At 42.8% G+C, this 576,716-nt stretch overlaps 3 protein-coding genes, 1 non-coding gene and 1 pseudogene across 7 annotated transcripts; 2 read left to right on the top strand and 3 right to left on the bottom strand.

Moving 5' to 3' along the window:
- Positions 1-21,351: 21,351 nt before the first annotated feature.
- Positions 21,352-23,464, top strand: LOC101112946 (rab GDP dissociation inhibitor beta-like; annotated as a pseudogene).
- Positions 23,465-76,377: 52,913 nt separating this feature from the next.
- On the bottom strand, positions 76,378-76,449 carry TRNAC-GCA (transfer RNA cysteine (anticodon GCA)). The gene has a single exon. It is a non-coding gene; the product is annotated as a tRNA-Cys (tRNA).
- Positions 76,450-120,147: 43,698 nt separating this feature from the next.
- On the bottom strand, positions 120,148-180,252 carry MAP3K21 (mitogen-activated protein kinase kinase kinase 21). The gene is made up of 10 exons (XM_015104330.3): positions 179,136-180,252; positions 160,481-160,661; positions 153,349-153,497; positions 152,145-152,320; positions 140,163-140,403; positions 129,855-129,977; positions 127,806-127,956; positions 127,315-127,412; positions 124,463-125,248; positions 120,148-122,948 (listed from the first exon to the last, which is right to left on the bottom strand). The coding sequence occupies exons 1-10, from the start codon at positions 179,953-179,955 to the stop codon at positions 122,521-122,523; spliced, it is 3,153 nt and encodes a 1,050-aa protein (XP_014959816.2). The 5' UTR covers positions 179,956-180,252; the 3' UTR covers positions 120,148-122,520.
- Positions 180,253-195,028: 14,776 nt separating this feature from the next.
- Positions 195,029-506,534, top strand: PCNX2 (pecanex 2). 2 transcript variants are annotated; one of them, XM_060406546.1, is made up of 35 exons: positions 195,029-195,254; positions 217,927-218,132; positions 219,215-219,332; positions 220,006-220,042; positions 221,630-222,910; positions 232,771-232,918; positions 233,044-233,189; positions 237,075-237,168; positions 252,503-252,638; positions 253,472-253,498; positions 261,527-261,672; positions 272,105-272,258; positions 272,345-272,377; positions 284,354-284,525; positions 294,618-294,728; positions 296,636-296,727; positions 321,736-321,845; positions 323,308-323,404; positions 337,181-337,273; positions 338,029-338,179; positions 361,157-361,298; positions 365,553-365,730; positions 397,014-397,122; positions 403,015-403,144; positions 429,041-429,099; positions 433,445-433,660; positions 450,498-450,751; positions 459,782-460,015; positions 461,917-462,029; positions 482,608-482,752; positions 483,489-483,719; positions 485,019-485,293; positions 486,073-486,260; positions 503,641-504,089; positions 505,563-506,534. In XM_060406546.1, exons 1-35 carry the CDS (start codon positions 195,102-195,104, stop codon positions 505,722-505,724), a joined length of 6,390 nt encoding a protein of 2,129 aa, XP_060262529.1. In that variant the 5' UTR covers positions 195,029-195,101; the 3' UTR covers positions 505,725-506,534. The 2 variants fall into 2 exon arrangements, with proteins under 2 accessions (XP_060262529.1, XP_011960369.3); XM_012104979.5 differs by lacking the exon at positions 253,472-253,498.
- A 7,026-nt stretch (positions 506,535-513,560) lies between these two features.
- Positions 513,561-550,367, bottom strand: NTPCR (nucleoside-triphosphatase, cancer-related). 3 transcript variants are annotated; one of them, XM_004021356.5, is made up of 5 exons: positions 550,198-550,367; positions 544,651-544,813; positions 543,937-544,033; positions 523,121-523,330; positions 513,561-514,185 (listed from the first exon to the last, which is right to left on the bottom strand). In XM_004021356.5, the coding sequence occupies exons 1-5, from the start codon at positions 550,229-550,231 to the stop codon at positions 514,117-514,119; spliced, it is 573 nt and encodes a 190-aa protein (XP_004021405.1). In that variant the 5' UTR covers positions 550,232-550,367; the 3' UTR covers positions 513,561-514,116. The 3 variants fall into 3 exon arrangements, with proteins under 3 accessions (XP_004021405.1, XP_027817977.1, XP_060262530.1); XM_027962176.2 differs by lacking the exon at positions 523,121-523,330; XM_060406547.1 differs by lacking the exon at positions 513,561-514,185 and having other exon boundaries at positions 517,546-523,330.
- Positions 550,368-576,716: the final 26,349 nt, after the last annotated feature.

Genomic DNA, 576,716 nt, shown 5'->3' with positions numbered 1-576,716 from the left:
TTCCTGGCCCAGGGATTGACTCTGTGTTCCCTGAGTTGGCAAGTAGATTCTAAACCACTGCAACACCAGAGAAGCCCTCTCATTATCATTTCTGTATTGTTCCATTGCTCAGTCATGTCCCACTCTTTGCAACTCCATGGACTGCATAGCTTGCTCAAACTCATGTCCACCAAGTCGGTGATGCCATCCAACCATCTTACCCTCTGTCGCCCCCTTCTCCTGCCTTCAATCTTTCCCAGCATCAGGGTCTTTCCCAATGAGCCAGCTCCTTGCCCAGAGTATCAGAGCTTCAGCTTCAGCATCGGTCCCTGCAATCATTTCTGTGGCCCATCCCTTATTAAATATCAGAACACACAGGGTCAGCATTGTCTGCAGATGATTAGACACACCATATTTTGACATATTATGGCAAAAGTGAGGAAGATATTTTCTACCATGATAGGATTTTACTTCTCTCTGTTATTTCTCATGCTATTTCCACAGTATCTGACAAATCACCGTCTATATGAGAGATTAAGGTAGAATAGAACATGTAAAGAAAGATGTTACCCTACCAAAGTCTGTAAAAGTACAGGATTTTCAAACATACCTCCCACATTTCATCCTTTGTAGCCCTTTCCCTTTGACTCTGTTCCTCTTGTACCTTAGAAGAAATTTCTTCTCAGAGGCTCCTGTGCTGTGCTGTGCTAAGTCACTCAGTTGTGTTTGACTCTTTGCGACCCCATGGACTATAGCCACCAGGCTCCTCTGTCCATGGGGATTCTCCAGGCAAGCATACTGGAGTGGGTATCCATGCCCTCATCCAAGGGATCTTCCCAACTCAAGGATTGAACCCAGGTCTCCTGAATTGCAGGCGGATTCTTTGCCATCTGAGCTACAAGGGAAGCCCAAGAATACTGGAGTGGGTAGTCTATCTCTTCTCCAGGAGATCTTCCCAACCCAGGAATCGAACCAGAATCTCCTTCATTGCAGCCAGATCCTTTCCCAACTAAGCTACCATTGTGCAGTTAATTCAAGATTCAGATTGAGTCCTAAAGGCATATTTCATTCACAGCTCTACATAAGACTGGTTGGCATCCACTGTTACCAGAGACGAAACACATCTAGTGAGACTCAGCTTAGGTTAGTTTTTTTTTTCTTTTAATTTTTAGTTATTTATCTGTGGCAGTGCTGGGTCTTCACTGTTGTTCGAGAGGTCTCTCTAGTTGTGGCGAGCAAGGGATACTCTCTAGTTGCGGCATGCAGGCTTCTCGTTGCTATTGCTTTTCTCATTGCAGAGCGCAGGCTCCAGGCTGGGCTTCAGTAGTTGCAGCTCGTGGACTTAGTTGCCTCGCAGCATGAGGGATCTTCCCAGTCTAGGGATAGAACCTGTGTCCCCTGCGTTGGCAGGCAGGTTCTTAACCACTGAACCACAAGGGAAGTCCTTGGGTTACTTTTCAGTGCTTATTCCATAATACTTATGAAGCCTATTTGTGAAAATTGATATGTTAATATCAGAGGGAAAAGCCAGAATATAAAATTATACTTACTTAAAATGATAGCTTGTGAAAAATGAGGTAATCACATAGATAAATTCTATTAAAAAACATGGGGAAATGGAATATGTTCACTACTTTAAGATGTGTCTACTGATGCAGGTTCAGTCCCTGGGTCAGGAAGGCCCCCTGGAGGAGGGGATGGCAGCCCACTCCAGATTCTTGCCTGGAGAATCCCAAGGCCAGAGAAGACTGGTGGGCTACAGTCTATGGGGTCACAAAGAGTTGGCCGCGACTGAATGCATGCACGCATCTATGCATAAAATAAAGGCAACACTGAGCAAATGTGTGGGAATGGGCGGGTGTCTAAACATTCTCTAACTATGGAGTTTTCCCTGAGGCCCACTTCTCTTAAATTCAGCCCACTGTGTTCCCACAACTCCTTATGCACCCGACTGCAAAAATACTGTACTATATTTAGAACACTTTGCGCAAGTTGAACTTAGTTCTATTTTTTGAGGAAAAAAATTGTATTATACTTTGTGTTATAATGGCTTATTTACAAACCAACCTATGAACTCTTTGAGAATAGATACTGTCTCTTATTTATATTGAAATCTGTAAGATACACATCTAGAGCTTGCCGGTGTCAGTTACTGATTTAACTAGTTGCTCATACCACTCCACCTGGTGGCCTTAACCTTGAAGTGCAGGAGCTTCTTTTAAGAGTCGCAAAAGAGAAGGCAATGGCAACCCACTCCAGTACTCTTGCCTGGCAAAATCCCATGGACGGAGGAGCCTGGTAGGCTGCAGTCCATGGGGTCGCTAGGAGTCGGACACGACTGAGCGACTTCACTTTCACTTTTCACTTTCATGCATTGGAGAAGGAAATGGCAACCCACTCCAGTGTTCTTGCCTGGAGAATCCCAGGGACAGGGGAGCCTGGTGGGCTGCCATCTATGGGGTCGCACAGAGTCGGACACGACTGAAGCGACTTAGCAGCAGCAGCAGCAGCAATAATTTTTGAGATTCACTTGAAAACCCAGCCATCTAGTGATAGCTTTGTGACAATAGATTTCAGAAAGGAAAGATATCAGTGGCATTAGCAGTTGCCTTACCTATAATCTTTAAACATTTTTGCCCACATACTTCTTAAAATTTATTTGAAAAAACAATGTATTTTTAAATGGCAATCAAAATTTTTCTATTTTAAATTTAAATAGTTGCAAAGTTTAGAGTTTTAAACATTTTAAAATATTTATATAAATAATAACAAATTATTATTATATTTGGATAGTGTTATATTCGGAGAAGGTGATGACACCCCACTTCAGTACTCTTGCCTGGAAAATCCCATGGACAGAGGAGTCTGGTAGGCTGCGGTCCATGGGGTCTCGAAGAGTCGGACACGACTGAGCGACTTCCCTTTCACTTTTCACTTTCATGCATTGGAGAAGGAAATGGCAACCCACTCCAGTGTTCTTGCCTGGAGAATCCCAGGGATGGGGAAGCGTGGTGGGCTGCCGTCTATGGGGTCACACAGAGTCGGACACGACTGAAGTGACTTAGCAGCAGTATTATACTGTATTTATATAAATTTAAAATAATAAAAAATAAGTCTTTTAATTATTTCTAAAAGATAAATACCATATATCCATTGAATTCTAAATACCAGGAAAACTGATATCCTCCAATATACATAAGTAAATATATGTGTATTTTTAAAATGTGACCCCAAGTTCCAATAAAAATAATTTATTCTAAATTAAATTATGTTTATAAATATTAACAGGTTAATATCAATAAAGGGGCTTCCCAGATGGTACAGTGGCAAAGAATCCACCTGCCAATGCAGGAGACACAATAGACATGCGTTCGATCCCTGAGTCTGGAAGATCTCCTGGAAGAGGAAATGACACCCCACTCCAGTATTCTTGCCTATCAAATTCCATGGACAGAGGAGCCTGGCAGGCTATAGTCCATGGAGTTGCAAAGAGTGAGACATGACTGAGCACATCCAAAATATCAATAAAAATAAAATGATCATATAGTTTAATAATACTAAGTAGAAAATATAAATTTTTATTAGAATTTAAAATTACTATTTAAAATTTAAAATTAAATTTAAACAAATTGAGTAAAAAATTTTAGATTAGTTTATATTTCCATGGGTATTATAAATTGCTAGTGTGAGACAGTGTATACCATCAATTTTATTTCTTTTTCATGTTTTACAGATAAAAATTAAGAAACATATATACAAGTAGATGGGAATTGAAGAAATTTTGTTAAAACAGTATCACTTTTTAAAATGCTCTTCTTCTGATTTGAATACCAAAACTAACAGTGATCAATCATTTTATTTCTTTTTTTGATGATTAGCTGATGAAGTGATTCACTGTACCTTTAATATTCATGAAAATGAAGTATTTGAAACCATATGACATGCAAAAGCATTTATTTCTAGTGTTTGGTGTCATTTCCTTTCTTAGTCTCTAGGACTATACCAAGAAGGATTAGCTTTAAGTTATTCAATACCTACTAATTACACATGACATTCTTTCCCGGAGAGATTTATTTAACCCAGTATAAATGGAGAGATTAAGAAAATTGAAATTTGGGTCATTTCAACACATCATTTTTAGGACTTTCTTGGTGGTCTATTGGTTAAGACTCCAGACCTCTTCTGCAGGAGGCATGGGTTCAATCCCTGGTCAGGGAACTAAAGATCTCACATGCCACACAGCAAAACAAAACAAAACAAAAACAAACCCACTTAACAGACAAACAGAAAAACCAAAAAAATCCATCATCATCATATTTTAAAAAATGAAATACTCTTACTATGTAGTTTTAAAAGATTTTCTTCAGAACACTGTTTCAGATTTACCTTACATAAATTACAGAAAATTGTCGCTATATAACCTAAATGCTGAATCTAGTCCTTATTATCAATTAAGTCATCAAAACCAGAATAATATATCAGAAAATTTTCCCTTGATTTTCTAATTCAAATAAGCTTTTTTCATTTGCATTTCAATGTCCTTCCTCTTACCTCTATGTCCTAATTTTGAGAGATACACACAGAGAGATAAAGACGTATAACCTCTGTTACTATGAGAGAGTAAAACACCCCTCCCTACCTTCTTTATTCCTTACAGATGTTCTCTTTGCTTTGCTCTCAAACACTCTTCTTCAAAAGCAATAAATTCTACAAACACCAGAAGGTGGAAGACATAAAAATAGTCAAAACTCTATTGCTCCACTCAACAACATAGCTGTATTCAAAATATTTATGTTAATATGGCATAATATATGAAAAGACTAGAAGTCCTATCAGGATGATTCTGCTTTAAGAAAAGAAGCTTTGAGATACCATTATTTTGACTTGTCCTATTGATTATATCCTAGAGATTTTATTTATTTATTTTTATTTGTTAGCCACATCGTGAGGCATGTGGGATCCTAGTTCCTCGGCCAGGGGCTGAACCTGTGTCCCCTGAACTAAGTGCAGAGTCTTAACTATTGGATCGCCGGGGAAGTCCCTATCCTAAAAGTTTTTAGATTCCCTGGACAATGTGAAAGTGAAAGTGTTAGACTCTTTGCAACCCCATGGTTCCTCTATCTATGGGATTCTCCAGGTAAGAATACTAGAGTGGGTAGCCATTCCCTTCTCTAGGGGATCTTCCTGACCCAGGGATTGAACTTGGGTCTCCTACAGAGCATGCAGATTCTTTAGTGTCTGAGCTACCAGGGAAGCAATGTACCATAGTAAATTCCAGGGTTGGTTATGGGCATGTGGTTCTATATTTTGATGTGGGAAGAGGGCAGTTTTAAAAGCAGAGGTGATTAAAAAAGACTACTATGCTTTTTAAGGGAGACCACTTTTAGATGGATTAGATAAATGGAAGTCAAACTGGAAACAGATTTGCAAGACTCTTGGAAAGTCTCCGTGACCCCTTGCAATTATACCTTCTCATGGCTGGAAAGCACTGACCTTCTTAACATCCATTCTTCTCTTTATTGTTACTAACAAAACCCCAGTTTCCCCCAGGGTGGCATTGTACATAGTTCAAATATTCACCTTGCCAAAGTGCCTTGCTTTATGACGCATTTTTGCTGATGAAATGTAAGCTGGGGTGGCTAGAGATGGAGGTTGTTTTCGGAGCCATTGTTTTTCCTATAAAATGGGACCAGTTCAGCTGGCAGACCCCTAGTCTTTCACTTTCCCCCGCTTTGTCTTTTAGGAAGAGAGACACACCCTCTGGAGGTGTAGTAACTGTCTTATAACCTGCAGAACAAAGCCTGATATTCATAAAGGGGAACAGATTAATGGAAGGAGCCTGGATCTGGGCTGATAACCTTGAGAGTTACTGCAGATCCACACTGTTCAAGTCTAGATTTCACTTCATTAGGAAAATAAGCCCCCTTGTCTAAGTCTTTGCTGTCAAGTGTTTTATTTCTTGGCTCCAAATTCTAACTGAAACAAAGGAGTCTACTCTTATTCATACCTTGGAGAATACATGATTTAATTTTCTTGCTTCAAAAATTTTTGCTTTTGGGAATTACTGTAGGGAATGCTAATATAATCATGTGTACACATTATTATGGGTATGAATTTTTCTGATCGAAATAAGATAAATTTGTAAAATATTTTGAACACCAATTAAAACATCACAAGCTTTTTGTAGGCATCACATCTTTGTAAATTTTGTTCCTTGAAATAGTAGGAGGTTGGTAAATATTTCTCTAGCAGAAGACTGTCAAGACTAAAAAGACCAACTCTAACATTATTTTTTTCACAATAGTAATAATAGGGAATAAATAGGGAATTTTAATGAATATTTGAGGGTGACTTTTGAAAAGCTAAACTCAATTTTAACTATTGATGAAATAGTTACAAATAATAATATCTGAGACTTTGGGAATAAAATACAATGAAATATAATATATGAGCAACTAGAGAAACATCACCTGAAATGAGAATGGTGGTTTGTAATTAAGGCTTTACCACATTTATGAACATTTATCAGGGGATTTCATCTAGTGCTATCCTAAATGACAAATTGCCTGAAAATCTGAAGTAAATCAATAATTATTCATTGAGCAAATGACTAAATGCATTGGTAGGAATATCAAAATGACACAAAAATAGCACTGTCAGGTATATAATTATAATAATAACATTCCTAAGCACTTCAGATGTTTTTTGTCATTTAATCTTTTTAATAATTCTAAATATGGAATAATAGTATCTTCCCCGTTTTGCAGACAAGGTAACTAAGACAAAGATGAATTAAATAACTTGACTAAGAGTTGGACATGACTACACAACAAGATTTTATATGTAGTATTTCCATTATTATTCAGTTTCAAATACTTTTAAGTTTAATACTATGCTTTCTTTTTGGTTCATTAGACATTTAGAAGAGTTTTTTTCCCCAATATATATAAAATGTTTTAAATTGTCCTACTGATATAAATGTCTAATTTAAGTGTTTTGTGAACTGAGAGTCTATTATAGTGCTTATACTTTAGAATGGGGTTTCCCTGGTGGCTCAGATGGTAAGAATCTGCTGCAACATGGGAGACCTGGGTTCAGTTTTTGGGTTGGGACGATCCCCTGGAGAAGGGAATGGCTACCCACTCCAGTATTCTTGCCTGGAAAATTCCATGGACAGAGAAGCGTGGTAGCCTACAGTCCATGGGGTTGCAGAGTCAGACATGACTGGCCAACTTTCACTCTCTTCCTTTCTTTTATACTTTAAAATATATAGGGAGATTTCATGATTAATTTTTATGAGTGTTTCATGTATACTTGGAAAAAAACATGTTTTCTAACTGTTGGATGTCAAATTTTATATAGGTCCATTAGAACAACAACTAAATGCAGTCTTTCTGGCTTGAAAAACCAGAAGACAGACTTCAGGATAATCATGTGTACTGATAAAAGTGTGAAAGTCACTCAATCGTGTCCAGTTCTTTGTGACCCCATGGACTATAAAATCCATGGAATTCTCCAGGCCAGAATACTGGAGTGGGTAGTCATTCCCTTCTCCAGGGGATCTTCCCAACCCAGGGATTGATCCCAAGTCTCCCACATTGCAGGTGGATTCTTTACCAGCTGAGCCACAAGAGAAGCCCAAGAATACAAGAGTGGATAGCTTATCCCTTCTCCAGAGGATCTTCCTGAATCAAACCGGGGTCTCCTGCATTGCAGGCGGATTCTTTACCAACTGAGCTATCAGGGATTCTTACTGTTCAGTGTACTGGAAAGTGAGAAGAAAATCCTGAAAAGCATCAAAAGGGAAGCATCAAAAATATGAAATTTTTATAAGTCTCTGATTGACCCCTGAGTTCGAATGGAGGCTAAGTCCCTCCACTAAGGATGAAAGAACCAACCTGAGAGTTGGGTTGTCATTTTATTTATGGCTCTTTGAGTCTCACCAAGTTCAATGGAGGAGTAGAACACAATACGTGCCTCCATGGCATCACATTCATCACGTCAAGGACACAACTCAAAAGTCCTCCACGTCTGGGGAATCAAGAAAACATGCCCAATATTCAAGACAAATGGCCACACTCAAAACGAGGTCTGCTCTTGCATAAACATAAGATCTGGCCAAGAAATCTAACCTGCATATAAGATAAAGACATGACTAGCAAAAGTTAAGAGAATTCAGTACCACCAAATCAGCTTTAAAACAAAATTTAAAGGGACTTATATAATCAAGAAATACAAGAGAGAAAAAAGATCTACAAAATCAACCCCAAACAATTAAGAAAATGGCAATAGGAACAAGTATATCAATAATTATTTTAAATGTGAACAGATTAAATGTACCAACCAAAAGACACAGACTGGCTGAGTGAATACAAATACAAGACCCATATATATGCTGTCTACAAGAAACCCACTTCAGACCTAAAGACACATATAGACTGAAAGTGAGAGGATGGGAAAATCCATTCCATGTAAATGTGAAGCAAAAGAAAGCTGGTGTAGTAGTACTCATATCAGACAAAATAGATCTTAAAATAAAGAAGATTACAAGAAATAAGGAAGGACATTACATAATGATCAAGGGATCAATCCAAGAGGAAGACATGACAATTGTAAATGTTTATGCAGCCAACATAGAAGCACCTCAAAACATAAGACAAACATTAACAGACATAAAAGGAGAAACTGACAGTAACACAATAATAGTAGGAGACTTTACACCCCACTCACACCATTGGAAAGATCATCAAAACAGAAAATTAATAAGGAAATACAAGTCTTAAATGATACATTAGGTGAGATGGATCTTATTGATATCTTCAGGACATTCCACCCAAATGCAGAAGAATACACCTTCTTCTCAAGTGCACACGGAGCATTCTCCAGGAGAGACCAAATCTTGGGTCACAGATCAGTTCAGTTCAGTTCAGTTCAGTCGCTCAGTCATGTCCGACTATTTGCAACCTCATGAATCGCAGCACACCAGGCCTCCCTGTCCATCACCAACTCCCGGAGTTCACTCAGAATCACATCCATCAAGTCAGTGATGCCATCCAGCCATCTCATCCTCTGTCATCCCCTTTTCCTCCTGCCCCCAATCCCTCCCAGCGTCAGAGTCTTTTCCAATGAGTCAACTCTTCGCATGAGGTGGCCAAAGTACTGGAGTTTCAGCTTTAGCTTCATTCCTTCCAAAGAAATCCCAGGGCTGATCTCCTTCAGAGTGGACTGGTTGGATCTCCTTGCAGTCCAAGGGACTCTCAAGGTCTTCTCCAACACCACAGTTCAAAAGCATCAATTCTTTGGTGCTCAGCTTTCTTCATAGTCCAACTCTCACATCCGTGGGTCACAGATCAAACCAGTAAATTTAAGAAACTTGAAATTGTATTAAGCATCTTCTCTAACCACAACGCTATGAGACTAGATATAAATTACAAGAAAAAAAAGCTGGAAGAAACACAAATACATGGAGATTAACCAACAGGTTACTGAAGAAATCAAAAGGGAAATAAAAAAATTTCTAGAAACAAATGACAATGAAAACATGATAACTCAAAACCTATGGGATGCAGCAAAAGCAGTTCTAAGAGGGAAGTTTATAAAAATACAATCCTACCTCAAGAAACAAGAAAAACATCGAACAGACAACCTATGTTTACACCTAAAACAACTGGAAAAAGAACAAAAATTCTCCAAAATTAGTAGAAGGAAAGAAATCATAAAGATCTGAGCAGAAATAAATGAAAAAGAAATGAAAGAAACAATAGTAAAAATTAGTAAAACTAAAAGCTTATTTTTGAGAAGATAAACAAAATTGATGAAACTTTAGCCAGACTCATCAAGAACAAAAGAGAGAAGAATCAAGTCAACAAAATTAGAAATGAAAAAGGAGAGGCTACAACAGACAATGTGGAAACACAAAGGATGAAAAGAGACTATTATGAACAACTATGCGGCAATAAAATGGATAACCTAGAAGAAAGGGACAGATTCTTAGATAAGCTCCATCTTTCAAGGCTGACGCAGGAAGAAATAGAAATTACGAACCACCAAATTACAAGCATGAAATTAAAGCTGTGATAAAAAATCTCCCAAAACAAAAGCTCAGGATGAGATGGCTTCTCAGGAGAATTCTGTCAAATATTTAGAGAAGAGGTAATGCCTATCCTTCTAACACTCTTTCCAAAAATTACAGAGGAAGGAAGACTTCCAAACTCATTCTATGAGGCCACCATCACCCTGATACCAAAACCAGGCAAAGGCAACACAAGAAAGAAAACTACAGGCCAATATCACTGATGAACATAGATGCAAAAATCCTCAAAAAGATTTTGGCAAACAGAATTCAGCAACACATCAAAAAGCTCATATACCATGATCAAGTTGGGTCTATTCCAGGGATGCAAGGATTCCTCAATATACACAAATCAATCAGTGTGATACACCATATTAACAAACTGAAAGATAAAAACCATATGATCATCTCAGTAGATGCAGAAAAAGCCTTTGACAAAATTCAGCTCCCACTTATGATTAAAACTCTTCCAAAAATGGGCATAGAAGGAACTTACCTCAGCATAGTAAAGGTCATATATGATAATCCTACAGCAAACATTATTCTCAATGGTGAAAAACTGAAAGCATTCCCCTAAGGTCAGGAACAAGACAAAGGTGTCCACTTTTACCACTATTATTCAACATAGTTCTGGAAGTCCTAGCTACAGCAATCAGAGAAGAAAAAGAAATAAAAGGAATCCAGATTGGACAAGAAGTAAAGCTCTCACTATTTGCAGATGACATGGTACTGTACATAGAAAACCCTAAAGATAGCATCAGAAAATTACTAGAGCTAATCAGTGAATTTTAAAAAGTTGCAGGATACAAAATCAATACACAGAAATCACTTGGATTTCTATATACTAACAAAGAAAAATTAGAAGGAGAAATTAAGGAATCAATCCCATTCACCATTGCAACAAAAAGAATTAAATATATAGGAATAAATTAACCTACAGAGACAAAAGAACTGTACACAGAAAATTATAAGACACTAATGAAAGAAATCAAAGATGACATAAACAGATGGAGACATAGTCCATGTTCCTGGGTAGGAAGAATCAATATTGTGAAAATGACTATACTACCAAACACAATCTATATAGATTCAATGCAATCCTTATCAAATTACAAATTACATTTTTCACAGAACTAGAACAAAACTTTTCACATTCATATGGAAACACAGAAGACCCTGAAATAGCCAAAGCAGTCTTGAGAAAGAAGAATGGAGCTGGAGGAATCAACCTTCCTGACTTCAGATGATACTACAAAGCTACAGTCATCAAGACAGTATGGTACTGGCACAAAAACAGGAGCATAGACCAATGGAACAAGATAGAAAGCCCAGGAATAAACCCATGCACCTATGGGTACCTTATATTTGACAAAGGAGGCAAGAATACACACTGGGGCAAAGACAGCCTCTTCAATAAATGGTGCTGGGAAAACTGGACAGCTACATGTAAAAGAATGAAATTACAGCACTTCCTAGCACCATATACAAAGACAAACTCAAAATGGATTAAAGACCTAAATGGAAGACCAGAAACTATAAAACTCTTAGAGGAAAACATAGGCAGAACACTCGATGAGATAAATCAAAGCAAGATCCTCTATGACCCACCTCTTAGAGTAATGGAAATAAAAACAAAAGTAAACAAGTGGGACCTGATTAAACTTAAAAGCTTTTGCACAGAAAAAGAAACACTTAGCAAGGTGAAAAGACAACCCTCAAAATGGGAGAAAATAATAGCAAATGAAAAAACCGACAAAGGATTAATTTCCAAAATATACAAGCAACTCATACAACTCAATGCCAGAAAAACAAACAACCCAATCACAAAGTGGGGAAAAGACCTAAACAGACATTTCTCCAAGAAGACATATAGATGGCTGACAAACACATGAAAAGATGCTCAACATTGCTCATTATTAGAGAAATGCAAATCAAAACTACAATGAGATATCACCTCACACCAGTCAAAATGGACATCCTCAAAAAGTCTACAAACAATAAATGCTGAAGAGGGTGTGGAGAAAAGGGAAAGCTCTTGCACTGTTGGTGGAAATGTGAATTGGTACAGCCATTATGAAAGACGGTATGGAGATTCCTTAAAAAACTAGGAATAAAACCACCATATGACCCAGCAATCCCACTCCTAGGCTTATACCTTGAGGAAACCAAGAAGACACATGTATCCCATTTTTCATTGCAGCACTATTTACAATAGCTAGAACATGGAAGCAACCTAGATGTCCACTGACAGATGAATGGATAAAGAAGTTGAGGTACGTATACACAATGGAATACTACTCAGTTATAAAAGGGAACACATTTGAGTCAGTTCTGATGAGGTGGATGAACACAGAACCTATTATACAGAGTGAGGTGAGTCAGAAAGAGAAAGATAAACATTGTATTCTAACACATATATAAGGAATCTAGAAGAATGGTACTGAAGAATTTATTTGCAGGGCAGCAGTGGAGAAACAGACATAGAAAATAGACATGGGCATGGAGAGAGGGGAGGAGAGGGTGAGATTATGGAAAGAGTAACATGGAAACTTACATTCAGTTCAGTTCAGTTCAGTTACTCAGCCGTGTCTGACTCTTTCCGACCCCATTAATCGCAAAACGCCAGGCCTCCCTGTCCATCACCAACTCCCGGAGTTCACTCAGAGTCACGTTCATCAAGTCGGTGATGCCATCCAGTCATCTCATCCTCCGTTGTCCCCTTCTCCTCCTGCCCCCAATCCCTCCCAGCATCAGAGTCTTTTCCAGTGAGTCAACTCTTCACATGAGGTGGCCAAAGTATTGGAGTTTCAGCTTTAGCATCATTCCTTCCAAAGAAATCCTAGGGCTGATCTTCTTCAGAATGGACTGGTTGGATCTCCTTGCAGTCCAAGGGACTCTCAAGACTCTTCTCCAACACCACAGTTCAAAAGCATCAATTCTTCGGCACTCAGCTTTCTTCACAGTCCAAATCTCACATCCATACATGACCACTGGAAAAACCATAGCCTTGACTAGACAGACCTTTGTTGGCAAAGTAATGTCTCTGCTTTTCAATATGCTATCTAGGTTGGTCATAACTTTTCTTCCAAGGAGTAAGCGTCTTTTAATTTCATGGCTGCAGTCACCATCTGCAGTGATTTTGGAGTCCCAAAAAGGTAAAGTCTGACACTGTTTCCACTATTTCCCCATCTATTTCCCATGAAACTTACATTACCATATGCAAAATAGATAGCCAAAGGGAATTAGCTACATGGCTCAGGAAACTCAAACAGGGGCTCTGTATCAACCTAGAGGGGTGGGATGGGGAGGGAGATGGGAGGGAGGCTCAAAAGGGAGGGGATATACATATCAGTTCAATTCAGTCCCTCAGCTGTGTTTGACTCTTTGCAACCCCATGAACCACAGCACACCAGGCCTTCCTGTCCATCACCAACTCCCGGAGTTTACCCAAACCCATGTCCATTGTGTCAGTGACACCATCCAACCATCTCATCCTCTGTCATCCCCTTCTCTTGCCCTCAATCTTCCCCAGCATCAGGGTCTTTTCAAATGAGTCAGCTCTCTGCATTAGATGGCCAAAGTATTGGAGTTTCAGCTTCAACATTCAGTCCCTCCAATGAACGCTCAGGACTGATCTTCTTTAGGATGGACTGGTTGGATCTCCTTGCAGTCCAAGGGAACCTCAAGAGTCCTCTCCAACACCACAGTTCAAAAGCATCAATTCTTCAGCACTCAGCTTTTTTTATAGTCCAACTCTCACATCCATACACGGCTACTGGAAAAACCATAGCCTTGACTAGACAGACCTTTGTTGGCAAAGTAACGTCTCTGCTTTTTAATGTGCTGTCTAGGTTGGTTATAACTTGCCTTCCAAGGAGCAAGCATCTTTTAATTTCATGGCTACAATCACCATTCACAGTGATTTTGGAGCCCAGAAAAATAAAGTCAGCCACTGTTTCCACTGTTTCCCCATCTATTTGTCATGATGTGATGGAACCAGATGACATGATCTTAGTTTTCTGAATGTCAAGCTTTAAGCCAACTTTTTCACTCTTCTCTTTCACTTTCGAGATATGTATACCTATGGCTGATTCATGTTGAGGTTTGACAAAAAACAACAAAATTCTGTAAAGCAATTATCCTTCAATAAAAAACATAAATTAAAAAGAAAAAAAAGAGAAGGGGAAGAGGGAGGAAGGAAAAAACATAATAATCTTTCAATATCAATTGTTATGGCACAGATTTTTAAAGTAGCTTGACTTCTTATAAAACATATCTTGTAGAAAAATTTGAAAGTGCATATAAATAAAAAAATAGAAATCATCCCTAATCCTACTACCTAGTATTAAGAGCAGTTGGCATTTTATTGCATTGAAAACTTTTCACCTTTTAAACTTTTTATTATGGAAAATTTAAGGCTTAAGGCAGAAATAGAAAGCAAAGTAGTGATATGTATCAGACACGAAGCAATTACCAGTGTTCTGCTGTGCTCTGAGTTTTTTAAGTTCCAGACTATAACTTGCACCTCTCATTTTCTCTATCTATATCCTATTGTGAGTTTATTTTTACCCCCAGGTCATTGAAAAGTATTTTTTGAAAACATAATGTGCAGTGTTGTGCCTTATTTCATGTTATATGCATGCATGCTAGGTTGCTTCAGTTGTGTCTGACGCTGTGACCCCATGAATTGTAATCCACCAGGCTCCTCTGCCCATGGGATTCTCTAGGCAAGAATCCTGGAGTGGGTTGCCATGCCCTCCTCCAGGGGATCTTCCCAACCTAGGGACTGAACCCACGTCTCTTATGTCTCCTGCATTGGCAGGTGGGTTCTTTAGTACTAGCTCCACGTGGGAAGCCCATTTCATGGTGTGGTTGGCATTAAATTTAAAAAACAAGTTATCACCCAGATGTGATCCTGGTAACATTTTGACAATTGATCTGACAGTGTATTTACAGCAAATTCAGGAGCCAGCTCCCTGCTACCTTTCTCGAAGCATCCTATTAAAGGCAAAAGTGATAACCTTCAGTTCTGGCCTGGCAGACAGGATCCTGTGCATGCCCTGTGGTTAGCTCAGCTGTGTCCCACCCACCTGTTCCCTGCGGGTCTGAGAGCTGGGCTTCTACCTGGCATCTGGGGGCTAGGGGTCACTCGAAGCTTGTGTTTTGCAGCCTTACATATTTACAAGAATTCCTTTCTCTTCCAACAACAGCTGTTTCTTGGAAATAAATTTTATTAGAGGGTTGAGCAGATCATCCTCCTCCATATGCCTATGGAATTACAAAGTTGCAGCTTTGGCTTGAGAGGAGAAAATTCACAGTGAAGACAGACCTTTGTAACCACAGCTCTCAAATGGAAGAAGCACAGGTTTCTTTGGCTGTCTCACCTCTTGACACGCCAGGGCACCTGGTTCTGTTGTCAGCTGATGGGAGAAAGAGGGAGGTACACTACACAATAGGCTCCCTTCTGGTGGGTTTCTTTTTCTGCTGCAATAATGACCTGCCTGCATTCATAATGCTTACTGAAGGCTACTCGCTATTGTTTATTTCAGGCACTATTGCTCTGTGCTGATAACTTAATGTTGATATCATCATCATTCATGAAGCATTTTTGGCCAATTGTTTGCCTAAGTTACGGCATCAAGCCTGTCCTGGGCTTTATGTTCACGGTAGCAGTTCAGTTCCTCGATCACTGAGTGCCCCTTGTTTTGCAGGCACTGCTCTAAGCTCTGGATGCAGGTACAGGTCTTATCACACCAGGCAAAATCTGCAATGGTCAAGCGAGGATGTTTAGGCTGGGTCAGTGAATGCTGTCCATTTCACAGTGAAAATGAGAAGGGATGCTGATGACCTCAGTTAGGAGGAAGTGACAGTCCAGGTGCCTTATGCAGGTTCAGAGATGAGAAATGATAAATGCTAGTGACCCTCAGGTCCCCTTACTGGCTGTAAGTCAGCAGTCCCACGAGAGGTCCATATGTCTCCTCAGCGTTCCTGCACACGTCTGAGATGTCTCAGCCTCCCAGGAGGCTGATCACAGAGGCTAGAGGCTAGCAGGTGTTGACCATCCAATAAGATAAACCTCTGAGTAAAGAGAGAGGTGGGGAAAGAAAGGGATCAGGACTGAGCAGAGGAACTGGGCACACGGTGGCTGGCTGGAGGTGCCCAGCACACCTCAGTCCTTGTTGGCCACTATCAACCCACCTGATGCCCTCCCATAGAGATCGGAGGTGCCTTTGGTATTTAGAACCACTGCTTCCTTCATCAATGCAGAAATGGCAGCCTTCCTATTTTGCAAAGAAGCCTTGCTAAATATATATATATATGAAAGGGGGTGATGGGATGAGTGGCCTGGCTCTATATAGACTGTGGGTAGAATAGTCTTCAGAAGGACCTGGTTGTTATCTAAAGCCATCCTTTAGTGCAAGACAGTGAGACACAAAATGACTGTAAATAGTTAGGCTTCCTGGACAAAATCTCAGTGATGTGGGGACTGCAGATGCACAGAGATCAGAGGCCCCGTGTGGACTCAGGGCGCCTGAGCATGGGTTCGTGAATTTTCCCCATCACTGCTCAGCTCTCGAGGTCTCGCCTCCTTGGTCTGTTCATGAGTCAGTGTGGTGTCTGTGATGTTTCTGGGACATCACCTCTGTTGATATCATGCAGGAGGTAGAGGGGAGAGAGCCGATCTGAGTGGTGTGGTTAGTAGGAAATAAACAAAGTGAGCTGCATAAGTCAGGGTCAGGATCACAGAGTGTAGTCTCGAGGACTTGGGTTTGAATCCTGACTCACCTGCTCCACCCTGTTCCCCAGGAAGATCTGACCTCCCGGCCTCACTGTTCTCATCTGTAAGGTGGAGGAAGAGATCCCACATGGATATCAAGTCTTGCTGTCCGATGGAGGTTAAGGCGATTTTTAACTCCTCAATGATTAGAAAAGTGATTGGAGTCAAAAAGCCCAGAGGAGTAATGTCAGCAAGCGTATGGTGAATTATTCAGGCCACACAGGACCCAAGCCTATCAGGGTGATAGGAAGGGGAAGGTCGCTGTGTCCTGCTGTCTGGCAGCCTGTCTTTGGTCCCTCACTTTGACAAATGACCTTGGTAGGCTCATTCATCTTGCAGAGGCCTGACCCTGAAGCACAGATGTTAAATAGCTTGTGCTCTGCGCCTAGACATGCTGTCTGGTTGTTGGCGAGCTGGGGTGAGGTAACCGCAGAGAGGAGCTGCTTGGCTGGATGCACTGAGATGCTGACTGTCAGGCTTTGTTTGTGGGGGTGATGATGCGTCTAACCACCTGCTTCTGCGGGTGGGTCACCATGGGTTCTGCACGGGCCATGCCATTTGACGTGGAAGGATAATGTGAAGATTGAAGGAGTCTCATGGACCGGGTCTTGTTTATAGTTTGACAGGTGAGAAATCTAGTATCAGCAGAGTCTGTGTGGTCACCATCAACTTCAGCTGACCTGGTGAGGCTGAGATGGGCTCACCGACCAAGGGGAATTTTCACCTCCTCACCTGGTTCCCACCAGCTGTACTTTCTGCCACGGAACTGGGCTTCCTGGTGGGGACGGGGAGGGCTGTGTGTGTGTGAGTTTCTGCTCTGTGCTTTCGTGTACCTTTCGTTTAAACCTTGCAGCAGCCCCATAGGAACATATGATTTGACCTTAAGGATGAGTAGGACTTTGCCAGTTGGAGGGAATGTAGGAGGCATTACAGAGCCTCGATTCAGACAATATATCTTTGTTTCTTTTTAAATTAATTTATTTTAATTAGAGGATAATTACAACATTGTGGTGGTTTTTGCCATACATTGCCATCGTGTATGTGCACCACAGCTTCCTTATCTACCCATCTGCCGATGGCCATCTAGGTTGCGTCCATGTCTTAGCTATTGTAAATGGTGCTGCAATTAACACTGGGGTCCATGTGTCTCTTTCAGTTCTAGTTTCTTTGGTGTGCATGCCCAGCAGTGGGATTACTGGGTCATATGGTAGTTCTATTTCCAGATTATTAAGGAATCTCCACACTGTTCTCCATAGTGGTTATACCGGTTTGCATTCCCATCAACAGTGTAGGAGGGTTCCCTTTTCTCCACAGCCTCTCCAGCATTTATTGTTTGTAGACTTTTTGATGGCGGCCTTTCTGACCAGCGTGAGATGATACCTCATTGTGGTTTTAATTCACATTTCTCTAATAATGAATGATGTTAAACATCTTTTCACATATTTATTAGCCTCTGTCTCCCTCTTCCCTCTTCTCTTCTCTATATAACACCATCTTTTGTTTGTTTTTTCAGACTTTGTTTCTGATGTGGACCATTTTTAAAGTTTTTATTGGATTCATAACATATTGCTTCCATTTTATGTTTTGGTGTTTTGACCACAGGGCACGTGGGATCTTAGCTTCCTGACCAGGTATCAAACCCACACCCCCTGCACTGGAAGTCGAAGTCTTAACCACTGAGCCACCAGGGAAGTCCTGGGATGATGGTATTTGACTCGGTCGTTATTGCCACTACTGGAGATGCAGCTACATAGAAGCAGTATGGCTGAAACTGGAAGAAATCCTTCCATCTCCATGGCAGGTAATGGAAAACCACTCTACACTCACAGACAGGATCTTCAAAGTCTCAGATCTCTTAGGGACGAAGAGATCAAACTAGCAAAGAAAGATGACTAGTAAAGGGCTGACCAAGTCTGAGGTAGACTAAAGCTAGAATTGTTCATGAAAAGCCCTTCCATGTACATAAGTGGAAAAGCCCCAGCTCCTTGCTCTAGAGCAGGTGAAGGGAACTTGTCCCAGTGTCACACATGCATAGCACATGATACGTTATCTGATATACAGCAGTTATATATCTGCTGATATAGAACCGGGGATATAAAGGCAGCAAGTTTATCATCTGACATGGCTGGCTCTTCCTCTACATTCAATGTCTAGATTGCCAAATTTCAGGTGTACCTCTGTGAGAAAATTAAAGAGGCAACAGACAGCCTCAGCTTTCTACCTGATTGCTTCTCTGTATATGACTGCATATCATGTATATGTTTGCATGGCAATGGGAGTAAGTCCAAGGAGAAGCAACTGTCAAGCCGTCCAGGCCACTGTTCTTGTTAATCCTTGATCCTGGGTCAGAGGTAACGGCAACATGGACTGAGTGGCAGAGGAGGGAAATCGTCAACATCTGCTGTGACCTCTCGGCCAGCTTGAGAAATGAATACTGATCACCTCTGCCACTGTCCCTTTACTTGCTAGGAGAGTCTCAGAGGAATGACTAATTACCACCTCCATTTTTGTCTAGAGGAATAGTTAATTTACAATGTTGTGTTAGTTTCACCTGTACAGCAAAGTGATATATATATATATATATATATATATATATAGGCTGTTTTCCTTATAGGTTATTATAAGCTATTGAATATATTTCCCTGTGCTCTACAGTAGATCCCTGTTGATTATCTATTTTACATATAGTAGTGTGCATATATTGGAGAAGGCGATGGCACCCCACTCCAGGACTCTTGCCTGGAAAATCCCATGGATGGAGGAGCCTGGGAGGCTGCAGTCCATGGGGTCACGAAGAGTCGGACACGACCGAGCGACTTCCCTTTCACTTTTCACTTTCATGCATTGGAGAAGGAAATGGCAACCCACTCCAGTGTTCTTGCCTGGAGAGTCCCAGGGACGGGGGAGCCTGGTGGGCTGCTGTCTATGGGGTTGCACAGAGTCGGACACGACTGAAGTGACTTAGCAGCAGCAGCAGTGTGCATATATTAACCCCAAACTCCTAATTTATCCTTCCCCTGCCCTTTCCCTTTTGGTAATCATAAGTTGGTTTTCTATGTCTGTGAGTCTGTTTCTATTTTGTAAATAATTATCTGTGTCATATTTTAGATGCCATATAATATTTGTCTTTCTCTTTCTGACTTACTTCATTTAGTGTGATAACCTCTAGGTATGTCCTTGTTGCTGCAAATATAACTATATTTGCATATCTTCTTTATTATATATAATAATATATATATAGTACATCTTCTTTATTCATTCATCTGCCAGTGGATGTTTAAGTTGCTTCCACCACTTCCATTTTATTAAACAAAAATTATGCCTTTTTATTCTTTTCTATTTTCACCTCTTTTCTTCTTCTTCACTGTTATATAGCAGTGGTTAAGTGTTCCCGTTGCTCCCAAGTATAGTGATCTGAGACAGAATCATAATGGAACTACCAGAGGAGTCACTATCAAACTAACATCCTGGCCTCGGAGCAGAAACCCTGATGATGTTAATTCATCTTGAGGCAACAGCTGGTTGTGATTTTGTCCCAGGTTGAAGAAGGGATGTGCAAACTTGTGATTTTATGTGCAATAATTAGGTTAGGTTATGTAGAGACATCTTTGGAAACATGAGTATAAAGATATTATGTAAGGTGGGCAGCGAACATATAATTTGAGAAAAAGATCTTGGGGTGACTCCCTGATTTGCAACAGTTATCCCTTTTGGAAATTTCCCTGACACCCCAGAGTGAACCTGCAGCGGCCACGCCTTCCTATGTAACTCTGAATCTCTGGCCCAGTTAAACCATTTGATTCTGACGAAAATGTGGAAATCTATGGGAGGCACAAAAGGTCTCTGGAACTGAGTCGGGTAATAGCATTTGCCACAGAAGAAAAGTCCACAGACTGGCTGAGTTCCCTGGGAGGCCTCCGGCTTCTGTCCTTCCCATCAAGGCCTAGTTGTTCATTTTCTCCCTGGATTTGGTGAAAAATGGCACCACCTTTTCAAAGCATATTGATTTTTGCCGCTTGAACTACCAAGGATCAGTTTCAGCCTCTTGTCACCAGATAAGCCACACTTCTTATTTAGAGAACAGAACTAGTGAGGATGGCCCTAAACAGTATGCTTTTGAGAATGGCCAAAAGGTCAGGACCATTGACAGTCGTCACTGTTGGGCCACTGGCTGCCCATTTTTTCCACCATTAGAGCAACTTTTGGAATCAATGGCATTGCTTCCAAAATGTCTCTAATAAGGAATTCATATAAAAAGTAATATGTTGGGTGGAGCTCACTGATAGAGCACATGGAGGGCACTGCGGTGAAGGGAGATTTAGGAGCTCACTTTCTCAGTCTAAAGACTGCTGTGGCTCCCTCGCAGCCTTCCCTACCTTCCCCGCTCGCCAGCTCCGTGTAGTCTCTGCCTCTGCTTCCCTTTTCCCTCGGGCGCCCGTCTGCCTCCTCCTCGGGGAGCCGCAGCCCCAGACCCCTAGAGCTCTGAGTCTTCTCTGGGTCTCTGTCCGCGCCCCGCCCTGCCATGAATGAGGAGTACGACGTGATCGTGCTGAGCACGGGCCTGACCGAATGTATCCTGTCAGGAAAAATGTCAGTGAATGGGAAGAAAGTTCTTCACATGGATAGAAACCCGTATTATGGAGGAGAGAGTGAATCTATAACACCGCTGGAAGATTTCTACAAAAGATTTAAGATACCCAGAGCTCCACCAGCATCCATGCGCAGAGAAAGAGACTGGAATGTTGACTTAATCCCCAGGTTCCTTATGGCAAATAAATGGTCAGCTGGTTAAGATGCTGCTTTTTACAGAGGTCACTTGCCATCTGGATTTCAAAGTAACTGAAGGGAGCTTTGTTTATAAGCGAGGAAAGATCTACAAGGTTCCGTCCACTGAAGCAGAAGCCCTGGCATCTAGCCTAATGGGGCTGTTTGAAAAACGTCGATTCAGTAAATTCCTGGTATATGTCGCCAACTTTGATGAGAACAATCCTCGAACTTTTGAGGGCATTGATCCTAAGAAGACATCAATGGAGAGGTGTATAAGAAAATTGACTTGGGCCAAGATGTTATAGATTTTACTGGTCATGCCCTGGCACTTTACAGAACTGATGACTATTTAGATCAGCCATGTTGTGAAACCATTAATAGGATTAAACTTTATAGCGAATCTTTGGCAAGATATGGCAAAAGCCCATACCTTTATCCACTCTACGGCCTTGGAGAACTGCCACAGGGATCTGCATGGCTAAGTGCTATTTATGGAGGTACCTACATGCTGAATAAACCAGTTGAAGAAGTTATTATGCAGAATGGAAAGGTGATTGGTGTAAAATCTGAAGGAGAGATTGCTCACTGTAAACAGCTCATCTGTGATCCCAGCTACGTGAAAGATCGAGTAGAAAAAGTGGGCCAGGTGATCAGAGTCATCTGTATCCTCAGCCACCCCATCAAAAACACCGACGACGCCAACTCCCGCCAGATCGTTATTCCACAAACCAAGTCAACCGGACGTCAGATATTTACCTCTGCATGATCCCCTCTGCGCACAATGTGGCCACACAAGGCAAGTATATTGCCATCGCCAGCACAATGGTGGAGACCAAGGAGCCCGAGAAGGAAATCAGATCAGCCCTGGAGTTCTTGGAACCAATTGAGCAGAAATTCGTTAGCATCAGTGACCTCCTTGTACCAAAAGACTTGGGAACAGAAAGCCAGATCTTTATATCCCGTACCTATGATGCAAAAACTCACTTTGAGACAACCTGTGATGACATTAAGGACATCTATAAGAGGATGATGGAGTTTGACTTTGAGGAAATGAAGTGCAAGAAAAATGACTTCTATGGGGAAGACTAACAGCAGTACATGTTATCATCTAATTAGGACAAACTTAAAATTTGGCAAATGATGCATATTGTAAGAAATCAGTATTGTAAGGCCTGCTTTTGTAATCAAAACTGAGAGATTCCAGAGTACTGTACCAGTAAATATTCCTCCCCTTTCTAATATCATATATTAACTTGTTTTCATGGAGTGGCTCTTCCGAATTAGCAGGTTCTCACGTTCTGTTCAATTTAACCAATACTGGCTTGTGTTTTCTAGTGAAGGATCAGTTTTAAAGCCTTGTGATACTGATACAGAGAACTTGATACAGTATTTGTATCTTTTAATCAGCATAGCCTTTGCACTTGTGAGCTTCCGCTGTTCAAGAGCTGGGTCAGTGCAGCTTGCATGCCATCTTGTCCTCTTGACGGTGAGGAGGTTCAGAACTGATTGTCTGTAACCAGGGACAGTGTCCCTTACTCCTCCCCACCCCTTTCCGTTCACATCATGTGTCAGGACAGTGCCCACCCAGCCCAGCCACAAGCTTGGTTTACATGGGCCTCCAGTTCTAACCAAACTCCAGACTTGGATAGTCTTTTGGAGGAAGCCTGTGTGTGGTGTTTTAACCTATTAAAGCTGATGAGCACGGAGGGGAAAGAAACTGATCATAAAGCAGGTAAACCTAGGAGCTTCTGCTGTATCCCAGATGTGGCTTCTTCAACGGACCAAGCTGCAGTACAGTATTGATCTGACAGAACCTTTGCTTCAGTGATGTCTCCAAATGATTTCTGTACTGCAAATAAAGCCAAAATCTGGAAACCAAAATAAATAAATAAAGACTGCTGTGAAATCACTGTGCTGGTGAGCTTCACTTCCCCACCTGTAATCTGAGTGCATTAGGCCAAGTTATTTCTACAATCCCATCCTGTAGTAAAAGTTTATCCTTATTAGACTAGAATTGTAGATCCAGCTTTCCTAGACCCCTTTGTTTCGTAGAGACAATCTCTGATTGCAATCTGCCAGCGGTATCTCAAAGCGCGCCCCCTGCAGGTGGATGCTTGAAGATCCACCTTTATCACTGGTAAGATTCTTCCAAGTGTTTGATGGGCAGGTGGTGGGTGAGTGAAGTCTGGCTGACACATGAGATTTTCAAATGGCAAACTCACAGAGGGAAGTGAACATGTGAAAAAAAGAACATCGGACTCTAGTTTCCGAAGGTCTGTCGGACTAGCAGGAGCTCCTCAGCTCAGTTACTGATCTAAACCTCTTCAGTTCTCAGCCCTGCAATTTCCTGCCAATGAAAAGCAGGCTAATAATAGCTTCCTCCTGCCTTTCTTGCCAGCGGCCCTGTGAGCAATATGGTACAAAAGTTGGGTGAATACGAAGAGCACAAGTTGGTGATTTATAAGTATTTGGATTCCCCCCCCCCCGAAAACTTACTTGGATGTCCACCAGACAACTTAAAAGTTTAAGGACAATGATAAAGAATGAAGTGATATTGGCTTATAAAGGATTTTAAGGCTGTTATTAAATAATTTTATTTATTTTTGGCTGTTCTGGGTCTTCGTTGCTTCAAGGGCTTTCCCCAGTTGTCGTGAGCGGGTCTACTCTCTCGATGTGGTGCTCAGGCTTCTCATTGCCGTGGCTTCTCTCTTTGCAGACCACACGCTTCAGTAGTTACAGCACCTGGGCTCATAGCCGTGGCTCCCAGGCTGTAGAGCACAGGCTCAATAGTTGTGGTGCATGCGCTTAGTTGCTCCAAAGCAACTAAGGGATTAATTAATTAATCCTTACTGGATTAGGGATTGAACCTCTGTCTATTGCATTGGCAGGCAGATTCTTTACCACTGAGTCACCAGGGAAGCTCCAAGGATTTTAAGGTTTTTCGAGAAGTTATCCTGAAGAGTTTATATACAGGTGATAATACTGACATTTCCTTCCAACTCAAGCTCTGTGCAGGGCACTTAGCATGAAATTAGTCTTTTTTTTTTCTTTTTTACAAAAGCATTTTAGGGAAGTATTACTGTTTTCTCCTTCTTACAGATAAGACAACCATAGCTCAGAGAACTTAACTAATTTACATGAGACCACACAGTTGTCTAAGTAGTAGTTCAGTTCAGTCGCTCAGTTGTGTTTGACTCTGCGATCCCATGAACTGCAGCACGCTAGGCCTCCCTGTCCATCACCAACTCCCGGAATCTACCCAAACCCATGTCCATTGAGTCGGTGATGCCATCCAACCATCTCATTCTCTGTCGTCCCCTTCTCCTCCTGCCCTCAATCTTTCCCAGCATCAGGGTCTTTGCATCAGGTGGTCAAAGTATTGAAGTTTCAGCTTCAAAATCAGTCCTACCAATGAACACCCAGGACTGATCTCCTTTAGGATGGACTGGTTGGATCTCCTTGCAGTCCAAACACCACAGTTCGAAAGCATCAATTCTTCGGTGCTCAGCTTTCTTCATAGTCCAATTCTCACATCCATACATGACCACTGGAAAAACCATAGCCTTGACTAGACTGATCTTTGTGGACAAAGTAATGTCTCTGCTTTTTAATATGCTGTCTAGATTGGTCATAACTTTCCTTCCAAGGAGTAAGCGTCTTTTAATTTCAGGGCTGCAATCACCATCTGCAGTGATTTTGGAGCTCAGAAAGTAAAGTCTGACACTGTTTCCACTGTTTCCCCATCTATGTCCCATGAAGTGATGAGACCAGATGCCACGATCTTAGTTTTCTGAATGTTGAGCTTTAAGCCAACTTTTTTACTCTCCTCTTTCTCTTTCATCAAGAGGCTCTTTAGTTCTTCTTCACTTTCTGCCATAAGGTTGGTGTCATCTGTATATCGGAGGTTATTGATATTTCTCCCGGCAATCTTGATTCCAGCTTGTGTTTCCTCCAGCCCAGCGTTTCTCATGATGTACTCTGCATATAAGTTAAATAAGCAGGGTGACAATATACAGCCTTGATGTACTCCTTTTCCTATTTGGAACCAGTCCATTGTTCCATGTCCAGTTCTAACTGTGGCTTCCTGACCTGCATACAGGTTTCTCAAGAGCAGGTGAGGTGGTCTGGTATTCCCATCTCTCTCAGAATTTTCCACAGTTTATTGTGATCCACACAGTCAGAGGCCTTGGCATAGTCAATAAAGCAGAAATAGATGTTTTTCTGGAACTCTCTTGCTTTTTCGATGATCCAGTGGATGTTGGCAATTTGATCTCTGGTTCCTCTGCCTTTTCTAAAACCAGCTTGAACATCTGGATGTTCATGGTTCATGTATTGCTGAAGCCTGGCTTGGAGAATTTTGAGCATTCCTTTACTAGCATGTGAGATGAGTGCAATTGTGTGGTAGTTAGAGCATTCTTTAGCATTGCCTTTCTTTGGGATTGGAATGAAAACTGACCTTTTCCAGTCCTGTGGCCACTGCTGAGTTTTCCAAATTTGCTGGCATATTGAGTGTAACACTTTCACAGCATCATCTTTCAGGATTTGAAATAGGTCAATTGGAATTCCATCACCTCCACTAGCTTTGTCCGTAGTGATACTTCCTAAGGCCCACTTGACTTTGCATTCCAGGATGTCTGGCTCTAGGTGAGTGATCACACCATCGTGATTAACTGGGTCTTGAAGATCTTTTTTTGTACAGTTCTTCTGTGCATTCTTGCACCTCTTCTTAATATCTTCTGCTTCTGTTAGGTCCATACCATTTCTGTCCTTTATTGAGCCCATCTTTGCATGAAATGTTCCCTTTGTATCTCTAATTTTCTTGAAGAGATCTCTAGTCTTTCCCATTCTATTGCTTTCCTCTATTTCTTTGCATTGATCACTGTGGAAGGCTTCTTATCTCTCCTTGCTATTCTTTGGAACTCTGCATTCAAAAGGGAATATCTTTCCTTTTCTCCTTTGTTTTTTGCTTCCCTTCTTTTTACAGCTATTTGTAAGGCCTCCCCAGACAGCCATTTTGCTTTTTTGCATTTCTTTTCCATGGGGATGGTCTTGATCCCTGTCTCCTGTACGATGTCATGAACCTCCGTCCATAGTTCCTCAGGCACTCTGTCTGTCAGATCTAGGCCCTTAAATCTATTTCTCACTTCCACTGTATAGTCATAAGGGATTTGATTTAGGTCATTCCTGGAAAGTGGTAGTAATAGGATGGAAACTCAGATATTCACATATACAGTGAGTAACGGAGCCAAGATTCAATCCAGGACTTTCTGTTTCTAAAATCTATGTGTTTAGATATTAAATTATGCATTCAATAAATATCTGTTGAATTCCTAGTGCAAAGAGAGAAAGAATACCGTAGGCACTCATAGCTTGGACTCTGGGGCGAGAGCTTCTTCATTTGAATCTAGCTCTTCCAATTTCAAGCTGTGTGACCTTGCGGAAGGTACTGACCTCTCTAGGCCTCAGTTTTTCATCTTAAAGTGGGAATAATAACATAATAACTGAATATGAGAAATGACTCAGTGTTTGTGTAAAGTGCCCTGGGCAGTGCCTGGCACATCATTGCTAGCCATTTCTGTGATATGCATGGTGATCTGGAAAAGTCTTGGCTGTATGTGCTGGGGTGAAGGTGGGAGGGGGCTTTCTATTTAGAGGTGGCATTGCAGAAGGTCCCAAGGCTTGTGTAGAAATGAGATGTCCAAAGACCCTGGAGGTGAGAGCTCCGGGGAGGGGGGTGGGCAGCAATAGTAGGTCTTAAGTTGGGGAATTAGGCCAGGGAGTGACAAAAAGCCAGAGTGACTTCAACAGAGGAGTAGGGTGGGGTGCAGTGGGGTGGATGCAAGATGTAAGGTCAGAGAGGCTGCCGGGCGCCAGTCATGTAAGGCCGTGGGTACCTGGGCAAAGCATTTGGATTTCTTTTGTTCATGCTGTGTGGCTTGCAGGATCTTATTTCCTTGACCAGGGACTGAACCCAGTAGCAAAAGCACCGAGTTCTAATCACTGAACAGACATTTTGTTTGGGGAAGTCCCCAAATTCTTTGTTTCGGGTCTTTAAAAAAAAATTGTTTATTTGGCTGAGATGGTGAAGGATAGGGAAGCCTGATGTACTGCAGTCCATGAGGTTGTAAAGAGTCGGATACAACTTAGCAACTGAACAACAACAAATGTATTGGCTGGGTCGGGTGTTAGCGGTGGCATATGAACTCTTCCACTCCACAGTGCACTTCCCGGCTCCAGGGTACACAGGCTTAGTTGCTCCTTGGCATGTGGGATCTTGGTTCCTCTACCAGGGATTGAACCTGCGTCCCCTGCATTCCAAGGGGGATTCTTAACCACAGGACCACTGGGGGAAATCCCACTTGGATCTTTTTAAACTATAAAGGAAGCCATCTGAGAATTGAGAACAGAAGAGGGACCTCCTCCGACTTAAGGAGTAGGCTCCTTACGGTCCAAAGGGTCACAAAGAGTCGGATACAACTGAGCGAGGAAAAACCGCCCCAGCGATCCAGCGAAGCATCACAAAACAGGAGATGGAAGGGTGGGGTTCAAGCCGACAGAGAGTTGAACAACTGACACAGAGAACTTGGTTTGGGGGTCCTTTGGGTATGAAGAATCAAGAATTTGATTTGATGGATCTGTTAAGATGCCAAATGGAGGTCTTGGGGATATAATGGTTGTATAATCAGGAGGTCGAGGAGAGGTTGAAGCTGAGACAGGAATTTGAGGGTCAACAACTACCATGCTTGATTTGTATCCATAAACAAAGGAAACCAAAGTAAGGCTTTAAAAACTAGGTCTCAACATCTAATGCTTCCTGTACTGAGCTGTACACAAGCATGCTGTTATTGTACTGTCATATGTCAGTTAAGGAAGTGTTTCCTTTTGCTTACAAATTTGGTAATGTGGAATTTAGGGGCTTCCCCAGTGGCTCAGCAGTAAAGAGCCTGCCTACAAGGCAGGAGCTGCAGGAGATGCGGTTTCACTCCCTGGGTCAAGAAAATCCCCTGGAGGAGGGCATGGCAACCCACACCAGTATTCTTGCCTGGGGAATCCATGGACAGAGGAGCCTGGTGCGCTATAGTCCATGGGGTCACAAAGGGTTGGACTTGACTGAAGAGACTTATAGGCTTAGCATGCACGCATGCATGTGGGATTCAGAAAAAAAATACAACAATCTAGATAAAATGTTTCCATCTGGCAAAATAAGTTTAGGGCTTGGTGCAACGGGTGGAAACAACTTTCCAATGTCCTCTATTCTAAGATCCTTCCTTCAGTGAGGGTTATATATAAATGATTCCAGAAATATAGCTGTCCACTCCATTTATTAGCTGTCCACTCCTTGATTTAGAGGATGAAATTTTTCTTCCATGGCATTTTTTTGGTAAAGTATAGCATTATACAAAAATCGAAACATTCATAAATTTATTGAACTGAGCTAAAATGAAATGGAATGTATTAATTGGATATTTTCTACTTACATCATCATCATTCAAAAGGACCTTAGAACACGTTGCAAAAGTTTCAAGTAATTAATCATGATAGGAAGCCTAGATATTGATCAAAGCAGATATTATAATTCCCCATAATAATTATGGAAAGAGCAAGGTTATACACCTTGCAGAGTCTCAAAAGTTTTAGGATTTGGGCAAACCGATCATGCTTGTCTGGTTTTGGAATGGCCTGCCATGGGTTTAATACATGGAAGATTAAGGAGTGTCCTAGAAAGAACTCATCCACAAGAAAGAGAGTTAGCACAGCTGTGTGCAGTATTACAGCCCTGGTCATAGCAGAGGAAGGGAAGCTGAAAGGAGAGTCTGCCCCTAGGCTGCGCCTCTGACCCACCTCCATGGATTCATCTCTGAGTTATGGAGACACATATATGGCAAATATAATTTAAGACTTCCTCACCCAAAACTCCATAAGACATTTGCCTTATCAACTGCGCATTTATTGCGTTTTTTCCTCCCCAGAATTCCTCACTTCCTTCTTCTCATAGCAACCCTCTCCCTTCTTTGTGGACTTGTCCTACCCTACCTTTTGTGAAAACTGAACGGTGCTCCCAAACCCAAGATCTTATCCCCTCTCTGCAGTGACTCACCTGAAAAAGAGTGCCTGGCTCTATCTGGGCTGTATTGTGTCTTTGGCGAATTTTTACATATGGCTGTTGAAAGTGATGTAGTGTCTGTCCTCTGAGGTGGCTGAGCTGGAGCAATGTAAGCCTGGGTCAGCTGGGGACTGTTTCTCATCCAACTCACGCTTACGCAGCAAGGATCTCTCTTCAGTGTAGGAGGGAATGAAACTGACAGAGAAATGCAGGGCTTTGAAATGGTATGGTCAGAGATGAAGACCAAGAAAAGAGGGAGAGAGTAAGAGTGAGAGAAAAGGGATGGGGGAGAGGTTGGTTCTAATATTGTAAAACCTCTGAAGACTCTAAAACCACACTAGATTTTCTGGCTGTACACAATCTCATACATTCCCACTTTCTAAATTTCAGAGAGGTGCTGAACAGAGATGTGAACAGGTGCTGAACAGAGATGTGAACAGGTGCTGAACAGAGATGTGAACAGGTGCTGAACAGATATAAAAGTGAAAAGGAACTTCCCTGTTGGTTCAGTGGTTAAGACTTTGCCCCTCAATGCAATTGGGGCTGTGGGTTTGATTCCTGGTCAGGGAACTAATATCCCACATGATTCATGGCCAAAAAACCAAAACATAAAGCAATCTTCAAAAAAGACTTTTAACCTGGTCCACATTAAAAGGATCTTTTTAAAAAGTGGAGGAAGGGAATTTTCCTATGATACTAGGAGTATTTGGCCCCATGGGGCTTTTGTGTTGTTGTTCGGTTGCTCAGTCATGTCTGACTCTTTGCAACCCCATGGACTCCAACACACCAGGGCTGCAACAAGCCAGGCTTCCTAGTCCTTCACCATCTCCTGGAGCTTGCTCAAACTCACATCCATTGAGTCAGTGATGCCATCTAACCATCTCATCCTGTGTCTTCCCCTTCTCCTCCTGCCTTCAACCTTTCCCAGCCTCAGGGTCTTTTCCAATGAGTCAGTTCTTTGTATCAGGTGGCCAAAGTTTTGGAACTTCAGCTTCAGCATCAGTCCTTTCCATGAATATTCAGAGTTGATTTCCTTTAAGAATGACTGGTTTGAGATCCTTGCTGTTCAATGGATTCTCAAGAGTCTTCTCCAGTGCCACAGTTCTAAGGCGTCAATTCTTCAGCACTCAGCCTTTTTCATTGTCCAAGTTTCACACCTGTGCATGACTACTGGTAAAACCATAGCTTTGACTATGGGGCCTCCATAGGATGTGGCCAGGCTCAAGCACCTCAAGTGCCTTGACACATTAAAAGAATCCTCAGAGGGATGAACCCAGAAGAGCTCTATGGAGAGAGACCAGTGCTTGAGAAGTGGCAGCCACCAGAACGGTGTTGGGGCTTCATGTGGCACAGTGGCAAAAAATTCGCCTGCCAGTACAGGAGACACAGGAGACATGGGTTTGATCCCTGGGTTGGGAAGATCCCTGGAGGGGGAAATGGCAACACACTCCAGTATTCTTGCCTGGAAAATCCCACGGACAGAGGAGCCTGGCCACCTACAGTCCATCGGGTTGCAAAGAGCTGGACACAACTGTTACTAAGCACTCACACATGTCAGGAACAGTATTAGCAGCATCAAGAAGCAACAAATGTGGTTAGGAAGGGCAAAGGAAGCTTCGGAGGAAATGAAGGTGCCTTTGGGACACATGGCAGTGCCCCTGCCATTGGCCAGATATGGCCATCCTCACAAAGCTTATAGTACCCAGCTACAGACATATCACTATGAGAAACGGGGAGTCTTCCAAAGAGGAGAGAAAAAAAATGATCAGACCCCATGTAAAAGCAGAAGTGAGAAAGCTTCTGTGATCTCAGAGAAGCAGATGGGAGCAGGAGCAGGCCTTTGAGGGGCAGCAGTGTTCGTGGTGGTCATAGCTGTAAATGTGACCCTGCTTTCACTATCAGACTGTAAAGTTCTGGGGAGAATGGGTCCCACAAAGTTTCATTTTCCCAACTGGCAAAAACAAAAACAAAAGTGACATAATGACATCCCAGCTAAACACGAGAGCAATGCACTCATCTTGAATTGTGTGGGGAGGTCAGACTTGTTGAGCCACCAGAATTGACACAGGAAAAATAAAGCTAGAAACAGGTGCTGAGGTTGTATCTTTGGGAAGCTCATCAAATGCTGAGTTGGGCCCAAGATCAGGGAGAAAGTCAACATTTAGAGGGAGCTGAACAGTCAGACTGTGAGGAATGACCAGAGGACAGAGCTGGCCTGGGCTGGCAGAAGAAGACAAGTACCCCCTTGTCCAGAAAAATTTACTGTAGCAAGGTCACATTAGAGTCCCTGTCTGAGACGCTGAACTCACAGGGTGCAAGGCTGAGGGCCTCAACCCAGCGTCTGGGAAACAGTTTACTTCCAAGCTATTCATAGAGGAAGAACTCTGTAACTTACTGACCTAAGACTTTAAAGATTATTTTCTAACCTCATCTTTCTAGTTCTCTACTGATGCTACTCAATAAAACTACTTTTCTATTTTTAATTATGAAGATAAAATGGGGGTGAAAGCACTTCAAAAAGCTGAACACTTTTAAAAACTAAGAAGTCTTTATAAATATGTGCATGCTAAGTTGCTTCAGTTGTGTCCAACTCTCCGCAATCCTGTGGACTGTAGCCCACCAGGCTCCTCTGTCCATGGGATTCTCCAGGCAAAAATTCTGGACTGGGTGACCATGCCCTCCTCCAGGGGATCTTCCTGATCCAGGGATTAAACCCGCATCTCTTAGGTATCCTGCATCGGTAGGCGTGTTCTTTACCACTAGCACCACTTGGGAAGCCCCATTATTTATTATATTAATTGCTAATAATGTGATAAATATTATTATACTATTAATTATATTAATACAGTCTGTCAGCCCAAAAGAAGAAAAAAGACACAATCACACAAATTACATAAACCAACTCAAGAAAAAAATAAAGAACCTCACAGACTTAAAACAAGAGATGGAATCAATCATCCAAAACCTCCCAACAAAGAATAGATCATGATGAGATGGCTTCATTGGTGAATTCTACCAAACATTTAAAAAAGAATTCATAGAAATCCCTCCAAACTCTTCCAAAAACAGAAAGGTTTATTTTCTAATTCATTTCATGAGGCCAGTAATAGCCTAAAATCAAAACCAGATAGAGATGTTGATGTCAGAAGAAAAAAAAATTACAGACCCAAATCCCTTAAGAATAGGGTGTCCCAGGTGGCCCTAGTAGGAAAGAATCACTCCAGCACTCTTGCCTGGAGAAATCCATGGACAGTGAAATCTGGAGGGCTAGAGTGCATAGGGTCACAAAGAGTCGGACCTGACTGAAGCAACTTAGCAGGCACGCACATCCCTTAAGAACACAGGTGAAAATGTTCAAAGAAAATACTTGAAAACTGAGTCCAGTATCATATTAAAAGGATTATACACAGGGACCAAGTTGGATTCATTGCACCGTGAGTACAATGGTGGTTCAAAATAGAAAATTGATCAGTGTCATAGGCCACATTAACAAAACAAAATAGTAAAATGTGATCATCTCAGTTAACACAGAAAAAACATTTGACAAAATCTAGGGCTTCCCAGGTGGCTCAAATGGTAAAGAACCCACCTGCCAATGCAGGAAATGCAAGAGATGTGGGTTCATTTCCTGAGTTGGGAAGATCCCCTGAAGCAGGGCATGGCAACCCACTCCAGTATTCTTGCCTGGAAAATTCCATGGACACAGGAGCCTGGCGGGCTACAGTCCATGGGGTCACAAAGAGTCGGACACGACTGAAGTGACAACATTCACACAATACTTTTTTAGGATAAAAACATTCAGAAAGGTAGAAATAGAAGGGGAGTTCTTCAACATGGTAAAGTGTGTTTATGAAAAATTCACATCTTATTAAATGGTGAAAAACTGAAAGCTTTCCCCCTAAGGTCAAAAACAAGACAAGGATGTCTGTATTCATCCATGCTCCTCAATATTGTAGTGAAAGTTCCAGCTAGAGGAATTAGACAAGGTAAAGAAATAATAATAAGGAAGAAGAAAACTATTTGCATAGGATATAGTAGTAGTAGTTGTAATTGCTCAGTTGTGTCGGATTCTTTGTGACCCCATAGACTGAAGCCTGTCAGATTCCTCTGTCAATGGGATTTTCCAAGCAAGAATACTGGAATGGGTGCCATTCCTTTCTCTAGGGAATCTTCCCGACCCAGGGATTGAACCCAGGTCTCCCGCATTGCAGGCAGATTCTTTACCATCTGAGCCACCAGGGTAGCTTTATTCAATAGGATATGATCCTATATAAAAAGATCCCAAATAATCCACAAGAAAGCTACAAGAACAATAAAAAATTTAGCACAGTTGTATGTGAAAAATTAAGAAAAAAATCAGTTTTACTTCTATACATCTTCAATGAACAATCTGAAAGGGAATTTAAAAAGCAAATTCATTTGTAATAGCATCTAAAAGAATAATATACTCAGGAATAAATTTAACTGAAGAGGTGAAAGGCTTATACAATGAAAATTCTAAGACATTGCTGAATGTAATGCAAGACTTAGCAACTGAAGAACAATAATTACCCAAAGCAATCTGCCATTTCATCTTAATCTCTATCAGAATTCTAACAGAGAAAATAACAAGCCAACAAATATATGTCCCTTGTAATTTCTGTTAGTGATAAATTCCATCAAGATAACAGAATTGGGCAATGTGATGGGATTGAGGAGAAGAGGTTAATTTAAAATGGATGCTCAGGAAGAGCCTCTTGAGGGGGGCATGGAAGGCGGAGTGATCAGAAAGGGTAAGACCCACAAATGTACGTGCACATTTTCAAAGACAATTTCATTACAGCCCTTAGGGAAAATGTGGCTTCCATATGAATACAGTGTCCATAATTGAAAATCAAAGTGAATAACAGAAATAAAGATCTAAGAATTTAATTATTAATTTGCTGAGCTTCTTACATTTTCAGTTAATGGGAGAGTGATGGTGTAACTAATTCAAAATAATACATAATCTAACAGGCTTTGGAGAGCAGCTGAAATACACACATACACTCATGTCTTCAAAGTATCTGGTGTACTCACACACAAGCACTTTCCCTTCAGGTCTGTCTCCATGGTGAGTTGCCAAAGCACCAGATGAACAATGGTGATGATGGGATGTTATGAATATTCCCCCAAGTTAAATTCATATAATGGTCACCTTAGTGGTTTAAAATCCAGGAAGCCTGAGAGTCACACTTAGCCAAGGGGAGCTATGCTGATTTGGAGAATATGATACTGATAGAATTAAGTGATGTGGATGGCAAGCATTTACACGTGCTTTGTCAAAATGCTGTTAGAATTTATCTATTTCAGCAAAGACTGCTTCCAAACTAGATGCAACCCATCTGGAAACTTGGCACTGTGTGTGTTGTTTGAGACGGGCCTTGACCTGAAGGGGCACTGAGTACAGATTGCTCCAGAATGCAGCAGCCACATGAGCCAGAACTCTGGGAAGCACCCCCACCCCACCCCACCCCTGCCCAACCCACAGAAAGCCAGGTATTGTGTCCCTACTTCATTTTTGCTTCCCAGGGCTGGTCCCATGGCCCAGGATGCAATTCTTTTGGGGACAGAGAAATACTTTGTGTTTTCTTTGGGGCCCAATTTACCTAGGAAATGGGCAAAATACTTTATTAATACATTCTCTCAAGAAATTAAAGAATAATTTACAGACAGAATTTTAAAGATGGGAGATTATGTTAGGACAGAGAACAATGGGATGGTGATGGACAGGGAAGCTGCAGTCAGACAGACTGAAGGACTAAATGACTGCAGGTTCCTTTGGAGGATGCTGTTTAATGTGCCATGTCAGCTTTATCCCCTTCAAGTTACCCCTTGTGACAGGCAGGGAGCACAGCTCACAAGCACACCCTCCTCCAGGCATGGAGATGAAGTGCTGTTCAAAGAAATGATGATGATGAGATTCTGTGTGCGCTACTTACATTGAGCTGAATGCTGCTTCCAGAAAGATCTCTCATAACAATCTAAGTTTTCAAAATATGCATATTGATGACGATGATTTCTGCAGAAATGAAGACCTGCATATGAGATGCCCAAAGATTGGAATGTTAGAAGTACCTCCTTGACCTAAAGCTTCCCTGGTGGCTCAGATGGTAAAGAATCTGCCTGCAATGCAGAGGCCCGGGTTCAAATCCTAGGTCGGGAAGATCCTCTGAAGAAGGGAATGGCAACCACCTCTGGTGCTGCAGTCCATAGGGTCACAAAGAGTCAGACACAACTGAGGGGCTACCACTTTCACTTTTCACCTTGACCTATGTACTTTCACAAGACCCAGGAGGCCAGGCTCAACTTTAGAATTCTTGGACTCATGGAGTTTTGCTGTGGAACGTGATGGCGCTGCCCCAATCCCATCTCTTCCACCACTGGTCCTGCCCAGAAACCAGAGGGGCTTTTCACCCTTGTGTCTCTCCCTAGCTCATGTATCCACTTTTTGACCCCACAAGGAGCTTCCCTTCAGCCACCCCTCAAGCACATGGGCAGGTGGGTCTAGACTCCTGTTCAAGGTGTAAGGAGTGGGCAGGGAGTGTTTACCCAGGGAAACCCACGATGCTGGGATGCAGGAGAGCAGCTTCAAGGGGGTGCCGTATAGGCTTCAGACCATGTCTCACTGGCACCAGTGATTCCTCGCCCCAGGGGCCAACAGAGATAAAGTGTCATTTCATCATGTCACCGCTAGGGTACATACTCTCAAACTGCCATCCCTGTAATGTTGCCTTAACACCTGGAGACTGAGGTAGCAGTAACCAGGTTTCCCCAGAGTGAAGTTACATTTGCCCCCCTTTCCTTACTGTCCTCCTTGGAAGGACATCACTTAAGGGATAGGGAGTTACGCCCCACCTCCTAGAGGGGTGAGTATTAATGTGAATTACATGAAATTTTTCTGTACAGGAGATATTTCCTTTCTTCCCCATTTATTAATTTATCCCATCATTTATTGATATCAGTGTGAACTCATAGATATTTATTTTATTTTATTTTATTTTGTTTTTTATTTTTTTAATTTTAAAATCTTTAATTCTTACATGCGTTCCCAAACATGAATCCCCCTCCCACCTCCCTCCCCATAACATCTCTCTGGGTCATCCCCATGCACCAGCCCCAAGCATGCTGCATCCTGCATCAGACATAGACTGGCGATTCAATTCTTACATTATAGTATACATGTTTGAATGCCATTCTCCCAAATCATCCCACCCTCCCCCTTTCATCTGAGTCCAAAAGTCCGTTATACACATCTGTGTCTTTTTTCCTGTCTTGCATACAGGGTCGTCATTGCCATCTTTCTAAATTCCATATATATGTGTTAGTATACTGTATTGGTGTTTTTCTTTCTGGCTTACTTCACTCTGTATAATCGGCTCCAGGTTCATCCATCTCATCAGAACTGATTCAAATGAATTCTTTTTTACGGCTGAGTAATACTCCATTGTGTATATGTACCACAGCTTTCTTATCCATTCATCTGCTGATGGACATCTAGGTTGTTTCCATGTCCTGGCTATTATAAACAGTGCTGCGATGAACATTGGGGTACATGTGTCTCTTTCAATTCTGGTTTCCTCGGTGTGTATGCCCAGAAGTGGGATTGCTGGGTCATAAGGCAGTTCTATTTGCAATTTTTTAAGGAATCTCCACACTGTTCTCCATAGTGGCTGTACTAGTTTGCATTCCCACCAACAGTGTAGGAGGGTTCCCTTTTCTCCACAACCTCTCCAGCATTTATTGCTTGCAGATTTTTGGATCGCAGCCATTCTGACTGGTGTGAAGTGGTACCTCGTTGTGGTTTTGATTTGCATTTCTCTGATAATGAGTGATGTTGAGCATCTTTTCATGTGTTTGTTAGCCATCCGTATGTCTTCTTTGGAGAAATGTCTATTTAGTTCTTTGGCCCATTTTTTGATTGGGTCGTTTATTTTCTGGAATTGAGCTGCATGAGTTGCTTGTATATTTTTGAGATTAGTTGTTTGTCAGTTGCTTCATTTGCTATTATTTTCTCCCATTCAGAAGGCTGTCTTTTCACCTTGCTTATATTTTCCTTTGTTGTGCAGAAGCTTTTAATTGTAATTAGATCCCATTTGTTTATTTTTGCTTTTATTTCCAGAATTCTGGGAGGTGGATCATAGAGGATCCTGCTGTGATTTATGTCTGAGAGTGTTTTGCCTATGTTCTCCTCTAGGAGTTTTATAGTTTCTGGTCTTACATTTAGATCTTTAATCCATTTTGAGTTTATTTCTGTGTGGGGTGTTAGAAAGTGATCTAGTTTCATTCTTTTACAAGTGGTTGACCAGTTTTCCCAGCACCACTTGTTAAAGAGATTGTCTTTACTCCATTGTATATTCTTGCCTCCTTTGTCAAAGATAAGGTGTCTATATGTGTGTGGATTTATCTATGGGCTTTCTATTTTGTTCCATTGATCTATATGTCTGTCTTTGTGCCAGTACCATACTGTTTTGATGACTGTGGCTTTGTAGTAGAGCCTGAAGTGAGGCAAGTTGATTCCTCCAGTTCCATTCTTCTTTCTCAAGATTGCTTTGGCAATTCGAGGTTTTTTGTATTTCCATACAAATCTTGAAATTATTTGTTCTAGTTCTGTGAAAAATGTGGCTGGTAGCTTGATAGGGATTGCATTGAATTTGTAATTTGCTTTGGGTAGTGTACTCATTTTCACTATACTGATTCTGCCGATCCATGAACATGGTATATTTCTCCATCTATTAGTGTCCTCTTTGATTTCTTTCATCAGTGTTTTATAGTTTTCTATATATAGGTCTTTAGTTTCTTTAGGTAGATATATTCCTAAGTATTTTATTCTTTTCGTTGCAATGGTGAATGGAATTGTTTCCTTAATTTCTTTTTCTACTTTCTCATTATTAGTGTATAGGAATGCAAGGGATTTCTGTGTGTTGATTTTATATCCTGCAACTTTACTATATTCATTGATGAGCTCTAGTAATTTTCTGGTGGAGTCTTTAGGGTTTTCCATGTAGAGGATCATGTCATCTGCAAACAGTGAGAGTTTTACTTCTTCTTTCCAATTTGGATTCCTTTTATTTCTTTTTCTGCTCTGATTGCTGTGGCCCAAACTTCCAGAACTCTGTTGAATAGTAGCGGTGAAAGTGGACACCCTTGTCTTGTTCCTGACTTTAGGGGAAATGCTTTCAATTTTTCACCATTGAGGATAATGTTTGCTGTGGGTTTGTCATAGATAGCTTTTATTATGTTGAGGTATGTTCCTTCTATTCCTGCTTTCTGGAGAGTTTTTATCATAAATGGATGTTGAATTTTGTCAAAGGCCTTCTCTGCATCTACTGAGATAATCATATGGTTTTTATTTTTCAATTTGTTAATGTGGTGAATTACATTGATTGATTTGCAGATATTGAAGAATCTTCACATCCCTGGGATAAAGCCCACTTGGTCATGGTGTATGATCTTTTTAATGTGTTGTTGGATTCTGATTGCTAGAATTTTGTTGAGGATTTTTGCATCTATGTTCATCAGTGATATTGGCCTGTAGTTTTCATTTTTTGTGACATCTTTGTCAGGTTTTGGTATTAGGGTGATGGTGGCCTCATAGAATGAGTTTGGAAGTTTACCTTCCTATGCAATTTTCTGGAAGAGTTTGAGTAGGATAGGTGTTAGCTCTTCTCGAAATTTGTGGTAGAATTCAGCTGTGAAGCCGTCTGGACCTGGGCTTTTGTTTGCTGAAAGATTTCTGATTACAGTTTCAATTTCCGTGCTTGTGATGGGTCTGTTAAGATTTTCTATTTCTTCCTGGTTCAGTTTTGGAAAATTGTGCTTTTCTAAGAATTTGTCCATTTCTTCCACGTTGTCCATTTTATTGGCATACAACTGCTGATAGTAGTCTCTTATGATCCTTTGTATTTCTGTGTTGTCTGTTGTGACCTCTCCATTTTCATTTCTAATTTTATTGATTGGATTTTTCTCTCTTTGCTTCTTGATGAGTCTGGCTAACGGTATGTCAATTTTATTTATCCTTTCAAAGAACCAGCTTTTGGCTTTGTTGATTTTTGCTATGGTCTCCTTTGTTTCTTTTGCATTTATTTCTGCCCTAATTTTTAAGATTTCTTTCCTTCTACTAACTCTGGGGTTCTCCAATTCTTCCTTTTCTAGTTGCTTTAGTTGTAGAGTTAGGTTATTTATTTGACTTTTTTCTTGTTTCTTGAGGTATGCCTGTATTGCTATGAACTTTCCTCTTAGCACTGTTTTTATAGTGTCCCACAGGTTTTGGGTTGTTGTGTTTTCATTTTCATTAGTTTCTATGCATATTTTGATTTCTTTTTTGATTTCTTCTGTGATTTGTTGGTTATTCAGAAGTGTGTTGTTCAACCTCCATATGTTGGAATTTTTAATAGTTTTTCTCCTGTAATTGAGATCTAATCTTAATGCATTATGGTCAGAAAAGATGCTTGGAATGATTTCGATTTTTTTGAATTTATCAAGTTTAGATTTATGGCCCAGGATGTGATCTATCCTGGAGAAGGTTCCATGAGCACTTGAAAAAAAGGTGAAATTCATTGTTTTAGGGTGAAATGTCCTATAGATATCAATTAGGTCTAACTGACCTAATGTATCATTTAAAGTTTGCGTTTCTTTGTTAATTTTCTGTTTAGTTGATCTGTCCATAGGTGTGGGTGGGGTATTAAAGTCTCCCACTATTATTGTGTTATTGTTGATTTCCCCTTTCATACTTGTTAGCATTTGTCTTACATATTGTGGTGCTCCTATATTGGGTGCACATATATTTATAATTGTTATATCTTCTTCTTGGATTGATCCTTTGATCATTATGTAGTGGCCTTCTTTGTCTCTTTTCACAGCCTTTGTTTTAAAGTCTATTTTATCGGATATGAGTATTGCCACTCCTGCTTTCTTTTGGTCTCTATTTGCGTGGTATATCTTTTTCCAGCCCTTCACTTTCAGTCTGTATGTGTCCCTTGTTTTGAGGTGGGTCTCTTGTAAGCAGCATATAGAGGGGTCTTGTTTTTGTATCCATTCGGCCAGTCTTTGCCTTTTGGTTGGGGCATTCAACCCATTTACATTTAAGGTAATTATTGATAAGTATGATCCCATTACCATTTACTTTATTGTTTTGGGTTCGGGTTTATACACCCTTTTCATGTTTCCTGTCTAGAGAATATCCTTTAGAATTTGTTGGAGAGCTGGTTTGGTGGTGCTGAATTCTCTCAGCTTTTGCTTGTCTGTAAAGCTTTTGATTTCTCCTTCGTATTTGAATGAGATCCTTGCTGGGTACAGTAATCTGGGCTGTAGGTTATTTTCTTTCATCACTTTAAGTATGTCTTGCCATTCCCTCCTGGCCTGAAGAGTTTCTATTGAAAGATCAGCTGTTATCCTTATGGGAATCCCCTTGTGTGGTATTTGTTGTTTTTCCCTTGCTGCTTTTAATATTTGTTCTTTGTGTTAGATCTTTGTTAATTTGATTAATATGTGTCTTGGGGTGTTTCGCCTTGGGTTTATCCTATTTGGAACTCTCTGTGTTTCTTGGACTTGGGTGATTATTTCCTTCCCCATTTTAGGGAAGTTTTCAACTATTATCTCCTCAAGGATTTTCTCATGATCTTTCTTTCTGTCTTCGTCTTCTGGGACTCCTATAATTCGAATGCTGGAGCGTTTCATATTGTCTTGGAGGTCTCTGAGATTGTCCTCGTTTCTTTTAATTCGTTTTTCTTGTTTCCTCTCTGATTCATTTATTTCTACCATTCTATCTTCTATTTCACTAATCCTATCTTCTGCCTCCGTTATTCTACTATTTGTTGCCTCCAGAGTGTTTCTGATCTCATTTATTGCATTATTCATTATATTTTGACTCTTTTTTATTGCTTCTAGGTCCTTGTTAAACCTTTCTTGCATCTTCTCAATCCTTGTCTCCAGGCTATTTATCTGTGATTCCATTTTGATTTCAAGATTTTGGATCATTTTCACTATCAATATTCGGAATTCCTTCTCAGGTAGATTCCCTACTTCTTCCTCTTTTGTTTGGTTTGGTGGGCAACTCTCCTGTTCCTTTACCTGCTGAGTATTCCTCTGTCTCTTCATCTTGGTTATATTGCTGCGTTTGCGGTGGCCTTTTTATATTCTGGTAATTTAAAGACGAAAAAGGAGACAAGGAGGTGGGGAGGGAGCTCCGTCCTGGGAAGGGAAGCCTGTCCTGGGAAGGGAATTTTAAGAAGAGAGGTTTCCAAACACCAGGAAACACTCTCCCTGCCGAGTCTGTGGCGAGCCTTGGAAACACAGAGGCAACATAACAGGAAGGAAAAATAAATAAATAATTAAAGCCAAGAGATTACAAGCCCAACAGTAACTCCCCCAGCGGAAAAGCAGCACAGACGCCTGCATCCGCCACTGGGAAGTGGGGGCAGGGCAGGGACACGCGGGAGGCGCGGGCTGCAGAGCTTTGCAAGAATCGGGCAGGAACGCCCCACGCGCAACCAGAACGATCTAACTTGGGCTAGCTAACCAGACTGTGGGATAGCTACCACGCGAAAAGCTCAACATAAGACACCGCCAGGACCGAGCACAGAACAAAAGATGGAACGGAAAAAGCCGGCTGCAGACCATCCCCCACCGGGGACAGGCAGCCAGAGCTGTAAGGACTGGAAAGGGGCAATTGCAGACCCGGAGAGACTTTACTTACCTAACTGCAAGCAGGCTCCTTTGCTAAGACTTCTGGGGGTGCTGGACAGTCACAGTCTGCCTCACGGGGGGCACCAACGGTCCACCCAGAAAGCTGAGCAGCAGCGGCAGAAAAGGTGACAAGCCGCGGTGATCGCGCTCGCCAAACTCCTGAGCTACTTGGACCTAGGAAGGGCACAAAGCGCAGTCCCAGCCGAATCTGTGCCTCTGAGGGCTGCCTGAGCGCCGAACCTGAGCGGCTTGGACCAAGGAAGTGCACGCGGCCTAGGGCTGGCCCCAGACGGTTCCCGGCTGAGCATCGTAGAGCCGGAGCGGTTTGTGTGCCATGAGAAGGGACAGGTCAAGCGGGGCTGAGACACTGTGTGCACACGACAGTGCTATTTGTTTGCAGCATCCCCCCTCCCCACAGCACGACTGAACTAGTGAGCCTAAAAAACCAGCAAACAGAAGAAGTTAAACAGAGGGAACCACCTTGGAAGTGATCCCACACAGCCCACAACATCAGAGAAGGGCCAGATATATTTTTAATATTTTTAAAATCATTCCTTTTTTTTGGTTTGTTTTTCGGTCTTTTTTTCTTTTTTTTCTAACTTTTTTTTAAATTGTTAAGTCTTCTATTTCTCCTCTAATTTTTATTTCTATAACATACTATTACTATTTTTTAAAAAAAGACTTTTTTTTTTTAAGGCAAACACCATATATAGTCTTTGGATGGTTGTTGGTGGGTTGTTTTTTTTTTTTTTTTTTTGGTTTTTTGTTGTTTTTTTTTTTAATAATTCTTTTTTTTTTTTTTCTTTCTTCCTTTTTCCTTCTGCTTCTTTTCTTTAATATTGTATTTTGAAAATCCAACCTCTACTCTATATTTTTAATCTTTGCTCTTAGGTTTTTGTTGTCAATTTTGTACATTTAAAAACCCAAACTTCACTACCCAAGTTTACCTGAGAGCAAGATTACTGGCTTGACCACTCTCTCCTCCTTTGGACTCTCCTTTTTCTCCACCAGGTGGCCTCTGTCTCTTCTCTCCCCCATCTCTTCTCTATCCAACTCTGTGAATCTCTGTGTGTTCCAGACGGTGGAGAACACCTAAAGAACTGGTTACTGGCAGGATTTGTCTCTCTCCTTCTCATTCCTCTCTCTTATCCTCCTGGTCACCTCTGTCTACTTCCTCCCTCTCCTCTTCCCCGTATAACTCCGTAAATACCTCTGAGTGGTCCAGACTATAGAGCGCACATAAGGAACTGACTACTGGCTAGCTTGTTCTCTCCTCTTTTGATCTCACCACATCTCATTCCAGTTACCTCTAACTACCCCCTCCATCTTCTCTTCTCCTTGTAACTCAGTGAACCTCTCTGAGTGTCCCTCAATGTGGAGAAACTTTTCATCTTTAACCTAGATGTTTTATCATTGGTGCTGTATAGATGGAGAAGTCTAGAGGCTACTGTAAAAATAAAACTGAAAACCAGAAGCAGGAGGCTTAAATCCAAAGCCTGAAAACATTAGAGAACTCTTGAATTCAGGGAAAATTAAGCAATAGGAGCTCATCAAATGCCTTCATACCTACACCGAAACCAAGCTCCACCCAAGGGCCAACAAGTTCCAAAACAAGACATACCACTCTAATTCTCCAGCAACACAGGAACACTCCCCTGAGCTTCAATATACAGGCAGCTCAAAATTATTCCAAAACCTTTGATGTCTCATAACCCATTACTGGTCACTCCACTGCACTCCAGAGAGAAGAAACCCAGCTCCACCCACCAGAACTCCAACACAACCCTCCCTAACCAGGAAGCCTTGACAAGCCACTGATAGAACCCCACCCACAGTGAGGAAGCTCCATAATAATGGATATTTATTTTATACTTTGACTTCCCTGGTGGCTCAGATGGTAAAGCGTCTGCCTGCAATATGGGAGACCCAGGTTCGATCCTTGGGTTGGGAAGATCTCCTGGAGAAGGAAATGGCAACCCACTCCAGTATTCCTACCTAGAGAATCCCAGGGACGGAGGAGCCTGGTAGGCTACAGTTCATGGGGTCGCAAAGAATCGGACACGACTGAGTGACTTCACTTCACTTTGGGCTATAATCCAGTGTGAAAGTGAAAGAGTTAGTCACACAGTCATGTCTGACTCCTTGTGACCCCATGTAACCTGCCAGACTCCTCTGTCCATGGAATTTTCCAGGCAAGCAAACTGGAGTGGGTAGCTCTTCCCTTCTCCAAGGGATCTTCCTGACCCAGGGGTTGAAACTGGGTTTCCTGCCTTGCAGGCAGACTCTTTATCACCTGAGCCACCAGTATTCCTTTTATTTTATTGTTTTCGGCTGCACTGGGTCTTCGTTGTGGCTGAGGGCTCTTTGTTGAGGCATGCTGGCTTAGTTGCCCCTTGGCGACTGGGATCTTCTTAGTTGCTGGACCAGGGATGGAACTCACATCCCCTGCACTGGAAGATGCATTCTGAACCACTGGACCATCAGGTAAGTCCCTATGACTCAGTACTCCTTTACTTACACTTGTCACTCGAATTGTTCAAGCTTTGGTCACCAGGGGCTCTTTCAATGTCTTCTGTGTCCCTTCGACATAACCCCATCTATGTGGTTCTTCTGTTTTTTGTGGGTTGTTTTTTTTTTTTTTTTTAGCATGCTATTAGTTTTCATTACAGAGTATCGATTCACTTATGAATAACAAATTCTTATATATAGTTATGAAACTGTGGGCCTTGTCTAGGTTTTATAGCCAATATTACAATATTCAGAATGGGTAAAATCAGCAGCCAATAAACAGTCCACCCTGGAGAATAACCAATGAACAAAGTGCCTTTCTTCCTGAGTTTGCTACACATTAAACTTATATTCCCCAAGGTATAAGATAAAATAAGAAATAGGAAGCCAATCTAAGTATTTTTGTTCAAGGAAGAACATGATAAAGATCAGATTTAAGACATTTAGGGAACAGGAAAAATATGGATGAATTGTATGGACACGGAATTATCTGTGCATCCTTTTTGGAAAAGGGGAGAAAATAAAATTTAAAATGTGCTTTAATTTAAGCAGGCAAGAAACTTTAATTTAAAAAAGATAGGGAAGACTGGCCCTTGGACTGAGAAGTATTTGTTTTCAGCTCCATCTTGTAAATTAATTTCTCTGTCTAGAAGAGAAACCAAGGATTTTTCATGTTTACCAGGAAACTCAACAAGGAGCAGTGCTGCCAAGTAATTGAGTTAAAACAGATTTCCAGTGAAGCTAAAATCTGACTCTGATGTTAGAAGAAATTTTCCAGGGTTCTGTTTTCTTGCTTTCAATACAAAAAGAAAAAAAAAAAAGGATCAGATCACTGTTATCATCAAATTGTTTTATTATTCATCCCAAGCATAAAAAAGCTTAGATTACTGTGAGAGGTAATAATATCAGCAGTAACAGAAGATAAGATAGATAGTTCTTATTGTTAATTATTTTCAGTGTAACTGAACTTAAAATAAACTTACTGGGATTAAAAAAAGCATTTCCCATCCAAATTTTGCTTCATTTGGCCCAGCATTATAATAACTTTAGTACAATTTTTAATATTCAATGCAGTTGCTTGCTATTATCTCCCTAAGGCAAAAGTGAAGACTAAGATTAAAAAATATTTTTCTCACATATTTAGAACAAAAATATAGTGCATAATTTTGTTTATACAAACAGAATTTGTTGCAAATCACATATGAGGTAATGAAAAAAAGAAACAGAACTAGAATGAAGATACTGCAAATAAAGAGGAAAGATAAATATTAAAGATACTCAGAGAATCTGACAAACATATTTCTGACTTTCCCAATGTGGAGAATTTGGCAAAGATTTCACACAAGACTTTTAAGGTTGACATTAATCTCTGGGGAAATTTGAGAATAAATTATTAAATTAACAGATTATGGAGAAGGCAATGGCACCCCACTCCAGTACTCTTGCCTGGAAAATCCCATGGATGGAGGAGCCTGGTGGGCTGCAGTCCCTGGGGTCGCTAGGAGTTGGACATGACCGAGCGACTTCATTTTCAATTCTCATTTTCATGCATTGGAGAAGGAAATGGCAACCCACTCCAGTGTTCTTGCCTGGAGAATCCCAGGGACGGGGAAGCCTGGTGGGCTGCCTTCTACGAGGTCGCACAGAGTCGGACACAACTGAAGCGACTTAGCAGCAACAGATTATGACTTACTGGAAAAAGAAATGTTGTTTACCGGACTCTTATATGAATCCACTACACAAGGTACTCTAAAGTAACTTTTTTTTTGTCACTAGAGTTAGGGTAGATAAGAGATGCATGAAGGCTATTGTGTAACTTCATATCAATAGACCATTTGTTTAAAAGTCCTGCAATTTCCCTGTGAATAAGAAGTTGATTGGTAAGGCTAGACCCAGAATATATCACTTTAGATATATGATATCACTTAGATATGTGAACCCACCAGGGTTCTTGGCCTTCTTAATCAATAGAAATTGATCAGAGGCCAGGCAGGAAATTCAGGCAAGGTTTTATTGGGACCCCTGCTATAGCAGTGGGGACGGAAAGCAAACAACTGGTTCCCTTGCTTGCTAACTCCCTGATGGGGGTGGGGGTGGTGAGATTTTACCTTAATGGGGTGAGGGTAGGGCTGTATCCAGGGTCTGCCGAAAGGGCAGCTTAGGTGCTTTGCCTGCCCTTTAGCTAGGGTTGCATGTAGGGTCATGTGCTGCTGCTGCTGCTGCTGCTGCTGCTGCTACTAAGTTGCTTCAGTCGTGTGAGACCCCACAGACGGCAGCCCACCAGGCTCCCCCGTCCCTGGGATTCTCCAGGCAAGAACACTGGAGTGGGGTGCCATTTCCTTCTCCCTGCTTTTGCTTATGGCTCTTCAGAAGTGACAGTTGGGTTTTTTGGTTTTCTTTTTTTTGTCCCTTTGATCTTTGGTCCAGAATTTGCCCTAACTGCACATGGATAAAGTTATCTTTAGTTCCATATAGTTTCTTTGTATTTTGTTGCTCAAGAAGAGGTGTGTCCAGATGCAAGCATTGCCGCACTGCAGCAGAGGATCCCAAGTCCCAGCCGGTCTCAGATATACCTAGAGTTACAGAATCCTACAAGCAGAGATTTGGTTTGATAGCTCCTTACCAACCTATAGGAAGTCTCTAGCAAAGCTTCTCCAGACACCTGTCTTGGTCCTATGCCCTTTACCATTTTTCAAGACTGAAGACAAAGCAAAGTTAATACATTGCACTTGCATCCTTGTTTGAATGGATAGCTCTTGGGTAAGCGCTATAGTCAGGCCAAAATCATCTTTACAAGGAGAGCAAAACCAATAAAGGGACATTCAATAGGAACAAAGTCCTGGATTTAATACAAAAAGTCAAAATATAAATACAGAATGAAGATTTGCCTTGGCAGCACTACATTTTTCAAGGAAATGTGACACTTTTGTTGACCACAATTTTAAAATGAGTCAATTTATGAGGCAGATATTCCCCCATCCTCCCCTTAAAAAGGTAATGTTATTTTGGTCTATGTCCAAGGGACAGAAATAAGATTATGGGTCAATATTATCTTAAGCAAAATATAAACTCTAAGCTCTCTGTGTGCACCCTGTAAGCACTCAGGGAGCCTGCAGTTCAGCAGGGGTGAGTATGGGGTAGAATCCTTTATCCTAAATACAGCTATGCTATGCGTCTTATTGGATTATTTTCAAATTCAACTCACCCTGATCAGGTAAGACTTTATCAGTGGTTCTCCTAAGAATTCAACTGCAAGGTCTCTTTTTCATTTTCACTGTCCTTGCATCCTTGCAATTTTCAGAATTTCACAATTAAATAACTCAAATGCAGCTTACTGAACACTATTTGTAATGTCTAGTCTTCATATGTTTTGGTAAATTCATAAGCAGTTAAATGTTTGATTGTTACTTAATAATCTAAAAAAATTCTGCAATTATGTAAGAGGGAGGTGGAAAGGATAATTTGTAGTGGAAACCAAGATTAAGCATATTTTTCTGTATTCATTTTCTCTGGGTTTTCTAACAACCATGGCAAATGGAAAATTAGTAGATTATGTAGGTGCTATTGGGCTTCCCAGGTGGTGCTAGTGGTAAAGAACCTGGCTGCCAGTGCAGGAGACGTAAGAGAGGTGAGTTCAATCCATGGGTGGGGAGGATACCCTGGAGGAGGGCTCAGCAACCCACTCCAGTGTTCTTGCCTGGAGAATCCAATGGACAGAGAAACCTGGCGGGCTACAGTCCATAAGGCTGCAAAGAGTTGGACATGACTGAAGTGACTTGGTACGCATGCATAGGTGCCATTATCATTTTAATGAGCACATTTAATTTTCAGGATAGATGGATATTTTGACTTTTGGCATCTAACTCAAAAGAGGAATACATTGTATTAATTTTATTTAAAAGTTTTCAACAAGATAATAGATCATGTGTCTGTTTTTTTGTTAACATGTAATTGACATATACATATATCAGTTTCAGGTGTACAGCATAATGATTTAATATCAGTTTAGTTCAGTTGCTCAGTCATGTCTGACTCTTTGCAACCCCATGGACTTGCAGCACGCCAGGCTTTCCTGTCCATCACCAATTCCTGGAGTTTATTCAAGCTCACATCCATTGAGTCAGTGATGCCATCCAACCATCTCATCCTCTGTCATCCCCTTCTCCTCCCTCCTTCAATCTTTCCCAGCATCAGGGTCTTTTCAAATGAGTCAGTTCTTCGCATCAGATGGCCAGGGTATTGGCGTTTCAGCTTCAGCATCAGGCCTTCCAATGAATATTCAGGACTGATTTCCTTTAGGATAGACTGGTCAATATCAGTATCTATTGTGAAATGGTCATCCCAGGAAGTCTAAGTCAGCATCCGTCACCATGCATAGCTACAAACTATTTTTCTTTTTTTAAATTCTGGCTGTGCCGGGTCTTCACTGTGGCATTCAGGGTTTTGTTGTTTTTTCCTCTTGTTGCAGTGTGAGGGCTTAGTTGCCCCATGGCATGTGGGATCTCAGTTCCCTGACCAGGGATAGACCCTGTGTCCCCTGTGATAGAAGGTGGATTCTAACCACTGGACCACCAGGGAAGTCCCACAGTCTATTTTTCTTATTGTGAAAATATCAGGTTCTACTCTCTTCGCAACTTTCAAATACAAAATACAGTGTTCAGTACAGCGTTCTTAACGTCAGTCACCCTGCTGTAAGTTACCTTCCCAGGACTTATTGACTTTGCAGTTAGGAGTTTCTACATTTAGACTCCCGTCATCCATTTCAGCCCACCCGCCACCTCCACCCCTGGCAACCACCAATCTGTTCTTTGTATCTGTGAGTTCATGGCTTTTTGTTTTCTTGGATTTCACATAAAAGTGAGGTCATATGGTAACTGTCTTTCCAACTTTTTTTTTTTTTTAAAGAATCTTTCTTTTTTAAAGCCATTTTTATTGTGTTTTATTCAGTTATTTTTATTATTGGCCATACTGCGCAGCATGTGGAATCTTAGTTCCCCAACCAGGGATCAGACCCACGTCCTCTGCACCGGAAGCATGGCGTCTTCACCACTGGACCACCGGGGAAGTCCCTGTCTAACTTATTTCACTTGGCATAATCCCCTCAATGTCCTCAAAGTCTACCCCAGTCATCCCAAACAGTAGGATTGTTACAAACGGTGATGTCTCTTTGAAATGAACTTCACTTGCTGTGATCAGCTTGGGCCTCTTCATTAGCTGTTGGCACATGAATTGCTTTACATTTAGCAGTCCTAGATTCTGGAAACATACTCCTTTCTGCTTTATATTCTCTCATCAAAGAGCATTTATCCTCTTTACCATTATTTTTAGTCTTAACAATCCATTTTAATTTTTGAATCTTCTGAGGAATTTTATTTTAAAAGGCTAAAGAGTTATTCCATTTCAAAGTTTTATTGTTTTTGTGGTCTGCATAAAGAATAAGAAATTTATATCTGGGAAAATAAACCTCTCCTTATTGCTCCTTTACTTGGGCACTTTGGGGTTTCAAGGTTGCTCTGATCTTCCTCCCATGACTGTCACCATCATTTTTACATTCAGCTTAACGCTTCCTTCTCTGTTCAGAAAGGCGTGTTGCCTGGGTATAAGAACTTGACTTTTTTTTTTTTTTTTTTGGCTTTATCCTGAAACCTTCTCTTTTTCATCCAGATTAATTTTCCTAACTGGCTGGGGAAAGCCACAGGCTCTGTCCTTGAGAAACACATGGCCATCTGCTGTTCATCTGCTCACAGGAAGAGGGAGTAAGCTGCCACCCTCGGGGGCTGGGATCCTGGCATCAGGCAGTAGCCAAGAGAAGCCACCTGCTGTGTGCGGGAAAAGCACTCTCTCCATAAAGAGTTCAAGGGAGGATCCTGGTAACCAGCTAGATGGGAGTTGTCCTTGGAATGAAGGTCGTCTGAAATTCTCACTCACATCTGAAACTGATCAGTATTCTTTCTGCAGTGTCCCTTCCTGCCATCCGATGAGGCCACAAGTTCATGCATGACCCTGATTTCTGAAATGTAATCGCTACTGATCTGTAAGTGATGTTTTTGCAACCATGAAAAAGAGCAATGAGATACACAAATGATTGATAATTCATTTCACATGCTCTTCTCACCCTAAATATTGAAATCTCATTTATTGAATGCCTAGCATAGACTAGGTTCCTGCTGCATAACTGTTTCCAGGGACACTTTATCCCTCCAGCTGACGCAGTATATCAAGAAAGCCCAACCTGAGATGGTTTGAGCAACTTCTCATTTCCTGTCCTGGAATATCAGAGTCCTGGCGGTGGGGAGCAGCAGACAAAAGCTAAGCAATTTAGAGTACAAAATGCCTCCCAAGGATGGTGTCATTTAAATTTCACCTAATAAAGTCCATTTTGATTGCTGGTAATGTTATAATATATCACTGTTGAAAGAATCAATGAAGTTTCCTTTTCCTTCTGGAGTCTAAAGAATATTGAGATTTTTCAAGTCAGGGCACACAGTGGGATCTGAAAAGTAAGTCATTAGCCTTGCACTGGCTCACTTAATCAGACTGCCTATTCCTAGATTGTAGTCTTCAATTGAGTGGAAAATGAAACTTGGCACCTTCAACAAAAAGGACAGGATCAATATACTCATTTATGTGCCAGCCATGGAAATCAATATTTACTACCTAGAGTCTCTCAGTCCACTAAAAAGTATACCTATTTATCCTCTCTTTTCTTATTTCTCCTTCAATTTGATATACACGTTTGGAAGATTTAGAATAGCCTTTTTTTTTTTTTGCATTTTTCTAAGAGGTCATCACTAAAGAGAAGCTGAACCATGTCCACAAAGCAGAACTACAGCATGGTAAGTCAAGCTAAACAGTTCTTTAGCATTTATTGTGTGTAGACTTTTTGATGATGGTCATTCTGCATGAGGTGATACCTCATTGTGTTTTGCATATTTTTTTGCATATCTTTAATAATTAGCAATACTGAGCATCTTTTCACGTGATTCTTTCAGCAGCCAAAATTCTAAACAACTGGTAAGTCATATTTTTTCACCCAACTGATGATTTTTATGAGGCTCTAGGAGCATTCATGTTCATTTCCCAGGCATTTTGTACCACAGCCTTTCCCAGATGGATCCACAAGTTTCTTTCCCAGAGGGTCAAACCATCCTAATTTCTCAGTCATCTGTGTTCATCCCATGGGATCTGGAATGATGTCACTCTCACGGACTGGGAGCACTATGGTCCGTTACCCCTGCTAAGTTCCTGAACCAGGCTCTTGTGTCCCCAGGAATTTGTTCCTCTTAGTCACACTCATGCCTGCCTCTGCTTCTCTGCCTCTGCCTCTCTTGATCCAAAAGAAGCAGGACCTAGGAACTGGGACAGATGGGTATTAAGTGAAAGGGTCACAAGGGGAACTTCTAGGGTGTCAGTTATGTCCAGGTGTCACAGGCATGTCACATGTAAAAGGCATTAAGCTCGGCCCTCAAGATATGTTTTACTGGATGTAATTTATTCCTTAAAAAACTACTAGAGGAAAGAAAAAAAAAAGAAAGAAAGAAAATGAAGCAAACCCCCAAGAGATGATGCATTATTAATTCAATGAAAAGTAAAAACTTACATTAAAAAAAAGAAATTGTAATCATAGTACACTCCCTGTAATATGGACCTAGCTTGGCTGTGAACAATAATTACACAGTTGTAATAATGGTTAAATACACTATATAAGGATTCAACCAGAAATCAACATTGGCAGGATTGGCAGGATTGGCAGGATTGGCAGGATGGGCAGTGTTTATGTGTAGCAGAGGGTTGAGTGATGAGCAGAGAGAGCTAACTCCCAATATTTTGTAGTAGGAGGTCAATAGATAATGTCTAAAATCAAAATAGCAAATAAACAAGAAAAAAAAAACAACACAATGATCCAGATGAGAGGCTCCCTTATCTATTGTGCTCAGCTTCCACTGGGTTCTATGGAGGTCCCTTCTAATCCTCTTTCTCCTCAGCTGGATGAGTACCTCGCCTTGATACATGAACTTTTTGACCAGAGCCCCACTGGCCAAGCCTGTCTCTCACCACTTTCCCTCTCTAGAGCCCAGATCTTCTGGACAGCCACCAGGGATATTTTGCCACCAGCAGACAGATCTAAAAGGACTGAAATGGATATCTATCTGTATGTTTAATATTGGATTCTACAGATACCCTGACTGTTCTGAAAATTCCCCACCCCAGCTTCACCCCTGCCCTCTGGGTGGCCAGCTTTCCAGTCCTGCCAGTTTCTCTTTGACAGCCCCACCTAGATCTTGTTTTTCAAGTCCAGTAGGTCCCAGATAGTTGACTCATTGCTTAACAGTCATTATTTACCCAGTAAAGGCCACAGTTCTTTCAGCATTTCCTGACAGTTTTCAGAAATGTATTGAATGTCTCAGGTTGTTCTAGCAAAGGATATGGGATTTTGAAACATAAGGGGTTTGAAGTCCCTTCTCCCCAGAAAATAAGTAATCATTGTCCTAGAGCATTCAAGAATTATCTTATAAACGTAGCCTGTGTTATTGGCATTGCTGTTCTTCGGTCACAAAGTTGGTTCTGACACTTTGTGACCCCGTGGACTGCAGCACACCAGTCTTCCCTGTCTTTCAGTATCTCCCAGAGTTTGCTCAGATTCATGTCCATTGACTCGGTGATGCCATTCAACCATCTCATCTTCTGCTGCCCTCTTCCTCCTTTTCCCTTCAATCTCTCCCAGCATCAGGGTCTTTTCCAGTGGGTCGGCTCCACATCAGGTGGCCAAAGTATTAGAGCTTCAGCATCAGTTCTTCCAATGAATCTTCAGGGTTGATTTCCTTTAGGATTGACTGGTTTGATTTCCTTGAAGGCCAAGGGACTCTCTTATTTGGGGTGAATGGTGCTAAGTTCACGATAGGGATGAAGTCAGGCATGGTGGCAAGTGTGAATCCTGAGCCCCCACCGCCCCCACCTCATGGGAGGAGAACTGATGATGACAGGAATATGGAGGAGATCTGGGTATTCTCTGGGTGGGATTCAGATGTTGCTTTGTGTTCAGACAGCAAGTGTAGCAGATGGAATGTTAATAAAGCTCAGAACTCCTGTGGCTTCCATTCTTTGATGAGTGGGATGAGAAAAAAAGCAGCCAACTGTATTTTCCCTACTGAGTTCAGCACAGCAGTGAACCTAGATAATGTGGGACCTGAGGGACATCTCTTTAAGAAAACACGCATCAAATGAAGTATAAATGTGAATTCTTTTAGGATGGGTAAAGAGTTTGTAACAAATTACAGGCGCTAAAAACCTCAGGCCTCCTTCTTCTGAGATATTTTTAGATTCCTACAGAGAAATACTTCTGCATTGAGCCTGGCTCTTTCTTCCCATACAGAGTATTTTAGTTTGTTTTTAGATTATTGGTTTATTTTTGGCTATGCTAATTCTTCATTGCTGTGTGAGGGCTTTTTCTAGCGGGAAGCGAGGGCTACTCTCTAGTTGTGGTGCATGGACTTTCCATTGTGGTGGCTTCTCTAGGTTTGGTGCGCAGGCTCTAGGGCACGTGGGCTTAGCAGTTGTGATACACAGGCTTAACTGCCCCATGGCATGTAGAATCTTCTAGGAACTCGGATTGAACGCCTGTATTGGCAGGTGGACTCTCAACTACTCGACCACCTGGGAAGAACATTTTATGATTCCTTTCAGTTTCTAAGACTCTCCAGCCTGGGCAGTTGAGAGTCTCTGAAGCTGAAGATTTATCAGCATCACAGTGAATCTGCTTTTAGTCCAGAGCACAAACGACAAAGATGGATCTGGCTGGAGTCCAGGCCTTAACATCAGGGCTGGCGTCCTGGGCGTGTGGACGGTGTAGTTGCCCAGGACTGGTGCTCAGAGGGGTGCAGGCTTGGTTTAATGCTCTGCTCTCTGTCATCATTCAGCAACTTTTGCTTTTGTCTTTCAGGTGGTGCTTGTAAGTGAAGGCGATGGGACAGTGGAGCATACAGGTGGGCAGGAAGTGTGCGTGCCCTCCTCCTTCACATATAGCATTCGCAGTGCCCAATGCGCACAGACTTCCGGTGGGCCCACGAGGCCCGGAAGTTCAGTTAACCTCAAAGGTGAATATGTTATGTGTATCCCTGAGTAGGTAAGAGCTCCAACAGCCACGAGGTCATACTTTCTATTTAAATCACAACTTGCTTCCAACAGAAAGAATTGTAGCGGTGCTTTACAAAATGCAGTGCAAACAAGTGACCGAGAAATACTCTCATAATCTTTCTTACTCACATCATAACTCCCCTGTATTCGCCAATTGCTTAGGCTAAAAATGACTTTGAAGGAAAAGGAAAGATAGGGAAAATGCAGTCCCAAGTTCCTACTGTATATCATAGGGAGCTCTGCTCAATATTCTGTAACAACCTATAATAATTGGGAAAAGAATTTGAAAATGAATACACATATGTATAACTGAATCACTTTGCTGTACACCTGAAACTAATACAACATTGTAAATCAACATAAAATTTTAAAAAAGAAAAGGAGTAAATGTGTGTTTCATGCATGCATGAATAAGTTGCTCAGTCGTGTACAACTCTTGGCAACCCCGTGGACTGTAGCCTGCCGGGCTCCTCTGTCCATGGGATTCTCCAGGCAAGAATGCTGGAGTGGGGTGCCATTTCCTCCTGCAGGGGCTCCACCCAGGGAATGAACCCAAGTCTCTTGTGTCTTCTTCATTGGCAGGCAGATTCTTTTTTTACTATGATTTAATTTTTTTAACACAAAAAGCATTTTGTATTGGGGTATAGCCAATTAACAATGTGATGGTTTCAGATGAACAGTGAAGGGACTCAACCATGCACATATATGTATCCATTCTCCCTCAAACCCCCCTTGCATCCAGGCTGGCACATACCACTGATCAGAGTTCCATGTGCTATACAATAGGTTTTTGTTGGTTATCCACTTTAAATAGAGCAGAATGTACATGACCTTCCCAAAGTCCTGAATTGTTTTACCACTGAGCTACCAGAGAAGCCTGTGTATTTCATAACACAAGGGCAAAAAGAAAGGTAAAGGGACTAATGTTTGCAGAATAATATTTGCTGAAAGGCCCTGCTTGGTACAGATCTCTCATTTTGTAAATGATAATACTGAGACCCAGCCCACTGGAAGTGCTAGGAAGGCCTGAGTAGTTACCAGACTTGAGGTCCCTTTCTCTTTTGATCCATCCTCCCCGCCTCTGCCAAGGGAAAGAGTGATCGGAGGAGAGGAGGTCCATGAATTTGTGTTGGTATGAAGAGCTCTGATGAGAGCAGCCAAAGCGTGAGACCCTTTAAGTCTGGGGTAGGGTGTTTGTGGATCCCAATGTCACAGACTTCGTGGGGATCCAGATCACTGGTCTTCTCCCTCTGGCTATGATCCTCCCTGTGCCAACCGTCATCCCTAGCTTGCCTGATACAACTTGGAAGGTCCTGCCAGCGGTGGACTGCAGGTCTGTACTTACAAAGTTCTGTATTTAGTGTGCATTTGGACACCAACCACCAGCCTTTCTTTTATCTTCAATATTTATTTTTATTAGACTACACCAGGTCTTAGCTGTGGTGTGCGAGATCTTCCTAATTGTGGCAAGTGGAATCTTTATTTGTGGCATGCAAACTCTTAGCTGAGGCATATGGGATCGAGTTCCCTGACCAGGGATTGCACCAAGGCCCCCTGCATTGGGAGTGTGGAGTCTTAGCCCCTGGACCATCTGGGAATTCCAACCACCAGCACTTTCCATGTCACACAATGTTAGGAAGGAAGAGATTCTGTGGCTTTGATGTACTCTCCTCGAGCTATTTATACAAATGAAACAATGAGGAAAACACAAAAATAAGGCAGTAATGAGCACTTTTCTTGTGCCTGTCCTTCATCCCCAAATCTGGCTCATCACCCTCTTAATTACTGGAGTAAACCATGGAGGTTTGGGCTGTGGTTCCTGCTCACCTGATTTATAGTGAGTCTAAACACATCCATAGAAAGAGGAGAGCTCTGTCCTGGGCCTGTGATGTTCGTGGTCTCTCCATTGTTCCATTTAAAACATTGCCCATTGTCCCCACCCCCAGTCAGACAAATAAATAAAGCAATTGAAAGTGAAGCAGGAAGAAGTTACTCTTACAATGAGAAGAGGGCTGTGAGCAAGATGAATGATCCTTTGAAAATCATAGAAGGAGGCCTGTAATTATTTAGAGAGAGAAATTGCATGTTTATGAAATTTCAGCAGCGGAGAGGCTCAGAGTAGGGAACTGTGATGGTGTCTTGGTTCCTGTCTCTCACCTTCCATGCCCTGCCTGCTCAGCTCTGCCTTGGGGTTCTCTCTGCTCTGATCATTTCTATAATCACTACCCTCCACCTGTGACTGAGAACTTGCGGTCCATGGACTTTCTCTTGCTAATTAACTGCTTAAGAGCAGTTCTTGTCGGAAGTCTGATCCTCCTACCTTGAGACTCCTTCCGCTCTTCCCCAAACAGCTCAAGCTCCCCGTGAAGGTTTGGTCAAATATGGTGGAGTTATTCTTCTGACAGTTCTAAGGAGGAGCAGACATGAGATCTGTGGGGCCATTCCCTCTGCCAGAGCTTCTGTTCGCCCCACAGAGAACCTGGCGGGCCACAGTCCATGGGGTTGCAAAGAGTCTGACTCGACTGAAGCGACTTAGCATGCACGCATGCCCTGGAAGGGGGATCACACTTCTCCCCTCTGAGCACAGCCTCGCTGGTCCGCTGCCCCGTGCCTTGGGGCACTGGCCTAGCACAACAGGAAGCCACATTATTCTCTCAGTTCACATCTACATGCATGGGTGGGTCACACTTACACGTTACTCTCTGAAGCATAACCACTGAGCCCAGGGCCAGGGTCCAGGAGATCTTAAACACTCCCCTCTCCCATCGGCTACCCTGCACACAAGCCGACCCTTTCAGTGACTAGCAGGGCCCTCATCTGAAGCTCAAACCGTCAGCATGCTTTATTTTTATTTATTTTTTGCCATGTCCTGCGGCCTGTGGGACTTCCCTGCCCAGGGATTGAACCCAGGGAATTTGGCATTTTAACCACTGGACCAGTCAGGGAAATCCCCATCAGCATGTTTTAAAGCAGTGTATTAATAGAAGATTTGAGGTACAGTAAGGCCAACAGATCAGGAGACCATTGCCATTGGGAAGACAGTTTGCTACTCACAGTCTCCAAGGAGAGGGCGAGGTGGGGGTCAGGAGGCATCAGTGCCTATCAGCAGGCCGAGGGATGAGAGGGAACCATGGCGAGAGTTTTCACCGTGGTCTCTGAAAGAAGGAACAGGTGAGGCAGGCTGAGCAGGTTTAGGATTGGCTCATGGGAATCGTTTCAAGCATAGGGCTGTTTCTAACTGTCTGCTACGGGGCCTTGGGTAAGAGGGCAGTGGGAGGGTGACTTGGAGAGTGAGAGTCCAACCCAGAGATGATTGGGGGTGTGGCCTTTGGGTGATGAGTTTGTATCCAAAGGGACACTCTTGAGTGCATTATTTACTCTCTGTAGGATCTGACTGACTCTGGAAGGGGCAGCCCTTCCAAGCTCAATAGAGCCCCACATGTCAAAGCAGCGGAAACCAGATAAGAAGAGGGAATCCTGGCAGTCCAGTGGCTAAGGTTTGGGCTTTCACTGCCGTGGACCCAGGTTCTATTCCTGGTTGGAGAACTAAGATCCCACGTGCTGTGCAACATTGCAAAAAATAAGTAAACAAAAACGTTAAAAGAAAACGGAAAATAAGAGACGCGGTTGGTATGCATTTAACTTTCTCTTTCCTCACGACTGTTTTCTGTCTGTCATTGGACACAGGTCAGGAGTCCTCTGTTGACGACCTCCCTGACTTTGTAACTCAAAAATTTGGCTTGAGTTCATTCCCTCACAGGAAGGCCCTGGACTCCTTAATTTCTTAAAGGACCAGCTCCCATCCCAACGAGTGAGTTAGTTTTCGCTAGTGAACTCAAGGGAGATAAAGTCCTGTATTGGGAAGATCCCCTGGAGAAGGAAACAGCAGCCCACTCCAGTATTCTTGCCTGGAGAATTCCATGGACAGAGGAGCCTGGTGGGCTGCAGTCCATCGGGTGCAGAGAATTAGTTACAGCCTAGTCACTGAGCAAGCATGTACCTTTACTACAGTCCAGATCAAGAAAGCAAATCATCCTTTGAGTTTCCATTTTTGGGGGAGCGCCTACCAAGCACCAGCACTTTATTTTCTCCTTAAAATAGTAGACAAGACACTGACCTGGACTCTTTTGCTCCTTGTGTACAGCTAAGCCAGACCAACTTTGGAAGAAACTCTGATAAATACTGAAGGAAAATATTGAGACAAAGCTTAATTTTACTTGCACTGTAAAAACATAATTGCACACATTGTCTAATTGTATCTTTTTTAAGAAAACTCAGTGAAATAAACAGTATTATTAGCCAGACTTTACAGAAAAGGAAGCTGCACGTCAAGAGGTAGTGTGGTCACCAAAGATCCCCCTTGTTGTTGTTCACTGGCTCAGTTGTTCGTGTCTGACTCTTTGCGACCCCATGGACTACAGCACGCCAGGCTTCTCTGTCCTTCACTATCTCCTGGAGTTTGCTTAAATTCATGTCCATTAAGTCAGTGATGCTATCTAAAGTCTCATCCTCTGCCACCTCCTTCTCCTTATGCCTTCAATCTTTCCAATGAGTTGGCTCTTTGCATGAGGTGGTGAAAGTATTGGAGCTTCAGCATCAGTCCTTCCAATGAACACCCAGGACTGATCTCCTTAGGATGGACTGCTTGGACCTCCTTGCAGTCCAAGGGACTCTCAAGAGTCTTCTCCAACACCACAGTTCAAAAGCTTCAGTTCTTTGGTCCCCAGTCTTCTTTATGGTCTGAATCTCACATCCATACATGACTACTGGAAAAACCATAGCTTTGACTATTCGGACCTTCATCAGCAAAGTGATGTCTCTGTAGCCAGTTAGTGTAACAACCAGGGCGCATGCCCAAGGTTTCATGAAATCCAGTCTTCTTTTCATCAACCCACTACCAAACAACACAAATAGGACAAAAGCAGTTCTTGCTGGAGGATATAGTTCTGATTAGCTCCTATTTATCTCTAAGGAGAAAGTTGCATAACATCTGGAAGAAGGATTTTGAAGCCAGAGAGACCTGGGTTCCAGTCCCAACTCTTTCACCTGCTAAATGGATGACTTTAAATAAATTGTTTCTTTTAAGCCTCAGTTTCCGTATCTAAAAAATGAGGATGATAATCATGGCACTTTCCTAGTGGCATTGGTCTGAGGATCTGCATCCACAAAAGTGTTTGGTACCAAATGAACTCACAGTAAGAGTATCTATAAATATTGTTCTTATACACTGAGAGTGGGGATGATTTCAGATGTTCATCCCATTCATTCAGCAGACATATACTGAACACCAACTGCATGTTCAGAACAAAGAAAATTTTTCTAAATTAAATTAATACCGTTTAGTAGATGGAGATGGTTACTGAAACAGGAAAATGGAATGAAGTGTCCTGTGTCCCCAGGCCAGGGTGGTGGTGGTGGGGGGAGACCCCAAGTGTCTCTGAGGGGGCAGGAGAGGGTCCAGAGGGGAGGTGGGCAGCTTCACACACCAGGACAAGGGTAGTAATTAGTTTATAAAGTGTCTTCCCTTAGTCTGATACATCATTGTTTAAGATTAAGTTAAGATCTAAAATGAATTTAAACAATTTTAAACAACAAAATTAGTTTGAAAGCAGACACATTCACTGAGTTGTCACAAAATCACTCAGAGGCCACGTGAGTTATCAGCGCTTGAACTAATGATTGCACGTGTGTGTGTGTGTGTGTGTGTGTGTTCTCAGCCACGTCCGACTCTTTGTGACCCCACAGACTGTAGCCCGCCAGGCTGCTCTGTCCATGGGATTCTGCAGGCAAGAACGCTGGAGTGGGTTGCCATGCCTTCCTCCAGGGGATCTTCTTGACCCAGGATCTTCTGAAACCTGTCTCTTACGTCTCCTGCATTATTAGCAGGCAGGTTCTTCACCACTATCCTCATCTGAACTAATGGTTGGAGATACACATTTTTAACCATTTTACTTTTGGCCAATTTATCTTGCTCCAAAGTTAAAATTCATAAAAACATTGCCAGAGGCACACCAAGACACAGCTGACACAAGATGATGTCAGAAGAAGATGAACAGTCCATGGTGAGTCTCTGGCAAATTAGCAATAAACCCCTAGAAAATCTGGACAAAGCTACTAACATAAATTATTTGAGGAAAAGAGCATAAAACTTATCAAGGAATGAAAAAATGAATGACTTAGAATGTTCCTTTCTACCAGTTCATCATTTTGGGGTTTGTTATCTATTTTGGTTTTTTCTTCCAGTAAATTCTGTTCTCTGTCCAATGCATATTGAGGAGAAAGGGAAAAAATAGCAGAAGCAAAGTGGAGAGTTGGAGGGGGGGACAGAGAAGGGGGAGAAGAGGTGAAGAGACAAAAAAAAAATGAAGCCCAAGTGGAAGAAAGATGTGTACAATTTGAGAAGAGCAGCCAAATTTATGAGACATTCCACATACATACCAACCTGCACACACGGACACACTTCTTTGATAATAGAAACCAGGTCTCAGGTGGTTTACAGATGGGTTTTCCTTTCATTGTTCACCTGGTATTTAATGGAACAGCTGTTCGGCCTGCTGGCGGATGCCCTGCTGGCACCTGTTCCGTGAAGATTCTGGGCGGGAATTGTTTGCATCTGATGCAGGCCCCGGGGCAGTTGTGGGGCAGCTGCTGACCTGGTGTGTCCACCAGTCAGGACAATAAACAACTAGCTGCTCCCAGGAGAGCCAGGACTTACTCTCTAAAGTGCCTTCTTCTAAAAAAGAAAAATCACTTGTATTTATTTGGGTTGTGCCAGGTCCTAGCTGCAGCGCAGGGGATCTTTAGTTGTAGCGTGTGGGATCTGCTTCCCTGAGCAGGCAGCGAACTCGGGCCTCCTGCAGTGGGAGCACGGAGTCTTAGCCACTGAACTGCCAGGGAAGTCCCCCTGAAGGTGTCTTCTTGTTCCACTTTATACACAGCAACGCCCGCTGTTAAAAGGATGCTCACGGCACGCAAGTGACACTGTCAGGACCACATTTCTATCTCATCGGATTTTACAAACAGACTAACAACTGGGAAAGGGGCCTCTGGAAGCATGTCAACGTGGCTGTCCGGACCCCTCTTACCACTGCAGGCCTGGTGGGGGGTGGGCAGGCTTCCAACGCACAGGGGCTGTCTTGCAGTCTGGAGCTGGAACGACCGTTCTGAGGCTGTTGCAGTGATCCAGGTGGGAGACCTGGAGAGCCTCGCCTGCTGCAGTGGCTCTGGGGAGACGTAAGACACATGAAGGGCAAGAAAATAAAACTAGCGGAGCTTGTGACAGCGACCAGGTCACAAACGGAACAAGCTGCTCAAATATTTAGCATCTCAGATATCTGTTGCTGGATAACAAGCCACAGAGAACAGTTTAAAGTTGAAGGCTGATCTGAGACAGATGCTGTAAAGAAAGCCTGTTTTACAGAACATGCTCACAGACATAGAAAATAAACTTATGTTTGCCATGGGGGAAGGTGAAGGGATAAATTAGGAGGCTGAGATTAGCAGATACAAGTTACTATACATAAAGTAGATAAACAGTAAGGTCCTAGTTAATAACACAGGGAACTATATTCAATATCCTGTAATAAACCATGACAGAGAAGACTATGTCTACTGCATAACTGAATCTCTGTGCAGTGCACCGAACACCAACACAGCAGTGTAAATCAGCTTTACTTCAGCTAAAAGAAAACCTGTTCTAAAATGCCTCCTAAATAAAGAATGAACCACTCCATAAATCTAGAGTTCTTATATCCTTCAAGACTTTGTTGTGATGCTTGTCACATTTTTTTTTTAAATTATGCGATCCCTTCTTCTCTGAGGATGAAGTTTAAAGGGACATAGAGAGATCTTGAGAGTTTTATACACTTAGAGGACCAAAAATTCAAAATATGATGAGTTCAAAGCAAAGGCATTGAGATTAGAGTCAAGGGGGAAGGGAATTCTCCCCGCATTTATTCAGCAATGTAGAATTATGTCATTTAAGTGAAATCTGCAGTTAATGGAAATATAAGCCAAGTACTTATTTAAAACATTTCTAATCACTTAAGGCAAAATATTAAAAAAAAACAGCCTTTAAGAGTTAGATGAGGCATAGTAATCATAATTAATTCATTATTATTTATTAATTCAATTAATAATATTAACACCATTAATTATGGTGATTGAAAGAAAGTGAAAGTTAGTCGCACAGTTGTGTCCGACTCTTTGCAATCCCATGGACTGTAGCCTGCCCAGCTCCTCTGTCCATGGGATCCTATAGGCAAGAACACTGGAGTGGGTTGTCAGTTCCTTCTCTGGGGGATCTTCCCGATCTGGGGATAGAACCTGGGTCTCCTGAATTGCAGGCAGATTCTTTACCAACTCAGCCACTAGGGAAGCCCATGGTCATTAATTTATGCTGTTAATTAATCATTTAGGATTACTCCTGGGTCAGGACCATGAGGGTAGTCATCAACTGGTCCCTGGGGTCACAGCAGTGGGATGCCCCAGGGCCAGCAAAGCGCAGGCAGAGGTCCACCGCTTTGGCCCATGTGCCTAATTATACAGTTTTATTGACCTTTTCTTACGTGGTCTTGTAGAAATCAGAAGGTGAAAACTAAGTACTAAGTACTAAGTCCTAAGTCTTCACTGTGAGTCAAATAATATGATCATGAAATAGTCTATGTGCCAGCAAACTAGGTAATTAAATTTAGTGAAACGTGTATTAGGAGAATGGGCAAATAGGGACTCATTGCAACAAAAATGTGGCAGTCTCTTGTGCTGAGTGAAATGCATAGGCTTCTCAAAAAAATTCTTGGTGGTGACTTTTTTATTGCTCAGACGTTTCTCCCACCTCCTTCCCTTTATTCATAATAAATCAATATAATTTATTTATGTCGTTGTTTTCCTCCGGGCTTCCAAGAGAACCGGTCACCTGAAGACTGACACCCAGATTCTACATGGTGCACCTCTGTCCTCTCTCTGAATTAAGGTGAGTTACAGTATAAGCCCCTCCTCTTTCTATCCCACTCACCTGAGCAGCAAGAAGGGGCAGGCCATAGTGCATAAGTCCCACCCAGAGATGGGGGAAGTGCAGAGACTGGTCACGGACTCGGCATTCCCTGGCAAAATCAGGAAGAGAATTCAGTCAGATAATTGAAAGAACAGTTGCAAAGAAGGTGATAAAACCGATTTCTCAATGTGTTTTGTGGGAATGATATATTTTTTAAAATGCATTGTACAGCATGTGGGATCTTAGTTCCCCATCCAGGGCTTGAACCTGTACTCCCTGCAATGGGAGGTCAGAGTCTTAACCACTGGACCCTCGGGGAAATCCTGATTTTTTTTTTTCAATTACACTGGCCATCTGTTTTTATATGAATAGATCTGAAAGTAACTGGGTATTAATAATATTATATTGAGATACTTAGTATGGTAATATTATATGGATCATGAAAAAATAAATTTCTCTGAAATAGTAAATACTATAAATAAAAGTAAAACATAAAATCAATTTCTCTTTTTCTACCGAGAGTTGAATCACCTGGGTCTATGGGTCTATGGGGGCAAGACATAATTTACTAGTCCGCTGTAATTCGGCATCGCCCCCTCGGCCGGGCCTTGCCTTCCTCCGCAGGAGATGGACTCTCCTCCTGTCTCGCACGGAGCCAAGGAATCTCGGCCCCGCAGCTGCCACTGCTGATTTCATCCACCTCATCAGCTTCCTCATCTCCATCAGGCTTCGAATATTAGTCCTTCCACAGTCAGAAAATCATCCACGGTCATACAAACGTGAGTGTTCTGGTTTCTTCGTAATTGTTTCTCAAATGAATTGAAAAATTGTTTTTCCACTTTCCGGGTCAATCTTGTGAGTTTAGTCAATATGCATTTGCTTCTAAAAGACAAGTGGCAAAACTAAATTTCCAAGCCTGGGGGCTGAAGGCGGGGCCTGGCTTAGCTGCCGAGGCGTCGGGCGCCACCGTGTGGTCTTTCTGGGGAAATACCAGGCAGTCTTGGCGACAGTGCTTTTAGGACAGACGCAAAAGGGCAGTTTACAAATGCATGTTTTCCCTCTACAGTGCAAATTCGCAAAGGCAGCAGTCATCCCTAATGGATCTTAGATCTTTGCAGAATGCTGAGTGCAAAATATCAGTTTAAATTCTGAGGGGAAATTAGTGTTCACTGAGGGAGCACATTTTGTATTTCTAATTATTCTGACCCAATAAATGCAACATTAAAACAATTAAGATCATGGCATCCGGTCTCATCACTTCATGGCAAATAGATGGGGAAACAATGACAGACTCTATTTTGTTGGGCTCCAAAATCACTGCCGATGGTGACTGCAGCCATGAAACGAAAAGACACTTGCTCCTTGGAAGAAAAGCTATGACAAACCTAGACAGCATTTTAAAAAGCAGAGGCATTACTTGGCTGACACATGTCCATATAGTCAAAGCTATGGTTTTTCTAGCAGTCATGTATGGATGTGAGAGTTGGACCATAAAGAAGGCTGAGGGCCAAAGAAGTGATGCTTTTGAACTGTGGTGTTGAAGGAGACTCTTGAGAGTCCCTCGTACTGTAAGGAGATCAAACCAGTCAATCCCATAGGAAATCAAGCCTGAATATTCATTGGAAGGGCTGATGCTGATGCTGAAGCTGTGGCCACCTGATATGAAGAGCCGACTCATTGGAAAAGACCCTGATGCTGGGAAAGATTGAGGGCAAGAGAAGGAGCCAACAGAGGATGAGATGGTGAGATGGCATCACCGATTCGATGGACATGAGTTTGAGCAAGCTCTGGGAGTGATGAAGGATAGGGAAGCCTGGAGTGCTGCAGTCCAAGGGGTCACAAAGAGTCAGATATGGCTGAGCGACTGAACAACAACAAGATAAACGCAATGTTCATATGGGCTGGTAGATGCAGACAACAGCAAAGAGGAGCTTTGGTCTGGCATTTTGGCGGTTTTGCTCCTCCATAAACACCAGCATTTGCAGGGCACTTCCTGTATGCTCAGCTGAGTCAGGCTCTGTTAAGTGGCAGAAAATAAAGGAGGCAGAACTTCCTTGGTGGTCCAGTGGCTGAAACTCCACCCTTCCCATGCAGGGGTCTTGGGTCGAATCCTTGGTCAAGGAACTAGATCCCACATGCCGTGACTAAAGGTCCTGCACGCTGCAGCGAAGACTGGAGATCCCTCACACCTCAGCTAAGACCTGATGCAGTCAAATAAATATAAATATTTTTTAAAAAGAAAAACAAGAAAATAGAGGAGGCAAAGAGATGGGATGCTAATTATAGGCAGATAAGGGAAGCTGAGCTTATAAGGTGGTGGTGGTGTAGTTGCTAAGTTGTGTCTTGCAACCGCATGGATTATATAGCCTGCCAGGCTCCTCTGTCCATGGAATTCTCCAGGCACAAATACTGGAGTGGGTTGCCATGCCCTCCTCCAGGGGATCTTCACCCACCTCATCAGCTTTCTCATCCCCACCAGGCTCTGCACGTCAGTCCCTCGACAGTGGGAAAATCATCCATGGTCATACAAATGTGAGTGTTCTGGTTCCTTCGTAATCATCATTCAAAGGAATTAATAAATTGGCTTTCCACTTTCCGGGTCAATCTTAGATTCATGGGGTTGCAAAGAGTCGGACACGACTGAGCGACTGAACTGAACACTCCAGTACTTTGGCCACCTCATGCGAAGAGTTGACTCATTGGAAAAGACTCTGATGCTGGGAGGGATTGGGGGCAGGAGGAGAAGGGGACGACAGAAGATAAGATGGCTGGATGGCATCACTGACTCGATGGATGTGAGTCTGAGTGAACTCCGGGAGTTGGTGATGGACAGGGAGGCCTGGCGTGCTGCGATTCATGGGGTCGCAAAGAGTCGGACACGACTGAGCGACTGAACTGAACTGAATATGTATTTGCTTCTAAGAGACAAGTGGCAAAACTAAATTTCCAAGCCTGAGGGCTGAAGGCGGGGCCTGGCAAAGCTGCTGAAGCATGGAGCGCCACCGTGTGGTCTTTCTGGGGAAACACCAGGCAGTCTTTTTAGACTTTTAGGTGACAGTGCTTTTAGGACAGAAGCAGGAGGGAAGTTTCTTTTCTTTCTTTCTTTTCTTTTTTTTTTTTTTTTTTGTATGCTTATCCTTCTTATTTACAAATGCCTGCTTTCCCATCTGCAGTGCAAATCCCCTATAGGTAGAGGTCATTCCTAATGTATCTTGTAGATCTTTGCACAATGCTGAGTACAAGATTTGAGCTTAAATTCTCACTGAGGGGGAATCAGTGTTCGCTGGGGACCACATTTTGTGATTCTGGTTGTTTTGACCCAATAAATGCAATGTTCATATGGTAGATGCAGACAACAGCAAATAAGAGCTTCTGTCTCTTGGGTGGTTTTCAGTTCAGTTCAGTTCAGTCGCTCAGTTGTGTCCGACTCTTTGTGACCCCATGAATTGCAGCATGCCAGGCCTCCCTGTCCATCACCAACTCCCGGAGTTCACTCAGACTCATGTCCATCGAGTTGGTGATGCCATTCAGCCACCTCATCCTCTGTCGCCCCCTTCTCCTCCTGCCCCCAATCCCTCCCAGCATCAGAGTCTTTTCCAATGAGTCAACTCTTCGCATGAGGTGGCCACGGAGTTTCAGCTTTAGCATCATTCCTTCCAAAGAAATCCCAGGGCTGATCTCCTTCAGAATGGACTGGTTGGATCTCCTTGCAGTCCAAGGGACTCTCAGGAGTCTTTTCCAACACCACAGTTCAAAAGCATCAATTCTTCGGTGCTCAGCTTTCTTCACAGTCCAACTCTCACATCCATACATGACCACAGAAAAAACCATAACCTTGACTAGGTGGACCTTTGTTGGCAAAGTAATGTTTCTGCTTTTTAATATGCTGTCTTGGTTGGTCATAACTTTCCTTCCAAGGATTAAGCGTCTTTTAATTTCATGGCTGCAATCACCACCTGCAGTGATTTTGGAGCCCCCCAAAATAAAGTCTGACACTGTTTCCACTGTTTCCCCATCTATTTGCCATGAAGTGATGGGACCAGATGCCATAATCTTAGTTTTCTGAATGTTGAGCTTTAAGCCAACTTTTTCACTCTCTTCTTTCACTTTCATCAAGAGGCTTTTTAGCTCCTCTTCACTTTCTGCCATAAGGGTGGTATCAACTGCATATCTGAGGTTATTGATATTTCTCCCAGCAATCTTGATTCCAGCTTGTGCTTCTTCCAGCCCAGCATTTCTCATGATGTACTCTGCGTATAAGTTAAAAAAGCAGGGTGTTGCAGAGCACTTCCTGTATGCTCAGCTCAGAGTTAGGCTCTGCTAAGTGGCAGAAAATAAAGGAGGCAGAACTTCCCTGGTGGTCCAGTGGCTGTGACTCCACCCTTGCAGTTCAGGAGACCAAGGTTCAATCCCTGGTCAAGGAACTAGATCCCACATGCTGTGACTAAAGATCCTGCATGCTGTAGCAAAAACTGAAGATCCCTCATGCCTCAACTAAGACCCGATGCAGCCAAATAAATATAAAATTTTTTTTTTAAAGAAAAACAAGAAAATAGATGAGGCAAAGAGATGGGATGCTGATTATGGGCTGATAAGGGAAGTTGAGCTTATAAGGTGGTGGTGGTATAGTTGCTAAGTCGTATCTCCAGGCAAGAATATTGGAGTTAGTTGCCATTCCCTTCCCGATCCAGGAACTGAACCTGGGTCTCCTGCATTGCAGGCAGAGTCTTTACTCTCTGAACCACCAGGGAAACTATTAAAGGTGGTAACCGTGGCCCAGTTCTGTAGCATCCAGCCGGAAGCATCAGGCAGTCAAATGTAATGCAGGAAGAAGGATACCCATTGCTTTTTTTGTTCTTAGATTGAGAACTCTACCTATGTGTGTGTTTTCAGTTTACAAAAGTTGAATAATACATGATTACCACACTAAATAATAAGACAATCTAACCTCAATCATTATGTTCACCAGTCTCTCATGAGTATCCTTCCTTGTCAGGACAGAAAGATCTGTCTTTTTATGGCAGTGTCGACTTCAGGGGGTTGGGGTCCTTTGCTGTAGGAACCACAGACTCTCCTGTCTGGAGCTGTGGTTGCCCTTTCTTTATCACTGATCCTGCTGCTTCCATATAGATAAATCTCAGGGCTAGACCCCAAGTGTGCTCATGGGTGTCTGAGGCTTTGGTTGGAGGTTGTGTTACCCCCAAAACTGGGATTGCCCCTTGGTGAGTGTCAAACCAAAATTGATAACCAAGCCAGAGATTGGGAAAAACAAGAATTCATTACTTGCAGCAAGTAGGGGGAACACCAGCAATCTTTTCCAAGGCAGTATCTCCCTGAATGGCAAAACTTGGAAAAGTTTTTAAAAATATGTTTATTTATTGGGTTGCGCTGGGTCTTAGTTGCCGCCTGCGGGATCTTCAATCTTTGTGTGGCAAGTGGGATCCTAGTTTCCCAACAGGGGATGGAACCAGGGGCCCCCACATTGGGAAGCAAGGAGTCTTAACCACTGGACCAACAGGCAAGTTCCCAAATTGAGACAGTTTTAAGCCATGGGTACATGCATATTCATGAAGAGGCTTAGGCAGTGAATGGAGTCCAAGCTTTATAGTTGATTGAAGTCATGAAGGTCAGATAAGGTCAGCACTATCACCCCTTAGATTCCAGTTGGTCTGGTGATTGAACTTCAGGCTAAACAGAACTGTGTGTCTTTATACCTGATATACTATGTTGGCTATTGTTACTTCTCTTGCCTGAAAACAGTCTTTTGTTCCTGAATCCTTTGGTTCCCTTAGGATTGTTAGTTAGAGAGACCTGTTCAAGGGCAAGCACTGTCACCAGGCTTAGATCACAAAATGTCTTAGGCAAAAAAATGGCTTCTCTCATGTCAAGAAATCCATTATGGATTCCTTGTTTCCAGGCATGCCTTACCCTATCTGCTCACAGTTGTGGCTTCAAGGGTGGCCTGCCTGCATATCTAGAAGCCTGGGTCACGTTGTGCTATTTCTAGCTGACAGAGGCAACCATCTTCCCTTGGTGACTGCTGACTTTAAGGTTTTGGGACCTTGTTTGTCCTCTTATCCTCTTTTTTCTTTTTTCACCTTTTTCCTACTTCCAGTTGTTTTTGTTTCTTAGTTTGACCCCTGCTTCCCTCAGGCCCTGTGTGCTCCTTCCCAAATCCGAAGGCCCGAAGGCCAACAGAGGAGAGCTTTATTTTTGCCTGTATTGTCTTTTTTGTGGGGAGGGGGCATGGGGGATGGGTGGAGGAGTGGATGGCTCATCTAGCTTCTGCCTAAACTAATTTTGAGGGTGGAAGGTCTGAGTAATCTAAACACAAGAGAGATAAAAGGTTTTATCTTAATCCATTTTCAGTAAATGCATTATTAAATATTCAGCTTTTCAGACACAAATAGACTGAGCCCCAGCAAGCACAATGATAAGCAATTTTCAGATGTTAATTATGTTTGCTTTTCACTGAAACCTTCACAAGCAAATTCTGTGAAATCAGATGGAATTTTCAGTAGACTTTTCCAGCCATTTTTTTTAATGTTTAAAAGCATAATGTTTTTCAACTTGCATTAAAACTCCAGTGAGATAATTCTCTCTTACCAATGGACAGCTCAGGATCTGTTCCTCTAAGTCAATTTCAGTTGCTAATACTGAGCTCCAGAGGAAATTATCACAAAGGGATATCGTTTGTAAATAAAAGTATAGGGGCGGTCCTAAGATGGTGGAGGAATAGGACAGGGAGACCACTTTCTCCCCCACAAATTCATCAAAAGAACATTTAAACGCTGAGTAAATTCCACAGAACAACTCTGAATGCCGGCAGAGGACATCAGGCACCCAGAAAAGCAGCCCGTTGTCTTCGAAAGGAGATGTTTTATCAACGGTGCTGTATAGAAGGAGAAGTCTTGACACTACGGTAAAAATAAGACTGAAAACCAGAAGCAGGAGCCTTAAGTCCAAACACTGAGAACACCAGAGAACTCCTGACTCCAGGGAACATTAATTGACAGGAGCTCACCAACGCCTCCTAGGTATCTACACCGAAACCAAGCACCACCCAAGAGCCAACAATTTCCAGAGCAAGACATACCATGCAAATTCTTCAGCAACACAGGAACATAGCCCTGAGCTCCAATATACAGACTGCCCAAAGTTACTCCAAAACCATTGACATCTCATAACTCATTACTGGACACTTCACTGTACTCCAGAGAGAAGAAATCCAGCTCCACCCACCAGAACACCAACACAAGTTTCCCTAACCAAGAAACCTTGACAAGCCACTTGTACAACCCCACCCACAGTGAGGAAACTCCACAATAAAGAGAACTCCGCAAACTGCCAGAATACAGAAAGGCCACCCCAAACGCAGCAACATAAACAAGAGGAAGAGACAGAGGAATACCCAGCAGGTAAAGGAACAGAATAAATGCCCACCAAACCAAACAAAAGAGGAAGAGATGGGGAATCTACCTGATAAAGAATTCCAAATAATGATAGTGAAAATAATCCAAAATCTTGAAATCAAAATGGAATCACAGATAAATAGCCTGGAGACAAGGATTAAGAAGATGCAAGAAAGGTTTAACAAAGAGCTAGAAGAAATAAAAAAGAGTCAATATATAATGAATAATGCAATAAATGAGATTGAAAACACTCTGGAGGCAACAAATAGTAGAATAATAGGGGCAGAAGATAGGATTAGTGAATTAGAAGATAGAATGGTAGAAATAAATGAATCAGAGAAGAGAAAAGAAAAATGAACTAAAAGAAATGAGGACAACCATGGACCTCCAGGACAGTGTTAAACGCCCCAACATTTGAATCATAGGAGTCCCAGAAGAAGAAGACAAAAGAAAGATCATGAGAAAACACTTCAGGAGATAATAGTTGAAAACTTCCCTAAAATGGGGAAGGAAATAATCACCCAAGTCCAAGAAACCCAGAGAGTCCCAAACAGGATAAACCCAAGGTGAAACACCCCAAGACACATATTAATCAAATTAACAAAGATCAAATACAAAGAACAAATATTAAAAGCAGCAAGGGAAAAACAACAAATAACACACAAGGGGATTCCCATAAGGATAACAGCTGATCTTTCAATAGAAACTCTTAAAGCCAGGAGGGAATGGCAAGACATACTTAAAGTGATGAAAGAAAATAACCTACAGCCCAGATTACTGTACCCAGCAAGGATCTCATTCAAATATGAAGGAGAAATCAAAAGTTTTACAGACAAGCAAAAGCTGAGAGAATTCAGCACCACCAAACCAGCTCTCCAGCAAATGCTAAACAATACTCTCTAAACAGGAAACACAAAAAGGGTGTATAGACTCGAACCCAAAACAATGAAGTAAATGGCAATGGGGTCATACTTATCAATTATCTTAAACATAAATGGATTGAATGCCCCAACCAAAAGACAAAGACTGGCTGAATGGATACAAAAACAAGACCACTATATATGTTGTCTACAAGAGACCCACCTTGAAACAAAAGACACATACAGACTGAAAGTGAAGGGCTGGAAAAGATTTTCCATGCCAATAGAGACCAAAAGAAAGCAGGATTAGCAATACTCATATCAGATAAAATAGACTTTAAAACAAAGGCTATGAAAAGAGACAAAGAAGGACACTACATAATGATCAAAGGATTAATCCAAGAAGATTTAACAATTATAACCATATATGCACCCAACATAGGAGCACCAAAATATGTAAGACAAATGCTAACAAGTATGAAAGGGGAAATTAACAATAACACAATAATAGTGGGAGATTTTAATACCCCACTCACATCTATGGATAGATAACTAAACAGAAAATTAACAAGGAAACACAAACTTTACATGATACAATAGACCAGTTAGAACTAATTGATATCTATAAGACATTTCACCCCAAAACAATGAATTTCACCTTTTTCTCAAGCGCACAAAGAACCTTCTCCAGGATAGATCACATCCTGGGCCATAAATTTAGCCTTGGTAAATTAAAAAAAAATTGAAATCATTTCAAGCATCTTTTCTGACCACAATGCAGTAAGATTAGATCTCAATTACAGGAGAAAAACTATTAAAAATTCCAACATATGGAGGCTGAACAACACACTCTGAATAACCAACAGATCACAGAAGAAATCAAAAAAGAAATCAAAATATGCATAGAAATGAATGAAAATGAAAACACAACAACCCAAAACCTGTGGGACACTGTAAAAGCAGTGCTAAGGGAAAGTTCATAGCAGTATAGGCATACCTCAAGAAACAAGAAAAAAGTCAAATAAATAAGCTAACTCTACATCTAAAGCAACTAGAAAAGGAAGAAATGAAGAACCCCAGGGTTAGCAGAAGGAAGGAAATCTTAAAAATCAGGGCAGAAATAAATGCAAAAGAAACAAAAGAGACCATAGCAAAAATCAACAAAGCCAAAAGCTGGTTCTTTGAAAGGATAAATAAAATTGACAAACCATTAGCCAGACTCATCAAGAAACAAAGGGAGAAAAATCAAATCAATGAAATTAGAAATGAATATGCAGAGATCACAACAGACAACACAGAAATACAAAGGATCATGAGAGACTACTATCAGCAACTATATGCCAATAAAATGGACAACGTGGAAGAAACGGACAAATTCTTTGAACAGTACGACTTTTCAAAACTGAACCAGGAAGAAATAGAAAATCTTAACAGACCCATCACAAGCACGGAAATTGAAACTGTAATCAGAAATCTTCCAGCAAACAAAAGCCCAGGTCCAGATGGCTTCACAGCTGAATTCTACCAAAAATTTAGAGAAGAGCTAACACCTATCCTACTCAAACTCTTCCAGAAAATTGCATAGGAAGGTAAACTTCCAAACTCATTCTATGAGGCCAACATCATCATAATACCAAAATCTGACAAAGATGCCTCAAAAAGAAAAAAGAAAACTACGGGCCAATATCACTGATCAACATAGATGCAAAATCCTTAACAAAATTCTAGCAATCAGAATCCAACAACACATTAAAAAGATCATACACCATGACCAAGTGGGCTTTATCCCAGGGATGCAAGGATTCTTCAATATCCACAAATCAATCAATGTAATACACCGCATTAACAAATTGAAAAATAAAAGCAATATGATTGTCTCAATAGAAGCAGAGAAAGCCTTTGACAAAATTCACCATCCATTTATGATAAAAACCCTCCAGAAAGCAGGAGTAGAAGGAACATACCTCAACATAATAAAAGCTATCTATGACAAACCCACAGCAAACATTATCCTCAATGGTGAAAAATGGAAAGCATTTCCCCTAAAGTCAGGAACAAGACAAGGGTGCCCACTCTCACCACTACTATTCAACATAGTTTTGGAAGTTTTGGCCACAGCAATCAGAGCTGAAAAAGAAATAAAAAGAATCCAAGTTGGAAAAGAAGAAGTAAAACCCTCACTGTTTGCAGATGACATGATCCTCTACATAAAAAACCCTAAAGACTCCACCAGAAAATTACTAGAGCTAATCAATGAATATAGTAAAGTTGCAGGACATAAAATCAACACACAGAGATCCCTTGCATTCCTAACTAGTAATAGAAAATAGAGAAATTAAGGAAACAATTTCATTCACCATTGCAATGAAAAGAATAAAATACTTAGGAATGTATGTACCTAAAGAAACAAAAGACCTATATATAGAAAACTATAAAAGAAACTGGTGAAACTGGTGAAAGAAATCAAAGAAGACACTAATGGAGAAATATACCCTGTTCATGGATTGGAAGAATCAATATAGTGAAAATGAGTATACTACCCAAAGCAATCTATAGATTCAGTGCAATCCCTATCAAGCTACCAATGGTATTTTTCACAGAGCTAGAACAAATAATTTCACAACTTGTATGGAAATACAAAGACCCTCAAATAGCCAAAACAATCTTGAGAAAGAAGAATGGAACTGGAAAAATCAATCTACCTGACCTCAGGCTATACTACAAAGCCACAGTCATCAAGACAGTATGGTACTGGCACAAAGACAGAAATATAGATCAATGGAACAAAATAGAAAGCCCAGAGATAAATCCATGCACCTATGGACACCTTATCTTTGACAAAGGAGACAAGAATATACAATGGAGAAAAGACAATCTCTTTAACAAGTTGTGCTGAGAAAACTGGTCATCCATTTGTAAAAGAATGAAACTAGAACACTTTCTAACACCATATACAAAAACAAAGTCAAAATGGATTAAAGATCTAAACTTAAGACCAGAAACTATAAAACTCCTAGAGGAGAACATAGGCAAAACACTCTCCGACATACATCACGGCAGGATCCTCTATGACCCACCTCCCAGAATATTGGAAATAAAAGCAAAAATAAACAAATGGGACCCAATTAAACTTAAAAGCTTCTGCACAACAAAGGAAACTATAAGCAAGGTGAAAAGAGAGCCTTCTGAATGGGAGAAAATAATAGCAAATGAAGCAACTGACAAACAACTAATCTCAAAAATATACAAGCAACTCCTGCAGCTCAATTGCAGAAAAATAAATGACCCAATCAAAAACTGGGCCAAAGAACTAAACAGACATTTCTCCAAAGAAGACATAGAGATGGCTAACAAACACATGAAAAGATGCTCAACATTACTCATTATAAGAGAAATGCAAATCAAAATCACAGTGAGGTACCACTTCATGCCAGTCCGAATGGCTGTGATCCAAAAGCCTACAAGCAATAAATGCTGGAGAGGGTGTGGAGAAAAGGGAACCCTCTTACACTGTTGGTGGGAATGCAAACTAGTACCGCCACTATGGAGAACAGTGTGAAGATTCCTTAAAAAACTGGAAATAGAACTGCCTTATGACCCAGCAGTCCCACTGCTGGGCATACACACAGAGGAAACCAGAATTGAAAGAGACATGTGTACCCCCAATGTTCATCGCAGCACTGTTTATAATAGCCAGGACATGGAAGCAACCTAGATGTCCATCAGCAGAAAGAATAAGAAAGCTGTGGTACATATACACAATAGAGTATTACTCAGCCATTAGAAAGAATACATTTGAATCAGTTCTAATGAGGTGGATGAAACTGGAGCCTATTATACAGAGTGAAGTAAGTCAGAAAGAAAAACACCAATATAGTATACTAATGCATATATATGGATGTAGAAAGATGGTAACGATAACCCTGTATGGAAGTGAAGTGAAGTCACTCAGTCATGTCCGACTCTTTGCGACCCCATGGACTGTAGCCCACTCAGGCTCCTCTGTCCATGGGATTCTCCAGGCAAGAATACTGGCGTGGGTTGCCATTTCCTTCTCCAGGGGATCTTCCCAACCCAGGAATCGAACCTGGGTCTCCTGCATTGCAGGCAGACGCTTTATCCTCTGAGCCACCAGGGAAGCAGCCATAACCCTGTATGTGAGACAGCAAAAGAGACACAGATGTATAGAACAGTCTTTTGGACTCTGTGGGAGAGGGAGAGGATGGGATGATTGGGGAGAATGGTGTTGAAACATGTATAATATCATATATGAAATGAATTGCCAGTCCAGGTTTGAAGCATGATATTGGATGCTTGGGGCTGGTGCACTGGGACGACCCAGAGGAATGGGATGGGGAGGGAGGCGGGAGGGGGGTTCAGGATGGGGAACACATGTACACCTGTGGTGGATTCATGTTGATGTATGGCAAAAGCAATACAAATTTGTAAAGTAATTAACCTCCAATTAAAATAAATAAATTTATATTAAAAATAAATTTTTAAAAAAAGGTGCCTTTTTTTTCCTTTGGAAAAATAAACATTAAAATCCCAGAAAGCCAGTGTTTGTTATATGTGGATGTCCGGGTTCACTTGCTGCACCTGAATCAATTGAACCTTCTTGGGGTAATCTGAAGCCACACATACTCAGTAGGCCCGTGGGATTCTTTACTGCTGGAAGTGAAGTTATTTACATCAGCTGGGCACATCCAGAGCACGCTGGGGTGACCTTTAGAGGTTTAGAAAAAAGATTTTCACCTCTATAAGCAGTAATAAAAACGTCATCTCATGGTATTATTGAGGGTGAAAAGAACTGATTGAAGCTATCACAAGGCCCAGGCCCCCTCACCAGTTTTGCTTCCCAGCAGGCTGGTTGCAGATGATACATGTATTTCCAGACAAGGCTGCTGCCTTCTCCATGAAGCCCATCACCCACACTAGGAGGGTGAGCTGTGCTTGGAGCCCGGTGGGGCTATCTACCTAAGCCTGCCTCTCCGCAAAGTGCCAAGTCTTCCCCAAACCTCCCACTGCACAAGCACCGTCAATCACACAGAGGTGATTCCAGAGACGGAAACTGATTGTGTTCTGGTCTAACCCGAAGTTTTCCATCTTAGTGTAAGGCCTATCAGCCTTTTTTAAGAAAACAAAACCCAATTGTGTTCATTTTTGATTTGGAAAAAAAGTACAGCTTCATAGTTGCCTAGGTGAAAATTTACTAAAAGGCACGTGTCAAGATGCTCATAATCTCAAGACCTAGAGGAATTGCTTTGTTAAGAAGGGACTCTTTTTATGATTTTTTTTTCTATTTTAAACATTTTAGAAACAGTTTATCTCTTTTAAAGAAAATACAATGGTTGATCAATTTAATAAATTTTAAAATAATTTTTTGGAGAAGCACCTAAATTTACAGCGATTTTTTTTTTGGAGGGGGCAGTCAAATCACACTACATGCAGGTTCCCCCATTGGGGATCAAATCTGTGCCCCCTGTGGTGGAAGCATGGAGTCCTAACCATGTTGATGTATGGCAAAACCAATACAATATTGTAAAGTAATTAACCTCCAATTAAAATAAATAAATTTATATTAAAAAAATAGAAATAAATGAAAGTACAAGTTTCTTTCAGTGTGGTGATGTCTCCACGGCCACCACCCTCATCCTTATCCAAACCCATCACTCATCTTGTATCCTAGAGGCAAATCACAGAAGGAAGAAGCTGATTGTCACATTTTATTACTTGTGTGTTGGAAAAGAAGGACAGTTCTACAGAAAGAGCTCCCATGAACTTGGCCTTACCTAGTCCAGGTGCTCAGAATGATTCTGAAAACTCAGCCTGTGCTGAATCAAATCTCGGAGTTGTGGGTGAAGTGGAAAAGAATAGCTTTATGACTTCCCAGGTGGGGTTAGTGGTAAAGAACCCACCTGCCAATGCAAGAGACTTAAGAGACACAGGTTCAATCCCTGGATGGGGAAGATCCCTTGGAGGAGGGCACGGCAGCCCACTCCAGTATTCTTGCCTGGAGAATCCCACCAACAGAGGAGCCCGGTGGGCTATAGTCCGTAGGGTCACACAGAATCGGACATGACTGAAGTGACTTAGCCACATTGCTTTGCCAGGGACAAACAGGGACACAGCAGGCTCATGCCCCTCCAATCCATGCGCCTCAACCCAGGGGAGCTTGATGAGGAGTTTTATAGTAATGGTTCAAAGGCAGAGTTGCTGATAAGGATCAGGGTGTATGCAGGGCCTGCACTACTTTAATCCGGCCTCAGGTGGTCTTCTATTGAGCTTCTCTGTTTTCTTTCATCTAGAATGAAGAAACAGCTAATATTTTCCATTTGTTGGGTTCAGTTCCTCAGAAGCGCCCAAAGATATTGTTATGTGTATCCCTTGAGGTGGAGCCAGGACCCTGCTCCACGGCTGCACTATTGTTTCTTGGCTGCTTCTCCCTTGTCTCTGCATCCCCTTCCTTCCCTGATCAATAACTGTTTGAATCTGCCCTTTAGAATGCAGGTAAGGTCATAGTGGCTGGAGTCTGTTCCCTACAATCAAGAAACAGGGGACACGGAAAGGCATCTGTGCCCGGGGTCCAAGTGGGTCCTGCTAGGTTTCATAACCTAGACCTAGAGAGCTGATTAGGGCCTGGGAGGAGCATATGGGTTGCATGCTCCTGGGAGGAGCATGTAGGAGCACTAGGACCCTACCTAGTGTGATGTAACAGCCCCTGCCTTTGCAGATTTTCTCTCAATCCAACCTGGACTGACTGGGGAAGAGCAGAAACAGTGGTGATAATAGGATTCCCAGGTGGGTCAATGGTAAAGAATCCGCCTGCTAATGAACAGGTCCCAAGAGGTGCAGAAAACTCAGGTTTGATCCCTAGGTTGGGAAGATACCCTGGAGAAGGAAATGGCAACCCAGTCCAGTATTCTTGCCAGGAAAATCCCATGGACAGAGGAGCCTGGTGGGCTATAGTCCACAGGGTTGCAAAGAGTCAGACATGACTGAAGCAGCTGAGCACAATGTGATAAATATGTATTTGCCCCTCCTCACCCACAGAAGGCACAAGGGAAGATACCAGAACAGGGGTCAGAATATGGGGCATGGAGTCCTGATTTGCCATTTACTGTCTATGTGATTTGGGGCAAAACACCTAAAACCTCTGAGTCTCAAATACCTCATCCTTAAAATGACTAAAGTGTGTATAGTTTTGAAGGATACAAAAAGATAATGAAAATGAAAGTACTTTATTACCTTTTAAAAAACATTTTGTACCTGTCAGATTTGTATAATTGTTGCTAATGAAAGCCTCCTCTGCCAATTCAAAGGCTGCCAACAGTCAAGTAATAGCCTTCTGGCTAGAAGGCTGATTCCAAAGGAAAGCTAGTTTTCTCCCTAAACCAGAGTAGAAAATTAAGTTTGTCATTTTAGTCTTTGTAATAATGAGTCAAATACTGTCCAGGCAGCCCCTATCTTACTAGGGGGCTCAGCTCAGGATTTCTTCTGGGTGTTTTAGTTTCAAATGTGTAACTGCTGGGACTTCCTGGTGGTCCAGTGGTTAAGACTGCTTCCAGTGCAGGGGGCCTGGGTTCAATCCCTGGTCTGGGAACTAAGATCCCACTTGCTGCTTGGGAAAGCCAAAAATGTGTAGGTGTCAGAGTTAGGGATTAGTTAAGTGTAAAAAAGAGTTTATAACTGCACCTGGAATATTAATATTACTTAAATGATTTGTGCATTCTCATGGACACACACACACACACACACACACACACAGTATATCAGGATGAATGTACATGGTGTGGAGAAAGAAATGAGCAAATAGGTTTGTGCTGGAAGACAGAGGCTCAGGAATTTTGTTAACTAGCTCTTCCTCATATCCATTTCTTTTCTCTGGAGGTGTTTTCTATTTCTGTCACCCATTGTATTTTTGGTGGAGAGGCACTGTGGGTAGAGGGTATATTATTATTCTCAAACTTAGGGGTCTAGGTGACCTATTGTTTATCAGAAGGAAGGCTTATTATGAGCGAAAGAAGCAAAGTACAAGACAAAACATGCTATTTAAATGGGCACTTCAGGCAGGTTACACTTACATCCATCTGTCTCATGGCTCCCAAAGTTCCAGATGTTTGTTTAAGGAAGCCCAGGCTTCAGGAAGAGACAAGCAACGTCCTGGGAGCACTAGCAGAGGATAAGTCTCTGAGTCACTGTCCCACCTCTATGGCCCAAGTGAAAGTCACTACATGGAGAGGAGGCATAACCAAGACCCCAAGATTTCCGAGTTGAGACAGGGCCAGGAACCTGGGTGTGAGATCTAAGCTTCCCGCCCTCCCTACATGCTCTACCATATTTACAGCTTAAGCTGATGGTAGTCATAGGGGGTTCAGGTAAACATGATTTCACTATTTCCAGTTCCTGTGTGGTATTTGTGGAAAGGGGAAATTTATTTGAAGGGCTAAATCTATTCTATTTCTGAAATCCTAGTTAAGGCTTAAAATAATAGGAAGATGGTACAATATGCAAAACTGCATAAAAATTTAATTAAAAATTCTCACCAGGGAATTCCCTGGTGGCCCAAGGATTAGGATTCCATGCTTTCACTGTTGAGGGCCCTGTTTCAATCCCTGGTCAGGAAAGTAAGGCCCCACAAGCTTCCTGGTGCAGCCAAAAAGATAAAAGAAAAAGTTCTCACCGAGGTGTTGTTGTTGTTTTTAGCCACGCAATCATGTCTGTCTCTTTGTGACCTCATGTACTGTAGCCCACCAGTATCCTCTGTCCTTGAAATTCTCTAAGCAAGAATGCTGGAGTGGGTTGCCATTTCCTTCTCTAGGGCATCTTCCTGACCCAGGGATCAAACCCCCGTTTCCTGCATTGTAGGCAGATTCTTTACCACTGAGCCACTAGGGAAGCACAAAAGAAATGCTTAGTATTGAAAATAGTGAAAAGTCATTTATTGACTCTTTCAACAGGTATTTCCTAAGCATGTGTTATGTGTCAAGTCCCAGATACATAAGAAACACTTGTAAACAACTTGGGAAAATAGATGATTACAACAGAGTTTGCTGGTGTTTTGACACTGGTAGTGAAGCAGGAGGAAAGGGGCAGGGCACACGCTTTAAAAGAATGACACAGCCGGAGGACACATATAAACTGATTAGAACCAAATAGGTCCAAGATGGCAGATGAGTCAACTTCCACTAGACCTTGAGCCTCAGTATACACTTGATGTAACACATCAGCAAGCTAAATGACACATTCCCAAGTGCCATGACAGTTACAAGGCTGACAATAAAGGTCAAAAAGTGGGCAGTGGTCCAATTCCTGGAAATCTCCAAACATTTCCCAAAATAGCTGGAATATCTCTCCTACTGATTAGCCTAAGAAATTAACCATTCCTATACAAACTGACAACCCCATACCCTGGGCCACTCTCACCTTCTGAGATTGCCCACACTCTCTCTGTAGAGTGTTTCTCTCTAAATAAATCCGTTTCTTACCTATCACTTGATCTCTCACTGAATTCTTTCTGTGAAGAGACATCAATAACCCAAGCTTCATTAAGTCCTGAAACCAGGTGTGATCTCAGTTAAAAGACTGTGGGTTCAAGTCCCAAAATGAGTTGCATGGTTTCAATAGGGTGGATGGAGGGTGTCAGGAAGGGTGAAATTTTCCTCTACCCTTCTAGGTTCTCCTGGCTGGTCTAAGAATTAACTAGCTTGTGATAGATTAATAGGAGAAAATCAAGCAAGAACTTTAATAACATATATGCATGGGCTTCCCAGTTGGTGTTAGGGGTAAACGATCCACCTGCCAATGCAGGAGGCACAAAAGATTCAGGTTTGATCCCAGAGTCGGGAAGATCCCCTGGAAGAGGAAATGGCAACCCACTCCAGTATTCTTGCCTGGAGAATCCCATTGACAGCCTGGTGGGCTATGGTCAATAGGGTCACAAAGTTGGCCACAACTGAAGTGATTTGGCCCTCACGCATGCATGGGAGAAACCCAGGAGAACAAAGCAACTCACCAAAATGGCCCAAGCCCTCAACCTCAAACACCACTCTTGACTAAAAAAGAGGTACAACTTGAAAGCTGTGAGTTAAGTTTTATTTGGGGCAAAGTGAGGATTGCAGCCCAGGGATAGCTCTGAGAGACTGCTCCAAAGAGGCAGTGGGGAAAGGTCAATTATAAGGTTTTGGTGAAGGGGGAGTCAATACCATGAAGCACTCATTTTACAAAAGGTTTTTGTGGGTCATGAGGATCTGACATCACCACGAAGGGATTTAGTGCTTCTCTAGATATGAGGAGATGCAAGGATTGAGATCATAAAGTCTGTTCCTAAAAGCATCCAAATGGAAAAGAAATGCAAAAAAAGCAAAATGGCTGTCTGGGGAGGCCTTAATAATAGCTGTGAAAAGAAGAGAGGTGAAAAGCAAAGGAGAAAAGGAAAGATATAAGCATCTGAATGCAGAGTTCCAAAGAATAGCAAGAAGAGATAAGAAAGCTTCCTTCAGCGATCAATGCAAAGAAATAGAGAAAAAGAACAGAATGGGAAAGACTAGAGATCTCTTCAAGAAAATTAGAGATACCAAGAGAACATTTCATGCAAAGATGGGCTCGATAAAGGACAGAAATAGTATGGACCTAACAGAAGCAGAAGATATTAAGAAGAGGCGGCAAGAATACACAGAAGAACTGTACAAAAAAGATCTTCACAACCCTGATAATCACGATGGTGTGATCACTCATCTAGAGCCAGACATCTTGGAATGTGAAGTCAAGTGGGCCTTAGAAAGCATCACTACAAACAAAGCTAGTGGAGGTGATGGAATTCCAGTTGAGCTATTTCAAATCCTGAAAGATGATGCTGTGAAAGTGCTGCACTCAATATGCCAGCAAATTTGGAAAACTCAGCCGTGGCCACAGGACTGGAAAAGGTCAGTTTTCATTCCAATCCAAAAGAAAGGCAATGCCAAAGAATGCTCAAAATACCACACAATTGCACTCATCTCACATGCTAGTAAAGTAATGCTCAAAATTCTCCAAGCTAGGCTTCAACAATATGTGAACCGTGAACTTCCTGATGTACAAGCTGGTTTTAGAAAAGGCTGAGGAACCAGAGATCAAATTGCCAACATCTGCTGGATCATGGAAAAAGCAAGAGAGTTCCAGAAAAACATCTATTTCTGCTTTATTGACAGAAGCCAAAGCCTTTGACTGTGTGGAACACAATAAACTGTGGAAAATTCTGAGAGAGATGGGGATACCAGACCGCCTGACCTGCCTCTTGAGAAATCTGTATGCAGGTCAGGAAGCAACAGTTAGAACTGGACATGGAACAACAGACTGGTTCCAAATAGGAAAAGGAGTACGTCAAGGCTGTATATTGTCACCCTGCTTATTTAACTTATATGCAGAGTACATCATGAGAAACGCTGGACTGGAAGAAGCACAAGCTGGAATCAAGATTGCCGGGAGAAATATCAATAACCTCAGATATGCAGATGACACCACCCTTATGGCAGAAAGTGAAGAGGAGCTAAAAGCCTCTTGATGAAAGTGAAAGAGGAGAGTGAAATAGTTGGCTTAAAGCTCAACATTCAGAAAACTAAGATCATGGTATCTGATCCCATCACTTCATGGGAAATAGTTGGAGAAACAGTGGAAACAGTGTTAGGTTTATTTTGGGGGGGGGGGCTCCAAAATCACTGCAGATGGTGACTGCAGCCATGAAATTAAAAGACGCTTACTCCTTGGAAGAAAAGTTATGACCAACCTAGATAGCGTATTCAAAAGCAGAGACATTACTTTGCCAACTAAGGTCCGTCTAGTCAAGGCTATGGTTTTTCCAGTGGTCATGCATGGATGTGAGAGTTGGACTGTGAAGAAGGCTGAGCACCGAAGAATTGATGCTTTTGAACTGTGGTGTTGGAGAAGACTCTTGAGAGTCCCTTGGACCGCAAGGAGATCCAACCAGTCCATTCTGAAGGATATCAGCCCTGGGATTTCTTTGGTAGAAATGATGCTAAAGCTGAAACTCCAATACTTTGGCCACCTCATGCGAAGAGTTGACTCATTGGAAAAGACTCTGATGCTGGGAGGGATTGGGGGCAGGAGAAGAAGGGAACGACAGAGGATGAGATGGCTGGATAGCATCACTGACTCGATGGATGTGAGTCTGAGTGAACTCTGGAGGTTGGTGATGGACAGGGAGGCCTGGCGGGCTGCGATTCATGGGGTCGCAAAGAGTCGGACATGACTGAGCGACTGAACTGAATTGAACTGATCCGAAGACCTGACCCACCAGATTCCCTGGAGCACAGGGTTCCTCACTGCACCCTGAACTCCTCAGGAGTTGTTGCAGGTCAGCAGCTATAGCAGCTTGGTGTTCAATCTCTGTAGAGGCAGATGGCAAAATGCCTTGTTGTTCAGTCATTGGCAAAGCTCTTGGTAAATGCCAATTTGTAGTTGACACCACCTTCAGCTAAAGATGAGATAGCAATGGTTTGGGATTTGAAAGGAGAGGAAGGCAATTCACATGAAGAGGAAAAGTAAATGTTTGGTAAACAAATGTTTGCTGGGACACAGAGTGGACTCTGATCTCTAAACTGAGTTTCCCCACCACACCCAGACCATATCCTCTGGTGACAGCTCTATTCTGGGAACTGGTCCTTTATCTAAATTCTTTAGGCAGCTAAGAGAGAGGTAACAGGACTTCCTGAGACCTCTACTTCTTAAAAGTAACCAGCCTAAATTAATCTTCTTACCAATGAGACACATTTTGGGGTGATAAATTCTGCTCCTTACAAGGAAGAGATGAGGTAGGCATGGAGGAGCTGTGGGAGTTGCCCAGAAGAGGACATATCAATCCTGGACTCAGGCAGAACTACCTATTCAAGATCTTTTTTGTACAATTCTTCAGTTTACTCTTGTGTATTTTTATATAGTTCTTCTGTGTATTCTTGTATTGAACCTAAGAGAAGCAGAAGATATTAAGAAGAAGTGGCAGGAATACACAGAAGAACTGTACAAAAAAGATCTTCATGACCCAGATAACCACGATGGTGTGATCACACATCTAGAGCCAGACATCCTGGAATGTGAAGCCAAGTGGGTCTTAGGAAGCATCACTAAGAACAAAGCTACTGGAGGTGATGGAATTCCAGTGGAGCTATTTCAAGTCCTAAAAGATGATGCTGTGAAAGTGCTTCACTCAATCTGCCAGCAAATTTGGAAAACTCAGCAGTGGCCACAGGACTGGAAAAGGTCAGTTTTCTTTCCAATGCTAAAGAATGTTCACTCTACCGCACAATTGCACTCATCTCACACCCTAGCAAAGTAATCCTCAAAATTCTCCAAGCCAGTCTTCAGCAGTATGTGAACTGTGAACTTCCAGATGTTCAAGCTGGATTTAGAAAAGGCAGAGGAACCAGAAATCAAATTACCAACATCCATTGGATCATCAAAAAAGCAAGAGAGTTCCAGAAAAACATCTATTTCTGCTTTATTGACTACGCCAAAGCCTTTGACTGTGTGGATCACAACAAACTGTGGGAAATTCTTAAAGAAATGGGAATACCAGACCACCTTACCTGCCTCCTGAGAAATCTGTATGCAGGTCAAGAGGCAACAGTTAGAACTGGACATGGAACAACGGACTTGTTCCGAATTGGGAAAGGAGTACGTCAAGGCTGTATGTTGTCTCCCTGCTTATTTAACTTATGTGTAGAGTACATTATGTGAAATGCCGGGCTGGATGAAACACAAGCTGGGATCAAGATTGCCGGGAGAAATATCAATAACCTCAGATATGCAGATGACACCACCCTTATGGCAGAAAGCAAAGAACTAAAGAGCCTCTTGATGAAAGTGAAAGAGGATAGTGAAAAAGTTGGCTTAAAGCTCAACATTCAGAAAATGAAGCTCATGGCATCTGGTCCCATCACTTCATGGCAAATAGATGGGGAAACAGTGAGAGACTTTATTTTTCTGGGCTCCAAAATCACTACAGATGGTGACTGCAACCATGAAATGAAGATGCTTGCTCGGAAGAAAAGCTATGACCGACCTAGACAGCATATTAGAAAGCAGAGACATCACCTTGCTGACAAAGGTCCATCTAGTCAAAGCTATGGTTTTTACAGTGGTCATGTATGGATGTGAGAGTTGGACTATAAAGAAAGCTGAGTACCAAAGAATTGATGCTTTTGAACTGTGGTATTGTAGAAGAGTCTTGAGAGTCCCTTGGACTGCAAGGCGATCAAACCTGTCAATCCTAAAGGAAATCAATCCTGAATATTCATTGGAAGGACTGATGCTGAAGATGAAACTCCAATACTTTGGCCATCTGTTGTGAAGAACTGACTTATTGGAAAAGACCCTGATGCTGGGAAAGATTGAAGGCAGGAAGAGAAGGGGACAACAGAGGATGAGATGGCTGGATGGCATCACCGACTCAATGGACATGAGTTTGAGCAAGCTCTAGGAGTTGGTGATAGACAGGGAAGCCTGGTGTGTTGCAGTCCATGGGGTCGCAAAGAGTCTGACATGACTGAGTGACTGAACTGAAATGACTGACCTACTCAAGAGCCAACCTGTGACCAAAAAGAGCTGTGTTGGAAGGGAAGTCCACACACTGCCTCCTTCATCAAGGGAATTTTACTGAAACAGGAGGGAAGAGGGCAGGGTACAACCTTTAAAAGAATGACATAACTGTAGGACATGACAAAAACTGTTTAGGACCAACAGGGTCCAAGATGGCAGGAGATTCGACTTCCACTAGACCTTGAGCCTAGTTCCACACTCATGGGAGTTTATTAGCATCTAAATAACACACCCATAGGTACCAATAGTTCTGAGGCTAACCGTCAAAGGCCAAAAAGTGGGTGGCCCAGCTGCTGGAATTTTCCACCCCTTCCCTGAAATAGTTGAAACAATCCTCCTACTCATTAGCCTATGAACTTACCGAGCACATAAAGACTAACCAAACCATACTTGGGGGCTGCTCTCACCTTCTGAGATGGCTCACACTCTGACTGTGGAGTGTGTTCCCCTCTAAATAAATCTCCTTCTTACCTCTCACTTTGTCATTGAATTCTTTCTGCAATGAGACATTAAGAACTGAGCTTCATTTAGTCCTGAGACCAGGTGTGTGTGTATGTGTGCACAGGCTTAGTTGGTCAGTAGTATCTGACTCTTTGCAACCCCATGTTCTGTAGCCCACCAGGCTCCTCTGTCCATGGGATTCTTCAGGCAAGAATACTGGAGTGAGTTGCCATTTCCTCTTCCAGGGCATCTTCCCTGACCCAGGGATCGAACCTGCATCTCCTGCATTGGCAGGCATATTCTTAACCACTGCACAACCTGGGAAACCTAGGTGTATGATCTCATCTAAAAGACAGTGAGTCCAAGTCCCAGTTTCAGTTTTGGTTGGGTTTGAGTGCTGGCTGATGGGTTCAAGTTCCAACTTGAATTGCACAGTTTCATTACTAACAAAGAAAGAACTGAACTAAATAGTGTGCTTAGTGACCCAGTCATTTTATATTCTTACCTCATCACAAACCAGTAACAGATTGGCCTAGACCAGCAGCTGGTGTGTGGTACATACTTCGACTACTGTAGCAAAGACCAATTAAGAGTTATTCAGCTTCACAGACAGAACAGCCTGGCCAGAGTCAGAAGGGCCTCCACAATAGAACAACTCCTCAGGATTCAGGCGACGTGGAGGGTGAGGGACCAGAAAGTCCAGCAATTCAGGGGCCAAGCTTATTTTAAATAAAGGGAGCATGCTTGCATGCTAAGTCACTTCAGTCGTGTCTATGGGATTCTATAGGCAAGAATGTTTGAGTGGGTTGCTGTGCCCTCCTCCAGTGAATCTCTCCAATCCAAGGATTGAACCCACGTCTCTTGAGACTCCTGCAGTGGCAGGGAGGCTCTTTACCACTTTGCCTATATGGGAAGCCTGAAGGGAGCATAGACAGAAAGAAAATTTCATTTCTGCCTTCAACTCAAGCTCATACCAGACCCCTATGAAGTCTTCCTGGAGCAAACATTCTGCAGAAATGTTTCTCTGAAAAAAAGGAAATGTGGGAAAAAAAAAAAAGGCTCAACCTAAAAGTTGAGAATTATACTTTATTTGGTGGACTTTCTGAGGACTTGAGCCTGGGAGGCAGCCTCTCAGGTAGCTCTGAAGGACTGATCCAAAGAGGTGAGTGAGGAGCTAGGTTATATAGGGATTTTTGCAACAAAGACGAGGTAGTTGGAATATCTGTTAATTATAGTTAATTAAAGAAAACCAGACATCTCAAATTAATGAATGTAGTTCTTTTCTACGTTTGGGAAGATGCAAGAGTCTGGGCTGATTGAAATCATTCCTTCCATACACACCTTAACTCTCTAGGGCCAGTATCCTGCATTTTCCATGCTGAGTTCTCTCAGGCTGCAATGCTAATGGCTTAGTGACAGCATCTTTTATTTGCTGATATGGCAGGTGACATTTTTCATCCACAGATTTCTTCCTTAACCTCAGAGGCCCAAGGTCCCCCTTCCTTCAAGGGAGATCTTGCATTTAAGAAGAGAAACAAGATAAAGCTCAACAGCGACACCTATGGGTCAGCCCCCTCAGGTTTGGGTCTTCAAACATTGTATTTCCTCTAACAGGGGCTCTGTATCAACCTAGAAGTGTGGGATGGGGAGGGAGATGAGAGAGAGGTTCAAGAGGGAGGGGATATATGGTATATCTATGGCTGATTCATGCAGAGGTTTGACAGAAAGCAACAAAATTCTGTAAAGCAATAATCCTTCAGTTAAAAAAAATTAATTAAAAAAAAATTGCAGTTCCTATCTGCTTTGTTGGGGCAATGGGGAGTGGGGAGGTTGGGTGTTCCCAGGTGGCGCTAGTGGTAAAGAACCTGCCTGCCAATGGAGGAGACGTAAGAGATGTGGGTTCAGTCCCCAGGTCAGGAGGACCTCCTAGAGGAGGAAATGGAAACCCACTCCAGTATTCTTGCCTGGAGAAACCCATGGACAGAGGAGCCTGCAAGCTACAGTCCATGGGGTCTCAAAGAGTTGGACATGACTGAAGCAACTTAACACACACATCTGCTTTGTCTGTTGAATAGTCGGAGGACTGAGAAAGTTTAGCTACTTTACAAAGAAAGAGAGGAGGAAAGAGGAGGGGTGAGCTGTCTTTGTTCACAGCCTTAGTCTCAGACTGGGCATCCAGCAACCATGCATATGGAAAGGATGGGGTTCCTGGGGTGGGGGCTGCCATGTATCTTCCTCTCTGTGGCTAGAAGTGCCATGTTTATGAACCCTTCCCTTTGAATTATGTATGGTCTTGCTAATAATTAATTTTTAAAATCCAAATCTCCCTGGAAAAGGACATAGTTAAGCTTGACTTCATTTTAAATCCAGAGGCTGAGTTAAGACTCATTTATTAACTGCTTTCCTCTGGGAACAAAGAGATTTGTTCAGTGGGTTTGATGCTGAAAACTTGGCCTCTCTGCACCAGGGCTGAATTGAATTTCAGAGATAGAGTTTTGGGTAAGGTAAAAAAGAATAGCTTCGTTGCTTTGTCAGACAAAGGGGGCCACAGTAGGCTCCTGTCCTGAAAAGTTGTGTGTCCCAATCCAGGAGGATATGTTGCAATGGTTCAAGAATGGGGCTGCTGATAAGATTATGGTATGTGCAAGGCCTGTACTCCTTTAATCTGAACTCAGGTGATCTTCTCTGGAATGAAGAATGCTAACATCTTCCATTTGTTGGGGGTTTTAGTTCTATAACTAAAGTTCTATAACTAAATTCTATAAGTAACTAAATAAATTCTATAAAATAACTAAATAATATATAAGTTCTATAATATAGTTCTATAACTATATTTGTTGTGGGTTTTAATTGTTCTTGGAGAAAAAGGTATGACCAACCTGGACAGAATATTAAAAACCAGAGACATTACTTTGCCAACAAAATCCCTCTGGTCAAAGCTATGGTTTTTACAGTAGTGATGTATGGATGTGAGAGTTGGACTATGAAGAAAGCTGAGTGCTCCAATTGATGTTTTTGCACTGTAGTGTTAGAGAAGACTCTTGAGAGTCCCTTGGATTGCAAGATCAAACCAGTCAATCCTAAAGGAAATCAACACTGAATATTCTTTGGAAGGACTGATGCTGAAGCTGAAACTCCAATACTTTGGCCATCTGTTGTGAAGAACTGACTTATTGGAAAAGACCCTGATGCTGGGAAAGATTGAAAGCAGGAAGAGAAGGGGACAACAGAGGATGAGATGGCTGGATGGCATCACCGACTCAATGGACATGAGTTTGAGCAAGCTCCGGGAGTTGGTGATGGACAGGGAAGCCTGGTGTCCTGCAGTCCATGGGGTCTCAAAGAGTTGGATACAACCGAGACTGTGTGACTGAACTGAAATGAACTTAGTTCTTAAAAACCTTAAAGGTTTTTTTAATGCATGTTTTATGTATCCCTTGAGGTGGAACCAGGACCCTGCCCCAAGCCTTCACTATTGTTTCTTGACTGCTCCTCCCTTGTCTCTGCACCCCCTACCTTCCCTGATTAGTAACTGTTCAAATTTGCCCTTTGGAACTCAGGGAAGGTCATGGAGGTTGGAGTCTGTTCTCTATAAATAAGAAATGGGGGAGAGAAACATGCTTCCATGCCCAGGAACCCCACAGGGTCCCGCTTGGTTTCAGGTTCACAGACCCTCTGAGACAACCTCTGAGGATCTGCTGTATGCTAATGAGGAGGATTTTTTTCCTCTCCCAGAATACCTAAGTTTGTTTTTCAAAGCTGACAAGAAGAAAAAGCACACACAGGAATAAGCCCAAGATGGTGGAGGAATAGGTGGGGAGACCACTTTCTCCCCCACAAATTCATCAAAGATCAATTGAATGCTGAGCAACTTCCATAAAACAACTTCTGAATGCTGGTGGTGAACACCAGGCACCCAGAAAGGCAGCCCATTGTCTTCAAAAGGAGATAGGACAAAATACAGAAGACAAAAAGAGAGACAAAAGAATTAGGGACGGAGGCCCGTCCAAGGCAGGGAGTCATGAAGGAGGAGGAGTTTCCAAACAGTAGGAAACCCTCTCACAGGTGGGTCTGCGGGCAGTTTTGGAATCTCAGAGGGCAACATAACCGGAAGAAAAAAAAAAGAAACCCACAGAATACGTGCCTAACCACAACTGGCGGCTGAGAAGTAGCCCAAATGCTTGCATCAGCCACCAGCGAGCAGGGGCTGGACAGGAAGGTGGGGGCTGCATAATTGGTGCTTAGGGTAAGGACCCAGCCTGAATGTCCTGAGGACAATCTGAGGGAGCTAACCTGAGATAACTTTCCCACGAAAGGCTCTAACTCACAGCCTGGCCAGCTCACAGAACAAAGGATTGAGCGAATACCAAAGGAGAGCTGGTCAGCTGCGGACAGGTCCCTCCCTGCTGCCAGAGGCAGAGAAGCAGGCGGGTGACAGCCAGAGCCGGAAGGCAAGGGGCTGCTCCATTCTCGACCCCAGAGATTGGCATCCTCCACCAAACTGTGAGCAGGCTCCCAGTTGCTAACCTCATCTTCCTGGGATCCTGGATGGTTGACATCTGCCAGGAGGGTCTCAGCTTGAGATCAGCTCCCCAGAGACACACAGCACACCTGAGATGGTGCACTTGCAGCGCACCCGGGAAACCAAGTGTCTGGGACCGGGGAGGTGATTCAGATGCACGGCCCACCTGGGACAGTGCGCTCACCACGCACCCGGTTCCCTGAGCTGCTAGGACCTGGGAAGGGTACAAACACACACCCAGCCGAGTCTGTGCTCCTGTGGAGTACCCGAGAACCTGAACCTGAGCAGCTTAGACCTGGGAAGTACATGAAACACAAGGCCCGCTTTGGACAGTGCCCCTGCTGAGCAACCTGGAGCCTGAGCAGTGTAGACCCGGGAAGCACATACCGCCTGGAGCTGGGGCAAACCCAGTGTGGTCCATACACTGCGAGCACTCCCCACACATGCCAGTGATATTTGTTTGCAGCGTTCCTCCCTCCCCACAACACAACTGAACCAGCGAGCCTAAATAAGTGACCACCTTTGCCCCTTGTGTCAGGGCAGAAATTAGATACTGAAGAGACTTCCAGAGGAAGCCAAAATAATCAAAGAAGAGGGAACCGCTCTGGAAGTGACAGGTGCAACAGATTAAAACTCTGTAGTTAGCATGGACTAAGCATCGGAGCGGGCCTATAGACTTTGAGAACAAGTACAAGCTGAAACAAGGAACTATCTGAAAAAGAGCTGACCCCACACTGCCCAAAGAGCTCCAGAGAAATTTGTAGATATATTTTTCACTATCATCACTTTTTAATTTTTAAAAAAATTTAAGTCCTTTATTACGCCTTTAATTTTCATCATTATAACCACTATTACCTTGCAAAAAAAAAGACCTTATTTTTAAAGCAAATTTCATATATATATATTTTTTATAATTTTGTGATTGACTTTGTTTTGTATTTTTAATATTGTATTTTTGAGAGTCTAACCTCTGCTCTAGATTTTTAATCTTTGCTTTTTTGAGTTTCTTATCAATTTTGTACCTTTGGGAATCTAATGTCCAGTATCCATTTTCAATTAGGGGTGTGATTACTGGCTTAACTTCTCTTTCCCTTTTTGACCCTCCCTTTTCTCTCACAGATCACCTCTATCTCCTCCCTCCCTCTTCTCTTCTCTACTTAACTCTGTGAATCTCTCTGGGTGTTCCAGACTATGGAGAACACTTAGGGAATTGATTACTGGTTAGACTGATCTCTCCCCTTTTGACTCCCCCTCTTCTCCTCCTGGTCACCTCTATCTCCCTTCTCCCTTTTCTCTTCTCCATATAACTCTGTGAACCTCTCTGGGTGTCCCTCACTGTGGAAAATTTTTTCACCATTAACCTAGAGGTCTTATCATCTGTGCTGTATGAATGGAGATGTCTTGAAGCTACTGTAAGAATAAGACTGAAAGCCAGAGGCAGAAGGCTTAACTCCAAAACTTGAGAACATCAGAGAACTCCTGATTCCAGGGAACATTAATAGACAAGAACTCATCCAAAAGCCTCCATACCTACACTGAAACCAAGTTCTACCCAAGAGCCAACAAGTTCCAGAGCAAGACATACCATGCTAATTCTCCAGCAAAGAGGAACACAGCCACGAGCATTAAAAGACAGGATGCCCAAAGCCATGCCAAACCCATAGACACCCCAACACTCACTACTGGGCATTTCATTGCACTTCAGAGAGAAGAGATTCAGCTCCACCCACCAGAACACAGACGCAAACTCTCCTAACCAGGAAATCTTGACAAACCACTAGTCCAAACCCACCTGCAGGGAGCAGGCTCCACAATAAACAGGAACCAAGAATTTTCAGCCTACAGAAAGGGCACCCCAAACACAGCAATATAAACAAGATGAAAAGGCAGAGAAATATTCAGCAGGTAAATGAACATGATAAATGCCCACCAAACCAAAGAGGAGGAGATAGGCAGTCTACCTGAAAATGAATTCAGAATAATGATAGTACAGATGATCCAAAATCTTGAAAACAAAATGGAGTTACAGATAAATAGACTAGAGACAAGGATTGAGAAGATGCAAGAAATGTTTAACAAGGACCTAGAAGCAACAGTTAGAAATGGACGTGGAACAACAGACTGGTTCCAAATAGGAAAAGGAGTATTTCAAGGCTATATATTGTCACCCTGCTTATTTTTTCTTATATGCAGAGTACACCATGAGAAATGCTGGGCTGGATGAAGCACAAGCTGGAATCAAGATTGCCGGGAGAAATATCAATAACCTCAGATATGCAGATGACACCACCCTTATGGCAGAAAGCAAAGAGGGACTACAGAGCCTCCTGATGAAAGTGAAAGAGGAGAGTGAAAAAGTTGGCTTAAAGCTCAACATTGAGAAAACTAAGATCATGGCATCAGGTCCCATCACGTCATGGCAAATAGATGGGGAAACAATGTAAACAGTGAGAGACTTTATTTTCTTGGGCTCCAAAATCTCTGCAGGTGGTGACTGCAGCCATGAAATTAAAAGACGCTTACTCCTTGGAAGGAAAGTTATGACCAACCTAGACACCATATTAAAAAGCAGAGACATTACTTTGCCAACAAAGGTCTGTCTCATCAAAATTATAGTTTCTCCAGTAGTCATGTATATATGTGAGAGTTAGACTATAAAGAAAGCTGAGTGCTGAAGAATTGATGATTTTGAACTGTGGTATTAGAGAAGACTCTTGAGAGTCTCTTGGACTGCAAGGAAATCAAACCTGTCAATCCTAAAGGAAATCAGTCCTGAATATTCATTGGAAGGACTGATGTTGAAGCTGAAATTCCAATACTTTGGCAACTTGATGTGAAGAACTGATTCATTTGAAAAGACCCTGATGCTGGGAAATATTGAGGGCAGGACTAGAAGGGGACAACAGAAAATGAGATGGTTGGATGGCATCACTGACTCAATGGACATGAGTTTGAGTAAACTCTGGGAGTTGGTGATGGACAGGGAGGCCTGGTGTGCTCTGCAGTTCATGGGGTTGCAAACAGTTGATCACAACTGAGAGACTGAAGTGAACTGCGAAGAAATAAAGAAGAGTCAGTCAATAATGAATAATGCAATAAATGAGATCAAAAGCACTCTGGAGGGAGCCAACAGTAGAATAACTGAGACAGAAAATAGGATAAGTGAGGTGGAAGATAGGATAGTGGAAATAAATGAAGCAGAGAGGAAAACAAAACAAAAAAAAAAGAATTAAAAGAAATGAAGACAACTTCAGAGACCTCTCAGTTCAGTTCAGCTCAGTCGCTCAGTCATGTCCAACTCTTTGCGACCCCATGAATCACAGCATGCCAGGCCTCCCTGTCCATCACCAACTCCTGGAGTTCACTCAGACTCATGTCTGTCGAGTCAGTGATGCCATCCAGCCATCTCATCCTCTGTTGTCCCCTTTTCCTCCTGCCCCCAATCCCTCCCAGCATCAGAGTCTTTTCCAATGAGTCAACTCTACGCATGAGGTGGCCAAAGTACTGGAGTTTCAGCTTCAGCATCATTCCCTCCAAAGAAATCCCAGGGTTGATCTCCTTCAGAATGGGCTGGTTGGAACTCTTTGCAGTCTAAGGGACTCTCAAGAATCTTCTCCAGCACCACAGTTCAAAAGCATCAATTCTTCGGCGCTTAATTTTTTTCACAGTCCAACTCTCACATCCATACATGACCACAGGAAAAACCATAGCCTTGACTAGACAGACCTTTGTTGGCAAAGTAATGTCTCTGCTTTTGAATATGCTATCTAGGTTGGTCATAACTTGGACAATGTTAAACACCCCGACATTCGAATCATAGGAGTCTCAGAAGAAGAAGACAAAAGAAAGAGCATGATAAAACACTTGAGGAGGTAATAATTGAAAACTTCTCTAAAATGGGGAAGGAAATAGCCACCCAAGTCCAAGAAACCCAGAGTTCCAAACAAGATAAACCCAAGGCAAAACACCCCAAGACACATATAAATCAAACTACTGAAGATCAAACACAAAGAACAAATATTGAAAGCAGCAAGGGAAACACAACAAATAACAAACAAATGGGTCCCCATAAGGATAACAGCTGATCTTTGTATAGAAACTCTTCAGGCCAGAAGGAAATGGCAAATGATTAAAGAGAAAATCCTACAACCCAAATTACTGTACCCAGCAAAGATCTCATTCAAATATGAAGGAGAGATCAAAAGCTTTACAGACAAGCAAAAGCTGTGAGAATTCAGCAAACCAGCTCTTCAAAAATGCTAAATTATCTACTCTAGACAGGAAACACAGAAAAGGTTTATAAACTCGAACCCCAAACAACAAAGTAAATGGCAATGGGATCATACTTATCAATAATTACCTTAAATGTAAATCGGTTGAATGCCTCAATCAAAAGACAAAGACTGGCTGAATGGATACAAAAACAAGACCCCTGTATATGCCGTCTACAAGAGACCCCCTCAAGCCAAGGGACACATGCAGACTGAAAGTGAAGGGCTGGAAAAAGATACTTCATGCAAATGGAGACCAAAAGAAAGCAGGAACAGCAATACTCGTATCAGATAAAATAGACTTGGAAATAAAGGCTGTGAAAGGAGACAAAGAAGAACACTACATAATGATCAAAAGATCAATCCAAGAAGAAGATATAACAACTATAAATATATATGTACCCAACATAGGAGCACCTCAATACGTAGGGGAAATGCTAACAAATATGAAAGGGGAAATTAACAGTGACACGGTAACCGTGGGAGACTTTAATACCCCACTCACACCTATGGATAGATCAACTAAACAGACAATTAGCAAGGAAACACAAACTGTAAATGATACAATGGACCAGTTAGACCTGATTAATATCTATAGGCTATTTCACCCCCAAACAATGAATTTCACCTTTTATTCAAGTGCACACGGAACATTCTCCAGGATAGATCACATCCTGAGCCATAAATCTAGCCTTGGTAAATTCAAAAAAAATTGAAATCATTTCAAGCATCTTTTCTGATCACAGTGCAGTAAGATTAGATGTCAACTACAGGAAGAAACTATTAAAAATACAAACATATGGAGGCTAAATAACACACTTCTAAATAACCAACAAATCACAGAAGAAATAAAAAAGAAATCAAAATATGTATAGAAACAAATGAAAATGAATGCATGACAACCCAAAACCTATGGAATTCAGTAAAAGCAGTGCTAAAGGGAAACTTCATAGCAATACAAGCTTACCTCAAGAAACAAGAGAAAAATCAAATAAATAACCTAACTCTACACCTAAGGCAACTAGCAAAAGAAGAAATGAAGGCCCCCAGGGTTAGTAGAAGGAAAGAAATCATAAAAATTAGGGCAGAAATAAATGAAAAAGACACAAGGTTGACCATAGCAAAAATCAACAAAACTAAAAGATGATTCTTTGAGAACATAAATAAAATAGACAAACCATTAGCTAGACTCATCAAGAAAAAAGGGGAGAAGAATCAAATCAACAAAATTAGAAATGAAAATGGAGAAATCACAACAGACAACACAGAAATACAAAGGATCATAAGAGACTACTTACTATCAGCAACTATATGCCAATAAAATGGACAACGTGAAAAAAATGGACAAATCCTTGGAAAAAATATAACCTTCCAAAAGTGAACCAGGAAGAAACAGAAAATCTTAACAGACCCATCACAAGCTCAGAAATCAAAACTGTAATCAAAAATCTTTCAACAAAAAAAAGCCCAGGACCAGATGGCTTCACAGGTGAATTCTACCAAAAATTTAGAGAAGAGCTAATGCCATCCCTACTCAAACTCTTCCAGAAAATTGCAGAAGAAGGTAAACTCCCAAACTCATTCTATGAGGCCACCATCACCTTAATACCAAAACCAGAGAAAGATGCCACAGAAAAAGAAAACTACAGGCCAATATCACTGATGAACATAGATTCAAAAATCCTCAACAAAATTCTAGCAAACAAAATCCAACAACATATTTGAAAGATCATACACCATGACCAAGTGGGCTTCATCCCAGGGATGCAAAGATTTTTATATTTGCAAATCACTCAATGTGATACATCACATTAACAAAATGAAAGATAAAAACCATATGATTATCTCAATAGATCCAAAGAAAGCCTGTGACAAAATTCAACATCCATTTATGTAAAAATCCTCCAGAAAGCAGGCATAGAAGGAACATACCTCAACATAATAAAAGCCATATATGATAAACCCACAGCAAACATTATTCTCAATGGATAAAAATCAAAAGCATTTCCCTTAAAGTCAGGAACAAGACAAGGGTGCCAATTCTCACCATTACTATTCAACATAGTTTTGGAAGTTTTAGTCACAGCAATCAGAGAAGAAAAAGAAATAAAAGGAATCCAGATTGGAAAAGAAAAACTCTCATTGTTTGCAGATGACGTGATCCTCTACATAGAAAACCCTAAAGACACCACCAGAAAATTATTAGGGCTAATCAATGAATATAGTCAAGTTTCAGGATATAAAATTAATACACAAAAATCCCTTGCATTCCTATACACTAACAACAAGACAACAGAAAGAGAAATTAAGGAAACAATCCCATTCATCACTGCGACGAAAAGAATAAAATACTTAGGGATAAATCTACCTAAAGAAACAAAAGACTTATACATAGAAAACTATAAAACACTGATGAAGGAAATCAAAGATGACACAAATAGGTGGAGAAATATACCATGTTCATGGATCAGAAGAATCAATATAGTGAAAATGAGTATACTACCCAAAGCAATCTATAGATTCAATGCAATCCTTGTTAAGCTACCAATGATAATTTTCACAGAACTAGAACAAATAATTTCATAATTTGTATGGAAATCTAAAAAACCTCGAATAGCCAAAGCAATCTTGAGAAAGAAGAATAGAACTGGAGGAATCAACTTGCCTGACTCAGGCTATACTACAAAGCTACAGTTATCAAGACAGTATGGTACTGGCACAAAGACAGAAATATAGATCTTATTTAAATAAGATCTATGGAGCAAAATAGAAAGCCCAAAGATAAATTCACGCACCTATGGACACCTTATCTTTGACAAAAGAGGCAAAAATATACAATGGAGAAAAAACAGTCTCTTTAACAAGTGATGCTAACAAAACTGGTCAACCACCTGTAAAAGAATGAAACTAGAACACTTTCCAACACCATACACAAAAATAACTCAAAATGGATTAAAGATCTAAATGTCAGACCAGAAACTATAAAACTCGTAGAGGAAAACATAGGCAAAACACTCTGATGTAAATCATGGCAAGATTCTCTATGACCCATCTCCCAGAGTAATGGAAATAAAAGCAAAAATAAACAAATGAGACCTAATTAAACTTAAAAGCTTTTGCACAACGAAGGAAACTATAAGCAAGGTGAAAAGGCAGCCTTCAGAATGGGAGGAAAAAAATAGCAAATGAAGCAAAGAATTCATGACAAAGAATTAATCTCAAAAAGTGACAAAGAATTAATCTCAAAAATATAAAGGCAGCTCATGCAGCTCAATTCCAGAAAAATAAATGACCCAATGAAAAAAAACGGGCCAAAGAACTAAACAGACATTTCTCCAAAGAAGACATACAGATGGCTAACAAATATATGAAAAGATGCTCAACATCATTCACTCTTTATCAGAGAATTGCAAATCAAAACCACAATGAGGTACCATCTCATGCTGGTCAGAATGGCCACCATCAAAGTCTATAAACAATAAATGCTGGAGAGGGTGTGGAGAAAAGGAACCCTCTTACACTGTAGGTGGGAATGCAAACTGGTACAGCCACCATGGAGAACAGTGTGGAGATTCCTTAAAAAACTGGAAATAGAACTGCCATATGACCCAGCAATCCCACTTCTGGGCATACACATCGAGGAAACCAGAATTGAAATAGACACATGTACCCCAATGTTCATTGCAGCACTGTTTACAATAGCTAGGACATGGAAGCAACTGAGATGTCCATCAGTAGATGAATGGATAAGAAAGCTGTGGTACATATACACAATGGAATATTACTCAGCTATTAAAAAGAATGCATTTGAATCAGCTCTAATGAGGTGGATGAAACTGGAGCCTATTATACAGAGTGAAATAAGTCAGAAAGAAAAACACCAGTACAGTATATTAACATATATATATGGAATTTAGAAAGATGGTAGCAACAACCCTATGCATGAGACAGCAAAAGAGACACAGATATAAGGAACAGATTTTGGACTCTATGGGAGAAGGCAAGGGTGGGATGATTTGAGAAAATAGCACTGAAACATGTATATTACCATATCTGAAATGGATCACCAGTCCAAGTTTGGTGCACGAGCCAGGCACTCAAAGCTGGTGCACTGGGACAACCCAGAGGGATGGGATGGGGAGGGAGGTGGGAGGGTTTTGGGAAGGGGGACACATATACACCCTTGGATAATTCATGTCAATGTAGGGCACCACACATTTGTAAAGTAATTAGCCTCCGATTAAAATAAATATTTTTTAAAAAAGAAAAAGCACACACATTGAGTAGCTAATGCATATACTAGGCACTGTGTTAGCCTCATAGCATGCAATATGATCTCACTTCAAAGGTGAGGGGCAGAAAGGAGCAACCTGCTATATTCACTTGTTAAAGAAATATTTCCTGAGAGCATTCAACATACTGATTTTTTTTTAGGGTCTAGATACACAACAGTCAATGAAAGGAACAAAGCTATAACATTACATATACAAATCAACTTATTCTACAAATATTTAACAAATACCTACCTTATGCCCCAAATTCTGCTAATTGTTGGAGACACCAGAGTGAGCAAACCTCTGACCTCAAGACGCTGACAGTTCAACAGAGACTGACAAATGAAAAGACAACACCAAAAAGGTAAGAGTGCTCTGGGAACACCAGATAGGTAGATAATAGAGGGAAATGTACTTCTACCGCTGTCTGGTCAAAATATGAGTTACCTATATGCTTTGAGTGAAAGTGAAAGTTACCCAGGATCATCTGACTCTTTGCAACCCCATGGACTATACAGTCCATACTGGAGTGGGTAGCCTCTCCCTTCTCCAGGGGATCTTCCCAATGCAGGGATCAAACCCAGGTCTCCCACATTTCCAGGTGGATTCTTTACCAGCTGAGCCACAAGGGAAGCCCCATATGCTTTGAAGTTACAAATATAAAACGATCTCTCTGCTAATTTAGTCCCGTGCAGTATTCTGCCATTGATCTGGTTACATTTAGAACATAAACTTAGGTAAATAGTAATTAACTATGGCATCTCTATCTGTATATCTTCATTTCCCCCCTTCTGTTATAAAACAGTAATTATTTTTGCTATCAATACTGTTCATCTTCTTTTGTGGGAAAGCCCTGATACACTCATTGTTCAAGTCCCCTTCTTCAAGATACTGGGTTCCAGGTACTTTCCTGGTGATCCAGTGGTAAAGAATCTGACTGTCAATGCACAGGACACATGTTCTATCCCTGGTCCAGGAAGATCTCACATACTGCAGAGCAGCTAAGCCCATGCACCACAACTACTGAGCCCTGGCTCTGGAGTCCATGTGGCACAACTACTGAAGCTCACGCTCCCTAGAGGTCGTGCTCCACAACAAGAGAAGCCACTGCAATAAGAAGCCTGTGCACCACAACTAGAGAAAGCCCCCATGCAGCAATGAGGACTCTGACCGGCCAAATATAATTTCAAAAGGATATTGGATTCTGAATAGTTTTGGGTCCTCACTGCACAACTTACTATGAATTCCCCAAGGCAGCAAGGTCACTAACAGAGCATCATCCTTCTTAATTCAGCTTGGTCTGAAACTATTGGAAAGTCATCCCACTTTACATTCTCCTCAGGGACCCTCAGTGCCTGGCTCCAGTGATGGATCAGATCTGGGAAACAAGTGAAAGCTTTGCAGAAAAGTGAATCCTTAAGCTGGCTTTCAAGGGATGGGTAGGAGCTTATCAGGATGACAAAGTGTATTTTGGCCTCAGGGGGGAGAGGCGACTGAGACCAGGGATGGAGGGAAATGAGGGAAAACAGTCTCAACAGAAGTAAGAGCCTACATGATGGCCACAGCCACAGCCACGCAGCAAGTTGGGGGAGACACACATTTCTGAGTTCAGGAAGGGGAGAGAGTTATAGCAGGCAGGCTCAAAACTTCAGCTGCCACTGGTGCTGAAGGAATCCTTGGTGCTGAGTGAACTCTACCAAATTTTGTACCTGAAAGGAGCCACTGAGATTTTATCCAAAGGCATACAGGATAACATGCTGTATTAGGAAGGTTTGTTGTATTACGATAACAGTATTAACATTTCATTGTGCATGTATATGGCAGTTCATTGTCCCAGCAATTCAGACCTACTCTGTCTTCACTTGAAGAGTTGATTAATTTCCCTTTGGCAGTAACTTCTCTGACTCCCAAACTCTCTTATGCTGCAGTGGCCACATGTTTTCCTCTCAAGAGGTAGATATCTTTAAGGGCTTCCACAACAAATAGCTCCAAGGCTTAATGGTTTTGTAAGGCAAAGAGTCACCCACTTGATTTTTATCCGTCTTATGAACTTTGACTTTTTGGATGTGAATTAAAAAGCAGTGAAGTCATGTTCTCTGGTTTCAAAAGTCAATTATACATGTAAAATCTGTGCCTCTGTCCTAAACCACTTAGCAGACTTGTTATATTGCATGCTTTCAGTGAGCAGACCTGATCTTTATCTTAAAGGATCTTTTTTTGGATAAAAGAATTAATCTAGACTGATGAATGAAATTGTTTAGTCTGTCTCACTCTGGTGGGTTTAGTTTCTAAGATACTGAAACTTAGGCTTGTGTGCGTATGCTCAGTTGCTGAGTCATGCCTGACTCTTTGTGACCCCATGGATTGTAGCCTGTCAGGCTCCTCTGTACAAAGGATTTTTCCAGGAAAGAATACTGGAGTGGGTTGCTGTTTCCTACTTAGGCTGGGTTATGCCTATTTACTACTTTTGTTTTTCTTTCAAAAGCCCAGTGACTGCCAAATAGGTGGATTTTGGCAACTAATAGATTTCAGGCAATTCTAAATGATTTGATAAAAGGTTTTTCAGACATCTGGGGAGATCATGCTCAGTATTGACAAATGAGGGCCATTCTCACTTCAGGAGGAGCCCACAGGAGCCTGGCCACAGTCTAGATGCTCACTGGTACTTGTAGAGTAAACATAGACTTCCACAAATCACTATTTGTGTTCTAACAGTCTTTCTTTAATGATGAAGGAATGTACTATAATTAGATAATCAAGTGCTGGGGTCCAGCCCTGGTGGATCCAGGGAATTCGAAGCGTGGACAGCGTTGGTGAGGAAAGACTTATTTATTTATTAATATAAGATTAGATTAAGAAACAGTAGTATAGTAGGAAAATTAAGTGGAGAAAGAATGCTGAATAACTTGGCTTACAGGGAAGGCCAATAAAGTTCCAGACAAGGAGCTTGCACTATCTACGTTGGGCCACCGGTGCCCACTTGAATATCTAAGGATGCCCCTTCTTGGGCTCCCTTTCGCGCAGGTCTTAAAAGCCAGGGCAAGTAAGTAGACTTAGTGAGCCGCCCCGCTCCAGATGGGAATTCAGCCTGAAATTAGAGTAAAGAGGAGACACGGGGGAAACCAGTCCAGCGACTGGCTCCATCCTCTATTGTTCAGAAGGCCTTTCATACTTTTGATAAAACATGGAGATCAATGGGTAACACAAAGTTATGCAGCATTAGCAGTCCGGACTCATCAAAACCAGGCTTTTCTCTCTGCATACCTAATTGTATATACAAGTCTTAGGTAATTTACATCATCTTCCAGCCAAAAGGGCCAATTAACATTTTACAGCCTTTTTTTCTGATAAGCGTTTGTCAACCAGAAGACTTATTTGTGTTGATCTTCCCAAAGTCTGGTGCCATTCTCAGAAAGCACTAAATAAAGTTACATTCTTACATAGCAAGGACAGAAGAGGAGTGCAGTGATATATAACAAAGAGAAAAGTAATTAACTCAAAAGTCTAGTGTTGCTAACATCAAAATTACTATATATCTTTTTCCATATCCCGTTTACATTGATTATCATCCTCCCAGGTGCCTAAAAGATAAAGAATATGGAGGCCTGGTAGCAATCATTGAGTCAACAGTGAAAACCCGTCACCAATATGATTTTTAACTCTTTAGAAAAGGCTCTGTATCTTTAAGATGCTTTTAAGCTTTGTGCCTCTCGCGGTTGGGGGGCTGTAAGCAATTCAGAAGCTGTAAGAGGTCCGGGGGAACCTGTTAGGCAAGCTAGAGAGTTATGGGGGGGGGGTTAACTGAAACATCCCTTTCAAATGCAGAAGGCTAAAGGCCTGATTTGACTTTTTCCAGAGAATATTAGAAGAGTGGAAAAGCAGGCAGATTCTTATTTTTGGGGGGGTGGGGGGATGCTCAGGAAATTCCAGGGGGAAAACCTGAGGTCTGATTAGCCTTGCCATCAGAGCTCTGCCGCATGACCTTGTCACGGGTGGAATTCCTCACGCTGGCTCCCGGCAATCAAGGAAAGGAAATACTGTGAATCAAGACAAAGACATACCACATTATCTTGGTCTTCAGCTAAAATTTGAGTCTTCGTTTTAAATTTTAAAAGAATTTTTTTTAAAAAATAAAGGATAAAGGTGATGAGAGTGCAGGTATAAGGATCAAGGGAGAGGTAAATGGAGCAGGAACAGATAAGACTGAAGACTGGACAAGAGAAAGAGACAGCAGGAAGATAAAGGTGAGGCTTCTGGGACGATAGGACTGCCAGCCACTACACAATATGAAGCTTAAACCTCTATGGCTCTCATTAATCTCTTGTCAGTGAGAATTTGCTGATGCAGGGACTGCATGGTGTGATGCAAGCCTCTCCCACCTCTTCTTGTCATTTTTCAAGGTGAGTCACTGCCAACCGGAGGGAGCAGGTCTCACAACCTGAGAGGAGTGATGCTGTAGCTGCCCACTGTCCACTCCCTCAGAAGGATAGGACAGGAGTAAGCAGGGACAGAGAGAGGAGAAGACAGAGGGAGGAGAAATAGAGAGCTATCAGGAGTGGGAGAAACAAAGGGAGGGGAAAGCATTTCATGAGTGAGGGTCCTGAGGCTTCCTGGGGCTGGGAAGGCAGCCTTAACAAACACGGTGATGCTGAAACCAGAGGCTCAAGTGGCCACTTGTCACCCAAGCGGAAGCTGAGTTCAGTGGTCCCAGAGGTGCCCAAACCCTCTTCCCAGAAAGGGACAACTGCCCCACATTGAGTGCCATAAATCAGACACCGGCCAGGGTTCCTGGCCTTCCCTAATATATAGAAATTGACTAGAGGCCAGACAAGAAATTCAAGCAAGGCTTTATTGGGGTCTCTGCTGCAGCAGAGGGGAGCAAGAACAAACAAAAGGTTTGTTTGATGTTAGCCGTGGGTTTATCATAAATGATCTTTATTATGTTGAGATGTGTTCCCTCTATATTAACCTTAATGAGAGGTTTTTTTTTCTGATGAGAGTTTTTATCATAAATGGATATTGAGTTTTGTCAAATATATTCTTCTGTATTTACTGAGATGATCATGTCATTTTTAGTCTTTCTTTTGTTAATGTGGTGTATCACATTGAGTTATTTGTGAATGTTGAACCATCCTTGCATTCTGGGATAAATCCCACTTGATCATGGTATATGATCCTTTTCATATTTTGTTGAAATCAGTTTGCTAATATTTTGTTGAGAATTTTTCATCTATGTTCATCAGATATGTTTGCTTGCAATTTTCCATTATGTATTGTCCTTGACTGGTTTTGGTATCAGGTGGCCTCATAGAATGAATGTGAGAGTGCTCCCAGCACCTCACTTTGGGGGAATAGCTTGAGAAGGATAGGAATTTGCTCTTCTTTATACATTTAGTAGAATTCCCCTGTGAAGCCATCTGGTTCTGGACTTTTGCTTGCTGAGATTTTTTTTTTTTAATTACAAATTCAATTTTGCTGCTTATGATAGGTCTGTTCATGTTTTCTTCTTCTTCCTCATTCAGTCTTGGAAGATTGTAATGTTTCTAGAAATTTGTCTATTTCTCATAGGTTGTCCAATTTGTTGGCATTTAACTGTAGCGGTCTCTTATGACTCTTTTGCTTTTACATGATATCAGTTGTTATTTCTCCTCTTTTATTTATTTTGTTTATTTAGGTCCTCTCTCATTTTTTTTTTTTCTAGATGAGCCTGGCTAGATATTTAACAGTTTTGTTTGACTTTTCAAAAAAGCCAGCTCTTGGTTTCACTGAACCAGATGGCGTCACAGTACCTTTCCTTAATGATCTATAATAGCAACTGTTTTGTAGGTTATTGCTCTTATTAGCCTCTCCTATCTCTTTGAAATCACCTCTCTTCCAGATCAGAAGGTATACAGCCAGTGGTTATACTAATCAAGTGCTCTGCACACTTCAAGGTTTTGGGAGTTCTTACATCTTCTTTGAGGAAAACAAATTTTTTCCCTTTAAAAAATATTGTGTTTCTCCCCCATCTCTATTTCTGTATTTAAATTGGAATAAATCTTTGTTCAGAAACAATTTTGTCAATTTTACCCCACCACTTGAGCCAAGTGGAAAAATCCTAGGGAGCGATAAATCCAAACTTGACCTTTCCTTGTGTGCATGCTCTTCTTGTATCTCTCATTCCCACATGTGATTATATTTTCCAGCCTCCTCAATAGTTCCTTCATGGCCAGAAAAGACACAGCCAGACTTTGTAGTGTTATGGGTGATGGTCTGATAAGCACCCAGAGACTGTTCTTCCATAAATGACAGCATCAAAGAAGCCACTGTCGAGAGATATTTTTGGTAATGCTGTTTTTAGGAAATGCTAGGAAAATGCTTCCTATGGTAACTTACTAGCATGAAGGAAATCACCAAAAAACTTTCATACGTCATGGCAATTTTCAGACGATTAAGTAGATTTGAAATTTACCTACCTGCTTAAGACAATTTCAAAATGCCTTTATTAAAGATCTAATTGTAGTTGTGTACAATTAATCATCACTGGAGAATTTTTCTATTATTCTTCTCTTATCTAGGTAATTGATTTGAACTACTTGAGTCTTCCCTACCAGTGACAGCTGGTAAAGAATCTGCCTGCAATGTGGGAGACCTGGGTTTGATCCCTGTGTTGGGAAGATTTCCCTGGAGAAGGGATCAGCTACCCACTCCAGTATTCTGGCCTGGAGAATTCCATGGATTGTATAGTCCATGGGGCAGCAAAGAGTCGGACATGACTAAGCAACTTTCACTTTTCACTCACTTGAGTTCATATGCTTGAGTAGTATCCCAAGTTGATAGAAGCTTGGAAAAAATTCTGGCCCAAGAGGCAAGAAACAAGAAAAACTGGGAAATAAACTCTTTGTGTAGTTGAGTAAACAAGACAGTTGAGAAGAATTCTGTGTTGGATATTATCCACTGGCAGCCAGCAACATTCCCACTCCTTCCTGTAGCCTCTCCTGTCTTACAGCAGCTGGATGTTTGGGAGTTGTGTTCTCTAGACTCTTGACAGCAGAGTTCTAAATATGGTTTTACCAGTGAGGTTGACTCATGCTAGCTTTAGGAATGAGAAGTTTAAACCGATTCCACTCTATCCATCAGAAGGCATGGACATATGGGTTCTGTATAGATCAGTGTCTTTGCCTGAGATTCCTGATCAGTTCTGTCTCCTGCTGGTCATCTACTCAGGACATTGGTAGAGGTTTTCTACAGATTTCTGGCCAATAGGTGACAAAGGCTATGCCCTGGCTGTAACCACGCTGGTGGTGGTAGACCTGAAATATCGTGTCGTTTCCTCACTTTCACTTCTGCTGCCCTTCCAACAGTTTTCTAAACATCTAATCCCCTTTATTAAGTCCTTTTCTACTTGAAAATTTTCAGTGGCTTATGTTCCTTCCTTATCTTGACAGAGAGATTTTATTTAAATTATTTCTCATTTTATTTGACATTTCAAGGGTCAAATGTTAGCACTTTTATCATACATTATTAAAAGACAACCTAAATTGCTTGGAATTAATCTCATGCTGTTTGCTCTTGCAAACCAAACATTTTACTTATGAAAAGCCCTTTTCGATTATTTTACTGTAACTCGGTGGTTCATTATAAGATTAAGTTCTCCAAGAATTCCTTCACTGACCGATAGATCCCTATTTGCTAAGGATGATAATTTTAAAGCAGTGGTTCCCAAAAGGGTTAGGGAATCCCCCACCCGGCCCCCCGGGAGACACCTGGGGACGCTGTTGTCAAATTGTGGGGGAGTGTGCTATAGGTATCTAATGGTGCTGCTAGCCATCCTACAATGCACGGAAATGACCCCCCACACACACCCTGCCATCAACAAAGACTCATCAGATCCAGACTCTCAATTGTACTAAGGCTGAAAAATTTTAAACAGAGGATGTGTGTACATGCTAAGTTGTTTCAGTTGTGTCTGACTCTTTGCAACCCTATCGACTGTAGCCCACCAGGCTCCTCTGTCCATGGAATTCTCCAGGCAAGAATACTGAAATGGGTTGCTGTACCCTCCCTTCCTGCAATTACACATCTGTTGATTCTAAGCTAGGACTCCTCTGTTGACTTTTACTGTACCCTTCAAATGATTCATTTCCTTCTTGCTTTACATCTGATAAAGCACAACACTTTGGCTCCCTCTGATTCCTGCAATGTCTGCTCCTTATCCATGTAGCCTGTTCTCCTGTGAGGACCTAGTTCTCATCAAGTATTCCATGGACCATGTCTCCATGTATCCTCGAGATGTGCTAACTGGCTGTGAGCAGCTGTCAGAGTCATCCATGTGGACAAAACAGAAGGAGAACTTCATTCATTTCTGTGTACAGGATCACGGAATTACAGGAGAGGGAATGTCTAAACATACATTCCCCCTGCTGCTGCTAAGTCACTTCCATCGTGTCCAACTCTGTGCGACCCCATAGACGGTAGCCCACCAGGCTCCCCCGTCCCTGGGATTCTCCAGGCAAGAACACTGGAGTGGGTTACCATTCCCTTCTCCAGTGCATGAAAGTGAAAAGTGAAAGTGAAGTCGCTCAGTCGTGTCCGACTCTTAGTGACTCCATGGACTGCAGCCCACCAGGCTCCTCCATCCATGGGATTTTCCAGGCAAGAGTACTGGAGTGGGGATCCATTGCCTTCTCCACTAGCTATGAGGAAACTGAAATCCAGAGAGGTAAATGTACTCCCCCAGAGCTATCCATTTCTAAATTGCTAAAATTCTCTCTGCTAGCAGTCACAGGGAGGCTTCCCTGGTAACTCAGGTGGTAAAGAATCCACCTGCAATGCAGGAGAGCCTGATTTGATTCCTGGGTCAGGAATCTTATCCCCTGGAGAAGGGATAAGATATCCACTCCAGTACTCTTGGGCTTCACTGGTAGCTCAGACAGTAAAGAATCCGCCTGCAATCTGGGAGACCTGAATTCAGTTCCTGGTTTGGCAGCCCACTCCAGTATTCTTGCCTGGAGAATCCCCAGGGACAGAGGACCCTGGTGGGCTACATTCCACGGGGTCACAAAGAGTCAGATACGACTGAATGACTAAGCACAGCACAGCATTCACAGGACTTAGAAAAGCTCTCACCTTATTCCAAGACAGAATGTTTCTGAAGAGAAGACTTAACTAAAGATGGAAAAAATATTCTGTTCAATGCCAAGCCCATTTGTCACTTCTCAAGATCATTTATGCTCCCAACACATCTTAACTTGGGATTAACCCAGTTTTGAGAGGGAGGTTTTCAGTACTCTTTGGATTAAATTCACTTCTCCCCCGAGGAGAATGACAGCGAATAAGCGTTAGCTCCAGAGGCTTGCCGTGCTTAATTCAGACCTGGCTTGTTCCTTCTCCAAGAGGATCTGTAAGAACTCATTAGTCAACATTACTCCTGCTTGAGTTTCAGTCTTGCTAATAATATGTTTTTAAAATGGAAACAAACACCTAAGAGTGGGAAAGAGATAAAATAAGTTTTAATATATCAATATGATGATCAGATATGCTGGTATGAAAAAAGGTATTGCAGAATATTTATTGGCACAAAAAATATCCGTAATATATTAAAGGAAAAAAGAAAACAGATGATCAAAGGACATGTAGTGTGATCCCAATTCTGATTTAAAAATAGTATGTATACTATGGGAAAAAGTAAGGTTTTTCCCCCTCTGCACTTTTCAGAACTTTTCAAATTTCCTGAAAGGAAGCATTTGTAATTTTAAAGGAACCTATGACTAGCCATGTTAGCATGAAAAAGACCCAAAAAATAGGACTGAAAAGGGATACAGACCTTTGCAATCAAAAGCCCATTGAGGTCCTTTAAGGCTATAGTTTCCATGGAAAGGAGAGAAGCCAGATTTGTAAGGAATCCTAAAGACAGCAATTAAGAAGTGGGAGAGTGACCCCACACTACAGATCCATACCTAAGAGAAACAGTGAAATGGGGAAAAGAAAGATCATGGCTAAAGACGAAGAATAGGATGATAAATGGGATACATAGGTCCAACAGGATGATACATTTTATTTTTCTAAGAGGCAACAAAATTCACTCACCAAAACATTTTCTTTTTCTTTTTTAGGATAGAGAAGGAACATATATTAGTCAAGATTCTTCGGCAAAGCAAAACCATTACTATATATATACACTCTATCTATCTATTTAATTTATCATCTATCTATGAAGAAACACCCGGAATAATGTTTGGCCAAACATCTGGGTACCTTGTGACCCAATCAAACTGATGCATGAAATTAACCACCACAGTCTCAAGGGATGGAAAGAAACTGAATATGAGAAGAAGGACCTGACTCAGAACAGAGTTCTGACAGGCAAGGGGAATTACAGCGGTGAGAAGTGAGCGGTGCAATTGTGCAGAGGAGGTCTTCCCAGAGGTGAGCTGAGCAGAGAGGCAATCATGGCATGTTCAAGGAAAATGAAAGGTTTCAAAATAAAAAAAGGCCTCACTTTTATGGATGTGAGCTCACTGGACTCATTTCTCTAAAGTATAAATATATATATATTTTTACTACTCATTTGCAAATTTGCTACCGCAATCACAAATTAACTGTTACATTTTTTAAAATTGTATTCAATCTCTGAAAATGCGAAAGAAAAAAAATATATTATCCATCTCCTTGAGGCAGTCCTAGATTGTCATTTTCATTAAATTTTATTTAAATTAAATGTATTTATTTAATTAAACATCTTTTTACAGCAGAAGCCTGAGTGTTCTGTTGAAATTCATCCCTTGAGCAGAGTTCATAAATGATGACTCCAGCTTTGTGACCCTTGCTACCACGCAGAAAGTGACTACATAACAAGAATCTACAAAGATGTGAAAATTGTTATTTGGGAAGAGCAACTCCGAAGCATCCTATACAAGAGAGAAATTTCATAAGGAAGCCAAATGTATAGAATTCTATCGAGTTATTCACATATAGCTGAAATATAGCTGAGCATTTTGCTCCAAACCTGCAGAATCTCTTTAGCAATTCGTCTTAACAGTCTCCTCTCCTTTATATATTTAGAATCATTTAAGACTCCTGCTGCACTGAATGGGAAATTCTGCGCATCTAGTTTTCTGAAGAGAATAATTTGTCACATTTGAACACTTGACCCAAGTTATAAGCATAAGCATAACACGCTTCTGCAGGTGTATGCTGACTGTTCACTCTGCCCGGTTTGCCTTCTGCTTATCCCAGTTCATGAGGCGTAGTCTCACAGAAGCGCCTGCAGTTTCCAGGCTAAGACACTCCGGATGGCTTAAGTAAAAGGGGAATATTTTAGATCACCCCAAGCCAAAATCCTTGATATAAGGCTAACTTTGGACACGGCTACATTCAGACCTCCAACAGCACAGGACTGTATTATGTTCACACCTTGGCTCTACCTACCCTGAAAGCAGAATTCTGTTTTCAGCCAGTGTCTGATGATGGTGAGACCCTTAGGATTTCAGGCATTTGATTCAATTCTGCCTATGCTGGAGATAGACAGTTGGAGATCTGGCCTAGTTTTGTTGCTGTTGTTGATCAGTCCTGTCCTACTCTTTGGAACCCCATGGACTGCAGCACACCAGGCCTCCCTGTCCCTCAACATCTCCCAGAGTTTGCACAAGTTCATGTCCATTGAATTGGTGATGCTAGCTTACAGCTATAAAACTCCATTCTCATCTCCCTATTTGGAACAGATGTATATAAAAAAGATCACTTTATAAAGATCAGCCTTGTGTAGCACAGGAAAGTATATTCAATATCCTGTAATAAACCATAATGGAAGAGAATATGAAGAAGAATACATATATATATATAACGAAGTCACTTTGCTGTACAAGAGAAAGTAACACAACATTGTAAATCAACTATATTTCAATAAAATAAAAAATAAAGATCATCTTCTTGTTCCTCATTTTCCTTTGCTTCCTTCATCTTTCAGATACCCTTCAAATCACAACCATTGCTTTTCCTTTTTCTCCTAAGGGTGTAAATTTGGTTGCAATTCATCAAATAATCGAGCAAGGTGTGTTCCTTGTCTGTGAAATTATGTGTATATAGTGCCACCTAGTGTCCAGATAGCAGAAAATCTAACTCAAACAATGCAAACAAGAGGCCTTCCGTGGCTCAGAAGGTAAAGCTAAAGCGTCTGTCTACAATGTGCGATATCCGTGTTCAATTCCTGGGTTGGGAAGATCCCCTGGAAAAGGAAATGGCAATCCACTCCAGTACTATTGCCTGGAAAATCCCATGGACAGAGGAGCCTGGTAGGCTACAGTCCATGGTGTAGCAAAAAGTCGGACACGACTGAGTGATTTCACTTTCACTTTCATGCTGAAGCTCCAATATTCTGGCCACTTGATGCGAACAGCCGACTCATTGGAAAAGACCCTGATGCAGAGAAAGATTGAAGGCAGAAAGAGAAGAAGGCGACAGAGGATAAGATGGTTGGACGGCATCACTGATTTAATGGATATGAACTTGGGCAAACTCCGGGAGCTGGTGAGGGACACAGAGGCCTAGCAGTGCAGCAATCTGCCGGGTTGCAAAGAGCTAGACACAACTCGGGGACTGAACAACAACAATGCTGAATTTGGGCAAAACACAGATTGGAGGAAAAATTACTACCAACTCCACTGATCTGTATTATGTTTACACCTGTTTCAGCGAAAAAGACTTGGCTTATTGAAAAATTCAATACTTGAGCCTTAAGATGCAGAAATTTTGCCAGATTTTAGAGCTTTTACACATCAAATGACTCATATGATCACACTCAGAGTTAGTAAAGAGTTTATTCTTACATAGAAACTTACTTGAAATAGTGTATTTTCTGACAGATTTATGTAATAAAATTGGACCTGTATTTCCTATGGAAAACATTCATTAATGTGTGTTATCAGTCACTCAGTCATATTCTACTCTTTGTGACCCCATGGACTGTAGCCCGCCAGGCTCCTCTGTCCATGGGATTCTCCAGGCAAGAATACTGGAGTGGGTAGGCATTCCCTTCTCCAGGGAATCTTTCTGACCCAGGGATTGAACCTGGGTCTCCTGCATTGCAAGCAGACTCTTTACTATCTGAACCACCAGGGAGAATATTCCTTCACAGATCAAGTGAAAGTTTTTGGAGAGACTATGTTCCAGGGGAGAAAAGTGCTTCCTAGGTACAGCTCCTTGTCAGCAGGCTACCTCTGTAGATGTGTCCAGGGGTTTCTCCTGCCACTAAACAGTGCCAGGCAGCGCTGACACCCCAAGGGAAATGATGCTGCAGACAGATCCACACATCATTGGCAGGGAGTGGCAAGGGGCAAGATGGCCATTGAGGCTGGAAAGTTAATCAACATGTCTAAGATCAGATAATGGTAAAACATTAGTTTCCTGTTCTCCAGTTTTAGGCATGCAGAACTATAGCTGGATTGTGCCTTAACACTGTCTCTTCACACTTTGGAAAAGCACAGAAAGGAGGAAGGGGTATTGGGTAGAGGGTGCTCTGGCTCATGATCTTATATACCTTTGACTCCCCTCAGGAGTCAAAAGGAATGTAAGAATTCCATGGATAAAACTGAAGCGTGTCCACTCCAGTCAGAAGGGAAATAAGTGCTGATAGCTCTAGGGAATGGTGTCATTCCCAGACAATAATAGTCTAAAAAGTTTAGCTTTTTGTTCCTAAGAAAGTTTTTAGTATTTGGTTCTTTTAAAGTTGTTATGGATTAAGGGAAAGTATTTGGGGAGATGTGATCTTCTACTGCCTTGCACTCTTCTTTTTAAATTTATTATTATTGTTATTTTTATGACTGTGCCACATGGCATGTGGGATCTTCGTTCCCTGATCAGGGATTGAATCTGTGCTCTTTAGTGTGGAAACGTGGAGTCTTAACCACTGGACTGCTAGGGGAGTCCCTGCCTTGTACTCTTCTGGGTCTTTTTTAACTTATATGAGCCGTCCATCCTCTTTCCATCACCCTCTGGATCTTCTCACTTTCCTGAAGAGCTTTCTTCAGCTTTCTTCTCTCTGCCTTTCTCACCTGTCCCATTCAGCATCTTTATCACCAAAATTTAAATGACTGCAGAATCTCTCTCCAACTCCAACCCCAGTCTCAAATTCCAGCTGCAAATTTGGGCTGATAGTTGGATGCCTCTGCTGCTGCTGCTGCTGCTAAGTCGCTTCATTCATGTCCGACTGTGCAACCCCATAGACGGCAGCCCACCAGGCTCCTCCATCCCTGGGATTCTCCAGGCAAGAACACTGCAGTGGGTTGCCATTTCCTTCTCCAATGCATGCATGCATGCTAAGTCGCTTCAGTCGTGTCTGACTCTGTGTGACCCCATGGACAGCAGCCCACCAGGTTCCTCTGTCCACATGATTCTCCAGGCAAGAATATTGCAGTGGGTTGCCATTTCTTTCTCCCTGGATGTCTCTAGAATTTTCTATGATTCAGAACTGCAAACTTTGCCTCCCTCCCTCTTTCACTTCACCCAAATCCTCATTTTATGTAAGCACCAGTTCTCCTTTCAATGTTTTATTTCTGGCTTATCCCTAACATCCCCATTGGCTAACTGTTTCGTCCTGACTTCTTGCTTCCTTACCGGTCTCCAATTTTGAGATTGTAAAGTTCCTCTCGAGCTTCCTTTCCTCATTATTCTCACTATTAGACCTGATAAAATCCCTGCCTCTAGTCCCTCTCTACTTTACATGTCACTGTCATATCTAGTATTTGGAGGCATCTTCTAGCCTGTCATGAACAAATTGCATGCCCCCAATTTTGTATGCGGGAGGCTATATGGTCAGGCCCCCAAGAGGGCTGCCCTTTTGATCTCTGTCCATCTCCTGCTCAGTCCCTGCCTCAGCCACACCCTACTGGTAAAGGCCTGCACACTGGCCCCCTGCTCCAGACAGTGATTATTTTAATCTCTAGATGAGAACAGCTCCACTATGATAGTTCACCAAAGGGAAGACATCTGCCCTGTGGAGGTTGTTAGCCTGAGGGGCGGTGAGGGATGCTGGTTTCCCTGGTAACCAGTGAGCCAACCTTTCACTGGCAATCGCGCGCTCCCATGCCCTGGAGCCAAGACTGCTGCTGCGTCCTGCCTGCCATCTGCCGCGCATGGCGGGGTGTCACTCCAGGACTTGGCTTCAGACATGTAAGATCCCCCCTCATTCATTAAGCCATGGATGTTTCTGTTGCTGGCTCCAGGACTCTTTTTTTTTTTTTTAAGTTTTTTAATTTATTTATTTTTAATTGAAGGATAATTGCTCTACAATAATGGTTTCATTTCTCATTCCAAGGAGATTAGCTTGCCTTTTTGGAGGCCTGGGGTCTTCTGCTGTCGCTTAGAAGTTGCTCTGTAGGAGCTGTTCCATATTCTGATGAGCTTTTAATGTATTTGCAGGGAGGCAGGTGATCTCCCTGTCTTATTCCTCCCTTATCTTCCCCACCCTCCCAGGGCTCTTTCTTGAGGCTGGGCAAGTACAGGCTTGCAGGCCAATGAGTGCAGAGGCATGATGCCCAGTGCCACAGAATATGACTGTGCTTGGAGCTGGAGTCTTTCCAGACGCAATCAAGTTAAAACGAGTCATTGGAGCAGGCTCTCATCTGATTGTATCCTTAACAGAAGAGGAAACTGGGGAAACAGACATGCACGGAGGGAGGGCTATATGAAGACACAGTACGAAGACCTGCAAGTTGAGGAGAGAGGCTTCAGAAGAAACCAACCCTGGTGGTCCAGGGGTTAAGACTTCACCGTCCAAGGCAGGGGGTGTGGCTTCAATCCCTGGTAGGGAAGCTAGGATCCCACAACTCAAGGACAAAAAAATCAAAGCATATATGAATGATTCATGTTGGTGTTTGGCAGAAACCAACACAATTCTGCAAAGGAATTATCCTTCAATTTAAAACATAAATACATTTAAAATTTTAAAAGTCAAAACATAAAACAGGAGCAATATTATGGCAAATTCCATAAAGACTTTCAAAAAATAAATAAACTGAATTCAAAATAGAGAAGAAGAAACCAACCCGGCCAACACCCTGGTCTCAGGATTTGCCTCTAGATGGATGGCCTTCAGACTCCAGCTGCAGTGTCAGCCCTGCGCCGGGTCTCCAGTCTGCCAGGCTACCCTGCAGAGTTCCACCTTGCTAGTCCCTACGATCGTGTGAAACAATTCCTTAAAATAAATCTCCCTCTCTCTGAAATAGATATATGTATGTCCATTTGTTCTGGTCCTCTGGAGAACCCTGATTGCTTTAAGGCAAAATACAGTGCCAAATCTTTAGACAAATAATCAAACTCCTTTACAATATGTCCAAAGTCCCACTCCAGTTACACTTTAATTACTTTCTTTCAATTGTCCTTTGATGTTAACAATGATATTTATTAATTAACATTTAAGAAACATTTTTTCCTGTCATCTAAAAGGACTAATCTAGCAATTTACTTAATTTCTGTAAGTTTCAGTTTCTTCATCTGTAAAATGGGAATGATTCAGCCAATTATTCTACAAGCAGTTGTTGAACCACTGTGGGTGAGACAGATGCATTCATGACGTTGATACTTTAAAGACTAGTCAGTGGAGGCCTCCAACTGCCTAGTCTTTACTATTTACTAAGTGCCGTTTACTAAGAAGAGGACTAGTGAAGAGCAAATTTAGGGAAGGAGGTGAATTTCAAGTTTTGTTTGGGCCATGTTCAGGATGAAAGCTCTCATAGATATCTAAGGAGAGATGATAAATAAGCACAGAATATGTACAAATGGAGCTCTAAGATTAGAACAGGGCCAGAGGAAAGTGGTCTGCCTTGAAATGCTTTTAGAGTCATGAGATAAACAACATGATTTCAGATGTGTGGTGTCACATGAACCCATAGGACAAAATGTTTCGGGAGTTAGTGAGAAGCTTTGCAAAATGTTAATAAAGAGGTTCCATTATGGGATGATTGCATGAGGAGCTCTGAGGACCCACCCTCCAAGGCAAAAAGCACAACTGCTGAAAGCAGTCATCATTATCTATAGTTGCTACCACATATTACCTAAAATGTCCAATTTTCAACAAAAAATGAGACATTAAAAAAAAAAAAAAACCGAAAAGTATGATCCATATATTGGGGAGAACAGAGGCAATAGAGATGGCATGTGAAAAGGTCCAGATGTCAGATTTAATAGAGTTCAAAGAGCTATTATGAGTTTGTTCAATGAGTTAAAGAAAAACACACTTAAAGAAGGAAGGGCTAATGATAATGTTTCATCAAAAAGAGATTATCAATGAAGAGATAAAAGTTTTCAGAAAGAATCAAATGGAAATTATGGAGCTGAAAACATAATAATTAAAATGAAAAAAAAGTCATTAGAGGGGTTTGACAGATTGGTGCTGAAGAAAGGTAAGAGAATTTGAAATCATTATAGATTGTTCAGTCGCTAAGTTGTGTCTGACTCCACGGACTGCAGCACACCAGGCTTCCCTCTGTTCACTATCTCCGAGTTTGCTCAAACTCTTGTCCATGGAGTCGATGATACCATCCAACCATCTCATGTTGCCCCCTTCTCCTCTTGCCCTCAATATAGATTATGTAATCTGAAAACAGAAAGAGAAGGATGAGTGAAAAAGAACAGGGCCTTAGAGAAATGTGGGACATCAGTTAAGTATACCAATTTAGGTGTAACAAGAGTCCCAGGAGAGAGTAAAAGGAGCAGAAAAAATATTTGAAGAAATTATCGCTAAAAACCCCAAATTTGCTGGGAAAAAACCCTACATATCCAAGAAATTAAAACTCCAAGTATGATATAGAGATCTATACCAAGACAGACCATGGTGAGAATGCTGAAAGGCAAAGGAGAAATCCTGAAACTACCAGCAGAAGCATGACTTGAGTCACAAGCAGCAACTCTCCAGGGATCGCCTCTTAACCTGGCTTCTGAGCCCCGGGTCGGGTCTGCTCTGCAGCGCTATTGAGCAGCACCGACTTCACCTTTATAACACTCTCTTCACTCGTCAGTGTCTTAGTCGGTCGTGTCCAACTTTTTGCAACCCCGTGGACTGTAGCCTGCCAGGTGCCTCTGTCCAGGGGATTCTCCAGGCGAGAACACTGGAGTGGATTGCTATTCCCTTCTCCAGGGGATCTTCCCAACCCAGAGACTGAACCCAGGTCTGCTGCCCTGCAGGCAGATTCTTTACCATTTGAGCTACAGGGAAGCCCCGTAGTCAGGTTTGGCCACAGAATTTGTCGGGCCCAGTGCAAAATAAGAATGAGGGGCCTCATGTTCAAGATCTCTTAAGGATTTCAAGATGGTATTAGCAGAGCATTAAAACCAGGCTCAGGGACTATTCGGAGTGTGACGCCCAAGGCGTGAACCCACGAAACTGGCCCTGCTTAGCTTCTCAGTGTCTGACTTCCTGGATCTTAAGAACCATGCAGCAAGGTACACAATTGGCGTCTCTCTTGCTCATCACCGAATTCCTTTAGTTTTTCCCAGTGGCTATGGAAAGTCCTTAATTCAATTTATTTTTTTGCTAAACAACAAAATTTTGCTCTGCTGTATGGTACTTATTACATTGTTTCACTCATAAAAGCCTCATGGTTTAGCATACTGACCTTTTCAGAAGAGTACAGACAGCTGAAGCCCAAATATTTTATATTTATATTGCAGTTCTTAAATAATTTCACCATACTTATAAATCCATTGAAAAAGAAACCCATCAAACAGAATCCTACTTTTGTCTGAGTTGATCTATTAGATATGCAGTTTGTAGTACTTTCATTTTACAATTACTTAGGAAGTATCCCGCTGTTAACTTTAAGTAAGAATTCCTCCACTAAGGAAAAATTTTTTTTCCTTAGTATCCTGACCACCCGCAAGGAATATGGGATCTTAGTTCCCTGACCAGGGATTGAACCTGCACTCCCTGCTTTGGAAGCTCCAAGTCTTAACCACTAGACCAGGAGGGAGAACCCTAGAATTTAGAACTTTCTGATGAGTGAAAAATTACCTTAGCTTTGGATTCCATTTACAAAGTCACCCTGCATACTATATGACAGCTGTGAACAGGTAAATGTTGGTGGGTCTTTGGAAGTTTATCAAATTCCTCTGTCTCTTTTATATCTAATAAAATAGGGATACTACTACCTCTCTCACAAACTCTGCTACAGAGAATTAAAGAGAGTGTCTTATATGGCACCTAGGAGAGGCCTTAACACTTAGCAGCTATATAATAGATGTTACATTTTTCTCCCACTTATATGATAGTTTGTTGCCTTGATCTGCATGAAATGCTATTGGCTTCTTTCCTAGTTCACCCATGTCTTTAATGCCTACCAAGAATCACCAGAGGTTAGGTTGTTTTTTGAAATTCTTCTGATTTAAACATGCTAATAATGAACATGTCTCATTAACCACATCCCTCTAGCATCAACTGATATTTACTTTATATAGTAATTCACTCTGCCAAAATGTGCCTTCTGAAAAGCTAGAGCTGCAAAATTCTCACAGTGAAATTAAATGCAATGTTTCAATGCACATGTAAACCAAACAACATTTGAAATAAAGCATTTCATTATACTTTAAAAAAGATATTTAATCCCATGGCTCATTTCATGGTCCTTCCATTTAATCAATTTAGCAGGTTAATACCTGGCTTATTAATAATCTTATTAACATACTTTCCCTTATTGAATAAAAAATAAACTATTACAAACTAGTCACAATCATCAGGAGTAGACCAAAGCCACTGAGCAAATAGACAAGCTATAAAAAAAAGTTTATTAAAAAAATAGACAACATATGTAAACATCTTTTTCAGTCACAAAGCTTCATAATACAGCATATCAGGCCCAGGCCTCAAATCTCTGCAGTGGGAGCACCTTAATTGTTGACTAATAGGAATCAGTTTAATTTATTTTTCAGTGAGCTATTAAGTCTATATGAAAATAAATAACCAGATTCTGCTAAGTATACTAATATACATAGAAAATCACAGATATACAGTGGATCGCAGCAAAAAATAACTATCTGCAGTAACATGTGAGATTGAGTCCTTTTATCATAACTGTCTTTTTAATATAGCTTCATTTCTAAATTCATAATGTAAAGTTGACGAAAATAAAGCCAAACAGGAACAGAGTAGAGGAACAAGACAGATGGATACCCATCACTCTCCCACCCTCACATACCACGCCACACACACGCCATACACACAAATGCACACAGTGTTTTGGTAGACGCAAAACTGAAAACATGATTTCTATATTTTGTGTTTCATGTATCTTTGTAGGCATATATTTCCTTTACTTTTATCTGGAAGTTACATGCCCCCAAGTGACTAAGTATGAAGCAGTCAACCGTATTTTCAAGTGTGATACAATTTTGAGGAAACCAAATCTCTGTAACATAATTCAACAGCCACCCCAAAGGGAAGTCAAATCACAGAATGGACCGTAACACAACAAAATGTAATTAAGTACCTGAGATTTTGCTGCAAGAATCTTAAACACAAGACCGTTTTCTTTAGGGCAAAATGCGCTTGTATTAACATAATCCTTTCATGCCCTGTTCTTTATTTGCTGGGGCATACTTGTTAGATGACTAAGATGTTCCAAAATAGCTAAATAGTACAATTTTACTTTAAAAAAATCTACTATAGGTAGATATTTTATCACACTTGATTTAATTTAAATTGCTGACCTTTCAATTATTCAGTAACTCTTAACCAAGGAAAAATTTTAAATGAAGTAACAAGTAATATTTGCAGTTAAAGTTTTTCACTGTATGGAAAATTTAAGACAGTTATTATCTTTCATCTGAATAATCATATTCTAATGATAGAAGCATAATATATTTAACAGAAGAACCCAGACAAGTTTACCAAGCTCCTGGATAGCCATTTCATAGCTTAATAACTCAGTAGTCTATTTGCAGCATATCTGTATAATTCATAAAAGTGACGCATAAAATAACTTTAAATCATTTAAAAATCTGATCTGCTAACCAAAGATTCATTTTATAAATCCACATCTGAAAATAACCTATATTTTTCTTTTCTATGACATCGACTTATCTCACCCAGCAGATATTTAACACTTATCCACAATTAAGTGAAATGTGAAATAACTATTATTGGAAAATACTTAAATTCTAACAGTACTTTCTCACTGACTGTATTTGAGGTTACTGGGATGATTATGCATTTAAATAGAGAAAATAAAAATTAAATGACATCAAGACACATGTGTCAATTAATTTTTAAAAACTCCATGGCAAAATAAAAGCTTTACACTTCTGGATACCAAATTAATGGCTACTGATGACGGGGGACCTTTTTTACAGGGAGAACCCACAGGCTAGTGTGTCTCAGCTGTACACTGTATGGTCTAAGTCAAACGTTAATGACTGATTTGTTTTAAATCTATTTTGGAGTTCCAATGGATAAAACTTTTAGAAGTTACATTCATTAAAACTTTTATAAACTACATTCAGTAAAATTTTCTCAAAGAGAGAAACATTGCATATTTTAGATGAGATGTGGACATACTTGTGCATTATAAGCCCATTGCTGAACTTAAGTAGCTTAAATAGGACTCTGCATCTATTCTGGTTATCAAATTTTTAAAAACAGACACCTTTACTCACTAATATCACATTATTCTTGGCTTTTGTTGCACAAGTAACAAAAGAAAAGTGAGAAATGAAGAAAAGAAGGGAAAGGGAAATAGAAAATGAAGGAAGGCAACAGGAAGGAAGGAATCAAAAATGGCGCTCTTACAATTTGTGTGTGTGGGGTCGCGCGACTGACCACCACCACCACCGGAAAAGAATATAAATGGGGAGAAAAAGCATTTAAAGTTGTGCTTAAACGTCGATTCACTTTGTTGTACAGTTCTTGCTTTATAGTGTGTGTAGTATTTCAAGTTGCTAGGTAAGAATCCAGTGGACAAACGATACAGTCAGCCAACGGCAATGACTTCCATTTCTGGAGAAGTTAGACATCCATGACTATTTCAGTGACATGGCCACAGCTTTGAAAACACAGCAGCATGAAACAATTAAAAGGCAGACACCTTGTTTTCATTTGTTCACCTTAAAAACACAGAAAGAAATGCTTAAACAACAGAAGGCACTTAAGACAGAAATTCCTTCTCGAGTTCATACAGAGATGGTCGGCTCGCTCTGCTTCTTATCCTGCACAGAGGCACCGTGCAGTCCCGGCTCTGGCCTTCCACGTCGGTGTCCAGCAAGGAAGGCATGCGGGGCTGAGTTCTCTTCTTGGGGCCGAGAGGACAGCTGTGGGCTGGTCCTGGACCACCCACTGCAGGGCCAGCCTGTGAGGGCTGAGACTCTGTTCTCGGTGGGAAGGCCTGCAGGGCACCTCCTCGGCTTCTTAGAGGGGGAGGGCGAGGCAGAGGCACCATATGGACAGCTCTTTGCTTTTCAGGCAGGACCTCACTTGGCAGGTCACTGTGAGGTCCAGACAGGGAGGGGGGCATCCCCCAAACCCACTCAGGGGGCAGTTCAGAGGCTCCGGGGGCTGAGATGAGAGCTGCACCAGCTGGCAAAGAGAGTGTGTGATTAGACAGTAACATTGAAAACAATGGATATCAGGGAAAATAAACTGGGTGACTTCACCCAAACCTTATATCCTAACAGTTTGTAAAGTAAGCTTTGACAAAAGAACCTGAACACAAACCTTACTTTACAAACTGTTAGGATATAAGGTTTGTTTTTATTGAAAAGTACCTCAAAGTTGGAAAGATTGCTTGAATCTGTGGAAACTACAACTGTAAGGAGCTAAATCATCATCAGATGCTTAGAACAATGATCATTAGAATTGTTTAATAAACAGGATAGATTTCAGAATGGGATTAGACTGGGCTAAAATTAAGGCATGAAATGATGGTGAATATGACTGAATTCACTTTCAGGTGACAATTTGAAAATACTAATGAAAATAAGGAAGCACCTATGTTTCTACATGTTACACCTTCCCTTTTTTGTTCTGAAGAACTGACTTATTACCACCCTGTTGTTCATTCGCATCCAACTCTTTGCGACCCCATGGACTGTAGCCCACCAAGCTCCTCTGTTGGGATTTCCCAGGCAAGAACACTGGAGTGGGTTGCCAGTTCCTTCTCCAGGGGTCTTCCTGACCCAGGGATTGAACCCATGTCATTTGCATTGGCAGGCGGCTTCTTCACTGCTGAGCCATCAGGGAAGGCCTGTTACCACTCTAGCAGATAATTATTGGCTTCAAATGAAGAAAAGAAGTTCTTACGGGATTATCGTGATGGGATTTCACCATGTGCAATTATAAATTACTAATATTTATGACATCATAAAAGAGCGATAAACCAATTTATTTAAAGACAATGAAAACTAATATTAGAAAAAATGTGCCTACTTGTAGCACACTTAAAGAGATCAAGGAGAAGATAGAGCAAATGAAAGCAGCCTCAGTTTTAATACACTTTATAACCAATCCTAGCATAACATTTTATGATCTAAAAAGCATTTTTCATATACATTATCTCACTTGATCCTCATGATCTATATCTGATGTGATTGTAATCACATTTACATACAAAAGAAATAATAGTTAATCCCCACATAGCATTTACTGGCCACTTGATTTTTATACCCCCTAAACTCAATCTCAGCATAACTGGACAGTGAAGGCAGGTGACGCGGAAGACATGGTACCACGGGGGAGGTAGGACAACCAGTTTTAGCAGCAGCTCTCCCATTAATTATTGGTTCAGACTTTGTCAAATGATTGTCTACCTAACGTGAGGGGCTTGGAGCAGTTACTCTCCACATGCTCGCTCTCTTTTTAAGTTGCTGAAATTCAGTTGTATTTTCTCCAGAATCTAAATGATAGTTAAGGTCAAATGAAAGAGTAAAATTAAATGACAGTCAAAGGAAAGGGTAAAATGCAAAGATTTCTGTAAAGAGTGAAAAGAAATTTGTAAATGTAATCATACGGAAAAGAGAATCAGAGAGTCACGCAATTTTACAGTCCAATCTCTACAGTGGTATCTGGTACTTTCACCCATGAATGCAGCCTACCTGGGGGCCGGGCAGCACTTCCATCAGACAGGGTCCTTCGGTGACTTGCTGCTCTCTCTTTGGAAGCAGCAGCGTAAGAAACGCCCCCACATGTCAGCTCCGTGAAGGAAGGAGGCAGGTTTCTCCACCCATCACGGCTGGTCTCCAGTCCTGGCACGGGGGTTGACTTCTGGCCCCTCCCTCCAAAGGCAGGGCAAGGATCTGGAGTGGGCACCCGAGGGGCACAAGAGATGTGTGTGCTGCTCTCGAAGGAGTCTTCGCCATCGGTGTGCAGCAGGCACCTGGTGGAGAGGGAAGGCACGGACAGGAGGTTTGCAGTGGTGGACGGTGGGAGGGAGGGGGTGCTGCTGGCTCCCTCGCCCACGGCCAGCAGCCTTGCGGCGGGGCTGGCACTGCGGCGAGACTTAGGTACCCGCTGGAAGATGCCTTCACGTTTCTTCCTGCCTTCCTTGGGCAACGGGTCTTCGGAAGCCTGTGCTTTCGTGAGCTCTCGTATGTCCAAGCCCAGAGCCACCGATGCCAGCAGCATGGTACAGCCGTACAGAGCAGACTCTGTTTTCTTTCTCTGGGGGGATCTGCTCAGACTGTTTGGAGGGGTCCCCTGAGGAGTATCGGCAGCAGGGCTCACTGGGGTTCCCTCCTCCCAGCTTTCGGGTTCCACCGGGTTCTCTCTCTGGCCATCTTTCCAAAGAGGTAGATCAATGTAGGCCTGAGTTGGCGATTTTATCTGCTTTGGTTTTCTGTGTTCCAATCCATCAGGGGCAAGTTTTGGCTCTTCACCAGTACCTACATAGAAGGATAAACACACACATGCTAGGACCATTTTCCAGCAAAAACCAGGAAAACTACACTGTAAAACAAAGCTGAAATCTAACAAATACATATTCTACATCATGACACATGGAGTCCTTTCCAGTTTAGCAAATGGTTCGTCCAGGAGGACCCTGCACAAGGGGTATCCAGGGTGCTATGACTCAGGCTCCCTGCAGAGGGACCTGCAGGAGCATTTGCAAGCCCTGAAACCAAGGCAAACATGATCAATATCTGCGTAAGATCATACTGTCCTTTTGGGAGTCACTCAGGCGTTCGGGAGGCGCTGAGTGCTTGCTAGGCACCAGGCACTGCGAGTAGAGTGGTGAACACAGCAGGTAAACTTTTTGGTTTGAGTTGACATTCTAATTTGTGGGTGACGAAGAACACATATATTATGGGTTCCATGTAGACAAATAAGAATTTTAGATAAGAGTGATGAATAGGGAGAGAGGTTCAAGAGGGAGCTATCTGTCGTATAGCTACGACAGATTCATGTTGATACACGGTGGAAGCCAACACAATATCGTAAAGCAATTATCCTCCAATTGGAAGTCAATAAATCAAAAAGTAAAAAATAAAAACAAAACCAAAAATGTTATGGGGAAATGGTGGAGCAAAAAAAATAAATAAATAAAATAAGGCTGCTTGAATTTCTGGTTTGTGTCACTTTTACCCTACCGTATTTTTCTAAATTTCCTTCATGTGCTTTTCTTTCTTGAAAAATAAAAGAAAAATCTGCCTCATTAAAAAAAAAAAAGATAAGTAAATAAAAACAGGTACTGAGGTAGAGGGCTGGGGTGAGAGACCACTTCAGCTGAGGTGGTCAAGGAAGGCTTTCCGGAAATGCTTGAGCTGAGACATAAACTCACAGAGGCACCAGGCCACACAGATGGGAGGTGGGAGCGGGCCTTCAGGCAGGACAGACGGCGTGAACCCTTTGCTCACTGACCCTTCCAGTGGACTACAGGGTTAACTTCATGGAAACCCAGCTGGGTCAGCTACATAAATCCTTTTATTTCCTCCAAGTGACCTGTGGAGGAGTTATTAATAGGATCAAAATATTCTAAGAAAGAATAAAAACATTGGAAAAAAAAAGAAAAGGCCGACTACCCAGTCACAAATAATGAAACATGTACTGTAGAAATAACAGTTTTGTGACCACTGATTGCCCTTCATGACTCCTCAAGTGACATTTGCTGATGCACTGCAGTATATAATGAGAGAACCTCTTGCCTTTATAGGCAAGAGAGAGTCAGCACACAGTAACGAATCTGGTGTCAAAAAGTGCTTATCCAGGATTCAGAGGGGACCTGCCTCTGTTTACCTGAATGTATTTATGGAGATATTTAGGCTGAAACCACAAACTAACCACAGAAGAAGAAAACTAACCATGAACAGTGAGTGATAAGGTGCGTGCAAAATTGAACACAGCAGTAATAATAAATTCAAGATGTCTATACCAAGATTAGCTAAAGCATCTTTCCTTTGATCACAGTATCAAAGAGCTGTCTTAAGTTGTTGAGGGTAAAGACCGATTTTGTCTTCTTTGGTGATAGCCATCATTGAGGGTTTTCAACAACTACTGTATCTTTTCAATCTTTTAATATCTGAACACTGAACAGGAATGTTGAATATAGAAAGCAATGATGACTTACTTAAATTAGAAATTCCAATGTAACACTCTCCAGCAGTAGTTTTCCACAGCTAACTAGCTTGACAATATTTCATCATGTCATGGGGTGGGAATACAACCTCAGCAGAATTTCAGGGTGCCTACATCTTCATATTTACTATTTCCTATACTAAATTAATTTGGATCTATCTAATAAATTATACTAATTTTTCTGGTAAAGAATAGGGTTACAAATTCCTGATAAACAATGTGGAGCCTCATGATTACTTTCCACCATGAACACTGCCAGGACAGAAGATAAGTTTCCAGCTCAGTGTAGCCCCACTACTACTCTGACGCTGCTAACCTTTCTGACATCACTTCCAGAGCACTCACATGCTAAGTCTATTTCCAGAGACCCATTTACCTGGCTGGTCCACAAATAATGAAGACAACGGCATGGTTTTCTGATTTTTTATTAATATCGTTGACCAAGGACTGTTGCCATCCGAGAGGGGTCTTATTCTACAAGAGAAAAATGTTTATTTTGAAATAATAGAACCACATGAACACAAACTAGGTTTTGGTAAATATACACTAACAAGATTTTTAGGTAGTAAAGAGAACACATTTGGATTCTGTGTTTTAAAGAGTTAACAAAGTACAAACAAAACCTTAACATGAGATGTAAAACATTTTTAAAACTGCTTAACCAAATAATAATTAATTTAGTATGATAAGCCCATCCTAGAAATTAACTTGATATTCAGGTATCTTTGTATTACTCCAATCGCTTTTTAAAAGGTAAGTCTGGCCAATGCAACATGTAAAAGGCCCTGATAAAAAATAACTAAGTAGAAAAAGCACTGCTCTGCGTCGCAGTGCACACTGAAATACCACCAGATGTCACACGTGTACCTTTCTTTGCAATCAGTTCTTTCTTTCATTTGAATCGAATTTGGACCCCAGGTACAACCCTTTTTCTTGAAATTCCTTTTTATATCTTCAAATTCTTCTTGTCGACAGACGGTGTTTCTGCCCCAAGTTTTATTGCTTTCATCTGAGGTCACTAAACAGAGAGCATCACTCATTAACCAATTACAGTTTTTTAAGTTTTAGGATGAATCAAGTCAGTTGTAAAACTATCTTACTCAAAGTGTATAGATGATTGAGAAGCATGAAAAGAATGAAGAAGTTATTTCTTGCACCCTACTCGAGGCAAATGTCCGTCTCTAATCATAACAGTAGGAAAGGTAAAAGGTAAACCTGAGGGAGCCATAAAGGGCTGATAATTTCTTTATCTATGCATTTAACATGATGCAATAGTTAGGACTTCATTTTACTTGGGAGGGGAAAAAAAAAAGGCAAATTGAACATTTAACTTAGTACTTAATTTTTTAACCAAGTCAAAGTTTAGAACCTAAAGGTCTATTTTGAAACTGTAATTTCAGCCACTGTTTCATTAGTCATCACAACTGTTTGGCTACAATTACCTTTTAAAACCTGAACATATGCAAGTTTTCCCACATCTTGCCTTATTTCATCCCCTTGTGGGGAGGTTTACATTCACGTCTGACCTCCACCCATTGCTGACACACACGTGACACACAACTGCCTCCTCCCGCAGCCCCTCGCTGCTTGAGAACCATGGGGAGAGTGGCTGTTATTACTACACACTTAGAAACAACCCTGTCACACACCAGAGGCACTAGAAACACAGCTGAAAGCATGATGACATAGCTACACAGGGGGTAAGAATCTACACTCTGGGTCTAATCGAAACTCGCACAGAACCACTGTAAGTTGAAAATGTAGTTAATACACCTGAGCTACCGAACACGGCTTAGCCCAGCCCTCCTTAAACGTGCTCATGTACCCCCACGGCTGATTCATGTCAATGTACGGCAAAAACCACTACAATATTGTAAAGCAATTAGCCTCCAATTAAAATTAATTCATTAATTAAAAAAAATGTGCTTAGAAGAGTTACTGTGTTTGTTTAGCTGCCAAGTTGTATACAACTCTTCTGTGACCCCATAGCCTGCAGCCCTCCAGGTCTTTCTGTCCATGGGGTTTCCCAGGCAAGAATTCTGGAGTAGGAGGCCTTTTCCTTTCCCAGGAGATCTTTCCGATCCAGGGAATGAACCCGTGCGACCCACATGGCAGACGGATTCTTCATCATCTGAGCCACCTGGGAAACCCGCTTAGAACAGTCACACTAGGCTACAGTTAGCAAAATCATCGAATACAAAGCCTAGTTTATACTAAAGTTAAATATCTCATGTACCTTACGGAATCCAGCAGTGAAAGTGAAAAGCAGAGTAGCTGTGAGTATATGGCTTATTTCTCCTCATGACGGTGGGGCTGACCAGGAGCCCAGCATCTTGAGAGGATGGCGCCTCGCATCACTCCCCAGGAAAAGATCAAAATTCAAAGTATGGTTTCCACTGAATGTGAGTCACTTTAAAACCACCGTAAAGCCAAAAAACCCTAAGTCAAATTACCCTAACGTGGGGGGCCATGTGCATTAGGGTGGTCAATGCACACCAAATGAGAGCTAAATCCCCAAAAAGCAGAATACTGTCTTCTTTATTTACAAAACAACTGGAAGTAACCTCAAATTCTGGATTTCAGTTTTCAAAATATCCACAAGTATGCTACTGATGTAATTCGGTTATACAAACGTCACAGGTACAGGCTTCACAAAATCTTATAAGTCTCGAGATCTTATTTCAGTTTCTACTCTGTGGCCTGGTAACATCACCAATTGTGCAGAGTCTAAAAATCATTTACTGTGAAAATAAGAAAATTAGACTAAGAAGAAAATTTTGATTTCCAAATAGTTATGATACCTCCTGTATTTCACATGCTTAGAAACCACTTATAAAAACATGTCTGCTTAAGTCGAATCAAAGTCCACTAGTGACAGACACCCACCCAAAAGACCCCAAGGGGGAGAAAGCTTACGCTGTATTGCTCGGAGTCGGGGGATCACTGTGGGGCTGCTGGGAGGGCTGGAGCTGCTGCTGTTCAGACTTCTTCGTTTGTCCAAATTGGGGGAGGCCTGCACGGTTATTTTGTGCTGGAAGTCTGTTGGATATGGGGAGAAAAAAAGAGAACTGAGATTTGATGGTTTTAGGTGATTTTCATAGTCCCGTCTTTGGTACGTGGCAATAAAAGCAGAAATTGCCAGACAGTAAGAATATGGTCAACATCCAGAAAATGAAGATCATAGCATCTGGTCCCATCACTTCATGGCAAATAGATGGGGAAACAGTGGAAACAGTGTTAGACTTTATCTTTTGGGCTCCAAAATCACTGCAGATGGTGACTGCAGCCATGAAATTAAAAGACGCTTGCTTACTCCTTGGAATGAAAGTTATGACCAACCTAGACAGCATATTGAAAAGCAGAGACATTACTTTGCCGACTAAGGACCATCTAGTCAAGGCTATGGTTTTTCCTGTGGTCATGTATGGATGTGACAGTTGGACTGTGAAGAAGGCTGAGCGCCGAAGAATTGATGCTTTTGAACTGTGGTGTTGGAGAAGACTCTTGAGAGTCCTTTGGACTGCAAGGAGATCCAACCAGTCCATCCTAAAGGAGATCAGCCCTGGGATTTCTTTGGAAGGAATGATGCTAAAGCTGAAACTCCAGTACTTTGGTCACCTCATGTGAAGAGTTGACTCATTGGAAAAGACTCTGATGCTGGGAGGGATTGGGGGCAGGAGAAAAGGGACGACAGAGGATGAGATGGCTGGATGGCATCACTGACTCGATGGACGTGAGTCTGAGTGAACTCAGGGAGATGGTGATGGACAGGGAGGCCTGGCGTGCTGCGATTCATGGGGTCGCAAAGAGTCGGACACGATGAATAGGCATGTCTCAGAGTCTGCTCCTGGTTTCTTACTTGTCTTTCATTCAGGATTTGAGTCCATAAACAGTGACTCAGAATCTTGATACATTAGGCAGCACACTGAGACACACAGACACACAAGGAAATCAACTATTACTGAGCATCTGGAGAACCCAACAGTCTTCTGGGAAGAAGAGTTTCCTTCATTCAGTCTGACACAGTTGAAATGAAACTGAAAGAGACACCCTGGGTTAAACAAGTCCTGGTTCTGTCACTAACTGTGGACCCCAAACCAGCAAGGAGCCTCTTAGAGTCAGTTTCCCAGGCTTTTGGCTAGTACAGCAGACACCACCACAGGGTTGCCATGGTGATTAAAACAGAAAACATACATTATGTGGGGTTCAGAACATGCTACCCCAACATTTACTCCTTTTTGTTGTTCAGTCGCTCAGTCGTGTCCAACTCTTTGTGACCCCATGGACTGCAGCCCTCCAGGCTCCTCTGCCCGTGGGATTTCCCAGGCAAGAACACTGGAGTGGGTTGCCATTTCTTCCTCCCTGGGATCCTCCTGACCCAGGGATCAAACTCCAGGCAGATTCTTTACCACTGAGCCATCAAGGAAGCCACATTTACTCTTTAACCTGTTACATTTCTACAAGACAGTTCACTCTTCATCAACCTAGCATGAAAATGTTCAGGTCTGGTTTTTTTTAGGGGGGGCGGTATTCATTTCTTGATGCAGGCTCTCATGTCACAGAAACTTGTATTAAACACATTTTTATGCTTTCCCCTATTGATTTGGCTTTGTCAGTTTCATCTTCAGACCCAGTCAGGGTCAAGTGAAACTCCCCCAGCCTCAAGTTAAAAGTGTTTTGTGGCTAAGGTACCTACAAATGATGGTTACTATTATCTAACTGTGATACAGTTAAGATACAGGATAGCTGTCATGCCAGATGAAATGCCAAGAACTATGGCAACATATGAAAGAAAAGTAACATTACCAGAGGAAAGAAAACTTTGTAAACCGTCAGAAAAAGTATTGAAAACTTAGAAGCAGGAAAAATAAATGACTGGGTATTCTTTCATTGTGGTGTCGCGCTTAACCTCTGACTAGTTTTCTATTGATGGGGCTATTTTTACAACTCAGTAGAGACAAAGGTTAACTTGTAGATTTTGTCTGGTGATGATGCAAATAATTTTTGCCTGGTGTGAAAGAAAATCCCAAAGGTTACTATTTATTGCCATAATGGGCATTAACCAAGTCTGTATTTAGCCTAGCAATCGAATGCTAATATTTCTTTATCAAATTGACCATAAATACTAAGCTCCTCAAATCCCTATGTGAACCAGTTTACATGGGTTCCCCATTAATATTAATAAATCAATATTAATTATTAATGAAATAAAATCTTTGACATGTTCATTTTATGTTTGCAAGAAAGCTATAATTTACCTTATTGTATAAAATAATTATACTTTATAATTAGAACCACAAGGCATTGAATGAGGAGTTTGAATTATGTTACAGATCTGAAGCTTTCCTTGATATTGTATTCTCCCTGACCTTCCACATCCAATCAAACACAAAATATCTTGTAAATTCTGTTCTGTATTCTTCTCAGAGCTATTGTTGAGTCAGCAAACTCCACATGGGAAGCCCAACTTACCACCTACTAGCCACATGAATTTGGGGAAAGTAACTTCATCTCTGTAAGTCACAGCATCTTCACTGACAAAAAGGGAAAAAAGAATGATTCCTACTCCACAGGACAGTTAGGTAGACTTAAATACAAAGAAGTACAGACAGTACTTGGGCTTCCCAGGTGGCTCAGTGGTAAAGAATCCTTCTGCCAATGCAGGAGACTTAGGTTCCATCTCTGGAGGAGGAAACTGGCAACCCACTCCAGTATTCTCTCCTGGGAAATCCCATGGACAGAGGGGCCTGGTGGGCTACAGTCCATAGGGTCGCAAAAGAGCTGGACGTGACTGAGTGACTAAGCATGGAAATATACTTGAGCATAAAAAATACTCAACGCACCTTAATGACACTTCTTGTTCTTTCCATCTCCACCACCACCATCATTTCACGCTGAGGCTGCTACAACCCTTTGGTCTATCTTCTAGCAACTCCACTCGACCCCTCTGATCTACCTCACAACAGCCAGAGGCTTGCTTGCTTATTTACTTATTTATGGCTGTGCGGGTGCTGCTGCAGCAAGGACGCAGCAGTTGTGGCACAAAGGCTTAGATGCTCCCAGGCATGTGGGATCTTAGTTCCCCAGCCAGGGGTTGAACCCACATCCCCTGCACTGGAAGGCAGATTCTTAACCACTGGACCACCAGGGAAGTCTCCAGGGGCATGCCTGTCATTCCCTGCTTAGAGGCCTTTGAAGGGTTCTCATCATTCTTAAAATTATAGATCAAAATCACAACACCCCTCTAATTCCCTGCAAATCTGACCTGGGTTGTTTGTGCCACCCCTGTTCTCCCATCACTCACCACAATCTAGACAAGGGGACAGCAGGCTTTTCCTAAGAAGTGCCACACAGTAAATACTGCAGTTTCTATGAGCCACATGGTCTGCTGATGGAGCGGGAAAGCGTTCCAACAAAAACGTAAAGGCGTGTGTTCCAGTGCAACGCTGCTATGGACGCTGCAGCTCACCTTTCCTGCCAGATTCGTGGCTCAGGAAATCTTCTTTTCTAGTATTTAAAGAGTATAAATCTTTCTTTGCTTGTGGGCTACAGGAAAGAGGTGCGAGGCTGAATTTGGACCCGCAGGTAGAGTCTAGCCATAATGGTCTTTTTTTCAATTCCTGAAAGAAACCAAACTTCTTCCCATGTGCTTTCTGCCTGTTCTTTGGCTTCCCTTCATTGGTGGGGCTTCCCTGGTGGCTCAGATGGTAAAGCATCTGTCTACAATGCGGGAGACCCAGGTTCGATCCCTGGGTCGGGAAGATCCCCTGGAGAAGGAAATGGCAATCCACTCCAGTACTCAGTACTCTTGCCTGGAGAATCCCATGGACAGAGGAGCCTGGTAGGCTACAGTCCATGGGGTCACAGAGAGTTGGACACGACTGAGTGACTTCACTTTCACTTTCCAAGGTGGCTCAGTGGTAAAGAATCTGCCTGCCAATGCAGGAGATGTGGGTTTGATCCCTGGTTGGGTCAGGAAGATTCCCTGGAGTAGAAAATGGCAACCCACTCCAGTATTCTTGTCTGGGAAATACATGGATGGAGGAGTCTGATGTGCTACAGTCCATGGGGTTGCAAAAAGTCCGACATGACTGAGCATGCATGCCAGACCACATATTTGGCAAATTCCTACTCTGAGTCTCAATTTAACTTTTTCTTCTTGGGGAAGCTAGTTGTGATTGCTTTAGTCCAGGAGACATCACTCTACTAATCACTGTCACATGACTTTTCCTTCAGAGTAATTAATAATTACAGTCAAAACAAAAGAACCTTTGTTTAATTATTAGCTTAAGACTCACCCCCTCCAATACAATGTCAGTTCTCTATTGGGAGGGTTATCAGTCGCCATCACTGCAACATCTCCCCCCAGTCGGCACAGGGCCATGCACAGGAAAGATGCTGAGCGAATCCTTGCTGAACAAGTGTTTCCTCTGTTTGAGATTACAGTATTCATGAGGGCAGAGATCATGTTTTGAAGACAATGCAGATAGACGTGAAGTGCCAGATGGGAGCTCTGTCCCCCTACCATCTAAGAAAGAATGATCTGACGAGGCAAAGCGGCTTAAGAGAGGGAAAGAATTGATGCAAGAAAACAGTTCATCAGAACAGACATCTAACTGAACTAGGGGGAAGGGAAATAAGTAGGAAAAGAAAGAAATATTCTCACCCAAAGAGATGAAACAATTTAGACCGAAGAGCTTTATAAAGGTTCAGCCAGCCCGGCGGCTCAGTGGTAAAGAATCCAGCTGCAACTCAGGAGCTGCAGTACATGTGGGTTTGACCCCTGGGTCGGGAAGACCCCCTGGAGGAGGAAATGGCAACCCGCTCCAGTACTCTTGCCCGGAGAATCCCATGGACAGAGGAGCCTGGTGGGCCACAGTCCAAGGGGTCACAAAGAGTCGGACACAACTGAGCACGTACAAGCACACGGAAGTTTTTGTAGCGAGAGGAGCCTGCAGCCCAGAGTGGAAGGCACGCATGCTCGCGCAGGCCTCGGAATCAGAACAACAGAACCAGGCCACAGCACCTGAATGGCAAACCACGAAGGACGAGCGATGGGAGAGGAGGCAACAGGCACAGGCTGGGGAGCCGCCACGGACGGCTTTAAGGCCAAAGGCAGTTGCGAAGGCACAAGACTGGATCTTAACAATACCTAAGATTCAGGGTGCTTCTGGTCTTCTGAAAAAAACCAGATACTTGTACTCAGGGGGAAAAAAAAGAGCACTCTGTGCTTTAAACATAAACAAAACATTCTTTATGATAAACATCCTGTTCCTATGAAACAGAGAAAGGTTGATTCTGTCCCAGTTACAGATTGAGGAAAACTCAGGCTGAACTGTTAAGGGGTCCTGGCTGATGTCCAGTGTTTATCTGGACTGCTTGCCAGACCTGTTCTCAAGGTATCTGCTCATGGCAGATTATCATGTGGTCCCAGGCTTTTGATTAAACCTGTATGTTTTCACTGGCAATATTTATGTTTCATGAAGGACACTGACACGGCTCACTGAGAATCCTCATTTTACACTAAAAGTTTCAGTATTCGTTGAAAAGTCCTTTGGGGGCTTCTGCCTTCTCTCCCTAGGCATGTACACACACTTGCTCACATTCACGCACAGCAGGCAGGTGAGTGTGGCAGGCCTCTGGCTCTTGTGAAGTGGTTGAAGTTAGAACATCATGGCTTTAGAGACATACCAACTCCCCAAAGTTTCAAAACCTCTTTGATCTATTTTATATGTTCTAAAAACACAACCTGCGTTCAAAACAAACATAATACAGGAGTGATATAAAGTGGTTACAGTATAAATGTATCTGCCACAACCATTCTTTCTCTCTACAAGTTCCAAGACTGCACAGTTTAATTTACCAACTCTTAGATTATGCCGCCTCATTGTATAAGCATTCATCTTTATTAGGTAGCTATGCAGGATTGTCAACAGGAATAATTGCATTTGAGTTTTCCAGCAATAAATCATCCTAGCTATAAATAGCCATAAAATGAAAAGCTGCTATCAGTGATTACGAAGGAAAAAGTACAATGATTAATTATTCAAATTTAATAACAATTTTTTGAAAGAACTTTTAAACAATATTCTGGCTTGTCATCTGAATCATTCTCTAACCACCAAAATGATTATTTGCTTAACTCCACCTTTATAGAAGGCTTAGGTGAGGATCTGGCTACTCTAGTCAAAAAGACAATCTAGGTTGATCTGTGTGTGTGTGTGTGTGTGTGTGTGTGTATGTGTGAAAGTTGCTCACACACAATGCCCTTGTTACAACGGCTGACCAATTTTTCAAAACAATTGAAAAGAAAAGGGGGCATCTACGAATATTATGAACCTTCAATTGCACCAATTGAGCACACAATGCTAGTTGAAGGTTAACTGACCCCCAACCAGTTTAATTCCCAAACAGTACAGAAAGCTTGAAGGAAAAAAAAAACATCTTTAGAATTCTTACCCTAAGGGAATACCTCCTACTAGGAGAACCTGATTTTTGCTCCCCGTGCCTTGAGACCAGAGCTCTCTGGATCACTTATCTTATCTAGACCATCTCTTAAAAAAAAAAAAAAAAAAGGAATGAAGTCTTTAAAAATTTTCTTATTTTCAACTGTTATTTACTATTAGTGAGTTTTACTGGAACAAAACCAGAAACATAGACCAATGGAACAAGACAGAAAGCCCAGAGATAAACCCACACACCTATGGGTACCTTATCTTTGACAAAGGAGGCAAGAATATACACTGGAGAAAAGACAGTCTCTTCAGTAAGTGGTGCTGGGAAAAATGGACATAGCTGTCTAGTTTTTACACATAGCTGTTGTAAAAAAATGAAGTTAGAACTCTTCCTAACACCATACACAAAAATAAACTCAAAATGGATTAAAGATCTAAATGCAAGCATACATATTAAGAACCAGTTCATAGGAGTCTCAGATACATTTCTAGGAAATTCCTTAAGCTAGACAGACATGGAAAAATTCCTGCAAAAGGGATTTAAGTAGTTTGTAGCTGGAAAAATAAGTAACACCATCCTCCAATCTGTCATCTACCGGCTGTTTTTTCCTTAATAATGTACCATGAAATAGTACTAAAATCTGGTAACTCAAAGAATTTTCTAACAGATCATAATGTTGGAATCCACTAACTCTCTTGAATGTAAGGTACAAATAATTGCTTTCTCCACTGAGCAAAACCACTGAAGGAGAAAATAATTGTTTTTATAGTTCTGACTCTTCTCTGTGAATCTTTGGATGTGTGTCCTACTTTGGGATACTGTGTAAGAAAACTCTGTGTGTGTGTGTGTGTTGGTGAGGTAGCTTGTAGAGTTGAGGGATTCTAATGAGTTTCCATAGAGGTACCAGTGTCACAGCGATGTGGCACCATCTTGTGGGCAGAAGAGGTAACTACCACCCTAAATTACAGAAACTGCATTTCATGCCTTTAAAATGGTTTAGGATTATAGCAATAGATTTTGAGGTTATGTTTTAACTAGAATCTTTTATTAAGTGGCAAAAGGTAAAAAAAAAATATGTGACTAAAATGACCCCTCTATTCTCAGAAACAGGAAAGGGAACTAGTACTATCCAGGAATAATACAAATCCAGCAAAAATATTCAAATATATTCACTTTGTGCTGAATAAATGCAAGGTACCAGCCAAGTAAAATTTGAGAAGAAGAACCCCAGGAATCCTGTGATACTTTGTTTAATCACTCTTTCATGAAGATTAAAAAGTCACTGGAATTATTTCATTGTTTCTCCCAAGTTTCTTTCCCATCAGTTTCTAATTAGCTCGCCTCTCCAAAGTTTCCCCAGGGAATCAGTGAATATTAATTATGGTAATATGGTCACAACACAGATAGAAGAACACTGATATAGCTCAGGACTAGAGAAGAAAACTCACACTGAATGCCCCTCTGAATTTGTCTACTATCTATATCAAAGCAGAAAGAAGCCTTACCTTAAACAAAACAGACTATTTTAAATTATGTCTGACATATCAGACAGTCCAGTGAGTTGTCTTTCAAGTTACACTTCGGCTAAAAGCAAACATTAGAAGAGAACCTGGAAAAGTACCTTTTTTTTGTTCCCAAAGAGGTCAAAGGTAAAATGAATGAGGACCACATAGCCAGTTCTCACCTCATCAAAGCACTTAATCAATGATGTATATTCTGTGTACTTCTGACTACCCCACAGCAGCAATTTTCTGATCAATTAAGGACTTCTGTAACCAAAGAAGTCACAATACGTGGCAAGCTGCAAGGATTTTGTAGTAAGTATCTTTACAAGACAATGTATACATATTTTATATAGAACAAAACTCCTGTTACTGTTATTTAAATCAAATTTCCACACTATTACCAAACATCTCAGGAAAACACTGGAATCTGTAAAGAACACTCTAAGATGTAATACATATATAGAAAGACAGATACATACAGATATATACACATTGACTGTGTATTCTCTGTAGGCTGGGCTGCCTAGGTGGCTCAACAGTAAAGAATCCACCTGTCAAGCAGAAGACATATGAGACTCAGGTTCGATCCCTGGGTCAGGAAGATCCCCTGACCAGGAGAAGGAAATGGCAGCCCACTCCAGTATTCTTGCCTGGGAAATCCCACGGACAGAGGAGCCTGGAGGGCTACAGTCCACAGGGTGGCAGAAGAGTTGGACTTGAACTTAACTGAAGCAACAAACACCAACCCTACAGGGGCAGCCAGCTCTTGCTCCGTCGTCATCCTTCCCTGCGAGAAAACTACTGCAAAACACAGAGGGACATTTGATATTACCTCAATCAAACATCAAAGAACTTAACTTTATGAATTGACATATGTTTGCTATTTTGTACTCTGTTTAGTTTCTCCCAACATATAATCCATTTCAGTTCAGTCGCTCAGTTGTGTCCGACTCTTTGTGACCCCATGAATTGCAGCACACCAGGCCTCCCTATCCATCACCAACTCCCGGAGTTCACTCAGACTCATGTCCATCGAGTCGGTGATGCCATCCAGCCATCTTATCCTCTGTTGTCCCCTTTTCCTCCCGCCTTCAATCTTTCCCAGCATCAGGGTCTTTTCCAATGAGTCAGTTCTTCGTAATCCATTTATGTTATATCGCAATGATTTAAAATATTTTTTTAAAGGTTGCCTAGAATTACTGGTTTACTTCCCTCGTGGCTCAGCTGGTAAAGAATCTGCCTACAGTGTGGGAGACCTGGGTTTGATCCCTGAGTTGGGAAGATCCCCTGGAGAACAGAACGGCTACCCACTCCAATATTCTGGCCTGGAGAATTCCATGGCATACAGTCCATGGGGTTGCAAAGAGTTGGACGTGACTGACCAACTTTCACTTTCACTTTTATACCTCAACGATTTTGAACCTTTAGATGAAGGTGGGTGGTCATCGAGGCACTGAATATACTTTGCTAAGGGTGCGAACAGCAACCTCAGTGCCCCAGATAACAGCCAGCTCCTTGTGGAAGCAAGAAATTGATGTTCAGATTTTAAAAGGTAACTGTAGCCTAACAATTGTGATGACTAATGAAAAGTTCTCTTAAATTACAATCTTAAAATATACCTCTGTTTCTTAGTTTCAAACTTTGATTTGGTTAAAAAATTACATAGGAAGTTTAAGTTAAATGTTCCATTTGACTTATTCCCCTTTCCCCCCCAAAAAACCCCAAATCCTAAACTGTTGTATCATGCTAATTGCATAGATAAATAATCAGCTCTTTGCTGCTAATTTACTTTGAGTTTGTATCTCTCAGTGTACTCCACTTTTCTTGCTATTAGGATTACAGACAGAAATTTGCCACTGGTGAGGGTCAAAGAAATCATTCCATTGTTTCTGTTTCTTGATTGTTTAAGTATTTTGAGTAAGATGTGTTTGTTCTGGATTTTCACCATGTTGTGTAGTGCTGGTTCAATGCAATCAGCTAAAGAGAAATTCTGCTTTGATTTCCAAAGGAGTAAACAATAATGTCATTAACAGGAAAGGATGCCCGCAGTCAGATACACTGCTTCCGGTCCCCTGCAATATGCTCCCTTTCCAGGCTGCTTCACACGTGAAAACTCACTAGGTTGTTACGTTCTGACCACGGACTGAAGCACGAGGTGAAGATGCTCAGTCATAAAATCTCACTCCCCAGCTCCGATGAAGCAAAGAAGCAGACAGGAGGGACGACCACAAAAGTCTGAGGGGACGTCGGGGCGGGACCGTACCTGAAGGTAAACTGATGCGATGGCCGTCTCTGAGCTTCAGGCGGCTCCTCTTAAACTTGCCCTTCCTCTTCTTGACGTTGGGCTTCTCCTGATTCAGCTGGAAGATGAGGATGTTGAGCTCTCGCTCCAGCACGTCGATCTCCCGTGCGGCCAGCTGCTGCTCCCGCCGCCGGAGCAGCTCCTCCTGCGACTTCTGCTGCAGGGCGGCCCGCATCAGCTCCTCCTCCCGGGAGCGCAGCTCCTGCCGCCGGGACAGGGGACAGGATCAAGGTCACTGCAGGCCTCCCGGAGCCTCCCCACGGCCAAGACAGGCCAGGCTGGACCCCAGCTCACCAGGGGCTCACACAGGCTCCATCTGGCAATTCTGGGGTGTTTCTGCTTTGTTTTGGGGGTGGGGGTGGGGGGCAGAATGGTTTACTTAATCCATGGCTCTTATTTGTATGGAGAAGGCAATGGTACCCCACTCCAGTACTCTTGCCTGGAGAATCATCCCATGGATGGAAGAGCCTGGTGGGCTGAGGTCCATGGGGTCTCTAAGAGTCGGACAGGACTGAGCGACTTCACTTTCACTTTTCACTTTCATGCATTGGAGAAGGAAATGGCAACCCACTCCAGCGTTCTTGCCCAGGGAAGAATCCCAGGGATGGGGAAGCCTGCAGGGCTGCCGTCTATGGGGTTGCACAGCGTCGGACAGGACTGAAGCGACTTAGCAGCACCACCAGCAGCTTATTTGTATTAGGGGCCATTAGCATAATTAAGTATTGGGTTTTGAGTCTCACCAGGTGCGCTAGATGGTAAAGAATCCAACTGCCAATGCAGGAGATTTAAGAGATGCAGGGTCGATCCCTGGGTGGGGAAGCCCCTGGAGGAGGGCATGGCACCCCACTCTAGCGTTCTTGCCTGGAGAATCCCAGGGACAGAGGCGCCTAGAGGGCTGCACTACAGTTGCAAGAAGTTGGACACGACTGAAGAGACAGCAGAGCACCATCAGGTGTCGGGTTTTGCACCTCACCAGGTGGTTTCTCAGATCTGCCCTTCTTCCTGCAAGGTTCTTTCTGAAAGTTTTATCCACCTTCTTCAAAGCCCAACTCAGAAGGAGGCAAGGAAGCATCCCCCTGGGCTGAGGCACACCCCGTCCACGGGATGCATGCAGGGCACCCGGCCACAAGCTCAGGTGTGAAGGGTGTTAAGCTGGGGACCACCGATCCCATCTTTCCATGGCCCTTCTAGTTTTATGATCCAAGAAGAGGCATCACACGTCTTTATACCCAAGAGTAAAGACTCTCTCTCTCTGTCTCTGGCCTTTACAATCGCCTGACACTCAAAATGTACATCGACACGCAGCAGCCAGGCACTGATGTGAAGGGCCCACTTGAAGAAGACCCAGAACTCTACTCAGTGACCTACATGGGAAGGAAATCTAAAAAGCAGGGGATGTAAGCATTCGTATAGCTGATTGCTTTACTGCACAGAAGAAACTAACACAACATTACTTCAATAAGAATTAGGGGGGAAAAGAAGGCCCATTAAAGCCAAAAGGGAACGCTTGATTACTTAAAGGAAAATTCTAGTCACCGAAGACTGCAGCAGGTTAGATTTCTTTCCTTAGGGTATTTAAGAATTTGCTTAGGGAATTAACACATCGTGGTGGAGAGACTAAGGGGAAAAACAAAGCTAATATGGCAGGAGTCAGGTGAAGGCCCATCAGAAATGAAAATGCAACAGCTCTAAAAGGATAAGCCACTGGAAAATACAGTCAGTCCACAGAGACTTTTCCAGGATTCCGTGGATGGGTGGAAACTGTCGCTTCACACACAGATGTCATGAATTAGCTAACAAAGTCCCTCTGTCATGACACACACTGATTAAAATATAACTTCCTCTCAGTTTTGGTTTTAGAATTATTTAACTGGTAAGAAACAGAAAATCTATGAAGAATACTTTTATTCCTATTATAAAAAAATTATTCAATAGTAAAACTGAGAACTCCACAGTCTTTAATCCACATCCCCATTCTTATTCCATTTCTGTAAAGTGTTCCGTTCTTTATCAGAGACATAAATACCTCTTTTGGTGCTGAATTGCTTTCTCTTGTAGACTACCCTGCCATAAATCAAGCATTCACATAGAAAGCCAGGCCTTCGCAAACTTCTATTTACACTGCACCAGACAAGTTCAATCTTAGAATGTGTGTGTTAGTTGGTTGTGTCTGACTCTTTGAGATCCCATGGACTGTAGCCCACCAGGCTCCTCTGCCCATGGAATTCCCCTCCAGGCAAGAATACTGGAGTTGGTAGCCATTCCCTTCTCCAGGGGATCTACCTGACCCAAGGATCCAACCTGAGTCTCCTGCACTGCAGACGGGTTCTTTATCATCTGAGCCACCAGGGAAGCCCAGATCCTAAGGCCAAAAACTTTGTGAGAAACTCCACCTTCTCAGGCGGAGCCCTGGGCTGTGAACTTAAAGAGCTGCAAGCTTGATGTGAACATGTCACACTTCATAAGAGCAGGGCACACTTTCCAGAGGCCACCTCGAAAGTACTGTTGTGAAGAAACACTGCAAGACAGGGGCTCATGGAAAGAAGGAGAGTTGAGCCATGTGACTGGAGTCATAAGGGAAAATAAAAATGGGGGCGCATCCTCCAGCATGAATAAGGTAATATCAAGAAGAAAGGAGAGTCCTGAAAATAAAGGTTCTGTATGTGGATCAATTCTGACCTTACGGTAGTTCTACCAAAGTAGACCAAAACTCACCTTTGAAACATTCCTTCAATTTGTTTTTTTTCTAAACAAACTTCATAAACAAAATGATGAGAAATAATTTCCTTAAGACCAATCACTATTCAAATCAGTTCTGCTAATATGTATCAGCTGATTTATGAGGAGAGACCGGTATTTCTTCATTATATTGTGCCAAATAAAAATAGCTATTTATTACTTGGAAAGAAAAAAGAAAGAAGAAGAAAACACTAGCTGTTTGAAACAATTTGGAATCCATTATTTAACTAGTGGCTTTACAGTTTGTTCAAACTAGAGGTTTTACTATAGTGTATTTGGGGACAGAGGATCATTCCAGTCAACTTCTAATTCATTACTGTCCGCCCTTCTGTTAAGATATTACTTTTCAGGGGTGTAGATAACAACCCAATTAGCTATTGTGGAATGAAATGGCATAAGGAAGAGATAAAGGCTGTAAATTCACTTAGGCTTTTTGTGGTATTGCTACAGTAATTGAATAAGAAACCATTTTTAATTCCAGGTCTCAAACTAAAGTGTAAACCCCGGTGCAGTGACTTTATAAATTAAAAAAAAAAAAAAAGTCACTTGGTTCATAAGACTTCATAAAAGAAAAAAATAAGATCAAAGAGAAAGTAGCCAAGTACTCTTCCTTCTGAAGGAGTTTTAAAGCATTCAGAAGTATAAGAAAAAAACACAGTCTGGGGTATTAGAAGCCGTTTGGATTCTCTGAAATTATGAAGCACACAAAAACATTCTTTCGGTCGCTGAGATTACTAGGCAGTGCTGTGTGTTTAATTGCTTGGCACAGGCCATTCTAGTAATGGGAAACCCAAATTCCTGGCACTAGGTGTTAATCATTAACAGTGACAAGCCTTCGTATAGTGGTTCAAAGACAGGTGCACACACCCAGTGTACAGAGACAGACATGCAGAGATAAGAAGCCAGGAATTTGGGGAGGAACCGGTATCTATGGAGGCCACAGTTTACTGAATAACACAGAGCACGGCCAAGTCACTGACCATTAATTCCAGGTCTGACGCCTCCTGCCTCAAGCAATCAGTGAACAGGAAAGGGAGATAGCGCACATCTACTGTGCTTTTGACTCCATCAAAAAAGATGCAACTTGAAACCTTCCAGCAAAAAAAAAAAAAAAAAAAAAAGACTATATATTCTTTAATTGTAAACCAACGACCCACAACATACCGTAAATGCTGTATTTCAAAAAGCACTGCACAGAAGTCATATATATATATAATAAATATATCAGAAATCATACATATATATGTAAAGATATCACTGTAGTATATTGCAAAAATGAACCCAAAGAATAGCAAAGAAACTACTTATAAGACCTCAACATGGAGAAAGCAGACATCCAGTCTTAAAGCATTCTTTTTTTATTTTCTCACCACATATGATAAGAACTGAGCTTCCCTTGTGGCTCAGCTGGTAAAGAATCCACCTGTAATGCAGGACAGCTGGGTTCAATCCCTAGGTTGGGAAGATCCCCTGGAGAAGGGAAAGGCTACGCACTCCAGTATTCTGGCTTGGAGAATTCCATGGACTGTATAGTCCATGGGGTCACAAAGAGTCAGACATGACTGAGTGACTTTAACTTAACGATAAGAATTAACTCACTGGCTGTGCCTCTCTCCTACGGTTTCATATATAATTACCAAGTTTAAAATAATAAGAGTTAGTTATTAACAACATCACTTCCAAATTTTAAATTCTGTGATGCCAAGTTTTATTTTTCCTCCAAGTCTTCTTCCATTCCCCAAATGTTTTTTACTTTTGCTATTAAGCATCTCATTTCAGAATTCCTGAAAATCATTTGGGAAGGGGTAAAAAAAAAAAAATCTTAAAAACTTGTTAATAATATCACTGATAGTAATCCTTCAAAGAACTGCAAGGCTGAAAAAGTAATGCACTCAGTCATTTTCCAGCTCAGAGCCCCATTTCCCAAGCACCTGGGCTGGGGATGGGGCTGCGGGTGCTGGCAGGAACCTGCCCGGCTTCAGTCAAAGCCACTGCTTTCCTTGTTGCAAGGTGAACATGCACACTTGTCAGCACTTAGCAAGCAGCACGCAGGCCTGAGCCCTCTGGATACCTCGCTCGTGGAAGCCCATGCCACCCTGAGGGAGACAGCGTGGCTGGGACACTTTGTGGGGGTGTGGGAGGATGGCAGGACAGTCTCCGTCAGCCAGTGGCAGCGCCCCGACCCCAACCAGACAGGCTGGCTCAAGTCCTCGGTCCGTACCACTTTGCTCGACTGCTAGAGATTCTGGCATTCTGCTAAAGACTTAATACAACACGGGGGCAGGGCAGGCCACGGTTTAGTGACCTCCCGTGTGCACACCCCTGCCGTCCGCCTGAATTCCTCGAGGGCGGGGCCAGAACAGCTGGAGCAGGCTCAACTGTCCTCCTGCTCGGCTCCAAGAGCTGGGAAGTTGTTGAGACTCGATCTTCATGCCTGGAGCGCTCACTTGAGAGGCCTCCTACTTCTGAACCCTGAACAACCGGAATATATCTTCTCTCTCACCTGCTAGAAAGTCCCTCCAGCACTAGAGGACAGCCCCGTACTGCCCAGCCCCCCTTCTGCATCCATTTCTCTTTGAGGGCTCAGGTGTGCAGGCCCCTCCCGTGTCCCTGGCCGTCCACCTGGGGGAGCTCTTTAAGACATGGTGCTGTGTGTCTGACTTTTTGTGATCCCAAGGACTGTCATCCACCAGGCTCCTCTGTCCATGGGATTCTCCAGGCAAAAATACTAAAGTGGGTTGTCATGCCCTCCTCCAGGGGATCGTCCCAACCCAGGGATCGAACCCACATCTCTCCTGTGTCTCCCGCACTGCAGACAGATTCTTTACTGCTGAGCTACTGGTAAAGTCCCTTTAAGACATGGTGCCATCGGTTGAACGTGATGCTGACGGTGTGATCTGAACAGACTCAAACAGGATGACTGTTCCTTATTAAATGAGCTCCAGGTACTTATTAAGGGGGTCAGGGTCCAAGATTGCATTTATCAGTTTTGAATTTCTAAACTCACAAAACACTGAAAAATCTAAGGAAGTCAGTAAATTACCTAGAAGTCTACTATTTGAAAAAATGGCTTACAAAAAAGAAAAAAAAAAAAAAGGATTTTAGCAGCTTACAGATTTCCCTCTAACCTTTATTCTTAACTAGTTAAAATTATGAAATATTTTATATATACTACAACTAGAGAGAACAGCAAATACTCATGCACTTACTATCCATATTTAACAGATGCTAAATTTTTACCATATCTGTTTCAGACCTGTTAAAGTCCTCTGTGCATCACAGTGAATCCTATCCCCTCACCTTCGGACCTGCTGTACTTAAGTTGTATCTTTTGTATCCTTCCTCTGTCTATACTTTGCCCTTCTGTACATTTGAATAATACTGTTTTCTGTAGTCTTATAAATTTATACAATGTGATTATCCCTCTGCAACTGCTTTCTCTGCCCAATATTATACTGTCTGAGATTTAGATGGCACTAGAATCCCCTTGCCAAAGGAGATGCAAGAGACACAAGTTCAATCCCTGGGTCAGAAAGATCCCCTGGAGAAGAGAATGGCAACCCACTCCAGTACTTTTGCCTGGAAAACCCATGGATAGAGGAGCCTGGTGGGCTACAGTCCACGGAGTCACAGTCCAAACACGACTAAGCACTCACTCACTACTATTCATGTTGAAACATACAGCTGGAGTTCATTCATCTGAGGACTGTACAGATTGCTACTGTAAGAATATACAGTAGTTTAGGCATTTATTTTCCTATTAATGGATACTGGGGTTGTTTCCAGTTTTTCATTATTAAAAACTATACTTAAAAGTGAATAACCTTAATTTCCTTGCACATACGTGTGGAAGTTTCTTATCTATAACCAGAAGTTAAACAGCTGAGGTGTCCGCTACATAAGATTCAAAATAGAATTCATGGCATTTACACACTTTTAAATCATCTTTTCACTGAAAAAAATATGACAGTTGGAACTTCCCTGGAGGTCCAGTGGTTAAGAATTTGCCTATCAATGCAGCGGACACAGGGTAGATCCCTGGTCCAGGAAGATGCCACATGCCTCAGGTCAGCTAAACCACATGCGCCAACTACTAAGCCTGTGCGTCCTGGAGCCCATGCTCCACAAGAGAAGCCCCCGCAGTGAGAAGCCCACGCTGCAGCTAGAGAGCGGCCCCAGCTAGAGAAAGCCCGCACACAGCGACGGGGATTCAGCACAGGCAACTAGTCTTTAAAATGACAATAATAATAAGTGCTAATATCTCTCACCTATTAAGACATATATTCGTAAAGAAATTCTACTTAGGTATTTAATGTATCTATGGAACGTCTACCATGTGCCAAGTTCTTTGCTCAGTGTTACAGAGGAACGTGACCAAGGATAAAGCAGAACAGCCCATGAACTTAACGAGTAGGAAAGGCAGACCAAGGACGACACAAAGAAGCAGATAATAATAAAGTATGGCCCAGTGTGGCTGTGATAAAGAAAGTGCTGGATGCTGCGACGCTCTATGTGGTGCAAAAGATGAAGGGCAGGGGGCTCTGGGGCCTGAGGATGCAGCAGCAGCAACTGTGTGGAGAGGGTAAGCCAGGCCAGGGACAGACAAAGAATATACTCAAGGGCCGAAATGCAGGAGAGCGGCGCTGGAGGAGATGGGAGAGTTCAGGCTGGCTGAGGACAAAGTGAGGCTGAATGTGGGAGAACAGAAGACGCTATAAAGAAAAGGAGTCGGCCACTGAGGCGAGGTGGTTCTGATTTGCAGTTTAGAAGTGTCACTGGTGTGCTGAGGGGCTCAGTTAGGGGAGCAAGGCTGGATGCAGGGCACCCAGGTAGGATGCTGCTGCAGGGATGCAGGTGATGAGTGAGGACCACAGGGGTCAGGGGAGTGAATTACCACCGATGGCCCTTGTCACAGGGGAGGCCACATCGTCAAGACCTTTGAGACTGGGTACCTATGGGAACAATATCTCATTACCGCACAAAGGAAGCAGGAGGAGGGACGGCAGATGGGGAGTGAGAAGGAGGTTCTGACTTCAGTGGTTGACTGGGATAGCACATCAAGCCCCTTTTGAAAACTTGTCAGCGGGATCCAAACCCTTAGCCTGGCGGTCCAGGACACAGGATGCCACATCGCAGAGCTCTCACACTTGTCCCAGCACACAGCAGACATTCAACACATTTGCTGAGAGGAAATTGTGACATGGAAACTGACAACAATTTCCCCAAAGATATACTTTTAAATTTTTTTTTTTTTTAAGAGAAACATTTACTGTTGGGGGAATACCCATGACATACCTTGTATTAATTCACAGTTCAGCTTGGTAATAGCAGAAGTAAGCTACTCACAGACTGAATTTAGGTGTAAGGTATCTTGGCCCCATGCACAGTATTATTATACACTAGCTCAAGAACTGTTATGCATATATATTATATACACACACACACACACATATATATATATATATTCAAACCACAAACAGAACTTTTTTGCTCTTTCCTCTGCAATTAGGTTGGCTATGTGCCTTCAGTATTATGGTCAATGCAAAAGTCTAGCGATGTAATGCTGAGTCATACTACGAAAGTCAAGGTAATTTAACATGGGAGAATGACCCAGTTACACGATAATCCCATATTTTTATGTCAAGCACTGGAACACGCAAATGGACTCTTTACCTAGCAGAGCATTATGGTCTATTTAAAAAGAATTCTACTCTTTTAGATCGCTAATGGGAAGTTGAGGTAGTGCAGGCTCAGCCTGGTGCTCTGGGACCACCTAGAGGGTGGGACGGGGTGGGAGGTGGCAGGGAGGTTCAGGAGAGAGGGGATATGTGAATGCCTATCGCTGATTCATGCTGATGTATGGCAGAAACCAACACAGCTTTGAACAGCAATTATCCTCCAATTCAAAATAAAGAAAGAAAGAAGGAAAAGAATTCGACAATTTTAGAATCACACATATATGGCATATAAAAGTGCCTTCCTGGACAATGACGTAGCTTTATGAAGTCTATCAATAACTTGCAATGTGGTATTGCCCAGACATTTACTGCACATTGCTGTCGCTCAGTTGCTAAGTCACGTTCCACTCTTGGTGACACCATGGACTGCAGCATGCCAGGCTTCCCTGTCCTTCACTATCTCCTGGAGTTTGCTTAAACTCATATCCATTGAGTCAACAATGCCATCCAACCATCTAAAATTGTTACCCTCTTCTCCTCCTGCTCTCAATCTTTTCCAGCTTCAGGGTCTTTTCCAATGAGTCACTGGAAAAGAATAACTGGGTCATTCTTCACATCAGGTGGCCAAGGCATTGGAGCTTCAGCTTCAGCATTAGTCCTGCCAGTGAATACTCAGGATTGATTTCCTTTAGGATGGACTGGTTTAATCTCCTTGCTATCCAAGGGACTCTGAAGAGTCTTCTCCAGCACCACAATTTGAAAGCATCAGTTCCTCAGCACTCAGCCTTCTTTGTGGTCCAAGTCTCACATCCGTACACGACTGGAAAAACCATAGCTTTGACCATATGGACCTTTGTCAGCAAAGTGATGTCTCTGCTTTTTAGTAGGCTGTCTAGGTTTGTCATAGCTTTTCTTCCAAGGAACAAGCGACTTTTAATTTCATGCCTGCAGTCACTGTCTATAGGCCTTTTTTGTACAGTTCTTCTGTGTATTCTTGCCACCTCTTCTTAATATCTTCTGCTTCTATTAGGTCTATACCGTTTCTGTCCTTTACTGTGCCCATCTTTGCATGAAATGTTCCCTTGGTATCTCCAGTGTTCTTGAAGAGATCTCCAGTTTTTCCCATTCTACTGTTTTCCTCTGTTTCTTTGCATTGTTCACTTAAGAAGGCTCTCTTATCTCTCCTTGCTATTCTCTGGAACGCTGCATTCGGTTGGGTATATCTTTCTGTTTCTCCTTTGCTTTCACTCCTCTTTTTCTCTCAGCTATTTGTAAGGCCTCCTCAGACAACAACTATTGTCTTCTTGGATTTCTTTTTCTTGGGGACGGTTTTGGTCACTGTCTCCTGTATAATGTTATGAACCTCCGTCTACAGTTCTTCAGGCCCTGTTTACCAGATCTATTCCCTTGAATCTATTCATCACCTCCACTGTATAATCATAAGGGTTTTGATTTAGGTCATAATTGAATGGTCTAGAGGTTTTCCCTATCTTTTTCAATTTAAATCTGAATTTTGAAACAAGGAGCTCGTGATCTGAGCCACAGTCAGCTCCACGTCTCGTTTTTGCTGACTGTATAGAGCTTCTCCATTTCTGGCTGCAAAGAATATAATCAATCTGATTTTGGTATTGACCATCTAGTGATGTCCATGTGTAGAGTCATCTCTTGTGTTGTTGGAAGCAGGTGTTTACTATGACCAGTGTGTTCTCTTGGCAAAACTGTTAGCCTTTGCCCTGCTCCATTCTGCACTCCAAGGCCAAACTTGCCCGTTACTCCAGGCATCTCTTTGTTTCCTACTTTTGCATTACAGACCCTGTAATGAAAAGGACATCTTTTTCTGATGTTAGCTCTAAAAGGTCTTGTAGGTCTTCATAGAACTGTTCAACTTCAGCTTCTTCAGCATTAGAGGCTGGGGCATAGACTTGGATTACTGTGATATTGAATGGTTTGCCTTGGAAATGAACAGAGATCATTCTGTCATTTTTGAGATCACACCCAAGTACTGCATTCTGGACTCTTCCGTTGACTACGAGGGCTACTCCATTTCTTTTAAAGGCAGCTTCCTTGGTGGCTCAGACAGTAAAGAATCCACCTGGAATGTGGGAGACCTGGGTTCTATCCCTCAGTTGCGACGATCCCCTGGAGAAGGAAATGGCAACCCATTCCAATATTCTCGCCTGGAGAATTCCATGGACAGAGGAGCCTGGTGGGCTACAGTCCATGGGGTCACAAAGAGTCAGACATGACTGAGTGACTAACATACACACACACAAACACACACACACACACACACATGCCCACAGTAGTAGAGATAACGGTTATGTGAATCAAATTCACCCTTTCCTGTCCGTTTTAGCTCACTGATTCCTAAAATGTTGTCCACTCTTGCCATTTCCTGCTTGACCACGTCCAATTTACCTTGATTCATGGACCTCACATTCAGGTTCTTATGCACAAGAGAAGAATTTAATCTATTGAACAATTATATACCACAGACAACCAAGATAAACTCTGAGTCATCCAAATGCTACAGTGTTACAGAAATAGCTTTTAAAAAGTAAGTACTGCCACTGAAACACAGCAACGTGCCCCATACTTGGGGGCTTGGGGGACTGCTGACAGTCAGGCATGACTAGGAACTCACTTCCCAACTTGTCTGCCTTCCTATTACGTGTGTTTCTGCTTCACCTGCTTTACACTTTCTATGTAGGTAACATATACACAGCTTCAGCATGGTTAACATTCAAGCTTATTACTTTTCTTCTCTTAAAAATGCATACACCTAGAGCTTCACTCATCACATTAAAAAGTTCAAAAGTTCTTATACAATTTTCCAGTTTCTTCAACAAAGTAATGCTTTAAAGACAAAAAGAGGGGAAAGAAGGGGGAACTAGCATAAAAGAAGTTTTAAAGAACCTAATGGAAAACATGCAGCCCATGCTGAAGTTCTGATTTGCACCAATCAACTGTAAGAAGACATCTTTCAGACAAACTGTGACATCGCAATATGGAATCTTATATGGTATCAAGGAACTACTGTTATTTTTAAAGATAATAATGTCAAGAAAAATATTTTTAAAATTCTTACTCATCAGAGATGCATTCTGAAGTATTTAAAGGTAAAATGACAAGAGTCTAGGTTTTAACTTAAAATATTCCAGTTTAAAAAAATAAGATGATAATAAGAAAAAGAAATGAACAAAGTGACAATCTACTGACAATTATTGAAGCTGGTTAATGCACACAAAGGGTTTAGTATGTCATTCTTTCTCCTTTTTAAAGTCTTTTTTTTTTAATATTTAAAAATTCCTTTAATAACCTTTAGTAAAAGGTTATTTCTTTTCCAGGTATACATTTTGAGTACAGTTCTGTTTTGTTTTAACAGGAAGGAGAGAATCAACAAATATTGATGTGTGAAAATATTTTTTAATAATGGTTTAGTGGTTTAGTCTAGTGGTTCTTGACTCATGTTCTCCATAATCTTCATGAGTGTGAGCATGTTATGCAGTTAATATTAATCACTGACCTTTTCCTTTGTTCTCAACTCATCAAACATTTGCTGAATTTCCAGTTTCCAGTCATCTTGCATGGAATGAAAGGACTCTTGAGGCATTTCAGTCATAACTGCCTTTTCAATTTCAGTCAGTTGTTCAAGAATTGAAGCAAAAGATGGTCGAATATGAGGGTCTTGTTGCCAGCATTCTAAAATAAATAAGAATCATACTAAGTCCATTTCTCCGCATAGTTCAGACTGTCAGCCTGCGTTGACAGGGTCTGTGCAAGATTTTAAACATCAGGTGATGATGATTTTGAAAATGTTATTTTACACCATGCCTGTGTCAGTAGCCTGTGAAATAATTATTATTAGATAAGGCTCTTGTTGTCTGTATGACTTGACATTAGTATAAGGACGTGTGCTTCCTCTGCCTTACCATGAACTCTATCTCGCCTAAGCTGCCCTCATCACATGACTTACAGTTTCAGAGTTCTAAAAGTCAGTCCAAGAAAACCTAGGTCTCTAAGATGTTATAGTCACAAGAGAGGTTCTAAGCAAGGTAACTTACTGCTCACAAAAAGAGTTACTTAACAGTTTTTAAAAAGATAAGACCAAAATAGATAAGGTCATGGCAAAACCATGCCAGCTGAGACTATAACAGATTATTGATCATTAGGTAGAATTAAAAATAGCACATATGAAGCCAAATCAATATTGCCTTTGAACTCCTCTAGTGTATTTGATGACAAATTTATTACCATTCAACTGAATTTTGTATAAATGAGTTATTATTAAACTGGATTGTTTTTAAGTTACTTAGTTCATCAAAACTTAATCTGACATCTTAGATCAAAGACATGATTTCTTTTTCTTAAAACAGCATAATTATTTAAAATCATCTGAAAATTAGAATCACAGAAATTACCCTTTTGGTTTAAAAAATATTCGGATGTTCTCTTTTTGTGGAATATTCACTGGCATACAGCTGTTTCACACTGTTGTGTTAGTTTCTGCTGTACAGCAAAGTGAATCAGCTATGCGTGTGCTCACTTGCTATATGTACACATCTATCCCCTCACTTTTGGATTTCCTTCCCATTTAGGTTGCCAGAAAGCACTGAGAAGAGTTCCCTTTGCTGTGTAGAGTCTGTTCTCACTAGTTACCTATTTCATATACAGATGTTCTACTGAGTGATTCCCCTTGATCCCACAGGCACACAGAGACACCCAAATACCTTTCATGAGCTTGGCAAATGGCTCAGGGCAGGTGGAGGGGATCGGCAGAGTGAGCTTGTTGACCGCCACCCCGTAGGCCACAGCCAGGCCGTCAATGCCACGGTAGGGCACCTCTCCCGTGAGCAGCTCCCACAGTACCACTCCGTAGCTGGAAAGTAGAGTTTTCACAAAGTTAAGTGGGATTTTTTTTCCTCATGACACAATCAATGGGAGAAACACATCAGTGCCTTCATCCAGATCCTAATCATCTTCTCTTCTAACAAAGCCCATAGGGGCCCTTATCCCAGTGTGAGAGGTGGGTTCTTCCACTTAACATTCCAAACATATGCAATTACTCTCCTTCCAGAAATCAGTTATGCCTTCTTCTGAAGAAGTGAAACTACTTAGTGGATAGGAAAGCTTAAAAGCAGAACATGACTGAATTAAATAGGGTCCAGAACCAGGCCTTTTCATACTGTTGAGCTGACTCATTGGAAAAGACCCTGATGCTGGGAAAGATTGAGGGCAGGAGGAGAAGGAGGCGACAGAGGATGAGATGGTCGGATGGCATCACTGACTCAATGGACATGGGTTTGAGTCAACTCTGGGAGATAGTGACAACAGGAAGGCCTCGTGTGTTGCAGTTCATGGGATCGCAGAGTCGGACATGAATGAGCGACTGAACAACAACAAGAACCAGGCCACACATAAAGAGCAATGTGGCTGTTCTGATGTTCGTCCTTCTGTCTCATTTTTTCCACACCTCCTGAAGATCTTCAGGACACTGAAGATTCCAGCCCTACAGAATTTCATGCTATACAGCACAGGACTGAAGTCCAGTCATGCTGTTTTAAAACAGGGTTTTGAAATTGCTTCTCTCTGCCTCTCCTTTTATATTTAGAAGATGTGTTACTCATGTTTCCACCTAATGCCTACTAGTAACGGACAAAGAAATCCTGTGGGCCTCCCTGAGCCGGCTGGGAGGACATGACGCATCTTTTTTATAACTGAGGGAGGAAAAGTGAAAGGAGAATAAAAAACAGGGAACAAGCGCAGCAGCCAAGCTCTTCACAGCATCCCCAGATGTGATATAGGTGTGCGCTGTGCTGTGCTTAGTCACTCAGTCGTGTCCAACTCTTTGTGACCCCATGGACTGTAGCCTGCAAGGCTCCTCTGTCCATGGGGATACTCCAAGCAAGAATACTGGAATGGGTAGCATATCCCTCCTCCAGGGGATCTCCCCAACCCAGGGATCATCTCTTGCATTGCAGGTGGATTCTTTACCAGCTGAGTCACTGCTGTTTCAGTTCAAGGGCAAATGAAATTACATACAAGAACCAGCAAACTCACAGTAGAGGGATCTCAAAATGAATTTTTAAATGAAGCTGAAGGACCAAATTTCAGTTCACATCCATACTACAGACTCTGAGTTGGTCCAGTTCAAGACAGTACAGGGGAGCATAGAAATAAGCCTTGAACATTACACATATTTATTTTCTTCTACAAAACCAATCAGAACCTTAGTTTTTCTCTGTTGTTGTTGCTTAGTTGCTAAGTCATGTCCTACTTTCTGTGACTTCATGGACTGCAGCCCACCAGGTTCCTCTGTCCATGGGGTTTCCCAGGCAAGAAGACTGGATTGCCATTTCCTTCTCCGGGGGATCTTCTTGTCCCAAGGCTCAAACCTACATTTCTTGCATTGGCAGGCAGATTCTTTACCACTGAGCCACCAGGAAAGTCATCTTCAAAACATAAAGTGCATTCAGATAATCTTCTGTTTTGTTACATAAAACATCAATCACTCTCGACACTCATCTGACTTTAAAACACATAAGCATGGGGATGGGACACAGGTTTGTACCTATGGCTGATTCTTGTTGATGTATGACAGAAAACCACAAAATTCTGTACAGCAATTATCCTTCAATTAAAAATTCAAAAAAAAATAGCATATAAGGAAGGAGCATATTTGCTTTAGGCTCTATTAACATAAGGGGCTTCCATTGTAGCTCAGTACATTCCTTCCCTCGGTAAGGAATCTGCCTGCAGTGCAGGAGATCTGGGTTCGATTCCTGGGGTGGAGAGATCCCCTGGAGAAGGAAATGGCAAGCCACTCCAGTATCTTTGCCTGGAGAATCCCATGGACAGAGGGACCTGGCAGGCTACAGTCCATGGGGTTGCAAGAGTTGGACATGACTTAACAACTAAACCACCACTATTAACATAAGAAGTACAGTGCTATTCACTTTTCTAATATTTTCAAACTTCATCAACTAAGTTTAAAAAAGTTTGAATGTTTTTGTGTTTGTGTGAGTTAAGTTTTACTTGGGGGCATAATGAGGACTATAGCCCAGGTAGCTCTGAAAAACTGCTCCAAAGAGGTAGGGGGAAGGTCAGTGTTGTATATGACTCTAGTGCAGGCAAGCGTAACTTTTTGGCAGAGGCTTGCCAGTCACCAGGAACAGATAAAAGTTTGAAATTTAAAGAAGTAACTTCTCATTTCTTCTGTTTGCTGCTTATATATGATACTTGAGCATAGTTTTAAAGACAGCAGACAAAAGGCGGTAAGATATGTCTAAGCAAAGGCAAAACAGCTCAGAAGCAACAAAAGCCATTTACCTGTGCACTGGAGCTGATTTCTGAGTCTCATCTGATCATCTCCTGATCTTAAGAGATACAGCGATTCACGGAATCACAAATACAAAAAGGCATCTATGAAGGCCTGGTCTGCACAGAGACTCTGGAGCCCCGGTGCCTGTCATCCTGGCCACGACCACTGCCTTTATGGGTCTCTCCAGTAGTGCCCACTGGACTCTAGACTACCCTGGAAACATTGAGAAAGGGATGTAGAAACAACAGAATGTGCCCATTCAAATGGGGCTCACGGATCCTCCAGCTGATGTTCTGCTGGCTCAAAAGCAGAGGTGCTCCGTCCTGAGGCCCCTGAGGCCAGGGCTCCTTCTCCACCAGGAGGAGTAAGAGGGCATCACTGAAAGGCACCTGGACCTGGAGGCAGCAGACCCGGGGCTGAGCTGTGGGACTGTTACTCTCTGCTGACTGTGTTTCACTCACATGGCCTTGAAGCTGATCTTGAACCACTGACAAAGTATTAGGGATATCTGCCCTACCCTCTCAAAGCGCTGCTTTACATATTTTTACAAAAGGAATATATAATGCAGTACCTCTAAGTTATATAATGCAGTACTTCTAAGTTATATAATGCTATAAGTATTAGTAATTAAGTTGTAAACAGGTTTTTTCAAAAGTTATCTGCTTAGTTTCTTAAAAATTATCTGTATTATGATGCATTAGCAGAGACACATACTTAATTTCAAGAGTAAGTAAACTTAATTTACAGTTCAATCAACAAAAATCATTTCAGAGCAAGAGACCAAAAAATTCTTAGAATAACCGAAAAGTGTCTAAATTCAAAGAAGCTTCCTTGCTATTCTCAATAGAAAATAACAAAATTAAAACAATAACAGCACAACTTTGTCTCTTGGAAGTTTCAGAGAATGAATAATTTAGGATAGGTCATTTTTCCAGAGTGAAGTAGTCTGGTAAGAACCAATCTGGAAAAAAAAGGGGGGGGAACTATTTCTATGGGACAATTTCTAAAGCATAATGCATATTTTTCTGCTCTCTGAAACTCAGTGGGATATAGTATAAAAAGCCCTCTGCTAAGAACACAAGTGATCTAATGATTAAGGGCTGTGGTGGCAGGAACACGGCTCTTAAGCCAGGGATCAGAGTATGCTATTCATTAGCTTTACAATTCTGAGGAAATGTCTAAATCTGTCAGTGTGAACCTGGGGTAATCACAGGAGTCACAGTAAAAGTTCAGTGATAATATCTGCCAAAGTTATCTTGTAGGGTAGTAACTGGTAAGGAGGTAAGAGGCAGAAAGAGGACAATCACTAAATACTCTAGTATATACATATAATACCAGCCCCACGGACCAGGGCGATGCTTCTTGAATGCAATTATTTTTATGGGAATGTTACAAAGGAGGTTCTCAGGCAAAGGTCTGTGTAGTTCAGAGGGACAGCCTTCCCTGCCTTCCACATTCTGACACCGAGGACTGTGCTGTGACATACTGATGCATTCTGGAGGTTTGTGCGGACGTCTGGCTCCACACCAGGTGGCTACGCAGGCCAGTAGTCTCGGGCCTTTTTCATACGTTTCAGGCTGTCTTTTGCTCCTGTCGCCTACCCTGTTCTCAACTGCCTTTTTAAAAATTTTTCTTTTTTACCAGCTTAGCATCCTTCTCCCCTCTTCTGATTAGATGCTTCTACTGAAAATCAGACAACCAAGCTTATATTATACAACTGAGCAAAGAACAGATTTTGAGGGAATTCCTCTCCATGAGTGTTTGGACTTCAAGACCCAGACTGTGACTGATTTTAGAAATTCTTTTTTTCTTACTTCTTGATTCTATGTTTATAGTCGATGAGGTTGCTATAAAGCATTTATGTAGATTGCACAGCGTTTGTATAGGTTATAATTACATAGTTTATTTTCAAAGGCATACAACCAGTAAAATGGTTACAGTGTTAAGTAATTATACAGAATGTAAAACTGATTTATGGTACATTTTATGAGTTTTCAGAGTCTTGAAGTATAATTTCTTAAAATAGTCACCTACTTCACTTAAGTATTTTGGCATTATATGTTCAGAAAATTATTGTGATTAAGTCAAGAACAACACATCTAATATTTTATAAAGACACATGTGCTCAGTCTCAGCAGAGTATAAGTCATAAAGTAAGGGGTGAGGCCCAAGCGTTTGTATTTCTCAAAATGGCCCAAAGACACTATAGAAACCCTGGCACAGGTGATAAATTTCTTAAAACTCATAAGTAGAACAATTAAATTAGAAGGCCTTATTTATATACTGCTGGTAGGAATGAGGACTGGTGGAAAGCAGTCTGGCACTTCCTCAAATGATTAACTACATAATTACCCTGTGGCCCAGCAATTTCACTCCTATCCAAGAGAAGGAAAACTCGTGTCCTCACAAAAACTTTTTCACAGATGCTCACAGCAGCATTATTCAGAATTAGTCAATAAGTGGAAACAACCCCAACGCCATCAACTGATAAATGGACAAGAAAACGTGGTATTATCCACCCAGTAGAATATTATTTAACAATAAATAAGAATGAAAGTCTGACACATTCTATGACATGAACCTTGAAAATATGCTAATTGAAAAGCCAGTCAGAGGACTGCATATTACATAATTCCATTTATACAGAATGTCCAGAATAAGCAAATCTGAAGATACAAAACATAGGTTCATGACTGCCTTGGGCTGGGAGGGATGAAGTTTTGAGGGAGATGGCTACCTTTAATAGGATTTCTTTTATGGATTGCGAAAATGTTCTAAATTGTGGTGATGAAGGTACACAACTCTATTAATATACTAAAAGCTATGAAACTGCACAGTTTAAACTGGCGAATTCAATAGTTTGTATGATGTGTAAATTATACCTCAATAAAGCTGTTAAAACAACAACAATTAAAAAAAAAACCCTGGAGTTTTAATACTAGTCACACAGCATTCTATGAGCCTCAGATGAAGGCCAGTAAGCTCCTGGTGCCTTGTAAGTATAAACAGAGTTGTTCTGTTGTTCTCTGTGTGGTTCTGGTATGGATGGTGTCTTCACTCCCTAATGAGACAAAGCTGAATGGAAAATTCAGATAACCTGGATAACCTGGGATCCCATTTTGGTCTAGCTCTCCATTCCCAAACCAGAAGCTTTAATCTTTAGATGATTCAATCTATAAAATGAAGGAGCTGATATAAATTTTTTTCTTCAAACTCCTTCCATGCTAACATTCTGTGTGTGAGTCATGAGGAATCAAAATTTTCCTTAAAGTGAGATTTGTGTTTATTTACCAACAGGTCTTACAAAATGCTATTACTGTTAACTCAAACTATAACTAGTTTTAATCAAACCTCTGATTTAATAAGATTCTCCTATCAAATGGAAGTCCTAGGACAATCAAAATCTCAAGTTACCCATTCCGTCATGATTATAGCTATCTTGATCAAAACCACAAAACCTTCAAAAAGGCTCATACAGATCTTCCTCAGCTTACAACAGAGTCACATCTGGATAACTCCATAGTAAGCTGAAAATGTCATAAAGCTGAAAATGCATTTAACGCACCTAACGTTATAGACGGTTAGCCCGTGTGTGTGCTGTGCTGTCGCTTCAATCATGTCCGACTCTTTGTGACCCTATGGACTTAGCCCATCAGGCTCCTCTGTCCATGGGGTTCTGCAGGCGAGAACACTGGAGTGGCTTGCCATGCCCTCCTCCAGGGGATCTTCCTAAGCCACGGATCAAACCCACAGCTCTTCTGTCTCCTGCACTGGCAAGAGGGTTCTTTACTACTGGCACCACCTGGGAAGACCAAGCTTAGCCCAGTCTTTCTAAAAGTGCTCAGAACACTTACATTAGCCTAGAGTTGGGCAAAATCATCTAACACAAAGCCTAAAGCTGATCTTGTGTTGAATATCTTGTGCAGTTGGTTGCATACGATACCAAACTGAAAAGCAGGGTGGTTGTCTGGGTTCAGAATGGTTGTAAGTGTATCAGTTGTTTCCCCTCCTGATGGTGGTGCTGACCAGGAGCTGCAGCTCACTGCCTTTGCCTGGCCTCACAAGAGAGGACTGGACCATGTGTCACTAGGCTGGGAAAGATCAAAATGCCAAATCCCAAGTACAGTTTTTAGGAAGTGCCTACCACTTTTGCACCATTGTAAAGTCAAAACAATTCTTAAGTGGAACAACCACAAACTGTGGACCATCTTTACTATTCGTTATGCTCAGAAATGCTCAATACTTTGGGACTCATTTCGGGCTTCCCTGGTGGCGCACATGGTAAAGAATTTGCCTGCAATGCAGAAGACCCAGGTTTGATCTCTGGGTCAGGAAGATACCCTGGAGAAGAAAATGGCAACCCACTCCAGTATTCTTGCCTGCAGAATCCCATGGACAGAGGAGCCTGGCGGGCTATAGTTCATGGGGTCACAAAAAGTTGGACACGACTAAGCAACTAACACTTGGGACTCATTTAATGGAAGTGCAGCAACCAGTTTCCACTAACATCTGCAAGAGCAAAATGCATGGTGCTAACTTACCTCCAGATGTCGCTTCCCTTGGAAAACAAAGAAGACTTGATAACTTCCGGGGCCATCCAGGCATACGTGCCTGCTGCGCTCATTCTGGTAGTCCTGTGCCATTCTCTCGCCAAGCCAAAGTCTGTAATCTTCAGTGTCTTGTTGCAGATGTCATCATACTCTATCTTCTCGAGTAGCAAAACTAAGGGAGAAACAAAGGGAGGGTGTTCGCATATTTTCATAAATTTTCAGTGGCTTTTAAAATACAATCTTCACTGCAGTCAGCTGTGAAGAGAATAAACCTGCATTTTACCATTTTATCTTATTAATACATCATGCTTCTCATAGCCTTTAGTGGGTCATTTGTGCCTGAAGTTACAAGTTTAAAAAAAATCCAGACACAATACAGCTTAGCATCTTTATGAGAAAGCAAATGATTTCTAAGGGCAAGAAACATTTAACTGAGATATCACAGGGAGAATCAGAAGTCTCTGAAAGTTCATGTGACAGGAAAATAATACATGGTTTTCTTCCAAGAAGTTAGCTCCTAATCTAAAAATGTAGTGTTTTCTACTGAATGTATTAGAGTATTGCAAGTAGACGGCATATTATCATAAATCATTATTATCAAAGATTATCTTAAGTTTGCCAAATGCAAATAGACATGTTAACCCATTAAGTTATTTTATGAAGTTGGATTGCTTTACCAAAGATCAGAATACAGCAAAAAGTAAAAATTTTCTAAGAAACATTATACAGATGCTGGTTTCCCCAGTCCCCTGACAAAATGCAGAGTGTACCAAAGCAGCTTTCAGGAGCTGAGCTGAGGTCAGGGCTGCCCTGAGCGCTCACGTGTAAGTGCGCATGCTAAGTCCTCTCCATCGTGTCCCTTTGCCACACTCGGGTAGCAGAAGCTAAAACAACCCTGCTTCCCATCACTGCCCACCTGTACCCGCTCACCCCGCCCCTCCCAGAGCCTTAGTTTCCTCTCTCCCCTGGTAGATTTCTCTGCCTATAACAAGCAGAAATGTCCCACTGTTTTCCATGAGGCACTGATGCAGCTGCGTATCCATGCTAGTCCTTCCCATTTGCTATAAAACAGATGGTTTAAACCTACTGTGTTTTCTAACTTACCTCCTTGCTCCTTCCTTAAAACCCTCCTTCTAGCCTGCAGCTCACTTATTCTAGTTCAACCTAATGCCCCACAGCCATGAAATTAAAAGACACTTGCTCCTTGGAAGAAAAGCCCTGACCAAACTAGACAGCATAATAAAATGTAGAGATATTACTTTGCCAACAAAGTTCCATCTAGTCAAGGCTATGGTTTTTCCAGTAGTCATGTATGGATGTGAGAGCTGGACTATAAAGAAAGCTGAGCACAGAAGAATTGATGCTTTTTAACTGTGGTGTTGGAGAAGACTCTTAAGAGTCCCTTGAGCTGCAAGGAGATCCAACCAGTCCATTCTAAAGGAAATCAGTCCTGAATATTCATTGGAAGGACTGATACTGAAGCAGAAACTCCAATAGTTTGGCCATCTGATGCAAAGAATAGACTCATTGGTAAAGACCCTGATGTTGGGAAAGATTGAAGATGGGAGGAGAAGAGGGCAACAGAGGATGAGATGGTTGGATGGCATCACTGACTCAATGGACATGAGTTTGAGTAAATCCCGGGAGTTGGTGATGGACAGAGAGGCCTGGCATGCTGCAGTCCATGGGGTCACAAAGAGTGGGACATGACTGAGTGACTGAACTGAACTGAATGCCCCACAGGTGCCCCTCCCCCACTACCCTGCCACCATCTTACGCTGAATTACAGTCCTTCTCTCTGGACCAGATGTTGGCCCTCTCCTCTGTCACCCACACACCACCCCAAGCAGATTCATCTTCCTACAGCTCTGTGGCATCCTTTCATCTTTTTAAGCCTCTCATGAATAAACTACCAATACATGTCACAATAGCGATGACTCTCAAAACCACTACAAAAAGAGAAGGAAACCCCACATGAAGGGTTTCATACAGTGATTCTGTATGACATCCTGGAAGAGGGACAGAAATCAGACCAGCAGCTTCGGAGGCTGAAGGGAAAGGTCTGAGGGCAGCACTCCATGGGAGAGTTTCTCCAAGGTATGCAAATTCTCTCTTTTGGTGGTGGTGGTGGTGGTTACAGGATTATATGTATCTATCAAAACTCAAAGTTTTGACAGATACAAAACTCTCACTGTTTGCAGTTGACATGATCCTCTACATAGAAAACCCTAGACTCCACCAGAAAATTACTAGAGCTAATCAATGAATATAGTAAAGTTGCAGGACATAAAATCAACACAAAGAAATCCCTTGCATTCCTATACACTAATAATGAGAAACCAGAGAAATTAAGGAAACAATTCCATTCACCATTGCAACGAAAAGAATAAAATACTTGGGACTATATCTACCTAAAGAAACAAAAGACCTATATATAGAAAACTATAAAACACTGGTGAAAGAAATCAAAGAGGACACTAACAGATGGAGAAATATACCATGTTCATGGATCAGAAGAATCAATATAGTGAAAATGAGTATACTACCCAAAGCAATCTATAGATTCAATGCAATCCCTATCAAGCTACCAATGGTATTTTTCACAGAGCTAGAACAAATAATTTCACAACTTGTATGGAAATACAAAAAACCTTGAATAGCCAAAGCAATTTTGAGAAAGAAGAATGGAACTGGAGGAATCAACCTGCCTAACTTCAGGCTATACTATAAAGCTACAGTCATCAAGACAGTATGGTACTGGCACCAAGACAGAAATATAGATCAATGGAACAAAATAGAAAGCCCAGAGATAAACCCACACACCTATGGACACCTTATCTTTGACAAAGGAGGCAAGAATATACAATGGAGAAAAGACAATCTCTTTAACAAGTAGTGCTGGGGAAACTGGTCAACCATTTGTAAAAGAATGAAACTAGAACACTTTCTAACACCATACACAAAAACAAACTCAAATGGATTAAAGATCTAAATGTAAGACCAGAAACTATGAAACTCCTAGAGGAGAACATAGGCAAAACACCCTCCGACATAAATCACAGCAGGATCCTCTATGACCCACCTCCCAGAATATTGGAAATAAAAGCAAAAACAAACAAATGGGATCTAATTAAAATTAAAAGCTTCTGCACAACAAAGGAAACTATAAGCAAGGTGAAAAGAGAGCCTTCTGAATGGGAGAAAATAATAGCAAATGAAGCAACTGACAAACAACTAATCTCAAAAATATACAAGCAACTCCTGCAGCTCAATTCCAGAAAAATGAACGACCCAATCAAAATATGGGCCAAAGAACTAAATAGACAATTCTGCAAAGAAGACATACAGATGGCTAACAAACACATGAAAAGATGCTCAACATCACTCATTATCAGAGAAATGCAAATCAAAACCACAATGAGGTACCATTTCACGCCAGTCAGAATGGCTGCAATCCAAAAGTCTATAAGCAATAAATGCTGGAGAGGGTGTGGAGAAAAGGGAACCCTCTTACACTGCTCATGGAATGCAAACTGGTACAGCCACCATGGAGAACAGTGTGGAGATTCCTTAAAAAACTGGAAATAGAACTGCCTTATGACCCAGCAGTCCCACTGCTGGGCATACACACCAAGGAAACCAGAATTGAAAGAGACGTGTACCCCAATGTTCATCGCAGCACTGTTTATAATAGCCAGGACGTGGAAGCAACCTAGATGTCCATCAGCAGATGGATGGATAAGAAAGCTGTGGTACATATACACAATGGAGGATTACTCAGCCATCAAAAAGAAAACATTTGAATCAATTCTAATGAGGTGGATGAAACTGGAGCCTATTATACAGAGTGAAGTAAGCCAGAAAGAAAAACACCAATACAGTATACTAACGCATATATATGGAATTTAGAAAGATGGTAACAATAACCATGTATGCGAGACAGCGAAAGAGACACAGATGTATAGAACAGTCTTTTGGATTCTGTGGGAGAGGGAGAGGGTGGGATGATTTGGGAGAATGGCATTGAAACATGTATATTATCATATATGAAATTAATCAGCAGTCCAGGTTCGATGCATGATACTGGATGCTTGGGGCTGGTGCACTGGGATGACCCAGAGGGATGGTACGGGGAGGGACGTGGGAGCGGGGTTCAGGACGGGGAACATTTGTATACCTGTGGCGGATTCATGTTGATGTATGGCAAAACCAATACAATATTGTAAAGTAATTAACCTCCAATTAAAAGAAATAATTTTATATTAAAAATAAAAGAGGAAAAAAGGAAAAAAAGCCCTGTGTTGGCAATAATATGGAGAAATTAGAACCCACATACAGTGCTGGTGGGAATGTAAAATGTGTCACTGCCATGCAAAACAATTTGGTAGTTTCTTAAAAATTAAACATAGAATAATGGAATTATCATATGACCTAGCAATTCCACTCCTAGGTAGGTGCATACCCCAAAGAAATAAAAACAAGTGTTCAAACAAAAACTTGTACATGAAAAAAGAAAAAACTCATCAAAGTGAACCCTCAGAGGGTGAGTTTTACTCTATGTAAATTATATCTTAGTAAGTCTGCATTTAAAAATATTCCATGATTCCCCATAACTCAGAGATAATATCCACACTCTGAAACCTGGGAAATCACAGCCCCTAGATTCACACAGCAAGCTACATTCAAATCATGCCCAGTTCCTCTACGGATAAGCTTCCTCTGCTCAAGCCAAGCTGGCTGCTCCTCCAACCCAAACAGTATCTGCTCAGTGACATCTCCCAGATATCCTGGGTCAGGAACCATCACATCCCCCACACTCACGTGGCCTCTGTGTTTCTGTGACAGCTCTGCGAGGCATCAGGTACCACAGCGTTTGCGTTTACTTGATGCCTCCACTACTGAGAGCTCTGAGATAGTAAGTGTGAAAGAGTGAGTGTGTGAGTGAGGGGGGGAGAGAGTGTGTGTGGTAGGGATGGCAGGAGAGGAGAAAGATGGTAAGAAACTTGTACACTCATGCTCACCCACACGGAACCACTCTGCGTTGCCTGATTCAGCACAGGTGCATTGAGTTTACAGGTGAAATGAACAAAACATGCCCATTCTTATGTTTATCCTTTGCCCATGCCAATTCCCATCTAACAGAAATAATAAGAGTCCATAAGAGTCATTGGTAACTGTCAATATTCCCTATATTCCTTGTACTTTACAGGTGTTATTTCATTTAATCCTCACAAAAATCGCAAGAGACAGGTCTTCATGATCAGAAGATAATTAATACTGAAAAAGAATTGTGCAACACAGTGAATCCAATCAAACAGCAATCCAAATTTCAGAGTTAATAGAGAGTATGTCTGTGTGTGTGCAGGGGTGATTATTATTCAGGTTTCACCTTGAAAACATGAAAAAAGTCTATTTTAATCTTTTTGCCAGTTTTTCTAAATGTCCTATGGACATCTAATAGCAACATATGAGATACAAAATTTTAAATATATTTCTGCAGGATACAAGATTAATATAAATTAAATATATTACTCTATTATATTTAAATTATTAATGACATCATTCAAGATGCTCCTATTCTTATTTTTTCTTGATAAAATATTCTCAGAGAAATGTTAATATGTCTCACTATGATTATGTATTTTGTTCTTTTTCCTTATATTTCTTTTGATTTTTGTTTTATGTATCTTTCTTTGTTATTAAATGTCTAATGATTTATGATGTCTATCTTCTTTGTAAACTGTACCTTTTATCATTAAAAATATTCACCTTTGTTTCATTTTAAAATGAATAAATTTAACTGATTTTTTTTTTTTGGAAAAGCCTTTTACTCTTTAACAACATCTTTGTCACTGCTTAAACCAGGCACTAACTCTTAAAAGGAACAAAATGAACAAGCATGGGAGATTTCTTAGAATTATCCAAACAAAACTGGAAAGAAGCATGAGACATTCTTCATGTTTGATCTGTGGAAAAGGGGAAGCACTTTCCCAAACGTTATAGGAATAATCAGCGTTGACTGAGCACATTCTGTCCAGTACACTTAACCGGTATTTTAATCAGATAACCCCCACCACAGTGCTATGTGAATATTATTTACCACCTGTACTTGATAGATAAGGAAACTGAGACACAGAGATGCTGAATAATCCGTCCAAGGTCACGTAGCTAAGGAGCAATGCCATTCAAGCCGTCTGACCCCTGTGTCCACGGTCCTAACTACAGCCTGCATTACTCAGTTGACAGCTGTTATAAATTTTTCATAAGTGCTTTCTTGATCCCTTGGAAATCTCCTTGTATTCAGGAGCCTGTTGTCCTCCTTTCTGATTTCCTGCCATTGGATAATTATCACATGATCTAAGCAGCAGCCCTGCGGCATCACGACAGAAGCATGCGTGCCAGGGCAGACTGCTCAGTTTGGACTCTGTGCTTCTGATTCCTGTCTGTCACGGGAATTATGACAGTGCAGGCAGGAAGAAAGGAAGACACATTCAGTGCTCAGAATGGTGTCTGAAACACAACAAGCGTTTCGTAAGGATTACACATATATATACCCACATACACCCTTTATCAACGGATTTGAAAGCGTTTTTAGCAAATCTTCAAAATCACTTTCATGGAAGTCAGGAAATCCTATCCTTTTGCAAGGCTTGAAATTTCACTTTGTAATGGATTCACATTGGTGTCATCAATTTAGGCAGTCACGGAAGTCACAGAGTTAATGCAACATGAGCTAGCTGAGGGGGACTGATTATGTAAGTTGCCAAATCTGAATAAATACTGTTGTGCTGTAAAGTTCCTTCCCCTAGAACTTCTAACTAATTTGCAGAGAGTAAGGACCCCCTTCTATCCCCCCAACATCACCTAAGGCAGTACCTCACACACCAAACACTCAACAGTTTTTATTAATGACAATTATTAATATCACCAGTCATAATAAGGATATTGTCTGCTGCTGCTGCTGCTGCTAAGTCGCTTCAGTCGTGTCCGACTCTGTGCGACCCCATAGACGGAAGCCCACAAGGTTCCCCTGTCCCTGGGATTCTCCAGGCAAGAACACTGGCATGGGTTGCCATTTCCTTCTTCAATGCATGAAAGTGAAAAGTGAAAGTGAAGTCACTCAGTTGTGTCCAACTCTTCGCGACCCCATGGACTGCAGCCTCCCAGGCTCCTCTGTCAATGGAATTTTCCAGGCAAGAGTACTGGAGTAGGGTGCCATTGCCTTCTCTAGGATATTGTCTACCACTAACTATCCTCTTCTATGTAGAGGTGTCTCCATTTCATATCTCATTGGACCTTCATGCCATTCTGTGACAGTCTGGAATTTACAGTTTCCAGGTCACAGTTAGAAATGTAACCCAGATCATACGGCTACTATACAGGGCCTGGCTTCAGATCCCATCTGAAGAGCATGCATCTAAGCAACCGGGCACAAAGTGGGCACACCAAATTCTGGGCCACAGAAACAGACAATTCTTGCCAGTCTTCCTTGTTACTAATAATGCTACCAGTTATTAGTATAACTGGTAGAATAATCAGAAATTTCACTTTGTTAATTTTTGAATTTTCCTTTCTTCTGTGTCAGGTTAATGTATATTTATTTCTCAGGGCTGATTCCTCATAAATATCAAGAAAAAAAATCAAGATCTGATCCTTTAAAACCCTGTATACTTGAACCACAGAAACAAAAAATAGAATAATAATTCTATTTTTAGAATAATAATCAGAATAATCAGAAATTTCACTTTGTTGATTTTTGAATTTTCCTTTCTTCCATGTCAGCTTAAGGTATATTTATTTCTCAGTGCTGATTCCTCATAAATGTCAAGAAAAAATCAATATCTGATCCTTTAAAACCCTGTATACTTGAACCACAGAAACAAAAAATAGATAATTAGCTACAGGGACTTCCCTGTGGCTCAAACTGTAAAGAATCTGCCTGCAATGCAGGAGACCGGGGTTTGATCCCTGGGTTGGGAAGTTCCTCTGGAGAAGGGGATGGCAATCCACTCCAGTATTCTTGCCTGGAGAATCCCATGCACAGAGGAACCTGGCAGGCTATAGTCCGTGGGGTTGCAAAGAGTCGGACATGGCTGAGTGACCAACACACACACACAGCTACCTCATCAGCTGTATGATGTTTCTCCCCTCACAATACACACTGATTTCACTTTTAAACGATGATATTCTTACACCATTCAAGACTCTGCATTAATGGTCAAGTTGGCTCGGAGTTCTATATAACTGTGTTTTCCAAGACACTTTCACGTATTTTATCTTTTCCTTCTGATAAACATCCAAACAGGAAGGCATGAGGAAGCCTTGATTAAAATGGGCCTTATAACCAATCCACATCCTCAGGCCCCAGGTAATGCCTGGCAGCCCTTGAGAAGCAAAAAACCTCAGAAAGGCAACTGTAAAATAAAGGCAGAATGCCAGTGAGAAGTAAACACTCAGTATTTAGAGAGGATTGCATTTCTAAAGCAATGCCACGGCAGAATGCACTATTAGCAGCCACTGCGTTGGCAGCTTTGAAACACCTGCCCCCACCTGGAGCCCAAGGTTTCCACAGAAGCTTTGAACTATCAGAAAACAAGTTAAAATAACACTCTGAATGTCAAATGTTTAGAGTTCCATGAAAGGCCCATTGTTCTGGATTCTATTTCAGAGGTGTTCAGCAGAATTCTTCAAATTCCTTATCTTTTGGGCAAAATGACCGAAACCAAAAATAGCCAGTGTCCCGACAGGTAACGTGACTGGGCGCCTGGCCAGGTTTCAGCGGAGGGCAGGCTGGCGGTGCTTCTGCGTCCTGCCCACTACCAGGAAGAGGACCCCAAGGAACAACCATGCATGAAGCGGGCACATCAACTTCTGGGCCACAGAAAGTAGTCAATTCTCGCTAGCAACCCAGCGACGAATGTTTGAGCCCCTTTTTGTGCGACTTCAGTAAAGATTTTTGACCCCTGTTAGCCCCATTGTTGAACAATCAGCCTTTACAACCTGTGTTTTGTCTACTTATTCAACCATGAGGCACTTGATTTTTTCCAGCTCCTTTGAAGTTTCACTTTGGTATTTTCCGAATCATAGTATATAATGTACATATTCCTTAAAGCAATTACAATGTATCCATTCTATTTCCTCACCATTTATGGGAGTGCCAGTCCAAATTCCATTTGAGTCAAATAGGTTCATTTCAATTAACCTTTAACTAGGACTATGTTATATATAAAAAAAAAGTCTGTTAGAAAGAAATCAATTGAGGAAAGCACCAATGTGAAAGAATATATTAGCAAAACACCACCTCTCAGCCTAAGACAGTAATGTTACTCTGTGAATTTCAATTCTGGAAACAATCAGCCATTCATTTCCAGGGAAAAAATGATAACTTACTCACGTTTCTTCCATCTATTCCCACATCTGTAGCACTTATTCACTCACCGGTCTCTGGAGGCCTTCATCTTGGTCTTCAAGTGCCTTCTCAATCTCATCTCCATGTCTTTTCAGCTCTTCCTGGACTTTTCAAAAGGAATCCTACACCCTAAAACTGCTGTACATTAAAGGCCACTTCTTTTTTTTTTTTTTTAGCCTTTAGATTTATTTATTTATTTATTTTTACATTTTCATTACAAATTTTTTTTAATTTTATTTTTTTACTTTACAATACTGTATTGGTTTTGCCATACATTGACATGAATCCACCACAGGTGCACATGAGTTCCCAACCCTGAACCCCCCTCCCACTACCCTCCCTATATCGTCTCTCTGGGTCATCCCATTGCACCAGCCCCAAGCATCCTGTATCAAACCTAGGCTAGCGATTCGTTTCTTACATGGTAGTATACATGTTTCAATGCCATCCTCCCAAATCATCCCACCCTCTCCCTCTCCCACAGAGTCCAAAAGTAAAGGCCACTTCTAAAAAACATGACATTACATTAGCGTCTCCTTGCTCCCAGTGCCAGCTGTGTGGACCACCTCCCCCTTGCACCCTCCACAAAACCACACTTGGCCTCCACTTCCCATGGAGGCAGCCCAGCTCCAGCCCTGGATTCTCGCTGCAGCACCTACTGTGAGCGGTCCACCGGCCTTTGGAATCTCAATTTCCCCTTCTAGTAAAAAACCAAAAAACCAAAAACGAATAGCTTTGCCAGTCTCTGCCTGCTCCCATATTATACCACGTAAATACCGTGTCCCCGTGGGTGCCTTCCCTCAGGACTTCTCTAGATGTTCTCTGCATTGCTAAGGCACTTAAGCTGTGCCACTCCCCTTACACTTAAACACACTGTCTTATCTCATTTGTTGGTCTCATCTCTAATTAAATTATAAGCACCTGGAGGATAGAATGTGCACCTAACTCATTGTATTCATTTATTTCTACTGCACAGCAACTACCATTTTTATACATTCAATAAACAGTTGCTAAATGAGTGACTACAGTAAGGGGAAGAAGGAGCAGGAAGATGAACCTTTTCATGTTAAGCCAGCTGCTGAGTATGAAAAACCAGTGCACCTGTTCCTCCTAAAACAGCACAGACTGCTTTAGAAATAACGATAGCAAAGTAGTTATTTGGATACTGATCCACCAGCTGCAACTGACGCAGTTGATCGTTCCCCCCGAACCCTGTTCTTCTCTGGCCCCCAAGTATCACAACACCCTCTCACGTTCATTCCTTTATCAGCTGCTCCTTTTTCTGGTTCCTCCCTCTCTGCGGGGCCTCTAATCCCTGGTGACCCCCAGGACTCAGCCCTCGGACCTCTGGTCTTTCCTATCGGCACTCAGTCCCCAGATAATGTCAACCACTCTCAGGCCTTTTCATGCCATGGACATGTTACTGACTCCCAAGTGATCACTTCCACCCTAGTTCCTCATGTGTTCTCAAAACTGCAGACCATGCGACCTGCTGCAACATGACTCAGAGCCAGGCCTTGGTTCCAAAACATTCCAGGGGCCACCCCCTCTCTCCCGGGTGCCCCGCGATTCCCTTCCAGGCCTCTCCTGTCACAGCGGGCTCCTGCTCTGGGGAGTGATTTCTGTTCTTCAACCAGAGTCTGTTTCTCCAGGTGATCCGCCTTTCCACTTCTTCAGGTTTTGCTTCCTTTTCTGGAAGGCCTTTCTTAACCACACGCTAATCTTGAACTGCTCACTCCAAGATTTTAACCTTCCTTTTCAACTTTTAGTTTTTCTACTAAGCAACTGGGCTTCTCAGGTGGCGTTAATGGTAAAGAACCCATCTGCCAATGCAGGAGACTAAGAAACGTGGGTTCGATCCCTGGGTCGGGAAGATCCCCTGGAGGAGGGCATAGCCACCCACTCCGGTATTCCTGCCTGGAGAATTTCATGGACAGAGGAACCTGGAGGGCTAGAGCCCAAAGGGTTGCAAAGACTGAAGTGACTTGGCGCTCATGCACTAAGCAATTAGTACCCTCCACCATACTATGTCTTTCACCATTTACCCTCTAATGTCCACACTGCCCACTGGCGTGTAAATTCCACAGGGGGAAGAACTTGTTCTCTACTTTGCTCACCACTGACTATCCACAGCCTGAAGCATCCCTGGCATGCAGTGCACAGTCACTAAATGACCGTGTTGTGATGAGTGAGTCAGCCCACTATATACAAGGAGAGAGACCTCTGCAAGCTCCAGGCACGTGATCAGCTAAATCAGAACTTCATATGGCCCTCAACACCATAGACACACACAATATTCAGTTTCAATGAGAAAACTTCTTACATTTCATTGTGTGTGAAACACACACATCACTCTTTCTATCGGCTGAACATTTTCTGTATTTTATCAAGGTAGGGAACAAAGCAAACTCAAGAGGGAGGAATCCGCCGCAATATTCTACATTAATATGTTAGTAAACAGAAAGTAATATAATTGATATTATTTGAGTCAATATTTGCAGACAACCTGAAACAAAGTAACTCTTAAAAGTCAATTAAGCCAGTAATAACTCAAACCTCCTATACGTAGTCAAGACACTCTCCCCAAATGGCATGTGATTTGCTTTTTCAAAAAGCACAAAAAATGTCCCAGTAATGAATTCTGCTGCTGTGCTTAGTTGCTGTCGTGTCCCACTCTTTGTGACCCCATGGACTGTAGCCCACCAGGCTCCTCTATCCACAGGGATTCTCTGGGCAAGAATACTGGAGTGGGTTGCGAAGCCCTCCTTCAGGGGATCTTCCCAACCCTGGGATCAAACACAGGTCTCCCACATTGCAGGTAGATTCTTTACCGTCTGAACCACCAGGGAAGTCCAATGAACTCCGTAGTGAAACAGTTAAAACAGCAATTGAATACTTCATGCCTTCTCCCTGACCCTCAACTTATCAAGCCAAGTTACAAGCAGACTGGCCAAAGTGTGCAGATGGCAGCATTCCTACGGAACAAAGCGCGAGACTGTTTCCTTGTACAGCTGGCTGGCCTGGATCAACGGAGCCAATTAAAGGATGAAGACTCTGACCCCCAACTAAAGTGAATGAACGTATGATAACATGGCACTATATTCTGCAGAAATAATAATGTCCTTGGGTTATGAAGAATTGTGGAAAGCTTTTAGGTATCAATGAGTTCACACACAAGCAAGTTAGGAACTATTTAAAGCACTCAAAGTGTTTCTAAACACTTAGTATAGTCACCAGCTTATATTTAGATTGCATCTCACAGTTTATTAAGTACCTTGACATATACAGAAGTCAGGGAACTACATCCTACGGGCCAAACTGGAAGCTGAATAGCTGCAACAGGAACGATACGGCCTGCAGATACCTACAGGGGAAAGGGTGCTGACGCCAGGTGTGCCCTGCTTCAGTGATCCTCACACGACCCTGTTCAGAAAGTCTGAGGCCATGAGCCCACGGACTGTGAGAAGTGGAGTCAGAGCTAACTGAATTCTTGCTGCTTTGGGGTCAGTTGTACAAATATAAGTTCTAGGCTCCAAAATGAAGCCATCACAGTTCTCCCAGCCTCCCCAGGAACCCTTCTTCTGCCCCCTAAAATTCCTTCATCAGGGTATTTCTACCTTGTGGGAGCCACTCAAGTACCACAGAGAGTTTGGGAAGTCACACTGAAATTCCAAGTTAAAATCATCAGCCTGACATAGTAAATCTGGTCATTATTTTCCAACTCTGGTGAGTCAGAGGGAGAAAGTACCCTATATTAGCTCACTAAATAAATAGTGATTATAAAAATTAGGTTCTGGTCATAGGTGATAAACAAATGTATGCCAAACTGATGTCTAAGTATTTTATTTTTTATTCCTGATCCACTAATAATAGTGGGTCTTGATAGATACAGTCATAAAGTAAGTTACTCTAAGCTGATACACTTTTCTTTGTAGGTATTTGTCTTACAGATCAGAGCACTTTCCTCCTCAAAACTGTCCATGGCTTGCTTTTGCCGTCAGACAGTCCACAACTCTTGGTGTGGCATTCAAGGCCATGCTAACATCTGGCCACATGCTAAACACCAGTCTCCTTCTCAACAAAAGCCACTGTCTACTTTTCCTTCTAGCACACCTGACTCCTATCTGTTCACTAAAAAAGCCATCTGCTTTCATGTAGAATGTACCCAATTGCCTACAAAGGGTTTAAAAAAAAAAACTAGATTTTTCCCCTACAGGTTCCTGTTCATCTCCAAGAGAGGAATTCAGTAGACAGTATCAGAAATCAAGGCTGTTAGGCTCAGCGAGGTCATATAACTTGCCCAAGGTCACACAGCTTGTAGATGATAACACCAATATTCAAACCCAAGTCTGACCTCAAAGCAAAGGCTCCTTTTGGTACTGCAAGGTTCTAGAACAGTCCAAACCTCACATGCCAGTGTGGGAAAGCAGGACTTACAGACAGCCTTCTGAAATGATGGAGGAGATCTCCTATCTCGGCTTTCCTCTCCCCACACTTTGATACACTTGACAATGACTACAAAACAATCTGAGATGTACATTATAATATGAGCATAATGTGAAAAGTTAAAGTCACTCAGTCATGTCTGACTCTTTGTGACCCCATGGACTATATAGTCCATGGAATTCTCCAGGCCAGAATATTAGAGTAGGTTGCCATGCCCTCCTCCATGAGATCTTCCCAACCCAGAGATCAAACCCAGGTCTCCCACACTGCAGGCGGATTCTTTACCATCCGAGCCACCAGGGAAACCTATAAAATGATCATCAGCACGAAATTACTCACAACTGTTAAAAAAAAATCAGAAGTGGACTTTTTCCAACAAGCAAGCATAAAAATGGAAGGGGAAGACATACCTGATCAAAATCATGACCCATTTTGATTGCCATTCTTTCAAAGATATATCTTTGGTCAATTTTGTTTCAGAAGCAGACAGCTCTCTGTCACCACTGGGCTCTCTGAACTGATCTCCCTGAACCCCTAGAATAGGAAGAGGCCATGGCATGAAGCTGCATGTCTGGAGTAAAAGAACAGACGAGAGAAGGGAGAAGACGCACGTCTCTCAACTGACAATAGCATAATTAATAGCTCCTCCAAACCACTCTTATGAGCTTTTTAAGCACCTTATTTGGAGATCACGCTGGCTATAATTTTCTCAAATAGCTCGTTTATTTACACTGCACTAATGAGAAAAGCAAAAGAAAAAAATTTAGACTCCTTTTGTAGTTTTAGTAAGAGCTCTAAATTGCATTTCATAATAAATATAACTATGTCTATTTATAGACTGTAGATGTCCTTGTAGATAATAATATATAATAATTTTTCCCAGGAGGCTAAAAAAAAAAAATCAGGATAAAAGATACCTAATCATTGAAAGAAAAAGTACACAAATAAGCAGCTACAAGGTCTGTGGCTCAGTTTCTCATGCAACGTTTATTTTCTGCTTAAAAAAAAAAAAAAAGTAGAACACAGTAAGCAACATTAGCAAAAAAGGAACCATAAATTATGCTAGGCAATCTTCTTTCTATCCTGAACTATGTCAGAACAAACAAAACACTTAAGACTAAATTCTAATCATTCAAAGCCTCCTCAGCAATTCACATATTGTACTATTTTCTTTTCACTCCTTCCTGGTAACTTCCCTGAAAACCACTTCCATTGCTCAGCCAAACCAGTGCTTTCCCTGGCCTGGACAATTTCCCCAGTCTTCACTCAGGCCAATTCCTAGTCCACTCTTCAGAGTAATCTTACAGACACAGGCATTCGATCATGCCCCTCCTCTGCACAAAATGCCCCGAGGCTTTGGACTGATGGATGGTGCTCAGAGGGAAACCCCACGTGGACCAGGGGCCTGCAAACCACCCCCAGCCCACATCTCTCTTCTACTCTCTGCTCCAGCCCTCCGGCCCACCTTCTTCCCAGTCATCCAACAATCCAGGCTCATGTCTACGTCATCTGCCCTTTGCCTGGACCTTTGCTTGACTCATTCCTCCTCCTCCAGGTCTCCGTGTCACTTCCTCGGAGTGGCTGCCCTGGACCACCCCGTCTGATCAGCATCCTCACTCTCCACCCCTCATCATGCTTTCTTTTCTTGACAGCACTTACTGATATTTGCATGACTGCCATTCATCAGCAGGAGCAGCCATTCATCTTCCCTATGAGACTTAAGTTCGGTGCTGGGGGAACACTGTTTACCATCTGCTTTCGCACTGTACCCTGGGGGCTAGAAGTCCCTGGTAGAGGGTAGGCCCTCAAACTCTGTTGAATAAATGAGTTCCAGCTCACAATGATTTTTCTCTTTTCTGAGTGCATATAAAACTGGTCCTTTTCACAGTAACCCAAGGTTGCCTTGGATTGCTCTCTAGTTGTGGTACACAGATTTAGCAAAGCATTTTCTATTTACTTTGCATCTGGGAGTGACAGGGCCTAGCATATTTCAACAACATAAATGATGCTTAAAACTTGCTCATTTGGCTCAACTTTCAATCTTCTGTTGTCTCTTGAAAAAGGGACAAAATTGTTTGTACATCACAAGATTGGTTTTTATTTCAACAAACATTGTCTCAGAATGATATGACAGGACTTAAAAAAAAAAAGTGATGAGAAAAGAAAGAAAATATATCAAGAGCCATATCTTAGTTTGATAAATTTAAACATTTGTTTTAAGGCAATAATTTCTACTAGCTCAGGTCCAAGTAGTTGTATTCTGGCTCTCTGTTACAAGAGCAGACTAAAGAGTAACACTAAATTTCAATATTGATTTTTTAAAACCTTGTTTACATTATCATTAACTCACTACCACCATTAGCAAATAGCCAATAGAGTCAAACAAAACATACTGTAATAGAGTCTCTGCTGTACTGAAAGAAATCTCAACAAGGAGTTATGGCTTCATATATCACAAGAGGGTTCCAAGGGACCTGCATTAATTCACTGAATAAATAATACCAGGATAAGACAATGTGCTAGACCCTGCTCTGCACCTTTTAGGCCCTATTCAAAATGCTTATGTCATAGAAGTTAAAAACTGTAAAAAGTGGTCATATCGTAACAAATATTTGGCTAGGCGAGTGACCTAGCCAATTAAGTTGTTTTAAAAGTGCGATAATTCCACTCTGCCTAACAATTACAGAAATTAAAATGCTCCAGGAAGTTTGGCAACTTACTCTGAGGGTGAAAAGTCTTTCAAAAACTAAATTGCAGCCTATAATCACCTTCAGATTACATAATATCTCCCCAAGACACAGTAAGCTACTTGTTCCACCGTACAAGTTTTTCTGGTGTCAATAAAAACTTTTTAACCATGTTATTATTCCAAGGTCATGCTGTTTCTTTTCACTATTTAATAGACTAGCACTTTAAATTTTTTAATTTATACACTGGAACACGGGTTAACCTGCCCTTCTGTGCTTTTACCACCACTAGCAGACATGCTCTGCCTTTGTGAACAGGTCGTATGGACTTTAAGCGTTATTAAAACCCAACTGAACAGCCTAAGCATAATGCAAAAGTAAGAGTTACAGACCCTTTAATTTCTGGGTCTAAGGATCAGTCCAACCCAAACTGTTTGCTTGGCATTGGCAATTTGACATACAGCAACAGAGTAAGTTTGAAGGATGCCAGGTTCCATGTTTATCACAGAACTACAGCAACTTACAAGAGCCAGAATGAGCAGGATGCTGCTGCCATCCTTAAAATACCTGATTCTGCAGAAAACTCTCAGCAGACAAAGGCTTGTGGGCTCACTAGGGGTAGGGCTTCTGGGACACACAGGTCATGTTCTTTGGCAGCAGGTTAAACATTTCTTTCAGTAAAAGCATAGTTTAGGCAATAAGCTCGAATTGGTAACAGAGACTGTGTCAGGTCTTAAGCAGTTACCAAAATTAGTACATTTGAAATTGTGCTCTGTCTTTACTGCAGCACAGTCCAAAAGTAAGTAAATGGCCTCATGTGGCCTCTGTCAGGATTCTGAGGGTGCACACCACCCCTGCCACTGTTCTAGCCCATATTTTCTTAGAATTTGTTCCTGTCACTCAAGCAGCTGCAATCTAAATTGTAAGACGTGGGGGCCAACAGAAGTCACGAGATTTAAAAACAGAAAAGAAAAAAATCCAGTGTTTATTTGTAGTTACCAACACTCATATTATTTACAGTTCTGAAACGCTACGTTAGTCATTTTCAGGTACATTGCTGTAGGATTTTGAATAGGAGAACAAGTCTGCATAAACATACCACAAACATATCCTTTCTTCCTGTCACTCTCCTGTCTTGCAGTGCAGCAGAAGGGCAATGTTTCCATTTGCCTCAGCTCCTGTCCTAGCAGGTTTTACAAGGTTGAAACGCATGCAGCTGTGGTAGGCCAATGCCAGTTCTGGCTGCATCCTTTAATCTCTCATGAGATTTCACCTCATTCTAAGACTGTGAAGAGATCTTCAATACCGAAGCTAATTCTAGTAGCTCTTTTATATGATGAAATTTAATAGGATTTGGGCTGAGTTCCCTTGTCGGTTCTTAATGGACATCTGTAAAACGCACTTTGATTTATAAACAAAGTGAATGATACAGGCCAGGTTTTCTGGATTTCAAGTACCTGCACAAGGACAATGAACTTGCTCTTAAATCAATCCAAATGTGCATGATGGCACAAAATGGTGTTTCTGGTCTGGAGACAATTCCCTAACACCCAAGACACTGAACCAATAATGAAATCATACTTCACTGGCAGAGACATCTGAATGAAAACACTTTGGAGACGTTAAAGGACACGAAGCCATATTGAAAGTGGGAGAGAAGAGACCTCAATACAGTGCTTGTAAGCTGAAGGAAAGGGCAGGTTGATGAAGGCCACTAGACAAGACGGGGGCGTCAGGGGGCGTGTGTTTTGAGAAAGGCCTCAGTTGGCAAAGTTCTGTCCAAACGAACTACTTATTGTACCTTAAGGCCAAACAGCACCATGAGGTTTCCAGAAAGTCCAGATCTTTTACAAGTGTGTGGTCTGCAAGCAAGTCTGATCTGAATTTAAAAAAAAAAAAAAAAGGCACCTAAAAGCAACAAAGCAAGGTGTGTCACCTGCTCCAACGCAAGTAACCAGGGTGCAAATGGACCTCTGAGCCCTGGAAAGTCTGCGCAGGAGGCTTTTTGGGAGTCCGGAGGTCGACTAGCCTATCCAGGTGGATTGCGACGGGCGCAGCTGAGTCTTCCTCTCCCCTATCCCTCCGCCCCACCGTCCCCACTCACTGTTGCTGGACTTGAGGTCCCGGTGAAGAATGGGCACCACCGCCTCCTCGTGCAGATAGAGCATGCCCCGCGCGATCTGCACGGCCCAGTTGACCAGCACGTGCGGGGGGATGCGGCGCGCGCGGCGCGGGGAGGGCGCGCGGGGGTCCGGGGTCGCATTGGCGGCGGCCAGCGCGCGGTTGAGCGCTCCGCCGCGGGCAAACTCAAGCACGAGGCAGAGGTGCGGCTGCCGCAGGCACACACCGCGCAGCTCGATGATGTTGGGGTGCCGCAGCATGGAGAAAAGCCGGGCCTCCCGCCGAACGCTCTCGGCCGCCGCCGCCGCGTCCTGCTCCGGGTCGCAGCGCGCCGCCTTCACCGCCACCTCCTGGCCCTGCCAGGTGGCGCGGTACACCTGCCCGAAACCGCCGGCGCCGATGAGCTCCTTTAGTTCCAGCCGCTCGAAGTCGACGTGCACGGGCGAGCCGGGCCGCGGCGGCGGCGGTCTGGCGGGCTGCGGCGCGGGGTGGGCGGCCGGGCGGCACGGCGCCACGTAGTTGGCGGGGAAGATACCGAGGCGTCGCTGCACCTGGCCGGCCCACCAGCCCTCATCGCCCGACACGGCGGCGTCCTGGGACAGCACCTCCACCAGCTGGCCGCGGCGCAGGCTCAGCTCGTCCTCGCCGCGCGCCTCGTAGTCGTAGAGCGCGGCCCACAGCCCAGCTCCTGCCGAGGGCGAGCCGCCGGAGGAGGCGGACGAAGACGACGCGGAGCCGGTGGGGGCGCCCCGAGCCGGGGATCCCGGCCGGTCAGGCGCGCCCTCGGCGCCGGGCAAGGCCATGGTGGGTGGTGGCGAAGGGTGAGAACCGGGCGGCGGGCTCAGCCTCCCGGGCGGCCGGGGGCGCGCATCGTCCAGCGGGGTCACCGCCTGCGCCCAGCAAGGCAGGGAACGGGAGTCTGGGCTCAAGGACGGCGAGGGTTCACTGGCCCACTACCCGGAGGCCCCGTCTTCAGCCTCCGTTCCTCCTCTGCTGTCTCTGCTGCTGCGGCGGTCCCCGTGGCCGCCGGCCCTGCCTCTCCATGGTGGTGCGCTGGGCCTGCGGCCGGCCCGCGGCACGTTCGGCCTAGCAGCCGCCTGAGCCCACCCCCTCCCGGCCCGGCCCTCCCTACCCGGGTCCGTCCCGCCCCCAAAGCCTTCACAGTACTCAGGGCCTGCCCGGCTCTCCCGGTCCGCGGCCATCTGGGCCCGCCCCCTCCGGGCCTGTTTCCCCGCTCCGACCAGGGCCCACCCCGCCTGCAGGAGCCGCCGTCGCCTGGGCCCGCCCCCTCGGGGCCTGCCCCGCCCCGCACCCGGGCCCGTCGCGCATTCATGGGCCGCCCTACCTCCAGGGCCCGCCCCACCCCACGGGACCCGCCCCTCACCCTGTGTCCGCCCCGCCCCCAGGGCCTGCTCCGCCCCCAGCGTCCGCCTTCTCCTGGGCCCGCCCCCTCCAGGCCTGGCCCCCTCCCACCAGGGCCCGTCGCGCATCCAGGGGCCGCCCTACCTCCAGGGCCGGCCCCACCACACCTGGGCCGGCCCCACCCACTTGGGTCCCACCGCCCCCGAGGCTCGCGCTCCACCTCTTCGGGTGCGCCTTACCCTTGAGTCCGGGGAGACGGAGCCAGCCCCGGGCTGCGAGAGGTTTTCGGGAGAATTTAAATGAAGCCCAAGGTTAGGCTCGGAGACTCTATACTGTCCTCCACTGTTGTCTGGAACGCGGTGGCAGCAGATGAAGACGATCTGGTGCCTTAAGCTGAACAGAGATTGGACTGAGAGTTGTGGTGCGTTCTGGGACAGGTCCGAACAAATGGAGCGAGGCTGCAGACCGGCTCCCTGGGCGTGCAGCCCAGAACTGACGGGGCGACGAGAACTGGTGTGCAAGACCCGGCCGCTCGTCCTTGGTGACAGATAATCCCGCCTTCGTCTGTACTGTGGACTCCAACGGGAGAGGACCTGGGAACCCACAGGTTCGGGTGTAGGAGGCGTTGGCAACCACTGGGTGCTAGAGCCCGTAAACTTACATATTGCCCAGGGAAGGCGAATAAAGCAAGAGAATCTGTGCACAGAAAGCTAAGTCCTCGACGATGTGCTGGCTGCTCGTTTACCGGAGTACATAAATGTCCCGGGAAGCAGGGCCTTCACACGCTTCCATTTACTCCGCGTAGCGAATGATAGCCTTCCAACAGCGTCGGAAAGGGAAGCTTTTTATGTTTGGGGGCAAGGACCGTTTTAGGTCTAGAGATAGGAACTTTGGGGTTTTCTTGTGTAAACGTACTTTCTTCTCTAAAATTTTTTCATTCATTAAGTTAGAAAACCTTGCATCTTTGAGGATTTACCCGTGATGAGGTCTGTGGAAGGGAACACCATAATTAGTCCTCCTGAAACGGACCGCCGCTGAGATGCAGCCAGCCTCTCTTTCTCTGCGGCGGAAGGGAAAGCAACGCCCAGCGCAGCGTGTCAGGGCCTCCCCGCTCCACCCCGTTAGTCCTCCATGCTACCCCTATTTCCAGTTTCTACCGTGATTATCCACAGAACAGACCCGTGGGTCTCTGCTCTATGTTGACGGAGATGGTGGACCAAACCTTCCAGGTGTGACTACATCTCATTTAATTATACTTAGGAAGCGCTTACTCTGTAAGAGACTAGGCTAAGGATTGGAGGTTACAAAGCCTCAGTCTTAGAGAATAAGAGAGAATGAATAAGGGCCAGGACAGAAGAATAAGCCAAGTGTCCTGGGCTCAAGTTGAAGGAGCAATCTATTATGCTTGGGGTCACTGGGACATGCTTTGCTGAATGCCATTTGAGTTAAGTATGTCTAGGATTCATAGAAAAATGGTGTGTAAGTACAAATAAACAGTCGGCTCAGGAAACTGTTAGAGGCTGAGAGTTTCCTGTGGCAGATGAGACTAGAAAGGTAGTGCCTGTGTGTTAAGTCGCTTCAGTCATGTCGGACTCTTTGCAACCCTGTGGACTATACTGGCCAGGCTCCTCTGTCCATGGGATTTTCAAGGCAAGAATACTGGAGTGGGTTGCCCGTGCCTTCCTCTAGGAGATCTTCCCAACCCAGGGATCAAACCCTCATCTCCCACGTCTCCTGCCTTGGGAAGCCAGTCAGGCTGAAATCCCAGGATGCCTGGTCACGTTCATGGAGAAATGAAGTAAAGTGAGAATCACTCGATCGTGTCCAACTGTTTGCAACCCCATGGACTACCCAGTCCATGGAATTCTCCAGGCCAGAATACTGGAGTGGGTAGCCTTTCCCTTCTCTAGGGGATCTCCCCAACTCAGGGATCGAACCCAGATCTCCCACATTGCTGGAGGATTCTTTACCACCTGAGCCTCCAGGGAAGCCCTCATGGAGAGACAGTGTAACAGATGAGAGAACTTTTAGGGTTGGTGGAGTAAACAAGTGGATGGGAAAGATAGGATTGTAAGAAGATGAAGAAGAAAACATAAGGAAGAAAGAATAAGGATTCTGGTGTACATGGGCCATTGAGATGACTCACTGACAGGAAAGGATATTTTCCGGAGAAAAGTTGAGAAAGGAAGTCAGGTTAGAAAGGGCTTAAAAAATGAGCTGAGTTGTCTGGATGTAAGGAGAGATGAGAAACCCTGGAGAGATGAGAAAGAGGGATGAGGAAAAATATTCCCTCAAAACTGTGTAAGTTGTTTAAGACATGAAATAATCTTTTGGATAAAAAAATGTTTCTTAGAAGTTTTAGTTACTTTTATTGGGTCTTCTTCTTCTAGACATAAAACAGAATCTTAGGAAGTTTAACGGTTTGATAGAATTGCTCAAACTTTTTAAGACAAAAAGCATTTTGATTGATGACTTGGAACTTTGGAAATGCCAGCTGTCATTCATTATTTACCTTGGATTACACTTGGAAATTATTACTTTGGATTTCTGGGCTCCAAAATCACTGCAGATGGTGATTGCAGCCATGAAATTAAAAGACACTTACTTCTTGGAAGGAAAGTTATGACCAACCTAGACAGCGTATTAAAAAGCAGAGACATTACTTTGTCAACAAAGGCCCATCTAGTCAAGGCTATGGTTTTTCCAGTAGCCATGTATGGATGTGAGAGTTGGACTATAAAGAAAGCTGAGTGCAGAAGAATTGATGCTTTTGAACTGTGGTGTTGGAGAAGACTCTTGAGAGTCCCTTGAACTGCAAGGAGATCCAACCAGTCCCTACTAAAGGAGATCAGTCCTGGGTGTTCATTGGAAGGACTGATGTTGAAGCTGAAACTCCAATACTTTGACCACCTGATGCGAAGAGCTGACTCATTTGAAAAGACCCTGATGCTCGGAAAGATTGAGGGCAGGAGGAGAAGGGGATGACAGAGGATGAGATGGCTGGATGGCATCACCGACACAATGCACATGGGTTTGGGTGGACTCCGGGAGTTGGTGATAGACGGGGAGGCCTGGCGTGCCGTGGTTCATGGGGTCACAAAGAGTTGGACATGACTGAGCGACTGAACTGAACTGAACACTTGGAAAATGGTGTGTGTGTGTGTGAAATGTTTTATCCATGTGGTATAATTTGGTATAACCGCAAGTCTGTCAACAGTCCTGGGTTCCAGTCTTGACTTTGTCATTACTTACCACATGATTGAATGTTCTTCCATTGTCTATGCAAAACTGTAGAACGATAGCATCTGCCCATGGTGGTGTTTTGAAGATTCACTTAACTAGTATATTGGAGTATAACACTTAGCTAGTGCTAATAAATGTTACCTCTTATTATTTTAATATTAATTACTATTCACAAAGGAGACATCAGAATAGAAAATTCAACAGAAAACATATTTATCCTTTTTTTGGCTTCCATTTGGTATATTTTTCTATGCCAAAGATCAATGTCATCTGCTAAGAAAAATTCCAAAATATTCACAAGGTGGTTAGAATTAAAAGTTAGCATGGTAATTTCCAAGGCTTTGGAGCATGTAACATCACAAAACATAATGTTTTTTGAGTCAGCCAAATTATACACACGTGCAACTAATTTTTATTACTATTATCATTTATTATCAACTTTTACTGTGTTGCTACCAGTATTCTTGCTATCGTTCATCATGAACCATGCCACAATAAAGTCAAATAATAATAGAGATTCATAGTGATAGGACAGATTATACAGAACAACTAGGTTCATCATTCGACATTTTTTTTTTTTTTTTGGAGTGTCAGGCAGCAATCTAGGTGAACGACACAAAGAAAGTTCTTTTTTTGTCATGGAGCCCATAGTAAATTTACTTGGTTGCACCAGATCTTAGTTGTGGCATGCAAACTCCATCCCTGAGGAGGGTGGGATCTAGTTCTCTAACCAGGGGTTGAACCTGGGCCCCCTGCCTTGGCAGTGCAGGGTCTTAGCCAGTGAACCTGCAGGGAAGCCCTCATGGAGTTTATATTTTAAAAGCGTAGATAGAATAAGTAAGCAAATTACACTGTATATTAGAATTTGATAAATTTATTTTATAAAAAGAAAAAGAAAAGCAAGAAAAGATAGCTCAGAAATTGGGGGTGGGGGGGAGGTGGAGGGAGCTAGAGCATACTGTGGTGGTCAACAGTGTGGACAAGGTGGCCTCGTTGAGAAGGGGAGATTTGATCTGAGACTTGAAGGAGAGAAAGGAATGGGACAGGTAATTATCTGGAGAAAGATTAAGTGAGCAGATACCAGAAAGGAGTTCACACTGTGCTTGGACTTCCTCATTGTGGAAAAGGCCCAACTCATGACCTCAGTGGTTTTCTTAAGACTACTTTTTAAAAAATTGAAATATAGTTGATTTACAATTGTGTTAATTTCTGCTGTACAACAAAGTGATTCAGTTATACATGTATTATATACATATACACACACACACACACACATATATATATATATACATTCTTTTCATTATGGTTTATCACAGGATATTAAATATAGTTCCCTTGTTGTTTAACAATTCTGCATGTTTAGATTGTAAATGAACTTTTCCTGAATCTAGCTCTCTGGCTTCCTTTTCATAAGTTTAAAGATGCAGGGTTAAATGAATAATAATAACATTGATGATGATGGATCAGAAATAATAAGTTAATGCTTACTGTCATGTTTTCTAAGTGTTGATGCTTTGAATTGAGTCTGTGCGTCAGGTTGCTGTTTATTCTCAGAGTTTCAGTTGGCTTTCAGCTTTAGACCGAGTCATCGTGATTTTTAGAATTTCTGTAACTTTAATCACTGGACAAGACTGGCGCCTTGCCTGTCTACGCTTACAGTTACAAATTCCAGTCAGAGCTACTCAGATGCACAATGAACTACTTCACTGAATAATACAACAATGTAAAAATCTGAGTGGCTTCAGAAAGTCAAGGCCTTTTTAAATTCTTGACGATATCCCTTCTAAAGGAAAGCTACAAAACTCACGACCTTGGACCTGAGATAGAAAGGTTGCCCTTCCACCGAGTTGCCATTTGAGTACATTTTGTCCTATCAGAATTAGTTTCTTTTATTTGTAATTTGCTGGACTCTTTTTAAATATAATGACTAATTCTTAACAAACTGCTAGAAATACTAAACAGAGGATGCTGAGGACAAAGAGGATTTTAAAAAGAGAGAAAGAGCAGCTCATCCTCCTAACATGGCAGTGACTAAACCACAGAGAATGAGTTTATACTTGCTATGTTTAGTTTTGATTAAGTGCCAGCAGCTTGCCAGCTATGTCACAAAATATACAGTGAGTTCACGTTCTTGATCAGAATGTCTGATTCTTAGATTCGGGCCTCACAGATTCATGGGTCTGTTTATATCAGCTGATTTTTCTAATCTGGACACATCTACTCTGTCCCTGTTCTTTTGTGGTGTTCATTCTATGAAAAGAATCATTTTCCTGCACATCAAATCTCCTTTGGGAGTGTGGGAGTAGAAGCTTCCTAAAACAGACTGAGACATACAACAAAGTTACACCACTGACCTTTTTAGAGACCTTGAGCTTCTGTTTCAACTGTCCAATTTTTTAGAGTACACATAAAATTAGAATAGTAAGATACTCACTTAATAGGATGAATACCATGAGAATTAATAATAACAAAATTAAACAGCTCTTTAGAAATTCTTAGAAGGAAAACTAAATCCAAGAATTTTTTTTCCTAAATTACTGCTTTGGGCACACACTAATTCAGTCCTGATCGATGTGGTTCAGGGTTCTCTCATGCAGTAACCACTTTCTTTTAGTGTTTTTATTTTTAAAAATTAAAAAAGATTTTGGCCTTGTAGCATGTTGGACGTTAGTTCCCTGTCTAGGGGTGGACCCCTTGCCCTGCGGCAGTGGAAGCGTGGAGTCTTAGCCATCGGCCTGCCAGGGAAGGCCCCTCTCAGCCTTTTACATTTCTGCGGAAGTTTCTTCAGAACTCTTAAATGAACCCAGCTGACCTTGTCTTCCTTTAAACACAAAGGTGGTGCATCCCAGCTGTAGCTACCCTGTTTCCATCCGTTCCTGCTGTCCCCCTTTCTCCATCCATTCCTGCTGTCCCCCTTTCTCCTGCCTCAATGTGAGTTCTAATCTCTGTAAGAAGTTTTCAGGGCCCAGAGCCACAGCATCTGCGTCAGTCATCATGTGGACCTGCTGATTTTCTGGGTGTTATTGTTACCTTCTAGGGTTAGTTGTATTATGCTGAGGGAACTGGTGAGTGTGAAGTTCTGTGAAGGCTGAAATGTGTCCTATAAATGTCAAGCATCATCTGTGCTTGCTGCTTCCTCACAGGATTATTTGACATCTTCCTGATCTTCTCTCAAGCCACTTGATTAAGCTGAGGGTTCAATGAGGGAAACCTTTCAGGGAATATCTATTTCAAGGAGCGTTATCTTATCTAATAATGCTCTTGAGCAAACTGGTTTTTCTAGAACAGTAAGAATATCATTAAAAAAAACCTTCAAATCCTCAGTATCTCAAAGATTTGAAATATAACATCTTAAAAAAATATTAACACATCATGATATATTCAACACATAGAATCTGAGCCTCAGCTTCCTCTTATGCCAGATACTGATTTTTCCTTAATATTAAGTTTGGTACTGGAAACTTTATTTTTCCTACTTTTGATGGATTCTAAGTCTGCTTTTGCAAGTGAAACTAATATTCTTTTTTTAAAAAAAATTATTTATTTTAATTAGAGGCTAATTACTTTATAATATTGTAGTGGGTTTTGCCATATATTGACATGAATCAAGTGAAACTAATATTCTTCTAGCAGTTTATTATTCCCTTGACTGACTGCCCCGTTGTTAAATATTTTCCATGCTTAGAATCTACCTGGAAAGAACCTTGAAAAATCTTCAGTGTATTCACGTGTTCTAATTATTCATTTTTGCATACACATTTTTAATTCTTTATTGACTCTGTTATAATATTGCCTGTTTTATGTTGTAGTTTTTGGGTCATGAGGCATGTGGGATCAGAGCTGCCTGACCAACAACTGCACCCATACTGCCTGCATTGGAAGGCAACGTCTGAACCACTGGACTACCAGGAAGTTCCTGAGTATGTATTAAAAAAAATTTTTCTTACTATGACTGAGACTGAACATCGTTTCAGACATCTGAGTCATGTGAATTACCCTTTCTGTGAACTGTTCTTTCCTTTTGGTCATTTTTGGTTGACCTTATTTCTTGTTGATATTTAGGAGGTCTGTGCCTATTAAATGACTTATCAATATATGTGTACCTTACATGTACATATATTGATATGTGTATCAAGATATGTGTACCTTATCGACTATGAGGTACACATATTTTTGCTAGTGTGCCTAGACTTTTTCTCTCTGCGTAATTTTTTTTTGCCAAATACTTTTATTTATTTATTTAACTGAAGTATAGTTGACTTACAATGTTGTGTTAATGTCTATCGTACAGCGAAGTGATTCAGTTACATGTATACATATGTCCGTTTTTATATTCTTTTCCATTCTGGTTTATCTGTGTGATTTTTTAAATGAAGTTTTTACAATTTTCTTTTTCTTTTAACTTCTATATAGTTGAATCTTTTTTTCCTTTATGGAGTCTAGGTCATAGTAGAAAAGTATCCCTTAATTATTGAAACTGATTTTATATAAGTTTTCTCTTAACATCTTCCTCTGTCCCCCCTCCATCCTTCTATCTCTCTGACATTTCTGTTTACCTGTGCCCCAGGACCACAATACTACAGTGTCAGCGAGGACTAATCCTCCTCACTAATAGTTGTTTCCAGAATTTTCCTGGCGGTTCTACTTACTTATCTATACAAAACACAAACTAATCCCATTTGTGTAAGCAGCCCAGAGATCAAGAAACAGAACATCAGTAGAAACCTAGAAACCTCCTATCCTGACATCATAAATTAGGTTTACCTCTTTTCAAAGGTATTACACATGAAATCAGGATGTACACATATTCTTTTGAGCTAATTAGCCTATATTTGTAAGATTTATCAATGTTGTGTGTATTTTTAGTTTGTTCCTTTGGGTTTCCTAAATTTGGATTTAGGAATTGGGATTGGGATTTAGGAATTAGGAATCCTAAACTGGGATTTCCTAAATAGGGATGCAAATTAATTCACCCAAAATTTATAACATTGAAATCTTCCAGGCTCACAATTTTCTGTTAGGTCTTTTTATTTCCTTTGGTGGTGGTGGTTGTTTAGCTGTTAAGTTGTGCCTAACTCTTGTGATCCCATGGACTATAGCCCATCAGGCTCCTCTGTCCATGGGATTCTCCAGGCAAGAATACTGGAGTGGGTTGCCATTTCTTTCTCCAGGGGATCTTTCCCATGCAGGACTCAAACCCAGGTCTCCTGCATCGCAGGCAGATTCTTTACTGACTGAGCTATGAGGGAATCCATGGTTGGTTTCCTTTGGTAGCCTTTAAAGTTTTCATCGTGTGATATCTTCTCCAAGACATTGACCAGTGTTCCCAGATTATACCAAGTAATGGTTTTCATAATGGACATCCTAAATTTACCTCCTTTAATGGCACCCTTTAGGGGCTGAATCATCTTTGTTTTCCTGGAATGAGCCTGCCTTTGCTTTTAATGTGGTGCTATATTCAGGTTGCTAATGTATAATTTGGATTTTTGCATCAATATTCATAATTGTGATTAGCTACGGTTACAATATTTTATTTAATTTTTGGAATATATGTTATGTTACCTTCATATAGAGGATTCGGAAATGTCTTTCTTCTTTTTCAGTGTTATGAAACAGTTTAATTATACTGGAATTACCTGTCTCATAAAGTTTGAACAAATCTGCTGTGCAATAGTTTGGGTTTTGTGCTTCTTGAATGTGTACCATTTCATAATATTCTCTATTAATTCCATAAGGTCATTTTTTGCTTTAGATTTTCTCTCTTCTGGGCTGAGATTTGGTAATTTTATTTTCCTAGATAATTACCTATTTCACTTGGGGTCCCACACTTATTTAAATATTCTTCAGCAAAATATTCTCATATGATTATTTTAATTTCTTTCTTTCTATTTTCTTTGCTTTAAATTTCTTTTTGCCTAGTTATGTTTTCTACTTTTGTTTCTATTCAGGAGAGCCATTGATTTATCTACTTTATTGTCCTCCCCCCAACAAAACTTTTGTGTTTTTGTATTTATTTATTAATTCTATTGCTTTTCTCTTTTCTAACGATTAATTTCTGCATTTATACTCATTTATTCCTTCTATCTGCTTTCCTTGAGTTTGTTGTTGTTTTTCTTGATTTCTATGCTTAATTTATTTTCGTCGTTTCTTATATTAGCTAGGGCAGGCTAAGCTGCAGTAGCAAATGGATCCCCCAATTTTGGTGACCTAATGCAACAGAAATGAATTTATTTTAATTATAATCTATTTCCAAGTAAGAAGAAGTTATTTAGGCTGGTGAATCAGCTACATGCTGAGGCTACTCAGGGCTCTGGTGTTCTGCTTGGAAATAATTCAATTATTTTTTGCTAAATGGACCCAGAACAGTCCATATGCCCACATATTCTTTTCTTTTCCAATTTCTTTCTTTGGAACCATAATTCCAGTAGCTATTGGTAGGTTATCTGAGTCCTTAAAGAGGACATTGTTACCAAAAAAATGTATAACTGCATAACGTGGGTCTCCATCTTTCCAGTCTGTAAGATGTTTCCTTGCAATGACAACTCTTAGGTTTTATTACATTTGTACTATTTCAAGCTAACAGTTTCTGTGTTAGAGTAGTTTTGCTACAGTAAAAATAGACTCCTAAAACTTATTCACTTAACAAAGTGAAAATGTGTTTATGTTGCATGTTAGAACAATACTAGGGAGGAATTCCTGCTTTATGCAGTTGTCTTTATTTTTAAAATATTTATTTGTTTTATTTATTTGGCTGTGCTGTGTCTTAGTTGCAGCATATGGGATCTCTCATCTTCATTGCGGCATGCAGAATCTTTACTCAAGGCATGCGAACTCCTTTAAAAACAATGTTTATTAATTATTTATATGTATTTTGGGCTGAATCAGGTTTTAGTTGAGACACACAGGTTTAGTTGTCCTGTGGCATGTGGGATCTTAGATCCCCGACCACAGATAGAACCCTCCGTTGGTAAGTGGATTCTTAACCCCTGGACCACAGGGGAAGTCCTGGCATGTGAACTCTTAGTTGTGGCACGTGATCCCTGATCAGGGATTAGACCTGGGCCTCCTACATTGAGAGCATGGAGTTTTAGCCACTGAACCACCAGGGAAATCCCTATGGAAGTCCCCTTTTATTCTCATATGAGAATAGAGGGGTTATAAAGGAGAATATATTTATATGTTTTTAATACATACTTGGGTAGATACCTTTACTGGTGCTCATTGTTTCTTTGTATGGATTGGAGTTGCTGTCCAGTGTCTTTTCATTTCAGCCCAAAATATCCTTTTATCTTTCTATAGGGTTCTTGCCTGGAGAATCCCAGGGACAGGGGAGCCTGGTGGGCTGCCGTCTATGGGGCTGCACAGAGTCGGACACAACTGAAGCGACTTAGCAGCAGCAGCAGCAGCAGCAGCAGCAGGGTTCTATAGGGTGGATCACTGAGCCTGGAAAGGAAGGAGAGATGGCAGTGGCTCCTGTTAAAATGTCACAGACCCTACTGTCTTACCTAAGTTCAATAATCCCTCTTGTGGATGATCTGAAGTTCAGTCTATGGGTTGGTGAACTTTCCTGGTACTGGAATGGTTGCTTTTGATTGCTCTGCCTGTATTTTCTTTCTTTCTTTCTTTTTTTTTTTTTTGGTGGGAAAGTGAGTTCACTAAGGTCCTGCTCTGGAGATGTCAGTTGCCCTAGGAGCTATCTTCCTGTTCACTTTTCTGTCGTTTTGGGGCATAGGGGCATGATGCACCCTTTTAATGTTTATAGATAAAGTCCTCTTTTATTTCTGTAAAGTTTTAAATTAGAGTTTAGAATATACTTTGGGTGCTATTACTTCTGTTCTTCGGGGACACTAATTGGTATATAAGGTTAAAAACTGATTTAGATAAATAATGGCCACCCACAGTGGTCTTCAGAAGACATGAACAAACTAATCAGGGGAATGTAGAAGTATCATTTTGGAGGCAAGCTTAGTCTTGCTTTGAAGTGTCTGCACTAGTCTATGGTTCACGTCATTTGATGCAGTGCTCTGGTGCCACCCAGTGTTACAGATGAGTAAAGGCCACTCTGCCTTTTTTCCAATAACGACAGTAATAATAATCGGTGTTTTCTACTTCATAATATGCAATCAAAAAGACAAAAATGTGTTTTATATGTTCACTCTTATGCATAACTAGACATATTTGGGAAAATCTCAAGTTATCTTGGAGTGAAGAGTTAGCATTCTGTTCATTAGGAATTTCTCCTGAATGCAATCTTGTCCTTGTTTCCATACTTCTCCGTGCTTACTGACTGAGGATTAGCCTATTTTTTCTCTGCTCTCTCCAAATTCTTTATGGATACTTTAGGAAATCCCTGAATATAAATAATCTTCACTTTACTTCCAACTCTGACACAAAAGTACCTATGCCCTGCCTGCACTCCCCTGTGTTCCTTCTATATTCGTGTCCTCCACGTCCTGGCATTATTCTTTCTACTGCAAAATTTTACCCCCATTAGAAATATCTTACTTCATATGACCTCTTTAAAAAAAAAGGCTTACAGGTTTATGACTTTCAAGGTAATATAAAAAGTTTCAACAATAAAAGATAATCTATTCAAACCAGTCAATCCTAAAGGAAATCAGTCCTGAATAGTCATTGGAAGGACTGATGCTGAAGCTGAAGCTCCAATACTTTGGCCACCTGACACAAAGAGCTGACTCATTGGAAAAGACCCTGATGTTGGGAAAGATTGAAGGTGGGAGGAGAAGGGGACAACAGAAGATGAGATGGTTAGATGGCATCACTGACTTGATGGACATGAGTTTGAGTAAACTCTGGGAGTTGGTGATGGAGGGAATCCTAGTGTGCTGCAGCCCATGGGGTCTCAAAGAGTCAGACATGACTGAGAGACTGAACTGAACTGATTCAAAAGAAGCCAAGGAAGAGATGAAGGAGGCAGCCACTCCAGATTGATAGGTGGCAGGTTTAATAAGCAAGGGAACTTATATATGAGGCTTGTCTTGGGTGGCTACAAGACAGGCAGATTGCCACAACTTCCTGCCAGAAACTTAAGAGTTTACAGAGAGGCCATAATGTATACAGTCTAGATGGTCTCAACCACATATTACTCTCTCAAGGCTGCATCCTTGAAGTGGCTCCTAGCATAGGAACAGTGGGCAGAACGTACACTCCAACAGTCTGCTTGTGCACCTCCATGGGTTTCCCGGATGGCTCAGCAGGTAAAGAATCTGCCTGCAGTGTAGGAGACACAGGAGACATGGGTTCAATCCCTGGGTTGGAAAGACCCCCCTGGAGAAGGAAATGGCTACCCACTCCAGTATGCTGGCCTGGAAAATCCCATGAGCACAGGAGCTTGCTGGGTTACAGTCTATGTGGTTGCAAAGAGTCAAACATGACTGAGCAACTAACACACAGGCAAGCAACAGCAAATGTATATTCAGTCCTATTAAATGTGCACACAGCACACTTAATTCCAAGTCTTTGTTGATCTGTCTGTCTCCTCTTGTAGTCTGTGAACTCCATGGTAGTGACTATATATATATATATTTTATACTTGCTTTCTCTGTCTTCAGCAAAATGCCTGGCACACAGAAGGTGCTCATTAAATATTTTGATGAATCGGGCATGAATGAAGGCGCTTCAATGCAGGGACAGATCTGTTGCATGGCTATTCCTCCTAGACCGAAGCACATGAGATGATCCTTTAATGTGGATCTTTCCTGTGGAGTTGATTGACTGATTTATTCATTAAACATTTATAGAGAGCCTAATAGGTTTCAAGTAATGAGTCCATATAAAAACAAGTATGGTATCCCCTGAGTCTATCAGAAAATGATTTTTCCAGTACAGAAAGCAGCATTAGTACATTTTGGTTAGTCATTCCTGCAGATGAATGCTGAATAGATTAAGGAGTGGTTAAAACTGAAGGTTTACATATCAGTGTGAGTTTGGACTTTCACGTCCCAGACCTGCTCCTCAGGATGGCCCTTGCTTGTTTCCTTTCTGCACAGGAAGGCTGTGAGCCTGTCCTGGGCCTGCCTAAGGCAGCCATGGACTAAAGCTGCTACAGACCAGAGCGCAGCCAGGGCATGCCCGGGTGCGCATGTCAGGTGAGGCAAGCAGGAGGCAGAAAAGGCATGTGCTGAGGCTTGGCACCTTCTAATCCTTGTTCTTCTCCAAATATTCCAACTCACACAAGCCTTCCTCCGCTCGTTCCTAAGGAAAACAAATTCCCTTTTATCTCCAGCTTCCCAAAAGTTGTTCTCATCAACAATATGAAGCTCATTACTTTAGGTTATCAATTACTAATGATGAGGGCTTCCTTCCTTTATCCTAAGAAGGCAAGTTCCTCTTAATTTCTTCCCTGTCCACAGCCTGCTTTCAGGAGAGAATCTGAAATTTCTCTACTATAAAAGGTCAAAGATTATTAGTTCAGTAATACCTTTCTAGTGGATCATCCTCTCTAAATAGTATACCCAATGAATGCCTGAGATTATGTTCTAGGAAACGTAAAAAGACAAGCAAACTGAGGCTTCTGAAATTATTCCCCAAAGGTGGTTATCTTCTTTATCTGTCAAGTTGGACAAAGTGGGGGTTGGGTGGGGAGGAAAAAAAATTAGGGAGGAAAAAGCTCAGTGTCAAGGGCGGAGGTAGAGTTTAGCTAAAAGAACGTCTGAGGTCAGCGGTTAATTAAGGAGAACGAAACCGTGTAGGCAGTGCTCAGAGGAAGAAATTACATTGAGCGATGTATGACAGGAGCTGGAGTTACATAACTATTTTGGTGCAGGCTGCAAAAAAAAGGAACTTGTCCTGGTTTATCTCTTCTGCATTAGAACATCTTTGATTTTTAAGCCTTTCACATCCCCTATTAGAAAGATGGGGACGAAAAGGAGGGGAAAGTGGGCAGAGGCAAAAAAAGAGGCTGGAGGGGCTCCAAAATTCTTCTTCCCCCGCCTCTCCCCCCACCCTCTGTCCCCGCCGCAACCGCGCACCTCCCCTCCCCCGCCACCGGGAAAGCGATGGAGGGACTCTGGGCGGGCGCTGGGAGGAGCCTTTGGAGCATCCTCAGAGCAGCCGCCTCTGAGCACCATGGGAAAATCCTTCCTCCCTCGGACATGGCGCCCACCTGCCCGGTGGCAGCAGCCGGCTCCGGCGCCGCGATTCGCGGGTCCGGGCAGAAAGGCAGCTGGAGTTTTGGTCGTGGGGCGGAAGGAGCTGGAGGGGGCGGGGGCGGGGAAGGTGGCGGTGACGCCGCCCGAAGGCCCGCGTGTTAGAGCTGAGGGCGTCCGGGTGGCGGGCGCCGGGCAGCGGGCAGCGCGGCGCGTGCTGGCCCCGGCGCGCAGGCATGGGGTCCCAGGTGCTGCAGCTGCTCCGGCAGGGCGTGTGGGCCGCGCTCACCGGGGGCTGGTACCACGACCCCGATCAGAGCAAGTTCACCAACAGCTGCCACCTCTACCTGTGGCTGTCCCTGCTCCTTCTGCCCCTGGCTCTGCACCTGGTGAGTGGGGGTTGGGGGCCAGTCAGGCCCTGGGGAAGCCTGCGAATCTGCCTTCAGGATGGAAAGGATTGGCAGTGATTCCTAAGAGCTGGAATGGAGAAAGCCTTCAGGAATTTGGTACAGAGAAAGTACAGGGAAAGGATCAGGGAGGGACTCCCCCGGCAGAAGTAGAAAGGACTTTGGGGGCTCTGGGAGTCATTAAGAATTGATGCTAGCTGTTCCGATGAGTCAGACTCTGCTTGTCACTGTGCAGTGTAGAACCGATATTATATGTGAACAGCCCCAGGCCCCTTGGCTGGGTAGCTTAGGACAATATTTAGCATAAGATGCTGTGCATGATAGCCACAAGGCAAATGAAATGTTAAAGGCAAAGCTATTTCGTTTGTTAATCTGTTACCCTTTTCTTCCCTTTCCTGTTTTGCTTTGGGAAGGCAGGTTCAATGATCAGTTACTCCATTTGCAGTTTCCACACCACTCTAAAGAAATCTGTAGAAAAAAGTAATGATGAAGAAATCTAATGTAATTTATTTGACCCTTTAGTGAGGTTACACAGTTGAGTGCTTGCTGAATAACTGCATAGATGACCTTCATAGGTAAACAAACCCAATTGAAACAGTGTTTAACCCTCTTTGAAAAGCTCTACAAGTAAGGTGCTCTAGGTCATGTGTGATGTGTTTGGAATTGAATTTTGATATGCCTATTGAAGGACTTAATTTCTAAACATAACTTGATCATGTTCTCCACAGCAAAAATCTTCAATGAGTTTGCATGGCTGACAGAGTCCCATTTTGCCATTAGAGGTTGTCTGTGATTTCTTTCCTATTTACTCTTTGTGGTAGTTTATCCATGGGATCAGAATTCTGGCTCTGAAGTCAGGCTGCCTACATTAAATTCTGGGTTCACTCCTTACCAGTTCTGTGAGCAAGTTACTTTTACTTTACCTGATTAAAAAACTTTTATCCTTAAAATGAGAAAAATACTAAAACAGTGTTATTTTGGGGCCTATATCAACATGTAAAGCTATCCATTCTTCTGGCTTTTGACCTGGGATTAGATGCAGACCTGGTGTAAATTTCTGTTTGGCTACTTATTAGTTGTTTGACCTGTTCTTGGCCTTAATCTAAATCGTACTTTGTCACCCTTAAAATAGATGTGATAATGACCATTTCATGGGAAGAATAAATAAAATTTCATGTAAAAAACACTTAATAAAATGGCTGATCCTTGGAGACCCTTTAATAAATTTGTTTCCTTTTCTTGTGTGACCTTATCCTTCATGTTTTCATGGCATAGAGTTCCCCATGTTTTCTCTTTGCCTAGAGGGGCAGCACAGGGGAGAAATGAGCCAGACTTGGGTGCAGTTCTGGTTCTTCTGCTCACTGGTTGTGTGAGCTTGCGCTTCCTGGTTTGTGTACCCAATAGCAGCAGCCTTGCAGGGTTCATAGGAGGAGTGAATGAATTAATGAATAGAGGACTGAATGAATTAGTTAACAGTTGATTGAATGAATGAATCAAACTACTTCTCAGTACTGTTTTTTTCCCACATCATTCACTTGCCAAAATCTGTCCATTCTTCAAAACCCAGTGGAATGGCCATTTCTGTCTAGGTATCCTTGTTTCCACTTACCTAATTTCTTTTCTTTTTAATTTCTTTTCTCTCCTGCCCTAATACCATTCTCTATTCACTGTCAGTACTGTGGGATATTCTGAATTCTGTACTTAGTTGTTGGAACATGTTTTTTAGCTCTGCTCATGGATTGTGAGCTTTTTGAGGACATGGGTTTTGATTTTGTCAATTCATCTTGGTTTTCCTTGTTGTACCTAGCAGAGTGCCCTGTTTTTGATTAACAGTGATCTCATACATAATAAACTGGTGGAAATAAAATCAACCTTCCTGTCCTTCTGTTCCAGTCAGTATTAGGTTGTCTTTCTCACAGCACATTCTGAGCATTTCCTGATAATGAAAGCAATACATACTTCACTTCTAATCCCACTTCTCAGCAACAACCAAATTAATGTTTAATATAATTCCTGCAGACTTTTTTTTAATGAATGGGCTCCTTTTTGCATAACTCCTTTTAAGATTTGATGTATGCGTATGATCAGAACCCTTAATTTCTACCGAATTATGCTTCATTGAGTAGCTTGATTTCTACTTTATATTTGTGAATAAGAAACTGTCCTTAGCTAAATTTCTCTTTAATGATATTTCAAAGTAAGTTTTGGCTAAATTTCAAGAGTTTAGAAATCAAAAAAGTGATACCTTAAATACTTTTGTATCGGGTTTTCTGGATCAAACCAGTTATACTGAAATTTTTATATCTTTGTGCATTGTGCTTTTAATCATTACAGAATCATTTAATGTGAGTGCATTCACTATATTGCTGTTTTCTAATAAGAATGATAGCCTATCTTATTGAAAAAAGTGCAGGTAGTCCTTTTCTTGCTCTGGTTTTCTGAAAATTAATTTAGAAATGAAAGATCCTTTTTCCCCAGTGGAGGATTCTGTTCTCTGGGTTTTGATGCCTAAATATATTTTTCTGCACTTCAGTGCTGCCTGAGATTGTCACTATCCTTCTCTGTTTGTTCCATTTATGAGAGCTTAGTCCAGAAAGATCCCTGGCTGCTTGCTGACAGCAGGGACATATAAAGTTCTGTTATTTAAGCGAAACTGAACGTTTCTGGACTTCTCACAATTTGTTTAAACAAGCTTAGTCAAGACAGTTGCTCTGTAAGAAGAATCCACCCTTTAATTTAATGGGGACTTTGAATAGGTAAATACAGTTTTTGTTATTATTTATCAAAGCAAACTGATCTCTAAGCCCTAGCATTTATTTAGGTCTAGGTGGAAAATAGGCTATTTATTAGCATTCATGAACTATATATTTTCAAGAAATGCTCAAAATACATACCTAAAAACAAAGGTCATTTTAGAGCGTTTAAAAAGAGCTTTACTTTGATTTATTATCAGCGTAATTTTAGTTTGGGCAAGCCAAAAGATCCATTTGTCGTCAGAGATGTTTGGTTTCTCATTTATTACATGTGTTCTTATATTTATTCTTTGAAGATTCATGTAGAGCTTTAAAATGGGAACACCCTGGGCATGATTCTGACCCACAATAAGTTCTGGCAGCACCAAACTAGTGTCAGAAGATGTCCTTGCCCTATTGCTTATCAATTGTGTGATTTTGTGCAAGTCTCTTCACGTCTCTGGGTCTCAGTTTTCTCATCTGTAAAATGAGGATTTTTTTTTTTTTTTTTTTAGATTAAGCCACTGAGATCCAGAGGGCACAGGTTACTTGCCCAAGGCCATCTAGATAATTGGTAGTAAAATTCAGAATTTTAGCTGAGGTCCTGTTCTCTCCAAGTCTTTGGCCTTGTCATAGCACTGTGTTACCTGACTTGATATACTGATATACAGGAGAGAATTTGAACTCCCTGAAGCAGTGACCCGTCCTCAAGTGAAGTTCTGAGCATCTGGGAGGTGGTAAGGTCAACCGGAATACAGGAAAAAGTGGGGTGGAAACTTTACATTCTTCAAGACCTCATATAAGGCATTATATATTTTTATTCTTTATTTTATGGTTGTGGCTTTATTTTCCCTCAGTTTTTTTTGTCTTTTAGCCAGACGTACTTGGCTTGCCCGGTGGCACTAGTGGTACCAAAGCCGCCTGCCAATGCAGGAGACATAAGACGTGGGTTTGATCTCTGGGTTGGGAAGAGCCCCTGGAGGAGGGCATGGCTACCCGCTGCCTGCAAGTACTCTTGCCTGGAGACTCCCACGGACAGAGGAAGCTGGCGGGCTACAGTCCACGGGGTCGCACAGAGTTGGACACGCTGAGCTGACTTAGCACGCAGGCACTCTCTTTCCAGGTCTGCTTTTTAATTTAAACTTGAAGACTGCTTGCTTGGATAAACACCACTTCGTTTCTAACTGCTGTAATGATCATAAAGTGGATATTGTCAGGGGCTGTGTCGCCCCAGACATACAGTGGGTAGTCCGTGTACAGTGGTCGTCATTGTCACACCCAGATGGTAACCCTTCTATCACGGTCTGTGACCACCCCCAATTTGGGTACATAACTATTTTCCCTTAGGTTCTGTATTTCTTTGGCTACCCCCTTTTGCTCCTGCTTCTAACACAGAAGATGCCTTTATGTGAATTACGGAAACGCGGTCTGTCCAAAAAGACACCCTTTCCTGGCTCTGGACCCGGGGGCTGCACTTCAGTCACCATTTAACCCTGTCAGCTGGAGGCCTTTGTACAGTACGCAGCCTGCTCACTCTGACACGACAGGCCTGGCCGGTCCACTTGATTGTTGGTACGTTGTTGGACTGCTTGGTACACTGCTGGTCTCAGAGGGTACCTCTCACCCTGGTCAGTCCTAGCGCTCATATTCAGCTTCTTCATGAGAAAGGCTTTTTCTGCTGTTGAATCACATGGTTCATACTTGGTCTTCTTTGATTTGTAGAAGCTGTTTTCTCGTGCTTCTACTTCTGGTGACTTTATTTATACTCCCATTGAGATGCTTGATGCTTTACACTTTCCCATAATCCACTTGCGTGTCTGAACTTCTTTCTTCCTCCCCTCAGCTGCCTGAAACAAAATCAGTTTGAGGTTGAGGGATGCTTGAAGGCAATCTTCTCTGGGCCTTGGGCTTCCAAAGAAGTGCAGATCCGAGCCTTCTAGACTCGGGCCGAATGCCATCCCTTGCAGTTGTCTTAAAAAATGTTGCCACTCCAGATCATTGTTTGGACTGTGTGTGCAAAGAGCTTTGCTCCCTGGGGACTTTGCTTTCCTGGTGCAAGCACTTTTGCCAGAGATGTCCCTCTCTGTTGGGCATCCTAGGGCTGTCTTCAATCTTTTCAAGTTAATATGGCGTTTCTTGGGTGACCTTGCTGCCTTCTCCAAACTTCCTTCTGCTCTCCCTCATCTTCTGCCATTTAGACACATGAACGTCTGCCAGCCACTTGGGTTTTTGTGTCTGTGATTAAAAAAAAAGCACCTGCCGTGTTCTAGGATGTCGGCCTCTGCAGCACTTTCCAAAAGAGTATTGTTCCTCACTTTTCTTTCTTTCAAATATTGCAAGATCACGACTAATTTTCTGGTGGTAAAATTTATTATGTCCCCAACCCCACCTGCACTTCCCTTTCTCCCAATTAGTGACTAGTTCTATTTGGATGCCACTCTCTGTAGACATATTGTTATTTTTCCAATTGTAATGTTTAATACTTTACTTAATACCCTTGGGGTGATTTCTTTTGCATGGAAGGTGATATGTATCAGGAGATTATTGTTTTCTTTTTTTTTATTTTTTATTTTTTTTATTGTTTTCTGATTTTAACCAGTTGGTATCTCAGATTATTCCTTTTACAGTTAAACCAACTTTCTTGTCATTTTTTTTTTCTACTCTAAATCTCTTTTCTACATCCTACAGAAGAAAAAAAATGAACTAGTTCTTTTTTAAAATTTTAATTTAACTTAATTTCTTATTGGAATATAATTGCTTTACAATGTTGTGTTGGTTTCTGCTGTACAACAGTGATATATGTACACACATAGACCCCCTCTTGAGCTCCCTGCCAACCCCCCATCCCACCCCTCTAGGTCGTCACAGAGCACCAAGCTGAGCTCTGTGTACAGTACCGCAGGTTCCCACTAGCTCTCTGCTTTACACATGGTAGTATATATGTGTCAGTCCTACTCTCCCAATTGTCCTAGCCTCCTCTTCTCCCACCCTCCATCTCTACATCTGTGTCTCTATTCAGTTCATTTCAATTCAGTTGCCCAGTCGTGTCTGACTCTTTGCGACCCCATGAACCGCAGCATGCCAGGCCTCCCTGTCCATCACCAACTCCTGCAGTCCGCTCAAACCCATGTCCATTGAGTCAGTGATGCCATCCAGCCATCTCATCCTCTGGTGTCTCTTTCTCCTCCTGCCTTCAATCTTTCCCAGCATCAGGGTCTTTTCAAATGAGTCAGCTCTCCGCATCAGGTGGCCAAAGCTTCAACATCAGTCCTTCCAATGAACACCCAGGGCTGATCTCCTTCACAATGGACTGGTTGGATCTCCTTGCAGTCCAAGGGACTCTCAAGAATCTCCAACACCACAGTTCAAAAGCATCAATTCTTCTGTGCTCAACTTTCTTTATAGTCCAACTCTCACATCCATACATGACCACTGGAAAAGCCATAGCCTTGACTAGATGGACCTTTGTGGGACAAAGTAATGTCTCTGCTTTTTAATATGCTGTCTAGGTTGATCATAACTTTCCTTCTAAGGAGTAAGTATCTTTTAATTTCATGGCTGCAATCACCATCTGCAGTGATTTTGGAGCCCAGAAAAATAAAGTCAGCCACTGTTTCCACTATTTCCCCATCTATTTGCTATGAAGTGATGGGACTGGATGCCATGTTCTTAGTTTTCTGAATGTTGAGCTTTAAGCCAACTTTTTCACTCTCCTCTTTCACTTTCATCAAGAAGCTCTTTAGTTCTTCTTCACTTTCTGCTATAAAGATGGTGTCATCTGCATATCTGAGGTTATTGATATTTCTCCCGGCAATCTTGATTCCACCTTGTGCTTCCTCCAGCCCAGCGTTTCTCATGATGTACTCTGCACATAAGTTAAATAAGCAGGGTGACAGTATACAGCCTTGATGTCTCTATTCCTGACCTGCAAATAGATGTATCTGTACCAAAAAATGGACTAATTCTTAATGATATTCAAAAATTTTCCTTTTTTTCTGATGGATTTCTCACCTTTAACATTACTGTTATTATAGGTAATAGTAACAGCCAGCACTCTTTGAGCACATATAGACTGGCACTGTTGGAAGAGCTCTGCGTGAACTAAAACATTTCCTCCTCTCAGTAAACCAGAGAGCCATTGTCATTATTCCCACTTTACAGTTGATGAAACTGGCATGGAGAGGTTGGTTAAGAAGTTTCACAATACATGGCTAGTTGTGACCTAACCAGAATTAGAGCCCAGCAGCTGGAGTTGGTACCTACTCAGCCATACCACCTCTAATCCAGGTAATTTCACAAGTTAACTTTTCCTCCATAGTCCTTTGCACATGCTTAGTGTCTGGATCTCTTCATGACACTGTGCAGAATATTTTCCAACAGGGGATCTATTTTTTTGCACTTTGGCATGAAGAGATCCAACCACTGAGTATGTGCAAAGGACTGTGTAGGGAAAGTTACCTTCCCTCCCACACTTGTCTCCAGTACGTTTTTTGAGAGGCAGCTACCATATACTGTCTCTTGTGTGTTCTTCCAAGTGACATTTGGTCACATGTGACTGAGTTTGACTTTGGGATTCTGAGGTTTAATCCCAAAGCAGCCTTCTTTGTCATCCACTCTCCTTTTAATTTGCTCTGTAGAGAGTTCTTTCTCTACTCTTAGATAAAAATGTACAAGGCCTGTGACTTCAGGTCACAGATAATACAAGGCCTTATAGTTGCTTTAAGTAACAAAACACAGATTTGATTGGGATTTCAGCTGGTCCAATTCCATATGGTGATGCCAGGCTTCAGTGATGTGAGGGTGGCCTGGTCTTTTTTCACTTTTCTTTCTCACACATTGGCTGATGTTCTAATGCCTTTGGCATCGAAGAGTAGGAAAGTTCTTTGTTAACCAGTGCGGTGGTAATCTGGCTGTCAGCTTTTGAGACATGGCTCGCATTTGCAGCTGACTCTCTCCAGTGAGGTCCTTCCATATGTCCTGTAGAGATCCTGTTCTCCTTGCCAGGTTTCTCCTACCCACAGTTTCCTTGAGGAGGGTTGCTGTATCTCTGTTCTGCCTGGTTGCTTACTCCTTCCACAGTTCTTTGGCACGTGGCAGTCCACCCCAGATTTCTTTTGGTCCACGGCCCCTCTGAACTTCTAAAGCAAACCCTGAAGTCATTTGCACACACAGTCTATGCAAATACTCACATATTCTCTCCATGAACAGACTGGGAGGGCAACCAAACCCCAACATATCAACTTCTCCTTCATCCCTCCATCAGAGCAACTAGCCAGCCAGTCTCTCATCTTCTAGTTCTTCTGGGAAAAATCAGGCATCATACTTCCTGCCCTAATTGTCAGGACCATGATAAGACTCTGAGTGGTCCCACCAAAGCCTTTCTCCTGGTTGTGCGGGAGAGATACACAGCACTCACTGAGTACCAATGGGGCCCTCCAACAATCTTCATGAGTCCTCTCATTCTGGACTCCATTACATCCTCACTTTGGGTGAGGGATTTTAGGGTCATCTTGCTCATTGTCATCACCTATTTAGAAAGTTTCTGGATGTGCTTTGTTCCAGAAGCTGTCCTGGAATCTGATATCTATCCTACCTTGGCTCTTTAGTCAGCACTTCCACACAACTATTTGGTGTGCAGCCATTTATCTGTACTACATCTTGTTTCTTCCACTTTACCTTTTCCACTTTATTTTTGACAGCATTCCATGAAGAGCTACTTCATTATTTTTAATGTCAGCATGGTATGCCACTATGTGAGTAAAGAGTGATTTATTTGACCTGTCCCCTACGAAGACTAGAGCTTCGGCTGATGGCTCAGATGGTAAAGAATCTGACGATGGTGCAGGAGACCTGGTGTGATTCCTGGTTTGGGACGATCCCCTGGAGAAGGAAATGGCTACCCACTCCAGGATTCTTGGTTGGAGTATTCCGTGGACAGAGGAGCCTGGCACGTCCATGGGGTCGCAAAGAGTCAGACATGACTGAGAGACTTAAACTGTGAAGATTATTTTAAGTTTTTCAGATGATATTTAACATTGTCTATTTCAATTGTTTCTTTCAGTATTTGAGCATGTAGATAACAGTCAGGATATGCTGATAAGTGCTGATGTAACAACCTCAAAATCTCCCTGGTTTTACCATTTTTAAAAAATTTGTATTGTATGTCCAACATGGTTAGTTGGGAATGGAGAGCATGGTTAGGAGGGGGTCCTGCTTATCACAGGCATGTAGATTTCTAGGCTACATGCCCATTGCACTCAGACTTTTTTTCATCAGGACTTTCCTGTACTCCAAGGGCAGTGGAAAGTACAGTCCTACTGTGTGTCCCCAAAAGAACTGGACCTATTTGTTGGACCTATGCCTACTACATCAAAGTGCCAAGTGTTCAGCTGGATATTGGGGAAACAACAGGCTAATGATACATTGGTATCTCTCCTTGTTAACAGGTAAAGATAAACAGATATAAATAACACAATGATAACTTATTTCAAGGGAAGTACAAGACCCTTTACAGTAAAGATGGAAGGCCTCTTTCTGGTTTTGGTGTTTAGAAGGGCTTTGCAAAGGAAAGAATTTCTAATCTGGAGTCTGTTGAGTGATTAAGAGCTAGTCAAACCAAGATAGTAGACCATGAGATTATTCCTCAGCATGGTGAGATACAGTGATGAGTTATTTTTCAGTCAACTTTGAGGTAGGATATTGGTTTTTATCCCCTGATTTTTATTTTTGAAAAATCCCTCATCTACGGAAGAGTTACAGGTATAGCACAATGAATGTGAATACTATATGCCCTTCATTTTGAGTCACCGGTTCTCAGTGTTCTGCCACGTTAACGTCATCACTCTCATGGTTATATAGTTTAAAATCTGCTGAATCATTTGAGAATAAATTACAGACATCAAGACACTTCCCTCTAGAAACTTCGTCAGGCATCTCTTAAGGAAAAAAAATTCTGTCATATAATTGTCGCACTCATAACCATTGATATAATGCCTTGTCAGATATATAGTTCTCACGCAAATTTCATAGTTATGCCAATAGTGTCCTGCCTTGCTGGGATTTTGGTTTTGTTTTCCTGGATTTGAGTTTCAGTCAAGGATTGCAGTGTTTCTAGTTGTGCTGTCTCTGTCCTTTGTTCTAGAACATGTTCTTCAAGTCTTTTTTCTTCATTTTTGCTTTTATGCCAGTGAAAGGCGTTTTGCAGAATGTCCCACAATTTTGATCCTTTTTTATTGCATCCGTGTGATTAGATGTGTGATTATGCATGTTTTGGAATGAATACTAAGTGATGTGTCTTGTCCTGATCATATCAGGGCCACCCAATGTCTTCTCCCCCATTGTTAGTGCTGTTAAGTTTGGTCATTGGTAAAGACGGTGTTGGTCAGATTTCTTTGTTGTAAAGGTACCCACCTGGTTTCCCCTTGTATTTAACAAGTAATCTGGGAGAGGAAACCTAGAGATTGTACATGTTATTATAAAGTCAGAGTGAAAGTCACTCAGTCGTGTCCGACAAGTAGCCCGCCAGGCTCCTCTGTCCATGGGATTCTCCAGGCAAGAATGCTGGAGTGGGTTGCCATTCCCTTCTCCAGGGGATCTTCCCAACCCAAGAATTGAATCCAGGTCTCCTGCATTGTAGGCGGATTCTTTACCTCCTGAGTTACCAGGGAAGCCCCCACATGTCACCCCTCAAAATTTTCATTCATTATTGTACCATAAATTAATGATGCTTGGCTAAGATAATTACCTTAATGATGGCTGCAAAATGGTGATTTTCTATTTATTGGTTAGGTATTCTTCTGTGAAGAAAGGCTTTCTTTTTCCCTCTGCCCTATAATATTGTCATGCTTATTAGTGTGGTCTCATAATTTTTTTTTATTCAATGGATATAATTTATTCTTACCATCATTATTTTTTTAATTAAATATTTTACTTATTTAAACTAGATTTTAAAAGCAATAAGTATAGTTGATTTATAATTTTACTTTAGTTTCAGGTATATAGCATAGTGATTCAGTATTTTTACAGATTACCTTCCATTAAAAGTTACTACAAAATAATGGCTATAATTCCCTGTGCTGTATAATATATCCTTGTTGTTTATCTGTTTTATGTACAGTAGCTTGTGCCTCTCAGTTCCATACCCCTATATTGCCCTTCCTCTTTCCCTCTCCTCGCTGGTAGCTACTAGTTTGTTCTGTCTGTCTGTGAGTTTGTTTTTGCTTTGCTCTATCCATTCATCTGGTTTATTTTTTAGATTCCACATATAGGTGACATAATACAGTATTTGTATTTCTTTGACTTACTTCGCTAAACACAGTATACTCTTAAGTTCGTCTATGTTATTGCAAATGGCAGAATTTCTTTCTTTTTCTGGGTGAGTAATACACCATTATACATATATATACACTCCTATAACCCCACTCCAGTACTCTTGCCTGGAAAATCCCATGGATGGAGGAGCCTGGTAGGCTGCAGTCCATGGGGTCGCAAAGAGTCAGACATGACTGAGCAACTTCACTTTCATTTTTCACTTCCATGCATTGGAGAAGGAAATGGAAACCCACTCCAGTGTTCTTGCCTGGAGAATCCCACGGACGAGGAGCCCGGTTGGGCTGCCGTCTGTGGGGCTGCAGAGTCGGACACGACTGAAGTGACTTAGCAGCAGCAGCAGCAGCATACCTCTACCAAAACAAAATCTTTTTGTTAAGTTCATGAGTGTTTTGTGATTTTTATTATTATTACTATTGTTGTTATTACTTTAAGAACACATCGATAATGTGCTGTGAGAGTACTGTTTTCTAAAGTTACTTGGATTAATTCTTTAAACAATTTTATTGAGATATAATTGACATATAATGTCACATTAGTTTCAGGTTTACAACGTTGTAATTCAATATTTGTATGGGATTAATTCTTTATTTTTATTTTTTGATTTGTTTTTATGGTTATGCTATCAACTTGATATACGATTAAGCTCATCTGTGATTAATTCTAATTTTTTTCCTCCATCCTTGTTGATTTAATAATTTTGAGAGGTATAGAACAAGTTAAAAAACACATTAAAAAGATATGCCATTTTACTTTATCAAAAAATGTCTCTGGCTCTTGAGTGAAAATTAGATTCGGGAAGCAACAAGATAGCTGTGGGAGGTTTGGAGGCTGTTTTCACTAGTCTAGCCCAGAGAGAATGTTGGCAGTAAAGATGGATAAATGTGGTCTAGTTTGATAAGATTTAGTGATGCATTCACTTTTGGGGTGGAGAAACAAGTATAAAGGTAGAAATCAAGGGGGATGCCCAGTTAATTGGTTTGAGCAATGGGTATACCGGGTACCATTGACTGAGATGGGAAATGATAGGTAGGACAAGACAGTGGTGAGAAAGGATGTGAAACCAAACACCTGATTTTAGACGTGTTAGCTCGGACTTTCCTTTTAAATATCAAGGTAGAGAAATTATTGACTAGGTAGTTGGATATAGCTGTGGGGAGCTTAGAAAAGCAATCTAAGCTAGAGATATGGATGAGAAAATCATCAATTATAGAGATTATATTGATGCCAAGGGACTGAATGAGAACATGTAGGAAGAGAGAAGAGGCCCCAGGAGCTGTAGACTCAGATGTAAAGCAAAGAGGAGGTGTGAGTGAGACAGGGGAAAGCTAGGAGTGTGACCTCTTAGAAGTAGAACGAGAACATTGCAAAACGTAAGCAACTGTGTTGAGTGCTGCTTAGAAAATTGGATTAAATTGTTGTTTTTAGAGATGTTGACAAGAACATTTTCAGTGGAGTACTGCGGAGTAGCAGTCTGATTGCTATGGGTTTAAGAAGCAATGGGAGATGAAGAAGTGAAGACAGGTGGGAAAGACCATGCTTTCAGCAGAGAGTGAGAAATAGTGTAGTACAATATATAGAGAGAGACGTGGAGTCAAGGGAGACCTATCCTCCCCCCAAGTTTGGAGGAATCTTGAGGATGAGGATGCGATTTGAATTCCCCCGTGGTTCCTGGAGAGCTGCTTCATACACAGTGGATAATCAAATCACTCTTCTCATTAATGAAATCTAACTCATATAGGAATTCACAGTTTTGGAAGAGTGTCTGTGGTCAGTTGCATTTCAGTATACCTACTGTGATGTGGTGGCCTGGATCCAGATCATTAAAAATGGAGCTTGAAAACCAAAGTGTTACTCCTAGTATTGAATTGCCTTAAAGTTCAAATTATGCTGTTGTTTTTGTGACAACCTTTTTTTTTACTACTTAGATGGCAACAAAAGAGAATATTTATGTCATTTATGTAATAAATACAATCTTTTCCCCATCATAGGAAACTTGGATTTAAAATGAAAAGACCATTGACTGAGTTTACTTCATTTATTGATTTTGGGTGATCTTAAACACAAAAAACAAATATAGAAATATTGGGACTGTGAGGGACCTTGGGAATATTTTATTTTGGGTTATATGTATATTTAATTCCTTTTTCCAAATCTTTATCATCTCAAAAGAAAATTAAGAGAGCTAATACTTATTTCCTACTGGTATTCCTAATCTTTTGATAACTTATTCTTTCTTTAAAGACTATAACTTGAGATCTGTGAGTCTGTTTCTGTTTTGTAAATAAGTTCATTAGTATAATTTCTTTTTAGATTCAACATATGAGGAATGTCATATGATAAGGATGGGGGAAGGGATAGTTAGGGAGTTTGGGATAAACATGTACACAGTGCTATATTTAAAATGGATAACTGACAAGGTCCTATTGTATAGGGAACTTTGCATGTGGCAGCCTGGATGGGAGGGGAGTTTGAAGGAGAATGGATACATGTATATGTATGACTGAGTCCCTTTGCAGTCCACCTGAAACTGTCGAAACACTGTTAACAGGCTATATACTCCAGTATAAATTTAAAAGTTTAAAAGAAAAAAAGATTACAATGCAATACTTAATCAGGGAGGAATAAAAATCAGAAAATAAGAAGCATCCCTGAAACAAATATTTTACCAAGAAAGCTGCTGGGCTTATTTCATAATTATTTTTTTCTGATTATATATTAACATTTCTCACTGTCTAGGCAAGCAATAAAAACATTTGCTCTGTAGCTCTTTACTCACTTCAAAACACTGCATCTGAATTTATTATTCCATGGCATTGATGAATGGTGCATAGATGATGATGATGGTGATGGTGATAAGCGACTCGAGCATTTGGGTGCTTAAGTACCAGAAAATATATTAGTACAATAGTTAACAATCCTGTTAGGAGCTATTATTCCCATTTCACAGCAGAAATAGGTATTTATGAAGGCTCAATAGATTGCCGGGAGAAATCTCAATAACCTCAGATATGCAGATGACACCACCCTTATGGCAGAAAGTGAAGAAGAACTAAAGAGCCTCTTGATGAAAGTGAAAGAGGAGAGTGAAAAAGTTGGCTTAAAGCTCAACATTCAGAAAACGAAGATCATGGCATCTGGTCCCATCACTTCATGGCAAATAGATGGGGAAATAGTGGAAACAGTGGCTGACTTTATCTTGGGCGGGGGGGTGGGGGGGCTCCAAAATAACTGCAGATGGTGATTGCAACCATGAAATTAAAAGACGCTTACTCCTTGGAAGGAAAGTTATGACCAACCTAGACAGCATATTAAAAAGCAGAGACATTACTTTGTCAACAAAGGTCTGTCTAGTCAAGGCTGTGGTTTTCCTGTGGTCATGTATGGATGTGAGAGTTGGACTGTGAAGAAAGCTGAGCGCTGAAGAATTGATGCTTTTGAGCTGTGGTGTTGCAGACTCTTGAGAGTCCCTTGAACTGCAAGGAGATCCAACCAGTCCATCTTAAAGGAGATCAGTCCTGAGTGTTCTTTGGAAGAACTGATGTTGAAGCTGAAACTCCAATACTTTGGTCACCTGATGCGGCGAGCTGACCCATTTGAAAAGACCCTGATGCTGGGAAATATTGAAGGCAGGGGGAGAAGAGGACAACAGAGGATGAGATGGCTGGATGGCATCACCGACTCAATGGACGTGGGTTTGGGTGGACTCCTGGAGTTGGTGATGGACAGGGAGGCCTGGCATGCTGCGATTCATGGGGTTGCAAAGAGTTGGACATGACTGAGCAACTGAACTGTACTGAACTGAGTAGCTTCTCCAAGGTTGTAAAATTATTAAATGGAGAAAAATGACAACATGTAACTATCCTAAATATTTATTTATTCACCAAGATTTTTGAACACCTATTTGCTACATACCAGGCTAGGTGTTGAAAGAATGATGTAGAACAAGACAGACCTGGTCTTGTCCTCATGGAAATGACCATCTTTGAATGAATAATTAAGAATCAATGATAAAAATGTAAATACCTTGAAAAGGGACAAAAATAGACAACTGACAGAGAAATATATATACATATGTATGTTTTCAATAAACACATGAATGGTTATTTTAGTAATAATCTAAGAAAAGTAAATATTAAAATAATGTGATTTTGGCATATCTGGGTTGCAAAGATTTAAAAGGTAATACCTAATATACTTTAAACAACCATTCTCAGAAATTCAGAAGGCTATATGTATAAGATGAATCACAATTCATTATAATAAAAGACTAGAAATAGGTATCAATTGATAGGGAATGGGTTAATGAATTATCTATGGCACTTTCAAAGTGGAGTACTATGCAGTTCTGAAGAAGGGAATGGGACAGTAGACTGCTATAGAGTGATCTCTAGGATCTATTATTAAGGAGAAAAAGAACAGGAGTTAAACTTAGGCTAGAAATTAGGAAGGAAATAGAAAGCACTTACCTTTTTGTTTTTAAGAAGACACAATCAAAGGATAAATTAGGAAAAAGCGAATAGAAAAGTGAAGGAAATAGACTGGAGGATATCAACAGAGCTGGCGAAAAGGAATGAATCTTATTTGATAGTTTGGTGGCATAGTCAAGCAAAAACTATTTCAAATGACTTTAAACATGGAGTTTCTAGGCTTACTGGAATATAACCTAAAGATAAAAACACTAAAAACATCTTAAATTGCATTTGGTTATCTTATTGTCATCAAAAAGATTTTATATTATTATTTTGAAATTATTATATTTATAGATCGATGATGACAATAAGAAACTGTGACTAGGAATCAAGAGTTCAGCAATAAGAGAAAACAGGTACAAATGAAATCACAGAAGTTACTTAGAACCTTGTAATCTACCATTTGAATTGGAAATATCCATCTGAAATCATGATTTATTTTTTTCTAAAAAATGCATATATTTAGCTCTATTTAGATTGAGGCCAAGAGGAGAAAGGAGTGACAGAGGATGAGATGATTGGATGGCATCACTCAGTGAACATGAGTTTGAGCAAACTCCAGGAGATAGTGAAGAACAGGGTAGTCTGGAGTGCTGCAGTTCATGGGGTCGCAAAGCAACTGGATTACAAAACATGACTTAGCAACTAAACAACAAAACACCTAGAATCAGTGATAACCCAGTAAGGATGCACAAATCTCACAGTCAGATTCTGGTCTTTAAGTACCATTGTCTTCTTAAAGATAGTAGGATTCTTTGGAGAAATGGCCCATTCTAGGTTTGGTCCAGAAAACATACAAGAGGAACCTAAAGTCAGAGAAACTGTTGAAGAATACTAGGGTCATGTTGAAAGGCTTTGGGATTAAACTTGTAGATGCTGGCCAAAGATGGGTCAGTTTGAGCATCCATGGGCCATAATATAATGGTGTGTGTTTAGAAGTAGGGTGTGTCCTATAGGAAGACAAGACGTCGATGCTGTCATATAGAAACTGTACCGGATTCCAGAAAGACTCAGTTGTCCCCCCTACAGTGGCTGGTATGTGGGCAGAAAGACTTGCCCCCAGGTCAGCGACCAATCTGTGGTTAGCCTAAGAGTGGGATGGACGGAGGGCCTCAGTGTCTCCATCTGCGAGGAAATGGAGAAGCAGGTTGATGCCAAGAAAGAGGCATACAGCCCTACTCCTATCCCTTGGTTATCAGAGAATCTTCCCTTCTTAGAAATCTCCACTCCCATTTTGCACAGAAGTGCACCCCCTATGCCCACCACCAGGCCTAATTCTTTAAGCCCTTTCCTTGCTCTGACTCAGGAGATGGGGTCATTGGTCCCCTTTCCATCATCCAGTGCCTCTTGAGGTGCTGGTCTCCTCATGTGATGTCACTGCTCAGGATCCTCTCTCCCTCGCAAGGCCCACATTTGTCATCTCAGGAGCACTTACTAAGCAGCTAGTGTGGGAGCCTGACTCCTCACGATGAGTCAACGACTTCTCGAGACTTCTCCCTGAACTTGGCTTTGTCAGCTCCTAAGGAAAGCTCAGTTCCTCAGTTTGGAAAGATGAAAAGACTCTCTGGTTGGATGGTGGTGATCGTTGCAAAACACTATGAGTGGACTTGATGTCCCTGAACTGTACATTTTGAAATGGTTAAGATGGTAAATTTTGTTATATGTATTTTGCCACAATAAAAGGAATGGTGACTGTGAAAGAACCAGAGCTCTGAGCAGAAGGAACAGAGGTAGGTCCCACGAGGAGAGCTATGAACCATTGGGGTATACACACAGACAGGTGCCTCTAGGGAATGCTAAATCCCAAGAAACCCAGTTTAGCAAGAAATGCAAACTGTTGTATTCATAAATGCTTAGTTGGTAACATGTTATTTTTCTTGAATTTTGTCAGAAAAAAGTTCAGTTGAATGATAATATGACTAGTTATCCTAGTAATGGATCAGAAAATGACATATAGCTTATCTTTGGCCAAGGATATACTTTTGAAAAAATGTTGCCTCTTATTGTTAGTAAAGATGTGTTCAAATGATAAGTTCATGGAAAGGAGAGAGAATTATGATTTACCTTAGAGCAAGTAAACCTCTATTCAAAAATCTGAATATACCTTATATTGGGGGAAAGATTTGGGGTTGAAATTAAGCATGAATATAAAACTGCTCATTCAGGACAGAGTCCTTCCTAACCGACCCCCCCCACCCCCCTCCCTGCATATATACTTATAGGAGAGAAAATTCTAGAAGCTGGAGATTTTTGTTGATTGAAGGTAATTTTCAGTGATCTCCCTGGGAATGTAGAATTGACGGAACCTGAGCAGAGCTTATTTATATAGCATAAAAAGGGAACATTCGGAAACTTCCCTGGTGGTCCAGTGGCTAAGCCTCTGAGCTCCTAATGCAGGGGGCCCGGGTTTAATCCCAGGTCAGGGAACTAGATCCCACATGCCGAAACTAAGAGAGCACATGCTGCAGTTGAAAGACTCTGATGCCACAAGGAAGATCGAAGACCCTGCATGCTGCGACTAAGAGCCAGCACAGCCAAATAAATAAATATCAAAAAATTAATAATAAAAGGGGACATCTCATTGATGTCATTTATTATTTTATTGAATAATAAACAGAGAAGATGCTCATTCCATTTGGAGGGTCTGCGGAAGGGAGAGGTTTTTAAAAGACTCATTAGAGCAGCGAATTTGAGGAAGGATAATGTGCCGTGTGTCACATGCTGTGACATCTTTCCTATCTCCCAGGGAAGTTTCAGTAAAACGTGTATCTCTGCAGCCTGGTGTAGTGCAGGGGCTTTTCGGTAATGTGACAAAGTTCTAAGTGTTCCTTCACTGAGGATGAGACAGGAACTGTTCTTACCTGAGTTGCGAACTAGCTGCTGATATTCATGTTAACTTCAAATTCTAACTTGTTGCCTTCTCTTAATTTCAACATTCCTAAGCTTATGCTATAGCCCACAGGTATGAGAATGAACTGAAAGTAATATCTCTTCTTACTGTGACAGGTCAATTATTTTCCAAATAAATTTCCACAGTATCCATATGTAATCTTTTCTCTCTCATCCTTCTTCCCTAGCCTTCTTTTCCCGATGCCTTGAGTTTTATCTCTAATCTGACTTGAATGGAAGCTTCCTCATAAAATGGAACCCCGACATTCACTTAAGTGAAGCCATGCTAGGTGCCACACCCCAAATCTCAGTGGTTTAATGAATCAAAGGTTTATTTCTCGCTTCTGTTATATGTCCATCTGGGGTCTGTAAGGCCCTTGTTCCACAGAGTCACCCAGGAGCCCAGGCTGTAGATGCTCTATCATCTTGTGGATAGATCTGGGAAATCATGACCTCTGACATGATCAGCTAAAGAGGAGAAAGGCATGGAGGAAGCACCCAGCTTATAACTGTTTAGGCTTAGAAGTGACACTGAGCACTTCTGCTCATAGTCCATTGGCCAAAAGTAGGCACATGGCCCCTGCCAGACTGCAAGGGAGGCTGGGAAATCCAGGGGAGTCCATGTGTCTTTGCGAGCACTTTCTTTGGTACCGCTACTAACTGGAATACTGTGAAACCCAAGTTACATTATAGTTCAAACAGCTTTTGAATGTAATTTGTATTTGGCAGTTTGCTAATCTGTTCTCATAGACATTTGCTGGGACTTATTCATTCTTTTAAAGTTATTATTTATTCATGGCTGTTCCAGGCCTTTGGTGCTGGGTGGCCTTTTTTCTAGCTGTGGTGAGCGGGAGCTGCTCTCTAGACGTGGTGCTCAGCCTTCTCATCACAACGGCTTCTCTTGTTGCAGAGCACAGGCTCTAGAGTGGGTGTGCTCAGCAGCTGTGGTTCCTAGGCTCGAGAGCACAGACTCCGTAGTTGTGGTGCACAGGCTTAGCTGCTCTGAGGCGTGTGGGATCTTCCTGGACTAGGGATCGAACCTGCACCTCCTGCATTGTCTGGTGGATTCTTTACCACTGAGCCACCAGGGAAGCCCTGCTGGGATTTCTTTTTTATTAAACACTTTAAAAAAATCTTCCTTCTTTCCCTCACACTTTTATTGAATAATAATTGACACTCAGCATTTAAGATATACATCCTAATGGTTTGATTTACATATATTGTGAAATGATTATCACAGCAAAACAGGCTTAGTTAACATTAAGCATCTCATGTATACAGTGGACACAGTAGAAAGAGGAGAACAGAATTCTTGGCATGAGAACTCTTAGGACCTGCTCTCCTAACAACTTTCTTATGTATCATACAACAGTGTTAATTATAGTCATCATGTACACTACACTTTCAGTACTTTTTACTCTTACAAGTTTCGACCACCTTCCTTTAATTTTCCCTCTCTCCACCTTCCCACTTCTGGTACCCAGTCCGTCCCTCCTCCCACCCAACCCCTCCTGGCAGTCACAAGTCTGTTCTCCACGTCTCTGACTCTGTTTCTGTTTCATAGGTAAGTTCATTTGTGTCCTAGTTTAGGTTCATAAGTGATATATGATATATATATCATAAGTGATATATGAGATTTGTCTTTCTTTTTCTGACTTATTCCACTTAACGTGATAATCTGTAGGTCCATCCATGCCATTGCAAATGGCATTATTTCATCCTTTTCTTTTAGCCCATTTAAAAAATGTATTTTAGACCTGAAATATACAGACAGGTTAAAAAAGGTGATGAAGGCTGCTAATGACCTCTTTATCTGTCTTCCCAATTTGTCTGTATGTTCCTTGAGGTTCTTCGCAACTTCTCATGAGGAGATAGATATACGTGTAAATGTGACACTTGTCTGCTTTCAGGGAGGGAAATTGACTTTATATATTATCTGTCTGCCTAATATTATCTTATTTAATCATTCTTTCATTTATTTATTTATGAGTTTATATTTACATGTGGACTTTTCCCCCCATGAAATAAACACAAGCCAGTGGTGATGAAAATTTTTCACTTTGACTTTTCTTGTTCGTGATCTTTCTTGGTTGGTTGTTTGGTTTGTCTATTCTGTTTGGGCCTCCCTTATGGCTCAGCTGGTAAAGAATCGCCTGCAATGCGGGAGACCTGGGTTCAATCCCTGGGTTGGGAAGATCCCCTGGAGAAGGGAAAGGCTACCCACTCCAGTATTCTGGCCTGGAGAATTCCATGGACTGTATAGTCCATGGGGTTGTAAAGAGTCGGACACATCTGAGTGATAATCCATTGTTATTCTGTTTAGGAATGGTCTTACCTAGATGGTAAACAATCAGATAAGACCAGGGCAAGTTGTGCAGAGGCTACATGGGACCAGAGGGGGCCAGGCCATGTGGTCTCCAAGCCTAGCTGTGTTCCATGCTGCAGCACAGACTTTCTGAGGTCCTTCTGGGAGGTGCATTGATGAAAAAGGTCTCACTCCATTGAAACTGTCCTTAGTATCATCTTGAGACACTCAGGGATTCATTTCTATTTCAGAAGATAAGAATTTCATTTAGCAAAGACTGGAAAACCCATCATGGTTCATGGTCTGTGAGAAAAATAGGAAGGGATGTGAGGGGAGAATTAAATGGATCTCAGTGATTCTATTAATACTTGTTTCTTGAGGGGATTGGATAGAATCAAACTGACCCTCACCATTATCTCCATGAAAAGATCCTTTGCTACTGATGGAAATATCCCTCTGCCTTTTGTTTTTTTGAACTTTTAGTTTTATATTGGAGTCTATCCAATAACAGTGTTGTGATAATTTCAGGTGCACAGCAGAGGGACTCGGCCATAAATATCCTTGTATCCGTTCTCCCCCAAACTCCTCTCCCATCCAGGCTGCGGCATAACATTGATCAGAGTTCTGTGTGCTACCGTAGGTTCTTATTGGTTATCCATCTTAAATTTAGCAGTGTGGACATGTTGATCCCAAACTCCCTAACTATCCCTCCCCTTCTAGTAACCATAAATCCATTATCTAAGTCTGTGAGTCTGTTTCTGTTGGTAAATAAGTTTATTTGTATCATTTCTTTCTGCTGCTGCTGCTAAGTTGCTTCAGTCGTGTCTGACTCTGTGCGACCCCTTAGAAGGCAGCCCACCAGGCTTCCCCATCCCTGAGATTCTCTAGGCAAGAATACTGGAGTCGGCTGCCATTTCCTTCTCGAATGCATGAAAGTGAAAAGTCAAAGTGAAGTCACTCAGTCATGTCCGACTCTTCGTGACCCCATGGAGTGCAGCCTACCAGGCTCCTCTGTCCATGGGATTTTCCAGGCAAGAGGGCTGGAGTGGGGTGCCATCGCCTTCTCCTCATTTCCTTCTAGACTCTCGTATAAGGGATCTTATATGATATTTCTCTTTGACTGACTTCACTAAGTATGACAGTCTCTAGGTCCATCTAAGTTACTGCAGCTGGCATTATTTCATCCTTTTTAATGGCTAGATAATATTCCATTATATACATATATGCACCACATCTTCTGTATCCCTTTATCTGTCGATAGACATCTCGGTTGCTTCCGTGTCTTGGCTGCCGTAAACAGGGCTGCAGCGAACACTGAGGTGCATGTATCCTTTCGGATCGTGTTCTTCTCTAGACATGTGCCCAGGAGTGGGATCATCCTTCTGTGTTTTAGAAACAGTACACTCTCATAGAGCCCTTGCCTACATCACGCCACTAGAAAAATCCATGGCTTGATGATATTAACCCAATGGGAAATCAGGGTTTTTTTAAAAAATTTCTTTCTCCTTTCCTCTGTTCTCTGCAAGGGTGTTTGTGTTTTGTTGACGAAAACAGCATCTTAAAGGCCTTTCTCTGGCCTTGAAGACCACGTGCACAAGAAGACCAGATCTGACTATAGAATAAAGAGCTAGTAGGAATGGAGAGTCTTGCTATACACTGTATCTTTCATTCTGTGAAGTTCCTGTCTGCAGATCAAATCTTGGTCATTGCAGCTAGTGGCAGAACCTGAGAAATAAGAAAGACTTTTTAAAAAGATAAAAAAGGTAATAGCTCTTTCTCCTTGGGTATTAAGAAAAGAAAAATTACAAAGCTAATAAAATTTGAAACCTTGCCCAGCTTATGCTTAATACTTAAAAAATGTTTTCATATATAAGGCAAAAATAGTCCTACAAGCAAATAATTTTTTCCCTTTCTTTTCTCTTCTCTAGGCTTTTCCTCCAGATGCCATCACTGTATTTTTTTACTGCAGTTCAGTGACCATATTCTTCACAATAATCAAATTGATCAGTTATCGCCTACACCTCATGTTTGATAAAGGAGAAGTGATCCAGCGAAGACCCCCTGGAAAGAAAGAAAAGCAAAGTAAAGACAAAGAGGCCAACGGTGACCACATAACTAATCACAGAAATCCAAGGTAACATTTCTAATTAATGCATCAGTTTATAATTTAAATGTTTTAATCTTGATTAAAATTATTTTGCTTAAAATTATTTTGCTCATTTATTTGGTGTTTATGAAAATAGGCCAGGAGAGTCAGACACAAATATGTACATTTTTCTTATATTTACATATACACTTAGGCATAAAAAATGTTGATGATCCAGATGGTTTAATTGACTGTTTAATGTGACCTAATACCATGCTGTGAAATTCATTTGCATTAGGCTTAGCATAACAAAATATTTTACTTTAGTCTTTCTATCTCATCATTTAAATGCTTAGCACATGCAAATATGTTCAGGAAATTTGTGTTTGTTGATTTAAAAGTAATACATTGTGTAGAACTAAAAAAGATAATTCTCATGTGGGCATTCGTCACTATTCTTGGCCTTATTTCTGATAGTTCTTTAAGAGAACGTATCTTGTTTTAAAGTAATGTTTATTAGCTTTTAAAAGTAAGGTTTGTATACCATGATTTTTCCTTTCTGTTTGTCTGTGTATTTATGGACATATAGTTGATTTACAATGTTATATTAGTTTCAGGTGTACAGCAAAGTGATTCTTTTTCAGATTCTTTTCCCATATCGGTTATTACAAAATATCAAGTTGAGTTCCTTATGTTATACAGTAGGATCTTGTTTATTTATTTTATATATAGCAGTGTGTATATGTTAATCCCAAATTCCTAATTTATTCACCCCTCTCCTTTTCCCCTTTGATAGCTATAAGTTTGTTTCCTATGTCTGTGAGTCTGTTTCTGTTTTGTAAATAAATTCATCTGTGTCATGTTTTATATTCCACATATAAGGGATGTCATGTGGTATTTGTCTTTCTCTTTCTCACTTACTTCCCTTAGTATGATAATCTCTAGGTCCGCCAATGTTGCTCCAAATGGCATCATTTTATTGTTTTTTATGGCCAAGTACTATTCCATTGTGTATACCATGAATTTGACAAAGTGGAAACAAGGAAAACAATTGTTTAGGGACTAATGCCGAAAGAGCCATACTTCTATTTTATAATATCACTACCCCTGTGTTTCTCATGCTGGATTAGCAATAATGGACAGATTAACAGCGGCAAAAAAGAAGCCGATCGAACCCTCTCCACACCTCCTCTCCACGGCAGCTCTGGCAGACAGAGCATAAACTCTCATCACTCTTCTGGGCTCCTGGTGAGTGACCTGTTTTCTCTTTCACTGTCTTCATGCTGCTGTTTTGTTGATTCCAGAAGTGAGCAATGGCAGTGGTTGCAGATTACATGTGCTTGTTGTCAATACTTGTCTTTGGGAAGCAGTGACCTGAGGCCATGAGATAAACACCCAATCACATGCTCCAAGCATACCCACCAGCCTCCTCTGCAGTCCGCCCACCCTGCTGGGACTGCACGTGACCAGACCCCATAAACACATCTGCACTGCCCTTCCCTGGGCCTGTCTGTCGTCCATCTCAGTCATTGGGTTTTCAGTGCCTTTCCCTGGAGTCCAGTCCTTCACTCCAGGTGAAATCACACTTAAATCACCTTTTTTTTTAGATTCACTTTCTTGGACTCTCTTCCTTGGAGTATAAAATAGCACATTATTTGTCTCCTTACTTTCTTAATTATCAAACTCCCCTTTATCACAGCACCGGGGTCTTGGGTGGATATCTGTACCTCTGTATATTTCAGTGTCCGTCTTTTCTACCCATCTGTCTCATACAGGTAGTGTCCAGTATAGTGAACACTGTATTGTCTCTTCCCATCTGCCATTTAGAAAAACAGTGGTGGTTGTTCTGCATCTGCCGACTGCCTGGAAGTAAGCAAGGGAGCTGAGTCACTGATTGATTTTTGTTCTTTCATTTATTTAGGATCTGCCAGCGCAGGAAACAGTGGAAGATCTCAAAGGTAGAGTGCTTATTCTCATTATTTAATATTTTATCACAGCATTATCCTCAGTGAAACACGAAGTAGTTTTTATAAAGCCGAATGCCAATGAAGTCATTAAGATTTAGAACTATACCTAAGACTGTATATTTATATTTTACCTTTATTTCTTTAACTCTTCATTTTAATTATTTATCAGAATTTTCATATCATGTCTGTGTTCAGACTGTGATATTGATCATATTTCATTGTCCTTTCTCCAATCTATGCCTCCTTCCATAAGGCTCATAATAGCTGATATAAAATAGGTAAAGTCATCATCAACACACATACTTGCTTTTTTTTTTTTTTTCAATTTTTTGGCTGTACCGCCTGGCATGTGGGAATCCTAGTTCTCCTGCCTGGGATTGAACTCTTGCCCTTGGCATTGGAAGGGCGGATTCTCGCCCACTTAACAACATTGTGTTCTGTGTATTTGCATTTCTCTCAATTTACAAATTTTGTTTCTGGGATTTCCTTTTAATCCTCCCACCCCAAATATTTATTTTACTCTTTTGCTAAGATTGTATTTGATTGTTTTTGACTGCCTTCAGAAGACTTGTGTGCATGCGAAGCCATTTCAGTCATTCTTGTCCTTTTGCCTGCCAGACTCCTCTGTCCATGGGATTCTCCAGGCAAAAATGCTGGAGTGGGTTGCCATTCTCTTCTCCAGGGAATCTTCCTGACCCAGGGATCGAACCCATGTCTCTTACGTCTTTTGCATTAGCAGGCAGGTTCTTCACCACTAGCCCACTGAGAAACAAGACTTGGAAGACTTAGAAAAGAACTTTTGGAGGCCTGAATGAACCTCTTCCTTTCTCTGCATTGAAAAACTTCTGCTGAGGTCACGTTATAAAACCCAAGCTGCTTTGGCTTGTCAAGTGCTGTAGTGGATTGGCCAAAAAGTTTGTTTGTTTTTTTTTCATTACATCTTACAGAAAAGTCTGAATGAACTTTTTGGTCAACCATATATTTTGGAGCCTCCCTGCCTTGGTTTAGAAGGATTAAGTAACTTACCCAATGTACTATAGCTAGTAAATAGCACAGCCAGCATCTTTCTGATTGAAAATATATTGTTTAAATCATACTAGTCTGCCTCCCAGGCTTCCCAGGTGGCTCAGTGGTAAAGAAATTCGCCTGCCAGTTCAAGAGATGTGGGTTTGATCCCTGGGTTGGGAAGATCCCCCTGGAGAGGAAAGTGGCAAACCACTCTAGTATTCTTGCCTGGGAAATTCCATGGACAGAGGAGCCTGGCAGGCTACAGTCTATAGTGTTGCAAAGAGCTGGACATGACTGAGCAACTGAGTGTGCACAAGTCTGACTTCCAGGGCCACAAAAGAGGGAAAGCTAAAAGTCTGAACTATTTTCTTAAATATGGAGATTTCCAGATCAGTTTCACAGCAGAGGTGGTATTTTAAAAATAAGCATCTAGTCACATTTGTTGCTGGTGTTATTTTACATTTTTTATTGTTATTATATATAATAATAATAATTTATTATTAGTTGGTCTTGCTCTGGGACATCATTCATCCATTCTGGATGGGAATCAGACGCTGTTGTTGATTTCAGGTGTCATTCTGTCAGATGACCAACCCATAGCACCGGTGCCATCTACCTCACCTGGTATCAAAACAGAAAGCTTACCTGCTTCTAAAGCACCTGTGCTGGGAACCATTACCACATCAGCAATACCACTGAAACCCGTTGTGGCTGAAACTTGCATCGGTGATCAAGGGAAGGAAAGAGGGAGCAGGGGGCAGCCCCCCTTCCACCACAGATCTGAGGGTGGCTTGGTGGACAAAGAAACCGTAAAGAAGTTGCCCTGCCTGTCTTTGTCTCAGTACGACTTACTGGAGACGGACGTTTCTGTCCAGCCTTGGGGGAGTGAGAATTCTGTCTTGATTCCAGAACCTGGTCATTATGCCTCCATCAGGGACAAGCTGCAGAGCAAGTCGCCTCAGGACAGCCTGAGCAGCAGCTGCCCACAGTGTAACACCGTCATCGTCAGACCTGGGCAGGAGCAAGTCTCCCAGCAGGTGGACTCGACCTTGAACCAGGACATGGGCAACTCAGATAGTGAGGTCGCCGTCACTCTGATAGATACTTCTCAACCTGGTGACCCGCTGAGTCTGCACGAACCCATTAGGATCGTCATTACCATGAGCAGTACGCCCAACTCCATGACAGACTTGGAAAGCTCGCTGCATCTCAAGGCGGTTGGGACTCAGCCATCTGGTTTCCAGGCTGATGCTGAGCCAGCTCCCCCAGGGGCAGCCGGTCCCCCAAATGTGGAGCAGATGAGAATTCCCGTCATCACCTTCCAGCTGTCTGAGGATGCAGGGGGCATGGTGTGTCCCGAAAGCAATGGAAGTGGCAGGTCGCCAGAGAGACTGACGGTGGAGGCGTCCTCTAATCCGTGTTCTGGCTATGAATCTGGGGAGGGGGGCAGTGCCACCCAGGACCACAGTCCTTCCCCAGGAGACCACTGTGCAACCCCCCCACCTACACCTAATATGATCTCCGCGTCTGAGGTGGGAATGGAAGCCCAGGCCAACCTTGATCCATCATCTTGTAGAACCAGCCAGGAGAAGAGACATGCCCGGGTCCTCAGTGTGGACAGTGGGACGGATGTCTTCTTGAGCAAAAGTTACACAGAAATTATTAATGATAAAGAACAAACAATGCCAACTTCCAAATCTGACCTAGAGGCCAAGGAAGGACAAGTACCAAATGAATCCAACTTCCTGGAATTTGTCTCCTTGTTAGAATCGATTAATACTTCCAAGGTGGTGGTATCTAACCAACGGAATGAGCCAACAGAGCAGAACAAAGACAGCAGGCTTCCTGCAGGTAGGATCCCACATCTGTTCTGTCCTGCTGATACAGAGAAGGCAGTGTCTCTCTTTGTCATTGGCTTTCTGTGATTTGACTTTGCAAACAGCAGGACAGCTATTGTGTAATTGTTGGCTGTTTGGCTCCTCATTGGTGTTTGCTGAGTGTGCCAAAACCAAGCTGTGTGATGAACATAGATTAAAACTGGTTCATTCCTCCAGGCTAGGCGTAGTAATGAAGATTTTGCTTCCCTAGAAGGCAGGAATATTTATTTCTAAGGAAATAAGCAATTAAATGTTACCATGGTGACGAAAGCCTTCAATGGATGTCTCTGCTATTATAAAATAGATGCATTCTGGGAAAGCAAATTGTAGAGCAAATTAAGTGAATCCACTTTTCTGTGGAATTATATTATACAGTCCTGTATGCTGAATTTCCTGATTATCCCAAGTTGTAAACATGATTATAACACATGGCCCTTAATATATGCCAATGAAAGTGTTAGTTGCTCAGTTGTGGCTGATTCTTTGCGACCCCATGGACTATAGTAGACCAAGCTCCTCTGTCCATGGGGTTCTCCTGGAAAGAATACTGGAGTGGGCAGTCATTCCCTTCTCCAGGGAATCTTCCTGACCTAGGGATCAAATCCTGGTCTCCTGCATTGCAGGCAGATTCTTTACCATGTGAACCACCAGGGAAGCCCAATTTATGCCAGGCACTGTCCTAAACCCTTTACAGATATTAACAAGGGTGACCATCTGTGGTGGTTTGTTCGACAAGGTCCTTGTTAACATGTGTTTTGCCAACATAATTATTAATAGCACCACCTCTCTCTCACAAAAAAGTGTTCCCAGCTTGAACAATAAATTATACAGTTACTGTATAATGGAGTGAATTATATACAGCTTCACTCATTTGCTCCTCATATAACCTTATGTTATGGGTCCTTTTATCATTCCTTCTGGAAAGGTGGTTTTCTCTAAGTTTTCCAAGTTAGTCTAGTAAGTCTGGAGCTGAGCTTTGATCTTGGTGTTGCTCCAGAGTCAACATTCATAAATAATAAAACTATATTTCTTGCATGAGTGTAAGAGGCATTCAAGTTACTTAATATCTCTGAGCTCAGTTTCTTCCCTGGCAAAGGATGTTACTGGACTAAAGTTTCTGCAGAGTCTTTTTTTATGTTCTTTTCTCTTTTTTTGGCTGAATTGCATGATATGCAGGATCTTAGTTCTCTGACAAGGGATCCGAGCCAGGCCCCCTGCAGTGGAAGTGAGGTGTCCTAACACTGGACTGCTAGGGAAGTCCCTACAGTCTTTTAACTTTCAGTTCAGTTCAGTTCAGTCGCTCAGTCATGTCTGACTCTTTGCAACCCCATGAATTGCAGCACGCCAGGCCTCCCTGTCCATCACCAACTCCCGGAGTTCACTCAAATTCCTGTCCATCGAGTCGGTGATGCCATCCAGCCATCTCACCCTCTGTCGTCCCCTTCTCCTCTTGCCCCCAATCCCTCCCATTGTCAGAGTCTTTTCCAATGAGTCAGCTCTTCACATGAGGTGGCCAAAGTACTGGAGTTTCAGCTTTAGCATCATTCCTTCCAAAGAACACCCAGGGTTGATCTCCCTCAGAATGGACTGGTTGGATCTCTTTGCAGTCCAAGGGACTCTCAAGAGTCTTCTCCAACACTATAGTTCAAAAGCATCAATTCTTCTGCCTTCAGCTTTCTTCACAGTCTAACTCTCACATCCATACATGACTACTGGAAAAACCATAGCCTTGACTAGATGGACCTTTGTTGGCAAAGTAATGTCTCTGCTTTTGAATATGCTATCTAGGTTGGTCATAACTTTCCTTCCAAGGAGTAGCGTCTTTTGGATTGCTTACCCTCCAGTTAATATAAAGATTCATGGATCTAGGCCAGCATTGTCTGGTGGAATTTTCTTCAGTGATGGAAGTGTCCTGTATCTGCCACCGCCAGTGACTACTGGCCACATGTAGCTATTAAATACTTGAAATGGGGTTTGTGCAGAAATACAGTTTTTAACTTTATTAAATTTTACTTTATTTAAATAGTCACATGTGGCTACTGGCTACTGTATTGGATAGTGCTGAGCCAGACAATGTGTGTCTTCTTGGGGAGCTATGAATAGGATGGACAGATCCTGCCTTTGGAACTTGACAGCCCAGGGCCAAATTTTGGTTTTGCAATGTCAGCTGCTGAGGTTGGGCCATTCATCATATCCATCTGAGTCACAGTTTCTTCAGGGAAGCAATAATAATAATAATATGTTACAGATTTACTGTGATGATTCAATTAGGAAAATATGTTAAAAGTCTTAATACTTGATCAATTTCAGCCATCTGTTCTGAGTTTCCCCTGTGGCTACTATGTGAAGTTTATTTAGTCTGTCTACTTAAGTTTCTGCTCTTAAACTTTTCAGCCAGCCATATTTAATCAGAACAGGGTTGAGCTGGGAATCTAGGGTGTGCAAAGAGATGTGGATGTTATGAGGTTTTCTTTGGGAAGAATCAGGCTTGGTTGTTGGGGCAGGAACAGGTTTGGCTATTGGGAACGTATAAGTACAACAGGGAGGGGGAAGTTAGAGTGGATTATATGTCCTATTCCAGGAAGAGTCAGAGGTTTTTTCTTAATTTATTTTTTTAAAACTACCAAACATTTGCTCTTCTTATTGTCCTGTGATTTTTCTCCTCCCTTATTTTTTTTTATTGAAATATAGTTGATGTGCAATCCTATATGTGTTTCAGGATTATATAACAATGATTCACAATTTTTAAAGATTGTATTTCATTTAAAGTTACAAAATATTAGCTATATTTCCTGTGCTATACAATATATCCTTGTAGCTTATTTATTTTAAATATAGTAGTTTGTACCTCTTATCCCTTATCCTTGTCTTGCCTCTCTCCCTTCTCTCTCCCCACTGATAATCACTAGTTTCCTCTCTACATCTGTGTTATTTCTATTTGTTACATTCACTAGTTTGTTTTATTTTTTAGATTGCATATGTATGTGATAACCTATGGTATTTGTCTTTCTTGACTTACTTCACTAAGCATAATAATTCCAAGTCCATGTTGTTGCAGACGGCAAAATTTCATTCCATTTTATGGCTGAGTAATAGTCCATTGTAAATACTTATCCATTGATGGACACATAGACTGCTTATGTATCTCGACTATTGTAGATAATACTGCTTTGAACATTGGGGTGCATGTATCATTTGAATTAGTGTGCTTGTTTTCTTCAGATAAATACCCAGGGATGGGATTACTAGGTCATATGGGGATTCTGTTTTCCGTTTTCTGATGAACTTCCATAATCCACAGTGGCTGTACCAGTTTGCATTCCTACCACCATCCCTTTTTTCCTACATCCTCACCAACATTTCTTATTTGTGGACTTTTTGATGATGGCCTTTCTGACAGATGTGAGGTGATATCTCAGTGTGGTTTTGATTTGCATTTCTCCAGTGATTAGTGATGCTGGCCATCTTCATGTGCCTGTTGGCCATCTGTATGTCTTTTTTTGAAAAATGCCTATTCAGATCTTTTGCTCATTTTTAAATCAGGTTGATTGTTTTTTGTTATTGATTTGTATGAGCTGTTCATATATTTTGATATTAACTCCTTGTCAGTCATATCATTTGCAAGTATTTTCTCCCAATCATTAGGTTGTCTGCTTATTTTGATGATGGTTTTCTTTGTTGTATAAAAGCTTTTAAATTTATTTTTTTTTAATTTCAATTTTTTTTTTTTTACTTTACAATATTGTATTGGTTTTGCCATACATTGACATGAATCCACCATAGGTGTACATGAGTTCCCAACCCTGAACCCCTCTTCCACCACTCTCCCCGTATCATCTCTCTGGGTCATCCCAGTGCACCAGCCCCAAGCATCCTGTATCCTAGCGATTCGTTTCTTACATGATAGTATACATGTTTCAATGCCATTCTCCCAAATCATCCCACCCTCTCCCTCTCCCACAGAGTCCAAAAGTCTGTTCTTTACATCTGTGTCTCTTTTGCTGTCTCGCATACAGGGTTATCATTACCATCTTTCTAAATTCCATATATATGTGTTAGTATACTGTATTGGTCTTTTTCTTTCTGGCTTGCTTCACTCTGTATAATCAGCTCCAGTTTCATCCACCTCATTAGAACTGATTCAAATGTGTTCTTTTTAATGGCTGAGTAATACTCCATTGTGTATATGTACCACAGCTTTCTTATCCATTCATCTGCTGATGGACATCTAGGTTGCTTCCATGTCCTGGCTATTATAAACAGTACTGTGATGAACATTGGGGTTCGTGTCTCTTTCAATTCTGGTTTCCTCGGTTTCCCAGCAGTGGGATTGCTGGGTCATAAGGCAGTTCTATTTCCAGTTTTTTAAGGAATCTCCACACTGTTCTCCATAGTGGCTGTACTAGTTTGCATTCCCACCAACAGTAGGGTTCCCTTTTCTCCACACCCTCTCCAGCATTTATTGCTTGTAGACTTTTGGATTGCAGCCATTCTGACTGGTGTGAAATGGTACCTCATTGTGGTCTTGATTTGCATTTCTCTGATAATGAGTGATGTTGAGCATCTTTTCATGTGTTTGTTAGCCATCTGTATGTCTTCTTTGGAGAAATGTCTATTTAGTTCTTTGGCCCATTTTTTGATTGGGTCACTTATTTTTCTGGAATTGAGCTGCAGGAGTTGCTTGTATATTTTTGAGATTAGTTGTTCATCAGTTGCTTCATTTGCTATCATTTTCTCCCATTCTGAAGGCTCTCTTTTCACCTTGCTTATATTTTCCTTTGTTGTGCAGAAGCTTTTAATTTTAATTAGATCCCATTTGTTTATTTTTGCTTTTATTTCCAGTATTCTGGGAGGGGGATCATAGAGGATCCTGCTGTGATTTATGTCGGAGAGTGTTTTGCCTATGTTCTCCTTTAGGAGTTTTATAGTTTCTGGTCTTACATTTAGATCTTTAATCCATTTTGAGTTTGTTTTTGTGAATGGTGTTAGAAGGTGTTCTAGTTTCATTCTTTTACAAGTGGTTGACCAGTTTTCCCAGCACCACTTGTTAAAAAGATTGTCTTTAATCCATTGTATATTCTTAAATTTAATTATATCCCATTTAAAAAATTTTTGCTTTTGTTTTCTTTGCCTTAGGAAACAGATGCAAACAGTAATACTGCAATTTATGTCAAAGAGCACTTTGCCTATGTTTTCTTCTAGGAGTTTTTTTGGTTTCTGATATTATATTTAGGTCTTAAACTCATTTTGAGTTTACTTTTTGTATCTGGTGTGAGGAAATGTTCTAATCTCATTCATTTATGTGTAGTTATCCAGTGCTCTTTACGGTACTCTTATTTCCAACCCAGGTTGCCTTCACAAAGGCCTTTAGGATTATCTTTAGGTCTTGGGGATAGTCTAGAATTTGAGGCTATAGAAACCTGCATACTTACCAACAGCCTTTAAAATCATGTTTCCTTTTTGTTTTGATACTGCTTTATTTTATTTTGTGGAAATAAAAACCACTCAACTGAGAAAAAGTAAGGCTATTATGTAGAGCTTGCTACAAAAGAGTCCAGCAGCAGCATTCTGACAGAAACTCTGAGGCAGGCAGAGAAGAAAGCTTTGTAGTGGAAAAAAGGAAGATTCCCGGTGTGATTGGAAGCTATTGGCCTGGGGAAGCTGGAGGCAGGATTATAGCAATTGATGTGATGGGTTTATTATTGTCGTTGTCACTAGGTCCTGTCCACCTCCTTGTGACCCCATGGACTGCAGCATGCTAGGTTCCTCTGTCCTTCACTATCTCCTGGAGTTTACTCAAATTCTTGTCCATTGAGCCAGTGATGCTATCAAACCATCTCATCCCCTGCTGCCCTCTTCTCCTCCCCTCAATCTTTCCCAGCATCAGGGTCTTTTCCAATGAGTTGGCTCTTTGCACCAGGTGGCCAAAGTCTTGGAGCTTCAGCTTTAGCATCAACAATAAATATTCAGGGTTGATTTCCTTTAGGATTGACTGGTTTGATCTCCTTGTAGTCCAAGGGACTCTCAAGAGTCTTCTCCAACACCACTGTTTGAAAGCATCTATTCTTCAGTGCTCAGCCTTCTTAATGGCCCAACTTTCACATCCATACATGACTACTGGAAGAAACAGCTTTGACTATACGGACGTTTTTTGGCAAAGTGAGGTCTCTGCTTTTTAATATGCTATCTAGATTTGCCAAGGCTTTCCTTCCAAGAAGCAAGTGTCTTTCAATTTCATGGCTACAGTCACCATCTACAGTGATTTTGGAGCCATGAAGTGATGGGATGAGATGCCATGCTCTTAGTTTTTTGAATGTTGAGTTTCAAGCCAGCTTTTTAACTCTCCGTTTCAGCCTTATCAAGAGGCTCTTTAGTTCCTCTTCACCTTCTGCCATATAGTGGTATCATCTGCATATCTGAGGTTGTTGATATTTCTCTTGGCAATCTTGATTCCAGCTTGTGATTCCTCCAACCTTGCATTTTGCATTATGTATTCTGCATATAAGTTAAATAAGCAGGGTGACAATATACAGCCTTATTGTACTCCTTTCTCAATTTTCCACCAGTTGTTCCATGTCCAGTTCTAACTATTGCTTCTTGACCTGCATAAGGTTTATCAGGAGACAGGTAAGGTGGTCTGGTAGTCCTATCTCTTTAAGAATTTTCCAGTTTGTTGTAATCCACACAGTCAAAGGCTTTAGTGTAGTCAATGAAGCAGAAATAGATTTTTTTTTTTAATTCCCTTGCTTTCTCTGTGATCCAGCAAAGGTTGGCAATTTGATCTCTGGCTCCTTTGCCACTTTGAAATCCAGCTTTACATCTGAAAGTTCTCAGTTCACATACTGCTGAAGCCTAGCTTGAAGGTTTTGAGCATAACCATGCTAACATGTGAAATGAGCACAATTATATGATAGTTTGAACAGTCTTTGGCATTGCCTTTCTTTGTGGTAGGAATGAAAACTGACCTTTTCCAGTCCTGTGGCCATTGCTGAGTTTTTCAAATTTGCTGCCATATTGAGTGCAGCATTTTCACATCGTTATCTTTTAGGATCTTAAGTAGTTTAGCTGGAATTCCATCATCTCCACTGCTCTGCTCACAGTATGCTTCCTAAGGCCTGCTTGACTTCACACTTCAGGGTGTCCTGTTCTAGGGGAGTGACTGCATCATCATGGTTATCTGGGTCACTGAGACCTTTCTCGTATAGTTTCGTGTATACATTTCCTGTATAGTTATGTGTACTCTTGCCACCTCTTAATCTCTTCTGTTTGTTAGGTCCTTACCATTTCTGTCCTTTATCATGCGGAAGAAAATGGCAACCCACTCCCGTATTCTTGCCTGAAGAACCCCATGAGCAGTATGAAAAGGCAAAAACATGATTGGTTAAAAGAGCATATTTGGCTTCCTCTGATTGGTTGGATTTCTGCAGTTGGAAGCAGGGATAAAAATTAGGGAAGCTCTCAGTTATTAATCAATTCCTGTCCATTTGGGGCTGATTGTTGCAGGAGTTATTTGGCTTCCTGAATCATTTGCTAGAAATAGTGGTCTGACATCTGACAAGTGTGACTTGTACATAGTATGTTAGTTTCCTGGGCTGGTTACTGTAGCTAATGGATTATTTTTCTGAGATAGTCTAGATTGTGGGTCAGAGTTCTATTTATATATATATTATATGGCTATTGTCTATTTGTATATTCAGTTTCTCCTAGACTTTCTAAGGAAATAATCATGAATGCATGTGGAGATGATTATTGAAGAATTATTAATATCTGCAGTATAGAAAAATAGAAGCACTAAATTTATAAGAATAGGAGTCTACTTTAATAAGTTATACTATGTTAATATAATATTACTTAGCTTCCATTTGGAGATGATGCAGAAGAATATCTCCTGTCATTAAATATTTGTAGTACTTTAAGATAAGTAGAACAGTGATAGAAGTAGAACAGTTATAAAACAATATCTGCTTTTGGGGACTTCACTGGTGGTCCAGTTTTTAAGATTCCATGCTTCCACTACAGGGGACATGGGTTCGATCACTGGACAAAGAACTAAGATCCCACATGCCTGCAGCATATCCAAAAATCCCAACACCAAAAACTGTTTTATGACTTTTCTATTCAGTAAATTATACTGTATTAATGTAAGATAACTTCCATTTTTGGGTGATGTAGAAATATATATCATTAAATATTTATAATAATTTAAGAAAAGTAGAATAGTTATAAAACAACATCTAAATTATGACTTCATTTTTGACAAAAAAAATGTCTAAAAGAAAATTCCGATGTGATATCTATCATATTGGCTTCTGAATCAGCATGGTGGCTGCTGCTAAGTCGCTTCAGTCGTGTCCGACTCTGTGTGACCCCATAGACGGCAGCCCACCAGGCTCCCCCGTCCCTGGGATTCTCCAGGCAAGAATGCTGGAGTGGGTTGCCATTTCCTTCTCCAATGTATGAAAGTGCAAGTGAAAGGGAAGTCTCTCAGTCGTGTCTGACTCTTCGTGACCCCATGGACTGCAGCCCACCAAGCTCCTCCATCCATGGGATTTTCCAGGCAAAAGTACTAGAGTGGGTGCCAGTGGGGTTAGGAGTAACTTAAGACTTTTTCCCTTTTCTCTAGTTTTAAATTATATGCCATTCACTTGTGCTATTTTTAGACACTGAAAATTCCTTTACATGTGTATTTTTAAAGGGAAAAGGAGAAAAGTAGCCCATTGTTGTTGTTTGGTCGCCAAGTCGTGTCCAGCTCTTTTGCAACCCCATGGACTGTAGCCCACCAGGCTCCTCTGCCCATGAGATTTACCAGGCAGGAATACTGGAGTGGGTTGCCATTTCCTTCTCCAAGAGATCTTCCCAACCCAGGGATTGAACCTGCATCTCCTGTCTTGGCAGGAGGGTTCTTTACCACCGAGCTATCAGAGAAGCCTCAAAGTAGCCCATAGGTTGGCATACGTTATGTGCCCATTTAAGAGAAGGAGAGACTGGGGTGTTAAAAGCAACATGAATGAATGAATCCACATACATGTGGTGTTAGCAGGTAGAGCTGTCTAAACATGTCTCCCTGCAGTTTTTATGTGACATGATCACTGGCTAAAGCTATTTGTTATGATAGCACTTTTTCACAGATGTGTTTCTTGAAAACTGTGAAAACTTCTATCTTGACAAGCTGTCAAATGAAATGCAAACATTTTTGTACCAAAGGAATTCGAATCGTTTCACAGATGCACTGGGAATATTTTTCTTCAGGACTCACATGGAAGCCAGCAATGTTTCTTTAATTACTTCAAGTCTAAGGATGAAAAGCTTTGTTTTATACATGGTGATGGGATTCAGACCCCAGGGAAGCTAGCATCACTTTACTTTTTAAGGCAGATCTTGGTGGGCTTTCAGAATGTCACTCCTTGGAAGAGCCTGTAGGTTCAAACCACACAATCATGTTCTTCTCTCGGGCAGACCTTTATGCAGAAGAGCATAGCTGTTGGCATCTTTGGTCATAGGGATACAGGAGACATCGTGACCTTGAACATGGCCTTTGATGTGTGTCTTTGGACATGCGTTTCAGTAGCTGTGGCCCACTGGCTTCTCTAGCTGTGGCGTGCAGACTCAGTTATTCTGTAACACGTGCTACCTCAGTTCCCTGGCCAGAGATCAAACCCACGCCCCCTGCATTGGAAGGTGAAGTCTTAACCATTGGACTGCCAGGGAAGTCCTCATAGGAGCTATTTACATTTTTCTATTTATTCTTATTTCAGTTTGGTAACTTATTTCCACTCATTTCCACCTTCATTTCTTATGAAGTATTATGTTAATACATAAAGCAATGTTTTTCAGATAACTGCTCCCAGGAGAAAAAGGAAGAAATCCTGGAAAGTGAGAAACCCAGTGGACCCATTGCCACACAAGGAAAACCAGATGTACAAAGTCAAGACCACACCAGCACCAGCCCTGGGCTCACCGAACCTGCCAAGATCCCAACCCTGTAAGAATAACTTGCTCATATGTCTTCGTGCTGGTACAGTCTCATTCACTGGCTCCTTCTTTTAATGCCTTGTTAAGGATAAAGAAGTGTTCCACATCGGTTTTGAAACCTTTATATGTGTTAAGTTTCCAGGGCAATAGACAAAGGCAAATAATCTACAGGGTGACTTCCCAGCAAGACAGCTCTGTGCTGCAAGTTGTCAGTGGGCCTGAAACGTCGGTGCAAGACGAGATGTCCGTGGATGCGATGCATGTCTTCATCGATGAACATGGTGAGTCTTTAGAGCTCTTTACTCATGAGGTGGAGGGGGGAAGCTGGCAGCTTTCTCAAGTCCTATGTGGTCTCAGCCTGAGGACAGGTTTACCAGCCATCTGAAAGTAGGAGGGTCCTATGAAACCTTTCCTAAACTAAAATGATGTAAACTCCTCAGCCTCTGGGATCTAATGCCTGATGATCTGAGGTGGATCTGATGTAATAATAACAGAAATAAAGTGCACAACAAATATAATGCACTTGAATCATCCTGAAACCACCCCCTACCCAGTCCATGGAAATGTTGTCTTCCATGAAACCGGTCCTTGGAGGCCAAAAGGTTGGGGATTCTTGGTATAAAGTGAAGAAGCAGTTACCCAAGGATGCATAAAATGCATCAGTATAATACACAGATGCTCCCAGTTCAAAGCCATGATGGTTTCATGCTGAGATGCTGGGTGGGAGCCTGGTGATGCTTCTCTTACTGCTTAGGGTGTGAGCTGGCTCTATAGCTCACTGCAGAACAAAGACTGAATGCTGTTTTTTACTTTAGCCTTTTAGAAGCAGAACTCATTTCCGGATTTCTTCCCATTAGCAAAATAGGTACCAAGGTCGATCTTTTGTAAAAAGTGAAGTGCATAAAGTGAACTTTTGAAAAGTAGGGGATACCTGTATTAGACTTTGGAATAGGAAGGCTTCGTGCTGACTGCTCACAGTTAATGTTCTCAGGACAGGCTGCGCGCCCTCTGCCTCAGGGCCTTTGCATATACCTCGCCCCTATGCCTGCATTGTGCCATTTATCCTTCAGGTCTCTGTTCTAAAGATTCTTCAGGAAAACCTTTCCTGGATATCCCAGGCTTAATAAATTTCATCTGTGCATTTGCTCTCTCAACAGCCTATCCATTTCCTTCTCTGAGACTATTACAGCTTCTAGTTGTTTATTGAGTGCTCTGTTGCTTCGACTATGTCGGACTCTTTGTGACCCCATGGATCATAGCGTGCCAGGTTCCTTTGTTCGTGGATTCTCCAGGCAAGAATACTGGAGTGGGTTGCCATTTCCTACTCCAGGGGATCTTCCCTACCCAGGGATCAAACCCACATCTCCTGAGTCTCCTGCCTTGCACGCAGATTCTTTACTGTTGAACCACTGGGGAAGCCCAGTGTTTATGGCCTTATAATAATTTGATGACTGACATTCTCCCCATTTTCACAATTGTAAATTTCAGGAAAGTAATGTCCAGCACCTAATAAATATTTATTGGATATATATTGAAATCTGACCTTGATATATTTTTAATGCCTTGTTACAAAAAGATTAAAAGTAATAGAAAAAGAAAGGAAGGGAGAAAGAAAGAAAAAAACCACTAAGTGGCAAGTTCAAGGTTCCTTTGATTAAGAGATATAGATCTTAGTTATTCTAGGATGAGTCTTGGGTTAAATTTTTTATAGATCAATTAATACTTGATTATTCTACTCTTAAGGGCTTCCCGGGTGGTGCTAGTGGTTAAGAACCTGCCTGCCAATACAGGAGACGTGGGTTTGATCCCTGGGTTGGGACGATCCCCTAGAGGAGGGCGTGGCAACCCACTCTAGTATTCTTGCCTGGGAAATCCAGTGGACAGAGGAGCCTGGGTGGGCCGTGGTCCATAGGGTCCAATATGATTGAAGTGACTTCACACCCTTTCATGCACATTCTACTTACAAATAGATCCTGGATTGGATAATAAATTATGTGTTACCGTCTCTCTATAGATCAGTCATTTACAGTTTGAAGTGCTTTTGCATCTGTAGAAATACAAAGAGACTTTTATGTTGTAAAGAACAACATTATCACTTTTGTCTAAGCCTCCAGAGGGGCTGCTGTTGTCCCTGTCTGTGCTTTTCTTGGTGGGACAGCCTTCAAGTTGAGGTCAAGCACTGTGGAATGCCTTGCAACTACTCCTAACAGACAAGGCTAATTATGCTCCCCTGTCACCTGAAGAAAGTACAGTTAAAACCTCTTCTGGGGAGAGACGTTTACATTTACAAAGTGAACTGATTTTCACACCTCAATACCCTGAACCACTTTAGCAGGCTAATTTAACTCTGCAAATTAATTCCATCTCTTGCTTTCCCTCATTACCAGGCTGACACCCCAGTCAGCAGCTATGCCAGTGCTTATCTGCAAATTCAAAGGTAGGGATGGCCCCATATGGCCCACTTATCAAAACCGTGCATCTAATAAGCCTCATTTTGTGCCTGATACCAAAAACAAAAGAAAACCACAGTTACAGCATGCTCAGATCATCCTGACACATAAAGAGAATATACTAAAAAATGCATTGAAAAGAATGTATGAGAAGAAGATTAGAGATGGTGCAAATTAATCGATGAAAAGCAATTAAGTGATAAGTGATTGAGTCATATGATATCACCTATATGTGGGATCTAAAAAAATGGATACAAGTGAACATATTTAGAAAACAGAGGCAGACTCACAGAGGTAGAAAACAAATTTATGCTTACCAAAGGGGAAAGCAGGGAGAGTTATACTAGGAATTTGGAACTAACAGATATACTATTATATATTTTATATGTATATTATATACATAAAATAAAGTACATATAAAATATTATATATCATATATGGAAACAACCTAGATGTCCATCAGCAGATGAATGGATAAGAAAGCTGTGGTACATATACACAATGGAGTATTACTCAGCCATAAAAAAGAATTCATTTGAATCAGTTCTGATGAGATGGATGAAACTGGAGCCGATTATACAGAGTGAAGTAAGCCAGAAAGAAAAACACCAATACAGTATACTAACACATATATATGGAATTTAGGAAGATGGCAATGACGACCCTGTATGCAAGACAGGGAAAGAGACACAGATGTGTATAACGGACTTTTGGACTCAGAGGGAGAGGGAGAGGGTGGGATGATTTGGGAGAATGACATTCTAACATGTATACTATCATGTGAATTGAATCGCCAGTCTATGTCTGACGCAGGATGCAGCATGCTTGGGGCTGGTGCATGGGGATGACCCAGGAAGATGTTATGGGGAGGGAGGTGGGAGGGGGGTTCATGTTTGGGAATGCATGTAAGAATTAAAGATTTTAAAATTAAAAAAATAAAAAACTAAAATTAAAAAAAAAATTATATATCATATAATCATATGTAAATTATATTTATGATTATATAAATTTATTATATAAATATATTATATCTAATATTTATAATAATTATATATATGAATTTATATATATAATTAATATATAAAAATATATAATATAAATTTATATATATAAGTTTTATATATAATATATAATAATGTGTTATAAATATATTTATACATCATAAACAACATGTTACATATTATAATGTTATATTGTGTATATTATTATATATTATATATAAAATAAATAGACGACAAGGACCTACTATGTAGCATTAGGAACTATATTCAATATCCTGTAATAACCTATAATGGAAAAGAGTCTGGAGAAGAATGTGTAGATGTATATGTATAATGGAACTGCTTTGCTGTACACCTGAAACTAACACAACATTATTTCAATTATACTTCATTACATACAACTACACAACATTACAACATTACAACTACACAACTATACAACTGTACAACTTCAACTATGCAACATTAAATCAACTATACTTCAATGAAAAAGAAAGTAACTAAGTCCAACTTGTCTAAGCATATTATTAGAGTGATGCCTCAGATTTTCCTGGTTAAGTTATACCTTCTATGGAGAAATACAAAGAATGGACATAGATTACCAACAATTATTATTAAAACCATCCCAAATTAGTTCCCTCTAGCTTGAAAAATGTATCCATAGAAATGATCATATACAAGCAGTTGTGTAATGTTCTTTGCTGAACTTTTGCAGGGGAGATTAAATCCTGTTATTTAAAGTCTGGAAATCAGAAAGAAGGCCCTTTCCAGCATCAGCCATCAAATTATGAAGGCTTCTCTCACGCTGGGTAAGTAGGGTTTGTTTTCAGGTTGGGGAGGTGTCGTGTTGCTGCCCCCAGCAACTTCCATGCACCTTACTCTGCATTTAAATGAAGTGAGGATCCTGTGTCCAATGAATGTGTTAACCCATCTGTGGACATGAAAGCATGTGGATTTCAAGCGAAAGAAAAAGAAAACCAGATATTGTAGAATAATAAAAAATAAATGGAACCACCTTCATAGCGAAAGTGAAGTCGCTCAGTCGTGTCTGACTCTTTGCAACCCCATGGACTGTAGCAAACCAGGCACCTCTGTCCGCTCATGGGATTCTCCAGGCAAGAATACCGGAGTGGGTTGCCATTTCCTTCTCCAGGGGGATCTTCCCAACCCAGGGATTGAAGCCAGGTCTCCCGCATTGCAGGCAGATGCTTTTACCGTCTGAGCCACCAGGGAAGTCCATTATACCTTCATAGTAGCCACTTCTAAAAATAAATGTAACATGTTGTTATGAATAGAGCGGAATCCTGTGTAAAGGATTGTGGGGAAGGCATTGACGCAGTTTGAGGATGCATTATGAAATCTGTCTCAAGGAATGAACTAGAGAAATGGTTAGTTTTAATCTGTATGGATGAGGCAAACTCTTTTGCTGGTAGATGATCTAAACATCTTTTCTGCTCTCCTTCTGAGTATGTTGAGTAACTTTCTTAATCATGTTCATGGCAGGTTCCCTTTGAGAATGTACGGGAGTACTCTTCAGAGGGAAGATTGGAGTAGGGTGGGTGGACATGTGCTTAATTGCTCAATTGTATTGGACTCTTTGCGACTCCATAGACCTAGCCCACCAGGCTCCTCTGTCCATGGGATTTACCAGGGAGGATACTGGAGTGGGTTGCCATTTCCTACTCTGCAGGGGATCTTCCCGACCCAGGGGTTGAACGTGCATCTCTTGAGTCTCCTGGATTGGCAGGTGGGTTCTTTACCACTAGTGCCACCTTGGAAGCCCCACGGGTACATGGATGCTGGGCAGCAGAAATTGGCAAATGACCCCTGAGGACTCTCCTTCTGGTAAAATGCAAGTAAATTAATGACTGTCCTTCCTTAAAGAGAGTCATGATCGAGTTCATAAAAGCAACCTTCTTTTAAAGAAACATTCCTAGTTGTCTCTTACATTTCTTGCATGTGAACATTCTGATGGACAGTCTTGGTCCCCCAGCCCTACATGCGAAGTGCTTTTTTCTGTTTTTGAAGTTTTTTTTCAATGTGGACCACTTAAAAGTCTTTATTGAATTTGTTACAATACTTCTTCTATTTTATGCTTTGGTTTTGTGGCCACAAGGCGTGTGAGGTCTTAGCTCCTTGACCAGGGATCGAACACTCACCTCCTGCATTGGAAAGTGAGGTCTTAACCACTGGACCACAAGGAAAGTTCTCCTACATGCTAAGTTTTAAGTCTTTGATTATCTGCTTTATCCTAAGGTAGTTTGACAGGGCATCAGTCTTAAGAGTTCTAAGAAAGAATGACCCACAGTCACGCACATCATCTCTTTCTTGTGCTTAAAGATAAAATAATATACACGTCTGCTATTATATGTATGTATGCTTGTTCGCCCAGTCATGTCCGACTCTGTGACCCCTGGGACTGTAGCCTGCCAGGCTCTTCTGTCCACGGGACTTCCCAGGTAAGGATGCTGGAGTGGGTGCCATTTTATTATTTGAGAATATACATGCCCTCTGTACTGTCTACTCTTTGAGATAAGTTGGTCCTTTCGAAGGGACTTTGTTCTGGAATGTTATGACCATTCAGTGGCCCATTTGGGCGCAGGAGGTGTGCGGTGCTTCTTGGTTGATGTGTGAGCACAAAACTCTAGTCACTTCACTTAGCAAAATTATAGCATTGAAAGGTGTTCCTGGGGTGATGCTGGGAAAGCACTCATGGGACTGCCGTTTGTTTAATTCATGCTCAGAAAAAATGGCTCAGTCCTGTGTGGAGTCAGATGATCTTCTGGATTTCAGCTGCTGTCTGACAGCCTTAGGGTGTCACACTCCTTCCCAGGCTAAAAGATGTTAAAAGCTGTGCCACCCACACATGGGAGGCTAATTTCTTTGGATTTGTAATCAGACTTGGCTTTTGTGGGTGCGTGTGGTATAGTGATGGCTTGAGTATTTGTGAACTGGTTGTATGAAGGAAAAATTGTGGTAAGATAGATGAAAACAGGGCTTCCTGGGTGGCTCAGGCTATAAAGAATCTGCCCACAGGAGGGAGACCTGGGTTTGATCTCTGGGTTGGGAAGATCACCTGGAGAAGGGAATGACCAACCCACTCCAGTATTTTTGCCTGGAGAATCCCATGGACAGAGGTGTCTGGTGAGCTACAGTCTATGGGGTTGCAGAGAGTCAGATACACTGACTGACTAGCACTTTCACTCTCTTTAGGATAAAAGCAAGCAAGCTGGTTTAACTTGTTGTCGTCGTTTTCAAAAAGAATTTAGTTATTTATTTGGTTGCGCTAAGTCTTAGTTGCCACACATGGGATCTTTAGTTTTGGCACTGGGATCTAGTTCCCTGACCAGGTTTGAACCTGGGCTTTCTGTGTTGGGAGAGCAGAACCCACACCCCTGGCATTGGAAGGCGAAGTCTTAACTACTGGACCACTAGGGAAATTCCAAGCTGGTTTAGTTTGAATGTGTTAAGTTTTGCATTGACCACATCCAATTTACCTTGATTCATGGACCTGACGTTCCAGGTTCCTATGCAATATTGTTCTTTACAGCATGAGACTTTACTTTCACCACGAGACACATCCACAGCTGGGCATCGTTTCCACTTTGCCCCAGCTGCTTCATTCTTTCTGGAGCTATCTCTGCTCTTCCCCAGTGGCATATGGGACACTTACTGACCTGGGCGCCTTATGTTCTGGTGTCCTGTATGTGCTGCAGTCCATGGGGTCGCAAAGAGTTGAGCACGAGTTAGCAACTGAAGAACGACAACCCTTTCACTAACATACCTGTGTGTGTGCATGTCTATATGGAGGGTGTCACTCCTTTCTTTCCTGCTAGAGGTAAAGACACATCAGAGCAGCACGTAGCTGATCAAGTGCAGCAACAGCAGGTCAGGAGTTTGCAGCTTAGAGGCCCAAGGCACTCACACTTTACACTGTATTCCAGGGGGCCTCGAGTCTTTCCGTTGTCAGGAGTTTGCAGCTTAGAGGCCCAAGTCACTTTCCGCTGTATTCCAGGGGGCCTTGAGCCTTTCCGTGGGAAGCAACGTTCTGGCAGTTCCTGGCCCTGAAGGAAGTGTTTTCCTGTCATATGTGTGGTGGCAGCAGCCATGGCTTATTAATGATGTATTTCACACTAAGCACTGTGCTAAGTATTAACTTATCCCCTTTCATCCCTGTGACAAAGTAGAGGTAGGTGGTATTAGCTCCATTAGATAGAAGAGGAAATGGAGACGGATGAAGAAACAAGCCCAACCTCAGGAGCTACTGAGTGGCCGGGGGACTCTTACATCCCTCCTCCAACACCCTCCTGCTGGCAGGGGCCACAGCCTCAATTCCTGGGTGCCAGGCAGGTGGGACAAATGGGTGAAGTGGACCCAGAATCAAATGCGAGGGGTGTTGGGTGCTGAATCCATTGGAGGGCATTTGTCCTGTGGCACCAGTGGTAAAGACTCCACCTGCCAATGCAGGAGACACGAGAGACGTGGGTTTGATCCCTGAGTTGGCAAGATCCCCTGGAGGAGGAAATGGCAACCCATCCCAGTATTCTTGCCTGGAAAACCCCATGGACAGAGGAGCCTGGTGGGCTACAGTCCGTGGGGTCGCAGAGTCGGACACGACTGAGCACACACACTTGCTAGAGGGCTATTTAGGGTGCTTATGCCAGCTTGAGAAGCCTGGGTGACCAGATTTTCCAATTTTTTCCCATGAGGAGCTATAAATTCCCATTTATCTGTAAAAATCCATTTTTAAAAAGATTTTTTTGATGTGGACCATTAAAAAAAATCTTTATTGAATTTGTTTTAATATTCAATAATGTATTCTTTCATTTTTTATGTTTCTGGTTTTTTGTCTGAGAGGCCTGTGGGATCTTAGCCACCGACCAGGGATTGAACCCACACCCCCGGCATTGGAAGGCGAAGTCTTAACTACTGGATCACCAGGGAAGTCCCTCTATTTTGTCTAATGTTACTGATTTTAATATTTTTTTGAATTGCCACAGGCCACAGATAACATGTATGGTTGGCTGAGGCCTGTGAGTGCTCTGAGACCTGGGTGAGGCAGTGCTCTTGCTAACACGTGTGATACTGGGGTGCTCTTACGTGGATCCCCCCTCCTCCAGGCACCCTTCACAGCCTGTGCTTCACTGCTTCACTCCTGGAGGCCCATGGTGCTGGCCTTCAACCCTTCCTCTTCCAGGCCTCTGCCTGTTTTTGCCTGGAACGCCCATCTCCACGCACTTCTGCCTTCTGGAATTCTCTTCTTTCCAAGCACAGATTACTATCTGCCTCTAATATCCATCTTTCCTGTGTCAGTCCTTCTGTGACGATTACTCCATCCCTCCATGCTGCTGTTAGAGGAGCTTGCCACGCTCTCCCTGGAGCAGGAGACGCCCAGCTCTCCTAGACTGTTCTTGTTTAGGGAAAAGTCACCATGGCTAGGGTGCCTCTGGGGTTCCCTGGTGGCTCAGTAGTAAAGAATCCGTCTGCCAAATGCAGGAAGCATGGGTTCTATTGCTGGGTCAGGAAGATCTCCTCGAGAAGGAACTGGCTACCCATCCCAGTATTCTTGCCTGGAGAATCCCATGGACAAAGGAGCCTGGTGGGCTACAGTTCATGGAGTTGCAGAGAGTTGGACACAATTTAGTGACTAAACAAACAAAATACTAGGGTGCCTCTGTAGCCCTCACTTAGCCCTCTGTAGGTGGATGTTCAGTAAATAGTGAAGTGAATCAAATTAATCATTGGAAATGACAAGGTAGGCCAATTAGAGTTCTGGATAGCAGACACCAGCTGGTCATTTAGGGATAGCAGACAAGAGGTAGAGCAGGAGGGGGAGAGGTGGGCTGTGAAATCCCATGGAGGATGTTATGTTTGTTTCTGCTTGCAGCAGGAGTAATTAGACCTCTCTGCAGAGAAACAACCCAGTGAAAGTGGATTATTCAAACAGCACCCACAGATCACTCCCTCACCTTGAGATTGTTGGAGGGGAAGAGCCAGAAGCAATAGGAGTTTGTCTGGTCAACATATTTTTTAAAATTTAACTTTTATTGACGTATAGTTGCTTTATTGCTTTGTGTTAGTATTTGCTGTACAGCAAGGTGAGTCAGCTATACATACTCATATATCCCCTTTTTTGGATTCTCTTCCCATATAGGTCATCACAGAGCACTGAGTACAGTTCCCTGTGCTGTGTGTGTGTGTGTGTGTGTGAGTCACTCAGTTGTGTTTGAGACTCCATGGACTGTAGCCCACCAGGCTTCTCTGTCCATGGGCTTCTCCAGACAAGAATAGTGGAGTGGGTTGTCATGCTCTCCTCTGGGGGATCTTCTTGACCCAGGGATCAAACCCACTATAGAGTAGGTCCTTGTTAATTTTCTAACTTATACATAAAAGTATATATAGGAGGGCTTCCCTGCTAGCTCAGTGGTAAAAAATCCAGCTGCAATGCAGGAGCCGTAGGAAATGCAGGTTCGATCCCTGGATCAGGAGGATCCCCTATAGGAGGGCACATAGCCCACTCCAGTATTCTTGCCTGGATAATTCCATGGACAGAGGCACCTGCTGGGCTACAATCCATGGAGTTGCAAAGAGCTGGACACAACTAAAGAGACTTAGCAGCACACACGTGGTGTATATACGTAATACAGAATGTTATCTTCTCCTTTCATAAGTGGCAAAATGGAGGGGGAAAAACCCTGCGAAAAAACCCTTCTCTGTAAAAATTGAGGTTGAGTCTGAAATTTGATTTTCTAGTGTTATATTCCATGCAATGGAAATGATTTTCTTTGTCCAGATGAGACATGACTGTGATGGAAAGCTGACACTTCCTGAAGGAAAGCCACACTTCCCTGACATCAGAGGGGCTATGTCTGCAGCTTGAACTTGAGCTTTCATCTTGGACTGACTCAGATTCCCATTCCTGCACAAAGAGTTACTTTGGGTTTGACACTGAGCAGCTTACTTCATCATTTTAACCATCAGCTTTCTAATCCATACATAGAAATAATACTAGGAATGAATTCAGTGAGTGGCTTCAAAAGCTAAATATCATAGCTGACGCTCCAATACTTTGGCCACCTGATGCAAACAGCCGACTCACTGGAAAAGACCCTGCTGCAGGGAAAGATTGAGGGCAGGAGGAGAAGGGGACGGCAAGATAGTTGGATGACATCACCAATTCAAAGCCTATATGTTCAAGCCAACTCAAACATAGTGAAGGTAGTGGAGACAGTGAAGGGTGTGTCTCGTGTGCTGGCAGTCCATGGGGTCACAAAGAGTTAGACACAGCTGAGCAGCTGAGCAGCAACAATATGCAGTGCTTAGTACAGTGCCTCTCATAGGGGAGACTGGGCAGTGTGAGCTGTTGTTAAATGGCCTCCAAACAGAAGCAGTGGGACGGTGGTTGAGGTTCACCGTGACTTTATGAAGCCATAGAGCTGGACTTTGGGCTGAGGAAAGTCTTTCCTCTTGCACTTTTATGAGTCACTTTATGAGATTTTGAAGGCGGTTAAGTACCTTGTATTCTATCAACCTGTTGTGTTCCAGCTTTTTGGCCTCTTTGGCAGTTTTAGAGGAGGTACTTTACTATTCTATGCCTGGCTTATAATGCCATTACATTTAGAGTTCTATCAGAGTAAACATAAAGTTTGATTTTGAACTTGGAAGGATTCCGAGTTGGGGCTGTTTCTAAGCCCTTCAGCCATGGAAGATATTAGAAAAGCAGCCTTTTCCCTTTAAGGCGACTTCAGTGGCTGGGATCACCTCCAACTAGGCCATTAAACCCCTGATTCTCATTATTGGCCAGAAAGCCATTCCTCTTCACCATTGTTAAGCCTAGTTGCCATGTGACAGTTTTATACCCCTGACTCCCAAGTATGAATAGGGAATTGTTGGCTGTGTAACTTCCATGTCTCTCTGGGGATTCCTGGAGGAAACCAGGGGAGGAAACAAATTTCCCTCCTTGGTCCCTCCGTCATTGTGGGAACCAATACATTTCTCATTAACTGCCAGGGAAATATAAGCCGTATTTTCTGGTTGTACAATAACTGTCCAGAAAGCCAGTACCTTTGGTAACATTATCTCATGTAGCCCTGCTTGCCTCAGAAACTAGAATAAGGGTCAGTGGCTTGAATAGCAGAATTCAGAATTGCTATGTAAAAAAAAAATTCAGAGGATAAATTTATTACCCAGGACACAGGACTGATTCAACTCAGACCCTCCTATAAGCTCATCTGCCTAGAAAATCAAAGTTGAAATAGTCTCTCTGCCTAGGAAGTTGAAGGTGAAGCTGCATAAAAGTTGAAGTGTGTTTTGTGTCCAAAGGGTTCACTGCAAAGCGGACTTTTATTATTTCCTCTGTATGTCTTGCAATGAAAACTTGATAGTTTCTGCTCTTTGTTCAGCAAAGATTTACCTTTCTTTCATCTGTGAATTCTTGCAAGTAACATAGAAGAGCTTTCTTCTGTAAACAATGTACAACCATGCTTTATTATTATAAAACCTTTTCTAGTGTCAAAAGCAATCTCATGCAAATGTATACCAAATTTTTAAAAATGCACACAAAATGCGTATCATGTGCTCCCCAATGAAATCTTATGGAATGACATAGTATTTACATTCATTTTGAGAATCTATTACTCATAAAGTAGCGTTGGTCTGCTGAATGGTAAACTCATCTGGAGCAAATCAGTTTATAGGGTCTTTATCAGGGATTTCTGTATCTCAACTTGTTTCTATTTAAAAAAAGTAGAGTAGATTACATTAGTAATCATCTATTTATATTTATCTGGATTCACTTGTTTTGAGCTTCTGTTTATTTATGAATCATTGTACTACATATCTGGAGAAGGAAATGGCAACCCACTCCAGCATTCTTGCCTGGAGAATCCCATGGACAGAGAAGCCAGGAGGGCTGCAGTCCATGGGGTCGCAAAGACTCGAATACGACTGAGCGACTTACATGCATGCAATAGTACATATTGAAACACGTACTGTTATGCTTCTACATTAGGCTTGCTTTTGAAAGCTACTCTAAACCTCTAAACCCGTTAGGTACTACATTCCAAAGATGGATTGAAGTGCACTTAATCTTTATTGTCTTCTCAGAGTTCCTACTTTTTTGTTGAATATTATTATTATTAGCTTCTCTGACCCTGATCTCAGTAAAGCCTCCCTTACTTACTGGGATCAACTCTCAGGAAAGCCTTTTAAAGCCATCGTGCTTAAGTACCTGGATCCCAAAGAAGGTAAGCAGGCAGAAAGTTGTAAAAAAAACCTAAACAAGACACCTCTTTAGGATTCTCTTCTTTACATTAGCCAGAAGAAGTAGTGATCCCTGGTTTGCATTAGCTCAGCCAGAATGTGGGGCATGGATGTTAGTCAATTAAGTGGGCAAAATGTAAATGTAAATTCTCTCAATATTAGATATGCCTAGTTTTGTGTTCCCCTCGGGCTTGAGTTGAAAATGTTAACTCCAGTGATAGATATTCAAGATACGTACATAGCTGCTTCACTCTGTTGATCTGCGTGAGAGAGTTATGTGTTACTGAGTTACTTTGAAAACTGCTGGCGTGGGGGTTCTTGGTGCCTTTGATCGCATTTGTTCAGTTGCTAAGTCATGCCCAGCTCTTTGCGACCCCAGGGACTGCATGCAGCGCTCCAGGCTTCCCTGTCCTTCACCTTCTGGAGTTTGCTCAAATGCATGTCCATTGAGAGGGTGATGCCATTCAACCATCTCATCCTCTGTTGGCCCTTCTCCTGCCTTCAATCTTTCCCAGCATCAGGGTCTTTTCCAAGGTCACATAGAGGTGGAACTATCTGGAAAAAGCAGATGACCTTCTAGGGGTTTGCCTCTGAGAAGTTCCTGCTATTCCTCAATTCCTGTTTCCTCTCTCTCTCTTGTTTTCCTGTTGTTAATATCAGATCCTTTCGCTGTATTCTTTATTTTGTTTTCTTAGACACACTAGATGAAATTTTCATCCAGGCGCAGAGTCCTAACAATGGAGGGTTTGTGAGGTTGACCCTAGAAAGACTTCTGTTTTCCCAGGCACTTTCTCTGAACCCTGGGGAAGAGGCCCTGCGGCTCAGTGGGAGTCTGTCTCCGTGATCACAGCCCCGGCTGCCACACGGTGGCAGTCTCATCCCATCCTGGAGGCCCTGACCAGCTCCCAGGCTGGTGCTCTTTTTCTCAAATGCAAAGAGGAATTTTGCTGTCATATAAAAGAAGAGTTGTTTGCAGGCTTTCAAACAAGAATCCCTGTTCAAATTCTAAATAACAGGTTAGAGTTTCCAAAACAGTGCTTCTTTATGTACAGATCCCGCGTCTTGCACATGTGACTGTGGCTTTCATCTCCAGGCTGCCCATCTGGGTACTTGTTCCCATGGCCCCCAAGTAAGCCCATAAAGCAAGGAAGGGCAGGCAGAAAAAGAGAGGCCCTCTCCCTCAGGCTGGTAGCCTATAAGTTTTGAGATGTGGGGAAGATGAAGAATTTCAAGGACTTCTTTCTACATTGGTGGGAAAATGTGTTTCAGTTATTTGTTGCTTACAGAAGCTGGGGTGAGTGAAAACCCCGGAAAGTGCAATATAGTACAATGTGGTCACCGTGAGTTTGAAACCCAACTCTGTCTATAAGAAAGTGCACCATTCTGGCCCCTGGTTCATCTTTATTTCCTCCTGTGGCTTCTCTTTTTGTAATTTCCATTAATCACTATTTCTGCTGTTGGTGTAAGCTTGATCTAGTTTAAATTTGTATATCTATGCCACAGGGCTTCCTAGGTGGCTCAGTGGTAAAGAATCAGCCTACCAATGCAGGAGACACAGGAGATGTGGGTTCGATCCCTGGGTGGGTCAGCACAATCCGTTGGAGGAGGAAGTGGCAACCCACTCCCATACTCTTGCCTGGAGAATCCCTTGGACAGAGGAACTTGGAGGGCTACAGTCCATGGGATCGCAAGAGAGTTGAACACGACTTAGTGACTTAACAACCACCGCAACAACATCTATGTTATAGCTCTGAACCAAACTAGTTAACCGGAGATTAACCAGAGAGCAGGAAAATCTAGGCCAGACGTGCAAATACAGCTCTATTGTAGTTCAGAGTGTAATTACTACAGGGTTGGAATATTTCCTTTTCCGTTGCTATTGTAGAGGCGGAAATATCTCCTAAAGCTTAGCATTTTAACATTATATTTATTAATATGGGGGAAGTCTCTAGCCTTAAGTTAGTGAAACAGAGACTTCTTTGGAGATTAAAAAAAAAATTGAGGTGTAGTTGATTTACAATGGTGTGTTAGTTTTAGGTGTACAGTGAAGTGATTCAGTTATTATATATACATGTATTTTCCAGATTCTTTTCGCATATAGGTTATTATAAAATATTGAGTAGAGTTCCCTGTGCTATACAGTAGGCCCTTGTTGATTATTTATTTTATATATATATAGTATTACTGCCAAACTGCTAATTTATCCCTTCCCCCAACAGAAACTTTTTTAGCTGATTCTAAATCTAAACAGCCCATAGCTAAGATCAGGAGAAGAGACAGCAGATAGTCTGAGAAGAGATACAAGAAAAGGAAGGTTGGATGGGAATTCTTGGAGGGTTGGTAGGAAAAGTCCTGTTCACTGAGTGATTTTTGTGACATCATAGCCTCATTGGTTCTTGAGTGGAAAAGCTAATGCCCATGGTTCACACTTCAACTTCTGGACCCCAGAAAACCATGCCAAATGAAGAAGATACATCTTTTTACCCCTGGAAACAGTGTTACACATCTCCTAGTAAAGTAGGAAACCTCTCTACACATAACAAGGCAGGTTTTCTGGTGAGGACACACCAGTCATAAAGCTCAGAAAAGAATCTCTTTTTATCATCATGATTTGCCTAGGACACTAAGCTTCTGTAAAAGAGGGTACTTAAGAGGAGCTTGATATGCTGTTTGAATCTGTCTTTACTCACAGAAAACGATTAAGAGTGAGTTGAGGGCAAGGCAGTCTTCCCTCACTCCTGCTCATAAAGACAACTAGAATTAGTATGTTATTTGTGTGAAAAATATAGGGGCCAGTTTACTGTGTCATATAAGAATGTGCAAAGTCAGGTCTTACATCAATAGAAGGAAATAAAAAGGTTATTAAAGGTATAGTTATTAAGCAATTAATATATGAGAAGCACCATACCCAGTCTGCTTTAATTCTTACAACAATTTCTATGAGCAAGACATCATCCCTACCTTATAGGTGAGGATTTTTAAAAATTATTTTACTGAATTACAGCTGATTTATAATGATGTGTTAATTTCTGCCATATAGCAAAGTGTTTCAATTATACATACTTATGCATTCTTTTTCATATTCTTTTCCATTATGGTTTATCAGAGGCTACTGAGTATAGTTCCTTGTTCTGTACAGTAGGATCTTATTTATAGGTGGATTTGAGGTAGGAAGTCAACATACTTATAGTCACAGACTGTAAATAGCAGAGCGATAATTTAAACCTGGGTGTGCCTGCTTAGTTGCTCCGTCATGTCCGACTCTTTGTGACCCCGTGGACGTCTCTTGTTCATAGGGTCACCGGGCTCCTCTGTCCATGGGATTTCTTAGGCAAAGATACTGGAGTGGGTTGCCATTTCCTCCTCCCAGGGATCTTCCCAACCCAGGGGTTGAACCCATGGCTCTTGCATATCCTGTATTGGCAGGTAGATTCTTCACCAGTGGCACCACCCTGCTGCTGCTGAGTCGCTTCAGTCGTGTCCGACTCTGTGCGACCCCAGAGACGGCAGCCCACCAGGCTCCCCCGTCCCTGGGGTTCTCCAGGCAAGAGCACTGGAGTGGGTTGCCATTTCCTTCTCTAATGCATGAAAGTGAAAAGCGAAAGCGAAGTCGCTCAATTGTGTCTGACTCTTCGCGAGCCCCTGGACTGCAGCCCACCAGGCTCCTCCGTCCATGGGATTTTCCAGGCGAGAGTACTGGAGTGGGTTGCCATTGCACCACCCTAGTTCTGTTTAATTCTAGAACTCATCCAAAAGATTTTGAAAAGAAAACCAAACCCTAGATTTTTACATAAGGTTTTTAAATGGCTTTCACAGGAAAAATAATGTTATCTATTATTATTTTTATTTTGCCGTCAGAAGCATGCCAAGCAATATGCAACAAATTCAGCACTTTCTTCTGGACCATGTTTCCTGGCAGAAGGAAAGTTGCTCTGAATAAATTGTTAACATCTTACCCAATAGTCTGTTCGTAGTTTATTTCAGTTGGCAACAGAGGGCGCTGTACACTGTCTAGATTTTTTCACATTTCCATCCTGCCCCTGGCTGTTTATAGTCGTCACCTACATTACCTACAGTGAAGTCAGATTAATCTTTTGGGTTTAGTGAAGCTTTGGCATTTGCTGAGTTTGGGGTTTCTCTGAATCTGTATTAACAAGATCTTTCCAATTCTATTGTATTTAGCTATGAGATGACAGGAGTGTAGTCCTCAGAGGTTTCTACACAAAGCGCAAAGGTTTGAATGAACATTGTTTTTATACATCCAACATTTTTTCTCTATTGGTGACAGACACTACACCGACAATATGGACAGGAAGCAAAAGGACCGTTTATGGAACAGTCATCCACATAATAGAAGGATAGGATTTTTAAGTTTTCAAAATCCATGTACTTATCCCACGTGACTCATTTCTCAAGCCCCGGTGTTAACATACAATATTTCCTAAATGGTTCCTTACAAGGAGGCCTTTATTGAATGTGTCATCAAATAATCATAAATCATGTTTCAAAACTGTAGAGAAATCTGTGTCTTTGTGCACGTGCATGTGAGAATAGTGGATGTTCCTGGAGAGTATTTGTCTGTTCATGAATACAGTAGGAGGGAGTTGGGAAAAAGAAAGATCTAAAAAACTTGTCAGAGACTTTGTACTGAAACATGAGACTAGAAATCAGAAGACATTACCACTCAGCCATAAAAAAGAGCAAAATAATGCCATTTGCAGCAACCTGGATGGACCTGGAGATTGTCACACTGAGTGAAGTAAGTCATACATGGAAAGACAAATATCATATAATATCATGTATATGTGGCATCTAAAAAAATTCTACAAATGGGTTTATTTGTGAAACAGAAACAGATTCACAGACATAGAAAGCAAACTTCTGGTAACCAAAGGGGAAGACTGTGGTGGGGATAAATTAGGAGTTTGGGATTAACATATTCATAGTACTATGTATAAAATAGACAAGTAACAAGGACTGACTGTATATAGCACAGGGACCTCTACTCAATATTCTTTAATAACCTATATGGAAAAAGAATCTAAAAAGAACATACACATATTTGTTGTTGTTGTTTAGTTGCTAAGTCATGTCTGACTCTTTTGCAACCTATTGACTACAGCTCTTGAGGCTCCTCTGTCCACGGGATTTCCTAGATAAGAATACTGGAGTGGGTTGCCATTTCCTTCTCCAGAGGATCTTCCCAACTCAGGGATCGAACCCAGGTCTCATGCATTGCGGGCAGATTCTTTACCACTGAGCCACCTGGGAAGCCCTATATAACTGAACTGCTTTGCTGTGCACCTGAGATTAATACAGCATTGTAAATCAACTATACTTCAAAAATAAATTAATTTTTAAAAAACTGAAAAAAAAAGTAGAGAAACTTGCCTGTGAGCATCCTAATCTGTGGCCGCCACCCCTGTGTTCCATGGTGGCCTCTTAGAGTAGTATTACACTCCTCTGCCAAAACCAGGACTGGCCAGAGTGAATGGAGTTCCCATGATGGGCATGAAGTGACCAGGACTTACTCCAGGGGTCAGGGAGGAACCTCGTCTGTTCTGGAGCATAGTCTTGGATGATTGAATAAAACTAGGGTTCCATGAGCAGGAATTCTGTTAGAAATGGCTGTAGGTGAGGCGACCGATTGTCTCCTCAAAGTTATGGGTGCCCTGCTAGAAAAGCAGGTGTTGCTTTCTGAGCCAAAGGGAAAATGCCAAGCTTGAGTTTGCTTAAAGAGTTCTATTAATTTTAGTCCTGTCAGTTTACATGCAATTAACAACAATACAGTTCTTTAGATACAGATCACAGCTAGCTTATTAATGTCCTCTTTTACAACTACCTGAGGCATTCTTTGCTCTGCTCCGTACTCTCGGTGCTTTGGGTGGAGGTGGGGGTGAGGAGGAGGTGCAGACAGTGTTGGGGGTGAAGGAGGTAGCAGAGGTGTTAGATCATCGCTGTTTCCTCCTGATCAGGGTCTTGGGAATGATCCAGCTCACTGTTTATTGTTTGTGCAAAATATGAAGCTGGTGACTGTTGCTACCGCCTCCCCTTCCACTAAATATATAGAAAGTTGAGATCATTGTCTCTAGAACACCAAGTGTCCGCCTGCTTATCCCACGGCACCCGATATCTCTGGACAACCTGAGTTACTTGAATGTGTGCCAGATGACTGCCCTTCTTGCTGAAGGTAGCATGGCACACGCGAATGTCAGCTTAGAACACTCACGGTGATTGTTGTTCAGTCACTAAGTGGTGTCGAACTCTTTGTAACCCCATGGACTGTAGCATGCCAGGTTTCCCTGTCCTTCACTGAGTTTGCTCAAATTCAAGTCCATTGAGTTGGTGATGCTATCTAACCATCTCATCCTCTGGGGCCCTCTTCTCCTTTTGCCTTCAGTCTTTCCCAGCAGTGGCCACAGGACTGGAAGAGCTCAGTTTTCATTCCAATCCCAAAGAAGGGCAATGCCAAAGAATGTTCTAACTACTGTACAGTTGCGCTCATTTCACATGCTGGTAACGTTAGGCTCAGAATCCTTCAAGCTAGGCTTCAGCAGTACATGAACCAAGAACTTCTAGTGTACAAGCTGGATTGAGAAAAGGCAGAGGAACCAGAGATCAAACTGGATCATAGAGAAAAGCAAGGAAATACAGAAAAACATCTACTTCTGCTTCATTAACTACACTAAAGTGTTTGACTCTGTGGTTCACAACAAACTGTGGAAAATTCTTAGAGACGGAAGAGGACCTGCTCATGCAAGGTGGAAAAAACTTACTTGCAACCTGCATTAAGGACCCATGCTGTCCTTGTGTCTGGGTGTAATAAATAGCTGATTTCCAGTACTTCCGGGTAATCAAAGTGCTTGTTTTGCCCATCCTCAGAGACTTGCAGATTAGCTCCTCCAGCACCACGACTTCTGAGAGTCAAGATCCTTCTTCTGGGGACCCTGCAGTCAGTGCTCTTCAACAACAGCTGTTACTGATGGTGGCTCGGAGGACCCAGTCAGAAACCCCACGGGTAAGTCCCAGCATCACCGTTTGTGAATGTTCCAGAAGCAGGGGTCCTGAAACCTGTTTCCAGGTTAGTTTCTCTATCAGAATTAGTCCAGTCTTGTCCTGAGTTTTACGTCAGAGGGTTGTGGTTACATCACTTCATGATAGTCTACTGGATGAATGTGAAAAGAGACCATTTAGATTACATACCATTAAATAATACCTTTTCACTGATGCTAATGGGTTATTAGTCTTGATCGTTCTTCCAGTGTATTAGAAATTGATTTACATTGATCTTTTGTTGCCGAGTTGCACAAATTCCATAAAACCTCACTAGATTGGAATGGCTTTTTCTCGCTGCAGGGTTTGGAAAGTATCTAGATATTTATTAATTTATTTTAGCCTTATAATTTAGGCATGCAGAAATTTTGAAAGAGAATCTTGGCCTGAAGAGAGAGTTTATTCATGGAACAAAGGACATGATCATCAAGCACTGAAAAGATGCCTCTTTCCATGATTTTACCGAGAGATTAACTTACTGATGTTCATTCACTTATTACTTCACTTTTGATGAGACCCTGTAAGACACAGAGCAAAGAATTCAAAAAGAACATGGGAGGAAAGACATACAACCAGTCATGGACTTAGAGCTACACATTCTATCAGGGCGTTTTGGGGAATGGCTATGGAGAAGGCGCCTTAGAAGAAAGGACGCTTGGGCTAGACCTTGAAGGAAGGTGGATTTCAGTAGGTGCAGATTGAAAGAAGAGGGCTATAGATGGGATACTGTCAAGTTTGTGTAACATTTCTTTACTGCTCTGCTTACCTTCTTCCTGACCATGTTTTGATTTCTTCTAGAGAATCTCGCCTACAAAAAGAAATACAGTAAGTCCCGTATATACAAATGTGTTCTGTTCTGAGAGTATGTTTGTTAAGTCCAGTTTGTTCATTAGCGCAACAGTTAGCCTAGGCACCCAACTAACACAATTGGCTATACAGTACTGTACTACAATAAGTTTGTAATATTTCCCGCACAAATAATACATAAAAAACAAATAAGTACAAAAATAAGGGTAACATTTTTAATCTTACAGTGTAGTACCTTGAAAAGTAAAGTTTTTGTTCAGTCGCTCAGTCGCGTCCTACCCTTTGCAACCCCATGGACTGCAGTGCTTCCATATCCATCTCTATCTCCCCAAGTTTGCTCAGAATTCATGTCCATTGAATCGGTGATGCCATCTAACCATTACATCCTCTGGTCACCGCCTTCCCCTCCTGCCCTCAGTCTTACCCAGCATCAGGGTCTTTTCCAGTGAATTGGTTCTTTGCATCAGGTCGTTCAAGTATCGGAGCTTCAGCTTCAGCATCAGTCCTTCCAATGAATATTCAGGGTTGATTTCCTTTAGGATTGACTGGTTTAATCTCCTTGTAGTCCAAGGGGCTCTTAAGAGAGTCTTGAGAATCAGCCAGCACCACAGTTCAAAAGCATCAATTCTTTGGCACTCAGCCATCCTTATGGTCCAGCTCTCACATCCATACATGACTACTGGAAAAACCACAGCTTTGACTATATGGACCTTTGTCAGCAAAGTGACGTCTCTGCTTTTATTTTATTTTTTTATTTTTTTAAATTTCTTTTTTTTTTAATTTTTATTTTTTTAATTCTAAAATCTTTAATTCTTACATGCGTTCCCAAACATGACCCCCCCTCCCACCTCCCTCCCCACAACATCTCTCTGGGTCATCCCCATGCACCAGCCCCAAGCATGCTGCCCCCTACGTCAGACATAGACTGGCGATTCAATTCTTACATGATAGTCTACATGTTAGAATTCCCATTCTCCCAAATCATCCCACCCTCTCCCTCTCCCTCTGAGTCCAAAAGTCCGTTATACACATCTGTGTCTTTTTTCCTGTCTTGCATACAGGGTCGTCTTTGCCATCTTCCTAAATTCCATATATATGTGTTAGTATACTGTATTGGTGTTTTTCTTTCTGGCTTACTTCACTCTGTATAATTGGCTCCAGTTTCATCCATCTCATCAGAACTGAATCAAATGAATTCTTTTTAACGGCTGAGTAATACTCCATTGTGTATATGTACCACAGCTTTCTTATCCATTCCTCTGCTGATGGACATCTAGGTTGTTTCCATGTCCTGGCTATTATAAACAGTGCTGTGATGAACATTGGGGTACATGTGTCTCTTTCAATTCTGGTTTCCTCGGTGTGTATGCCCAGCAGTGGGATTGCTGGGTCATAAGGCAGTTCTATTTGCAATTTTTTAAGGAATCTCCACACTGTTCTCCATAGTGGCTGTACTAGTTTGCATTCCCACCAACAGTGTAGGAGGGTTCCCTTTTCTCCACACCCCCTCCAGCATTTATTGCTTGCAGATTTTTGGATCGCAGCCATTCTGACTGGTGTGAAATGGTACCTCATTGTGGTTTTGATTTGCATTTCTCTGATAATGAGTGATGTTGAGCATCTTTTCATGTGTTTGTTAGCCATCCGTATGTCTTCTTTGGAGAAATGTCTATTTAGTTCTTTGGCCCATTTTTTGATTGGGTCGTTTATTTTTCTGGAATTGAGCTGCAGAAGTTGCTTGTATATTTTTGAGATGAGTTGTTTGTCAGTTGCTTCATTTGCTATTATTTTCTCCCATTCAGAAGGCTGTCTTTTCACCTTGCTTATATTTTCCTTTGTTGTGTGTGTTGTGTCTGCTTTTCAATATACCGTCTAGGTTTGAAAAGTACAGCAGTGCAGCACAGCAGTTGGTGCTTCTTAGCAATACCAGCTCTAGCACTGCTGCTTTTACACCGGCTTCCAGACATCCTGGGCTTGAAATAGATAATATATTGCTGTACTCCAGACAGTTCAGTAAAGCACACAAAAGCACAGCCACCTGTAGAGGATGCACTCACGTGACAATGTACACCAGACACATGGACTAACTTACGTGACTGGACATGTGAACACGCATGTACATCTTTGAAAGTTCACAACTTGAAGGTTAGTATGTAGGGGACTTAGTGTAATAGCTTTAGATTCAATTTCATGATTGCTTAACTAGATTTTTTCAGAAGAAGCTTGATGGTAATTTACACACCCTTGTTCAGATGTGCAGAAAAAATGCTGTGCTACTTTCTAACTGACCACATGTTGTTCTGGAGTCCTTATTTCTGCTGTGCTGTGTTTAGTCACTTTGTCATGTGTGACTCTTTGCGACCCCATGGACTGTAGCCTGCCAGGCTCCTCTGTCCTTGGGGATTCTCCACGTAAGAATACTGGAGTGGGTTGCCATGTCCTCCTCCAGCAGGTCTTCCTGACCCAGGAATCAAACCGGGGTCTCCTGCATTGCAGGTGGATTCTTTACCAGCTGAGCTACATTTTTAAGTAAAATTGTAAAAGATTTTAAGTTATACTCTATGTAGGTATACATGTGTGCTAAGTTGCTTTATTTGTGTCTGACTCTTTGTGACCCTGTGGACTCTAGCCTGCCAGGCTCCTGTGTCCATGGGATTCTCCAGGCAAGAACTCTGGAGACTCAGGTTCAGTCTCTGGGTTGGGAAGATCTCCTGGAGATAGAAAGGGCAACCCACTCCAGTACTCTTTCCTGGGAAATCCCATGGATAGAGGAGCCTGGTGGGCTAAAGTCCACGGGGTCTCAAGAGTCCGACTTGACTTAGTGACTGAACAACAACTGTGAGGTTTTGAGAAATAAAGGTAATATATGGCATAGTGATACTTTTAAGAATCAGTGGCCATTATTAATATCATCAAAATGCTTATTAGTTATGGGACTCTTGAAGATACCATTATTTTGTCTCTTTTATTTTTATTTAAAAAAATTTGTTGAAGTATAGTTGATTTACAATGTTGTGCTAATTTCTGCTGTACAGCAAAGTGATTTAGTTAAGTGTATAGTTATATATTCTTTTCCATTATGGTTTATCATAGGATATTGAATATAGATTCCTGTGCTATACAGTAGGACCTTGTTCTCCATTCAGTCCATATGTAATAGTTTGCATCTGTGGAGGAGTTATGGGAAGTTTGAGGATTAGAGAAAATATATGACAGAGTTAGACTTTTAAGAATCAGGGGCAATTATTTTTTTCCCTTTTAAAAATCAGTTTCTTTTTTAAAAATTAAAAAAAATGTAATTGAAGGGTAATTGCTGTATAGAATTTTGTGGATTTCTGTCATACATCAACAAGAATCAGCCATAGGTACACCCATGTCCCCTCCCTCCTGGACCTCCCTTCCATCTCCCCTCCATCCCACCCCTCAGCCTGTCACAGAGCCTTCAGCCTGTGTTTCAGTTCCCTGAGTCACACAGCAAATTCCCATTGGCTATCTATTTTACATATAGTATTGAAATTTCCATGTTACTCTCTCCATACATCTCCCCTTCTCCCTCCTCCCCCCGCCCTGTTCTTAGATCTGTTCTCTATGTCTCTTTTTCTATTGCTGCCCTGAACATAAATTCATCAGTGCCCTCTCTTTAGATTTCATATGTACATGTCAGTATACAGTATTTATATTTCTCTTTCTGAGTAACTTCACTGCGTATAATAGGCTCTAGGTTCATCCACCTCATTAGAACTGATCATATGCCTTCCTTTTTATGGCTGAGTAATATTCCACTGTGTATATGTACCATAGCTTCTTTCTCCATTCATCTGCTGATGGACATCTAGGTTGCTTCCATGTTCTAGCTATTGTAAATAGTGCTGCAGTGAACACTGGGATACATGTGTCTCTTTCAATTTTGGTTTCCTCAGGTATAGGCCTAGGAGTGGGATTGCTGGGTCATATGGTGGTTTTATTCCTAGCTTTTAAAGGAATCTCCATACCATCTTCCATAGTGGCTGTATCAGTTTCTGTTCTCTCCAGTAATGCAAAAGGGTTCCCTTGCCTCCACACCTTCTCCAGCATTTATTGTTTGTAGACTTTTTAATGATGGCCATTCTGACTGGTGTGAGGTGGTATCTCATTGTAGTTTTGATTTGCATTTCTCTAATAATGAGCAATGTTGAGCATCTTTTCATGTGTTTGTTAGCCATCTGTATGTCTTTGGAGAAATGTCTCTTCAGGTCCCTTTCCCACTTTTTGATTGGGTTGCTTGCTTTTCTGGTACTGAATTGCATGAGCTGCTTGTGTATTTTGGAAATGAACCTTTGTCAGTTGTTTCCTTTGCTATTAGTTTCTGCCATTCTGAGGGTTGTCTTTCATCTTGTTTGTAGTTTCCTTTGCTGTGCAAAAGCTTTTAAGTTTGATTAGGTCCCACTTGTTCATTTCTGTTTTTATTTCCATTACCCTAGGAGGTGGGTCATAGGAGATCTTGCTTTGATTTATGTCATTGAGTGTTCTGCTTATGTTTTCCTCTAAGAATTTTATAATTTCTGGTCTTACACTTAGATCTTTAATCCATTTTGAATTTATCTTTGTGTGTGGTATTAGGTAGTGTTCTGAGTTTCATTATTTTGGACATAGCAGTCCAGTTTTACCAGCACCACTTATTGAAGAGGCTATCTTCAGGGGCCATTATTAATATCATCAAAATGCTTATTAGTTATGGAACTCTTGAAGAGACTATTTCTTTTAAATTTTCATTTAAAGTTTTTTGTTGACATATAGTTGATTTACGTCGTGTTAATTTCTGCTGTACAGAAAGTGATTCAGTTATATGTATTCTTTTTCATACTCTTTTCCATTATGGTTTATCACAGGATATTGAATATATTTCCCTGTGCAGTAGGACCTTTTTGCCCATCCATTCTATATGTGGTAGTTTGCATCTGTGGAAGAGTTATTATGAGGTTTTGAAGATTAATGATAAAGTATCGCAAAATTATGCCTTTAATAATCTGTATTAATTGTTAATATCATCAAAATTCTTATTAGTTTTATAGAACTCTTGACTTTTTTCAGGTAGCTTGGGGGAAATACAGTTCTATTGTCTAAGACACCCCGTTTGTGGTCCTTCATTGTGTTAGCCCTAGCAAACTAACACCGAAGTCAAATCATTTTTTCTTTGTATTAAATTCTGAGATTATTTTCATTTAAGCAGCAATAAATAGCTCAATATGCCAGAATATTTAATAAGTTTTGCAAAAGATGTAGACATAGTCTTCATGTGATTTTTTAATAGTGACCTTCCCTAAAACTACTATCTAAAAGAGAGTATTTTCTTACTATTCAAAAGAATGTTGTCGGCTTCACTGCTGTTTATCCTTGACATGTGTATACATCATGCTAAATTCCCACATCACAGAATGGTAAACCCTACTCAGCTGGCACATGTGTTTCATTTCTTACTTGCACTCTCAGTTCATGGAGCATAAAGGGAAAGGATCTCTTTTGAGAGGAAGATTTACTCTAAATTACAAATTCACTGGGCTTCCCTGGTGGCTTAGACAGCAAAGAATCTGACTGCAGTGTGGGAGACCCGGGTTCAATCCCTGTGTCGGGAAGATCCCCTGGAGAAAGGAATGGCAGCCCACTCCAGTATCCTTGCCTGGAGAGTTCCAGGGACAGAGGAGCTGGCACACTGCAGTCCATGGGGTCACGAAGAGTCAGACACAACTAAGCAAGTAGCACTTTGACTTTCATAAGTTCATTGTCGTTAAAAGAAGATGCTGTTCTTGCTGACATAACAGCAGGGAGTTTCCCCGAGGCTCTCTTTTCTGTTGGAGTCAAATTCCAGACACAAGCAGCACTTACAGTCTCAACTTACTTCTAATAATATAGCCCAATCCATCCTGTATATTGTCAACCTGCATATTACCTTCACAATGGATCAACTTTCCCTTGAAATGCTCTTTGTGTTAATATTTTATAGTCTGAATAACTCTATGCTCCATAGCTGTCAGGGAATTAGCAGCTGGGAACAGAGAGATGGGGAAGTCAGCTTCCTAAGAGGGTTCCACATGGTCTCCAGTGAGGCAGATGTGTTGCCCTTATGCATGCCAGGTGTTTTGACATCAGCGACTTTCAGTGAATTAAGGAAAAAGTATGCAGTGTGCCCAAGTATGACCTTCTGCTTTGTAAGTCTGAGAGGAGCGAATGAGGCCACGGAAAGGTAGCTCTGCCTCCGCGGCTGCTCTTCCATGCTGTCCTCCTCCCTTAGCTTATCTTGGCCCTTCTTCTTGGTCTTCTGCGTCTTATGCTGTTGTTCAGCCACCAAGTCGTGTCCGACTCTTTGCGACCCCGTGGACTGCAGCACGCCAAGCTTCTCTGTCACTCACCATCTCCTGGAGTTTGCCCAGGTTCATGTCCACTGAATCAGTGACGCCCTGCACCCATCTCATCCTCTGTTGCCCTCTTCTCCTTCTGCTTTCAATGTTTCGCAGTATCAGGGTCTTTTCCAATGAGTCGGCTGTTCGCATAAGGTGGCCAAAGTGTTGGAGCTTCAGCTTAGCCTACAGGAAATTAGAGCCTACTGAAAATCCTTTTTGGAAAAATATAGGACAAAAGCAAACAAATAAAAATGCAAGCTAACATAATCCACCAATTCCACTTTTTGGTGTATATTCAAAGAGCCTAATGCAGGGAATCCAACAGATATTTGCATGTGCGTGTTCACAATAGCGTTATTCATGATTGTGAATAGTGAATATTCCACCAAGAGGTGGATGCAACCCAAGTGCCTGTCGACAGATGAGTGAGTAAACAAAATGTAGTCTATCCATAAAATGAAATTTTACTCAGCCTTAAAAAAAAAAAATTTGACACCTGAAACATGATAGAACTTGAGATCATTATTATAAATGAAATAAGCCAGTCACAAAGGAATGATACTCTTTAATTCCACTTATAGGAGGTACCCAGAGGGGTCAAATTCCTGGAGACAGAAAGTAGAGGAGAGTGGGGAGTTAGTGTTCAATGTAGACAGAGTTTCAGTTTTGCAAGATGAAAACATGAATAATAATATGAATATTATTGCTACTGAAATGCATACATGCAAAGTGGTTAAGATATAAATTTTAAATTATGTATTTTTTTAACCACAGTTACAAAAAAAAAAAAAGGAACCCCACAGACTAGAAATAGAAGGTCTGCAGGGCGCTGGGGCTCATTAAGTATTTGTTCAGCAAATGAATGGAGACTAATTTTTTTCAAAATTGAATTCCTTTCCACTAGATTAGATCCAATCAGAGATGAATTTGGGGTGAAAATATTTTAAATCTGAGATTAAATTCCTCCACCTGTTTCTGTTTTATTGGTTTAATTATTTTTTTCTGACAAATATTTCAGGTCTTACTTATATTGGGCTTCACTAAGGACCGACGTACTGTGGATGAAAATCTTTTTACTTAAAAAAAATTTAAATATTTATCTGGGTATTACATTAAATAGCATACCTTTCAAAGATTATGTCATTTAAGGCCTTTTTTTGAATTCTGATCTTTCATAATAATTACTTTCATGGCAGTTTCTTGGCCTGACAGTAATATTTTGATATGAGTAGCATAATTTTAATGTCACATTATAATGACATTGAAATGTATTGGTAAAAAAGACCTTTTCTGCAATAAGGATCTACTGTATAGCATAGAGAACTATACTTGGTATTCTGTGATAACCTATAAGGGAAAAGAATACAGAAAAGAATGAATATATGTATATGTATAACTAAACCACTTTGCTGTACAACTGAAACTCACAGAACATTGTAAATCAATAATACTCAGTACAAAAAATAAAGCTGGGAAAAAAAAAGACCTTTTCTGTTGATCATTATCCTTTTGTTAGGGTGCCCATTTTTTTTTTTTAATGGACTATGTTGGTTTCCATTTCAGAATTTGAACATCTGCTTTTGGTACTTTTAAATCAGGAGGCTTACTTTATGACGATAACACGTCTATGTGAAACCCTCTCTCTGTTTTTTCTTTCGGTATCCAAAAGCATCTGAGTCGGGATCTGGAAGACTCATCCTCTTCTTCCACACAAGGAAAGTTTAACCGAGAGCAGTTTTACAAGTTTATCATTTTCCCTGGGAAGTGGATTAAGGTCTGGTATGATCGCCTTACCTTGCTGGCATTACTGGATAGGTAAGCCTCCAGGCGTGCACGTGTGCTGGGGAAGGACACGAGTGGGGCTTGGCAGAGTGCGCTTGCTTGCTGATAATAAGCAGTTTGGCCTCCAGCTGAAATTCTCTGGGGCTTTTCCAAGGTGTCCGCTTTTTGTTCTGCAAACCCAGAGTCAGAGCAGTGAGATCCTGACGAATGAAGAAATTGTCATTGAGCGGTGAAAATGGGAACTAGGAGAATTTGGTAACATGGTTTAGTGTTAAGGTTTGGGACAATGTTATGCCTTGGTCTGCTCATCTTTTGCCAGTTTTTGTAGGAGAGCCTGCAGCTGCCATGTTGAGGGCAGAGCTTGGGTGTGAGGATGTGGCGTGGGGAGGGGAGGAGGGACATGGCAGGGGAAGGAGTGATGTCTCGCCCTTTCCTTCCAGGATTTGGGTTCTAAATACTCTATCCTATACTTTGGATGCTACTCTTTCCCTTAAAGCCTGTTACTCTTTCTCACCACTGTTTCTCAAGATGCAGTGCTGTGGGGTTGGAGCTGAGGGTACTGGGTGGGGAGGTGGAGGCGGGTGGCAGGGGTCAGGCTGAGTAAGGCATGATGGAGTTGGGGACCAAAGAGGTCCATTTCCATCCCCCTTGGGGTATACAGAAGACCAGATTGTAATCTTTTCTAAAATAATGTTTTTATTGCAATTTAAAACTTTACTCTGCAAAAAGTATAAAAGAATGAAAAGACAAGTCACTGACAGAAAAAATTGTTTATGAGACTTCCCTGTGGTCCAGTGGTTATGACTTCACCTTGCAGTGAGGGGGGTGCAGGTTTGATCCCTGGTTGGGGAGCTAAGATCCTATATACCTTGTGGCCAAAAAACCAAAACATACAACAACAACAATAAAAACAGAAGCAATCTTGTAACAGATTCAATAAAGACTTAAAAAATTAAAAATTTACAAAACACACATCAGATATATATCCAAGATGTACAAAGACTACTTAAAGCTCAATAATAAGAAAACAACCTAATTTTAAAATATGGGCTAAAGATCTGAAGAGAACCCTCATCTAAGAAGACATCCAAATGGCAAACAAGCACATAAAAATAGGCTTATCATTTTCTATCACTAGAGATTTGCAAATTCAAGCAACGATGAGATACCACTATATACTATGAGAATGTTTAATCAAACAAAACTGACAATAGCAAATGCTGGAAAGAAGGTGGAACAAAAAAACCCTTTTTCCATTGCTGGTGGAAGAACAAAATAGTATAGCTAATTTGAAAGATAGGATGGCAGTTTTCTAAAGTAAACACTTTTGCCATATAATTCACCAACTGTACTCCTAGGTAACTACCTAACTGATTTGAAAACATCCACATAAATACTGCATATGAATGTCTTTAATATCTGTATTTATAGTTATTAAAAACTAAAAGGAACCAGGGTGTACATCAGTATGTGAGTATATAAATTGTGGGGGCTTCCCTGGTGGCTCGGTGATTAAGAACCCACCTGCCCATACAGGAGACGTGGTTTTGATCCCTAGGTCAGGAAGATCCCCTCGAGAAGGAAATGGCAACCCAACTCCAGTAGTCTTGCCTGGGAAATCCCATGAACAGAGGAGCCTGGTGGGCTACAGTCCATGGGGTCGCAAGAGAGTCAGATATGACTTAACAACTAAACAATAACAACAATGAATTGTGATATTCACAGGTTGTGAATTCACAGGTAGGAGATTCGGATGCTATTACTAATGGTGTCATCAGAAAACACAGGAGTTTCACAGTTAAATGCCAGTCGGTGTGGTAGTGGGAAGGCTGGTTGCCTGCCTGGCTATTGTGGGTCCCCCAGTGACTACTTGTTATCATAATGTCTTAAATGGTGTGATCACATATTGAAAAACTGTAGTCACGCAAAATTACAACAGTAAATTTCAGGACCCACAAGTCAGGGAAGGGAGTTATAATGGTTTTTCTAACAATACTATGTTACCCCAGGGGCACACACTTAAGACGGAGACTTCATACTTAACTAAAATAATTCAAGATAATACAGTCTGATAGATGAGAAGTGTTTTTGAAATATTCATTTAAAAAGAGATTATTAGAAGTTGAACTAACTTGCCTTAACCCTTCATATTAAATACAAATATTTCTATGGATTTCTGGGATTGTTATTTTAAAATCCACTCACTGATGAACATTAGCTGAAAATCCAGTGAAGATCTAAAAAATGATGATGAGGAAGATGATTATCATCTTGTGAAGGTTATAGTGTTAAATCATTTTAATCACCTCTCTTGCAAGTTACGTGCTAAGTCGTGTCCGACTCTTTGTGACCCCATGGACTGTAGCCCACTAGGCTCCTCTGTCCATGGGATTCTCCAGGCAGGAATACTGGAGTGGGCTGCCATGCCCTTCTCCAGGGGATCTTCCTGACCCAGGGATGGAACCTGTGCATTGCTAGGTGGGTTCTTTACCACTGCCTTCAGTCTCCTGTTAAATGTGGTAATCTATTGGATTGGCCAAAAAGTCAGTAAGATGTTATGGAAAAACCCCAACAAACCATATCACAGGGAGGATGTGAGGATCAAACCAAATTAATGACAGAAAGAGTTCTTTAAATATTGGTTGTTGGGAAGATCCCCTGGAGAAGGAAATGGCAACCCACTGCAGTATTCTTACCTGGAGAATCCCAAGGACAGAGGAGCCTGGCAGGCTACAGTCTGTGGGGTCGCAGAGTCCGTTATTATTATTACTTGGAATGTGGCCCAGAACCCAGAAAGAAGAAAAAAAAATTTTAATGAAATAAATGATTGTAGCCAAAGTGTGTGTGCTAAGTCACTTTAGCCAAGTCCGACTCTCTGTGACCCTGTGGACTGTAGCCGACCATGTTCCTTTCTAGCCAAAGTAGATGTTGTCAAATCCAGACACTGAAACTTAGGCCCTTAGAAAGGAGAGATCACCCTTTCTTCAGAGCCCATCTAATCCTACTTTCAGCCATCCACCTGCAAGCTTGGTGATCTGGTTTTCTAGTTGGCAGTCAATGAAGAGGGGAGGAAGGGACGCCATGACTCCCAGCTGACAGTGAGGAAGGAGGAAGGAAAACCCAGAGCACTGACCTAGAAAAACCGAGCAGCTTGGGACCTTTGTGTGGAGAGAGCAGCCCTGCCCAAGGACTGTGGAGCAGCGCACACAGCATACACACCGCCTGGGAGCTTTGTGAAAAGACAGATGCCCAGGTGTGAGAGGTCACCACCCCAGCGTGGCCTGGGGCACAGCACACCTCCTTAGCTCACCTGGTTAGTTCAGTGATGATGTGAAAGGTCTGTTTAAGAAAGCAGGGATTCACACGATAAATTTTACGTTTTTGATGACCGGAGCTGTTTTTTTATTTGAAAATGTATACATAAATTACCCTGGATATTCACTGGGAGTATCTAAAGTCACATGGATGAGAGAACTTGAATTTAGCAAATGAAAGCTTGGAAAGAAAACACATATATAATAGAAAACAAACTTATAAGTGTTGGCAGAAACTGGAAGAATTTGGTGAATAACAGGCAATGAAATCAGACGAATCGCTGCCCTGAACTCCCCCAGGTCAAGGACTTCTGTTTGACGTTGTTTAGCTTTTCCTCTGGGATTCAGGCTCATCTTCCTTGAATGTGTTTCCTTATCCTCTGATCATGGTAGCGTCCTGGGTCCCTATGATCACAGCCTCTTCTGTTTGCCTTCAGTTTGCCGTCCAGTCTGCTTAGATATTTTCAGACTTGTCTCTCTTTTCTTTTATCATTTTCCCTTCCTTTCTCTTCTGCTATTACCTCATCTTGCAAAACTCCTAGGTTTTCTTTTTCTTTCACCAGTTTATCAGGTTAGCATCTAAAACAAAAAGCTGTCCATCTAAGCATCATTTCATTCATTTATTTGTTCATTCAACACTGAAAAAAAAAAAAAAAACCACCTACTCCACTCTAGGCTCTATAAGGAACCCTGGGTATAGAGCAATGAATGAAACAGACATACAGTCCCTGTGCTCAGGAGGCCTCGCTCCACTGGGGGAAGTGGGCTAAGACGGCACATGCTCCTGGCTGCCATGGAAGACACCCCTGAAGGCCTGAGATAGAGGAACGTGGGGGAGGAGGACACAGATGTCAGGACAGGTGATGACAGAGGCCTTATCTGGGGAGGAAACTCACAGAGCTGAGATACAGCAGGGAGCCAGGCATGTGGCAAGCAGGGGCAAACTCGCCATCTCACCGTCGCAAGGATGTGCTCTCATGCCTCCCATCCTTACAAATCCTCTGGACCACGTTCCCCCAGCTGCTGTCCCGTTTCTCCACGTTTCCTTGCAGCAGAGCTCCTTGAAGCACTGCATGTTATCTTTTCCCCCCAGTTTCTCCCCTCCCATTTTCTCATAACCTCCTTGCATTCCGTCTTCTGACCCAAGGACCATGTGGAGCCTGCCCTGGGCCAGGTCACGGTTGATCCTGTCAGTCATGTCCCTGGACTCTCCTTCTTGGGTTACTCTCTTCTCTCATTTCCAGGGCTCAGCCCTCTCTTGGTTTTCCTTCTGCCCTGTTGGTAGCTCCTTCCTGGTCCCCTTTGCAGGTGACCTCTTCATGTTGGTGTCCCAGGAGCTGTTCAGCCCTTGATCTTTCTCTTTCTACCCGCTTTTCTTTAGTGATCACATTTAGTCTCATGGTTTTAAATCCCACTAATCTGCCAGTGACCAGTTTCTGTCTCCACCCTGGACCTGTTGCCAGAGTTCTTTACTTGCGTATCTCACTATGGGGTTGACATCTCATAATCAAAGTTGAAACTGAGCTCTTCATCTCTGCCTCATCCCAGGTCTGCTCCACCTGTGGTCTCCCCCACTTCAGCTGATGACCACCCTATCCTCCCAGCTTTTCACTAAAAATCTTGGCATAATCCTTAAATCTTTCCTTTCTCGTAGCTTATGTTTCCTGCTCCTTCAAAGGTATCTACTGTGGCTTCCACCTTTAATGTTGCCACCTTTGTTTGAGCCCTTTTCATCTCCCATCTGGGTTACTGGAAGAGCATCAACTGCTCACACCCATTCTCCCTGGACACTATTCTTTTTCAAAATTGTACTGATTGGTAATAGTTGATTTACAGTGTGGCATTCATTTCTGCTGTAAGGCAAAGTGTTTCAGTTATCCATATATATTCTTTTCCATTATGGTTTATCATAAGATATTGATCAAAGCTGGCTGTGCTGTACAGTAGGACCTTGTTGTCTGTTTGTCCTTTATAAAATAGCTTGCATCTGCTAATCCCAAACTCCCAATCCATCCCTCCCCCACCCCGCTCCCCCTTGGCAACCACCTGCCTGTTTTCTATGTCTGAGTCTATTTTCTTTTGTAGATGAGTTCATTTGTGCTGTATTTGAGACTTCACATATGTGACGTCGTATGATATTTATCTCTCTGTCTGACTTACTGCACTTGGTATGATGATCTCATGGTCCATCCGTGTTGCTGCAGATGGCATTCTTTCACTCTGTTTATGGCTGAGTAGTATTCCATTTTATATATATCACATCTTCTTTAGCCTTTTGTCTGTCCGTGGATGTTTAGGTTGCTTCCACGTCCTGTCTGTTGTAAATAGTGCTGCTGTGAACACAGGTGCATGTATCTTTTTTGAATTATGCTTTTCTCTGGATATATGCCCAGGAATGGGATTGCAGGATAGCCCTATTTCCCGTTTTTTAAGGAACCTCCCTACTGTTCTCTGGAGTGGCTGCACCAGTTAACATTTCCCCTAGTATCTCCCTGTATACTATTCTTAACCCAACAGAGTGTTAGTCGCCTCTTGGTCTTCCTGTTGGTCACCACACCAGGCCCTCTTCCAGCCTGAAGACGTTTGCCCTGGCTGTTCCCTCCACCTGGTGAGCTCTTCCCTCAGATAACTGCACAGGCTGGCCCTTTTGTCTTTCAAATGCTTTTTCTTAGAGAGACTTGGCCTGACCTTCCTGTTTAAAATCCATCAGGTCTCTGCCCACACACTCATAACTCCTCTCAGCTTGTTCTTTTCATTTTTCTGTTGCACGAATGCTCTTCAAATAGTCTACCATGTTCTTACTCTGTGTGTATTACTTATTTTATGTCACTGCCCACTGGAAAGGAGGCTTCATGAGTTTCATTCACTGATGTATTCGCAGCACTTCTGTTGCATGAACAAATGCATCAGCTTCCCTTAGCAAACTCCTTCCCAGTTTCTGCTGTTATCAGCCTGTCCCCCAGATTGAAAGCTTAAAGTCATCTTTATTCTTTCACTCTTTCATGGTACATAATCCATTCAATCAGAGTCTTTTCTGCCCTGTTCTGTTTTGTGACTGAAAGTCACATGTCCCCCCTAATTTCCCAGGTGTGCCACTTTCCCAGGCTCTGGTTACTTCTCTCTGGGAGTACTGTTTATCCTTTCCCCCAGTGCATCTTGTTAACCTCTGCAAGATAAATCTTTCTAAAGTATAGCCTTAATCATGACACCCCTTACCCAGTGAGCAAACTTCTTCACCAATATTTATGAGGAACCGTGGGAGGGGAGTGATGGTGGGGAGGCAGAGGAATGCAGTCCTGGTGGAGGAGGACCTGGGGAAAATTACTTTTGGGAACTTTATTTTTTTTTTTCTCCAAATAGAAGAAGTTTTTTTTTTAATTGAAATTTTTGTTTTATTTCCTAAGCCTTAGTAAATCCTAAGTATCTTAGATAGATACTTCAAAATGTTATGAGCAAACTAAAGAATACATAATGTATTTTATAGACCTGAATTGGATAAACAAATATATTTAGCTCTATAAAAAGCACATAGTAGAGAATAAAAAATACATAAATTTCACTTTTCACCAAGTATTTATTGTCCCTCCCCCAGTTTTTAAAAAAGGTTTCAACATGAGCAGTTAATATCTGAGTTCTTTATATTTCTGTACTTCTATACCTCTTGGTTGCCTGATTAAAAAATGGGAAAAAAATATGAACAGATTCCTCACTAGAGAAGATATACAGATGGAAAATAAATGTGTGAGAAGATACTCCACATTGTATTTCATTAGGAAATTATGAATTAAAACAATGATGAGATACCACCACACACCTATTAGAAAGTGAATGTTGCTGACTCGTGTCTGACTCTTTGCAACCCCATGGACTAGGCCAGAATACTGGTCTGGGTAGCCTTTCTCTTCTCCAGGGGAATCTTCCCAACCCAGGGATTGAACCCAGGTCTCCTGCATTGCAGGCAGATTCTTTACCAGCTGAACCATAAGGGAAGCCCAAGAATACTGGAGTGGGCAGCCTATCCCTTCTCCAGCAGATCTTCCTGACCCAGGAATTGAACCGGGATCTCCTGCATTGCAGGTGGATTCTTTACCAACTGAGCCATCAGGGAAGCCCCCTATTAGAAAGGCCCGATCCAAAACACTGATAATAGCAAATGCCAGCAAGGGTGTGGGGCAGCAGGACTCATGTCATCGTTGGTGGGATTACAAAGTGGAACCGCCACTTTGGAAGACAGCTCGGCAGTTTCTCACTAATTAACACACTAGTAGTACAGTTTGACCTACTCCCTATTTCCACACATGCTCCCTGTTTCCACACAAAACCCTGCATTTATAGATGCTTTATTCATAGTTGCCAAAACTTGGAAGTGACTGTCTCTTGATAGGTGGTGGATAAACAAATTGTGGTATGTCAGTATTATTGAGCAGTAGAAAGAAATGAACTATCAAGCCATGCAAAGACACAGAGGACCTTTAATGTGTATTGCTAAGTGAAAGAAGCGAACCTGAAGAGGCTGCATACTGTATGATGTCATTATGGAATCTGGACAAGGCAGACTTATGGAGACAGTAAAAGGGTGAGTGGTTACCAGGGGTTAGAGAGGATGGAGGAGAAGGCAGTGGCACCCCACTCCAGTACTCTTGCCTGGAAAATCCCATGGATGGAGGAGCCTGGTGGGCTGCAGTCCATGGGGTCGCGAAGAGTCAGACACGACTGAGCGACTTCAGTTTCACTTTTCCCTTTCATGCATTGGAGAAGGAAATGGCAACCCACTCCAGTATTCTTGCCTGGAGAATGCCAGGGACAGAGGAGCCTAGTGGGCTGCCGTCTATGGGGTCGCACAGAATCGGACACGACTGAAGCGACTTAGCAGCAGCAGCAGAGAGGATGGATGAATAGGCAGAGCATAAAGGATTTTTCGGGCAGTGAAAATACTCTGCATAATACAATAATGGGTGGATATGTATCATTACAGCATTGTTTAAACCCATAGAATGTACATCTCCAGAAAGCAACCATAATGTAGACTATGGACTTTAGTTGATAATGATTTATCAGTGTTGCCTCCTCAGTTAAAACCCATGTAGCACTGTAGTGGGAGATGTTGATGGTGGGGGAAGGTGGGTGTATATTTGGAGGGAGGAGCTATGTAGGAACTCTTAACACTTTCTCCTCAATTTTGTTGTGAATCTAAAACTGCTCTAGGGACTTCCATAGTGGTTGAGTGATTGAGACTTCGCCTTCAAAGGCAGGGAGTAGGGATTTGATTCTTGGTTGAGGAGCTAAGATCCTACGTACCTCATGGCCAAAACACCCCAAACATAAAGAACAGAAGCAATAGTGTAACAAATTCAATAAAGACTTAAAAAATGATTCACATTAAAAAAATCTAAAAAAAAAAAATCTGCTTTAAAAATAAAATCCGTTAATTAAAGAAAACATTCAGAAGTGCCTGAGCATGCCAAGAATGAAGTAGCCAACTATTCCTATCTAAAAATGGTCATAATTTAATGGTAAAGACCAATAGGTACATGGACAAAAATAGGCAATATAAGATAGCTCAGCTGGTAAAGAATCTGCCTGCAATGCAGGAGATCCCGGTTTGATTCCTGGGTCGGGAAGATCTGCTGGAGAAGGGATAGGCCACCCTCTCCAATATTCTTGGTTTCCCTTGTGGCTCAGCTGGTAAAATATCCTTCCTCAATGCGGAAGGCTTGGATTCAATCCCTGGGTCAGGAAGATCTCTTGGAGAAGGAAATGGAAACCCACTCCAGTATTCTTGCCTCAAAAATCCCATGGATGGAGGAGCCTGGTAGGCTACAGTCCATGTTGTCACAAAGAGTCGGACACGACTGAGCGACTTCACTTCACTTCACTTCACTCAGAATTCTAGTGATTAGTCCATCTAAACTCTTGACCTTGGGGTCCACACCGTCCTCCCTTTCAACTGTTCCCTCCTATAACTCCACCCTACATCTCCTCGTCTCATAGACGCCTTCCACCTCTGATGTCATAGTCCCAGCCTCAGTTTGTTCTTCACATCACCTCTGCGTGCTAAATGGCTTCAGTCCTGTCCAACTCTTTGCAACCCTATGGACCATAGCCCTTCAGGCTCCTCTGTCCATGAGATTCTCCAGGCCAGAATACTGGAGTGGGTTGCCATTTCCTTCTCTAGGGGATCTTCCTGACCCAGTGATTGAACCTGGGTCTCCCACACTGCAGGCAGATTCTTTACTGTCTGAGTCACCAGGGAATTTGCTTTCCCCCTACCTCCATCCAGTGTCACCACATCCCCTCTTGCACTTTGATGGATCCACTTCCTCCCACTAGCAGCCCGCGTTGCCTCCCCCATGATCCTGCCTTTAGCCCCTTTATATCAACATCTTGACACTCCCTTTCTTGTCCCTTTACACACCCGCTGATAACACCCCACGCCTGGATGAGCTCATCTCTCTGCCCCACACCTCTCATGTGGTGTCTCCGGAGAGATTACCCAGTGACACACTGGGGTCAGACCCACTGCGCTGAGCTCTCTGGCTGGAGCTCTCCTGGCCTCTGAAACGGAGCAGCAAATTCTGGCCACTGTAACTGAATGTGGAAGGGATTGCCTGCTTTAGTCAAGTGAAATGTGCCCCCTTCCTCCACTTAAAGGAGTCAGTGAAGCTCCTTTTCTGAAACACATTTCACTGTGGTGGATGGAACAATTAACAAGTCTTCTCCCAGTAAACCTGGTTTAATGGCCAGGGACACCCAAAGGGATTATATTTCACTCGTTTCAATAACAGAAAATGGGAGTTAAATATGGCTTTTAAAAAAATGTAGAATGCAGTAACAATGCAAGAAAAAAAGAAACTGTAAAATCTTGTTACCAAACATAAAACCTTGGGATAAGTACTCTCTGCTGTCAGTCATTTTAGAAGCATGCACGTATTCTCCGGATAAAAACAGACAACCTTACCTTTTATTCCCTTTGTTTTTTTAATTTTAATTTTTTTAAATTGTGAAAGTGTGATAACACATTTACAGGAGACTAGGAAAATACACAAGATTATGTATAGTTTCACTATATATTACAATTATTTTTTAAGTAGATAAATTAAAATTTTTTAGATGGAGTTTCAATATTGTTTTTATTTGTTTATTTTGCTCAGAACTGAAGATGTCAAGGAAAATGTGCTGGCAGTTTTACTCATCATCCTGGTTTCCCTGCTTGGATTTCTGACATTGAACCAAGGCTTTTGCAAAGACATATGGGCGCTCCTCTTCTGCCTCATCATGGCCAGCTGCCAGTATTCCCTGTTAAAGGCAAGACCACATCTAATTCTTACCATCGCTAATGTAGCCTTGAAATCATGAGGTGATGACCCAGACACTTCTGCTTTGTGTTCTAGAGCGTCCAGCCTGACCCTGCCTCGCCGATCCACGTGAGTGTCCACTAACAGGCTTGTCTGGTCTACGTGCATTGAAGATGGGGAATGGCCAAAATCAGCTCAAATGTATACAGCAATATACATGTATATTGAATGCAAAATGGAAGTGTTAATGCATGGTGATCAAGTTCAGGGGAGATCTGAGGCTGTGATGAGAATGGTGGTGGGGAGGGGCCAGGATGGGGACCAAGAGTGCGTGGAGGGCCTGTTTCATCTCATTGGACTCATCTCAGGAAAGATGTTGCAGCCAGTGGGGAAATCGGCAGAGTCTGCAGTCAGGCTAGTTGTGTTGGTTTCCTGGTTCCTGTGTCTGAATGTTGGACCCTGAATGAAAAGTGAACTCTCTATGCCTCAGTTTTCCTGTGTTTGAATACGAATAGTAGAAATGCCTATGGGGGTTGAATTAATCCAAGTCACGGGCTTAAAACAGTGTCTGGTATATAGAAATTGCTTCATAGATGGTAGCTGTTATTGGAAACATTGATTATGTAAGCACAAATCATTATTCTTTTTACATGAAGCTGATATCTTCCTATCCCACACTTTCAAGTGTATCGTTACCTTTTATCTCATCATTTGGGGGGCTTATTTATAACTGAAACTCTGGCCTCCCCAGTACCAGTCTCTTGGTGCTCTGGCATCCCTCCCTGAGCTCAGAAGCACTGTAGCATTCACTGACCAGGGTGCACGCTCCCCTGCGGGGTGGTGGGTCCAGGTCTTGCACCGTCCCTACTGGGGCCCCAGCCACATGCCTTTACACCAAAACCAGCTCTTTGAGAAACCTTCCTTCCTCTGTTATGGTAAACTCCTGTGAGTCCCTGAAAATCCCATCCAATGAAAGAAAACTTGACCTTCCCGTTATTGTGCTTTAAAAAAGAAATTCATATCCAGGATTTAGGAGTGATCTCAAGTCTGTGATAGCTCATATTTAGCTCATAGTAATTAAGAAAAGCTTATAATTGGCTGCTCACCTGGCGTACATTGCTATCTTGTTAAATTCCTCTGTTCCCCATAATTGGCTTACATGGAATACATCTTCTTTTGTCCCAGCGTCTGAATGTCAAGATAAGGAGAAACAGCGTAATTAGGGTATCACAGATGTATTGTTGTGATTATTGTCAAGAGTCTGGGTTGGGTGGTGTGAGCAGAGATGCTCAGCCCTGTGATGTTCTGTCCCAGCCCACCCCAGAGGCGACACTGCCATCCTCCTGCTGCTGTAAATAAGCCCTGCTTCCTAGTGACAGCGCCTGGGTCACTGTCTTTCTGGGTGACCCGGGGGAGGGGTGTAATAGGCTATTAAACATTCATTTCCTGCACGTGCGCTCACGAATGATGCTACCAGAGGTGAATGGTGAGAACAGCTGTTACCATCCCTGTGGATTTGTAATGACCGTTTGTAGGACCCCTGGGTCACGGTTCTAAGTTGGAGTTGTAGTGTCTACATTGATCCAGTTCCTAGAGGGCTATACCCCACTGCTCCTCCTTTATCTGAGCAAGCATGTCACAGTGAGATAGGAAACAGTGACTCCTCTTTCTGTCATCGGAAGTCACAGTCAGACATCAAAGTCTGCTTATTGTAGTAATTAATATGCTTACACAGATTGCTAAGTAGATTAGTCCTGATTTGAGTTAGCATTTCTAACTATTACGGTGAGGAAAGAAAACATAGTAGGTATAAAATATTTCCTCTTGCAATGTGGCTCAGCCATGTAGACATTAAGAAGACTGACTTACTGTGTAGAGATAAGAAAACCTCAGAAAGGTCAGTCCAGTCTGGTAAAGAAATGGTTCTGTGCCTGCCACCAGCCCTGGCTAAGATTCATTCGTCAGTGGCTGTCAGATAAAGCAAAGTGCTTTAAAAAAAAGTTTTTTTTTAAATTTTGGATTGGAGTATAGCTGATTAACAATACTGTGATAGTTTCAGATAGACAGCAAAGGGATTTAACCGTACATATACATGTATCCACTCTCCCCCAAACTCCCCTCCCATCCAGTTGCCACTCAAGTGCTGTTCAAAAGTACATTACTTTTTGTTCGTCCCCAGGCAGAGGCTGTTCAAAAATGCAGTCAATTCTTGTTCTTCGAGTGATTGATTTTTCTTCTTTGTTTCCTTCCAGGAGCACAGAGGTGGCAAATTTTGAGCAAGTTGTTAAAACCAGAATTTAGCATAATGATTTTTTTTTTCTTTGCATAACACTGTGTGTTTTAGACAGATTTGCAGAATTAATACTGGCATGCTAGTAGATATGGTACCATCAACCCTGGGCTTGAAAAAAAAAATGCTTCTGATTGTAAAAGAAAACAGGTCTAGGAGAGCTTAAAAACTGAGGGTGAGGGTAGCTTCTGGAATCAGTTGGAGGATCAGAGACTGGTAATTTAGTGATGGGTGATGAAGTTGTTCCTTACTTGCACAGACTTATAGAATTGTCTAATCAACACTGGGTTTCCCAGATGGTGCTAGGGGTAAAGAACCTGTTTGCCAATGCAGGAGACATAAAAGATGTGGGTTCGATCCCTGGGTCGGGAAGATCCCCTGGCGAAGGAAATGGCAACCCACTGTAGTATTCTTACCTGGAGAGTCCCGTGGACAGAGGAGCCTGGTGGGCTACCATCCATAGGTTTGCAAAGAGTCACACACGACTGAAACGATTTAGCACGCACGCATGCACAGCCAATAATATCCACTAATGATAAGCCAGAAAGTAAAATCTAGTGGGATATCTGAGGGGCAGCAAAAGACTGGGATCCTCAGCATGGAGCTGGAGTCAGGGGCCTTTCCCAGCACCCGCTGGGACCCTGAGTTGGGGTGGCTGGGACAGCACCCGGGAGCTTGCATTCTAAGTACACTACCCGGGTGCGGATGGAGGAAGTGATCTCAGGTCACACCTGAGACACACAGGGTAATGGGAAGCGTGCAGGTTTGGGGATTTGAATCAGCCTCTCCCTGCACACGCTGTGGCCTCTTGGTCGAGTGATTACTCTGAGTCTCAGCTTTTTCATCTGTGAAAGATGAAATATTAAAATAGGATATTGTGAGGGAAGCAAGATAATGCAAATCCAGGGTGCCGCATAGAATCTGGCACTGTGGGGGCACTTGCCAAATGCTAACAGTTTTTGTGTGAGTAAAGTAGGGGTCATAATAACAACCTCAGTTAGTGCTGGTAATGAGTGAATTGGACAATGTTTATAATGTTCCCAGCACAGGCCCTGGCATGTTAAGTCCCCTGGAAATGATTCTTTCCTTTTCCTTCTGCTTTGCAGATACAGAAGGCTGAGTGTACAGAAATTCACAAGCCCCACACCTAGTTCCCTTATTATTAACCTCATACATCAATATGTTTCATTTGCCACAACTACTGAACGCAGGTGGATATATCATTGTTAACTGAAGTTCATGTTTCGCTTAGATTTCCATAGCTTTTTCCTATTATCTTTTTGTTTATTGGTTTGAAGATCGCATCCAGGGCACCACATGGTATTTAATCATCCTGTCTCCTAAAGCTCCTCTCCACTGTGGCAGTTTCTCAGGCTTTCCTTGATTTTGGTGATCTGGACAGCTTCGAGGAGCATTAGTTAGGAATTTTATAGACTGTTCCTTAGTTGAGATTTATTTGGTGCTCATCTGATGATTGGACTGGGGTTATGGATTTTGGGGAGGAAGACCGCAGAGTTCAAGTGTCGTTTTCCCCACACCATTTTGAGGGTATGTACTGTCAACATGACTTACCACTGTTGATGTTGACCTTGATCACCTGGTAAAGGTACTGTTTATCAGATGAATGATTTTTTTTAATTTTATTAAATTTAACAAAAATTGCAGTAGAGTTGATTTACAGTGTTGTATTAGTTTCTGGTGTCCAGAAGAGTGATTCAGTTATCACTTCAGTTCAGTTGCTCAGTTGTGTCTGACTCTTTGTGACCCTGTGAATCACAGCATGCCAGGCCTCCCTGTCCATCACCAACTCCCGGAGGTCACCCAAACTCATGTCCATCAAGTCAGTGATGCCATCCAGCCATCTCATCCTCTGTCGTCCCCTTCTCCTTCTGCCCCCAATCCCTCCCAGCATCAGAGTCGTTTCCAATGAGTCAACTCTCCGCATGAGGTGGCCAAAGTACTGGAGTTTCAGCTTTAGCATCAGTCCTTCCATTGAACACCCAGGACTGATCTCCTTTAGGATGGACTGGTTGGATCTCCTTATTGTCCAAGGGACTCTCAAGAGTCTTCTCCAACACCACAGTTCAAAAGCGTCAGTTCTTTGGCACTCAGCTTTCTTCACATATATCTATTCTTTTTCAGTATCTTTTCCATTATAGGTTATTACAAGATATGGAGTATAGTTCCCTGTGTTCTACAATAGGTCCTTGTTGGTGTCTGTTTTGTATATGACAGTGGATATCTGTTAATCCCAAACTCCTAATTTATCTCTCCCTCCCCCATCTTTCCCCTTTGGCCACCATAAATTTGTTTTCTATGTCTGTAAGTCTGTTTCTGTTTTGTAAAAAAGTGTATTTGTATCATTTTTTAGGTTCCACATATAAGTGATAGAATATGATATTTGTCTGACTTACTTCACTTAGTATGACAGTCTCTAGGTCCATCCATTTTGCAGCAAATGACTTTATTTCATTCTTTTTATGATTGAGTAATACCTCATTGTGTATATGTGCCACCAAGTGTGGGTCATAGAATACTTGTTGGCTAGCGTTTTACTAGGGTCAGCTTCTTTAGGACAGTCGGATACCCACCCCCAGGTCATCTTCTTTTGCTCCACACAGAAAGGGAACCAAAGAGTATAGTTAAAATTTTTCAGTATACATCTGAAAAAAAAAACTAATTTGAAAAGATATATGCACCCAATGTTCACAGTAGCTCTATTCACAATAGCCAAGACATGGAAGCAACCCAAGTGCCTTTCAGTAGCCAATTGGATTAAGAAGATGTGGTCTATATAAACAATGGTATCCTGCTCAACCATAAAAAAGAAGTATCGCCATTTGCAGCAACATGGACAGACCTAGATAATGTTGGGTGCGTGCTGAGTCCCTTCAGTTGTGTCCTACTGTTTGCAACCCCATGGACTGTAGCCCACCAGGCTCCTCTGTCCATGGGATTCTCCAGGTAAGAATACTGGAGTGCGTTGCCATGCCCTCCTCTAGGGGGTCTTCCTGACCCAGGGATCAAACTCATGTCTCTTACGTCTCCTGCATTGGCAGGCAGGATCTTTACCACTAACATCACCTGGGAAGTCAGATAATATTACATTTAGTGAAATAAGTCAAACAGTAAAGACAAATACTATACGATAGCACTTATATGTGGAATCTAAAATTTAGTACAAATGAATCTATAAACAAATCAGAGACAGGCTCACAGACATGGAAACTATACTTCCGGTTACCAAAGGGAAAGAGGGATAAATTAGGGATTTAGGATTAATGGATACAAACTACTGTACATAAAATAGATAAGCAACAAACATTTACTCTATAGCACAGGGAACTGTATTGAATATCTCATATACCTATAATGGAATATAATCTATGTTAATACAAAACCCCAAAACAAATCACTGTGCTATACATCTGAAACTAACACAATATTGTAAGTCAGCTATATTTCAACTTAAAACATTTTAAATTAAAACTTCAATTCAACAGCTCTAAATAGATGAATTGCTAAGTCTTAAGTGAAACAGAACTATTCAACAGCTACCAAAATATTATATTTAAACAAACTGTTCTATACCATCGGGTGTGTGTGTGCTAATTTGCTTTAGTCATGTCCAACTCTTTGTGAACCTATGGACTGTTACCTGACAGGCTCCTCTGTCCACGGGATCCTCCAGTCAAGAGTGCTGGAGTGGGTTGCCATCCCCTCCTTCAGGGGATCTTCCCAACCCAGGGCTTGAACCTGCAATCTCCTGCATTGCAGGCAGATTCTTTACCGTTGAGTCACCACGGAAGCCCCTCTTATCATCCTAAGAAACTATAAAAACAACCAACCCTTATTATCATGAACAGAGTTCTACATAGGTAAACATCATGTTGCAGAGGGGCTGGACAGAGCAGGTAGTTATTTTTCTACACTCTCCAGGTAGGAGCCCTTTTCACCCTCCTGAGTCCTCTCAGGAAGAGTCAACACCTTCCAGGAAACGTTATTACGAATGCTTTTCCCCACACTCTGTGTTGACTTCACATGTGTAACATTCACATCGTGTGTTTAAAGAATGATGATTATGAATGAACTTGAGCCAAGTGAGGTTGAGTGTTGGGTCTGGAAGGATCCAGGGCCAAATACAGGGACCATCTGGGTAGGTTTGGTGAGCCAGTGGGTAGTGACTGGGCAGCCAGGTGGCCAGCAGCGGGGTTCAAATCCTGGCTCAGGCATACTGTCTTCTGTCTGTGAAGTCTGGGGTAAATTTCTTCTTCATGCCCCAGTTTGCTCTTGGCAAAATGAGAATAATGGTAGGACTTCTTCAGGTGGATTAACTCTGTGGTTGGTTACATTTCAAGTAGGCAGGACAGGGCCTGAGGCACAGGAAAGCAGGATCTATGTTAGCCATTGCTGCTGTACATCAGCTTGTCACAAACAGCTGCCCTGTGAGTGCTGCCAAAGAGGAACATGTGCAGGCTCAGTAGGTGGGAGGCAACTGTCTTCTGCCCTCTGGGCTGAGAAGCAGAGATCTGCAGGAAGCCTGGAGCTGACATGGGTACCAGCGGAGATGGGATGGGGCTGGCGTGGCCTGGCTGCTGACAGCCTCGGTTCAGTAATGCTGGGTTCACACACTCCATCTTCCTTGTAACCAACTCCTTTTATCTTTTCCTTTCTCTCTATCATCTGTCTCTCCATATCACTACCCACCTATCATCTATCCTTCTACCTTCAACATCTATCCATCTCTCCATCATCTGTCATCTCATCTCACTATCATTTATCTTTATCTGTCTGCCTGTCTATCTCTCCATCTCCCTATCTAGCTATCATCTATCTGTCTTCTATATCTATCCATCCATCATCTATCTCCCTATTCTCTATCTTCTAATGCTGAAGATAATGAAGAAACTGAAGTTGAATGGTTCTATGAAGGCCTACAAGACCTTCTAGGACTAACACCCAAAAAAGATGTCCTTTTCATTATACGGGACTGGAATGCAAAAGTAGGAGATCAAGAAACACCTAGAGTAACAGGCAAATTTGGTCTTGAAGTACAGAATGAAGCAGGGCAAAGGCAAATAGAGTTTTGCCAAGAGAACGCGCTGGTCATAGCAGACACCCTCTTCCAGCAACACAAGAGAAGAGTCTACACGTGAACATCACCAAAAGGTCAACACCCAAATCAGATTGATTATATTCTTTGCAGCCAAAGATGGAGAAGCTCTATACAGTCAGCAAAAACAAGACCGGGAGCTGACTGTGGCTCAGATATGAACTTCTTATTGCCAAAGTCAGACTTATTTGAAGACAGTAGGGAAAACCACTAGACCATTCAGGTATGACCTAAATCAAATCCCTTTCGATTATACAGTGGAAGAGAGAAATAGATTCAAGGGACTAGTTCTGATAGACAGAGTGCCTGATGAACTATGGAATGAGGTTCGTGACATTGTACAGGAGACAGGAATCAAGACCATCCCCAAGAAAAAGAAATGCAAAAAAGCAAAGTGGCTGTCTGAGGAGGTCTTACAAATAGCTGTGAAAAGAAGGGAAGCGAAGAGGAAAGATATACCCGTTTGAATGCAGAGTTCCAAAGAATAGCAAGGAGAGATAAGAAAGCCTTCCTCAGTGATCAATGCAAAGAAATAGAGGAAAACAACAGAATAGGAAAGACTAGAGATCTCTTAAAGAAAATGAGATACCAAGGGAACATTTCATGCAAAGATGGGCACAATAAAGGACAGAAATGGTATGGACCTAACAGAAGCAGAAGATATTAAGAAGTGGCAAGAATACACAGAAGAATTATACAAAAAAGATCTTCACAACCCAGATAATCACAATGGTGATCAGTCACCTAGGGCCAGACATTCTGGCATGTGAAGTCAAGTGGGTCTTAGGAAGCATCACTACAAACAAAGCTAGTAGAGGTGATGGAATTCCGGTGGAGCTATTTCAAGTCCTGAAAGATGATGCTGTGAAAGTGCTGCACTCAGTATGCCAGCAAATTTGGAAAACTCAGCAGTGGCCACAGGACTGGAAAAGGTCAGTTTTCATTCCAATCCCAAAGAAAGGCAATGCGAAAGAATGCTCAAACTACTGCACAATTGCACTCATCTCACATGCTAGTAAAGGAATGCTCAAAATTCTCTAAGCCAGGCTTCAACAGTATGTGAACTATGAACTTCCAGATATTCAAGCTAGGTTTAGAAAAGGCAGAGGAACCAGAGATCAAATTGCCAACATCTGTTGGATTATTGAAAAAGCAAGAGAGTTCCAGAAAAACATCTATTTCTGCTTTAGTGACTGCGAAAGCCTTTGACTGTATGGATCACCACAAACTGTGGAAAATTCTGAAAGAGATGGGAATACCAGACCACTTCACCTGCCTCTTGAGAATCTAAATGCAGGTCAGGAAGCAACAGTTAGAACTGTACATGGAACAACAGACTGGTTCCAAATAGGGAAAGGAGTACGTCAAGGCTGTATATTGTCACCCTGCTTATTTAACTTCTATGCAGAGTACATCATGAGAAACGCTGGGCTGGGTGAAGCACAAGCTGGAATCAAGATTGCTGGGGAAAATATCAGTAACCTCAGATATGCAGATGACACCACCCTTATGGCAGAAAGTGAAGAAGAACTAAAGAGCCTCTTGATGAAAGTGAAAGAGGAGAGTGAAAAAGTTGGCTTAAAGCTCAACATTCAGAAAACTAAGATCATGGCATCTGGTCCCATCACTTCATGGCAAATAGATGGGGAAATAGATGTTTCCACTGAAACAGTGACAGACTTTATTTTTGGGGGCTCCAAAATCACTGCAGATGGTGACTACAGCCTTAAAAGTAAAAGACGTTTCTCCTTGGAAGAAAAGCTGTGACCAACCCAGACAGCATATTGAAAAGCAGAGGCATCACTTTGCTGACAAAGGCCCATCTAGTGAAAGCTATGGTTTTTCCAGTGGTCATGCATGGATGTGAGAGTTGAACTCTAAAGAAAGCTGAGCACCGAAGAATTGATGCTTTTCAACTGTGGTGTTGGAGAAGACTCTTGAGAGTTCCTTGGACTGCAGGGAGATCCAACCAGTCCATCCTAAAGGAAATCAGTCCTGAATATTCATTGGAAGGACTGATGTTGAAGCTGAAGCTGCAATACTTTGGCTAGTGAATGAATGAAGTCGCTTAGTTGTATCCGACTCTTTGTGACCCTGTGGACTGTAGCCCACCATGCTCCTCCGTCCATGGGATTCTCCAGGCAAGAACACTGGAGTGGGTTGCCATTTCCTTCTCCAGGGGATCTCTCCAACCCAGGGATCGAACCCAGGTCTCCCACCTTGCAGGCAGACGCTTTAACCTCTGAGCCACCAATACTTTGGCTAGCTGATGCAAAGAACTGACTCATTTGAAAAGACCCTGATGCTGGAAAAGATTGAAGGCGGGAGGAGAAGGGGATGACAGAGGATGAGATGGTTGGATGGCATCACCGACTCAATGGACATGAGTTTGAGTAAACTCTGGGAGTTGGCGATGGACAGGCAAGCCAGGCTTGCTGCAGTCCAAGGGGTCTCAAAGAGTCAGACACCACTGAGCGACTGAACTGAACTGAATCGTCTATCTTTCTATGTCTGTCTATCCATATCTATGTATCTCTCTATTTAATCTATTTATCTGTCTGTTCATTCATCCATGTATCTATCTACTTATCTTCCTATTATCTGCCTATCAACAGCAAGTGGGAAGCATTTGAGCAGCCCACCCTCTTGGTAAGAGGATAATTAGAACGATCTGGTCTGTTAGTCACAAGCACCACTGCTCTCCAGATGGGGACCTCCAGGTTTGAATAGATTCTCTCACCTTATCCTTTACTTGCCCTGCAACCAGAGCACAGGCTGAGAAATTGTATGAGTAGGTGGGGCTCCTGGGAGAGCTAAATGCTTGTACAGAGCAGATTTTGTGAAGCAGCCTCCAAGATGCCCCCCAGCAGAAATCAGCAGTGCCCCCAGGGTATTTTAAGGTTAAAAAGACTTGAATGGGAAACACTTGGATAAGTTTTAAAAGACTGTGTTCAGACTTCACCTGGAGGAGCAAATGAAATTTTTATATTGAAAAAAAATCAATCCTTGGAGGTTTTTCTGATTGAATCCTATATGAAAGAAGTAACTGGAGCAGGGAAATTTTATTAATGGATGTTCTTAGGAATCAAGGCAAATAAAAATGACTTACATGCCATGTATTAGTGATTTGCTTAGAATTATTTGGGGACCCAAAAGGTAGCATGACATTCAGGGAAGGCTCTTTCAAAGGGAGGCTTAAAGTTTGAATCTTAAATTACGGGTACAAAGAAAGCATTCCCAGATCCAATAAATGAAGCTTGACCTGGCAGATCCAAGATTATGTCTTAAATTTGTTTGAAACCAAAAACTTTCATTTCTTGGCAGAAGATGTTTTAACCTTTTAGTAAAAGAATCAGGGCAAGTGGGAAGTAGGTATTTAATTATATTTCTAAAATGATATCAGTTTGAGCAAAGATCTCACAAGCTTGTGTATTTGTATACTAAGTGGCTGTCTATACCAAGCAATTTATTTTGATATTAACTTGATAAGAAATGCATTAAGATTTCACTTAGGCTTTAGTTTCACTTTTTTTTCAAATGCAAAAGTATTCCCTTTCCCATTAATCTATGACCTAGTTGGATTTAAAAGGAAATTTCATAAGAGTGCAAATATTCCTTTAAGACTAAGCCCAGACTCAGAGCCAAACATAGCCAGCCCCCATGGACAGGCTGTGTTTTCTTTCCCATTAAATGATGGCCTCAGAATAGGGCTATTTCTATTACAGAAGCAGAGCAATTTAAATTGCATTTCTAAATATAATATGTTCAAGGCAGTGACTTTAAAAATTCATATCTGAACTCGTATCACTTTCATTTTGACTTTTTATACTCAAAGTAGTTCATGAATTGCAAAGAATATTCTCTCCATAGTTCATTTTTGTTGGTTTTTTCAATCTTAGGAATTGTGCATTAATTTGTGAGATGTAAATTCTTCATTGGCTTTTGCCCTGGAAAGTTGCCTTATGAATTGTGCATTGATTTGTGAAATGTAAATTCTTCATCAGCTTTTGCCCTGGAAAGTTGATGTTACACCTTTTCCCTAATTTTTGTGTCCATTCCAAGAGAAGAATAAAAATGTGTCTGCTCTCTTTGTAACAATATTTTGAGGCCTCAGACGAAATCTGTTACGTTTTCTGTCCTCCTCAGATGAAAATGCATATAAATAGCAAATGTTTAAAAATTGGATTATTCCACTGTACGGTATTAAGGCATTTTATGCAGACTCTGCAAATATAAACTTTGCACCTGAATTGTCTTGCCTTCTAAGACATAAGGAAATTGAAGCCAAGTTATAATTCTATTTCTTGTTAATGATGGAGCTCAAATTAGGCCATGTAGAGCAAACAGTGGTTTAAATTAGTTTTGCGCTTGAAATGAACAACACAAATAGAAGTTTTGCTGTGGGGGAAGCATTGAATTAGATCTCGATTTCATCCAAGGCTGGTAATTAAATTTTCAGGTAAATCTTGTTGAGTCTGAGAAGGATAACATTCATTTTGATGTTCTCAGTCTTCTTAAACAGAGTAAGCATCGGGGCTTTCTTTTTTCCCTTGGTGTTTTGTGTGTCTGAATCATAGTGGGGGAGGGGGAGAATGTGTTATATGGTGCAAGTTGTATAATATGGTATAAATGATTGAGTATGAGGTTTCTGTCATTGAATCAAAATTAAAGGTACCATTCAGAAATTATGTTTGTTTTCTAGGGACACAACCAAATCATAACATACAGCAGACCAATCTATTTTTGTGTGCTGTGTGGCCTTATTTTGCTTCTTGATACAGGGGCCAAAGCCAGGCACCCTCCCACTTACACTGTGTATGGTCTGAAGCTCTTCTCTCCAGGGTCCCTCCAATGGGCTAGGGACCTCTTAATAGGTAAGTTCATTTGGGGGGATTGTGGGAAAGGTCACAGAGACGGGAGGGTATTTCTCCCCTTGATTTTCTGAATCCCTCACTGGAGAAACTTTCTTACTTGCTTATTGGATCAAGAGATGGGCATGTCCCTTTTGCTTTACGTGCTCTCAGTAGACTCTCTGGGAGCCAGAGCCCAAAGCATCCAACAATGTACTTATTCTAAAGCAGAGGTCCCCAACCTTTTTGAAACCAGGGACTCATTTAATGGAAGACAATGTTTCCACCGACCAGGGGTTGCGGGGGCGGCAGTGGCGGGGTGGTTTGGTGATGATTCAAGCACAGTAGGGTTTGTGCTCCTGTGAGTATCTAATGTGGCCACTGATCTGACAGGAGGCGGAGGTCAGACAGTAATGTGAGTGATGGGGAGTGGCTGTAAATACAGATGAAGCTTTGGTTTCTCACCTGCCGCCCGCCTCCTTCTGTGTGGTCCTGTTCCTAATCAGCATCAGTCCATGACCTGGGGCTTGGAGACTGTTCTAGAGGATGTTGATACTCATGGCTAGGGAGCTGCAGCACTTAATATCTGAAGAACAGGTGGCTAGGGTGCCTGGTGTGGGGCATCAGTGGGGCTCCCCAGGATGGGGGTGATTTTTGCCCTCTAGATGGTGGTCACAGACTCATTGCCATGGCACAGATGCTCTGGAAATGCGTGAGTGGACATGGGTCTCAGTCCACATGGGGTCCTGGATGTGCTAGTCACCTGGCTTCTCACTGGTGTGCTTTACTTGCCTGAAGGTCCAGGCAGTGTTTGATGTAAATGCTCCAGTTACACAGGTGACCTTCATGTTATAATGGTGTAGAGCCTCAGCTCTGGAGCCAGATGGCTGGCTATTTGAATTCCAGCTGTGCTTCTTTCTTATTTGTGTGACCTTGAGCAAAATTCAACTGTAGTTTGAGGTTAAAAATAGTACACACCTCAGAGGTTGTTGCAAGCTTTAGATGTGTTAGTATGTTTCAACATATAGAAGAGTGTCTGGGACCAGGTATTAGCTATTATTATCTTTATTATGCAAAGAGGCTTCCCCATTGTGGACCTGCAGCTCTGAAGACTTGACTGCCGATGCTCTGAGGATCACCCAGAGGATCACACATGTGCTCACTTGTGGTTACCTGATCACACTGACCAGATGAGTTGATAAAGGGCAGCTACCAGAGGCTCCACTTCCTGGATCTGTTACTTGCCAGCAGGAAGTTTTACTCGAGGAGATTGTCGGAGCCATAGGTCCTACATCATCATTCTCTGATCCTATGACAACTTCGGAGTCTCTCCAGTGGGACTCGGGAGGACCCCCAGATACAACGTCTCTTTGTGCTTCTTATAGGTGAAAACTGCCGTAGACATTCACCCTCTGGCTCACTTTCCCAGCTGCTGTCTCGCATCCCTCTTCCTACTGCTTTGGTAGCAGACTGTTCACTCCCTTCCGCTCGGCCCGCTGCATGAGCCCACGTTTGTCTGCATCTTCAGCACCTCGATTCCTGCTGTGTCATGTGAGGAGCTGAGTGTTGGCACCATGTTTTAGAGACTCTCTGAGTTCTAACAGGAAACAGAAACAAGTTAGGAGAAACATAGGAGCTGATCCCGTGATTAAACCCCTAGTCGGTGTCCTCTTGGTCACTTCCCAGGTGGTTCAGGGGTCAAGAACCTGCCCACGATTCAGAAGACTCAGATTCAGTGCCTGGGTCGGGAAGATCCCTTGAAGGAGAAGATGGCCACCCACTCCAAAATTCTTGCCTGGGAAATTCCATGGACAGAGGAGTCTGGCAGGCTTCCATCTGTGGGGTCCCAAAGAGTCGGACATGCCTGAGCAACTAAGCGTATACACACACAGTGTCCTTTTGCCCAAGAATCTTTACTTCTACTCTCCTTTTTTTTCTACTCTGGTATTTTTCACTTTACTTTTTTATATTATTTGAAATTCTGTCACAACACACACACACACACACACACACACACACACACACACACACACATGCAATAAGAAGGACTTTAAGTCCCTTCTACCTTCCCATAAATTAGCTCACTCCTCTTCCTTCTGAGATCAGCTGCAGTGAAGGTGTTAGAGCCTGGATAGGCAGAGATGCCCCATCACCACTGCACACATGTGGGAGGACTGTCCTTTCCTGTCATCTTCTTTTTATAAATAGCAGTGCTGGACTCTGGAGTCTTCAGTCAAGGGCATGGGAGGACTTGGAATTTAGAGATGAAAAGGGCATACAAGGATCTTGGAAGGTGTCCAAAAAACACCCGTCTGTGCCGTGACGTTGCCTTTCCTTGTCTGTGCCCCACACTCAGTCTGGTGTACCTTGTGGCCAGCTTGCCTGAGAGTCTCATTGAGGGTGAGTATTGGCAGACTTCCATGTCTTAGAGGTCATGAGGGTTTGCAGCCTGGCCTGAAGCCCCAGTTCCCATGCCTTCTCACCTAATCTTTGTGTTCCTTCTCTGCTGCACTCCCAGCCCTAACATAGCAATACACACTATGCTAGGCAGTGATGACTCATTTCCCTAAGTTGGGCCCCATCTTCTATCCTTTCACAACCCCTGCTTTTCATAATAGCGAACTCATTCTGTAGTCTTCTGCTTCATTTGTGATATTTGACCATACCCCTCTCTGTCACTAGCTTGTACATCCCCCAGGGAATCCCCAGCACCAAGCATGGTGTCCAGTGCATACAGGTGCTAAGGAGACACTTTGTGGAGAGATGAGCATGGAGTATGCTTTAAATACCAAAGGAATTACATACAGATGGACTTTGGAACACTGCCCGTTCATAAATCAGGAAAAGCTTATAGTCGTTTTGGGACTGTTCAACTCATTCCTTAGAATAAGTAGGAATTTTGTAAGTACCTTTTGCAGATGGTTTGTATAAAGAGATTTAGAAGAAGAAAAGCATGACATATATTCCATTTAGAAATCATTTTTTCTGAATCAGTTCAGTTCAGTTCAGTTCAGTCGCTCAGTCATGTCCGACTCTTTGCGACCCCATGAATTGCAGCATGCCAGGCCTCCCTGTTCATCACCAACTCCCAGAGTCCACTCAAACCCATGTCCATTGAGTCGGTGATGCCATCCAGCCATCTCATCCTCTGTCATCCCCTTCTCCTGCCCCCAGTCCCTCCCAGCATCAGAGTCTTTTCCAATGAATCAACTCTTTGCACGAGGCGGCCAAAGTATTGGAGTTTCAGCTTTAGCATCAGTCCTTCCAATGAACACCCAGGGCTGATCTCCTTTAGAATGGACTGGTTGGATCTCCTTGCAGTCCAAGGGACTCTTAAGAGTCTTCAACACCACAGTTCAAAAGCATTAATTCTTTGGCGCTCAGCTTTCTTCATAGTCCAACTCTCACATCCATACATGACCACAGGAAAAACCATAGCCTTGACTAGACGGACCTTTGTTGGCAAAGTAATGTCTCTGCTTTTGAATATACTATCTAGGTTGGTCATAAGTTTCCTTCCAAGGAGTAAGCGTCTTTTAATAGATCGCCCCAATTCCTATTTTCCTTGAATTTGCTACTATGAAAAAGCCAATGCTATTGAATAAATGCAGTTGTCTTGGCATAGTGGACTTAGCATACCATCAGGAAGTGAAATTAAATCACTTTCACTTTTCACTTGCATGCATTGGAGAAGGAAATGGCAACCCACTCCAGTGTTCTTGCCTGGAGAATCCCAGGGACGGGGGAGCCTGGTGGGCTGCCGTCTATGGGGTGGCACAGAGTCGGACACGACTGAAGTGACTTAGCAGCAGCAGCAAAGCTCAAAAAGTAAGACCTTAATGTAACTGGTCAAAGTCTAAGATTTTACTTTTAGCAGTAACCCTGGTTCTAGAATTGACTATTAGCTATGTACATTCAAATTTTATTTATCTTCAAATCAGTGTCATTAGGGAGTGGAGATGGAGCAAGGCATTTTTTTCTTATCTTTTTCACTGGAATTCCCTTTTTTCTCATTAAAATTCCCCCTTAATACATATTTTGTCTGCTTGTCAACAGTGAGGAGAATAGTGGTAAATAATCCAGCATGCTGACTTAATGACATCCAGGGTCAAGAAGGGTGGAAACCTAGAACAGTGGTAACCCCTATGGAATGAAGGTGGTAGATGTTACTAGTTTGTACCAAACAGGAATAGATTGTGGGACAAATTTAGACAAAAAGAGAGGTTTATACAAAGTTTCCGACTTTATGAGGGACAAGAAGTTCAGAGTCATTTCTTCTTCTCTGTCACCTTGTCACCTTCTGTCTGTCTCTCAGCTACCAAGGGATCTGAGTAGTTTATAGCTGCTGACATTGTTAGGTTCAGAGTTAGCAAGAAGAGAGAGAAAAAACTTCAGGGAAAACAAAAGGTTATTAGGAAGAAAAAGGAGAGTTTTAATGTCCTGACAAAGTACCACAGATGGGTGGCTCGGAACAACAGAAGTGTGTGTCTACTCCTTCTGGAGGCCAGAGGTCTAACATCTCTGAGAGCACAAGGGGAAGATATTCTCCAGGCTCTCTCCTCGGCCTGTCAGTGGCCCTCTTCTCCCTGCATCTCTTCACATTATTCATTGTCCCTTTTTGTGTATATCTGTCTTTGTATCCGAATTTCCCGTTTATAAGGATTTCAGTCATATTAGATTAAAGCCCATTCTAATGATCTCATCGTAATGGTAATCTGCAAAGACCCACATCTCCAAATAAAGTCCCATTCATAGGTCCTTGGGGTTAGGACTCTGATATCTTTTGGAGGGGTGCAATTTAACCCATTCAACAAGGAGCATCTAAGAGAGAGGACATGAGAAAAATAGAAACTGAATACATGAGACGTCTACCATCGTGGGCCCAAAGATGCTGTGTGCTCTTCATGCTGAGGAAGTGGTCCTCTTCTGACTGAGGCTGGAGTGTGTGAAATAGTGCTTAGAGTTGTGCTTTCTGGGCAAAATCTCTGTTCCCCACTGCTTCTCTTGGTTTCTGCTCAGAAACCAACCTACCAGAGTGCAGAGAGGTGGCAGAGGAAGAGGAGCAGGAAGAGAGGAAGATGTAATGTCTGCTGCCTTATCCTGCCTCCCAGGGCAGAAGGGGTTGAAAGTGAGCCAGGGGTAGAAGGTGAGTTTAGTGGCCATTGGGCAGGTGGGGAGGTTGGAGAAGCTCTTTGCCACATGTGACGTGAGAAGAGAACATCGGATAACAGACCAATAGAAGGAGGAGAAAGCGCAGAGATAAGGAACAGCTCTACACCAAACCACTTCACCAGTCTTGCAGTGAGCTGTAATCCACCTGCTAGACAGTGGAGGGATAAGGAACCTTCCAAGAGATAAGGAACCTGGAAAATAAAATTGACACAACAAGAAAGACAAAGTCAGTGGTGGGACTAGTTGTTTTTGTAGGCTGAGAGGTGAGCTCAGGAAATAGAAACCTTCAGAGTGATATTCTTACATAATTTATTTCTCTTTTATGATCTTTCATATATGTTCAGAATATCACTTCTCTTTCATTATAAGGAGAAAGTCTCTCTTTTTTCCTCTACGAGTAAGGTGAAAGACCTTTCTAGTGCTCATTTCCTTTGCTGACCTCTGGGTTGAAATTTTTATTACTTTGCATTTGGGTAACTTCAACAAAAGCCTATGAGTGCGACTGGCTTTGTAATCATCCTTTGGATGAGAAAGCCAAGAGGTCTGCAGTCCCTAGTATTGTATTTCAGGAAGAGTAGTAACAGCTCCAGAGTGTGTTCTGAGAAGTGTGGCCACATGGGCTACATGGGGTCTTCACATGGGGCAAGGGAATGGGGATGTCCAGCCTAGAGAGGAAATGCTTGGGTCCTGGGGGCACACGTGGTGGCTGCAGGTGGTTAAAAGGCTGCCAGATTGGAACAGGAGAGGTTTTATTTTCTGCTGGAGTAGCTGTGATAACTAGTTCCACTGTCAAGTAGGTGGATGACAGCTCACTGCAGGACTGGTGAAGTGGTTTGGTGTAGAGCTGGCCAGCAGGGCCATGGGTTGCCTAGTGAAGCAAGGAATTCCCTAACGTGGGAAGAACTTGGGCGATCTGAGACAGCATCACTTACAGAAGGGTTCCACATACTGAATGGGTCCTTTTCAGATGTGAGAGTTCAACATTTTGTTTTAGTCTTTAGGACCATCACCTGCTGCCTACACTCAAGCAGCTTCAATGATGTAAGCCTTGGAGATAATGGAGGTTTTGTAACCAGTGACTGAGGTGGATCCATGCTCCCCTGCGCCCTGAGATGCACGTTTCCATGTCTCGTGTAAAGACTTGTCTCTTGGCCCCAGTAATCCGTGTCAGGACCATATGCTAAAACACAGATATGACATGTAGGAGACGCACAGTGTTTGCAGTCATACCAAGTTCACGTTGCTGTTCAGTCACTCAGTCGTGTCCAACTCTTTGCGACCCCATGGACTGCAGCACGCCAGGCTTTTCTGTCCTTCACTATCTCCCGGAGTTTGTTCAAACTCAGACCCATTGAGTGGGTGATGCCGTCCAGCCATCTCAGCCTCTGTCACCTGCTTCTCCTCCTGCCCTCAATCTTTCCCAGCATCAGGGTCTTTTCCTTGGTTTTACTTCCATGTTATTTTAATTCTGCCCACCTCCCCTCACCCCAACCTGCAAATATAGTAGTTAATATTCTTCTTCACATTTAACATAAGAAAGGAGCAAGTTCCAATATCTTTATTTATACCCTGTGCTTGAAAAGAAATGGCACTGTACCAGAAGTTTCTGCATTTATAGTAATTATTAGGGAGCATGAGGAGTAGCCAGGATATGAGAGAAAATTACACAGCCTCCGAGCAGTACACTAAGAAAAAAATCTTTGTTCACAGGGAAAATTGCCAACAAACACAGGGATTTGTTTATTTTTCACTTTTGGGAAAAAAGACAAATTCATTTCATCAACTTCAGGTGGAATTTTCCAGTCATCCTACTAATGCCACGAGGTTTGGGCTGCGTTCTCATTCACCTCTTCCACTCGGACGAGAGACTTCCTTCTCTGCTTCCGCCTGGGGATGACCCAAATCCTGGGCTCCCCGTCGCTGCTCTCCTTCCTCTGCTGTGTCCTTCTGCTCCTACTCTGCAGGTTGGCCAGAGCATCTTCGGTTAGAACTTCCGGCATCTTGTACCATTTTATTTTCCTCCTGCCATCCTTCATCATGTTCCACTTCTTTCCACTTGATTCGTTTGGGTGTTATTGCCTAATGTATTTCCTTTGTTAATATTTCTTCTATTTATTATGTATTTATTTGGCTATGCTGGGTCTTAGTTGTGGCATGCAAATTCTTGCTTGCAGCCTGTGAGATCAAGTTCCTTGACCAGAGATGGAACCCCAGCCCCCTGCATTGGGAACATGGAGTCTCAGCCACTGCACCACCAGGGGGGGTCCCAGCCTAATGTATGTCTTGTAGAAAATACTTGTTTACCCATGTTTCCAGTATTTGACTGACATTATTGTATTATTTCACAGCCAAAAATTTTTCCCCTATAGTTCTTCATTCTTGGTATGGCTTTTGAAGTAATGAAATCTTGTTGCACCCTTCCTCTGCTCCTATCCTGGTCCTGAAGAATGCAACGAATCATCTAATCTTCACTGCTGGGTTTTGAATCCCAAAGTTAAGAAAAACTAGTCAGTTTTCTTGAAATTAGATAAGTTAACATTTTGATGCTCAAACCTGTAAGTCCTACCATTAACTTTCTCTTTATTTCTTCTATCTTTCCTTCCATATAAAAACTGAGAAAAGAAATTGTTTTATGTGGTTATGACTAGCAGATATCTATTTGTGTCTTTTTGGCAACTTTGTTTTTGTTTTAAATTTTATCGAAGTATAGTTGATTTGTAATGTTGTGTTAATTTCTGCTGTACTGGAGAGTGACTCAGTTTTATATATATATAGTCTTTTCCATTGTGGCTTATCACAGAATATTGAATATAGTTCCTTGTGCTATGCAGTAGGACCTGGTTGTCTGGTTGTTATTGTTTAGTCACTAAGTCGTGTCCAACTCTTTGTGACCCTCATGGACTGCAGCAGGCCAGGCTTCCTGTCCTTCACCATCTCCCGGAGTTTGCTCAGACTCATGTCCATTGTGTCAGTGATGCCATCCATCCATCTCATCCTCTGTTGTCCCCTTCTCCTTCTGCCCTCAGTCTTCTTTCCCAGTACCAGAGTCTTTCCCAGTGAGTCGGCTCTTCACTTAAGGTGGTCAGAGTATTGGAGCTTCAGCTTCAGCATCAGTCCTTCCAGTGAATATTCAGGGTTGATTTTCTTTAGGATTGACTGGTTTGATCTCCTTGTTGTCCAGGGGATTCTCAAAAGTCTTCCATCACCACAATTCAAAAGCATCAATTCTTTGGCACTCAGCCTTCTTTATGGCCCAACGCTCACATATGTGCATGACTACTGGAAAAATCAGAGCTTTAGACGTATGAACCTTTGTTGGCCATTATCCATCCTGTATATAATAGTTTGCATCTCCTAACCCCAAACTCCAAATCTACCCCTTCCACTACGCCTTGTTATTGCCAACTTTGATTGAGAAGCATGTTACTCACAGATCTCTAGATTTTCACAATATAGTTAAAATCTTGTGACAGAAAACATTACAAAATCACCATGTGTGTCAAAATATGGCTCCAGTCCCAAGCAAGGCTCATTTGCCATAGCCATGTTTGCTGCATAAAATTTTACCTCCACACAATGTTAGAACAGTTTTTTGGTATTGTTGTAGTAGGGTTTATCCCATATTATTATAGTGAGGTTAACCCACTATTTTCCAGATAATGGGACACACAACTACTTTCATCCCTATGATTTCACTGTGGAAAGTTTTGCATTTCCAGTTCTTCAGAAATAGCTGAAACACTCCCCATCCTTCCCGCGTGCACTGTTCACTGTGGCTTATGTATGGGGTTTGGACATAGTTCCATGTTTAGGCATCTTAGATTTCAAATCAAATTTCCCTAGTTTTATTAAGGTTTACCAGGATTAAACTTCATTGACTTTCCACCCAATAAACTGAGACAGAAAGGTAGACAGATGTACTGTGCCAGCACTGATGGGAGTTTCTGTGTTTCTATGAAACCTAACTGAAAAAATAGAATTAAGAAAGAGAGAACACTGGGTAGATTGCTGTAAACTGCAGCTTGACTATATGTTCTTTCCCTGAACAAATGATCTCTGTGAGATTTTGAATTATAATGTGTAGAAGGTGTTAGTCGCTTAGTCGTTTCTGACTCTTCGCAACCCCATGAGCTGTAGCCCGCTAGGCTCCTCTGTCCATGGAATTCTCCAGGCAAGAATACTGGAGTGTGTTACCATTCCCTTCTCCAGGGAGTCTTCCTGACCCAGGGGTCGAACCCAGGTCTCCCACACTGCAGGCAGATTCTGTACCGTCTGAGCCCCCAGGGAAGCCCGTAACGTGTATGTTTCATGCAGTTGCGCTATGACGGTTTGGGAGCCAGCAGTCTTCCTCTTCTCAGGCAGGGCCACGTTCACCTCCCAGGTGACCTGCTGCACCTGAGAAGCAGGTCCTTCAGTGTCGTAGCATCACGGTGATAGGGTTTCTTGGTTAACTGCCACCTTCCCTTGCTCCTCTGTGGGTTCTGACTGAGCTCTGAGTTTGCAGTGAGAACAGAGAAGACACCACAGCTCAAGCCCTTGAAGTGACAAAGCCAGTGGCCTTGCAGGAAGGGATCCCCTAATGACTGGGCTTGGGTGTTGCACGTTCCTGTCATTTTCCTGGTCCTTTCTCCCATCTCTTCCCCCAACTTCAAGTCTGTCCTTGCAAACTAAAGGCCAGTCTACTCTCTACCTACCATCCCCAGGTGTCCACTCAGTCCTGGGCCAGCCTGCTGGCCTCTCCTTCAGCAGCCCCTCCTGTTACTTCCAAGGCCTGTGTTTGGTTCGACCTCAGCCTCCGTCAGTGGCTAGGGGAGAAGAGGCCATAGTGTCGCCAGGACCTGCGCGGGGTGGACTGGGCTGAAAGGTGGGAGGGCGGTGGGCCTGCGCTGGGCCCTGGGCCCTGTTCCTGCATGCTCACTGTCAATTTTGTCTGCTCACTTTCAGTGTTTCTCTATTGCTTCCCCGCAATCTCCCTCCTTGGACTCTTCCCACAGATCAACACTTTCTGCATTTATCTTTTGGAGCAAATTGACATGCTGTTTTTTGGAGGTTCTGGTAAGTCTTTTACATTCTGTTCTTTCTGTAAAAAAGTCTCAAGTTCAGATAAGGGCTAAATAGCCTTAGGCATGGAATGAAACCTGGACAGTTAGGTTTTCGTTGTCCTCACCCTTAAAGGACTTCAGCTTAGGTTGGTTAGATTGATGGTGGGCCCTTCTAGATTCATCTGGCAAAATTGAAAGTGGCCCACCTGGCTTGACACAAGCAGAAAAATGGGGAATTGTAGAATTCTATGAGCTTTGGATTTCATTTAAAACTGAAACTGTGAGTCGCTCCGTTGTGTCCAACTCCTTGCAACCCCATGGAATATGGCCCACTAGGCTCCTCTGTCCATGGGATTCTCCAGGCAAGAATATTGGAGTGGGTTACCATTTCCTTCTCCAGGGGATCTTCTGGACCCAGGGACTGAACCTGAGTCTTCTGCATTACAGGCAGATTCTTTACCATCCGAGCCACCAGGGAAGCTTGGACTTGGTTTCAGTTCAGTTCAGTCACTCAGTCATGCCTGACTCTTTGCGACCCCATGAATTGCAGCACGCCAGGCCTCCCTGTCCATCACCAACTCCAAAAGTTCACCCAAACCCACGTCCATCGAGTTGGCGATGCCATCCAGCCATCTCATCCTCTGTCGTTCCTTCTCCTCCTGCCCCCAATCCCTCCCAGCATCAGTCTTTTCCAAGGACTTGGTTTAGGGACCCTCTAATTCTTCATTGGAAAAGCAGCATGTATTAATGTGTGTGAACGTGAGTGAGTGGAGGTTAGCGTGTGAGCATGTGCATTTGAGCACTCCAGTATTCTTGCCTGGAGAATCCCAGGGACAGGGGAGCCTGATGAGCTGCCGTCTATGGGGTCGCACAGAGTCGGACACGACTGAAGTGACTTCACAGCTGAATGAGTTAGTCTGGGAGCATATGGGTGTGACATTGTAAGTGTGTGTTGTGTGCAGGCCTGTACAGACAGGTGACCTATGCCCTTTCATTTGGTGTGTTCCTTACTTTCTGACCAAGGTGGGTAAAGCTTCATCCAATGCTTACTTGGAGACTTTACCCAGATTTCTCACCTTTAAAGCTTACTCTTCTCTAAATGGAAACTAACACACTGATCTCTTGGGGTTGCTGTGAGGATTTCATGAAGTCATGTACATAAAGCATTAGAGCATAACAGGTGATCTGTTACAGCTGCCTCCTCTTTGTATACATGCACACACACGCACACACACCCATACACACACACCTACACACACAGGAGTGCTGGCTTGTTCTGTTTATCTATCCATTCATTTATCCATCTATCTATTAAAATACCTAGCTATCTATTCATCCATCTCTATATATCTATTATGTATCCATCTATTAGCTATCTCTCATCTATCTATTCATCTACCTAGCTGTCATTCATCCACCCGTCTATCTATACATCTATCTATTCATCTATTTATTTATTCATCCATCTATTATTGGTCTTTCATCTGTCTGTCTCTCATCTATCTATTCATCCATCATCCATCTATTTATCTATCCATATCTGTGTCTAATATCCATCTCCATATTTGTCTCTCTCTCTCTCTCTCCTTTCTTCTACTGAAATCACATTCCTGATCTTTCCTGGGCCAGGAGCTTCCAACTATAGGCAGCAAGGTCTCCCCACCTCCGCAATGACTGGCTCACAGTCTCCTAAAAGTTATCAAAAGTTCTTTCTAACTGTGGTCTTCCTGAGTTTTTAGTTAAAGGTCAGTGTCTTTCTCATGCTAAGTGTCACCCAGTGCTTTTTGGCTGCCCTGTGGATGGATTCTTTGCCCCTTTGGCAGGCATTTTGCATTTGAAAGTTGCAAACTTCACTTTCTTACTCTATGTATTGACTGTGAGACCTGCCGCTCCAGAAGGGAACTCTTGTTTGTGTTCCAGCCGTTTCGGGATTGCTGTCAGCTGTTTACAGCGTGGCCCGGAGTGCGTCCGCCGTGGCTGTGCTGCACGTGTTCTGCTTCAGTGCTGTGAAGGTAGGTGCAAGGCCAACGGGCTTCTTCTCTCGAATTAACTGTATTTTAAGTAAACAAGCATCTCCTCCAATTACAAGAGGAATGGGATCTGAGCACATCAGGAGTAACAGGGCCTGGAGGATGAGGCCTCAGTGGTTTAGAAGATGCATTAAGATACCTGATTTGCTACTGACCACAAAGCCCACCTGGTCTGAACCCCCCCACTCTTGCAGGTGTCTGCCTGGCCCAGTCAGTTACTGACACTGGGAGGGGCTTTGGCTTAACATGGCAGTTGACAGGCCCCCACTTTCTTACTGATGCTTCCTTCTGAAATACCACTCAGAAGACGGTAAAAGGATACAATTGCATAAAGCTTTGTGGACAGAGAACAGGAATGGATATGATAGCAAAAATTTTAGACTCCAGAAAACAAATGGACCATAGATTTATTCAGATGGAGAAAGTTAAAACCCAGGCTGGCAGCAAGGGAAACCTAGGATGATTAAAGAAAACAAGATAATAACTTTTGGAAAAGAACAAGTGGTATCAGAAAAGAAATGTATGGTCAGTGCATGGCTCAGCTGTGAATAATATGTTGTATTTATGACAGTCTGAATAACAGTTGCAACTATAATAGCAGAATAGGGGGAGATGAAGTGTGCGTGTGTGTGTGTGTGTGTGTGTGTGTGTGTGTGTGTGTCTGCCTGTTTGACTTTGCAGAGGTCTTAATTTTGTCTTCCATGTTAGAAAGTCAGCAAATAATATCTGAAGTTGAAAAAAGTCAAGAAACAACAAAACAAGCGTGTTATTTGGAAATATGGAGGCAAATAGGTGAAGAAGAAACAGCTGAAAGTCACTGCCTTCAGGCAGCAAGAATTAGAGCAAAGAGATGGATGATGTGGTCAGAGGACCACTGCTGTTCTTTGTTACAAACATGTTCAGGGCCATCTTCAATCAGTAAAAAAGAAATTGACTGATAGTGTACTTATTTCTTGACTTTATGGACACTCTGCCTTTAATGTGTTACACCACAAGTACATCTTTGATAAAATAAAAATTATATGCAAAAGAGTAAATGATATATGTTCCAAAGGGCTTTAAATAGATAGTATATGGCATTTGTTAACTGACTTTTGAAAAAATTTTAACTGAAAATCATATTAAACTCATCAGTATCAGTGGCAGCAATATAACTGTTATTCCTCTTTGTGGAAGCGAGGAATTCAGTAATGTCATCTTCCAATGCATCACAGTTGAATTTCTCTGGGATAATCAATGGCATAATTCCCTCCTTCACTCTTTCCATCCTTTTCGTATGATTATCTTCTTTTACATCAAAAAAAAAAAAAAAGGGAGAGGAGAAGGCTCCTTTTTCCAATACAGAAGGATAGCATACAGCTTTTGGTGGATCTGTTGGCCATCACCTTTATGCTTTTGGTGGATCTGTTCATCATCACATATATATTTGTCACATAGAACAACAATTATATAATTGATCAGTGTTTCTGGGTTCTTTCTTTTGAAATACATTCCTTTATTCTGTCACAGGACCCAGGTATTCCATTCAGGACAATTACTAAGGAATTTTCTGAAAACCTCTTTCTACTGCTCTTTGGTAAAATAACTGCCTATAAAATTTGGGAGTCACAAGCTTTTCTCTGCAGGACCCTTTATAGTTTGTTCTGTTATGTTCCAGTCTTTGCTTGTTTATACATTTATTTTTCATTAATTTTGAAATTCTGGTTCATTGAGATATAATTTGTATGCTGCAGAACCCATATTTTTAATATACATAATTAGATAAGTTTTGATAGAGTTTTCCAGGTGGCACAGTGGTAAAGAATCTGCCTGCCAATACAGGAGACTCAGGAGATGCAGGTTTGATCCCTGGATCAGGAAGATCCCCTGGAGAAGGAAATGGCAACCAGCTCCAGTATTTTTGCCTGGAAAATTCCATGGACAGAGGAGCTTGGCAGGCTACAGTTCATGGAGTCACAGAGAGTTAGACACGACTGAGCACAAGTTTTGATAAATGTAAGTTTTGATAAATTCCTGCCTCTAAAGTTGGAGAGATGGACAGGTAAATACAGAGGACCGAAACCTACTGCAGCAGGAGCCCAGGAACAGAAACCTCTGTGGGAACCAGCACTGAACTGTGGCTGACAAATTGCTGCAGGCTCAGTGTGGACAAGTCTAGAGTTAATAACCCCAGGTGAATCCAGTCATTAGGGAAGCCCCACACTTGTGGTGCTTCACCCCCTTGAATGATTGGAGAAGAATCCTCCTTCTTTCAGTAGGTGGAGGGGGAAGAGTAACCATTTTGAAGTGTAGCAGAGTATTCTGTTCTTCTCAACCAAGCCTGCCTTAAGATTTTACTGTAGCCTAAAGTACTGCGATTTTTCCAGAGCCGAATTGACCTGGAGGAAGGGAAATGCCAAACTCCAGTTTGGCTTAAGCCTTCCATGTGGGAAAAGGGACATACCCAATTCCAGCCCATTTCCAGTATTCTGGGAGGTGGATCATAGAGGATCCTGCTGTGATTTATGTCAGAGAGTGTTTTGTCTATGTTCTCCTCTAGGAGTTGTATAGTTTCTGGTCTTACGTTTAGATCTTTAATCCATTTTGAGTTTATTTTTGTGTGCAGTGTTAGAAAGTGATCTAGTTTCATTCTTTTATAAGTGGTTGACCAGTTTTCCCAGCACCACTTGTTAAACAGATTGTCTTTACTCCATTGTATATTCTTGCCTCCTTTGTCAAAGATAAGCTGTCCATATGTGTGTGGATTTATCTCTGGGCTTTCTATTTTGTTCCATTGATCTATATTTCTGTCTTTGTGCCAATACCATACTGTCTTGATGATTGTGGCTTTGTAGTAGAGCCTGAAGTCAGGCAAGTTGATTCTTCCAGTTCCATTCTTCTTTCTCAAGATTGCTTTGGCTATTCGAGGTTTTTTTGTATTTCCATACAAATCTTGAAATTATTTGTTCTAGTTCTGTGAAAAATATGGCTGGTAGCTTGATAGGGATTGCACTGAATTTGTAAATGGCTTTTGGTACTATACTCATTTTCACTATATTGATTCTTCCGATCCATGAACATGGCATATTTCTCCATCTATTAGTGTCCTCTTTGATTTCTTTCATCAGTGTTTTATAGTTTTCTATATATAGGTCTTTAGTTTCTTTAGGTAGATATATTCCTAAGTATTTTATTCTTTTCATTGCAATGGTGAATGGAATTGTTTCCTTAATTTCTTTTTCTACTTTCTCATTATTAGTGTATAGGAATGCAAGGGATTTCTGTGTGTTGATTTTATATCCTGCAACTTTACTATATTCATTGATTAGATCTAGGAATTTTCTGGTGGAGTCTTTAGGGTTTTCTATGTAGAGGATCATGTCATCTGCAAACAGTGAAAGTTTTACTTCTTCTTTTCCAATTTGGATTCCTTTTATTTCTTTTTCTGCTCTGATTGCTGTGGCCAAAACTTCCAGAACTATGTTGAATAGTAGCGATGAAAGTGGGCACCCTTGTCTTGTTCCTGACTTCAGGGTAAATGCTTTCAGTTTTTCACCATTGAGGATAATGTTTGCTGTGGGTTTGTCATAGATAGCTTTTATTATGTTGAGGTATGTTCCTTCTATTCCTGCTTTCTGGAGAGTTTTTATCATAAATGGATGTTGAATTTTGTCAAAGGCCTTCTCTGCATCTATTGAGATAATCATATGGTTTTTATTTTTCAATTTGTTGATGTGGTGAATTACATTGATTGATTTGCGGATATTGAAGAATCCTTGCATCCCTGGGATAAAGCCCACTTGGTCATGATGTATGATCTTTTTAATGTGTTGTTGGATTCTGTTTGCTAGAATTTTGTTGAGGATTTTTGCATCTATGTTCATCAGTGATATTGGCCTGTAGTTTTCTTTTTTTGTAGTATCTTTGTCAGGTTTTGGTATTAGGGTGATGGTGGCCTCATAGAATGAGTTTGGAAGTTTACCTTCCTCTGCAATTTTCTGGAAGAGTTTGAGTAGGATAGGTGTTAGCTCTTCTTGAAATTCCAGCCCAGTCCATTCTTTCCATTCTGTTCCACCTAAGGTGGGGATGGGACTCAGAAGCACTTGTGAAGTTTACCGTCTAGAGATGCAGGGTCACCAAAATACGGAACTAATCACTGGACTGTAGAGTTTCCCTACCCTCATGTATTAATACCATATTACTAAAGGTCTGTTTGCCATACTTCCTTTTACCTCTTACATATCTGGCTACCAAGAAAAAAAATTACAAGGCATACTGAAAAGCGGAAAACACAGTTTGAAGAGAAATATCAAGCACTGGAACCAGACCTAGCTATGACAAGGATATTGGAATTATCAGACTGGGAATTTAAAACAACTATGAGTAGCATGCTAAAGGTGCTAACGTATAAAGTGGACTGCAAGCAAGAACAGATGCACAATGTAAGCAGAGAGATGGAAATTCCAAGAAAGAACCAAGAAGAAATGCTGGTGATTAAAAGCACTCTAACAGAAATGAAGAATGCCCTTGGTGGGCTTATAAGTAGATTGGACACGACTGAGGAAAGAATCTCTGAGTTAAGGATACATCAATAGAAGCTTTCAAAATGGAAAAGCAGAGAGAAAAAAGACTGAAAACCCCCCAGAATATCCAAGAACTTTGGGACAACTACTAGAGGTATAACTAATGTGTAATGGATATACTAGAGAAGAAAGAATGGACTGTAACTAAGAATGTCCCCAGATTAATATCAGACACTAAACCACATATCCAGGAAGCTCAAAGAGCACCAAGCATGATAAATGCCGAAAAACTACACTGATGCATAGTACATTTAAGTTGCTGAAAATCAAAGATAATGACAAAATATTGAAAGATACCAGTGGATAAGAACACCTTGCCTATGGAGGAAGAAAGATCAGAATTACACCTGACTTCTCCTCAGGAACTGTTATGGACTGAACTGTGTCTCCCCCCAGATTCCTACTTTTAAAACCTTAGCCCCCTATGTGATGATATTTGGAGATGGGGTCCTGGGAAGTAGGTTTAGATAAGGTCACGAGTGTTGGGTCCTCATCATGGGATTAGTGCTCTTATATGAAAAGTGGATGGATAAAGGAAAAGGATTTTAAAAAATCTCTTACATCATGGTTTTTCTTTTACTCCTAGCATTTCAGTTTGACTCCTATATATAGTTTCTGTCTCTTTTTTGAAATTACCCATCTGTTTATGAATGTTGTCCATCAATTCCTTGATCTTTTAACACAAATTACAGTTATTTTGAAGTTAAGGGTCTGTAAGATTCTTGGCTTTTTCTTGTCAGACTGTGGACTATACTCTTGTGGACTTTTACATCCGATATGGAAGTATCATTCAGCAGTATTTAGTTTTGTGGAGAACAAGAATAAGACCAACTTTAATTTTTCCAGAATTTTTGTATGTCTTTCTTATCTTCTAAGGTTAGAAAAAAGTAATGGACTATGACCAGACTTGGATCTCTTTCTCTTTCTGGAATGCTATGAACACCTATCATTCTGAAGACTTACAAATAGGTTAAGTTTCTCCCTCTTATTTCTTGATTAATGATGTTATTGCTTGTGTCTACATGACCTCTTTTCTGTTTTTAATATAATTTTGTTTTTGTTTGTCTTTCATGCCTCTTATTCTTTTTTTTTTCATGATCTTTCTGTGTTTTTAAGTGGTCCTTTGTGTTCTGGTGTGGTTTCTAGAGTTTCTCATTCATAATAACAACACATATTTGTTGAGAAATTATGATAAACCAGCAACTTTCCATTTGGTAACAACCTGCCAGAACTAAACCATAAGTCACCGTTACCCCAGACTCACAGGTCTCATTGCGCCCATACCTGACCACATACTGCATTTGTATCACCTGTCTTCTCAGTTGGATGTTTGTTTTGTGCTCTATAGAAAGTGAGCTAGCTTCTGTCAGAAATACTTAAGGCTCCTTGAGCAAATGTATCTAGAGGTCTTAGGTTTAAAATACAAGAAGAGAAGAAAGCAAAACAAAGAATGTTACAGCAATATAACCAGCTCAGATGTCTCTTTCCCCTAGAAAAATATGTTATTGATAGAGTTTTTGATAGTTCTGTCAGGAAGCTTCATCCCAAGGAGCAGATATGAATAGGATGCTTAGGGTAGTGGTTGTCTTTGCTTCATTTTCTTTGCTCAAGTATCCCAACCCGTGAACTGACCAAATAAAACCTACTGCCTCCAGTACAGCAGAGCTGTCCAGGTGCTTGCCAGCCCACAGACGAAAGAGTCCAAGCACTGTGTTGTCTGCCAACCACATGGCCTGCTTCAGCTCCAGCCCTCTCTGGTTTAGTTGATATCAGCAAGGATTTAGTGAGATCTTTTCTTGCTTACTTCCTCAGTTCACTATCGTGTCTCTCTCAAACAGAGAGTGGTAATTTGGATCATGTGTTAGATGTCAAAGTTTTCTTTCAGACTAGTCTCATCTGTAAGATAAGATCTGGCATAAATTCCTTATGCACAAGTACTTTCTCTAGTTCCCAGTATAGATATACGTTTCTATCTTTTTGAATATTTATTGGATATTTAGTGGAGAGGAAAAGCTAGTTTCTTGTGTTCCTTTTTTTAAAAAAAAATGTTTATTGGAGTATATAATGTTGTGTTAGTTTCAGCATACAGCAACGTGAATCAGTTATACATATACATATATCCACTCTTTTTAAGACTCTTTTCCCATATAGGTCATTTCAGAGTACTGAGTCAAGTTCTCTCTGCTATGTAGTAGGTCCTGGTTGATTATTTTATGTTCAATAGTGTTCCCTGTGCTCCTAAGGCCATATTTACTAGCACCTCACACTTCATCTTTCTTTTCAACTATGAGCCACAAGTAGTATCTGATGGAAATATTCTTGTCCTTGGTTGATGGAAATGGGAACATGCAAGCTCTTTGGAACTGAGGCAGAAGCTGAAAGAATCATATTCACTGGTATTCAAAATTTATTTGTTTAGACATGACTTTGCCAGGTGCTACAGAGATATGAAAGGAGAAAAAGTCAAATCTTTCTCCTGGGGAATTTAACATTCATCAAAGATGAGGATGTGCTGTAGATGATCAGAAAAGAGAAAACTTGTCAGAGGAGGTGGCTGTTCAGTGCAACCTTCGAATCTTTTGCCACTGGACCGAGAACCTTCCCATGGGCTAAGTCAAGCATATGAAATGGTTTCATCAGAGTTAGGGATGAATGACCACAGCAGGTGAGGGTATTAACCTACTGATGGTGAAGGGCAGGGATGACTGGATATCTCAGCAGAATGCATCAGAGTTATGGATTACCTTTTAGGCAAGGCTAAAAATGTATGTTTTTTGCCCAGTGAGTATGATGAGCATCTCACTAATACTGGTTACCTGAAAGGAACTTATAGCAAAAAGAGGTCATCAGCTCTAAGGTGCTGAGTGCCATAGATAAGCTGATGGCCTCAGCTGTGAAGGAAACAAGATATTAAAAAGTTCAATGAATTGACTTCCCAAGTCACTCCATGAGTGGTCAGACCGAAAACCTCACTTCCAGATTCTCTGTCAGTGTGTCACTATTAAATCATACCTGCTTACTCCAAACCTTTGACTTATGATGAATGTTCGTCTCATGCATCATGTTTTTGATCAGGTAAGCCTCATTTAAGAGTGAAAAATAATTTATTGGTAATAGTATCATGGTTGAATCTATGGAAGACAGAATATTCTTCCAAACTCAGGATGCTTTCCACAACGGAACAACTCATTGGATTTCTTAGATTAATTTCTAAAGGAGAAGGTGTATGCTCTGAAAAACCCATTTTATTTGACAAGTGTTTTTTGTTTATTTGTTTTATTTTTGGCCCTTCCACTCAGCTTGGAGAGATCTTAGTTCCCTGACTGGGGATTGAACCCAAGGCCCTGCAATGAATGTGCCAAGTCTTAATCACTGGACCTCCAAGGAATTTCCTTGACAAGTGTTCAAGGTTCATTACTACCAGTTCAAATATCATCAAAATTAAAGTACACTCCTGGGATTATGAAATAACTTTTTCTTGCAAAGTTCTTAGAAGGTTTTGGAAACTATTGAAGAAACTGGAATTCAAAAAGATAGAACTCTTTGGGGACTTTTACCTAGCTGTGGGACATTCCCTCACCTCCCCAAGTCCAGTTCCTGCCTCATATCAGAAATTGCTAATTGATGACAGCATTTTTGCTCACTAATGTCAGCAGGGCTCTGAGATGCCCAGACCATATTACAGGCAGCCAGTACCAAGTGATCAGAGCCAGTCCAAGAGATAAAATCTATTTACCATCCTGTGCTGAGACTTTTATTTCTGTGTTCCTTTCTGTTTATGGCATGCCAACAGCTTAAGTCACTGTTGGATCAGAGTAAATAGATTCCACTTTGAAAGCGCACTGCCAACTCTGTTATGGGACTGAACACTTCAAAGACTCTGGGGTTTACTTACATGTTGAAACAGGCTTTTTACCAGGTGAAACTGGGGTTCTTTGAAAGATTTATTTAGTCTCAGAGAGGTATTGACTTTCTTGCTCAGCATAGAACAAGCACGCCTTGTGATAAACAGCATGATCTGTTGTTAGAGAATCTTAATGTTCTATCTCAGTTTTGAAACACCTTTTAGTTAAAAATAGAGCAATTTGCATTTCTCCCTTCTCATTTGTGAGTCCTGAGTATTCTAATGGTCTCAGATAGACTCCTCACTTTAAAAAAATAGCACCTATTAAATGCTGTGAATTGAGTGAATACGTTGAACAAATTGGCAAGGGAATCCTTAGGAAAAAAGAAAAAGCTCACCCACATTCAACCTAACATACCCAGAGCTATAATTCCACTTCTTGTTTAATGATGCTTTTGTTTATGACTTTTATGCTTACACTTTGCACTACTGGAATTGATTTTTTTCCCCTTTTATCTCTGCTGTGCAGTGATAGATTGAAGGGCCCTTGTGAGCAATTTCAGCATGTCAGCTGCCTTGCCAAGGATGTGTTTCTCTATATAGATCTTGATATGTATTTATATCCGTGATCTTTATTATTCTCACTTGATTGAAGCAGATTGAGGGACTGGGGTTTAATATTGTTCTCTGGAATATTAATTAGAGGAAGAAATTTTATTCCTCTTTTAATTTCATATGCTTTTTGACTCATCCAAGATGGTAGCAAGTAACATGTAAATGGACTCCCTCATTGACTTAACTATTTGACAGTGATATACAGAATCAACCAGAATATTTGCTGCCTGGAGAAATGGCTCAGTAGTTAATTAGCTGGGCTTTCTATGTGTCTGGAAAAACCATGATTTCTATTTTTTATTACCCCTTACAAAGAGATTCTATTTTATTGATGGCAGGGGCATCCAGAGGTGGAGGTACATTATTATAATTTAATGTTTCCCAAGCATCATTAACAACCGCTGTGGGAGACTTTGCTCACATTCTTCCAGGTACTACAGGGTTGCAGCTAAAACAATGGCTTTCCCCTGCATTCAGATCTTTAACATAAATATAAAACAAACTCATAGAATAGTTTTAGTTCTGAAATAGACTTTATACATCCCCTATCCCAGCCCCTTCATGTTATTATGTATTTATTTTTATTTTATTTATTTATTATTTATTTATTTATTTTACTTTACAATGCTGTATTGGTTTTGCCATACATTGACATGAATCTGTCATGGGTGTACATGAGTTCCCAATCCTGAACCCCCCCTCCCACCACCCTCCCCATATCATCTCTCTGGGTCATCCCAGTGCACCATTTTATTATTTAAAGTGAGGAAATAGAAATCCATAGAGTGACAAAGAGACTTAACATTACAGTTCCCAAATCTTATGTCTTTTCAAAATCTCACTTCCATGCCCTTCTCCCTAGCACATTTGAAGTATACATATATTTTTCTAGTCAAAAGAACCATTCGCAGGCATATAAGATACCTTGTAGATCCATGGTACTTTAATTTTCAGAATAATTTCCCAAGTGTTTTCTCATTTGTCCTTTTTTTTTAATAACTCCATGTAATACATAAGGAAGGTAATAGCATTTCTATATTCCAGTGGTGAATGTGAACGCAGAGTGCTGAAGCTTTTGCCTAAGGGCACATGGCTAATTCACATTGTTTTTTTCCAACTGTACAATAGATTAGTAATAACTACTTCATATGAATGCTGTCAGAAGTGAATGAAATTAAATTGATAATGTATATAAAGTGCCTAGCTCAGGGATTTTCATTAAATGCTGTGGTGGGCAGGATTCTGAGATTGCCCCAAGACTCCTGCCCCCTGGTGTGCCCACACTGTATCATTTCTGCCCTCTGAATGTGGGTGATCCAGGAGTACGATGAGGTGTCACTCTGTGATTAGTTAACGGCATCTGGCAGAGGTGGAGGGATTTTGAGATGTAACCAAAATCCCTGATCAGTTAACTTGAAGTCAGTCAGAAGAGAGATTATCTGGATGGGTCTGACCCAGTCAGACACGCCCTTTAAGAGAAGATTTAGAGGTCAGAGACAGAAGGAAGAGCAGAGACCCTCCCCCGGGCCAGGAAGAAGTCAACAGTGTTGCAAATGGCCCATGGCGAGGACTGCGTGTCGCGAGGATGGCCTGTCAGATCTCGGGCAGATCCCAGCAAAAGCCAGCAAGAAAATTCAGTCCTACAGCTGCAAGGAAACTGAATTCTGTCAGCCAGAATTGAGCTTGGAAGAAGACCCAAGTCTCAGTAAAACTGCTGCCTTGGGTGACACTGCAGTCTCGTGGATTTCAGCCTGATGGGACCTGAGCAGAGGAACCAGTCACGCCATGCCCTGATGCCTCAGGCAGTACCCCGCAAGATCATACATTGTGCTGTTTAAGCCACTGTTTGTGGGGATTTGTTGCACTGCAGTAGAAAACCAACACAAATGGAAACTATTATTATTAGCATAATTAGTTGATGGTGATGATGTCGATGAACATAATGGTGATGCTGTTAATAGTAATACGTCTGAAAACAAATTCCAAGTTGTAATTCACTTTTATTACTCTAGACTTCAGATTATATTTTATGGGTAGATCCATGTCACTCCTAGCTGCGATGGAGCAGGAATTACAAGTCTTTTAGCTGTCTAGACAGCTAGTAAGGTTGGGCAGAAGGGCAGATGAATATTAGATGAGCAGCAAGTACTTTCTGTCACATTCGCCTCCTAGAAAGTTGAACAAGTATAATTGATCTCTTGGTTTTCCCTGGTGACTCAGCAGTAAAGAATCTGCCAGCAATGCAGGAGACATGGGTTCGATCCCTGAGTTATAGGGAAGATTCCTTGGAGAAGGGAGAGGCAGCCCGCTCCAGTATTGCCTGAAAAATGCCGTGGACAGAGGAGCCGGGTAGGCGCCAGTCCATGGGGTCTCAAGAGAGTCGGACATGACTTTGTGATTAAACAGCAGCAACACATTGGTCTCCAAACCCAGTCACCATTGGTTGGATCCTTAAACTAATGTTGGATGCCCCTGACAGTGGCAGTGGACACTGATATGGGGGGACAAAAACAGGAGGAAGAATGATAGCTCAGTTGTTCAAAATGGACATGCAGTTGCTGAGTAAAGTAAGATCTGGAGTCAGATTTAGATAGGATGTAGAGTTTAAAAGGATCAAATCCAGGACGTGTAGTGAAATCAGCATTGGTAGGATTTGGTGGCCGTCCAGTTTGTAGAGTGGTGGATAGGGAGAGGGGAAGGTGGGTGGAAAAGAATTCCAGGCTTGCGCTATGAGCAGTGGTGGTCCCAGTGGAGATGGAAAACTATGCTAGTCCTGGCCGTGCCAGTGGGAGTCTATCTCCCTTCCAGAATTCTGTGGGCAATATTGTCCTTTTGGTGTTCATGTCGATTCTTATCTATTCTGAATATAATTAGTTCTGTGGGAAATAAAGATATTCCCACAATAAGTAGTACAGTAGAAGCCTCTGTTTCCTCATGTTTAAAATGTGATCCCTGGTTTAAAGATAGGCTATAGTCTGGACGTGACAGTGTATGTCATGAGGCTAGTCCTTGCTTGGTATATCGGTTCTATTTCGCTGATGTTGTTCGTAAGTACTTTTCTTCACCCCTAGTTTGACCATGAGCTCCTAAAGGTCATGACTATGGTTCATATATGTTTCTTTTCATATTCTGTAAAAAGTCCACTGTTGCCTAAAAGATACTCTATAAACTTTTGGATTGAATAAATGCAGATGACAGAGATGAGGGCTATGAGAAGGAAGGTAAATAGCAGTATTTTCCAGAAAGTTTGTGTGTATGTGTGTTTGTGTGCTTATTTATCTATATTTATCTATGTTGGGTGGTTTTGTTTGTTTGTTTAGTCACTAAGTCGTGTCTGACTCTTTGGAACTTCATGGACTGTAGCCCACCAGGCTTCTCTCCTTGGGATTTTCCAGGCAAGAATACTGGAGTGGATTGCCATTTCCTTCTCCAGGGGATCTTCCCAACCCAGGGATCAAACCCACATCTCCCGCATCTCCTGCACTGGCAGGTGGATTCTTTACCACTGAGCCACCAGTCAGTATTTTCCAGAAAGTCTGTGTGTGTGTACTTATTTATCTATGTTGGGTAGTACCTGTCAGTCTTTCTTGCTAGCGAATGAGCTCATTTTCCTCCAGTACCTATTCTTAAAGGTCAAACTGGCTTTTTTTGACCACAGCGTGTAGCTTGTGGGATCTTATTTTCCCAAGTGATTGAAGCCAGGCCCCCTGCAGTGGAAACACTGATTCCTAACCATTAGACTAGCAGGAAAGTCTCATTAAAATAGTCTTGAATTATAAACATATGCTGTTTTTTCACAAAAATGAAAAAAGGTATGAAATAAGGAAAACCTTCTTCAAGGAGACAGTGAAGTCTTACTCATAGTATTTGTTAATGTGATCATTTATTTACTTACTGAAAACATATTGACTGGCTGTTATGAACTAAGCTCATTGTTAGGCCCTGGGGCTGCCCCCTGGGTGTTCTGGGACCATGGGGGATATCAACAGGGCTGCTGTGGGATGAGCTTTGTGGGATGTGCTGGGGGGGCTTTGGAGGTGACCAGTGTACACTCAGAAGTACCCGCTAGTCGCATGGTGACCCATGGCCGTGAGGTATTAACAGAATTTGATCTTTCTGGAACCTCAGGGGCACAGAGTTTCTTTTACTTCAATATAAGATTCATGTCAAAATAGTCCTAGAAATAGGACTTATATCAAAGTGATATGATCTAGGTCTTATTTTAGGATATATGAAAACCTGGATTCAGAAATGCCCTGATGTTTAATGGGCTAACAAAAATCTATTGCTTTTCCCTTAAAATGAGTGTGTGAATCTGATATGAAGGGCATAGCAAAATGAAATCTGGTCCATTTGCTTCTCTTTATGACCAAACTCTGTTTGCCCTGTAAATTCCATCATAGAGATGTCTCAGATTTTGCAGAAAAAAATGCTGAAACTAGGATTCTCTTTAGAGAGGTACTTTCATACAAAGCTGAACTTCCTTGTGCGTGTTCATCAAAAGAATTCCCAAATGCATATGAAATCTACCACAGAATTGTAGGACTATTAGACAGTTTTATTTCTACCTCATAAAAATATTTCAAAACCTGTGGGAGTTTTATGAAGCCAGCACTCATCAATCCATATCATTCCCAGTTCAGGGGCCCATGAGACTCCTCTCAAAGCAAATTAGGGACATTGATTTTTGAAGCAAACTGTCACATAATATACACTTCATATCAGTGCATAATAGGTTTTAAATCTTATCTCTGTCCCTCAAAATATATGTATTTGTGTGTATATATGTGTGTGTGTATGTGTGTGTATTTGTGTGTCTCTGTATATTTGTGTATATATGTGTGTGAGTAAAATAAATTTTATATACTTACGTAATATTCAAGACAAACATGTACATTTAAAATATGAAACTTTATTTTAAATGTCAGGTGTTCTACTATATTTTTAAAAGTCCATTAAAAATGTCAGTCAGCATCTCCTCTCTTCCTTTCCACTTCTCTTTGCAGAAATAAGACTATTTGAGCAATAAACTAAACTTTTCAGATAAAATACCCAGTGCATTTGATCATTTTCTTGCAAAATCCTTCTTCAGATCTGTGGTTCTGATCTTCCTCAAGTGTCAATGTTTTCTCCTCTGTCCCAAAATTAAAATTAAAATGTCCTGGGACTTCCCTAGTGATCCAGTGGTTAAGACTCCCTGCTTCTACTGCAGGAGACAGGGGTTCAATCTCTAGTTTGGGAAACTGAGATCCCACATGCTGCACAGTGTGGCCAAATAAATAATTTATTTATTAAAATACATTAAAAAAATTAAGAAATATAAACATCCTCAAATGCATTTTTTTTTTTTACTATATTTCTGAACTTGACGGGCTCAACTCCTGCTAGAAGTCTGGCTCCTTAGCTGCTCCTGAGTCTGTGGAAAGCCCCATCCATCCCACAGTTAGTCTTTTACAGGGTTCCCACCCGTGCAGGGCAGACCTGCCCAAAGAGCCTGGACAGGGAGGCAAGCCCAGGCCCTGGAGGGAGTAGTAGGTGCAGTGACTCGGGACTGATCAGCCTGGAGGGGGACTGTCAGAGTAAGGAGAAAGGAATGGAAGAAATGGGCAAAGCCATTTTATCTTTCTGTGTCCCCTCCACCACAAATCTCAGTTTTGTAAAATGATCCTGAATAGTTGCTTCTTGTTCTCAGTTTGTTTATTTAGTTGTGTGTGTGTTAAATTGCAGAGCTGTAAAAGCAGTGAAAGCATAAGAAGAGACATTTCCAGCAGTTTCTTCTTCCTTCTTTCTCAGGCAAGCTTGTCTCTTAACTCTCCGTGGAAAATATCTGTGTTTTAAAATAATTGGGAAAAGGAAATGCTAATGTTTCCCTAATTGTACTTTATTGAGTCATCAACGTCAGGAAGTTTTTCCTTAAATTACATCCAGAATTCCCTTGCTGATGTCAAAGATTATTTCCTTTAGTTTTATCTTCAGAGTCAGTGGCACCCAGCTGTCTCTCTTCCCAGTGCAGAAAGTTTGGGGTTGATAAACCAGAAAGGTTATTTCCCTTCAGTGTATTTTCTGCATGCTTAATTCTTCCTGTGAACTTCATATATGTTTGAGAGTGGTACCTTTTAAAATCTTTTTTAAGTTTTTAATTTTAAACTTCTTATTTTATATTGGAGTATAACAACTTTTGTGATAGCTTCATTTGGACAGCAAAGGAGCTCAGCCATACATATATATGTATCCATTCTCCCCTAGACTCCCTTCCCATCTTCGCTGCCACATAACACTGAGCAGTTTCCTGTGCTATACAGTAGGTCCTTCTTGGTTATCCATGTTAAATATAGCAATGTGTGCATGTCAGTCCCAGACTCCCAATCTATCCCTTTCCCCATCCTTCCCCCCTGCTAACCATAAATTCATTCTCTAAGTCTGTGAGTTAGAGTGGTACCTTTAGAATTAACCTAGAAGTATACATTCTGTAGCATACCCAGGCCATACTTGAGTGCAGGTTCATATAGCCTTGAAGAATTACACCCTTGCATGACTTGAAATATGCTCTTCTCAAGTTCATTCCTTTGCAACCAAGCTCTTTAGTCAGGCCTCTAGAAATCCGCCTCTGAGCCCCTCACAAATAACTTCTTCCTTTGGGCTATCACCCTACCACGTGTTATAACAAACCCTAAAACAGGCAGTTATCTAAAAAGATGTCCAACACTATTGAATGGCAGAGATACAATAATGAAACAACCTCTAAAGCTGGGAACTTCTATCAATTATAGTGATACCCAGCCTTTTGAAATGGGAAGTTATGAGATGTCCACACACTTTGCACAGTTGGCTGTAGAAGTGTTTAGGGTGGTGTAAGATATAGTACACTGAAGTGGGGGCTTGGTCCTGATCTTGCCACTTTGAGTGAGTCTCTTCCATTCTCTCTATTTTATTATTTGATTTATAATTTGAAGGGATGATATTCTAAGTTAAGAAGACATCTTCCAAATTGAAAATAATCTTTCCTGAAGACGGCATGGTTTTGCAAACGTTGGTATTCTAAACATGAAAAAATAACTTGTATATATCCAAATAGTCTTTCTAGCCATGATTTCCTGAGAAAATTGCCTCCTATTTTGCATATTATATAACTGCATCTGTTGAAAAAATGAACAAGGCAAAGAACTTGGAGCTTGAGGGTGTTGCCAGTAGAAAGCCTAGGGAGATCCAGGTGGTCTGCCTTTTTGGAGTCTGCCCAAGCTCAGGGGAGCCCAGGTTCTTTCTGGGAAGAGTTGTGTGAGGATCTGAGGTTGGCATGGAAAATACACACAGCCACACCTGGAATTTGAACTACTTGCCAGCCTTCACCTCACCCTGCTTCTTGGAAGAATAAGTGTGCCACTCTAGCGTCATCTCATTTTTACATTGTTAAAGGAAATACTGTCCCTTCTGTCCTGTCCCTGTGGCCACAGAGCTGTTCATTCATCTAACAAATGATCCTATCTTTTATGTCTCCTGCATTGGCAGGTGGGTTCTTTGCCCACCAGGTTCCTCTGTTCATGGAATTCTCCAGGCAAGAATACTGGAGTGGGTTGCCATTCCCTTCTCCAGGGGATCTCCCTGACCCAGGGATCGAACCCAGGTCTCCTGCATTGCAGGCAGATTCTTTACCATCTGAGCCACCAGGGAAACAGTCTTTATCACTAGCATCACCCAAAAAGGAAACAGGCTTAAAAGTTTGCCCAGTATTTTTGTGCTAATAATCAGCAGAGTTGGGAGGGAACCGGCAGTCCTGCACCAGAGCCCATGCTTTTAACTACTGCTCTGCGCTGGGAAAAACCAACCTTCTGTGTTCTTGTAGATACCTAAATAAAATGATCTGGGCGGTTTCCTTCTTAGGTCTGCATTGCAGAGTAAGGGAGAAATGGTTATTCAAATCTAGGGCATTGGTACCATACATATTTATTAAGGGCCTTTCAGGGCCTGGGCCCTGCACAGAGTGTTCAGAAAACACTGGGGTAAAACATGAGTCTCTGCTGTCAATAGGCTCAACCCAGTGGAGGGATCACAGATTAATCAAATGATCTTTATACAGACCTGTAGTGACAAGCTGAGATAAATGCTAAGAAGTAGAGGGAGGGCAGTGTCCCTCCCCTCTAACTCCACTGTTTCACGTTAGATATTTTTACCTCCTGTTCTCTTGCCTACTAACTGCTAGTTTAGCAGGTAAAGAAGGAGAGTCCCTCAGTACTAGGAGCTGTCCTTTCACGTTTGCACTGCCGAGATTTAATTAAGTAGAGAGTAAATGAGAGAAGAATTAGATTAGGGTATTGGGTGAATAAAAGTAGGTAAACTTAATTATTTAAGTATATTTAGTTTCACTTTAATTTATTGTCTGCAAAGACCATCCATCATGGGTGCCCTTTCTTTTCCAATTAATAAAAAACTAACATTAGCATACTACTTTGCACCATGGAAGGCCATTTCAAATATCATTAAGGCATTGCAGCAATATTTCAGGAAGGGTGTCATTGTCATTCTGCTTTTTACAGAAGCAGAAGCTGAACCACGAAGTCCCTTCCACAGAATCATTCATTTCAGGAAGTGATGAGCCTGGAATCCACTTCTGCTGACATATATTCCCCTGACTTGTTTCTCCTTGTTCCTTTGGGGGACCATTATTTTCATGGTCATGGTTACTAAATCCTTCTCATGGTGATTTTTTCTGTTTTGCATTCTTAATGGGCTGCATTTGAAAGGAAGCCCTCTACCTTCACGAAATTAAACACACAAAGAGGCAAGCACGGAGAAATCAGAGGGAGGAAATAGCGTTTAGCAGGTTTCTGTCTTTTGGAAAACTTTTTGTCCATGTTTTTGTAACAACCAAGTATGGGATGAAAGAGGAGAAGGTTCAGATGGGTGTCCAGAGCAGGGAGAGGAAGAGTATAGATAAGGATGGCAGGGGTCACCTCCATGCACCCCCAGTACCCCCAGAGCCCAGCTTGGGCCTCCCAGAAGCCACTGCAGGGGAAGGATGGTATTCTCCGCATTTCTTCTGTGTGAGGCTCCACTTAAATGCCACTCTCTGGACTCATTGGAACCTCTGCTTCTTGCCCAGCGAGCACCCAGCACCAGGCACTTCCCTGTGCGTTGCCTGTCACTCCTCATCACAATCACTTGTATTCTTCCCTACCTCGACATCTGTGCTGTTCTCCGCAGAGTTGTGCTCCTTGGTGCCTGGCACCTGGGAGGTGGCCAATAAATGTTGGGCGAATGAACTTTCAAGAAAGACTAAAACTCCCAAGTTCCAGAATAAATTGCCTGTCACTGAGGGTGTGGTTGGAATGAAAGAAATTAGTTTTAAGTTCATGAGATATCTTTGCTCCGATAGTCTATCATTTCTGTGGCATTTTACTGCCTGGCCCACATTCGATCTAAGCTACCTATTTTCTTCACCTTCTTTTCTTTCTTTCTTTTTGTTTTAATCTGTACAGTGTTTTATATATCTTTATTATTGAAATCCTTTCTGCCAAGGTGATATTGAAGCTGGTGAACTGCACAAGAATATTTCTTTTCTTTTTTAATTGGAGGATATTTGCTTTACAGTATTGTGCTACTTTCTGCTGAACAACAATTGTGAATCAGCTGTAAATATACATATATCCCCTTCTTCTTGAGCCTCCCTCCCACTCACGCCCAGCCCCATCTTCTTTCCTTGTTGAAACATTTTTTACACAAGGGTCATAGAAGAGGGATGAATGTAATCATGAAAACTGTAATTGTGTAGTCATTCTCTCAAGGATGGGTTGATGTGGTAACATTGGTGCCAAGTACAGGTCAGTTCAGTTCAGTTCAGTCACTCAGTCATGTCCGACTCTTTGCAACCCCATGAACTGCAGCACGCCAGGCCTCCCTGTCCATCACCGACTCCCGGAGTTCACTCAGACTCACGTCCATCGAGTCAGTGATGCCATCCAGCCATCTCATCCTCTGTCGTCCCCTGCTCCTCCTGCCCCCAATCCCTCCCAGCATCAGAGTCTTTTCCAATGAGTCAACTCTTCACATGAGGTGGCCAAAGTACTGGAGTTTCAGCTTCAGCATCATTCCAAGGGAGATGCAAACTGCCCCTCCCCAGGGAATCCTGAGAGGGCAACTCCTACCCATGCCCACAAGTAACAGGACTAAGATATCTTAAAAATTGATGTAGATGTGTATTAAAGATGGTTCTAATGCAAGGGGAGAGCTTCTATTTGTCTGGGAAGTGAGGGAGATTGCACCAAGCAGGTGGGACTTTTTATACTGGACACTGAAGCATGGATAGGAGTTCACCAGGCAGAGGTGAATGAACTTGGTTCATTGTGGAAGAGCTCTCTGGGCAGATGAAATGTTGTACATGAAGGTGGGGTGGTGGGGACAAGAGGCAACACATTTTTATGGTTTTGCTGCTGTGACTCTCCTAAATGTGTAGAAGGAGGCTGAAGAGTTGAGCTTGGGCCAGATCCTAGTTGGGTTATTAGCTTCCTATGAAGTAGATTATTTTGGGAGGCAATAGGAATCTCTGAAAAATACTGATTGAGGGCAATCATGTGACTGATTTGCATTTTATGGAAGGATGTCCACTCTTTTATTACAAGGGGGATGAATCATGGGGTCAGTGGAATGAGGAGTGTTGTGGGGAGGGATGTGGAGACCATCGTTAGATCTTCCCATTATGAAGCAGTTAACAATAGCCCTGGAATGAGGCAGTGGAAAGCTGAGCCAGTTGGATGCAATAAAAGGAAGGGTCCGATTGGAGGTGCATTGCAAGGTGCATCAATGACACATTAGGACCAGCTGACTGTGGATAGAAGGAGAGGAAACAGCCCAGGACAGTCTGGCACAGAGCGCTGGGTACCAGTCACCAAGTAGAGGCTGCACTGAACTTCTCATAACCAACAACTTTAAAAAATGGCCGGGTGTATAGAAAAGTACCCTTGCAGCAACCCTTATGTATGTGTTATTTTCTGAAGAACAGCAAGCTAACACGGTGTTCAGAGATGTAAAGTAACTTAACCAAGGCCACACAGCTTATCCCTGGCAGGACTAGGATTCAAATCCACGTTGGCTCGCCTTGAAGCCTGTGCTGTGAGGAGATGCCCCATGTGACAGAAGCAGTGGCAGGTCAGGAGCCTCCTGCAAGGCTGACAGGGGCACTGGAGGAAAGGAGAGAGTACCCTGGCTTTGCATGGTAACTGAGGTGGGGAACCTTTGCATTTCTATTTTACTTTATTGACAGCTAGTTGGTTTACAATATCATGTTAGTTTCATAAAAATGTCAGCAACCTCAACATCTTTATAGGCAGGGAAGTTTTTGTTCAGTTGCTATGTCGTATCTGACTCTTTGCAGCCCTGTGAACTGCAGCATACCAGGCTTCCCTGTCCTTCACTATTGCCCTGAGTCTGCTCAAACTCATGTCCATTGAGTCAGTGATGTCATCCAACCAGGCAGGGCAGTAGGGACCAATGAAAAAAAAAAACAAACTACAGACCAATATCACTGAAGACCATAGATGCAAAAATCCTTAACAAAATTCTAGCAAACAGAATCCAACAACATATTTAAAAGATCATACATCATGACCAAATGGGCTTTATCCCAGGGATGCAAGGATTCATCAATATTTGCAAATCAATCAATGTGATACACCACATTAACAAATTGAAAGATAAAAACCATATGATTATCTCAATAAATGCAGAGAAAGCCTTTGACAAAATTCAACATCCATTTATGATTAAAAAAAAAAAAGCCTCCATAAAGCAAGCATAGAAGGAACATACCTCAACATAATAAAAGCCATATATGGTAAACCCACAGCAAACATTATCCTCAGTGGTGAAAAATTGAAAGCTTTTCCCCTAAAGTCAGGGGCAAGACAAGGGTGCCCACTCTCACCATTACTATTCAACATAGTTTTGGAAGTTTTAGCCACAGCAATCAGAGAAGACAAAGAAATAAAAGGAACCCATATTGGAAAAGAAGAAGTAAAACTCTCACTGTTTGCAGATGACATGATCCTCTACATAGAAAACCCTAAAGACACCACCAGAAAATTACTAGAGCTAATCAATGAATATAATCAAGTTGCAGGATATACAATTAATACACAGAAATCCCTTGCATTCCTATACACTAACAATGAGAAAACAGAGAAATTAAGGAAACAATTCCATTCACCATTGTAATGCAAAGAATAAAATACTTAGGAATAAATCTACCTAAAGAAACAAAAGACCTATGTATAAAAAACTATAAAACACTTATGAAAGAAATCAAAGATGACACAAATAGATGGAGAAATATACCATGTTCATGGATCGGAAGAATCAATATTGTGAAAATGAGTATACTACCCAAAGCAATCTATAGATTCAATGCAATCCCTATCAACCTACCAGCCACATTTTTCACAGAACTAGAACAAATAACTTCACAATTTGTATGGAAATAAAAAAAACCTCGAATAGCCAAAGCAGTCTTGAGAAAGAAGAATGGAACTGGAGGAGTCGATGTGCCTGACTTCAGGCTCTACTACAAAGCTACAGTCATCAAGATAGTATGGTACTGGCACAAAGACAGACATATAGATCAATGGAACAAAATAGAAAGCCCAGAGATAAATTCATGCACCTATGGACACCTTATCTTTGACAAAGGAGGCAAGAATATACAATGGAGAAAAAACAATCTCTTTAATACGTGGTGCTGAGAAAACTCGTCAACCATTTGTAAAAGAATGAAACTAGGACACACACAAAAATAAACTCAAAATGGATTAAAGATCTAAACATAAGACCAGAAACTATAAAACTTCTAGAGGAAAACATAGGCAAAACACTCTGACATAAATCACAGCAGGATCCTCTATGACCCACCTCCCAGAATAATGGAAATAACAGCAAAAATAAACAAATGGGACCTAATTAATCTTAAAAGCTTTTTCACAATGAAGGAAACTATAAGCAAGGTGAAAAGACAGCCTTCAGAATGGGAGAAAAAAATACCAAATGAAGCAACTAACAAAGAATTAATCTCAAAAATATACAAGCAGCTCCTGCAGCTCAATTCCAGAAAAATAAATGACCCAATCAAAAAATGGGCCAAAGAACTAAACAGACATTTCTCCAAAGAAGACATACAGATGGCTAACAAACACATGAAAAGATTCTCAACATCACTCACTATCAGAGAAATGCAAATCGAAACCACAATGAGGTACCATCTCATGCTGGTCAGAATGGCTGCTATCCAAAAGTCTACAAGCAATAAATGCTGGAGAGGGTGTGGAGAAAAGGGAACTCCCTTACGCTGTTGGTGGGAATGCAAACTAGTATAGCCACTATGGAGAACAGTGTGGAGATTCCTTAAAAAACTGGAAATAGAACTGCCGTACACCCCAGCAATCCCACTGCTGGGCATACACACCAAGGAAACCAGGAACAGACACATGTACCCCAGTGTTCATCGCAGCACTGTTTAAAATAGCCAGGACATGGAAGCAACCTAGATGTCCATCAGCAGATGAATGGATAAGAAAGCTGTGGTACATATACACAAAGGAATATTACTCAGCCATTAAAAAAATGCATTTGAATCAGTTCTAATGAGGTGGATGAAACTGGAGGCTATTATACAGAGCAAAGTAAGTCAGAAAGAAAACACCAATACAGTATATGAATGCATATATATGGAATTTAGAAAGATGGTAATGATGACCCTGTATGTGAGACAGCAAAAGAGACAAAAGAAAAGACTTTTGGACTCTGTGGGAGAAGGCGAGGGCGGGATGATTTGGGAGAATGGCATTGAAACATGTATATTACCATATATGAAATAGATTGTCAGTCCAGGTTCAATGCATGAAACAGGGTGCTCAGCGCGAGTGCACTGGGATGACCCTGAGGGATGGGATGGGGAGGGAGGTGGGAGGGGGGTTCAGGATGGGGAACACATGTACACCCGGTGGCTGATTCATGTCAATGTATGGCAAAAACCACTACAATATTGTAAAGTAATTAGTCTCCAATTAAATAAATTTTAAAAAGAGAGGATATCTGTCCTCCATGTCAGGGATGTGTGTGGACTAAGAGGAGGACTTCGTGGGCATGAAGAGCAGGTCCGCCCAAGAAAGAAGGAAGGACCCCTGTCCCTGGGCGTGGGAAGAGGGGGCTGAGAGGGCACTTTGCTGACTCCAAAGGGAAGAGAAGAGGAAGGCAGAGAATGCTTTTCTAACTGCTCTGGAATTCATTGGCAAAATTGATGGGAAGAATCAGGAAAATAACAGGTGAAGCCTTGGAGCCTTCAGGACCCCAGAGACTCCCTGCGCTAGCCCTGAGAATAGTTATCTGAGAGCTTGGAGGAGACCTTGGTGGAGACTGGACGCCTGGAGGTGCGTCAGCAGCTGGCCTTGCCTCCTGACTGCTCCGCTACAGCTCTGCAGCCCCTGAGAGGCTGTGTGCCTTCAGTTCTTTCCAGATACTGCTCTCCAGGTCCTGGAGAGACAGGACTGGGGCAGGGACAGAAGGAATGCATTTTAATGTCTAGGAGGGAGAAACTTGTCAAAGTGAAACCCCTTTCTGTTCCCGGTATGATGTAAACTCCTTCAGCCCATCTGAGTGGTTACAAGTATAATCTGAGCACACTTGACTCAGTCACTTCTATTTTTGATTTTAAGCAAAATGAACAATTTGTCCTCATCAAATAAGGCACTCGGTGAGTTAAGGGATCAAAATCTTAAGGGAGAAGTCTTGGAGTCCTTTCCTCAGTCCAGCTTTCAGAGGCCATTGGCAGATTCTCTTGATGGAGGTTGAAAAGGCTGAATATACAGAGGTTTCCTTCCTTGTGTAAAAGACATGATCCTTCTATCAGGAAGGAGACCTCGGTCCCGGATCACTGCACCGCTCACAATGGGAACACATATTCCCTGTGTTTCTTCTTTGCCCTGGGTGCAGTGCCTCGGTTATTGGCATCTGGGCTGATATCCAATTAATTGTGAAGTATCTTGCTGTTTTCCTTTTGAGCCGTTCTTCTCTTCACGGAGCCTAAGTCCACTAGTTGATTTGGTTTCTTATGCCACATTGACACATGCACAGGAGACGCGGATTTAATCCCTGGGTCGGGAAGATCCCCTGGAGGAGGACATGGCAACCCACTCTGGTATTCTTGCTTGCAGAATCCCATGGACAGAGGAGCCTGGCCGGCTACAGTCCATAGGGTCACAAAGAATTGGGCATAACTGAAGTGACTGAGCTTGCATGTACTCACTCCCTTTTAAACCATTGATTAAATAAATATTAATAAATACAGTCTTTATAGTTGTTATTAAGTATTGTATTGAATTCAAAAGCAGCAACATGTGCTTAATGTTTCATCTTATAAAAATCCTGTACTTAATTTCAGAAAAGATGAAGTTAATATATTCTTATCAGTCAGTCATTCAGTTCAGTTGCTCAGTCGTGTCCGACTCTTTGTGACCCCATGAATTGCAGCACGCCAGGCCTCCCTGTCCATCACCAACTCCCGGAGTTCACTCAGACTCACGTCCATCGAGTCAGTGATGCCATCCAGCCATCTCATCCTCTGTCATCCCCTTCTCCTCCGGCCCTCAATCCCTCTCAGCATCAGAGTCTTTTCCAATGAGTCAACTGTTCGCATGAGGTGGCCAAAGTACTGGAGTTTCAGCTTTAGCATCATTCCTTCCAAAGAAATCCCAGGGCTGATCTCCATGTACAATTTGTTTGAAATGCCCCCTCAAAATCAATGCTGGCACATTCATGGGCAAGATTTCCAGGAGCCATCAGGTGCTTGCATGTCCACTGGTGGGAATGACCCCAGAGCACCATGTCTATCCAGCTGGACCTTGGGGAGGCTGGCTAAGTATGTTCTGGAATGTGATCCTGCTCTTCCACACCCAGCCGTGGAATGACTTGGCTCTCTGATCTTTTGCTCAGGAACCCTGGAGCACGCAGCACATCCCGGCACTGTTTTCAGCTTTCTGTGGCCTCTTGGTTGCACTTTCCTACCATCTGAGCAGGCAGAGCAGCGACCCTTCTGTGCTCCTGTGAGTAACACACACACACACACACACACACACACACACACACACATACACACACAGAGCTGTCCACTGGCCCTGCAGCCTCACCCTCTCATCCAGTGCTCAGGGTGCTTGAACTCTTTCCCCATTAAACAGCTAGTCCCTGGGTGATGGTGAGAGAAACCCAGGACTAACCAGAAATGAATGAAAACCAGAGGTCAAGTTCAAGGACATACTGAACCTTGGCCCTGGTGCTTTTGGAGAAAAGCTCACAAAGCCAGTGATAGATGTCCTCTTGTACCTAGGCACTGTCTTTGACCCTCCCTTGGGGAGTTGTATGAGAAGCACCAACCTTGACAAGTAGTCCCTCTGGGTCCATGAAGCGGCATCACTGCCTTTATGCCAGAGGGATAAAGTCTACCCTGGGGAGACTAGACTCGCATCTCTGGAAGGAAAGGTTTTGTTTTGTTGCTTTTTGTGCTTAGTATGGCCAGTGCCCTCTGGATTTAAAGTGAAGTCTGTGCCAAAGTTTTAAAATGTGTGTAATAATAACCCTTAGTCACTAGAAAATATATCTTCAAATCTTTCCTTTCTTTGTATCTTTTAAGTGTTTGATAAATATGCACTTTGGACCTGAAAACCCTTCAGGTGATGCCATAGTTCCAGGTACCAGTCAATCAATTCAGTTAGGCATCAACCATCTCATTTGACCACATTTATGGGAGATGCAGAGACCTAGATTCGATCCCTGGGTAGGGAAGATCCCCTGGGGAAGGAAATGGCAAACCCACTCTAGTATTCTTGCCTAGAGAATTCCATGGACAGAAGAGCCTGGTAGGCTACAGTTCATAGAGTCACAAAGACTTGGACATGACGAACAGACTAACACAGGGGAGATACTGACTTAAGTTATAAAAGCAGATATAAGTGTTTGGGGGGAGCAGAAAAAGTGATAGTTTTAGGCCGTCAGGTGCAGCAAAATGAAAGACGTGGAAAATCAGAAAATTTAAATATCATTTGCACAGATTTTCTTAACAAATATTTTACCACATTGAGGGCTGGCTGAAATAATCTCTGTGAGCTTAGCTAGCTCATGATGGTCAATGGGACCCATACCTGCTGTGGACAGCTTTAATCTGGATGGAATTTGAAAATCCACCCATTGTCTTTGTGGTCACCTGTACACACTCCTTTTTTTTTTTTTTTCCTACATTATGAACAATTTAAAGGAGAGAACACTGGCTTTTGTCCTTTGTGAGTGTGAGGTCAAAGGTGAAGCTGTTTCCCTCAGACTTTGAAATAGGCACATCTTTTTTTTTTTAGACTGGAGCAGTATTTCTTGCATTTTAATATGATGGGAATCACCTGAGGATCGTGTTATACTGCAGATTCTGATTCAGGTCTAGAGTGGGGCCCAAGATTCTGCATTTTTTTTAAAGGTACATATTTTGAAAAGTAAAACTTGTGTATTTTTTTCCATTTTCAGGTCCTTTATTCAGTGCAAATTGCTTCATAAATTTTTACATCAAAATCTAGAAGAGTTAGCTTCAGACCCTCTGCCCATGAAGATGAAAGATTCCGTGGTAAGACATTTGTGCTGTATAATGTATGAGGGAGCATCGCTTGACTTGGTGTGAAGGAGACTGTTGAGCTGGATATTCAAATGAGCCACCTTCAGACAGTTCCATGCACTGCTGGCCCCAAATAGCAGGCAGGATGGGCATGAATAGAGCTTGCCCATTAAATGTTCAGCCAAACGGCAGTCCTCTCTGCATCTTCTGCCTCTGTCTCCTGCTGAGTTCAAGGCATTCCTTCCTGTGTATTTTGATTCAAGGTTGACATCTGCACATCCCTTGGGAGGGACCCTTGCGCTTTAGATTTATGGCTAGGATGTTGTGGGCTTCCCAGGTGGTAAAGAACCCACCTGCCAATGTAGGAGACATAAGAGACGTGGGTTCTATCCCTGAGTTGGGAAAATCCCCTGGAGGAAGGCATGGCAACCCAGTATTCTTGTCTGGAGAATCCCATGGACAGAGGAGCCAGGGTGGGCTATGGTCCATATAATTGCAGAGTCAGACATGACTGAAGTGACTTAGCATGCATGCTAGGATTTTGTGGACGAGGCCGCCATATTGGTTGGAGCACAGAAGAGGAAAAGGAAGGAGGAAATGAAGGAAGAAAGAAAATAAAGGCTGTACAAAAGAGACACAGATGTATAGAACAGTCTTTTGGACTCTGTGGGGAGAGGGAGAGGGTGGGATGATTTGGGAGAATGGCATTGAAACATGTATAATATCATATAAGAAAGAAATCACTAGTCTAGGTTCGATGCAGGATACAGGTTGCTTGGGGCTGGTGCACTGGGATGACCCAGAGGGATGGTATGGGGAGGGAGGTGGGAGAGGGGTTCAGAATTGGGATCGCGTATACACCTGTGGTGGATTCATGTTGATGTATGGCAAAACCAATACAATATTGAAAATAATAATAATAAAATAAAATTTTTTAAAAAAGAGTGAGTCAGAGACCTTGTACATTATATCTAGGGGCAAGAAATTCTCTTCAGCCCCTCCCTCCCAATTATGACAAGAAATGTACCTATATATGTGATTGAGAGAAGGATAATGCAAAAATATATAAATTTAGATATATACATTTAAGTCACATACATATGCATTATCTTTGCAATGAAATTCCCAACCAGGTATGTATCATAATGTTATAAAATTTTACATCAGCTATTTTTCTGATTTCAAATTGATATTTTTATTTTGAAAGCTAATGAAGTTCAGGAAGGTGTATTTATTAGAACAAATATTATTCTATATTTTTAATCTTCTTACATAGCAAGATGTTCACCTGTTGTAATTTAGTTTACATTCCCCAGAAATACTTCTCTGTGTGAAGTACTATATAAACAGGTTTATATGAACATATATAGTCTTAAAATTTTCCTCACTATATATGTATATATATACACTGTTCTTCATATGTTATATAATGTTTATGTATATATGCATATATAAAATGCATATATAATTGTTTAAGCTTTATAGGTTTATAATGCATAGTTCTTATTTAAATTATTTCAATAGATTTGAATGACACACTTTTTACTAATCAGATTTATTTATATAAGATAATATTAAACAGTTGCTTATAAAATGTTTTTCCTATAATTCATATGCATTTATATATGAGAATTTTGGAGGGAATAGAGAAAGGTGTTTTTTTTTTTAACTTCTCCTAAATTTCTCTAATAAGTTTGTAACAGAATTAGAAGCTTTTCTTGCACCACTTATCCAGTTTTTAGTTTTCCTAGTGTCAATGCCATGCTGATACAATTCTCTCCCCCATATCTTGGTCTTGAAGATGATGTAAGTGAAATCTACTCCTTGGGTATAGGGCCCCAGGGGTTGAAGTGTGTGAGGGATTTGCAAGGGGCTCAGGTCGAAGCAGAGAAAATCAGCCTCCACGAAGGGGAGGAAATGATCATTTATGGAATTATTTTAGGTCAGATACACTTTACATGGTATCTCCTATGAGCAAACAAATATTCAAATATTTTCCCCAGTTATTCATCAATGTAGAATTTGGTTTAAAGCTTTCTTACATAAAAAAAAGAAAGAAAATAAAGGCTGTAAAGGAATAATATTTTCTTTGTTCACCAGGAAAATGGCTTGGGGGCAGTTTCAAACACCCTTTGAACAGGTGTATCTCTTTGGCATCAACTTACAAACCTTGATAGTTTGAAAAGCAGAGCTCATTGATTAGATAATCTCTCACTTGAGTACTGAGCTTGGAGCAGTCTGCTGTCTCCCAGTCTTGCTTTTCCTGTGTGTGTTTTTTTATTTGTTTGTTTGTTTCTCTAGGAATAACAGATAAAGCGAAAACCATTTAATGGGATAGTGATTGCAAGCTCCTCCAGCCAGGAGATGAATCTCATTTGTCCTGGCCTCTGGGCTCTAGTCCGTGGGAGTGCAAAGAGTTGGACACAGCTTAGTGACTGGGCACGCACACGTGCACCACAGCACCAGTGCCTCATGCCTAGTGGGTGCTCAGTGCACTGCACTGAATTTAGAAGAGTTAAATGCAATTCACCATTTCAAGACAATGTGCAAGAATTATAGCCAACGCAATAGCACTTAAAAGAATTCATACTCAGACCTCTGTGCCTTTCTTTGAGTGTAGTTAGTGTTCAAGCTAAAGCATTGAGCATTGGTTACCGCAGGGAATCAAATCCAAATCACTTACTAGGAATAAGGGTTTGTTAATTATTGAATTTATGTTTATTTCCAGTTTTATTGAGATATAATTGACATTCACCACTGTGTAATTGTGTCATTAATGTTAGGGCTGAGACACACTGAAAAGCAGGGTGTGAGGTGAAGCTTCCGGGACTGATGAGGTGCCAGCTAACAAAGAAAGAAGACACTTGACATCCAAATGTAGTGTCAACAACCAGACCTTTATTATTTATATCAGAAAAATTACAGGGATGAGATCAAACTCACACTCTCAGATTAATTTCTATACAACTGATAGGGTGGCCTGAGTCAATCCAAGAGTTTCCCATGGATATCTGTGAAATAACTCTCCCTCCTTGGTTTCATGAATGATGAAGATGTTTTCTGATTTATTTGCAGTAAAATAACCTGTGAATTACAATGAATTCCGATGAGAAATTTGCCTAGCATACACAGATGGCATTTCATTAGTATGATTAGCTGTGATGGGTTAGGTGTTGCCTCACTTGACTTTAGTATTATTTGAAATGCTTCATACAATGTAGAGCACATAACTTGTAGGTGATTTAATATGATGTGTGTGTTCATTTCTCTGAAAAGATTTCTCATCTACTTATAATATTTTAAAGGGACTCTCAGATTCAGCTTTTATAGTTTTTTGTGGTGTAATACCATTTATTTCCTAGTGCAAGGAAATTTCCCTCTTGATTTTGTTTCTTTTTGTCTCTCTCTGGCTGTCTTCCTCTCTTGCTCTTTCCCTATGCCTGTCTGTCTGTCTCTCTCTCTGTCCCTTACATTTTAGTTTATATGAGAAGTCCCTAGGAAACATGATATGCTCAGTTTTCCAGCCCATCCTCCGATTCTGATTCACTTGCCCTGGGGAATCAATATGTTTATGAGACTATCCATCCAGGTGATTTTGATCAGGTGCCCTACAGGCTGCTTTAAGGGACATTGGTCTAGAAATGGAGATACCCAAAGCTCTAGCAGTGGGTTTACTCCATATGAGCAACACAAGTTATGCTCACAAAGTTTATTACCACAGTTCAGTAGTTAATAAAATGTAAACTTTCCACGAGTAGTTTGCCTGGTTAGTCTTTTGTCCATATGCCTCATAGCATGGTCTTTCCATTTTTACCCTCATTTTCATCACTTTCAACATTTTTTCCCATCACATTCAGATTTGTTACTTTTATGACATCTAGAAACAACAAAGTTATCTAATTTTTATGTGTATTATCCAGACTACTTCTTTTAAACAATTGGTTGTATCATCTAGGTTTTTCGAGTCTGATGCTGTCTAAATCTGCTGGGTTTGTAGTGTTGGACCAGGGCTTCTCAAGTTTCTTTTTAAAGGTTTGGGGCATGAAGTGCCACATAAAATGCCACAGTGAATTTAAAATGTTCAGTGTACTGAGATCTAATATAGTCATTAGCTAAACACATATGAGTTCATCATTAAAATAGGCAACAAAACTTTGAGTGTAGTTTTAGAAGTTCTGGCAAGTATAGGTCCTGAAAGGAAAAAAAAATGTAGGTTATCGATATGTTATTATATCCATGCAAAATGCATAGAAGGCTTATGTCAACTATGATAAGAAAATTCATAAATACCACCAGAGACGTAAAAAGTTAGAAAAGCAAAAGCATTCTGACACATTAGAGATAACCATGGAAGACATGACGAAAACATGATTGAACTCACAGTAGTAACAAAACATATCAGTTGATAATAGAAATGATTTTAACAAGTAGTATCAGAAATAGAGAAAGCTACAGCAGTCTGTTAAAATGTAAATGAAGTCTGAAAGTGGTGATAAACAGGTATAACCTGATTTTTCATGAGAAGGCTGAAATTTATTAAATGTCAATCTCTCTAATAAATTTATGGATTTAATGTAGTTCAAAACAGTTCTAAAGGAATTATATTCAAAACTTGGGGAAATAATTCTAAAGGTTCATTTAGAAGTATAGAAGTTAATAATAGTTTAAAAAATCTGAAAAAGAAGAATAAGAAAGGAATTTAGCACTTTGAGGTGTAAGAGTACATTATAAAGATTGAGTGATCAGAAAAAAATATAATCCAAGATTAGAGGGTGGGATTAGTGAATCAGTTAAACACAGAAAGGTAACAGATTATTTATATGACTGTGTAATGTGAGAATTAAATGTTGCAATCAAGAGTTGATTATTCAATGTATGGTATTAAGGTAGTTGTTTAGCAATGGGAAGGAAAAGAGAATTTTATGTGCTAATCCCTCTTTAAATACCAATGTAAGTTAGAGAGAGGGGACGAGAGATCAAATGAGACTTTCCCATATCTGATATTATAACAGACCAAGTTATTACAATCAGACCCTGTTGATTAATACTGAAAATTCTGAATAAAACATAAAAAACTCTTTTTTAAGAGGATGGGACTAACATATACACACTACTCTATGTAAAGCAGATAATAAATAAGGATCTACCATATAGCACAGGGAATGATACTCAATACTTTGTAATGATCTGTAAGGGAAAAGAACCTGAAAATGAAGATTTATATAAAATAAAATCACTTAGTTGTACACCTGAAATTAACATGACATTATAAATTAACTATATTTCAATAAAATAAAAGGAAAAAATCTTTCTCAAGTGTGACTAAAAATTTGATGAAATAACAAGGAATTATTAAGTCAGATGAGTGAACAAGGAACCTTCACATCTACCTAATCAGGGGACCTTGAGCCTCAGTTTTCAGCCCTCGAGCTGTGGGAAAGAGAAGCGAAAGCCTGCCAAAGGGGAGATCATTCACTCATCATGCTGGGACACTGAGCCCACTCTCAGCGGAAGGGTGAACCAAAAGGAATCTGTTCCATGCTCTGCAGTGCCAGGAGAATGCAAGCAAATTCTCTCCAGGGTTGAACTTAACAGCAACAAAATAATCGTTTCCATAAATTTTCAGTACCAATTCTAACATCTGAATTGTACAACCCCCTCAATTTATTAATATAGTTTAAAGTTGCTGCCAATTGGAAATGCCTCATGACAAAACAAAGACAAAATATATGAATCCTCTATAGAGGATGCCTTCCTCCTCAGTCTCCCCAAATTCCCAAAACCACTTTTCTAAGGGATGTGAGCAGCTTTTGATAAAAATTTAAAACTACACAGAAAAACGAAGAGCCAAAACAAATAGATTTGCAATCACTTCAGATAGTAGAATGACCAGATACACATTTTGAAACAACTCAACTTACTATGTTTGAAGAAATAAAAGGGTTAATATTTAACAGACTTCCCTGGCGGCTCAGCTGGTAAAGAATCTGCCTGCAACGTGGGAGATCTGGGTTCGATCCCTGGATTGGGAAAATTCCCTGGAGAAGGGAAAGGCTACCCACTCTAGTATTCTGGCCTGGAGAATTCCATGGACTGTATAGTCCATGGGGTTGCAAAGAGTTGGACATAGCTGAGTGACTTTCACTTAATATTTTAAACCATAGAACGTATTAAAAATGATCCAGTATGTTTGAAAGAGAACCAAAATTCCTAAATAAAGGAACTAAAGTAAACACACACACACACGCACACACACACACACACACACACACACACATACAGGATAGATGAGATACCTCTGAAGAGAGAATTAGTATACTGAAAGAGCAAGACAAAAGAAAGTATCCAAAATGCAACAATGATAGGCCAAAAATTAGGATATATATACAACAGATGCAGAGATGTGAAAGATGGAATAAGAAGATCTAATATATCTATCTCTCTTTCTCTCTCTCTCTATATATATATATATAAAATCAAAAAAGGAGAGAGACTGAAGCATAATGATTATTTAATGAGGTAATATCTGAGTATTTACCATAACTGATGAAAGACCCTGATCAGAGATTTAAGAATTCTGGTGAAAACAAGCAGAAAATTAAAGAGGAACACACACTGGGCAAACTGTAGTGAAATTGCAGTACACCAAAGACACAGACCATCTTAAATTTGTTAAACAAAATGAATAGATTACATTCAGATGAATGACCGCTTGAATGCTACCTTACCAAGTGGAACAGGAGAAAACAAAAGACAGTTTGATAGGTTTAAAGTTCTGTAAAGCAAGTAACTGGCACACTAGAGTTTGGTGCCCAGTGAAAATATCTTTCAAGAATAAGGGCATATGTACCAATATACACAATGGAGTATTACTCAGCCATAAAAAAGAATTCATTTGAATCAGTTCTGATGAGATGGATGAAACTGGAGCCGATTATACAGAGTGAAGTAAGCCAGAAAGAAAAACACCAATACAGTATACTAACACATATATATGGAATTTAGGAAGATGGCAATGACGACCCTGTATGCAAGACAGGGAAGGAGACACAGATGTGTATAACGGACCTTTGGACTCAGAGGGAGAGGGAGAGGGTGGGATGATTTGGGAGAATGACATTCTAACATGTATACTATCATGTAAGAATTGAATCGCCAGTCTATGTCTGACGCAAGATGCAGCATGCTTGGGGCTGGTGCATGGGGATGACCCAGAGAGATGTTATGGGGAGGGAGGTGGGAGGGGGGTTCATGTTTGGGAACGCATGTAAGAATTAAAGATATTAAAATTTAAAAAATAAAAAACTAAAAAAATTAAAAAAAAGAATAAGGGCAAAATAAAAATATTTTTGAAAAATGCTGAGAGACTCTCAGTGAATGTAATTCTGAAAGATAGTCTTCAAGAGAAAGTAATCTCTGATGGTCTAATTTATAAGAAAGCACAAAGAGAAAAGAAAGTGGCAGATGTGTTAGTAAATCTAAGTAAATTTTAACTGTATAAAACCATTGTGAGTGTATGGTTGGCTTAAAAAATGTGAAATATAATTGACATATGTGACTACGGTAACATATGAGTTTAGATGGGAAGGAAAATGGACACCAGGACTTGTTAAGTTCTTTGTATGTCCAGGAGATGAATTACAATATTGATTAAATTTAGACTGTGATTATTTAAGCTTGCACAATTGATTGTTTAGTGTAACTACTAAAGGAATAGAAACAGAGCATGTAGGCTCCAACCCTGTACAGAAGGAAAAATATAGTAAAAAATGGTTGTTAATAAGTAGAAAATAGAATGGGACTCTTTTGTCACATTGTCCTTAAAAGTCAATTTCAGATGGAATTTTGCACCTAAATATTAGATGACAAGCCCTGAAAGCACTTAGAATCATAATAAAGGAGATTAGCTTTATGATATCAGGATACAGAAAAAATTTTAACAAAACTTCAAATTCATTAAAATTATCACTTTTGATTTATCAAATAATACCTTCTTCAAATAAGACTTAAAAATATAAGCTACAGAATGGGAAAAGATTTTTAAAATATGTACAGTTGATGAAGCACTGGTGTTATGATGAATATAAAAGTTCTATAAATTATAAGAAAACCAGATATCTCAATTAAAAATGGGCAAATCTCAATGGCCAAGACATGACTACATATGGAGTCTAATTAATAATCAGGAAACTCCAAACAAGTTATCATTTTATACCAACCAGACTGACAAAAAATTACAGTACGTGTTGACAAAAGTGTAGCACAATAAAACCTCATGTACTGCTAAGAGCAGAGTAAGTTAGTACAATAGATCTGTTTTGGAAACAGTCTAGTATGATAAAGTTGCTATTATATGTAGAGCCAGCATTTCTACCTCTCAATACATATCTACCCTAGAGCAAATCTTGCACATTTGTACCAGGTACACACAGAAGATTGCTCATCATAGCATTTGTCATAAGAACCCCAAACTGAAGCTGCTGGAAATTCCACCTACAGTAGACTGGCCTTTGTAGCAAAGGAAAAGAACTTACTAGAGCTATAAATAGTGAATTTTAGCCACTTAAAAAATGGCCATTTATATTTGCCCATTTTTATTTGAGATGTCTGGTTTTCTTATAACTTATAAGAATTTTATATTCCCTGATAGCTCAGTTGGTAAAGAACCTGCCTGCAATGCCGGAGACCCTGGTTCGATTCCTGGGTGGGGAAGATCTGCTGGAGAAGGGCTAGGCTACCCACTCCAGTATTCTTGGGCTTCCCTTGTGGCTCAGTTGGTAAAGAATCTGCCTGCAATGCGGAAGACCTGGGTTCGATCCCTGATTTGGGAAGATGCCCTGGAGAAAGGAATGGCTACCCACTCTAGTATTCTGGCCTGAGTCCATGGGGTCTCAAAGAGTCAGACGCAACTGAGCGACTTTCACTTCATTGTATTCATCATGACACTAGTATTGAGCAGAGGAAACGAGACAAACAGATACATACAGTGTGATGCCATCTCTCAGGTAAAAATAGGCAAACTAAGCTGCTTATGGTTGCATACATAAGTAGCAAACATTTTTTTTAAAGCAAGAAAGTTGTTTTCATCAATCAGGATAGTTAATGGGCACCTGAAGAGGGGAAGGAAGGGTTTATGACCAAGAAGTCACATACAAGGGACTTCTTGGGTTCCAGGAATACTGGATTTCTTGAACCAGGCATTCTCACTGAGGCGTTCACTTTATAATTATTCCTTACATTGTCTGTATGTATTTTATATAACTTTCTGTATGTATGGCTCATATTTTTTTAAGTGTTAAATAAATTTTCATAAAAGAACATGAAATATAATACATGTTTATTCAATTTCTAAAGAGCAAATGATTTCCCAGACTATAGAATCTGTAAGATAAAAATAAATAACACTACACAGAGTTAAATTTGAATGTATAAAAATGTAAACTTCTATATGAAAAAGGGCAATAAAATGAAAATAATTTTGATAATTTGGTAAAAATATTTGTTACAAATTTGTAAGTTAAATTATCTTTCTTATACCAATGACTTATAATTTTGTAAACTCTATAAGCAAATAATATTGATGTTTCCTTTAGGGACAAAATATTTAATAGGTAAATATATGAAATATACTTACCCTTCTTATAAATAAAGAAATGGAAGTTAAAATGGAATAGTATATTTTGGTCCACTCAATTAGCACAGGATAAACTAATGATATTGCCAAATTGTGACAAGATGAGATCTCTTAGACATTATATTATATTTGTGTAAATTATTACAATCATCTGATAAGGTATAATTTATCAAGAATTGTGAAATACTCTTAACCTATGATATAATAAACCTATTTATCATAATTTTTATAGATAATTAATTCAAAATATGAAAAAATATTTAGGTGCAAAAAGATAATGGAGCAAGCAAGCAAGTCGTTTCCTATTCTTGGCGACCCTGTGGATTATAACCTGACAGGCTCCTCTTGTCCATGGGAAGCTCCACACAAGAATACTAGAGTGGGTTTCCATTTCCTCCTCCAAGGGATCTTCCTGACCTAGGATTGAGCCTGCATCTTCTGCAGCTCCTGCAGCTCCTGCGTTACCAGACAGATTCTTTACCACTGAGCCACCTGGGAAGCCCAAAAGATAATTGCAACGTAATTCATTATGGTAAAAAATGGAAGTCTTAGCAGTTAGGAAATGTTTTACATGCAATTTTATTCATTAGATTAATGCTCTGAGGGTCTATTATGATATTGTTGGTATATGTATGTGTTTATATGTATGGCATCACAAGATGGAAAATTATTTGACCATCAAGCGATGATAGTAAGCCTATACATCTATGTAATCATATCTGTAATGTTTACAAAAGAAACTACTGTTGAAAAAGGCAGAATATTTAATGTATACTAAGATTAGACATTTAAGAAACATTCATGGAAAAACCCTTCGACATCATGATTAGTGCTAAAACTATGGTTCAGCATTTACAGGCCCAAAAACTGGCCCAGAAGACACAGCAACAGTCTCTGAGGTATATTTCAAGATTCCTTTCAAAGAGTATTTTCAAGAATAAAATTTTTTTGGAGCAAAATAATATCTCCTTTTTGGTGGCTATAGAAAAGAGGAGATTATTTCCTTTCTAAGTTGCTGATGTTACTGTTACCAATACTAAGTTTGTCATTTTTTATTAATTAGCATCAAGAGTGAAAAGATGAGATCTCTTAGACTTTGTATTATATTTATGTAAATTATTACAATAATCTAACCAGATGTAATTTATTAAGAATTGTGAAATACTCTTAACCTATGATATAATAAACCTATTTATCATAATTTTTATAGAGAATTAATTCAAAATATGTAAAAAGGTTTGGTAATATCATTAATTTATCCTGTGGTTTTCTTAATTAACATCAAAAGTAAAAAGCTCAATATTACCGTCTACCATCTCCATTGGTGAGCCTGTTCAAAAGTTTTGCCCATGTGCAGTTAGGAATGGGAGTTGGAAAGAGTTACTGGACTTCTTATTGAGTTGTAAAGTTCTTTATATATTATAGACAAAAGTCCTTTGTTGGATGGATGTTTTGCAAATCATGTATGTTTGTGTGTTTTTCCCAGTCTTTGGCTTGCTTTTGCATTCTGTTAGAAGGTCTTTGGAAGAATAAATATTTTAAATTTTCATGAAGCTCAGTTTATGACTTTTTTTTCTTTTTACAGTTGCAGCTTTTAGTGTCTTAATTAGGAAAACTTTGCCAAACCCAAAGTCACCAAGATTTCTTCTTATATTTTCTTTGAGGAGTTTGATAGTTTAGGTTTATGATGCAAGTTGAGTTAATGTTTGAGCGTCAAGGAGATTTTTTGTTGTTGTTTTCTTTTTGTAGATGGCTATCCAACTAAACCAGAATCAGGTGAAAAAAATTTTCCTTTATCTTATTGTGGGGAAAGGTGTCATTTTACCTTGACCCCTTTGTTTAAAATCAGTTGACTGTTTACATTTTGGCCTATTTCTGGACTTTTTATTCTGCTCAGGTGGCCTCAATGTCTATTTTGTGGCAATGCCACCAATACCTGATTGCCATAGTTTTGCACATACAGTGTCTGAATCAGATATTGAAAGTCCTCCAACTTTGTTCTTCTTTTCAAAATTGTTTTACCTAGTCCCCAGTCCAGGTCTGTTGCATTTCCAAGTAAACTTTTGAATTAACTTCCCAATTTATAAAAAAATAAAATTAACAATCCTATTAGGATTTTGATTGAAATTGCCTTTAAACAATTTTAAGCAGGTCATTTAAAAATGGCATAGTTTAACTAACATTATTAATCAACTATGCTCCAATACAAAATAAAAAATTTTTTAAATGACAGTTTTAAGTTAGAATATTTGGGGAAATGTATATCTCCCTTTTGGATAAGCATCAGCAATTTTAAAATGACATAAACCATGTCAATGAAAAATAGTAAATAAAAATGAATAAATCTCCACAGCCTAAAGATGCAATGAATTATAGAACTTCCCTCTGGTAGAGTCTGGCCTTTTTTAAAGTGTTTGGAATGAAAGGAGATAACTAGATTTTTGCCATTTACTAACAGTAAATTTTTGAGAAAACTTATGACACAAAATTTTATAGATTCAGAATTAAAAACCAATGACTTTTCCTGCTCAAAAATCAGATTACTATTACTAAGAAAAGATCCAGAATTTTGTTTATCACTATTTGATTGCTCATATATTCACTACATATATGTGAATTGTAAACTTTTGAGATAGGAAGTGCAAAGCAACTTTAGCAGCTAATTGGTAAATTGATGTTGAAAGTGGATCTCTTCATTGTATGATTGATTATCCCGACCAAGCCATGTTGATTTTTCATCAGAAGGTTCAGGTCATTTTTACTGCATTTAACTCTCCTCCTGATTGCTTCCTATCACTTCGGATGACAATTCAGTCAGAAAACCAGCAGCATGACTTGCAAGAAACTCCATAGTTTAATTTTAAAGAGACAAGAAAAGATAAAGGGAGGGAGGTAATGTAGGTAAACAGGTATATGATTTGTACAAAAAGGAAAGAAGGGAGGCGATAGGGAAACAGAGGTATATTCTGTATGATTTTCTGGCAGGTAACATTCAAAACAGTTATTTAAGAGGCATAATTCCTTTTTGATATGATATACTGATATATTTAAACTGATGATTTCAGAGTTTTCAGATAACAATGTGATGCCTTAATATATTCAGTAATTATGTACTGCAGCTAATTGGCATCTATAGAAAGAAAATATTTAATGATCCCCAATACTCCTTTTAGCTCTGTCAGTTAGCCAACATTGTACCCTCCCGAGCTAACAGGCCATTTTCCATGTATCTGCAGTACTAGTAACATTCTTTGGTCTAATTTTGCTTTGTTTTCCCTTGTGCCTGCTCACTACACAATTTTGTGTGATGGAAAATTAGTAGCAAGTTACTGATATTTCATTTTCTGCATATGTGTACATAATATAAATATACTTAAATTATTTGGAAATCGCTCTTACCTCATTTAACTGAATGAAAATGTAAAATCTTTTTAGGAGCAAAGAAAAAAAGTAAATGTGTAAGAGGCCTCTGTCTGGCCTAGGCTGTGTGCACATTAAAATACAAGCCACGCCAAAACCCAGTGGAGATTATTAGCACTTTACCCGTCTTTATTAGACCTGGGCATCTCGCATCTGATCTGTGATTGTCAAGAAGAACTTTATGCCTCTTACACGTGTAGAAAATCTTCTCTCCCTGGCTGGTGCATGGAGGCATGCTGCTGCTAAGTCGCTTCAGTCGTGTCCGACTCTGTGCGACCCCATAGACGGCAGCCCACCAGGCTCCCCCGTCCCTGGGATTCTCCAGGCAAGAACACTGGAGTGGGTTGCCATTTCCTTCTCCAGTGCATGAAAGGGAAAAGGGAAAGTAAAGTCGCTTAGTCGTGTCCAACCCTCAGCGACCCCATGGACTGCAGCCTTCCAGGCTCCTCCGTCCCTGGGATTTCCCAGGCAGGAGTACTGGAGTGGGCTGCCATTGCCTTCTCATGGCAGTCTGCATTTCCTCTTGCCCCCTCTGCCTTAATTTCCCTGATATTCCCCACATGGGAGGTGCTGAATGGTCCATCCAGCGGGTGCCATTGGGAACAGATCAGGTAAGTGACGGTCTGATGTAGTGTATCCAGGGGTTAAGGTCCCGTCACCTGATTTACCTGATGACCCAGAGGTACTGAGAGAAACACATCAGAGCAGACTGTGCAGCTGTTTTCTGTTTACAGAAGGACATCCTGAAGTCAGACCTCATCATCTGCTCGGTGGCTGCCGTTCTGTCCTTTGCGGTCAGTGCCAGCACTGTGTTCCTGTCCTTGCGAGTATGTATCCACTTGGCTTTGCACTCTTCCCCTCTCCTCATTGTCTGTAAACAGGGCCCACTGTACAGCTCCAGGCTATTGATAGGTTAGTGGAGCCAGAGAAAGAATAGAAAAGAATAGAGAGCTTGGAGGAATATATCCAGGTGTGTTGAGTTATGTCTGAGATGAGTTTTGGCCCACAACACAGGGTTGATCCAGATGTTCCCATCCAGGGAATGGTTTGGTTAGCATACCTTGTAGAATCCACCATGAGGATGGTCAACAGTCATAAGACAGGATCACAGCTCACTGCTAAGAGTGGAGAAGGGAGGACTCACCGGATCAGGAATGAGATGGAAGTCACAGAGCCAAAACGATTATTGGAACATAATTTTCAGTTGGAAAAACAACAGTAGAGAGCCAGATGGGATTTCTGGCTAGAGGTCCTTGCAGACAGTCGCTGTCGCACTTTTCTATCAGTGAAGAAAAGTCTGTTAGCTAAATGTGTTATTCTCCATCTCGTCTTAAAAAAAATAACAACAAGCAAGAAAAAGCATTCTAATGGGCAGAATATCTCAGCCTCTTGTGCACTCCGTCTTGGTGGTTCTTAACACAGAGACCAGTTTCAAGTGCTATGGGAGAAATTTTCAGAGGCCTGAGGCAAAAGCTGAGTTTGGCTGTGTGTGCTTTAGGAGCGGAGAAGGTTCTGGATTATTGACAGGCATCCTTCCCCACGCTTTCAGCGACACACTGACTCTTATCTTCTTCTGTTGCAGCCCTTTCTCAGCATGGTGCTCTTCGCCCTGGCTGGAGCCGTGGGGTTTGTAACCCACTACCTGCTCCCCCAGCTGCGCAAACATCACCCGTGGATGTGGATTTCACACCCCATCCTTAAAAACAGAGAGTATCAGCAACGGGAAGTGAGAGGTGAGTAAGGTATCCCTCATAAAAATAGGGTGTGATGAGAGGTCTGCTTTATATTAAGAGTGTGCACAGCTGTGCAAATGGACTTAATGCTGTGGAAATGTACCCTTAAATATGGTGATGTACGGATTACTTTATGTGTGTGTATATTTTGTGTCAGCCACTCAGTTGTGTCTGACTTTTTGCAACCCCCTGGACTGTAGCCTGCCAGTCTTCTCTGTCCGTGATATTCTCCAGGTGAGAATACTGGTACCCCTTTTCTAGGGGATTGTCCCCACCCAGGGATCAAACCCAAGTCTCCTGCATTGCAGGCAAATTCTTTACCATCTGAGCCACCAGGGAAGTGTGTATTTCACTACAGTAAAGGAGAGCATGTGTACCTTGAAGTATACAGTAATGTTCCCGGAACAATAAAGTTGAAGTGGGGTGAATTAGAAGTCTGTTTTATGAAAATGATTGGTTGTTATTATTGAGGAAAATTTCATTTATATCATTCAGACCTGAATGTCATACTGTTCCACTTTCAGCTGATGGGGGACCAAGAATAGCATCACTCAATTTGCCTTGTCATCTTCCACAAAACAAGAGGTGGGATGTGGCAGAGGCTGACCTTTGAATTGTGAGCCATGAAGCCTTGAAATTTTGTTGAATTTGCAGTGCTCACCTAGAACGAGACCCACACCCCGAACTGGACTTCACTGACTGAGCAGTATCCATGGCTGACTCTGGCCACCATTAAGTAGCAGCCTGATAATGACCCTAACAGTGTTTGAGCTTCTAAGTAAAAAAGTCAGAAATTTCCCTGTTAGGTCTCTCCAGGCTCTGTTGGACAGATGGCAGATGGATTGATTTATCCCCATTTTCAGACATATTGGGCATGGTTTATAGCTATAGTTTGTAACTAACCCATGATGCTAAGTCTGCACTGTAATTTCTCCATTGTTAAATGAGTCATCTAGTCATCTCCACCTTCAGACATGAGGGTATATGAGTAGCACCAAGGTTTGCTGACTCAAACTCATAGTTTTCTGACTCAAGGTTTGCTGGACTCAGCCAGGTTTGTCATCAGTAACTTCAGTAACTAGTACTGAAATGATTTAGTGTTGTTTCGAAGATTCTGAAGAACTCAGGTACCATAGGGCCTTATGTTTCCAGTGCAGAAAGAATTTAGCAAAAGACAAAGAGGTAAGAAGTGGTTTATTAGAACAGGATGCTTGTGAGGGTTACAGGTGAGCAGATGAGAGGACGCCATGGCTAGAACTTACTGGGCTACAGTTTTAAAGTCAAAGGAAAAGTGGAGAGGGTAGAAGATATTTGTTATTCTCGAGTAGATGCCATGCTTTCTCATCGGTTCCTCCTGCAGGTTGGGCAGGGGAGTTTTCTTGTCCTTACAAGGTCAAGCTAGGTCCATGAATGATTGCTTTTTGTGTACAGAGGGCATGTCCTAACTTTCTGAGCTCCCTGGGCAGGATGTGGGCCTCATGCCACCATTGTTTTATTGTTTGGGGGCAAGTCTCATGATTCTGTTGTGTGGTTTTGTTGCTAAGCAAGCCTGCTTGGTTTTGTGGTTAAGCAAACCTGCGATCTTGAGTAATTGTTAATTTACAGGGTCTCCCATTTTTTTAAACTTACAATCCCCTAGTGAGATTAACCATTTAGGTACCCGCTTCATCCCTTCACTCTGTTCCTATCAGTGTGACCAAACTAAAAGGGCAGAGGGGAATTAATTTAAGAAGAAATAAAGTAATTACTTATGATACTGCCAGGAATAGAGAACATGTCTGAGTGGCTCCCAGGAGCTGCCTTAATTTGAAACAGTGACATCAGTAAAACAGGGTTTTGCTTAGAGGAGAGACATGGGCTAATGGACCTGCTGCCAGCGTAGGGTTTAGAAGGCGGTGGAGGCAGCTCAGACTGTCTTGCCTTTGGACATTTGTTATTCCCGCTTACAACACCAGTGGCTCACCAAAGATCAAGCTGCATAATACGGTTTTTAAATGCTGTGTTCAATCTTGTGTGCTACATAAATGCAAATTATTATCAGTAATATAAAAATTGAAGGAAGATGAGCTCAGAGTAGGTGCAGTTGATAATGGTCAGTTCATGTTACAGTCCACCTAGACGGAAAGTGAAAGAAGGTAACAGTGTTGGTCACTCAGCCGTGACCAACTCTTTGCAACCCAATGGACTGTGTAGCTCCCCAGGCTCCTGTCTCTGTCCATGGAATTTTCCAGACAAGAATACCGGAGTGGGTTGCCATTCCCTTCTCCAGGGGATCTTCCTGACCCAGGGATCAATCCCAGGTCTCCCTCATTGCAGCAGATTCTTTACCGTCTGAGGGGTCCATCCAAACCAGTGCCTGCATGTGGGTCAGTCAAGCACCTGAAGAAAAGACGAGTTTCTTTAGAGCTTCTGCTGTGTCAGGGTTGCGTCTGCCTTCCGTTTCCTTAACTTACTGAAAGACTAGGTTTTGTTGACATTAGTGGAGTGTTGCTTCAGCCTCAGTGGTAAGTAGTTGATGGGGATTTGAGGTCAGATGCTTTCACTTGGGAAACTGCATGTCTTTATCTGTATCACCGTGTCTATGCCTGTACCTAGAAACTTAAATGCCTTTGGGTTGAGGACAAAGAACTTGACAAGAGAGAGAAAAATAAGACAGATCAGGTATAGACTCCCCTTGTTGTGGCAGTTCAGAGTGTGGAATTCAACACTGAAAGATAAGAGTGAGCAGTGGAAAACTTGAAATTTGTGTGTGTGTGTGTCATTGTTTTTTACCCCTGAATCTAAGGGAACCCAGCCTAAGTTAGAATCGTTCAGATATTTTATTTTATTTTTTAAAATTTAAATTTATTTATTTTAATTGGAGGCTAATTACTTTACAATATTGTATTGGTTTTGCCACACATCAACATGAATCCGCCACGGGTGTACACGTGTTCCCCATCCTGAATGCCCCTCCCACCTCCCTCCCCATACCATCCCCCTGGGTCATCCCAGGGCACCAGCCCCAAGCATTCTGTATCCTGCATTGAACCTGGACTGGCGATTCATTTCTTATATGATATTATGCATGTTTCCATGACAGTCCCCCAAATCATCCCACCCTCTCCCTCTCCCACAGAGTCCAAAAGACTGTTCTATACATCAGTGTCTCTTTTGCTGTCTCGCATACAGGGTTATCTTTACCATCTTTCTAAATTCCATATATATGCATTAGTATACTATATTGGTGTTTTTCTTTCTGGCTTGCTTCACTCTGTATAATAGGCTCCAGAATCATTTAGATATTTTAAATCTGAATGATCTTTTCAGTACAAGGTTCAAGAGCGAGAAAGGAGAATGTGTTTGTATGTTGATGTCCCCTCTTGGAGGACTGAGTGGGTGGGCAGCTCTGGGCCTCTGTCCTTTACGATAGGCGGAAGACGTTCCCCTTGGTACCGTGGGCTCCAACAGAGGCTTGGTGGATATGCCTCACTTGCCTACATTAGCTGTTTATAATCTACCTGAAATCTAGCCAAGAGTAATAGATTTAACAAATCAGGCTCGTAATGAAAAACAGATTGCATTTCAAAATTGTGTGTTGGAAGGAAAATCCAAATACTTAAAATATGTTAGTATGAATGTATTAAAGACCCTTTACCCATTTTGATATCATCCACAGCCTGTTTTCTTGTTTTCCCCTCCTGGCTGCCTTCCTGCCTCTTAGGTATTTCATTCTTTATTCCTTCTACTAGCTAGAAAACACACACAGGAAATTCAAGCTGATCATATACCTTTATGTCAAATCTTCTTTCTCATATGATCACAGAATATTTTGGAAAAGCAGAGCAGGGCTGGTAGTACCGTGGATACCACTGTGATCCCTGGTCCTGCAGTAGACATAGCTAACAGAGAACAGTCCTAAAACGGGCCAGTGGCAGACTTTACCAATCAGTTGGAATTGGCATGGGAGACAAGGCCTGAGTGTTGTGTGTGTCTTGAAGTTTATATAATACTATGCCACCACTTTACTGGGAGGAGACTGACACCCAGAGATGTCAAGGGATGATGTTGACCCAGGTCCCACCAAGTTTGTGGCCAGTGAATGATCAGAACACAGGTGATCTCACTCCCTCTGGTCATATGCTATTTCTGCTACCCATATTGCTCTCAGTGCGCTGGGAAGATGGTGTGCCAAAAAACACACCAGAAAGCAAATAACAACAAAACCAACAACCAGTAGAAGGCTCAGACCCTGAGTGAGGAGGTTATAGTTAACTTCATGTCCATTGGTTGTATGCGTGCTCAGTCGTGTCTGACTCTTTGTCTTTGTGACCTGTGAACTGTAGCCCGCCAGGCTCCTCTGTGCATGGAATTTTTCCAGGCAAGAATACTGCAGTGGTTGCCATTTCCTTCTTCAAGGGATCTTCCTGACCCAGAGATCAAACCTGCATCTCTTATACCTCTTGCATTGCCAGGCGGGTTCTTTACCACTGAGCTATCTGGGAAGCCCGACTGGCATGCCCATTCTTTAAGCTGTTCTAACTGGTTGGTTCTGTGTATTAAATGGAAATAAATGAGATTTTTAAATTAAATGTTGGATTAGGATCTGGAGCATGGTAGGTATTTAATAATATTGACTGAATGAATGAATGACTGATTGGTGCTTTGTAAATTCACTGAAGGAAGAGTTCCCCACAGACAGAAAAACCCCAGAGGTAAAGGCTTGTGTGAAGGACTCTAGTCTGTGTGTATAATAAGATGCATACATAGAGACTCATCCCGCTGCAAAATACGGTTGCAGGAAAAGCTTAAGCTGTAACTTTTGGATACATTAGAATAAATGGATGGAAGATTATAGAAATCATTAAAATATCAATAGAAAAATCTCATTTGCATTGTAATTTAACCAAATTCACTATTATAAAGCTAATTCACAATTGAGTCCTCAGTGTGTAATCCTTAAATGACATTTACTGTGCATTTTAACAAATCTTGCCTGTTGGTTTGCAGATAGACTGGTTTCTCCATGTGGAAGACTTGGTTCTGACAGATGCTGCTTTTTCTAATGTGTTTTTCATTTATGATTCCCTGGTGGCTCAGCTGGTAAAGAATCTACCTGCAGTGCGGGAGACCTAGGTTTGATCCCTATCAATCCCTGGGTTGGAAAGATCCCCTGGAGAAGGGAATGGCTGCCCACTCCAGTATTCTGGCCTGGAGAATTCCATGGACTATCCATAGGATCTCAAAGAGTCAGACATGACTGAGTGACTTTCACTTCACTCATACATACTGTTAAAAGCCAAATAGGACAAGTTATGATGAAAAGCAGCAGTCCCTGGTCAACTTTTTCCTGTATGATTCCTCCTTACTTTTTACTCTAGGTTTTTCTTCTGGTATTTACCATAATTCTTCTAAATAATGTGCGTGTTCTTATCCTTCTTGATATTTCAGGTTTGCCTGTCTGACTTTCTGTTAGGAATAATAAAGATCTCAATCTCTTCTCTTTCCTCATGTATGAACATTGTACCCTACTCCTTCCTCCTAATATGGTTTTTGTTGAACATATACCTGTTTTTTCCCTGATCATATATATGTATGTCATATAGAAAGTCTAATTGTTCGTGTCTAGTTCAGTAGTGTACCATCCTTGCATTTCCTTTCTTGTTTAGATTGCTGTTTTTGCATCTCCTAGCCTTTCCAATTTCTGTTCTGTTTTTGCATCTCCTAGCGTTTCCAGTAACTATGTAAAATATCTCTCTATTAAACTTTCCACACAGGCGAACTTGAAAAATACTGTATTAGTTCCATCCTTTCCCAGACTCCCTCTGGAACCTGTTTCAGTTGTCCTTGTTTATTCCCTTTGAACGAAGCACATCCTCTGGTTGCTTCAGAGAAAGAGTACATGAAAAAAAAAAAAAAAAAGAGAGAGTACATGATAGGGAAATGTTTTGAGACTTCATCTATCTCAAAGTGTTTTCATTCTACTTTGCACTTAATGGAGAGCTTGGAGTGTGTAGCTTGTGAGGGGGTAAGCACTTCTTTCGGAATCCTAAGCTAATGTCCCATTATTTTCTATCTCCTGTTGCTGCTGGCGAAAAGTCTGATGTCTTCCCGGCTCCTGGTCCTTTATCTGTGACCAGATGTTACTGTGCAGGAAGCTTTTGGAAAGTTTAGGAGGGAATGCAACTGTCATGGCCCAGAGAACAGGCTCTGAAAAAGGCAAGGCTCAGATCCTGTCTCTGTCCCTATTAGTGGGGCTTAACTTTTGTGATTCATCTATAATTATGGGTTCCTACAAGATATATTGGAGGATGAAATGAATCAAGGCCATACATGTAGCGCATTTGGCAAGGTCCTTGTGAGGCAGACTGCACTCAGCAAGTACATCCTGCCCCTTCTCTTCTCCAGGATTCTGCATTCAGTCATTTCACACCTTGTTTTGTGCCTCACTTCACCCATTGTGCTATAAGCTGGTGACCCTTTATGATCTGGATAGACACGTTTTGAAATTTTTGCCGGCAGGTGATAGTACTACTAGAATGACCTAGCTTACAGAATTTCCGTCTTTTGAAATGTATATAGTGCTAGAGGACAGAATAAGGCATGTCTGATTTTACAACCTAAAGGCTGTACTGGGGTCCATGGGACGGTCTCATCTTCATGTGTGTGATGAGGAAACACCATGGTTCTGGAGAGAAGGATGTATCCTTACCCCCTTTGTCTCTCTACATAAAGAGATGCTAGCATCAAGAGATAGAGACCTAGGAAACCCTCCAATGCCTCTTTAAGTCAAAGTGACTCAGATGAACCAGTGCCACGTGAGAAGCAGTCTCATTTGTTACGATGCTTCTGAAAGAGTGTTACAAATGCCAAAGAAGTAGCTAGGGCTGATGTGTCAGAAACTAACCTGCCAGCTGGCAGCCTGCCTTATGTGTTGCCAATGTTCTTATTATTTTCATGCACCTTCTCCTCCCTTCCTCTTCTTTCCCTTCTTGCCTGGCTCTGCTTCCTCTGCTCTCATCTTCTGACCCATCTCCTCCTGGTCGACTGGGGAACTTACCTTCCTGTGTCAGTCTGCACATGCTGGAGGGGGCTGCTGGCAGTGAAACCAGGCTTACACAGCAGCAGGAAAACAGACAAGTGGAATCCAGTGTTCTTTGGTCACAGGGGAGCGAGGCAGAGGGAGTCCTGGAGAAGTACAGGCCAACCCCAGGCAGCATTAAGAGACAAAAGATTTGGGGACAGAGTTCAGCCATCAGCTGCCAATCTCAGACTCCCACTCCTTCTCCAGCAAGCCATGGAATTTTTGTCAGGTGCCCCCTGGGGTTCTCTTAAACTGCTGATAAATTTAAAACAATGCAGAAGTAAAGTAATTGGGGAAAGATTTAAAAAAAACTAACATTGAAAATTAGGCAGTCTTTTTATTTGGCTGTGCCGTGAGGCACGTGGGATCTTAGTTCCCTGACCAAGGATCGAACCCCTGCCCCTGGCATGGAAGTGTGAAGTCTTAACCAGTGGACCACCAGGGAAGTCCCTGTAAGCCTTACTGTGCCGGATTTGATGTATGCAGGATGGCACTGTAGCAGCTTTGAGCTCTCTGGGCCGAGCATGCATGGGAAGGCAGGCCTGAAAGAAGGAGGAACAATGCCAGCTCCCAGCTAGAGTAGGTGAGGCCCCTGTGATGGGGGCTGACTCAGGCTCCCTGCCATGCAGCTGTTGGGATCTTATCTAAAATCACATAACCCTTGCGGCACTTTATGATACTATAATTGACGTAGATGCCCGTGGAAAAATAGAATTAGGGTTTTAAAATAATCCTGTCATTGAAATAACATATACATCACACTTTACTTGAGGGGAGGAATTCTGATTTTGTGAATTTGTCATTCATCAAGTACCTGCTACGTACTAGGTGCTGTGCTGGGTGTTGACGATACAAAAATGGAAAAGAGCATGATCCTTGCTCTTGGCAAGATGGTTGTTCTCATGAGAAGTGTCTTCCTTCCGTGCCCATGGTGAGAACATCTGAAAGTTTCTCTTAATCCTTTTTTTGTGAACATTTTGACCTAACCATCTTTATGTGAAAAATTAATAAATGATTGACTAGTATTTTTAGTTTTAAATACTATGGGTTAATATTAGTAGAGGACCTTTCTACCAAGAAGGGAGAGTACATTATTTCCCGAGTCTCCCAAGAATTTCTCCATCCCTTTGAGGAGATGTGAAGAATATATTTTTAATCCCCACTGAATTGGTGAAAAAAAAAGTCAGTGGGATGGTTTTGGGGAAATGAGCTAAACAATTTAAAAAATTGAATTAGACTTTGTATGAAATGAAAATCCAGATGGATTAAAGATTTAAATTGTTTTAAAGACAGAAAAGAACCAGAATAGCACTGTAAAAAATATAGGTCAAGTTATATAATCTTAGTTAGGGAAAGAGAAAAATAATTTTTCAAACATGATTCCAAACTCAAAAATCACCAAAGAAACAACTAAAAAATTGTATTCCTTGAAATATATGAGCTTTATTATTGTGATTCCTGAACGTTCCCACCTTGTATTTCTCTAAGATGTTTATCATGATATTGAAACTGATAATAGTTATTAAGCAGTTCAAACATATTTATAGACACTGTCACATGCCAAGGACCATGTGAATGCTGATGAAGCACTTGGGAGCAAGGCCAGCATGATCTCATCCCAGGACAAAAGAAAGGGGGAACACTTTGGCCAGGAGGACATCCTGAAGTCCTATAAGGCAGGCAGTGCCTCACCATGGAAACCCCCGCTTCTCGAACTTTCTTCTGTTAAGTGTCTGCTTTTGTTATTTATGTCAATGATCAGTGATGTTGCCTGAATCTCCTGAGTGGCTCCTATGAACAGAGCGCAGTGCTAACTGTCAAATATGAGGAAGAAAGACAGCCCTGGACCCCTGGCTGTACTAAAGAGATGACCATTCATCACACAGATGAATATGTTTGTAAGATGTTTAAAGTCCAGTGAAGGAAAAGTATAGGGGGCTAGGAGGGAGTTAGAAAGGGATCTTAATTTCGATTTGAGGAGAAAAGAAAGGCTTCTTTGAGAAAGTGCAACTAATTAAAGCCTGAAAGATAACGAGGGGGTTAGCCCTCAAAATGGGGGAGACAAAGCCACAGGCTCACTTTGAATTGGTGTATCTGTGAATGGGAAGGTCGTAATGACCTTGGGTTTATCTGAAACAGAATTTTAGGCTCTGAGTGGTGGGGTGGTATGATTTGCTTGACATTTAAGAATGATGACTCAATTCCTGCTACTGATTTGGGTAGTTAAACTTGTTTTTTAAGAGAATAAACCTTGACCTGTATACATATTAGTAGTAAGGACTTGGCCCAGCAAGAAAGATGAGAGTGAGAAATGCTCATAGGAAAAGCAGTTGCTATAATAAGGGGGCACAACCAGCTGGGGTGCAGTGAATCTATTTTGCAGGGCCTCTCTGCCTTACATGCCTTGGTGGGACCAGGCGAGTTGAACCCAAGGTGCACCCCTATTGAAATGTTTATAAATATGTCGCTACAAAGCAGGAAGTCTCATGCTTGTGAAGCTTGTTAGTCATAATTCAAGATTTGAACTGGAACAAATTGTGTTCCTTTTATCTTTTATCCTAAAGATAAAAACATCCTGAGGATTTTTTTAAATTAACTTTGAATTATTAAGAAGCTCTAGTTTTAGTAGCATAAACATCTAAATAAAACACAACCTGGAAAGCATTCAGTCAAGATAAATCACATGTAAATTTGTAAGTGGTAGAGTTAGTTTGCATTCTTTTTCTCAAGGGCCTAATATTTCAGGGAAAAGAGAAATAATATTGTTAAAGAAATATCTTTTTATAGTCTCTTTGTGTATTCGGAACATTACAGAAAGACAGTTATAAACTATCATTGCAAAGATTTTCTTTTTAACTTGACTTTGTCTGAATACTGAGACAATCTGGGCACTTGAACGTATTTATCATGTTACTGCCTTTGTAAGCTTTTCGTCTTATTAGTTTTTCATGGCCACTCTCATAATGAAGGATTAACCTTAATCTTTCAGGATTCAGAATTCTGGATTGCACTTGTGTTTCACCTTTCTCCTACATTATTATTCATGTTTATATTTGCTTCCCTTCTACTTCCAAATAGAAACATCCAGTACATTTACCTGTTAAACACTTTCTACAATCTAGAGATTGTAACATTTCATTGGAATAATTGACTGAACTTGGTAGAAGGATTCTAGAGATATATAAGAATGAGCATGAAATTGATTTGCCTTCAATTCAGTTTCAATGTGTGGTAGTAGCAGAGCTTGAAGTCAGGAGTATGGCATTGGTGACCTCTGGGGTTCACTATCTACTGTGTCCTTCCTAGATATTTATTTGAACTCCCTTTCCACATCCTTTTCCATTCCCGCTTTGACTAGATGTTATACTGAATACCAACCATGGACCCCCTGCCTTGGGGTGAATCATCACCTAAAATGTTTTCCTCTTTACATGTAGTATGTATACCCACGCTTGCTGGTGTATGCAGACAGTGTGAAGTGTATTCACAGTCCCTGCAACTAGAGATTCAGAATTAATCAGGGGGAGGCATGTGGAGCTTCTGTGTCACATTGAGATGTCAGCTGTTGTCACTTTCAATTCCCTGGCAGCACCTCAGGTAGTAAGCTAGAGCTGAATTATGCAGTGCAACCAGTCTTTTTTTTTTTTTTGACTCTAGGGGTGCTATTAAATAGTAAAGGTTTTTGCAACTTATGAATGAATTGATTTCTAGTCCTCTTGAAGTTCTTTTTATCCTGTTTTGCAGCTATCATCTTGCTTCCAAGTAGAGACCCAGTTATTAAAGACCCGGGGCCTTACCTGTTCACATATGTTATTTTGGCCATATTGAATGCTAGTCCTACAAGCTTGCTGTTCTAAAGGCAGACAGCAGACTAGTGCTTACAATCCAAGACTTTTACAGCCTGACTCTCTTAGCTCCATGCCTTACAGTCTTGTCTTTGATGTAGTTTCACACATATGCACAGAGGGTTAATATCTTACTAAATAAGTACTTCTGCTCTCAAATATTTGGAAAGACATGGATGATGAATGTGGAGCTTATTGGTGATTTCTATATTATTTGATATTCATTGCTTTGTGTGTTTCTGGAATTCTATGGCAAGCCCATATTTGTTATCATTATCTGCAGTAAATCCTTGCGCACTGCAATGGGATTGCCTGCCTACACTCAATCAGCTTTATGCCCACTTACTGGAATATATCATTTACTGAAATTAAATGTGACAAGCATTTGAAAATCCAGATCATACTCCCCCGTCCACGTGGCATCCAGGTCACTCTTGGGTGATGAGCCACTGAAACACTTCTTTTAATTCAGATATTTTTCTAACTGCACTGCAGGATGAGGTTGGCTTATATTTCCCTTAATTTACATATTTTTGCAGAAATCTAGCTAAGGTTGTCATGTTTCTCTGAGTTGGTGACAAATGTTGATAGGACTCTGTAAAGGTATTTTTATAAGCAAGCTGAATTGCATTTGATGTGATGGCCTCAATCTGACATTGCTGATGTCTTATAAATTGAGCAATCAGAAAAAATAATTTTGTATAGAAGGAAACCTAGCTCTAATTGATTATACTTTATGAGAGATTAAAATAGGAAACATTGTTTAATATGTTATTGTTAGACAGCTTTTTGTTTTTGTAATCAAAAAAGCAATTTCAAGAGGCTGCTTTTAAAAAAAAAAACAACAAAAACCCTCTTTTCATTTTAAATATTCAGAGTTGCCCCCAACCACCAAAACAAGATGATAAATGAACATTTATTGAACCTTAACTCTAGGCCAGGCATTATGCTAGGTGCTTGAAATACTGAACTGATTAAGACATAGCACCTACTCTTGACAAACTCACAGTCTAATGGGAAGATTAGTATATTTAAATGAATATTTACTCTGGCATGACAGGTACTATAATTGTAAAATTCACAGTGTACAGTAATGGCTCCAAGAAATAACATATCTTGCTTCAACACCAAAGGTAATATACAGAGTGCAAGCAGAGAGTGGGGTGCATAGTTTATATAGAATTTTAAAATAGTAACAAATCCAGTTAAAAGTTGGACTCTGTTTTGCTGTCATTATGCTGACAGTTCTAAGCAGTATTAGTGATAAAGCCTCTTTCTACTGGGATGGACTTCAAATGCCCTGCCCTTGGCCACCACTGGTGGTGACTGTGTTGGGAGTGGCGAGGAGTTGAGGAGGGGGCCAAGAAAAGCTCCAGATGGCAAGATGACATATTTTGTAAAAAAATGAGAAATTTCTCAAGTAGGAAATTCAGAAGGATATTCCAAGAAGGCACCAAGCACATATATAAAGACATATAAAACAGCATGCTTGACTGCAGTGCAAGAGGAAATAGCAGTCATTTTCAATAGATGGTGATGACCCATTAGATATCCATATGGGAAAAATATCAGTCTCAACCACCGTCTTAGTAAAATAGTGTATTATACACAATAACCAGTTCTAAATAGCATGCAGATCTAAATGTAAAATTTAAAACAATTATAGTTTTAGAGGAAAGTAGAAGGTGGTCATGGCCTTTGTCTTTTGAACAGAACACAAAAATCTTTAAAAGGAAAAATAGATGAGAACTTGGAGCATGTTAAAACTAAGTATTTCTCTTTTATAAGAGATACTCTTCAGTTCAGTTCAGTTCAGTTCAGTCGCTCAGTCGTGTCCGACTCTTTGTGACCCCATGAACCACAGCACACCCGGCCTCCCTGTCCATCACTATCTCCTGGAGTTCACTCAAACTCACATCCATCGAATTGGTGATGCCATCCAGCCATCTCATCCTCTGTCGTCCCCTTCTCCTCCTGCCCCCAATCCCTCCCAGCATCAGAGTCTTTTCCAATGAGTCAACACTTCACATGAGGTGGCCAAAGTACTGGAGTTTCAGCTTTAGCATCAGTCCTTCCAATGAACACCCAGGGCTGATTTCCTTCAGAATGGACTGGTTGGATCTCCTTGCAGTCCAAGGGACTCTCAAGAGTCTTCTCCAACACCACAGTTCAAAAGCATCAATTCTTCAGCGCTCAGCTTTCTTCATAGTCCAACTCTCACATCCATACATGACCACTGGAAAAACCATAGCCTTGACTAGATGGACCTTTGTAGGCAATGTAATATCTCTGCTTTTGAATATGCTATCTAGGTTGGTCATAACTTATTAGGAGAGTTAAAAAGCATCTCACAAAACAGGAAAAGATTTTTCCCATTGCATATATGTGAGTAAAACCTGATGCTTAAGATGTATGCAGAACTCTTAAAATCATGAAGGAAAGACATATAATCCAGTAGGAAAAAGAACCAGGCAATAGCCATGAAGAACTGCTTCAGCAGAGTGTATATCCAAATGGTCAGTGAGCACATGAAAAGACACTCAGCTGTGTTAGTCATTAGGAAAATGCATAATAAAACCATAACATGATACCACTATATGCCCACCAGTGCAGCTAGAATGAAGGAGGAGAAAATGTTCTGGCAAGGATGCGGAGCAAGTGGAAGGAAAGGTTTGTATTGTTTGCGGGTGCATAAATTGTCTCAGTACCATTGGAAAGTTGGCAGCACCTCCTGGAGCTTTCTATATGCACACTTAAGCTCATGATTCCGTGCCTAGAAACATACTCCACAGAAATGTCCCGTGTCTATCAAAAGATATATAAAAAATGTTCATAGCAGCACTCTTCACAATAGATACTGGAAACTAACCAAATGCTCATGAACAGTACCTTGGAAAAAAGCTATATGTTCATTAAGTAGATGACTCTATGGCAGTGAGAATGAACAAATGACAGTCACACTCAAAAATGTGGAGGAATCTCACAACACTGCTGAGCAAAAGACACATAAGAATAGTAGGCAAAATAAACAATGCTGTTCAGGGATTAGGCAGTGGTTACCTTGTGGGGTGGTGACTATAAGCAGGCATGGGGTGCTTTGAGGCTGTTTCTTAAGCCAAGTACTAGGGACACAGCTCTGTGTGTGTGTTTTATGCATGTTTCTATAAAAGAGATAAATGAAAAGGTTTTTTAAAAAATCCAGCATTGATAGTCCAGGGAGTCAGTTCAGTATAGGATGTAAGTGGAAAATTGATAGAAGGTGATTCCATAGAGTCACATAGCAGCGTATTATGAAAAGCCTATATGCCATATTAAGGTGCTTGGGGTGTCTGGATAGACACAGTGGAGAACAATGAAGACTATGAAATACACAGTGGCTAAATGTACATTTCAAAGAGTTCTTTGATGGCAACAGGACAGAGAAACAGATGGTGTGTAAAGAAACTGGAGCCCAGGAGATCATCCATTCATTTACTCAACACATATTGTTGAAGGATTACTGTGTCAACATGGGGAATATGGTAGTGAACAAGACAAAGTCCTTGCCCTTGTGGAGCTTACCCTGTAGTGGAGAAAGCAGAAAACAAATAACACACAAATAAAGACACAAACAAGAATCAAATTGAGCCGTTTTATAAAGAAAAGTTCATGAGACTAAAGAAATTGTGACCCAAGGAGGCTGTTTTAGATATGGTAGTGAGAAAGGGAACTACTAAGGATGCGATTCTTGAGCAGACTTCAAAAGGATGAGTGAGTGAGTTATAAAAATATCTGAAGAGGAGAGTCCTAGGCAGAATGGACATCAGATGCAAAACTTCTGAAAGAGAACAAACTTGCCATATGTAATATTCAAGGAGGATCACCAAGGATGAGAATGCATAATGAAGAAAGTGGTCAGAAATAAGATCACAAAGGTAACAAAGTACCAGATTATAAGGGTCTTCTAAAACATGGTAAGGACATTGGATTTTCTGTGAGTCAAGAGATAGGAGGAGGCTAAATATCATGGCAGATACCTCCAAATCTTGATGGGTTAGCAAAATAAAAGCATATGTTTTGTTCGTGCAAAGTCCAATGGGATATGATAAACAGGTTTTTCCTAGTCATTGTCCCTGTCATAGTGGAGGCTCATGATCACTTAGGTATGCTATTTCTTCAATATTTGGAAGCCTTATCTTATAGTTTCAGGGTTACTCTAGAATGTTAACATTCTTGTGCCAGCACATAGAAGGAAGAAGATGCATGGAGGATCATGCACCTAGTGCCTAGCCAGTTGACTTGGAAATGACACACTTCTGCTCTCATTTTTTTGACAAGAATGAGCCACATGATCCTCTCATATGCAAGGAATAACCAGGAAATGGGATCCCCAGCTGGGCAGCCACTTACCAGCATCAGTTCCATGAAAAAGGGGAGTGTGAATCTTTGGGGATCAACTCAATAAAATTTGACACCGGATTTTTATCATAAATAGGATGAAAAGTCATGGGAGAGAGATGCTGCTGCTGCTAAGTCGCTTCAGTCGTGTCTGACTCTGTGTGACCCCATAGACGGCAGCCCACCAGGCTTCCTCTGCCCACAGGGTTCTCTAAGCAAGAATACTTGGAGTGGGTTGCCATTTTCTTCTCCAATGGAGACAGATGAATAGGGTATTAACAATGTCTTAAAAATTCCTCTGGTTGCTGATTGGATTATAAGTTGTGGGTCTAGGGACATTAAAAGAAGCAAGGAGTCCAGTTTTAAGGAATTAGGTGAGAAATGATGACGACTTGGTGTGTTGGTAGCACAAGAGGAGAAATATGGTTAAATTTGGGATAAATTCTGAAGGCAGAGCCAGTAAGATTTGCTTATGGGTTGGAGGTGTAAGGTCCAGTCTAGAAGAGACTAAGGAAAGCATTTTGGCCTGAGAGACTAGGTGATGGGGGAGTACCATTTAATGAACTGTTGTCCAAATGGCATCTTGCTTCTCAAATGTCATCTTCTTAATTGTGTCTCTCATGCCACTCTATTTTACATTGTTGTCCCTGTGAATTCTTTCATTCATTCATTCAGTTCAGTTCAGTTCAGTCGCTCAGTCGTGTCCAACTCTTTGCGACCCCATGAATCGCAGCACACCAGGCCTCCCTGTCCATCACCAACTCCTGGAGTTCACTCAGACTCGTGTCCATCGAGTTGGTGATGCCATCCAGCCATCTCATCCTCTGTCATCCCCTTCTCCTCCTGCCCCCAATCCCTCCCAGCATCAGAGTCTTTTCCAATGAGTCAACTCTTCGCATGAGGTGGCCAAAGTACTGGAGTTTCAGCTTCAACATCATTCCTTCCAAAGAAATCCCAGGGCTGATCTCCTTCAGAATGGACTGGTTGGATCTGCTTGCAGTCCAAGGGACTCTCAAGAGTCTTCTCCAACACCACAGTTCAAAAGCATCAATTCTTTGGTGCTCAGCTTTCTTCACAGTCCAACTCTCACATCCATACATGACCACTGGAAAAACCATAGCCTTGGCTAGACGGACCTATTATATACTGCGCAGTTTACGTATTCATTTTGTTTTGTATTGTCCGTACTAGAATGTAAGTTCCATCAGGGCAGAGATTTTGCACTGTTTTGGATGCTCATTACACGATAAGAAAGTATCGGGCATAGAGTTGTCTGTCTCATTTGTGGAATGAATGAACGGTGGAGTAGGGAGGAGTAGGTTTAGGTGAAAGCATGAAATGAAAACCTTTGCTAAGATGTTTATTAGACATTTCAAATATCTTTAAAAGATAGTTGGATACACTGGTTTGAAGCCCAGAAAAGAGGCCCATGCATAGAGATATATTTTTAATAGTCAACAACATATTGAGAATAGATGTTTAAGGCCATGGAACTGGATAAGATCATGTAGGGAATTACTAGAAGTATGGGGTAATAAACTAGATCAGATACTGCTGGGAGGTTGAGTAAGGTGAGGACTGAGGCTGATCATTGGATAGCAATGTGAGGTCCTTAAAAAAGCAATTTCATGACTCAGTTGGAATGAGACTCTGAATGGAGTGAACTCAGAAGCTAGAAGGACTTAAGTTGTGGAGAAAGTGAGTGTAGTCAATTTTTTTTTCCAGAAATTATTACCAAAGGGTGCAAAGAAATAGGGAGGTATCTGGAAAATATCCAGCATCTGGAAGGAAAATGGTCAAGGGAGGGTGTCTTTTTTTAGGACTAAAGATATTACAATGTGTTTATATTTTGATGAGGATGATTCAATACAGAGAGAATAAATAGGAGAATGGTCCTGCACAGAGAAAGGTCCTTATGTAGGTAAGGGGTAAGGGCATCCAGTGCACACAAATGATGGGGTCAGGAAAGAGAGAGTTCATTTTGATAATAGACAGTTACAATTTTTTTTAAGGCTAAGAGATTGTGTATATGAACAGTGAAACTAGAAAGGAGGAGATAGGTAGGAAGCACATAGACTCAACATAGTCTAGTCCTGTATAGAGGAAGAAATAGAACTGTGATTCTCAAACCCTAACACATATCAGAATCACTTACAGGGTTTGTGAAACGTGGATTACTGGACCCAGCCCATAGGTTTCTGACTCAGCTGGTCCAGGATTGCATCTGAGAATCTGCATTTTTAACAAGCTTCCTGGGGATGCTGCTGCTGCTGGTACCTGTTTCTCAGTACTGTGGGGGGTGTGGAGACCAGCAGCATCGGCATCCCCTGGCAGTTTGTTAGAAATGCAGGGTGTCTGGCTCCACTCTGGACCTATTGGATCAGATTGTGCCTTTTAACAAGTAGTTTATTTGCATGTCCAAGTTTGAGAATCGTCGTTCTAGGACAATATTTTTCAGCCTTGTCCTCAAGTGATTCCAACATGCAACCATGACTTAGAACAACCGAGTCAGGGTGACCCCACAGTATACTGCCTGCATGACTATGCAAATGCATGTCTCATTAAATAAGATAAAGAGTTCATGAGGAGGAGCGGGGTTGCGGAGGTTGACTGAGTTCATGTTGTATTTGAAGAGCGTTTTCAGGACATCAGATGAAGCTATTCAGTTGAGTATCTAGAGCTAGGAAACACCAGAAGAGAGATGGAAGACTGCGTTACAGATCTGAGCGTCATCAGCATGGAAGTAGTAATTAACATTAGGGATGTGAAGGCGATCAGCCCAAGAAAATGAGAAAAATGGCAAAGAAGTCCAAGGAAGGCAACTGACCAAGGAGAGAAGAAGAGGCGCCTACAAAGAAAGTGGGAACAGTAAAAAAGTTTGAGCAAAAGCAGGAGTTGGGCTTCCCGGGTGACTCAGTGTAAAGAGTCCGCCTGCCAGTGCAGGAGGCCTGGGTTCAATCCTTGGATGGGGAAGATCCCCTAGAGAAGGAAATGGCAACCAGCTCCAGTATTCTTGCCTGGAAAATCCCATGGACAGAGGAGCCTGGAACACCATAGTCCGTGGGGTTGCCAAAGAGTCGAACACGACTTCATGACTAAACAACAGCAACAGGGATTGGCAAGGCAGGGAAGCTAAGGTGAGGGTTGCAGAAAGAAGGAAAAATCAATGATGTTTTATATCTCAGAAAATTTTAACTCCAGTAAGATAGACTGAGAAGCATCTGTTATCCATCTTTTGGGTGCTCACAAATGGCCTTGCCATTGGCAGTTCTGGGCAAAGGTAGCTGCAAACCCCTGGTGCAAAAGTTTCACCAGGAAACAGGAGACAAGGAACTGGGATTGTCAGACATTACCAGCCTTTCCAAAAAGCTTGACTATGCCAAAAAGGACAGAGTGATGAGCCACTAGACGGAGTTGCTGGTGAAGGCAAGTTTTCAACTTGGCCAAGACCAGAATCTTGCCATTGGCCATTGAGAAAGAGCCAGTGATTAGTAAAGAGGGAATCAAGGTGTCAGGAATAATGGGGTCCAGGGCATCTGTGGGGTTATCCTTAGGAGGAGCAAAAAGGTAGGTGTGAATACAGATAAATTTGTAGTTGAGGGGTTTGGATGTGGGGGAATTTATTCCTAATAGCTTCAGTTTTCTCTAGGAAGTAGGGGTCAAAGTCATTTGCTAGGAAAGAGTTGGGGAGGGATCTTGGAGATTTATTGTCCTTATTTTTCATGTACTTTCACACAAGACAAACACCTTTCTATCTACATGTAAAATACATAATATACCTGTGTGTGTGTGTTAGTCGCTGAGTTGTGGCTGACTCTTTGCGACCCCATGGACTGTAGCCCACCAGGCTCCTCTGTCCATGGGATTCTCCAGGCAAGAACACTGGAGTGGGTAGCCATTTCCCTTCTCCAGGGGCTTTTCCCCACCCAGGGATTGAACCCAGGTCTCCTGCATTGCAGGCAGATGTTTTACTGTCTTTAGCTACTAGGGAAGCCAATTATATATCCTAAACTTCATCCTTTAATAATTAACCCATTTCCAAACCCTGACCAGAAAACATTTTGCATTGACCATTAAGAATATTCAAAGTTGAATTATTTCCCAATATTCTTATTCTTGAACTATTTTTCCTTTAACACTTCCTCCCTGTTCCATTTATAACTAAAATTTGCCCCTAATTTGATAATTTCTCATTGTATCTCTCTTCTGCTTGTTAAGCTGATCACTGGAGTATTTATTCTTGCTGGTTCCCGTGCGATAAAGTGCTTACTCTATCCATTCTCACCATGCCCATCTCATTCAAATTAATTATTTTCAAGCAAGATTTCTGAATCCCAAACCTCTTCTCATAATCTCAATCACGTGAAGAAAGCCTTTGTGCTTTTGAGTTATAAATATATATATTCTTATATAGAATTTAAACCACATAAAGGAAGAAGTAGAAAGTCGCTTCCCAGTTGTGTGTGTGTGTGTGTGTGTGTGTGTGTGTGTGTTGCTCTCTGTGCCCATCACATAAAGTCCCAGTGAAGTCGGCTGGGAATGCTAATCTGTCTCTAATCCTGGAAAGAAACCTGGAGGGAACGGCTCATTTTATGTCCCTGCTGTGTCACTCTGTACAGGGTGTGTCCGCTGTTTCTCTTTGATGAATTGATCTTTGTGTCCTCCAAACAGCATAAAACCTACCAGGCTCTGTTGGTTTTTCATTATAAACTATTGGGGTGTAGGTTTTTTAACTTATAAATTGTTGAAGGAGGATATGATTCCAGAAGTTTGATGGGGTCCCCTTCCCTCTTGGCAGATTTAGGCTTTGAGTCCTGACGTGTCTGGCCCATTTGCCCAGCTTTAATGGTGGGCTGGGCTCTACCCCAGCCCCTCAGTTACTAGCAGACAGAGATCTGCGGGGTGGGGTGGTAAGATGGGCCCACCTGAGGATCTAAACCTACTGTGCACTCCCCATGGAGAAGGAAAGCCGAGGAGGGCAGGGGTGCAATGTTTTCCGATCCCCAATCCTATGACCTAAGGAGGTTTGTGCTCTGACCAATTGGACCATCCACTTCTCCCCAGAGAGAAGGGTGGGCAGAGATGGGTAAGAGGCACTGCATTTACCCTGTCATGGGCAGGAGAGCTGACTTCTTCACTGTGAGTAGTAGGAAGGATGAACAGAACATACAAAACTGAGGCTTAGAAAGATGAAGGCAGCTGTTCATGACCACAGAGTAGTGGTTGGTAGAGTCTGAATGCAAACCCAGATTCAGTTCAGTTCAGTTCAGTCACTCAGTCATGTCTGATTCTTTGCAACCCCATGAACCACAGCACGCCAGGAGTCCATCACCAACTCCCGGAGTCCACCCAAACCCATGTCCATAGAGTTGGTGATGCCATCCAGCCATCTCATCCTCTGTTGTCCCCTTCTCCTCCTGCCCTCAATCTTTCCCAGCATCAGGGTCTTTTCAAATGAGTCAGCTCTTCACATCAGGTGGCCAAAGTACTGGAGTTTCAGCTTTAGCATCAGTCCTTCCAATGAACACCCAGAACTGATCTCCTTTAGAATGGACTGGCTGGATCTCCTTGCAGTCCAAGGGACTCTCAGAAGTCTTCTCTAACACCACAGTTCAAAAGCCTCAATTCTTCGGCACTCAGCTTTCTTCACAGTCCAACTCTCACATCCATACATGACCACTGGAAAAACCATAGTCTTGACTAGACAGACCTTTGTTGACAAAGTAATGTCTCTGCTTTTGAATATGCTGTCTAGGTTGGTCATAACTTTTCTTTGAAGGAGTAAGTGTCTTTTAATTTCATGGCTGCAGTCACCATCTGCAGTGATTTTGGAGCCCAGAAAAATAAAGTCAGCCACTGTTTCCACTGTTTCCCCATCTATTTGCCAGGAAGTGATGGGACCGGATGCCATCATCAGTTTTCTGAATGTTGATCTTTAACCCAACTTTTTCACTCTCCTCTTTCACTTTCATGAAGAGGCTCTTTAGTTCCTCTTCACTTTCTGCCATAAGGGTGGTGTCATCTGCATATCTGAGGTTATTGATATTTCTCTCAGCAATCTTGATTCCAGCTTGTGCTTCTTCCAGCCCAGAGTTTCTCATGATGTACTCTGCATATAAGTTAAATAAGTGGGGTGACAATATACAGCCTTGACATACTCCTTTTCCTATTTGGAACCAGTCTGTTGTTCCATGTCCAGTTCTAACTGTTGCTTCCTCACCTGCATACAGGTTTCTCAAGAGGCAGGTCAGGTGGTCTGGTATTCCCATCTCTTTAAGAATTTTCCACAGTTTCTTGTGATCCACACAGTCAAAGGCTTTGGCATAGTCAATAAAACAGAAATAGATGTTCTTCTGGAACTCGCTTGCTTTTTCGATGATCCAGTAGATGTTGGCAGTTTGATCTCTGATTCCTCTGCCTTTTCTAAATCCAGCTTGAACATCTGGAACTTCACAGTTCATGTATTGGTGAAGCCTGGCTTGGAGAATTTTGTGCATTACCTTACTAGCATGTGAGATGAGTGCAATTGTGTGGTAGTTTGAACATTCTTTGGCATTGCCTTTCTTTGGGATTGGAATGAAAACTGACCTTTTCCAGTAATGTGGCCACTGCTGAGTTTTTAAAATTTGCTGGCATATTGAGTGCAGCACTTTCACAGCATCATCTTTTAGGATTTGAAATAACTCAACTGGAATTCCATCACCTCCACTAGCTTCCTAAGGCCCACTTGACAATCCAGGGTGTCTGGCTCTAGGTGAGTGATCATGCCATCGTGATTATCTGGGTCGTGAAGATCTTTTTTGTATAGTTCTTCTGTGTATTCTTGCCACCTCTTCTTAATATCTTCTTCTGTTAGGTCCCTACCATTTCTGTCCTTTATTGAGCCCATCTTTGCATGAAATGTTCCTTTAGTATCTCTAATTTTCTTGAAGAGATCTCTAGTCTTTCTCATTCTATTGTTTTCCTCTATTTCTTTGCATTGACTGCTGAGGAAGGCTTTCTTATCTCTCCTTGCTATTCTTTGGAACTCTGCGTTCAAATGGGTATATCTTTCCTTTTCTCCTTTGCTTTGCGCTTCCCTTCTTTTCACAGCTATTTGTAAACCCAGATTGGTATAGCTTAAAACTTTAGCCCTTGTGAAAATGAACCTTGCTTCCATGATACTTCCTTCGTTGTGAAGGCTCACAGAAATGTAATGCATTCATAGTGACAGGAGATTGGGGATCAGCTTTCTGGTACATATATGATGGCCAGGGATTTGATTGTGGGTTTATAGATGAAAAAAGAGAGAGCCCAGAAATGAGCCCCAGACTCAGAAGCAACCCTAAGCTTAGGAGGAGACAGGTCCATGAGATCATTCCCCAAGTCTCTATCCTTCACTTTCTAACCTCCCTCACTTTGAGATGCCTTGATGTGATGTGACAGCTGATTTCATTGGTCCCAGTAATAACTAATATAGAAAAATCAATTGACTTGAAAAATTGGGAAACTGGCCTATACTGTATATTATTATTTACGAACGATGTAAAAACAAAGCAAAAAGTGCCTGCTTAGAAAGAAAATTGATCTATCATGTATCTAGAGTTCTGTAGCTTTTGAATGAAAGGAAGGGGTGTATCACTTATTATCACATGTACCTAAGAAAAATAATTTGATTGGAGGCTGTTCTCAGTGGTTTTGTGTTTCTTTCAGATGTTGCCCATTTAATGTGGTTTGAAAGACTCTATGTTTGGCTTCAGTGTTTTGAAAAATACATCTTGTACCCAGCAATCATTTTGAATGCCCTCACAACGGATGCATTTTCAATAAGCAATTACCGGCGACTTGGTACCCAGTAAGTGGAGAAGTTTATTCACACTATGATTTGAATCACCACATTTTCAAAATCTAGTGCATTTTCTCTGAACAGGCTTCAGCCAAAGCCAACTTCTGTCTACTAATGATGGGCCAAGTAACAGTAAGCCATGGTGGCCTTTTACTCAAATGTACTGTGGCTAGATGGTTATTGTAGAAAGACTGGGGTGCAAACAGAGTTAGATCTGCTTGAAGTGATCTTGGAAATAAATTGTCAATAGATTTGAAAATCATCCTGTGGAACCTTGGTCAGAAGCCTTAACGAGATGATGGCAGCACAGTGTGATCCCAGGGTTCCTGGGGTTCTGACGATCATGCCTTCAACTCTGAAATTGCCTCATGTCATTTCATTTAGCAAAGACTGTATCATTTTGTGCTTTAGGGAGGGAGTAATTAATCACTGTCACTGCTCTCTCTGCATTTATACATTTTAAATACAAGGAGAAGCCGTGTAATTAAAAGAAAAAATGGACCACAAAGAGACTTCATGTCATCAAGATGCTCATGTTTTTGCAAAATGTTTTATTTTAAAATGAACTCTGAATTTACAAATGAAAGTCTACTTGATAATTTATGGATGTGTTTTTCCTACAAAAGGTTGACATTTCTCCCAATCAGTTAATAGAGGAGGAGGATGTAAAAGAGATTCCATCTCAGCTTTGCTTCTGAGTCATGTTGCTTAAACATTATATGACCATGTCAACCCTTGTGTGTAATGCCAAGCAGGCCTACTCTTCCTTTAGGGGTGTGATGAGAACAAATTAATCAGTATTTGTCAAAGATTAAGCAAACTCAGATAAAAGTCGTGTTATTTCTTGGCTGGACCTTGAGTAGAGTCGTGGTCACTCAAAGCAGACGCTAAATGAAATGACCCTATAACCTTCCTGTCTTTATCAGACTCTGCTTTCCTTCTAGTCCAGACCTGGTTCGATCAGGCCAGGGCAGGAAGTCCATGTGGGTGTGCTAAGTCACTTCAGTCATGTCCGACTCTGCAGTCCTATAGACTGTAGCCCTCCAGGCTCCACTATCCATGGGATTCTCCAGGCAAGAATACTGGAGTGGGTTGCCATACTCTCCTCCAGGGGATCTTCCTGACTCAGGGATCAAACCCATGTCTCTTATGTCTCCTGACTTGGCAGGTGGGTTCTTTACCACTAGTGCCACCTGGGAAGCCCAAGAAGTCCATACCGTTTGGTATTTAAACGCCTAGACTTTGGATCCAGTGATGAAGATTTAGTCTCACTAGACAGAGAAGGCAGCTGATGCGACTGCAGACCTCTTGGCAGTCTGGGTGGGGCCCCACGCATGAGATAGCCTACATCTAGAACACCCAGTGCTTTTCTAGTGGCAGCTGTTTCCAGTGTGGTACCATTTTGGCTGACCCCACGAGGACATTCTGGGACAGGGTAGATCCTCAATTTCCAGAACAAGGATTCACAATCAGAACCAAAACAGCCACCCCAGTACCAGTGCTGCCCTGCGATGATCAGCAAAAGCATTTAAAGTTCTCACTTCCCAACATCAGGACTAGGACCTTGAGAGTAAAACCTGCCAGTTGAAGCCAAGCAGCTCTGGGTGTTGGTGGAGGATGGATTTAAAGGTTAGGAATTACGAAGAGTTGAATAAACAATTCGTTGAGAGTCCAGTTTGAAGTAATATTCATCTCTATCCCCTCTCATCTTTTTCAAGACACTGAAGTTAGAAGTGACACCTTACCTATGTACCTGCAAGTACTCTTAACTCCCAGACGACACCAACAGAATTCTTTTTCTCAGAGCCCAAAGTGATGACTTCTTTATATTCTTGAGGCATCCATCTGAAGACGTAGAAAGTCTCTCTCAAGATTTCAAGCACCCCACTACACCAGCTGTTCTCAAACAGGGCAGCAGGAGGCCATGTGTCAGTATCTCCTAGAGACCTAGAGACCTGGGTAAGCCCAGCCCACATCCTACCCTCATTGAGAGCCGTGGTACCAGACAGTGAACTCCTCAATGGCAGGCACTGTTTCTTATTCAGCTTGTAAGGAAATGGTAGGAGTATGGACAGATGGGTGGACAATTGAGTGGGGGCTGGTAAATAATGAGTGGGTGCCTCATGGGGTCTTGGTAGGCATCTGCCAGTGTGATTTAAAGGGATGCTTTGCCTCTGTCCCAGACCATTGTTCACTGATCGCTACTTAAGCCTTTATAAAATCTTTAGCTAAGCCTACAACCATCTATGAACCGTTGGCTGTAACCATTACTATTGCGATGTTAGAAGAGCCACAGGCATCACTCCTTAAGCTCTCCCTTAGTCTTCACCAGTTGTCCTTAATAAATATAAAATGGATGCTGTCCATTTTAGTCATAGTCGTGGAAAACAAAGTTTAGAGTTAACCCTCATCTAGATTTTTGCCTGAATAACCGAGAAAACCCACTCATCTCCTTTGAAAACCAGAGTATCCCTAGCCTTGGGATACCTTGTCTTTGGGTCCCCTCTCCCCAAGAACTTTGGCTACGTCATAGGGACTCTCATATCCTGGGCTGTTGTCAACGGCAGATGGGCCTCAAGTCCTGTTTTCATACTGCATGTTCATCGTGGTCATTAGTTTCTAGTGGAAAAGAAAGGGGTTATGGAGCAGTGCTCAGCCCCGCCGAAGGAATAGAGGTTACTAAACACCTTCCCACTCTCCCCAAATCTGCATGTGATCAGGGCTAGTTTTTCTCAGAAGCCTAATCTAAGCCCACACAGTGCTTTGGCCAGCCCTCACTCAGGGACAGGGTAGAATCGATTCCAACACTAGGTCTGAAAGCGTATAAATTATTAGATTGCGGCCAAAGGCCAGTGAAAATACTACCATTAGATCTTTTCGATGACAAAAATGACAATTTTGTGCTTGATAGATGCTGAGACTTAGGAGACATGCTTTTAATGCCCGGATCCTGAGGTATTATTAATGCTGATAAGGGTGTAACTGAGTCACTTTGCTGTACAGCAGAAATTACCACCACATTGTAAATCAACTATATGGTAATAAAATGTTTTAAAAAAGGAAACCTAACTTTTAAGTGCAACTGATCTCTGGAACATATTTCCACTTCTTTTTCTTTTGAGTTCCCAAATAGGATGTTCAAACTGGAGGGGAATCTGGTTAAAATGTGCCAGACTTTCTTTCAAAAGGACAGACCCCTCAAGGAGGTAGTGGTGTGCTCTTTCTGGCTGTTCTGAGCACTGATCAGTTACCTTCCTGTCTCAAGGTGGGTAGATTGTTGACCTTGCCGTCTGCTAGAATTGTGCGCATAGCACCTGCCCCCAAAATGGTTAGACAGGCGAATTCAGGAGTTTGGTCCTCACAGCAAAGTCCTGCTATTTCTTTGTGGGTCTGCCTCTGTCCTGTTTCTTAACTCAAAAGGTCTAGGTCGTGGGGGCTTGTGTCATGTTGTCGATTTCATTTTCAGTGGGGAAAAAAAAGATCAGAAAGCTTATGTTTCCCAAGACAACACATACGGTGGAAAACATTGGCAATGAATACATAAAGTAAAAACAGCTTTATTGAGACAGTGGGATTTTTCCTTATTTCAGGATTTCATATTAGCTACTGTTACTCAGACTTTAAAGAATCTGCCTACAATGCAGGAGGCCTGGGTTCGATCCCTGGATCAGGAAGATCCCCTGGAAAAAAGAATGGCAACCCACTCTAGTATTCTTGCCTGGAGAATTCTCTAGACAGAGGAGCCTGGCGGGCTACAGTCCATGGCGTTGCAAAGAGCTGGACACGACTGAGTGACTAACACTTCTCACTGTTATGGCATTGAGTCAGTGAGATTTTGTAATTTTTTTTAAAGGCTTGCACTGAGCAGATGCTAACAAGGACAACCTGCTCTGCTTTCTCACTTGCCACCAAGCTTCCCATGGAACTCGACAATGCAGTAGCTCCTTCAGATAAGCTCCCAGGAAGCTCTGTGCCCTTGATTGCAAAGTGCTGAGCACAGTAGGGAAGCTGCCTCTAGTGGCAGAGTCTGTGTTGGCGAGTCCCTTGGGATCCAGTTTCAATCCTAGTGTCTCCCCATGAGATGAGGGACTGAAGCTCTTAGACTCAGTTTACTCCTCTGTAAAATGAAGATGATAACCCACCGTCTTTGCTTTTTGTAATGTGCATAACTCACAGTAAGCCCTCAAGACACGTGAGCCGTTGTAACTGACCCAGCAGCATGTGGACCACCACTGATTATCTCTTCTCTTTCCCTTTCAACAGCTGGGACATTTTTCTGATGGTCATTGCAGGCATGAAGCTGCTGCGGACCTCCTTCTGTAACCCAGTCCACCAGTTTACTCACTTGGGCTTCACAGTGATCTTTTTCCATTTCGACTACAAAGATATTTCAGAGAGTTTCTTACTGGATTTCTTCATGGTGTCCATTTTATTCAGCAAGGCAAGTTAAGCTCTTTTCTTCATTTCACAATAGAAAAGGTGCATTTCTCACCAAATGCATTAAGAGGTTGAAACATTGTTTTTTAAAAAAATTATAGCATTAAATTAAATTGAATTACATATGCATGTCACATTCCTGCTGCCATTTGAGGAGTATTCCCCATGAAATGGACGTATGCCATGTTATTTGCCAAAAATCACTAATTAGCATGAATTAGCCTTTTGTGTTGCTTGAAATTTTATGATTTTTGTCTCTGTTAGCAATCTCATTGTGGAACTTCCTAGATCTCAAAATGCTTGGAATTAAAAATTAGCAACCGGACTAATTTTCTTTTTTAAACAAAACTTGGCATTTTGCCTTTGGAGGTAAAGTTGAGACTTGGAACCAGAGAGCTGGGACTCTTGGAGTACTTTCTTTCCCTTAGCTTGTCTCAGGTCAAGATTTCACCTGGTGTCAGTTCACCCATGGGCAGTGGGAAACCCTAATCACAGTTCAGGCAAATATATGGGAATAGTACCCAACATTTAACAGAGGAAGGTAAGCTCCTTGGAATACTGGTCTGAGTGTATGTGCTCTGGGCACTGTAACAAAGCTGGGGTGTAAACAGAAGTTAGGAAAATAATTTGGAAAACTCTTTCCTCACATGCTCCATTTAATATAGCAGGCATGGTTTTCTGCCCTGATGTTGTCCTATTCTCCCTTTTGGTTAATCATTTTTAAATTCTAAGGCTCTTTCCTGAATTTCATTTTGAACCTCTATTGAGTTAGTTCTATTAATTTCTCTACTTACTATCTGTCCTTTCCTTCAGCTGGCTTCCTCTTATTCTAAGTGACAAAAATTCAAATATTCCAATTATATCACTTTGGTAGCCCACCTAGTTTTCACATTTTATTCCCAAATTTCAGCTTTGGTCTTTAACCCACAGAAGTTTGTTTTCCATTTGTCTGGGGTCTGTTTTTTGAAAAATTTATTACATTTTTCTGATGATTCAAGTCACAGGCTTCCATAATCTGGTTTTCTCCATTATGTCTAAATGTCCATGATCTCACATAATAAATGTAAAACTGTCTCCTTTGATCTTGAAAGCATTGATAAAGTTGTAAATGATTTTACTACTCATAGAAGTAAGAACTTACTATCAGATGCAACATGGGTTGGAATGGTTTGAATTCCTAACTCTGGCATTATTTATATCTTGACTTGGTAATATTTATATTCTTGCCTGAACCCTAGTTTCATGGAAAATTATAAATAACGATGCCAGTCTCACCAGGTGAAGAGGATTGATTAATGTTAAGTAGAAGAGAAGGTTTTATTTGTTTGAGTTCTACCAGTTTATTGCCACCAACCCATCTCCCTCCACCCTTCTCATGCATGCGTGCTCAGGCACGTAACCCCATGGACTGCAGCCGCCAGGCTCCTCTGCCCACGGACTTTTCCAGGCAAGAATACTGGAGTGGATTGCCATTTCCTTCTCCGAGAAGAGAAAGGTTTAAATAGCATGTGCTTTCCAAATATGAGGTAGGACTTTCAAAGCCATCTTAAGTAGAAGAAGAAAAGTTACACCCTGCTTAGGATGTGAAGGAGTGTGGCTGCTTTTTTGTACTGAACCGTTTGTTTCAGTAGCCTCCTGTATTAGCACCAGGTGCCAGGTGAACAAGAACTTAGCAGAGAAGGGTGAGCACCTCCTGTAATAGTCTTCTTAAGTGATTCCACATCTGCAATAAGAACAGGGATTTTCATTTGCTGGGGGGATGGCAGCCTCCCCACTGATCAGCCTGCTGGTCAGTTGAGAGATGGTTACTGCTACGATGCCTGCTAGGGGCAGATGTCCAGATCAAGAGGGCCTGCTGGCAGTAGAGGAAGGATTTATGTAGACCTGTTGCTCTTCTTCCTGTCCAGGTGGGCACTTAGTGCCACCCTGTGCATATGATAATGAGGAGGGTGGAGCCTGATGGTACACAGTCTGAAACTATTAATAAATTAATAGTTCTTTACTTAAAAAGCAGAAACAGACTCACAGACTTAATGAACACGTGATTGCCAGCGGGAAAAGGAGGAAAGATAAAGGCAGTTTGGGACTGACACGTTTAGTTCAATTCAGTTCATTTCAGTCACTCAGTCGTATCTGACTCTTTGTGACCCCATGAACTGCAGCACGCTAGGCTTCCCTGTCCATCACCAACTCATGGAGCTTACTCAAACTCATGTTCATTGAGTCAGTGATGCCATCCAACCATCTCATCCTCTGTCGTCCCCTTCCCCTCCTGCCTTCAATCTTTCCTAACATCAAGGTCTTTTTAAAGAGTCGGCTCTTCCCATCAAGTGGCCAAGTATTGGAGTTTCAGCTTCAGCATCAGTCCTTCCAGTTAATATTCAGGACTGATTTCCTTTAGGGTGACTGGTTGAATCTACTTGCAGTCCAAGGGACTCTCAAGAGTCTTCTCCACACCACAGTTCAAAAGCATCAATTCTTTGGCGCTCAGCTTTCTTCACAGTCCAACTTACATGCATACATGACTACTGGAAAAACCATAGCTTTGACTAGATGGACCTTTTTTGGCAAAGTAATGTCTCTGCTTTTTAATATGCTGTCTAGGTTGGTCATAACTTTTCTTCCAAGGAGTAAGTGTCTTTTAATTTCATGGCTGCAGTTACCATCTGCAGTGGTTTGGGAGCCCCCCAAAATAAAGTCTGTCACTGTTTCCATTGTCTCCCCATCTATTTCCCATGAAGTGATGGGACTGGATGCCATGATCTTAGTTTTCTGAATGTTGAGCTTTAAGCCAACTTTTTCACTGTCCTCTTTCACTTTCATCAAGAGGCTCTTTAGTTCCTCTTCACTTTCTGCCATAAGGGTGGTGTCATCTGCATATCGGAGGTTATTGATATTTCTCCCAGCAATCTTGATTCCAGCTTGTCCTTCTTCCAGCCCAGCGTTTCTCATGATGTACTCTGCATATAAGTTAAATAAGCAGGGTGACAATATACAGCTTTGATGTACTCCTTTCCTGACTTGAGAACAGTCTCTTGTTCCATGCCCAGTTCTAACTGTTGCTTCTTGATCTGCATACAGATTTCTCAGGAGGCAGGTCAGGTGGTCCGGTATTCCCATCTCTTTAAGAATTTTCTATGGTTTGTGGTGATCCGCACAGTCAAAGGCTTTGGCATAGTCAATAAAGCAGAAATAGATGTTTTTCTGGAACTCGCTAGCTTTTTCGATGATCCAGTGGATGTTGGCAATTTGATCTCTGGTTTCTCTGCCTTTTCTAAATCCAACTTGAACATCTGGAAGTTCACGGTTCACATACTGTTGAAGCCTGGCTTGGAGAATTTTGAGCATTACTTTGCTAGTGTGTGAGATGAGTGCAATTGTGTGGTAGTTTGAGCATTCTTTGGCATTGCCCTTCTTTGGGATTGGAATGAAAACTGACCTTTTCCAGTCCTGTGGCCACTGCTGAGTTTTCCAGATTTGCTGGCATATTGAGTGCAGCACTTTCACAGCATCATCTTTTAGGATTTGAAATAGCTCGACTGGAATTCCATCACCCCCACTAGCTTTGTTCATAGTGTTGCTTCCTATGGGATTAACATGCACACTGCTATATTTAAAATGGATAATGAACAAGAACCTACTATATAGCAGAAGGAGCTCTGCTTAATGTTATGTGGCAGCTGGATGTGAGGGGAGTTGGGGACAGAATGGATACATGTATGTGCACTGAGTCCCCTTGCTGTCCATCTGAAACTCACAACATTGTTAATTTGCTATACCCTAACATATCATCAAAAGTTAAAAAATAATAAACTCAGTGCTGCAGGCATTTGGGTTCCATTTGCTGTCATCATTCTGAAGCACCAGTGAAAGCACTAATAATTTCAGAGAGAACCATAGTGACAGCGTTCCCGTCTCCTCTAATTGAGGGAGCCTTAGCAAGTGTAATTTGAATAGTCTGCTTCCAACCTGGGCATAATAGCAGAGTCCAAAAGAAAAAAGGCAACTGAGACAAAAGCTGGAAGAATCAGCATCCTGAATTAGCAAGTTGGTCCTGAAGCATCCCCAGCTGCATCTGATGCCTGCTCACTCTGTCTTGACAGAGCAGCATATTTTCTGAAATGAGAAACGAGATCTGATTCCCTGGCAAAAAACATAGCTGAATAAAGGTCTTTAAGGTCTTCTTAGAAAGACAGTCCAGTAGAAATTAGTGACGATACAGTGGCAATGAGGAAGGTCACAGTTAATGCTTCCTGTAAAGATCCTTCCTGCCACCCTCAACTGCTACTTCCTGTTCTTTCTACACATTTTAAGGTATCTGTAAAAAAATTGTCTATTCACATATTTCCTAGAGTCTTTCTAGAAACCTCCAATATTGTTTTTGCAGGGAATACTGCTGTTTAGGGGGATTCATTGCACAATATGAAATTTTGTTTGTGCAGTAGACTCATCAGTGTCTGGCTTATGACACATCCTCTCATTTACCATCGCAAAATCTCTAAGCTCTTTCCCCAGCCCAGCTCCTGTTCTGCTAAATAGCAAAACCGCTATTAGCCTGGCAGCTCGCTTTGCAGAAGAGCTGCAAGATGAATGTGGAGACCTTGGAAGGGCCTCCAGTTTCCTTGGAAGAAAGGAGCTGTGTGAATATTGGACTTGTTATTATTATCATAAGTCAGTTGTCCCTAATCTTTAAGGCTTTATGGGGGAGAAAGAAAGATGTGATGTGATTACAGAGAGATGATCTGTGCTACGAGATCAAAGCTCTGGGCTCCAGAGGGTGAAAATAGATGGTTTCCAGAGGGCCTGCCTGCGTGTTACTCTCTCCCTCCTCCAGTCCCCAAATGCCCCCTGAGATCTGTAAGATGAATGTTGGCTGGTCTGCTCTGTTTGCCAGATCTACTGATAAGTGGGACATCATGAGTTCTGGGCCAGAGTTCAACAGGAAGGATTTAGTTGCATTGACACAGTCATCTTCCCAGGTAGCCCGGTGGTAAAGAATATGCCTGCCAATGCAGGAAACGCAGAAGACTCGGATTTGATCCCTGGATTGGGTAGATCCCTTGGATAGGGTAGATCCCTTGGAGGAGGAAATGGCAACCCTCTCCAGTATTCTTGCCTGGAGAATCCCATGGAGAGAGGAGCCTGGCGGGCTACAGTCCATGAGGTTGCAAAGAGTCGGACATGAGGTTGCAAAGAGTCGGACATACATACAAAGCACATGTATGCTTTGACAGAGAGGATGAAACATTCCTTGAGGATGGGGCTCTTGGATGGGGGAGATGAGCAGCAGAGAGAAAGAAAGGTCCCCACATATTCCATCCTGTGATGTTTGATGCTCCAACCACACACCTCTTACAGTTTAACCCCTTTGAAGAGTCAGGCCCCTCTGTCCTCTCTCCCTTAGCCTCTCAGTCCCTTTCCTCTCTCTCTTCTGCCCCATTGTTACCAACCAGGGTTCTTGGCCTCCTTAATCAACAGGAATTGATCAGAGGCCAGGCAAGGCTTTATTGGGGCCCCCGCTGCAGCAGGGGGTAGCGAGACCAAATAACAGTTTCTCTTGCTCACTCTCCGAGGTGGGGAGAGGGAAGTTAGTTCCTTATTGAGGGTGAGGGTAGGGTGTGTCCAGGAGTTGGGCTGGAGGAGAGGCTCAGGTGATTTGCTTGCTTTTGGTGTGGTTGTGTGCAGGGGGCACGCATGGCACCCTGCTTTCGCTTCTGGCTCCTCTGGAGTGGTGGTTGGGCTCTTTGGTCTGTGTGTATCTTGTCACCTACAATTGGCTCCAAGTGTGCATGACCATGTTGTTGCTATAGTGCAGTCGCTCAGTCGTGTCTGACTCTTTGTGACCCCATGAACTGCAGCACACCAGACTTCCCAGTCGCTTGCTATCTCCCAGAGTTTGCGCAAACTCATTTCCATGGAATTGGTGATGCCATTCAACCATCTCATTGTCTCTCGCTGCCTTCTCTTCCTGCCATGAGTCTTTCCTGGCATCAGGGTCTTTTCCAGTAAGTTGCCTCTGAACATCAAGGAGCCAAAGTATTGGAGCTTCAGCGTATGTATACGCACAGTTCTTGTTAGTCCCTTGTAGTTTCTTTGTATTCAGTTTCTTGAAGAGACATTCGTCCAGGAACAAGTGTTGCCACAAAGGGTCCCAGGTCTCAGACTCACCAGCAGCCATCCTTCTAATGTAATGAATTTGTAACATCTTGGATATGCGTGGATCTTTGGGGGACAGTAAAGCATGATCCAAGTAAGGACATTTGGTTGTGGCAGGAACGAAGGTGACAGAGGTTTCCTGCTCTCCCGCTGGTACTGAAAAAGTTCTTGGAAATCATCTTGAAATTTTTCGTAATTTTTAGTTGGAGAAGTAGTACTTGAAAAATAGTCCTGCCAGAGAATCATTCTGCCAACATTTCCAAATTGTGTTACAAATGAAATTCTAAAGACTGTTAGAATGGAGGATAGCACTTTTACCATTTATGATGTTAAAATTGATGGGTGAGGTGGTTTTTCCATAAAGCTGTGTGAATGATGGCCCCAGAGCCTTGATGAGTGGCTATGTTCCGGATGACTGCAATTAGCATGCAAATTATTTGAAATTGGTTTCTAAATGGCATTTTCCTTTATTTTATGTATCCCGGTATAAAGTCTCACCTTAAAATGGAACCACATCTTGGGGAATGAATGCTTCTACGGAAGTATTTTTTTCAAAATACTTTGTTTAATTGTTCAATTATTGAGCATCTCTTCCATGCCAGGCATTGGACTAGACACAGAGATGGTTAATAATATGAATGAAAGCAGTCCTTATTTGGTGGTTTCTATAAGCCAGGAACTATTTCCAGCACTCCATGTAGATGGGCCTGCTTAATCTTCACAGCAATTTTGTGGCTGGGTACAATTCACTGTACAGATGAAGAAACAGAGGCATAGAAATCAAGTTAATTGCCCCGAAGTCTCACAGCTATTAAATGATAGAGCAGGATTCTGCCTATACTTTGTGACCCACCTCCCACCCCCGCCCCTTTTGGGGACTCTGGAAAGAAGCCACATGAGTAAAGGGATCATTACAGTAAAGTATGACAGGGGAGGTGGCCGGGGCAGAGCATTTCAAGAGTATACATAAAAATGGTACCCCAATTCTCTAGAAGAATCAGAAACAGGGATGCTTCCCTTGACCTTTGAAGAAAGAGGGAGTGAGTCAGGAAAAGAAGGCAGGGAAAAGTGAGCTAAAGCAGAGGAAACTGCCTGTGAAAGGCACTGAAGTGAGAGAGGGCTTGGCATGCTCCGGAAGCTGCCGGATACTTGCTACGTGTGGGACGTGGGGAGGAGAGTGGTGAGACGGTGAAATTGGAGGTGCCGTCATGAGGCAGATCAGAGAGGACCGAGCGTGCCATGCCCCAGAGTTTGGACTTCATTCCTATTAATATATCTGCTGAAGATTGTCCAGCAGAGGAATCACAGGCTCAGAACTGCATTTAGAAACATCTGTTTGTGGGAGAGAATGAAAGATAAGGAATCGTGGAGTCTTGGCGATTGGGTAGATGTGTATAGTAATAAGCCAGGCCACTCATAATGAGGGCTTGGGCAGCAGAGGCAGAAATGAGGACAGCGAGAAGGGACAAATCCAGGAGGTGTTTAGAAGGTGGAGCTGATAACATGTGGTGACCATGGGGATGCTGAGGGACGTGGACTGTGGGCAGAAGAGCCATGTCTGGGAGTGTTCACATCTGGTACTCCAGTGATTAGGTGATCTCATTAATTAGGGCCAGAATAAGAAGACATACTGGGGGGACATATGGTTTTAGGTGTGTTGAATTGTGGAATGAGATGCAATGGGGACCAGAAGTAAAGACCTAGGGACAGGATGTCTTCCAGCTTAAATATTTTGATTTACCTCAGAGTTATAAATGTGTGCTCAGTTTAGTAAAGTTAGAAAACCAGTGGAAAAGTACAGAGAAAGTCCATCTTCATACACACCTCTCACTTCTAACTCCCTCCTCTCTCTAGTGACAACTGTTGTAAACATTTCAGAATAATTCCTTGTTCTCTGTTTCCCCTCACACACACAGACACACCACACACCATGAGTTGTTCAGTCGTGTCCAAGTCTTTGCAACCGCATGTATTGTAGCCCACCAGGCTCCTCTGTCCATGGAATTCTCTAGGCAAGAATACTGGAATAAGTCCCATGCCCTGCTCCAACACCACACACACACACACACACACACACACACACACACACACACAATCTAAAATATTAATAAGATCATTCTTTTACACATTTCACTTACTTTTTTTTTTGCTTAAAAATATCTCTTAGAGAACTTCCATGACAGTATGTATAACATTGCCTCTTCTTTCTATGTTGCATAGTATTCCGTAGCACATACCATAGTTTGACTAGCCATACCCCCATTGAAGACATTTAGTTTGTTTCCACCTTTTTTGTCTGTGGTAGTTGGGATTTCTGTGTTCACAAACTTCAGAAACCCAGATGTAACTGGCATAATGAAAAAAGGGGATTTATTGGTTCACATAACTAGAGCTTCCCAGGTGGTGCTAGTGGTAAAGAACCTGCCTGCCAGTTCTGGAGACATGAGAGACAAGGGTTCCATCCCTGGGTGGGGAAGATCCCCTGGAGGAGGGCGTGGCATCACACTCCAATATTCTTGCCTAGAGAATCCCATGGGCAGAGGAGCCTGGAGGGCTACAGTCCATAGGGTTGCAATGAGTCAGACACGACTGAAGTGACTTAGCACACTCACATGCATAACTGATGGTGTGATCCAGAGGCTTAAATGACAGTATCAAAATTCTGTTTTTATGTCTCCTCTTCTGGCATCATTCTTAGGTTGATTCTTTGTTTATAGAATTCATCCAGCTGATAATCCCAGAAAGAAGAGAAGGCATCTCTCCTAGAGTTTTAGCCTAGGTCTTGGGAAGAGTCTCATTGACTCGTTTTGTGTCTTGTGTTCATTCATGAACTAGGTACAGTGGCCAGAGGGATGCAAGCCCTCAAGTCACTGAGGTATGGCTGTTGTCTACCCTTCGAGTTCTAATCAAACTTTAGAGACTGGAAGTCAGAGATGGAAGAAAGGGAGAGCAGACAAGAAATATCAGATGCCAGCACATTCAATTTCATAACTCACATCCTGCTGCACATGAGTGTTTCCAGAAGATAGATTTCTGTGATAGGAGTTGCTGGGTCAACAAGATGTACAGGATAGGGTCTTCACAGAGAATCCTTCCAAAAGACATCTTTGCTTCTAACCTGGATGGTCAGCATTTAAGACTTCGGTGGAGGAGGAACAGAAGTGACTCATGAAACAAGGTAAAGCACAGTGAAATGAGGAACAGGAAAGGAGCTGCTTTCAAGAAGGAAGGAATAGTATGCTATTCTGTGGAGCTGTATTTAAGAGAAAATTCCACAGTCACAACCACTTTCAGGCTGTTAATACTTAATTAGCTTAGAAAAGGGGAATTGGCTTTAGACATGCCATTCTCGTTGTGTTTAAAAGGTTTATTCCACTTTCCAGGAATAAACATGACATATTCATCTGATATGAAGGGCCAGAGTACAATGTTTACTTAACGTCACCATCTCTGTGTTTAAAATACAGGTTTCTGTAAGCATCTCCAGCTGGGATGCTATAGACAGCAGAAGTTATTTTCTTTAGTTCCATTACCTTAGTGTGGCTTCTGTCTGCCTCCTCTGAGTTTCTTTTTTAAGAATAGCATATCTCTATTTATTTATTTGTTTATTGTGGCCCTGCTGTTTGACATGCAGGATCATAGTTCCATGACAGGGGATCAAACCGGTGCCCCCAGTATTGGGAGCACAGAGTCTTAACCATTAGACCACCAGGGAAGTCTCTCATCTGAGTTTTTGGTGATATCAGCACCACTTCCTCCAGAGGGTCATCATGTGGACTAGCTCTTGATATCCTGAAATAAGGTGGGGGCTGGAAAATCTCTACGTTATTGTTTGGGTTCCGTAATGTTGACAGATGCTCCATTTTCTATTTTCAGTTGATTTGCAGGTCATTTTTCCTTCACTGTGTTGAAGAATGGATTTATCAAGTTTATTGATTTCTTTAAATAATTCTGGAATTTTCAATAAGATTGTCTCACAGCTTTCTCTCTACTAGATAAGGCTCACTCCATCAGCTCTTTCAAGGCTTTGCTCAGATTTGACCTTCTTAGTCAGGTCTACCAAGACCACCCAATTTTCATATTGCAACTTGTCCCTGCTACACCGAGCCTCCCCATCTAGTCACACTGCAATGTTTTACTTTTGGCCATACCATTTGTCACTTTCCAACATATTCTCTCTCTCTCTTGTTTTTCATTTTATCATCTCTTCCACCAGATGGACAGAAATCTTTGTCTGTTTACTGATAGGTACTAATTTCCAGGACAGGGTCAGGCACACAGTGGGAAAACAAAAAGCCTCTGCAGAGTGTTGCATGGTGCTTTCTGCATGGATGGGTCAGAAACTTACCCAAAGCCACTCTCTCACAGAGCCAGACATGAACTTGATCCTATCCCCAGAATGGCCAAGCCCAGAGTGAAAACTGGTTTGCAGAAGGTTCACGAAACTATTACTGGAACCTAGCACACCCAGGCTCGCCGGGACCCATGTTCACAGGTCATGCCACCCAGGATGGTGCAAGAAAGAAGTTCTTAGTGTCTGCACTCTGTCCAGAAACAAAGAACACGGTCTTATGTGTCCGTGTTTCCAAGAAGACTGGAAACTCCTCGAGTGGTGGGACCGTGGGTGTGCTTATTTTTCCTGCTTTCTGCAACATCAAGCAAAATGCAGGGTCCTGGTTAGGGTCAGGGTTAAGGGTTAAGGGTTAGGGTCAAGGTTCGGTGTTAAGGGTTAAGGTCAAGGTTAGGATTATATAATTTAATACATATTAATTACATTCAGTTGAGAGCACAAAGATTGGAAAACTGGTTTGTGAGATGTGAAATCCTAGCTTGGATGTGGTGGCTGGGTGATGTTTTATCATTCTAGAGAGATGATGATTCAGAGAGGAGGGGAAGGCAGCAGGAGGGGTGTTTTCGACTGGGCACATGGGTTACTTAGCACTCCCTCCTTGGGCTCTCTGTGGTGTGTGTTTTGATTTTCTTGGCTTCTAATAACGCTTGTTTGGCTGCCTCGCTGCTGCCCACTGTCCCGCTCACAGTGGGGGAGTTAACGCATGACCAGCAGAGCTGGCTGCTCCGCTGTGAGTGTGTTGCTCTGTGCTCTCCAATCAGCTGAGCCCTCCTCGCAGAGTTGAGAGTGTAGAACACAATCTGTTTCAGGCTGCATATCTACCCCATTGGTGACACGCTGATGCCAGTCAATCAGCCAGCTCACGGCATGGGGCCCCACTGTGATGCCACTTTTAACGTGTCATATAACTGCTGGGAAGCGCCTGAATAGCCCCAAACACCCTGTTAGTCAAGATTTATAGCCCAACACATCAACTTTCTTGTCTTCTACTCCCCAGGACAATACCCACATACCAGGGGAATGGGTTTCCCTTAACTTAAACCATACAAGTTCCTGTAATTCATCTCTTGGAAAGGGACAGAGGGCTGGAGTGAAAGCTAACAAATTGTCTACACCTCAGCCTTCAAAGTAAGGGGCTGTGCTTCCTTCCCATTTAGGACTTCAAGGCTGGTGTGCAAGAGTTATATCTTTTCCTCTCATTTTTCCTTTTTTCTCATGCCAGAGTATACTGTAATAAATACATGGATTTAGTCATGTTGTTCAAACATCAACGTAGTCATGTGTGTCCCTGCTGATATGTCAAAGAAGTATTTATGGGCTCTCACTTAAAAAAAAAATTCTACAGCTTTCTCTGTAAAATCAAAGGGCTGTAGCTGATGAATCTTTAGAGAACAGGCATGTGGTGTGTGTTTGAGGCACAGAAGCTGCATGAGAGGCTTCAGGGAATTTAGCAGAGGTGACAAATCCAGGCTCTCTTCACTGAAAGAATGTTGAAAACCTTCGTGCTCAACAATGAGGAAGCCCTTCTTAAAGCGCTTCCTGAAGACAGAGCTCAATTGGTTCTAAGTCAGGGCAACACCTTCCTTACAAAAGGCGCTTGCTCTCCATTATTGGGTGTAGGTTTCTGGTTCTGCAGAATTTGCACACACATAAACCTAAAGATTCCAAATAGTGTCCTTTACCATGGATTCATATTTAAGACAAGATCTTCGAGGTCACGCATTCTCATCACTTCTTTCCTTTTGCTACCCCTTTTGAAAGTGCTTTGAGTCCAGCAAACCATGTTGCTTCTGCCACAGTTGCAGAAAGGCAGTCAATGACAGTGAGATGGTTACTATTGTAAAATATTCATGGAGAAGAAGAGGGGAAACATCACTTTTATCAGGAAAATTAGTGGCAATTGCCTAGATCTGGCATGTACATGAGAGTCAGAAAGTAACAAGAAAAATTCTATTGACCTGATACCCACCTGAGGCTTTCTTTTGCTCATTGTTTCTGAAAAATACTTTCTGTTCTTATAATCACTAGTTACTTACCTGTTAGAAGATAACTGTGCAAGTATAACCAATATCGTATCACTGATGGTGAATATACACTCCAGTGGAAAATGTAGGAAAGAAAAACATAAGAAGTACTTTTGAAGCAATGTCATAAAGGAAAGAAATAACATAACCTTTATTTATTGAGCACTTATTATGTGTTTGGTCCTGAACTGAAAACCTAATGTGGATTATTTCATCTGCTCTTCACAATCATTTTCTGAGATAGGTACGAAAACCATATTTATTTATTTTTGAAGCATATTTATTTATTTATTATTTTAAATTATTTATTTATTTGGCTGCATTGGGTCTTAGGTGCAGCCTGCAAGTTCTTCGTTGTGCCAGGAAGGCTCTTTCCTTTCATTGTGGCCCATGGACTTTCTAGCTGCGGCACAGGCTCAGTAGTTGGGGCGCCTGGGCTTAGTTGCTGTGAGGCACGTGGGGTCTTGGCTTCCTGACCAGGGACTGAATCCGCATCTACTGCATTACTTAACCCCTGGACCACCAGGGACGTCCCTGCCATGTTTACTTTGCAAATGAGAGAACTGAGGCTCAGAGGAGTAGGGCTTGTCCAAGATCACACATCTAGTGAGAGGCAGAGCCTGAATGAGAACCTAGGTCTAACTCCAAAGCTTGGTCTTATCACCAGGATGCTGTACTACTTTCCATGTGATAGGAGGTTATAAGCCAAATATTATGGGGGTCTCCAAAGGGAGCAATTAGTTAAAGTAGTAAAAGGAAGACTAGCAGGAAAAACTTTGAACTATTTTAAAAATCCATTTTATTTCTTCTTTTGGCATATTATTTGTGTCTTTTTTTTTTTTAAGTCACCACTATTACATTAATGGGGCTTCCATGATGGCTCAGAAGGTAAAGAATCTGCCTGCAATATAGGAGACCCAGGTTCGATCCCTGAGTTAGGAAGATCCCCTGAGAAGGCAATGGCAACCCACTCTAGTTCTTGCTTGGAGGATTCCATGGACAAAGGAGTCTGGCAGGCTACAGTCCACAGGGTTATAAAGAGTCAGCCATGACTGAGTGACTAACACATAAAACACACATTACTTTAATAATAGAAAACTTAAATTCACCAGGATCTACCTTCAAATAATATTATATTTTTGCTTGTGTCAGATGGTGCTAGTGGTAAAGAATCTGCCTGCCAGTGCAGGAGACCCAAGAGATGCAGATTTGATCCCTGGGTGGGGAAGATTCCCTGGAGAAGGAAATGGCAACCTGCTCCAGTATTCTTGCCTAGAAAGTCCCATGGACAGAGGAGCCTGGTGGGCTACAGTCCACGGGGTCACAAAGAGTCAGACATGACTGAGCATATACACATTGCTTGTGTAGTGTAAGAAATTTCAACAGTTTCCTCCCTGGTATCCTTGGTATTATTGTCGTATATTTTCTTTAACATATGCTAAAAACACATAGTACATTGTTAACTATTTTTGCTTTAGAGCAAAATTTCTCTTTTAGAGCAATTAAAAATAAGAAAAAATAGTTGTTGTCACTTATTTTATTTCTGATTCATCATTTCTTTGTGTAAATCCAAACTTCCAACTTGTGTTTTTTTCTGCCTGAATTTCCTGAACAGTTTATGTACTGTAGGTCTATTTGCAATGAATTCTGTCAGTTTTGTTTGCCTAGAAAGTATTTCTCTTTCCTTTTTGAAAGACATTTCATTGGGTATAGAATTCCTTATTGACAGTTTCTGCCCCACCCCTGTTTTTGCATTTAAAAAATACCACTCCATTGTCTTCTGGCTTACAGAAAGTCTATAATTTTACTTTTATTCTTCTCTGTGTAATGTGCTTTTTGGGAGGCTGCCTTCAAGGTTTTTCTTTTTGTTTTTAGCAACTTGATTATTATATGCCTAGTGTTGTGTAGGATTTATTATTATTTGTTTATTTATTCTATTGTTTGTTTGGGTATTTATCCCCCTTGATATTATCTAATTTTCCTGAATCTGTGGCTTGGTGTCTGTCATTACTTTGGAAATTTTTTTCCCATTATGTCTTCAAATACTTTGTCCTGTTCTCTCTTTCTGAATTTCAAAGAACACCTATGTTAGTTTGATATTGTTATATATCTCTTGGATACTAAGTAATGTTTTTCCATGTGTTTTTAAAATTTTAATATGCTTATTTATTTTCAGCTATGCTGGGTCTTCCTTGTTGCATGTGAGCTTTCTCTTGTTGTGGTGCGGGAGCTTCTCATTGCAGTGGTTTGTCTTGTTGCAGAGCATAGACTCTGTAGTTTCAGCTTGAGAACTCCAGAGCACAGGCTTATTACTTGCGGCATAAGGGCTCAGCTGCCTGGCAGCTGTGAGATCTTCCTGGACAATGGATCAAACCCATGTCTTCTGCATTGCAAGGTAGATTCCTAACCCCTGAGCCACCAGGGAAGCCCCATATTTTTTTTTTAATTCATTCAGTATTATCCTTGTATTTTGGTTTAAGACATTTTTATTGACCTTCTTTGAGTTCATTGATTCTTTCATCAACTATGTTAGTCTGATGAGCCTGCTGAAAACATTCAGTGTCTCTCTTGTGTGTTTTCCATTTCTATTATTTGCATTTGAGTATCTCTTTTAAACTTTCCATCTCTCTGCTGAAGCTTTTCATCTAATCTGTCATATCGTGTACCTTTTCCATTAGAGCCCATAACATATTAATCAAAGTTATTCTAGTTTTCACAGTCAGATAGTTCCAACATATGGTTCATATCTGACTCTTGCCCTGATTGTGGCTTTATGTTTTAGGAGTCTTTTTTCTTGCCTTTTCATATGCCTCATAGCTTTTTGTTGAAAGCTAGACTTCTGCTGGAGGGCCATAGAGAATAAAGCAAATAGCTTTTATGCCTGGAACTGGACATGCCTTTCCTTCTGCTAGATTTTTGATGGAGAGTTTGAGTTAATACAGTTCGGAGATGGACTGGGTTGGGGGGTTGTTGTTGCTATGGTTACCCTTAAGGTACCACAGACTTCAGAACTCCTGACGGGATACCCTGCGTTTAGATTGGGGTTTGCTCTCCATAGCAACGTTTGCTCCGCGCTCAGCTCTGCCTCCACGCTGCCCCTCGTTGTGTCTCTTCACATGGGGTTGTTCCTCTCCTTTCCCTCTTCCATCGGCATCTGCTTTTACTTTTCACTTGAAACGGGTTAACTTGGTGGTGGAGGGAGAGGGTGGAGGACGTTCTCTGCTTTCCGATTAAACCTCAGTCTTAGGCCTGCCCCCGTCCCTTGGTCTTAGAGCTGTGTCCTTCTTAGTCTTCCTGCCCCTCCTCCAGCTGCAGTTGGTCAGCAGGTGCTCCTGCCCCTTCCTCAGGAGTGGGGTTTTGTTGCTGGTGCGTCATTCCCCTCTCCCAGCTGCAGTGAGTTTGTTTTTTTTTTTAATCAATGCTCTGGAGACAACAGTGTTTGCTCACCTTTCCTCTGCAAATTGGGGCTTCCCTGGTGCCTCAGATGGTAAAGAATCTGTGTGCATTGCAGGAGACCCGAGTTTGATCCCCGGGTCAGGAAGATCTCCTGGAGAAGTAAATGCCACTCCAGTATTCTTGCCTGGAGAATTCCATGGACAGAGGAGCCTAGCAGGCTAAAATGTGTGTCCCGTAAGAGAAGTCTAGAAAAGGGGTCTAGCAGAGTTTTGTACCCTCCAGGTGTCTGCTGTTTCCTTCTTTCATGTCTGTCCCACACCAGACACTTCCTTAGGGTTTTCTCTGATCTTTTCTGTGAGTACCCAGGGGAGTGCGTGGAGAAAAAGCCTGCTGTTTCTATACCCCTCAGGGGCTTCCTGGTGTCCCATGAGCCCACACTTGACTATCACCAACTCATGAGCTCTTGCTGCTGTAAAAGCAGCAGCTTGGATCCTGATAGGAGTCTTATGAGCTTGGCCTTTATACCCTCTTTGTGAAAACTACATTTGTCACCCTTAGAGTTATAATGAATCTTCAAGAGGGAGGGTGCTGAGTCGCTTCAGTCATGTCCGATTCTTTGTGACCCCATGGACCCCCAGCAGGCTCCCCTGTCCGTGGAACTCTCCAGGCAAGAATACTGGAGTAGGTAGCCATTTCCTTCTCCAGGGATCTTCCTGTCTCAGGGATCGAACCCATGTCTCTTAGGTCTCCTGCACTGGCAGGCAAGTTCTTTACCACTAGCACCGCCTTGAAAGCCCTCCAGAGGGAGGAAGCCCCCCAAAACAGAATCTAGAAACTGCCTCTCCCATACAAGGAAGAGAATTATAAATAAAATCAAAGACAGGAGACTATCCTACATACAGTAATTGGATAAAGGCTAACATTAGGAATTTAAAGGACTAAGGAATTGAAAAGCAGAATGTGTACATTAAACGTATCGTTTCTACCATTCCACTCCAAGTTCAGTTTGATGCTTAAAGAGCAAAAGTAACCCTCTGTCCTCAGTTACTTTCATCCTCTCTTGTTTCTGCTGTGTTGAAGTCCACCCTTGGCTTCTTCCCCAGTGATCTACCTCCCCACACACCAGAGCCCGTACCCCCATGTCCATCACAGACATGCACAGAGATGCAGGATTAAATTTAATTCCTAATTCTCAGGGATCTTGACAAAATCTTTACCTTTTAACTGTGTGCATTCCTACCTCTTGGTAGACTGAAAAATTTAAATGTGCCGTGGTGACTTCATTTGCATTTATGGTTGCTCTAATTAGTAGTTAGGAAATATGAACCTAACTAATATTTTCTGTCATGTTCTCCTTGGGGTCTGAATTTGTCAGGCTGCAGAAGACTGGCTAATCAAAGAACCAGGGCCTGTTGCATTTCCCTTTATTAGCTGCACATTCATTTGCCTAAGTAGCCTACCCCTGCTGGGTACACTCATCCCTGGATCACCTGTGTTTCTCTTCTTAGTTACAATTTTCCAAATTGCACTTCACAGATGATAATCTATTACCTCAGGTTCCTTTGTCTTCCCTTATATTTTAGTTTCCCTTGATGATTCTGTTTTTACGTTTCTGTTGTAGGTTAATCAGATTCATCTTGCCTGATACCTCTTTCCTGAATAGTTCTGAAATTTTATATTTTACTATTAAATATCATGTTTACTCCAGTATAGCACTGATACCCTTTATCAGTTTAAGAAGAACTTTTTAAATTACTAGGTTGTGAGGGAGTTTTATAAATTTGTTGAATTTATTTTTCAGCATCTTTTCTGAATCAGTTAAATATTAATGTTTACTTCATTTTTGTGAATCAGTGACATTTTTTCTAATATTTAACCATTATGTGATAAGCCACATTTGATCATGATATATTTTTATACATTTATAGATTCATTTGGTAAATATTTTATTAAGGATTTCTGCATTTATATTAATAGATTAGAACATCTGTATTTTCCTTTCTGATAATATTCTTGCTAATTTTTTTGTATTACAAAATAGACTTCCAATATAAACTGTGAAGTTTTACTAAGGTGCACATTTTAAGGCTACATCTTTTCCTCTACAAATAGCTTTAGCTGAATTCCACAAGTTATAATTGGTACTACTGCTTTTCATTGTCATTCATTTTCAAGTATTATCTGATTTTGGTTATCACTATCAATGCTGTTTTTATTGTTGTTATTATATCCAGAGTTTGTGGTTGTTGTTGCTACTATTGTTTTGCTGTCTTATTATTATTGACTTTTAATTTAATTACAAAGCAATCTGCTGCTGCTGCTAAGTAACTTGCATGATACCAGTGCTTAGCATTGGTGAAACCTTCCTCTGGAGTTTAGTCATTCATCAATTCTTATAAATGTACATATGCTTGAAAATTACATTCTTTCTCTTTGGATTGACTGCAAGATTCTAATATACACATCTCAGATAAAGCCTGTTAATTCTATTGGTCAAATATTTTATATCTTCATTTTGTTTGTCTAATTAAGCAATTATTTTCTCAGGTGCCTGTCTTAAAATCTCTCCCTGTGATGTAGATTTCTTAATCTTCTCCTGTAATTCTGTCCATTTTTACTTTATATATCTTGAGATTATATGGATAAGTATATACTTTCCAACTAATTGTATCTTCTGGTGACTCTTTCTTTTCATCATTACATACTGATTTTTATTCTTTATTGAGTAAAAGTCTAGTTTGTCTAATATTAATATAGGTAAGCAAGTTTTCTTTTGATTAGGATTTGCCTGGTATATATATATTTCATTCTCCTTTTTTTCTGTAAGAAAGTTTTATTGATAACTGAATAATTTATGTGACCTCTTATCTTAAACTTTCTAAGTAATTCTACTATTTCTAATGAAAGCATCTAGCACAATTTTCCCTGTTAGTACAGACTGAGAATCTTTACATTTTCATAGACAAATTGTATCCATTTACTTTTTTGCTTTTACATTTTTCTATCATGATTTTTTTTCTTTCTTTTTATGATGCTTTTTCTTTGCCCTCCTACTCCTCTTTTTTTTTTTTTTTTTTGCCTTATATGGAATTGAATACATTTTATTTGGTTCCTCCTTTCCCTGTAGTGCTTGGAAACTGAATATTATTCTTTTAGTCCTTTAGTGCAGCGAATCTCAATGTGTGGTCCTCAGAAAAGCAGCGTCAGAATCACCTGGAAAGGTATTCTGGTCTGCATCCTAAATCTACTGAATCAGAACCTCTGCGAGTGGGAATCAGAATCCTTGATTTACAAGCCCTCCAGGCAATTCTGATTCACATTAAAGTTTGAAAACTTTAGAGGTGTAGTGGATACTGTTAAATCATTAAGATTAGCCTATGAAATTAAAAATGTCCTTTTTTCTCTCAGCCCAAAGACTTAACCTTGAACTCCAATTGCCCTCCCACATCTTAAATATTTATATCTAGTATGTGGTTTACCTTCAAATGTATCACTGTCCTTATGATTATTTTTACAATTAATCCTCACATTGATATTTTAACACCTCAGCAGTTTTTTCTCTCCATTATTCTGGTATGTCCTTTCTTCTTTCAGGGGTAAGTTTCCTTTATACTGAAGTGCATTGTTAATTGTCCTTTCTTTGAAGTTCTGTGACTAATAAATTCACCCTTTGTCTGAAAAGGTCTTTTTTTTTTTTTTCCTACTTTACGCTTAAGTGATACTGGAGTTCTGTGAAAAACTAACCTAATAGATATTTTTTATCATTTTAGAAATATTACTTTATTGTCTTTTGGTATGTATTTTTGCTAACGAGAAGTCTTCTGTCTATTCATGATTTATTTGCAAGTAATCTATGACATTTTTCTTGTTGGCGTTGATGTTGCTAGGAGTTATTTTGCTACTCTAGGCAGTAAGATGGGAGTTCTTTTTATTTATCCTGGACTTGATGCAATTTATTATCCTGGACTTGATGTAATTCTTCAATGAAGAACTCATGTTTTTCTAAATTCTGGAAAATTCTTAGACATTTGCCCTTCGAATGCTTTCTCTTCTCTTTTTCTCTGTACTTTCCTTCTGGAACTCCAAAATTAGATGCATATTGTATCTTAGTCTGTCGTCTGTGTTTCTGAGCTTTGGATTTTTTTTCCTTTCATCCGTCTATGCTGTGTTCCAGGTGATCTACTCAGAGCTTCTATTCTCTACTTTTCTGTTTTGTTGTCACTGATCTGCTTTTAAGCCATCTCCTGGGCATTTTATTCTAATGACTTCCTTTACCACTTCTAGAATGGGTGCCTCTGGCTTTTCAATTCCATTTGTTCATTTTGCATATTAGGTTACTCTTTTGTTATTGCTTCTTTTTTATGTCAGCTCTTTCCTCATTTATTTAGATTCTTTCATAGTTTTGTTACTTCAGATTCTTGGGATACGAGTTGTCCTGTGTGTTGCATCTACTGACTTTTTCTCATCTGCTGTTTCCTGTTGTAGTTTGTAGTTTTCAGTGTAGACAGATCTTCATTGGGAGTTTGTGTTTATCTGTGGGAGGCTTACATATTGTGGTTGTGGAAGTGTCCCTGGAGACAGTTTACGGGAGAACGTTTTGTCATCCTCCGCTGCTTTTAACGTTAGTTTCTCAGTTTCGCATCCCTGCTCTCCCATAACAGCTAATATTTCAGCACCTCTCCCCTACGTCATGATGGCTAAGGCTTTGGTGTGTTGTGGGTGATTGATTTTTATCTACTCTATTCCAGGCAGAAAAACAAACTTTTTACTTTCTCCCAGTCCTGGTAGGTGGGGCTCTCTAATTTACACTTGGTGGGTATGGCTGCCCTTCAAGTCATTAAAATTCAAGTACTCAGCTCCTGTAGCCCATATTCATGCCCTTGTCTTCTTGGAGTCACCCTGGTGTTAGTTCAGATATAACATTGACATTTAAAATCCCCTCTTTGCTTCTGACCGTTAGAGGTTCTCTTCTTTGGAGTTCAATCATTTTTCTTATGATTTTTTAGATTATTTATGTATTTAGGTATGTGTATACGTATATATACATATTTATGTGTATATTTTTACAGCGGATGGAAACCTTTCTGTATTACCGTGCTCCCTGAAGCCCATAAATACTTTGCTAAACAGTGTGTTATATAATAGACTTCCAACACAAATTGTATATTGTGGTAGAATCCATTTCTCACTTTCTGAAATTCAGTTGTGTAACCATTTATAACCACTGACTGAAAAGTTTACTAAACTTACAAAATTTTAACTCATATTGCCAGCCGTATTTGAGACTATTTATATTTTAATGCTAATACCCTCAAATTTATCCTATTTGTATTTATCATATTTGATCTTATCATTTATTCTATAAACGTGGCTCTCCCCCTTACCTAAAAAGTGGTATCTCGCATTTGAAAAATCACTACTTTACCTTTTCCATTCCTTCTTGAACACTTTTCTCCTCCCCATATCCCTACCTGTACATCAACATGTCTGATCGCTTGCCCCAATTCTTCTGTTCCTGGTTTTCAATCCCTCAGCTGGGCTCCCACCTGAATTCATCACTGTGTCCCACCTGGAACTTCCAAATGTCTTCCCATGTGTCAACATCCTTTCCAAGCACTCTCATCTCTGCTCCCTCAGTATTCTCTCATTTTGAACTCAATTCACCTTTAATTCAATAGCCAGTCTCTGGGATTCCTTTCAGCCTTGCCTGCTTCTTCAAGTTCAAACACTGATAATCATAAGTTGCATATTTTTCTGAGTTAAAAAAAACAATGAATTTGACAGCAAAATTTTTTAAAAAAGAACTAATCTGGGATGGGAGACTAGTAAAGCTGGATCAATAGGGATAACAGGTAGTGATTGAATTTAATCAAATGGACTTATCATATGGGCAGCTCCTAGTATAAGAACATTCAGTAAATGGTGAGTTATTTCATTGGGAAAGGGGGAGGAAGTCCCCAGAGGAAAGGTGGCCTGTGCCTTATTTAAGAATGTACTAGCAAGGAAATGGGTGAAGGTCATATTTATTGGGTGACACTTCTCTTAAGATAGTTTGTGAATTTATGTAGATTGCATTTTCTGCCTAGAGCAGAGATACAACAGCATGTCTATGCCAAACTGAAAAGATGTTTCCAAAAAGGGTTATTTGAAGTGAGAGTATTTATGGTGTCTTTCTTTGGGACACAGCCAGAATTATTCCACTGTGACTTCTTTTCGTCTTTTTTGAGTGTTTTTAGTGGAAAAGACCCAAATGATTTTGTTTTCTCATATAGTCATACTTGGGTAATTTGGGAAGTTTATTATGCTTTAATAGGCCTGAGATTTAAGAGCTTGGCAGCAGAGCATTAGGAATGAGATAAGCTTCATAAAAACAGAGGCCTCATACTGTCTAAGGAGATGCAAGTTCATAGCTAATGGAAATGAGACTTCTATTTAAAGTACCTCACTATGTACATATCAGTCCCAAACTCACACGTTGCTGTATATAAAATAGATAACCCGTGAGGACCTACTGGATAGCACAGGGAACTCTGCTCAATACTCTGTAACAACCTAAATGGGGGATTTAAGTTTTCTCATTTGAAATAGATATATGTGTGTGTATAACTGAATCACTTTGCTCTATACCTGAAACTTACACAGCACTATAAATCAACCCTGTGTGTGTGCTTAATCGCTCAGTTGTGTCCAACTCTTTGTGACCCCATGATTGGAGCCCATCAGGTTCCTCTGTCTGTGGGATTTTTCAGGCAATAATACAGGAGTGGGTTGCCATTTCCTCCTCCAGGGGAACTTTCCAACCCAGGTACCAGACCCACATCTCCTGTGTTGCGTCTCTTGCATTGCAGATGGATTCTTTACCACTGAGCTACTTGGGAAGGCAGTAAATCAACTCTACTCCAACATAAAATTTAAAAATCTTTTAAAGTACTTAAGTGCAGTGCTGTGCTGCCTGTGGTGGTGTTAGTGTTATTCTTTCCATTGACTGTTATCTTAAATGAGTTATTATTTTATAGATAATGGTCTTATATGGTACAGAAGGTGCTTCTTCATACGTACTTCTCATTAATGAGTCAGTTCAGTTCAGTCGCTCAGTTGTGTCCAGCTCTTTGCGACCCCATGAACCACAGCACGCCAAGCCTCCCTGTTCATCACCAACTCCCGGAGTTCACCCAGACTCACATCCATCGAGTTGGTGATGCCATCCAGCCATCTCATCCTCTGTCATCCCCTTTTCCTCCTGCCCCCAATCCTTCCCAGCATCAGAGTCTTTTCCAATGAGTGAACTCTTCGCATGAGGTGGCCAAAGTACTGGAGTTTTAGCTTTAGCATCATTCCTTCCAAAGAAATCCCAGGGCTGATCTCCTTTAGAATGGACTGGTTGGATCTGCTTGCAGTCCAAGGGACTCTCAAGAGTCTTCTCCAACACCACAGTTCAAAAGCATCAATTCTTTGGTGCTCAGCTTTCTTCACAGTCCAACTCTCACATCCATACATGACCACAGGAAAAACCATATCCTTGACTAGATGGACCTTAGTCATCAAAGTAATGTCTCTGCTTTTGAATATACTATCTAGGTTGGTCATAACTTTTCTTCCAAGGAGTAAGCATCTTTTAATTTCATGGCTGCAGTCACCATCTGCAGTGATTTTGGAGCCCCCCAAAATAGAAGTCTGACACTGTTTCCACTGTTTCCCCATCTATTTCCCATGAAATGATGGGACCAGATGCCATGATCTTCATTTTCTGAATGTTGAGCTTTAAGCCAATTTTTTCACTCTCTTCTTTTCACTTTCATCAAGAAGCTTTTTAGTTCCTCTTCACTTTCTGCCGTAAGGGTGCTGTCATCTGCATATCCGAGGTTATTGATATTTCTCCCAGCAATCTTGGTTCCAGCTTGTGCTTCTTCCAGCCCAGTGTTTCTCATGATGTACTCTGCATACAAGTTAAATAAGCAGGGTGACAATATACAGCCTTGACGTTCTCCTTTTCCTATTTGGAACCAGTCTGTTGTTCCATGTCCAGTTCTAACTGCTGCTTCCTGACCTGCGTATAAGTTTCTCAAGAGGCAGGTCAGGTGTTCTGGTATTCCCATCTCTTTCAGAATTTTCCACAGTTTATTGTGATCCACACAGTCAAAGGCTTTGGCAGCATAGTCAATAAAGCAGAAATAGATGTTTTTCTGGAACTCTCTAGCTTTTTCCATGATCCAGCGGATGTTGGCAATTTGATCTCTGGTTCCTCTGCCTTTTCTAAAACCAGTTTGAACATCTGGAAGTTCACAGTTCACATACTGCTGAAACCTGGCTTGGAGAATTTTGAGCATTACTTTACTAGCGTGTGAGATGAGGACAATTGTGCAGTAGTTTGAGCATTCTTTGGCATTGCCTCTAGGCCCTCCTGCGCCCGTGCAGCCACCACTCCTTGGAAGTGGGATTGCTCCTCCTGGCCACCGCCCCTGGCCTCGGGTGGGGGTAGCTCCTCTCGGCTGCTCCTGTGTGGTCACAGCGTGGCACTCTTGGCCACCGCCCCTGACCTCTGACGTGGGGTAGCTCTTCTCGGCCGTTCCTGTGCCATCGCAGCCTGGCACTCTGGGCTGCTGCCCCTGACTTCGGATGTGGGGTAGCTCCTCTTGGCCGCCGCCCCTCGAGTGTTCATTAATTTACTTCCTTGTGTGCTTAGACATTGCTTTTTGGATACCCATAAATTTTTCTTTTAAAAAAAAAATCTGACTTAACCTTAGAAGAGAAGAAAGAAGTATAAAGGGAAAATATGAAGTTGAGTCTTTTAACCTGGAGCATACCTCTTTACACTTTTAGGGGGAAAAAATATGTAGGTCATATCAACCTTCTTGGAGCTGTGCCTTTAAGAAGCATAGGAAACCCAATAGCCTGCCTTGTTGAGACCATTTGATTGTCACTGGACTTGTTGGGTGGACTCATCTATTGTTTGTTTGGCATTTGTACTGAAAAGGGTGTTCCAGGACAGATCAGAGCCTGGTGTGTGTGGAAAAGAGGTCCCCAGTAGTGGCTGTGGCCCCGTTTGTCCCATTCAGACTTGTGACCCTGCCCACTGCTATCAGCAGGAAGGCACAGGTAGAAGACACCTCTCCTCTGCTGCTTCCTGCTGTTGTCCCTCAAGGATGGCTCGAGTCCTCAAGAAGATGTGGTAGTTTTGGGAGGTAGAAATCCATCACCAGGTGGAGAACTAGGAATTTCAACATCTGGATTCACATGGTCCGTTGAACTCACTGTCTTCCCTAAGCAGCCCACTCAGCTTCCCTGAGTCTGATTTCTTCCTCTGAAAAATAAGAGGACCTGGACTTCATAAGTTTCATTTGTTTAGAGGGGAGCCCTAGAATTTCCTGATGAAGAGAAAATATATCCTCAAATAAGATACCCACTTGTCCTATATTGCACATACTGTTGCCAGGCCACATCCCAAGTCCTTGACAAAGATGAAGTCATTTCATCCTCAAATGACCGTGTGGGGAGGTCCCAGTATCATCCCCATGATAGGTGCCAGCTGGGATTGAAACCCAGGCAGTGTGCCCTCAGGCCCATGCTCTTAAACACTGTTGTGTTGACATCTGACAAAGTGCCAGCATGTCCTTTTTCTGGTGGGAGGGTTATTAGATTATTGAATTACTGAATTTTTACTGTATAGCTCAGGGAACTCTGGTCAATGTTATGTAGCAGCCTGAATGGGAGGGAAGTTTGTGGGAGAATGGATCCATGTGTAAATATGACTGAGTCCCTTTCAGTCCACCTGAAACTATCACACACTGTGAATTGGCTATACTCCAATGCGAAAGAAAAAGCTTAATAATAAAAATATTTACTGAGTTGTGGAGGAATCAATCACTGGTATATAAAGAACTGTCATTCTGGAGACCTGGCTTCAATGATTAAGAATAGCAGAGTCTGTTTGATGAGCAGCATACTGAAAATCTTTTACAAAGCTTGTATTTTATTCTTCACAGTGGTCATGAAAAAAGAGTAAAAGAACAAAGCAGAGACATAGGAAAAGAACAAAGATACCTGGGGTCTTGGCTGCAATTACAGCAGGAGTGCATGTGCCTGATTACTGGTTTTGCTTGTGTATAAATACACGTTGCTGTGCTATGCAAAAAATAATTGTGATAGATTCATTTAATCATAATGCAGCAAAGTTTAACTTGTTAATGCTTTCAACTTGCAGATGAGGCTTTCCCTGGGGCTGCCTGTCTGATTGTAGTTGCAATGCCTGACCTACTTATCAGCTTTTCCAGGAGGTGGCTTAAAAGCCTCCCAGGATATAGTCATACACTGAAAACCCAACAGGAATAACTTTTTAAAACCCATGACTCATGTTCAGGGCATTTGGGGGTTCATACATCACATAAGTTAATCGTGCTCACGCTTGCAGTTCTCACCTAGGCGTTGAGTCACAGGACTAAATCTTAATAACCAGACGAAGAATTCTTAACAGTGTTGTGACGAGAATGTTTCAAATCCAGAGGCATTTTGCTCGATAGAGTTGGGAGGGCATAAAGGAGCAAGTTAATACAAGAGAGTTCATCCCTGCTTCTCAGGCTTTTTGCTCTTGATGTACTCTAGAGTCATTGGTTTGAATGTCTCCTATTTTGTAATTAGCATACTCTTCCTCTGGTTGAATTAATGGTGGGGATGCGTGGATATGATAATGACCTTCAAAGAGAATCATATCTTTTAAGAGAAGTGAGTCAAGAGTTTGAGTCTATGTTTGACCTGTCTGTCCACATCATCTTTAACTGGTGGGAAGTAAGGTGGGGAGAGGACTAATTAAAAAAAATTTATTTTATATTGGAGTATAGTTGATTAACAATATTGTGTTAGTTTCAGGTATACAGCAAATTGATTCAGTTGTACATATACATATGTTCATTCATTTTCATATTCTTTTCCCATTTAGGTTATTACAGAATATTGAGCAGAGTTCCATGTGCTACGCAGTAGCTCCTGGTTGGTTATTTATTTTAAATACGGTAGTGTGTATGTGGGAGAAGACAATGGCACCCCACTCCAGTACTCTTGCCTGGAAAATCCCATGGACGGAGGAGCCTGGTAGGCTGCAGTCCATGGGGTCGTGAAGAGTTGGACATGACTGAGTGACTTCACTTTCCCTTTTCACTTTCATGCATTGGAGAAGGAAATGGCAACCTACTCCAGTGTTCTTGCCTGGAGAATCCCAGGGACAGGGGAGCCTGGTGGGCTGCCGTCTATGGGGTCGCACAGAGTCGGACACGACTGAAGTGACTTAGCAGCAGCAGCAGCAGCAGCAGTGTGTATATGACAATCCCAAACTCTCAATTTATCCCCCCACACCATGTTTACCTTTTGGTAACCCTAAGTTTGTTTTCTAAGTCTGTGAATCTGTTTTGTAAGTAAGGTCATTTGTATAATTTTTTTTTAGATTCTGTGTATAAGTGATATTATATGATATTTGTCTTTGGCTTTCTTAGTGTGATCATCTCTAGGTCTATCTGTATTGCTGCAAATGGTATTATTTCATTATTTTCATGGCTGATTAGTATTCAGTTATATATATGTACCATATCTTTATCCATTCATCTGTTGATGGACACTTCAGTTGCTTCCATGTCTTGGCTATTGTAAATACTGCCACTGTGAACATTTGAACCATGGTTTGGGAGAGGACTCACTTTTTTGAACTTTAAAGATACAACCTCAGGCTGACATGAGAGAGTAAACTGCTGTTCTCTCAATTTTTGGCATCTCAAAGGCCCCCAGAGCCTTGGAGACCCGTCCAGATCCAGGGTTCAAGAAGCTTAAACCAACCGCTCGATTAAAACTGAAGTGGACTTTCTGAAAGAACTTGAAAGCCAATTGAAGTCAGCTCTCGGGTGGATGTCAGTGAGCCAGAGGGAAGAACGTGAAAGTTACTGGGAAAGAATGTTTGTTTTTCTTACCCAGAATTCATATCCCTTCACAGTCCTTCTGGTCCGATTGCATCATCTTTCTCCTCCACTGTTCCTTTCTCTTGCCTCCGCCTCAGTCCTCCCCACTGTCTCTGCTGCTTTCCCTTCTCTCCTTGCTCTCCCCGTTGCCTTCTCTCTGCCTCTGACCCTTCACTGCTGGGTGTGTGGCCAGGGTCCCCAGGGGACCATTTAGACCATGGGGCTCTTGCACTACCAGATGCGGTCACTTCTCAAGAGCTCCTGATTTGCTGTGCCTCTGAGAGAACATCTGTCCCTGGTTCATCTTTGGCAGCCAGTCCAAGGAACCGAGGGGCATACACTCACGTGACACAAAGTCACAGATCTGACCTTTCACCGACGGGCTAAGTTATCTTGGTTCCTTGAATCTGTCTTTCCTCAGTGGCCCATTTTCCAGCCTTTGCTTTCTTTTCATTGTGATCTTCTGATGTTCTATGTCACACTTACTGAGGCTCTTTAAGAGTTCTATTTTTCCTTCTCTTTTCACATCATGAGTCGGGTGAATGTATTTTACGATCTCATATGCTAACCAGTCTAGGAACAAACACATCCTGCCATTTGAATTTTCCATTTTATGGAATATTAGCCATAAAAAGAATAAAATAATGCCATTTGCAGCAGTATGGATGGACTTAGAGATGATCATAGTAAGTCAAACAGAGAAAGACAAATATCATATGATATTGCTTATATGAAGAAACTAAACCAATGGTACAAATGAACTTATTTGCAAAACAAAAATAGATCCATAGGCATAGAAAACAGACTTACGGTGACTAAAGGGGTAAGTTAGGAGCTTGGGATTAACATATATATACTGCTATATATAAAGTAGCCAACCAACAAGGACCAAGTGTTTTGTAATTAATATTTGGTAATAATCTGTTGACAAAAAATTATTCACAACCTAAAAGTTGACTTATGTTTTATTTGGCGGGAATTTTTAGGACTTTAATCCTGGGAGGCGGCATCTCAGGAAACCCTGAGAGAACTGCTCTGAGGAGGCAAGGGGAAGAGCCAGGTTATACAGAAGTTTTGCAATAAAGGGCAGGTAGTTGGGAGCATCAAAAGATTATTGCTAATTAAAGAAAACCAGATATCTCAAGTTAAGGAATTTGGTGCTTTTCTGTGTATGGAAAGATGCAAGTGTCGGCTTCCCTGAAATCATTCCTTTGATACGCACCTCAGCTGTCTGGCCCCAGTATCCGGTTTTCCCATCCTGCGTTTCCTCAGGGCTCACAGTGGGGACTAGCTGCAGTCTGATGGCTGCTAGTGACAGGCACTCTTTCCTCCCTGAGTCTCCTCAGGGCTCGTTAGTTTGCATGGGAGGGCTGCAATCACTGGTAACTGTGATGTCCTTTCTTTACTGATACAGCAGAAAATATTCCATTTCTCAAACCTGTAAGGGAAAAGAATCTGAAAAAAAGAATAGACAGGCATATGTATAACCGAAATCAACTTTGCTGTATATCTGAAACTAACACAATGTCGTAAATCAACTATAGTTCAATTAAAAAAAAAAAAAAGAGGTCTGCATTATGGGTGAAGAGTGTATGTGGAGTTTAGGAAGCGTGTTGGTACTTATTGACTGCATCTAAAAGTGACAGCCACAGAATTTCACATCTGGGGTCTATCAGTCACTGCTGTCTACAAAGCAGGAGTCTGCAGTCCGTGAATCCGGCCCTCTTCATCCTTTCCAGCACATTTATATTCTGGATCTCTGGCCCAAACCACTGGGCACTTTTCCCCCGTGTTCATGCTTAGGCCACATAAGGTCTCTTATCTCCAACCCCTACTTCTCCCCAGAACTCAGCTTTCTCCTGTGCTGGCTTGTCTAGCACCTAAATGCAGCAGCTCCCTTATCCTATCTTGGCTTTCTGAAGCATTTTGTAACTTGTAATTCAATCCTATCGAGCAGTTTTCTCCAGTAGGAGTGACTGAAGAGTAGGCTGAAGTCCATACACAAAAAACTTGAGCAATGTCCATCATGATGGGGTTTTGCATAAATCTTTCCCTGAAAGACCCAAGTATGGAGGAGGAAAGACCAAGCTGTGAGTATTCTTTTAAGAAACACAGATAGACCATATCATTAACTTGGTGAAATTAACCATGCAAGGTTTCCTCTGATCATCTTGTTGCTGTTTGAAAGTCCCCTTGAACAGCTGTCTTGCATATGAGACAGAGGAAGTGTTGAGAAAAATTTGCACAACTTGAGAGTTGCAAGTTAAGTTTTATTTGGGGCAAAATGAGAACTGAAGCCCAGGAGACAGCATTTCAGATAGCTCTGTGAAACGATTCTCAGGAGGCGAGGCAAGGAACTAGGATATATGGGAGTTTTGCAACAAAGGGCAGGTAGTAGAAATATCAAAAGATGGTTGTTAATTAAAGAAACCAGATAGGTCAGGTTAAGGAATTTAGTGCTTTTCTATGTATAGGAAGATGCATGAGTCTGGGCTTGCCAGGACATGGAAGCAACCTAGATGTCCACCAGCAGACGAATGGATAAGAAAGCTGTGGTACATATACACAATGGAGTATTACTCAGCCATTAAAAAGAATACATTTGAATCAGTTCTAATGAGGTGGATGAAACTGGAGCCGATTATACAGAGTGAAGTAAGCCAGAAAGAAAAATACCAATACAGTATACTAACACATATATATGGAATTTAGAAAGATGGTAACAATAACCCTGTATGCGAGATAGCAAAAGAGACACAGATGTATAGAACAGACTTTTGGACTCTGAGGGAGAGGGTGGGATGATTTGGGAGAATGGCATTGAAACATGTATGCTATCATGTAAGAAATGAATTGCCAGTCTAGGTTCAATACAGGATACAGGATGCTTGGGGCTGGTGCACTGGGATGACCCAGAGAGATGATATAGGGAGGGAGGTGGGAGGGGGGTTCAGGGTTGGGAACTCATGTACACCTGTGGCGGATTCATGTCAATGTATCCAAAACCAATACAGTATTGTTAAGTAAAACAAAGAAAAATAATAAAATAAAACAAGAAATCATTCCTTTGGTGTGCACCTCAGCTATCTGGGGCCAGTATTCCAGTTTTCACATCCTGATATTCCTCAGGACTCACCATAGGGAGTGGCTACAGTCTAATGCCTGCTAGATGACAGGCGTTCTTTCCTGAGTTTCCTCAGAGCTCACCAGTGGATGCTGATGACTGTGACATCCTTTGTTTACTGATATGTGAGGAAATATTTTCATTTCTCAAAATATTCCATTTCCCAGAAGGTAACAGTGAGAGGACTGATGGCAGTCACACTGTGGCTTTGCAGCTTTAACACAGGCTGTCTCACCAGCTGTGACACGGTTGCCACGTGGTTGTCCCCACTGATGCATCTCTGTCTTTCACTTTCAGCTCGGGGACCTGCTTCACAAGCTGCAGTTCGTCATGACCTATGTGGCTCCTTGGCAGATGGCTTGGGGTTCCTCCTTTCACGTGTTCGCTCAGCTCTTTGCAATCCCTCGTATCCTTTCTGCTTCTGTTTTCACCCCCTGGCTCAGATTCACATTTTATGGATGTGAGCTTTTCATTGAACCTTGGCAATAAAAAGGTTTTAAAGTCTTTAAGATTACATTTGAATGGGGACCTGGGGAGACACTGTGGCTTCCTTTTAGGCATTTAGCCTTAACTTAAGAGACATTTCTTAATTTGGAAGTCTTCCTGTTTCTTAATGCATATTCAGGAGTGACTTAATTTCTCCTGATTTTTCCATTTCCCATGACCACATCTGCATTAAGATATCATGTCTTTTAAATCACCACTTAAATGATTTGGATTACTTGTGCAAAATAGTGCAAATTAATTTGATATTATTAAACATTATAAATAGGATTTCTATATTATTATTGATTATATAACTATGTTAAAACATAGTTTGATTATCATATACTGGAAGAATGTGCAACGACCCAGAATTGGGCACAAACAGAATTATTCAAATATCTTTGAAGACCAAAAAAAATATTTATGGTTTTGTTTTACAGTTGCCATTAGCCAAGGATCCTAGTTTTATCATTCATAGTTTCATTTGGTTTCCTTGTCTATTTTTAAGTGTTTCCATAATGATAATTAGTTTTAATTTACTTCAAAACAATTTGACATGCTCCTACTAAAGATCATTTTGACACAGCTAAATTGTGTGTGTGTGTGTATGTATTTGGAGAGAGGGAGAGAGAAAAATCAAGAATATTCTTGAAGACAGAGAGAGTAAATAAAATATTCTTAACTCAGGCCTAAAATTTGCCCTCCCTCAAAGAATTCTCTTCCCACTAAATTTATACATTTTTAGTTTGCGTTTCCTGAGTTGTGATCCAGGAACTTCCTGTATCAGAATCCTTAGAGGAGCTTATTAAATAAGCAGATTCCTGAGGTCAGCACATACCTTGAAAACCACATGTAAAGGGGGAATCCTGAAATCTCCATCTTCACACGCTTCCCTGGGATTCTCACCCACTGATGTGTGTGAAGCGCAGTCTTGGCTGGCATCCAGTGTGGGTGCTGTGAGCTTGTTTTGATGGCCACACAGAGCTTTCTTTCCTGGAGGTTACATGAGGCTCCTCAAGACAATTCTTAAGGAACCCCTGGGATCTCAACTTTGAGGACAGATATACAAATTTACTTGGGATATTTGTTATCCTCTGGTAGCTCAGATGGTAAAGAATCTGCCTGCAGTGAGGAAGACCTGGATTTAATCCCTGGGTCAGGAAGATCCCCTGGAGAAGGGAATGACTACCCACTCCAGGATTCTTGCCTGGAGAATCCCATGGACAGAGGAGCCTGGTGGGCTACAGTCCATGGGGCCCCAAAAAGTCAGACTACTGAGCAACTAATACAGACATTTGTAAAGTGATAATATGTTCTATATATTTTTTTAAATGCTGTCCTTCTGACTTATTTGTTTTTCAAAAAAAATTAATCATACCCAAAGCTGTCCTCAAAATGCATTCTCCACATTCTTATTCTTAGACCTGCATTGATATTTGTAAGGTGTTTCATGCTTATTTGGCAGAACAAGCTCAGGAAAAATGATTGCAAAAGTGTGAGCTTGTATACCACCCCTTTATAAGAACATTCATTTTCTACAGCAGCAGTCATTTTATTTTTTCTAAACAGAGTCCTTTAAAACAAAGACAGTGAGATGCAAGAGTGAGGGGATTTTTATTTATTTCTGGTGCATGTCTTGGGGATCCTGTCTAGAATTTAAAACCTGTTTGTTAAATGAGAAAGATGAGATGGATATAAATTTGCAGCTGAGGAGTTAGACTAAGAATTTAAAACTTGAAGTAACGGTTTCCAGTTTTATCCTAAATTTGGTCTCACAGAGATCTGGGGCATTTCTTGTGGCTTCTTCTGCCTTGTTCAGTGAATTTATTAATACTAATTACCCCTTGCAGTTCCATAGCTGAATTACACGCTCCGGGAGCCATAAGTTTCAATGACCTGACCTTTATGTGTGTTGAGGGCTCACACACAGGCATGTGGTACCTGGCACTTGATAGCTCCTCTGAGTTCAAAGGCGACACTGGCATCCTTCTCAGATGGAGCACAGTGGGCATGGCATCCCGGTATGTTCGTGACGGGCTTCCCTGGTGGCTCAAAGGTCAAGAATCCGCCTGCCAGTGTAGGAGATGTGGGTTTGATCCCCGGCTGGGGAAGATCCCTGGAGAAGGAAATGGCAACCCACTCCAGTACTCTTGCCTGGAAAATCCCATGGACAGAGGGGCCTGGTGGGCTACAGTCCATGGGGTCGCAAAGAGCCGGACATGGCTTGGCAGCTAAACAACAGTGTTCATGATGGATGGATCTGATTTTCGGGCACAATCAGTCCTCATGCTTTGTTCCAAAAACTGTTCCCATCAGTGATACCCACGTGCCTCTGCTCAGGTACAGACCCTTCAGTGGGTCTGACGACAGCTGGTGTGATGGCCTACAGAAGCTTCAGCACCCTCCTCATCACCCGAAGACACCTTCCCATCCTGGATCCGCTGTAAAGGTGGTGATGGTGGTGGTTTAGTGACTCAATCATGCCCGACTCTTTTATGACCCATGGTCTGTAGCCCTCCAGGCTCCTCTGTCTGTGGGATTTCCCAGGCAAGAATACTAGAGTGGCTTGTCATTTCCTTCTCCAGGGGATCTTCCCAACTCAGAGATCAAACCCTGATCTCCTGCTTGGCAGGCAGATTCTTTACACTGAGCCACCTGGGAAGCCCATTGTAAAGGTATCAATTTGCTATTTGGAGCCCAACATCATACTAGTCAGAATATAATGAGATCATTTAAGAAACCAGATATATATGCCATCAGGACAAACTATCAGGTTCCTAAATGCCAGCCCTGGATCTTGACTAATTCTGAAATGTTAATGATTCTTTCACTCTAAAAGGAAGCTGTGGGTTCCATCCTGGCATTGAGAAGGGACTAATTTGCTCCATTTTGAAACTGAATTAACTTCCAGGCCAGCAGGTCACTATTTGGTAAATTGCTTTTTCCAGTCCTAGCATGTTTTGTCCCTCGGTCACCTCTGTTAGTTTCTGAGCTTGGAACCTCCAGGGAAGGATGAGAATGCTCACTCTTTTAATATGTGTAGAGGCCATGCAAGACCATTATCTTCAAATAATTAGAGTCGGCCAGATTCACTCTATTAAATGTGTGTATTGGAAAGACTGCTTTCTATTTGGCATGTCATTTGGAGCTTCCAATTATGTTTTTAAGTATTAATGTTGAACATTTTCATTTTAAACGCCTGAACCTTTTTAAGGAGTCTCCATCCTTAGCATCTGAACAGCAACAACCATCTACTCCTTAGGCCCACCTCTTGGCTCTCAACAAGGAAGGCTGCATGTTTCTCAGTACTGCCTTAGTTGTTATAGTCACGGGCTTCTGTATTTATACATATATATATATATATATATATATATATATATTTACTGATATATATTAAAACATATATATTTATAAATATACATGTATTTACGGATGGTCCCTAAATAAAATAACCTATGAGGCCTTCTGTTCACTGCTCCCCTACTTCTGACCTATTACGACTTCATTTTCTTTCCTACCAAATTTGAACTTTATAAGCTAGTGATATTTTCCTCATTTTTTAATGTCTGGATAACTAACTGTTTCTGGTGTTTAAAAAATGGATAGCATACTCTTTGGGGAAATGTTTAGAAGCTAAAAGAATGGCAGTGCCAGCCCGCCCAGCCTGCGGCCCGGCCTGGCTTCCACTTACCTTGCCCTGGTTCTTCTGCTAACCCCACAGGGCCCCCTGAACCTGCCAGAGTGGATGAGCCTCTCTTCTCTCCTTCCCCCGCCCCCCTCCCCACAACACCCCACTTCTCAGGAATCTCCCCTGTGGCCCCACTCTGCTTTTTCAGCACCTTTTCTCAGTGACATCTCCTGTGTAGTTCCTTTTACTTCTGATGATGGAGGTGTACTAAGTTGGTATGTTTTGTGGCAGAGGTATTTTTTTAAATTTTTGATTGTTGATACTTTGTTTAAAAAAAATTTTTCTTAATCTATTTTTTGGCTGTTCTGTGTCTTTGTTGCAGTGAGTGGTCTCACTAGTTGTGACACATGGGATTAGGTGCCTGGTGGCATGTGGGATCTTAGTTCCCCAACCAGGGACTGAACCCACGCCCGCTGTATTGGAAGGAAGATTCTTAAGCACTGGAGCACCAGGGAAGTCCCGTGTAGTAGAGATATTTAGATCTTTCCCATTTTCAAATTAACAAGAAACGGATTCTGCATTTGGACCTAGGTCAGAATAAAGGGAACTGGACTGAAATTGTAGCACAAGCGAGATCTTTTGATACCCAAACAGTTCAACACGATTATGAATGGCGGGTGTGTCATTTCACTCCCCAAGGTGTTTGGAAATAAACAGCAAGTTGGGGGGTGGGGGGGGAAAGACATAGTTACAAATAAAGAAAAACTGTTATATCTATGAAAATGCTCAGGGAAGTGTCTGTAGACCGACAAGGCTCACTCACGCTTCTGTATTTATATGTAAATGGGTCTCTGAAGTCCCATATCGCAAAAGCCCTGCCATTGATAACGGGGAAACAGGGAAACAGGGAAAGCCCTTCTATGTTCCAGTCCGTAATGAAACACAGAGCCCTCCTATCCGTGACCAGCATGGAGGCATTTCTTACAATCCACTGGAACTTTTTAAAGATGGGCTATAGAAATAAGACCTCCATTTGTGCAACAATGAGAAAAAGGCACATTTTCCAGGTGGGAAAATCAGCCTTATAGGAGATCAGATATTTTTTTTGGCCCTGCCCTGTAGTGTGTGGACCTTAGTTTCCTGACCAGGGATTGAACCTGTGTCCCCCGTTTTAAGAGTGCGGAGTCTTAGCCACTGAACCATCAGAGAAGCCCCATCCTTATAAATCAGATCAGACCTGCAGTAGAATCAAGCAGGCCTCACCCTGAAGCACAAGGAATCACGTCCACACGCAAAACCTGGGCAGTCTGGCTCCCCACTGACCTCTGCGGCCTCTTCCCCTCAGGCCCCACCATCACCCCCGAACCACAGTGATGTGCGTGTGATTGACAGCCGGAGGGAGTTCCCCAGTGATGGTGGGAAACTGGGGAGGGACTAGCCCTCTGCGCCTCCCCCGGATTTCCAGAGGTCCATTAGTTGACCTTAAGCCAAAAGTTAGAGCCATACTTATTTTAATTTTGGACAATTACATTTCTGATCAGAGTATGTAAAGTTGAGGCATGCCAACAAGTAGGAACTCATACAGCGTACTAGGGAGATGACTTAGCCGGCAGCACACTGTGACTATGTGTACACGTTTTTAACTTATAAACCAGATATAAGCTGGGTTTTTTTCTTTTTTTAATTGAATTGATCTCTTGGTGTTCAGAGTGTGATAAAAGACACAGATTTTTGAAGAGGGGGAAAAGATTCTTTGAGGAACAGAGATGCTGTCTTCCCAAACAATGGTATTTATTTACTTTCAGAGTATAATTTAATTTTAATTATTTATAAAGCTGCTTAGTACTTTAGTAAATGTGCCACAGTGTGTCTGGTTCAGCTAATGTTATCTCAGGAAAAAGCACTGTTCTTTTCAAATGTTAGATATTAAATCTTTGCCATGAATTGTGCTGAGACTGCTGGGAATTTTATGAGAATCATTTGGTTTTCGCAGTGGTGATACATGAGACCTAGCAGGATACTACTGAAAATTTTACATTTCCAAAAATGTACCTACAGCCATCATAGGGATGCCTGTCTTTCCTTGGTGAGAAATGGCTTTCATATAAACTTGTTAAAATCTCAAATATTATTTAGAAAAATAACAACGAGCACACTTTTTGAGCCTTAACTCGAAATCCTCAGATTCTGCCATGCTTTTCTTTCAGACGTTTGCCACGTCCATCGTTTCTACTCCACTGAGCCCATTTCTTGGGAGCGTCATTTTTATCACTTCGTATGTCAGGCCAGTGAAATTCTGGGAGAAAAACTACAAGTAAGATCCTAAAATCATTACTGACTTGCTTTGCTAAGACTTGAGTTCAGGATGCTCCTCGACCTTTGTCTATGAGAAGTCCAGGCATCAGGTTTTGTCCTCCTGTGGGGCAGCCCTAGCAACCCCACCCCGACCCTGCACCAGATCACCCACTCAGCTTCCAGGTTCTGGGCCAAGTCTACTGCTGGCAAATTTGCAGTTGGCACCAGTCTAGGTTTCACCAGCTGTGAAGGAAAATGAGTTATCTCTGTGCATTCTTTTTTTTTTTTTTTAATCTTTTTACTTTGTTTTGGGGTTTAGCCAATTAACAAGGTGATAGTTTCAGGTGAACATCCAAGGGACCCAGCTATACATATACATGTATCCATTCTCCAGCAAACTTCCTTCCCATCCAGGCTGCCACGTAACACTGAGCAGAGTTCCCTGTGCCGTACAGTAGTTCCCTTTTGGTATCCATTTTAAATACAGCGATCACTGCCCACTCTTAACAGTTGCTCTTGAGAGGTTGTCTTAGGAGCCATGGTCTAGCCATTGGATCAGATTGCTTCTTGGGGGCTCGTCTGCCTTCTGTGGGCCTTTGAAATACACACGCCGCGCGTGTACCAGTGTGCATGCATCCCAGCTCAAAGTGAGTACACCATCTTTTTTCTGAGCACCATTGCACTAGAAGATGACGCGTATGCTTTGTCTTGGCTATTTGTACTGGTCAGTCATAAATTTCCTCAAGCAAACAGTGATGGAGCCAGAGCTGTCATTTTTTTTTTTTTTTCTCAGTTGTGCTACACGGCATGTGGGATCTTAGTTCTCTGATTAGGGATCAAACTCTTGTCTTCTTCATTGGAAGGCAGAGTGTTAACCACTGGAGCACCAGGGAAATCCCACTAGGGCCATGATTTTGTCCGAACCGGTGGGAAGTAATGGTTCTGTGAGAAACTTTCAAGAGCCATTAATTTGCTGGGGGAGGGCCTGAGAACAAGCCAGAGGAGGGGGCGAGATGAGCCGGCCTGTCTCCAGCTGGGTTGTCTCTTTTGCCCTCATTTACAAGCTGTACCTGGGCTGTCCCATCCAAGCCCTAATCCGTCCTCTGTAACGTATCTACATTGCCCATGGCTCTGCCCGGTGGCGCTAGTGGTAAAGAACCCGCTTGCCCATGCAAGAGACAGAAGACTCACACATTTGATCGCTGGGTTGGGAAGATCCCCTGGAGAAGGAAATGGCAACCCACTCCAGTATCTTGCCTGGAGAACCCCGTGGACAGAGGAACCTGGCGGGCTTCCATAGCGTTGCACAGAGTGAGACACGACTGAAGCGACTCAGCACACTCACACTGCCACTTTACAATGGGCCTGCACGTGTCACAGAGGCCAGAGTTACGTTAGGAGACCATGTGGTTAGACGGTTTGTGTGAATGGAAACGCACATCTTCCTGGGGCAGGCAATAGGATGTTATGATGAACACTCAGCGCGGGCCGCCAGCCTGCCAGGGCTCACACCTCACCTTCATCATTTGATGTGGGTGACCTCAGCCCTTTCTCTTCTCTTCTGTAAAATGGGGCCAAAGGAATAAGGCCTACTTCCCAGCCTTGCGGGGGAATATGAGTTAATAGTCATAAAGCACCTCGAATGCAGTAACTGCCACATGGGCCTGCGCTGGTGGGGCTCTTCTCTGACTGCCCTGCCTGGAATTCCTGACCCTGACTGTGCTAACCATCTCTGGGACCTCACATTTAGGGGTCCTGGGGAAATCGAACCAAACTGGAGCACCCCAAGGTGAGTCAGTGCTGTGAGACCACCAGGAGGTGGGGAAGGCCTTGCCTGTGTCTGGCAGACTCCTCAACTTCGAAAAGGTGGGCTTGTTGCTGTACAAGTGAAGCCATCTTGAAATTTACACGTAAGCAAGAGTCTCTTTTGCATTTGTCTGAATAGATGCTGGGGCTTCCCAGGTAGCTCAGTGGTAAAAGAATCTACCTGCAGTACAGGAAACGAAGGAATGCGGGTTCAATCCCAGGGTCAGGAAGATCTCCTGGAGAAGGAAATGGCAACCCACTCCAGTATTCATGCCTGGAAAATCCCATGGGCAGAGGAACCTGGTGGGCTACAGTCCATGGAGTGGTAAAGAATTGGACGTGACTGAGTGAGCAGGCATGCAGAGAGATGCTGGGCATATTTACAGAATCAGAAGGAAAAGAAAGTCACCAGCACTGGCTTGTCTTTAAGCTTCTCAAGGAGAAAACAATTTGGGGGACTTTTGTGGAGCTCGGAAAATCATATTTCTGAAAGGTACAAACACTTGGGAATAAGAGGTATGACAATCTCATAGGCTTTTTAACTATTCAGGAAAGTGCATGATATTTTAAAGGTGATCTTTAACATAAAAGATTTCTTTTTGTCTCCTCTTCTCAGATAAGTTTGAAAACCAGTTTTTGGTAGGGGGCCAGGGAAGAATTTGATAAGCAAAAGGCATCCTCTTTGAACTGGAGGGGGTGATGTTCAGTCACTAAGTCGTGTCCAATTCTTTGCGACCCCATGGACTGCAGCACACAAGGCTCCCCTGTCCTTCACTATCTCCTGGAGTTTGCTCAAATTCCTGTCTGTCCATTGAGTCAGTGATGCTATCTAACCATCTCATTCTCTACCCTCTTCTTTTTTGGCCTTCAGTTTTTCCCAGCATCAGGTCTTTCCCAGTGAGACTGTTCTTCACATCAGGTGGCCAAAGTATTGGAGCTTCAGCTTCAGCATCAGTCCTTCCAATGAATATTCAGGATTGATTTCCTTTAGGATTGACTGGTTTCCCATGGAAAGGGAAGTGGGGAAATCTTTGTGAGATGCTTTTGTTGAGGGGAGTCATCCTAACACCTGTACGATACAAGTTGTGTATTTTCTTATTTAGTTTCCTCACTTCCAAGAGTCAGCCACCCATTCAGGATGATACATTGAGATATGAATTGTAGGTTTATGCAAGTTACTTAAAAATATAGGCTGCTCGAGTATTTCCTTATTCAGCCACACAAAGAGATGATGATGCTGTGACCCATTCTTTTGCTCAGGGTAGCACTCTGTTACGTGTGGGGGCTTTGGTCGGCTGTCCTGGGATGAGAAGAGCACAGCAGGGTCTGTGGGTATGTATGAGGATGTCGGTCTCTCTGAAGGAGCCAAGTTGAAGACATTCAGTGCAGCTGGTGGGGGCAGGAAGAGGTGCGGGTGCAGGAGCCAGCCAGCTGAGAGCCTCTTGTCACCTTGTGTTAAGCCTCCAAATACAGAGCCCTGTGGCCATCTGCTTAAAAGATCGGAGATGGAATTTGGAACAGTGAGAGTGGTGGGAACCCAGAAAGGAAATGGCAGGAAATCCCATCTAGATCTGGAAAGCGCATTCTCTGCATCTGAAACTGTTGGTTTTTATTTCAAGCACTAATGATTTTTCTTATTCTTATTTGTGAGTGTCTCTGTAGCCGTTCCCATTACTTTCTTTTCAGTCTGATGCAGAGAAGCAGTTGTTAGTGTAATTGATTACTAACTGTCCCAGCTAAGAGATACTCTCCTCTCTGTGTCAGTGAGCACAGTCTGCCAGTGGGCACCAGGGTCGCCAGCCTCACCCTGGGGGTGTGATGAAGAGCCCTCATCGTCTCCTCACCTGGCTCCCTCTCCCTCTCCTCCACTGCTCCCTCTCTTTCCAGTCCTCTGATTTCTCTTCCAGACCTTTTAAAGCTGCCTTTGGTTTTTGCAAGACTCCAGTGAGCCCTGTACCCTAATGGAGCCAGCTTCTTTCTTTCTTTCTTTCTTTTTGCTGTATGTGGGATCTTCAATCCCCTACCAGGGATCAAAGCCATGGCCCCTGCATTAGAAGGGCAGAGTCCTAACCACTGGACTTCAGGGAAGTCCCCTGGGACCATTTTCATTCTCTGTGGAAACAGTAAGTCAGTCACCAGCTACCTGGTGACTCTGGCCTGTCAGTTCGCCCCGGCTTGGTCTGTCTTGAGATCTGCAGAGTCTGTACCGAAACGCTGCTCCTCGCTGGGGGCCGGCGACAAACATGTCCTCTGCCCGCCTAACTAAGCTGCTCTCCGGTTGATTCCCCAGAAGCAGCACAGGTCACACTGTCTCCGAAGTCTGAGCTGGCTCATTGCTGCCTGACGAGGAGAAGTCCCCCAGAGCCCCGCACCGCTGGAACTGCTCTGTGCCTGCCTCTCCCAAGGTGGCAGGCCTCCCAGGGCTCGCCACAGGGCTAGTGTGGCTGAAGTTGAAATTCCATCGAGTTTTAATTAATCTAAATTTAAGAAGTTGCGTGTAACCAGAGGCTACTGTGTTGGACAGCACAGATGCAGACCCACCTCACCCCAGTCCTTATCTTCCACAGTACTTTTTCATACATCACATAGTCACATTTTTCATTCCCAGCCCTCCCTTGGCCAGGCTTTTCTCATCCAATGCTCTCCCCTCCCACACACCTCCACTTCCACCCACATAGATTCAAAAGCCATCTCTGAATGATTCGGAGAATCATTCCACCTGTTGATGGATGAATGGAAGGTTCGGGAAGGACTTTTAGGATGAGAGGTGCCGAAGCCATCACTTTTGGAAAACAAATTTGCTCTGTGGCTGTCGTAAATTGTTCCAAAGATTGGTGTGGACTGATACTACTTCCAAGTTTGGACTTCTTTGTTTTCATCTTTGTGTCCCTATGTTGTATGTACAGAACAGCCCTGCTCACAGTAGGTGCTCCATGACTATTTCTTAACTTAATGAAGTCCAACAATATTATGTAAAAGAGAAAGGGAAGCGTAATCTGGATCTCATTTGCCACAACACAACGTTCGCTATTAAACTGTTCTTAACTAAGAAGGTCTTTAAAATCAGTCTTGATGAGTTCTGCCTGGTGTCTCCGTTTAATTTACAGGCAGTGATGGCACTGTAATAATAGTGCCTGATGTTTATAAATCCTCTTATGTTAGAGTACTTTTAAAGAGCTTTAGAAATACATAATTGATATTATGATTTATCATCCTTCTCTCTATATATAAACAATTTCTAAATAACCAAACTTAATCATTAACGTGCAGCAAATGTTTAGGCTAGAAAGCATTTGACTCATGGCCCTGGTTGTTTCATCCAGCGTCTCAGTCCTAAAGGAGTTGACTGGTCAGGAAGATTCCCTGGAGGAGGGCATGGCAACCCACTCCAGTATTCTTGCCTGGAGAATCCGATGGCCTTATGAGCCTGGTGGGCTACAGTCCACAGAGTTACAGAGTCGGACATGACTGAACTGACTTAGCAGCGCTAAAGAAGGAAAAGTTCCGTTCACAATGATTGGATTTTGATACTGCAAAAGTCTTCTGTTGTGGTTCGGACACTAAGTCATGTCCAATTCTATTCTGACCCCATAGACTGTAGCCTGCCAGGCTCCTCTGTCCGTGGAATTTCCCAGGGAAGGATACTGGAGTGGGTTGCCATTTCCTTCTCCAGGGGGTCTTCCTGACCCAGGGATTGAACCCACAGCAGCTGCACTGGCCGGTGGATTCTTTACCACTGAGCTACCAGGGAAGTTCCAAAAGCCTTCTATAAAATGTTAAATACCATAGCTACGAGGAGACACAGGTAACAGTCACCTGAAGGGCACATGAAAGTTCACGGTTGTTATGTTTCTATTATATTGTCCAGATTCGTTTGAAAATGTTAAAGAGTTCTGGACAATATCCTTGTTAACAAGTATACTATAAGCATGTTCATGAGACCACTGTGCTGGCTTAAGACAGGAATCATTCTATGTGATTGCTTTACAAAAAAAATCAGCTCTGCATTCCATGCCTGTGTTCGTTGTTGTTCAGTTACAGATGTCATGATCTTGTCCCACCTTAACCCTAATCAGGAAGAAGATAATCAGTGTGACTTCATCTTCAGCTCTTCCTGAAACGGGGATGGTACTCAGAAAGACCTTGATTAAAATCCCAGTCCATATGCTCCATTTGGTGTTTGATTTTAGGAAATTATTCAGCCTGTTCCGTTTAGTCACCCAGTCGTGTCCGACTCTTTGCAACCCCATAGACTGCATCACGCCGAGGCTTCCCTGTCTATCACCAACTCCCACAGTTTGCTCAAATTCCTGTCTATCGAGCTGGTGATACCATCCAACCATTTTATCCTCTGTCATCCCCTTCTCCTCCCACCTTAAATCTTTCCCCAGTATCAGAGTCTTTTCCAATGAGTCAGTTCTTCTCATCAGATGGCCGAAGTACTAGAGTTTCAGCTTCAGCATCAGTCCTTCCAATGCATATTCAGGAGTGATTTCCTTTAGGATTGACTGGTTGGATTTCCTTGCAGTCCAAGGGATTCTCAGGAGTCTTCTCCAACACCACAATTCCAAAGCATCCGTTCTTTGGCACAAGTTTTCTTTATGATCCCTCTCTCACATCCATATATGATGACTGGAAAAACCGTAGCTTTGACTAGATGGACCTTTGTTGGCAAAGTAATGTCTCTGCTTTTTAATATGCTGTCTAGGTTGGCCATTACTTTTCTTCCAAGGAGAAAGCGTCTTTTAATTTCATGGCTGCAGCTACCATCCGCAGTGGTTTGGGAGCCCAATAAAATAAAGTCTGTCACTGTTTCCATTGTTTCCCCATCTATTTGTCATGAAGTGATGGGACCGGATGCCACAATCTTTGTTTTTTTGAATGTTGAGTTTTAAGCTAGCTTTTTCACTCTCCTCTTTGACTTTTGTCAAGAGACTCTTTAGTTCCTCTTCGCTTTCTGCTATAAGGGCGGTGTCATCTGCATATCTGAGGTTATTGATAGTTCTCCTGGCAGTCTTGATTCCAGCTTGTGCTTCATCCAGCCTGCCATTTCACATGATGTGCTCTGCATATAAGTTAAATAAGCAGGGTGACAATATACAGCCTTGATGTACTCCTTTCCCAGTTTGGAAACAGTCTGTTCTTCCATGTTTGGATCTAACTGTTGCTTCTTGACCTGCTTACAGATTTCTTGGGAAATTATTAGAAGAAATGAAGTATCCCTCATAGTCAACAAAACTCAACCTGTGAGCCTCAGTTAACTCATGTGTAAAATGGGATGACTGTCTCTATGTGCCTCCTAGAAGTTGTAAACACAAAATTAATCCCGTACCCATTTTGCTTTCCTTCTTTGTATTTTTAAAAATTTATTGCTAATTGGAGGCTAATTGCTATACAAGGTTTTGCTGTTTTCTGTCAAACAACAGCATGAATCAACTATAAGTGTATACAGATATGTGTGTCCTCTCCCTCTTGACCTTGTTGTTTTTTTGTTTTGTTTTTTTTTAATTTGGCCACATTGCACGGCATTTGGGATCTTAGTTCGCTGACCAGAGATGGAATCTGGGGTCTTCTACGTTGGAACCATGGAGTCTTAACTACTGGACTGCCAGAGAATTCCCTTCTTCCTTGTATTTTTATCTGCTTTCATTTAACTTTTACTTCAGGTAAATCTAGACATGTTATATGTTTCCTTGCAACCTACCTGAAGTCGTTTCTGAAATGGCAGAACACATAGCAACCCACGAAAGAATATGTGTGTAGACCATGGAGTGTCATATCCACAGCCACCGTGCTGTGAGATGCCCTTTAAATGCCGCCCCTCCCCTCCTGACGCTATGGTTATTTTGAGGCTTTAGCCAGTCCCAGAGCCTGGGTTCTGTTCTCTGAGCATCAGAGCTGCCTTCGTGGAAAGAGCGGGATCTCCCAAGTGCCATTCTTTTGTGGTTTATCGATCAACAGAATAGATGATCAAAATATTTCAGCTAGTCTCAGTGAGCTCTCATGGGTCTTACTTTGTTATTCCGCAGCCCCTTCCTGGGTTTGTACTATAGAAGGGAAACTGGTTGGACCTTCGGAATTGCAGGATACCCCCTGTACTGTCTACAGGGAGGGGGTCCTCTTGCTGCTCGTCTGGAGCAGACCTTGTATCTCACTCAGCAGCCCCTGTGAGCATTGTCCGCCACAGTAGTGGGCACTTACTGTACCAGGTCTGCTTCTTGTGGTATAGCCAAATACCCCATACACCTGAATAGACCTGCCGATCCTGAAGCACGCAGCATCCTTGCCCTACCTGTACCATCCTTTAACAGTTTGAAGGAACCTTTCCTTCCCTTCTCAGCCCTCTGCTTCAGGCTAAACAGTCCTCTCTGTTCTTGGTGTGAGATGGTCTAGACTTGAGCATCTCAGCTGCCTTCATCCAGATGTTTACTGAGATTTCCCTGTCCATGCCCTCCGTAGCAGATACCTCCAGGTGTCACCTACTCAGTTCACAGTAAAGGGACCTGTTACTTCCTCTAAGTCCTATGTTCTGCTCTCACTTATGCTTCTTAAAATCTTGTTCATTCACTAAGTTGTGTCTGACTCTCTGCGACCCCACGGACTGCAGCGCTCCAGGCTTCCGTCGTTTGCTGTCTCCCGAAGTTTGCTTAAACTCACGTCCATCGAGTTGGTGATGCCATCCAACCATCTCCTCCTCTGTCATCCCTTTCTCCTCCTGCCCTGAATCTTTCCCAGCATCGGGTTGTTTTCCAATGAGTCAGCTCTTCACATCAGGTGACCAAAGTATTGGAGCTTCAGCATCTTAAAATCTAAACCTCCTCAATTATTTTGCTAAAGTATTGCCAAGCCAAGTCTTCATCATCCCACTCTTATGTGTATATGTTTTACTGAAAGGCAGAAATTTCCATTTCCTCTATCTACTCTCAACTTCTTGGCTTCAACTCAACATCCCAATCCATGCAGGTCAATGTGTCCATCGTCATTCATCATCTCTCCAGCCCCTTCCCTTGCACTGTCTGCAGAGGGGCTTGCCTGTCATCATCTGGGTCTTCATTCATGGTGTGTTAATGATGATGAGCTGGACAGAGTCGCGGATGCCTGGCGTGGTTAAGGCAATCAAAAAAGAAACTCTTAACTTCACACTTTATTTTCTATTTTTCAGAATGAAGGGATTTTGCTAGATATTCTCTTCCTAGCAAGCTGTTTTAAGGGTGGTTTGTAAGATCATCGTGCAAAGCATTAAACATCTCAAAAGGCATTTTGTTTTTTCTGTTTTAAACACGCTTTATGTTGGAATGTGCTGCTGCTGCTGAGTCACTTTAGTCCTGTCTGACTCTTTTATGACCCCATGGAATGTAGCCCGCCAGGCTCCTCTGTCCATGGGATTTTCCCGGAAAGAATACTGGAGTGAGTTGCCATGCCCTCCTCCAGGGGATCTTCCCAACCTAGGGACTGAACTCACATCTCTTATGTCTCCCTCATTGCAGGCAGGTTCTTTACCACTGGGCCACTGGGGAAGCCCCTGTTGGGATATAGCTGATTAACAAACAATGTTGGGATAGTTTCAAGTGAACAGTGAAAGGACTCAGTCATACAAATACATGCATCCATTTTCCCCCAACCCCCCGCTTCCCTCCAGGCTGCTGCATAACACTGAGCAGAGTTCCCCGTGCTGCACAGTAGGTCCTTATTGGTTATCCAGTTTAAATATAGCACTGTGTGCATGTCTGTTCCACACTTCCTAACTGTCCCTTCCTTCTATCCACCCTCCCTGGTTCATTCTCTAAGTTCATTTTCTAAAAGTCTAAAAGTCTGTCTCTTTTCTGTAAGCTCATTTGATCATTTCTTTTAAAATTCCACATAGAAAGACTAGGATATTTCTCTCAAAAGACATTTTTTAAGTGTAAAGCAGGAAGCTTATATGGCTTATGGGTTAATAGTAAAATGCAACATTATAATTCAAGTCTGCAGTTCTTCCAGAAGGGGATTTGCATATTTCAACTTGTGATGAAGCCACCCCACAATGTATCTGGATATGCTTTAAAAGGGTTTCGCACAGAGCACTAGTGGTAGAGAACCTGCCTGTCTATGCAGGAAACATGAGAGGTGTGGATCTGGTCCCTGGGTCGAGAAGATCCCCCGGAAGAGGACATGGCAGCCTACTCCAGTGTTCTTGCCTGGAGAATTCCATGGACAGAGGAGCCTGGCGGGCTGCAGTCCATGGGGTTGCAGAGAGTTGGACATAATTGATGTGACTTAGCATGCACGTTTTATAAAGCACTCAGACGCAGCTGCTGTGGGGTACAGTCCTGCAGCTCCCTTCTCAGATGTCTTAGGGCCTTAGAGCTCTTGAACGCACACCTAGGAGCGCTGGGCCCTGGACGCACACTTACTAAAGCGTGGAAGCAGCGAAGCAGCAACAGCAGCGGCGGCAGGGGGCCTCGCCTTTCTGCATGCAGGGGCCGCCTGCCCACTGTCTCAAATATATTCATTCCTGTCCTGTCACTCACTTTGGAAGTAGGATTTCATTTTTCTCATTTCACAGATCAGAAAAAGGAAAGTCAGGGCAGTGAAGTAACTTGCCCAAGGTCACAGAACAAGTCAGTGGCCAAGCCAAGATATTAGCTCAGGTCTGGCCTTATTTCAGGCCCTGAGCATTTCCCATTATGAAATAGAGCTTCTCAAAATGCCTTCCACACCAAAAACAACAAACAAACAAACAAACAACAAGAAACCCCAAACTAAAGCCAGTGACTTCCAGTTAAAGCATTTGCTCTTGACTCGAGAGGTGCGGTCCCAAGAGCCTGTCTAGAAGGGAAGGTGGCTGAAGCCCGGGCCTGAGATCCCGTGGGCCTCATTCCAGGAAGCCCTTCTCTGGGTCTCCCTTTTCTGAAAGGCCTTCTCTGGGTCCCCAGGCGAGCCCTGTGCGGCCCCTCCCCCGGGGTCAGCACCGGGTGCTGCAGAGGTCGGTGGCTGTGTTCCCTGTTTCCTCCACAGAAGCGGACGTTGGTCCCACACCTCTCCTCCATCCGCAGGCAGGCCCAAACTGACCCGAGTCAGAACACGACCTGCCTAAGCGTGTGCCTGCTCATTTGCTTCAGTTGTGTCTGTCTTTCTGTGACCCCCGTGGACTGTAGCCCACCAAGCCCCTCTGTCCATGAGAATGTCCAGGCAAGAATATTGGAGTGGGTTGCCATGCCTCCTCCAGGGGATCTTCCCAATTCAGGGATTGAACCGACGTCTCCTGCAGCTCCTACAATGCAGGTGGATTCTTTACCACTGAGTCACTGGAAAAGCCCGACTTGCCCAAGGCCACTCTTGGGATCATCCTCTGAGTGGTTTCACTGATAACTGGACCACTACAGCCTTGAATCTCAGGCGCTTGGAGGCCCCTTCTCAGGCTGCGTGAGAGGTGGTGAGTGGCCACCTGGCCAGATCTGGACCCATCGCTGGCCCATCGCTGGGAGGTTCATCGTTCCCTGTTTCCGCGGGGACCTCGTGATGCTCACGTATCCCTGAGCTGGATGCCTCAGTGCTCCTTCCGGAGGCCCTGATCAGGAGCTGCAGTTCTGCCTGATACTCAGGAGCCCTGGATCCCAGGCAGGAAAGTGAAGGGGCGCCCCCTCGGGTACAGCCTGCTGCCTCCAGGACTGCCAGAGCCAGCAATGGGAGCCTCTCCCACTGGGAGACCCAGAACCATCAGTGATGCGAGGCACGGGGGCGCACGGTTCCAGACCCTGCCAGGTGGGTAGATGTGACTTCAGAGCAGGACTGAAGCCTTAGGTACCCTCATGAGTTCACCGGAGGTCCTGAATAAAAGCTCAAGCCCAGATAGGGTTGTTGTTATTCAGTAGCTCAGTCGTGTCTGACTGTTTGTGACCCCATGGACTGTAGCACTCCAGGCTTCCCTGTCCCTTCATTATCTCCCAGAGTCTATTCAAACTCATGTCTGTTGAGTCAGTGATGCCATCCAACCATCTCATCCTCTGTCACCCTCTTCTCCTCCTGTCCTCAGCCTTTCACTGTTTCCCAGCATCAAGGTCTTTTCCAGTGAATTGGCTCTTCACATCAGGTGGCCAAAGTATTGGAGCTGCAGCTTCAGCCTCAGTCTTTCTAGTGAATATTCAGGATTGATTTCCTTTAGGATGGACTGGTTGGGTCTCCTTGCAGTCCAAGGGACTCTCAAGAGTCTTCTCCAACACCACAGTTCAAAAGCATCAATTCTTCAGTTGCTCAGCCTTCTTTATGGCCCAACTCTCACATTCATACACAGCCACTGGCAAAACCATAGCTTTGACTATACGGGCCTTTGTCAGCAAAGTGATGTCTCTGCTTTTTAATATGCTGTCTACGTTTGTCATACCTTTCCTTCCAAGGAGCATGTCCAACACTTGTGACCCCATAGACTGTAGCCTGTCAGGCTCCTCTGTCCATGGGATTTCCCAGGCAAGAATACTGAAGTGGGTTGCTGTTTCCTGCTCCAGAGGTCCAAAGATCAAGTGTCTTCTAATTTCCCAGAAAGAGAGTCAGACTAATTAATTCAGAGACAATTTTCGTTTTAAACAGGCAATTTGAGAAATTCCTGTAAGCAGCCTTCAGTGCCCTTAGCTCTCTGGAGTCTCCAATAACTTGATAGGCTTGTGAAAGGAATCAGGAAAGACCCTCACTTTATTGGGAGCTAATGATAGGTCTTTGGGAATCCTCCCCCTAGAAGAGATTCAAAGTCTGATGCATGTAGACATCTGGGTATTTTGAGCCATTAAAAAATGCTTGAGAGTCACTCTGAGGTTCCATACGGGTATCTGTTGATAAAGGAGGCGTGTTTGGGGATTAGCATGGTTTAAGCCATGTCTGAGGAGGCAGTGCATCCTGGGACTTACAAGGATAGGCAGGATGGGAAACTGGACTAAGTCTCAAACTTTCCAAAAGTGATAGAAGTGAAGATAAGCCAGCAATAAACAGTCTCCATTACGTATGATGAACTGGAAGTGTCAGATGGACTGAAGAGTTTAGTATCAGTAAATCTCAGCCAGGTTCCTGGGGATACATGAGCTGAGTCTGTGGACACGTATCCTGACTCATGTTTCATTCCGTTTTAGTAGAACCTAGTTCTGCGTAAATACTGTCCTGGACTTCAGGCCACAGGTAAGCAAGAAACAGATGAGCAAGTGAAACTGTGGCCAAAAATGACAATAGAAAAACAAGGTGTGAAACCCAGAATCCTGGAGATGGATTGTTTCTGCCTGGCCTGAGTGAGCTCTGGGACTTTGGGGTGTGCCAAGCCTGCAGGAGAGGAGAATCCTATTTCCCACTGGACTTGGTGGTGTAGAATGAAAGGTTAATGCTTCTGGCAGCCTTTTTGTCCCTATGAGGTGTGAACTGACCTGAAATCACAGCAAACAGGCAGGGCTGAGGGATGTGGAGAATGATTCCTGATGACACCATCCTCTCTAGCCCCTGAGTCCAGCCGGGCTCCATTGACCTTTCAGCTATGTGAGTCAATGCGTTTCACATTTTTCTTAAGCCGTTTCCAGCTGGGTTTCCTATCACTTGAAATCTAAACACTCATAATAAAAGCAAGCAATAGCTTTAATCAAAAGGATCTTTCCCTCACCATTTTATTTAGGGGAATGACAGCACAAAGGTAAGCTCTTTAGCGCTCTAAGTCTGTAAGTCGAGTCTAGAATTGCAGGGAAGGGTGGACTGGCAGAAAGGAGTCTGAGCCTTCTCCTCTCTCTGGCTGATACATCCTGGGTCTTATCAGAACTTCCACATCTCTTCTCTGTCTTGGATTTTCTCAACCGGAATCCCAGTATCTGTGTCTGAATGCTGTTACATCTGAGACATTAAATGATGAACTTGGCCCCATCCAGCTGTTTTGCTGACGGATGAGAAAGCTCACACACCATGTACCCAGGGGTAAGGTTTGACACGTCAGGTGTGGTGAAGAGCGATTATGCAAATGAATTCCAGAAGGATGATGCTTTTGAGGAACTCCAGAGCGTTGAATTTCTCAAATAGCATAGGTTTGAGCTTATTATTCATTGTGCTCCTGTGCATAATTTTACCGAGTCCTGTTCCACCCTGCTGAGCAGTTAGAGAATCTGGAAGGTGCGGAGCAGTGAAGTGGACTGGGCGCCTGCAGGAAGCCCTCCACCTGCCCACCTGCTCCCTGGCAGTCTGGTGCTGCTGACCCAACGTATCAAGATCACCTGGAAGTCAAGGTCACCCAGGAGCAAGGCTGTGTGTCTGAGTCTGCAGGGAGTGCCAGCCTAGCACAGCATACAGGCAGAGCCCTTCTCAGGCCTGGCAGCTTTTCCAGCTTTCAGGCATGTGTTGGAGATGGAACGGATGATTCTAAACAAAGGAAGGCAGAAGTCCTCAGCTTTTGCCTCTCAGACCTTTTTACTGCAGGACTCGAGTGTTGCTGGCTCGGGAGATTTATTGGGCAGATGGAGGTATTTGCACAGTTGAGGGTTCACTCCCCAATGCCAAGAACCCCGAGCCCTTTCAAAGTTCTCTGTGACCAGGCAGGCAAGCTACTGGCCACACTGTCCCATCAGTGACACAGCCGCCTAACGGATGGCCACTCTGGGTCCTGGGGGACTTTTGCGTTTGGACCTCTAGGTTCAAACTCACTCCTTAACATTGCAGTCATGGGGGGCACGGGCGGAAGACTCTAATTTTATAACTGTCAACTGAAAAGAAAGCACAGCTGAAAAGTTGAGGATTCTGTTTTATTCCAAGGACTTGCTGAAGCCTGCAAGCCTCGGAGACAGCTTCTCAAAAGCACTGAGGAACTGCTCAGAAGAGGTAAGGGAGGAATCAGGGTATATAGTTTTGCAACTTAGACCAGGTAGTCCCAGAGCATCGAATGATTACTGTTAATTAAAGAAAGTCAGACATCTCAAGGAATTTAGCAGTCTTCTATGTATGGGCAGATGCAAAAGTCTGGGCTCATTGAAATGATCCCTTTGACACTCACATAGGCTATCTGGAGCCAGCATCCTGTGTTTTCCCATCCTGAGTCCCCTCGGAGTGAACCAATGTTGTTTTTTTGTTGTTTACTTGCTAAGTCATGTCCAACTCTTTTGCAATTCCATGGACTGAGGCCCATCAGGTTCCTCTGTCCATGGGATTTTCCAGGCAAGAATACTGGAGTGGGTCACCATTCCCTTCTCCAGGGGATCTTCCTGACCCAGGGATCGAACCTGCATCTCCTGCACTGGCAGACAGATTGTCTACCACTGGGCCATGGAGAGCCGCAGGGTACACCATTGGGTGGCTCTAGCGCATGGTGTGATGGCCGCAGCATCGGTTGTCTGCTGATATGGCAGGCAAAATTTATCATTCACAGTACTCTGAGCATACTTCCAAGACTGACTTTAGTCCCTGTTTATTGAAGGCGAAGAACTGTCCCAGACTTCACATATGGTTGCTCTTTCAGGGTTTATGATACAATTGGCTGATTAATGAAATTAATGCATTATGTGAACATAGGAAGTCATGCTCTTTTTTTTCTTGTCACTTTGAAAGCATTCTGCCATCATCACCACTCCATAGGGTTTATAATGCTCTTTCATGTCTCAATTACTGTGTTTGTCTCTCTCTCTGTAAACACAGTTAAGTAGACGGATGCTCCCCATCAAGCTGGTTTAAATGAAAAATGACCAATAATGGAAAAATAATCCCATATGTGAGAATTAGTAAAAATATTATCTGATAAGAATAATGGCAATTTAATGTATTATATTCTTTTTCTCTTTTGTATTGTCTAATTAAGTTACATATTTTGGTGTTTGTGTGGTTGAAGCTTAATTTCCTAGAGACTGGGAAAGCTTTGGAGAGAGGAATACTTTGAGGTTTGAGAGAAGAGAAAGTTCTTAGTGGATTTTAAAGAACCCTGTTTGTATTATTTTTGTTGTTCAGTTGCTAAGTAGTGTCCAATTCTTTGTGATACCATGTACTATAGCACGCCAGGATCCTCTGTCCTCTGTTGTCTCCTGGAGTTTGCTCAAATTCATGTCCATTGAGTCAGTGATGCTATCCAACCATCTCATCCTCTGTCATCCCCTTCTCCTTTTGCTTTTAGTCTTTCCCAGCATCAGGGTCTTTTCCAATAAGTCAGCTATTCTCATCAGGTGGCCAAAGTGTTGGAGCTTCCAAACAATACAGAAAGTATTGTTTGCGTAGAGAATGAAATTTTTAAAAATCTCTAATTTTAAGAGTAGTCCACAATGATAGAACACTAGCTTTCTAGTTAAATTTATCCAGGATAAAGCCTTCTGAGGAGGTTTTTCTTGTCATTGTCAAAGACACTGCCTGGGGGAAAAGCTGGGGAGATGAGGACAATTGGAGGAGGTGAATGATCTCATTTCCTATTGTCTATAATGCCTGTGCTCTTAGAGCCAGGATTCAATACAATTTTAGTATTTAAAATCAAATTTGAAAAAGCATATTAGGTTTAAAAAATTACTGTTCTTTTTTTTCCCCATAAAAGAAATCTATACCCAGATGTACTGATGCAGTGATATAAAATTGATTTCCTATTCATCCATTGTCCCTCCTGATTCCCTTGGGTAACAGGCCTGTTGCAAGGTTAAGTGATTCTTTGTTTAGTTTTGCAGTACCCAGTCAGAAGAAGGGCTCTATATTTCAGTTGCAGATCAAAAGTGCTGTTTTTTAGTTGCCCTTTTGTGCACTCAGAAAACTGAAGGTCAGAAGAATTATGGGAGTCTTTCTACATCTCTCAAGTAATTTAATAAATCACAAGCCAAGTTACAAACGGAAATCAGATTTATCAACTTAAGTTTTCGGTCCTATTCTTAGGGTTCCGCTGCCTTGTTTTTGTATAATGTTCCAGGCCAAATGATTTGTCATAAGGCACACCATCACTGAAATGCAAGTGGGAGAGGTCAAGCCTGCACTGTTATTGTTGTTTAGTCAGTAAGTTGTGTCCGACTCTTCCCAACCCCATGGACTGTAGCCCACCAGGCTCCTCTGTCCATGGAGTTTGCTCGGCAAGAATGCTGGAGCAGGTTGCCATTTCCTACTCCGGGGGATCTTTCCCACCAGGACTGAACCTGAGTCTCCTACGTGGCAGGGGGATTGTTTACTGCTGAGGCCAGGGAAGCCCCGCAAACCTGCATAGGGCACCTCTACTTATCCTTTTAGTCGGTGTAACTGATTTGGCAAGGTGTCCCATGGTGATTACAGAATTAGGAGCACCGTTTTAGTTAAACTTGGTTTTGTAATAGGTTTGAAGATTGAGCATGGGTCAGGTAAAATGTTATATATTAAGAGTGAATGAAATAACAAAGGAAAAATGAAGTCCATCTCAGCGGAAAAAGGAGCTGGTGTGATTTTATTAAGTGCCACATCCCTCGAGGACAAAACAGCACCGTGTCTTAACAGGCTTCACTTTAGGAGAGCGTGTCTTCTGGATTTGCTATCTCTCTTGAGACGTGTGGCTGTGAAAACAGGAAGGTCCGGAGGTAATTCGTCAGGGCTGTGCCTGTCACTGCAAAACCCTGAAATCTCATTGCCAACAGTTGGCATTTCTTTTTTCTGTGTGCTCACCTTGATCCAAATTCTGTACATACCAGTGGTCACTAATAAAACAATAAAAGTGTCTTCATCCCCAAGAGAAATATCATCCAGAACTCTAAATAAAACTCTGTCAAATTGGGTCTCTTTTTACCAGGAGGCTATTGTACCCAGAAGTCAAAACCTTAAGTCAGTCATGTTACTCTTGGGGAAACAACTAGCAGCACCCTGATCATTTAATACTTAGGAATCGCTTGTAATCTCTTGTATCTCCATCTATTCAGTTCCCCATTTAGGCCCAGCCACATGCAACTAGAAATTCTTATTACTGTTTTGATTAGTTGCATTTGCAGAAACACTTTCATCCCCTAAATATTTATGACTTGCCAGTGAATAAATAGTTGGACTTCTTCATATCCTGTAGTTGAAATGTTGGAGAGTCTTGGACTTTTCTGACTGAAATGAGAGAAGTGATCCTAATTTGCAAGGCAAGCAAGTTAAGGTGAGAGATGAGAATCACACACGAATGCATTATAATCACAGAATTCAGGCCTGCTTCTAGCTATGGAGTTGTTTGGTTTTTTTTTTTGTTTGTTTGTTTGTTTTTTTATGTATCAGTTCAGTTCAGCTCAGTTCAGTCACTCAGTTGTGTCCGACTCTCTGTGACCCCATGAATCGCAGCACGCCAGGACTCCCTGTCCATCACCAACTCCCAGAGTTCATTCAAACTCATGTCCATCGAGTCGGTGATGCCATCCAGCCATCTCATCCTTGGTCGTCCCCCTCTCCTCCTGCCCACAATTCCTCCCAGTATCAGAGTCTTTTCCAATGAGTCAACTCTTCGCATGAGGTGGCCAAAGTACTAGAGTTTCAGCTTCAACATCTGTCCTTCCAATGAACACCCAGGACTAATCTCCTTTAGAATGGACTGGTTGGATCTGCTTGCAGTCCAAGGGACTCTTAAGAGTCTTCTCCAACACCACAGTTCAAAAGCATCAATTCTTCAACACTCAGCTTTCTTCACAGTCCAACTCTCACATCCATACATGACCACTGGAAAAACCATAGCCTTGTCTAGATGGACCTTTGTTGGCAAAGTAATGTCTCTGCTTTTGCATATGCTATCTAGGTTGGTCAAAACTTTCCTTCCAAGGAGTAAGCATTTTTTAAATTTCATGGCTGCAGTCACCATCTGCAGTGATTTTGGAGCCCCCAAAAATAAAGTCTGACACTGTTTCCACTGTTTTCCCATCTATTTGCCATGAAGTGATGGGACCAGATGCCATGATCTTCGTTTTCTGAATGTTGAGCTTTAAGCCAACTTTTTCGCTCTCCTCTTTCACTTTGATCAAGAAGCTTTTTAGTTCCTCTTCACTTTCTGCCATAAGGGTGGTGTCATCTGCATATCTGAGGTGATTGATATTTCTCCCGGCAATCTTGTTTCCAGCTTGTGTTTCTTCCAGTCCAGCATTTCTCATGATGTACTCTGCATAGAAGTTAAATAAGCACGGTGACAATATACAGCCTTGACGTACTCCTTTTCCTATTTGGAACCGGTCTATTGTTCCATGTCCAGTTCTAACTGTTGCTTCCTGCCCTGCATACAGGTTTCTCAAGAGTCAGGTCAGGTGGTCTGATATTCCCATCTCTTTCAGAATTTTCCACAGTTTATTGTGATCCACACAGTCGAAGGCTTTGGCATAGTCAATAAAGCAGAAATAGATGTTTTTCTGGAAGTCTCTTGCTTTTCCCATGACCCAGTATCACTTTTAAAAAAAAGTTTTTCATTTTGCATTGCGATATAACCGATCAACAATGTTGGGATAGTTTCAGGTGAAGAGCAAAGGACTCAGCTATACGCATACATGTGTATGGAGATTTTTCAAATTAAACTTTTTTCAAAGCTAAAGTATAAATTTACATGGGGTTGAAAGAAATATTAAAAAGAGATCTCCCCATATACCTTTTATTCAATTTACACGTGTTAACATCTTGCACCACTATCACTGGGGTACTGATGTTGGTCCATTCGAGATATTGACCGTGTCCACCTGCACAGAGATCTCTGCTGCTGCCCTTTTATATTCAAAACACACTCTTCTGTTCTGCAGCTCACCGCTTCTTAACTCCTATAACCATTGATCTGTTCTCTAACTCTAATTTTGTTATTTCAAGAATTTTATATGAATGGAATCCTACTACAATTAACTTCATGGGATTGGCTGTTTTCACTCAACCGTAGTTCACTGAAGATTCATCCAGATCATGGTATGTCAGTAACTGTAATTGCTAAGCAGTATCTCATGGTATGGGCTTCCCTGGTGGCTCAGGCAGTAAAGAATTTGCCTGCAATGCAGGACACCTGGGTTAGGAAGAACCCCTGGAGGACAGCGTGGCAACCCTCTCCAGTATTCTTGTCTGGAGAATCCCATGGACAGAGGAGCCTGGCAGGCTACAGTCCGTGGGGTCGCAAAGAGTCAGACGTGACTGAGCGACTAAGCACAGCACAGCACATCTCATATTGTGGAAACAACAGTCTGCTTAGCAACTCGCTCATTAAGGGACACCTTCTTTTGGTCCAGCTCACATCTGTACATGACTACTGTACGTGACTACAGGTTTGACTATACAGACCTCTGTTGGCAAAATGATATCTCTGCTTTTTAATACCCTTTCTAGGCTTGTCTTAGCTTTTCTTCCAAGCAGCAATAGTGAAGGACAGGGAAGCCTGGCTTGCTGCAATTCATGGGGTTGCAAAGAGTTGGACACAAATTAGTGACTGAACAGCAGAGGGGCATCTGGGTTGCTCCCAGATTTTGGCTTTTATGAATAAAGCTGCTAGGGACATTGATCTGTGGGGTTTGGGGTAAACATAAGTCTTCACTTCTCTGGCATAATTGCCCAGGAATATAATTGCTAGCTCATATGGTAGTTATGCTCATATGGTTCCTATGCTTGCTAGACAGCATATTGAAAAGCAGAGACATCACTTTGCCAACCTAAGTCTGTAAAGTCAAATTTCCAGTTTTTCCAGTAGTCATGTACCGATGTGAGAGTTGGACCTTAATTAAAGAAGGCTGAGGGCCAAAGAATTGATCTTTTTGAATTATGATGCTGGAAAAGACTCTTGAGTCTCTTGGACTGCAAAGAGATGAAACCAGTCAATCCTAAAGGAAATCAACAGTGAGTTTTCATTCCAAGGACTGATGCTGAAGCTGAAGCTCCAATACTTTGACCTGATGCAAAGAGCCAACTCATTGGAAAAGGCCCTGATGCTGGGACCGATTGAAGGCAAAAGGAGAAGAGGGTGGCAGAAGAGATGGTTAGATAGCATCACCGACTTACTGGACCTGAGCTTGAGCAAGCTCTGGGAGATAGTGAAGGACCAAGGAATGTGGCGTGCTGCAGTCCACAGGGTCGCAGTTGGAACTGACGTGGTGACTGCAGAACAAAATGGTAATTTTTTAAAAAAGAAACTGCCGTACGTTTTTTCAGAGAAGTGATACCGTTTGCATCCCCGCCAGCACTGTGTAAGAGATCTAGTTTTTGCATGTCCTTGGCAGTGTGTTGATATTTTCACTATTTTTTACGTTAGTCATTCTGCTGGGTGTATATAGCGATATCTTCTTGTGGTTTTAACCTACGGTTCTCTTATGAGTTATGATATTGAACATCTTTTTCTGAGTTTATTTGTTGTCCATATGTCCTCTTCGCAGAAATGTTTTTTCATGTCTTTGTTCATTTTCTCTTGCATTCTTTGTGGGGGTTTTGTTTGTTTTGGTTTCTTTGTTTTGTTTTTTACTGTTGAGTTTTGAGAGTTGTTTATATATTCTAAACACTTGTTCTTTGTTGGATATGAGGTTTGAGGACATTTTGCCACTGTCTGTACCTGGTCTTTTTGACCTTTTGGCAGAGTGTTTTGCAAAGCCAAAGTTTTTCAAAAAACATTTTTGACATGTGCACATGGACAAATCTCCAGAATAGACCATGTGTTAGGCCATAAAACAAACCTCAGTAAATTTAAAAGGATTGAAATTATATAACATATGTTCTCCAGCTACAATGGAGTGAAATTAGAAATTAACAGCAAGAGGAAATCTAGAGAATTCCCAAAGATGTATAAAATAAAGTTACCTTAAACAACCTATAAGTCAAAAAAAATTATAAGAGAAAATTTAAAAATATTTTGTGGTGAATGAAAAGGAGAGCACAGTAGATTAAAACGTATGGTATTGTCAACTTTATAAAAGGGCAACATGAAAGTTGCAAGTTAAGTTGTATTTGGGGCATAATGAGGGCTGCAGCCCAAGGAGACAGCACCTCAAATACCTCTGAGAACTGTTCCAAATATCATATATTAACGCATATATATGAAATCTAGAAAGATGGTACTGATGAACCTGTTTGTGGGACAGCAATGAAGATGCGGGTATAGAGAACAGACGTCTGGACACGGTGAGAGAAGGAGAGGGTGGGATGAACTCAGAGAGTAACGCTGAAACATATACATTACCATATGTAAAATAGATAGTGGGAATTTGCTGTCTGACACCGGGAGCTCAAACCAGTGCTGTGTCACAACCTAGAGGGGTGTGGCGGGGGGAGAAGGAAGTTCAAGAGGGGAGGGACATATGTATGCCTATGGCTGGTCCATGGTGATGGGTGGCAGAGACCAGCGCAATCTTGTAAAGCAGTTATCCTCCAATTAAAATAAATAATTTTTTTGAATGTAGTGGAGAAGGACAGTATTATGTGATCTTGGTGAAGGAAGTGTACATACAATCAAGCACATATTTCTTCAGAAGGTTCTTCTAACCATGAGAGACAGTCATCCCATGAAGGATTGCAGTGCTTTTCTAGATACGAGGAGACCAAGAATTGGGCTCATAAAATCAGCTCCTAAAAACATCTAACTATCTGAAGACCTGCCCTGCCAGTTTTATTCCCGAGATCAGAGTGCCTCACCTCTGCCCTCCACCTGGAAGGCCTTTCGGGGGGTGCTGAAGATCAGCAGCTGCAGCAGCAGGCAAGGTAATCCTAGTAGGGCGAGCTGTGGTTAGTGGCTCTGTCGTGTTCGACTCTTTGCGACCCCATGGACTGTAGCCCGCCAGGCAAGTGCCCACGGTAAGTGCCAATTTGTAGTTGACAGTATGTAGCAAAAGCAGTGCTCAGAGAGAAATTCATAGCTGTCAATGCCTAAATTTAAAAAAAATAAGAAAAATCTCAAATCAATAAGCTAGTCTTCCACGTTAAGAAACTAGAGAAAAAGGAACCAACTAAACCAAAGTAAGCAGATGGAACAAAATAATAAAAATTAAAATGATGAGAAATGAAATAGAGGATAGGAAAGCAATAGGAAGAATAAGTTAAACCAAAATTTGATTCTTTGAAAAGTTTGACAAAAGTGACAAACCTTTACCAAAAATGACCAAGAAAAAAGAGACTCAAATGACTAAAATCACAGTTAAAAGTTGAGAACATTTCTACCAACATTACCTAATTGAAAGAGAATTCTATAAACTACTGTGTATCGACACATGAGATAACCTAGCCAAACCAGGAGAATTCATAGAAATACACACACTACCAAAATTGACTGAAAAAGAAATAGATGATCTGAGTAAGCCTATAACAATTAAAGGGAATTAATGGGTAATCAAAAACTCGCAACAAAGAAAAGCCCAGAATCGATTAGCTTGACTCTCAAATTCTCTAAAATGATTAAAGAAGAATTACCATCAGTTCTTCTCAAATCTCCCCAAAAAAGAGTGAAGAAAGGAACAGTTTTTAAATCATTCTGTGGGGCCAGTATTACCCTGATACCAAAGCCAGACAAAGTCATCGCAAGAAAAAACAACCTTAGACCGATATCCCGTATGAGTATAAACACAAAAATCATTTAAAAATACTAACCCAAATGAAACTTGTGCATGTATTCAACTTAAAATGGGACAGGTCCTTCTGTTTAGTGTCTGACTGCCTTCTCGTTCTCCAGATTTCTCTAATGCTGTCCTGCCCCATGAAGAGAACTACAGTCCATCCATCCTGGTTTCTCCATATGAGCAGATAGATGCCCATCAAAGTTCTTACTCCAGCCAGTCACACTTCCTCATCAAAAATGGGGACTACTTCTCCCATAAATAGTCTATGTGAGCTGTCAAACCGGAATTTGAAACAGTATAATCAAGTTACTATTAAATTACTTAAGCTCCTCAGGTGAAGCCACATAAGCAACAAGGTGCTGGATTTAGATGAGGAGGTAGAAAGGCAAAGCTTGAAGGGAGGAAATGAGCTTTGCTGTTGGCATTCCATATTAACATAAGGGAGAGATGCTTCAGAGCGAGTCACCTTCTCTGGGAAGACCTATCATATTACTGGACTCTTGGCTTGTGGCGCTTGGGACACTGTGACAAGCAGTGAGCCTTAACTTTGCCGGGCAGATGCTAAGAGCATACACACCTAACCACGCTGGCATTTTGAACGCCTCTGAGATTGGGGAGTGAGTTGGAAGCCCCCACCAGGTGGCGCTAGTGGTAAAGAATCTGCTGGCTAGTGCAGGAGACACAAGAGATGTGGCTTTGATCCCTGGGTTGGGAAGACCCCCTGGAGTAGGAAATGGCAACCCATTCCAGTATTCTTGCCTCGAAAATCTCATGGACTGAGGAGCCTAGCAGGCTACAGTCCATGGGACCGCAGAGAGTCAGACATGACTGAGCAACTGACCATACCACACACTGAGCAACAGAACAGAATGTTCCTGCAATAAGACAGTGAAGACAGAAATCCAATTACTGAACTAATTAGCACCTTTGAGTGGTAAGCACCGAATTTACAGGAGGAAAGCACTGGAGAAATCCTTGAATACCCAGTAAGGCTGACACTTGCCCTTCTTAGAGAGTCTGGTGGCGAGCCAGAGGCCCTCGGGGCACACAGGCAGCATGGCTTAGTTACTGCTGATCAGAATTGAGCCCTCTGCATCCAAAGCCTTTTGCAGATAGCTTTTCATTTAACATAGTTTTAGAAGGTGTTTTAATTCCCTAAGGAGTTTGGGAAATGACTTTCTTTTGGCTCAATCTCACTTTAAAAATTATTTATTCTGCTGCTGAAAATTCCATTTGTCCTAGGTCTTAAGGTGAAATTAAAATTCCATTCAGGGACTCACTGTGCCGACGTGGGATTACGGCCTTCATTAGAAAGAATTTTGTTGTTCGCTTTATTTTCTGCCACCCGGGGTCTTTTATTTTCAAAGCTGATCTGAGGGTATTTGCAAGGAAAAGGAAGCAGTAATAGAACAACGTGACCTTTTCGAGCTGTAACAGAATATCCCTTCTGTACAACCCATCTGGAGCATCTAGTCTACAAAACTCCAACAGGATCCTGCCTAGATAGTTCTCATATATCTGAAACATGGTATATCTAGGTATGGTAAAGATGAGATGCTCATTATGTTCAAACTTGTATGGAACCCTCCATTCAGTGGTCTATTTCTAGTGAAAGCCCTTTCTTTATGGCATAGGTTTAGGCTTTATGAAATTTTTGTAGGAAGAGGGATGCTTTCCAGGGCCCGAGAGTGGGCTCTTGTCTAACACTCAGAAATGAATTGTCTAAGGAGACACATTTGCTGACAAAGCAAGAGACTTCACTGGGAAGGGGGGGCGCCGGGTGGGAACCGAGGAGGACTGCTCTGCCAAGTGGCTCACAGCCTCAGGTTTTATGGTGATGGGGTTAGTTTCCAGATTTTCTCTGGCCAGTCATTCTGACTCAGGGTCCTTCCTGGCAGTGTGCACATCACTCAGCCAAGATGGATGTTAGCAAGGAGGATGCTGGGAGGTTGGTAAGACATTTTGACCTTTCCTGAATTTTTCTATTGGTGATGTCACCTGGGGAACCTGTTATTGATTGGTCACCCTCAGAAGCCTGCACTGAGCCTGTCCCTTGCTGGCTGACTTGCAGAAGCAAGCCGCCACTGTGAACTGGCTGCCTTACCAAAGGTGTAAGTTGAGGTGAGTTGTCATAACTGGAAAGGTTTAAAACTGGTTCTGGTGGCAACTGGTTACTGTGGCTACAGACAATCCACCTTTTCCTAAGCTGCAAAGAGCTGCTTTTCATTCTTATGGTTCAACCTAAGACAAGTCTGTAAGAATGCACCCAACTCTTGAAAGCAAGCGGTGGAGACCTGGACTGCTTATCAAGAATGTTCTGGAATCAGTTTGAAAAGCAAGATAGCTATGTATGCACTGCTCTCAAGTACTGTCAGTGAGCGGTAGTCCATTGGCAATTTCAATGCTTGCTGTTATTTTGTGGACTGGATGCTCAGAATTGATAAAGATGAAGGTCTGTCTTCTGTGCCTAAGCACTAAACATCTCTTCGCTCTCTGCGTTTTCTGTGCTTTTCCCACCCTTCTGACCCCTCTCTTCCTTCAGCCTTGTCAGTGTAGAACAATAACTCTAATACATGAGCTCCATCTGCCCTGGATTCCCACTCACACAGCTGATCCTGTGAGCCCGCTCTCCTTTGCAGGGATCTAATCACAGCCTCTTACTCTTTTGTGGCTCTTTCTAGTACAAGGCGTGTGGATAATTCCAACACAAGACTGGTGGTCCAAATTGAAAAGGATCCAGGTAAGAGGATGTCTTCCTTCTCTTTCTTTCTTTTTTTATATTTTATTTTATTTATTTTTGGCCATGCAGCATGTGGGATCTTAGTTCCCCAAGCAAGGATTGAACCATACCCCCTGTGTTGGAAGCATGCAGTCTTAACCACCGGAGCTCCCCTGCCCAGGAAAGTCCCCTGTCTCTCTTTTAAGCTATTTATTTTGTTGTGTAGATGGATTCCTTCAGTCCAAAAAAGAGGAATTAAGTACTCACTTTTTTTAATCACTGTGGAGACAGTGCATGTCTTGGTAAATATGCTGATGGTAAAAATAAAACTGTGCAAATAGAACTGATCAAATATCCTGATTTGGTTTAGAGATGGATTCCTCCATGATTTAGCACTGATTAGATCCCTTTTCAATATTGAATGACTGTTGATTACAACATTTTAGTTTGTATATGCTAAACATCAAATACAGACAGTAAACCTTGGTATTGGTATTCTGGCAAAAAAAAAAAAAAAAATCAGTGTTATGATGTCCTTAAAGGCGAGCCATTCCAGGATCCAGGGTCTGGATAACTTCAGAGTCTTTGTACAACATTAATCTATGGAAAGATTTATCTGCCACAGTAACAGGAAGTTACTTTTTTCTTTCTGTAATCTATTTCATGTTGAAGCATTCGACCTTTTTTTCTCCTCATATCAGTATGCAAATTTAAACCACTCTCTATTTTTAATCCACCTCACTCTCTCCTCTGTGCCAAAAATATTGTCTAGGAAGAATTGTATCCTGCTTATTAGCTATATTTAAATTGCATATACATGATTAATTTGAAATCGTAATTTGAAACTTGAAAATATCTGGAGAGGCAGGTTTATTTTTTGTTAAACTTTGTATCAGCCCAGTTGGAAGGGGGTGTGGTTGGAGTATAAATATCTCTAATGTGGAGCCATGGGGTTCTGATTTTGCTGGGCCATTGACATTAGGCATATAGACAATTTCATAAGTACACTGTGATTTTAGTTGTTCATAATTTCATCTCATTTTAATCTAATTATGCAGATATGTGGTCAGTGTGTTCTCAACTTTTCATGGTTTAAACTGTTTTATTTGTACATCAAACAGTTTGAACAGTTAAGCAAAAGTTAATTCTCTTGTTAAGGCTTTTTCTTTAAAAGTACCAGAGACTCGGAGTAATCTCCAATTAGTGTCTCTGGATGCATGCTGCTTCATCAGAGAAGATGAATATCACTGCAGGTCAGGCAGGCTTAATCTGCATAGAAAATTAAGCATACTGGTACCTTATTAGAGGTCATGACATGACTCAGTCCATAGAACAGTTTGTTTCTTTCCATTAATCATAAATAGGTTATAAATGCACCTATTTCAGTTTGGCTTTTAACTGTCGTGAATGCCTAGCCCTGACATCCATAGTTTGATAGCGTTATCTTGTAGATTTCTTAGCCGTGGATCAGTGCTCTTTCTTACGTGGGTGCGCTCGGGGCAGTCTGTACCTTCCTGCACCCTCAGTGATGCTCCAGTTCCTGAGGATACAGAGCAGGAAAGCTCCATTCAGATCTTCACGGATCTTTATCTGCAACCTTCCTGAATCTCTGTCTCCACTCCAGAAGCTGGCCTAGAAGGGGTCCTGAACTTTGCTTCAGGCCTCTTCTCTTTGGGGCAACTCTATGCTTCTCTGACTTTCTGGAGGCAGAGTTTACTCCCCAGAGAAAAGATACTCCTGAAGTGAAAGCACTGCTGACACTTTCCTTCCAGCCCCTCCCAGTGCTTCTTCCACTCCCAGGAGCACAGACCAGGGCTTCCCAGTTTACCCAGCCTTCTCAGAAAAGATTCTGTCTTCATCATGAGAGATCTGACGGAGGGAGTAAGAGGAGTCAGCCCAGCCAGGACGTGAAATGCGTCATGAACCCCCAGTTCCATGCCCCTGAGACGCACTGGCCCTTTATTGGGAAGCCCTTTATTCCCTCACTCCATCTCCTTTGCTGCGTCCTTCCTTTTTCCTTCCCTTGATGTGCTCATCCACTCGATCTGAACGGCTAAGTCTGAACAGACAAGCCACAGTCCTGGCGAGGGTGCAGAGCAGCTAGAATTCTCAGTCCCTGCGACTGGGGCGCAGAATGGTCCAGCCATTCTGGAGAACGGTAGTGCATCTCTTAGGGTTTGACTCAAGAGAAATGAAAACATGTTCTTATAAACTTCAGTTCATGAATATCGTGAGTGGATTTACTCATATTCACCAGTACTGAAAACAACCCAAAGGTCCTTCAGCTATTGAACGGTTAAGCAAACTGTAGTAACTACATACAGATGAAACAGAACAAACTACTGCTGTCTACCTCGGAATGGATGAGACACAAATGCATCATGCGAAGCGGTGGTTATGTGACTATGAGCATTGTTCTAAGATTCATAGAACCGGACACTAAAAAGGGCAAATTTTGCTCTCTGTAAATTATGCCTCAATAAATCTGAGTTTTATATACATATATAACTTAAAATGAGTGGGTGGCATTGATATATAATATATATACTTGTATATAATATATAGAAATGTATACTAGCAATAATTATTTATATTGTAGACTACAGTTATATATGTATATATGCATATATATATACTGTTTACACAATATGTACTATCAATAATTATTTATATTATAGAATATTTATATACATATATAAAAAACTTCCCTATAGTTCAGATGGTAAAGAATCTGCCTGCAATTCAGAAGACATGGGTTCAATCCCTGAGTCAGGAAGAGCCCCTAAAGAAGGAGATGAAAACCCACTCCAGTGTTCTTGCCTGGAGAATTCCATGGGCAGAGGAGCCTGGTGGGCTACAGTCCATGGGATCACAAAGAGTTGGACATGACTAAGTGACTTCACACACACACACACACACACACACACACACTATATATATACACACACACACACATACACACACAATTTATTGTCTGTAAATTATTTCTCAGTGAAACCCTGGAGTTACTTAATGGGTTATGTTCTCAAAAGCAAAATCTCTCTTAACAAAGCTGTATCATCATGGTATCATCTATTATTCAACAGATATTTAGTCAGTCATTACTGCATATTAAGAATCTGCCAGTACTGAGATACAAAAATAAACAAATTCAGTCTTCCTTCACCACCGTAGGGTGCATTGGAGAAATCAGATGTTAATCAAATAACCATATATACACATATACACAAAAAAAAACAAAAGTCAAATTCCAACTGTTTCAAGTGCTTTCAAGCAGAGGGTCATAGTCCTGATGCCCTATAACATGGCGTGGCAAAGGGGTCAAGGAAGGCTTCCCTGAAGTGGCCGTGGAACGGTGGCCTAAAGATTAGTAGAGGTAATAAGACCGAGAAGAATGAAGGGAAACCAGGCAGAAAGATTAGTCTCTGCAAAGGTCCGAGGTGGGAAGGGGCAAGTGAGTCACTCACCTGGGAGAAGTTCTGTGTTGCTAAGTGTGGAGCTCGAGGAAGAGATGAGTGAGAGGTGAGGATGGAGACTGAAGTGGGGAGCAGAGCACACAGCGCCCCTGGTGTGACCATACACCCTGGGTTTGATCAGGCTGGTGTCCTAGCTTATTCCTGTGGAGGATGACTGATGGGACCCTATTATAGGTGATGTGTTGAAGTCTTGTCTCTATCTTAAGAGCCCTAACAAACCACTTTAGGAAATGGGCTGGAGGGTCCTGGGTGACACGTTCCCCTTTCGTCTGAAAGGTCATTCTGGCTGGGGGCGGGTAGAGAATTGATGAGCAAGCATGTCCTAGGGAAGACCCGTAGGTGAGTTACATGACCCTTGCGGTCCTCCACCTGAGAGACCGCGTAACTTGGGATAAAGCAAGGGCAATGGGAATGGAAAAACGTGGGGAATACTTGAAGAATGTGAAACTGAGAGCCTTAGGTGGGAAGGAGTGGGAAGAAAGATACCCAGGTTGTGGCCAACTGGACAGCTGAGAGCAGGTTAGGGGCGGGACTGGGGGGGCAGGGCCTGACTTGAACACATTGGGTGGAGGAGAAACATTGGAAACATACAAGAAACGTTAAGCAGACAAGGAAGCAGACAGGTCTAGAGTCCAGGCGAGAGATCTCTGCTGGAGATCGGAATTTGTCAGGTGTCTCATCTAGACAGGAATTCAGTCCATTTATGTAGATGACATTGACCAGGAAGAGCGTAGAGGGAAGAAATAGGAGGGTCTCACAAACCCCAGCACAACGGGCGCAAGGTCTGAGGGGTCCGATTCTCCCCTAATCGGGTGACGGCTGCCCGTCTCCCAGGCAGGGTGCATTGGAGCAGGACTCACTGGGCGTATTGCTTCTTGTCGTGTCTTCAGGGAGCGATGGCAACAACCTCAATTCCATCTTTTATGAGCACTTGACAAGGGCGCTCCAGGAGTCTCTCTGTGGAGACCTCATCCTCGGCCGGTGGGGCAACTACAGCTCTGGCGATTGCTTTATTTTGGCTTCGGATTACCTCAATGCTTTCGTTCACCTGATTGAAATCGGCAATGGCCTCGTCACCTTTCAACTTAGAGGACTGGAATTCCGAGGTAAGAGTCTCTTTACTGTGGAAGTTGTTGGAAGTTGGTCATTTGAGTGAACTATCATGCAGAGCTTTCATAAGAAGTCGTCCTTAAAAAGGAAGAGTGGGATGCCTGTCCTAGAGAATGAGTTAGGGAGCTTGCTGCAACCACATCTCATCACGTATTTGGATATGAAGAAAGTCCAGTCATCTGAATTGGTAATCAGGTTAAATGTACAGTCTGGTGTAAACCTTAGGAGTAGCAAGTCAGAACTTTGGTTTTATTTGGGGAAAAACTCAGAAGCACTAAATGAGTGTGGACCATGCGTGGGGGCTCCGTGTGGAGTCAGCCAGACCTAAAATGGAACCTGCTTCCTTGGGTTACAAATGCCACGGTCTGTTGTGGGTGAGTCATTTAGTATCTCTGAGTTTTGTTAAAAATTGTCTGTAAAATGATAAGAACAAGAATGACTGCCTCATACAGCTGTTGTGTGATCTAACTGAGATCCTGTATATGCAGGCACTGTTGTTGTTGTTTAGTTGCTAAGTTGTGTCTGACTCCTATGCAACCCTATGGACTGTAGCCCACCAGGCTTTTCTGTCCATGGAATAGCCCAGGCAAGAATACTGGAGTGGGTTGACATTTCGTTCTCCAGGGGATCTTCCCGATCCAGGAACCAAACCCATGTCTCCTTCATTGGCAGGTGGATTCTTTACTAGAGAGCCACCTGGGAAGCCCACTTGTAGGCACTAGATGAATGCTTACTGCCCTGTGGTTACTGAGTCCGCCTGTATCTTTGAAGAGTGGTTCTGATTTTTCCATGAATCAGACGCTGCAGTTGTGTGGTGATCACTCAGGGATCAGCGTCATGGATATTCCTGCGGCCCCGTCTCCTGGGCTCTTTGTGTAGTCTTTCACTCACACATGCCTTTCTCTACCACAGCACCCCCTCTGTGTCAGGCCACGTTCTGATGCTGAGGATGCACTGGTGCGCGACCTTGAGTCTCACCCTCAGCTCAGTTCAGTCGCTCAGTCGTGTCCGACTCTTTGCGACCCCATGAATCGCAGCACGCCAGGCCTCCCTGTCCATCACCATCTCCCGGAGTTCACTCAGACTCATGTCCTTCAAGTCTGTGATGCCATCCAGCCATCTCATCCTCGGTCGTCCCCTTCTCCTCCTGCCCCCAATCCCTCCCAGCATCACAGTCTTTTCCGATGAGTCAACTCTTCGCATGAGGTGGCCAAAGTACTGGAGTTTCAGCTTTAGCATCATTCCTTCCAAAGAAATCCCAGGGCTGATCTCCTTTAGAATGGACTGGTTGGATCTCCTTGCAGTCCAAGGGACTCTCAAGAGTCTTCTCCAACACCACAGTTCAAAAGCATCAATTCTTCAGCGCTCAGCCTTCTTCACAGTCCAACTCTCACATCCATACATGACCACTGGAAAAACCATAGCCTTGACTAGATGGACCTTAGTTGGCAAAGCAATGTCTCTGCTTTTGAATATGCTATCTAGGTTGGCCATAACTTTTCTTCCAAGGAGTAAGCATCTTTTAATTTCATGGCTGCAGTCACCATCTGCAGTGATTCTGGATCCCCAAAAAATAAAGTCTGACACCGTGTCCACTGTTTCCCCATCTATTTCCCACGAAGTAATGGGACCGGATGCCATGATCTTCGTTTTCTGAATGTTGAGCTTTAGGCCAACTTTTTCGCTCTCCTCTTTCACTTTCATCAAGAGGCTTTTTAGCTCCTCTTCACTTTCTGCCATAAGGGTGGTGTCATCTGCATATCTGAGGTGATTGATATTTCTCCCGGCAATCTTGATTCCAGCTTGTGTTTCTTCCAGTCCAGCGTCTCTCATGATGTACTCTGCATAGAAGTTAAATAAGCAGGGTGACAATAGACAGCCTTGACGTACTCCTTTTGCTGTTTGGAACCAGTCTGTTGTTCCATGTCCAGTTCTAACTGTTGCTTCCTGAGCTGCATACAGATTTCTCAAGAGGCAGGTCAGGTGGTCTGGTATCCCCACCTCTTTCATGACGTGGCAAATAAACAAGTAAACAAAAGAGCAAGCCAATCACAGCCTGAGGAACGGCAGAGAGGAGGTAAATAAGGTTCTATGACCAGGATCGGTGCAGGAGGTGAGGAAGCTTGTCGGGGAAGGGCCCTGAGGAGGAGAACAGGGAGAAGAACGTTCCAGGCCGGGAACTGGGAGGTGCTGAATGTCTGAGTCCAGAGCAACCCAGGAGGAATGCCGTGACCAAAGAGGCGGGGTTGGGGGAGGTCATGGGGTTTCTCCCAGCCAGGGGGAGGTGCTGCATTTTATTCTGTGCACCGTGAGGAGCCATGGAATGTTCTGGAAATGGGAATGACTGACCTAGAGCTTGTTCTGGTTGCTGTGTGGAAGATGTACTGGAGGGGATGAAAGGAGAAAAAGGGGGACCACCTAGGAGTGTCCTGTAGTCACCCCAGCGAGAGAAGAGAGCAGAGGCAGAGATGTGCTGGGAGGCTCAGAAGTGGTGGGCAGGCCTACATGTTGGGGTGAGGGAAGGTGGGGTGCTCAGTATGCTCCCTGCTTTCTAGGTTGAGAGCCCAATGGACATTGGTGCCTTTACTGAAACTGAGAAACCTGGATAAGGAGTGGCACATTGGGTTTGAGGATGCAGTCAAGAGCTCCATTTTAAATATTTTCTTTTTAAAATGCCCTGGATTCATCCTAGTGAATGTATCACATAGCTAGGTGGACATATGTGTCTAATGTTCATTTTTGTTGTTTAGGCCCTAAGTTGTGTCTGACTCTTTTGTGACCCCATGGACTGTAGCTTGCCAGCCTCCTCCATCCATGGAATTTTCCAGGAAACAGTACTGGAGTCAGTTGCCATTTCCTTCTCCAGGGGATCTTCCCGACCCAGAGACGGAACCCAAGTCTCCTGCATTGCAGGCAGACTCTTTACTGCTGAGCCACCCAGGAAGCACTTAATGCTCATTGGGGAGATATTTATTCAGCACTGATTATATGTCAAGCACTAAGTTAGGTGCTCTGAGTAAAGAAGCAAAGGCCCTGCCTTGTGGAGCTTGAAGCCTCCCTTAGAAGACAGGCGCGTGGTAAGTACTTACTGCCCAGAGACATGGCTGTTATAGCAGCACAGCGCGTGGGGTGCCTGGGGGCCGGAGGAAGGGCGCTGGAATCAGAAAGGGCGCTGGGGTCTGTCAGCTCAGCAGAGGAGGGGCTGCAGTTAGAACGGAGAGGAGGGAACAACTGGTGTGATTACAAGGAGGCACCAAGTAGCCAGATGTGGTTTCCAGGTGCTTTGGGAGGAAGGGGTCACCGACAGTGCTAGAAAGGTAAACAACAGCCAGGTCATGCCTTCTTGAACCTCACAGTGACTAAAGGACACGTTTCCACCAAGAACAAATTGCCGTCACTTCATATTTTAAAAACTATAACCCAAAGAGAATTCTTGTACATCCGTACAAATTCTAGGAATCTAATTTAGGGAGCTTATTTGGGAAAAGGTTATTGGGCCAAGAGAGTGACGATCAGACTCTAAAGAACAGAGAAGCACCATTTCCCTGATACTTTTCACAAATGCCAGAAAATGCCACAGTAGGTGGTAGAAATTAAGTGTCTGGGTACAATAATGCAATAGAACTGCCTATTTTTGAGAGCTTTCCATTTTTTCCTGGAACTCAAGGGAAGAACTTTTAAGGTTCGCTGAGTTGAATCTGAATTATAGTTATAGCACAAGTTTTATGTGGCTTATAGCATCTTCAGCAAACTTAACCGATCTTTGAATTGAAGGGTTAGTTAGGAGGCTTCCCAAGTAGCGCAGTGGTAAAGACTCCTCCTGCCAACACAGGAGACGTAGGTTTGATTCCTGGGTTGGGAAGGTTCCCTGGAGTCGGAAATGGCAACCCACTCCAGTATTCTTGCCTGGAGAATCCCATAGACAGAGGAGCCTGGAGGGTTACAGTCCATGGGATCTCAAGGAGTCATACAAGACTGAAGGCATTGAGCACATGTTTCAAACATGCATAAGAGAAATGTTGTATAGCTGAGTACCCAGGAGAAAAAGTAAAAAGTTTGGTGAACAGTTAGCCAGCCTCTGGCACAGCGGGTAATTTTCGCAACATTAGAATAAGAGTTTAGAACCTGGGTAGCCCAAATGATTGATAAAGGCTCATGGCCCATGCTGTTTCCATTGGATAGTACTATAGTGGAGTAAATTCAAATTAAGAATACAAATAAAGAAGCCACGTGTTTCTGTTCTACTCCTTTGGCCCATGCATCCCAGAATAGAAATACATTTTTTTTGTTGTTTTTGTTGTTCATGTAAGGAAACATGATTGTACTGCTGTTCTTGGTTTATGAGTATCTCTTGCATCTACCCAGCCAGAGAGCCTTTAAGGAAACTGTTCAAGAATTGGTGGATTAGTCAGCTTTAAGTCTAAGGTCAAGGAAACAGACAAGGAACTTTGGAAGGTCCTCAGTGTGAGGAGCACCAAATTCAAGGCTTTTCAAAAGAAATGGAACCTGTTGTATTTAACCATAATCCGAGTAGGCGGACACAGAGAAATGGGAAAGTGAGAGCTGATTATCTGTTCAATCCATTTCCATTCTCTGTTAGTCATCCAAGTGACCTAGCTTGATGGTTTGGCTTATTTCTATAAAAGAGGAGAAATATGAATGAGGAGAACAGAGTTTCCAACAAAAGGAGTCAGACAACTTGAAAATCCTGTTATTATAAATGAAGAGGAACCAAGAATAGGAGAAAAAAAAAAAAAGGCATTGGAGAGAGACTTTTATAAGATACAAAGCACTCTCTTGCCTGTGAAGGTGACAGCTACCCCCGATTGGTTTTAATCCCAATACTTCCTCCCATCTAACTGATGGGGAATCCAGACCCTCAAGATGAATTATTTCCCAAGACTCACAGCTACTTAGGGGTTGTTTGTTCAGTCGCTCTGTCGTGTCTGACTCTTTGTGACCCCATGGACTGCAACACACCAGGCTTCCCTGTCCTTCACTATCTTTCTGACTTTGTTCAAACTCATGCCCATTGAGTCAGTGATGCCAGTCAACCATCTCATCCTCTGCAGCCCACTTCTCCTCTTGCACTTAATCTTTCCCAGCATCAAGGTCTTTTCCAAAGAACTGGCTCTTCACACCAGGTGGCCAAAGTATTAAAGCTTCAGCTTCAGCATCAGTGGACTTCCAATGAATATTCAGTGTTGATTTCCTTTAGGACTGACTGGTTTGATCTTCTTGCTGTCCAAGGGACTCCCAAGAGTCTTCTCCAACACCACAGTTTGAGAGCATCAATTCTTCAGTGCACAGCCTTCTTTATGGTCCAACTCTCATATCCATACACGACTACTGGGAAAACCATAGCTTTGACTATTCAGACCTTTGTCAGCAAAGTGAGGTATTTGCTTTTTAATATGCTGTCTAGGTTTGTCATAACCTGTCTTCTAAGGAGCAAGTGTCTTTTGATTTTGTGGCTGCAGTCACTGTCTACAATGATTTTGGAGCACAAGAAAATAAAGTCTGTCACTGTTTCCTCTTTTTTGCCATCTGTTTGCCTTGAAGTGTTGGGACTTTATGCCTTGCTCTTGGTTTTTTGAATGTTGAGTTTTAAGCCAGGTTTTTCACTCTTCTCTTTCACCTTCATCAGGAGACTCTTTAGTTCCTCTTTGCTTTCTGCCATTAAAGTGGTATTATCTGCATATCTGAGGTTGTGGATATTTCTCCTGGCAATCTTGATTCCAGCTTAGAGGTGGGCAAACCCACAGGGCTCTTAACAAGAGCTTCTCATTCTACCTGACCATTTCATTTCCTCTTTTCATGTCTCCTTTTGGTTGGAAATTTGTACCATAGTGTTCATTTGGTTTATTAAACACTGAATAACTGGGATATGATGTCCTCAATCACTTGTATAGCTCCATGTCATTTTCCAAGTTGCACAAAAAACTCCACTTTAGGTCAGGATGTTCAATAGGGGCACACACGTGACTTGACTTCTCAGAGTCTCAATTTCTTCATCAAAACCTTGGTGTGATTATAAGTTCTTTCCGGCTCTGAAACATAGGCAGAACACTCCAACATAAATCACAGCAAGATCCTCTATGACCCACCTCCCAGAGTGATGGAAATAAAAGCAAAAATAAACAAATGGGACCTAATTAAACTTAAAAACTTTTGTACAACAAAGGAAACTATAAGCAAGCTGAAAAGACAGTCTTCAGAAAATAATAGCAAATGAAGCAACTGACAAAAGAATCAATCTCAAAAACATACAAGAGGCTCATGCAGGTCAATACCAGAAAAATAAATGACCCAGTCAAAAAACAGTTCAAAAAACTAAACAGACATATCTCCAAAGAAGACATACAGATGGCTAACAAACGCATGAAAAGATGCTCAACATCACTCATTATCAGAGAAATGCAAATCAAAACCACAATGAGGTACCATTTCACGCCAGTCAGAATGGCTGCTATCTAAGTCTACAAACAATAATTGTTGGAAAGGTTGTGGAGAAAAGGGAACCCTCTTACACTGTTGGTGGGAATGCAAACTAGTACAGCCACTATGGAGAACAGCGTGCAGATTCCTTAAGAAACTGGAAATAGAACTGCCTTGTGACCCAGCAATCCCACTTCTGGGCATACACACTGAGGAAACCAGAATTGAAAGAGACACATGTAGCCCAGTGTTCATCGCAGCACTGTTTACAGTAGCTAGGACATGGAAGCAACCTAGATATTCATCAGCAGACGAATGGATAAGAAAGCTGTGTTACAGATATACAATTAAATATTACTCAGCCATTAAAAAGAATACATTTGAATCAATTCTAATGAGGTGGATGAAACTGGAGCCTATTATACAGAGCAAAGTAAGTCAGAAAGAAAAACACCAATACAATATACTAACGCATATATATGGAATTTAGAAAGTTGGCAATGACAACCCCATATGCGAGATAGCAAAAGAGACACAGATATAAAGGGCAGACTTTTGGACTCTGTGGGAGAAGGCAAGGGTGGGATGCTTTGAGAGAATAGCATTGAAACACATATATTACCATATGTGAAATAGATGACCAGTCCAGGTTTGGTGGTGCCCAAATAGAGCACTCAAAGCTGGTGCCCTGGGACAATCTAGAGGGGTGGGATGGGGAGGGAGGTGGGAGGGAGGTTCAGGATGGGGAACACATGTACCCCCGTGGCTGATTCATGTCAATGTATGGCAAATACCACCACAATATTGTAAAGTAATTAGCCTCCAATTATGATAAGTAAATTGATTTTTTTTTAAAAAAAAAAAGAAAGAAACAACAACAAAAAGTTCTTTCCAGCTCTGATGGCTCATCAGTCTGGGAGCTATATGTCCTTCCACTATATCATGGGGAGAAAGTTGAACTCCCTCCGGGAGTTTGATAGAATTTCCTCCCAGGGAGGAAGCTCAAGGCTTCAGAGTCAGTGGCGGAGGAGGGATAAATGCCTAGTTGTGGATGACTCCAAAGTCCGTGACCTTTGTAAACTCCATGGCCTTGGAGGGTGGCAGGGAGCGAGGGAAGGAAATAGGGATGCAGGGAAGGAAGAAGGAAGGAAAGGGGAGGAAGGAGGAAGGAAGAAAACATAAGGAAAGATTACCCGAAAAGAAAGAAAAATGAGTAATCATTGTCTTTACATCTCTCTGGCTGTTGAAATTCAAAAAGAAAACTTTTACCTGAATATCCTTCTAAGCGTTAATATGGAACCACCACTTTTAGGAGCTCAGTTTCTTGAACTGCTGACTGCCTTAGCAACCATGCAAACTGGACGGCTCCTGCAGGATGAACATGGAAAGCAAAGGCATAGTTAGCTATCAAGAGGTAGCCACACATTACCATCAGGCCTGGAAAATATCACAAAAATGAGATTTGCGTTCCTGTCTGTGTGAAATGTTATCAGCCATCTCATAGTTTGGCTAACACCCCCATAATCACCACCCTGCGGGGACATTCTAAAAATAAGTATGTAACCTAATCTAATCTAAAGCTAATTCAACCCAAACCCTTATCCTAACTGGCTGATCCATGTATAGTCAGAGCTCCCGCTAATCTTGGAACCAGCTAGAATTCTCCTCCCTATGGCAACAATTAGGTCATCAGTGAGTGTACTTCTTTTGTCTGTATAGCTTGAGGAAGCTGTTAAGTCCCTTGGTTCCAAACTTTACCCATGAAATAATAGGTTCTCACTCAGAATTCCTCAATGCATATTTTTGTTCATTTCAAGTTATGCGACATACTGGTGAACAAGACGAAGCCCTGCTTGTCCAGATAACTAGAGTCTGGGAAAGGAGAAGTGCTTTCCTGGAGAACATTAACAGAGTCTGCATATTTTAACATTCAACACTCAAAGTGTGTGGGAGAAAAGCAAGATAATGCTTGTTTGAATTAAATATTAATTAGAAAGTAAATGACTCAGTAAGATTGAATGCATTGGTTTTTCTCATCTAGAAATGGAGGGTGGGGGGGATACCATATCATTCACAGATACCATTATTGGATATATTTCAGCTTTTCTTATGCTTCAGATTTGCCCATCATAAATTCCCCTGTGCACTGTGGGATGTGGTTTATTTCATTTTCTCCTATAGGCTAGAAGGAAAAAGTAAATTTAGGGAACTTTTGCTTGTAATTTGTCAAGGCTCATGAGACACTCTGTGATAAGGGAAAACCATGGACTTTGAATTCAAAAGGCCAGAACTTTCTTCTAGACAAGATGTTTTGAAGACTAGTGTCCTAATTTTACTAAAAGAAATTATTACTAAAAGAAGAGATTACATCTGCCTAGCTGGGTTGATGTGTGCAATCAATGAGATGCTCTCTGAGAAGTTACTTTTTAAGTTGGTAAATGTCCCATAAACAGAAATTAAAATTTTAAGAATATTGAATATAAAAATTCTCTGAGAAAAACTGTTACACCACATTCAAAATCTCACTTGCTGAACAGGTCATAAAACAAATTGTATTTCTATGGCCAGATTGTGAAGCAAATTGAGGCTCTTTGGAAGACAGAACTGTTATAATAAAAAATGTCTGCTATGACCACAAAATCAAACATGCTATAAATTATGTTCACATACTTTTCCCTGCACTGCACACTGAGCCAATACACTTCTCCTAAACCCTCAGTGTGGCATTTAAAAGACACTCGGGTCCACTTCTGTGCAGCACCAGGGACTCCACTCGGTGCTCTGTGGCGACCTGAATGGGAAGGAAATCCAAAAGAGAGGGGCTATATGTGTGCATATGGCTGGTTCCCTTTGCTGTACAGCAGAAACTAACACAGCTTTGTAAAGCAACTATACTCCACTTAAGAAAAAGATGCTTGGATCCAGTGCAGCTGAAGGAATGGAAGTTGGGACTGGGAAGAAATTATCTAGTAAAAAAATAAAGAACTAAACTCATTCAGTGCATCCATAGGTCAGGTCCTTGTTTAAGTTCTGTTCTGTGACCATTTCTCCATCTTTAAGGTTAGATTAATTTAAAGTGTGTGATCATCAAATGTATGTTTAGCAATTAGGAAAGGGTAATGAGACAGATTATCATTGTATTAAGTATTTCTTCCCAGAAATTAAATCTGGTGATGTCTAGGAGATACAGGGTCATTTCCCATGGCAAGTAGCTGGGGCTCAATGACCTGTATACTCCTTTCGGCTCACATTCTAGGATTCCATTCCAGAGAACTAGCGTAAGGTGGAGGAAGGGCTGAGAAAGACGTGTCAATAACATTGAAGCTGTAGGAAAAATTTGGGGGAAAAAAAATTCCACTGTGACCTTCTAAAAATGACATTCATTGAAAAACTTTTTTTAAAAGCTTTCCCTGACATTATTTCATTTGGCCACAAAAATGGCCCTTGATCTAATCAGCTGGCAGGAAGCAATGATAGTTTAGATTTCTGGTCTGAAGAAAAATGGTCTGAAACTCTTCATAATTACATGTGTTATGTGTATTACGGTGTTAGAAGGGGCACTAAAGAAGCTGAATCTTCAACAAGATTCAGCACAGACTGACCCTGACTCTCACAGCTTGTGTTTCCAGCATGTAATGCACACTGGCCTGTGTGGAGTCCGAATGTTCATGGAAGTGAACTGCTTTGAGCTTAGCAGTGACTATACTGTAAGTCCCCTACATATGAGCCTTCAAGGTGTGAGTTTCAAAGATGTGAACATGCCTGCAGCCACTGTATGCCAGCTGTTGTGCTGTGTTACTGTACTTTTCAAGGCGCTGTGCTGTGAGATGAAAAATGTCTTCTTTATTTTTCTGTGTTTGTTTTTTGTGTCTCATTTGTGTGAAAAGTATCGCATGCCTATTACAGTGCAGTACTGACTAGCCGGTTATGTTAGTGCAGTGCCTAGGCTACCTTTGTTACACTTATGAATGAATTGGACTTACAAATGCCGTCTTAGAATGGCCCTTGTTCATATGTAGGGAATGAATCTGATGGCCTCCTCCTTTTTGCAGACCTGAGCAATTCAGGAACAAGCTTACTTGTGACCTCAGAAGGAAATGCATTTGATGCAGTAACAGTCCAATATACATCCCGAACTGTACATTATACCTGCAACTTGAAAAGCAACTTGAAAAAAAAAGCCGTTGTTTTTGTTCAGTAGCCCAGCTCTGTCCAACTCTTTGTGACCCCATGGCATGCCAGGCCTCCCTGTCCCTCACTGTCTCTCAGAGTTGACCCAAGTTCACGGTCATTGCATCGATGATGCTGTCCAGTGCCGGAGTCCAGCTCCAGCAGCCAGGGATTCAACCTGAAGAGATGAACGCTGTCGGCGACTGAGACAGCCTCTCGTTTTTCTCTGGACTGCCTGTTTATTCCAAGTTTAAGATTCTTTTTTATACTTTTACAAAAACATGAGGCCAGAGGTTTGACATTTTCGGTTCCCCCTCTCCCAGATTTATTATCTCCATAAATCACTGTTGCTCCTCAAACAGAGTTCCTGCTTCAGTGATTCTCTCGGAATCAGCCTTATCATCTATTATCTAATCTACCTCCTCTAATGTGTCCTGTAGTTAACTTGTGATTACATTGTAACTCATGCTACATGCCTCAGTTTGCTACTTATCTTCCTAACTCCTGTTTGCCCCTAACATCCTGAGCTCACTATCTCCTAAAAAGGCTTCTAGCTCCAGTGTCTCTAAAAATTCCTAACTTCTATAAGCTATAGTAAAATATGCTAACTTTACAACATTCCTTAAATCTTTAACTTCTAACTGTTTTAATTATTTCTAAGCCCTAAATTCAGTAAACTCCTTTGCCATAAACATTCTCCTTGCAAATAGGCTTCGGATATCAATCCCTCCCATGGCCTCAAGCTGCGGCCTATGTGCTCATCCTGGAACACTTTTTTGTAAAAGTCCTTGAACAAATGTCAGTGATTAACTTTATGAATGATTTTCAGAGCAATGCTGCAGAAGGCTTTATGCCTTCTCATGCTCCTCTCAAGAACAATAAGCACCTTAATATTCCTTTGCAGTCAACTCAGCTGAGGAGAGGAAAAGACCAGTCAGAATTACAAGGCCTAACTCCTTCATCCCGGGATCCGTGCCTGCGGAATGAGGAGAGGGGGCTGGGGACGGTGCCTCCATTTTGTCAGTAATGCCTAATGCGGCTCCTGACAGTCCAGCCAGCTCATCCTCTGATGCCATCTTCTCCTTCTATGCCTAATTATCCTCCACTCCACAAGCAGGGTAGTTTAAGGATAATCTAAACTTCTCTCTGGCAGCACCTCCAGGAAACCTCACTCCTTAGCATATAGAAAACACCATCCTCGTATGCCTGGCATGTCAGGCTGATGAAGGCTGTGACTATGTCAAAACTCAGCTCAAATAAACATCTAGTAAAGTTATTGTAAACCATTATCGGTGGATGAGATGGTTAGATAGTATCATTGACTCAATGGACATGAACTTGAGCAAATTCCGGGAGATAGTGGAGGACAGGGAAGCCTGGCGTGCTGAAGCCCATGGGATCACAAAGAGTCGGACACAATTTAGTGACGGAACAACAACAATTAGTGGGTAACACTAAGCATAATAATGTTGATGATATTTGGGGTTTTCTGTGGAATCCAATTAGCCAGTCCTTGGGATAACTCACATCAGATAAAGAGGAACTTGGAGGGCCAGGAAGCCCAATCTTAAACGTGCTGTGCATTTGGGCTTTCATGTGCCTACTCTTGCTGGAAGGTTGTAAACAAGCTGACATTCTTCCAGTGCAGCCTTACTGCTGCAGGGGATCCGTTTTAATGCATCCTTTGAAGTCCCCATCACATAATGGCTCAGCGCCTCCATCATTTCCTCCAGTTTCTCCATACACAGCCTGTACCCTAGTTTCAGTCCCATCACTCTTCACTTGAAATGGGACTCTGGGTGGCTGACTGCCCCATGACCAATCTCTCCTCTATACTCTCCCAAGGCCTCAGGGGAATGTTTCTTAAGTACAACATTCTCTCTCTTAATTGGGACTTAAAAATACCTGTTACCCTTCTGTTACCTACAGAATGAAGTTCAAATGTCTCCATAAGCGTCAATTTCCCACTCCAGTCATCCTGCCCTGCGCCTCCCCTCTCCCCTCCAGGGATCTTAGCCCCACTTCCTAGCCAGGAGGGCATCTCCTCCACTCTTGTCTGCCCGCCCTTCCTTTCTCATATTCACAGGCTTTCTCCTTTGGCTTCCCAGTTTTCCCCAGAGAATGTCACCTCTGCCTCTACCATTAAAGCAAGCATGCCTGCACTCACCAGCCCCACAGGATAGCCACACTCCTGTGCTTGTCAGGGAAAGTGTGTTAAAATACACTGCCACTCAATACACAGTCATTGTCAGAACGAGGTGCAGAGGGGAGCTTCCTGGTGGTCCAGTGGTTAAGTTGCTGCACGTTCGTTGCAGGAGACACAGGTTTGATCCCTGATCTGGGAACTAAGATCCCAATTCTTTTTGGCTGCACCACAAAAATTAGTCAATTAAAAACTAAGTGGAGAGACATGGTCCATATCAGGGAGTTCCTGAAAGGTGTGAGGTCCTCCCAGTCCTCCTGCATCTCCAGAATCTGCCCTTGGGTGACACCAGACCTCTGGAGCGCCACATGCCTAAAACTGAATTAGTTTGGCCACCTATAGAAATTTTTCTTTATTGTGCTTTAATCCTATTAGAACAGCTGTGGAACCTCGTGATTGCACTTGTGCAAGCTGATAAGGACCGTGGGCACCATATTGTGCAGTGTTCTCTCTGTGATGGGCTGGGGATGTCATCTCTGTGCTGTCTTCAACAGAAATAGCTGCGATCCTCCCAAGCAATTATTTTCCTTTTGTCTTAAGGACGTGAGAAACTCCTCGTTATCTTTCTATACTACTGGTTGGTAGAAAGCCCGAGTGAAATCAGTGGTCCACCTTTAGTAAATTTATAGGACATCATAGAAGGAAGTGAAGGTTTCTTGACATTCTTCTGGCTCTGTTATGTTTTTCCTGTCCTCATCTTCAGTTAAAATTTCATCATTTGCTTTTGTACTGTGTGTGCCTTTTAAGACTGACTTCATATCTTTTTGGAGTGAAGTATGAATAAATAAGCCAAGACTGACCTGTCCCTGGTAAAGAAGGCCAGTGGTGCTTAAAGGGAGGCAGTGTTTGCTCCTTTGGAAATGAGGAAGGGAGGAGGAAATGGTCAGGTGGTCAGGAGAGGCCCGTCTGGTGTAGCCGCAGCCTCAGTGGCTGCCCTGCATTTTGGCTGCGCTCAAGAAATTCATGTATATCCTGTGTGCAAGATATCTGGGATCTACTGGACACATTGCCAGTTCAAATACTCAGTTTTCACAGCTTTCATGAGGCACAATCATTTATCAGAATGAAAAGATTCCCAGATACTCTCAAAATTCATTTTTAAAATATTTATATAATGCTTTCCATGTCCCACTAAGTTAGACCATGAGAACACAGCCACATAAAAGATGCCAAGAGTTCGGTTCAGTGGAAACTCCAGAGACAGTCGTCTGGAAAAGGTCAAGTGTGGGGGCAACTGACCCCCCGTCTTCCTTTTGAAGGAAACATGCTCTGAACCCAGGGAGACTCTCTGAGAAGACATGGGCCTGATTTGCATGTGAACAGCAAAATTAGTGCCTTTGCAGAAATGACTGTATTTCATCATTCTGTTCTTTTACGGTGTGATCCTGACTACAGGAAGTCCCTTACATACAAACAAATTCCATTCCAAGGGCATGTTCGTAAGTTCACTTTGTTCCTAAGTCCAATAAAGTTAGCCTGGGTACCCACCTGACACAATTGGCTATATAGTGCTGTGCTGTAATAGGTTTATAAGACTTTTCACACAAATAATGCATTAAAAACAAACACAAGAAATAAAGAAAACATTTTTAATCTCACAGGACAGCACCTTGAAAAGTACAGTAGTACAGTGCAATAGCTGGCATGCAGGGGCTGGCACCGAGTGAACGGGCAAGAAGAGCTACTGAGTGGAAGAGGGAGAGGAGGTGGGAGATGGTAGAGCTGAAGGATTGTCAGCAATAGGAGATAAAGTTCTCGACTGGAAATTTCTTTTGTAGGGTGCTTACTCTATGAACCTTTCATTCCTAAAAAAAGGTACAAGACCTACCTGACCTCAGTGTTTATTAAAAGCCTTGGGCAGTTATGACTGCCTAGTAGTCCTTCAGAGCAAACCCCTTCCTCAGCTGGTCCTCTCATCAATGTAGATATGAGCTCTTGCTTCTCCCAAAGGATGCCACTAAGTTATTTTCTTCAGTTAGTAGAAATCCAGGTTATTCATTGTCTTCACGTACTCATGAATACACGCACACACCCCTTCCAGTTTGATGTAAAACAAACAGCGCTGACATCAGCCCAGCGTGATAAATGCCTAACCTGGATGGAGGAGAAGGAAGGAAGCAGAAACTGGAAAAAACCCTCAAGGCATGTCATTTAAACAGTTTTGCTAATCTATTTGAGGTGAAGTTCCCCCTTTTATGCTTCTCCTTTGTAAGGTCTATTTCTATGAATTGTCTTACTTTCACTGAAAGAGCATCTCTCCTCAAATCATCTAATTAACCAGTGTTGTTGTTGTGCCACTGAGCGGGGAGACTTCCCTGGAGTCCAGTGCCCCTGGTCCTGGGGTTCTGGTGGGCAGCTCAGTTAGGACTTGGAGGCCATTATTCACGCTGGGTGCCCCCAACATGTGGTCTGAATTACTCACTGATTGCGGTTCACCTGTGTTGTTTCTGTGCGTCTTGCCCTGCAGGAATAAAAGTTTCATATTACAGAATGAGCAAAGAGAGCCCTGAAATGTTTAATAGAGAGTGCTTTTCAGCTCAGACCCAAAGCCGTGAGGTCTTGGAGAAAGACAAACGGAATCCTAAGACCCAGGATCAGCCCCTCACTGTTTCACTTTACGTTACAACAACCTGCTCGCTCTCTTCTTCCGTATCATAGGCTGTTATCATGACAGTTCTGTGTGTACACTTTTATTTGAAGGTTGCAGTTTTTCATCTCTGATCTATTATGACCATCTCACTCATGGGTACTATAGAGAGACTTAGTTTAAACGTCGCCTGTTTTTATCTTCCTCTGGTAATGTGAAAGGTGAAATGAAGTCGCTCAGTCATGTCCGACTCTCTGCGATCCCATGGACTGTAGCCTACCGCGTTCCTCTGTCCATGGGATTTTCCAGGCAAGAGCACTGGAGTGGGTTGCCATTTCCTTCTCCAGGGGACCTTTCCAACCCTGGGATCGAGCCCAGGTCTCCCACATTGTGGGCAGACGCTTTACCGTCTAAGCCACCAGAGAAGCCAGAGGCTATTGCAGGCCCTGTGGATTTTCTCAATAAGGTATCTGTTGCCTGTATGGCACTAGTAGTAAAGAACCCACCTGCCAATGCAGGAGACATAAGAGATGTGGGGGTCAGGAGGTCCCTGGAGAAGGGCATGGCAACCCATTCCAGTATTCTTGCCTGGAGCCTAGGGGGCTACAGTCCATAGGGTCACAAAGAGTCAGACACAACTGAAGCAACTTAGCGTGCATGCACGCCTGTAATAGAGTGATCTGGATAAGAATCCTTTCATTTGTCATCCAGCCTTTCCTTCAGTCATTCCACCAACCACTTTGTTATCACCTACCAAGTACCCGGCATTGTGAATAATGAGATAAGACCCCAGGAAAAGTGAAGTGCGGAAATGGGTGTGCGGACAGTTTCATGTTTGCATTAAGTTTCAAAATACTTGCTAAAGGAGTCAGATGTCCTGCTTCTAGTCATATGAGGGGAGGTGATTATGCCCTTGCACTTGGGCCAAGAAGATCTTCCAGGACACCCTTCCTCGTAACACTTCAATATGCATCTGGTTGCTCTCAGACTTCTCCACCTGCCACATTCTTTAGCCTCCTATTGGCTCAGCCTTGACCTGCAGGTTTCTGGAAAGGGAAACTGAAGGATATAACCATCCTGCATTTCGGCATTAATGTCCATGGCTGCCATGAGAATGTGTCTGTTCTAAGACACACACATACACACACACACACACACACACACACACACACACACACACACACACATAGACAAAAAGAAAAACAACACAGGAGGAGATGAGAGTCAAAATTAATATGAATGAATAAATGAATTAATGATTATAAAGTTGGTGACTTATTTGGGGGTATTTGCTTGAACTAAGAACTATACAAATCTTCTGATTTCCAGACTCTCTTTAGCATCTTTCTCTTAGTAAGGGCAAGAGGGAAATCCATTCTAAACAAAGATTATCCTATGATCTCTTGTAAACTTCCATCGTGTTTGTTATTGCCAGGAACCTACTGCCAGCAGAGGGAGGTGGAAGCCATCACGGAGGGTGACGAGGACGACAGGGGCTGCTGCTGCTGCAAACCAGGTCACCTGCCCCACCTCCTGTCCTGCAATGCCGCCTTTAACCTCCGCTGGCTCACCTGGGAGATCGCACGGACCCAGTACATCCTGGAGGGCTACAGCATCATGGACAACAACGCAGCCACCATGCTGCAGGTTTTTGATCTCCGAAGGATCCTTATCAGATACTATATCAAGGTACTACTCCGGGTCCCAGACACGTGTCTGAGTAGGAATGCAGGGCTGGCTCAAAAGACTCCTGGAGAGTTTTGTAAAGAGCTTAAGAAGTTTCTCCTGAGTGTCTGAAGCAGAGGCTTAGTTCAGTTTCAGGACTGTTGGTTTTGTGAAAAAGCCTCAGAGGTTTGGACTGGCCTGAGGTTTTGTGCCCCAAGTTAGGGCACCCCCACCTCCAGTACCTCCTGGAGGCTGTGGACCAGTACCTCTTGTCAGATCAGTGGCGGGATTGGATTAGAAATAAAGTGCACAGTAAGTGTAATGCACTTGAATCAACCCAAAGCCATGCCTCCTACCCCCGGTCCATGGAAAAATTATCTTCCACAAAACTGGTCCCTGGTGCCTAAAAGGTTGGGGACTGCTGTTCTAAGCCTGGAAACGAATAGGCAGTCTCTTTTCTTACCTAGATCTTTTTCTTTATTTTTTGAAACAATCATGGCTTCCCAAGTGGCTCAGTGGTAACGAATCTGCCTGCCAATGCAGGGGACGTGGGTTCGATCCTTGGGTCAGGAAGAGCCCCTGGAGAGGAGAATGGCAACCCACTCCAGTATTCTTGCCTGGGAAATCCCATGGACAGAGGGGTCTGATGGGCTACTGTCCATGGGGTCGCGAGAGTCGGACACGACTTATTGACTAAACAACACCAACAAAAGTCATATCATATAAAACACACTATTTTAATCATATTTAACTGTACAGTTTAGTGGCACTAAGTATATTCACATTATTGTGAAGCTCCCACCATCATCCATCTCCCAAATTTTTCACTTTCCTAAACTGAAACTCTTCACTTTTAACACAGCATGAGTTGTTAGTAATGATGGTGCTGATAAATGGAAACATCTTGGAAATATGACCAAGCCTAAACTTTCATGAATTATAAGTATTAATTTAAAGGCTCTACAAATTTCTACTTTTTAGAACCAGAATGAATTTTTTTAAGCTCATGATAAAACTGCAAAAATAGCTAAATGATCCCATCAGGATTAGCTTTGGCAGCCTTTTCTCTTCACTCATGTGGGGACTAGCACATTTATTTTCAGTTGCTGGGTACCTGCATCTATCCAACCTGTACTCAACATCAGAACAGGTCCTGGTTTGGAATATGTCTCCGGGAAGACAAATGTAAGACTTGACCAAGATGCGCAGTGATAATCGGGATGAAAGTATTTTCTAAAGGGTTAGGACAGGCAGAGGCAGTTGTGTCTGGGGATGTCTATGGTGGCTTCTCTTCTGAGGGACTACTTTGCATGGTGCAAACCCTGCATGGTCTTTAAAAGGGTCCACATCTTAGTGCCATTCATAATGAAGAAGCTCATCATCTGAGACCCCAAGCTCCCTGCGAGCTGAGGCTGAGACAAGTGGTCCAGCAGAAATAAGGAAATACAAAATCAGAAGATTACACAGGTGCCTGAAGTTTTGGGAGTTTCCATCAACTACAAAGAAGGATGTTTAGAAACTGGGAGTAACTGCTTGATTGTTCAGGAAATAGAATTCAGACTATGAAACTCAGAAGGGCAAAGAACTCTTAATGATCACACCCCAAGGTGATTGCAACAAGAGACATTGGGGAGACCCTGTTCTGTGGCAGAATGTTTTAAACAGCTTGAGCGATTCATGCTCACCACCTTTGTGTATGTTAGACAGATGGAAAACGTTATATCCAGACCTCATGCAAAATAATAAATGTCCAACCTCAGACAAATTGGGGAAGATCTGGGAAGTGAATCAGGAAGTTGTGATCTTTTGTGTCATGACTCCACGTGTTCCCCTGGCCATTGTATCTGAGGTCCAAGAAGGTTTTCATACAGAGTCCACTTTGGGCAACTCAGTCTATCGGTTGACATTAGACTTGGCGGTGGGTCGTGAAATCCCAGTGACTCACACACAAGTATTCCTCTCACACATAAACGAAGCCCTGCTCCAAGTGCTCAGGGCCCCAGGTTTCTTCCGGCTCCAGCTCCGCCATTTTGAGTGTCAAGACAGGTTTCCGAGGTGGTGCTAGTGGTCATGAACCCGCCTGCCAAAGCAGGAGGCACAGGTTCAATCCCTGCATTGGGAAGATGCCCTGGAGGAGGAAAGGGCAACCCACTCCAGTGTTCTTGCCTGGAAAATCCCATGGACAGAGGAGCCTGATGGGCTACAATCCACAGGGTCTCAAAGAGTCGGACGCAACTGAAGCGACTTAGCACACCCATCTCAAGGCTCAAATGGATGGAAGAAGGAACCCAGAAAGTGAAGGATATGCACCAGCTAGCTATTCCTTAAGAAGGTTCCTGAAAGTTGCCACAGAATGCTGCTGCTGTGTCCCATTGGCCAGAATGTTGTCATATGCCAGCTTTGAGGGGGTTTGGAAAGGTGTTCTGGGCAGCCATGAACCCGGAGAGAACTTGTGTGTCATGGAGGAAGGAGAAAACTGATGTTAAATGGCGACCAGCTCTCTTTGACACCTCCCTCCAGAAGAATCTGGTGTAGTTCCTAAGTGACAACAAGATGTGGTCATTGCAGGGGAGTTAGATCCAGGGGCTGACTACAGCTGTGCAAGGGTCTGGGAGCTTAGTCTGAGGGGCAGCTAGAGGTCTAGAGGGGCCAGATTAATGAGCCCGGAGGCCACGTGCCTCCTTGGTGCCTGTATCGCAGATCCTGTTCGTGATGCCAATTGTCTTGCTGTTCACACTGTTCGCTCAACTCAGGGTAGGCAAGGCTCGTGCTAAGAGGCTGGAAGAAGATGCGAGGAGCCGTAGGAACTGCAGACACGTTTATTCTCTCCTGGTTGGCAAGGCAGCCACAGCACAGCCTCTCTCCTGGCTGACTTAGCAGCCGTAGCAGCAGCCGCAACAGAACCGTAACACAACTGTAACGGAGCCATAGCCTAAGCTCACATAAAAGAACCATGAGGTCGCTCCAGCGTAGCCCCAGCGCGGCAGCGGCCAGCGCTTTCATGGTGAAGCCCACACAGGCGTATCACGCACGGGAGCCCGTGACCGAGTGAGCACCTCGTGATGCACATGCGCAGTGCTGCAAGTGAGCTCAGCTAGTACAGTCTTCATTTACAAAACGTGGGGTGAGAGAGCCTGAACTCGCCACCTCGGCTAATTGGCTGTCTCCCCACAGTGCCTCAAGAGTAGGGCAAGACAGAGGGGGCGATTCAAGATGGCAGAGTAGAAGGACCTTGGGCTCACCTCCCCTCAGGAGCACACCAGGAAACAACTCACTGCTGAACTGCGATCCGTAAAAAGGACAGGGAGAAGAGCGCAAGGCTCTGTCTGCCACCCAGCGCCATCCGCTGTGATTTCTGATTGGGCTTTGCGCCCCACCCCTTTTCTTTGCCTGTGCACCCTGCCCCGACCCCAACCCTAGCCTGGCCGCAGCCCAGCGCTCCTCCCTGTGCTCCCGCAGCACTCACAGCGTCTAGTCCAAACTGAGCTCACATGCCAGCTCCTCTTACAGTCTGCCTGGGGGCCCAGGCTGGCATTCACCCCCGCCTCCTCTGAAACCCTTTCCCCTCCCCTTCTGGTAACTCCATGAGCCCAGGAGACACACCCCTGCCCGCCCTGTGGATCCTCAGGGCTTCCTGTGATGACTTACCGCTGGAGGTGCCCAGGGTTTTGGAATGAACAAAGAAGGTTCCAGGTAATGTGGAATCCAGAGTCCTGGCCATCTAGTCGGGAAGGATGAGACCCATGTGTAGGCAGGGGTCTGAGGGGTCTGCCCCAGGCATTGGTGGTGAGGATGGAGTCCAGGACTGAGGCTCGTCTCTGCGAACCTCGTCTCAGTCACTCAGTTGTGTCTGACTCCTTGAGACACTGTGGACTGTAGCCCACCAGGCTCCTCAGTCCATGGGATTCTGCAGGCAAGAACACTGGAGTGGGTTGCCATGCCTTCCTCCAGGGCATCTTCTTGACCCACGGATCGCACCTGCATCTTCAGTGTCTCCTGCATTGTAGGCAGATTCTTTACCGCTGAGCCATCAGGGAAGCTCGGTGACCGTGGAGCTCCCCATAAACAGCCTCGCCATGGACCAGACAGACCAGGCCCACATCATGGGGCCAGCAGGCCTCTGTGAGGGAGCGAGAGCAAAGGGCTGAGGGGCCCCATCTTGGTGCACCTGCTTGGCTTTTCCAGAAGCCTGGGGGCTCCACACGAGGACCTGACTTTTGATGCGTCTCTCCCTTCACAGTCCTCCTCTCCTAACTCCTGGAAATGTGACTCCCAATTCCCTGTACGTTTTCTAAAATGACAATTTGCAAACTAAAAAACAAATCCAAGATAATGTGCGAATGGTAGCAGGCTGAGGGAGGCCCCCAGAACCTGCTAGATAATAGTGGGCTTGTGGAGACAGTCCTTTGATTCTGTTTTATACATGAATAAAAGCCAACACGAGAGCTTTGGGTAGGCAGGAGAGGGGCACAGGGCATGGTTTCTGACCCGGCAGGACAGCAGGCAGGGGCAGATCTGTAGCATCAGGCTCCCTCAGCTAGCCAGGTGATTGTCGATCGCCATGTCCTACCAGAAATTCCCATTCTGTGTGCCTGGGAAGTACCTATGTTTTAAAATAAGTTCCCTAGGCGATTTATGGCAGAAAGCAAAGAGAAACTAAAGAGCCTCTTGATGAAAGTGAAAGAGGAGAGTGAAAAGTTAGCTTAAAACTCAACATTCAAAAAACTAAGATCATGGCATCCAGTCCCATCACTTCATGGCAAATAGATGGGTTAACAATGGAAACAGTGGCAGACTTTATTTTGGGGGGGCTCCAAAATCACTGCAGATGGTGACTGCAGCCATGAAATTAAAAGACACCTGCTTCATGGAAGAAAAGCTATGACCAACTTAAACAGCGTATTAAAAAGCAGAGACATTCCTTTGCTGACAGAGGTCTGTATAGTCAAAGCTATGGTTTTTCCAGTCGTCATGTATGGATGTGAGAGTTGGACCATAAAGAAAGCAGAGCGCCGAAAATGATGCTTTTGAATTATGATGTTGGAGAAGACTCTTGAGAGTCCCTTGGACTGCAAGGCTATCAAACCAGTTAACCCTAAAGGAAATAAGTCCTGAACAAGACTGATGCCAGAAGGAGTGATGCTGAAGCTGAAGCTCTAATACTTTGGCCACCTGATGCAAATAGCTGACTCATTAGAAAAGACCCTGATGCTGGGAAAGATTGAGGGCAGGAGGAGAAGGAGATGACAGAGGATGAGATGGTTGGATGGCATCACAAACTCGACTGACAAGAGTTTGAGCAAGCTCTGGGAGATGATGAAGGACAAGGATGCCTGGTGTGCTGCAGTCCATGGGATCGCTAAGAGTCAGACACGACTGAGCAACTGAACTGAACTGATGTGATTTGGTATGCAACTAGATGTGGGGACCACTACAGATGTTTGTGCTCAGTAGAAGAGATGTTTTGTAACTCTCGGTCAGTGCTCAGGAAACGCTGAGATTGGTGGCAGGTGGAGCTCATACCAGTACCTCCCGGTAATTCACATCAGCACCAAGAAGGCCTGTTCAGGTGAGACTTTCTCCAGACATCACCCTCGGTGCCTTCCTGCCCTTTGGGGATGGCAGCTCAGAAACTGTGCTCACCTCCCTGGTACAGTTAGTTAAAGGAAATTTCAGAAGTGCTGAGTGGCTATTAGGACAGAAGAAGCAGCAGTTTAGGGTAAAAATAAATGGAATATTTTCTTCTTTGACCTAGGCTCCTCTGCAAACAAAACTGCCAGTTGCCTTTGTAGCCCTGAATTGGTTCAAGTTTCAAGGGTTTGGTTTCATTCTTTTTATTTTTCATTGAACAGGAAGAAAAACTTGGAATAATTCCTTTACACAAAAGGATTTTTTAAAATCTCCTAATAAACTGGGTCAGTTCTCCGCCCCCCTCTATGAATATATTTGAAATCATTTCCTTCCTGATGACTGGAGGTTTTCCCTGGTGCCTCCTCCTTCTCTCTTCCATTCATTAGTATTTCAAACCCTCTTAACCAGCAAGAAATGAGATTTCTGCTGGAAAATGAGGGCCTAGTTTCTCGGCCACCGTTGTTTCTGCCCAACTCTTAGAAAGGAGATGTGCTTATCACCTGCCCTGCAGATGATAAGGCCAACATAAGCCCAACACCCCAGCATGTTGGACTGCCTGCCAGGTTCTCTTCCTGGGATGAGCTGTCTGAGAGAATATGCTGATCTACAATTAAAATGAGAAACCAGGAGGGTCCCTGCTGGAGGAACCAGATATCATGAATTAATTCAGAGGTGTGTGTGTGTGTGTTAGTCACTCAGTCATGACCGAGTCTTTGTGACCCCAGGGACTACAGCCCGCCAGGCTCCTCTGTCCATCAGAATTCTCCCAGCCAGAATACTGGAGTGGGTAGTCACTCCCTTCTCCATGGGATCATCCTGACCCAAGGATGGAACCTGGGTCTCCTGCATTGCAGGCAGATTCTTTACCATCTGAACCACCAGGGAAGCCCTAATTCAGAGGAAGTCCTTGCTTTCAATTTGGATTGGTTTGTACACCAACAATTCATGTCACCATCCTGACTTAGCTTTGCCTATTATGGGATCCGTTTCATCCCGACAGATTCTGAAGGATTTCACACTGTTCACTGACAGCATCTCTGCCTAAATAAAGGGAGACAGAGTACAGTTTGCAGCCAGTTCAAGCAGTTCTGTTTTCCCACAGGGAAAGGACGTGGTACTGTCTCCCCTCCCACATGGGAAAGCCCAGCGCTGGGAAGCCCACTCAGAAGCCAGCACTGTAAGATTTTGCCAGAACTAGAGAAATGAGTTTGAATCCCTGGCATTCCAAGTCCTCGTTAACTACTCTGACCTCACTGGGGAAGGGTTAGTTTCATTCCTCCCTAGAAAGGAGTGAAAAGGTTAATGTTCCGCTTTCCAGTTTTGTGTGTTATTTCTGTCGGGTACACGTGATTAGTACATATTGAGGGAAAACTAGACCAGATGTTTGCTCATGCCAGATGTTTAGACAGACCAAATTTCTCTCTTCCCTTCATAATTGTCAGCTGAGAAGCCGTGCCTTTGGTCACGGTCCGTTTCCTTTTTGGCTTGCGACTTTGGATGGAACGCTTAGCAGCTTTAAGTGGTCCTGCCAGCTAGTGGGCAATAGGACACCCTCCAGATTCTTGATTCACCTATTTGAATATCAGATGTATACTCTGGTGACCATGGGAGGCTTGCCTGTCTCCTGCCTCCTGATCCCCTTCTCCAAACCTCTCCTGGGCTGTGCTCCTTAACCTGAGCCTCAAGCATGCTGGGTAGGTAAGTCAGAGATGCCAAAGATATGATGATGATGTGATTTTGGCACACATCCCACGTGCCAGGCCAGGTGCTAAGTGCTTCAGATGCATCATCTCATTTTAAACCTCAAAACAGTGATGAAAAATGGCCATGATTAAGCACATCTTTCTTTCGCATGTCTGTTTCCAGCTTCCCCTGGCCTCTTCCTCATTTCCTTTCTCCTTCCCTCCTTCTCTCCCTCCTTCCTTCCATTGAAGGGGTTTTCTAAGGCTAGCAGGGTTGCAGAAGTCGGGGAAACATGTGAACTCCGCTTACTCTCTGCAGACTTTGTGTGTCTTGCTTCCTCAGTTGGGGGTCAGGTGGATGATGGAGCCTAATAGAGATTGTGCCCCAAAGAAGGAGAGAGGACCACACACCACGAGCCACAGATGAAACCTCTGCAATGAGTGGGCTGCCCTCAGTCCCAACAGCAGAGAGAAGCTGAGTCAGGCATCTGCTGTGGTTTTGCCCGAATCTGAGTGGACGTGTCTGTCCACTCAGCTGTTCAAACCCCTGCAGTAACCTGAAATCAGACACCTCGGCAACCTCCAACCTTGGCACTGTGGATTTCACATCCCAACCAAACAGAAGAAGAGGAGGAGAACTGGGGGGCTAGGAAAGGCCCCTCTGCCCACTCACCTCCATAGATTCCCGTTGCCTAAGCCCCGCGTGTGTTACTTTCTGTCTTCTCGTCTGGTAAGAATGCCTTTGATAATCAGAGGAGTCCATCAATTGAGTGTTTGATTTTATAGGAGCTCTAATCACTGCCTCCTTGCATGGAAGGCTGCCCTTCCCCCTCCTCATCACTCTCAATTCGCAGATAGGATACTAACTGTGTTCCCTGTCTGTCTTAGCCCCAGTGACACCAGCCTTGTGCCTTTTCCTGTGATAATGAAGGAAGAGTGAAGTTGGAAGGACTCATCCACAGATACTCCTGTCTATTCCCGACGTGCCCATGGCAGACTTAGGTTGTGTTTTGCCCTGTCATATGTTTACTTCTCCAGGCTGGATGCTAGCTTTCTTGAATGATGAACTCATTCGAAAACTACAAGATGGCTTTCAAAAACTCTGTAGCTCAGAATCATAAAGCCAAGGGTGGCATTTTCCCCAACTGGACTCATAAGTGGAGTGTCCGATGGAGGAGGAAACTTGGGGTTAATTTTGAAGACATCTCAGATGTCCACTGTCTGGGTACCCAGGAGTACGTGTGTGTGTGTGTGTGTGTGTGTGTGTGTGTGAGTGAACAACTGTACATCATAAGTACTTTCCATAAGAACCATGTTGCTTTAGCTCATGACACAGTTTGGTCTGAGGCCCTGGACGAGGACCTGCCCTGATTTCTTCCAGCAGCATCAGCCCAGCCTGGCCTCCGGGAAACCCAGAGGAACCACAGTGCTTTTGTGTGCGTTTCTCAGAAAGGATGACGCTTTCCCTCTGACTGCCATTCTTCCTCACCGCTGAGATCCCGTTCCAGCTACCACTGAGGTTCCGCCAGCATTCTGCTCCTTCACTTCCCTCTTCCCTCCAGTGACCAAGAGGGAGCGTTTTAGAATGGCTCCAGTGGGTGCATTAAATCTAGCAGGAAATACAAATGATACTGCACGTGGGGATTTCACGTGTCACTCGTCCCTGACAGTGATTTACTTTAGGAGATGAAATTTTAAGCCTTTCAGGCTATGGGCTCAAAACCTTTCTTTCTCTCGGCAGAGTATAATATACTATATGGTGACATCCCCCAAACTGTTCTCCTGGATCAAAAATGAATCACTTCTGAAGACCCTGCAGCCCTTTGCCAAGTGGCATTACATTGAGCGTGACCTTGCGATGTTCCACATGAACATTGATGATGACTACGTCCCATGTCTCCAGGGAATCACGCGAGCCAGCTACTGCAACGTTTATCTGGAGTGGATTCAATACTGTGCCCAGAAAAGGCAAGAGGTAGGTAAGGGAGGTGGGGCTGGAGGAGTTGAATGTAAGTTAAGAAACAAGGAGCCTTGTAAAGACCATCTCTTTCTTATACTCCGTGTGTGTGAGTCACTCAGTTGTGTCCGACTCTTTGCGACCCCATGGACTGTAGCCCGCCAGGCTCCTCTGTCCATGGGATCCTCCAGGCAAAAATACTGGAGTGGATAGCCATTTCCTTCTCCAGGGGATCTTCCCAACCGGGGATCAAACCCAGGTCTCTCGCATGGCTGGCAGATTCTTTACCATCTGAGCCACCAAGGAAGGCCTGGTAGGCTGTAACGAAATAGAGGAGAGAAAGGATACTAATACTTGGACAAATGTTTATTTAGCAGTTAAACAAAAGGAAATGGAAAAATTCATATATCATGTCTCCAAGAAAGGCACCTTGAAAGTACATTTTCCTTTCTAGTGTGCTCAGAGTTGGTACAGTGCTAAGCCTCGATCATGGCTTTAAAACTCTGGACACTTCTTTGTTTAGAGTTTCTTTTTGAGATTTCTGAACAGAGCATATATGGGCTGAAATGCAGAGGATTTACTAAACCTATTGAATTGTGGACAAGCCCATTCTGTTTAGCAATCAGATTGGTCCAAGCTACTTCGGTAGTTTTGTCTGTGTGTCTGTGCTTTGCTGCTCACATGCTGAGGACGCTTCTGAAGATGAATGCAGCCTCTTAGAAATGGAAGAAATGGAAATGACATCTTAGAAAAGAAAGACAAGAAAGCAGGCAGGAGGAGAAAGGGGAGGGAGGCCAGTGGAAGGGGTTTGTTATCTCTGCTTCTCAGGATTTGGAAAGCTTCTCATGATGTGTTGTTGAAGGAGATGGTAGATCCAGGTTGAAAACTGCCTTCTCAGTTGATGAAGTGTGCTATGTGAACTGGTAAACCAAGTTCTGACACTAGCCCAGGTCCTTGACCTTTCATGAGTGATTGAAAGCAGGTGGGAGAGAGTCGGTGGCAGAGTTGGTCCTCCAGACGCAGCCTGGAGAACGTGTGCTGAGATTTTAACCCATGCGGAGCTTCCGCGGGTGGCCGAAGTAGTCAAGAATCTACTGCTGATCCTGGCTAACCCCACAATGAGGGCACTCCTCTTTCCTCAGCTAGCTCATAGAAATGAAATTATCTTGCTTTGCTTGCAAAAGATATCTTAACTGTTAAGTTCCTTCTGCATCTTCCCCTGCTCCTCTTCTTAAGCTTGGATGAACCACTTCATTTAATTGTTAATTGCGGACTTATGGTCAGCTCAGTGGGCTTCTCATTACAGAGGGAACAGAAAACCCTCATTTGCACTTGATTCCTATACTTCTATTTCTGCTGGTGTACTGGTCCCCCTGCACTGGACAGGATTAAGGTGCAAATTCATCTGGTGGCTCAGACAGTAAAGAATCTGCTTGCAGTGCAGGGGACATGGGTTTGATCCCTCGGTCAGGAAGATCCCCTGGAGAAGGGAATGGCCACCCCCTCCAATATTCTTGCCTGGAGAATCCCATGCCTAGAGGAGCCTGGTGGGCTACTGTGGATGGGGTCACGAAGAGTCAGACATGACTGAGTGACTTTTACTTTCATTTGACTGTGAGCTCTGACCATCTTCCTGACCCAAGGTGGCATATTCACAATTCCAGGAAACTAGGCCGACAAGCCACATGTTAGCCCCTTTATTTCCCTAAAGTAACTTCCCCATTTAAATGTGTTTTTATGTCCAGCCTCCAGAGAAACTGCCTCAGGAAGCAGAGTTTACCATCTTTTGGGTCACTGGGGGGGGGGGGGACCCAGGTGACCATGATGGCTGCCTCGTGGAAAACCTCTGCGTTTGAGGTTCTGTGTAAGTGCATGCCAGGCCCCACATGAAAGCTGAATGGACGTCTTTGCTCTTCCAGCCCTCGAAGCCCCTAGAAAGTGACGAGGACTCTCCTCTGGTGACTCTGTCCTTCGCACTCTGCATCCTGGGGAGGAGAGCTCTGGGCACCGCGGCTCACAACATGGCCCTCAGGTACCCGGGGAGACAGCTGGTACAGACATCAGTTGGTATTTTATGTGCTGGACAGACTTTTGTCCATCATTTTCTTTAAAGTTGGACTGCCTCTACTTCTTCCAGAGCGTTCTCTCTCTAATAAATCATGTTGGACCTGTGAGAAGACTTTTTGATCATGGTGATCTTTTGAGGAATTAAATGTGGACCTGGTATTAATAAGGACCAGTCAAAACCCTGGAATTCTAAGCACAGGGCCTTCTATGTTACAAGGGTCTTTGCAAATTTGGGGGGGAGATTAAATGAAATCATGCATATGTCAACTGAAAAATCAGTCACAACTTCAAAGTAGCGAATGTTTTATTTGGTGGGAATGTTTAAGATACTGGGCCCAGGGGACGGCATCCCAGTAGCCCTGAGAAGCTCTCTGAGGAGGCAGAAGAGGGAATCAGGCTATATACAAGTTGGCAACAAAGGGGGCTGGTAGCCTGAACATCAAAGATTATTGTTAAGTAAGGAAAACCAGATATCAGATTAAGGAATTTAGTGTTCTTCTATGTAAGGGAAGATGCAAGAGTCTGGGATTATTAGAGTCATTTCTTTCATATGCATCTCAGCTGTCTGGGGCCAGCATCCTACATTTGTATAGAGGTATTTTACAGAGGTATTCTTCTCTTGCTTGAATTCCCTTAGGGCTCACCAGCTCACACTTGGGTGCAGGCGTGCTAAATCGCTTCAGTTGTGTTTGACTCTTTGTGAGCCCATGGACTGTAGCCCACCAAGCTCCTCTGTCCATGGGATTCTCCAGGCAAGAATACTAGAGTGGGGTGCCATGCCCTCCTCCTGAAGGAGGGAATCTTCCCAACCCAGGGATCAAACCTGCGTCTCTTATGTCTCCTGCATTGGCAGGCGAATTCTTTACCACCAGCCCCGCGAGGGCTGTAACTGCTGATGACTGTGACTTTCTCAAGTTCCCCCTTTAGGAAGTGGTGCTGCTCGTCAGCATGGCTCAGAAATTCATATTTGGAGGCTGGAACTGTGGATAGCTACGACATTTCTTGCACGCCAGTATAGCAGGAGATATTCCATTTCATACGTATGAAGTGCCTATGATATTCAGCAGAATTAATGTTCAAAAAATTGTTAGTTCTCCCCCGTTTTTTTCCCCCCAAAAAGGAAATGGTTACTTCTGTGCTTTAGTCCAGAGCCTACTCTGCCCTGACTCTATGGGGCTTTGATGACTGGATGTTGCTTCTCCCGTTTTTTCAAACTCTCTTTCTACTGGATCTTGCCCCATTCTATGTTAGTAGCCCAGGTTTCTCTTCTTAAACAACAAAACTATTTTGAGTTTAATTTTCAATTCTCTCCTGGCCTGTTTACCCTCCTTCACCTTCTACCCTCAGGTCTTGCTTTCACAAACAAGCCCTTGAACTTGAATCACAAATGAAGTTGTGCTCATTGCCCCCCCACCCCACCCCCTCCATTTCCTTCTCCAGGGAAACAGCTCCTGTGAATTTCATTAGTTGCCTTCTCATCACCCCAGTCAGTGGCCATTTCATAGACTGCCCCTTTGGTATTTAGTACTGTGGGCCAGATGTTCTGGATTCTGCCTGTCCATTAAAGGCATCTTGATTGGTGCACATTAGTCTCCCAAGGGTCTTGTAAATATCCTGATGCCCGAGCCCTACCACAGGGCAGAGCCATCATGTCAAGACCCCTGCAGGTGGACCACGCAACAGGACCTTTTATGGTCCCCTGGGTGCATCAGCCAAAGCTGAGGATCATGCAGATCCAGGGAGCTTAAGAAGAAAGCGCTCTTCTGTGTAATGGTTTCTCCTTTACTTGGGCTTTCTTCAAGATTTCTGACTTGTATTGCTGAACCTGTGTTCTGCAAAGGGGTCCTTTTGATACTCTACTTGAGTGCGTTTGGGGGTTATTAGGTACGACAAGCTTCTTAAGGGCAAAATCCACTTATGTGCTGGTTGAACAATCCTCACAAGGAGGGGCCATTGGATAAACAGTTCTGAGGGGACTTCGGAATGCCCTTCCCGCAGCGGGTAGCTGAGTCATCCCCAGTGGTGAGCCATGGGCAGATGTCATCCCAGACGTGTGTGCAGTGGTAAGGGGTGAAGTGGTGTGGCTGGCAGGCCCTCACCCTTCTCTGGAGAGGAAAAGGTGAGAACTGCAGCAGGTAGGATTCATGACAGCTAGTCTTTCAGCACCCACATCTCAGAATTTTAGGATTTCTTCATAGGGGAGAAGTGCTCACTGATTATTGTGTTGGCCTGTTCTAGAAAATACTCTGGGGGAGAACTGGCCTGCTTCTACCCCCTGTCTTCCGTCCTACCTGACCCAGCCTCATACTGTGTGTGGTGCTAAGTTGCTTCCATCATATCCAGCGCTATGAACTGTACCCCAAGAGAGCCTCTGTCCGTGGGATTCTCCAGGCAAGAACACTGGGGTGGGTTGCTATGCCCTCCTCCAGGGGATCTTCCTGACCCAGGGATCAAACTCACATCTCATGTATCCTGCATTGGCAGGTGGGTTCTTACCACTAGCGCCACCTGGGAAGCCTCATACTAGATGCAGGCAATTCCCTTTGTGGTCATCTGGGACTGAATTCAAAGACTGAGAGCCTAGCAGAAGGCACCTTTGTGAGCTTTGTAAAACAACCTACTATAAATATTGTAAATAGGAAGTACTCTTCGAGAAGGGCTTCAGAAGATTCAAGGCTCTATATCACAAAATGAGTCTTCATACATTTATAGCACCCAAGCATCTTTTTTTGGATCGATGGAAAGTTTTTTTTTTTTTTTAATGAATTAAAAATTTTCTTTAAATGCATTAATCTCAAAAAAAAATTTTTTTTTCTTTACAAATTGCAAATAAAATGCTTCAGCGATTTCCCTTTTTCCATTCCCATCCAACATATTTTCAGACTTCTTCGATCTTGTTTGTGTGGCTTGCTCCAATATTTCTGATCCAGGTGTTTCTTGCTCGGTCTGGTTTATTTATTTTTTCCTTGATTGAGCACCATGCCTAGCAGCTGCTTTGTCAACCTTGTTTTGATGGAATTTTTCTTTGTTTAAAAAGCTCCTCATACTCCATGTCAGCTCTGCTTGTTCCAAACACAGTGATGAGATAAGTCTGGGAGTAATACTCTTGGCATTCTAGGGAAAGATTTGATTATCTGAGGCCGATTCACTCCACTGAGAGGTCCCATACTGTAATAAAATCCTACAATGCATTTTCATTTCGGTCCTTGATGTACTAAAGATATATGTTAGACACTGCCCTGGGCTGAGGGTTGGAGTGTAAGTCCACGAGGTTCTGATGTATGTGGAGGTATTGTGGGGGGCGGGGAGGGGCACAGAGTGAGGGGGGGCTTGGAGCAGGGTCCCCACCTCCACTCCAACCAAACAGCTGTGCTCTACTTTTCCCTGAGCTAGAGTTCATTCAGGAAATGGTTTTGCTTGTGAAAAGTGGTTTCAGAGCTCAAAAAAATTTTTTAAACATAAATTTCTATGGATATAGTCAAACTGCTTTCCAAAACTGCCGCAATTTCTATCCTCACCATGAATATTTTGCCATAACTTGACTAACACTGAATAGTTAACCTTTTTTAATTTGTCTAGCCTAATGGGTAAAAAAAAAGAGTCATCTCATTCTTATCTGAATTTGCATGTCCATAATTAATAGAGAAGGTAAGACTCTTTTTAAAGATTTATTGGCCATTTTTTTTTCTGTAAAGTGCCCGCCCATGTGTATGTTTTATCCGCTTCTGTGAGGTTGTTACTGTTGTTCAGTTGCCAAATCGTGTCTGACTCTGTGACCCCCATGGACTGAAGCATGCCAGGTTTGCCTGTCCCTCACCATCTCCCAGAGTTTGCCCAAGTCATGTCCATTGAATAGGTGATGCCATCCAACCATCTCAGCCTATGTTGCCCTCTTCTCCTGCCTTCAAATCTTCCCCAGCGTCAGGGCCTTTTCCAATGAGTCAGCTCTTTGCATCAGATGGCCAAAGAATTGGAGCTTCAGCTTCAGCATCCGTCCTTTCAACAAGTATTCAAGGTTGATTTTCTTTAAGATTGGCTGATCTCTGAGCTGTCCAAGGGACTCTCAAGAGTCTTCTCCAGCACCACAGTTCAAAAGCATCAATTCTTTGGCGCTCAGCCTCCATTATGGTCCAACTCTCTCATCTGTTCACGACTACTGGAAAATCCACAGCCTTGCCTGTATGGACCTTTGTCGGCAAAGTGATGTCTTTGCTTTTTAACACCCTGTCTAGCTTTGTCGTAGCTTTCCTGCCAAGGAGCAATCGTCTTCTAATTCACAGCTGCAGTCACTATCTGCAGTGATTTCAGAGCCCAAGAAGAGGAAATCAGGCACTACTTCCACCTTTTCCCTTTCTGTTTGTCAGAAGTCATGGGACCGGATGCCACAATCTTAGTTTTTCTAATACTGAGTTTTAAGCTGGCTTTTTCACTCTCCTCTTTCACCCTCATCAAGACACTCTTTAATTTCCATGAGGTACTTACTGGTTTTTAGAAGCTATTCTCATATCAAGATATTAATATGTGTTAAATGCTTTCTGTCAAGGTGCTCTTGTCTTTATGGTGGGGCTGCTGTGCCTCATTTTCTCCTCAGGTGACATTTATTTTATTTTAAAATATTTATTTATGTGTTTATTTAGCTGTGCTGGGTCTTAGTTGTGGCATGCAGGATCTAGTTTCATAACCAGGGATCAAACCCAGGCCCCCTGCATGGGGAGTGTGGAGTCTTAACCACTGGACCACCAGGGACATCCCTTCTCAGGTGAAATTAGACCTCACATTTTATAAAAACCTCAGCTGGAATTTTGATTTAGATAGTATTAAATTTACAGATTAGCTTAAGAAGTAAATGGACATTAGTCAATAATATACTGTCTCTGGAATCATTCAGTTTTTTAAATGTCTCTCAGTAGCAGTTTATGATTTTATGGAGATTTGTAATACTTGAAAGAGTTGATCCTAGATATTTTATAGTTTTATTGTGACCATGAATAGACTCTTTTTGTCCCTATCACATTTTCTAATGGCTATTGCTGGTTTACAGGAAAGTTATTTCTTTTTTCATATTGGTCTCATTCCGGGCACCTCTTACTGAACTCTCTTATAAGCCTATTGTTTCAGTGGCACTTTCCTGATGGTCCAGTGGTTAAGACGTCACCTTGAAATTCAGAGGGTGCAGATTCCATCCCTGGTTGGAGAACTAAGATCCCACATACTGCACTGCCAAAAGACCAGAACATGAAACAGAAGCAATATTGTAATAAATTCAATAAAAACTTTAAAAATGAACCACATTTAAAAAATCTTTAAACAATGTTATTTCTATTAATCCTATTTGATTTTCTGCTGGAAAGACATATCTGCAAATAATGACAGTTTTGCCTTTTTTTTTCTGATAAACATAACTCAATTCTTGTTACACTGGCTATGACCTCCAGGTGGAGGTGGGCATCTGTGTTAGTTTCCAATTGCTACTGTAACAACTTACCACACATTAGGTGGCTTACAGCGACATAAACTAGTGGTCTTACAGTTCTGGAGGTTGAAAGTGCAAAACAGGTGTCACTAGGCTAAAACCCAGGTGTCAGCAGAGCTTCGTGCCTTCTGGAGGCTCTGCGGGAAGAATCCGTCCCCTGCTCAACAGGCTGCCTACATCCTTACCACCCCGTCCTCTGTCTTCCCAGCCATCTGTGTAGCATCTTCCAGTCTCTCTCTCCAGCAAACTCTGTCTTATCTACTTCTCCCTTTTATATATGAGGGTCTTTACGATTACACTGGGTCCTCCCAGATAATCCAGGAAAATCTCCCCCTTTAAATTAAAGTACTCAATTTAATCACATCTGGAAAATTCCTTGTACCCTGTAAGATAACATATCCACAGGTTCCAGAGAGTAGGGCATGGACATGTTTGATGGGCCATTGTTCTGTTCAGCACAGCATCCTCACATTAATCCAGGCATCCATGGGCATAAATGTCAAATTTTAGCATAAAAAAAATAAGCTTGTTTTAGGCTTCTATTAGACCATTTTTATCAGGTTAGGAATTTCTGTCTCTTCCTTGACTGCTAAGGCTTTTTATCAGGAAAGGATGATGAATTCTTTGAAAATTTGAGGGCTTACATTCAGATGAAATTATTCTTCTTAAATCTATTAGATGGGCGAAAAAGTTTATTCAGATTTAAGTACCAAGACACATTTTTCATTTTCACCAAGAGCTTTATTAAACAATATATTCACTAACTGAGTATACTTTTTAGCCAAACTAATATTAATGTAATTGGTAATATTAACTAATTTCTTCATTAAAACATCCTTATAATTCTGAGATAAGCTCTGTTTGGTCATGATGCATTATTTTTATGCAATGATCTGTGTGTGTATGCACATACTTTATCCTCATAAAATTTTAGCTCAAGAGTATACTCTTGAGTGTACTGTCTGAGACCAAACAAACAATATCATTCTCACATATTTAATGTTAAGGAGTAAAAGGTGATTTTTGAACACTGATTCCCCAGGTAAGTCTTACACAGCAGCCTAGCAGCAGTCACAAGCTCTGCTCATTTGATGGGTTTCTGGGGGACATATTTTAACTTCACAACAGCGACATAGCTTTGACAGGCTATCCTCAAGGAATAAAAGCATGTGCATGCCAAGTTAGAGAGAAAGAGTAAGTTGAGAATCAGCTTAAACCGAATGCAAGTAAGCAAAGGACCACAAGTATATAAAATGTCTTCAAGTAAAATATCCATATGTTAGGGAAACAGAATGAGTTAATAAGGATGTGACAAGCAAAAGCTGATAATGGTTTTAATTTGGAGTTTGGGCCTTTCTCCTTTGTAGAACTGTGTCTCCTACTGAATAAAAGCATACATATATAAAGGCATGTTTTAGGAGGAAGTCAAAATAGTTTCACTGACCCCAGGGGCTAAAAGACAGCTTGGTGACTGCCTTCCAGTAAATTAGAGGGGATGAGTAGATCCTAGTTGATGTCTGTTTATAGAGATAAAAGTGAGAAGGTGGCTGCACTTTAAACCAGCATCATGTTTGCTTGAAGAAGAAATTGTACTGGCTCTAAGAATACATAGGCTTCTAAGAGGATAGAGGGCAGGAGGAGAAGGGGGCAACAGAGGATGTGATGGTTGGATGGCATCATTGACTCAGTGGACATGAGTTTAAGCTAACTCCAGGAAGCAGTGAAGGACAGGGAGACCTGGTGTGCTGCAGTCCATGGGGTCACAAAGAGTCAGGCATGGCTGAGCAACTGAACAACAACAGAGAGGATAGAACAGGTCAAGATAAATGTGAGCTTGAAAAATGACAGAGAAATAATGATGTCTGTGCTAGAGGTTGAGAGCCCTGAAAGATGACCTTGTGGCAAGAGGTCAGTGTCACAGTCTGAGGTCACATCAACCATATCCCCACCCCTCCCACCCAGAGTGGACTGAGGAAAGCAGTGTTATTCGGGAATCCTATACATCATCTCAGTTTCCCTTCTGCATCTTCTACTGGATATGAGTCCCCACGTTAGGGCCAGATGTCATATTGGATCATCCTGCAGACAGGACTGAGGTTTGTCTGACAGACTGGGGTTCAGTTCAGTTCAGTCACTTAGTCATGTCCAACTCTTTGTTACCCCATGGATTGCACCACCCCAGGCTTCCCTGTCCATCACCAACTCAATTCAGAGTGTATTCAAACTCATATCCATTGAGTCAGTGATGCCATCCAGCCATCTCCTCCTCTGTCGGCCCCTTCTCCTCCCGCCTTCAATCTTCCCCCACATCAGGGTCTTTTCAATGTGTCAGTTCTTCGCATCAGGTGGCCAAAGGATTGCAGTTTCAGCTTCAGCATCAGAGCTTCCAATGAATATTCAGGACTGATTTCCCTTAGGATGGACTGGTTGGATCTCTATGCTGTCCAAGGGACTCTCAAGAGGCTTTTCCAGCACTACAGTTCAAAAGCATCGATTCATCAGGCATTCAGCTTTCTTTATAGTCCAACTCTCACATCCATACATGACAACTGGAAAAACCATAGCTTTGACTAGATGGACCTTTGTTGGCAAACTAATATCTCTGCTTTTGAATATGCTGTCTAGGTCGGTCATAACTTTTCTTCCAAGGAACAAGTGTCTTTTAATTTCATGGCAGCAGTCACCATCTGCAGTGATTTTGGAGCTCAAAAAAGTAAAGTCTGTCACTGTTTCCATTGTTTCTCCATCTATTTGCCATGAAGTCATGGGACCAGATGCCGTAATCTTAGTTTTCTGAATGTTGAGCTTTAAGCCAACTTTTTCACTCTCCTCTTTCACTTTCATCAAGAAGCTCTTTAGTTCTTCTTCACTTTCTGCCATAAGGGTGGTGTCATCTGCATATCTGAGGTTATTGATATTTCTCCTGGCAGTCTTGATTCCAGCTTGTGCTTCATCCAGTCCAGCATTTCTCATGATGTACTCTGCATATAAGTTAAATAAGCAGGGTGACAGTATACAGCCTTGACATACTCATTTCCCAAAATGGAACCAGTCTGTTCCATTTTCAGTTCTAACTGTTGCTTCTTGACCTGCATACAGATTTCTCAGGAGGCAGGTCAGGTGCTCTTGTATTCCCATCTTTTTAAGAATTTTCCACAGTTAGTGGTGATCCACACAATCAAAGGCTTTGGCATAGTCAATAAAGCAAAAGTAGATGTTTTTCAGGAACTCTCTTGCTTTTTTGATGATCCAATGGATGTTGGCAATTTGATCTCTGGTTCCTCTGCCTTTTCTAAAACCAGCTTGAACATCTGGAAGTTCATGGTTCATGTATTGCTGAAGCCTGGCTTGGAGAATTTTGAGCATTACTTTGCTAGCGTTGAGATGAGTGCAGTTGTGTGATAGTTTGAGTATTCTTTGGCATTGCCTTTCTTAGGGATTAGAATGAAAACTGACCTTTTCCAGTCCTGTGGCCACTGCTGAGTTTTCCAAATTTGCTGGCATATTGAGTGCAGCACTTTCACAGCATCATCTTTTAGGATTTGAAACAGCTCAACTGGAATTCCATCACCTCCACTAGCTTTGTTCGTAGTGGTGCTTCCTAAGGCCCACTTGACTTCACATTCCAGGATGTCTGGCTCTAGGTGAGTGATCACACCATCGTGATTATCTATGTCGTGAAGATCTTTTTTATATAGTTCTTCTGTGTATTCTTGCCACCTCATCTTAATATCTTCTGCTTCTGGTAGGACCATACTATTTCTGTCCTTTATTGTGCCCATCTTTGCATAAAGTGTTCCCTGGGTATCTCTAATCTTCTTGAAGAGATCTTTAGTCTTTCCCATTTTATTGTTTTCCTCTATTTCTTTGCATTGATCACTGAGGAAGGCTTTCTTATCTCTCCTTGCTGTTCTTTGGAACTCTGCCTTCAGATGGGTATATCTTTCCTTTTCTCCTTTGCCTTTCACTTCTCTTCTTTTCACAGCTATTTGTAAGGCCTCCTCAGGCAACCATTTTGCCTTTTTGCATTTCTTTTTCTTGGGGATGGTCTGATCACTGCCTCCAGTACAATGTCACGAACCTCCGTCTATAGTTCTTCAGGCACTCTATCAAATCTAATCCCTTGAATCTATTTGTCACTTCTGCTATATAATTGTAAGGGATTTGATTTAGGTCATACCTGAACAGTCTAGTGGTTTCCCCTACTTTCTTCAATTTAAGTCTGAATTTGGCAACAAGGAGTTCATGCTCAGAGCCACTGTCAGCTCCCAGTCCTGTTTTTGCTGACTGTATAGAGCTTCTCCATCTTGGGCTGAAAAGAATATAATCAATCTGACTTTGGTATTGAGCACCTGTTGATGTCCATTTGTAGTCTTCTCTTGTGTTGTTGGAAAAGGGTGTTTGCTATGACCAGTGCATTCTTTTGGAAAAACTCTATTAGCCTTTGCCCTGCTTCATTTCATACTCCAAGGCCAAATATGCCTGTTATTCCAGGTGTTTCTTAACTTCCTACTTTTGCATTTCAGTCCCTTATAATGAAAAGCACATCTTTTGGGGGGTGTTAGTTCTAGAAGGTCTTGTAGGTTTTCATAGAACCGTTCAACTTCAGCTTCTTCAGCATTGCTGGTCAGGGGATAGACTTGGATTACTGTGATATTGAATGGTTTGCCCTGGAAACGAACAGAGATCATTCTGGCATTTTTGAGATTATATCCAAGTACTGCATTTTGGACTTTTTTGTTGACTATGATGGCTACTCCATTTCTTCTAACGGATTCCTGCCCACAGTAGTAGATATAATCATCATCTGAGTTAAACTCACCCATTCCAGTCCATTTAGTTCACTGATTCCTAAAATGTCAAGGTTCACTCTTGCCATCTGCTGTTTGACCACTTCCAATTTGCCTTGATTCATGGACCTAACATTCCAGGTTCCTATGCAATATTGTTCTTTATGGCATCGGACTTTACTTCCATCACCAGTCACATCCACAACTGGGTGTTGCTTTTGCTTTGGGTCCGTCTCTTCATTCTTTCTGGAGTTGTTTCTCCACTGATCTCCAGTAGCATATTGGGCACCTATTGACCTGAGGAGTTCATCTTTCAGTGCCCTATCTTTTTGCCTTTTCATACTGTTCATGGGGTTCTCAAGGCAAGAACACTGAAGTGGTTTGCCATTCCCTTCTCCAGTTTTGTCAGAACTCTCTACCGTGACCCATCCATCTTGGGTGGCCCTACATGGCATGGCTCATGGTTTCATTGAATTAGACAAGGCTGTAGTCCATGTGGCCAGACTGGTTAGTTTTCTGTGATTGTGGTTTTCAGTCTGTCTGCCTTCTGATGGAGAAGGATAAGAGGCTTTTGGAAGCTTCCTGATGGGAGAGACTGACTGAGGGGGGAACTGGGTCTTGTTCTAATGAGCAGGGCCATGCTCAGTAAATCTTTAGTCCAATTTTCTGTTGATGGGTGGGGCTGTGTTCCCGCCCTGTTATTTGACCTGGGACCAAGCTATGGTGGAGGTAGTGAAGATAGTGGTGACCTCCTTCAAAAGGTCCCATGCACACACTACTACACTCAGAGCCCCCAACTCTGCAGCAGGCCACCGCCGACCCATGCCTCTGCCAGACACTCCTGGACACTCACGGGCAAGTCTAGGTCAGTCTCTTGTGGGGTCACTGCTCCTGGGTCCTGGTGTGCACAAGGATTTGTTTGTGCCCTCCAAGAGTCTGTTTCCTCAGTCCTGTGTAAGTTCTGGTGTCTCTATGGTGGGGTTAATGGTGACTTCCTCTAAGTTGGAAGCTCAAAAATCAGCATCAAGATTTTACATTCAGGAGAGCCTGAGAGGTGTGGGGAACCGAGATCCACCTCTTGCTTGTGTTTGTGCGCACACTCACTTGCTCTGCGTCCCAGCACAGAGAGAATCCAAGAAGACTCGCTGATTAGTTTCAGGACATATGCCGAGTGGAAGGGATCTGGTGGGACTTTCTCAGGGGGCAGAAGTGTTGGCATGTGCCTTTTCCCCCTCTCCTTCCACATTGCTCACCAGGTTCTGGTTGATCTCATTTCTGTCATTCTCTGCTACTTAGCTAACACCATGCACACTGTCCTGGAGTCCTCTGAGGACCAGCCTTGCCCAACCTGCCAACAGCCCCCTCAAAGCAGCTCCCATCCCAGGAGTCTTGCCCTGTATATCGCCATACCCAGAGCAGTAACAACCAGGCCTCAGAACAGCCAACCTGGGGCCAAGCACCACCCATCAGACACCCGTAGCAATCATGACCCAACCACAACAGGAGGTGCATTCAGCCCACAGGGTACTCTGCTTTGGTGACCTGGGGGAGCTGTGTCATTGGGCCCACTGGACACCTGCTACATAAGGTCACATTTTCAAAGTCAAGAGATGTAGTTGATATACCTAATACATAGAAACAAGCAGAGAGAGTTGAATACAATGGAAAAGAATCTGAAAGAGGATATATATGCATATATATGCACACACAGAGATATGGGCTTCCCAGGTGGTGCAGTGGTAAAGAATCTGCCTGCCAATGCAGGAGACACAAGCGACATGGGTTTGATCCCTGAGTTGGGAAGATCCTGTGGAGCTACAAGTGGCAACCCACTCCAGTGTTGTTACCTGGAGAATCTCATGGACAGAGGAGCCTGGAGGGCTACAGTCATGGAGCTACAAAGAGTTGGACATGACTGAGCACACACACACACACACACACACACACACACACATATATATAGTTGAATCATTTTTGTACACTTGAAATAACCCATTGTAAATTAATTATACTGTAATTAAAAAAAATAATTTAACCCCCCTTCCCCCAAAAAAACCTGATAGGCAAAAATGAAACAAAGGAATATCTTTCAAATGAAAGAAGACAAACCCCAGGAAACGAATTAAATGAAACTGAGATGATCAATGCAGCAGATACTTTCAAGTAACAGTCAAACATGCCCACTGAAATCAGGAAAAGAATGGAAGAACACAGTGAGAACTTCAGCAAAGAGAGAGAAAATACAAAGAAAAGAGCCGTTAAGAATCCCCCTCTGTGGGAAAACCTTCTCTTACCCCAGTCTGGGGCACAGGTCCTGTGCCAAGCTCCCACTCCATCGCTTCTCTGAAATGTCTGGACGTTTTGAGGAAGCATCCAGGTTCTGGTCCCCTGAGTCTCAGACCTCCCTATGCCCCAGAATTACTTGGGGATCTTGGCCAGAATATAGACCCAACACCCCATCTCACACACGCCAGCTTAGAATCACTGGGAGCCGGTTCTGGAAATCTATTTTTATTCTGAGCAGTTGCCAGGAGGTTGTTTCTTCCACAGCCAGCCTGCTCCCAGTCCAGCAGCCTCCAGAAGCATCTTTCACCAGATAATAACAGTTGATCCCATTGATATAGAGGCCCAGAAGTACTAAAACGTCATGAAGCCAAACATACTTTTAAAAAGCTTTTCATCGAATCTTGTCTTTTAACTACTTCTCACTTGGGAATTATTATTTCTCATTACAGCTGGCATTTAGTTGAAACCACATCCCTGAGATTCTTTCACCATGTGATTGCTCTCCAATGATTATCTGAGTTTCTACAAGATAAATGTCTTTTGTTTATATCTGATGCCTATATGGCCTGGACATTCCAGTTCAGTGAAAATCAGAATAATGATCATAGTGAACATTGATGATGCGCTCCATGGGTTCTGGGAACAGTGCTAAGTGCTTGACACGAGTTGACACATTTCATTCTCTCTCAAGGCATGAAAGAGGATAAGGCAAGCGCTTTTGTTGTTGAGTTGCTAGGTTGTGTTGGACTCTTTTATGACCCCATGGACTGCAGCCTGCCAGGCTCCTCTGTCCATGGGATTCTCCAGGCAAGAATACTGGAGTGGGTTGCCATTCCCTTCTCCAGGGGATCTTCCTGACCCAGGGATTGAGCCAAGGTCTGCCACCTTGCAGGCAGATTCTTTACCATCTGAGCCACCAGGGAAACCATACACCAATTTAAACCTTGGAAAACAGCTTGTCACCGACCTCAGGAGGGTGAGGTGGGGGATAGTTCAAGACTTACACATTCATGCTATTTTTACTGTGGGGTCAGCTGAAGCCTTTGAAGAAGTCAGTCCATTCTAATACAACCTCTGAGCTTGTCTTTAAGAAGATGACTCCAGTTACACGTTTTTAAAGAGACTCTGTGTTTCCTGGAGAGGTGGGTGGCAGGAGGGAGGTGTGCTCCTTCAATGTCACGTGCATGCTAAGTCACTTCAGTCGTGTCTGACTCTTTGTGACCCCATGGACTGTAGCCCACCAGGCTCCTCTGTCCATGGGATTCTCCAGACAAGAATACTGGAGTGGATTACCATGCCTTCCTCCAGGGGATCTTCCCAATTTAGGGATCAAACACACATCTCTTAGGTCTCCTGCATTGGCAGGTGGATTCTTTACTACTAGGGCCACGTGGGAAGCCCTTCAGTGTTGCATGAGATGCTAAATCTCTGTTCCCACCTGTCTCATCCTCTTTCTAAACTCCTTTTTGGCCTGTTTCCTCTTAAATGAAAGGGTTTTAATACTATATCTTAAACAGGCAACCATGCAAATGAGCTGAGCTGATGGAATGGAGTTCAGTTCAGTTCAGTTGCTCAGTCGTGTCCGACTCTTTGCGACACCATGAATCGCAGCACGCCAGGCCTCCCTGTCCATCAACAACTCCCAGGGTACACTCAGACTCACATCCATCAAGTCCGTGATGCCATCCAGCCATCTCATCCTGGGTCGTCCCCTTCTCCTCCTGTCCTCAATCCCTCCCAGCATCACAGTCTTTTCCAATGAGTCAACGCTTCGCATGAGGTGGCCAAAGTACTGGAGTTTCAGCTTTAGCATCATTCCTTCCAAAGAAATCCCAAGGTTGATCTCCTTCAGAATGGACTGGTTGGATCTCCTTGCAGTCCAAGTGACTCTCAAGAGTCTTCTCCAACACCACAGCTCAAAAGCATCAATTCTTTGGTGTTCAGCCTTCTTCACAGTCCAACTCTCACATCCATACATGACCACAGGAAAAACCATAGCCTTGACTAGATGGACCTTAGTCATCAAAGTAATGTCTCTGCTTTTGAATATACTATCTAGGTTGGTCATAACTTTCCTTCCAAGGAGTAAGTGTCTTTTAATTTCATGGCTGCAGTCACCATCTGCAGTGATTTTGGAGCCCCCAAAAATAAAGTCAGACACTGTTTCCACTGTTTCCCCATTTCCCATGAAGTGATGGGGCCAGATGCCATGATCTTAGTTTTCTGAATGTTGAGCTTTAAGCCAACTTTTTCACTCTCCTCTTTCGCTTTCATCAAGAGGCTTTTTAGCTCCTCTTCACTTTCTGCCATAAGGGTGGTGTCATCTGCATATCTGAGGTGATTGATATTTCTCCCAGCAATCTTGATTCCAGCTTGTACTGCTTCGAGCCCAGCGTTTCTCATGATGTACTTGCATAGAAGTTAAATAAGCAGGGTGACAATATACAGCCTTGACGTACTCCTTTTCCTATTTGGAACCAGTCTGTTGTTCCATGTCCAGTTCTAACTGTTGCTTCCTGACCTGCATACAAATTTCTCAAGAGGCAGGTTAGGTGGTCTGGTATTCCCATCTCTTGAAGAATTTTCCACAGTTTATTGTGATCCACATAGTCGAAGGCTTTGGCATAGTCAATAAAGCAGAAGTAGATGTTTTTCTGGAACTCTCTTGCTTTTTCCATGATCCAGCGGATGTTGGCAATTTGATCTCTGGTTCCTCTGCCTTTTCTAAAACCAGCTTGAACATCAGGGAGTAGACTCTGATAGAATGGAAAGCACTCAGTAATGCACAAACCACCAGAGAAATGTAAGGTATCCTTTCTGTCTCACTTCTAGTTGCTCAGAGCTGGTGCTTTTTAAAAAACAATATGTTCACTGAAAGATTATTTATGAAGTGTTAATATTTTATATAGTGGTTTTAATATTTGTGTAACTTAAAATTCTGAGATGCCCTTGAATAATACAGATATCTACAATACTCTCATGTACACAAACTACTAGATTTCCTGGTACTTAACATAGTAAGACTGCTCACTTCCACCCATAAAACATTAATCTTTCAAAACCACACCTTAAGGAGTTCACAAATTCTTATTTCTCCTGAGTTTTTAAAAATTATATTCAAACCTTCTTTAAAAAGGAAGCTGAAATCCTCAAGCCAAAAGCCTTAATCTGCCTTTCACAATGTTTATCAAATCATCATGATGTACATTTTATTTATTTTCTTTCAAGTTGTATATAAGATTTTGTTTTTATAATTTTAACTTTTTTTACCTTTTAAATACTTAAAAATTGTGTCATTTATACCTCAATAAAGCTGGAAAAAATGAAATCAAATACAAAAAAAAAGCCTTAATCTGAATGAATTCTGAGAAATAGATCAATGAAGAGGATCTTTTATTCATTCCACAGAAAAAATACATTTAGTAATTTTCACCTGAAGAAAATATATCTTGTATTTAAAAGAACTCAAAGATTAGTTGTCAGGAGTTGCTTTTGGACAATGATCAATAAGAGCTTATCAACAGTAGGATACTGACACCAAGGGCCATCCCCTCTTGCATGCATTACTCTCTGTACTTCCAGCTCCTTTAGTGGTCACTGGTTGCATGGTTGGGGAATCCCACAGAGGAATGAATCATGTATGAAGCATGGTGCCTCCCCAACAGTGGAATGCTCTCTGAGCTAGGATACTGACTTAGAAAACCACCAAGCACTCACTCTCTAAGAATCTCCATTGCTAACTAGCAAGCATGGGAACCCAGCCTGCAAATCGCAGTTGTTCGCATGTTCTCCGAGGGCTCCATGGACAGCAGTGCCCTGCAGCAGAAGGCTCTCCACGACGCCCATCTGTAAACATGCAGTAATGAGTCTGTTTGGACATTAATTTGAGCATATCAATCCTTCTGGAGAGTCCACTGGGAGTCCTGCAGAAACTACCCCAGCATTAGAGTTGTTCCCACCTGAATCCCAAGAGTCATTAACGCTGGATCCAAGATAATGAACCAGTGTCTAGAACTTAAAGTCTGTATCTTCAGTCATAATGGGCAAGGTTTCTCAGCAGCAGCATTATTCACCTTTTAGGTTGGGTGGCTTTTTGTTGTGGGGGACTGTCCTGGGCGATCCTGCCTGGCCTCTACCCACTGGGTGCCAGGAGCACTGCCCTACAGCTATGACATCCAGAATGTTTCTGGATATTTCTGGATATTGAAATTTCCTGGGAGCCAGAATTTCCATGGACTAAGAGCCAGTGAGAGAGGGTGCAGATGAGAACTGGGCTGAGCTGGATGGGGTCATAGGCAACATCTGGCTAGACTTGAGCCTTGAGGACTCCTTTGTGGATAAAGAAAGATGCTGTAAAACAGTGAAACAGGAGTGAAAACAGCCTTGACTTCAGCTGGCCATTCTCAAGTTGTCACTGCTCTGTGAAAGGTGGTGGGCGAGGATGCTGAAATGGGTGGGACCCATTAAAGCATAATCTTCATGGAGCTAGAGTTTCTGCCAGGGCTGCAAGCAACAGCCAGAGCTTCAGGCCAGAAAATGACTCCAGAAAGGTTGTGTACATCTGTGCTTAAGTGCTGATGGCCCCAACCTCTTATTTGTACGCACCACCAATGGTTATGTCATCATAGAATAGGGAACAGGGTCAGGAACCAGAAAGAACAGGAGTGAGTACAAGCAGAGTGTCACAGAGACTCAGCTTGGTGGTTGCTGGTGTCTGACAGGGGTGTGGAGTGACTCTGAGCAGAAGCGGAATCGTCCTTTCCAACACACGTGCACACATGCAAACATGCACCCTTGCACATGCACACGCACACACATGCACATCACACGTAAACGTGTGCTCATCTCAAGCACACACATATATAAGTGTGCACTCATGTACACGCACACACACACACACGCACAAACATACACAAATATGCAGCCACACACGGACAGGCACACATACACACACACACACGTACACACACGTACGATGGTGAGATATTACAAGTCCTCACTGTGTGGAATGTGGGTTAACATTGCAGAAGAGGTGCAGAAGCCTGGGCACAGCGTGTGTCGCCAGACAGTCCCCAGTGCAGGGGCAACCCTGTCCATTTGTGTGGGGACGCGGCAGGGCAGGCTCCAGAAGCAACCTGGCTCTAGCGTAGTCACGTGTTAGAGACTCACATCCACACGCAGAGAACTGGACCGCGGCACTGAGATGAGCCTCGGCTTACATGGCACCACATTTGTGCAGAAAACCTCAATCAATAAAGATAAGCTAAGGGGCCAAGTGTCGGCTGCTCTAGTCCCCACAAAGGCCAATCTTGAATAACTCAGATGTAACCCTGTTTCCCTGCTCCAGCTGTTGGCCTCGGGGTGGGAGCCTGTCATCTCTCAGTAGAGTCTTCACAGAATAAAGCCTGGTGATTCTGCAAGTCAGAAATGCGTGGGGGCCACCTGGAGACCTCTCCTCTCCTCAGAGCTTTCCAGCTCATCACATCTCTGCCTTCTTCCTCCTCATTCTCCTGAAGATAAAAGGCAGATAATGAAACACCTTATATTTAGGATGCCTGTATCTTTAAGGTACTAGGAGTAATGACCCACAGTCTAAGGGTAGTACCCTCAATCTAGTGAAATACTAATTCAGGCTTTGTTTTCTGCATGGAGACTCATTTTTTAAAAAAAAATTTCATTGACATATAGCTCATTTACAATGTATTCACTTGTGCTATACAGAAAAGTGTATATGTACATTCAATTACACATCTATACATTCTTTTTTAATATTCTTTTCTGTTATAGTTTATCACAAGGTGATGAATATATTTCCCTGTGCTATACAATAGGACCCTGTTGCTTTTCCATCCTATATATATATATATATATATGTATATATGTTAGTTTGCATCTGTTAATCCCCAATTCCAGTCCTTCCCTCCCGCAACCCCCTTCCCTCTTGGCAACCACAAGTCTGTTCTCTCTCCCCGTGATTCTGTGTCTATTTCATACATAGGTGTGTGCATTGAGACTTGTTCTAATGTAATAGCAGTAAGTCTCATAATGTGTTATTTTCCTCTGAAAAGAGAAATGATCAGTAAAGCATCTATCATTCTGTCATTAGGGGCCTGAAATGGGCTCCAATCATTTATCGAGGTCCCGTGGAAGGGCGTTTTCTAGACTGGGGAATCAGATCTGTGCTTGCCTTGCATGAGCCGTCAAAGGATGGGCTGAATGCCTGGCTCTTCTCTGCCATCTACCTGGGCATCTCGGCAGGTCCTTTCATCTCCCTCTGCCACTGTCCTCAGCCCTACATCTAGAGGGGTGATTTCTCTAAACCTGTGTGCTAGCAGCCTGGCATGCTTCTAATCCTTTCTAGAAGAAACCCCACCTACTTTTAGCCCTCTTTTTAGTACCTACTGCTATCTGACGACAGGGGCATTTTGGACCATTTTCAATGACAGCAGTTTGCACTGTTTTAAAGCTCCCCTCCCTTCCCCTGTCCTGTTGCATCCTTGCCCTTCCATCCATCCCTCCCCTCCCAGGACTGCTGGCAGCCTCAGGAAGTCTTTGTTCTGTGTAGGGGCAGCCTGTCCGGGACGGCTGCCTCCTGAAACTCTTCCTGGAAGGCTCTGGGCTCCTCAAGACCCTGGCACCTGCCCCACCTGCCTAGACCCGTTTCCCACAGTCATCTCTGACCTTGAGCCTCAGCATCTCTCTCAGTGGAGTTCTGGAAGGAAGTTAACGATTGTGGTACATTTTGCAATCACGTGTTCCAATAGCAGTCAGTGGAACTATTTCCCTGACATGCGGGTCTAATGTTCTGTGTTGAATCCACAGTCTTGCTTGGTGAGCCGGCTCGTTTAAAGCCTCCTCAGCTCCATCCTCAGAAAGTCTCTTCCACACACTTCCTGGGTCATTATGTCCCAGTCCAATCCTATCAGGGACGTTGTTTCTTGTGTAGCCGCCCAGTCCCACTCAGGGATGTTAGAAGCCAGGCTCATTAGAGGTGGCTGCCAAGTGTATTAATGGACCTAAAGGGAAAGAATTAAGAACATTTCTTTCCCTCCACATAATAAAGGGTGATTCGCTTTCCCGAACCGTGTGTTGATCCTAAAGGTAATGGGCCTGGACTGTGAAAGGTGTCCCTTGGGTACCTCTCTGCTCTCCACCCAGGTAGTAGTTACACACAGGAAATTAAGGCAAAGCAGAAAAGCCCAGAAACATAAAAACCTGGAAAAGCTGAGAAATCCTTCAGTCATTCATTTTAACCTCCTCTATCATGGGGGCAGCAGAGGATGAGATGGTTAGATAACATCACCAACTCAGTGGACATGAGTTTCAACAAACTCCAGGTGATAGTGAAGAACAGGGGAGCCTGGTGTGCTGCAGTCCACGAGGTTGCAAAGAGTTGGACACAACTTAGTGACTGAACAACAACAAATTGTGCCTCATCCACTAGTCATTCACAAAAGGGTGCGATTGGGAGGCTGGTATACTCTGAAAATCCAAACAGCCAATTTGAGATTTCACTTGGTGTCATCTTCTCTCTCCATATGGTGAGAGAATCCAATTTTCATTATGAGTCACATAGTCCAAAAGTGCCATCCGGAAACACAGAGAGGACAAGCAGAAGAGCCTGGACTCTTCCCCTGGCCTCCGGGCCTCCCTCCTGAGAAGTGTAGCCTTTCCAGGGCTCTAGGACCAGACTTCCTGCCTCTCCACACTCACTCTGCCTATGGATGTGGCAGGCCGGCTCTGACCAAGACTTCCACCCCCACACTCCGAGATCCGGCGTGTCACCGGCTGTTCTTGGCGGTGATCACTACAGCAGTCGTCACAAGGGTCCGAACATGGGCCGCAGGGTCAGATATTCAGTGGGACCCCTGCCAGATCAGCCTGAAGACAGTAAAGGCCTTCTTGTGGTGTCACAGGGGAGACTCGGGCCAGTTCAGGGTGACAGGAGCCTGAACACCTTTGCTCCATGTGAACAAACAAACTTTGTTTCGCAGCCTGGATTCTTTCCTATATGGCCTCCATGCCCTCTTCAAAGGTGACTTCAGGATAACAGCCCGAGATGAGTGGGTGTTCGCAGACATCGACCTGCTGCACAAAGTTGTTGTCCCGGCTCTCAGGATGTCCCTGAAGCTGCATCAGGTAAGCATTCCTTTTTTTTTTTTTCTTTTTAAGTATAATCCTGAAACATTAGGGGAAAAATGACCTTTCAAAAACATGGTCCCCTTGCCCAGCCTAATTCTGACAAGTAGCCTTCTGGCTTAGTAACTAAGTGTGTGCATGTGTGTGTGTGTGTGTGTGTGTGTGTGTGTGTGTGTGTGTGTGTGCTCAGTTGAGTCCCCTCGACTCTGTGGCCCCTTGGACTGTAGCCCTCCAGGCTCCTCTGTCCATGGAATTTTCCAGGCAAGAATACTGGGGTGGTTGCCATTTCCTACTCCAGAGTATCTTCCCAACCCAGGGATCAAACCCGCATCTCTTGCCTCCTGCACTGGCAGGTTCTTTACCACTAGCACCATCTGGGAAGCCCAGCAACTAAGCACTGAGGCATTGCCCATTTTTTGATGGTATCCATGGTGATGTGCCCTCAAGAGTCCCTAGGAGGTGGTGATCTCCCACTAGCATGGAAGAGGGGACTTGGCTGGAGAAAATGACATCAGAAATGTCCACACTATGGTGAAAAGTCCTAGGCTTCTATGCCACCAGCTCTATGGGCCCCGAGGCCACTGTGATAGTGAGGTGCCCGCCATCCACCCAGTGGGGCTGAGTGATGTGGAGGTGGACTTGGCCTTGCACCAGGCATCGGCCTCATTGCTGTGTGCACAGCAAGCCAGGACCAGCTTTGTGGTCCTCCCGACCCACAGATGAATTATTTCCCCAGGACCAATTCACTTGCCCCGATGAGTACGAAGACCCAGCAGTCCTCTACGAGGCCATCCAGTCCTTTGAGAAGAAAGTGGTCATCTGCCATGAGGGTGACCCAGCCTGGAGGGGCGCTGTGCTGGCCAACAAGGAGGAGCTGCTGACCCTGAGGCACGTGGTAGATGAGGGCACGGACGAGTACAAGGTGCTCATGCTCCACAGAAGCTTCCTGAGCTTCAAGGTGATCAAGGTATGGGAGCCATCCTTCCCGGCTGCCACCAGCCTCCCGCCTGGGGGGACATGAGAAGAAATATATGGCTGGCCAACAAGTCATTTGGGTTTTCATTCAGGAAAAACCTGAATGAACTTTTCTTGTTTAAAATAATTTATTATATATATTTATTTAATTTTTGGCTGTGCTGGGTCTCTGTTGCTATGTGGGCTTTCTCTAGTTGCGGTGTGCAAGGGCTTCTCACTGGGCCGGCTTCTCTTGCTGTGGAGGACGGGCTCTAGGGCTCACAGGCTTCAGTAGTTGCGGTGCATGAGCTCAGGAGTTGCGGCTCCCGGGCTCTAGAGCATAGGATCAGTAGTTGCGGTGCATGAGCATAGTTGCTCCTCCATATGTGGGATCTTCTCAGACCAGGGATCAAACCTGAGTCTCCTACATTGGTGAATTCTTTACCACTAAGCCAACAAAGAAGTCCCCAGAATGAACTTTTTTCCCAACACGGTAGCATGGATTGGCACAGACGCCATGCCCCCTAGGCCAGCATCCTCTGTCCAGAGCCACATTTCCCGGGGGCAGGGGGAGTGGGCAGTGCTGGCCAGCATGCAGGGTGGGTGGCCCCGGACAGGCAGTGCATCTCTGCAGGGCCCTTTCCCACTCAAAGAGCTGGTGTGCAGGTGATGGCTTTGGCAAGAAGTCCTGCTAGGCTAGACACGCATGGGGTCAGAATCTAGCTTGTTCCTGGGATTTCTTTGGAAGGAATGATGCTAAAGCTGAAACTCCAGTACTTTGGCCACCTCATGCGAAGAGTTGACTCATTGGAAAAGACTCTGATGCTGGGAGGGATTGGGGGCAGGAGGAGAAGGGGGCGACAGAGGATGAGATGGCTGGATGCCATCACTGACTCAATGGACGTGGGTCTGAGTGAACTCCAGGAGTTCGTGATGGACAGGGAGGCCAGGCATGCTGCGATTCATGGGGTCGCAAAGAGTCGGACACGACTGAGCAACTGAACTGAACTGAACTGAAGATTCCAAACCTCCCTCTCATAACCTATTCCTGGACCCGATAACTTCCTTCCCAGAGATTCTCTTCTTACAGCTTCAAATCACCGGGCTGAAACAAAGCCTTCTTTCCTTTTAATTTGATCTCCATGGCCCCATGAAAATGCCATCATATCCACCTTGCTGCCATTCAGACATTACTAAGAAAGCTTTAGGCCAAAGCACAGTGGCCACAGGTCCTCAGACCCAACAGTCTGTAGCCCCGCTCTCTCTCCGCCCCACCATCCACTTTCCTCTGCATGTCTTCCCCGCGCTGCAGGTGAACAGAGAATGTGTCCGCGGCCTTTGGGCCGGGCAGCAGCAAGAACTCATCTTCCTCCGCAACCGCAACCCCGAGCGCGGCAGCATTCAGAACAACAAGCAGGTCCTCCGGAACCTGATCAATTCCTCCTGTGACCAGCCCCTGGGGTACCCCATGTATGTCTCCCCACTCACCACATCCTACCTGGGGACCCACAGGCAGCTGAAGAACGTCTGGAGCGGACCGCTCACCTTGGACAGCATCAGGGCGTGGCTTCGAACCAAGTGGTTAAGGTGGGTCTTCACGGCAAAGGCATTATTTACCCGGATGGAACGGGGCTGCGAGCTCCGAGGCTTCTGGTAGGGATCTCACTGTCTGCCCATCCTCCTGTGATGAAAACTGCCGTGCCCAAATGTCCTCCAACATCCTTTGTTTCAATAAGCCGTTTCAGATGATGACTCAATGGGAAACGTCCTCAGATGAGAGTCTACCTCCCTTTCCCTTCCATCCACGGGCTGAGACTTGGGTTTGAGTTCTTGGAATGTTGCTGAGGTTACGGGTCTTTGTTACACATCTGTTGCAAAGAATCAGGCTTGAACCAGCCTCCTTGCCCCATCCTGCCCCCAGCCCCATCTCTCATCGAATAAGTTTTCTCACCTGGTGGTAACAGTGTTCCTGGTTAGTTGGAACAAATTCTAAGTTGTTTTGCCTGAATCTAACAGGGCTGTGTGTTGGACCTCAAAGCTGGAGGGGGTCCCTGTGGATGGTGGAGCCCGCGCGGCTTTTTCATCTGGGCAGGGTGTATTCATTTATCAGTCATTGATGGGCTTTCATCCGGACTTGGTGTATTAACTTATCAGTCCCCAAGGGGCTTCTTCATCCGGGCAGGGTGCATTCATTTGAGGTTTGGGGAACAGAAACCCCTCCTTCCATTTGCATGCCATCTGCATCTGCATCGCTTCTCACCAGTACAGTGCGGTCTGCCGTCCTGCTTGGAACACAGATGTGACGGGGCATCTAGGGGAATTAGACATGTTTGGGTGAGAATCCTGGAAGCGTCTCTTCCTCTCAGAGTGCGGAAGGACTGCGACGCAGCGGGCCAGCCGGGCGCGGGCAACACGGAGGACGTGGATGCGGCGCGGGCCCCGCCCGCAGGCGGCAGCAGTGCCCCCAGTGGTGAGAGCCGGGAGAGCAGCGCGGAACAGCCCAGAAAGGATGGGAGCCGCCACTGGTCACCCCGGGAAGGGACACGGAGGCCAGGTGAGTGCAGTGGGGGCCTCGTGTTACTGCCAAGGCTCCTCACGTCTCACTGGCCAACACCGTGGGCTGTGTTGTCATTCTACCCTCTGAGAGACCGTTTACACAGGACAGATCAGTATTGGGCCAAAAGATGCCCCCAAATATACTGACTCATATAAGTTCTACTCAGAAAAAAACTCGATTCTATGCGTTAGATTCAGCTTTTATCCTTTATCCATCTGTCTGTCCCTTATCTCAGCCAGCTGTCTGTCCGTCTATCGGTTCAGCGGTCAGTCTCTTCCACCCATCTCTCACTCCTTCAGAGACCATTGGCTCATGTGTCTCTGTGTTAGGCTGGGTTATAGCTCTTCATGCATGAAGGCGCCTCCCTCCTCCTGTGAGTTGACCCACCCCCTCCAAGTCCTGTGATGAGGCAGCTAGCCTCCTGCCCTCCATTGCCTGGTCACTGCCGCTCTCCACTTCCTCCCCTTGCACCTGACATTTCAGAGCATAGGGAAAGAGGGAAGACGGGTGCCAGCTGATTGGCATGGAAGAAGTTTGGTTTGAGTCTAAAGCTTAAAATCGGTGTGTATGGCAAAACCAATACAGTATTGTAAAGCAAAATAAAGTAAAAATAAAATTTTTTTAAAAAATAAAAAATAAAGCTTAAAATCATGTTTACACTAAGGCCCAACTAATTAGGCTCAGTCAGATGGATGAGGCTCCAAAATCCCTCTGTACTTGGAGGAGAAGGCTCGGTTAGGAAAGGTGACCCTCAGGGCTTGCAGAGGATGTGCCCAGCTGGAGTGGGAGAGACAGATGCTTGGCCTGGCTCCCACCGGCACACTGTCCCTTGGCTTTGACCTTCAAAACCTCTCAGTGCTTTCACCTTTTGGCCTCAGTACTTTTACCATCAAGAAGCATACATTAAGTGCCTCTTTGTACGTATTCTCTTGTCAGCTCTGCATCAAGGGAGTAAGCGAGGAGCAGTTCCTGCCTCCTAGAAGTGCCCAGAGCAAGGCTGGGGATTGAACTGAAATAGTGAGGATGTGTGTAATGATGGGCAAGAAGATAGATAAGATTAAAAAAGACAGATGGATGACAGATAATGGATGGATAGATATCAGTAGAAGATAGATAGATTATAGGTATTTAGGGAGATTGAGATTATATAGATAATAGACAGGTGATAGATGGATAGAAAATTGATAGATAATAGATATATAGATAGCTAATTGATTGATGTGTGTGTCTGTTAGAGGCAGGAACTGCTCCTCGCTTACTCCCTTGATGCAGAGCTGACAGGAGAATACGTACAAAGAGGCACTTAATGAATGCTTCTTGATGGTAAAAGTACTGAGGCCAAAAGGTGAAAGCACTGAGAGGTTTTGAAGGTCAAAGCCAAGGGACAGTGTGCCAGTGGGAGCCAGGCCAAGCATCTGTCTCTCCCACTTCAATTGGGCACGTCCTCTGTGAGCCCTGAGGGTCACCTTTCCTAATCCAGCCTTCTCCTCCAAATGGACTCTAGCCTACCAGCCTCCTCTGTCCATGGGATTTTTCAGGAAAGAATACTGGAGTGGGTAGTCATTTCCTACTCCAGGGGATCCTCCCTACCCAGGGATCGAACCCTTATCTCCCCTGTCTGCAGACAGATTCCTTACCACTGTGCCACCTGGGAAACCCATATCTCCTGTAAAGTATGAATAGCGGAGTATTTTAAAAGAAATTTAATCTTATTAACTTCAAAGGTGGCACAGGAAGGCTTTTTTTTTTTTTTTTTTGGATTAGATTTTATTTATTTATTTATTTATTTTATTTTTTAAATTTTAAAATCTTTAATTCTTACATGCGTTCCCAAACATGAACCCCTCTCCCACCTCCCTCCCCATAACATCTCTCTGGGTCATCCCCATGCACCAGCCCCAAGCATGCTGCACCCTGCGTCAGACATAGACTGGCGATTCAATTCTTACATGATAGTATACATGTTAGAATGTCATTCTCCCAAATCATCCCACCCTCTCCCTCTGAGTCTAAAAGTCCGTTATACACATCTGTGTCTCTTTCCCTGTCTTGCATACAGGGTCGTCATTGCCATCTTCCTAAATTCCATGTATATGTGTTAGTATACTGTATTGGTGTTTTTCTTTCTGGCTTACTTCACTCTGTATAATCGGCTCCAGTTTCATCCATCTCATCAGAACTGATTCAAATGAATTCTTTTTTACGGCTGAGTAATACTCCATTGTGTATATGTACCACAGCTTTCTTATCCATTCATCTGCTGATGGACATCTAGGTTGTTTCCATGTCCTGGCTATTATATACAGTGCTGCGATGAACATTGGGGTACATGTGTCTCTTTCAATTCTGGTTTCCTCGGTGTGTATGCCCAGAAGTGGGATTGCTGGGTCATAAGGTAGTTCTATTTGCAATTTTTTAAGGAATCTCCACACTGTTCTCCATAGTGGCTGTACTAGTTTGCATTCCCACCAACAGTGTAGGAGGGTTCCCTTTTCTCCACACCCTCTCCAGCATTTATTGCTTGCAGATTTTTGGACCGCAGCCATTCTGACTGGTGTGAAGTGGTACCTCATTGTGGTTTTGATTTGCATTTCTCTAATAATGAGTGATGTTGAGCATCTTTTCATGTGTTTGTTAGCCATCCGTAAGTCTTCTTTGGAGAAATGTCTATTTAGTTCTTTGGCCCATTTTTTGATTGGGTCGTTTATTTTTCTGGAATTGAGCTGCAGAAGTTGCTTGTATATTTTTGAGATGAGTTGCTTTGTCAGTTGCTTCATTTGCTATTATTTTCTCCCATTCAGAAGGCTGTCTTTTCACCTTGCTTATATTTTCCTTTGTTGTGCAGAAGCTTTTAATTTTAATTAGATCCCATTTGTTTATTTTTGCTTTTATTTCCAGAATTCTGGGAGGTGGATCATAGAGGATCCTGCTGTGATTTATGTCTGAGAGTGTTTTGCCTATGTTCTCCTCTAGGAGTTTTATAGTTTCTGATCTTACATTTAGATCTTTAATCCATTTTGAGTTTATCTTTGTGTGCGGTGTTAGAAAGTGATCTAGTTTCATTCTTTTACAAGTTGTTGACCAGTTTTCCGAGCACCACTTGTTAAAGAGATTGTCTTTACTCCATTGTATATTCTTGTCTCCTTTGTCAAAGATAAGGTGTCCATATGTGTGTGGATTTATCTCTAATTTATTTATTTAGAATTTATTTAATTCTAGCAATCAGAATCCAACAACACATTAAAAAGATCATACACCATGACCAAGTGGGCTTTATCCCAGGGATGCAAGGATTCTTCAATATCCGCAAATCAATCAATGTAATTCACCACATTAACAAACTGAAAAATAAAAACCATATGATTATCTCAATAGATGCAGAGAAGGCCTTTGCCAAAATTCAACATCCATTTATGATAAAAACTCTCCAGAAAGCAGGAATAGAAGGAACATACCTCAACATAATAAAAGCTATCTATGACAAACCCACAGCAAACATTATCCTCAATGGTGAAAAATTGAAAGCATTTCCCCTAAAGTCAGGAACAAGACAAGGGTGTCCACTTTCACCGCTACTATTCAACAGAGTTCTGGAAGTTTTGGCCACAGCAATCAGAGCAGAAAAAGAAATAAAAGGAATCCAAATTGGAAAAGAAGAAGTAAAACTCTCACTGTTTGCAGATGACTGATCCTCTACATGGAAAACCCTAAAGACTCCACCAGAAAATTACTAGAGCTAATCAATGAATATAGTAAAGTTGCAGGATATAAAATCAACACACAGAAATCCCTTGCATTCCTATACACGAATAATGAGAAAGTAGAAAAAGAAATTAAGGAAACAATTCCATTCACCATTGCAACAAAAAGAATAAAATACTTAGGAATATATCTACCTAAAGAAACTAAAGACCTATATATAGAAAACTATAAAACACTGATGAAAGAAATCAAAGAGGACACTAATAGATGGAGAAATATACCATGTTCATGGATTAGAAGAATCAATATAGTGAAAATGAGTATACTACCCAAAGCAATTTACAAATTCAATGCAATCCCTATCAAGCTACCAGCCACATTTTTCACAGAACTAGAACAAATAATTTCAAGATTTGTATGGAAATACAAAAAACCTCGAATAGCCAAAGCAATCTTGAGAAAGAAGAATGGAACTGGAGGAATCAACTTGCCTGACTTCAGGCTCTACTACAAAGCCACAGTCATCAAAACAGTATGGTACTGGCACAAAGACAGACATATAGATCAGTGGAACAAAATAGAAAGCCCAGAGGAAGGCTTTTGAAAGGATCCTCTCTGCTCAGGGATTGAACCCTGGGTCTCCCACATTGCAGGCAGATCCTTTACCATCTGAGCCACTAGGGAAGTCCCAATTGGTTGATAGAGAGATAATAGATAATAGAAAGACAAATAGACAGATGATATAAAGATACATAGGCAGGTTGAGCTATTTCAAATCCTAAAAGATGATGCTGTGAAATTGCCGCCCTCAATATACCAGCAAATTTGGAAAACGCAGCAGTGCCCACAGGACTAGAAAAGGTCAGTTTTCATTCCAATCCCAAAGAAAGGCAATGCCAAAGAATGCTCAAACTACTACACAATTGCACTCATCTCACACGCTAGTTAAGTAATGCTCAAAATTCTCCAAGCCAGGCTTCAACAGTATGTGAACCGTGATCTTCCAGATGGTCAAGCTGGATTTTGAAAAGGCAGAGGAACGAGAGATCAAATTGCCAACATCCATTGGATCATCGAAAAAGCAAGAGAGTTCCTGGAAAACATCTACTTCTGCTTTATTGACTATACCAAAGCCTTTGACTGTGTGGATCACAACAAACTGTGGGAAATTCTTAAAGAAATGGGAATACCAGACCACCTGACCTGCCTCCTGAGAAATCTGTATGCAGGTTAAGAAGCAACAGTTGGCACTGAACATGGAACAACAGATTGGTTCCAAATCAGTAAAGGAGTACATCAAGTCTGTATATTGTCACCCTGCTTATTTAACTTACATGCAGAGTACATCATGAGAAACTCTGGGCTGGATGAAGCACAAGCTGGAATCAAAATTGCTGGGAGAAATCTCAATAACCTCAGATATGCAGATGACACCACCCTTATGGCAGAAAGCGAAGAAGAACTAAAGAGCCTCTTGATGAAAGTGAAAGAGGGAGTGAAAAAGTTGGCTTAAAACTCAACATTCAGAAAAGTAAGATCACAGCATCTGGTCCCATCACTTCATGGCAAATAGATGGGGAAACAATGGAAACAATAGAGATTTTATTTTCTTGGGCTCTAAAATCACTGCAGATGGTGACTGCAGCCATGAAATTAAAAGACTTGCTCCTTGAAAGAAAAGTTATGACCAACCTGCACAGCATGTTAAAAAGCAGAGATATCACTTTGCCAACAAAGGTCTGTGTAGTGAAAGCTATGGTTTTTCCAGTAGTCATGTATGGATGTGAGAGTTGGACCATAAAAGGGGCTGAGTGGCAAAGAATTGATGCTTTCGAACTGTGGTGCTGGAGAAGACTCTTGAGAGTCCCTTGGACAGCAAGGGTATCCAACCAGTCCATCCTAAAGGAAATCAGTCCTGAATATTCATTGGAAGGGCTGATGTTGAAGGTGAAGCTCTAATACTTTGGCCACCTGATGTGAAGAGCCGACTCATTGGAAAAGACTCTGCTGCTGGGAAAGATTGAGGGCAGGAGGAGAAGGGGATGACAGAGGATGAGATGGCTGAATGGCATCATCAATTCAATGGACATGAATTTGAGCAAACTCTGGGAGAGAGTGAAGAACAGGGAAGCCTGGCATGCTGCAGTCCATGGGGTCTCAAACAGCTGGACACGACTGAGAGACTGAATAAGAATAAGATGGATAGACAGGTAGATGTTTGACAGATACATATATACATGCATAGATACACAGAGATAAATGGATAAATGATAACTCCTTAGTTGAAGATAGATGAGAGATGGAAGGGAGGCAGGAAGACAGGGAAGGAGAGAGAGGTAAATAGGTAGCTGAACAAAGTGACATCAGTTGCTTAGGGTGAAGAAGACCCCCTTCCTTGCCCCGTGGCATCTGCCCTGGACCCTGAGCAGAGCAGCTGCTGAGCCAGAGGCCTTCAGTGTGCAGCTGACTCTCAGGCCAGGAGTTTCTCATTGCTTAGTTAGTTAACAGTTGTTATCGCATGAGATTTTTAAGTTTCAAAAATCACAGAAGTGATTTTCCAGGTGGGAAAATGCAAGGTAGGTTCCAAATGGAGCAGTAACTGAGCATTTGACCTTTCTGTTAGGTGACTTGTCTGAACCAGAGAGGGGCTAGAGTCTGAGAGTGGGGGTTGTGGGGAAGGGGGTCTGTCTCGGGGGTTGCAGGGTCACAGCTTTTAAAGAGCCTGAGATGGGCATGCTGGACCGCCTCTGACTCACGGAGATGCCTCTTCCTTTCCATACCAGTGAAGCCATGACGGCACCACGTGGCCTGGAAAAGCCAGCATTCCTCCCATCCTCAGAATCCAGGCCCTGTAGGTCATGAATGTCCCCTATCTACCACCAGAGCCTGAGGCTGGGACCCGTCACAGGCTTCTGTGGCAGATGTCAAAGCTGAATCTTCCAGAGCCCACACCAGCTGTTCAGTTTCCATTATTGCTTCTTAAAATTGCTCTTGGCTTTGCCTGCTTTACAAGGTAACAAGGCATGCTGGGCGACGGCACCTGTGGGCCTCAGAACCATGAGCCCCCAGCTGCAGTCAGAGTCAGCCTCGGGCTCTGCACTCAGCTTTTGTCCTTCTCTGGAGACTCCCAGTCTCTAGAGAATCTGAGTCTTTGAAGCAAACCCCCTCTGAGCCACTCCTCCTCGCATGCCCTCCCATCCCACCACCACCCTGTTGTACCAAGTGCATCCTTGCTGTGGTGGTAAAATGTAATAAGTAACAGTCCTCCAATATATACTGTGTGCCTACCCCAGGCAAGTTCACTTTGTCCTCCCCCAGGATTCTGACAGGCTTCCCTAGTAGCTCAGATGGTAAAGACTCTGCCTACAATATGGGAGACCCAGGTTCGATCCCTGGGTCAGGAAGATTCCGTGGAGAAAGGAATGGCAACCCACTCCAGCATGCTTGCCTGGAGAATTCTAGGGACCAGAGGAGCCTGGCAGGCTACAGTCCGTGGGGTCACAAAGAGTTGGACACGACTGAGCAACTAACACACACACTCCCCTTCATCTTGCAGCTGAAGAAACCAGGGCAGAGAAATTCAGTCACTGAACAGAGAAGTTCAGTCATGGGGCAGAGAAATCACAGCTAGGAAGCAGCTGATCTGGGATTTGTACTCAGGCAAGATGGCCGAGTGCCTGCAGTGTGGACCCCAGGCACGGTCCCATTACTCTGGTCCTGGGACATTACCTCTGCTCATCAAATGCAGCCTTTGTCCCCGAACATGATGGAGCCACTTGCCCAGGCTTTCAGTGCTCATCTCTGCTGATCCCGTGGTCCCGGCCCTCCAAAACTTTGTTCCCTGGCTTCTCTTACAGCTGGTCTTCCTTGGGTTCACAGCCAGGCAAAGCTGACACCCAGCCCTTCCTGACTCAGCTGCCCAGTTTCCTGTAGGTCCCACTGTGGTCTGGGCAGGTGAAAGGTTGCGGTTGCGAGCCGTGTGCAATGCCAGGATCTGTGGCCTCTGGAGGAGAGGAATTCGATCCGGGGCCAGAGACGAGGCTTGACCACTTGGAGCTTTTCTGTAGCAAAGTTTTATTAAAGTATAATAGTAACAGGGAAAGCTTCTAACATAGACATCAGAAGGGGACAGAAAGAGTGCCTGCTTGCTAGTTTTTATTTAGCAAGGTGTTTTATGTCTGTTAGCAAGCTGCTAATGAGATAAGAGAGACACCTCGAGGCTGAGGGAATTTCACCAAACGGCAACCCACTCCAGTATTCTTGCCTGGAAAATCCCATGGACAGACGAGCCTGGTGGGCTACAGTCCGTGGAGCTGCAAAGGGTCGGACACAACTGAGCAAATTCACTTTCACTTTCCTCTTCCACAACATGCAGTTTTTAGATAGAATGGCACAAGGTGTGTCATCCCCAACCGTAAAACAATTGACATGAATACTGGTTTGTTGAGCCCTTATCAGCCCAAGTTTTGAGAAAAGAAAAAAAAAGAAAGTTGTCTTAGGCAGAACTGATTTTGTCAACAGAAAAGGGAAAAAACTACGTCCACCACTTGCAGTTTATTTCCCTCTGCTGCTTGGAGACCCCTGGCCTCCCTGCTGAGGCTGTTAACACTCTCACAGGGACTGGGGACACGGAGCAGACACATGTCCCTCCCTGTGCTCCAGGAAAGCTGACAGTATGTGGAAAGAAGGCCTTGCACCCCTAGGAAGTTATCCTGAGACTGGTGCCCCCTGCAGAGGGTCAGAGAGCTGGGAGGGAGCCCACCACGCCCTCCCCACTCCCAAGGAAGGAAGAGCCACTCTCTTGCTCTCTCTGGCCATTCAGGCAGCCTTGACAACTGCACAGATCACGAGTCTCTTTTCCCCATACCTGCCAGGTGACGCCATTCTAACTTAGGACATCTTTCTGTTGAACGATAGCTTCCGTATCTCACAGAACTGACCTGTGTTCCTTTGCTATAGGGCAACTGTAACAAAGTACCAGAAACTCAGTGGCTTCAACAAAAGACTGCTTCCCAGCTCTGGAGGCTGGAAGTCCAAACGCAAGGTGTTGGCGAGGTGGATTTCCTCTGAGGCTGTGAGGGAGAAGGGGTCCCCGGCCTCTCCCCTGGTTTCTGGTGGTTTGCTGGCAACCTTGGGCATTCCTTACTTTGTAGAAGCTTCATCCTGATCTCTGCCTTCATCTTCACATGGTGCTCTCCCATGTGTGTTTCTGTGTCCAGATTCCCCCTTTATTAAGGACATTATTCACCTTGGATTAGGCCCCCCTACTCCAGTATGATCCCATCTTAAGTAATGATACCTCCCACAGCCCTGTTTCCAAACAAGGTCACCCCCTAAGGTTCTAGGATTAGGACTCGGCATATGACCGGGGGTCCCAGCTGAGCCTCACCTGACTTGCAGGGCTCCCCGTGAGTGCTGTCTCCGGAATCTCTGTCCCCCGCTCCTGCTGGCTCACACCCCCAGCCTTAGAAGCCCCCTCTGCCCCTCACTCATCCCAGGGGCTGCTCGCCTCAGAGCTCCTGCTGCTCCTGCTTCTTCAGACTGGACATGCTGCCCCCAGGCTGGACTCAGTCCCCCGCTCAGCCTCTGGCCAAATGCTGCCTTCTCGGGGAGGCCCCTGGCCAGCCAGCCAGCCATACCACTCTGCCTCCCCGGCCGCCTCCCCCCCCCCCCCGCCTGCCCCGCCACTGGGTCCCCTGTGTGTGGCCAGGCCACACAGGAAGGGTTGGGGGGGTGGGGAGGCTTGGTGGTGGCCCACACTTCCCCGGGTGGGGTACGTGAGCACACACGGAGACTGTGACCCACTGTCCCCACACTACCATGCCTGACGAGGGGCCTGTGCCTGTGTGGACTCTGCACATCCACCTCCATCCACACCTCCCAGCTGCTCCTTGCCCAGCCTCTCACCTGCAGGAAGGCCCAAGGCTCACCCTAGGGGGGGACCCTGGGGCAGGTCTGGGCAGGCTCTGGGTTCAGTCTGGGCCTTCCAGAGAGCCTGGGGCCCACCACGTGGTGGCAGGAGTGTGTGGGAGCCGGTCAGCATGCCCCTTGTCCCTGCCACTTCCTGGTCCTGTGGGGAGAGATGTAATGGGGAAAGGGGGTGCCAAGAGGGACCCTCTAAAGTGCCAGGGGGCACCCAGGGCTAAGGTGATGCTCTGCACAAGTCCAGTGATAGAGTGGATGGTCCCCTCTCGACTCAGCCTTTCCCTCCAAGTCTTCTCTGGAGGCTGGGTGGGGTCTCAGGGCCTCGGGTCATGGGATTTCCAAGTGGAACTCAGTGGTTGCCAGCTTCAGTCCCTCTCAGCCAAGAAAATAGCCGAGGGCTGCTGATCCTACCTCCCGGCTTGACCTTGTGCCCCAAGCCCCCTGCCAGAACCCCTCACCTATCTTTAGAAGATTCTCCAGATCCAAGGCTGGTCCCTCTCCTAGTGATGCCTTGAGGAGACAGCGCTGGCCACACCAAGTAGGCATAGTCTTGGGGAGAAGGAGTGCCTCCAAGGCAGCTGCCTGTCTTCCCTCCCCCAGAGAAGGACCATGCCATGGTCCCCCGCAGGTTCTCCCTGCCCTGGAACATCCCAGCATCTCCCGATGCAGCCCAGCTGGTCCCCTGAAGGATGCAGGAGTGGCCACCTTTCAGGCCATCTGGCTTAGAGTCCCTGAGGGTGCCCAGTGGAGCGAGAGAAGCTGGCGGGGCATGAATCCAAGAGAGGGAACAGCACAGGTGGCCCCTCCCGCTCTCCGGCTCTGCTCAGCAACCCCACGACCCCCCTGCTTCAGCAGCTGCCTGAGGCAAGCCTTCCCCAAAACTCACCAGGGGACATCGCAGCTGGTAGCATAAGCCAAACCCCTGTTCTGTGGGGCTGGGCAGGGCTGGAGTCCAAACTTGCCCTCAAAAGGACAACATCTGAGACGGTTTGCTGGAAACCAGCCCCTGAGGCTCACAGGCTCGCCCCAAGACAGGAGGTGAATCTGAGGGCACCTGGGGCAGGGCAGGCCCCCAGGAGACATCTGGAAAGGCCCAGAGTTGGTATCAAAAGAGACCACCTGCCTCCCTGACACACAGCACACAGATTCATCTTCCTGCCCCTGCAAAATGAATTGTCCCCTTGTTTTTACTGCCACTGTGGTTAAAGCCACATGGGGACATCGGCACCTTTGGCTGTGGTTCATAGCATGCTCTCCCTGGTGAAGTTCAAGGCCAGGACACCATCCCTTCTCTCCATGACTTTGGCATGCTCTCCTATAAGTAAGCACCAAGTTGGGGTCTGGGAATCAGAGAACAAAGCCCAAGATGGGAAGCTTCCTGTGGGCTCCCCGGCTGCATCCCTCAGCCCCTGATAAATCTGTGCTGTGCCTGAGAGGAGAGCTGCCTCCTGGCTCAGGCTTCCGAAGCCCAGCAACACCCACCTCCCCCACCCACACCAGTCTTTTCCTCCTCAGCTGGTGCAGAGAGTGGTGGTGGTGGGGCTTCCCTGTTCTCTTGGCACAAAGTTTTCAGTTACTGAGGCCCTGAGTGCAGTAGCCCCTGAGACCTCAAGGACACAGGCCCCCACAGGGAGCCCCAGGTAATGACGGGCAGCCCTGCCTGGCTGGCCAGCCTGGCCTCAGGTTCCTGTACCTGCCACCAAGGACTCTTCCCAAATGATGCAGCCAGCGGTGTCATGCCCGAAGGTCCCTGGAAGAGAGAGGGCAGCTTGGGAAGGCCCCACACCCCGCCATTCCCAGTAGGATAGTGTCCTGTGCTGGGCAGATGCTGGGTTTCCTTTCAGCTTCCAGCTTCTCTGGCCTCCTTCTAACCCTCCCTTCAGCTGAATTAATCCAGTGCATCCGCAGATTCCAGAAAGGAAGCCAGAGCCTGCTCAACCAGCTCAGGAAACTTAGAGGCTGGTCTCCAGTCTTGGGAGGGTGTTCCTGATCCCGGATCTTTGGCTTGACCTGGAATAAAGGGAGACACCTTCCCAGCTCCCTCTCTATAGCTCGCTCCCCCCACCCTCCGCCCCTAAGTCTGCAGGGGCACATGGGAGGGGGCTGGAGGGGGTACAGCCTCTAGGTCAAGGCATTTTGAAGCTTCCCACATGCCAAAGGGAACCACACAGCCAAAGGTGGTGATGTCCCCATGTGGCTTTAACCACAGTGGTAGTAAAAACAAGGAGGGAATTTCATTTTCCAGGGGCAGGGGGAGGTGTCTGTGTGCTGGGAGTTGGGGAGGCAGGTTGTATCTTTCTTATACAGCATGGTTCTAATAGCCAAGAAGCCCTGCTGTTGTTTAGTTGCTAAGTCGTGTCACAATCCCATGGACTGTATCCCGCCAGGTTCCTCTGTCCATGGAACTCCCCAGGCACGAATACTAGAGTGGGTTGACATTTCCTCCACCAGGGGATCTTCCCAACCCAGGGATCGAACCCGTGTCTCCTGCATTGTCAGGCGAGTTCTTTACCATTGAGCCACCTGGGAAGCCCTAAGAAGCCCTGTACTCACCCAGACGAGGGATAGGTCTGTTCCTAGTCAGGGGTTGAAGAAGCTCTGGGTTTCAGTGTGAGGTGAGTGTTGTAGCTTGAGTTCTTATTTGCCAGTCAGTGTGACAAGCAACAAGCCTGCAGAAAGGATGCTGTCAGAGGCAGGGCAAAGGGTGGAGGCCACCACATGCCACGCAGGCAAGCAGGGTTGCCCAGTGTATCCTGTGGGGTCCTGTGGAAGGGAGTCCCTGGGGGCCGTGGGGGAGGATCTGAGTGCCCAAGCAGAGCATGACACAGAAGCCTGGCTAAGCAGCAGTGATTGAGATATTCTCAAGGGTGGATGGGAACCAAGTTCTAAGAACAGGGATCTTGTTTTACTCACAGTGCCCAAGGCTCTGTGCCTGTAACTGGGGTCCCAAGTGTTCCTCCCCCATGTCCTGCCTCACTTCCCAGCTGAGTGTCCCCTTCCTGGTCCTTGCTGGATTCTCAGAGGACTGGGGTCCCAGGTGGCCATACCTCATGCCTGGTTGGAGTGCCCTCATGCCCGGTGGCCAGGAGCTCACTGTGCAGCCCCAGTGGTGGCTGACAACATGCAGGCTTCTCACGGGAAGGGGACTCAGCCCACTGGTGGAGGCTGGTGGCCTGGTGGCTCAGAGAAGTTAGGAATTCATAACTAATCACCAATTCAATGGACATGAACTTGGGCAAACTCCAAGAGATGGTGAGGAACAGGGAGGTGGCCTGGCACGCTGCAGTCCATGGAATTGCAAACAGTCGGACATGACTTGGCAACTGATCAACAATAACAAGTAATCTGACTCCCCAATTGGACAGAAAGACTATCTCTTCTATCCTATTCTAAAGATTTGCACCACCACTTTTCATCAGCCTCTTGATGAAAGTGAAAGAGGAGAGAGAAAAAGCTGGCTTAAAACTCAACATTCAGAAAATTAAGATCATGGCATCCAGTCCCATCACTTTATGCAAATAGATGGGGAAACAATGGAAATCATGGCAGATTTTATTTTCTTGGGCACCAAAAATCACTGCAGATGGTGATTGCAGCCATGAAATTAAAAGACACTTGCTCCTTGGAAGAAAAGCTATGAAAAAACCTAGACAGTATATTCAAAAGCAGAGAGACATTACTGACAAAGCTCCATCTAGTCAAAGCTATGGTTTTTTCAGTAGTCAAGCATGGATTGAGAGTTGGACCATAGAGATAGCTGAGCACCGAAGAACTGATGTTTTTGAACTGTGGTGTTGAAGAGGATTCTCGAGAGTCTCTTGGACTGCAAGGAGATCAAATCAGTCAATCCTAAAGGAATTCAACCCTGAATATTCATTGGAAGGACTGATGCTGAAGCTCCGATACTTTGGCCACCTGATGTAAAGAACTGACTCATTGGAAAAGACCCTGATGCTGGGAAAGATTGAAGGTGGGAGGAGAAGGGGATAACAGAGGATGAGATGGTTTGATGGCATCACTGACTCGATGGACATGATTTTGAGCAAGTTCCAGGAGCTGGTGATGGACAGGGAAGCCTGGTGTGCTGCAGTCCATGGGGTTGCAAAGTCAGACACGACTGAGTGACTGAACTGAACCACCATTTTTGAGATAACAATCAAAGACAGAGGAATAATGCTGGAATAATGAACCAAGGAGGGTAATTTATATAGAATTTCAACTCGGGCTCTTAGGAGGTTTGCCCTAGAATCGCTCATAATTTGATAATGAAGTAATTGGCAAAATAAGTTAAACTACAAAATAATAAGTAGCATGATTGCATTCAGTTTGGTTTCTTACTTGTTCCATTTGCAAAATTAATTTTAAAAAATCGAGAGCAACCAAAAATACCCTCAAGAAAACCTGAAGCAATGTGGGGAGAGGATTACCCCGTCTTACATAGAACACAGACCAGTCCCCTCCGACACACAGACGGGCCTTTGTCCCTTTGTTACTGAAATGAGCTAAGTCCCCCACCAAGTATGGGTGGTCTCTCCAGCATCAAAATCACCATCTTGCGGGTGACTGTGGAGTATTTTGGGGCAGCAATCAGCGTTACAGGATAAATCAGAAACAGATGTTTGGCCTTGCCAAACTGAATAAACTAACAAATCACCATCTCTCTTCTTAATTCTGATTCGTCAGGATCCCTTTCTCTCTCTTTCCTCCTCTGCAAGAGTAAGTACTCAGCAGGGATGATCAGATGGGCCCAGCTGCCTGCACTCACCCGGGATCCTGACTCCAGTCCCACACAGTGAGCAGCTCCACAGGGGGAGCACCCCAATTTCTTGGACGGGCAGGAGGGAGCCAGGTGGGAACCCCAGTGCTCTCTGAAACTGGTCACCCACCACCACAGTGGGAAAATGGCACTAAGGTCAAAGTCAGGAGGCCCCTCTCAGCCAGTTCAGGGCAGTGGGAGGAGCAGGGCTTGGGGAGACCCAGGAATGTCCACAGTAACGCCTCTTCCCATGCTGAGTGCAGAAAGTCAGACAGAGAAAGACAAATAGCCTATGACACTGCTTAAAAAAAAAAGGGTACAGATGAACTTATCTCCAAAACAGAAATAGAGTCACAGATGTAAAAAACAAGCATGGCTACCAGGGGGTAAAGCAGGAGCAAGGATAAATTGGGAGACTGAAATTGACATACATGCACTGCTATATATATAATAGATAACTACCAAGGACTATATTGTATAGCATAGGGAACTCTACTCAGTATTCTGTAATAACCTATATGTGAAAAGAGTCTTAAAAAGAATGCATATATGTATGTGTGTAACTGAACCACTTTCCTGTACACCTGAAGCTAACACAAAGTTGTAACAACTAGGTGTGTGCTCAGTTGCTTAGTCGGCTGACTCTGAGATCCCATGGACCGTAGCCCACCAGGTTCCTCTGTCGTGGGATTTTACCAGCAAGAATACTGGAGTGGGTTGCCATTTCCTCCTCCAGGGGATCTTTCTGACCCCAGGATTGAACCCATGTCTCCCGCATTTCCTGCACTGGCAGGTGGATTCTTTACCACTTTGCCATCTGGGAAGCCCATGTAAATCAACTCTAATAAATTTTTTCAAAAAATTAAAATGTGTCACTCATGTGGTCCCATAGACAAATATAAATATTTCAGCATCGCCAGATTCCCTGTTAGTAATTTGGGAACTTGGGATGAGGTGGCAATCCTTGCATGCACCCACCCAGAGCCCTCTCTATTTGTACTAATTGAATGTAACTGAGCCACTTCAGGAGACTTGTGAGTAGGGCAACTGGTAACACTGTGACATCACTGGCCGTCCCCTTCAAGATAGTATTTATTTTTATTGTTCATTTAAAATTTTTAAAAATTTAAGTATAGTTGATTAATAGTGTTGTGTTAATTTCTGCTCTACATACAGCAAAGTGATTCAGTTATACATTGTACAGTCTTTTTTTTTTTTCTACTTTTTTTCCATTATGGTTTATCATAGGACACTGAATATAGTTCTCTGTGTTATACAGTAATACCTTGTTGTTAAAATAATATTTTAAAATTAGACCCTCTGGGCTTCCCTTGTAAGCTCAGTTGGTAAAGAATCAGCCTGCAATGAAGGAGAGCTGGGTTCCATTCCTGGATCAGGAAGATTCCCTGGAGAAGGAAAGGGCAACCCACTCCAGTATTCTTGCCTGGAGAATCCCATGGACAGAGGAGCCTGGAGGGCATAGTCCATGGGGTCAGAAGAGTCAGATATAACGACTAAACCACCTGGTGATTAAGTTAAGGAATTCAGCACTCCAGCAGGCGGAAGCCTTCCTCCACCTGCCTGGTCTCTGCAACTGCAGAGGTGGGTCCAGAACTTTAAAGCCTCCCCCCTCACTGCCCCCAGAGATGTGCCCGGAACAAATCCTTGGGCAGTCCAGCCCTTGTGTCAAAATGGCCTTGTTTCAATGATTCTCAGTGAGAACTAGGCCAGGAGCGACCCCAAGGGTAAGGATGGCTAGCCAAAAGGAGCTGGGAGCCCCTCCAGTCCACTGGGCGCCCCAGCAGACGATGCATGCCCCTGTGAGCCTGAGGAGGGCTTCCTCTCAAAGACCTTGATCTTAAGGGAAAGCTTTTTCAGAAAATAAAGGCCAACCCTTTTTTTTTAGCCCCGTTTTGAAGGCAACTACAAATAATCTAAACCTGCGTATTTTCCCTCATGCTTCCAGGGACAGGAGACTTCGGTGTGAAAGCCAGGACAAGCCTGGGCAAATTGGACGGGTCCATGCCCCTGGCTGCTGCTCCCCACAGCAGCGCCCACACCCCACCCTTCAGTTCTCCGGCCTTAGTGGAGGCCTGATCTGGGCTCCCAGCCCTCTGTCCTGGCCCAGAAGGCGGGGGACAACCTGGCTCTCTGGGGTTCCACAGAGCAGGCCTCCCACCTCACCTCGAAGACAGTGACGTTACCGACCGCCTGCCGTGGCAACCTGGTCTGCTCTTCTTTCTTTTCTTTTTCTTAATTTCCCACTTTAGAAAGCTCTGGTTGACTAGATGAGTGACATTTTGAATGCCCCTGCTTCCCCCTTCTCTCTCTTTAATTCCCTGTCTTATGGGCTTTTTAATTTATAGTTGATTTACAATGTCATGTTAATTTCCGGTGTACAGCCAAGTGATTCAGCTGTACATACATACTCTGTGTGTGTGTGCTGAGTCATGTCTGACTCTCTTGGATCCTATGGACTGTATGTAGCCAACCAAGTTTCTCTGTCCATGGAATTTTCCAGGCAAGGATACTAGAGCAGGTTTCCATTTCCTCCTCCAGGGAATCTTTCTGACCCAGGGATCGAACCCACGTCTCTTACATTGGCAGGCGGATTCTTTACCACCGTGCCCCCTGGGAAGCCCACGCATATTCACAGATTGGGCTCAGCTGGTGGCTCAGATGGTAAAGCGTCTGCCTGCAATGCGGGAGACCGGGTTCAATCCCTGGGTCGGGAAGATCCCCTGAAGAAGGAAATGGCAACCCATTCCTGTACTCTTGCCTGGAAAATTCCATGAATAGAGGAACCTGGTAGGCTATAGTCCATGGGGTCCCAAAGACTCAGACATGACTGAGCAGCTTCACTTTCACTTATATATATATATGCGTTTTCGGATTCTTTTCCCATATAGGTTATTACAGAGTACTGAGAAGAGTTCCCGGTGCTGTACCGTAGGGCCTTGCTGTTTATCTGTTTTGCTCTGCTTTCTTTTAAAGGCAGGAGTAAAGGCAGGAGTCAGTCCGTCCAGGCCCACAGGGCCTTAAGCCAAACGCCGCCGGTCCTGCGCGCGTCCGGCCCGGTCGCGGGCAGCCGCCCGACCTCCCTGCAGACGTCCACGTCGGCCCACGAGCTGGCCCCGCGGCGCTCGGGCAGCCGGCTGTCCCTGTGCCCCTCGGCCGCGTCGCTGCACTCGCAGCCCCCAGCCGCGCCTGCCGCCGGCCCGCTGAGCGTCCGTGAGCGGGCCGAGGCCCTCCTCAGGTCCAGCCTGGGCTCGTCCACCAGCTCCACCCTCAGCTTCCTGTTTGGCAAGAGGAGCTTCTCCAGCGCCCTGGTCATTTCCGGGCTGTCTGCTGCCGAGGGGGGCAACACCAGTGACACCCAGTCTTCCAGCAGCGTCAACATTGCCTTGGGCCCCTCGGCCAGGGCCGCCAGCCAGTCCACACGGGTGAGGGGCTAGGGGGCGGGGAGGGCCCCTCCTGCAGGCTCCCGTCACCTCCCCGTGGCGTTTCCAGAGTAACAGATCAGTGGTGAGATAGGAGCTGGAATGTCTGCGCTCTGAAGCCGACAGGACACATCACACTGGTCCTGTAGTACTGGCGGCCGGGCAGGCGTTATTGCAGGGAGCCCGAAGGCAGAGTCCCCTCCGCCCTGAGCCCGGCGTGTGGGGGCAGGCTCTCCATGGGCCCAGGTAAAGGGACCGGTTGTATTTCCTTCTCTTTTCACATTCCTCTGGCTGGAGGGAGAGGAAAGGACACACCCCAGCCTGGCAGGCAGATCCTTATCGATTCCCAGCCACTAGATTTCATTGTGAAGCTGCCGAGATGGCCTTCTGCTTTATGCAATTAAATGTTAGAGAGTTTTGAGGACTTCACCCAAATAAACGGTTACTTAGGTAGAATCCCTAGCTAGCTGGCACTGGATGAATCCCTGAGCATCACAGGTAAGTATGTACATAAATACCCAGCCTTTCTCTTCTGTAGGGGGGAAAGAATAGGAGACTTTAAGGCAAAAGCCAGCACCAGGTTGGAGACTTGCAGTTCCGCTGAACATTCGGCACACTGCCCTATCTGCAGTGCAGCTGAGTCTCAGTCTGCCGCCTTGTGGTTCCGGGTGTAGGTGTTTGGAGGTGGATGATGGGGGCCTGGCCCTCCTTGCCACACACCCCCCACCAGGAGAAGCCATACAGTGGCACTCCAGCCACCGTGAAACAAGGGCCAGGATGACCTGCCCTAAGAAGAGCCTGGGCATTGCAGCCTTCAGTGGGGCTGGGTGGCGGGGGGGAGTGGGTTATGAGCACCCTGGAGCCCCAGGTTACTTCAGGAGTTTAACCAAGTTTAGTTAGACAACTAAATGTGAACAAACCTCTTTCCCTTTTTCTCAGTTCCTCAATAACAATGCATACTTTTCTGCCACCCCTAATATGTGTTTATGACAATCTGTGGGTGCAGTTCTGAGATTCTGAAAAATTTTCTCTCCCTCTCTCCCAAAAGGATGGCTGAGTCCTTGGGATCACATTCAGGCAGAATTAAAAAAGCCTCGGTATTACCATTTGGGATTAAACCTGCAGGATTTAGCATTGGTGCAGGGCTGAGTGTATATGGAGTGACATTGACCCAAACTCAGAAAATCCAGGCTCACAAATGACATTTTACCCAAGGTTGTCACTTTGCAGATTACCCGAGAGTAGGCCCCTGTGTGTAGAGGCACCCCTCTCACTGCGTTAGACTCGTGGCTGGGACTGCACGGCCCTTCCTCCAGCCCAGCCGCCTTTGGTCCTCTGTAACTGTCCTTTACTTTAGACTCTGACCCCCTGTCCCTGCCACAGTACCAGTTGGCACCTGCAGCTGTGAGATACTCATCAGGGGAGGTGATCAGCTTTGCTGAGCCATAAAACTTGCTTCTCTTTTCTCTTTGAAAGCACTTCTCTGAGCCTTGTGAACACACAGAGGTCGCTGAGCAGGGGCTGCTTCGAAATCACCATGTGGCCGAGAACCTGGGGGTGATGTGCAGAAGAGCGAGCCAGGAGGACATGGGCCTGGATGACACGGCCTCCCAGCAGAGTGCTTCCGACGAGCAGTAGCCAAGCTTGGGCCAGAGGAGCCATGGTGTCGGGGAAGGACCAAACCTCCCTGGCTTCCCCCTTGTGCTTCCCGAACCAAACAGAGCACAGAATTTGAGCCAGGAGATCCGTCCTAGGGAAAAATGAATGCTGTGGAGAAAATAGAGCAACTCGATCTCAGGTTCTTGAAAAATCTCTCATGTGATGAAAACAAACCTTGACACCAGATCTCCCTCTCCTTTGGCTCTTGTGGCCCAAGTGGTGGGATGCGGGAGGCACCCTTCCCAGAACTGGACAATTCGAACAAAAGCCATGTAACATCTTAAGACAACTCAAGCAGAGCACATAACTCCTTCCTGCCCTGATGATGATGAGACAGCTGCATGCTAAACAACTGGCATTTTACACTCACGGTTACCGTGAAAAAGCAGCAGACAGCAGTGCACATCACACCACGAGCTGGCCCAATGCACTGGTGTTCAATCCACGTGTAAACATCTCACTTCTTGAAAATATTTATGCAGATGTTAAACATAAGCCAGTGACAGCTTTACTGCAAAAACCCGTGACAGTGCATGCAGTCACGTCCAAAACATCCCGTGAAAGGAGCCAACTGTCCCCAGCAATGTGCGTGCAGAAGCGTAGTCAAGGCACCTAGGAATGATGCTAACTGCAATCACAGCGACTTCCTGCAGGAAGCCAGGCCTCACCTCTCCCGGCGCGCCTGTGTGCTTCCCAGGAATGCATACTTGTTTCCAAGCCAAGCAACCCTTACTGTCTCACAGGGCATTTGCACATACTTTGTTTTTGGAATTAAAATGTTTACAGTTATTGCTGTGTTCGGTTGTTTGAATTCTACTGAACTGTTGTCATTTCTTAAAAAAAAAAAAAAAAAAAATTGACCCCTCCACTGTAAGAATGACATTTAGGCAAATTATGTTTTTTAATTTATTTTTTACAAAGTATAATTTACAATGTTGTGTTAGTTTCAGGTGTACAGCAAAGTGATTCAGTTATATATATAAATTATTCTTCAGATTTTTTAAATTCCTTTTTTAATTGAAGTATACTTGATTTACAATGTTGTAGGCAAATTTTGAGACAGTATTTCTCATCTTAAGAATCCCAAAGGTAGAGCAGAAACGTGGCTGCTACTGTGAGGGGGGATGAAGGGGTCTCAGAACAGGGTCCATGGAAAATACCCATCACTGACCTGGTGAGGCACCCCTTTTGGAAAGACAATAGTTCAGTTCACTTTAGTCACTGAGTCGTGTCTGACTCTTTGCGACCCCATGAATTGCAGCACGCCAGGCCTCCCTGTCCATCACCAACTCCCGGAGTTCACTCAAACTCACGTCCATCGAGTCAGTGATGCCATCCAGCCATCTCATCCTCTGTCATCCCCTTCTCCTCCTGCCCCCAATCCCTCCCAGCATCAGAGTCTTTTCCAATGAGTCAACTCTTTGCATGAGGTGGCCAAAGTATTGGAGTTTCAGCTTTAGCGTCTTCCTGCCAAAGAACACCCAGGACTGATCTCCTTTAGGACGTACTGGTTGGATCTCTTGCAGTCCAAGGGACTCTCAAGAGTCTTCTCCAACACCACAGTTCAAAAGCATCAATTCTTTGGCGCTCAGCTTTCTTCACAGTCCAACTCTCACATCCATACATGACCACAGGAAAAACCATAGCCTTGACTAGACAAACCTTTGTTGGCAAAGTAATGTCTCTGCTTTTCAATATGCTATCTAGGTTGGTCATAACTTGCCTTCCAAGAAGTAAGTGTCTTTTAATTTCATGCAATCACCATCTGCAGTGACTTGGGAGCCCCCCAAAATAAAGTCTGACACTGTTTCCACTGTTTCCCCATCTATTTCCCAAGAAGGGATGGGACCAGATGCCATGATCTTCGTTTTCTGAATGTTGAGCTTTAAGCCAACTTTTTCACTCTCCTCTTTCACTTGCATTGAGAGGCTTTTTAGTTCCTCTTCACTTTCTGCCATAAGGGTGGTGTCATCTGCATATCTGAGGTTATTGGTATTTCTCCCGGCAATCTTGATTCCAGCTTGTGTTTCTTCCAGTCCAGCGTTTCTCATGATGTACTCTGCATATAAGTTAAATAAGCACGGTGACAATATACAGCCTTGACGTACTCCTTTTCCTATTTGGAACCAGTCTGTTCCATGTCCAGTTCTAACTGTTGCTTCCTGACCCGCATATACGTCTCTCAAGAGGCAGGTCAGGTGGTCTGGTATTCCCATCTCTTTCAGAATTCTTCACAGTTAATTGTGATCCACACAGTCAAAGACTTTGGCACAGTCAATAAAACAGAAATAGATGTTTTTCTGGAACTCTCTTGCTTTTTTGATGATCCAATGGATGTTGGCAATTTGATCTCTGGTTCCTCTGCCTTTTCTAAAACCAGTTTGAACATCTGGAAGTTCACAGTTCAAGTATTGCTGAAGCCTGGCTTGGAGAATTTTGAGTATTACTTTACTAGCATGTGAGATGAGTGCAATTGTGCGGTAGTTTGAGCATTCTTTGGCATTGCCTTTCTTTGGGATTGGAATGAAAACTGACCTTTTCCAGTCCTATGGCCACTGCTGAGTTTTCCACATTTGCTGGCATATTGAGTGCAGCACTTTCACAGCATCATCTTTCAGGATTTGAAACAGCTCAACTGGAATTCCATCACCTCCACTAGCTTTGTTCGTAGTGATGCTTTCTAAGGCCCACTTGACTTCACATTCCAGGATGTCTGGCTCTAGGTGAGTGATCACCCCATCGTGATTATCTTGGTCATGAAGCTGTTTGTACAGTTCTTCTGTGTATTCTTGCCACCTCTTTCTAATATCTTCTGCTTCTGTTAGGTCCATACCACTTCTGACCTTTATTGAGCCCATCTTTGCATGAAATGTTCCCTTGGTGTCTCTAATTTTCTTGAAGAGATCTCTAGTGTTTCCCATTCTGTTGTTTTCCTCTATTTCTTTGCATTGATTGCTGAGGAAGGCTTTCTTATCTCTCCTTCCTATTCTTTGAAACTCTGCATTCAGATGCTTATATCTTTCCTTTTCTTCTTTGCTTTTTGCTTCTCTTCTTTTCACAGCTATTTGTAACACCTCCCCAGACAGCTATTTTGCTTTTTTGCATTTCTTTTCCATGGGGATGGTCTTGATCCCTGTCTCCTGTATAATGTCACAAACCTCTGTCCATGGTTCATCAGGCACTCTATCAGATCTAGTCCCTTAAATCTATTTCTCACTTCCACTGTTTAGTTCACTGATTCCTAGAATGTAGACGTTCACTCTTGCCATCTCCTATTTGACTACTTCCAATTTGCCTTGATTCATGGACCTGACATTCCAGGTTCCTATGCAATATGGCTCTTTACAGCTTCGGATCTTGCTTCTATCACCAGTCACATTCACAACTGGGTATTGTTTTTGCTTTGGCTCCATCCCTTCATTCTTTTTGGAGTTATTTGTCCACTGATCTCCAGTAGCATATTGGGTACCTACCAACCTGGGGAGTTCTTCTTTCAATATCCGATCATTTTGCCTTTTCATACTGTTCATGGGGTTCTCAAGGCAAGAATACTGAAGTGGCTTGCTGTTCCCTTCTCCAGTGGACCACATTCTGTCAGACCTCTCCACCATGACCCACCCGTCTTGGGTGGCCCCACACAGCATAGCTTAGTTTCATTGAGTTAGACAAGGCTGTGATCCATGTGATTAGATTGACTAGTTTTCTGTGAGTATGGTTTCAGTGTGTCTGTCCTCTGATGCCCTCTAGCAACACCTACTGTCTTACTTGGGTTTCTCTTACCTTGGGCATGGGGTATCTCTTCATGGCTGCTCCAGCAAAGCACAGCCACTGCTCCTTACCTTGGACAAGGGGTATCACCTCACTGCCACCCCTCATGACCTTAGACAATAGTTAAGAGATACTCAGTTTGAAAGCAGTTACACAAATTTCTTAAAGGTATTTGGGATTGGAAGTGTAGGCAGAGGGGATGGTATTGTAGAGAATTCCTTATCTCTTGGAAGTAGATGGTAATACTCTTTTTTTTTTTTTTAAATAAGAATTAGCAATTAATAACAATAGGTAGAGTCTATCATCAGAGACAGAGTGCGTTCTCAAATCAGTGATCCCTAGAGATGTATTTTTCTTATTTCTAATGGATTTGCAGATGTCTGTCTAAAGAACAGCTGAAATAACCTCAGCACAGTGCTTTAAGTTGCCTCAACCAAACCTGGCTGGCAGTTCCTGAAATTCTCTTGGGCAACTTGGCAACCAAGCCCTCGGGACTTAAGAGCGGCTTCCCTACATTAAGGTGGTCACTTGAATTAGGTAAGAAAATGACCCACGCCCAGCAGCATTCAGCCTGGGTGCTCCTTGGGCCTCTAGAAGTAAGAAACAGAGGCATGGCTTTCAGAAAAGTGAAAGCTGCTCAAAGAGCTAGGAAACCAGTCTATAGGGACAGGGTGATGCAGATGAAAAGACAAATGCATCCCTGCTGTGCCTGCCTCTTGTTCCACGAGAGATCTACGAGCTGCTTCCTAACTGCTGGGTCTACTGCTTATTATCCTGGTTCTCTGGCAGTTTTGGGGGGAGCAGCAGGAGGAGGGCAGGTGTGGTATACCCACTTCAGGGCCAGACTCCTCAGACAGGGCTGCCATGCCCTGCACTGTCTACAGCAGGAAAGCTGCCTGAGTGTGCACGGTGAGCATGTGCACACGTGGACCCATGGGTGAGATCACGGCTGGCCTCCCTCCAGGACTCTTCTGGGCTGTCAACAACTCAGTCACGCCTTTTAAGTGTTGTAAACAACTTTTATATTTACAACTCCTGAGCTCGTTAATCTGATCTTCAGCTGATCAACTGTTTATCAGAGTGTACTCCTTGCAAAATATTGTATTATTAGCCCCCATTTAGAGGAGCTTTCCAAAGGTGACATTTCCTACTGGAGTTATTCAAACGTTCTGCTGGACTTGAGCTCAAGAGTTATTTTCTAAAAAAAAAAAAAAAAAGTTATTTTCTACATTTGAATGCTGAACAAAATTGCTTCTCTTTTAAAGATAATATAGACCATAGTGCTGGGTTTTATATGAATCACGTGGCTATTCTGGCATTACTGAGTCTACATTCTGCACCGTGTGTTAAAACCATCTGCCTGGCAGGCCGTTTCTAAGGCTGTTTGATGTGCGGACTTCTCTTGGTCCATGAAACAGGCATCACAAGGCCTGTTCCCTGAACTCTCCTCAAGTCTCCTCCACTTTCCTACTGTTTTGTCCCAAGTCACAAGCTCCTGCCATCAGGCCTTCCCCCCACCCCGCCTCCACCTGATCTTCCGAGACACAGAAGGAAGAGAAAGAGGGGCAAGGTCCACCCCGCATTCCCAGGCTTCCCAGGAGCATTGCCGCTTGCCCCTGTAAGTAACTTAATGAACTTACAGCATTATGGGGCCCTCTTCACATCAGCCACGATAGAGATGATATTTTGTGAATTAGAGGAACGTCTCCCTCCCGTTTGCTTATTCAGAGATAAAAAGATAACTATTTTGGGGGATTCCCTGGTGACCCAGTGGTTAGACTCAGCACTCTCACTACCCCTGTCCTGGGTACGATCCCTGGTTGGGGAACAAATATTCCACAGGCATGACCAAAAACTAACAAAGAAACTCCCAATTTTTAAAATACTGTATGTGAAGCGGCTGCTACAGGGAGGAAGAAAGAACACTTGTGCACACCCACCCTCCACATCAGCTCTGCCTCGTCCTGCTAACCATGCCTTCCAGCTTGAGCTCTTCACACGAGCTCTGCATATGTCCACTGTGTGCTTTTCAGAGTGAATTCCCCCTTGAAGTCTGGACTCAAACCCAACTATGCTAGGCATCTGTATTTATTTGAATAGCAGGCATTTCAAACTCAGGTGTAAGAGGATTCCTGACCTCAAGTGGCCCCTGCACCCCTCCTCTCCGGGAGCCCCTCACCTCAGTGGTTCACACAGATGCGATGCGGTGCTCAGCGAGTGTGTGCCCCTCAGGTGTCCTGCCCTCTCTTCCCTCCTTAATCTCAGCAGAATATTGTTTCTACAGGCTGTGCATTCTTGGCCCTGAGTTGCAGTTGTTTGTGAATTCATTTTTATCTGATACCAAGGGCTGGAGCCTTAAACAACAAATATTACTCACAGTTGGGAGGCTGGGAAGTCCCAAGATCACATTATCAGCAGATTCAGTGTCTGGTGAGACCCGCTTCCTCGCATGGCAGCAGGGGTGAGGGAGCTCTTTGGAGCCTCTTTTTCAAGGGCACTAATCCCCTTCATGATGGCCCTACCCTCATGACCTAATCACCTCCAAAGGCCCCACCTCCTAATATCATCACATGGGGGATTAGAGTTCAACATGAATTCCCTGGGAAGGGGGCACTTGGGGGGTCATGGGAAGAGACACTCAGACTTGGGCTCAAATCCTTCCCTGCCAGGACCGTCACGAGCGAGAGTGCAGGAGCCCCCACACCAGCGACTGCCCAAGGCCATGCTGTGAGGAGACCCCGACACTCACCCTCCTCAAGCTCATCTGGTTTTGGCTCTAAGTGCTCCTTTCCTTTTCTCTCCCCTTGTTTTTTTTTTTTAAACTTTGGATGCTTTTAAAAATAATTTTTACTGGCATATGGGTGATTTATAACATTGTGTTAGTTTCCTTTGGAAGATGTCCCCTTCTACTCACGGCCACAGAGCCTCTGCTAGGGGTGCCAGTGAAGGCTGCTTCCTGCTGGGGCAGGAGCCCCAAGAGGGCAACCTGCTCCCCAGGCCAGGGTGCTGGGGGAACGGGGCCCAGATCTGCTCAGCCTGCCTCCCTCTTTCCTGGTGCTGAGGGCTGCGGGGGCTCATCCAGGGCTGTGGAAGCTGAAGGGGAGTAGATTTATCACAGGAATAGGGCCCCTGCGCCTGAGAAGCCTCTATCTGCTTCAAAGCAGCAGCCATCCCAGTGCACGGAGCCCACAGACCACGCAGAGCTGTGCCCTCTGGTCCCAATGAGTGCAGCTCATGTCACAGCCCACCTGTCGGATGTCACAGCAGAGCGTCCCAGGACATGTCATCCAGGCAGGGAGAGTGGGATGCCCTCACCCTGGCCCAGGAACCCTTTTTCAGGCTGACGTCTATTAATAATCTGGGAGACCCTTTCCAGGTGTAACCCTGCAGAGCCTGGGCCAGTGCAGACCAGGTTTCAGAGAGCCACACGGGGCAGACAGACCATCCTAAGAGCCGGTCCCAGGCTGTAAGCTGCCATCTTGGTTTAGATGCCAGTGTTTTCTGCACTGTCTGCCCCAGGGCCCACCTTGCCAGGCTCCTTGCTCTACACATGCCCAAATGGATCAGTGGTCACATTCTTGCACACTCTCAGCAATAGCACCAGCTGGCACTGTGGCAAAAGCTAAAAAAATATACTGGCAATTCAAAAACACTGAAATGTCTATCACTTGAGTATCATCACCCTTGGGAGAGCAACTGTTATCCTCTGTGAGCCCTGGGGTTTCAGTGGTCTGGCCCATGGGGCCCTGCTAGGGCCAAACCTCATCTCTCTGCAGCCTTCTTCCCAACAGCCCTGGCTCTGGCCCTGGCTACTCCCCAGGGGACTGGGTGGAGGGTGAGGGTGGCTTCCTTCAGGCTGGGGCAGCCCTCCTCTGATGGCACTCACTCACCCCTTTTCTGGAAGGGAAACGGGGCCCAGAAAAGTTTGTGAACATGTCTAAATGAATGGGGCCCAAGGGGGGCTCTGATCTGAACCCCTGCTGAGTACCAAGTGCTTCCAACATTTCTACAGGCTGCTCATCCCTCCCACATCAGGACCCCCATGTCTGCAGTCATCACATTTCTCTTTATTTTATTAAGCAATAACCAAACAAATAAACAGTAAAAGATGCGGGCAGGGAAGGACTGAAAACGGCTCTTTTTGAAATACTGATTTTCTTAAAATCAAATAACTGTTATCACTCCAAGTTGCAGGAGGCTGCAGCTGCTTCTGACATGCCAAAATGATCAGGAAGTGAACTCCTCCCCACCCCCCTCTCCTGAACATATTTATAAACTTCAATGGGGGCAAATTCCATCTAATACTCCGAAAACTATTTCTTCTTTCATAATTTACCCAAATCATACGCACAACTGCAAGAGGAAATAAACAGAAATCTTTCAGCATAAATACACCACAGTGGATTGTTAATCTTGTAGAGTCAATCCAGCATTAAGGCTAATTTGATCTTTTAAAACATTTTATGGAAAACAGCTGTCAGGCTTCCTTTGGAAAAGCCTCCAAGGTTTCATAAACTAATGGCATAAAACCTGGTCGGGCAGAGCACTGGGGCTCCTCTCAAAGAAACGTCTGCACGTGCAGAGAAGTGGTGATACGTCGTCTTCACTTCTGGCTGCTCTGCATGTGGGTCACGATCTCTGGCAAAAGGTGGTTTCTGTTCTCCTTGGTTACCTGCGTAGGAAGAAGCAGAAAAGCAGGTTTCAGAGTCCCTTCCCTTTCCTTCAGTTCCCTACTCTGCCGGGTTATACCCTAACAGAACAGCCCAGAAGACGATGCATGCTTTATAGAGTGTGGCCCAGGCAAGGCTGACCCAGCGAGGAACCCCAGGCCTCCCAGAGTGCTCTGAAAGCGGGGCAGGTGGGCTCAAATCCCACCACCAGCTTCTGCGAAGGGACGGCTCACACAGTGAGACTGGGTTTTGATGACAGACGGATTTTAACTAGGAGAAGCTCTGTGAATTGAGCCCTGGGAGGGCTGCTGCGGAAGCAGACTGGGATGCGGCTCGAGTGAAGCCTGACCTGGACGGGAGGGGGCCTGAGGGAAGCCAGAACCACAGCTCCAGCTGGGCACCCACCCACCAGGTGAGCCCTCTCAGGGCAGCCCCACACCCAGGACTCCGGGATTCTCTCCAGGGCAGTAATCCACTCCTCTCTCCCTGACTTAGGAGAGCTGCGAGTTGCAGGAAGCCTCTGACACCAGTCAACTCTGCACCTGAAGGATGAGGAAGGTGCTGGGGCTGGGGTGCGGTGCAGAGCAGGGCTTTTGCTGAGATCTCAGAGGCAGCGGGGGATGCAGGGCAGACTAGAATGCAGATCCCCCTGCGCCCGATGTGTTAGCTCGGCAATTATCACTGTTACAGACAAAAGGAACAAGAGCGGATGCAAGCTCTGCTTGACGATCTGTGTTGTATTTTTCTTTCACTACCACAGGCCCATTGAGTACAATTTAAGCATCCAAACACCCTCCCAGGGAGCCCAGTGGGGGGCTGTTTCCCCAGCACGGGGCAGGGTGGTCTCTCCTCATCACCAGCGCCTTCCTGTGCCACCCACACAACATTCAACACCTACTGCCGGGGGGAGGTGCCAGGAGTGGCAAGATTCAGCCAGTACTTTGACCTCACAGAGCCCAAAGACCAGATGGGGGGCACACATAACAACAGCGAGGGCAAGGCTGGCAGAGGGGCCCTGAGACCCTGAGCATCTGGGGAGGCACGGGATACTGGGGACAGGGGAGAAGAGCAATGATCAGAGATGAGGGAAAGGCCTCCACAGGCCTCCACTGCTTTTGACTAGTGGGCCTGGGAGAAGGGCAGTGGCAGTGAAGGGCGATGAGACGGAAAGCCCACCAGCCAGGATCCTGGTCCTGGGCACAGGCTGCTTAAGTGCACAGTCAGGGCCCACAGAGTGAGCCTCAACAGATGTGAGGTTCAGGGGTGATGACAGCCCTAGAGCACTGCCAAGCCACCCTGCCAGTGCCAGTGTCACCCAGGTGTCCTGCCGGAGCCCAGCCACCCTCCTCAGGAGCTGCTGGGGCTGCAGCAGGGACAGGGGCCCCCCACCAGTCCCAGAACATGCAGCGAACCTCCCCATGCCTTGGTTAGGGAGAAAAAGAGTCACAATCAAAACTGCAAAGACACACTTTGGGAATGGCTTCTCATTTAAAACCAATGAACAGGATGCAAAGAGTATATGAATATTTTGCCACCACCTTTGATCTTCCTAAGATGATTTCTGAAATTTATGCATAAGATGTCTATGTGAAACCGTTTACAGTGTTCAGTTATGTGCTCCTTTTCCACTGAAGACAAGTTTCGTAAATGCAGGAACAGGGAATAGGCATAGTATCATCTGTCAGCGCAGGTGCCCCTCCCTTTCAGGAGAAGGAGAGTTTAAGGAGAGGAAGGCACTGGGGCCTGGGAGAGGAAAGGAGGTGAAGGACGACTCAGGAAGGACCCCAGCGTCCTCACCCCTTGCCTCCCACCATGCCCTCCCAGGGCTGCAGAACGGCTCAGCCTCAGGTCCCATGAAGATCAGACCCTGAATTCCAGGGCTGGACTGCATTCATCCTGGGTCTGACACAGAAAATGTTTACTATATTCTAAGCTGAGGAGGGTCTCTGAAATAGAGCTGAGCGGTTAAATACAGACTGAAGACTCTGACCGAAGAAGCATCCAAAGTGCTCTGAGACTCCTGGGGCCAGGGAAAGGCCTCAGAGCTAACTGTCAATGACTCAGGGCCGTAACATCACGAAGGTGCGAACATTTGGACAGAAGAACACGTGGGCAAAACACATCTCTTTATGCATATCTGCGCAGGAGAGCAAAACAAAACCACACACACTTCCTAGAAACCGTGCGGGAAGCACCCTGACAGGTTTAAATAAGCAGGAGAATAAAAAAGGAAATCGAATTGACAATGCTCACTATTATAAGTTAATGCATATCAAAAGTATTACTAGTCTGTTTCGTATTTTGTCTTTATTTTATTGAACCTACAAATAGGATGATTCATGAATTCAAACCCTCTATTACGTTCTAAACCAAGAATTATTTTGCAAATGCGGCTTTTGGGAACCCAGTGCCCACAGCAGAGAAGGGACTGCATTCCACATCCCAGGGCAACACCACGTCTCCTTAGAGGAGGAAGGGGGAGGGATGGTTCTTTGTTCAGCCGTCCTGCCTATGGATTTCTGTGTGAGTATACAACATATTCAACATAGCTTTTGTGTTTGTGTGCTCAGTTGCATCCAACTCTGGGACCCCATGATAAGCCACGGGGGTCACAACAGTCGTTCACAACTTATCAAGTAAACACCAAACAACAGGAACAAAACACATGTAGACATCATACAACACAGCTTCACTGAGACATAATTCATATTCCATAAAACTCAACCTCTTAAAGACAGAACTTGGTGGCTTTCAGTACGATCACAGTTGTGTTATAATCAGCACTGTGTTTTAGAGTATTTCCATCACCCTCCCTCTCTGCAAAAAACCCCACTCCTGATCACCACACTCACACCTTCCCCAGGCCCCAGCAACCACTGATCCAAGGTCTGTGTCGACAGATTCGCCTATTCTGGACATTTCGTATAGATGGAATCACACAGTCTGGAATCCAGTGTGACAGGGCTCCTCCACTTGGCATCACATGCTGTTAATTCCTCCAGGCTGAGTACCTATCACCACGTCACGCCCTCTTCTTGTGAGCAAAGATGGTATGTACATCATTTGAGTATACCAACCATATCCTTGTCTGTTCATCACCTGAGGGACATCTGGGCTTGTCTCACTTTTTGGCTAACATGCACAGTGCTGCTATGAACATGGGGTATACAAGATTTTGTGTGAACATGTTTCTAATTCTTTGGGGCACACGCCTAGCAGTGGGATGGCTGGCTAATAGGGTAATGCCATATCTAGCTTTCTGAGGAACTGCTGCATTTTTCCAGTCTCGGCAGCAGGCTATGAGGGCACCAATCTCCCCAAAGCCTCACCAACACTTTTTATTTTCCATTTCTTTACCTTCCTTGTAGCCATCCCAGTAACGTGAAGCACTGCCTCACTGCGGATCTGGTTTGCAATGCCCTAAAAACCAACAGTGCTGCACATACGTGCATGTGCTTTTCGACCATTTTCCTGTCTTTGGAGAAATGTCTTTTGTTTCTTTGCTCCTTTTTAAATCGGTTTATTTGTTTTTCAATTACTGAACTGTAATAAGAGTTCTTTAGGTATCCTGGGATACATGAAGTTCCTTATCAGGTGTATGATTTTTAAATGTTTCCCCATCCTGTCAGTGGCCAGCTTACTTTTTTGGCAGTGTCCTTTGAAGCGCACGATTTCTAAATTTTGATAAAATCTTTTTCCTTGTCACTTGTGTTTTTGGTGTTGCATCAGATAAGACTCTAGAAGGAAACGGTACCCCAGTTTCCTCCAGTACTCTTGCCTGGAAAATCCCACGGATGGAGGAGCCTGGTAGGCTACAGTCCATGGGGTCACAAAGAGTCAGACACGACTGAGTGATTTCACTTCACTTCAACCCAAGTTTACAGAGGTTTACTCCTTTCATTCTTACGTGCAGATCTATGAGTTTGGGTTAATTTTTGTGTCTGATGTGAGGTAAGAGTTCAACTTCATCCTTTTGGATGTGGATGTCCAATTTTTCAGCACCATTTGCTGAAAAATGATTCTTTGTTAACTTGTCCTGGCACTCTTGTTGAAGATGAGTTGATTGCAGACGTGAAGGTTTACTTCTGGACTTTGATTCGACCCCCGTGATCTACGTGCCTGTCCCTGTGTTAGCACCATGCTGTCTCGATTACTGTAGCTTTGCAATAAGTTTTGAAATCAGGAAGTATGAGTCTTCCAACATCATTCTTCCTTTTCACAGTTGTTTTAACTGGGTCCTTTGAATTTCCATAAGAATTTTAGGATTAGCTTGTTAATTTCTATTAAAAAAAAAAAAAACAAACAAAAACCAAAACCCTGCCTGCTGCCTTCTTATGTAGCAGTTGGCAGGTATACTTTCTCTTCTGTGCTTACAGGAGTCTGTGACCCTGAAACAGCATCAAATTCCTGGTGAGGTTAAAATGGTTTATACGTTGCTTGGTTAAAATACCCATGGCCAGGAAGAGTAAGAGGAGGTCTAGAAGTTTTCAAACCGGAGGGAAGCTGGGACCTAGTCCCCATTTTGTGATCTTGCAATCCACTGGCAAAAACTAAAAGAAGAAAAACGGATTTATGGATGACAAGTTTAAATGGCTCTGAATTCAGAATAGTAGAACAGATTTTAGTTACCGCAATATTTTTATAAAGTAGAAAAACCAAATAATCTCTAGGAATCTTAGATTTTTAAAGTCACCTGAACCATCCCTACCCTCGAAGTTAACACACAGAAGGGCTACGCTAATGCTTAGGCTTTGGGGTCAAAAGACTGAGGTCTGAATCCTCGTTGTGCCCCCATTAACCTTGGATAAGGCATGCCAGCTCTCCCTGATGATGAGGCTGCTATCACGTCCCCACACACTGATGGACCTCAGCACTGCCTTTAGGTGTCCCAGGACTGGGGGCTGCCAGCCCAGGCCTCTCAACCCCCAATCCTCAGACTCCAGGCATCTCCCCTGTACCCTCAGAAGGCAGCGTTCTCCAGCATCTCCAACAAGGAGACATTTCACAGGAAATCAAAAGCAACATGCTTTGGAAATTCCACCAATATGACCAAACTCGTACTTTTTGTTAGAAGTGACCAGCAGAGATAAAAGTATTTCTTAATATTGTTGATCAGAGAAGGATGGAAGCAGTAAAGAGCCGTAATCTGAGTAGTCAGAGTCGTAATCTGGACCCGTGAAGGTCTTCACCTCTTGTCCCCACAGCACTGACATCACCATTGAATGTTTTCTGATATTTGGTCTCAAACAACCTCATGAAGTGAAGTGAAAGTAGCTCAGTTGTGTCCAACTCTTTGCGATGCCATGGACTATAGAGTCCATGGAATTCTCCAGGCCAGAATACTGGTGTGGGTAGCCTTTCCCTTCTCCAGGGTATCTTCCCATCCCAGGGATCAAACCCAGGTCTCCCACATTGCAGGCAGATTCTTTACCAGCTGAGCCACAAGGGAAGCCCAAATTTAGACCTTAGAGAGGGCAACTGGATTTGAACTGGGGACCTCCTGATCTGCAATCAAATGCTTTATCACTGAGCTATACTCCCAACAGGTATATATTTAAAACATGTTTCAGTAGCTACACACTTAGCAGTAAGCTCTAGAATAAACAAGGAAAACATTTCCAAACTTCTGAGAGGGACACAGAATTCTCAGGAAGGGAACCTTCAATGCCTGAACTTGCGTAAGGATGGAACGTTCTACACCCCCGAGTTCCACAGCTCCCTGTGGCTCTGGCTTTTAATTTTTTCAGTCTGCTCTTTCTTTGCAATCTCTACCATTTTACCGCTCGCATTCACTGATTCTGTCCTCGTCAACTCCCTTCAGCTGGCTGGGTCCAGCCACGGACCTTCTCATTCAGTCATTGCAGCTTACATCCTGAATTTTTCATTTGAGTCCTCCTTAGAGCTTCCCTATCTTTGCTGAAACTTTTGATGTCTTCGCCTGAGGCTTTCTATTTTCTATTTGTTTCTAGTGGGTTTGTAATTGATTGCTGACACGTTTATGATGGTTGTTTGAAAAATCTCTACCCTATAACTGGAGAAGGCGATGGCACCCCACTCCAGTACTCTTGCCTGGAAAATCATGGACAGAGGCTGCAGTCCATAGGGTCGCGAAGAGTCGGACATGACTGAGCGACTTCCCTTTCACTCTTCACTTTCATGCATTGGAGAAGGAAATGGCAACCCACTCCAGTGTTCCTGCCTGGAGAATCCCAGGGACGGGGGAGCCTGGTGGGCTGCTGTCTATGGGGTCGCACAGAGCTGGACATGCCTGAAGTAACTTAGCGCAGCAGCTATAATCCCAACATCCATGTCATCCTCCTGCTGGCACAGTGGCTGTTTATCTTTCGCACTCAGGCTGATCTTCTGGTCCTTGGCGTGACAAGTGACTTCCGTTTATGTCTCCCGTGCTGTCCTGGGGTCCTGAGGTCCCCAGTCTGTGTGCCTTCCTCCATTCACCATTCAGGTCTTCTCAGGTCTGATTTATGTACAACGTCCAAGGCTGTCAGCTGTACTTAGGAGGAGGAACACTTTCTCTCAAACTGGAAATGTCCTCAGCTGTCTTTCTGGTAAGTAAGGCACTGTTCACCTAAACCCTATGACGAACAATCCAGGCGCTGCGAACAGCTCTGAGTCACTGTGAATGCTTCCCCAACGTCACAACTGCAGCCCCATCTCCACATCGTCTGTCAGCACGGGGAAGCTGTCCTCCATGTATACATAAATTATTTCCTTATTTGGAATATTCTCCCTACCTGTCCTCTCTTTCCTCTTCAAAAATCCACCCAAGAACCCCTTCCTCCTGGAAACCTCTCTCCACTCCTTCTGTTCACACTGATCTCTCTTCTCATCTTCAGATTTTGACTGTCCCATGGTCTGTTTTTCTGGAGGGAAGGGTACACTCCTCACATGTGCTTGTACCATGGATTAAGTATTTGATGCAAAGGATGCTCTCAAAAATAAATTCAGATTAACTTTGCTGCTTATTAGAAAGCGGAAGGACTAAAGAAATATCTAATCCAACTCCTAAATCTGCAGATGAGTGAGCTTCTTCATTTATAAAATATGCGCAGAAGGTTCACAGGAGACCCAAAGGAATGCAGGAAAGACAAGAATAACGGGGTTTCTTGCATAATTAACCAAAAGCTAGTCGCTTTATTTATACATCATTAAGATCAATGATTACCTTGCCTAGAGAATAATTTCCTAGCTTAGAGAAGAGAAGCTGTGGTATTGTCTTAAGATATAGCACTTGTTTCTGATTTAACAGTCAACCCCCAAGTCCACTACAGGGCTATTAGTTTGCAGAGACACCCAATCCCTGGGGCTTAGCATCAGCAGCTCTGCAGGCCCTCAGCTTGGAAGCTATCTGACCTGAAGACTAATTGTCTTTCATGATCTTTTATTATTCACTGACTGTTTCCACAGAAACTCTATGATCACAACCAAAAACTCTAATATGGAGGCCACACAGTGTAAGACATAGACAAGGTAACATAAAGCTCTGAAGACATGGGCACACCCTTTGAGGAAGTGACCCTGTGTGGCGCCCAGGCCTCCCCTGATCACTACCGCCTGCCCCCAAAGACCACAGTGCCTGGGTTCACGTTCTTTGCATTCAGCCATAACTGAAACCACATAATTGCCTGCTCACATTTCTGTTATCCAGCCCCTCCATTAGAGTTTTAGCTCCATGAGGATAAGGACTTGTGTCTCGTTCATGAAGACCTAGAACGAGGCCAAGCACACAGGAGATGCTCAATTCATGCACAGAGATGCTCAATCTCTCACTTACCAAGTAAGTGAGAGAATAAATGAATTAAGCAACTTTCAGACACATTACTCCAGCCCTGGCTGCTCTAACCTTAATGGCTGCCAACCGCCCAGAAGTACCCTGGACACTATGGAGATAACATGTGGACGTCCCACCGAAGGCAGCTGACCCTGGTGACAAGTAACCAGCGATGTGAGGTGCTCCCGGTTACTCTGCAGCTGGCGCAGAGGAGGGCTGCCAGCCCCACTGGTTCACTTGGTCGGGGGAGGGTGTGAGCACAGTGATGTGGCTGTCACTGACGCAGACACTAAGGTGCCACAGGGAGGACAGCATCCAAGAAGGACGCAGAGGGGTGACGGGAGAAAAACGCGTATGTGGGCAAAGCCCATCAGCACCATCAGTGCTGAGGACCAGCTGAGCCACTGCCCCTGGCCTACCTGCCCTTCACCAGCTCCACCCCACGGCTCCTCCCACTGCAGGGGCCTGAGAGCCCCCGGAGCTCGTGAAGACAGGTTCCTGGGCCTGCCCAGAGCCGGCGTCACGCTTCCAGGCAGAGCGTCTTATCTGCTGCGTACTTGACAAGCGGCCAGTGCGACTGAGAAAAAGATTTTTCTAACTTAATTTAGTGTCATTTAATTCAAATGTGAACAATCACGCGTGGCTAATGGCTATGGCCCTGCCTGGTGCAGGGAGCACATTTTCACCCTGGTGGTGGGAAGTTCTTGAGACGGTGCTGCTCCACAGCACCTGGAATCTGAGCCTCAACCTGTAGCCAAAAGCCCTTCTCCTCACAAGCAGAAGGGGGTCAGTTTCAAAGGGAAACCTTTAAAATAAAACAGCACTGCCTGCCTCTGTAACCTCATCACCTGGGAAGAGATGCACTCAGCCAGAGCACTGCAGCTGGGCGGGGCTGAAGCTGGCAAGGCCCAGGGCTCGGCCAGGGCAGGGGGAGGGCAGCAGGAGGAGCTGGACCCTCCTGCGGTCCCCAGAGGCAAGACTGCTCTGTCAGCAAGCAGAGGTGCAGTTTCAGCTCTGTGAACTCACAGGAAGTGAGACGCGCCTATATCCTAGCCTAAGAGGAAAGCAACAGTGACTTGAAGCCACAGGTGCGCTTCAGAGCCACACGCTGTTCCAGAGCACCTGCCCCGCGCCCGCGGGTTACTCACGCTGAACACCTTCACATCCTTTCGGGTTCTGATCTCTTCCACGAGGGCCAGTGGTTTTCCTTTGGGTATGGGGATGGTGCCGAGGACCACAGTTCCCGGTGTGGACAGCGCCTGGCGGACGGCCTGGATGAACGGCTGACTGAAGAGCTCCATCTTCCCCACCTCGTCGATGACACAGATGCTCTGTCCCGGGCGACCACTGGCCCCTGCCTGGGGGTGACAGAGACACTGATTGGGACACGGCGAAGGGCCCAGGAACCCTCTCTCTCCTCGCTGTCACACCAAAGGGCCTGGAGTCTCTCTCCCCCATCACTCACTGCCAGTCAGAGCAGGGGAGGCAGCCCCGCTTCAGGAGGCAGGAGGTGGTCTCTGCAGCTGAGCAGATGAACCACCGAACCACCGGCAGAGGAAATCAGGAGCACTCCCTTGGGGACCCGAACGCCCAGAAGACTCAGTTCCCTGAGCTCCCCATTTTCCTGGCAATTTTCCCTCTTCTAGAATAGTCCCAATAACAACCAAGTTTTATATTTATATCCACCCGGAAACAAGCAGGATCCCAATGCCTCAGGCCTGAAAGAAATGAGACAGCAAGCCTGGGAGCCTTTGTTAATAACACTGGCCTCTGTTTTTTGGATTTTGGGTTGTATGAGTCCTGTCTATTGGGAGGATGTAACCGTTGCAGCCAGATGCCTGTGTACTTCATAACCTGAACTAAGAAGGTCACTGGAAGAAGTGAAAATTAGAGAAGTCCTGGTTTAAGAGGGAAAAAAGTGAGTAGGTTGTGCCCTTGAATCTCAGATTCCCCCTCTAATGACTTTACATCAATGCACTCCCACTAAGTCACAAACTTGAAGACTTCTCTAGAACCAGGTGTGGCAGCCAGCCTCCAAGAGCCCTCAAGATTCCCAGCTTATAGGATTGGCACCCTCTACAGATCCTACCCCCATAGTACAGTGCTGCCCTACATTATATGGCAAAGAACAACAGAAGGGATGACATGCTATTTCTGAGATTAGGAAAAAAGATCACGGCTTCTGTCCTGGTCTCCATCCACCCATCCATCCATCCACCAATCCATCCATCCATCCACCCACCCATCCATCCATCCACCCACCCACCCACCCACCCACCCATCCATCCATCCATCCATCCATCCATCCACCCATCCATCCATCCACCCATCCATCCTGGCTCACCTGTTCTCAGGGAAGATGCCCGCCATGCTATGAGGACACACAGGCAGCGGATGGTAATCTCCAGCTAATAAGGAACTGAGGCCACATGTCAACAGCCAGGGAGGATCTGAGACCTCCCTGCAACCATCACTGTGAACTTGGAAGCCTCAGGGCACTCTGACCTCATAAGAGACTCTGAGCCTGAACTACCCATCAAAGCCATTTCTGGATTCCTAACCCAGGGAAACTGTATGAGATAATAAACATTTGTTGATTCATACTGCTAGATCTTGGGATAATTTGTTACACAACAAAAGCTAACCAATAAAGCTGGTAGGACTTTGAATAGTTTTTCCACAGCAGGGACACAATGGAACATACAATAAACACTTTCATGGCTGCTGAGTAACAAACATATTTCTATATCTTTGTATAAATGATTATTTTGAAAATGGTATGTAAAGCTGATTTACCAGGTATGTTTCACTATAAGTTCTCAGACTCCTTAAATACGGACATCAACACATTCTCACAATGAATGGCTGAGTTAAGCTAGATTTTGCTCACATTCTAAATACTAATACCAAAGCTCTTCCAGTGTGGCTGCAGGGGGGGTGCCCGTGGTGACCAGTGACAGACAGGGCTGGGGGCAGCTCCTGGAGCCTCGTGCGGTGTGCAGAGGGTGGGATGCTGCCCAACGCCTGAGAGTCTAAGTGCGGGAGGAGCACACGTGGTGCCTGAAAGGCTGCTTGCTGTGTGGGGCCAGGAAGACAGGGGAGACATCTCTGGGAACAGACATATGAGCTTGGAGGGAAGCCTCAGGGCACTGGTTTTCAAACTTTTCTATAAGCTGTCCTCCTTTAATTTTCCTGCTTGCTATCAAGTAGATATATTTTTCTACTCCTTTTATTGACAGAAAGACCAGGAATGGGTCTACTGTAATCATCCAAGAGAGGTTCTAAATCTCACTCAAACTTCCATGTTTCTAATACACTTCATGTTTACCTCTCAGCTGAATTTATCTGCATGCATTTACATACACACGGCTACCCTGCCTCCCTCCCAGGAGCCGAGACGAGGCGTTACTCATCTTTTTCTTCTCTGTGGAGGTGAACGGTGCACGGCTGGGCTGACGCAGCCGATGCTGCCCTGCGCTGGTGGGCGATACAGGGAGAAAGGGTGTGGGGGAGGTCACTATGCCAACAATTTCTTCAGAAATGAATGCCTGACTGTGGAGGAAAAAAAACAGCTACTGGCCACCTGTTTGCCAGCATAAAAACAGACACGCTCACAACAGCGAGCCATCCCGACCAACCTGCCTGTGATTAAGGGTGCCTGGGGCTTCCTGCTGCCCCCAAAGACTGTGGACACCTGCAGATGCTATCCTTCTGGTGCCTGCTGTCAACGCCCAGACAGGACTCAAGTCCAGCACACCAGAACCACGGCTCTGAAAGCGTTCAGGTCAGACAAAGAACAACATGAAAGAACGTGGCAGCTCCCCTGTCTGTGTTTAGTGGGTGCCGTGTACACAAGGGGGTCAAGTGCACGTGGCCGTGTACGTGAACACACGCGAACAGGTCCAGTGCGAGGCACAGGGCTCCCAGCCACCCTGCAACATTCACCAGCGAGCACTCCCCCACCTCGTGAAACTGCTGCAAAGATACCTGGCCACACAGGCAGACACTGTTTTCTACCAACGGAAAATGCCTCATTTAAAAACCTTAGCTTACGTAAAATCTCCATTCTGTCCAGAATTAGGGATTTTCTTTATACAGAAACTATAGAAATCTCAATAAGTCTGGGATTTTTAATGAAAAGTTGGATTATTTCTGCTCAGTTGAGAGTCAGTTACCAGAGGCTGAACTACTCAGAAGCCTAGTCAGTCAGTGTTTCTAAACAACAAAGAACACATATTCACCAGCTTAACAAAAGAACTACTGTTATGTTCAGAATTGGTTTTTTTTTTTTTCTGTATAAATTCCATTTTAAAAGGAAACAGAAAATAAGCCAGTGAGCATTCACCCCACTTCCACCATTCTCAACGACTGTCTGAGCTGATGAAGACACAGCAAGCACAGCACGAGGGCCCGGGTCTGAGAGCCACCGGGAGCCTGGCCTGGCCTCCCGCCTCTGGCTGTGGGTTCCACACGGTTATGGGGTGAGGATCCCGCAGAGGACTCTGGGGGCTCTAGGCCATGTGGTTAAGAGCACTGTGCACGCCATCCAGGGAGCAGCCGTTCTCCCAGCGTCCCTCCCCCGACCCCAGAACAATTCAGGGTCACTGCGGCCCTTTACGCCCCATGCTCCTCTCCACAGCTTACACTTCTGCTGACTGTACATTCTCACTGCCACGAAGAACAGGAAAATCTACTCTGTGCAAAGCATATTTTAGTCCCTCTGTTGGTTCTGAGGGAGAAGCTATTTCCGTGGGAGAGAGTCCTAAAATTGACCAGCCAGGGGCAAAAGAAGTTATGAATAATTTTCTAGCTTTGGTTACACTCAGCTAGTTTGCTTTCCAGAAAGATTAAATCAATTTAGGGCAACAACGAAGTAGCTTTATTTATACCAGCTTTGCAAGAGAACTGAAAATAGTGTGATTCTTTTGGTACTTTGTTTAATCCTTAGGTGTCCTTTTTAAGGATACAAAGAAAATGTAAAAGCAAAATAAGCAATTTCATCCAACCAAAATACTGAACCAAGAAAAAGCTAATGAAAGTCGCCTCTGCCTTATTTTGGATCATTTAAATAATACCTATTTCTGGTGGTATTAGGTTGCCATTTATTATTTTTTAAACATCACACACAGCCTGGCTCCCTGAGCTTGCCTGCCTGGGACGGCGAGTCTCAAAAGTGATGGGAAGCAGGCGGCCATGGCCAGAGCACTGGCAGCACAACGGAGCCTGCCCCGCAAAGAGCCACAAGTCCTGGGGAGGCTGGAGGGGCAAACGGCCCCTCAGTCGAGCAAGCCCGATGCCCTGACCGTCTTACTAAGTGAAAGGCAGCACTCCAATCAGACTTTCAGATGTGTTTATTCCAAGCTTTACAGTCTCCGCGTCCCTCGGCAGCCTGGTGGCAGGTCAACTGCATGTCCCCGGGGAGTAAAATCCCAGGCTAGCAGCCAGGATGTCTAGACAACCCGACACACCCCTCAGCACGGAGTGCACGCTGGGCAGAGCCACCCCCAACCACACATGCTGCGGAGGAGGCTGGTGGTTCCTCCGAGATGTCCCCGCAGGCCTCCCCGGGGCCCCCACACCAGCATCTGGCCACAGAGTGCCATGACGCACCTTGGCATCTCCCAAGCTGTAAGAACCATCCCGGGGCTGAAACAGTGTCTGCTGGCTGACAGTCGGCCCTGGCGGATTAAGAACCCAGTCGTCCTCTGATCCCAGCACCTTGGGACCAGATTAGACGTCTAGGCTTGTGGGTCCCATGGTGGATTTACTGCCGGCTCAGGACCCTGGTTCCCAGCAAACACACATCAGACCGCTGATGTGACATCTTCCCCAGGGACCACGCCCATCCCCTCACGGGACTTCTCAGGAAAAATAATCATAACCATCCCTACGCTCTGCACCATCTAGCGGCCAGGCACTAACTCACCTTACAAGCAGATGACTTTCACTCCTAGTAACTTCACGCAGCAGGTATCAACATCTGTTTTATAATTAAGGAGAAAGCCAGGGACTAAGTGACTTACCCAGTCCCAAGGGACAGGGCTAGGAGGCTAACCCAGCGTCACCCTGCAGGCAATTCCACTTGCATAGTTTTAACATGAAATAAAAACAAACTGCGCATGAGAAGTCACGTCACCACGGAGAAACCACTTTTCTCACCAATGAGAAGGAAGAGTGTTTTAGTTTCTAGGGTCTCTATAGAGGCACAGCCACAAAAACTCCTATTTTTTTTTCTGGATTAATCATATTATTTTCAATATAATATATTGAACAGTAGTACTAACCCCATTGTATCACATACAGAGAATGGTCCCCTTTAGTTGGCAGATGTGCTCTGTGCAGGTGAAGGGGCTTCTGCCAGGAGCTCACCTCTGCACACAGCAGAGAAGATATGCCCAGGCAGCCCAAGGTGCACAGGCCTACCTTGGCGAGATGCAGAGTTCACTTACAGACGCCCCCAAATACAGCAAGTATCATATTAAAGTGAGTCACGTGAATTTTTTGACTTCTTGGTGCATCTAAAAGTTATATTCGTGCTATACACTTGTCCATTAAGTGTGCAAATGCATGCCTAAACAATATACTTTAATTAAAAAATACTTTTATTACTAAAAAACGCTAACTGTCATCGGAACTTGCAACAAGCCATAATCTTTTTGCTGGTGGATAATCTTGCCTCAGCGTTCAAGGTTGCTGACTGACCTCAACGGTGGTTGTTTAAGGTTGAAGTGGCTGTGGAACTTTCTTAAGACAACAATGAAGTTTGTCACGCTGACCAAGTCCTCCTTTCATGAATGATTTCTCTGTAGTGTACAGTGCTGTTTGAGAGTATTTTACCCACAGAACTTTCAAAACCGGAGTCAATCCTCTTAAACCCTGCTGCTGTTTTATAAACTATGTTCATGTTAGATTCTAAGTCTTTGTTGTCATGTCAACAATCTTCACAGCATCTTCACCAGGAGTAGATTCCGATGTCAAGCAACTACTTTCTTAGATTTTCCTGGTGGTCCAGTGGATCAGAATCTGCTTCGATCCCTGGTCCAGGAAGATTCCACATGCTGTGGGGCAGCTAAGCCCACACACCACCTAGTGCTGAGCTCGCACTCCACAAGAGAAGCCACGCACCACAACCACAGAGTACCCCCTACTCTCCGCAACCAGAGAAAGCCTGTGCCTGGCAGCGGACACTCAGCACAGCCAAAAATAAATTTAAAACGTGTTTAAAGAAACAAGTGATTTTTAAAAAAGAAACTACTTTCTTCACTCATCCAGAAGTTAACTCCGCATCCCTTAAAGTTTTATCCTTAGATTGCAACAATTCAGCCACATCTTCAAGGCTCCACTTCTAAGTCTAGTTGTCTTGCTATTTTCCCCTCATATGCAGTTGCTTCTACTAATGTCTTGAACCCTTCAAAGTCATTTATGAGAGCTGGAATCAACTTCTTTCAAATTCCTGATACTGTGACCTCTTCCCATGAATGTTCTTAATAGCATCTACGATGGTGAATCCTTTCTAGGAGGTTTTCAGTTGACTTTGCCCAGATCCATCAAAGGAATCACTATCCATGGCAGCTATACCCTCAAAAAATATATTACTTAAATAATAAGACTTGAAAATCGATGTTACTCCTTGATCCACGGGCTGCAGAATGGATATCGGCAGGCATGAAAACAGCAGGAACCTCCTGCACCTCCATCAGAGCTCTAGGGTGACCAGGTCCATTCTCAATAAGCAGTCACGTTTTGAAAGGAACCTTTTTTGCTGAGTGGTAGGACTCAGCAATGGGCTTCATATACTCATTAACTCTGCTGTGAACAGATGTGCTGCCACTCGGGCCTTGTTGTCCATGTACAGAGCAGAAAAGGAGTGAAGTCAGCATAACTTTGAAGGGTTCCAGGATTTCCAGAATGGAAATGAGCACTGGCTTTGACTTCAGGTCACTAGCTGCATTGCCCCTAACAAGAGTCAGTTTGTCCCGTGAAGTTCTGAGGGCAGGCACTGACCTCTCCTCTCCAGCTACCAAAGTCCTAGATGCCATCTTCTTCCAGGGCAAGGCCGTTTCTTCTACACTGAAGATCTGCTTGGTGCAGCCACCTTCATTAACTGTCTGAGACAGATCTTCGGATAACTTGCTGCAGCTTCTACATCAGCACCAGCTGCTTCACCTTGCATGTTTCTGTTGTAAGATGGCTTCTTTTCCTAAACCTCATGAGCCAACCTCTGCCAACTTGAGATTTTCCTTCTATAGATTCCTCACCTCTTTCAGCCCGCCTTCATAGAGCGGAAGTGAGTTGGTCCTTTCTCTGGACTAGGCTTTGGTTTAGAGGAATGTTGTGGCTGGTTTTATCTTCTACCCAAAATGCTACAACTTTCGCCATTTCAACAATAAAGCTGTTCTACTTTCTCATCATTTATGTGATCACTGGAAAAGCACTTTTAATTTCCTTGAAGAACTTTCCCTTTGCATTCACAGTCTGGCTAACTGGCACAGGAGGCCTAGCTTCCTGCCGTCTCAGCTTTCAACACACCCTGCTCACTAAGCTTAGTCACTCCTAGCTCCTGATTTAAAATGAGAGACAGGCAACTCTTCCTTTCACTTGAACATTGAGAGGCCACTGTAAGGTTATTAACTGGCTCAACTGCAACGTTGCTGTGTCTCAGGGCCTAGGGAGGCCCAACAAGGAGAAGAGCGACATGGGGAGGGCTGGTCAGCAGAGCAGTCAGAACACACACAACATTTATTGAATAAGTTCGCCGTCTTATGTTGCATTGTTTGTGGCACCCAAAACAATTACCACAGCAACATCGGGATCCCTGATCACAGATCACCATGGCAAATATAGTAATCATGAAAAAGCTTGCAATATTGACAATCATCAACGTGTGATAGAGACATGAAATGAGCAAATGCTGCAGGAAAATGGCATCAACAGACTTGCTAAACACAAGGCTGCCAGGAACCTTCAATCTGCAAAAACCGCAGTAGATGCAGAGTACAGTGACTGCGCCTGCATCAACTTCCGAACGTTCCTTACCAGCTCAGCGTGTTCACAATAACTCTTTTTAAAATTTCAATTGCTTACTAAAAAATTTTAATCACTGTTTAAGCTTTTGGTAAAAGTTTGGTATTTCTGACGCCTGATAATCTTCTCCTGACTTTCCTGGTGGCTCGGATGGTAAAGCACCTGTCTACAATGCGGGAGATCTGGGTTCAATCCCTGATTAGGGAAGATCCCCGGAGAAGGAAATGGCCATCCACTCCAGTACTATTGCCTGGAAAATCCCATGGACAGAGGAGCCTGGTAGGCTACAGTCCATGGAGTCGCAGAGAATCGGACATGACTGAGCAATTTCACTTCACTTCAGTTCAGTCTTCTACTAGGGGCTGCCCATGCAGTGCTAGTGGTAAAGAATCTGCCTGCCAATGCAGGAGATGCAAGAGACACAAGTTCGATCCCTGGATCGGGAAGATCCCTTGAGCAGGAAATGGCAACCCACTCCAGTATCCGTGCCTGGAAAATCCCACGGACAGAAGAATCCGGCAGGGTATAGTCCATGGGGCCACAAAGGGTCAGACATGACTGAACACACAAATATAATGAACATTCTACTAGAAACTGCCTGAAGGAGATAAAGTTGATTATTTTTGCTACAGTGGAATGGTGGTGACTATTTTTCTAACTAATGAGGTAAATACATACAAACATAGGAGGACAGCTTAGACAAGGAAAAATCAACCATTCTGATTGGTTGAAAAAGCAACCAGTTAACAGTTCAGTTTCTGAATATACAGTAATTTTATGTTTGTTTAACCTTGCTAGAGAAAGTATTTAATAGGTGGTAGCTAATTTGCTTTTAAAACCTCACGTATTATCTTAAGATAACCTAGTAAAGTTTTTTAAAAATTACAAAAATTAACTGGGAGAAATTTTGATGAAGAGGCTGTGCAAAGTCACTAAGTAGCTCTCTATTCACAGCTATCAGTTTCAAAGGAGAAAAGAGTAAACCTACAGGGGAGAAACTGGACAATACCTTCAGTGGGTGATCAAGTTAACATCACTAACCATCGCATGTCTCCAGATAAGACACTGAGAAAAATGTATCACCGTGTACTGAAGTGTTTCAGGGGAATCTAATTCATGAGGAAACATCAGAAAACCCCAGAAGAGGACTATTCTTTTAAAACAAAACTGTATTCTTCAAAAATGTCAGTGTTGCAAAAGATTTTAAAAAAATGATTGTGGAAATGTTCCAGATTAAAGGAGGTTATGAAGATATGACAACTAAAGGTAGTATCTAACAGACTGAAGGAAAAGAAATGTTACAAAGAACACTGTTAAGACAATTGACAAAACCAGCATATGAATGTTAGATTAGATCAAAGTATTTTCTCTTCCAAAACTGACTGAGGTTTGGTAACTGTGCCAATTATGTAAGAGTGTATCCTTATTCTTAGGGAAAATACTACAGGACCTAAGTACTCTGATGATTACAACATACTCTTAAAGGGTTCCCATCCCCCGAATCTATACGTTTATACACACACACGGAGAGGAAAAAACTAAGAAGAATGTTAAAAATAGGTGACTCTAGAAATAACAAGTCCACAGGGGGTCCTGCACTATCGTCATTCTTATAATTTTCTCTAAGGCTAAAATTATATCCCAATAAAGTTTTTAAAAGTTGGAATCAATACACAAAAAGAAAACACTCAGATGCACACTTTCTCAATGTCAGATTCAAGGAAACCATCAACTCCTGGCACGTGAGCTCCTTCGGATGGAGCGCAGGGCTGTAGGCCAAAGGGCACAGGATGAGGATCAGAAGGAAGCACAGAGCAGGCGGGAAGAGGGAGAAAGGCCAGTTAGACATCCTTTGCCCGTCCCACGGGCGGAGCACGTGACTCTCCCGCGTTTCTTGGGCGGGGACGCAGGCAGCCGCAGAGGAAGATGACGCGGCCCGGGCAGCGGCCCGCGCGGCTGTCACTCCACAGAGCAGTTCCGTGGCGCCACTGAGAAGTGCCGACCCCGCCCGCCCGCCAGGGGGATCCCGCAGAGCGCGGGAGGGGCTGCCATGACTAACCCCGCAGGGTGAACTGTGCAGCCGACCTTATACAGAACATTCGGCTCATCTTCTAGTTTGAGTCACTGCAGGAATGATTTACTGACAATTTTTACCTTTTTATGTTTGTAGCAGATAGCTTTTAATTCCCCTTGATGATTTTGTAATATATATGCAAGATTATGAGATACAGAAAGTAAGGAGGAACCAAAACACAAATGCCAAGCTCGCTAATAGTAAAGGAAATGCTAGAGCAGGGTGGGGCTCTTGTCAGCCTTACAAGAAGGGACACACTGACCAGAACCTGATCTTTCTAAATTCTTTCTAAAGCTCAGTGGCCAGAAATACTAAGCAGCATTTCCAGGTCAACTGCTTTTGTAAAAAAAAAAAAAACAAAAAAAAACAAAAAAAACCTTTCCATAGGGAGTTGATCTCTCACCTTCAAATGAAGTTTCAAAGATCTGAAGCAGATTGTTATTTCAGAATCAAAAGCAGATCCTGCTCATAAATAGAAATATACATTGAAAGCCACATTTTGAACAAAACAGGAAAACGTTCAAACCATGTGGATCTTCTGATTGTAACTCATTATTCCTTCCGTGGATCTTTCCAAAAAATGAGATAGTTCAACCTATAAAATAAGGTTTTGAGTAGACGTCTCCTGTTCTTCAAAACCTTATAATCTACTACTGTCTTTTTCTGTGAGTAGGAGATACACTGGGTGCCAACAAAATGTTCAATCCTATATTGCATCAAATTCTAATACAGCATTCAGGATGGCTGTCAAGTAGACTATTACACAAAAGGCCAGCATTATCCTAACAGCCTTCATCATTAGGAAACTGAAAGGCAATCCTAATTACAGCAGCAGCAGAAAATAGAAAAGATCTATGAAAAACCTCACAACATTTTCTTTAAAAGAAGAACTAGAAAGAGAATGATACTCTGTTTTTGGCTGTGGAGAATGAAAACTGTCTGGAAGATTAGGAAGTTCTGTATATCAGAGTAACTACAGTTTTGTATAGTTCAATCACTCCATATAACATATAAGACTTTGTAATGGAGTTCAACTCGTGCCGGTTCTGCTGCTTATAAGCTGCTTGTCATCGGGCAAACCTTCTATGCTATGCCTGTTTCCTCTCATCTGTAAAACAGAAAACAGTGACAGACTTGTCTGAAGGATGAAATGAGTTAGTGCCTGGAGCACAATCTGTACTTGGTCAGTGTTCATCACCATTACTAATACCACCAATATCACCACAACTTGGAAGAATGAGCAAACAAGAATGGATAAGGCACTGTTTGCAAGAACAACACCACAAGCAATTACCAGAATATTGATGCAAGCACCAGATCAATGAAGAGAAAAGACAACCCTAAAGCATTATACACACGTGTATTTTTTAATAAAATAAATTTAGCATAATAAACTAATGAGAAATGACTTATTAACAGATGGTTTTGAAAAACCGGCTAATTGTTTGGAAGAAAATCAATTGAGAGTCTCATTGAATATTACATTCTAGATAAATCCAGATGGATTTTAAAGATTTTTTTTTAAAAAAGCACAAAGAAGAAACATATAGGTACAATTTTATATTAACTTACAATAGGGACAGACTTTTACAATGTTAAAAAAAGAAATAAAGAAAAAAGAAATCACCAAAGTGATAAACTGAGAAATGGAATCAATAAGATTTTTTAAAAAGTTATTTACCTTAGAAAAGATCTCTTTAAGCTAAAAGGAAAAAAAATGGGGAAATGAAAGAACAACTTAGATGTTTAAAAATTCCCAACAACTGAAAAAATTTTACCCTCATTAGTACCTTAAAAATGCAAATCAAAACAAAGCCACATGTTTATCAAAAGTCAGTACAGTGCTCAGTGTTGGCAGAAGTACAGCAAGACAAACAGGCCTGCACACAGCAGAAGGTGCAAAGTGACACGTGTCACACACGCAACAACCCTGGAAATCCACGCCCTCCACCCAGTATTCCACATCATTCCACCTGTAGGTCCCTACAGGGAAACAACCATGGCTGGATAAAGACTGAGGTACAAAGAGGGAGTCTTGCAAAGTTACTTGCAACAGTGATAAATAATCTCAATGTCTGACACTGAGGGAGTAATAGTTACATCAAAGATGAAAATCCATACCCCAATATATTATGCAATCAATAAAGTATTAATTTTTTCTTTATGGCCATGCCACATGGCTTATAGGATCTTAGTTCCACAACCACACCTGAACTCGTGCCCCCTACAGGGGAAGCACTGAGTCCTAACCACTGGACCACCAGGGAAATCCCAAAGTATCACAGTTCTGAAGATCATATGTGAGACCAGTCCCGTATCACTCAATAATATTAAATGAAAAAGCCCACACCAATAAAACTATATTTGGCATTTTCCCCAATTCTGGATGACTATTAAAAAAAGAAAAAAAGGTATAGAAAAAGGGCAGAAAATATGCTAAGTATGGTTAACTCAGTGATAAGACTGAGTTACCCATATTCTCTTATCTTATATTTTTTACACATTTTCTACCTTAAGTATATGGAAATTTAATACTCAAGAAAATAGTAAATGATGTCAAATAAGGGAAGATGTAGCTATGGAATGAAAAAAAACCAGCAACAGTAAACTCTACAAGGGACTTTCTAAGGGCCTTACTGCGTCTAGAATGTTTACAGCCTGCTCCCTATTTCATTCCCACGTGTGCCCATGATGGTGACCACCTGAGGAAAAGCTTGAGCAAGGCCTCACAGCAGGCTGGCCCCCTCCAGGCCTCTCCCTGGCCTCAAGCAGCTGCGTTTCAACACACATGTATGTTCTTATTTCCCAACCCACAAGAACAGCCCTGCTGACCTAACCAAAGAATAGTTTTTCTTATGCTTCTCAGCGCATTTAAAAATAAAAACACTCAGGATATTTTTCAACCATGGTGAAATTTCTTACACAGAGGAGGCACTTGAGAGACATTTCTTAACTTATTGTCAGAGTTTGTGTTTCCATACATCCTGGGCAACTGGATGTATGGAAACTGTCTATCTGTATAAAGACTCTCACCTGCCTGGAGACATAACCCTCCCAGACTTCAGACAATACTGCAAAACTACAGTAATAAAACCAGCATGGTACTGGCACAAAAACAGACATATAGACCAACAGAGCAGACCCTACTGCTGCTGCTGCTGCTAAGTCTCTTCAGTCGTGTCCGACTGTGCGACCCCATAGACGGCAGCCCACCAGGCTCCCCCGTCCCTGGGATTCTCCAGGCAAGAGCACTGGAGTGGGTTGCCATTTCCTTCTCTAATGCAGGAAAGTGAAAAGGGAAAGTGAAGTTGATCAGTCGTGTCCATCTCTTCCCGACCCCATGGACTGCAGCCTACCAGGCTCCTCCGTCCATGGGATTTTCCAGGCAAGAGTACTGGAGTGGGGTGCTACTGCCTTCTCCAGAACAGACTAGACAGACCAAAAATAAACCTACACACTTAGGGTTAATTAATCTTCAGCAATGGAGGCAGGAATGTATTGAGAAACTGATGATGGGAAAAAGACACACTCTTCAGCAAGTGTTGTTGGGAAAGCTGGACAGCTGCATGAAAATCAATAGAAGGTATCCTCTCACTCAAAACGTCTTACAGACTTAAAAAATAAAAACAAGACACCATAAAACTCATAGAATACAACACAGGCAAAGCATTCTGACACAAATTGTACCAATGTTTTCTTAGATCCCAAGGTAGTAGAAATAAAAACAAAAATAAACAAATGGGACCTGAAGGCTTCCCTGGTGGCTCAAATGGGAAAGTGTCTGCCTGCAGTGCAGGAGACCCAAGTTCGATCCCTGGGTTGGGAAGATCCCCTGGAGAAGGAAATGGCAACCCACTCCAGTACTGTTGCCTGGAAAATTCCATGGACTGAGAGGTTCCTCAGAGCCTGGTAGGCTACAGTCCATGGGGTTGCAAAGAGTCGGACACGACTGAGTGACTTCACTGACATAAACTGTATTAATGTTTTCTTAGATCCCAAGGCAGTAGAAATAAAAACAAAAATAAATAAATGGGACCTAATCAGACTTACAAGCATTTCCACAGCAAAGAAAACCGTAAGCAAAATGAAAAAACATACAGAATGAGAAGAACATATTTACAAACAATGCAACCAACAAGGGCTTAATTTCCAAAATATACAAACAACTCATACAATTCAATAACAACAAAAAAACAAACAACCCAATCAAAAAACAGGCAGAATACCTAAATAGACATTTCTACAAAGAAGACATAAAGATGGCCAATAGGCGTAGGAAAGGATGCTCAACATCATTAATTATTAGAGCAATACAAATTAAAACCACAAGGAAGCACAACCTCACACTGGTCAGAATAACCAACATTAAAAAAAAAAATCTACAGATAGTAATCGCCAGAGAGGATGCGGAGAAAAAAGGGAACCCTACACTCCACTGTTGGTGGGAATGCAAGTTCGTGCAGCCACAATGGAAAATAGTATGGAGGTTCCTCAGAAAACTAAAAATAAGAGTTGCCATATGATCCAGCAATTCTACTCCTGGAAATATATCCAGAGAAAACTCTAATTCAAAACGACACATGCACCCCTTACATTCATAGCAGCACATTCACCGTAGCCAAGACATGGGAATAACCAAAAAGTCCATTGACAGAATGGACAAAGAAGTTATTATATAATATAAATATACATTACATAATATATAAAATATTACACTGTATTGTGTATATACATTGTATGTGTGTGTATAGATATATACACACACACACACACATATGCAATGGAATACTAGTCAGCCATGAAAAAGAATGAAATAATGCCATCTGCTGCAACACAGATGCACTTGAGATTACCATACTAAGTGAAGGAAGTCAGAAACAGAAAGAAAAGTATCACATGCTATCACTTAGCCATGGAATCTGTGCGGCAGAGGGGCTTCCCAGAGAAGCCAGAGGTTGGGAGTCCACCTGCCAACGCAGGGGACACAGGCTCAGTCCTTAGTCCAGGAACTGGGAGCTCACAGGCCGCAGTGCAACTAAGCCCGCACGCGGCAGCGACTGAAGGCCTCGCACTCTGCAGCCTGGGCTCTGAACAGCAGGAGGCACCAGCGTGACACAGGCGTGCACCTCAGCTAGAGAAAGCCCTTGTGAAGCAGTGGGGAGCCTGTGTGCCACACTGAGGACCCAGCACAGCCAAAGGAATAAACAAATAAACAGGAAAATAAAAATCAAATAGAATATAGCACAAATGAACTCATCTAGGAAACAGAAGCAGATTCTCAGCACAGAGAGCAAACTCGTGGTGGCCAAGGGAGACGAGGGGCAGGGATGGGCTGGGAGTTTGGGGTGTCAGTCACTCCATCGTGTCTGACTCTTTGTGACCCCATGGACTGTAGCCCACCAGGCTCCTCTGTTCATGGAGTTCTTCAGGCAAGAATACTGAGGTGAGCAGCCATTCTCTTCTCCAGGGGATCTTTCCAGTCCAGGGACTGAACCTGGCTCTCCTGCACCGCAGGCAGGTTCTTTACCACTGAGCCACCAGGGCAGCCCTTGGGGGTTAGCAGATGTAAACTACTATATACAGACTGGAGAAGCAACAAGGTTCTATTGTACAGCACAGGGAACCATATTCAATATTTGGGATAAACCATAATAGAAAGTAATATAAAAAAGCATGTATATATGCATGTAACAGTCATTTTGCTATACAGCAGAAATTAACATAACACTGTAAATCAACTATATTTCAATTAAAAAAATTTTTAAATAGGCTCTGACCTGCCTAAATGTGCTTTCTAAAACTTTAGAAAGTTTTTGGAGAAGGCAATGGCACCCCACTCCAGTACTCTTCCCTGGAAAATCCCAGGGACGGAGGAGCCTAGAAGGCTGCAGTCCATAGGGTCGCTGAGGGTCAGCACGACAGAGCGACTTCACTTTCACTTTTCACTTTCCTCCATTAGAGAAGGAAATGGCAACCCACTCCAGTGTTCTTGCCTGGGAAATCCCAGGGACGAAGGAGCCTGGTGGGCTGCCCTCTGGGGTCGCACAGAGTCAGACACGACTGAAGTGACTTAGCAGAAAGTTTTACTTTAGTAAACTTTAGTTTCCAATGACCAATTGGAATTGGTCATTCCAACTGCCAATAATAAAATCTGTCTCTCTCTAAGCTCCTATTTTTGTTGCCCAGTTACTTTAAAAATGTGTCTTTTTTTTTTTTTCTTCAGTATAAAGGCAAAACACTAATTCCTTTCCCTTTCTTCACTTCAATGAAATACATGAGATGGAAGAAACATTTCTGCTTCAGAAAAGAAACTGATGACCTTGACCTGCAGCCCTGGAATTTTTCCTACCTAGAATGTGAAAGTCTGGGTTTGGTAATCAAACTATAAAATACTGGAAAAGTCTGGGTTTTTTTTCCTCTTTTATTCTAGCTCTTATTCCGGTCAGCACACGATTTCTTATATAATCCTGCAGCTAGACATCAAGCCCATATGTACACACTGGCCCTCCCAGGATTGTCTGCTCTAAGCAAGGTGCGTAAAAATCAATTCCTTCTATCGATCCAATACCCAAAGCCAGAGTCATCATCTGGAATTTTATTTGAAGTATTTCACTTGCTTCTCTAACATTTAAGTGGAGAGGTATGTACTGGGTGGGAAAATAACTAGAGATGAAAATACCATGTTTCCTGACGGCTTCCACACAATACAACAGGCACCAGAGTCCCCAGCAGAGGGAATGAGAGAAAGTTCCAAGAGAAAGATATTAAAGCAAAAAGGTAAAGGAAGCAGGCAGGGAGCAACAAAGCCAAGGGGCAGGTGGGCACAGAGGAGCAGCAGGTGCAAGACCCCAAGGGCCCTCAAGAGTCAGAAGCTGCCCTTTGCAGGCACACCCAACATTTCCAGCAGCCCTGAGCACTTACCAAAGCCTGTCTATTTCAGCTGAGCCCTGAGTATCAAAGAAAAAAAAGAGCAGAGAAGCCAAGATACGAAGAGCCCACTGACCACAGAAATGGCAAGTGACAAGGGCAGAAGGCTGGCACGTGGAGGGCAGGCTGAGCCGTGTGCGGGAGGATGAGGAGGACGGGCTGCAGGAAGGCCACAGCACAGAGTTGATAAAGAACCGCCTCTCGAGACAGGTCCACACTATTCGATTTTCACAAAAGTACATCAAAGTTGTAAGTCGATAACAGATGATATAAAACCCATATTCCTTAATATGGTCCACCAAAACCGCGCATGGCGTGACTCCGCCCACCTCAGCAAGCATCCCTCCTTCCCCACCTGCTCCTGCCCAGGGCCCCGAGGCCTCGGCGTTTCTGCTCCTGTCACCCACAAGGCTCTCCCCAGACCTCCACGAAACACCCCGCTATTCTCTCCCACAAGTGATGGTGCCCTTCTCACCTTTTCATTCCATCCAAATGCCGCCACCCCAGAGCTCTTTCCCGGTCACCAGATCTAAAGTCAGCTCCTCTCATCTCTCACACAGCACTCCATTTGTTTTTCTTGGCAGCATTTGTGACAATTATCCATTTATTTGCTTAATATCTACATTTCCCACTAGAATGAGAGTTTTGAGAGAGTAGAAACATGTTTTGCTCATGACTATATATCAAGGATTTGATAAATATTTGATGAATGAATGCAGAAAACAATACACAATCTATAAAGCTAAAAGTTGGTTCTTTGAAAAGATCAACTAAACTGACAAACCTTTAGTTATTAAGTCCAAAAAGAGACAACGGTTAAAATGCATGAAAGAAGGGAAAATATTAACAGATTTTACAAAGTAAAAAGGATTATAGGGGAATATACGAACAACTGTATGCCAAAGTAAGTAACTTACTATCTAACGACATGGACAAATAAATTACTAGCAGACCCACAATTACCACAACTAATTCAGCATGAAATAAAAAAAATCAGCAGATGTATAATAAGTAAAGAAATTGAATTCATAATTAGAAAGCTTCCCGTGAAGAAAAGCCTAGGCCCACATGGCCTTACTAGTGAATTCCAGCAAACATGCCAAGAAAAAATTAATACCAATTCTTCGCAAACTCACCAAATTGAGCTTCTGGCTGAGGCAATTAGGAAAGAAAAAATAAAAGGCATCCAAAACAAATAGGAAGAAGTAAAAATTTCCCCATTTGCAGATGATATCATTTTGTAAATAGAAAATTCTAAGAAATTCACTAAAGAACTATTAGAACTATTAGTCTGCCTAGGTTGCAGGATACATTAGTAATGAACATTCTAAAAATAAAATTGGGAAACTTTTACAAAAAGGTATAAATTTTTTAAAAAGAAGTATAAGACTTATATGCTGGAAACCTCAGAACAATGTGACTAAACAAAATCAAAGACAGTCTAAGTAAATATAAAGATAAGTCATGTGCATGGGTCAAAAGATTCGATATTGTTAAGATGGCAATGGGGCTTCCCTCACAGCTCAGTAGGTAAAGAATCTGCCTGCAATGCAGGAGACCCAGGGTTGGAAAGATCCCCTGGAGAAGGAAATGGCAACCCACTGCAGTATTCTTGCCTGGAGAATCCTAAGGACAGAGGAGCCTGACAGGATACAGTCCATGGGATCGCAAGAATCAGACCTGGCTTAGTGACTAACTACCACCAAGAGGGCAATACTCCTTAAACCTATTGACATACCAACACAACCTCTATCCACATCCTAGCTTCAGTGATCAAACACTGTCATTCTTATACAAGAACAGATGCAAGTGACATGAGGATAAACTGAATAGAATTGAAAACAGAACTGAACTGATTTGTAAAAGAGTGTCAGTATAATTAAATGGAGAAAGAAGTCTTTTCAACAAACAGTTCTGAAACAACTGGATATGTACATGCAAAAGAATGACTTTTAATCCATACCTTACGCCATACACAAAAACCAATTCAAAGTAGACCACAGACCTAAATGCATTAGTAAAGCTATAAAGTTCTTGGAAGAACGGATGGAAATAAATCTCCATCAAACAGCATCAGGCAAAGCCTTCTTTGGTAAAACGCCACAAGCACAAACAACATAAGAAAAATAGATGGACTCGGCTTTTCAAATATAAAATCATTTGTGTCATCACATCTAGAAAGTAAAGATAACTACAGAGAAGATAAATTCAGGTGTCCCTTGGTATCCAAGGGAGACCAGTTCCAGGGCCCACCCACACACACCAAATCCAAGGACGCTCAAATCCCTCATATGAAATGGCACAGCAGTTTGTCTTCCACAACCACAGATGTGGAATGCACAGATACAGAGAGTCAACCGTATACCAGCAAATCAGTTATCTGAAAACAGACTGGTATCCAGAACTCACGCAGAAATCTTCCAACTCAGTAATAAAGAGACAACTGAAGCAACTAAAAAACGGGCCAAAGAAAAAGACATTTCTCCAAAGAAAATATACAAATGTCCAATAAGTACGTGAAAAGATGCTCAACATCAGAGATCAAAAGGGAAGCGCATGTCAGAACCACAATGCAATACTGCGTCACACCTACTAGACTGTACCTAATTAGAAAGAGACAGTAGTTAGCAAGGCTATAGAGAAAATGAAACCTTCATTCGTTGCAGGTGGGAATGTAGAACAGCACCGCTGGTTTGGAAAACACTAGTGATTTCTCAAAAAGTTATATATATAATTATTACCTCATGACCCAGCATTTCCACTTGTAGGTATATACCCAAGAGAACTAAAACAGATATCTACACCAAAACTTGTACATAAATGTTCAGAGCAGCATCATTCATAATAGCAAAAAGTAGAAACATACCCAAATGCTCATTAGCTGAAGAACAGATAGAGTATCTGTGGTATAGCTATGCAATGCAATATTATACAGCCATAAAAGGGACAAGGTACTGATATACGCTGTGATATGGATAAACCCCGTAAGCATTACGCTAAATAAAATAAGCTGGTCACAAAAGACCACATACTCTATTATTTCCTTCTCAGGAAACATTCAGAATAGCCAAATCTGCAGACAAAAAAGTAAGATAGTGGTTGCAAAGAACAGCAGAGACACAGGAATGGAGATTGCTTACAGGAATGGGGTTTCTTTGGGGGATGACAAAAATGTTCAAAAATTGGGCTGTGATAGTTGATTGCACAATCCCATAAGTATATGAGAAAAAAACTGAACTGTAAATTTTAAATGGGTGAATTGTACAGTATGTGAATTATATCTCAAAATGTGCTCAGTTGCTCAGTCATGTCCAATTCTTTGTGACCCCTATGGACTGTAGCCCACCAGGATCCTCAGTCCATGGGATTCTCCAGGCAAGAATACTAGAGCGGGTTGCCATTTCCTGCTTCCAGAGATCTTCCCCACGCAGGGATTGAACCTGTGTCTCCTACGTCTCCTGCTTTGGCAGGCAGATTTTTTATGCTGAGCCACCTGGGAAGCCCATACCTCAATAATGCTGTTTTTTAAAAAAAATAATAACAGGTAATACAGTGATGTAATGTATTAAGTTCTTACCATTACGTTCATATAATGACATTTTACCTTCCTAAATATTTATTTGTTGTGGTGTGAAGATAGGGTTAAAATATAAACAAGGGGAAGATAGAGGAAAGCCTTCTCTTTGGGGACTGTGGAAGCTTGGCATCAAAGCCCACCCGGTATAAAGTCTTTTACATGTACTGAATTTCTGTGACAAGGAATTTACTCGTAGTTCAGAGTGACGGTAAATTACGTAAGCGCAATCACTTGAAGACTTTTAAGTTATAAAACACAAAACTGACGTCTCAGTAGAGCAAAAGCCACTCTGTTCCCAGGACTAGCAATTCCCACAAGGAACTAAGAACAGCGGGGCTTCAAAAGCAGAAAGACACACTCACATTCCTCAAGACTGGGAGCGCCAGCTGCTCAAAGGATGTCAGATCCACCACGTACTGCCCTACACGGCACTCACGCTTTCCAGGCAGAGGCTCTGACCTGAAAGAAAAAAATAGTACATCCCTCATTGAGAGACCCCGGTACTGACTTCTGATTTTTAGCTGCTCCACTGAGCCTCTGGCCTTCTCCATGTGCTAAACCATCCTTAAAAATCACCTACACAGAGAGCGGCAGTGAGCAACGCTGATCTGATTCCTCCTTCTCTCCTGGGAACAGGGCTAACACTGGTGCACACCACTACCCACAGCCTGGCAGTTGCCTCCAAGAAGCTGGCGTATCACCTATCTTAGAAGAGCGACAGAAACAGGGCCACAAGGCACCAAGTGAGAAGAGCTTACTATTCAGTGGACTACGTCTGCACTGAAATATGGTATTTTCAACCTTGGGTTTCATATGATGACTTCAACCTCTGTTTCCTTTGATGTCAAGAAAGCCATAAAGGCTCAAGATTCTTTAAGACAGAAGGGACCACCTGGCTCAGCCCTGGGCCCCAGGAGAATAAAACACCACAGAGGGACGTCCCTGGTGGTCCAGTGGTCAAGATTCTGCCCTTCCAGTACAGGGGGCGTAGGTTTGACCTCTTAGTCGGGGAATTAAGACTCTGCATGGTCAAAAAAAAAAAAAAAAAAAACACTTCGGAAATGAAGCTGCAGTACCCAATTCTGGATAAAGGTCCTCGGATGCCAGACAACGTGACAACATCAAACCCTATTCTTCTTCCTCCCTGTCTGACTTCTTCTGTATAAAACCCATCGACAGGCACGCCAGAGGACTTTAAAACTTCAGTGGCTTTCTGGATCAGTGTTGTTTTGCCAACTCCTAGAGGGGAAAAAAAAAAAAGCCCGTCAGGAACCACTGCCTTGTTGGAGCACAGCAACTAGGAGAGGCATGGGCTTCAAACAGCTTTTATGAACATTAACTTCACTTGCCTTTGATTGCTCCAGGTGTTAAAACTTCTCAGTTTCAAGTAGAAAACAAGCATAATAAAAATGTAAATGGTACACTGAAGTTTATTTTTAAATTCTGAGACATTATTAGTTTTGTCACATACATAATCGGAGAACCAGCTGAGTGGTTTTCTGATGATAATTTCAAATGCAATTTGCATCCTACAAGACAAGCTTTTGTTTTCTCCTAGGTTTACTCTTCTTGAGGGAGCAAACTTTTCCACCTAGAAAGTAAAGCTGGTCAAGCTTCAAGCAAAGATGCTTTAAGTTAGGATTTCAAGGCACTCTGAACCTACGTTTAACAGTGGGAACATCCCTTCATTTCTCCTTGGATGTACAATGTATGGCTCCCCAAAACGGGACTCTTGGATACCTCCAACACTGCTAGAAATGGCAATTTTTCAACTTTTTCCAGAGGAGCAATTCCATCAGGTTGGCCATGCCTTCCATCACCTCCTCAGTTCAGTTCAGTTGCTCAGTCGTGTCTGACTCTTTGTGACCCCATGGACTGCAGCACGCCAGGCTTTTCTGTCCATCACCAACTCCCAGAGCTTGCTCAAATTCATGTCCATCAAGTTGATGATGTCATCCAACCATCTCATCCTCTGTCATCCCCTTCTCCTCCATCTTCAACCTTTTCCAGCATCAGGGTCTTTTCCTACGATTCAGTTCTTTGCCTCAGGTGGCCAAAGCATTGGAGTTTCAGCTTCAGCATCAGTCCTTCCAATGACTTTTCAGGACTGATTTCCTTTAGGATTGACTGCTTTGATCTCCATCATCTCCTAGAATATTCCCAAGTATTCCTTTGATTTGCCCCCAACCTCTTCCCAAATTATAACCTAATGCACCTCCACACACTCATCCTCGCCACCCAGGACCCCTTCCTTTCCTCCCAGCCTGGCCCATGGACTACTCTGATTAACCCTTGGGTGCTTACAAGTTAAATACTATTTAATACTACTACTCACTGACACTGTGGAGCCAGCCCCTGGTCTCGCATGCCTCACAAGCATTTTCTTGCTTAATTCTTCACAATCGCCCTCTGAAGCAGTTGCCACCCTTGTCCCTATTTTACAGAAAAAGAGACTGAAGCACAGAGAGGACAGGCAACTTACCCACGGTTAGACAACTGAGAGAGAGCATACAGCTTAACAGGGGCCTTCATCTGCCACCATGACTTTGTTTATTTCATATGAACCTTGTTCTTATATAGATAAGTCAGTGGCATCATAACTACCCCAAAACGGGAAACCAAGTCTGCAACACAGCTATTATGTGACACGACAGGGTTGCAAGTCATATTCCTAGGGCTGCCCATGCAGAGTCATCAGGGTTCCCTAAGGAGCTTTTGAAGCTTACTTGAAATAAAATATGATGTTACTCTCATTTAGTTCATTCTTCCTGCAAATTTCACCCTAACAAACAATGGCCTTTTGAAACATGAACAGCAGCCCACGCTCATGGCACTAGGAGAAAATGTAACCCCACCTCTGTCCCTCAGTAACTGCTGCTTTAGGGAAGGCACGGAAGAATCCGCTTAACACAGGCAAGTGGCCTCTGTTGATGTGTAATTTGGGACTCTCTGAAACAACTTAATGTTGATTCATAACAGATTGTTAAATTATGGTATAATGTGTATAATGACATAAACCCACAGGAATCTCATGCAACCATTAGAGAACACTGTTTACCTCTGGAAAGAGCTTACTGCTTAGCATGGAAAACAGACCACAACATATGAAAATAATATGTGGAGAAAAAGCAGGTTAAGAAACAGCAGAAATATACAGTAGTATTCCATTACTTTTTTTTTTTTTTTTTTTGAAAGACCACAAATAACAAATGTTGGCAAAGACGTGGAGAAAAGGGAACCTCGTACGCTGTTACATGTAAACTGGTGCAGCCACCATGGAAAACAGTATAGAGGTTCCTCAAAAAACTAAAAACAGAACTATCATATGATCCAGAAATTCCACTCCTGGGTATATATCCAAAGAAAACGAAAACACTATTTTGAAAAGATAAATGTACCCCCAAATGTTCATAACAGCATTATTTAGAAGATATGCGAGCAACCTAAGTTTCCATCAACAGATGAATGGACAAAGATATGGTATACAATACAATGAAATACTATTCAATTGTAAAAAAAAGAATGAAATTTTGCCATCTGCAACATCATGGATGGGCCTGGAGGGTATTATGATTAGTGAAACAATTCAGGCAGAGAAAGACAGACACGGTGTGGTATCACTTATATATGGAATCTAAAAAATAGAACCAACTAGTTTTATATAATAAAAAAAGAAACAGACTCACAGACAGAGAGAACAAACTAGTGGTTACCAGTGGGGAGAGGGAAGGGGTATGATGGGGAGATTAAGAGGCACAAACTACTACGTAGGAAACAAATGAGCCACACGGGTATATTGTACAGCACAGGGAAATACAGCCAATATTTTATAATACCTATAAACAGAATCCTGAAAAACTGTGAATCACTCTTATACACATGAAACTCACAGAATACTGTAAATCAACTATATCTCCAAAAAAAAAAAAAAAGTGAAGTATATAGGTGTCTCCAGAAGAAAATGTTAAGAACAGAAAGATTTATAGTCTTTGTTTCTGTATTGTTGTAAATCCAAGGGACTTTCAATTTCTTCTTTATAACTTTCTAGTTTTTTTTTTTTTTTTTTTGGTCTTACAGTGAATATTACTCTTAATTTAAGAAAAAAGCAAAGGTATTTACATTATGCAAAGACAAAATGGAACAGCTGTAATAAAAGGGAATATCGTGGATCTGATCTGTTAGGGAGAAGATTTAAACCAAAAGGAGGCATTTGGCTCCAGTCCCTTTTTTCCTCTTCAGCTCTAGAAATTTTTCAGCTAATTTTAATCTCTGTTAATTTAACTACCCTAGTGCTAGCTACACTGGCTAAGAAGTGACCTGTAGGAAGGAGACCCCCAAAACAAAGGCCCACACCACATTCACAAAGAACAGGTTGGAAACCCCAGAATTATTTTGGTTCTGGTTCTCCTATAAAGTGGACCGTGAAATAAAGACTCATGTGCAGGCTGTTTAGTTTGGGAAGCAACACCCGAAGATAACACACTGGTGGGGAGGTGACTGCATTATCAAACAAGTTAGCAGAGGGTAGTTGAATCCCACTGGGAAATCCTAGGAGACAGCTTTGGATTCAGAGTTCTCTTGTGTGATGAGTGAGGAAGGAGTTTAGCCACCAACTTCCAACTGTCAAGGGTCAAGGCTGCTTCAGGGGACAGGAATTCCCGGGCCCTTCAGGCCTGCCCTGTGTGCAGGCAGAGGTGGGCTCCAGGGGTCAGAGAAGGCCCTCCAGGGTCACAGGCTGTACAGCTGGAAGTTGGGGGGGAAATGTTAAGTGTGAAGGACACATGAGTGGGGCCCTGAGAGTGTATATGAGTATCTTTGAGAAGATACTTGATGTCTGAACATGTAGAGGTTCAGACAGCAGACAGAGGTTGGGACTGGGTTAGTGATAGAAAGATACTAAGTCAATGAAAAAAAAAAAAACATTAGAAAACTCCAAAAAGGTGGGGGGGAAATGCTGCGCATAAAGGGAAAATACATTATGGATACTCTCGGCTCCATAGCTCTTCTGTGGTTTACATTTATAGTCAAAATACCATCAACACTGACCAATGAGCTAATTAAAATTATAGTATAACTGCTTTGGGAAAAGTGGGAGGAAGAGAAAGTTAGTGGGTTTAAGGCCAGGCTTAAGAAAGCTACACTGCAGCACTGAGTCTTTCAATCATGTGTATGCATATAAAACTTTTATAAAGAAGGAAATAGAAAGAAGAACCAGTATTGCCCTGGCTGGCTTCTGTCCTCACCCAGCTCCAGGACTCAGGTAGGTACAATCATAAAAATAAGCCACCTCTGTTATGAAACACATAGATGTCTTGGGGCCAGGCTGCTGAGAAAATTTTCAAATAAAGTTTCAAATAACGGACTGACAGATCAACTTTTAGAAGGCATTCTTTTACAATATTAAGGAGTACCTCTGGATATCAGAAATTTCTCAGAGCACCCTCCTCCTCATCACTCCCCCATTGCCCTATAAATATAAAATTCCAGAATCTGCAACATTAAGTTAGCCTTTGGTCCTAAAAGCTAAAGATGCTCATTAAAAAAAAGGTGAAAGAGAATTTCAGGGCTGGGGTTACAATGGTTGATATCTGAATGCACAGCTAATCTGAAACTGCAAAGAAGCTAAAGAATCACTTTCTGCACTCAAAACCCATCTTTTTTTGTTGCTGTTCTCTCTTAATCTGTATGATGCTAACTTAATCTGATGCTGCCACAACCTTCCTGCCTCTTCTTTTAGTAACGCCTTAACTATGTGCAGCATCTTGGCTTAAAAAGCATCGATCTGTTCCACCAGTCTCTCACACTACCTCCTTTCAAAGATGAGACCTTCACAGACTAAGGTTGGAGGGATTTGCATTAGAAGGGACCAGGCACCAAGGGAGGGTCTGGGTGGGGGTGCCCAGTACCCAGCCCCCCCTGTGTTGGGGTACCAAGGCTCTCAACCTGCGACCTCACTCGTGCAGGAAATTGGGGTGGGGTGGGGCCGTCAGTGAAGGTGGATAGGGAACACGGTTGCACTATCCTGCAACTGGAATTCCACTCTTTCATGATAAATGCAGGCGCGTGTGGCTTTCGACAGAAATCAGACACTTCGGTGGCGGCAGAGATCCTGAAATATGGCCTGTGCACATCACAACTTCAAAGTGTTAGTCGCTCAGACCTGTCCAACTCTTTGCGACCCCACAGACTGTAGCCCACCAGGCTCCTCCGTCCACGGGATTCTCCGGGCAAAAATACTGGAATGGGTTGCCACGCCTTCCTCCAGGGGATCTTCCCCACCCAGGGATCGAACCTGGGTCTCCCACATTGCAGGCGAATTATTTACCGTCTGAGCTACCACGGGTAGTAACACTTCTGCCTTTGATCCTACGTAACACCTTAATACGGAAGCCCAGATGCTATCCCATCACAAGCTGGTCTCGCCCTCCTGAAGTTGGCTTCATTTCATTTACCTTATGGACTCAATCACATTTTCCGGGAAAGGAAACGCAGGCTTCTGACCACCAAGCCTGTAACTTAACACCTGGAATTTTAGAGGCGGAGAGCACCGGCTGCCGCAACCCCACGCGCCCCCCACGCCCACCCCTCGGCCTCGTCGAGGGTGCGGACACGTGCAAGATTACCTGGGGGCCCAGTCAGGAACACGTGCCGGGCCATACGGGTAGGCTCGGGTGGGGGTCACGGTCCGGGTAGGGGTGGGGTCGACGTCGCCCAGCCGGGTACGGGGGAGAGGTCGCGACCCAGGGCCCGCCCCCCAGGGCTGCAGTCCCCTCCTCCGCCGGCCGGAAGCAACGCGCCGTCAGGCCGCGCATGCGCCCTCTGCGCTCAGCGTCGGTCTGCGCTTCCGCCCTCTGCGCTCGGCGCCGGTCTGCGCTTGCGCCCTCCGCTCTCAGCCATGTTCCTCGCCGAGACCACCGTTCAGTGGCCAAGGGTGGTTAGTATGGTCTTCCCCTGGTCTGTGTGCTTCAGTCTCCGTGTTGGACTTAGGTAGGGTGTTTGCGAGGACGTGTGCTTAAAAGCCTTTTACTAAACCAATGCTGCTCAGCTGAGCGCCGTTTACGAAGCTCTGGGACCGAACCTGGGAGCTGAAATTTCCCCAGGTTGCGGGGAGAGACCTCCTGAAAGAAGTTTGGGTCCTAGAAGCCTTCCCGAAACAATGAGGATTTGCTTCCAATTGGAACTACTTACCCAGTGTTGTGGCAGTCCACTCCAGTAATCTTGCCTGAAAAACCCCATGTACGGAGGAGCCTGATAGGCTACAGTCCGTGGGGTCGCAAAGAGTCGGACACGACTGAGCGACTTCACTTCACCCAGTGTTGTCAGCCACCGCTGCAGTGTGGTATTACCTGGTTAAAAAGTGCTTCATGCGTGGGCTCCAACTCCCGAGATTCGGAGTGATTGGTCTTGGGCGAGCCCCGAGCATCTGGATAGTTCTGATATTGTTGAAACTCTCCGACAGTTTCTATAGTCCTGTCTTCAATCGTGCATACAAAGAACAATTTCCCCCTCTTGCTACCGTCTCATAAATGTAAACCAACGCTGCTAGACCCAGCCGGAGGATCTTCCTGTGCAAAGCATTAACTGGTTTTTCCCCCTCAATTAACCCCTTGAGGGGTTTGATCCTGCGAAACGAAATGGCGGTGGCCTTGGGCCAGAGTTACCTGTAAGCCCTTTCAGTGTAATATATGTACAGTTTGTTTCGTGATGGATCATCCTTCATCCTGTCTGGGAAAGCAGTTTCACTGAGTGCTCATCTTAATTGTGTGGGCACACACAGGACTTCCAGAGCTCCTCTTAGCCTGGTTATTCATCAGTCAGATGACCTCCATTTCTTACTGTTTGAAAAGGAATCATGTAAAAGTCAGATATGTTCAGTCGAGTTGTCACCATTACTTCTGCGACATTTATAACGCTGCGTCACTGGTTAGGTAGGGCCTTCCACCCAGATTTCTTTCACCTCCATTGCAAACTGGAGTCAAGAACAGCTAATATAGTCAAGTAAGCCCACAGAGTAGTTTCCAAAAGAAAAAAATATGTACCCTGTCATATGGATGATCTTCTTTTTATAAAAACAGTAATTTTAAAGTGCTAATTATGTAGGATTTCCATCACTGAAGCAGTTTGTGTTTGCAAGGTTCACCAGGAGATGGATTATTATATTTTGAAGTTATGCCTGGAATTCTGGTAGCCGCCAGCAGACCTCAGTTTAGGTAGACTAGATGTAGAGGACTGATATTTCAGAATTTAAAAAAAATTCTTCTGAAGTTGGATGTTCTTTTTCCATCAAATCTATTTGTTTGGGCAGTTTACATGGATATCTTCACTAAATGGATATCAACATAATAATAATTGATCTGAGTCTTTGATTTGCACAGTTTCCTTTGTGGGTTACACATCAATCACAACCAATGAAATACCGTATCTTAGAGATTAAGAACAAAAAGGCAAACATGATTAGTCACCCATTTTTAAATAAATACATTATTAAACTACTGTGCTGCATCTAACTTTTGCTTACTATCCAACCAGGGTATAATTACCTAAGGAACAGGTGATTCCAGTTCTTTCTTCCTGCAGGACCTGGGTGCCGGCTCGCTTTTGATAGAATGCAGTACAGCTGTTTATTAAAGCAGTTAGTAAGCATACATCTGAAGTCTCTACAGTTCCAGAGACTGTTTTCTCTATTGCTGCATCCAAGCACCTAAAACAGTTCCTGGCACACAGTAAGGAATGTACATGCTACGTGGTCTGTGCTATCTGCGGTGTATAAAGACATGAATAAGAAGAGCTCCTTTAGATTCTTGCCTTTTGAGGAATTTTTAATTGGTTGGCTAGAGAAGACCCTCCTGAGACGGCAATGGCAACCCACTTCAGTACTCTTGCCTGGAAGATCTCATGGATGGAGGAGCCTGGTAGGCTGTAGTCCATGGGGTCACTAAGAGTCTTAGACATGACTGAGCGACTTCACTTTCACTTTTCACTTTCATGCATCGGAGAAGGCAATGGCAACCCACTCCAGTGTTCTTGCCTGGAGAATCCCAGGGACGGGAGAGTGAAGCACGACTGAAGCAACTCAGCAGCAGCAGAGGCTCCGGGCTGCCACAATCGTGGGGTGCCGTAACGGAGGCTGAGTGAGCGCTGCTGAGGGGCCAGGAGGATGAGAAAAGCCTTCCCAGTCCAGTGACTGTGAGCCTGCTTGGAGGATGAGTGAGAGGCAACTGCAGAGAGCAAAAGGGGACACCTCTTAGGTCCCCTATCCGTTTGTGCCTCTGTTTCAGTCACCACTATAGTGGGTGGCTGTCCTCAATCTAGAGTGGCAGGGAATGAGGTGGTTAGAAGGAGATATAGGTGAAATAAAAGCCATGTGTTTCTGTGTGACCAGCCTAGCTTGAGTCATGTGATTTCTGGAGCCAGTCACAGCCAGGGAGATGGAGTGATCTTACTGGTCAGGCTTGGGTCAAGTGCTCCCCTGGAGAAGGGGGTGATCTTCCCCTTTCAATGCCAGAGACCAGGCCTGAGGGAGGGATGCTCCCCAAAGGAGAATTTAGGCACTATTTCCACAGGGGCAATTGAATGCCAGGCTGGCAAAACAGATTCACTTTTCCCCACTTTCATATTTTTACATCTGCAGTACCCACAGTCTTGGTTCTGTTTTCTGTACTGAAGACATAATCCAAGTTTAAATTGTGTATATATTAAGTCGCTTCAGTTGTGTCCGACTCTGTGACCGTATGGACTGTAGCCCTCAAAGCAAGAATACTGGAGTGAGTTGCGATGGGAATCTTCCCAACTCAGGGATCGAACCCACGTCTCTTATGTCTCCTGCATTGGCAGGCGAGTTCTTTACCACTAGCACCACCCGGGAAGCCAAGTTTAAATTATGTCAGTACAGACTTGTTAGGGGAAACACTGACTGAAACCACTGACCTTGGCCAGGCACCACAGTAACCACTTGCGTGGATTATTTTACAAAAGGAGGTCCTGGTAAAAAACAGAACTAACAAGCCACCACCAACCAGAAGAATTCAGGAAAGGTCAAAAGGAAACAGGTGATGCCAGTCCATATGTCCTCCCAGAATCCTGGCTGGAATGCATCTCGAGTGAGTGATGCTCACGCCACCAGGAGGGACCTTGAGTCAGAATGATTGGCCAGAGACAGCCTGGAAACGAATCCTATCACCATAAAACCTGACATGTGAACCACTTGGCAGAGTGGTTCTCCTGGGTTCCCTTATCCCGCTGCTGTTAACCTTAGTGTCCCCTTCCCAATAAGGTTTCTTGCTTTGTTAGCACAAGTGTCTCCTTAGACAATTCATTTCTGAGTGTTTGATAAGAGTGTACTCTTGGGCCCTAGAAGGGATCCCTCTTCCTGCAAAAAAATATACTTAGGAGTAACTGTTGTGTTTGTTTGTGTGCACACTTGCACATGCATAGGTTTATAGGTTTGGGGGATATTTGTATACATCTCATCTCATTTGACCAGTTACTATACATTTGTAGGCATATATCCTTGTATAGGGTTGGGGAAAATGCAGCTTTGCAGAAGCGCTGCCTCAAAGTAAGGGGCGATGGAAAGCTACATATATGGCCCAGTTTTCTAATCTCTCTGACTGCGGCTGGTGTCCCTGGCCCTGGGCTATACTCTGGGCACACCGCTTGGCTGTGCTGTGTGCTCTTAAAAAGTGTGGCTATTATGACCCAGCAATCCCACCGCTGGGCACACACAGCGAGGAAACCAGAATTGAAAAAGACACATGTACCCCAGTGTTCATCACAGCACTGTTTACAATACCCAGGACATGGAAGCAATCTAGATGTCCATCAGCAGATGAATGGATAAGAAAGCTGTGGTACATACACACAATGGAGTATTACTCAGCCATTAAAAAGAACACATTTGAATCAGTTCTAATGAGGTGGGTGAAACTGGAGCCTATTATACAGAGTGAAGTAAGTCAGAAAGAAAACCACCAATACAGTATACTAACGCATATATATGGAATTTAGAAAGATGGTAATGATGACCCTATACGCGAGACAGCAAAAGAGACACAGATGTAAAGAACAGTTATTTGGACTCTGTGGGAGAAGGCGAGGGTGGGATGATTTGGGAGGGTAGCATTGAAATGTGTATATTATCATATGTGAAGTGGATTGCTGGTCCAGGTTCGATGCATGGGACAGGGTGCTCTGGGCTGGTGAACTGGGATGACCCTGGGGGATTGGATGGGGAGGGATGTGGGAGAGGGGGTTCAGGATGGGGACACATGTGTGCCCTTGGCTGATTCATGTCAATGTATGACAAAAACCACTACAATATTGTAATTAGCCTCCGATTAAAATAAACAATTTTTTTTAAGTGTGTCTATGATCAGACTGGGCTTCCCTGATGGCTCAGACGGTAAAGAATCCGCCTGCAATGCGAGAAACTTGGGTTTGATCCCTGGGTCGGGAAGATCCCCTGGAGGAGAGCATGGCAACCCACTCCAGTACTCTTGCCTGGAGAACCCCGTGGACAGAGGAGCCTGGGGGGCCACAGTCCATGGGGTCGCACAGAGTCCGACGTGACTGAGCACCTGCACACAGCACAGATCAGAGCGAAGCAGGAAACCAAGCAGAGGAGAGTCACGTCAGGGAGGATGGTGAGCCAGCAGAGACGAGGCACTTAGCTTCTTCACAGATAACGGGAGTCAGTAGGGAAAGTTGTTAAGAGTCAACCACCAAGGACAAGCTGAGAGGTCCAGGGAGAAGGAGCAGAGCTTCTGTTTGGCTGTCTCGTTCCTCAGGAACGCTAACACTGTGTTTTGTTCAGGTTCGTTTTCATTCGTTTCACTGGGATCCCATCAGTGGAGTATCTATTGTTTGCAGAATAATATGGCAATTGTTCTGGTTTGAATCGGCCTCTGATGTGTAGGAACCCAAAAATAAAAAAATAGATTGCTGTCTCTAATGAATATTCAACACCTGATATAAATAGAGCTGGTTATTTAATATATTCACCTTCCTCCCCTTTCTCTTTCCTTTCTTTTCTTTCATTCCTTTCCTTCTTATTGTATTGCAGACACTGCGCTGTGGTACATAGTAGGGATCAAAGGTACATTTGAAATAGCTTAAATATCATATACCAATGCATATCTATGGAATCTATAAAAATGATACTGGTTAATATATTTGCAGGGCAGCAATGGAGAAACAGACATAGAGAACAGACTTAGGACATGGGGAGAGGGGAGAAGACATAGGGTGAGATGTATGGAGAGAGTAACATAGAACCTTACAATACCATATGTAAAATAGGTAGCCAATGGGGATTTGCTGTATGACTCAGGGAACTCAAACAGGGGCTCTGTATCAATCTAGAAGGGTGGGATGGGGAGGGAGGTGGGAGGGAGGTTCGGGAGGAAGGGACATGGGTGTACCTATGGCCGATTCTTGTTGATTTCTTTGTTTGTTAGAAAACAACAAAATTCTGTAAAGCAATTATCCTTCACTTAAAAGATAAATAACTTTTAAAAAACACTGGTCAGCAGACTTAGTTCAGTTCAGTCGCTCAGTCGTGTCCAACTCTTTGCAACCCCATGAATCGCAGCACACCAGGCTTCCCTGTCCATCACCAACTCCCGGAGTTCACCCAAACCCATGTCCATCGAGTCAGTGATGCCAGCCAACCATCTCATCCTCTGTCGTCCCCTTCTCCTCCTGCCCCCAACCCCTCCTAGCATCAGAGTCTTTCAGTCTTTTCCAATGAGTCAACTCTTCGCATGAGGTGGCCAAAGTACTGGAGCTTCAGCTTTAGCATCATTCCTTCCAAAGAAATCCCAGGGCTGATCTCCTTCAGAATGGACTGGTTGGATCTCTTTGCAGTCCAAGGGACTCTCAAGATGTTCCCCAACACCACAGTTCAAAAGCATCAATTCTTCAGCACTCAGCCTTCTTCACAGTCCAACTCTCACATCCATACATGACCACAGGAAAAACCATAGCCTTGACTAGACGGACCTTAGTCGGCAGACTTATATACCTAGGTTTAAATTTTTTTAAACATTAAATATCCATGAGCTCTTATTTTCCATTCAACATGAAAACACCTTTATCTGAGCTCCTGGGGGAAGAATTCCTTTCCCACACCTTTAGATTACCTACCTTTTTGAATAGCAATTGACATTGGGAAAGCTGGCATTGCATTCTGGCCTCCAACCTTGTAATACTTAGACATATTTAACAAAAGGTAATAGCTAACATTTACCTGGTGTTTACTATGTGCCAAGTTCTCAGAGCGCTAAAAATTATAGTAACTTTTTAAATCCTCACCAAAACTTCTTTTCATCTACGGACAAACCAAAATAGAGAGGGACAAAGGAACTGACCCAAGACCGCCGTGCATATACACACACACGCGTATCCAGGTGTAATTGTGTGCATGTCCGCGCATATATGTGTATCTGTGCATGTGTATATATGATTCAAACTCAGGTATTTGGGTGCCAGAGTCTGTCTGATACAGACTTTTACCTTTTGTCCTGAAAATAGTTCGTGGGCAACATCTTAAAGTGAAAAGTTCACGTGAGGACTACAAACCTGCTCCACTGGTTATTCTTCCTTCTTCTAGGAAAACAAGCATCATGTTACAGCAAGTCCCCTACATATGAAGGAGGCCTGTTCCAAGAGCTCATTTGTAGGTCCAGTTTATTCCTAAGTCCAACAAAGTTAGCCTAGGTACCCAACTAACACAATCTGCTATATAGCAATGTACTGTTTATAATACTTTTCACACAAAGAATACACAAAGAATAAAGAAAACATTTTAATCTGACAGTACAGTACCTTGAAAAGTACAGCAAAACAGCTGGGCATGTTCCTATCTTTGAAAGTTCCCATCGTGAAGGTTTGTATGTCGAGGACGTTGGGCTGCCCTGGGGGCTCAGTGGTAAAGAATCCGCCTGCCAGTGCAAGAGATGTGGATTCAATCCCTGGATTGGAAAAATCCCCTGGAGAAGGAAATGGTAGCTCACTCCAGTATTCTTGCCTGGGAAAGCCCATGGACAAAAGAGCGTGGCGGGCTATAGTCCATAGGGTCAAAAAAGAGACGGTCATGACTTAGCGACTGAATTATAACATTTATAACATGTAGGGGACTTACTGTACCTAAGAGATCTAAGGTAGTTCTTGAAGGACAGAGAGAATGGACAGCTCTTTCTGATTCTAATTCTCCTCCAGGGCTGTCTAGGATAATAATTCCTATCAAATCTGTGTGCGTGGACCAGCTAACTCGGAGATCCCTGGGTCTGTAAATGATGGGGTGAGCCAAGCAGGCCCCCGTCTCAGCCCCAAATCTCCCTGGGTGTGAGGCTGCAGGTCCTCAGAGAGACACAGCCACTGTCCTCCTGCTGGGATCAGTCAGACATCCTCTCCTCCCGCCTCAGCCTCTCTCAGCACGGCTACATCAGGTGGTGCCTCTCCTCTGACTGGGTACAAGCTTAACAACATTTATTCAAGTTTCATTGTCTTTCCCTGTAAATAATCTGCAGGGGAAACTAACTGCTTTTTAATTTGGTCAAAATACATCATCCCCAGAATTGTTTGCACCATTAGCCCAGGCAAAAGAGGCCGTGGGTGTTAATTAGCCATCTTCATCCTTACGGGAGCCTGGGTTCTTCTCCCCATCTCCCACGCCCTCTGGTCCATTCCTAGTTAAGGGCATGGTTTCAGCTCCATTTGCCAACAAGTTGATAAAAGGTTTTGCTGGCTGAAAACTAGAGGAAACTTAGGAATAATTCATTTTCCTTTCTATTGTGTATTTTCAGTCTTCCTGAGGAAGAACGTCATTGATTCCTTTCCTGGACCAAAGTTCATCATCCTCTCCTAATGCCAATGAGGTCTGAAATCTGGTGGGTTGGAGAAATAAAGCATTAGTCTGTGGCTGGCCAAAAAGTAACTGCGGGCCTTTGTAAGGCAGGTTCTGCTCTCTCCTATCTCCCTGAACAAACCTACACAGAGATCCTAGGTGCTGCATTTCAGTCACCCCAGTGTGAGCGCAGATTTTCACAAGGATATGGACATTCAGGGGCTGCCCAGATAGTGCTAGTGGTAAAGAACCTGCCTGCCAGTGCAGGAGATGTAAGAGACACGGGTTCGATCACTGCGTCAGAAAGATCCACCAGAGGAGGGCCTGGCAACCCACTCCAGTATTCGTGCCTGGAGAGTCCCATGGCCAGAGGAGTCTGGCAGACTACAGTCCGTGGGGTCACAAAGAGCTGGACACGACTGAAGCTGCTTAGTGAAGAGCCTAAGCTATTCCATTTTGTAAAAGAACTCCATTTTTGCAAAGGTACTGGACAAACAGACTTAGACTTTGGATATTGCCTAAACTTGCCCCACTATACACAAGCCAATCAGCCCTTAGGATAAACCTCCTGACTTTAAGTTCAAAGATTTGTGATTTACCTTGGAAGTAATGATTTACATTTGTGATTTACCTTGGAAGTGATGATTTACCTTTGTGAAATAATGATTCACCGTGTAAGTGAAAAAACCAATCAGAAATCCACATACAACCCTATAGAAGAGGGTAACCAATCAGTAGTCCTTCAGCCTGAACACCCCTTTTTGTTACCCTTTCACCTGAATATTCCCTATATAAGCAATGTAACCCAAAACTCGGGGCTCCCTCCCTATAGCCGCTGCGTTGGTGCCTGTGGGAGCCCCAGCTCGAGCTTGGTAATAAAAACTCTCTTGCTTTTGCATTGGATACCGACTCCCTGGTGGTCATTGGGAGATTTCTCGACTTGGGCACAACACTGAGCCCATGCGCATGCATAGACCTTCAGAACATTATCTACCTGAGGACTTTGCCTCCAGCTCTTATTTCAGACAATGCTCCCAGTTGAGTCACAAAGAGAGGTGAGAAAAGTGACTCAATGCTTTGTCCTGTTCCCTGCTCCACAGACCCTTATGTTTGAAGAGCGGAGGGTAGTTGGCTCCTGGAGGCCCTGCCTGGATGTAGAAATGATGACATTGGGTAGGAGGACCAGGCCAGTCTTGAGTTGTTTCGGGCTCTTGCCTGGTGTGGCGGAGATAGTAAATGTTCTCACGTGCCCAAAAGTCTCATGTGCTCTCTTCCCCAGGGCCTTTGCACATGCTATTTCTTCTGCTTCAAAGGCTCTCTGTGCTCCCATCTTCCCCTCATTGTGCGTTGTGCATGCACGCTCATGCTCAGTCATGTCCGACTCTTCGCGACACTATGGACTGCAGCCCACCAGGCTCTTCCGTCCATGGGATTCTCCAGGCAAGAGTACTGGGGTGGGGTGCTATTTTCGCCTGTCTTCCTCTAACTCACATTTATTCAGCATTCTTGGCTCCCTAGTACATACCAGCTGTCCCTGATAAATGCTCCTTTAGGTTTCTGAACTTGTGGTTTTTTTTCAATTACCATAGTTGTAATTGAATAATGTAGATATTTAAATTTATAAAATTACTTTCTCCTCTGCTAAAATGAAAGCTTTATGAGTGAGGGAACTGGTTCCAGCTTTTTCCGCCACTATAACCACAGCAGTTAGGTGTTCAGTTACACTTGCTAAATAAATGAATTTCCAACTCAGTATTTTTAATGGAACAGTTTTGAAAAATCTTTTTTTTGTTAGTAGTTTTATTGCTGTTGTTGTTCAGTCTCTCAGTCACGTATGACTCTTTTCGACCCCATGGACTGCAGCTCTCCAGGCTTCCCAGTCCTTCTCTATTTCCTGGAGTTTGCTCAAACTCAAGTCCATTGAATCAGTCATGCCATCCAACCATCTCATCCTCTGTCATCGCTGTCTCCTCTGTCCTTCAATCTTTCCCAGCATAAGAGTCTTTTCCAATGAATCAGCTCCTTGCATCAGATGGCCAAAGTATTGGAGCTTCAGCTTCAGCATCAGTCCTTCCAGTGAATACTCAGGGTTGAGTTCCCTTAGGATGGACTGGTTTGATCTCCTTGCTGTCCAAGGGACTCTCAAGGGTCTTCCCCAGCACCGCAGGTCAAAGGCACCAATTCTTTGGCACTCAGCTAAAGTCTACCATCTGAAAAATGGAAAATAACAAGTGTTGATGAGCATAGAAAAATTAAAACTTTTGTGTATCATTGATAGAAACGTAAAATGGCACAGTTTGCTGTAGAAAATGCTATGGCAGTTCCTCCAAAACTTAGAATCACCATATAAATCAATATAGTAATTCTGCTTCTGAGTAATTCCCAAAAGAATTGAAAGCAGAGACACAAAGAGATATTTGTACACTCATGTTATAGCAGTATTATTTTCAAGAGACAAAAGGTAGAAGTAACCCAAGTGCTCATCAGCAGATGAAAGGATAAACAAAATGTGGTATATCCACACAATGGAATATTATCTAGCCTTAAAAAACAAGGGAATTCTGATATATACCATACATGGATGGACCTTGAGGACTTTAGCTATGTGAAGTAAGCCAGACACAGGAGGATAAATACTGTACAATTCCATATATGTGTATGTATATATATTTATATCAATCCTGAATATTCATTGGAAGGACTGATGCTGAACCTGAAGCTCCAATACTTTGGGTACCTGATGTGAAGAGCCAACACATTGGGAAATGCTGGGATAGACTGAGGGCAGGAGAAGAAAGGGGAGACGGAGGATGAGATGGTTCGATGGCAGCACAGACTCAGTGGACATGAGTTTGAGTGAACTCCAGGAGATAGTGAAGAGAGAAGACTGGCTTGCTGCAGTCCATGGGGTTGCAAAAAGTTGGACGTGACTGAGCAGCTGAGCAACAACAATCACTTATATATGAGACACCTAGAATAGTCAAATTCATAGAGATGAAAAGTAGGATGGTGGTTGGCAGGGCCTGGAGAGGGGGACATGGAAGTTATTATTTAATGAGGTTAGTTTCAGTTTTGCAAGATGAAAAGAGTTCTGGGGGTAGATGGTGGTGACGGCTGCACAGCATTGTGAATGTACTTAACACCATGAGTAATATACTTAGGGTTGAAAGTGAAAGTGAAAGTGAAGTCGTGTCCAACTCTTTGCGACCCGTGGACTGTAGCCCACCAGTCTCCTCCATCCATGGGATTCTCTAGGCAAGAATACTGGAGTGGGTTGCCATTTCCTTCTCCAGAGGATCTTCCCGACCAAGGGATCGAACCCAGGTCTCCCACATTGCAGGCAGATGCTTTATCCTCTGCACCACCAGGGTTAAGAGGGTACATTTTATGTTATGAGTATTGTACCATATTACAATTATACAGTGGAAGTGACAAATAGATTCAAGGGATTAGATCTGATAGAGGGTCTGAAGAACTATGAACAGAGGTTCATGACATTGTACAGAAGGCAGTTATCAAGACCATGCCCAAGGAAAAGAAATGCAAAAAGGCAAAATGGTTGTCTGAGAGGGCCTTACAAATAACTATGAAAAGAAGAGAAGTGAACGGCAAAGTAGAAAAGGAAAGATATACCCATTTGAATGCAGAGTTCCAAAGAAGAGTGCCTTCCTCAGTGATCAATGCAAAGAAACAGAGGAAAACAATAGACTGGGAAGGACTAGAGGTCTCTTCAAGAAAATTAGAGATACTAAGGGAAATTTTCATGCAAAGATGGGCACAAAAAGGACAGAAATGGTGTGTACCTAACTGAAGGAGAAGATATTAAGAAGAGGTGGTAAGAACACACAGAAGAACTGTACAAAAAAGATCTTACAACCCAGATAATCACGATGGTGACATCTTGAATGTGAAGTCAAGTGGGCCTTAGGAAGCATCACTGTGAACAAAGCTAGTGGAGGTCACAGAATTCCAGCTGAGCTATTTCAAATCCTAAAAGATGATGCTGTGAAACTGCTGCACTCAATATGCCAGCAAATTTGGAAAACTCAGCAGTGGCCACAGGATTGGAAAAGGTCTACTTTCATTCCAATCCCAAAGAAAAGCAATACCAAAGAATGTTCAAACTACCACACAACCACACTCATCTCACACTCTAGCAAAATAATGCTCAAAATTCTCCAAGCCAGGCTTCAACAGTACGTGAACTGTGAACTTCCAGATGTTCAACCTGGATTTAGAAAAGGCAGAGGAACCAGAGATCAAATTGCCAACATCCATTGGGTCATTGGAAAAACAAGAGAATTCCAGAAAAACATCTACTTCTGCTTTATTGACTATGAGAAAGACTTTGTGTGGATCACAATAAACTGTGGAAAATTCTTGAAGAGATGGGAATACCAGACCACCTGACCTACCTCTTGAGAACTCTCTATGCAGGTCAGGAAGCAACAGTTAGAATTGGACATGGAACAACAGACTGGTTCCAAATCAGGAAAGCAGTATATCAAGGCTGTATATTGTCACCCTGCTTATTTAACTTATATGCAGAGTACATCATGGGAAATGCTGGACTGGATGAAGCACAAGCCGGAATCAAGATTGCTAGGAGAAATATCAATCACCTCAGATATGCAGATGACACCACCCTTATGGCAGAAAGGGAAAAGCTAAAAAGCCTCTTGATGAAAGTGAAAGAGGAGAGTGAAAAAGCTGGCTTAAAACTCAACCTTTGGAAAACTAAGATCATGGCATCTGGTCCCATCACTTCATACAAATAGATGGGGAAACAGTGGAAACACTGACAGACTTTAATTTTGGAGGCTCCAAAATCACTGCAGATGGTGATTGCAGCCATGAAATTAAAAGATGTTGCTCCTTGGAAGAAAAATTATGACCAACCTAGACAGCATATTAAAAAGTAGAGACATTACTTTGCCAACAAAAGTCTGTCTAGTCAAAGCTATGGTTTTTCCAGTGGTCATGTATGGATGTGAGAGTTGGACTACAAATAAAGCTGAGTGCCAAAGAATTGATGCTTTTGAACTGTGTTGTTGGAGAAGACTCTTGAGAGTCCCTTGGACTGCAAGGAGATCCAATCAGTTAAGTTCAGTCACTCAGTCGTGTCTGATTCTTTGGGACCCCATGAATCACAGCACACCAGGCCTCCCTGTCCATCACCAACTCCTGGAGTTCACTCAGACTCACGACCATCGAGTCAGTGATGCCATCCAGCCATCTCATCCTCTGTCATCCCCTTCTCCTCCTGCCCTCAATCCCTCCCAGATCAGAGTCTTTTCCAATGAGTCAACTCTTCGCATGAGGTGGCCAAAGTACTGGAGCTTCAGCTTTAGCATCATTCCTTCCAAAGAAATCCCAGGGCTGATCTCCTTCAGAATGGACTGGTTGAATCTCCTTGCAGTCCAAGGGACTCTCAAGAGTCTTCTCCAACACCACAGTTCAAAAGCATCAATTCTTCGGTTCTCAGCCTTCTTCACAGTCCAACTGTCACATCCATACATGACCACAGGAAAAACCATAGCCTTGACTAAACGGACCTTAGTTGGCAAAGTAATGTCTCTGCTTTTGAATATACTATCTAGGTTGGTCATAACTTTTCTTCCATGGAGTAAGCGTCTTTTAATTTCATGGCTGCAATCACCGTCTGCAGTGATTTTGGAGCCCCAAAAAATAAAGTCTCACACTGTTTCCACTGTTTCCCCATCTATTTCCCATGAAGTGATGGGACCAGATGCCACGATCTTCGTTTTCTGAATGTTGCGCTTTAAGCCAGCTTTTTCACTCTCCTCTTTCACTTTCATCAAGAGGCTTTTTAGCTCCTCTTCACTTTCTGCCATAAGGGTGGTGTCATCTGCATTTCTGAGGTTATTGATATTTCTCCCGGTAATCTTGATTCCAGCTTGTGCTTCTTCCAGTCCAGTGTTTCTCATGATGTACTCTGCATAGAAGTTAAATAAGCAGGGTGACAATAGACAGCCTTGACGTACTCCTTTTCCTATTTGGAACCAGTCTGTTGTTCCATGTCCAGTTCTAACTGTTGCTTCCTGACGTGCATACAGATTTCTCAAGAGGCAGGTTACGTGGTCTGGTATTCCTATCTCTTTCAGAATTTTCCACAGTTTCTTGTGATCCACACAGTGAAAGGCTTTGGCATAGTCAATAAAACAGAAATAGATGTTTTTCTGGAACTCTCTTGCTTTTTCCATGATCCAGCGGATGTTGGCAATTTGATCTCTGGTTCCTCTGCCTTTTCTTTTTCTTTTTTTTTCTGGATCATATGATAGTTTTATTTTCTATGTTTTGAGAAATGTGAGGTCTATCTTTTTTTTTTTTTTTTTTTTACGTTTTACACCTTTGCCTTTTCTTAAACCAGCTTGAACATCAGGGAGTTCATGGTTCACGTATTGCTGAAGCCTGGCTTGGAAAATTTTGAGCATTACTTTGCTAGCGTGTGAGATGAGTGCAATTGTGCAGTAGTTTGAGCATTCTTTTGCATTGCCTTTCTTTTGGATTGGAATGAAAACTGACCTTTTCCAGTCCTGTGGCCACTGCTGAGTTTTCCAAATTTGCTGACATATTGAGTGCAGCAGTTTCACAGCATCATCTTTCAGGATTTGAAACAGCTCAACTGGAGTTCCATCACCTCCACTAACTTTGTTCATAGTGATGCTTTCTAAGGCCCACTTGACTTCCCATTCCAAGATGTCTGGCTCTAGATTAGTGATCACATCATCATGATTATCTGGGTCATGAAGATTTGTTTTGTACAGTTCTTCCGTGTATTCTTGCCACCTCTTCTTAATATCTTCTGCTTCTGTTAGGTCCATACCATTTCTGTCCTTTATCGAGCCCATCTTTGCATGAAATGTTCCCTTGGTATCTCTAATTTTCTTGAAGAGATCTCTAGTCCTTCCCATTCTGTTCTTTTCCTCTAATTCTTTGCATTGATTGCTGAAGAAGGCTTTCTTATCTCTCCTTGCTATTCTTTTGGAACTCTGCATTCAGATGCTTATATCTTTTCTTTTTTCCTTTGCTTTTCACCTCTCTTCTTTTCACAGCTATTTGTAAGGCCTCCCCAGACAGCCATTTTGCTTTTTTGCATTTCTTTTCCATGGGGATGGTCTCAATCCCTGTCTCCTGTACAATGTCACAAACCTCATTCCATCGTTCATCAGGCACTCTATCTATCAGATCTAGTCCCTTAAATCTATTTCTCACTCCCACTGTATAATCATAAGGGATTTGATTTAGGTCATACCTGAATGGTCTAGCGGTTTTCCCTACTTTCTTCAATTTGAGTCTGAATTTGGTAATAAGGAGTTCATGATCTGAGCCACAGTCGGCTCCTGGTCTTGTTTTGTTGACTGTATAGAGCTTCTCCATCTTTGGCTGCAAAGAATATAATCAATCTGATTTCGGTGTTGACCATATGGTGATGTCCATGTATAGAGCTTCTCCATCTTTGGCTGCAAAGAATATAATCAATCTGATTTCGGTGTTGACCATCTGGTGATGTCCATGTGTAGAGTCTTCTCTTGTGTTGTTGGAAGAGGGTGTTTGCTATGACCAGTGCATTTTCTTGGCAAAACTCTATTAGTATTTGCCCTGATTCATTCCGCATTCCAAGGCCAAATTTGTCTGTTACTCCAGGTGTTTCTTGACTTCCTACTTTTGCATTCCAGTCCCCTATAATGAAAAGGACATCTTTTTTGGGTGTTAGTTCTAAAAGGTCTTGTAGGTCTTCATAGAACTGTTCAACTTTAGCTTCTTCAGCATTACTGGTTGGGGCATAGACTTGGATAACTGTGATATTGAATGGTTTGCCTTGGAGACGAACAGAGATCATTCTGTCATTTTTGAGACTGCATCCAAGTACTGCATTTCAGACTCTTTTGTTGACCATGATGGCTACTCCATTTCTTCTGAGGGATTCCTGCCCGCAGTAGTAGATATAATGGTCATCTGAGTTAAATTCACCCATTCCAGTCCATTTTAGTTCTCTGATTCCTAGAATGTTGACGTTCACCCTTGCCACCTCTTGTTTGACCACTTCCAATTTGCCTTGATTCATGGACCTGACATTCCAGGTTCCTATGCAATATTGCTCTTTACAACATCGGATCTTGCTTCTATCATCAGTCACATCCACAGCTGGGTATTGTTTTTGCTTTGGGTCCATCCCTTCATTCTTTGTGGAGTTATTTCTCCACTGATCTCCAGTAGCATATTGGGCACCTAATGACCTGGGGAGTTCCTCTTTTGGTATCCTATCATTTTGCCTTTTCATACTGTTCATGGGGTTCTCAAGGCAAGAATACTGAAGTGGCTTGCCATTCCCTTCTCCAGTGGACCACATTCTGTCAGACCTCTCCACAATGACCCGCCCATCTTGGGTTGCCCTGCAGGCATGGCTTGGTTTCATTGAGTTAGACAAGGCTGTGGTCCTATTGTGATTAGATTGACTAGTTTTCTGTGAGTATGGTTTCAGTGTGTCTGCCCTCTGATGCCCTCTTGCAACACCTACCATCTTACTTGGGTTTCTCTTACCTTGGGCATGAGCTATCTCTTCACGGCTGCTCCAGCAAAGCGCAGCCGCTGCTCCTTACCTTGGACGAGGGGTATGTCCTTACCGCCGCCGTTCCTGACCTTCAACGTGGGATAGCTCCTCTAGGCCCTCTTGCACCTGCGTAGCCACTGCTCCTCAGGTTGCCTCTCCCGGCTGCTGGCCCTGGCCTCGGGCCTGGGTGGCTCCACCCAGCTGCCGCCCATGGCCTCTGGCTCGGGGTGGCTCCTCAGGGTCAATGCCCCTGGCCTGGGGCACCCCTGAGCTCAGATGCGGGTGTCTCCTCCCGGCCGCCATTGACCTCTGAAGCAGGGTAGCTCCTCTCAGCCGTTCTTGCACCGTCGCAGCCTGGCACTCTAGGCTACTGCCCCTGACCTCAGACGTGGGGTAGCTCCTCTCAGCCATGCTCAGGGCACCGGCTCGCAGCTGCCTGCGCTCAGGGTGCTGGCTCGCAGTACATCATAAAGGAAATCAGTGCTGTATATTCATTGGAAGGACTGATGCTGAAGATGGAACTCCAATATTTTGGCCGCCTGATGCAAAGAACTGACTCATTGGAAAAGACCCTGATACTAGGAAAGACTGAAGGTGGGAGGAGAAGGGGATGACAGAAGATGAGATGGTTGGATGGCATCATCAACTCAACAGACATGAGTTTAAGTCAACTCCAGGAGTTGGTGATGGACAGGGAAGCCTGGCGTGCTGCAGTCCATGAGGTCGCAAAGAGTCAGGCACAACTGAGCGACTGAACTGAACTGATTGTACCACAATTGAAAACTTTAAATTAAAGAAATCAGATATAGAAAGTCAGGCAGAAGAAAAGAGATTAGCAAAGGCTGGAGCAGTCAGAGAACAGTTGTGGAGAAGGTGTGTCTTGAGCTGGGCCGTAGAAGATGCGTTACTCGACTGGGTGAAGACGAGGAGCAGGAGGCAATCAGAAGGGAGAGCTTCAGTGGTGCAGAGGGACTCCAGCATCCCAGGGTGGATCTCATCCAGCAGGTGGTTTCATTAGAGCTGGAAGCTGGTAAACCAGAGTCTGGTAAGGGCTGGTGAAGGTACTTGGGAGGGGTGTTCTGGGACTGCTAATTTGGCCCCTCAGGCTGGGTTAGGATAATGAGACACCTGTTCCTTCTCTGTCCCTAGTAAAGAACACCAACTAGATACTTCAGCACTGGTCGCTGGAAGATCCATGATTGTCCCAGGCCCAGTCCTGCTCTTTTCTTGCAGCTGCCACAAGTCAGATTCTGTGTACATGGCTGACAGATGGTCTTGGAGGACTGCTCTCCCAGGTACACTGACTGGAGCGGCAAGGGAGCAAAGGTGGAAGGGAAAGTGGGAAAGGATAGGGCCAAATGGGGACTTTCCCGGAGATCCAGTGGTTAAGATGTCACCTTCCAATGCAAGGGTTGCAGGTTCAATCCCTGGCCAGGGAGATGAGATCCCACATACCTCATGGCTAAAAAATAAAAACATAAAGCAGAAGCAGTATTGTAACAATTTCAATAAAGACTTCTGAAAAAGTGACCAACATCAGAAAAAAAAAAAACCTTAAAAAAAGAATAGGACCAAACGATGTGATGTGCTTGAGCTCAGCGGTGGAAGGAAAACAAGGCTGTGTGAATGTCAAGTCTGCTTCATGTAATTACACCCAACCCTGGGCACACACAGAGCCCACCATCCCACCCCAGACAAGCAGCCCCCTGCCATCCCACAGACCTGAGGCTTAATAGTGGGGACATCGCCCATCTTTACCCAAGAAGACTTGACATTCCACACCTTAATGAGGGAAACCTGGGCCTTTCACCCTGGCTTCCTGCCACAGGAGCTCAAATGACAGCTGAGCACGGTCACATTAGATAGAAATAAATACGTGGAACCATGGAAGGAGCATTAAAGTGGTAATTCAAGTGGCGGAGCTGAGAACCAACTTGTTATGTTACCCTAGGCAAGTTGTGCAACTTCTTGGAGCCTCAGTGTCCACAACCAAAGGAAGGAAAATGAAATTCCTGCCCTGCAGGACCCTCAGGTGTGCTGCAAGTATGAAGTGAGATTATTTATGGAGAGGCTCTTAAATCATGTAAAGTCTGTCAGCCAGTTTACTAGATCCCAGAGCTCCTGTGAGCCTGGAAGGCGAACCTGCCAGCTGGGTAACTGCACCTTCTCTGAGCTCTCACATTCCTCTTAGAGGCATTTCTTAGACTTGTTTTATACTCTAGGGGGTTTGCTTTCTTCTTTTTTTTTTTTTTCCTAAATTTTTATTATGTAAAATTTCAAAGATGTAAAAATGTGGAAAGAATAGGATAATAAGCCCCTTGGACCCAGAACCAGCTTCAGCAATTACCAGCTCACAGCTGACCTCCTTTCATCTGCACTTCCTCATCCTTCCCCTCCTCCTAATCCCGCACTGGGTTTTTTCAAGCAGAATATCTGACATCATATCATTTCATTGATAACTATTTTAATACACCTTTCTGAAATATTAGGATACTCTAAAAAATGTAACCACAATATATAAGATTTATATATTGTAATTAGTTGAAACATCTTGCATCTCTTTAAAGTTTAAAAAAATATATATTTACTTATTTATTTGGCTGTGCCAGGTCTTAGTTGCAGCACCTGGGATCTTCGAGTTTCCTTGCAGCATGTAGGCTATTTAGCTGTGGCATATGAGCTCTTGGGCTTCCCTGGTGGCTCAGTGGTAAAGAATCCACCTGCCAATACAGTAGACATGGATTCCATCCCTGGGTCAGAAAGATCCCGTGGAGGAGGAACTGGCAATGTACTCCAGTATTCTTGCCTGGAAAATGCCCTGGACAGAGGAGCCTGGTGGGTTACCGTGCATGGGGTTGTAAAGACTCAGACATGACTGCCCACACGCATGCATGCAAACCAACTCTTGGTCGCATCGTGTGGAGTCTAGTTCCCTGATCAGGATCAAACCTGGGCCTGTTACAATCGGGAACACAGAGTGTCCCACTCGACCAACAAGGAAGTCCTGCATTGCTTAAATTTATTCCTTCAATTTAACCTTCCATCTTTCTTTCTCTCTCCCTCCCTCCCTCCCTCCCCACCCCCTCCCGATTTCTTTGATAAAGAAACTGCTGGTCTGTCCTACCCTTGTTGTTCAAATCCTGCAATCAAGGATTTGCTGAGGTGCCGCCTCCTCGTGGTATAGTTGAGCCTTCCCTTCTGTGACGCGTGTTTCTCCTATTCTGCTATTCCATTGGGAGACCTGATCCAGCAGCCCGCCCCTGCGTGCCTCGGGATGTGTCCAGATACGTTGGATTTGTAGAGTTCAGTCTTCCTCAAGTAGAGACTTCCCCTCCACTTCTTTCTCATGAAACAGAAATATTCGGCTCACTTCCTATGTGCCAAGCGCTTGCTAAGCTCTTACATCACTGTTTCTCACAGCAATATTATGAAAAAGCATAGTTCAACTTGAAGGTTCACTCTAGCTCAGCTCCCCAGCATCTAGATCCTTTCCTGTGTTTGGGGAACGGTTCACCTCTTTACATGTGATACCTAGTTTCCAGCCACCTATGCAGTTAAGGAAAGGAAAAGCAAGTGATCAGGGCTGCACAAACAGATATTCCCGTCCTTGGCCTGAATTTGGTACTGCTGGTGCAAAGACACATGGGGTCAGAGGCGTAGTGATTGCAACCTAGGTCCTAGCAGAGGGCTCGGTGTGCTGCGCCGCAGCCTCGGGGGCGGGCCAGGCCTGGGCTCCTCCTTCCTCTGGGCTGCTCCTGGGCTTGCAGGGTCCACCTTCCGCTGAGATCTGCCATCAGTACCCGGAGCTCAGGAAGGAGCTGCATTGCAGACGCTGCAGCAGAGAAACAAGGAACCCATTTCTTATAAGATGCAAGTCACTCACCCTCACCCAGAGCCCACCTTGCCCAACGGCATGTTTCAAGAGTGCATTCCAAACTGCGGAAATCACCAAAGGGGGTGTTCAGGACTCACTAAGCCCACTGTGAAATGGATTTCTGTCTCGATGCACTCACCTGCCCTACATAAGCCCCCATTCTGACTAGGAAGTGGAGCGCAGTGGTGTTCTGGCTCCATAAATCCCTTTCAAGTGTAGAGCCAGTGTTCTGTAATCCTGGAAAAGTCTGATTATTTACCTTTCCTCAATACACAGTCCCTCTGGTAAATGACCACAGGGCCTTTTGGAGGAAGATTTACAGTCTAAACATTTGCTGTGTAGCACCATCCTTCCTCTGGGGGACTTGGCCTCCCTTTCAGGCAAGGGCCTCTGTTGGCTGGGGCCAGGGCAAAGCAAGATGGGGACTCCTGCATAGAATTAAAGGAGGGGGTTGCTCTTAAGGTCCTATGGCGGTGATCCTACACTTGCATAACCCAGGAGGGAGTGCCTTCTCCGACTCTGCACCCTGGGGGTCTTTCTTGCCTCCCGAGAGACCTAGCCCAGAGCTGAGCTTGAAAGGCTCAAATCTGGGAACACATTGAGAGGCTGTTAACAGTTTATTGTGGTGACTCAGCTCAGACTTCTGTTCAACAGATGTCGAGCTTTTCCACTTACACAAAGTAAGACTTTAGAAAGTTCCCAAGTCTTTCACTTCTAGAGGCACCGTGACCATCACCAAAGACACTGCAGGTCAGAATATTCTAATTGCTGAATGGTCTGTGTTAAAACAAAAACCACAGGCCCCAAACAGAGCCACTTATGCCAGGCCACACCTCCAAACCGGGGTTTAATACAGAACCTAAGTGAAACTTCAACCTCCCCCAGACACTTAGTCTTCACCAGTGAGGCAGGAATTTTCTGGTCAGTACCAATGAAGTCACTGTCCCATGGGTTCTTTCAATCCTCCAAGGGAAGATGAGGTAAGCCCCCTGATAAGACCCTTTTGTCCCCAAAGGGAAATGACTTAATCTGAAATAATCCTTTTTTCTGATTTTGACTTTTTCCTCCTGCCTTTAAAAACCTTTCCCTCCTGTGGCCCCTGGAGCTCCCTTCTGCTTCCTAAAGACTACGCTGCCTAGTTCATGAATCACTTAATAAAACCAATTAGATCTTCAAAATTTACTTGGCTGAATTATGCTGTCTCATATCTGATGACTGCACAGCTTTGGCTCTCCTGTCCATTACCACATGTCCTCATCTGTGATGCTTCTGCCTAACCCTGACACCTCAGGGCCCCCAAATCCCCAGTGAATGCAGGGAATCCAGTTCAATGACAACATTCCACGCTGTCATTTCTGGCCTAAAGATAATTATACCACTGTATTCTAACAATCAAGCATCAGGAAGTAGTGACTTAGTAACCTGACCATAGGAAAAGTTCAAAATGCTATAGGTATCTGGTCTACAAACCATTGCATTTTGTGTAAGTGGAAAGATGAGTCTTTGCTTTGTTGCACACACAGCATATTAAGTTTGTAGCTCAGTGGTACTGGCATGTTGACGCTTTACATGAATAGCACTGTCTCTGCCTACAAATATTACTCTGCTTTGCAAGATCTCAGCCTTTCAGAGTAGGCCAGGCCTGTGTAATATAGAAACTTCGAGTAAATAGAGCTGGGAGACCAGGAGGGGGCGCTCTCATGCCCTATGCTGATAGCAGAGACCAACAGGAAGGAGAAAGACCCCTCTTCTTTCATGGCAGGGACTCAGCTAATGAGAGAGTATCTCTTAACCAATGATAAGCCGGGGACTCTCTACTCCACTTCCACCTCAACTTCCTTTCTCCTCTATGAAACAGCGCTCCCCTCCATTTTTGTGAGGGATTTGCATGTGGCTCACTATGACTGCTTCCCAGGTGGTAGTCGTAAAGAACCTGTCTGCCAATAAGGATGCATAAGAAATGGGTCAAGAAGATCCCCTGGAGGAGGGCTTGACCACCCACTCCAGTATTTTTGCCTGGAAAATCCCATGGACAGAGGAGCCTGGTGGGCTAGAGTCCAGAGGGTTACAGAGTCAGACATGACTGAAGCGACTTAGCACACACATGTTCACACCATGATTGCAGACCCCCAATTGCAACTCTTTGCAAATCTCCAAATAAACCCAATTTTGCTACAGAAATAATGGCAGTCTACTTGCTTTAGGTCAACTCCTGGCTGGTTTAGGGGACACCAAGTGCCCATGATGGCGCCCAGGGGTCATCCGCAGCACATTTTGTCCCAGAACTAGTTGACAAGACAATGTAACAATGCTTGGTTGGCTCACACCCTGGGTGGGGGGCCCATTCTTATAAATCCAGCTACAAAAATTAGAGGAAATGAAAAGCAGAGGAAGGAACACACACTGACCTTGTACAGGGTTCAGAAATGAATAGCTATGAGTTTACTTCAAAAAACTTTTCAGAACCCTTTTTATACCTGCGAATATGGCAGAAATCTGCACTTTCGCCCTAACTCTCTGAATTCTTTTTGGACAAAATAACCACTGTCAAATACACCTTTCCACTTGATAAAGGGAGTTCTCTGTACTGGGTTTGATTTGTTCCAACTGCCTGGATTTAAGAGTATTGAAGCATCTATGCAAGTTTATATGGAAATAAATTACTTTTAAGCTACTTGTGAACTTTAAGCCTGGAGTTCTTTTTAGAAAACCAAAGGACTTTGCTAAACTACCTCATGGTCTCCTATTGTAATTTAAACAAACAAACAAGCTTTTAATTAATGCTTCTCTTGCTTTATTGAAAACATGTTTTGTTAAGTTGCAAGCTTGGAATGGGCACACCTTGCATGTCTAACTAGGTCTTACAAATAAGTGGTAGTTTAATTCTACAAACAAAGGCACTATTATAAGTTGGAAAGAAAATTAATCTTGCTTTTCTTATCTCTTTAAGAGAAGCTATTTTCCTTCTTTTCCTTAATTCATTTCCCTTGAAGTTCTTACACCTGTTTTCGTAATGTCCCAAGTCTTCAGGATTTAGGGAGAAGTTTTAAATTGATAGATAATTTTTACAACACATGTTTTTCTGTAGTTCATTATAGTTTCCACTTTAAAACCAGAAATTTCTGATACATTAGTATTTCAGAAATTAGACCAATTATGCATTGGGCTCTATGTTTAATGTTCTATGGGCTTCTCTTTTAATCCACACAGCCATATTACTGAGATGGACACTTTAAAAAATAAAGGATATACACATTTCTATCTGTCTTACTGAATTGTTTTTTATTTGTTAAATCGTGCCTGACTCTTTGTGACCTCATGGACTGTATAGCACACTAGGCTCCTCTGTCCTTCACCATGAAACTCAAGTCCGTTAAGTTGGTGATTCTCTCCAACCATCTCATCCTCTGCTGCCCTCTTCTCCTTTTTGCCTTCAGTCTTTCCCAGAATCAGAGTCTTTTCCACTAAGTCGCCTCTTCGAATCAGATGGCCAAAGTATTGGAGCTTCAGCTTCAGCATCAGTCCTTCCAATGCATATTCAGGACTGATTTCCTTTAGGATTGACTGGTTTGAGCTCCTTGTACTCCAAAGGGTTTTCAAGAGTCTTTTCTAGAGCCACAATCTGAAGGCATCACTTCTGCATCAATTCTTCCAAATCTCCAGGAGGATTTAACGCATGTCTCCGGCACTGGCAGGTGGATTCTTTACTACTGAGCCACCAGAGAAGCCCTATCTTGATGAATGCATGAGAGCATTTTCATCACCTGAGAAAGTTCTCTTGTACCCCATTCCAGACAAGCCCACAGCCATCCACACACCATACACATACTGATCTGCTTAGAGTTCTGCTCATTGAAAAATTGATCAATTTTTTTGCTTGAATTTTATCATTGTGAACTATTATATATATATTTCCCTCCCTTAAATTGTGGTGGTCCTAAAACCCGAGTTTTGATGAGATGCTTAATGTGCTAAAATATGTGAGACTCCTATGTGCTTCTACAAAGAAGGAAACTGTTAGAGAAGGGAGACTAGCATTAAGCTGTTTTCTTTCTCTGTTGTCCTACAGCCTTCCACGTGCTTCACTATTCTTTTCATGTAATGTACTTCTTTTCAGACATAAAAGGGTTACATAGTATAAAGAATTTCATCATCCCTAATTTTTTCAGCTATCAATAGCACTACCCCCTAGGGACAAAAAGCAAACAACAACAACAACAAAACATACATACACTGACATTTAGCAAGTAGTCTAGTAATTCCTACTTAGAATGTCATATAGTATATATTTTTGTGTGTATTTGGTTTTATTCACTTGTAATATCCATGTTGTTAACTCCACGAATACAACCTGTATAAACTCGATGTGTGCATATGTGCTAAGTCGCTTCAGTCATGTCCGACTCTTTGCTACCCTATGGACTATAGCCCGCCAGGCTCCTCTGTCCATGGGATTCTCCAGGCAAGAATACTGGGGTGGGTTGCCATTCCCTCCTAGAGGGGATCTTCCTAACTCAGGTATCACACCCACACCTCCTACATATTCTGCATCGGGAGGCAGATTCTTTACCATTAGCACCACCTGGGAAGTCTCACGAACTCTATATAGGACCCTGTATAAACTCAGCTACAAAGCTAGATAAAATGAAAAGAGCAAGAAGGAACACTGGCTGACATTGAACAAGGTATGGAAATAAATAGTTCAATGAATTTTTTTTCAGGAGCTCTTTTTTTTTAAATGCTAAATAGTGTTCTATTGTTTGTGCTTATTGGAGTTTGTTCATCTGTTGATAGATATTTGAATTTGTTGACAATTTGAAGTTGCCACCAATAAAAAAACTGCTATAAATATTTGTGCCCCCATCTTTGTGTGGATATGTATTTTCATTGCTCTTGGGTAAATATACCTAGGAATTAAATGGCTGGACCATATGGCAGGTGTATGTTAACTTTATAAGAAACTGCCAAATAACCAATGCAGTTATAAGCTTTTTCATTGCTACTGGAAACGTACAAAATATTTCTAATTGTTCCACCTTCTTGCCAACACTTAGTATTGTCGGGGCTTTTAAAAAAATATTATCTGTAAATGAAATATTATGTTTTTAATGTGCATTCCCTGATGATTAATGATGCTCAACATCTTTCACATGCTAACTGGCCATTCACAATTCTTCTTCTGAGAAATGTCTTATTTAATGGTCCCCTCCCACTTCTTTTAATTGAATTGCTTGTCTTCTTGTAAGTGAGTTTTAACACTTCTTTATATATTCTGGACATGAATCTTTTGTCAGATAAATAGTCTGTGTTAGCGCTGGCACTTAGCTGTGCTCGAAATTAAACAAAGCATTAAATATATTGGAAATGTTGAAGTCATTATCAAGTAAATATTTACAGACCAAAGATTATACATTGCAGGTGAGAGGAGTATCAGGCAGCAGTCAGATTTACACTTCAGAGTGCTTCTGTTCTTTCAGTAGACAAGAGGTCCCAGGCAGGGCCCATTGCTCCCAAGATAAAAGATGCTGACTCCCACCATGGCTGTATGCAAGTTAGATGAGAAAAATTATTATGCAAATACACTCTGATTAAATCTAGAGCGGGGGGTGGGGGGAAGCTGCCCCCAAGAGGTCAAAGCAAGTAGTTCTGTAGAAAAGCATACAAAGAAGTTGTTGTTTAGTCTCGAAGTTGTGTCTGACTCTTTGCAGCCCCATGGACTGTAGCCCATCAGGCTCCTCTGTCCATAGGATTTCCCAGGCAAGCATACTGGAGTGGGTTGCCCCTTCCTCCTTCAGGGGCTCTTCCTCACCCAGGGATTGAACCTATGTCTCCTGGATCTTCTGCATTG

Source organism: Ovis aries, chromosome 25 (assembly GCF_016772045.2).
Source record: "Ovis aries strain OAR_USU_Benz2616 breed Rambouillet chromosome 25, ARS-UI_Ramb_v3.0, whole genome shotgun sequence".
Taxonomy (NCBI): Eukaryota; Metazoa; Chordata; class Mammalia; order Artiodactyla; family Bovidae; genus Ovis; species Ovis aries.
This window is presented reverse-complemented; position numbering and strand designations above follow the sequence as displayed.

Coding starts and splice junctions, on each gene's coding strand:
- MAP3K21 (XM_015104330.3), bottom strand. CDS start 179,955: ATGGCCTTGCCCGGCGCCGAGGGCGCGCCTGACCGGCCGGGATCCCCG. Junction 153,498..160,480: donor AAGGGAAGCGACATCTGGAG/GTAAGTTAGCAC, acceptor TCTACTTTCCAG/CTACGGAGTGGTACTGTGGG. Junction 129,978..140,162: donor TCGCATCAGTTTACCTTCAG/GTACGGTCCCGC, acceptor CATATCCAACAG/ACTTCCAGCACAAAATAACC.
- PCNX2 (XM_060406546.1), top strand. CDS start 195,102: ATGGGGTCCCAGGTGCTGCAGCTGCTCCGGCAGGGCGTGTGGGCCGCG. Junction 272,259..272,344: donor GCCAGTATTCCCTGTTAAAG/GCAAGACCACAT, acceptor TTTGTGTTCTAG/AGCGTCCAGCCTGACCCTGC. Junction 338,180..361,156: donor TCAGCAACGGGAAGTGAGAG/GTGAGTAAGGTA, acceptor TGTTTCTTTCAG/ATGTTGCCCATTTAATGTGG.
- NTPCR (XM_060406547.1), bottom strand. CDS start 550,231: ATGGCCCGGCACGTGTTCCTGACTGGGCCCCCAG. Junction 544,034..544,650: donor GGACCTTTATCCAGAATTGG/GTACTGCAGCTT, acceptor TTTTTCTTTCAG/GTCAGAGCCTCTGCCTGGAA. Junction 523,331..543,936: donor CGCTCCCAGTCTTGAGGAAT/GTGAGTGTGTCT, acceptor TGTCACCCCCAG/GCAGGGGCCAGTGGTCGCCC.